General features: G+C 32.8%; 10 protein-coding genes across 39 annotated transcripts; 7 read left to right on the plus strand and 3 right to left on the minus strand.

Annotated features, from left to right (window-relative positions):
- Window positions 1-966: 966 nt before the first annotated feature.
- Window positions 967-25886, plus strand: Art4 (arginine methyltransferase 4). Of its 5 annotated transcripts, none has more exons than XM_074143489.1 (12): window positions 967-1278; window positions 4489-4653; window positions 5217-5320; window positions 7750-7965; window positions 9396-9573; window positions 11032-11122; window positions 12329-12501; window positions 13215-13437; window positions 14049-14239; window positions 22048-22140; window positions 23338-23483; window positions 25437-25886. In XM_074143489.1, exons 1-12 carry the CDS (start codon window positions 1143-1145, stop codon window positions 25551-25553), a joined length of 1833 nt encoding a protein of 610 aa, XP_073999590.1. In that variant the 5' UTR covers window positions 967-1142; the 3' UTR covers window positions 25554-25886. The 5 variants fall into 5 exon arrangements, with proteins under 5 accessions (XP_073999590.1, XP_073999591.1, XP_073999592.1 ...); XM_074143490.1 differs by lacking the exon at window positions 25437-25886 and adding an exon at window positions 24835-25056; XM_074143491.1 differs by lacking the exon at window positions 22048-22140.
- Window positions 25887-70047: 44161 nt separating this feature from the next.
- On the plus strand, window positions 70048-130845 carry cyst (rho guanine nucleotide exchange factor 18 cysts). 14 transcript variants are annotated; one of them, XM_074143163.1, is made up of 34 exons: window positions 70048-70254; window positions 70421-70486; window positions 73041-73205; window positions 73925-74010; window positions 74379-74523; window positions 74977-75109; window positions 75226-75397; window positions 76379-76551; window positions 79551-79649; window positions 83255-83321; window positions 84292-84403; window positions 86370-86440; window positions 87189-87271; window positions 90695-90751; window positions 101302-101358; window positions 102194-102240; window positions 102915-103006; window positions 103087-103191; window positions 103923-104228; window positions 105201-105359; window positions 105680-105834; window positions 105921-106053; window positions 106961-107121; window positions 107408-107520; window positions 109317-109340; window positions 112945-113126; window positions 114125-114290; window positions 114630-114709; window positions 114790-114929; window positions 115456-115651; window positions 116087-116368; window positions 116448-116717; window positions 117163-117306; window positions 126755-130845. In XM_074143163.1, exons 2-33 carry the CDS (start codon window positions 70441-70443, stop codon window positions 117301-117303), a joined length of 4218 nt encoding a protein of 1405 aa, XP_073999264.1. In that variant the 5' UTR covers window positions 70048-70254; window positions 70421-70440; the 3' UTR covers window positions 117304-117306; window positions 126755-130845. The 14 variants fall into 14 exon arrangements, with proteins under 14 accessions (XP_073999264.1, XP_073999265.1, XP_073999263.1 ...); XM_074143164.1 differs by lacking the exon at window positions 126755-130845 and adding an exon at window positions 126197-126702; XM_074143162.1 differs by lacking the exon at window positions 126755-130845 and adding an exon at window positions 118745-118832.
- LOC141461816 (uncharacterized) lies at window positions 128359-138515 on the minus strand. Of its 4 annotated transcripts, XM_074143182.1 has the most exons (5): window positions 138160-138515; window positions 137549-138073; window positions 134773-134954; window positions 133542-133738; window positions 128359-132233 (listed from the first exon to the last, which is right to left on the minus strand). In XM_074143182.1, exons 3-5 carry the CDS (start codon window positions 134952-134954, stop codon window positions 132037-132039), a joined length of 576 nt encoding a protein of 191 aa, XP_073999283.1. In that variant the 5' UTR covers window positions 137549-138073; window positions 138160-138515; the 3' UTR covers window positions 128359-132036. The 4 variants fall into 4 exon arrangements, with proteins under 4 accessions (XP_073999283.1, XP_073999281.1, XP_073999280.1 ...); XM_074143180.1 differs by lacking the exons at window positions 137549-138073; window positions 138160-138515 and adding an exon at window positions 136198-136355; XM_074143179.1 differs by lacking the exons at window positions 137549-138073; window positions 138160-138515 and adding an exon at window positions 135863-136162.
- A 117-nt stretch (window positions 138516-138632) lies between these two features.
- On the plus strand, window positions 138633-150505 carry LOC141461815 (mitochondrial potassium channel ATP-binding subunit-like). 3 transcript variants are annotated; one of them, XM_074143178.1, is made up of 14 exons: window positions 138635-139017; window positions 139088-139370; window positions 140406-140561; window positions 140854-140999; window positions 141812-141887; window positions 143224-143364; window positions 143529-143687; window positions 143857-144060; window positions 144560-144679; window positions 144765-144868; window positions 145939-146113; window positions 146837-147015; window positions 147117-147264; window positions 148124-150505. In XM_074143178.1, the coding sequence occupies exons 1-14, from the start codon at window positions 138983-138985 to the stop codon at window positions 148217-148219; spliced, it is 2022 nt and encodes a 673-aa protein (XP_073999279.1). In that variant the 5' UTR covers window positions 138635-138982; the 3' UTR covers window positions 148220-150505. The 3 variants fall into 3 exon arrangements, 1 of the variants encoding a protein (XP_073999279.1); XR_012463029.1 differs by lacking the exon at window positions 146837-147015 and having other exon boundaries at window positions 138633-139017; XR_012463030.1 differs by lacking the exon at window positions 148124-150505 and having other exon boundaries at window positions 138633-139017; window positions 146913-147015; window positions 147117-147267.
- Window positions 149081-155156, minus strand: LOC141461817 (tax1-binding protein 3 homolog). Its single transcript, XM_074143183.1, has 4 exons — window positions 154998-155156; window positions 153847-153975; window positions 152722-152799; window positions 149081-152604 (listed from the first exon to the last, which is right to left on the minus strand). The coding sequence occupies exons 1-4, from the start codon at window positions 155052-155054 to the stop codon at window positions 152494-152496; spliced, it is 375 nt and encodes a 124-aa protein (XP_073999284.1). The 5' UTR covers window positions 155055-155156; the 3' UTR covers window positions 149081-152493.
- A 26735-nt stretch (window positions 155157-181891) lies between these two features.
- LOC141461663 (carboxylesterase 4A) lies at window positions 181892-195267 on the plus strand. The gene is made up of 8 exons (XM_074142874.1): window positions 181892-182267; window positions 188132-188365; window positions 189096-189208; window positions 189509-189783; window positions 191004-191244; window positions 191483-191802; window positions 193086-193385; window positions 194296-195267. The coding sequence occupies exons 1-8, from the start codon at window positions 182117-182119 to the stop codon at window positions 194483-194485; spliced, it is 1824 nt and encodes a 607-aa protein (XP_073998975.1). The 5' UTR covers window positions 181892-182116; the 3' UTR covers window positions 194486-195267.
- Window positions 195268-197092: 1825 nt separating this feature from the next.
- On the plus strand, window positions 197093-209444 carry Bdp1 (transcription factor TFIIIB component B'' homolog Bdp1). The gene is made up of 14 exons (XM_074143695.1): window positions 197093-197217; window positions 197298-197492; window positions 197969-198187; window positions 198648-198878; window positions 198955-199122; window positions 199685-199846; window positions 200354-200741; window positions 201598-201750; window positions 203107-203229; window positions 203304-203394; window positions 203858-203984; window positions 207419-207619; window positions 208132-208272; window positions 208698-209444. The coding sequence occupies exons 2-14, from the start codon at window positions 197300-197302 to the stop codon at window positions 209237-209239; spliced, it is 2739 nt and encodes a 912-aa protein (XP_073999796.1). The 5' UTR covers window positions 197093-197217; window positions 197298-197299; the 3' UTR covers window positions 209240-209444.
- Window positions 209445-210386: 942 nt separating this feature from the next.
- NfI (Nuclear factor I) lies at window positions 210387-428640 on the minus strand. 3 transcript variants are annotated; one of them, XM_074143669.1, is made up of 13 exons: window positions 426586-428640; window positions 349459-349614; window positions 271438-271629; window positions 258840-259023; window positions 255389-255448; window positions 240623-240718; window positions 237433-237567; window positions 236395-236622; window positions 227099-227259; window positions 225633-225753; window positions 224662-224852; window positions 223340-223601; window positions 210387-222386 (listed from the first exon to the last, which is right to left on the minus strand). In XM_074143669.1, exons 1-13 carry the CDS (start codon window positions 426586-426588, stop codon window positions 222259-222261), a joined length of 1917 nt encoding a protein of 638 aa, XP_073999770.1. In that variant the 5' UTR covers window positions 426589-428640; the 3' UTR covers window positions 210387-222258. The 3 variants fall into 3 exon arrangements, with proteins under 3 accessions (XP_073999770.1, XP_073999769.1, XP_073999768.1); XM_074143668.1 differs by lacking the exon at window positions 426586-428640 and adding an exon at window positions 410167-410366 and having other exon boundaries at window positions 236395-236610; XM_074143667.1 differs by lacking the exon at window positions 426586-428640 and adding an exon at window positions 410167-410356 and having other exon boundaries at window positions 225642-225753.
- A 23884-nt stretch (window positions 428641-452524) lies between these two features.
- LOC141462049 (calcium/calmodulin-dependent protein kinase kinase 2-like) lies at window positions 452525-462484 on the plus strand. 5 transcript variants are annotated; one of them, XM_074143628.1, is made up of 13 exons: window positions 452525-452766; window positions 453891-454062; window positions 455285-455427; window positions 456505-456689; window positions 456828-456881; window positions 456998-457049; window positions 458441-458584; window positions 458697-458807; window positions 458907-459103; window positions 459718-459933; window positions 460018-460185; window positions 461380-461471; window positions 462248-462484. In XM_074143628.1, the coding sequence occupies exons 2-13, from the start codon at window positions 454007-454009 to the stop codon at window positions 462339-462341; spliced, it is 1512 nt and encodes a 503-aa protein (XP_073999729.1). In that variant the 5' UTR covers window positions 452525-452766; window positions 453891-454006; the 3' UTR covers window positions 462342-462484. The 5 variants fall into 5 exon arrangements, with proteins under 5 accessions (XP_073999729.1, XP_073999726.1, XP_073999730.1 ...); XM_074143625.1 differs by having other exon boundaries at window positions 458697-459103; XM_074143629.1 differs by having other exon boundaries at window positions 458697-459103; window positions 461380-461452; window positions 462248-462385.
- Window positions 462485-495517: 33033 nt separating this feature from the next.
- LOC141461752 (heart- and neural crest derivatives-expressed protein 2-like) lies at window positions 495518-506697 on the plus strand. 2 transcript variants are annotated; one of them, XM_074143050.1, is made up of 4 exons: window positions 495518-495664; window positions 502042-502235; window positions 504760-504960; window positions 506432-506697. In XM_074143050.1, the coding sequence occupies exons 1-4, from the start codon at window positions 495622-495624 to the stop codon at window positions 506534-506536; spliced, it is 543 nt and encodes a 180-aa protein (XP_073999151.1). In that variant the 5' UTR covers window positions 495518-495621; the 3' UTR covers window positions 506537-506697. The 2 variants fall into 2 exon arrangements, with proteins under 2 accessions (XP_073999151.1, XP_073999152.1); XM_074143051.1 differs by having other exon boundaries at window positions 502042-502211.
- Window positions 506698-508886: the final 2189 nt, after the last annotated feature.

Here is a 508886-nt window from a genome sequence, read left to right on the forward strand (position 1 = left end):
TGCTGAGGCACTTCAGTTGAGGCATATTGTATATAATATTATAATATCGACCCTCAAAAAAAGCTCGTGAATCCATGGTGTAAGATAAGAATCTTTGCTTACGAACCCATATGCAACCTATGGTTTGGCACTTTGGGTGTAGCGATTTATAAAATCTGCTTTTATACCCTAATATTCTCTTTGACATATAATTCAAAAGCCTTTAATGTAAGCAATAATCGTCATTTGCTCAAAGACGAGCTTAGCAAAGATTCATTGACCCTCTAGCCAGTATATCTGCCATTTTATTGTACAAAATACTACATGTGCCCTTGCCCAAAAATTGTATAAAAGTTCTACTGTTTCAATCTCATCCATAAATATATCACTGACAGAAGTGAACTCACTGCCATAAACTGCCTTCAACACATTTAGCCCGACAGAAGCACTCAATCTCCAATTCAAGTTAGTTTTCTTAGTAAAGCAACATTCCTATAATGTTATACAGCCATTGCTATTCTTTCAGCTTTAGAGTGTTATTGAAATCCTCGAATTTATAACTTATATAACAGATTTTTCAGGTATATAGTAGCACATTAGACCATCACTCTCTCAATAATGAAGTCAGTTTTGGGTACCAACAATAATTATTTTGAGGCATCTACGTAGCAACGAGTTTTATGAAGAGAAGATGGGAGAGCGACTGTTTGTCGCATATTTAATGCTTTTTTAAAACAGGTGATCGTTATCCCACCCCCTGAAGCCTTTAGAAATCTATTGCCATAATTTTTGGTTACCTGTCATCAGAATATTTTTAGCGAGATATTGAATAAATCAATAAAAGGAGGGTTCAATTCGTCTCTAAATGCAGCATATAATTTTTGGCATAGTGGACCGAGCAAAGAAATTTCAACAAATCATAAATCTCTGGTATGGTTTGTGTATTTGTTGCTGGCAACACTGTTACGCTAAAGAATCATTTTGAAGTATGCGGTTGTGTTTGTGAAGAATGTATGCTGTTATTAAGAACCTAATGTAGTGAATGTACTGTAGAGTAATTTTATTGTTATTATTCCGGTGACTATTAGTAAATTGCTTTCATAAGCATACATATAAATCGCCTCCTTCAATCCGGGAGGAGGTTTTCAATTGTACAGGACATCATGACTTCGAATTTTAGCCCTGTATTAGTTTCTAAGGTGTCCGGACAATTTAGCGAAATCGTTCCTAAATATGAATTTCCAGTGCGGTTAATAATTGACTATGACCCTCAAGGAGTCAGTGTTAAACTATTGAAGGGTAAGTGAGATTATTTTTTTTGAAAAATTGGTTAACCTTCCCCAGTGGTGGCGCTTGCCCTCGTGGAAATGCTTGTATTTCTTGTAAATTAAAAAATTGTATGTATAGTTCTTATTACCGTTTTAATTCAAAGTACCTTTAAAAGTAATTTTAGAATTATCTTTACCAGGGTAGTGAACTAATATTTTGTACAGTTTAAATTAAATGTGATGCTGTAGTAAAATTTGAAACATTTTGTTAGGCAAGGCGTCGTAGAATTAATTGGATTTAAAAAGTTAAATATTAATTTTTGAACAAATTTGTGTGTGGACTATCTAGTTTTATAAGATTTTTCTAAAAATTACAATAAATAAATATTCTAAATAATTACATAAAGTCATCTAATATAGTATTGGTACAAATAAGAACCGGTAATGTTTGGAAGGTGTTAGTTATAAACAAAAAATGATTACAATAAGTACCTACCGTGTAATAATTATAATCTACTGAAAGTGGAAGGTTTTATCTAACTTATGCCTCTTCACACTAGTTGAGACCAAGGATCTGTTTGTAGATGCTGTTCTATCTCAGTATCAAATCAAAACATGTTTCATTAATTCAATAATTAATAAGAGAATAAAATATACTATATATTATGTTTACATTTTCTTTGATTTAATTACAGTTAATGTAATTTAAAAGTGTTTAAGTTCTATCTTTTAATTTGTCTGGAATTTATTTATTTTCTCGCTTGTTATTAATTTAAATATGTATTTGTTTTCTGGTTTTATTAAGAAGGTTTAAATAAACTTTAAAACATTACCAGAAAATGGAATATTTGTATATAACATAACTGAAAATTGAAGATTTATTCATCCAGTGTCTAATTTATGTCCCTTCAAGAAAGATATCCTTAAAAAGAGCTTGATATTTATATTGAGACTAAAACTGTGTAGATGCTGTTTGTACTATCTCAGTATCAAATCAAAAATCATTTCGTATTACCAAAGTATGTAAATGAAGTGCTTTATTAAGATTTCAAATTAAGATTTAGGATTGGAAAAGTTACAAAAAATGAAACAAAACAAATAACATATTTAGTGAACAAAAAAATTGAAGGGTTTCTTTCTGTATGGTGAGAACGCGAGTTATTCGTCTCTTCTTCCACTTAGTGTACACATACCATTATTATTAAAGGCCAGAGTCTACTGTGATTTTATCTCCCCATCCCTCCCTCGAACACCCCTATCAATGATAGTGATGTATTACCTCCTATAACCATCTTCTTTGTAAAATTCCTCTCTGATCCGCTTAAGCTGCGTGGGATGCAGGCACATACGTTTTTCTCCGTGTATCCTTTTCCTGCATAATTTCTTCTTAGTCCAGTCTAAGATATCGTCACTGAAGATATCCGGAAATCCTACTTTCATGCCTTGTACTCTTTTGCCTCAAACCTTAACATTTGAAAACAATCTCCCAATCGGTTCTGGCATATTCTTAATAAAGGCCTTAGATTATACCATCTCAGCGTTTCTCTTAGACTGTGACGATTGTTGGCTTTAATTGTGAAGCACCTCCCCCTGTTTCTTCTCGTCCTATCATCTTATATCACTTATTCTTACTTTTTCACGTTTTGTTACTTTCTTGTATAACTGGGTTCGATTCCCAGCCAAGACCTCGGATATTATTTAATATGTTTATATAAAAAAGAGGGAAGGGTTAGCTCGGTTAGGTAAAATTGATTCTGATGCGAAAATGCCGGGTCTAAATCCAGCTGTTGGCCCTTCGATTTTCTTTTTCTAGAAGCTTCTTACAACTTACTGTCCGGTGATGGAGTCAGTAACGAGAGAACACTGTCCGAAGACCGGCAGTGCATTGAAAAATGCTCCGGATGCCAATGACCTCAGATACTGACGCGCCTTAAATTAATAAAATTATAATAAAATAAGAAATTTATAGTAAAGTATGTGCGCAAACCGCCTTCGTCCACAACATCTGATTGGATGCAATCTCGCTAGAAAAAAAGCATAATGAAATAATTAAATGGTTACTTAATATATGTTGTTAATTAGGTTTCTTTTTATTAAATTTATTTTTGTCGATGTAAGGGCCCTTCGTTGTACCTACCATTTAAGTAAATATTTTTCTCATTGACCTCTCGGCTTCTTATGTACTTTACTTATATACTTATGTACCAGTATATTTCTTTGTTTTTCGTTAATACATCTGGTACTAGAACTAACTCTTCTTGCAATAGATTCTTGGATAGTGTTGCGTTGTTAGTATGTTATTGTTTTACAATCATTGTACACTTGGTTAGCATATTCTAACTTTATATAGACCCGTTTTTCGTTAAATTGTCCAAAGAGTAACTTTTATAAATATTTTTGTTTAATATCTTTATCAAAGAGTCACTTGTCAGTCTGAGTATTCTCTGTATCGAGGTCTATTTGTGCGGGACTTATTTGTCATCTTGTTAGGTTTTTTGGAGATGAAAAAATTGTAAAAAATAACAATACAAAATTAATCAATTAATGAAATAATACAATGGTTATTTAATGTTTCATTTCGTTTTCCTTCTATAAAAAATGAAATACGCAAAGAAGCAAGCTCTCCGGCCTGGGGGATCGGGTGCCAACGGCCCTTCTCTAAATTATCTTTAATGGACAAACGTTTCCACAAGCATGTTGCATGTTGGAGAATACACTTAATTATTAGGTTACATTTTGGTGGTTTTTGCTTCTTTTATAATAATTAAATCAGAATGCAAGCAAGATACCATATCTAATATTTTTAGTATCCAACTCATTTAATTATATGACCAACATAAACTAAATACATTACCATCAAGATGGCCCTCGCAATTTGCCGCTGTTGCTTTCATCTGATCTGTATCCTCCTCACCTCACATATCACATCTCCGAGAGTAGAACATCTATTCCCCAATAAGGAACCGTCTTTGTTGATTTCACTGAAGTTCGCAACAAAATATTCACAATTTAAACTTTGTATGTAAACAAAGTATCAATAGAACTGTAACTTTTGTTTGAAACACGTTAAGACAAAATTCGCTTTAGAAGGGTTCCTGGGGAGGGATTTTGCTTTGAGATTTTCTCTTTTCTTGTGATTATTGATGCCTTATAATGTTGGTATTGTAGTAGATTTAATTTAAAAAATAGTACATTCTTTTGTTTTTACATTTAATTTCTTATATTATGCATTTATTTCCAGAGATGTCAGGAAATGGCGATTCAACATTTTCTAGATTCGCAGAAAGCGATGTACTTTTAGAGCTTCCGATACACCGGTTTTCCGAGTGTTCCCGCATTGGCCTAGTTTCTTACGTCATTACGGTCGATGGGGAGAGCACTATAATTAAATTTAAGGATGATAATGGTAAGGATTTCATTTTTACTTGTACCAGCTGTTTGCGAGACATGTTCACGTCTGTAACTTTCTTACTTCTAGAATTTGAGGTGCGGTTTATTCATTCAAATCGTTCATTCTTGTACTTTTCTGATTTTAAAAATAAATAAAAAAAATTAATTCAACTCGGCCATGAATGTAATGTGAAACGTTTGTTTCAAATAGTATCATTTTTTAACCTCTGTAATATTTTGAAGTAACTATGTTAAAAAAGTAAATTATTAAAAATTACTGGGCGCCAATAACCTCAGATGTTGACGCGCCTTAAATCATTTAATAATAATAATAATAATAAAATTACTAGCTTCAGTCTCTTAGAAATTGAATTTTATAATTGGGCAGGTTTTAAAATTCTTGTTTTTTAAGAAAGTACGTTTTATATTTTAATATTTTACAAGATGTAAGACTGTTGGAGAACCAAAGCTAATATGTATGTGTGATTGTAGGAAAGTTCTTAAATAAATTTCTTATTTTGCAGTGATGTTTAGCTTTCTAAAAATCTTATTTTATTTTTCTTACTTGCTTCTTGTTAGAAATGAAGAAATTTCACGCCATTGTGAACGAAGTGAAATTCGGCAAAGGATCGTCTGTATTTTCTGAGCGAACCGACGACTCCTCAGCTACGCAGTACTTTCAGGTAGGTCTCATTCATTTCTAATTATTATCTAACGAGATTATATCATTATTAATATTTATTTTTAATACCTCGCAGCAAAAGGGATGGAAGTCTTTATAAAAGAAAAGAAATCGCCTATTTTTTCAGGCGGGACTTGAAAGTCCAACTACTAAATTAGATGTCGAGGATGGAGGTTGTAGCGCATATTTTACTAATAAAATTTTGTTAACAAAAGTAGCTACAAGTGGAATTCGAAATGCGGATCCCTCACCAGTCCATGCTTCATAAATGCTACAATCACCCGCCCCCAAAGGGAGGATAAGTTTTTGCTCAAGTGTAGAGGAACAACTTGCTATCAAGCAAATTACAGGATAACAAGACTATGCGCTGTCTTGCAGTAACTTCGGCATTACCCATACACTGGACAGCACCAGAGAGATGATTTCTATAGCCACCATACCTCTTCATGAAGGCATTAACTCGTATTTTAGTCGTCATTATTACGGAGCTTCTCATTATATGCTTACAAAGTCTTGCCGGCATTTGGCTCTGTAATATCAGTAATGTAGAAAAAGGGAAAAAAATTGTCAAAGTTTTGTTTTTATTAACGTTTCGCTTTTTCATGCAGTTTTTGACATCAACAACCTTACCTTACTGTTTGCTGGTCAGTTTTAATGTGCTGCCTATTTTGTTTTTATATTTTATTATTATTATTATTTTTAATTCATTTTTTAACGAAATTGGCTCCAACCGAATTTTATTATTAATGCTCGATATAATTATTTAGATAGGATCAGTATCTGAGGCCACTGCATAATCGACCTCAAACAACTTCTTTCGCTTCATACAAGCGATTCAACACCGTACTGCTACCGTAACAGTGAGCCGTTAGAGGATTCTTGGAAGATATTATTAGTGTTTTTCTTTATAGATGATTCACCTTTTCAGTAGGCGGCTTCTGGTTCATACCTAGACTGCTGTGATAGGGCTTAACTACCCCAACTTGGCAGCTGTTCTTGTGGAATATTTTTGCCGTGCTTAAGAAGCGCTGGAGATAATTTCTGTCTCTTCACTGGAGTAGCAGAAAGTTTTGGAGCATAGCTTACGTCTGGTATTTTTTTGTGCTGATGTCCTTCAATAGTTGATACTGGTTGGAAGTTGTAACCATTTTCTCTAGCTCTTTTCTCCAACAAAAATGATCTTACCTTGCCTGTTACTTCCACTTCTCAGTTACTTATAAAGGGATCGTTCTTCAGGATTTTGATTAATCCGTACCATATTACTTCTTCAAACTTGCATTTATTATAAAGCACCTCTTCTGTTGTATTTCAAATTTTAGCAAACGTCTTATGGTCGGCTTCTGCTAGGTTTTTGTACTTTTGCACTTTATATTTTAGTTCATAGTCGCTCTGCGCTAAGGACGAGTATTATTAGTAGATGAGATGTAGGGATTCGTTTTTTTATTTTCAGAGAAGACAAAAAAAAAAAGTAAAGTAATTGCCTGTTTTTTCAGGCGGGCTTTACGTCCAACAATTAATTAGGTGTCGTGAACGGAGGCAACTGACAAACATACTTTACTGTAAATTTATTTTATTAACCTTTAAATAAAATCCAAGGCCTAAGACTGGGAATCGTACCCAGTATCACAATATATATTAGCTTTACAAGTCTCGCCTCTTAACCGCTCGGTTATGTGGCGCCTCAGAGAAGACAATATCAATATATTGATCTAAGATGTACTTCTTGAATGCTGTATAATGATTATCTGGTTCTGGAACAAGAAACCCTCAGTTTCGATAAATAGGCCAGATAAGATCTGCGAGCGATCGCTACAAAAAATTTCATAACCGTTCGTCTTGCCACTTGCTGCACATGGCTTCTAAATTGAAAAACTTTTTCCGAATTGGCGCTATAGATAGATCGATCAACTAAACTCTATAAACAATATGCAGGGTTGGAATGATTCTTATTTTCTTTGCGAAGGCTTGCTAGGCGATGTCTGTCCATTTAACTATACCCAGATACATATTACCACACATTTACTAGACTCAAGTATGCAAGACAAGCTCAAGGCTGATTTCATTATTAACAATGCTTTAAATTAAGGCGCGTCATTTTGTAAAGTCATTAAGCGTCCGGAGCCATTTTTTAGAGCGCTGTTAGCTTTCGCTTGGACGTTGTAACCATTTTCTCTAGCTCTTTTCTCCAACAAAAATGATCTTACCTTGTTACTTCCACTTCTCAGTTACTTATAAAGGGATCATTCTTCAGGATTTTGATTAATCCGTCCATCACCGGTCAGTGAGCTGTAAGAGGCTCTTAGGAAAGTATTATTATTTATATTATTTACTTTTCAACTTCTGTAGACATGTATGCCCTGTAATTTTATTTTTGTTGTTATCTAAAATTATGTACCTCTAAACTGTTGCGTGAATTATTTTTTATTTCAGTTTTATGGATACCTATCGCAGCAGCAGAATATGCTACAAGATTATGTCAGAACCTCCACGTATCAGCGTGCAGTCCTATCCAACGCTGACGATTTTCGAGATAGAGTTGTGCTAGATGTTGGAGCAGGTTCTGGTATTTTATCGTTTTTTGCCGTACAAGCTGGTGCAAGAAGAGTATATGCAGTAGAGGCTTCCTCCATGGCTCAGCATGCTGAGGTGCGTTCAAGAGAGTTGGTGACTTTGACAGCCTAATCATATTAGGTAGTCTTCTGGTTTAAAAAGTAATGGGTAATTGGGTAATTTTATGGTCACCTGACACCGCTGTTTTAAAATATGCGAAACGAAAAATTAAAAAATGAAAGCATGTTTAAAAACATATCGTAGGGTAATAAAATAATCTTGGTTAAAAGAAAAGCAAAAATTGTAGAATCCTAAACTAGGAGAAGAGCGGTTTTCTGGTGGTAGTCTTATGAAGAACAGGTTCTTGATTTCTTTAGTCAGTTTTTTAGGGTTTTTTTTCCCCAGTATGTGCTTAGATAATAGCAATGTCTCAGATACAAGTTAAATGTTCCGGGTGAATGATTTTGTGCTAGCTAAAGAGAACCAGAGATTACAAGCCGCTGGTAGAATGTTAATTTAATTAATGGAAGTCACAATTAGAATTGGGAAATCTGTGAGTTTGATTTTTGAATCGAAAAACTTGAACTGCACTTCGCAATAACTCTTTTATGTGTTTTATCCAACGAAGAAAATATAAGCATTAATATATTGTAATAATCATGGAAAGAGAAAGTTATTTTTAATTTTTAAATTATATGTTGCTTATCTGGTAATATAGAGTTGAAATGCGGTAATATTATTTGTTTGCATTTACTTATATATTATGGTGTAAATCTTTTTAAAATAATTTTTTCCTTTGTTTAAAGTAAGGGCGAAATAAATACCTTACGTGATATATATAAAAATAAAGAAGCCTCTTTAGAACAAGGATAAACAGCTACCACTATCAAACACCAAGTGTACAAAGTCATCCGCTAAACGCTCTCACTGTAAAGTATAAAAGTAAACTAATAGCCTATTTTTCAGGTGGAGCTTAACCTCCAACTACCAATTATACATCGTGGACGGGGGCGGAAGTACATTCTTGACTATTTCATTACCACTAGACCAACATATGCCCCTCTTCTTAACGACCCTCAAAAACCGCGAAACGTCATAACAGTGCTGCCATTATTACAGTGGGCACTCTCTATTAAATGCGCCAAAACCAAAAAATAGTGATATGTCGTGTCAGGAATTGAGTTTTACTGTTTGTTTTTTAAATTAGTCTGGGGAAAATTTACTAGTTCGGCGGTCTTATATGCTTAAAAAAAGTTAGAAGAGGATAAAAAAGGTTTCGATTACATAAAAGCCTAGCATGTATGATTAGTATGTATTGCTTCGATTGTTTCGATTAGCATTGTATTGCTAGTAATGCTGATCAGGCAATATCTGTTTCTGACGCGTCAGAACGCGTGATTCAGTTATAGTAGTTTTATACTTTTGCTTCTCTCGACTATTTAGCTTATTGAGAGGTGGCATACACATATTGAGTTTCTGATTCACTAAGAACTCAGTAGCGTATGATTTAATGTTTTATGTTACAGACATTGGTGAATGCCAACAATTTTCAAGAAAAAATTAAAGTTATCACGGGTAAGATAGAGGAAATTGATTTACCGGAAATGGTTGACGTCATTATATCCGAACCAATGGGATATATGTTGTACAATGAGCGCATGCTGGAGACATACTTGCATGCAAAAAAGTGGCTGAAGCCAGGAGGTAAGTTGTTTCAAACATTTGTTTGGTCGTACGACAAAGATATTTTGATTCGAGTAAACTTAACGTCAATATACTTTCTCTTACTGCTAGTTAGGTTACTGCTAGTAAGAGAAAGTAGTGTTACATTTGTGCGCATTTTTTAATTAATATTTTCGCCGGCATTACTAATTATTTTAGTTACATATGAGTTGGCAAAACATGGTAAATACATTAGAAAATAAATAAATTGAGAAAGATTTGAGTTGATTTTCTTGGGGTATCCAGTTATTAAAAATTAACTCAATCTGGAAATGCAGCTTTATGCTGTTGATTTTTTTAGTTTTTTGCAATTTTCAGTAAAAACGCCCCAAGGATTCTCTGAAACATACATTTTTGATGGCGGAGATATATTAGGTTAACATTAATTACAATTACCATGAAAAACTGAGACATGGCAGTATCTGTTTTTTATTTTTGTATTGTTTTTTATAATTGTTACAATCAGAGCATTTAAAAAGGGCAGCAGTGCAATTGGTCAGGCGATGTGTAGGAATATTTCCATAAGTAATCTTGTTTCTTGGACTTAAATAACCGAGTCCATTTTCAAAAATATGCTTTGCATATTACAGTATTTATTGTTTCATCCTTCATAAAATACTTGTTTTGATTCAGCTTAGCCCATTTCGGAATTTTATCAATTATTACATACTAAATTATCATCAGATTTCTCTAGAGAAATTTCGACTTGCACTTGCATTTTTTCCGACATGTTTTTACCTCACTGTCGGATTCCAGAGTCTACAAACTAGTTGAATAACTTTATTGGAGGAATGGGTATGAACCCGAATCCACTGCGACCTAAAAGCTGTGCTTTGTTTACAACTGGGTACCCGCACTAAAAGGCATTTATAATATCGATTATTAAAACTGGCCGGTAGGACAGCTGTATAAGGGTTGATCGTCAAAATTATAGGTTGCTCCATGGCCAACTACCTCTACAGGTGTCTTGGACGAAGCCAAACAACTTGACGAAATTTTCTCCTTTAAAATTGAAGTAACATTCCAGAGCATTAATAATAAATTTTAGAATATTCCATTCAAACATAATAATATAATTGGGAAATCAAACTAATAGTTGCCCAAATTCTGTAGTTGATGATAGTAGGTTTGACTGAGAATGCGTCCTCCTCTTTGTATCCATGTTTTTTCGGTTTTCACTATTAAAACATTTCATTTAATTATTTTTGGAACCACCATTGAACATTGCAAATTTGAGGAAAATTTTTGTTTGTCGTGAAGATGTACAATGACAAAAAGTCAGTGGGAGGTTCTTTTTTTTACGACAGCTTTTACTAAAACAGTTCTCACAAACCCCGTTGTTTAAATTTAGTTTATTAATGTTAAATTAATCACTTTTATATTGTTTGTATTTCATAAATTTTAAGAGTAATAATGTTACTTTTAATTACTTGATTGCAGGTGTTATGTTCCCTAGCAAAGGGGATCTCCATATAGCACCTTTCATGGATGACGCTTTATTTATGGAGCAAACCAATAAGGCGAATTTCTGGTACGTACAGCCATGTATAATTTCATAATAATATCAAAGATCTCACCCTTCTTTAGTATGCGAGGTATTAGAAATAAATAAATAGAAATTATATAATACATGATAAATGCCGACTGTATTCCAAACCAATAGTGACAAACAAAAAATGAAAGCAAAAACAACTACAATGACCTAACCACATTTTCTAAAACAACTTACCAATGCCAAACTGAACAAATAATTTAATTTTATTTAACTGTCTTTTTTTCACTATCAAGTGCACAGTTCACCATAAATTTCTTAACGCAAAATTGAATTAGCTGAACATTCTGACAGATGATTTAATGGATTTTAATTATTTATTTATTTATCATCCTCATCTGATATTAGAGAGAAGAAAAATTCATTATAAAAGAGCGTGTTAATAGGATTAACGTAATTGTAACGCGATCAATATAAATAATACTGTGATTGATTGTTAGTGATTTTTGCTGATGAGACTAGGTGATGCAAATAAAAAAACTTTTGAATAATGAGAAATAAAAAAGTATGAAGGAAAATGTTTATTGAATTTGAAAAAACTTGAGTACAATGTTTAACTATTCACCGATGTACCTAAGGTGATTGTTTAACTTGAAACAATGCGATTATCAAGAACGAAATTAATATACCATTAAATGTTAGATTTGCTCTTTAAAAAATTTTACTTTTTGCTTCTCAACAAGTTTTACTTAACTGGCAAGTAAAACTAAAATACCGCATCCTCAGGAGTGAAACTAATTTCGATTTGTCCAATAGTTCGCACAATATGTACATTTTCCTTGACGTTGATAATATTTAAGTCAATCAATTTTGAATCCAGTGCCCGATTGGTGATATTACAGTTTTCTGTTTTCTAAATTTCTGAGAGAAAGTAGGTAGGTAGGCCAGTAATTTATTGTCCTAAAACACATAAACCTATATTTATAGTAGGACTTATAGCGAGATCACTAAAATTGATGTTTTAGTTTACTTTGAGAATCTTATCTCCATGAAGAATTACTGCGATGAAATTATAATTACGGATCGGAGTATAGCTACACAATAAACCTTACATCTTTCTTAGTTGGCAGGTTCAAAATGACGACAGTAATTAGTTCGGCTTATACAAAGTTTCAAATCACTGTTTTTTGTATTTACTTGTGAACCTATCAGATTTTTCTTAATTTTACACTATTTGGTCCATAGGGTACAGACGTGTTTCCATGGTGTAGATCTTAGTACTGTACGAGACGCAGCAATGAAGGAATATTTTCGCCAACCGATTGTAGATACATTCGACATGCGCATATGCATGGCTAAGTCTGTCAGGCATTCTGTTGATTTCAATCATGCAGAAGAGAAAGATCTACATAAAATTGGTATTTGAATTAATTTTTTTTGTCATTACAAAAAAATAGATATCACCACATTTTAGAATTATATGAAATATTTTTTAGAAATTTTTTATTTTAGATGATTTCTCGGTAAGCAGTGATATTTTATTCTAAAATCATTATGAGAATTCAAACAATTTCCTTTCCTTTTCCTCTTCCCTTAGTCCTTGCTTTGTATGCGACGGTGACCAAGCAACGCAGAGCACCTTGCAGGGCCCTAGATGGTTTATTGTGTAGCCAATCCTCGGGGTAGACAACCACTTAACGCCCTCTTACAATTTGATTTTATTTAGTTTCTTACTTTTTTCCCGACCCAGCTATTGGCCATTTTCTTCCCGCAAACACCCTAACATCCCTTATTGCTTCATTTACTCAAACTTCAGTTCCTTTTCCAATGATATGTTTGCGACACCTAATTTGGTTGTTACACGTCAAACCCCGCCTGAAAATATAGGCGATTACTTTACTGGTTATTTTCCACAAACACCTTTTACCCTCAACGATCTTTCCTACGATCCTATGATTGTTAAGACTGCCGTCGCAGGATACCATCGTTCACATGTCACGTCAGTTGTGTGTTAATTGGCCTTGGATAAGGATAAGTAGGTGGATACCTACGCACACTTTTGTGGACTATTAAAAAATAAAATAAATTATTAAGAGACAGTCCAGCACTCACACCCTATATTTGCCCACAGTGATCCCTTTGGATTTTTATATGCTGGAAACTGGAACCGTACACGGACTAGCGTTTTGGTTCGACGTAGCGTTCACAGGATCCACGCAGACAGTGTGGTTGTCAACTTCGCCGACGGAAGCTTTAACGCACTGGTATCAAGTGAGGTGTCTTTTGGAGTCGCCGCTTTTTACTAAAGCTGGACAGCTGCTCACAGGCACTGTTATACTGCAAGCCAATCACAGGTATTCCGTTTTTTGTTTTCTCAATATTACTATGTCCTACGCGCTTCTTGAAGATTATTACTTTTTAAGCTTCCCTCTAAAGTTCTCTTTTAGAATACCTGAATTTCCTATTATCTATATACACATTCAAAGAACATTCATTAAAAATAGCAGTTTATTTGACAGAGTCTGACTCAATTTAAATCTTAGCCCAAAAACTTGTAATTTCAACCTCCCTACTTAAGGTAGAGTATAAGAATTTTTGTCTGGAGATTTTTTTTTATTTTCAAAAAAGGATGATATTCCTTTGAAAAATATGATGTTCACTCTTACATCTTGCATTACTAAAAAAGTTTTAAAAACCACTCATCAAAATATGAAAACAGCACTGCACCGACCAGTTAATAAGTTTTTGGAAAAGAGAAATAATAAATGAAATTGTTGACATGTTTTGACTCGTTCTTATTGAGATGGAAATTCATAAACAAAGTGACAAGAAGCAGCAGATATTATCCTTCATTAATTGTACATTGACTCTTCTTGTTATTCACTGTCATAAGTAATCTCTTTACCTGTTCATTGCTTCAGTAAAACAATGTCATAAAAAAAAAAAAAAAAAATTCTGATTGCAGGCAGAGTTATGATGTTACAATTGATGTATCAATTGAAGGGGTAGACCACACTCGCTCAGTCAATACACTCGATCTCAAAAACCCTTACTTTAGATATACGGGGCAGCCAGTAGTGCCTCCTCCTGGGACTAGCACTATATCTCCATCAGAAGCTTATTGGGGTCAACTAGATGCCCACGGAGCAAGGCAAGGTACAGTATTACTATTTTACACTAATTTATTTGAACATGTTCGAGATAATGGTGATCAAATCTGATATGTCTAGTGTTGCTAAAAGTAGTTACAGTTAAAAATAGGAGATGAAGCATACCAGTCTGAAATGAATCTCAACGTTAATTTAGATTTTTTAACGATCTTAACATAATATCCCTAAATGTGATTACCGCTAAGAACGTAAATACAAATTTTTAGTAGAGAAAAATTTAAGATTTATTATTTTGCTCTGTATTTCTTACTTAAATTACATACAGATAATCTACAACTTTTAAAGTTCAGATTTTTCAGAAAATATATAAATCTGAACCTTGATAATTGTAGTACTCGTAAAATATAAACACACATTAGTGTTCTCAACAAATTTTATATATCTTTTGTATATATATACGATATATATATCTTTGTATATATATACGTATATATCGGTGTTTTGGTTGAGGGGAGACGACTTCATTCAAATGTTCGATTCCAGATTAAGGGCATAGTTCTATTGTCTGTATAATATTAATAAGAATAAAATGACGTAGGAAATTCTAAATTTGTCGAAAATCGAATAACCAGACTATTCTCTGCTAATATTTGTTTTTTCAGTATTTCTTCGAAACGATTGATTCCAGCGAATTTCTCTTAACTTTTTATACTCACTACACATATTCAGATCTACAGCTTTTATGCAATACATTTTTCCGGAAAATTCGATTAAGGTTGAGTCCTTGAGAGGAGCTGCCTCTAAAGTGCAGTTTTTGTATAATGTACACCCTGACCACATATTTAATCCTGAGGGTTATATGTCTTGCTGAAATGCCAAGTTTCATGAATAAAACATGACTGGAATTACAAATTTCCCGAAGGGTTCTTCCAGTTTTCCGCCATTTTCTCGTAAACCACTTCAACTTATTTTATTTTTTTTTTTTGCCGGCGCATCGACGTCTATGGCCATTAGCGCCCACTTCAACTTATTAGTTAAAACTAAGTAATCGCCTATTTTTTCAGGCGGGGCTTAACGTCCAACTACCAATTAGGTGTCAGGGCGGGGGCGGAAGCTCATACTTTACTAAAAACAATTTTTTCTATCAAATAAAAACTAGTCATACGCGGGCTTCGAACTGGGGATCTTTCACTTACAAAGCCACTAAATCAATACCCGCCCCAACTCAGTTTATTTTAGGGCTTAGTATATTAACTACTCTTGTTGAAAGCAGGTAATTTTTGTTTGAAACCTAAGCTTTCTAATTTTTATTATGTATTCGTGATATTAATTCTCTTAGTTAGTTATCTCGTACTGGCTTTTGGAAAGTGAGTCATTTATTTATTTCTATTCTAGTAGATTTTTTGCTTCGAGTATATTTTATGAAAGGCATTCTTTTTAATCATTAACAGCGTTTTATGGATATTTGAATATGTAAATCGATTCTAATCTCTCAGTTGAAACGTGAGATTGTAAAAAGGGGACTATACTCGCATTAATGTAACTAAAGCTATGTCCATTTTTTAAATAGCATGCAAAGAAATTAGTGTTAATCTTAGTTTTCGGGTTGGCGGTACTAATCAGGTTTTTTTTACCTTTAAGTCCATTTTTTTTTATTTGTGTGATAAATACATGTATTGATTGTAATTCATTGCAAGAAATTTTGTCTTTTCGTGAATGTGAATATTTAAATATTCATATTAATAATATTTTCATATTATTTTTAACAATCACATTCTTTTAAAAAATTGTTAAATTTATATGTTATTTTAGGTTTTAATTCCTCAATGTATGTTAAATAATAAATCTTGTCCTAATGTCGTTGGTTTGTTGTAGAGACAAATACTGTTGAGTCGTCGGCGAATGAACTTTATCTGTAATATATTCATTTATATAAATCAAACTTTTTGTAAAGTTAACGGGTAAGAATCTTCAAGTAATATTTTTTGAATCTTTTGTAATATTTTCGGCATGTATGTGTTATCTTTACTTTTTTTTTTATTAATTTTGTTTTCGGCTGAGTTGATATAACAATAGTAACAAACATATATACATCACCTTTGTTTTTAAACCAAGAAGTAATTTTTTTCTGGATATATTTTGAAATCATTAAAAATTGAATCCTGTTCATTTCCTTCTGTGAATTTTACGTTTTTAATGAACTACATTGATATAATCTTATCCAATCTTATTTTTTTGTGTTAACGAACAAATTATTTGTCGTACTGAGTAGTAATAAAGATTTGTTTTATCTTTTTCAGAGTCTATTTTATTAAATGATTTAGAACTATACTCATATGATTGCGGAAAGGTGCCTCTCCCTGATATGAGCATTACAGTATATACATGTACATTTAATCATCATATATATTTTTATTCGTTTTATTCTTTGAATAATTTATAGTCTGTATATATGTATTTCTTTCAAAACTAACTAAGTTCCTCAATGCATAATGTTTTACTTTTTATAGCTGAACAGGTTTTGTTTTCCTAAATTCTTATTTTTATGTGCCATTTCTAGTACCTGAAAAGAAAAGTCATGTCTTAACTATTTTTAATTGAATTCCTTTGAGTTCTCCTTAATTAATTTTATTTTATCATTCTGATGCATTTATTATATCATAATCATTGCTCTTGAGATAATCTACTGCTGGAAATACAATACAAATTTATTATACTTTTCATAATGTGTTCATCTACGAATAGGGTTTTTTTAAAAAAAAAATGTAACAAATGCCTCTCAACTATGAATTCGTGTTTGATCGATATAGAGTTGTGTTTTGCAAAAAAAAAAAAAAAAAAAAAAAAAAAAAAAAAAAAAAAAAAAAAAACCTATCTTAATATTTTGGTTTAATTTTTATGATAGTCATTTTATTTATGGAGTGTTGAAAATAAACAAATGTATATTTTTTATCTGCTTTTGTTAACCTAATATTTTGATTTTCTTATACTTTTTTCATTTTTTGTTCTGTTTTTATTTGCTCTAACCTGCGTTTATTAAGTTTAAGCTGTTTTGCGATTTATCAAAGTATTATCATTACATCATTGATTTTTTTTTTCCAAAACAATTTTTTCGATACATTTATCTAGTTTCAAATTATCAATTATTGTTTATTAAGAATATTTTTATACAGACAATACTTCCTTACAAAATAAGTGGTAGTATAATCATTCCTATCCAAATATTTTTTTTATTTTTATGAGATGATAGAAAATAATGGTCTGTCAAGAAATTGAAATTAATTTAAACCAAAATACATTAAAAAATGTAAATTTTGTCTGAAATTTAAAGAAAAACACTAATATTTGATAAATCAGTATTGATTATTTAAAAAACGAAAAAATCTTTTTAACTATTTTACTTAAGTTGCTTTAGACTATAGTAATTTTCTTACCTTTTTTTCTAATAAGGAAGTAGTGAAATCCCAAAAGCATACCGCATACCTAAGAAGTAGATTGAGGAATTCTAAATCGTATTTGTTCTAAGTCATACCACAGTATTTTCCAAGCTGATTGAAATATTTCAATCCATATTAAATAATAATATATAACCGCATTTTTTTAAAAATTAAAATAATCTAGTTCCAGATTCACACAGATTTCAAAACATAATTTAGAAACTCTTTTAAACGTTGAATATGTTTAGAAGAATATTTATGAAAAACAGCAGAACTTAATGAACAATTTAGCTAAACACATTTTTAAGGCATTGCAAAATATAGTTGCTAGTGCAAACTGATATGAACAGATCAAAGTAACAGGAAAGTTATTACAATGTTATGAGAATTGTTAAAAAAAAAGAGAACTTTTGTTATTATATCTAAAAAATAAACACTTTTTTTTAAAAAAAGAAGAAATTAATGTAAGAATTCAAAATCAGTTTGCTGCAAATTTAAATTACTAACTTTGAGCCAATTAAACAAGTATAAAAGCAGTCAAATCTCCAAATATCTTTGATTTTATCCGTTGTAGCGCGGATGTTTGTTGTATCCCTGACTGATTTCGGACTTTCATCGAAGAAGGATGAAGATCAAAAGTTGATAGGGTTAGTTTGATTTAGATATTTCTACCCCAGTTGTGCTTCTGTCTTACACTACACCAGCTGATTGAGTGTAGGAGGTTACGTAGTTGTGTATATGTTTATGAGTCGAATACACTTAGCAAAAGGATTGAAATAAAAATTGAATAAACTTCATTTTTGTTTTACAAGTAAATCTTTTAAGGGTTCTGCACATTTAGCACATGTGTAATGTTTTGGAATTGTAAAATTAGAATTGTATTTTATATGGGAGGGAGGCGCACGAATTAAAGTAATAAACACGGAATTGTGCGTATTTGTACTTCAACATGCAATCTCCCTCAGTCAGCTAGAGATATAAGAGGCGGCCACGTAATTATTTAATAAAATATTGATGAATATGAATATGATTATTTCCTAGTACAATTGAAATAAGTATAATTTCGTGAATTCCGCTTAAAATACGACTCCAAATTTATAATTCTAAAACATTAAGAATGCAATAAATGTACAGAACCTTAAACATCTATTAGGTCTCATTAAGTATTATTTCATTTTTTTACTAAATGTTTTATGATTTAGTTACACATATGCAACATGTAACCTCCCTCACACAGTCAGCTAGTGTAAGTGGCAACGTAAGCATATGATTCTTAGTAGTTTTAAGCAGTAACGTAAGTGAAATCAAAATCTCTACCATACTGAATAATCTTCCTCTGCTGACGGATGAAAGTCCGAAACCGGCCATGGATATAATAAAAAAACATACTACGATGGATAAAATCTAAGATATCCAGCAATGTGGATCTAATTATATTTTCAACGATCTCAAACCTATTTAAAAATATAAATTCGAAAGCTGATTTAAACAATAAGAACTTATATGAGAATATTTGTATTTTTTGATACAAAAAGATAAGAGTAGACCCGTTTAAAACTTAACTAACAAATTTGCAAAAAAATACAACTGTAAATTCATAACAATTTCGTAGATGAACATGTGTTTGTGAGAAAAAAAGATGCCTTGATTATTTGAGATGGTGGTTTAAAAACTCTCTTAAATTTATTTTTTATTTACTATTTCCGAGAGATACCCTCTTAATTTCAACCAACTTTAAGAGGCAAATGTTAAGCCTTTATAGGCGAATAGGAAGATGTTTAGAGGTTTAGAAAATGTTTGGTGACATATTTTTCGACTTTAAAATAAATCTGGTAAAATCATGTTATAATTATCAATTGTAATTCAGTTATCTAAGTAGGTGGGTTAAAGTTAGGCTTTATTGTGTCATTTCTCTGACCGAAATAATAATAGTAGTAAGATAAAACTTTAAATGTTGGTAATAGATTTGAGGGTGATATTTAAAAAAAAAAAAAAATTTAAGAAAGTCAGTAAAAGGCAATCCCCCTTTGCAACGGTTAATGGATAATTTCTTATGTAAATATTTTGAAAAATGTATAAATCTAGACATAGATAATCTCAGCAGAGATTATACAATATGATTATTATTAAAACATGCAATCTATCTATATCTAGGGCACTGCAGTCTTGAAAGAACCTGGGCCTCCGCAAACAGCTGATACTCCTTTTTCTTCTGGTCTGTAACCTTATAGCACCCTGCTTTATTACTAGGCAAAAGAAACTACAGACAGCGCAGTTGAAACTAGCTAAGGACATGACTTCTCTTTTTCTAAGTGGGCCAGAAGTGTGGTATATAAATAGAAAAAAAAAACATGTATAGATAATAAGTGTATTATTTATATTACATACATAACCTTGACAGCCTCAAAAAGCGAAGAGTAACTGAAATTTTGGAAAGTACTTATTTAAGATCTTCAAATGTACCAACAAAATCAGAGTTCCAACGGGAGAGGGGTCCTTTCGAAAAACCCTTAGTGGTTCAATTCTAAATCAACTAAAATCTTTATTAATCACTAAATATATGAATGACAATTTGTTTACTGACGCGAAAGTTAATAAGATGTATTAATATATGTTATATTGATATATTACATCAAAGCAGTAGAAGTAAAATGAATAGAACATTATCTTTGATTGTGTAGAAATATCATTAAATAGGACAAAAAAGTTTTTATTCTTCCTGAAATTGGTATTTATACTTCTCAATTCATCCTAAACATCTTAAAATAGTACAGCTGAAAACATGATTGAAAAAAAGTATAATCCTGACAGATAACATATAGTTGGCGAGAATTAAACTAAAGGTTTATTAAATCTGTTTGGTGGGACAGTTGTATAAGGGTTGATCGTCAAAAACTACGAAAAAATGTAATGTTGATAAAACCCAACTTTAATAATTTTTTTTCTCTTTTCCTATAAAAGTTAAATTTCCAAATTTTCTTTAAAATAAAGGGCATATCCTCGTTTATAACTGTATTTTTTTTTTTTGGATCGACGCAGATAGAGTAGATTTCGAGAAAAAAGTTGCCGAGAATGGGAAAAATGGCATTTTAAAACTTTCTTTTTTTTTCGTCAACAACGTAGAGCCTAACCGCGTGAACCAATTTTCATGTATGAGATGTCATTCGATTAGAAATTCTATGTGGAATATGCTTTTATTGTGGTCTCGAAGTTGTACATAAATTTAGAGAGGAGTTTGCCTCACGTAAGTAAGGTCTTTCTAAAATTATTTCTATTAAACTATGTAAATAACTGCCCGATTTTGATAAAATTTGACAGGAAAAAATGGTTTGACTTCCATAAGTGATAAATAAGTGCCATCCTGCTTTTAAACCTACAGGGAAAGTATTGCGATCTTGCCGTGTTCGCAGTTTAACTTCTCTTTGCCCTCTTTAGACTTTAGAGGAAATCGGAGCTAAATCAAAATTATTGAAATCGGAGCTTAATTTTTCCTACATCCCTTAAGAGGAAGTAATTAAATCACAATTTATCTTGCGCTTGTACAGGAGTGTACAGAAATAAAAATTTCTTTATGTTATCGCTCTTCATGGGAAGTAATTATTCATCATCACTTCTCTACAACTTACCACTTTTAGCGGTTTCCCATTTCTTTTAGCACTATACGTAGTGTATGTTTTAGCCGCTAACATTTTACCAATTTATCATTAACGAATAAGAAAATCGGTTTAATTAAGGAAGAATATCCTCATTTCTATTTATCTGTATTAGAATAAAAATGTAGCTAATTACGGTTTACTATTTTATTTTTAACGATTAAAAAATCCCCTGAAATAAAACTTTTAGCAAGTAGTCTCACAAAGGATTTCTAGAAGCACTCTAGTTTTGGTAGCATAAACGCTTCTGAAAGTATGGATTTGTTAGATTCTGTCAACCAGATTGGATTTTTCAAATTTTCTGTGAGCGATTTTTCTTATACTGACTGTGAAGATCAAAGCTTATCACTTTCATTTTAAACATTTTCCGAGGAAAATTGATTACTTTTGCAAATGGTTCTTAAGAAACTGCAACCATGAGCATTCATCCAAAGTGCCGCCTTTATGAGTCATCTACAACTTTATTTCTTACATCTACATACATAGTTATTGAACGATATTAAAAGCCGTCGTATTTATTTATTTTTTTGAGTGACCATAAGTGCCATTTTTTTCTCTTATTTTCTAGAATACTGCTCTAACTTTTTAAGTAAAATATTATTATTATTATTATTATTATTATTATTATTATTATTATTATTATTATTATTATTATTATTATTATTATTATTTGTTTTTAATTTGTAAGAGCAAAAAAATTAAATAATATACTGCAACAGATTAGTTAATATTGGGTGATTAATAACGAATCTCTTTATTTCTAGCTGTTAATATGGTCAATGGAATTTCAGTGAACGGGTTAGGAGAAGTATCTCTAGATACATCTAATCAGAATGCTACCGCACTTATAGGTCTCGGTAGGTTCTACATATTTATATTTTAAATGTCAGATAGGTGGTTGCATAATTTCTAGTGCATTAATTTCCATGAAAGAAATCATTAGAACTTCGCAATGACGCTTACTTAATTAATGATATATTAACAATTAGCGTCAGTAATTTTTCTCCAGTTAATAACCAATTTTTAAGTGCCCCATGAACATTTCAGATGATAGTGGGACAGGGAAATTTTGCGAATGTTCTAGAACTTAGTTGCCCAACTAATAGTTCTATCTGTGTGAAGTATGCTGTCGCCAAGCATTGCTATAATAAAAGATGGACACTTTACTATTATTTAGAGTATGTTATTTCCTCTTTCTGCTCTCTCGGAAGTATTATAATCGTGTCGCATTTGCGAAATAGAAATTTCATCAGAGTATACTTATTTGAGATCCATCAAGATCGACGAAGTGATTTATAGCAATTTATCATTTTCTTTCTCCTTTGGATTAGGCAATATTTTTTTAGGTCAAAATAGATTAAACTTAGTTTATAATTTACGAATCTATTTTTCATTTTTTAGTTTATGATTTGCACGAAAAAAACAGTACTTTTCTTCAAACTTTGTAAAAACAATATATAAGGTTATTAAAACATTTCATTAGGACTTTCATGTTATTTCAATATGTTGTACGATTTCTGATATTTATGTAACATCAATAGGAATAAAAGTTTTTCATAAAAAGTTCTTAAATAAACGAAAAATCCCATAAGTTCGTATTTGTAGGCCATATTGAAAAAGTCATTTTAGACTGGTGCAGTTCTAAGGGGAGGGTGATGAAGTTAGGTTTTCCTCTTAAAGTGCCATTTTAAGTAGTTTGACTCTTTTTAAGGTTTTGATTCTTGTGATTCTTTAATTGTATTATCCCTATTTCGGGTAGCTATGGCATCAGTTTTTGATCGGTTTGGTTTGCGGTGAGTAGTTTTACAGAGGTCGGAAAAAACGAAGAAAAATCTTAAATAAAATTTTAATAATATGGCATGTTCTGCTTGATTTTTTTTTTTTTTTTTGAGTATTGAGAATAATTAATTAGAAATACGTCTGAAATTATGCAACTTCCCATTATTTTAGAGATTACTTTTTAAGACAGTTTGTCAGAAGAATAAAGGTTTTTTTAACGTAGTTGAAAAGTTAGTTTTTACTGTAGGTGTTGGATAAATATTTTTATATTGCAGTAACCCAGCCAAACATTCACCCTGGAAGTATTAGCAGTACTGGTCGCCAACGTGGAGGTGCTGGTTTCTGCCAGACTAGTGCAGCGCAAGGAGCAGGTTCCATAGCTGCCGGTGTCATTCCTCCAACAATATTCTCCCCGCAAACTGTATGTAAAAAAATTTAAGGTGTACACCTAAACTAACCTCTTTCCAATTTAGTGGCTTAATTTCTAAGTGGCTTTGGATTGCGAATGGTTTCCCTCCTCACTGACGATAACAAAAAAAAAAAAAATGTACGTCTGGAAAGCGTTTTTTGCAGGTGTCTTATGTGTCTATCATTTTTATTTTAACATTTTTATTTTTTTTTTTTGAAAACATTTTAATAGAAATACAGGGGGAGGGTTGATGGTTAGCTTCCCCTTTTAAGAGAGCATTGATTTGGATTTTACGACCGTCACCTTCCCTCAAAAGTTAGGTTACGTAATACTGGAAACTGAAGTTAGTAAAATTCGAAATTAGAAGAAAATTTGTAAGTTAGGACGTTGAAAATAGAGTACATAATTAATCATTTAAAAGTTAAATAATTATAGTAAAAAATTCTAACATGAGGTTAACTCCAATGGAAACAAAGAAATTTGTCTTAAGTACGATTTGCTGCGCAAAAGTAGTACAAAACTACTACACAGCTCATCCCTCCCACGCTCAATGCAAGCCTTCTAGCACTCTTAAATAAATGTACCATAATATTTTGTTCTCAGACCGGGACAATTTCGACAATTTGTTCGAAACCGAAAGTTGCGCCTTCTGCGCTCTGTGTCTATAATTGAAAGAGTCTAATGGTGGTTACAAAACTTGTTACTTACTTGTTACAAAAAGCAATAATTTTGTAGTAATGAGGTTTTTACTCATAAACTGAATATGAAACCAACCTAGTCTCCATAAATCACACTGAAATCATTACTGGCCTACCAAATTCTGAGGTAGCTTTATCCTTCGATACCCGAAGGACATCTGTTAAAGGGGGAGGACGTACATATAAAAAGGGAGGTAAGGTAAGTCTACTTATAAAAAATTCCTTTTTTTTTTTTAATATATTTCGTGGATCTGCGTCTTTTCATTAGAATAACGGAATTTCTTTCCTGTTCTTGATTATTTGGATGTACTAAACATATGAAAATCACTTAGTAACGTGGGTGGATGAGAAAAATACTACAAATTTAGGTCTGAGATCGTTAGAACTGCTGCATTGGCGTTATGTATCCTTTCATTGTCAATTGGTACCTGTAGCGATTCCTGATTGCTTTGATTTGTTTGCAGGCCAAAAATGGTTTGGGTTTTAAGAGATCTGAGTATAAAGCACTGATGATAGAGGTCCCTTTAAACATGTAATACTCCAAGATGATGCCTTTTTCATCCCTCCAAAAGATAGCATAACCTTTCCAGCTAATGATTGTGTTCAAAACTTCTTTGGTTTTAGTGAAGAGAAATAATGCCATTCCTTACTCTTTCTCTTTGCAGGTGGTCGTTGTGAGAAATGGCACCCCATTCGAAGTTCGTGAAACCAGAGCACACTGTGATGTACTTACTATAGGCTATACCATGTCTAATGTTTAAACGCTGCGGTTTAATGAGTGCACCAGTGGTTTTCCATCAATAAGGCTTTAGGTGTTGCACTGTTTCTTCGTGTTCACATCTTGATGTGCCTGTCCCGGACGAGGAACATCTTCCCTGAAGTTGGGTTTTTTCTATGTGTAATCTTTTTATTCCGTATGTAGACTAGCTATTGTGCCAAAGAAGCACCGAACATTCTTCGATGAATTTCAATTGATTTCACATCTGTACCTCTCAAAAACCGAATAACAGAACCCTATTCTTTGCGACTATTAAGTGGGGTTGCTGGCCAACTTTATTACTTGTACTGTGACATTTTCCTCTACATTAAGCAATCTCTGCTGGCCACACCACACTCTGTTAAACGCTTTCCAACTTACAGGTTAATGGTAACTCACAGTATTTTCTTTTTATTACAGATTTAAGTTTTAATTTAACTCCCTTTCGTGGTTTTAAAAATTTGAGAAAAACACAAACCTCATATTTATGTTTATTACTTCAATTTCTAGGGAAGCAGTCTGGTGATCGGAAATGCAGGTCATTTTCCTGTCAACAACAGTCTCATGATTGGTGACTACGTGACTCCCGGCAATAATATGCTAAGTGTACATTCTTATCGACAGTAGAACTGAGCAATAGCAGCTGCATCGTGCACCATTCGGTGTAAAGCGTAGTACCAGGACAACAGTGATAATACTTTTATCAAATGCCAGCAGCTTTTTTGTCCTAAAAAAAGAAATCACTTGCCAACACCTGACCTAAAGACAGAATAATTGAAATAATTTTCTGTAAAAGCACGGGGGCACATGCTAAGTTGTGGGTATTACTATTACTTTTTATTAAACTAGCGGGTCAAAAAATAAAAAAATAAATTAAGAAAGAAAATTAAATTAAATCAGCAATATTCGAGTAGAAAGCAGATATTAATCTGTTTTAAAAATATTTTCGATTCAGTATGATATTTAGTTACCTTGTCATTTACTTAATTTTATTTATTTATTTTTCAACACTAGTAATTTTTGTCAGGTGTTCATTATACACGCAAGATGTACAATAAGGTAAATACGGTCTACAGTTAATTTTTTTTTTTTTTTACTGGTAGTTAATTGAGTAACGAAGCGAGTGTGATATGTTGTCAATAGGCAGTAAGTGTTGTAGCGGTGAGGCAATTTTATAACGCGATGATAGAAATACCTTTTCAATGGATAGTTCATACATGTTCGGTTGAAAAAAAAAAAAAAAAAAACTGAAGATTCTGATATCTGTTTTGGATGATCTCAAATATTAACAGCTTATATTAATGATCTCATCCGATAGCAAGCTTGATTTTTTTATTCTGACAGCTTTTCAGGTTTGCATCCATCTTTGAAGATCAAATCAGCAGGTTTGTCAAATATCAAGATCAAATCAGCAGGTTTGTCAAATATCTAAGTTAGTGTGATGACAACTTAAATCAAATTTTCTATATAAACCTATTGATCGAAGCTCTGAACATAAATGGAAAATCCAGAACTTGTCAGAATGAAAGGAAACATAGTTGTGATGGATGAATTATTGATATTGTGCATAAATGCGGAACCAACTGTGTGTTCATTTTTTGTAAATATTTGTTTTTTGTATTCGACATAGCATGGTTGTGTTCTTTATTTTTGAATTTGCATCGAATATTGGTTTATCAGTTCCGTTTTAAAAGAATTAGACGCTATAATCTCTTATAATTTGTGTAGCGTACTACAATTTTGCCTATTTGCATTGGAACGTTTATGTGAGAAGTCTTGATCTCAGGACCGATTATTGGTTGCAGATGAGTGGCTTAAACGCCGAAACAATCGTGACCTACTACTCAGGGACTGTCTACACAAACTGGATGTATATAGATAGATTTGCAGATTTAGTTAGTAGTGATAGATTAAAATCTGAAACTAATCAGAAGGGAAAACAAAGCATGCTATAGTAGATAAAAATTGTCATACAAAATCTGTTTTATAAAAATTGTCTCACTGCTTACTGCGATTTTAGGATTTATAACTACTTTATTTTTAAAGGAACAAAAAGAAAATGAAATAAAATGTTCCATGAATTTTAGATAACCTCGATTATGTTGTAATTTTATTGTTTTCTAAAAATGATTTTAAGCTATGCATTTATTACTTGTGCATAATTTAGTGATGCATTTTTTGTGGTTAATTTTCATTTTTTCGTTTGAATATGTAAATAAAAAAATAATATCGGAAAAGTTTTGTTAGTTTCACAATTTATCGCAAGACTACGGAACTATGTCTAGTTCAAAACTTGTTTATCAAGTTCTGTATACTTTTTTTTAAAGATTTTTGACATAATAAAAGATAAAACTTACGTAAGAGTATTTCTTAAGTGTGGTTACACTTATTAACTTTTCGTTGGGAATACAAGCACACACAGAAATAGTTGTTCCACCAGTTAACAGCACCCTTTTTACAGATCCCTGCTAAAATGGATTTTCCCGGAAAAATCTTTCAAATATAAGTGATAAATCATGTAGGTAGGTTGTATACAAAGCTAAAAATAGTGATGCAGTGCTCTGTCAAGAAACATAAAAAACAAACAAAAAAATGTTTAGTTAAGACGCATTTCAAGTCAACAGATTTTTTTTTTTTTCTTCAGGGTCGGAATTTTATATACAAATTTTATTTTTATTAATATTGATGCAGGTGTTAATGCAGTACACTGAAATTACACACCCCTTTATCTACGGTGTGTAGTGCTACAATAGAATATCATGTCCAATTTAAGACATCGGAGAAGCCTGTAATCTAGGTGGATTCTCTACAACACCTTCATCTTCCCAATTATTTGAATCTTCTTTAAATGATGGCATCACAGTCAATTAGAAGATGCATTGGAGTCTCTTATATCTCCCCAAAGAATCTGTAGCTGCCACATCACGTTTCAAACCCAGACACTTCAGGTGCCCTGTGATACTTAATGTCTCAAAAGGAAACTGTCGGGTTTGCGAAATTAATTTTTATTCACATTGAGGTGAGGTGTTATTATATTTCTCTGCCCAGGTCATTGAGTTTGCAATAGATTCGAGCTGATGGCATAAGAGCTCAGCGTTTTAATGGTAGCCTAGCAATCAGATTCAACCTTCTGGTTGAATATTTCCTTTCGAGCTTAAACAGAACGCATCAATTTATTTCGTGGATTTTTGCATATTTTACCTTCGGCTCCCAGTACCTGGTCCTTGTCCAAAACACACCAGTCACAGTTCCTTCAGGGTACATTTACCCGTATATGTACCACTTCACCTTATGTACTTTAATGCCAGAAAGAATGGAATTTAGAAAATAGATTCCTTTAGTTTCTCTTGGTGTTCATTTTCGTACAAAACTTTTTTATCTTTGCATCCCTAGGGAAGATCCAAGTGGGAAACTTGCTTACAGGGATGACCATAACCTACCAAAGCCCTCTTTCACTTCAGTACATTCTTTAGTTCTCTAAGTGCAGCTAAGAATGTTTCACTTATATGCCATTTTCGGTTGATTGGTTATGACTAAAATTTTAACATCGTCTCTTAGAGATATCTAGTAAAAATATAGAATTTTACCGGTCTGCAATTTTCCGTTTTTTAGTTATGCTGATATTTACAGACAGACAAATCCAATCTTTTTTGTAAAAGCCACTTTTTGAACTCGAGGGCCTCAAAACGGATATTTCCGAGGAAACATCAAAATCGAAAAACCGCACGATTGCAATACATCCCTAGAGAAAGAAAAACGCCAGATAGACATTTTGAACGCGCCAGTACGAGTTTATTCGCTTTTGTACAAAAAAAGTACATATCCTAAACCTATCTTGTTCTTTGAGGTGTGCCACTAATCTTAAATTGGGACCAACAGAGTATCTTTTCAGAAAATCGTACGAGGTTCTAATGGGATGTTTCAGGCAGCAATTATTTCGTGGCACTAAGGATTTACTCGTGATCTATCAACCGGCAGTGCCACTTTACTTAGTCTCCACACATCTAAGGCTGTTCATTTTATTGGGGTATTGGGAGAGTTGAAGTTACGACTCTTCTCTAAAGGATCACTTTAACGGTTTTTTTTTCGTGTATATCATTAAGTTTGGCCACATGCAGAATTGAAGAAAATGGGTTGATGGAAGGGCGACTTTCTGGTAAATGATTTTTCAGTTTTTTTAGATTCCCAAAAAAATGATTCGAATAAGGATCTTCAAAATTTGAATACACACTAAATACCGTAGATCTATAGCTTTAATTTATTCTTTTTAGAATAATACATACATTCTAATACATTTAAAAAAACAGATATAGTATGAGGTTGCCAAAACCAAGCAAAATATGAAGTTCATAAACAGTGTTTTGTCTAATATGCCAGTTTGTGCTGAACTCTTGGAATGGAAACAGTTTATCTATCTGTATACGTTTACTTTGTAATAACATTTTATTTATTACAAAATATTTTATAATTTTTTTTAAAGCTTTTTCTATCTATTTCTTTGGGTAAGTGATTGGACATGGAAATTCTTTCTTCTAAGAGAATTGGAGTGAACTTTGACTAATTTATTAGGCAGAATATCTAATTCGGATCCATGTCTTTGTTGTTATATGCTTTAACTCTGGCTTGGATTAGACAATAGTAAACAGACACTTATTATCTCATTTTCTATTTGTATTTATCTGCAGTGTTCCCTTGAACTTCTCTTAAATTTAGTATTTCAATAGTTAGAATTTTCTATCAAGAGTTTACATCAGAATCATGCTTTCGAGTCTCCTGAATACGAAAAACTAGTTTTCTTTAATGGGGTATGCGCTATTTCGGTGTATGTGCATAACTCTAAATTGAAAATTGCAGACATTTGAGTTTTGATCAAATCGGAATATTGATCAACCGAAAGTTGAAAGTGAATTGTTTTTCTTGGGGGAGTTGGGCGATTTTTTTTTGAACAGCATCAAAGATTTAATTTAAAACATATACTCTCTAATTTAATGTAGGTCTATAATTTTTATTTAGTACCCTATTAAGAGCAATTTCAGTTTATTAAGGTTCTGAAAGAGTAGGGGCATTCATTTAAAATGCACTCTATTGAAGTCAACTAATACTTAACAATTAAAAGATAGATTACAAACAAAAAAAGTGTGTTATCCTGAGATTAATAGTAAGAGCGTTCCACATCACATTTTTAAAAAGATTTCGTTACCAAGTGTTGGTAACTTCCAATTAAGGCCCGTGAGTGTCACATTATGGCTGTCTCATATCAAATGTCATATCACTTCTATTCAGTTTTATAAATCAACGATGGGAAATACTTAATCAAAGGCAATTTCTCTTTGATTTCACTTAGAGCATGTATAGCATACACATACACCCTGTAACGACGTAATATTACAAAAATATCTGAGACATCATGTTTTTTTTAAAAAAAGCTTACCATAAAATAGACTAAAGTGGAAATAACAGTTATAGAAACATCTAGGTTCTTAAGATTAATATAATATAATAATGACATATTAAGTACATGGATCTACTTCCTAAGAAAAGGGTCTTTTTTTTCACACTTCATAATTTCAAATTGTATTTGTAAATTCTCTTAAACTAAAATAAAAACACACATCACATTAATATAGGAGATAGAAAGTGCATTTATTTTCTGGTCAAGATTTATGATTTATGGATATTGAACTTTTTTTATCCCGCTCTATTGCCCTTATACAGCGGCCAATTTAAACCAAACTCGTAAAAATTTTGCAGAACGTAGGCCTTTCTTTTTCTTAGTTGCTTAGCTGTCTATGCCGTCCACGGAGGAAGTAGGTCTTTTCAATAATTCTCTGACACTTCTCTCTATCCTGTTCTCGGATTTTCTGACTACTCCCATTTTGTGGAGATCACTCATTAAGTCGGTACACCATCCTTCCTGGGCCATACTCACCTTGGCTTATGCATCTGACGTTATTTTAATAATAAGTCACTTTAACTATATAAGTTCCTTTAAATGAAGGGATGCCTCCGTTAATTACTTTAGCTGTATCCTATTGATGCTGCCAAAACCTTGCTGAAGTCGATAAAAAGCAGGTAGATTAGACAGGTGTCAGTTATAAGTTTGTTACTCTTTTCAAGCGCTTTGCTTTAATGATTAGTGGTGTCCCTGTTTGATTTGACACTATACCGAAGTTCCGTATTTCGAGAATAACGCCTGAGACTTTTCATCATATTATTTGTTAAGATTATATATAAAAATAAGTTCATTTATTTAAATAGAAACAAGAAATTCTCAGAGAGGAAGGGAACTACGGGGATAATATAAAACAAATAAATGGCATCACATTCAATTTATTAACTTAATTTTTGCTACTCTTGTATTTTTTTTTTTTAAGTTCTCTTAAAAAAAGGAAATAGGTATTATAATTGTGCAGAGTTTCGATTTTGTGTTTTCACCGGAATTAAATTTTGGAGGTTCCCAAAAGTAAGTAAGAAAAAGTGGTTTTTATAAATTGGTCTGTAAATGACCACCGTAACTAAAAAACGAAAAATTAAGGAATTAAAAAAAGTTTAACTTTAAATTTGGCATTTCACTTAGGTGCAACCAGGGGTCGCGACGGTAAGTTTTTAGTCAAAATGGATCAAACAAAAGTACTATTTTACTGAATCGATTTTTTAGTTTTCTGTACTAATTGTATAGATGTAAATCTATAACTGTTATTTGAAACATTTGTCCAAAAATAATAGGATTTAGTGCACTAGTATGAGGCGGGGTGGTTAGGCTTATTTCTAAAGTTTAATTTTGTACACTGAACAGTCTTTTCACTTATTTAGAATTGATAAAAATCCAATGTGGAACAAAATTCCCAAATGTGAAGAAAATCGGCTGACCGAAAGTGCTACTTAATTGAACAGATTTTTCAGTATTTTGAGATTTTCTTAAAAACAGCCTCCGGTGATTTTATTTAAAAAATTTACAGTAATTACAAGCAAATGTAGTGAAATTTTTATTGAACATTTTTCCTGAAAAATCCGATTAAAGGCACCTTTATGATAGACATTGGGTAGTCTTCCCTTAGAAGTGCCATCTCTGTGTAATATAAAGTCGTATCTACTGTAAAGGAAGGTTAAATATCGTCCTGAAGTTCTTGAGTTTGAAGAAAGTTCCTCAACCGGAATTACCTCTTTACTTAATGGATTTTTATTAATTTTTAGTGATTTTCTCGAGTATAGCACCTAGGCTTTTCTGTAAACTTTGTAAATAAATTATTTACTCATTTATCAATAACTTTTACTTAAATATTTTTTTTAGAAAAATTAGTCTTATGACAGTTTTCAGAGCAAGGTTGGTCTGTAAGATGTCGTTTCAGTGTAATGTACTCTTTTACTAACAGTACAAATATGGATCAAACAGTAAGAGTCAAACGTTGGGAGTTTAAAGAAAATTTATTAGTTAGAACCTGAAAATACTGCTTAGAAAAAGTTGTATGTATTTACAACAGATTTTTTACTATCTTTTTTTTTTATGTATTAAATTCTGTGTTCCGATCTTTCCTGTAGGTTAGTGCATATTTTGTAAGCATGATTATCTCTGACTAACTATTTCCTTTCAATAACTCGTAACACCTCGGATTTACAGAATCTTGTTTCTCTAAATCTGAAAAAAAGTTTAATTTAAAAGAGTGTTCCTCCATAATTTGTACTCAGGGTTTTTTTTTTACCTTTTCTTAAAAATGGGAACTAATTCAAATTTTTTGGCATTTTTCATTTTCCAATATTTTTAAATGAGATTATGAATTCTTTTAAACTCTCCCTCCATATTTAAATAATTCGGTGAGAATATTAGTTTCTCCTGGTTATTTATTATTATGTAGGCCTATCGCTATTATTGGAAACATCTTACCAAGAAAAGTAATTTTTGTGGGAGTGTTCTTGGGGAATTGGCATATCACGCTTTCTCTTAAAGTAATGTTTTATAACAGTGAACCTGCATATTAGTGAAGCCAACTAACATTTAATAAATATTTTTAGTGCGAAGGAAGTTAGTATATTGGAACTTCGAGTTGTGAAAGAGATTATTTCTCACTAAAGTATTTTTGAAGATAAATAAAATAAAATCATGGTTAAACCAAAACGTGGTAAAGCCCTCTTATAAAGAACATCTGGCAATTAAAAACAATAACCAATAATTGTTAAATAAAAAATCTGTAATGAAAAACAAAGTATTATAGTATTGAATAATAATAATAACTAAAATAAGAATTGTGTACACTCTTGTTAATGATACAATAATATTAATAATAAGATAGATTGCAACTGTGATAACGTGTTTTAAGTTTACAATAATGGCATCTTGGTAAGTCAAGAAAAAAAATTTAGAGTTAATGGAAGAATATTGGACAGCTTCATTTTTGTAATGTAATTTAAATCTTACTTTAGGATGGATCGTGTTTGAAACAACACGATCATTTTAAAGTATGCTGGCCAAAATTGTATTTTGTACAAGATTCGTGGTAATTAAATTCTTTGGTTATTTTTTGTGTCTTCGTCTTTTTTCTGTTCTTAGCTTGGCTGAACGTAGAATAGATTGTGTGGGTGTTTGGCCTATCATCTTTAACACTACGATCCCATTGCAACAATTAGTTATTGCAGCCACAGAGAACCAAATCCTCAGTCCTGTCTGTTTAATTACATTTGCCTGAGTGGAGGAAGGCTTTTAAGTAAAACTTTAAGGTTTATCCGAAGTGAGGAGCTCTAGATAGATATATTTCGTGGGTGTTAGGCCTAATCAGGCTACTCTACCCGACCCCATGGGTCTATTGTAGTAGCTTAGAACATCCACTCTTTCCCTGTCTATTTAATTAGAAGTTGGCTTATGTGTAAATTGTTAACATCTGTTTTTCTTCTCAGAATAGCCAAACTTTACTACAGCAAATTCCATGAGAGAGTAAGAGATGTAGAGCTTACCTTGGGTTAGCTCCAACTTCCACACAATCGTCTACCAATAACATTCTTCCAAAAACTGTAGTAATATATGTTATATATATAACATATATATTTGTGTTTTCATTTGTGATGTGTACGGAATTTCAATTCTTTTTATGTATATGGAATTCCAGTTCTTTTTAGTAAAGTTTTTTTATACTGTTTTATTTCCTGGAGAATGGCAGCATAATTATGATTTGGTACACTTTAACTTAAAGTTTAGTCGTCTGTCCAGGATTAATTTGAGTTCATAGAAAATATTTTATGAATTTGTACTATACTCCAGCAAAGTAACATGAACATTTTTAATTGTACTTTTATTTTTAGAAACAAATTCTTTCTATTTATTCCATTACAATGTGTGTCCTTCCGAATGTTTGAAATTGTAATAAAGTTTCATTTTAAAATTATTGTTTTTTTTTGCTTCTTGTTTCAGTGCAATTTGGTGTGCAATTTTTACAGTTTGGCTTGTATTTTTGAACTCATTTGGCAGAACAAAAATAAATATTAGAAAAACAAATAATAAAGATTACTCAAAAGTTCTGATGTACTACAACAAGCACTGGCAATGGAATGGATTTGAAGAACGGCCATAGTGTCAGATTTAAGTAAGTGCTGCCGAACAGTGACTGCGTATAAAACTAGGATTCATTTATTTATCAAATGACCCCTGTAGCCTTTTTCAATAAATGCTTTGAATAATATATATATGCGATAGGAGAGCATACAAAAAATCAATCAAAAAAGTAAAGGTAAAAGCAAAAAACAAACCGGAAACTAAAATGAAAATGTCAATTAAAAAATAAAATATCTACAATAACATATATAACAATATGTAGATACTTAAACATACTTTTGAAAATCTATAGCATACACTATACAATTTAGATATACATTTATACAAAAGTACAATTTATTCTTTATACAAGTGTTTATACATTTGAAAATGATAAAATCTCTACATTGAACTGTCTGATGACGGATGAAATCCCGAAACCAGTAAAGGATACATTAAATGGGTACAATGTGTGCTACCACGCATAAATCAAAGATGTTTATACATTTATAAACGATACAAGTTTTCTCGCTGTTTTTATTTAGTAGAGTTAATTGTGGATAAAATCAAAATTATCAGCTGGTTGATTAGCGAATCTGAAATTGCGCGGCAAGGAAGATTGCTAGAAGAGCTAACAAGTTCATAGTGTTAACAAGTTTGGAAAAACTTTGTTTAGAGGCTGCAAGAGTAACTTGGTGTTGATGATGAATAGCAGAAAATCGTTGAGGTTGTTAATAAATTTAAAAAAGAATATGCTAATCGAATGTAAAATATATCAGTTTTATGAATTTATTTGGAGCTGCTCTAATTTGCGTATATAGTTAGTTCGCTTAGCATGAGAAACCAAATTACTGACTAATAATCCAGAGATGTGATTGTAGAAATGTTATCGAAATATTTGGGGTAAGTATATAAAATTTAATAGTTTAGTAGCTTTATTGGCAAATACTTGTGAGAGCTGAATGCCAATTTCCTTCCGAAGAGAACTTCTGTGTCATGGACAAATAAAGTTCTATGTAGCAGTGAATCTATGGAGAATAAGTATAAATATATGGTTCCTTCTGTTATGAAAAAAGTTAAGTTATTGAAAAACTTAAAATTTATCAATGTTAGGATTTATAAAGTTAGTTTTACACCAAATCTCACATGCTGGAAGAGACAGCTGTAATCAATCTAGATATATTGTAAATTTTTAGATCGTCAGTTAAACTTGAAATTACAATGTTTGAAATTATAATTATGTAAATTAGAAAAAGGAATGAAACTAGTAGGGTGCATGAGAGATTCAAAAAAGAAGGTTTTAGTTAAACCAATAACTACTTGTCCGCAAGGAAAGAATAAGAACAGTATGGAAACATACGGTAAAACCATAATTATTTAATTTGAATAAAAGTATGGAATACCTTACTTATCAAAAGCTTTGGTTTGAACAGTTTAAATTGCGTCAACTTAAGAGCTTTCATTAATGAAATCGTATGATAATTGTATGAAGTCTTGGAGTCGCTGCGACTCCAAAGTGTTCACTTTGCCAGAGTGAATAGGAACTGACATAAGAGTGCCTTCCTCTCTGCCCCGCATTAAGTGCTGTAGCCGGACCGGCTGATTTAGATTAAGTAGAAAAACTGTAGTGGGCTATACGACACAGAATGGCTGAAATGCCAATGTCGGGTGGTGAAAAAAAAAACAACATGAAGTCATAATGCTTAGGGTAGTTGAATTTTATTCATGGATTTTTTTTTTAATCGGGTTTCTGTGGAATCTTTAGAGATGAGGTATAATGCAAATTTTGGTTACGTTATGTGCTAATTGTAAACCATATTAAAATATACTTTTATATTTCATTTTTTCAAACCTTTAAAAATCAAACGTGATAATTGTAGCAAGAGAAAGTAGCGTGGAAAATTTTATGCTAGATTTTACATTTTATGTAATTTAATTGAATTGTTTTTAGAAGAAATTGGGAACAGTCACTTGTATAAAAATAGGCAAATAAATGCCGGAGAAAATAGTGAATTGCTAGCGGTAAAAGCGTGTATAACTAGTTGTGCAGTAGTTGTCTTTTATTCGATAGAAAACGTCTTTAAAAAGAACGGAGCACGTAAAATAGTGTAGACCAGGGTGGAACTAGTAGAAGAGGCATCTATCAACACACTGGCAACATTGTAGATCGATTAGCTACGGACTTCCATCTTGGATATCTCTTGCAGAGAGTATTACAAGAGAATATGTATTCCATGCTTTCAACTTAAAGAGAGGAAACTGTAAGAAAAGGTGAGAAGAAGGTGAATTATAAAAAACGCCTTGTTACGAATTGTGCTGTGGAGCGAAGCGAGATAAACTCAGTCAATTTTAAATTGGTTCTACTAGATACATTCAGCTACCACGCTGTACCTACTAGACAAGAACACAACTCAACACTTTTATTATCTAAAAACTTACAATTCTATTATTGAAAACAAGCTTGTGTGAAATTAGAGGTGGCAGTTATTTAAATTAGTTATTTATTTAAAACTCTTAATAAATTCATTAATTTAAATAAAATGTACTTAATTTATTTTTAATAAAAGTCAATCATTTAAATGTATTGATTTAAAAAAAGTATCCAGTTTGAATAAATACATCAATTAATGAATAGAGCTGAATCTTCATTAATATTTTGTCGAAACCAGAGCTCAGCAATTATTTAAATTCGATATTTATTTATAAATTCATTAATTTAAATAAATTGTACTTTATTATTTGGCCGTATTAAATCATTGTAAGTAATACGTTTATTTAAATTAGATAAAATTGAGTAAAAAAAGTATCTTGAGTTTAGATAACTTTGAGTCTCGGTTTTTAGGAAGTTCGGCATAGAATCTAATTCCAATCTTATACTTTTAGCATAATAATTGACCACTTTTACTTTTCCCTGAAAAATCGTTTTTAATGGTGACTATGACAGAGATGTATGCAATTCTAAACAGAATCTGCCTCTCCAGGATTTAATGGTAGTCCGCTACACGTTATGTGCTTGTAATTATTCAGGTTCCTTTGGATTTTTGTGGACCGTTTGAAATACAAAACTTTTGTTTTGTAACATCGATGACAGAACAATCTAATGTTAAAAGTTTTGCACTACGAACAGAATCAATTAAGTAAAAGAAAGTAGAGTAAGTACTCACGCCAGACTTTGATTTCGAAATTAAGTTCTCTCTAGAAATTTAAGTTTTAGGCTTTCTTTTATGTACTAAAAATTTATAGTACTATAAGTTGGAGTATTTTTGAGTAATTAGAAACAAAATAAAACGATAAATAAAACTGTTAGTTTTATTATATTGCTGTAATTATATTAAAAGATTAATTGAAAACAAATTAATGCTTGTAAATTAACAAAAGAATAGTTTTAATATGACACATGTAATTTCTCACAAATTTCTGGAATATTTAACCGAAAGAACGGCAATTCTACACTCACAGGGGCTTTCCTGCCCTAAGTTTTCAAGCAAGTTTTACGCGTTTCATTATTTTGTGATGACCTATGTAAAAAAATCTTGATTTATGAGTATTTATAAAAATATTTCTTTTCTACAGAAATCTTTGAGGGTAATTTTTCAAATGTTTAATTGTCCACAAGTTCCGAAGAATACGGTATTACTTTGTCTTTTGATTTGTAGACAAACAGCACCTTATTCAGTTATTATATTGTTATTTATTTTCTCGTATTGTTTTCGTCCAACATGAAACAAGTGTGATGATGGACATAACATGTAGTCTTGCTAGAAAGAGATATTTGTTTAAATGATACTCTTGATCATAAACATGAAGTCCGACAGATGGCCGTTACTTATCTTAACATTTCTGAAGGTTTTGCTTTATAAGTCGTTAAATAACACAAAAATTTTACTAGTTTTGAAGTATTTTTTGTAATTATTAATCTTTTGTATTTTTCACGGCACACCAATGTTCCGCGGAATATATTTTAAGAACCATTGTTCTAGAACAATCACTTTTATATCTTCAACATTTTTTCTTTAGTCCTCATAAAGATATTTAATCTACACATCTTAAAAAAATACAGTTCGTACAATAATAAACAATATAATGACCCTAACTCTGACGAATTGTCTATACGAACCTCGCCAGGCCTTTGCTACAGGATATCAAAGGACAGGCCTAGCCTGTTATTTGGCCAAATTTAGGAAGCAGATATCCAAGATTAGAAACTCAACTCTAAAAGCTAGTCCCTGTTACCTCTTCGTGGTACTACCACAGTCGGCGAAATGAAGGGAGATACTTGAAGACTGGAAGGATCTACTTTTCGTAAGGTTTAAAGGAAATTTGGCTGTACATGTGGCTTTAAGAAAGATCGTGTGAGTTTTTCAAACCAGCTTTGGTTATTATTATTATTTTTTTTTTACAATTTTTTCGATAAATCCATCACTGATTTTCTTTGAACTCTTACGTAGGTAATCCATCCGCATTTTTTCGAGGACATTTATGAGTTTTCTACGCTTCCTTCGACAGAGTGTATATTTCACAGAAGATTATTCGGCCATCGTGTATGGCTCACATGTTATTGGCTATATTGGTTGTTAGGTTGGCTGATTGGCTAAACTATAGGTGAACTACAGCGACTGGCACTTGCAGTGCCTTTGTGACACCAGTCAGCACTTATTTAACTCCTTCATCTATCATGTGCCTCATACTCTTCAGTCAAGTGTTGGAATCGATTTAAGTCCTCCTTTTTATTAACCAATACAATTACTAGCTCATAGACATTTCTCAAATGTTTAACACATAACAAACCGTAGTTGTTCGAGTATTATTATTTTCCATCTATAAGTAAAGAATGACTCTATTTTCAGGCGGGTTTTACGTCCAACTACGTCCAATTTGGTGCCGTGGACCAGAGCCTAGGCCGGGAATTGAACCCAGTAACAAAATACATATTAGCTTTACAGGTCTCGCCTGTAACCGCTCGGCTACAGTGGCTACTACAGTTATTCTCCAAATATAGGTATACTAAACAGCATTTGGAGTTGCTGCCCAAGGCTGCGTGGCTTTTACACATTCTCTCAACTCTAGTAAGAAGAAATTGCTGGTATCATGCAGTTTTTAGATTTTAAGCGCTCACTAGAAATGTAACTTTTGCGGCCCTATTAGCTTGATTCCATCCATCTTAACCCAAAAATAGTAAAATCTTAGAATGTTCAAATTTGATATTTTACTTTGGTGCCACAAACGATCACGACATTATTTGAAAAAAAGATTAGGTACAATGAGAAGTACCACTTCATTGAAAAGATTTCCGTAGCTTTAGACGATCTTTTCCTCTGTTTGAGGTCAATACATATCAAAAATAAAACAAAAAAATCTCAAGAGCATCAAAAATTGATATCTAGTTTTAGTGCGGGCATTAAACCTGACAATAGGCTTGTAAACAAATCCGCCAATCGGAATTACCATTTTTCTAATTTTTTTTATTCTTTTAAGAATTTCTCAAAAACGGCTTCCATAATTTTTTTTTATACTTCGTACACAAATTGCGCATGTGTAGTTCTATAAATGTTATTTGATACATTTGTTTAGAAATTCGATTGATGGCAATTTTAAGAGTAAAAGGGGTTACATTTGACTCCAAAAAAGCCACTTCATTAATGTAAGGACTTCTTTCGCATTAAATATTAATGAGGATTAATATGTATCTGATATTTTGAATGTTGAACTGGGTAAACAAAGTAAGTCTGATCACAAAAATTGTGAAACACTTAAACCACGAAATCAGATCAGATTCTCTGTATATTTGAATCAAATTGTAAGAGATTGATTTTTCCCGAAGTAGAAGTAAACTAGCCACTTCTTCTGGGATGCTGAAGTCCCGCCGGTGATCTAACCTAGTCAACATATACTTTAGTGAAACGACTATTACTCACAAAATACTGTAAGGTCGTACAATGAATGGTAGCTGATGTGTGCTTACTGCTTTTGCTTAACACTACCACAGGCAGAATTTAGCTCATCATTACACAACTCCTAATTTAGGAAATTAAATACATTAAACCTCACTGGCTGTAGAGCCTTGGGGAGTAGGACACGCCCCGAAATCCAAAATAATGAATAAAAAGAAGAATCATTTCCAATATGCAAATGACTGCGTTAGAAGATATGGTGCGTAGAAGGTTGCTTGGTAGGTTGATGAACAGCAATACAAGTGAGCCAATTGATAGAAAAGCTATAGTGGCTTCTTCTGATCCGGGGGCTTCACATTTGCGCCTCAAATTGTGAGAGAAAATTAATGATAATACAGACAACTCTTTTTTTTAACACGATATTAAAATAACACGTTTCACCAATAAGAACAAATACACTTTTTTTACACAAATTTTTAGTTCTAGCACGAATCTCCCCCCCCCAAAAAAATGTGTTAATCCTAATTTAACAAATGTGTTAGTGACTTGATCTTGACTTCAAATAACTTCATGGCTCTGTTTACTTTGTATTCCGGAGCTAACGGGGGAATACCCGAATTTTATTAACACTTTTTTCTTTATCTCGTTTTACTTCAACTTGGAACACAGCTTTTCGTTATTTAGTGTTCAAGTGTTCAGTATATCACATTTACTGACATATCTACTGATGATGATAGCATTTTTGATCTAGTTCGTAATAAACGTGCACGCTTGCCATCAAGTAGCGATGAATAGTTGCGAAATTGATTCTTATTCCAAATTTCAATTTAAATTTGTATAAGTATTTATGGACTGAATTTTCACTGTACACTAATTTTATTTTTTACTTTTTAATTAAAATGAATTGTTTTTTGTTTTATAAATATGTAATATGGATTTCATTATTGCTATTTTTAAACGTTTTTTTTTGAGAAAACATTTACGAGTATTTTCATCTTACACGATATTTTAAAGTTATGGAACATATTCCCAAATTATCATTTGTCCCTTTTTTTGCGCGATTTTCTAAGGAACGTATCTACCGTGTAAAAAAAAGAGTTGGGTGTATATTACTCCGTGTTTTGCGGCAATTTATGAGCGTTCAAAAAGTATTAGTTTGGATTTTTAAATAACAGATTTAACAAATGGGATTTAAACAAATGGCTTCTAACCTTTGGCCGCGAGGTATTGGAAAATAGGAAAATAATAATAATAATAATATTACATTCAATGTACTAACACGGACATTTAACAGCTACAGTTAGTCGCTACAATTAGAGTTAAAACTTAAGAACTAGTTTTAGGTTTCTGTTTTGGTTTATAATGAGCCACTACCTCTTTAATCTGCTCCTATTGAAATTGGTTGAGTTCCTTGCGGTTAGGGGAGTTGTACAGAATTGATAGTTTAGTTTAAATTTGATGGTGAAGCGACTGAATACCTCTAAACACCTTCTTCACTCAATAATAAGGCAAAAATTTGTTATTGTAATCTCCACTGTCACTATATGATATAAAAGAAGTTAGCAGGGTACTGTATTTATTGGTTTTTAATTTAACATCTAAAGTCATTGGAGCCTGGAACTTCTTTAGTGTAATGCTGGCTTCTGAACAATGTTCTCGAGTAATTGACTGTACTGTCCATCACCAGAGAACAGTAAGCTACAAGTAACTGTAACGGCCAGAATCTCAGCGTGGGAAACCAGTACGCTGATCACCGAGCTAAATTCTTACCCTAGTGGACTGTAATAATTTTGTTTGGGAGCAGCATGTCTAGGAGATTGTTAAAAAAAGTCTATACAGGTACTGGAACGCTGGCGGTGTACTCTTCAATAATATTTATGATATTCCTGTTACGATATAGACTTTACTCTGAAAAGCTAAGAATACTTTATCACAATTGGTTGTAGGTTAGGAGAACGCAGAAGAAGATCAATAAAGGGTTTAAGAGCCTAACATCTTGTTACTCAAGAAGAATTTGAGACAATTTTGAATTCAGGTTTTATGTTCAAAATATAGATATTTTTATTAGTACGAATCAAAGAAGTCGATTTGAAATTTTGTGTGAGGGAACTGTTATTCTTGCAGTCACACTATGAAGTCTCAGAGTTTTTGCATTGCAAAAGAATTTTAATACATTTGATATATTTTTTGTCATTACTATAATTATCATTTTTGTTTTTGTTTTTTTACAGAACACGGAATTTTCTAGGATTCACAGAACACCAATGTTATGTGAAACTAACATTGAGAACCACTGCTTTATTGATATCATTTTTAGAGGGAGAAATGATGTTAGGATTTCCGTTTTTTAGAAAGTATTAAATTGTTAAGAAGTTCCTGGTATAACACAAGTCTGATATTTCACACCAGTGATTTTTAATGTTTTTACTTTAAAAAAAATTTGGACTCTAATCGCCATAACTTCCTCTTTTGGGCAATAGTTAGTAACACAGCTGTATGGCCACGAAGACAATACGATCCCCAGTTTTTTTTGTTTGCGAAGAGTTAAAAATTTTGTATCTATTATTTCTGATTGTATTATACTTTCTTTTTTTTTCCTTTTTTTATTTCCGCGTCCCCATAAAGAGTTCTGGTTGACAGGGTGGGATCAGCTCGAGGAGTGGGGTCGTAGCATTGTGGCGACCGTCAAGGGAGAACGCGACTATTCATTCGCTAGCCAACCGCTCAGCATTCTACCCTTCACCCAGTGGTAAGTTTGTCTCATTTTTACAAACGATCAGTGCAATCATTAGTGAATTATTCTATATATTGTTGCAAGTTAATATTTATGTAGTTTATTTACTCTTTTTAGAATAACTAATTCTTTTTTGTTCGTTAAATAAATACTGATTTTTTTGTTTGTTTCCGGTTTCTTGTAACCGTCTTGTAACTTCCTTTTTTTTTTTTGAATGTGTACAGATTAGTTTCAAACTTCTTCGCAAGTTATTTTTTTAATAAACTATTTTATATAAAATAAATGTATTAATGTGGACCAATAATTATACTTAGTTTGTACCACATTATAATATTTTTATTTAAAACTGTTCAAAGGGTACACTTAACTACAAATACATCTTATATTCTGTCAAAACAAAATATTTTCAAATATGGAAAACTAATTAATTTAGACCATTTGCTTTACAGCCATATTTCATTTTGTAAACAATTCTTATGGCTTAAACAAATATTTTATTTTCTCTTAACCTTGGTAGACGAATTATTTCAACCGTGCATCATTTTCACTGGAAATTTACGTTTTTAGGAGCCCTGATTTTGAGAAAACAATAAATTCATTTTTAGAAATGTTTATTTTGTATATCTTCTTGGCAGTTCAAAACTAGATGTCGTTTTTTTTTTTTCTTCAATTTCAAAAATTGTTCCAAAGGTTTTCTTTAAACTTTGTATTCACACCACACACTTGTAGTTCTAAAAGTTTCAATTTTGGGGTTGTTGAGGGGCTATTATGGGTAACTTGACGTTCTTCAAGTAACTTCCCTTTAAGTGTCGTCTAAGATAGATAATTTTGTCGATTGTATTTATAGATTTGTGAGTTCGAACTTCGAGTATGGTTATTAGAGTAAGTTGTTGTAAATGCTTCACTCCAGTATTATCAATCTTGCAAATTTTTCGAGCTTCAGTCTTTCAATTAAAATACACGTTTTGAGTTGAGATCTTGTCAGCACAAAAAAAAGATTGTTTTTTTTTTAGAAATTTATCTATTTTGGGTGTCTGTCTGTCAACATATTGCAGAAACGTAAAATTGCAAAAAGTCCCAATGCCAAAAATCAGTCAACCTATAATGATATTTTATTAAAAAGATTTTTACAGTTCTATTTGTATATTAATTTATAACCTCCTGTTTCGAAATTTATACATCTTTTGAATTGTTTTCTACATAAAAAATTGCAATGTAACTTGATTTCTACTCCCGCTGTGACTAAAGAGACGCCAGCCATTGCTGGAACTCTTCAGGAGTTAGCTAGCATGACCACATCAGAAGAACAAGCAGCCATTGCTGTATTAAACGGTGTGGCGGGTTTTGTCGGAGTGGAGTTCAGAAAAAAAGGATCTTGCAGTACATCATTAGGATGGCTGGATAGATTAGTGTGGAAACAAAAGAAACACAAAAAGGATTAGCTAAGTAATAAAAGGTACGTTGTGCTCTTCATGGTGGTTATCAACGAAAAACGTTGCAGCTTGGACTATTCATCAAAGGATTTTGGATAGGAAAGACTATATTCTCTAGATGTTAGTGGGTTTAGCCGATACCCACAGTGCGCACATAACGATTTTTAAAAATGATTTGTGGTCAGTTTTGTATCTGTGTTCACTGAAAGACTTTCGGTCCATGTAGAAGTCTTAGAACACCCTAACTCCTGTAAAGGTCTCTTGTCCTTTCACGGGTTTGTGGGTTCCAAATAAGTCTGCAAGTAGAATCCCAGATATCGGAATTGATTGGATATTAGGTTGTTTATCTGTACTGGGCAGTTTAGTTTTCTCAATGTAGATATATTTTATGTTAACCTAATTAATATTTAGTTTAAGAAATCGAAATTTTTAAATTTTTGGTCAACATCAGTCAACAACCGTTTTATCAGTGCTAAAGTAGAAAAAAAAGCCTCATTTTTTCTCAAAAACTGCACTTTGCATACACAAAAATTATTCGGTTTGGAAAACCAATGAAGTAGAGGCTCTTCTAAAGGAAGATTTTAGTATCTAGTACGGTTCTTGCGCTTGTTTATTATCAGTAATTAACATATTTAATTATGAGCCTTGGTTTCAAATTTGATGGAAATCTCTTTGTTGACCGAAAGTTTGTCTTTACTGATCAACGTTTGTTTTTCTATTTTAGCGATTGCCATGAAGAAAACTGCACTAACGATTTTCTTTATATGCATTTCTTTTTATGAACTTTATATGTTTATAAATAATGTTAGTTCTATTACTTTTATTTGTGATAATATTCGTGTGTTGCCGGTATCCATCTTTATGTCATATTCAATAGATCAAAGTTTGATGACCGAAATAAGTAAGTAAATTCGGGAAACGCTGCCTTTCAGGCAATAATCATTTGTGCTGCTGAGATTAGAAGTAGAGGACAACCAATTACCGAGTCAAAATGGTACTTAATACTGGTAGCCATCAAAGCGAGGGTGCTACATTGTTGGCTAGAAACCAAAGGAGACATTATTGAACACCTGGATTTTCTGATACAATTGTTGGCCAAAATAGAGCTTTCTTGTCTACTTCTAACTATCTGAACATTCTGGGATTTTTTATGTACTTTAATGTAGACTGTTGGCTGTTCATTTAGATTTCTATAGAGCTCCTGAGGACTTGGAAACCACTTTATCTTACAGTAAAATGGTACTTACTAGTGGTAACCAACAAAGCGGGGGTGCTGCAGTGTTGGCTAGAAACCAGTGGGGACATTATACTCGCCTAAGCTTTACTGTGGATTGGATTGTCCGCGGACCTCCTTACCGGCTACTACAAATTGATGACCAACATATTGATCGCCTTACTTTGTTAGATCTGTTTGTTTCTTTAGTCTTAGTAACAGAATAAAAAAAGGTTGTGCACCTATTGTGCCAGCGTGTAAGCCTTGCATGGTTGAAAGTTTGGCTCTTTAGTGAAGAGCATCTCATGTTTTCAAGCTTTACTAGAAGCCGTTTACGAGACTCTCAAGTCTAATTCGGTAGGAGGTAGGAGGAACTAGTGGTTGCCACAATACGAGGTGTGGATATTAAATAACGAGACGATTGTTGTAAAACATTTTATTTTAAATTTATACATATTTAGTTATGATCAACTTCAATACCCACCCCTCTCCTATCCCTACAGCTCTCCATGCGAATTTACCATTGTTCGAAACAGTTCTGGAAGTCTTTTTCTCTGAGCTCCTGCATGACGTGGCCGCTTTTTCTTTCACAGCTCCAACGGACTGAAACCGTGTTCCTTTTAATGTAGATTTGACTTTTGGGGAACAGACAAAAGTCATATGGGGGATCAGGTCAGGCGAATAAGGCGGATGGCCTAAAACTGGGATGTTGTACTTGGCTAGAAACGTCTTGACAGACAATGCAGTGTGAGCCGGCGCGTTGTCTTGATGGAGAACCCATGACTTGTTCTTTCACAAATCGGGTCGTTTTTTTCCTTACTCTTTCACGGAGTTGAGCAAGCACCTCACGGTAGTAATGTTGATTAATTATAATCGATATTTTCATCCGTTTTGGACGTGGAAGGGCGACCCGGGCGGTCATCATCTCCGACGTCTTCTCGACCATCTTGGAAACGCTTGAACCACTCAAAAAACTCGCGCACGTGATTAACATTCATCGCCATAAACTTCTTATAATAAAAGATAAGTTTCGGTAGCGATTTTACCAAGTATCATGTGAAATTTCACGACAATTTGTTGCTCTACTACATATGTAGTATAATGTTTTCGGCAAAACGAAACTAACACCTCTTACACAAACGACGGTTCCGGAGACAGATTTCTCTTACGAACATGTGAGACGCTGCAATCGAAAGAGAAGGCTTTCCGCTGCACAGCTGTGGGTCGTTAGTATTTGGCGCATGCATAGTTCTTCTGTAGCAGCATCAGTCTCGTTATTTAGTAGCCACGTAGACTCCATTGATCTTGGTTGAGCTGATTCACTGACCAATCCTCATGGTTTTTACCTATCCAAACTTAGGACCAATTTTCGTGGTTTTAGGTCATTATATAGACAGTACAATTACATGTTTTTCGTACATAATCATTTAAAAACCTTTTCTTCAACGTTTCATGGGAGGTAAAGCCAGGAAACAACCCTAAAGTATCCACTGATTTATTCAGGATCGGCAGTAATTTATTTCTAATACCATCATTAGCTAAAACACTTATTCCTAGAACACGTAAGTCTCTTGCATTGCTTTTCAATGATACTTATCTAATGATATATTTAATTATATCATAAATACACATTAGTCGTTAAATATTTAATGGTCTAAGAATTAGTTTCTATATTTATCACTCGGAAAGTTTTAGCTAAAACCTATTTTGATTGTGTGCTTATCCGTTGCAGTGTGTGAGTCCATTATATTTATATTTTAATATATATCTAAATTGTATATTATTCATTTTATATTTGCGGATTGCCAATATGTACTTTATTGTCTTGACCTATTACTTTCATCTGAAACTTTTTCTTAGAAATTCTTGTGTCTGATAAACGAATTTGATTCTTGAGGTTTATAGGTCTCTTTGCTCTAATTATTGTGGAAAATGTTAAATTTATCTTTTATTTATAAAGATATGTGAAATACGTATTAATACGAATTTATTAGTTACTCTTCTTGAATTTCTTCCGGATAGGATGCTATTATACTTACTTATCTGTTAATTATATCGATTTATGACATAAATATCAGTACGAACTGTATCCTACGTATAGATAATGAGCATGCAAAATCTTTGTTTTAATTAGTGTTAGTGTTTATAATTATTATTTTATTTATTTAGGTTTTTTTTTTTTTGTATAAAGGTGTTACACAAATGTTAGAGTTTGTTATAACAAACTCATGTATACATGATATTCATAAAAAGTGCAATTTTTTTTTTAATTAGAAGTTACAAAGAAAAAATGAATATATATTAAATAAATATATGTTTCTACTGAATACAGCTAACTTTATAACTTTATAAAGAACACAATTCAAGATAAAAAGACAAAATTCAAACAACTTACAACTCTTAATTCAATTTAACGAAATATTTCTAATTCTATCAATCTTTTTTAAATGGCAAAAGATTTGACTAATGTTTTCTTTGGTAAATACATTAATCATTCTATTGAAGTCGCGTTCATCCACAGATAATCGAAAAATTGGTAGTCTATGTAAGATATATAAGTGACATCGACTCCGTCTCATTCAGGCTTCTAAGTATGCATAAGGTTTTTGGATTGATACTGTTTTTATAAATTGATAACTTAAAAAAAATATGGCCCCTCAGTAAATAGTTGAATTTTTGTATTTTATTTTAAATAGCATGCTTATTATTGTTCAAAAGATATTTTTAATTGCTATTAGAGTTAAACTTTAGGTAGTACTAAGATAACTAAGTTAATACCAAGATAATCAATCTATTACTTGTCTGAAGTTTAGGATTGAATGTTGATGAAGTGTATCGTACGCAATTTAATTTTTATCTTAACATTTTTAATCTTCTCCCACAAGTCCTAATGCATACGGTATTCGGAAAGTGCAAGAATCTTTAATAGGTTTAAAATATTCTATCGCGTGAAATTGGGAATTTATTTCAGGTTTTTCCAGGTACGTGAACGATAAGAAATATGATTAATCAGCAAATATCAATCCGACATGATTCATTTAAATGAAAAACCATGGAAGAAAAGGCTCTCTGTATTGCAAGAATGAACCTGAGAATATATTCAATTTTCTCAGCACTCAGTTCTGTACTGATTGAATACAGAAAAACTAATTTTAATTTTAACTATTTTATGAGTATCCACAGTTTTTACAGTGGACTTTTTTGAGAAAACAGTTGTTGCAGAGCTGTCACAACCAATGGAAACATTCCGGTAAAACAGATTGATTTTTTCTTTATGTACTAGTGCCCTCGTATCAGAGATGGCCAAATTTTTAGACATTGATTACAACTTTTTCACTAAAGAATTTAGATGCCGTTTTTACACGATATTTAGGAAATCATAATTTATTTGTTTGTGAAAAACGAACTGACGACATTTTTGTGACTACTATTAAATTACTTCAAAATAATTATATTCTAGAACTGATCCTGTATTTGAAATAGATTTTCTTGCTTTATTTCCCTTATAAAGAAACATTAGTTTTAAAGATTTTTATTACTATACAAAACATAATTTAACATTGACATATTTAATTTCTTGAAGAATTTTACATTACATTGTTTCTTCAGCGTCAGCTTGGCAAACGTATAACGATCAATTTCTGTTCTTTTCTTTCTTTCTATCATCATTTGTAACAATCCACAATTTTAATTAATTAACAACAAATAATAATGAATTTACTTTATTATTATTATTATTCAAAATCATGGTATGCTGGCATGTATATTCAGCTCTTCATACTGAACAAATATCTTGTTTTAACTCTATTCTCTACTTTTTAACTGGTATTCTCACTTATTTATTATCCTTTAATTTTGGCTTTGAACCCTGAAAAATGTCTGTAAAACAAAAACTTACTGATTAAATTAGATAATTGAAAAATTTGCAATTTATCAACTTAGAAATGACAGAACTTTCTAAATATACAGGTATATTATCAGTTATCCACTTTATAGGATTCAGTATTACAATTGTAACCATTTTCGAACTTTAAGAAAACAAATAATTGATGAATTTGCAAGTTATGCTGGTTTGAGGTGTTAGTTACCATATTTGAAATGTTTAATCTTCAATATACGTTTGTTGGAACGTGGCTTCATTTAACAGTCTTTTTAATGGACTTTTTTCACCAACTTTTGACCCCCAAGAATTGTTACATCTATGTCTGATAATCGGTATCAATCACTTTGTTGACTCCTTAGTCTGGGCGATAGTAGAAGATAGGGTTGATAAAGGTTTTTCAAACTTAATTTGGTGAGTTTGAATGTTAATTTCATCTTACGAGGGTCGTTTGAAAAGTCCTTGCAAAAATAAAAACTACTTAATTTTTTGGGGTAAACCTTTTTTATTTTTCAACATAGTCTCCTTTTAGGCTTATACACTTCGTCCAACGCTGCTCTAGTTTGTTGATCCCTTCCGAATAATAGGATTTGTCCAAGTCTGAAAAATAGCCATTCGTTTCTGCAATCACCTCCTCGTTTGAATAAAATCTTTTTCCCGCCAGCCATTTCTTTATATTGGGGAACAAATAGTAGTCCGAGGGAGCCAAGTCTGGAGAATAGGGGGGATGTGAAACGAGTTGGAACCCTATTTCCATTAATTTTGCGACCACAACTGCTGAGGTGTGAGCTGGTGCGTTGTCGTGATGGAAAAGGACTTTTTTGTGGGCCAATCGTGGGCGTTTTTCTTGCAGCTCGGTTTTCAAACGGTCCAATAACGATGAATAATAGTTTTACCCTTTTCCAGATAGTCGATGAGGATTATTCCTTGCGAATCCCAAAAGACAGTCGCCACAATCTTTCCGGCCGAAGGAACGGTCTTCGCCTTTTTTGGCGCAGATTCCTCCTTGGTAACCCATTGTTTAGATTGTTCTTTGGTCTCAGGAGTGTAGTGATGTATCCATGTTTCATCCACAGTGACGAAACGACGCTTAAAGTCCTGCGGATTCTTCTGGAACAGCTGCAAACCGTCCTTGCAACATTTCACACGATTTCGTTTTTGGTCAAGCGTGAGCAAATCGCGGCACCCATCTTGCGGATAGCTTTGTCATGTCCAAATGTTGATGCAAAATATTATGTACCCGTTCATTCGAGATGCCCACAGCACTAGCAATCTCACGCACCTTCACTCTTCTGTCATCCATCACCATATCATGGATTTTATCAATGATTTCTGGAGTAGTAACCTCAACAGGGCGTCCAGAACGTTCAGCGTCACTTGTGCCCATATGGCCACTCCGAAAATTTTGAAACCACATAAACTGTTCTAATCGAAGGTGCAGAGTCACCATAATGTTTATCAAGCTTCTCTTTAGTCTCCTGAGGCGTTTTGCCTTTCATAAAGTAGTGTTTAATCAACACACGAAATTCTTTTTCGTCCATTTTTTGAAAATCACTCGACTTCCTCGATTCAAACGAATGCCAAACACAAAGAAATAGACCGATCTGGCTGAAACTTGGTGTGTGTTCTTCCAAGAGATGCTACTAACTAAACATAACCTCGATACGCGCCAGTGGTGCTATCTCTCTGACTTTGCACGGACTTTTCAAACGACCCTCGTACTATCATCCTTATTAACAGTAATGTAAATTTTAAAAAACCAAAAAACATTTTTTCCCAAAAACTCTTTTTAGAAACGTTTTTTTGAGGGTGAGGCGATATTAGAATTACTTCTTTTTTGAAAAAAAAGAACAGTAATTTTTAAAAGAATCGCAAACCTGGATTAAAGCAAGTAAAAACAATAATTACCTGGGTTTGATGGTATTAATTATGAAGAGGGATGATAAGAAACTAACTAAGAACAGAAAATTATCTTATCAATTTATTCTATAGCATCTTGGATAACAATGGACCCCATCCGCAATTCTAGTCTAAGATAAAGCTTCATTTAATGCCTTAAATAATCTGGTTTGGGCATTTACTCGTCTTTCTCTTGTCACACTCAAGGTCCAGTCTCTTTTATTTTAATCAATCTTAGAGTTTTTTTAAACACAATTCTTACTAACAGTGTGCAGTTTTAATATAATATAACACACTGAAATGTTCTCCAAGAAATAAAACAAGTAGTACTTGTTATAGATCTATGTACTTGGATATAATATAACCGTTTTTTTTTTTTTTTTTTTTTTTCAATGTTTATCTCGAAATCTATTTTGATTCATGTTGATGCTAAAAAAAACCTTTTTAACGAAGCTGTACATTGCCTTTCAAGTAATATCCGTCTAGAATTTCAGAGGTAGATTATGAGAGCCTGAGCAGTTGTTATCAATATTGGAGATTCACCTTTTTTGTAATATGGACAGAGATTACTGTGCTCTGTATAGTTTGGAGTTAGATGATAGGACTTATTATCATTTTATCGCTAACTGTCCAAAATAGTCTGCTGAAAGAGTGGAATAGCTCACGAATGTGAAATTAACGAGGGAAGAGATGAAGACATGTAAATGGTAACCACTGCTTTTCACTGCGTTAAATTTTTGTGTAAAACATCAACAAATTTACAGCTTAATGCAATTTTATTTCTATTTTTGTTAATCCTTCTGAGGCTGGAAAATATTTTGTTTACATATTTTGGGGGGGGGGGGGGATTATTGATGTCTGCTGTTCTTTTGTATGATTGTTTTCGAAGTTAAGCATGTAACGTTATTTATTAAACATTTTATAAGTATATACAATAAAACAATATCAGAACTATTATTTCTTATTTTAACTTAATTTTCATGAATTTTTTCTTAATATTTACTAGTTGCCACTCTGAATAATGAAACATCTAAGTTTATTTAACAGAAACTTCGTAATTTAGAAGATTAATTTTGTGTTTCTTTTAGACTGTAATCGCATATATTGACAACTCCTCTGACGGTCAATCAACCAATAAGTGGTCTTTAGTTTAAAATTATATTGTTTGTTCTTTCTAGTTTTATACTAAAATATAAAACATTTAATAATAAACGAGAATATGCACTATATTTTAAAGAAAATTTGACAATTTCATCTTTTATGGAACAAAATGGTTAAAAAAAAGTTGGGTGTTAATCAACATTACACTTTTTCCTGTAGTTTTTAAAGATCAACCCTTATGTCCTACCAGGCAGTTTCAATTTATAAGTTATACCTTTTTCATTTCTTATATTCAAAATATTTTTTTTACAGTAGTTTTAGCCCTCTTGAGTTGAGCTACTTCTCATTCCTCGCCCTCTCTTAAAAGTGCTCTAAATCGAATTTTCCTGAAGAAAATGTTTCAAATAAAATTTATGGATGGGGATGGAGTCGTTTTGGATAAATCTTAAAAACTGAAAGTATTTTTTATACTACTACCCATTGACTTCCGATTGAACAAAACCTTATTGTGGTGTCTTCTTAGGCACATTAAATGAACTATTAAATTTGAACTTGCTGCCATTTTTCCGTTGAAAATTTAAAAAATCTGAACTGTTTCAATACTTCTTTTCTAACGTAAATTAAGAGAAATGTAACAAACATCCTAATAATCATTGCAATTATGCGAATAAAAATTAGTAGAGCTTTTGGTTGAATCTTTTTTTGTTTCAACGCTATTTATCCATTTCATCCGGGACATCGTGAATTACTTTAGAAGTAACGGTACTTTAAGATTACTGGTTAATAGCTCAACAGGAGAAGTCATCATGAACTTTTTTGCAGTTAACTTGGTATTATTATTAGGTCGCTCTTTGTAGTTCTATTTGAAATGATTATGCCGGAAAATTCTCTTTAAAAGGCAACTGTGGGAGAGGTAAGAATTTCTAGTGTCATCAGTAAAGCAAGGTGAAGCAGTTTCTCACCGTTTCACAGAGATGGCGTTGCTATCAATGATTTTTTTTTTTAATTGTAGAATACGTAACGTAATATTTTGCAAGACTATGATCAACTTTGTGTATCGAATAGTTTTCAATGTATGGATACACAATATAATACATTTAGATAAAGTAGGTTTTCTAAATAGCAAATAGTCTGTAGCAAAAGCATATTTTAAGTAGATATTGAAGATAGGTAAGGGAGGTGATTGTTAGTTGCGCGATAATTGAGGACAGTTTTGTGATCTTGCTAGAGCAAAGTATATTGATGGCGTTCAAGAGTTCAATTCGTTACGTAGGCGAACCACTCAGCGTCCTAACTTACTGCGACAGAAAATAAAAAAAAAACTAAAACGGAGTTGTACTAGATAGAGCGTGAACGTCAATAGAAGCTAGCGGCACGAATCGCTGGGCCAGCTTGAGAAGAAAAGCAGCTATTGTACTGCAAGAATAATAGATAGACTCTTCTTCTATTCCAACTAGTTTGAAAAAAATAACACTATTTTTTTTTTAACTTTTTTTTTTATTATTATTTTAATTTTTATAAGAACCAAGGAATTTCAGTATAAATTCCAAGTCCCACAATTATTACTCTTCTTACTTTACATAACTAATGCTTAGCTCAGTGAAGATCTTAGTTCTTTATACAATTTCATCCATGGTCTCTTCCCTGATCTTAGTACCTTATGTTAAAAATGTTAGTTAACAATGAAAAACAAATAACCTTTTATTTATTTATTTATTTTTGTTATTACTGTTTAAAATTTTGCCCTCTTTAGTATAGACTATGGTGAGCCATCTTCCTTAATGATTCTGGCATCATTCATTGGCATTAGAATAAACCAACTCCTACTCTCCAGCTTCGAATATATAGTAATTAGATTTTTCGAGGCCAATAAAGTGGGCACGATGAAACAAAAGAGAGTGAGCTTATGTTTAAATGACATTCAATGCCATGAAATTCTTTTATTTTTTTCTATTTATAACAGTACAGTAGCACAATAAGTAAAAGTGAGTACAGAGATAAACTCACATGCGACATCTCAAGTGACCCAATGGTGTATCTTTCTAATTTATTTGCAGTTTCAAGCAACTTAAATCTGGCCACTAGGCCACTGGCGACGCCTTCGAATTTTCAGTCAGGTTAGTAGAAAGCAATGTGGATACCAGGGAATTGGCATGAGCGGAAAAAATGAAGTGTGTTTCTATATAAAGTAGTATTTAGATCGGAAACGAGAAGGATATTAAGGTTATTATGGAGGTTAAGATAGAAACATCAGAGGGAACGACAATAACGCCAGAGGGTTTTGGATTGGGATTACTGGGTACAACGTGAATTTGAAGGGTTAGTTGAACCATATAGTTCAGCTTCGATATTTCATGTTATTGCTTGAATATCATTTTATTTTTTAGAGATAGTTTAATGTATTTTCTTGTTAAATAGCCTTAGTTTGTAGAATAGTCATGTCTTAGCTTTTGTTTGAAGTAATATGGTCTAAGTACAATCCCAGGTACTGTACATTATATTGTAGTAAATACGGGGTGGAGATTTGGATAAAGTAGATGATAGCAACAAAACCTTTTTTTAAAGTAAAGGAGATAAAGTTACCTTTGGTTTCATTAACTTTAATTTTTCATTTACGATATCATTCTTTAAGATCAGTGAACAACAACGGGATCGGCAAACGAGAGAGGATCGCTATTTCATCAACTTAGTTTAAAGAACATTATTTGAGCCATTTAACTGCCAAATAATTCTATACCTTCTAATAAGAAGGGTAAGAGATTGTAAAAAGAGGCCGCACTATTTCTATACACACTTTAAGTATGATTCTTTTTAAATAAAACTACCAATCATTAAATAATTTTTGAATCATCCAGTTCTAGTTATAGTCTGTAGGCGGAGTGAAATAATAACTTCATTAGGCTCTCGGGTAACTCAGATTCAGACAAACAACACGAACAATACCCAACACTAAACTCTCCAACATCTAATGACTCAGGACTTGCAGAGATAGTTGATGTTTTTTATTTTAATTAATCTAGTTTTAACAGAAAATGATGCTCTGTTCTATGCAATTCCATTCAGAATTCTATAACATTTATTTAAAGATTACTTTCTAAGTTTTCAACAGTACGTGTAATCAAATTTAATTTTGCGGCAGAACTTCTTTAACTTTATATAGTTTACCATTGTTCTTCTTTTCATTAATTTGCTTCATTTAGAAAATAACTTAAACACTATTAGGCAGGTATATTCCGGTATATTTCAATGAATTAATATCTGTGCGGCGACGGTAGTCATTCTGACTTCTGTGCATTAATTTTGTTTCTAACAATTTAAAGCCTTCATTACAGTAGATGATGAACTCATGATTTAAGGAAATCTTTGAGTGATACTGTCGCATTTTCACTGACACAGTATTACGTTTCAAATACTTTTTTTTTTTTAAATTCTATTTTAATAAATCACTTAAAAATGTAGTAATACAAATATTTTGTAAGCCATGGTATAATTCAAAAAACAAATAAGATTCAAAGTCAGCCTTATTTTGTGCAAGTAGAAAATTTTAATGGCTAATTTTACAAGTGGATGCGTTTTTATTAAGTTTAAAATATTGTTCTGAGTTCATATGTTTTAATTGATTCGTTTTATTTTATTTTTAGTTGGAGAAGAAATGGTCTTGGAAGAAAAAAAGATGTGATGCAATGAAGAATGTGAACTGCTTAAGGAGAGACGTTTAGCACTGACCGTACCAAACGTTTCTTCCAAAGGTTTTGTAAATTTGGTAGGTAGTTGTAAAGGACGTTTAGGCTCATTCGTCACTACTTACACGTTAACACTATTTACTCGGGTGCAAGAAAGGAAAATTTTGGTTAATTCAGAAATAAGTTCTAAAACTTCCTTTTATTTGTTGGTTTCACATATCACGCAAGTATAATAACCTCTATTTCGTTAAACTTTAAGGCTGTTTTGTTTTGTTAGATATTGAGAGATGATACAAACGTTTGGAAAGTTAAGTTCATCCTCTGAAGAGAACCATTTAAATTGAACACATAATTTGTACATGTTCAGTTGTTAGCGGGGTTGCACAGATCTCCCACTTAATTATTTAAGTTTATTTTAGTATTTTTTTTTGAACAGTAGAATTAGAAATAGTCTTTAATTGAGAAAAACTTCATACAGTTCTGAATGCCATGAAGTAAAATGTTGAGAATTAAAATTTGGTTGTAAAATGAGTTCTTAAAATTTAAAGATCATATATCTCCTCGACTTATGTATCTCATATCTTAATATTTTCTCTCAATTGTAGAGTTAGTAATGGTCTTTATCCGCAAGGGGTGCCTTTTGTATGAAGGCACTTGGGGAGTAGCGACCCCACGGAATACCCCAGCTTAGTACACCATACACATTCATCAGAACACTATATACTACACTAAGTTCCTTGCAGTTCACACCCTGTCCTACCTACCTTAGAAGATCCCATTCAGTTGGGCTTTGAAGAAGGATTAGCTAGCCTAAAATTAAAGAAGAGTTGGACGTCTTTCTAACTACTTGGAGATCTTGATAACACTTTAATGAAAGTCATGACTAACCTATGGATTAAAAAGAAGAAGAAGTCGTAGTAGTCAGTCATTAATTGGACAAATTTCATAAAGTTTAGATCATTGCGATGCGAGCTATTGCGACTTAAAATTTGAATATAACGAGATATCGTTTAATTTCAATATCCCACATCTCTCCCACTATTGTATTTCTAGTGAGGCCATTGTACTATATTTTGGCTGATACTTTAGTATCATAAGCGTCGATAGAAGCAAAGCGGATTTTTAAGTTTGAGAATCCTAAGATTTTTCGTTTTAAAGATATTTTGTTTACACACAGTTACAGACTTTGGGCTAAAAACTTTTTTTCCCGAATGCAGAACAAGTGTTTCCGGTAAAAACCCAATTTCCTAAATATTGTCATGGACGCAATACTTGCTTTTAAAGCGTAAGGGTAAATAAAAAATGTTAACAGTACAAATGCAATACATACTCAATATATTTTGTGTAAGGATTCCGAACTGTATAGTCTTCTTTAGATACAATAAATCATGACAAAAAGTAATGTTGTTTTTATAAAAATAACAGTATTTGTAAAGTTTAAAGAGATAAGTGTCAATTGGGATTTAGAACTAGTATAGTAGTTAAAGAGTAGTAGGGTTATGCACTCTTAGAAATATTTGCTTTTGTAAAGCAGTAAGGGTGTGCTGTGGAATTCGATATCCTACCGTGCCTTTTGAAAGAACTTTCAGCCTTTTCATTAATATTATAATAAATGATAATTATTGATCCATGTCCAACGAAATTGAAGTGAACTTAGATTAGTTGATTATCATTTTTCATGTTAAGTTCACCTACACCTTTCGGTACCAATTTGTTCTTGTGAGAAGCACATAATTCAAACTTTTTTTAACAATATAAAACAATTTAAATGACAATCATATTCAAATCATTTTCCAAAACTGATTTACGCAAATTAAACTGTAAAGGGAAAGCAGCAATGTGACTCGAAATGATTTAATAAATTGTGCAGAATAGAGAATGTCATTGTTGTTATTTGATACTACACTGCAAAGTAGGGAATCTTTAACGAAGTCTACCAGTTGGTAGTACTTCTTTGATAATAGGATTTTTGAGTAATTAAGTTAGCTAACTTCAAGTAGGTTTACCACGAACATCTTTTTACGCTGATTCAGAGTTTATAGAAAAGCGAAGCTCATTCAAAGGGGTGTGGTGATGTTATTCGTGAATCTCGAAAATGTCTATGATATTGTACCAACTATCGTGAACTGGCTATAGAATAACGCAACTATCTGAGAAGTAACAAGAGCTTTCTACAGACATGTTCAATGTTCTTCTGCTTTGTTTATTATATGTATATTCATTCAAGTAATGTCATCAACCATGGGCATCACAATTAGCAATAGTCTACATCTGCATAATTTAATTTTAACAGATGGTCAAGCTATAGTTAGCCAGGATAGAATTGCGCTTGAACATATGAGGAATAAAATGGAACAATTGCAGAAAACTGATAACAAACGTCAGCACCAATAAATGCCAACAGAGAATGCAAATGATCCTATGTTAGCAGATGTAAGGATTTACGACTTTGTAAAATTTGGGCTTCATTACTAGTGAAAAATCTCACATAAAAAATGTAACATTAAGAATAACAAATTGGGGATTGAGGATATTTTGTTTCGCGAATAATGCAAATACTTATTAGCACTTCATTTGTGAAGTTCTGATTTCACTCATAACTTGAGATAAACTCTTAACTAGTTGTTCTAACTTAAAGGCATTTGTAAATTTAATTTAGTTTATGAATTATTTTATAGCAGTAAGGATTTGTTCTTATCTATTTTTCTGTGTGTGCAATTATGCTTTATAAATGTATTATAGTTTATTCTAGATTCTAATTCTAACATACAACATGTCAAAATATATCTCGTAGGTAAGTTTTTAAAATAGGATTTGGCAACCCCTTCATTAGTAAAGTACAAATTTGCCATCTTACTGAAGAAAAGATATATATGGCTCCAGATGTTTTTGATTGTTGCTCAGAAAGCCTTAATTATTTTTTGGCTTTCTAGCAATAATCACGACCAGATGAGAGTCCTTAACATCCTTCTGGCCTGCATGTCTGCATTTAAACCATCTGTGAAATCGTCCACGTGCAATTTGGTAAGTTAGATTTTCTTTATGTTTCTGTGTGTGTATTTATTAATAATATACCTTAATTTATTCAGAGTAAACTTTGGTTCAGTCTTGGGCAAAGGATCTTAGTTGAAGCGAGTGTAAGGAGGTAAAATTACATAAATTCCGGGATTCTCATCCGCCGTTTAAGAATGCTACAAAAGTTCCAACCACAAAGCTGCTCAGACGTAGCCGGGTTATCGTCACCATCACACAAAGAGAACACAAGTCTGAAGCTGTCTATCTGAGTGTCTATAAATTCTGATGTGAAATATTCATTCTTCCATCTCTTTACAGTTATTAATGTATTAAAACTGATCAATTCTTAAAAGTTTAGTTTTGTATTAGCAATAAATCTAAGTGGATTGTATTTTAGTGGTGCTTATACTTGTGGAAATTGCAAAAGCAGAGCGCTATCGTTTCTACATTCTCCCTTTCATCGTATTTTCCCTAAAAGATTTTGCAAACTACGTTACTTTACCATATGACCGTACATTACAGCAAAATAGAATTTTAGAGGAAATCTACCGATTCTCACTATCTGAAAATCTGAAGTATCATTAATAGAATTTTTTTGAGAAAAATATTACAAATAAAAATTACGGATTTACACATAAACCATTTGTGCACTATGTTTTAAGAAATTCGTGGGACCGCGTAAAATTAAAAATATTGTAAAATCTATTCATTACGTGACACTTCCCCTTAGTCGATTTCTTCTTCCAAAGTTGGAAATTTAGTTCCGCAATTGTACAAATTAAATTAATTTTTTTCAATCAAAAGTGATAACCCTACATAGTGACTCATAAATTGTGTTGAAAGTGTTTCTTTGATGCGTATTTCTTCTGGTATTGTTAGTTTTATGTTCCTAAAGACTTCAATTTGTTTTCTTTTCTTTTTTTTTGTGAAATGTAGAATGGATGTAATTAATTGAAATAAAGTAAGTCACATGCAGTACTAAAATTTTTAATAACTCAAGTACTTTATTTTTTGTTTGTTTGTTTGATCAATATTTTGTCTTAGATATTTTTAATAATCGATATTAAGTTTCGTCAGGCAAAATAACGCTTGCCTAGTCAACTATCAAAAAATGGTAGTTCCTACAGGCAAACTCTATTTGTAATTATCTAAGACTTGCTGTTTAGAAAACGTTTTCACATACACCCTTACTTGCAAATTTACTTCAATATTTAAAAAACGTGTTTTTAGAAGATAATCAGCATTCTTTTTGATGAAGAATTTAAGAAAATTCGATAAGAATGGAAATAGGTTTTCAGTAATAAGTATGAAATTATTAAATAATTCTTAAATAATGTACCTCAGAGGGAAAAGGCACCATGTCACAAAAAGTAAATTTTACAGGGGAGCCAAATAAAGATATTTTTCCAAATTCATTTTTTGTTCCACTTTTCCGGTTGTACACTTTCCTGTACTTCTCACCGTAATTATTATAGTTGATATGGCCACTTTAACTCCCATATTTTAAAATATTTTACTTTAATCTCCATTGTGAAAAAATTTATGTCCATGTAGTGCCTTTTACCCTTAAGTAATGAAGTATCATAGCGCTTTTTAAAAATACATAAATCGCTTAATAGTAAACATAGGACATTGTGCTTTACACCTGTAGAAAGAGCAACAAAAAATGTGTAAAATGATGCCAAAATGTGAAAATAAAAAAAAAGGACATGGTGCCTTTTCCCTCCGAGGTACATTTAAGATAATGAAACTTAGCTTGTTTAAAATAAATTAATAAATTCAAAGTGCTAAACTGATCTCTCCAATCAATCACCCGATCTCAACCCCATTAAACACTTATACAGTTAATTAAAACGGGTTTAAATATTAGCACAATCAGTAACATTAGATAACTGTAGCCAAGAGTTACTAGAAAATAGGATGAAATTACAGCGAAAACCGTGTAGAACACTTAGGATAACTTTCCAAAATGTTTAATAGCAGTTTTCGACGCAAAAGAGGGACATAAAAAATATTGATTCTAAACAAAAATCTAAGAATATTGAATTAAAAAGAAAGGGTACATAAGTAAGTAAGTAAGAAAGAAGTTTATTACTTCCATTAATTACAATAACTACGACAAAACTGAAGTTGCCAGGAGCATAGAATATACAATAATATGTTACAAAGAGAATTATATTTGAGAGCCACTTATATAATAAGTAATTACTTCATGGAGTTTAAAAAAAAAAACTAATTTAATTTTCGAGAAAATAGTAAAAAAAAAAGAAGTGAAATTAGACGCTCTTTCGGTTGTTGCAGATCGCAGAAAACCTTAATAATTTAAGCGATAATAGTATCGAAACGTAATTCTATGTAATTTCTGAGAGTTTTAATTTTTAAAATTTATGTGCACAAAATTACTTACAAAGTATGAGATGTTTGGACACCTCAAAACGTTGATGCAAATGTATGTACGATGAAAATACAATTATTAAAAACAGGTTTATAATTTATTTATTTATTTTTGTAAATAATGTGCAAAATACTTATCTATAAAATTGGGTTTATATATGGAATAAATTTTTAATTCCATATTAAATTTATTTTTTGTTGATTCCTATTCAAGCATAGATTTAGGCAAATAATTGTAGATTTTCATGGCAATGTACAATGGGCTATTATCCAAATTTTTCTCTGTAATTGAGGTTTCCTACCTAAGAATCTTTTTTTTTGCCTCCCTTAAAAAATAAGCTGGGTACTTTACTATGCCATACGAAGCTGTATGTTAAATGCAACTAAAATTACGTAAAATTTTTAAGTTGGAAGAACAATTTGTAAATTAGAACTTAAAAGTTATAAAAACGTAGTATGATTGTTTAAATGAGACTTATTCCTCTTTTCTAGATATTGAACTGCATGCGTGAATTGGATTGGAAGAATTCGTACTAAAGAACATTGGTAATGACTGGCCTGACCTAACACTTTGTGAACACGGCTTGTACAATAGACTTGCAAACAATGGGCCAGTTAACTTTTTTTTCGATAAAATAAAATAAAAAGTTTGTGAACTTTTTGGTGACAGATTAGATATATGATGTGTGCAGCTCGGTTGGCACAGTTCCTGAATGCAGGTTCAGATAGACAGTGAAGCCGTGCAGTAGCCTTGCGTAGGGGTTGCACCCTTGCCTATTGCATTGTCCTGCACCCTTCCGCCCTAACCCTATTCAAAAGTTTTTTTTTCTCATCAATTATCATTTTAATAACGGTCTGTATCGATTTTTTTTTTCTTTTCTTTTTTCACTATTGAAAACGTCCCTCGCTCAAATATCCGGGATTTAGTTTACAGCCGTTCAGTGATGTCAACGTGCCATTTCCTGCTGGTCTGAACATCTAACTACTAACATAGTTCACCACCTGATCTAACCCCACTGAGCAACTGCCAGTCATGGCGCGTTACAACATTTTAACACACTTTTTCACATTCTATTGCTCATCATACCAGGAAGTATTGCATTTGTCCAGATTTTAGATTTTAGTTTTTAACGGAAAAACATATTTTGAAGTCTTTTGAGTACAAAATAATTAGGTCTGAACACTCAACCGACTTTCTTTTATGTGATAATTATAATTTATAATTATAATTTAATACAATACTACGAAATTTAAAAGAACATGTTGACTTTAGTTTAAGGTGCTGGTTAGGCCTATCATTAAATCCACTTAAGATCAGTAATTGTTTTTTTCCCTTCCATATTGAAGCACCAAATTAAGAGAAATGTATTACAGCATGGTAAATATAGTTTGCCAAGTTTATATATTCATACAGCTTTATAATTATAAAGTATACATTTCTGCTGACGGAGTACGTTAGCAGAAAGAATATTTGGAAAAGCGGTGTAACTTAAAATGTAGGTAATTGAGAAAAGAAGAAATAAAAGACTACATTGAGCAAAATAAATGTAAAATAAGTGAATTTATGCCAGACATTACGTGAAATGATCATATAAATGGCTAAATATTTACAAATATTATCCTTCAAACTCATTAATTATCGAGGGTCCTACAGCGCCAATCTTGCCAGGCATAACTCACTAAAGACAGCGACCACCTTGCCTGCCATTAAGCAATCTTATCACATGTTCTTTAGTTAAAAATGAGCATTGAAAAAAAAACTATCTGTCAGAATTTAGATAATATTGGACATCTCATGGATATCAATGGAGATTGTAAAATTTCTTTTCATGTCCTTCATATTGTTCAGTGTACACAAGGTAAGTTTCAATTTCTATGTAGGGCTTGTGGCGGAGGCTCAAAACTTCTGCTATTAGCTTTAAAATCCAATAGACAATTGTCAGTTTATGCATTTTATCTTGCTTTCTAACACTCGCGAAACTGACACTACAATCCACTTAAAAGTTCAAAACAAATCTCTCGGTCCGCTGCACATCCTCTTCCAAAAACCACCTTTATTTACAATTATAAATAGCATGCATATTCGAATCAAGCTCAAGTTGGTATTAAGAAAAAGTAATTAATAAGCATTTATATTTTGGTACTTAAATGTTGGATTAAGTATATTTTTTTTTTCAAGAAAACCACCGTTTAAAATAGAAATACCTAAAATTTCCAGGAGTTTAAAACACTTTCTAATAATTCAACATCTTTATTTTGATTTATTAAAACGTTGTAGACAGAAATGTCCATTTTGAGAGGCTTGAGTCCAAAAAAATGTAGTTCTAAAAATAGTAGTCCATCAGTGAATTTATGAACACTAGCACGAAAACCAAATTTAGTGATTAAATCTCTCAACTGTAATCGAGTTTTTCTTTTATAAATTTATATTAGTTCCATATAAAAATATGTATATTGATAAATGTACATATATATGTTACAGAATAGTTACCAAAAATAAACTGCAATGTTGCAACAGTAATTTTTTACGCTTTTACTATGCTGTAAAATGCATTCTATTAAAGTTTTCCTTATTATAAACAATTATTATTAAGTTAATGGTTAATTAAGGTTGAGTTAACGCCAGTTATATTTGACCATTTCGAAGCTAGCTAATCACACATTCCGTGAAGTACACAAAGAAAACTTCGAATACCCTTTATTTGGAGAATCCTGAACTTAATTCACAATTAATTACAAATATTTACAATAATATTGATTTTAAAACTTAATTATTTAAATTACTGAATATCAAATAAAAGAGAATACAATAATATAATCTATTTATCCCGGTGGGTTAAACATTACTTTATAAAATTGTCTCTTACAATTTTCAGTTATTTTCCACAACAAATGCGAATTTATAGACTTAGTGAGCATTAATAACAAATTAAATAAAATTTTATCATAAAATAAATAGAAAAATTAAATAAAAATAAATAAAAGTTTGAGGAAGCGGCAATGAAGCTTGGTTTACAAATAACTGCGGAGAAGACAGTTTACATAAAAACCGCAAGATACCCGGGCAATGAAGAAGATTTCAACGAGTTGATGAACTATAAATATGTGAGGGTTGAAAGGTTCACATATTTAGAAGCGTTTGTTACCGAGCAGAAAGACAAGAAAGATCGCAGCAGGCAATAAATGTTACTTCGCGATTCTCAAAATGGTACGCTTTAAAACGTTATCTACACGTGCAAAGTTACTAGTATGTAAGGCAGTGATAAGGCCAGTAGTTACTTACGCAAGTGAGACGTGGGTTTTGACCAGGGAAGACGAGCGGGCCCTGAATGTCTGGGAGAGAAAGATGCTCAGAAAGATTTGTGGACCAGCGAAGGAGCGAAATCGGTGGAAGATTAGGTCGAATGTAGAGTTGAAAGAGCTATAATAGGAACCGGATCTCGTAGCCTTCATTAAATAAGGACGCCTTAGGTGGTTGGGTCATGTGGAGCGGATGGATCCAGAACGCTTGGCAAGAAGTATGTTTTATGGTACTCCAGGGGGTAGACGCCATCGAGGGAGGCCTCTTATAAGGTGGCTGGATGATATAGAAGCAGACCTGAGAAGCATGGGCGTGCGTTTATGGCGTTCTAGAGCCCACGATTGAAAGGAAAGGAGGAGGCTGGTTGAGGAGGCCCGGGTCCTTCTAGGACTGTGGCATCCCAGTAGAAGAAGAAGAATGAGAATTTTTAGACTTAATGAGCATTAACAACAAATTAAATAAAATCAATTTTGCAAGTATATGATTTCATTTACATGGTTTGCATTACTTTTTAACCAAATAGTTCACTGGCTTTTGACCATACCTTTGAAATGGTACCCGGTCAAAACGGAACGTACGGCAAGCCTATTATGTGTAATAATAGCAAAATTTTGTACTGTAAAATTGCTGCTGCCATCTCTTTTTCTACAAATGTACTATTACTATTATCAATCAATACCAAAGCATAGCAAAATTTGACATACAGCGCTTTGATTTCAGAATACTCTAAAAGAGAAACTTTTTCAAAAGTTTAACTTCCGTTACATATGATACACCTTTGCATGAATGGTTCCTCACAGGTAAATGAAAAGGAACATTTAAGACTACGGCCCTTAACAGTTGATATAATAAATTTTCAACTTCATAGATTCTTCTGGGTCAAAAATTTACTTAAAATCAGTGTTTTTAGAAAAATGTTTGCTAATTTTAAGTTGTAAACTAGTACACAGTTTTTAAAACTGATTACAAAGTTTACGCTCTCTGCGATTTTTAGTTTTAGAGATATTCGGTCACAAGCACCCGTGTATGAGTATGCTTTTCTTTTTTTGTCGTATTCGAGAGTTCTTTATTTCTGATGAAATCTCAATTTAGAAATGTGACACAGAAGCGATGCTATTGTGACTCTCTTATTAAGAGTAAGAGATAGTAAAAATCTGGGATGACAGACAAACAACTTTGCAACTTTCAAGCAACTTTAATTGCGATTATGAAACAAAATTCAGCGATTATTTACTACAGTTTTCTCAGAATTGATGAGTTTTTTAAAAGATAATAAAAACAAGATATATGCACCACCAGAATAAATTACATTTTTATTAATTACAAATAAATATACCTTGGTTATATTATATGGATTAACAATTTTTTTTACGAATGAATAAACGATAATAATTATTAAAAATTGTTTTTGTGGTTTTGAAAGCTTAAGATCTTACAGTGAGAGTGTACTACGGAGCATTCTACCGGATAGTTGTCATACTATTTCCTTACCCAAAGGTAAGCAGGCTAAGTTGAAATCCTGGAACAGATATAGTTTCTTTGAAAATGGGTTCTTTTCATGGGCAAAAAATAAATTGTTTATCTCCTTAACAAAAACTTACAGTTTAAAATGTTAAGTATAAGGGTTGATTAAACGCCAAAAGGTACACAAATCAGCGAGTACCCAACATTTCATTAATACCTCATTAATATTTAAGTAATTCTACTGCATTAATTTTCATTAATAAGTTATTTTTTAGATTTTATTAGATATCACAGACCCTTATGCTGGCCATTTTCGTCTACAAAATATATGTTCAAGTAGCACTGTAGATTGACTGTAATATCTAGTTATTTATAATAATCAAACTATTAATTACAGGTTAAAAAGAAAAACGTTATAAAAAATAAAATAAAAATATGAGGCTAAAAAATTCAAAACCTTGTTTAAAAAAATGCTTACACCAACAAACATCAATGATTTTGTTTATTTTATTTATTTATTTTTATTTCTTAAATAAAAATCGTCGGTTTAAGTTCATTCTTTGATTAAAGTAATTGTTATTTTATGAAGTAGTCAAACGTTTATAATAATAGGTAATAATTATCTGGCTTTATCGCAAATAATATAGTTTTCTTCAATTACATTCTCCATCTAGGTGTTCTTCCCACAATGTTGTATATATGTAATATAAAGTAAATAAGATATGCATATATTTAGGACAGCTAATTATTCCAGTATTTTACTATAAGTAAAATTAGGGGGACTAAATTAAATTACAATAGAGAAATGAATAATTATTGTTTAATAATCTACTTGTTATTAACTGTGTGTTAATTGTGCTCACGAATATTTCGGTAAGACGAATTCAAGACAGTAGCCTACTCTAACTTTGTCTTTTTCTACTTTAACATGCATGTACGTATATGTGATTTATCATAATTATAACAAAAAAATAATATAAATGAAGTGGCCAGCATAAGGGTCTGTGATATCTAATAAAATCTAAAAAATAACTTATTAATGAAAATTAATGCAGTAGAATTACTTAAATATTAATGAGGTATTAATGAAATGTTGGGTACTCGCTGATTTGTGTACCTTTTGGCGTTTAATCAACCCTTATACTTAACATTTTAAACTGTAAGTTTTTGTTAAGGAGATTTTTGTACCTTTTGGATAGATTTTCCTTTTTGTCTATTTTACAAAGTTACATATCTGCTTTACAGATTTTTTTAAAATTTGGAATAAGCAATTCTATCATTATAACCTGATAAGGTGTTAACTACCACTGGAGAGATCTTTTTAAAAAATGATTGTAGTTGCGGCTCCCAAACCATCCTCAATAACAATTTTTTTGAGAAAGCGTTTTGAATAACATAGGAAGGTATTTGTACGTAAATAGCAAAATTAAACTGCGATTTCAGTACTTCCTTTTAAGAGGAGTAAGAAAAATAAACTAGGATTGCAGTACTTCTCCCTAAAAGGCAAAGAGGCAAAGATTTTTTAATCGAACAATTCATTGATTTAAATCGGTTCACTCATTGATAATTTAAACGATTGCAGTACTTCCTCTTAGAGGGAGCAAGAGAATCAGCAACGTAGAGGAGCTTTAACCACTTATTCGAGCTGAATTTTATCAAAATCGGACTAAGCGTTATAGAAATATTGGTAATAATAGTTTTAGAAAGGGCCTTATTTGGGTGGGGCAAACTCCCCTCCTTATGAGGCACGGTGCCGAGACTTTTAAAGTGCAAATCTGTAAAAAATTTCGATTCGAATGACACTTCATTCATAAAAATCGGTTCACGTGTCGATAATTTGCAACGATTGCTATACTTCCCCTTAACAAGTGTAAGAGCTGATCGCCGCTTTAATGTTACGTAGGGGAGCCCTAACCCTATCATCCTAACAAATTTTATCAAAATCGGGCCAAGATTTACAGAGTAATTAGTAATAATAATTTTGGAGGGGGCCTTACATAAAGGGGGCTAACTCCTCTCCCATTCGATGTACAGCGTCGGGACCCCCAAAAGGCACATCTACATAAAATATTGAATCGAATGACACCTCATTCATGAAAATCGGTTCACGCGTTTTGGCGCTACGTTGTTTACAAAAAAGGTAACAACAAGAACAACAACAACAAGAACAACAACAAGAACAAGAACAAGAACATTTTTTGAAAAAGCCGTTTTTGCTCATTTTCGGCAACTTTTTTCTCGAAACCTATTAGATCTGGGTGGTTGCAAAAAAATTACAGTTATAAAGGAGGGTTTGGAGTAAGATTTAAAGAAAATTTGGGAATTTTATCTTTTATAGAAAAAGAGAAAAAAATTGTCAAAGTTGGGTGTTTTTAAACGTTACGCTTTTTCGTGCAGTTTTTGATGGTCAACCCTTATACAACTGTCCTACCGGACAGTTTTAATTGCTTATAAAACAAGAAGTGAGGAATATAGTTGAGTCTCAAAGGGTCTGTATTATCGGGTTTTTAAATATTACGACTCAACCTTCATTGTAGCTTAGTAATTTAAATTTTAAACCTAGACTTACCAAAAAACTTCCATTAAGATATCATCAAAATAGTATTATAATTTCACGTATTTAGGAGCTATTTTTGAGAAACTCTAAAAAAACTGATTCAATGAAATGGCACCTCCGGATGGCTGATTGGATGGATAAAAGGCCAGTCTCTTGGTAGAACCTAAACCAGGTATCAAATTTAAACTTTCTGAAGTTTTTTTTTTGTTTTTGAGCCAAAAAAAACTCCACAGAAACATCCACTGTATCAATATTACGGATATAAAAAAATCCGAATTTCAGATAAAAATATTGGAAGTGCGCCGAAACGAACCAAACCAATAGATAATGAAAGGCAATGTTTAAACCTTTCTTAAGATGTCATTAAAATGGCATTAGGAAGTCAGGTATTCAGGAGCTAATCTAAAAAAAACTGATTCAATAAAATGGCACCTTCAGATGGCTGTACTCCATATCATAAAAGTTCAAGAAGGCTTCTTAAAATTATTGCCAAACTAAAGCCTTTATCAATTCTGATAGTGTGGTAGATTTCCTTCATTTGGATACTCTATCTACAAGATAGCAAAGAGCAAATCCTACCTACTTATCAAAAATCAATTTTAGTTTTACTTTTACTATTTTTTAAATTTAATAAGTTTTTCATATATGGAATGTTTAGACGGTACCTAATAAAAACTTTACCTACAGTCGAGAATTAAAGGAATAAAACGTACAGGCGCTCGTTACATCTCGTTATTATCTTTCCTCGGTTTCTCAACAACTGTAAACAAAGCTAAATGTTTTGAGAAACTCAAAATCTGATAAAATTAGCTCTTTAATTGATTGAAAACAATGAATAATTGTATAGGAACCCCCCTCCTTATTATTTTAATGTATTTGACGCCGTTGCCTTAAATTTTATTTACTAAGTATTTATTGAATAAATTATTTACTATGTACACCAAAAAAAGAAAAAAGAAAATTAATAAATACCTCAAGGGACTTGACTACTTCTAGGTTGGCAGTGCTGTAATAGCTGCTTGTGGTTGAGTTCTGTGGTTGATTCGTTCGTGGTAGTGTTTTCGTGTAACAGGTCCGGCTATGTGTACAGGGGCGTATGTCCATACATCGAGAAAGTCAGTTTGAAGAAGACAAAAAAAACAAATAGAATAATCATATGTCATTAAAAAGAATTGTCCCCATTTCAAGTCTGAAAAGAAATGGAGTATTACATCAAAAATAATTTTGTCCAGAAATGTGAAAGGTATTAAAAACTTTTTAAGTTAAAAAGAGAAACAAACCCCATCGTGTGATATGTAGTATACCAGTTTCATATTTATTTTCATTTTTTTTTGTCTATTTTTGGTTTAATTTAATTTAAATTAGAAAGATTAGGGGATTAGTGTAAATTGCATTGTGTATTTTCTTAGGTGACTACAAGACACAAAAAATGAGTCGTCAAGATGGGTATACTGTCCGACTTACACCATTTTCAGGTTATTCATTATTTTTTCCATATTGAAAGATTATAATGTAAATATGATTTTCTTAAGCAGAATTAACAGTTGTACTTAAAGTTATCATATTCCTATTTATAAAAAATAGTTAAAATACCTGTCAAATGATTTTGTGATTTTGGTTCAGTTCCTGCTTGTAGATTATTCTATGATAAGAAATGAAAATTAATTTTAAAAAGTCCTGGAATATCTTTCTTTGGAAAAAGAAAACTATTGATGAAAACACAGAAGAAAATTGGTCATTTTGTTTGAGAGGTGGTGGATTTTGTTATGTGTTCTGAAATAGTATTTTTATTATTTTTTTTTTTTTAGAATTTCTCCTCATAAAGCCTCTATTTAGCTTCTGTGGTAAAATTCAATTGTGTGCTAAGAGAACAGACTTCTGTGTTGATTATTTGAAGATGTCGGTTAGTGAGTTTCTCTGAATTAGTTGTTTTCATATCATTCTTGTCCTCAATTAATATTTCGACAACCGTTTAATTTTGCTTTGAAGCTTAGAGAGTGAAAGAAGTGAGTGATGAAACTGAAAAAGTTGAGTTCATCCCTGTGTAAAAATTGTTGGAATGGCGATGCTCAAGTGGGCTTTTATCTTTCGGTTTTTGGATGAGATATAACATCTCAGTAATTTCTAAACGTTTCATTAGTTTTAATACACGTTAGGTTGTACGTTAGTGGTAGTATTGATGGAAGAAATCAGAAGCCAACTATGTATTGTGCATTTTTTATATGCAGTCTAAGTACGGTTAGTAAAGACTGCTAGGTGTAGCGATGTAAGGGACTAAATAACAGCAGCTCGGTCAAGTGTGGAGTAAATAGTGAAGGAATTTGAGGTTTGCTTCTTACTGTTGGGAGTTGACTTTCAAATCGTTTTCAAATATTCCGAATTCTTCCTGATGTTCATCTGTGTGCAGACTATACGAGAGACTATAAACTATGTGGAAACAAACGGACTCTACGACAACGGCTCCTAAATTTTCTTTTACACGTAGGTGTTTGGAGGGTTTCCAAGTATTGTGCTTCTTTCTCTCAAATGTGCCATTTTTTGGAGTTATACAGGTGTGACACCAGTATGTTGTAAACTGTGTGCTAAGTACGAGTTAGTTCAAAAGCCTCAAAGACAACTAGGAGAATTGGAGATTAATTCGTGAACAATGTTTACAGCGATCTTCCCTTTATTTGGGGGTAGCGTAAGGTCAATAGATGGATGACAGGTTTAATGGTTTTGTAAATGTAGAGCCTAAATTTTTAAAATCTTCATTTTTATTGAGAGAAAAAATGTTTTCAATCAATGGCACGGAAATAGCAGACTTATGACATGATTTTCATACCTTGCTTTTTTTCGAGTTGACCATCCTACTGATTTTATAACCGTTGATGGAGGCTATATACCCTCTCTGGAGGCATTGAGTTTTCAGTTTGCAAAATGGCTCTCTCTGTAAAAGATTGGTATGAAGAGTTGAAAAGACTAAACTCTTAACATTGTAATGTAAAATTATGGTAAACTTCGATTGTGGCCAATCACCCAACTTATTTATCACTTTAATGAAATTGGTTTGAACTGGATGAAATACTTGTTCTGTCTCCTCTGAGGAAGACCAAATAATGTTTTAGAACTGTTTCAGGCTTCAATGCCCCAAGAAGTACTTGTAAATAAGTCTCCAAATATTTGTTTTTTTAATGAAATATCTTCGTACCTTTTGATCCCATTACCGATCATCTTCAGTCACTGTATTATTATTATTATTTTTTATATAATTTGCGTCCGAATTTATTTTGAAAAATTAGTGTTATAATTGCTCTTAATAAAAATATAAAAACAAATGATAGGAGTAAAAAATGAATGGTAGCAAATAAAACGCAAGTTAATTTTTTGGTCTCTTAAATATGTATAGTAATCTTATTTTTGCAATACTGTTTCAAAAGCTTGCTACTTGGTTTCTAATTGATCTCAATCTAGTAGATTAAAAAAAAAGACAAATTAATTCATTTACCTGATGAATTGGTAAGTAAATAGAAAGTTGAAGAAATAATTGTTCTGTAAGAATTTGTATTTTAATATGCCATACAAAAAATAAAAAAATAGTTAGGTAAATATAAAAACTAATGTCCGAATCAATTGTTTAGTATTTCTATGAAGAATGTTGTAAGTTCTTTTATTTATCTAAAAAAATCGACCTACTAAAGATTATATTTCGTATCAAGATCTTATGTATCTGTATAAGATGGGATCGAAACGGCCGAGAGTTGTTTAGGCTTGATTTTATATATATATATATATATATATATATATATATATATATATATATATATATATAAAAGGATACAAGCGGTTGTTTATGCATATAAATCTAAAAAATCAAGATGAAAATAAATAAGTGAAAATCTCAAATACTAAGAACTACAGGAAATTCAAAATTGGTTACTGTCGTGGTACAGATCTTGAGAAATGCTTCTTTAATTGAACGTTGCAAATTTCATTTCCCCTCCTAGAAGTGTAATGTAAAATGAAATTGAATATTTTGTTTTGTTTTAGATGATTGGTGTGGCGAGAGCGGTGGAAGTGAAGAGGACCTAATATCTGAATATCTGTCTCATAGGTGCGAAGAAATGGATGATAAATCTGTGGCGCCTTCACCACTAGTGCCAACGATTAGCGTAACACCTCATTCTCCGGCTGGCAAACACTATCCTATTTTAGGTATACTTTTAGCAAAAATATAGTCATTTTATTTAGCAGGTGCTTTTGAAATAATGTTTTCACTCTTAGTGCTTATAAAAGAAGTATAGCGTTGCGAACGAGTTAAATTGAGTCGCTGTGACAAAGCCATAAGACTAATCCCCTTTGAAGTTATTTATCTTATATAAATAACTTGGTTATTTAAATTAAAATTATTTAAGTGAGATGTCATTTTATCATCTGTATCATATTAAGGTGCATTGCATTTGAATAAATAGTGTACAAAGTTAGAAGAAAATCTGTTGTGCGGAACTGCTCCTTTATAAAATTAGGTGTGCGTATCGCATGAGTTCAAGAATGGGATGAAGGCGGATGTTGTGTTGACCTAATTTTTGCAGGAACTTGTACCTAACACCCATATCTGTCATATTACGACATGTGCTAATATATAATTAAGAACATTAATGTAGTGTACAGTCCAACAACTTAGATGTGATACCTTTAGGGTGGAACTTTGAAATACGTCAGAGATGTCACATTTAAGATTTCGGTCTATTGACATTTGCGTTTAAAGAAAATTTGAGTAACAATACATTGGGGGGGGGGAGAAAAGGTGTTGGCTTTATTTTACTTTCTCTAACATATAATTCGAAGTATATCATTCACTACTTTAGTTAATAATTAACATATCTCTGCAATGTTACAAAAAAATTAATAGTATATTTAATTGGATATCGCAGAAGACAATCTACAGCACCTACATTACATTCATGAGAGCATACAGCACATGAGAGATCTTAGTGCCCAACAGTATCCTAATAATCAGGTAAATAAATTTATTTTTCAACTACTATTTTTGCAGAGTTCTTGGGTATCTATAACTATACGTTAAGTTTACAAACTATGGCCGACATTAATGAGTATCAGGGTATCTTGAAAAAGCTGCATTTAGGGCTAACCACAGAATAAAACGCATAGTTGGTGGAATCAATCAATTCAAAACTATTCTTTTTTACTAAAAGGAGTTCAATTTTACATGAATGAGTTCGTTCAAACAGTACAAATTTTTTTTCCTTACCAGTAGCTTCTCACTTATTTGCGCAAAAAGGGGATTTCTGCATTGGTAAATATTACAAAAAAAACAGAAAAATAACTGCTTTTTGAAACATTTGGAAATATTTCATGTTAATACAGGAAATCAGTCGTCTGAGTCTATCTTGCCCATCACTCAATGATGCAGGTTCAGATCTGGATCTACTGTCAAATGTTACATCAACACCTTCTCAAACCCTTACACTTACCACTCCGATTTTTCCACAATCTGCTCATTATCGCAAACGTAAGTATCTAATTAATTAAACAAATAAATTATAATGGCCTAGTAATGTAAGACACTTGGAAGGTAGCAAAGCATTTATATTTGTATTTATCTTTTGTCTATTAGGAAGGATTAAGTATCGTTCTTATTCTTATTCTTGTTATTATTATTATTATTTTTTTTTTTTTTTGCGCATCGACGACTACTGTCATTAACGATTATTCTTATTATTTAGTGGTTGAGTTGGATGCTTCTAATTCAACTTAAAGTTTGTTGTTTTAGTCTAAGGATCCGTTTCTGCAGCTGCATCAGAAGTGTAGACATGCTTGAAAGGGTCATATCACTTTCTCTTAACTTTTTGAATCAGACCTGGGCTGCCGGTGTAGAAAATTATCCATTCCCCACTTTATTTATTTAGAAAGCCTTCCCTCGCAGGTATATTATTAATAATTATTTATAAAAATAATATTCCAGGAGGATCTGGCGAGTGGGAACTCTACAAAAGAACCATCGGAACAGAAGGTGAAGTCTCTAGGAGGAGAAGTTGGGCTGCTTTAGATGACCTGTCACACGCAATAGATTCAGCGCAACCCTCCAGACAGAGGAGGTACTTTAATCCTCATACGAAGTTAATTTATTTATTTTGTTCTTTTATGCGAGTAAGTAATGCAGGAAAAAAGTACTCACCTAAAAAATTATTAGTTTTATTATTTTTGTTTTAAGTGGAAACGATCTCTGCAGTATTAGCCTCAGCAGTATGGAATCAGATATGGACGACCCATTTTGTGAAAGCACTACCAATCTTTTAGGCTCAGAAGATGCTAAAGCTAGAATGAGGCAAGTTCGTTCCAATCCCAATTCTTCCACGCATTCATTGAATGAAGCAGAATTACAAGTAATTATAACTTTTATATTTTATAATTAATAATTTTCTCGATTTATTGATAATCCCCATTTTTTCTTATTTTTCAATTCTTATATTATCTAAAAAACTCGAAATTCTTTTTAGGGAGTTTCAGGGGGAATCCAAAATGACCCTGAAACTTCGTATATGGTTTACTCTATCACGTTAATTTGACCCTTTTTTTCTTTCTGTAAAATTTATTAGTTGGGTAAATTAAAAAAATTCCAGCTATAAGCAGCTCTCTAAATTGACCTGTTTGAACGACGTTCGATTTCTCAGCTGTATAACATTATGCATTGATAAAATAGCACGTTTAGAAAAATTGAACAATTAGCAGTGCTTCAGAATAAATTTTTGAGTTTATGCCCTGGGATTTATCTCCTCGTTAACCGATAGAGGCTCGTCATCTTTAGAAACTCATTCACCGTGCACAACAGAGGAAAGTGAGGTTTCTGTGGTCAGCCTAAAGTTGGCAGTCCAGGGCAAGACTGGGAATGAATTATATGGATTATGTTCAGCATTTGTGGAAAAGGAAAGAATGTTAATGACAGGAATGAAGAAAAATATGAATTAGATAGGAATCGTTGGAACAGATGGGTAGAGACAATATCTGATTCAAAACTGAAAGACATTAAGAGGTTTGGAGAACAATATTCCTGAGTTTGTTTTACATTTTTCTGGAAAAAGTATTTTTAGCCCGTCTAAGTGTTCGATTTAATTTTTCAAGTAATCCCTTTTGCTTTCAATCACGAAGAACATTTTTCGTTTGGTTTTAAGTAAGTTATTAAAATATGTTAGTAAGTAGTTGGTAGAAGATAAATTTCTGTCTTTTGTTTTGGTTTTCATTTAGTGATTTCCTCGCAAATTGGTTTAACGATTTCTTAAAACTCATATGTATGTGGATTTATCACTCTTATTTTATTTTTTCTGAAGAGAGAGGGAAAAACAGGAATCTGTATTTTTCTTTTAAAGAATGACTTCAAGAAAGTTGTATCTAGACGGGAAGCGGAGACCTTGCTGTTAAATACACGACTTATAAACTCACCACTGCAGAAATCAGTTTCAACGCCGTCAATAATAACCGCACAGCTGGAAACCACTCATGCGCAACTTGTTAATGAAACATCTACATCAACAATTCCTGTGTGAGAATAATTTTTTGTTTGAAATGCATTTTTTTGTAATTTTTTTTTTTTTAAAGAGCACTTTTAAGCAATTCATAAGATTATAGTTAATTCTTTGTTTTAACTTAGCATTTTTGTTTTATATTTCTGGTATTGCACTTTTTTTTTCGAACTGTTAAGCTATTGGTATTATTTTTTAATTAATATTTATTGCTTGTTTTGTTTACATCCTCTTGGAATTACATAAAAGTAGAAGACACTTTTTAAGTTCTCTTCCTCTTATTGCGTGTCAAATTTAAGACTGAGGTTTACCTGAAGTGCTTGCTTGAGGTCTCCCGACAACAAAAACGTTTTTACCTAGTGTGTGTGTGTGTGTGTGTGTGTGTGTGTGTGTGTGTGTGTGTGTGTGTGTGTGTGTGAGAGAGAGAGAGTGAGTGTGAGCGGGAGTAAGTCGACTAATTCACTGATTCACTTTTTTAATGATTTTCACGAAATATGGAAAATAATTTGAGTATTACATCTTCTGTTCCACTCTTATCTCGTGGAAAGGTCGGCGTTTGTAAATGGTAATTTTCAATGAATGCATACTAATTTTACACTCTCAGTCAGGGTGGCTCCTGAGAAAGTTAATCTGACATTTTTTCATGCTAACATTTTTCTCTTTACTTGAATAAGGCAGTTGGTCTTGTTGATCTTATAATTTAATATCTTATTCTGATGGCTGACAGCACTCTGCATTTATTATATTTTCAATTCGTAAGTAAACTAAGGAAGTCATTATTAAATTTACTTTTCTCTTGCGAATAACATTTTGCATATCTTTACAAGTATATATCGTTATTTATATTTAAAGAAATTTCACCGCCCTAAATTTATTTTTTTGCACATACCTTCTTAATTCTTTTTAACGAACATGTTTATGAAAGGGAATTTCAGCCCATCGCAGTACAATACGTGCAATATTTGTAGAATTCAATGTTACCAGCATTTTATAAAATTCATGTTAATGTCGCTGTAAAAATACTAAATGGGAAGTAGTAAATAAAACTAAAAATTTAATAAAATTTGATTGAACCTTAAGATTATTTTCACTGGAGCGTTGTAAAAAGTAAAAATTAAATATATATATAGTAAAGTAAAGTAAAGTTACTTTACTTTACTATTGCTATATATATATAATTATACATAAGGCGCGCTTTTTACTTTTTTCAGCTTAAATTCTTTGAAAGTGTTTGAGATGCCGACAATGAGTTATTTCAGTTGTAGGGCTCTCAGTTATTAATACGCGTCAGAACGCTGTAGCTTATTTGTGGTAGTTTAGAGTACAAATTTCATGTTAATTTCTTGTGGATATTTATTTTTTGAGACGAATTTTTATTCTATTTTGAAGTAATACTTTCTGTTAGTGCAGTTGCTTTTTCAGTTTCTATAATTCATTCTTCAGTAATACCAGGTACATTCTATATTATTTTAAGTTTTCGTTTTTTAGTTTTTATGATAAGTAAATTGATCATCACAAATCAGTTATTTTCTTCACAATTATTGTCTATTTTTTTTTATTGTGGTTAAAAGAATAAGTATAAACTATATAAAAGCAAATGTGTGAATGACGAAGTTTATCATTAAAGTTTCACTTTTGGTAGAGTGAACGGTTGGAGTGTCCACCATGTTGGCACCATCATTACTAATAATGCTATATATATATATATATTTTTTTTTTTTTAACTTGGAAAAGTGTCTTCTACCTATGTGTGCTTTAATGTGATTTCTGTTTTGCACCTTTGCTACTTTCACTGGGGGTATATTCGTTCAAATATATTATGTATAGAGTGTCGAATATCTTAACAGTGTTTCATGAATTTACTACAATAAGGAATAAAAAAAGTCCGTTGCACAATTCATTTTTATATATTATTTTTATTAATGTCCAAAATATAATCCGTCATGATCCTCTGTTGTAAGCCATTTTTCTACCAGGTGGATCCCTTTCGGTCACCTTTCTTTTTCGAAATACAAATTTTTGCACCCCAATCCCTCTTCTGTAAAATTATATTTTTTCCCGTGGACAAAGTGTAAAAAAATAAATCTATTTGGATAGAGCTGTAACGGTTATATAAGGTGAATTAAAACATAAAATGCCATTAACTCTGTATTTTTTCCTATTATCTCACGGAAGATTTGCAGCTACAAATACTCTTGTAGGAACAAAACTTGTTTGCGATAGTGAGACCTTTTTTAATACTTTCTATTTAGTTGTTCTCAGAAAAAGTAAAATTCATGGAAAGCCTAACGGAGATGTCAAGTAAAGTAATGTCAATTGCGATATTTGTACCGACATCGTGGACGGAAGCGGAAAAGTTAACATACTTTACGATAACTCTTCAAGTTACACATTAAACAAAATCCAAGGCCAAGCCTGGGATGGGAGGGAACCAAACATCACATTTCAGCTTTGCGGTCCTCGCGTCTAACTTAACTCGGCTGTAGAACACTACATGTGCTGAATTAATCCTGCAGAATTCCGAAAATTGCGTATTTTTTTCTTAAATTGACCTTTTCGTCTAATCCATTTCCCTTCGAATGTTACTGTTTTTTTTTTCTTTTGTAATATCTTGGAACCAATTTATTTAGAAAAACTGTCAATTTTTTTTATGCAACCCATCAAATAATTGAAAAAGTAATAATCATTTAAAATATTTGAGTGAAGTCCATATTGTCCTAAGCTGTTTAACATAATTATCTACTCATTCTTGTTTAAATTGACAGCTGATTGTGTGTGCTCAAAGTTCAAAATATATTTGTACGATGTTTTGAAGATTTATTAATTTTTTTTTATTTTTTTTAATGCTTTATATTTAATAATGGATTTAGAGTTCTAGTTTAGTTAGTTTGAATAATGCTTGCGTTGATTCGGAGTTGCTTTAAGATTAAGTAGTAGGTAGGGTATTTTAACTAGGGTAATAGGGTCTTGGGCAGGGGTACAAGGGTTGTGGCGTTCAGCTGATAATGGTTGGGTGCAGAGGGTGCCAGCTGGGCATGATGGAGAGTGAAGACGATGAAGAGATGACGGCGTTGCTCGATGTGGACAAGCATCTACCAACTTCGCATTACTTTACACAGTGAGTAATTCACATATGACAACCCAATTTTTTTTTTAATGATTTTTGTTTTTTTAACAGTTAGAAGAGAATTGTTAATTATCAAAATTCAATATTTTTGTTACAAACGTCTGCCTTTTTTACCTTACAACTCAAAAAAGTCTGTTTACTTACCTATAAAGCTTATTTATCAAAATATAAGCCCTTTTGCTTTTTCAACTTGTAACCAATGTAATTTTTTTAGCTCGTAAAACGCGTACCATCGAGCAGAAAAGGTGGTGATCAGAGGGTACCTGTTATCGAGTGAATGGGAATCTCAGAGTCTCGACTGCTGAGGGTATTTGACGTGACGATAACGGCCTTGTATTAGCTTCCTTTGATTTTATCCGTCGTAGCACCCATGTTTTTTCTATTTCTAATCGGTTTCGGATTTTCTCCCGTATCAGTAACCTTATCGAAAGTCATGAACAACTAAAGCACGAAGTATAAGTTTTAGCATTCTGCAATCTTTCGATTTTGAGTTTTATCCTTAAATAAACCACAAGCTAGTAAAAGAAAGTACTAATTTCGTTGATTTTATATTTTTATTTATGTAGTACGACGTGTTTATCATAAACTGCAGTAACCCTCCCTTATAAATTATCGTTTAATTAGAAAAATTGTACTGGATTTTTATTTTTTTGTGGAAATGTGAGTGTTCGATTTTAATTTCTTAAGGGAACAAAGGTTTATCAAGTTCGAGGAAGTAAGAGGCTAAGAGCTCCCGCTACGTGATAGTCTAGAAACGTATAACACTTCTAAATCTACGAAGTGACACTTTTCGTTTTATTTTAAGAGAATTTACAATTTTACATATGTTGGGTGAGAAAGTTTTACTCCATATTTGGTTACATTTTTTTGCTGATGGATTTTATTTTGTTTATTCTGTTATTTCTCCATTGTATATTTTAATATTTGTTCCAGTGACGTCGTTGTAAATGGGTTTTATTAATAGTTAGTGTTATTAGTTTAATTTGAAATGAATGTAAAGGGAAAGTAGGTTTTTTGGGGCACTTTAAATTTTAATAGATTAATTATTGTAAACGGAATTTTGCTATGTATGGTTCAATGTAATTAATACTTGTCATTGATTTTAAACTTATTTGCATGTGGCATGTTTTTATAAGTACAGCACATTTTTAGTTCTGCTTCAATTTTTTTTTTTTAATTGCAAAGAGTATCGTGATGTTAAATACAATGTGTAATAATATTGCTCGGAGTTTCGGGGAAGCTTCGTGAGAGACATACCGATACAAAAAAAAAAAAAAAAACACTGGTCTAAAGAGAAACTATTTTACTTTACCACTCGTATAAGGAAGGATTTGTATTCTTGAAGTTTTAAATTTTTATTTTCCTTTAAGTACACTTTTTGTGGTTTTCTATGCACATTAAAGTTTTTACAATTAAGTGAGTTTGTGTGTCTGGTTTTGTTTTCTCACCTATAAGTTATGTAGCTCAAAAACGGAAAACCTTGGACAGATTCAATATAATATACAATTACAATTTTAATACCTACTTAACTTAAGAAGAGTATAAAGTAAAAAAGTAAAATTCCGAATCTGAAGAAAATTGATTGATCGAAGAAGTGACTTTAGCAATCATAATTTTAAGTTTTTTCGCAATTTTCTTTATAGAGATTTCAAAAATTGTTTTAAAAATTATATGTATAATCCTATCTATTCTAGCATAACTTCATCTGTTCTTTCACCTAAGATCAACCTAAAATGAATTTTCAAAAAAAAAAGTTCCGAAAGTGGTCCTACTGTGGCGTTTGTACTTAGTTTAAAATAATTAATGAGCCGTTTTCGAGTAATATCAAAAATTAAAAATCAATCAAGTTGATCTTCTGTTTGATCGTTTTTGATCAACATCTTGATTGTTGGCTGGTTCATCTAAGAAAACGTGAAATTTGTATCTTGCGTTTTTCGTTTTTGAATTATGTTGATCTCACACATTCAGGCCAATTTATAACAATCTTGTTTTCATTCACAGTGGATCTCAAAACATGTATTTGCGAGGAAGATTCAAAATCAGAAGTTTGCATTGTTTGAGACATGAGGGAATAAAAGAAAGTAAACATTGCAGATTGCATTAGGAGAGTACAATTTTGTGAATCAGAAAGTCGGAAGATTAATGTCCAAAATTTGAAGTGTATACCTCGTGCAAATTTTGCCCTTTAATATTTCTCTATGTAGTCAAACAGGACCGCAGCAAGAGATTTTAATTTGTCCGACCCTAGTGTGACTGTTTCTTTGACTGTGTTTAATCCTTGAAAACTACAATTGTCTATTAGTGCGTGCATTGATGGAACATTAAGGACGTGTCAATGAGTATCAAAAAACTAATTATCATCACCACTTAACGGAGTATTCAACATACGTATTCAACAAAACTGGTTTGAATTCCTGTTTTCTCCGACACTAATTCCATGAAGTATTTCTCTCAACTTTTATTTGTGTTTTTTGATTACTCATAGGAACTGTGTAACACATTGCACCCCGTTGTTCACGTTCTAACACTTAAGCTCAAATATCTACTTAATCTACTAGCAAAACCAGACACTGAATTAACATTTTCACTTCCTTTATAAGTAAAGAATTAGAAAACATATGTACGATCTCAACAACAGAGAGCTTATTCTGAGACTTAAATTCAATATATTATTTTGTTTTTTATTTCAATTCATTTGCCAGTTTTTTTCTCTTCAAAACATACTAACTTAAATGTAGAAACTCGTTCTAGATTCAATTTTATGAGTAGTACTATTAATATAATTGTTACTCATATAATTAATCTCATATAATATATAATAACTCATATAATATATCTCTTGTCGATAATATTTATACAATTTCCTCTCACAAAGACAGTGTGCCAAGGACCGAAACAAGTTGGAAATAGTGCAGGGTGGTGTAGGTCTTTATTTTTTTCGTATTTAATTTGACGGATGGCGAGTAGCTTAGCCTTACCTTATAGAAACAAAACGGGTTTACAGTTACGAAAGCGTCGCCATTTTTGAGAATATTCTTTCTAGTTGTTAAACAACAGCTTTCTCTCAATTGCCCTCTTATACTAACTAATCTGGGGATACCGTTTGAGCAAGATGCTGTCTCAATGTTTATTAATAAATCCAGTTCTCATCAGTTATGAAGTATTCCAGGCTCCATTTTGAAGGAGTAATTTATGGGGCTATTAGTTGATCTCATTTTTACTTTGACCGTTGTCTACTACCGATGTCTTCTTTCTAAGATCAGATCTCCATTATGATGCTGATGATGATGATGATGATGATGATGATTATTATTATTATTATTATTATTATTATTATTTACAGTGATTAAACTACTAAATTTGTCGAAAGACACTTTTTTTTAAACTGACATTTTGATATAAAAAAACTTTTTGATAGGAATCATCTACATAACCTAACGGTTAATATAATATCGTACTTATAAATAATATCAAAAGTGAATGGATTATTAATGAATAAAATTACTTTTTAAAAAACGAATATTTTTTGTAAATCCCATTACTTACGCTTCTGCTAGGGTTGTGTTTGTGACTAATCCTTGTGTTCCACATTCTAGTGTTTCATATGATGACCACTCTGAGAAGAGGAGGAAAAGAGGCAGCTTATTCTTTCGTAAAAAGAAGGTAAATCTTACATTCTCCCAGTGTCTTTTGATAGAATTATTAAAAGTAACCATTTCGTTTTACAAGAAATAAATATATATTTTGAGATCTCTTAAAAACGGGAACAAAAATTTTCAAGAACGAAAAATCATAGGCTGCTCACTTAAACTTAACATTCTTTCTCGTATTACTTAGGATTTGATCAAAATTCTTAAACCAGTAGTGACTTGTACTGAACTAATTGTTTTATTTTTTCACTGTTTTCTTGTGAATATGATTCCAGATTTTTTTCTCAATTTCACATTTAGGTCCATTACTTAGATTCAAAAGTTGACGAGATCTCATTACACGAAAGTTTGGGCCAGTCAGGGAAGTGCAAGTATTACCCTTGAAAGCTTTAGGGCATTATTATTATAGTGCATTTTAAAGCATTGATATAAATAGTACAGAAAATTTAAATTTGCAAGAAAATTAGTTAACCTGATCTGAGATTTAACAGAAGCAATTTCTGTTTGTGGGTTAAATGATACATTAGTTTTTCTCTAAGCTTTATGTGAAAGTAATTTTAACCATCATTTTTAGTTTAAACTTTTTTTGTGGGAAAACTATTTCTGAGGAAATGAGAGTACACTTCTCGTTTGATTGGCCAATAAATGGTGGGAGATGTTTGACAAGTACAGCCCTTACCAACTAAATTTATTGAAGTAAAAACCACTTTCTGTTTATGTTTTAAGAATTTTTCTATTAGCGTTGTAATAATTTCAGTAAGGAAAATCGTGCAAGTGTTTTTTACAAGGTAAAATTGTATTGAAGAAGTTTAACCAAAATTGTTCTGCTAATGAAGGATTTCAAAGATTTACTAATAAGAAACAAAGTACAACTAATTACACAGCTATATATAAAACATAAACAGAAAAGTGTTATATTTGTTTAATTAAAACCTAGCTATTAATTTTGTTAATTTTAATTTAGTTTTTGTTTTGTTTTTTAGGATAAAGTGAAAAAAGTCACACATCAGTGGGTGACTGTCTGCTGTGGGAATTCTCAACTTTGTGACTTTTGTTCAAAAAGCTTAACTAACAAACCTTCAGTTTATTGTGACAGTAAGCATTTTTTTTTTTTTCTGAAATACTAGGTGTAAAAAATGGATTGCGTTTCCATTATATTTTCAAAACGGTTTGTTTATTCGCCTATAAAGCTTACTTTTCTAAAATAAATTTACATCATTTTGTATAACTTTAACACTCATTTTTTATTTATGTGGTGTTTGTATAAACATTACTTCATATATGTGTTTGATATGAATTCTGTATGGTACTTTAGGGAAGAAATGTGTTTGGCCTTCACGTTATTTCTTGTTTCAGCATTTGTTACATATGTTTTTCTTAGATTAGTTTAAATATATTAGTTTATATGTTTAAGTGTTTGAGAGAGTGACAACCTCTGTTAATTATGTGATTTGGGTTACCTACATTTCATTTCCATTCCTTAAGTTGGTCCGTTTTTTGTGGTTCCAGCCTTTGATTGTATGTGTGTATTGACTTTCTTGGTGCATTGTGCAGTGAATGTATTGATGCAGTTCCTGAAAGAATTATTTACTGTTTCTAGGAAGCCTATTATTTACATGATAGAAAGTTTTTATATTCAGGGCCTGGTGGTTTTTGGAGCAGTTCTTTAGTGTATTACTACAAGTAGTGATACATATCATTTTTCTAATATCTTAGAAAAATTTGCTGTAAAAATTGTAAATGTAAATTTATTGTATTGTGATCATGTCAGATCTTCAATTTCGAATTTTCGCCGAAAAATATATTTTGTTCTTCAGTTTTTTAAATTTTCAGGAAAACGGCTCCTACGATTTTCTTTAGGCTTCATATATTTGAGGCACTTAATCAGTCCTACTACTTTCATTTAAAATATTTTCCCGTGCAAATTTGAATAAGGCACTTTTTTATATTAGTTTATTTTTTTAAGCCAAAGACATCAGTTGAGTACTTTAATTTCAGGATATTACAGACTCAAGTTCTCTTACTCTTCAAAAAACTTACTCCCAAACCTCTCATTTTCTCTTCTATTTACACAATTATACGACTTACAAAAAATGAGGTTGATTCGATATTCGTCATATCTCTAGATACCTAAACCTAAATATAAAATTCTATGTACAGACTTATATACAAACTATATATTATGCACACTCAGTTCCTAAAGAATTCAACCAGAGCTTGTAAAACCTCATTTTGTTAGAAAATAAAATATACTAATAGCAGAAAGGGATCTTCAGTTGCTGGTAAAGTGTTTTCAACACATTTCTTTCTTTGTTTTTATACTAAACAGTCCCATAGTTATGTAGTTAGAGCCGTGATTCTCAACCTTTTTTTTTGTCGTGGCACACTTTAAACAATTGCAAAATTTGGCGATACACTAACAATAAGTTTAAAACTATTTTACTTATCCATAATACACTGTAAAATAGTTTGTTTATTTTCAATATAAAATAAAATAATACGTACTACAAAAACAACAGTATATGATTATTAAGGGATTAATTAGAAGTTAATAATAAGAATACTTTTAATAAGAAATTTGAGCTTGATGTTTTTTGATAATTTCGTTTATATTTGATCGTATAAAAGATAATGCTACTCTCATATCGTCTTCTACATTTAATATAATTTTTATTGCATGCATTTCTAAAATGTGGAGGCACACTTCGAAACTTTCGCGGCACGCGAGAAGAATGAGAATAATGTAGAAAGGTCGTGTGAGTTTTCTCTTCAGATTTTGTTATAAAGATTAGTGGTGCAAGAATTTGCAAATTATGATTTATAGCTCATGTTTTACACTCACACACGTGTATTTCTAATTTAAGAAATATCAACATCTTAGATCATTGGCACCCCGATGCTTCTCAAAACGCTGCTGACCTTATTTCGGTCTGTTTCCAGATATCATTTATGATGGTTCAGAGAGCTAAAGAAGCTTCGAGGAAGTGAAAGTTTGATAGCTTCCCTACTTAACCATAATAATTTTTGTTTTGGTATTGTATGTTACTAATTAATGTTGCAGACTGTTCAGCGACAGTACATCAACATTCTTGCAAGGACAGTATAGCTGATTGTAAAGGAAGAGGAATAAAGGTACGCCATCTTGTCATTATAAATTCTCGATCGTATGTTACTTTTCATGGTGTAATCCCCTAAAGAAATTAGTTGCTTCTGGTATCGTATTAGTCGAGAATTAAAAAGTTTTACTTTGGTGTCTTGAGAATTTACGTTATTTGTGTTAACTCAATTGACCAAATTTATTGTTTGAAATAGTTAAAAAAGTTATAAAATTGCTTTTTTAATTGAAAAATCGTTCTGATAGGCTTTATTAATATTGCTATAATTTCTTCTATTCCTTTATAAGAAATAATGAAAAGCGAGAAATCGTTTTATAACCCTGTACTATTTTTTTTGAAAAAAAGGTGCAAGCATGACTACTTACATGTTGGCCCCTTCATAGAATCACATTCTTTATTTGAGTGCCAGCCTCCCTTCTTTTTACAAATTTTTTTAGATTTTTCTAAATTATCCTTCATACCCCAACTTTTGGTATGACTATTATCAGTGCTCGCACGTTCAAATTCCCACCCTTCACTCCTCCTCCAATTTCCTCTATCAAGTCGTTTATATACATAGAAAAAAATACAGGTGATAAAAGGCAACCTTGTTTTAAACCTGCTTTTGTATTAAAATATCCGACAGCCCTTCCGTACTTCATACTGCTGCCCGTCGTTATTCTTGTTAATGAATTTATTTGATAGCCTATATCTTTATGACTTATAAAATAAATTCCTTGTTAATAAATAATTAATAAAATTGTTGAATATAATTCTATGGCCAGGTAATTGGTAAAAACGTAGCGCATGTAACTAAATCTGGTGGAAAGAGAGGCTCCAACAGTAACCAGTCAGGATCTCCATGCAGGTAAGCAACTTTTCCTTTAAAAAAGAAATTAAATAATTTATTCATTTTAAATTGATTTCTTTTTCATAAACTTGGTTGAATTCGCAATTCTGGATAGTGTTGTTGATCTTATCCATCATTGCAAGTTTTTTTTTTTTTTATTCTGGCCGGTTTTAGATTTTTTTCTACTTTATAGAGATTAGTTTATCAGATTCATATAGAGAGAGCATGGCATGTCAGCTCACCCGATAAATGTCTTTTTCAGGGAAAATGTTATAAATAAATGAAATAAATTTGCAGATTAAATGTTCGCTCACATTTGAAATTAAAAAAAAAATTAAGTCGCACTTTCGGTCAATCGTTTTTATACAAATTTGAAATTTTGACGTAAATTTTTAATTTTTTGACATATACATTTTAGACCCACACAACATACTGATATGGTACTTTAGAGGAGATTTCATCGTTACCCTTTTTTCTAGTTCTATCCTAAAATTATTTTCCCCAATGAAATGTTGGTCCTATGTGTTGTGTATTCACGAAGTTTAGAAGAAAATTGATGTTCGAGAAAAATAGGGTAAAAACTGCCATCTGTTCATTAATTTTTTTTAATTTTTATTTTTAACAAAATCTTATTACGGATTTCTGTGCCTCGTAAACGGAACTTAGATTTAAACTTTGTACTATTTAATTTTGTTCCCTCTTTTTCTCATATTAGTGTCAAATTTTCGAAGTAGATTTTTTACTGAAAATACATGTTTTGTATCCCATTGAACAGTAAAACTTTGCTGAAACGTGGATTTTCCGTCGTTTTATTCTTATGTTCCTCTTCTTGACTTAGTACATATAAAATGAAATTAAGCACATAAGCATCTATTTTATACAGGTACTTCGTGACTACATTTTGTCCTAATTACGTCCTTTTTATGAATTTTAAAACATTTATTTATAAAATCTGGCACCTCTCTTGCAGGGTTATTTCGTTGCTATCTTGACAATTGATTTCAATTAGTTTGGCCAATTATTGCAATAATTGCGCTAACAGCAGGTCTTGTGAGTTTCACGTCAGATGTTTTAGTTACGGTTACGGCACTTCACTCTACACATACACAAACAGGTCAGAATTAAAAAAAAAAAAAATACAATCAAGTGATGAATAAATTAACGATGTGTTATTTTCTAAATTTATACTTACATGATTCACAAATTAAGTACTTTGTTTATACAGTTATGTTTGTATTCATTTTTTAATTTTATATTCTTTACCAGCGTTAACAGCCATTATTGTTCTTAGCGTACTTGCTATAGAATTAAGTTAAATAAGTGTGCAAAATGTGGCTTGAATCTACTAATAACTGTTGAAGTTAAACAAAATGAGCCTAAGATGGAGGATGCACTTATAAAAAAATTACTTAAAAAGTCATTCCTGGCTTAATTATATACGAAAAAACTACCGAGCAATGTAGGACACTGCAAATTATCGCAGAGTTGGAAGTCGTTTGAGCAAACGTTTTGATTCTGAGAAAAGCACCAGTTCTCCTTTGGACCGCTTTACTCAAACTTCCTCATTGGCTAAACCTAATTTAATAATTTTCTTCTGATTCTAATTTTACAACTCGAACATGCATAACTTTTCAACTGTTAGGAAATGTTATGACATAAGAATCCAATTTTGCTGGTGCACTCAATAAACTTTACTTTTAAATTTTAATACTGATAATCTTTTCTGCTACATACAGGCTGTTAGCGCAGGGTTTGTGATGCTCTTTTTTTTTAGTATTAAATAGATGAAATTTATTATTTTTTGGTCCAACAAAGTAGTTCTTATGATCGATAAATTTTGGAGTGAGGAAGAAAGACTGAAAAAAAACTTTCTCTTACAGGTATATCCAAGTTCTAATTATTGTTTTCTTGGTTATGTAGGAGGCTGATCTTGGAATAAAAAAATAGGAAGTATTTATTTGTATCTTCGAAGCTGTAACAATTTTTTCGCAATAGTTCAGAAAAATTAATGTTAAAAAATATTAATTTTATTCTCTAATCTATTGTGTTTGAACTAGTGTATTAAACTTGTTATATTACTTGAACTAAAAATTATATTTTCAAAATTTCGACAAGAAATTTTTTTCTATTCCGAGACCTACTTCCAAAAAAATGGGGAACCAATATTCTTGAAATCTACAACGGTCGCAAAACCTCTCTATTCTAATTTACAAATTTTTCGTTAACATTTATTAAATTGTAGTTTCCATAATTATTATACGGTTTAACTGTAATAAAACTACATACAAGAGAAGCGTGATAAAAAAAAAAAACCTTATAGACACTTCTAGGTACTACCTGCAAAGACTTGCCAATTTTATTTGAAACTTATTCTCTAAAAATAGGTTCCCAGGGAACTGTCAGATTAAGATTAAGACCTCCAAAGATCCCCTTTAAAAGAATTTACTGTTACCTATCTATTGAGTAACATTAAGAAAGTACAAGAATTTGAAGAAGTTACGCGATTTCGCAAAATAGTTTTTTGAAATTTCCGAGAAACGGCTGCAACGATTTTTTCTAAGTTTTAATTGCCCAGATAAATTAGATCCATAAGGTAAGGATCTGTTGTAATTAAAAATATATGAACCTATTATTTTAATTAAAATGTTTTACTGGGGAAATTATTTTTTTATAGTTCTCAAGATTTCGAGTTAGATTATGTTTGCCGGGCTAGGGAAGGAAAAGGTTTGGGGATTTTTCTCGCTTCCTTCCTCATGTGGGCCTAATAATAAATCTTAGCCAGAAATGTATAATCGTTATACTTTCCACTTATGAGTATGTTAAGTTTTGTTTTTAGAAAATTTGTAAATTAGAATTATATTGTATTAAACTAATTTTAGTAAGAGAACGTTGTATGAGTGTTCCACAACAAATTTTATTTTGCGCAGTGTTGAAGCGAAAGTATGTCAAATGATTAGTCAATAATATCACAAATTTATGTACTTCATATTATGTTCCTCATATATTCTATGATAAAATCCACTCTCAAGGTGTAACATAATGTAGATATATTATAAATTCTTATTTGCAACTTTTCTTAATTTGTTACATTCAATAATTAAAAAAGTAGTTTAATGCGGTTGCAAAAATAATACATAAGCAAATGAGTAAAGTTTATTTTAACAGTTGGTTCAGTTGGAAGACTGTCAAAATCACTTTGTTATTAAAACAAACATAATTTACTTCTTGGTTAAATGAATAATTTATAAAATACAATGGTTTTTCATACTGATAATACTGCTTGCTTTATTTTGATTTTAGTTAAAAATGCTTTTGGCTGTTACCGCTAAAAAAAAGAAAAGTGCTACGTATTTTTATTTTATTTTTAAATCACATGCACCCATTTTATTTTTTAATTTTGCTTACAACTCTCACAAATATTGAAATGTTTACGATTATAAGGAGGAAGATGTTCTGCTATTCGCCCTGGAAGCGTGTGGCCACGAAGTTGGGAGTCCAGTAAGTTTTAAACGACCTCCCATCACTTCTTCGATACATTTTCTTTAAAATAAATTTAAATAATATATAATGAAAAAATTATACATTTTTCTTTATTTAATTATTTAAAAAAAATTATATAATACTGTCTTCTTATTTGTTTTTTCAAAAACGTAATCTTTTCCAAGTATGTTTCGAACTCTGTTGATTTTCATCTTTATCAACTTTCTATTATTCAATAATTTTTTGACGATACTTCTTTTATCTTTTTTTTTTTTAAATTATTGTTTTTGTTTTTTGAAATTCTGTATTTTTTTGTGTATTTCTTTTTATTTCTAATGAAAACTTCGGATCTGACATTTTTTTTTATTGGCAATGAACGTAGTTGAGGAATCGATTGTTTTGAAAAGACGCGTTTATAAATTATTATTATTATGTTTTTTTAAAATTTAAATTTAAAATATAATTCATTATTTACATTTATCCAGTCCAAAGTGTTCGTACATTCCTTTTTTAAAAGTGAATAAAGGGTGTATTAAAAAAAGACTAATTAATATAAGACTAAAAAAGTTCCATGGACCTTAAAAAATCACATATTTATTAATTTTTGGACTCTTTAGCGTTTCTTATGCATACTATTGTCCGCCAAATGATCAGTTCAATTTTGGAGATTTTTTAAAAATCAAAAATCACGATTGTGTCTAAAAATATGTAGGTAATTTTACCTCACGATGGTGAAGCAGCTAACATACTATGCGCAATCAAAGAGGTTCTTGATTATTACACTCCTCCACAATGATTTTAATGGTTGCTATGATTGCAGTCAAACGGCAGTTTAGTTTTATATAACAAGTAGTTTGAGAAAAAACAGATATCGTGCGTTTACTGGAACTTTGCTGGAGTAATTCATTATTAATTTTTCACTTAAGGTTTCCAAGAACTCCTTTCTACCAACAACGATATAGATAGTACGTAATCGTAATTAACCGTGTTTAATGAATTGCAAGCAAGTTCTGTTCCCATAGGATAATCCTCGGATCATACCTTTCCCTAACGGAAGAAAAAATTGATGAACTTAGTGTCATTTACTTCTTTTTCATCCACCCTTTGGCCCAACTTAGCTCTATCTAACAATTATTTGACTCCGTCCATGCGCAGAAAATTTACTAGCGCCAGTTAAGTTTAAACTGCAGTATAGGAACATCTTGTTATTTCAAACAAAACAAAAACAAAAAAATAGTAACAGCAAGGGAATCCAATAACAGGCATAAACTTGGTTTACAGTAATTAGTTACAATGAACTATATTTTTAGCATAAATATTAATAAAATCATATCATGTAATTTAAATATACATATATATTTTAATGCACACAACTTTAAATATGAAATAAATACATTTAGATACAGTTAACGACATTTTGTATCTTCTTTAGATCTCAGCAATTTAATAAACAAAAACACATATGTCGATTAGCCGTCAGAAGTTAATATTGTTTCAGGAAAAATTCATTGTAAAGGGCTGTGCGGGGGAAGGCGCGAAGTTGTTAAGTTCATCTCTCTTCTTTTTAAGTGCCAGTTCAGTGCGTCTGTGTAATATTAATAAGTAAATGTGTCGACACAGTTCGGATTTGGTTGATCGGAAATGCGACTTTACTGAGCGGTTTTTACGTACTATGCCGGAAAGAGGAAGTATTGCATTCGTGCAGATTTTTGATTTTAAGATTTCACCTTAAATATTAGTCGGAAAGGTCCCTTGAGTAAGAAAATGTAAATCAAATGTTATTGGTTTGTGAGTGAGTATGTGTATATATATATATAACATAACTTAAAGAAGGATCGCTGTAATTTGATATTTTGCTTATGAAGCATCACAGGATGCCCTAATAAAGTTTTGTTCAAAATATGTTAATCTGAACATCACTTTACTAATGTTTTTTTCCTCAGATTTTTAAGGTTTTCTCGAAAATGATGCCAACGATTTCATAATTAAATGGCAATACTAATTTAAACGGTTGTAGCTCTAAAATGTCAGTTTAAAACATTTAAATGCGCATTTGGAGGTAGGTTTTCTTCTGTTACCATTAAAGTGTAATGCACGGTGTTATCATCTGCATAATATTAATTGAAATTTAATATTCAACAAAACATTTTACTTTAAATAAAGTTGGCTTTCAGGAAGTACCAGATTAAAGACATTAGAAAAGTTTTTAAAAATGGCTTCAGTCATTTCCTTTGTACTTTTTATACACATTACTTACAATATGTATATAATATATTTAAGAGTGCATTGATTTTAGGAGGGTCTGGGGTAAGAATATGCCAGGCAAGGTAAATGCTCTAAGGTGGTCCGCTCAGTGTCCCTACCGAATCAATCTGGCCTTAGAAATTTTGTAGGACACGCTATTCTCAGAAGATATTTTAGCGGGAGGAAGTGGAAACCACTTGATATATCCGGTTTGATTCCGGTACAATCGTTAGTTCGTGATAAGTGACTGTTGGCATTTTTATTTCAGTGGAGATAGCGCAGAAACGAATGATGGTAAAAATTACAGACTTAACATAAAGGGGAGGTTTCTTTTATTATACTGCAAGTGGTCGGCACAATAAGCTTGGCTTCGGTACCTCGGAAACATTTCTCTAATCCGTTTTATTCTTGTCAACCTAGAAAATATTGTAGGAAATTGAACTTTTAGTAAGAATTCGAAGTTTATAGAAAATACTGCCTAAATAAAGGTAGCTTGGCACTTTATATGGAGGATATAGAAGGTCGTTAACAATTACAATTACACATTTTCAGATCTTTAATTTTTTGCAAGACTGGTATCATGACGGCTTGAGACAGCAAAAACTCGATAGATGATTATGGAAGCGAGAATTAGTTTTGATTTTGGTTCCGTCAATGAACTGAGGAATAACGATTTTAATATTTCTACATGAACATCCTGCTTCTATTTTGGCTTTGCTTTATTATACTATAATTATTATTTTTTCTTTTTTATTTCATATGTTATGCCTGCTTATTGTGAACAAATTTGCAGCTTATTAAAAATTTATTTGCTTTGCGAAATTTAATACAGGGGTACGCATGTAATTTTCTTGTTTTCAAGAATTTGTGTGGTTGGTTTTATTAGATTCATTCACCTTTATGCTTTTCAAAATCGCTTTGAAAAAAATTGAATTTCATATAGGATAAAAACTAGAAGTGATATACGTCACTAAATTTTATTTTTATTTTGTACTTTGTCTAACTTTTAGGATGAGCATATATTTGGATCATGTCAAATTTTCTAATTTAGTTCATCTAAAAGTGCTTGTTTTATATGATCCGTTGAATAAAACACAAATATATCAGCCATGGTACTGGTGTGTGTGTGCGTACATAATTTAAGATTTACTAGAGTATCTTAAAAACGAAAAGTAGCAGAAAGTTGCTTAAACTTGTTATGCTGTTATAACGTGTTGACGCTTTTGTAAAACGTTTCTCATCCAAATCCGACAACCGGAACTTTACTATTTAAATTCCAGTTTATCGCGACAGTCTTATCAAAAATAGTTTCAAAGATTTTCTTTAATTTTCGTATCTTAAGTATTGCCGAAAAATGAAAAGAAAAACCAATTACTTTAAAACAAGAAGGAGAAACTGTTTTCTTGTTCACTTGTTTTCTTTTGCTGAATGAAATAATTTTCCAAATGATTTGTGAAGTACAAATATGAACGAATGTAATAAATCAAACCGCATCATAAAATTACAGAAAAGGTTTCAAGGGTCGATATTCTAAGCGGATACCTAGGCATAGGTATATGTAGAAATGCTATAGTTAGCAAATTGATAGTTTTAACAGAAGTGCTTAAAAACTCAATGTTTAAATGTTTTTTTATTGACTTACCTTGACTACATTCATTCCATAAGAGTAACCGAATTAAGGTCACTTTGAAATTTATTGTAGATATTCTAAAATTAGTAAATATTTCTTTTTATAAGACTTTTAACCTCGAATGAAGATCTAGTACAGTTTGGCAATTTCTAAAATTGTAGAAATGTTTACATTTGGTTTAGGTGCTAATAGAGACAAAGATTTTGATCAAAATTGATCCACCGGAATTGCCACAGTTTCCAAATGTTTTTCGGTTTTTGCTATTTTCCTTAAAACTTTCACCTATTTTATTTTTAAAAAAATCTTCGTATGCTCAATGCACATGTAGGCCTCTCACTTACGTAGGAGAGAATTTTTAGGCCTTTGTCGAAAGTGCGTATTTAGTATATGGTACAATTCTAATTCATATTTTTATAGTTGGCTGTCTGGTAGTGCGTCTGTACTAATAGGCTCTAACGTTTTTCTTTTTTTAAGCAAACAAAGTACATATAAATCGTTACTTGTAATTTAAAGATTTTTTATTTTTAAACTACAATAATCTTAGAACGGTTTTAAATGAGGGATGAATAAGGCTGTTTATAAAGTGTCATTTTAGGCGTCATACGTTCCTGCCCTTCATTAGGATTTGTTGCCCAAATCCTGAGTTTTAATTAAATCGGGAAGTGCTATTTAAATGAACATTTGATGAAGTTTTTTACAATTTCCTGGGATGACGGCTCCAACAAGTTAGTTTAAATCACGTAGGTTTCTAGTGCATGTCACACTTTAGCCGTAAATATTGTTTGTATTATAACTTGTATAATATTGAGTTCCATTGTATTCTTTGAATAGTAAAAATTCTGTATTTAAAGAAAGTTTTAAGTCAGGTAGGAAACTTCGGAAATTCAGTGTTAATCACCAATTAGTATGTTTTTTCTTTAGTTACTGATTTCATTAACAAAGTGTAGGCAAAAAAATGAAACCGTATTTTTTATAATAGCTCTTCCCTAAATCAGTTTCTCGGATTTTGGAAACCTCATACTCTGCTGGTGTTAGCCACTTACTTTTCACTTAGTCACCTGTTGAGGAAAGTAATTTAAGGGTGACAGCTCAGATTAGAAGAACCCATTTAACAAACAGAAAAACATCTCACGAGATCTGATAGACCTTCATTCGAGAGTTTTAATAGACAACTAATTTCAAATGTTTTAGCTATATATTTTATTATTTTTATTTTTCGTCGCATAATTAATACGATTTTAGATTTATAAATTATTTATTTCTTACTCATATTTTTATTTTAGTTTCATGTGCACGTACGAATTCGTTTAAAAAAAAATGTCAAACTTACATTTATGCATGGAAATTTGCTAAAAAAGTGTTCTTATATTTTTCTTTTCTAATTTAAATCATTAGCATGCTCTATAATGTTAGTATATGTACTTAAAATATATTTCTATATCCTATAGTTGGCATTTTTCTGGCTTCTGGGGTCACGAATAGATCGCATGTGTTATCAAACTTAAGATATTAGGGCTATTTGTGAATTTTAATTAAGTGACAGAAATTCGTAAATTATTTGATTATAAGAATTAAATATTGAAATTTTTCAATACTTTAGCATTGAACAAAGTATTGTAAGTTTTTTAATAAAACTAGGCAGGACAAATAATTTTTTGTTCCTTCCAATTTTTTTTCATTAATTTTTTATTAACGACTTCTAACCAAAATTAGATTTAAATTAACAAATTAAAAAGGTTTTGTGGGTGCCTGTTTTTTTTTTTTCTTTTGTTTTGTTAAATAATAAAAGAATAATGTTACATTATTCTGCAGCATTCATTTCCTTCAAGTAATTTATTCAGATATTGCTTGGAAGGAAATAAATCTTTTTCACTAGTCTAATGACTATCTCTAAATTCATGAAACAAACGCCGCTTTCATGAAGTTCTCGGCGAAGCCTAGTGCCAGTTAATAAAGACTCGTTACTAAAAAAATTTTTTTTTTGAAATCAGACTTCTCTAAAGCAATAAGTTGTAAGTGTGGCGTCGAAAGTACCAGAACTTTTAGGATTCTCGTGTTTTTAAATTAAAATTTATCTGATTTCTAATTAATCAGGTCAAACGTCTTTCCATCTTTTCTGTCTATAATAATGGAATTTTATGTTTATTTTGCAGTGAGATACTACATTTTTTCAGCGTTCTTTTCTGTAAATTATAGGTTACGAAAATATATTTAAACATTTATTTGAGATGTGACCTATTGAACAAAAAATTATAAAAGCGCTAAAATGTAACAAAACGTTGGTGAAGTATAAATTAGATAGAATGAATTATGTTTGTGCAGTATATGATTGTAAATTGTATATATTGGATCCAAATACGCCACTTTTTTGTTTAAACCTATCAAAAATTAATTCTGACAAATAATTCTTGAAATATTCCGTTCGCTAAACTAATTAATCAGCAATATAACATTTCGGAGCCTTTATTTTATGTAATTCTAGCAAAGCAATAATAATAATTAGGTCAATCTGAACTGATGATCAAATAATTTTTTATTCAAACACAATAATATTCGTTCATGTCTTTTCTACATTCCACTTTTAAAAAAATAAAAATGAAGTTATATATTTAAAACACTACTTTTTACTTACTAGAAAAATAATATTCGTACTATTAGAATTGAAATTTATTTGTATTTAAACCCAATAAAAATAAAATGAACCACCGCGGCTAAAAAACTGTGACCAACTCGAATCTATTGAATATTTTTTATTTACAAAATCTTTCAAAGTAGTTTTGCAAGTTCTGTTTGAATGCGTGACTTTGTTTTTATATATAATAAAAAAATGAATTACCATATACCTTAATCAGTTTATAAATGAATTTAATAATATATTGTTAAAATAATGAGGTATATAGAAAAAATAGATTTTTTATCAGGGACGTTTAATGTTTCTCTTTTAAAACCCATCTATACACTCCTGATGTTAACAAATACATTATGTTTGTTTATAAATAAATTAAGACGCGTCAAAATCTGCGGTCATTTACCCCGGAGCCTTTTTTAGTGCAAGCCCGGCTCCAGACAGTGTTTATTCGATACAAGTAACACTTTCCATCATCGAACCATGAGCAGAAAGAGGCTCCTATCGAAAAAAAAAAAATCATCTATGGGCTAGAACCCAGGACCCGCATGGAACTTCAGCATAAACACTGAGCTAATTCTAATTTCTTCCCTAAGCTTTCTTAATCCAATCTAGAGATCAAAATCATGCGAAGTTGCTGAAGATTACAAACTCAGCTAATTCATTCCCTCGGTAACTAATTATATTTATTTTTACATTGTGCAGAATGTTTCTATTGGTACTATATCCTTATCAAATTGTCAGTTCAGAAAATGATTTAAGAAAGTGATTGCTGTGTCTGAGTATGTTACGGTATATTACTAATTTTATAAACTAGACAAACAGCTGAACCTTCGCGGGTTCTATGAGAAATCGAAGGGGAAGAAGATATTCTTAATCAGAATATTATCCAGTGTTAGGGACAAAAATTTATGTGTAGAGGCAGTGCTTGCTACCTTACAAAGAAAGTTAGGTTCTCAGAGGCTATAATATGTGAAGTTGATAAGGCTTTACAAAAAATTTTCAAGTCCAACCACAATTATGCGTACTTGCCGCAGATCTGGTATCTAACTACTGTTAGCCACCATAAAATGGAAATTTATGATTGCAAAATTACATATCCACGTCCCGTCTGGAGAATGGATAACAGCCAACTTCTCTCTCTCTCTCTCTCTCAAAAAAAAAAATTAGATATCTGTTTTTACAAAAGAATAATAAAACACGAATTTACCAACGAAACCTGACACAAGGGGTCGATAAATGGTTGTTTGACGTTCAGGCGGGATTTCCGGTCGGCGAAAGAGGGCAACTTATAAAACAGATCGGGATGTGCGTTTTTTAGTACTATGAAGTAAGTAATACGGTGTAATTCATCATTAATTCTTTCCCATTAAACATTCCATTATTGCGTACCTACATGCCATACTACTAGCATTCTAAATGAACTAGCGTCAACCAGCTTTGGTCAATCGCAAACTTTTAAACACAACGTTCTCTGGCTCGTCTTTCTTGGGCCACTGATCTCTTACGGCCTCTTTCAGGGCTGTTAATTGACTAATAGAATACTTACATGTTCTTTCACTTTATCATACTAATGGCGGTGTTTTTGTACTCAGCGTTGAGGTATTAGAAGAAAAGGTGAATTTAAGTTGGAAATTCTGCCCCCTCGCGTCCAGGCAATGTAGAATTATCACCCTTTCTAAAATTTAGAAAAAATAAAATGAAAATGAGTACAAGTTTCAACAGGAATTAAATTAATATTTTCGTAGCAGGGAGGAAGGATTGATTAGAAGAGGGAATGGAACAGTTTGTTGGTAGAAAGGTAGCGAACAGTTGTCTTTAACTATGAAACGTAAAGTTTAGTATTAGTAAAACATAAATTGGGTTTTTTAAATGAATAAAAACTGATTTTAATTTAAAAAAAATTAAATTTGCAAAAAAAAATGCCCTTTGTGAAATTTTCCTAATGAAAATGAGACTTTTTAATAAGCTATTTTTGAAATTAAACCGCCTGTGAATCCACTAAAGAGAGAGACTCACCTATATAAGTTATGACAATACTTAATATAATACATAATCGCATCAGATAAGGTTCTTTATTTTTTAAATTTGAAAACGGACTCTGCCAAATTCAGAGTCTTGATTATGCTAACAATTGAGCGTACACTTATTAGTCATGCTCCATTTGGAGTATCTATTCCAAATAGAGAGCACATATTTTACGTATTCTCGTATACATATTACCTAATTTTGCAGAATTTATTTTCTTAATAAGCGAAACAAATTTCTGATGGATATATTTTTGAGTGTAATAGTCTTTTATAATTTGTTAGTGAGTGATTTAAAAATTTTGTATTTTTTTAGGTTCATTTATTTTATTTATATTAAGAAAGTAGTGTTGAATCAATCCTCGTAGAGTCAGTGCGAGTGGGATAAGGGACAAAACTATCAGGACTGCTCATGAAATACTGCAATGTATTTACAACCCTAATTGAAAGCTAAAATTAGTGATAAACTGTTGCTGCTACAAATGGGTCTAAACCTTATCTGGCATCCTTCTTTCGGTAATAAAAAGTAGCCTCCTATAACAAAAAGGTAAAAAAAGTCTACTTCTAGACTTAATGGGGGCTTTAAATGTCTTCTCTTGGCCAATATCCATCGAATCAGGCAGTATTTCGTATTGAAAAAAGAAAAGTAAGCAAGCTCGCTTCACGCTAAAGGATACTCTTGTAGGTTGTTCAGATTCGGATTTCGTTGACTGAAATCCATGTTCAGGTGGTAGTCTATAAGATTCAGAACTCTACAAAGGAAGAAATTTTATACTTAATTGTCTATGTTTTTCACTTTACAATTCAGTAATCATTTTTTCACTTAACTATTAAGGTTACTGATCGAAATATAAGCCGTAACTATCTACATCTTGAATCTGAGTCAACTATGCGATGATATTCCTATATGTACTACCAGTCATCTTTGAAGATAACATCATAACATCATCAACATAATATCATAACATCCAGTTTTCTTCTCGTGAGAGCTTATAAATGTTTTACCACTCAATAAGTGGGTCTTCAAAGAAACTAGGCAATTAGAGGGTCTTTATTTGAGTCCTCACCCAGGAATAATTCAAATCCTCGATGAATGAAATTACACATTTGACATTAAGTGTACGGCTTTTCGTTGACTTATTGAAATTTTACTTTTTTTTCTTTTAACCAAAGAGAGATTTTTCAGCCAAGACGAATTGTAGACTGCGTTTGGATGTAATTGCAAAACAATCTGAAACCGCTCAAAATAAATGAAGCTCTAGGAACACTTTCGATCACACATATAAATTTTTTAAATCTTTGGTTTCGTGGGATGAGTATTGCAGGTTTGCGATGTCTAATTCATTGTTTTTGTTTGCCCGGATTATTGAAATAAATCCGCTTTTTATTAGTATTAAATGAAATTTAGTCAGCGAGCTTGCGTAGACGTGAAATGTTTCTGTAGCTTCAGAGATTAATTACTTTGTGGTTCATGATTGAGTGGGTTCGCCTAATTCACCTGAAACTTTCCTGGATAAAATTGCTGCCAGTAACAAGGACCTTGACAAAGGTGACTTCCCCGCTCATGTCATTTTTGCTAAAGATTTAATTCGACCGAGTAGTCCGTGTAAAAAACAACTGTTCCCCTTACTTCATTAATTTAGGCGCTGCGGCGATTTAACCTTTTGTTAAAATAGTGACGCTTAATCTTGAATTTCAATTCTTCGGCTAATTTCTAGATCTTTTCATAAGCTGAAAGTATAGCGGCACTAATAATAAATTTAGGATAAACAGATTGAATACAATACAAGGTACGAGTGACTGACTGTTGAAATAAAAAAAAAATCCCAGGCTTTTGTTGCCCTTGATTTTTCTCTGAGGTCTGTGTCTCGAAGCCCAAATATTTCTAATTAACCGTTTAGCCAACTAGAAATGTATGCATTTGTACCGAGAGATTTGCGAAGATTGATTCAACAACTTCATTCTGTTATTCACAATATTACAACACCTATGTACTTTTTGCTCATATGTATAAGAACAAATGATCTTGGATTATTTGCAGCCAAGTAAATGCTGACGATGATCATTATCACGCTGCTCATCACAATGATGCTGTCAGGTTGGTGTTTTTTTTTACTTTCTCTCGCGGCTGTAAAATGTTGTGTGTGTGTTTCTGCGTAAAGTAGACATAATCAAAAAATGGATAATTGTAGAAAGTTAGAAGTGGATATTTCGTTTAGGTCAGCGGCTGGCAGCGTACGGCTGGCGAAACCAATCTTCGCATTGTTCGCTATAGGAATGCAAGACTCGCATCGTTCCATTCAGAACTTAAAAAGTTTTTGCTTTGTTCAGGATTACGTCTAACTTTATAATAGAGAGAAATGTCAACATGGAGATACAATAGTGGAGGGGATATAGGATGTTGACATTTTGAAATACCACATTACTCTCAAATTTTTAGTCTCAATATCTTTTTCTAGTTGGTTTTCAAGTTAGTGGGTTTTTCGGTGAGGGAAATGAGTTTTATTCTTCTTAATAGTTTTAAATGCATTATAATGACACACACCTTTCAACTTTTTTTTTTCAATTTTGTATAAGTACTTATGTCTAGAGAGCTGCAGAAACATTTCCCTAGAAAAAGTAGTTTTAATGAGGAGATGGCGTTAAGCATTCCAATTTTTAGGGAACATTGATTATCCGCAGTTTCTGAAAAATCACCCCTCTAAAGTACAACTGATTACAGCAAACCAGAACAATAATACAATAATTCTGGGGGTTAGGGCCTGGTACACGAAGTTTATTAAAAATTCAGTCTGACAGAAATCGGCCACTTAAAACTTTCATAATTGCATGAGAGAGAATCATCCATTTTTTTTTTGTTTAGTTTTATTTTTAATTTATATGTTCATCATATTATGCTTTTATTTATTTTATTATGTGTTTTAATTTTGCAGTCTCTCAGACGAAATACCATTGGTCCAGTACGAATTCCTAGATGAACGTAAGTCATATTTCTTTCGCAGCAATATGAACTTCCTGTAGGTGAAATTTTTAATAGAATAAATAAAATACTCCCATCAGAACTGTGCTACCTCGTCTGGAGTCTCTGAAAAACAGATCAGCTTCCTGATTTTGCATACATTAGAATCCTTAGCTTTTTATTCAATTCTTCTGGTAATTTTGGTAAAGTTCTACTCTTATATTTTAGATCCATCTTAGCAAGTAATACCGCTTCAGTCTCATCATTATCTTAAGGAGCTCCATAAGCGACCTAACTTGCACCGTCCCTTTACTCTTCAGCCAACATATTTAGTTGTGTAGCCAATGCTCTGATTTCTAAATTTCATTTATCAGAGTCCTTATCGCAAATTCCACTCCGTGTAACAACCTTTACTCCACGAACTTTTCTCAGCAGACATCTCAGATAATACGTACCTCTAGTCGACTGAGGCGTCAATGGCTGCGCGATTTCTGTGAGGTGTTAGGTATGTCACCCTGGGTGCTTTTTCTACGATTGGCATTGATAGCCACTTGCTTGTTGCTTGGTTAAGTTAGAAGATGTTAGTCGTAAATTTTTTAATTAACGAAAGTTTTAAGTCAATAATCAATTTAGAATAGCAGTAAAAGAAAGTTATGTTGATTGCACAAAAACTCTTGTGAATCATATTATTTCAGCACCTGTAACTGTGCACGATTTGGGTACAGATCCATTTCTCGGTTTACAAGATGAGGAGCCGGATTCATGGACACCTACAGTCACAAAAGAGGTACAATTTAGAAATTAGGATCTATTTCGTTAAATAGAATGTATAAATGATCTTTTATAGATAATTTTTATATTTTATAGATAATTAAGAAAATGAAAGAGAAAGAAATCAAACGGCAAGAACATCTTTATGAATTTATTCTGACGGAGAAACATCATTGTCTTACCCTCAAAGTGATGCAGAAGGTGAGCAAGTTACACTTTGCTTAGATGTTTCAGTGTCTGTAGATTACAGTAATTTTGTTCAAGGAGGAGCTATAAAACTTAGTGTATGTTGTGTGATGCACTAAAGTTCGCTAAACCCAATTTGTTGCAAACATCACTATTACACACAGTTATCATATTTCACAGACCTTTAGCTACTGGGTGATTGCTTGTGATAACAAGTAAGTAAGTGTTTGAAGGTTCGTACCCGCACTGACACCAAGATCCCTGAAGAAGTGGCTAGTAATCTGCTCCTACTGGGTCTGCTGCTATTCTTGTTTACTAATTTCAGTAAATTTAGGAACAGCAGTTTGGACAAAAAAAAGATCTTATTCATAACGTTTCAACATTTATTTGTATATTCAATGGTAAATCTTATTTAATGAATCTTACTTGCTCTCTCTTTCTGAAAGTGGAAGGAAGAATTGCGTGACAAATTTTTGAAATTGAGATTTTACCGGAAATGCATGTACAATGTTTTTAAGTGAAATATCTGTATGTTTTCAAAATTCAAAATGACAGACAATTTACAAAGATTTCTCTTAACTTAGTTCAAGACTTGTTTACTTAGAACATTGATTTTAGGCGTTCATGGAAGCTGGTGTCATGAAACGTTGAAGTGTAAAGAAAATATTTCGATTAAATTGTATAATTGCTATTAGAACGTCGTATGAATGTTGTGTATATAGATGTTTATTCTTTTTCATTTTCAGGTCTTTGTTGAAGGTTTAAAAAAATATCTACAATTAGGACTAACAGTTGAACGAATGTTTCCTCGCTTGGTTGAACTTACATCAATACATCTTGGATTTCTGCATGAATTGCGCGTCAGGCAGAGAGAAGCTCCAGTTATAGAAAAAGTTGGTGACATACTTTTAGAACAATTTAGTGGCGCTTCTGCTGTTAAATTAAAATCAGTATACGGAGAATTTTGTTCAAATCATCGCAATGCAATTGACATCTATAAAGAATGTATGCAACAAGATGGTAGATTTGCAGAATTTGTAAAACACTGTCAGGTATGTTAATAATTACAATAAAGGGAAGGAAAAAAAAATTCAAATAATAAATATATATACATTTTTTTTATTAAATTTTTATTTTCACTGTGGTTAACTGTTCTTCGCCATCTGCCTGTACGTTGTTGATACCATTCCTAAGAAGTGGAATATAAAAATCCTCCTGCACTTAGTTTCAGTTACAAGTTTTCTTACAAAAATAAATCAAAGTCATCAACCGAAACAACTGGTCAGGGTCAGCCAGGGGGAGTTAAGCCCATCTACAGAGTGGATGTAATATTTTAGTTTTGATGCCTGAAAGATCTTAAAGTTATTCATTTTATTTTTTAAAGACTAAGTTTTACAATGCTTGAACAAAATTTGTTTGAGACTGACCAAAGCTGGATAATGATAGGTATTTGTTTGTAAATTCTACATATATAGTAATTCGCAGTTAAGGTGAGAATTTACAAAAAAGCCTTTGGAATTCGTTATAAATATAGTTCCAGAAAACTACAACATAAAAAGTAAAGTAATCGCCTATTTTTCAGTGAGGTTTAACGTCCAAATATAAGAAGTAGGTGGCGTGGGAGGGAGCTAAAGCATATACTTACTTAGCTTAGCCTAGCAGCGGTACTCAGTTGTTTAAGTAGTTGTATAAAATTACTAATATCACAAGTCCAAGATATACTTAATAAAAGCTCACTTGCTAAGGGGCGTAACTTTTTTGAAATCCTTTATAGAGCCTAAAAATTAATGTTCATCACTTATCAGATGTAAGTGAATGCGATTTTATGTCAGTGGAAATTTCTAATTAGAAAAATTGCAATTTTATAGTGCTTTATTTTCACCTCATTATGTATTTTAGAAATACATATACAGAATTGCTAGCAGTTTGGCTCTGATAAGAGTTCATATTTTTGGTAAACAATCAAAAAGCTTTTTGTTTTATTTACTTACAAAGTATACTGTAAAAAATCCATTTAATTCTAGGGTAATCCTTTGCTTAAAAAAAAGGGCATTCCAGAGTGTATTCTGTTCGTCACGCAGAGACTGACCAAATATCCATTACTCATTGAACCCTTAATTAAAACTTCAAAGGACAATAAAGAAGAGCAGGAGAGGCTGATCCGAGCACTCACCTTGATTAAGGTAAGAGAGAAAATGCTTTGCTAACTGTCTCTTACTCTTTGTAAGTTGCGATTGTATCAAATTGGCAAGAAGGAAACCTTTTAAAAATTGGATCTGCGTCTGAATTTCTAAAAACTAAAAATCGCATGTGGCTCAAACTTAAAATGTTTCGATACTATTTACACTTCCAAAATTCTTCAATTGGAAGTGCGATATTACTGAATTAAGAGTTTTCGTGATTTTCTCGATAGGTTTATTATCACAAATTTTACCATAATGTATTTAGAGAAAATTTGGTAGGTGAAATAAATAGCTAATTTTTTATAATCTTGTTTGCGAAGGACATACTTGTTGAAGTAGATGCCCAAGTTGCTGAAAAAGAGAAGGAAGATCGAAAATTAGAAATCTATAATAGGATAGAAGCCAAATCTTTTACAATTTATCGTGGACATAAATTTAAGAAGTCTGACATATTTTTAGAAAATCGAAAATTGAAGTATGTACCAAATTTTCTAAACAATTTTATTCATTACTTTCATAAAGTTTCATGTTCACCCATAATTTGTTTTCCAATTGTTTTAGATTTGAAGGCGTAGCAATGCTCATGCAGGGACGAGGCAAAATGCAAATAGTTTTAGTTATTGTATTTTCGGATGTTTTATGTTTTCTGTTGGAGAACAATCATAAATATTCATTTTTTACACCGGAAAATAAGGTAGCACCTTTTTATAGCAGTTCACATAAATTCATTAATCCATATTGAAACTGTCTCGTGATTTTTCTCCCTTAACATAGTAAACTGAACATAATTGCTTCCTCTTACTGCTTTTATGAGTACATATTGCAATCGTATCGAATTACCTAGTTTTTTTCACCGAAAGTATAGTTTTGAGAATTTCTTATTTAAAAAAAAGTTTTATCCGAATATGTATATTTATAGACACTCACAAATTTCTTTACCAAATTTCTTCTTCATAGAATATTAAAAAAAAAAAAAAAAAATGCAAGGAGCTCAGAGTTAGTTGTATTTGTCAGTATTGACTCTATTGCCCTACTAATCCAAGTTCGGTCGAAACCTCCTTAACCAGAACTACGACTTTATTTTATGTTTTTAATTTTTTCGAAATGTCCTCGAAAATGGCATCTTCTAAGAAAGTACTGTGGAAGAGCGAGGAGCCGTCCATCAGGAACAACCACTCCCCGTATAAATATGTTTCTGATCCAATGCTCTCTCAAGTTGTATGAATCGTATGTCGATTGGTACAATTTTCATCTCAAACTACTCTTTAAAACTAAGTTATTATCCCCTGAATTTTCATTTTCCGACCAAATAAACGTTAAATAAGAAAAATTGTTCCCTTATAATGGTATAATGCAGTTAATGAAAGTCGTTTCGAGTTCTCCCTTCACCATCTGATGATTAAACTCAAGTCTTAAAGTATCTTCTATGATAAATCATTATCCTTGGTGAAAAATGGCAGTGAGAAAAATTCTTTGCTTCAGACACAAGAAACCTTTCTAATAGTTTATTTAGCAGGACATTATTATTTCGACTTACTTATTATGTATAATTAGTATATATATTTTTTAATCCACTAAGTAAGGTTTGCAATATAATTAAGCAGGCAGGAGTAGTTTCTCTACAAAAATTATTAGTTCGTGAAAAAGCTGGCCAAGAATCAAGAGGCATTTATCTGATCTCTTCTAATCCGACAGAGCCAGAAATGTTCGAACTGAAAGTTCATAAACCAAAGGATAAAAATGTTTGGATTAAAGCTATAAGGTAAACATAATTTTGTTAAAATAATGTTCTGCTTGTGTATCTTTTAGTAATTGTTGATTGCTGGTTAATTTTGAATGAGTCTGTAAAAAGAAGGGGTTACTTTACCAGTTAATGTTACTCAGGTGATGAAGTGTTGTAAAAAAATCTGAGAAGCAGATCTGGCAACTCTAGTACAGTTCGTTTAGCTTCCTCATAAAGCAGTTTTCGAAATTGTGGAAATTAACCACTAGCTGTAAGAATTAATAATGCACTCTTAATATTTGTTTTTTGTTTTCTTTAAATTCAGAGAGGCTGTACAGAATTGCCCGGAAGATGATGAAGAAAACAAGCAAGTACTAAGTGCTGAAGAAAAGCAAAAACAATTTGATACCAAACAAAAAAATATTGAAGAAATCGTGGGTAAGCAGATTTTATTTGATATAAATTTTTTTGTTCTTTGGTACAATTACTGCATTCCCATATTATAAATAAAATAAAAAGTAACGGGAGATCAGGCTACTAAATATTGCAATTATAATGGATGAGGTGCCAATTATATTATGGTTTAGTCGAAATGGTTTTAGGCGATTTGAATGTATGTAATTTTTTGTTCATTTAAGAAAAAACGTTCTTTTCGAAATTTCAATGTTTATTAAATACATTTTTAGTTTCAAAATTATAATAGTTCGTCCATAATAATACGACAGGGTTAGGTGAGCGACGTCCCACCTCCCTCAATATTCCAGCATTAATCTGGAAAATCAAAGAAAATTAAATAAATACATGTTTACCTTGCGTGTATTTCGCTAAAAAAAAATTTAAATAAAACGGTACCACTAAACGCACCTCATATGGTGCGTTCCACTAAGCGACCACAACGACCACGCTCACGACCGCGATTTTGCCCGTTCCACTTGCTTGCGAGCGTTGCGATCGAAAACCCAAGTGGAACGGACTGTGGGCGTTTTAACCGTTCATGTAACCATTACATATGGCGGCCTCGAAAATAAGTCAGAAGCTTGAAGAGGTTATTTTTTAATTTTAACCCCGTTTATAAGCAGTTATAATAAACTTTATTAATTATTGGTAAAGTTGACATATTAAAAATATATATATAATTCAATTTTTTATATTACATTTTAGTGGAGTATTTATAAAAGTTACGTTTAAATAAAATTAAAATGTCTTTTGTGGCAACAGTTGGATATTTATTAATAATGCTTTAGAAAGTTCTTTATCTAGTTCCGATGAAGAGTGGAATGCAATTTTACAAAATCGCAATGATAAAAAGCGAAAACTTAGGCCACGTATTATTAGCTATCAGAGTAATTGATCTTTATTCAGATGAAGAATTTAAAAGTTATTTCAGGTAAATGATTTTGTGTTATTCAGTGATTTAGTATGTAAAGGGATAAGTAATTATTTATTTATTTTTTGTAGACTTTTGAGAAACACATTCTATTATTTACATGAAATAATACTTTCATTTACATGAGATAATTTTTTCGGTCGCCATATTTTGTTTTAAAAATTGCGCCATATTTCTGAACGCCCACTTCGACCCACCTCTATAGATGGGGCGTTGTGGGCTTCGCGTGAGCGAAAATAGTGACGTCATTAGTGACGTTTTCGCCACGACCACAACGACCGCGGTCGCCAAGTGGAACGCCTGAAGGTATGTTTTGATCGTTGTGGTCGCTTAGTGGAACGCACCCTTAGTCGATGCTTTTATATGGCATCAGCCATTTTAAACAGCGACTTTACGACATCTTGTATTCTTTTCCTTACTTTGCTTGGTGAGGCAAGAGTCATTGTTCGTAAGAACTCGCAAAATGGCGAGGTTACTCTCATGTTACGCGAAAAAGATGGTTACTTTTCGAAAAGTTCTCGTATTTGGAAGATGGTACTTACTCAATCAATTAATTTTAGAATAGAATAAACAAAAATCACTAATGTACTACATAAAACCATATAGATGACTAATATAAACCACCATTATAGTGAGCTGAGTACATCTACTGGGAAAAACCTCCAATCATCCTCCATGCCATCATAGCACGCAAAAGCCACTGAAAGGGCGATGTCTGTTTGTCAGTAATAGTATATCCGAAGGGCTTTATTAAAAACATTTTTTATTTTAATTCGAAACTATAATAACATAATACATAAAACTTAGATTGGTGGTAATTTATTTAATGTTAAAACTGTTTCTAAAGATCTGAGCGTAGGAGAGTTAAAAGGTAATCACTCAAAAATCACTCAACTTTTATGTTGAATCATATTGTATTGTTGTGCATGGTGTCTGCTGGTACCTATTGCATGTGAGCATTCTTTATTTCATGGATTCTACAAAAATTAACAATATTAAATACGTTTTATTATAAATTATTTAGTTATTTTATTGTTATATTTTTTTCATTCTTAAATAGATATTCTGAAATAAAATATTTTATTTATTACTGAATATTTATTGTTATTTCCATTTTGAAATAATAATTTAAAATAAGGAAATAAATTTTGAGAAAGATTTCTTTGGGAATGATAAAATATCAGAAAAAGTACTTGTAGAATCCCTACCGCTACAGCTCAATTTGGGTCTTGGCCGCCACAATAGTTATGTTTTTACCACAGTTGCTCTTTCTTTGAGCAATGTCAAGTCGTATAGTGTGAAGTTTATGAGAAATTCAGCTCCTGTGGCAGGTCTCTCAGCTCACCAGCTTCGTTCAACCTTTTCTTACAATATATTTTTTAAACTGATTATTAAACTACCTTGTAATAAGGAATTGCGATTCATTGGGAATTGATTGCAGCAGTTTAAAACGCCTTGAATACTGAGATTATCTTGAACTTATAGCTTCCTTCATATCTGAAGCATTTTTCCTCTATTCTCTGTATCTTAATGTGATGACGCGTAATATGCTGATAACTTTTGCTATAGAAAGTTATACACCTATATTCAAATAACGAAGGGGTTCTTTTGTTTGCACCTGAGTGAATTTTCTTCTCAAAACTTTGGATTCATTCTAATATCTCCTCCAAATCAGTTTTTTCTTAATTTTTTTAATTTAGTTTATTTATATTTGGCACTATTTTTCAAACCTTATTTTCTACTTAATGAATAGTTTTGTTTACTTTTCAAGTAAAATTTTCTTTAATGAAGTTAAAATTTTGTTTTTGTAAATGACAGGTAGAATGCACTGTATTTATTACTTCTATTTAAAAGTACATTGTATATTTTAATTTCTTTTAGTATTACTTCTTACATTAGTACAATTACGGAATTTTTGAAATTCTTTAGTTGTATTTAAATTATTAAATAATTTCTAATAATGATCCTCAAGGCGTTAACGACCATAAATGTCGATAAAAAAAATAATAAAATAAAATCAACTCACTTATTGCAAATTGTGCAAGACAGAAAAGATTAGTTTAGTACCTTCCTTATTAGGTTGTTAGTAACGTTTTGGATGGCAAAAACAGGTCTGTTTTTTTCTTTTTCTTTCTGAGGCGCGCAATCCTGAAAGGACCTGGCCCTCTCCAACAGAGTGCTTTCTTCATTCATACAGTTCGCGATCTGTGAACCTCCTTAGGTGCGCCAAAACAGTTTTTTTTTTTAATTAAATATAAAAATGCTTACTTAGAATCTTATTCAACAAAATATAAAACCTCATGTGTTAACTACTTCCATCCTCTTTCTTGGTTGTAAACATTTCATTTTAAGAACACTATTCATGCTTTGATTTTGAAGCGTATAACAGCTATACGCCATATTAACTCTCATTTCGTCGCATAGTAAACGCACGCACTGCTTCATCATTTTCAAAGTAACGCGTTTGGATAAAGTGAGCAACGGGGAATAGGAAAATGAGGAAAGCTTGAGTGATACAAAATCGCCGGAGTTATAGGCAGGCTGAGGCAAAACACAATTTAACCTGAATCAAACCTGATGGTCGGGCAGGTTATGTAATTATTATTTTAAATTAAGGATCGACAGTATCTGAAGTAATTAACGCTCAGAGCGTTCTCATCTCCGGGCAGAGATCTCTCGTTACATATGACATTTCCATTACAAGACAGTAAGCGATTATTAGATTGGAAAATTCTAAGGGTATAAGCTGTACTCGAATCCAGGATCTCTGCGTGTGAGTCCATTGCACTAAACACTGAACCATGATCTCTTCTCCTTAATTATTTTTATTATTAAGGAAGATAGTAAATCTTACGCTATTAAAAACCCCTGAAAACTCACATAACCCCGAACGGATGTGTGAATATTGTAAAATATGTATATATTCGTATTAGTTGTGTTGTGAGAATGTGACAGTGAGCTAAAGTTTGCCTGTTGATATGCTAACCCATTTATGCATAAATCACCAGTTTCTGCCGGTCCGTGAGTATATTGTGAGCATTTTGGGAAGATAATATAGTGTAGCACGTTTAAAAAACAGGTTAGGCTGTAACCACAGGTTGTCAGAAGTAGATAGTCCTCTTACCTCTACGGGGGAGTAGAATATCTTTATTTCGGTTAATTAAAAAGAATTGGCTTATTTTTAAAGACTCAATAAGTCTAACAGTATAAAGCTCAATTAGCAGCTCTGCCTTAGTGAACAAGCTCAAAATAAGGTATGGCATGATTTTTCTCAACTGGCCTTTGGCTGACTTCTGATCAAGCTACATTCTCTCTGCTCACTTCGGTTTTTTCAAGAAATAATCAACTTTTCTTTTAATTTTTTTTTTTTAATGATTTAAGGCGCGTCAACATCTAAGGTTATTGGTGCCCGGAACTTTTTTCAGTGCACTGCCGGCCTCCGGACAGTGTTCTCTCGTTACAGACAACACTGTCCATCACCGGACAGTGAGCTGTAAGAAGCTCCTAGGAAGAGAAAATCTAAGGGTCAGCAGCTGGATTCGAACCCGGGACCTCCGCGTGGGAGTCCAGTATGCTAACCTCACAGCTAATCTCTTCCCGCCTCTTTTAATTCTTATTTCCGAAATAGATAACTTTTGAATGTTAGAATCAAATCACACAAAATCGTGTTGTTTGTGACGCTTTCTTACCGTTCATAACTTGTTGACTTTCTTAAATTTCCCGAATATCTAGCTTTCTATGGTGGCAGCTTACCTTAGGATTTTGAAGCTTTTGAGGTAGATACAGCCTCGATTAGTTGCAAAAGACTACAAATTACAGGAGTTTTTCATTGGATACCAAGGACGACCTGTCATTTTAGTTCATCTTGAAGATTGGTTGTTCCCTCTTTAAAAAGGTATGAACTAAACTGTGCTAAATTTCGCGCATCGCCCTTTATCCTTCTACAGCACTAAAATTTTCAGCTGTTCGTTTTAGTCTCGTTCTTTTTTTCTTGCGTTATTTCTGGAGATCTTCTCAATACATAGAAGCATAGATCTTTTCTTAAATTGATAAAACCATTGCGTAAAAGTAATTGAGAAACTGGGTAAACAAGGTTATCAGTATCAAGTACGGATGAAGATAAACACCTATTAATTTATCTCAGAATTCAACTTTAAAATTAATTTTAATCTTCTAATAAATTCTAATTAATTAATTAATAAATTCTAATTTTATTGAAATTTCATTTTTTTTTTTTTTTTTTTTTATAAGGCCAGTTAGACAGAAAGCTTTCTGTCACTAAGATAAGTTTTGATTTTTCAATAAAAGCACATTTTTATTCATTCATTCATAATAATAACGTTCTGACAGTTAGCTTGTGGAAGAAAATTTGTGGTTAGAATGCTATCAGCCATTTCTGTCCTCTGGAATAACTCACAATTATCAATCTTTCATTTTTTATAAAAATATGTACATATATACTTATATGTGTACAGAATTGTTAAGGCAGAAAGATCTGGAACAAGCGCAGTTATTAGAAGAAAAGATGGCACTACAATTGAAATTATTAGCCGCAGCTGGAATTGACAATATTCCAGAAAGGCCAGATTACATGTCTCTTGTTACACAACCACTGGATAATTCCAAAGTTCGTAAAGATGTGTTTGCTGCAGTTAAGGTAGCTTATTTTTTTAAGTTATAAAAATTATTCTATTTTTTTGTTTTGTTTTTGTTGTTTGAAGTGATCCGGACCTTCTTGCTATCATATCAGTTCATAGAAGATTTCCTATTATGATTTTGATAAAATAGTTGAATAATGTTCGACAAAAAATCATTAATTATTAGTCCTATTCTCTGAGTACGTTTGAAACTGTGGCATTAAAAAAAAATCAACTGTTTTTTCATATGGTTTAGAAAGATATATTTTTAAGCATTTTCTGAACCATTATGTATACTGAACCATTGATTTGTCTTTGATTTAAAATAAACAAGCCGAATTGATAAGAAAAAGGTATCGTACATAGTTATCTCTATCAGATACTGTTACGGTATCTTAATTACAACGAAAGCCTAAAACATCTTAAAAAGAAAAATGTAGCTCACATGTAAGCTCAGCGTACGCACTCTCATTAAGCTAATCCATTCCCTTGTTGGAAAAGTAACAACATTTTTAGGTTTTATATTGTGGGCAAATTGTTAATTAATTGTATGATGAGGCACTTCAAAGTGCACCATCTCTTTTTATGGAACGAAAGTAGTGACTGTGTGCACACGAAAATAAAATAATCTTATCATTTTTTTCTCACCTGTTGGCAAACCATATTAACACAATTGTGTAAAACTTAGATTTTACTCTCTGGTCACATTTAAAATGAACTTAAACAGTCCATTAAGAGTTATGGCTTGCAAGATGGTACATTTTGTTTTACATCGCTGTTATTTATTTCTTGCCGTCTCTAATATCTGTAGCTGTACACTTTTTATTACACTGATGGATGGATACCATTTGGGTCTCACGAGAATAGAACCCTCAATTCTCACACTTAGGGCGCCTGCTGTAGCCACTATACCGCACGAGGACCTCTTGCCAAACCGATATCTGAAATGTAACTAGTTTTTTAGAACATCATATGTGGAAACTGACACATCGCTTTCTGTTCTTCTTTTCTTCTGTAGAAAGTGAATCAACTGGCTAAATCCCTGTATACATCTGCTACCAATCTGTCCCGTAGCGCTAGTTCTGTGGGCGAGCACCAGAGTGAAGCTTATATTTCTCCTACCTTACCAAAGAGAGCTGAAACGTTTGGTGGTTTTGACAATAATCAACCTCCTTCTTCCAGAAGTAAGTTAACTTTTCTACCAAACTTTATCTCACATCAGTTATTACAATTATGACCGACAAATTTTATAGAGTTAGAATTTATATATACATATATATGTTAATAATTAGTACTCTAGATTTGAGAAAGCCGTTAAAGCCAATTCTAAAAAATCACGAATTTAAAAAAAATAAATCAGTTACACTTAGCCCCTTTAGGGAAATCTCTACTGGGAATTGAAAAGGAATATACTCGTAAGTGTAGTAACTGGACTGCGACAATTGCTGTATGAGAAATTCGTGCGATTGTTTCCCTCTATATTGTGAATATTTTTCGTAACTTTGTTTTATTTCTAATTTTAGCAGCCGTGCAGAAGAAACTCCAGAATACCAATAGTCCTACAGGATCTTCTAATGTGGGTCATAAAATACCTGATTCGAATGTAATCTATCTAAAACTTCCTTTATTTGCCCTTATACTAAAATGCTATGTTTTTCTTAATTTTATTTTTCTGTTTTAAAGGAATTAGTTACTGGTGAAGGAATAGATGTACATCCATTTTTAATTACTGATCATGATCATCATTTAGCTGCAACTCAACTATCTCATCAAGTCTACACTTTATCCTGCATTATATCTCATCAGATGACAACAATTGACAGGTAATAAAAATGAGTTTTAGAAGGTATGCTGTCAAAAAATGTGAGATACTTTTTTTTAAGAAACCACACAACTAACACAGCCTTTTTATGACTTTAAAAAAAAAATGGAATTCAATTAATGGAAAATGGAATGGTATGAACGAACCATTTTTACTTCTATATTTTTATGTTTTCTTATATGATGTATAGGACCTAATGTATAATTAATTGTTAGAAACACATCTAAAAAAAATACAAGGTGTACTGTTATTACAGGTTATAAATCATATACCAAACAAAGGTTTAAGGAAATAAATATAAAAAATAATAAATGGCCTGCCTTCCCACAATTAATCTAAGGGAATGATTTACACAAATATAAGCGAAAAATTTGAAATAAAATGGAATTTAATGAAAAAAAGAATGATGATAGTAATATAATAAAATTTAAGTTTAAACTTATTATAGAAAATTTAGTTTTCTTAGATTCCAAATCTGATTAACAAATTTTATTATAATATGTGAACATATTTCCTATCAATTCCAGCCTGGAAGCTGAACTTGCTAGTTTGAAGGCATACGCCGGCGATTCTGGTCGCCCAATTTATAGGCATAATCAGCAGTTGGAGGAGCTTCGAAATTTACAGGATAAGCTCCAAAGTGAACGAGAGATCTGGCAGAGAGAACGTGACGCAGAATTTAAAGAACTTCAACAGAAGAAAGAAGAACTTTCTAGGCTTCAGGTAAGTTTAATGATTTTTTTCCTACCCATTGAAGGCATTTTTTAAAATAATTTTTTCTCTCAGTCTGTTTTGGTTTTGCTCTCGAGATGTTAGAAATTACTTCTTGCTTGAGGGCTGGATACTCGGAAAATGTCTGATCCGCATAGGGCAGATCGAGGATTGTACCACTTTCTGCACGGTGGAGGTAATTTATAGGCAGGCATTCCCAGCCTCTAAACGCAAAATAAGTAATCCCTATTCTCTGCGCGGATTCGATAGTCTCCACTTTTATCTTTGCAATGCCTTCTCGCTTCCTTAAAAGAAATTCGTTGTTTTTTCTTTGAGACAACCTCTCTGAGGCTACGCAATCAGTTCAGTTCCACTCCTCCACAAGCCCATGACATGATCTTTTTATTAAGACCTCATATACTAGGTTATTTTCATCTTCACTTTTAGGTTCAAATCAGAAAAGCGGAGATGGATATTGCTCAGCAAAGAGATCAGTTATACAGGAAGCTGGAGACGCTTAGCAATCAAGGAATTATGATGAGTCCCACTTTGGTTGTCGCACCTGCTTTGGATGATTCACAAAACAGTACTATTAGCAGCGGTTCTCATACACCGCCCACTGATCCTCCACGGCGAAAGGCAGAGGTATCCAAATGGAAGCAGATTCAACAGGTGAACAAGGCGCAAACCCTTCCATTAAATTTAATATCAACTACAAATCAACAGAAGGTATTTAAGCATTGTAGTTATTAAGGTAATGTTAAAATAGCTGATCATCAGTTCTTCATATTTGAATATTTTCTTGTAGGTTGCCTCATCTAACGTACAAGTACGCCAGCAGCTGCCTTTAAAGTTAGCTGTGAAACCTGGTAGTGCAAGTGTCAGTAATAGTTGTAATACTAATAGTTCAACGCCGATCCCTCAACAGATGTTACCATTGAAACTGTGTGAAGGATCTGGTGAACCAAAGAAGAGTGTAGGCTATCAGCGTCTAACGTCTGGTGGTCAGAGTCCACCACAGGCGCCTACTCACTCTAGAACTGGTTCAAGTCCAGCGATGATGCAAAATGTCCTACCAGTAAGTCTTATTTTGTTGAAAATCTGATGTGAACAGTCTGTCTTCTTCTGTCACTGCAATTATTACTATCGTAATTGAGTTTTTTTCTAATATTTCACTTCAATGGATATGCTTAGTTATAAGTTAAGAGTGAAGGCCTACCAGGGACTATACTTGCAGGTATAATGTCATCATTTAAATTGTACAATCTGAATCAGTGCCCGATTATGATCTCAATTTTAGAGTCATATGTGTTTCACCCTGTGGATGGGAAGCTGATTGAGGTGACTACACGCGTAGACTTACGAATTGCCAAACTCAAAGAATTGCTACATTTTTTTTTACAGTAGAACTTATACTAATGCCTATTACCTGCAATTTGTTACATTCTGCTTGCGCCTGTTTTCTCTCTATTCTAGTGAACCTTAGTTGTGTTACTTACTTTTTGTTTTGTTTTTCGGTGCAGCCAGAAACAAGATCTTGTGTGAAAGCTGGTAGGACGAATACTTATCCTAAACTTCCAGAAAAATTTCGTGTACGCACCGCTGATGTTGAACCAGAACGAGTTCCTACGCAGAATACAGAAGAAGAAGTTATATTTTTCTGAAAAGTATTTATTGATTTTATGATTATTATTTTAGTTAGATTTCTTAAGTTTGCAGCGCCTATTCATTTCCAAGAATTTTTTGATAAAAATTAGGCATGAGTGTCACATTGATAATCAAGCCGTAATTTGTAGTATTTTCTGGTCCGGGCTTTCTCAGGGCCTGTCTCCAGCTTGAAATAAACCGTGTCCAATTCTTCTTTCTTTTGGCAATACAGAGCTAGTCATTAGTCTTCACAATCCGATTAGACCACTGACCACTGTTATGTCGGTGTGCAAACTTTCCATTTTAGCTCTGTATTTAATGAACGTTGGTAGATCGTTTTTTTGTTGTATCTGATACTTTTGAATGTATGGTTGAAACATAGTCATGTAAAAAAAAAGGGGAAATTTACGTCATTTTTAGAAAAAAAAAATTTTCTTGTATACATAAAAGTTATACCTATATGTTAAGAGTTGCCCATTAACAGAAGATTTGCATATACGTTTGATTATTTGTACTCGTAGTATAATTTGTGGAGACTCCTCGACTACAGCTTCTCTACACAAACTAACCTATCTTCTGACTATAATCAAAACTGTCTGGTAGGATAGTTGTTTAAGGGTCGATCGTTAAAATCTGCATAAAATATTTGTTAAGCACCTTTTAGTATCCACTATGTTGCATAGTATGATAAGAGGCAGGTTCCTGGCCAAGTCAGGTAACAGGCAAAGTCTGACTGATTAGGTGACAGCAGTTTCTATAAATGAATTCTAATTTCTGTACCCAAACCCGATGTTTCAATGTCTGTGAAAATTGTTAAAAATCAGAAAAGTGTTAGATATAAATTAAGTCTTGTCAGTAAGTTATAAAATATGTTCGCTCAAGTTTTAATACCTTTTTCACAATAATAAATTTATTTTCGCACCTAATAGTTTACTTTCCACAAACCATGTTGGACCTAAATCGGGACAAGGAAGATTTCTCATTCTGTGCATTGCCATTAATTTTTTTTTTTTTTTTTTTTTTTTGAATCTGGGCTGACTTAGCTTCGTAACGGAGTTTCCTTACATAAAAAATCTTTGAAGTTGATTTTCCATACTCTTGAAGAGTATTGTTATAGTATCCTTTGTCTGCCCTTATTATATGCTTGCGGAATAAGTGAAATTCATACAGCATTAATTTAAACCTTAGCTCTAACAGTTTTAAGTTGACAACAAATGTAGAAAAATGTTTCATTTCATTTCAAAAATTGTTTCAAATAATTTAATAATGATAATAATAATTATGTGACCATTTGTTCAAAGTAGTCATCGTACCCTTGATTTGAATTTTTGTTTAATTATTTATTTCAGGACTAAGTAACGAAAGTTTGATGCTATTATATTGGCCTTTCAGTCATTAATTTCGTATCTAGAATTTAGTTCTTTTAATAATAGTATTTTAACATCCTTTTTTTTTCAGGTTGTCTCTTCTCTGAACTTATAAAAATGTATAACTTCCCTGAACTTTTATTCTTTATATTTAAAAAAAAAACAAAAAAAAACGAAAATCTAATTGTAAAATCCACTAGTCCCAATTTTTTTATTCTTTAAAACTTGAAAATTTGTGCATTTATTTTTTATGCAGGTCTATTGTAATTTATTATTAATAATAATAATAATAAAATGTTTATTCATTCAAAAAATAATACATAATATAAAACATAAAAAACAAAACACAAATAATGCATGGATTTTACTCCGTCTGCATGAATTGCAATAAAATTAAAAATGTTAACCAAAAAATTAGAATGTTTAAATAAAAAAACTTAAAATTCTTTTTTACTATTGAAAAAATAAATTTTATAACTAACATAATGTGGTATAAATGAAGAAACAAAAAATTGAAATTTTGCCAAATTAAATTTTTTTAAAAAGATTTTACAAAACAAAATAGCAAAAAATAAAATTATTTTCCTTTTAAATTAATACAAAGAAAAGAGGTTAATAATCCCATTGTTCCAACAGCCCAGTTCTATATCTGGATGCATCTCTTAGAAATGAACACAGATTATTCTAGTTTTTTCCATTTAAGAACTCACAAAGTTCTACCTCTGTGAGCACCTTTCTATTAAAATATCTAAGTCTATAAGAAGACAAAATAGGGCAGACTGCGATAAAATGCATAATATTTTCAATTTCTCGCAAATTGCACATGGAGCAAAGCTGACATTCGTCATTATTAAAATGTTTATATTTTAAGTTTAGCGCTTCACATCTGGCCATTAAAATGAGCTTGGCATCACTAAATGAAAGTGTGCTGATATAATTACACTCATAGCTCAACTTCGAATAAAACCTATGATGTACAGCTTGTCTGGCTTTACATTCAGCACTTAATTTATCATTTTGTTCTATTTGAGAAACTAAACTATTTAATCTGGCCTGCCAAACCTCCAAACAGTTAGAATCAATATTTTCCGCAGGAAATTGAAACTGTGTACACAATAGCTTCCAATCATTAAACCAATAAAAAATTTTAGAGATTACTTTCGCGGCTATTATTCTAGGCAATCTACATTCTGGCAACTTAAATAACTTTAAAATATAATTGAAATTTAACTTCAGAGTGTAGATAAACATACTAGACATGCCAATCTCTAAATTTAGCACATAGTTAGGCGTATTGGGAGGTAAAGAGAATAACTTTTTGAGGAAAAACCTCTGAAGTTTCTCAACAGTTTCATATCGGTTAAACCCCCAGACCTGGGCTGCATAGCACATAACGGCTCTAGAAGTGGCATAAAAAATCTTGAACTTAGAGTCTAGAGGTATATTTGTATTTGACAGCATCCCGCTCCATGCGCAATTTAAACCAAATTTAGCAGTTCCCAATTTATCTTTTAAATGCTTATCGAAAGACAATGAAGGCGACAGATTTATCCCCAAGTATTTATAACTTTTCACAATCTCTATATATTCTGACCATCAAAATGCCATTTTTCAGATACAGCATGCCTTCCCCCTCTTTTTTACATTTTTTTTTTTTTTTTTAGGGGCGGTCCCCGAGCGCTAGCTCATACCCGCTTTTTTTACAGATCATAATTTTTGATTTTTCTAAGTTGACCGCCAGCCCCCACATCTTACAGTAGCAATCTAACGAGTTAATCATCTCTTGTAATACCGCCGGTTTATCAGCAATCAACACCATATCATCTGCATATAACAATGCACGAACAATTAAACCTCCGATATTTACACCGCCTCCGATTGCATCCGTAATATCATTTATGTAAATGGAGAAGAGGGTAGGCAGCCTTGCTTGACTCCCGAGGCCGTATAAAACCATTCAGCAGCCCGTGTAACACAATACAAACGTTTAATTATATTAATAAATTTAGTTGACAAGCCGATTTGAGAAAGCTTAAAAAACAATAAATGCCGCGAAATAGAGTCGAAAGCAGATTTGAGGTCAACAAAAAACAAATATACTTTTTTCGTAGAACCCTCTAGAAATCGGGACAAGGAAGATTTCTCATTCTGTGCATTGCCATTAATTTTTTTTTTTTTTTTTGAATCTGGGCTTCGTATCGGAGTTTCCTTACATAAAAAATCTTTGAAGTTGATTTTCCATACTCTTGAAGAGTATTGTTATTATTATATGCTTGCGGAATAAGTGAAATTCATACAGCATTAATTTAAACCTTTGCTCTAACAGTTTTAGATTTTTTTTTTTAGATTTTAAAAAGACGGGGCGGGACCCTATCCCCACGGCACCACAGCCACACGAGGCTTATTGTGCCTTCCCCTTGAACCTAATAGGTGAAACCTCCCCTCCTAAGAAGGTCGAGAGCTTTCCCTACTAGTTCCTTCTGCGCTATTATCTCCTTTGGCCTCAAGGTTCCAAAGATGTCATAGCGCAGTCTCTCAATTGCAACGCAATCGAACAACAAGTGAGAGGCCGTTTCCTCCTCTTCCTGGCACAATCTGCACAAAGGTTCCGAGCTAATAAGCCCTATCTTGTGCAGGTGCTTTCTGAACCTTCCGTGCCCCGTGAATAGGCCTGTAATCAGAGTAATCTGATTGCTGCCCAAACCTAGAGTCACTTTAGTTCTTTGTTTGCACAACAAGGGCATAACCCTCTTGCTGTGTTTGACCCCTGGAAGCATCACTTTTTGTGTTCTCTCCAGATCCAGTCTCTGAGAGCCTCACGAACTGCCCCCCTAGTGATCCCCAGGACTGGTTCCGGACCAGTGAAGGGAGTATTAGCTCCATTCCTGGCCAACTGATCAGCTATTTCATTCCCCTTGATCCCCACATGGCCCGGCACCCATTCCAATCGGACTTTGTTGTGCCGAGCCAGTTGATCTAGGGCCTTTTTACATTCCCAGACCAGGGAAGAGGTAATTCTGAAGGAAGAGAGGGCCTTCAGTGCCGCTTGACTGTCCGAAAAAATGCAAATCTCCCTATGTCTAAGATCCATTCGCAGATTTTCCCCAGCGCAAGCTCTAATGGCAAAGACCTCGGCCTGAAATACAGTAGCGTATCTCCCAAGAGGACTCTCAATGAGTACCTTAGGTTAAACCCCATACACTCCAGCTCCGGTCCCGCAGGCCATCTTGGAGCCATCCGTAAACCACATGACTCCCTTCTGGCACTGTTCGGTCCAGTTTACCCTCCATTCATTCCTCGATCTGAGGATCACCTGAAACGGAGTCTCGAAACTGTATCTAGGACAGACACTGTCCCCAACCATGTCTAATACTGGCAAAGGGTCGACCTTGTCTGTAATATTCATATGCCCAATAGAGGAGCTAATGCGCCTCCATTGTCCATTCCTCACTAGTCTGTACGCGCCAGCCCTTGCCTCCGCTTGAATAACAAACTGAAGCGGAGGCAACCCCAGCAGTACCTCCAGCACAGCAGTAGGAGCACTGCTAAAGGCCCCTGTAATCAACATACAGGCCATCCTTTGTGCCCTAGCAAGAGCTTTTATGGCCGTCTGTTGTTCAGTCTTCCTCCACCGCACCACTGCTCCGTAGGTGAGGATAGGTATGACTGTTCTTGTATACAACCAGTGGGTCATTTTTGGGCGAAGACCCCAAGTCTTTCCACAGGTCCTCGTTATACCACATAAGGCCTGTTTAGCCTTAAGTGTAACTTTATCCAGATGTGCCTTCCAAGTAAGTCTAGAGTCCAGAATGACACCTAGTTACTTAACTTCGCCTGACACATCCAGCGTTTTGTCGAAAAATACAAGATTTTTGTAGCTCTCTTTGTCCCTTCTCTTAGTAAAGGGAACCAGAGTAGTTTTAGAAGGGTTCACAGAGAGATCCACTCTTCTGCACCACCTTTCTATAATTTTGAGTGCTTCCTGCAGGAGTTCAGCCACGATGTTCTCGTGCCTCCCCCTGACTACCACAGAAATGTCATCTGCATAGCCAAGGACCGTGAACCCACGGATATCTAGCATCTCAATTAACTCGTCAACGACCATGCACCACAGGAGAGGAGACAAAACCCATCCCTGCGGACATCCCCTGACGGTTGTTATCATCAGCGATTCCCCAAAAAAAGTCGCTGTAATTTTCCTTGACGTTAGCATGCTACCAATCCACTTTATAATTGTAGAATCCAAGCCATGCCTTTCCATCGCCAAGGAAATTGCACTGAAAGAAGTGTTGCTGAACGCTCCCTCAATGTCCAGAAACACACCCAGTGCTGTTTCCTTGCAGAGCACAGAGGCCTCCAGCTCCTTAACCAAGCAATGGAGGGCTGTCTCGCAAGATTTGCCTATCTGATAGGCGTGCTGATTGGCATGCGGGGGTCGTAGCTTTAAGGCCACCTCCCTTATATGCAGGTCAATCAGTTTTTCTAGCACCTTCAATAAGAACGATGATAGACTAATTGGTCTAAAATCCTTAGCCTGGGTATGAGTTCTCTTCCCAGGTTTAGGGATAAAGATAACTTTAACAGGCCTCCATGCCCGAGGGACATAGCCGAGGGCCAGACTTGCCCTCATTAGCCTGCATAAAATAGGAGTAATAATGTCTTTTCCCTGCTGCAAAAGAACAGGGAAAATACCATCAGGTCCAGGGGATTTAAAGGGCTTGAAGTGGCTCACTGCCCACACAACCTTGTTGTAGGTGATGCAGACCTTAGCAACGGTCCAGTTCTCCATAGTGCTCCGACTCTCGTCGGGCACTATGGTTTCCCCACCCAGTTGCTCAGTTGCGACCACCCTCGATTCAGGAAAGTGAATCCTCATGAGACATTCCATAGTGTCTCTCCCTGATTTCGTAAAATCCCCTTCCTCGTCTCTGATGGTTCCCAGAGAACACCCTGGGCTCTTTGAAATGATACGATGGAGTCTAGCTCCCTCCGAGGTCATCTCTACCTCTTCACAAAGCTTCCTCCATGAATCTCTTTTAGCCTTACGAATGGCTAAATTGTAAGAAGTGAGGGTCTCACGGTACTCCTCCCATGTACCCCTTCTTTTAGCTGCATTAAACAGTTTTCGGACCTTTTTGCGGAGCTCCATCAGCTGATTATTCCACCAGCTTACCTTCCTTTTCGTGTGCCTAATCGTCTCCGCACAGTTAGCCCGGAAAGCCTCTATGATGACGCTCAGAAGGCTCTCCGCAGCGTCATCAATGTCCGTCCGGGTCTTAAGGTTGTTCCTCACTGTATTAATGTTTTGACTAATATCACGTCTATAAGAACCCCAGTCCGTCCTAGGGTTTCTATAAGTAACTACCTCCTTACAGTCAAACCCAACGTCGAACCTTATATACATGTGATCCGAGAGCGAGGGAACCCCTGATACATGCCAATTCCTAACTAGGGTCGATACAAAACTAGTCCCCAAAGTTAAGTCAATAACCTCCCTACGTATAGAATTATAGAAAGTAGGTTCTTCTCCTTCATTAATGACAAACAAATTATTAGCAAGAATGAAGTCCAGAAGTTGCTTACCTCTTTGATTGGTCCCTGAACTGCCCCACACCACATTGTGGGAGTTAGCATCACACCCAATCAATAGTTGCAGACCTCTCTCCCTACACTGGATGGTCAGATGTTGCATCTCCTCCGAGGGAGGGAGGGCTGTTGAATCGTAAGGAAGATAGGTCGAGGCCACAACAATTTCCTTGACCCCTTCTTCCGCACGTAGTTTCACCTTCACTGCAGCTGGTCTCTGAAACAAAATTCCATCAGCAGTAAAGACGTAATATCTTCCCTAACGTATATGCACGTCCTGGGATTGTCCAGGCTTCGATCATAAAAAATCTTACCTTTAGCCTCGCCAAGTCCTGCCACCCGCCCCCGTACTAGCCAGGGTTCCTGAATTAAGACTATGGCGATGTCTTCGTCGCAAATGAAGTGTGTCAGAGCTGCCGATGCCCCCTACTGAGGTGGAGGTTCACCTGCAGCATCCTCCAGAAGTTTGGGGGGGTCATTATCCGCAGCTCCTCCAATAGGCTTCGAAACTTCCCTGAGTTTGACTACCTCAAGGCCCAAAAATAGTTTAAATTTGGACCTTTTCAGTCTTCCCAGGGACTGTTCCGAAAGATCGAACACAAGGATTTGCCCCCTGGGCTCGACCTTCCTATTGATTAATCTCCAGTCCGCCGTCTCAAGTCCCTCGTTCTGAACGTTGAGACTATCCAGAACAGCAGATGGAGAGGCGTCTTTGTAGGCACCTGAAACCCACATCGCCACCTTGGCTACCCTTGTCACCCTCCTGGCCAGACCCACCCTCAGCCTAGCTCCCTCTCCCACTTGGAGCTCTGGGATTGTCCTCTCCAACCAGAGTCGTGACGTCTCATTGTAACAATTCACAATGAGAGCACCTCTGGAGAGATAACAGCCCTTAAACTGTGGTCTTATCCCACCAGGATTTTTACAGATTTGCTCAGCTAGCATCCGCTTTAACAAATCTGCTTGCTCCGTACTAAGAAGATCGTTCGGGAAGGAGTCAAGAACGACGGCCATCCTGGGAGCAGAGAGTGCGTCCCTAAAGGAGCCTGTTAGCTCCTTATCTGGGAACCTCACCCTCTTGCTCCCCCGCGCCGCCGTCTTCTCAGACCCGGTACTAGGAGTGCTAATCTCCGATCTGGGCCTCTTGGGGGTCTGGGGAGCTTTGGGAGAGGAAGTTTTAACAACCCCCATCTCCCTCCTCTCACCTGCCCCGGCCGAGGTGACCAGAGGGGCCACACTCTGCACTTCCATCTGTTGGACTATATTGGGGGAGAGCAGTGCTTTCCTCCTTTCCTTCCAGACGTTTTTCGGAAACCATTCCCTGCCATCCTCAGAGGCCTTAAGCTTAGCAAGCTTCTTCCTCTGGGACCCGCTCAGTTTTCCTTTAGAAATTTGTAGATCTTTAATTTTGCGCGAGACCTTAGCGAGAGCCTCTGTTTCTGGTGGGTTAGCGTTACCGCTCCCACCAGGAACGCTCTCCTGAGGACCCGTCGCATGAGTCTTAGGGTCTGGCGTACTGCCACCTCTAAGTACAGACCCAGACGGTGTTCCTTCCTCAGTAACCTGAGGAACTCCGCCGTCTGGAAATTTTGTATTTTTACTTTTATTATTTAAAAACTCCATTCTGTCCCCACGAGAAATGGGGGATTAACGGTCACTTGTGATAGACCCTCACTGCCACAAGAAGGCTAAAATACAATGGGGTTTCGCCCGGTGCCCCAAGGTGATCGTTACCGCACATATGTTTTACTACCCTGTACGCATTCAGCCTCGACACGAGTCCCCATCTCAGCTTGGGTAGCGATACAGTAGAAAAGGAAAGGGAAAGACAGGATAAAAGGAAGGGTAGAATTACGATTAAGGATTAGGGTGGGGGTACACCACCACAAGGCCCTAAGTGTAGTGTGTAAATGTATAAGTGTAACAATTGTATGAGTGTTGCTGTTCATGTTGTTAGGCTGGGACACCCGCAGGGATGCCAGGTTCCCTGAAGAAGTGGCTAGTCCACTTCTCCCTACGGGAAGGAAGGATGTGATGTAACCGGACGGGGAAAGAATAGAAGGGAAGAAAGGAAAGGGAACAGGGGAAGCCGATGGGGGAGACACACCGACCCGTCAGAGCCCCATATGCCGTAGCATCGAAGACTACGTTTCCAGTCCACACTAACTAGGAAGTGAGGGTTGACTTGTCGTTGGACTACCGGAATCGCGTAAGCTTTCAACCGGAGTCGTAACGACCTTGTGGACCTAACAGTTTTAAGTTGACAACAAATGTAGAAAAATGTTTCATTTCATTTCAAAAATTGTTTCAAATAATTTAATAATGATAATAATAATTATGTGACCATTTGTTCAAAGTAGTCATCGTACCCTTGATTTGAATTTTTGTTTAATTATTTATTTCAGGACTAAGTAACGAAAGTTTGATGCTATTATATTGGCCTTTCAGTCATTAATTTCGTATCTAGAATTTAGTTCTTTTAATAATAGTATTTTAACATCCTTTTTTTTTTCAGGTTGTCTCTTCTCTGAACTTATAAAAATGTATAACTTCCCTGAACTTTTATTCTTTATATTTGAAAAAAAAAAACAAAAAAAAAACGAAAATCTAATTGTAAAATCCACTAGTCCCAATTTTTTTATTCTTCAAAACTTGAAAATTTGTGCATTTATTTTTTATGCAGGTCTATTGTAATTTATTATAAATATGTATAAAAAAACTTGTGGTATTTAAATAGATGTTGATTTTATATTATATATTTAAGTACTTAAATAGTTCTTATTTATTTAAGATCTCATTTAATAATATTTAACATTTTTTATATCTGAAGGTTTTTTTTGTATTCATTAATCACTCGTGTAAATTCCACAAACAATGATTCCACACTCACATTTCTCTATTTATGATTTATATTATGTCATTTAGTGCAAAAAAGAACACCCTGTTTATTTGAGATATCGCTATTTCTGATTCATTTTGGTAAAGAGTAATCTACGGGAAAAATGCTGCAGGTAATTTTTTCTCTTGGCCTTTCCCCAGTTCTTTACGTTCTATCTGATGACTTAACAATTTTAATAGAAAAAACACTTTTTTTTTACTACTGTCCTAATGATTTTCACAGAAATGATGCAGGGTGCTGAATGAAATGAGCCAACACCAATGAAAAGTTTCTGCAAGCCAGAGGCGCTGAACAATGTGCGTCGAACCTGATTTTTTCAACGTCTTTTGTACAGGTCCATTTGCTGACCTGAAAATCATAAATACGCGAAGGAGCCTTACCGCTTGAAAGCATTCTCGAAACTTGGTGGGTTGATTTGGTAATACAAGAAGATAGTTTATGAATTGAATGAGAGAATTATGAAAGTTCAACTCCCCGATACTTTATGTAAACAGAATACCACGCAAATATATTTTGTATAATTACATAAACTAAACATATGATTTAGATTGCAAATGTGGAGTGGTAGAATGATTAAGAATGAGTATGGTAGTATGGTTTTTAAATTATAGGATGTATTCATAAAGTTAACAATATTTGGTAAGACTTTGTTAGCGCAACGCGTCTCCAATAATAGTGTAGTTAGATTAGATAATTTAAGACTGATCTTCACTGTGAGCATTTTTTTTTTTTTATGTAGGCTGTACTGAAGAGCGGATTTTTCTAGTCTTTAACTGTGCTGTTTGTTGGATTTTATTGAAATCTCCACCTTTATGAAGAAGTGTAAAGGGAATTACTTCTTTTTTCGAATCCGCTTTTTCTTTACCTATCTTCAGTCGTTACACCTGAACTAGAAAATGGTCATTTACTTCATCTCCCTGAACTGTATTTTTACTGTTACTCTCTGTCTTCCTATTTCACTAGTCGAAAGGGGAAATCGAACTTGGTATATCGTACCTCTAAATTAGGCTGCCTTATATCAAACGCTCTTAGTAATAAATGTCTCTTTCCAAAAGCTCCATTGTTTCAGCATACTCTTCGGATGTTTAACTCATAGCAACGTTTAATAAAATTTATTTATTTTACATTCAACGATATCGAAAGTTTTTCTAAATAGCGGTTTTTAACTTGTCAGTTATAAACTAAAGAAAACAAAAGTGATACTTCGAATAACCAAGGTGTTCGTTCCCCTTCTTTTTTGCACATGAATGTATTTTTTTATTTATTTATAGTATTTGTATTTTTAATTAGTCTTTTGGTTATTTAGCCTAATTTGGGGCAGAAATATCCATTACATATATTATTTCTGTGATAATACAAGTATTGTGTCTTAAATGAATGTTAAAAAAATTAATTATAAATGAAAATGATTATAGAAGTTTATTGAGAAATTAAAATTTAAGTTGTACATAATGAATTTTTCGCGGCAATATTTTTTTTTTATTCTAATTTTTTCATTAAAAACTTGAAATGATTTGGAGTTCCAGTAGTTGTAATAAAACCAAAAAACATGTTCTAATTTTTTTAACCCTTATCCACTCAGATGGACGACAAAATTGGACTTTTTTAAATTTGAACCCGTAGGTAAAGCTTCTTTGGAAACATGTATACTACCTTTTTAGGGAATAATATCCATGTTTAAACCTTAGTAAGCACAGCTTTCGTACTTGGTAATGAGGGATTCAAAACCCTTCATTATTCAATTGAGGCTTCTTTATGATTTTTGCCCTCACCCGAATGATGGGGGCCGAAAAACTCTTTTTGCGAACTTATTTACTTCAATGTATTGTTTGATTGTTTTGACCAGAATATTCTTTATCTTCTTGATTTAACGATGCGTTTCACAGAACAGTAAAACACGGTTCAGAAGTCTTGCTTTACTTGTGTTTTATTCAGTTTTAACTCAAAAAATGTTGCTTAACTGAAAATAAGTTAACTTCAAATGAAGGCCTAACACTTTTATTTTAAAATTTTTATTTTATTTGATTATTTCATTATCGATTTCAAAGAAAGGTGCATATATTCGCATTCTTTAAAGTATATCTTGAGGACAATGAAAGGTTAAGTAGCGCTGCATGGGGAATATCGATGCGCTGGACTTAATAGAGAAGTCTCGATGACAAAAATTGTTGAAGTTTTACGAAGGTGTGAAATAAAGGAACGTTGTGATCGTCTTCTTTATGGTGAAGCTACCTTGGATCAAGTGCATAATTTTTTTATGCTTATTAAAAACTTAAAACTAACTTTAAAGTAGCTTAAAAGAATAATTTACATAATTATTAATTGTCAGAAACTTTTGAAAGTAAAAACTGCTTTTATTTTTTAATCAGCAGTACTCGGTTACCTTTTTTTTTTAATGGCTCTTTAAAATAAAGCAAATGGAAGAAAAAATGTTCTTTTAGTGTTTTAAAGTAATTCATTGCTTTTTATCTTCATATGCGTAATTTATCTCCATAGGCGTTACTTTCTACTTAATCAATTTTTGTTGAATATTTGTTTGCTCGAAATTAAGAGATATAAAAAAAAGATTAATTTTATTTATAGTTGTATATAATGAAAATTCCATCTTTATACAGTATTAAATATTCATTTAGTACCTTCCTTAATAATTTTTCTTACGCTTAATTTACTTTTAAAGCATATAATAAGTTACAAATAATGCTGGAGTATTTGTTTTTAGGCTAATTCTGTAAGTAGACAAATCTTATTAGCTGTTACGCGTAATTAAATTCATTTTACCTTAATAAATTCAATGACAAGAGAATGATCTGTGAATTTCGATGACTCTGAGTCTAACCAAAATAAATTAAACTACCATTAAATGTCCGCTTGAATTGATAAGGGTTAAGTTTGTTTGTTGTAATTTCTAAATTTTCTGTCTTACTCAGTTGCACACACATGTAAATTTATGAAATATTTTGTGTCACAATTTTCCTAAGAGCTACAAAAAAAAAAAAAATGTTTTGAACTCATGTCATTAAAATTAGCACTGGAGGAAGTGGAAACTATAATCGTTGCGTTTTATACAATAGTGTAGTATTAAACAGTGTTGTCAACACGGTAATGTAAATCCGAAAAAAAAACATTTTCCACCTGAATCAGTGTTCTACCTGTAATTCTATTTTTATCTTGTCATTTTGCTTTTGTAGCAACTTGCTATCGATTTTTTCGGACCTCGCAATGGAACTATTTGCTCGCATTCTTTTTCCGCTGTTGCAAACTTAAAGATTATGCTTTAATGAAATTCTATAGCAAAAAACGACTCTCCATTGTAACAATTACTTTTGCGAACTTTAATCGAGCATAACGCAGAAAAAAAACCTGTTACTGCCGGTAATGGAAGAAAACAAATGATTGAGTTCCTTTTTCGTCCAGTGTTTCCTAGTTTATTATATAAACTCAGTATGTTTTCCACATTGAGCCCATGAACCCCCGAAGATCACAATGAAACACAATATACATTCCATTCAAATAATGAACTACTTTAAAGCTAAATGTGTTGTATATATACATATTTATAAAAATAGACGATACTTTAAAATAATTAAATAGAAAAATGATACGGGTGAAAATATGCTTTTACATCAAGATATATCAGTGGTTTTCTTAGCACCTGTATGTATAATTACAAAAAATTGAAATTCAATAATAAAATTAGTTTTCTTTTTTGTTTGTTTTTACTATCTCTTACTCCTAGTAAGAGCAAATATTACTGTCGTTTCAAATCTTTGGAATGGAGTTTCATCCGAAATACAAGTTTTGGGCCCTTTAATACCTGTATACAATATGTATATATATATATATATTTTTAATACAAATAATGTATTTTTTTCGGTGGTGTTTGAGTGGGCTAATAGATTGTCTCAAAAACGAAAAATTTCTGAAAACAAAAATTCGGCATACCAAGGAGACATCACTTAGCGATATTATACAACATAGTCATCAGTAGATGACAAATGTCTAGATAAGATTATCAAGGCAAGATGACATTTGGCAATCGGGTCGAATTTTCACAAGAAAATACTTTTATCTTAATGTACATAATAATTGCGCAAATATAGTTCTATTACTTTTATTGGACACAATTTTTTGGAGAAAATTCAATTAAGGGCAATCCTGTGAGGAGCTTCTTAGGTACGCTTTGGTTTTGTGCTTTTTTACTGGAGTGTAAGGACTAATTTCCTTAGCTTTATTTTAAAATCATTTTGAATCCTAGTGTGTCTGTTGTGCCACTCCTGAAAGAAGTAGTGTACAGTCAAGATCGCCATCGTACAAAGAAAGGTCGACAGTTTTGGTTTTAGGGATACAGTTAACATAGGTAATGAATAATTAAGGACAAAAGATAAAACATCTCCGGTCGATCGATTTGATCAAAAACTGATTTTCTGTTGCTCTTCTGATTACATTTATGGAAAATTTTAAAATTTAACTTCCGATTTTCCACTTTTGAGATTTGCTGAACACATAAAAAGAAAACAGATCAATTTGTAAAAATATTTTTCATATCAAGGAACATCAGTCCGATATATTTCTAATGCAATCTAAATTTCTAAAACGTGACACAATCGCAATATTTCCTCTTACCAGTATGGAAAAATATAATAAATAAAAGCAAATGTTCTGCTACAAATATTTAATGATTCATATTGTCTTGCAAAAACAATAAACAGTAGTTTTGACTTATCCTATTAATTTTAAAGTTACTATTTTTATGTAATAAAATTGCTTGTTCAATCATAACCAATCGGTTGTTAATATATTAACATTGTTTTTCAGAAGTTCCTATGTTAAATCGAATTCCAAACTCAGGAAATGAGGTTCGAATCTAACATTCAAAGCAAAATATAGTCATGAATGTATTAAAAATTCCCGTGGTTACTTTGTACAGATAACACTTTTTTCAGATTACTAAATATATGTTTTCGTTGGTAAAGAACTTCTTCATGACAGACATACGAGAGAATTCTGGGGCATTCAAATGCCACAGTCTCTTGGCAATACGTATTTCTACTGTTGGGTAGATCTTCTTTAAATGTGAATTTCGACCAGGATGCCACTGAAAAAAAAAAATAATAGAATCCACTTTTACAGCGACTTAGTAGTAAATAGAAATATACACTATACAACAATTAAATTCAAACAAAGAATCGATAAATTAAAATTAAAGTAAGTTGAATATTAATAATAAGAATGAGGTTTATAATAACATCAGATATTTAATGAGTTTACACAGTTGATACATTATTAAATTGTGGCAGGAAAAATTTGACCAAAACATTTGCATACTACAAACCCAACTTTTAGACTTGTACATGCACACAGTTTAACAATTCCACTGCCAAAAAAAAAAAAGAAAAAGAAATCTGAAGAGATTTTTTATACAAGAATAAGTGTGAGACAAAAAATTATTTAAAGTAAAATCCTCCACACCAAATTAGTTAATCAACCTCTGATAAATAATGGTAATCTAAAACCAAATATAAAAAGAATGCGTGCTACAATGGATAGAATCAGCTATATTCACAAGCACTTTTACAGCCATTCTGGAAGCTCTACTCATACATTTCTTTTACAACTTAAAATTTTTACTAATCCACAGTCGATAAAATGGTACATTTGAGGGGGAGCTGAAGTCTCAGTAAACTCAGCAGTACTCTAATGTACGTACTAGATTGTGAGGAAAACTCAATAAATATCTCCATCTCCTTAGAATCCAATAAAGGTATCAAGTAAAAGTGAACATTAACGAAAATCTGTAAAGCCCTTCATAAGTGCAGCTCAAAGAAATGAAAAAAATTTGAATAAAGACGTATTTTCCACTTTTTTCCAATTATCTTCAAATTTGGAATTTTAGCAAAAAATTAATTTGATTAATATTAAACAGGAAAAGATTACTGAAGTGGTATTTTAGAGAAAAGCCCAACATTACTCCCGTCCCCCAGTACCACAAAAATCCCGGGAAATTTTAAAGAAAAACTGAAAAATCCGATTGATAGATTTGACCGAAACTTTATTGTTAAAAGGTAGCGCGTTAACGAAATGTTAAATCTGGACTAACTGAATTTTAATTTTTGAGGCTTGCCGTGCACCGACTAATTTCTAAAAATCATTATGATCTCCATCAGAAACATTGTTTAAAAAATGAATAAATTAATAAAATTGTTAACGACTGCTGGCAGTTTTCTTTCAAATATTTTAATTCGACGAATCTCAATATTTTGGAGAAGAATGATTATTTTTATTATTTTTTTTTTGTTTCAGAAAATTAAAAACCATATTGGGTCCTTTGGAAACTTTTTTTTTGCACCAAATAAAATAACTCACTTTGCAAACATTAAATAAAATCACAACCAAACATACGTACAGCACATATTGGATCCAAGAAAACATGTCTGGTGTTTGGATAAAATAACATAAACATTTTCATCTAATTTTTTAACTATATAGTGCCCATGTGCTGCGTTTAGTATGAATGGGAAGCTGGAAAGATGCTCCGTGTAGTATACTCCATATTCCCAGTGATCATAATTTCCAGAATCGGAAGTAATGGTGAAGTTCAAACTGAAAACAAAAAATCATTTGAAACTAACAATCTTCTTTTATTGCCCTATTTGTACTATCTATTTCTTTTCTTTTCCCAGCGCTGTTGCGATCATTGCACCTCTCTAATTTATTGGGACTATTCACTTTTATAAATCACTTGAAAATATTGTTAGTCTACCAGCTTATACTAAATAAAAAGATGTGCTAATCAAATTTGCCAGTAATAAGAGGTAACTTTTTTATCAATAAGGTTCTCAATGAATGCAAGGAATAAACTGCACGCCTTTATACTCTTTTTGTAATTTATGAATAAAAGATTTAAATGCAGTTTGAAGAAATCTTCACATTCTTACAGTAGAAGCTTTAATTTAACCTGAGACGTCAATAAAAACATCGAAATGCGACCGCATTGTATAAGAGCAGCAGTACCGTTGAATTTATCAAGCTCCATCCAATGATCGAAAGCTGCAAGCGCAGGAAAATACACTGCATGAATTCCAACATTCATAATAATCTTTTAAAGTATGAACAATAATTACTCCGAAGAAATATGGATAAATTTGTTGGTCTTAATGAAAATCAAAACAATTGTCGGAACTTATTTAAGCAAAGTATTCCATAAATGAGGGTGAGGAATGGTGAGTATTTCTTCTTATACACTTGATGAACATCACTTGATGGCTGATGACCGCCTAACCTGTTTTCTTTCTATGGTTATATGCATATCATGACTATCGAATTTTGAAATAACCACCAGGCCGTGCACGCCAGACAAGGACATCACCCTCTTTTATTCCAGATAGAGCATAGGGCACACTTAGCTGTAGCAGCAGATTGATTAACAGTAGACTGTTTTTTGTTCGTTTTTGAATGTCGGGTTGAAAAGGACTGTACAGAATCTCTGGGCAAAATTAATATAATTTCGTGTTCCTAAGACAAAGTTAGTTAAAGAAAATGTGTCTGAAATAGTACAATTTGCATATATAAACATTTTAATACAAGTACCTCATTAGAATAGAATATTGCAAAAAAAAATAATAATAATAACTTGCATTGTAGGATTGAGAAATTTCATATTATTAAAATCAGCCACATATTCCCAAACTTCAGCAGGTCCAACGCCTTTTATAGTGCTGTCAAACTGAACCTTGTACTCTTTCGGTACAATCATTATATAAGCAATCAGGGCAATTATACATATTATTGTGTATTTCTTTCTCCTCCAAATTGTCATCTGAAACAAATTTGTTGTGAATATTCAATCCTAATCTCTTAATGCCATAATTAAAAGTGTAATTGATACATTTATTTAAAAAATTTGAACTGTACTAAACATTTAGTTTCTTAATGATAAGATCCAAGTAATTTGTTATCAGATAGTTATCTCAGGTGTAACAAAACAGTAAGTAAAACCGTGAAACTGCGATTCATTTTGACACAGGAGATTTTGTTGGTGATTACATAGATAATGGACAATAGATGATGAAATGTGGTTCAAATATAAATTCCAGCTTTATTTTCTTAAGTTTGGAAAAAACGCGATGAATCTGCGAGAATGAAAAACTTAAGCATATTCTGCGAAATCGAACATTCGGTTAAAAGTTTTTCCTCCAATTTGGTATTCTTTCCGTGCTTTAGATGAATCTTGATGTTATGTTACTGATGGAATCGTAAATTATTTGGCCCTGACAATTTTAAAGGATACTAACAGTAGTATTTTTCTGTGGTGGCCCCAAACAATCTTGCATAAAACGACTCGATTTTCTTTCAATACATCTCTCAAAGTTGGAAATTATAAATTTCCTCCTTATTTAGAATGTTTACAAATTTTTAGTTAACTTTAATATGTAAGACCGCTATGTAAAACTGTTTTTTTTGGGGGGGAAGTGAGAAGTCATAGCTTCTCAAAATTTCTTACCATAAATGTTCGTGAAACAGTGACTTCAAAAGCCATAAAAACTTATCTGAGTGTATAAACATTAACCCCGTAATCCTCCCAAAATGAATCTTTACTGCAAAACGTTTTCAACATTGTAGCGTTTCTTAAGGATAGTATTTATATTAAGTTTAAATTAACCATATTAGATTAACAAAAAACAAAAGTGTAAATCTGAAAAAGTTCTGAAAATATGCATCTCTTACCAAGGGACTTTCCTGAAATAAAATTTTAGCAATGCACTTACTTTTCATACAAAGAATTGAAATTAGTATTTTTAATAATATGAGACATTTTTAAGAGGGGCAAAATTCATTCAGTGAAGTGGTACATCCGGTTGAAAAATTTAGATCCCTAACTCGGTCGGATCGTATGGCCTTGTATCCAATCTTGCAGCGATTTTTCGTTGTTGATGCAATCTGTTCATGTAGACCATGCGCTAAAACACTTATTTAATATTTTGAGGATCGCTAAAAATCGGTTTCAATACTAAAACACTTTCAGGGAGGTTTAAAACTGGATAAGTAAATAGAAACATTACCTCTATGTAGATTTGTTTTTAAAAAATGGTACACTGGTTTTTAGTTATCTATTCACTGACTGATAAGTGCATAAGCAGGAATACAAACTTCCTACGTGTTATTTTTAAAGAGGTTTATAGCCTAACATTTAAAATGTAAATAAACAAACAGCCACTTGTTACTACTTGTTTATGTGCATATTTAAGCATGTTACTTTTGTGTGTGTTCATGAAGTTTTAAGATTAGGGAATCTGAATTAAGTTATTTTCATCGATAAAATCTGGTATAAACAATCACCCGATTTTCTCTTTTACGTAATTAAATTTTTTGAAACTTATTATCTGTACAAGCTTTAATGCTTTTTGAAACTTAGAATTTGTACCAAAAAGAATGGCTGACTTATATCAATTAAAATATGTTCATCATGGTAGAATGGTATTATGGTGAATATTTAATTCTGTGGACGTTTGATGTAAAATATGCAGTCTTGCATTTTTCATCATGAAGGAGGACACCTTTTTCAAACCAAAGATGAACTGAGTGAATATGTTTTAGAGTAGCTGAGAAGAAGCTCGATTGTAATCACATGACAGGAATTAGCATTTGTTCTCAATTCGGGACAGTTAAGAGAGTTTGTTCAAAATAGAAAGTAACGCCTCCTACGCAATTAGTGAAAGGGCCGAATAGAGTTCTAGTTATCAAAATGCAACAATTTGGTAGTTATCATTTTTAGTTATTCTTACATTCGAAATGAGACTAACCTGCAATCTAGAAGCTACCTACACATTAAATTGAAATTAAGAAATGACTATCAAACTCTCAAAAAACTCGACGAACGCATCTAAAACCTCAATGTTCTAAACTCTTGTATATGGTACATTTCTAGTCGGACCATAACTGAGTTACTAGACTCCAAGAAGACCGCAAAGAATAAGAGTAAATATTCCAAAATGAAGTGCTGCGTCTCCCTTTCACGAGGTTCATACGAAATGAACAAATCCACAGGAAGTTGGAAGTTTCCATGTACTTCGTATTACATGAATTACATTACGTATACTCATAACACTACATACACCGCTTTCTAAATTAATAAAGTAGAAGGTGGGAATGGATAATTTTCTACACCGGCTGCTCAGGTCTGATTCAAAAAGTTAAGAGAAAGTGATATGACCCTTTCAAGTATGTCTACACTTCTGAAGCAGCTGCAGAAGCGGATCCTTAGACTAAACCAACAAACTTTAAGATGAATTAGACATATCCAAATCAACCATTAACCACCTTCTACGAATAAAGTTCGGTTGTAATCGCACGTAAAAAATACAGCAGTTCAAAAATGAATGAGGGAAGGGATTAGCTATGTGGTTAGCTTACTGGATTCCCATGCGGAGGTCCCGGGTTCGAATCCAGCTGCTAACCTTTAGATTTTCTCTTCCTAGGAGCTTCTTACGGCTCAATGTCCGGTCATGGACAGTGTTCTTTGCAACGAGACTGTACTGCTCGGAGGCCGAAAGTGCACTGAAAAAAATCTCTGGGCGCCAATAACCGCAGATGTTGATGCGCCTTAAATCATTACATAAAATCAAAACAAAAATGAATGACCCCTAGGTAGTTCAACATTCATTACAGCACATTCTTTTTATAAGGTTGATACTCTTTTCTTGTTCTTCTTAATGTTCGGAACTCTACGTGTTCGCTGTAGGTTTTGATATATTGGATTTTCCCAAATTACGAACGTTTGGTATTGATACGTTCCCTCAATTGTGGTTGATAAGGTGTAGACTGAGGAGGAGTGTGATCCATGTATGTGTACATCACATTCTGTTGTGGTAAGGTATCCGTAATTGCGGCTGTTGCTTAAAGTTCAATACACCTACAGAGTAGGTGACTCCGACAGCCCTACGATTATGCACAAAGAAAATAATAAAGTTATGTAATACTGTATGTACGCAATACATCTAAATCTAAATTTGTTTATACAATACCTGCCATAAGTCATTTTTGAATTGGTGCTGAGGGGAAGAATTGATTTGTATGCTTTCTTCTTTTCAGAGAATATTGATTTTATGAGGAGGTCATCTTCCCTGAAAATTACCTTAGATTATAGTGAACCAAACGTACATTTAGTAAAGATACTAAGTATGTCGACGAAAATGTGTAAGTTTTGGCTTTATTTATTTTTATTATTCGTTTATGTTCAGACCAGAATTTCTGAAAGCATTAGTTTTAGCACTATTACTAAGAGATAATCGGCAAGAGTCAATCGGCCAAAGCAAACAATTATTTGTCAATTCAGGTTTTTAAAAATAAACCTTTAGCTTGTCAAAATAACACAATGCCAAAAGCATAATCTTCGCCTATAGTTTAGTAAAAGCCCACCCAACATCAAAAAATAAGAATCGTTTAATGTTATAAAGTCATTCCAATAATTTAATGATTCGTTCACTTAATAGTAAAAGTATACATAAACCCATATCGTAACAGTAAACCATCACTTTTTTCATTTTATTAGCACAGATAATATTTATTAGTTTTGCTGATTCTAAAAATGTTTGTTATCTAAATATGTTCAACATTGTTTTGATCGATTCCATTTTAATTTAGCAAGATTCTTGAAAATTTGCCGCTCTATTCAACAACCAATAGAAATCTAAGTAATCTTCCAAGATACTAAACTAAATACGAACACTTTTATCATTGATAACAAACTGTCCTGATTGAATATGACAGTTATCTATTCCTATTTAATTTCTAGAAATAATCAATACTAGACAGAGGTCTCTTCAATAAGCAATTTATATTGTAAATATGTTATGCTCAATACTGACCGGTAGGAGCTTAAGGTAGGTTAATTATTTTTAACTTAATTTTACTTAATTGATATCAATTGTCTTCTAAGATTTTTTTTTTTAGATCTCTGCATGATTGTTCAAAGAAAATATGGCGCCTAAAGAATATTCATATTTGTAAGCGGAGCTTTAATGTTACAAATAGATTATCCTTGCAAAATACCACTTTACTTCTTGGTAGTACTGGTATTATTGTACTTTTCGAAAGAAAACATATTGCTCTCTGTGATCAAATCAAAAACCGTGAATCAGTGCGTCTCAATAAGGCTGTGAAAAGTGAATTAGACTGGAAAAGATTATTGAGCATACTGCGATCTGAAATCTGGCTTATATTGGGATCATTAGCGGTAAGTAACCCACATGATTTCTTAATCCACGTAATATGAATGATTATAAAAGTTCATCTTGTCCAGTAATAAAAGTAACATACTTTCATGTAAGAGTTACCTCCAAGAAGGAAGAGATGAAATTAATCATCTGTTTGTTTTCAGTTTATTTTTAATTATTTTCAGTCAGTTGCAACTCCACACCAACTATTCAACGTTGCAAAAGTGTATGTTTTCAGAAATACTTAGTTTTTTTTTAAAGTAAATGCAGTTGAATATTTTGAACGAAAGATTTAATGATACAGGTGAAATATGCAATAAGACAATGGTGTATGAGAAGAAATGACCGCTTTCTCTTAACATAACGATTGAACACTTTTCGCCATTAAATCCACTTCTCATCATTTGTTACAAAGATTTTTGAAGAGCAGTTGGTAGAGAAACATTATTCTGGCGGCTTGATGTGATTAAAGTTTATGCAGCATTTTTTTTTTCTACGTTTTATCTTTCCCGTCGATTGGAATAGGCGGCTAACAGTGTCTTAGACAGTGGCCAGTTCAGCAGCATGTGTAATTGTGATTGTGACTGAACAGCTTCTCGGGAAGACCTTATCAAAGTACCATAAGGGCCGATTAAACCTATTTTTTTTCTTTCTGTCCATCGCTAGTGTAAGAAAGAAAAGGTTGCCTCATAATCTACTTTTTAATTTTATTCCGTTTATTTCAAATATTAACAATTGAAATCTAAGGAAGTCTAAGTAGAACTTCCTTTCTAATTGTAGACAGTATTGGTTGGTGCAATATGGAAATCGTACTCAACAGTTTGGTTGGTTAACAACTATTCTTTTTTTTCTATTTTCAACTTCTGTCTAAATTTGTTGCAACTGCTAAGTAAATGAGTCGCCATCCTCTTCACACCTACATTTAAGACTAGTGACATTTAAGACTAGTTTCATTCTTTATATATAATAAATATAAGATCTCTTATTATTATTAATCAGTTAAAATTTATATCACAAAGTATGAGGCCATTTTTGTATTAATTCATTTGTTACAGGCTGCCCTTCTAGCCGCATACTTAAATGTGAGAATACCTCTTTCTTTAGGGGATTTTGTTAACGTTTTAAGTGATGTTATTAAGAATTCAGAAGAATTCTTGTTGGCCAGATTTAAAGGACCTGCATTACGTCTACTTACACTTTACTTGAGCCAGGTAAGAATTTCAAATTTATATTTTTTTCGCCATTGTTTATTTTAAAATCGGTTTGTTGGATATAATATGTAGATGTTGAGAGATCGCTATTTATATGATTTACAAACATTTCGGAATGTTTTGATGTTTCTTCAACTGTTGTGTTTGTGTGTTATGTTTGACTTAAATTATTTTTTTAATTATTATTTTGTTTAAATTTAGATAAAAAATAATACTTGCAATTTTCTTAAAATTATGTAATAGATATGTCAATGCAAGTACTTAAATTCTATATTTGCTATGTATTTTTTAGGCAGCTTGCACATTTGTTTACATTTCGCTCCTTTCAAAAATGGGTGAAAATATTGCAATGAAACTGAAATATAATCTATTTGAGACTATTATGAAGCAGGATATTTCATTTTTCGATGAAATTAGGACAAGCACCCTCGTTGATTGGTAGGTTTTTAATAGTACTATTTTTGTATTCTATTTAAGGTATGGTTTAGTTTTTTAATGTGAATAAGGATCTTTTTCAGATTCAGTAGTATTAAGAGAAGTGCTGAAGTCCTGTGAATTTTCGAAATTGTGTTTTTACCGGAAATATGTTTCAGGTTCTTGAATCATTTGTTCTGAACACATACGACTTTCGCTCTCTTAAATTATAATTATGAGATATCAATTTAAAAACCTTTATTGGAAAACCTTTAGTTATACTTTAGATTTAGTAAAGGATTGCGTTTTCTGAATATTGAAAATGACTAACAATTGTCTTTGAACTTTGTTTACGATATACCTTTTTTGAACATTTTCCCATTTTTTTCTCGGGCAAGATCGTAATCATTTCTCTGAATCGTGTCGTCGTTATATTTACTTTCTCTTATGCTTCGTAAAAAATATTGGAGACCTTATAATTTGTATTTTCATAGGAAATATACGTTTAGGGAGTCCGTTGGATATGAAAGAAGTGTTTCGTTAAAAACTGTCCCTTCAGGGCCATTACAATGTATTGTACGTTCTATATAATGCTAGGTATTTAATAAAAAAAACTGACAAGAAGAAGTGTGTCGTTTCTAAAAGTATTTCTTTGTGTTTTGCACATCTCATATAGAATAGCTCCAATGATATAATTTGATTACGTACAGGTAGATTTATAACATTTTTCCTGGAAAATTTATTTTTAGAGTTTTAGATGAACGTGGTAGGTTTATTTGCAGTTAGAGAAAGTCGTGTGAGTGTTACACTTGAGTTTTAATTATATTTTGTTTCAGTGCCTCTTCGGACGTCCAAGAATTCAAGAGTACATTCAAGCAATGCATATCTCAGGGCGTTAAGAGTATTGCACAGGTATGAAGCAATTCATAACGAATCTTCACATTGCAATGCCACTTTCAGAGAAAGAAATAACAGTTTTTTTGTTAAAATAAGGTGTTTTAGAATACAAAAAAAAAAAATATAAATTTATGAAAAAAAAAGTATTTTTTCTGCTCGGATAGTCTGACTGCTCTGAAGGCATACTTAATTCTTGTGCCTTCGCCTTAAAATTGATGCTGGAATGCCCCACGAAACTGAAGGAAGTATCTTCTACCAAGGAGGTTCTTTTGGTCAGCGAGCCAGGTCGTATGGGTGTTTCGGGAAGGTATGAGAAGGTGGATAGGTAGTTAAATTGAATTCAAATCTGTCAGGCTTCTAGGCAAATGGACAAGCTCGTTGGGTTGTCGGAATATAAAATAAGAAAGATTATTTTATGTTTGTCCCGTTAATTTTTCAGACAACTGTTTATCTCATAATGTATCAGATCCTTTTGGGAATTGCTCAAGTTCACAACATGGCGACTCACCCACATAAGAAAAATAAGGAAGTTTTTTTTTCGTTATTTCATCAGATCAACATATACATGTTACTTGGCGTATGTGATCATCTATGTTGATTTTTAATTAGTGTTAAGATTGTGGGACCCCAAAACTTTGCATTGATAGTTAATTCATCACTTATAAAATACCCAAAAATAGTTCACTCCTGTTGCACCTTCTATATATATGGCCATAGATTTTTTTTTTTTTTTCAATTTTTGTGCAACAATTCGTTAATTGTTTGGATTTACAAATCTTTGTGCAGCTGAGTAGTCAAGTATTTATGGAGCATCCAAGGCAATTCTAGACACTTGGTTTTGAAACATCTGCATTGTTTAGAATTTGAGTTTCCTCCCCACACTCACTCTCTTGGGGAATCAGAAATTTAAGAATACTTTTATCAAGAAAAGAATATTCATTTCGTTCAGCATCTTATGAGGAATAAATAAAGCATCTAGCAAAAACCTAGCTGTAGCTAAATTATCAATATAACGGTAATAGTCGCTATATTTAGATTGATAAAGTTGATCTAGATATTTTTAATTATGAACGTTAAATTAATCTCTAAATCAATAATTTTTTAAAACTGTCTTCTATAAACATAATATTCGACAGATTAATTGGCTAGATGTTTTGTAACACATACCAATTTAAATTTTTAATTTTCATTGCAAATTAATTTGGAAATTAATATGTGAAAACAAAGTTTCGAGTACCTTTTATTACTCACTTGGATACTACATTTGAAACTAACCTATGATATTTTAAATGTAGTGTCACTTTTAGTGACTATCAAGATCATTTTTTTTAATTATTATTTTAATTTCTAGATTACTGGAGGCTTCTTTACTTTGTTTGTTTTATCACCTACAATGACTTTAAGTATTATAGTAGTGGTTCCAGCCATAATTGTGATTGGAACTTCATTTGGAGCTATACTTAGAACTATATCCAAGAATGCACAGGTGCAGGTAAATAATTTATTCGTTTTTGTTTTCTAGTTCTGCACAGATGCGAAGTAAATCTGGTGAGATTCGTTCATGACTCTTTCTTATTGAGAGTAGAAGTGAGGGAAAGTCGTCTGAGTGTTCACATCACATTTTGTTTAATTTTCACGTACTTTACTTTGTTTAAGTCTTTGAAAGCCAGTACTCTATTTGAAGAAGCTGTAAGTAATATAAGAACTGTGCGTGCTTTTGCAAATGAAGACACTGAATGTCAGAAGTATAAAGAATACTTAAGTGCATCTCAAAATCTTAACGCTAAACTTGGCTACGGAATTGCAGCGTTTCAGGTATTTTTTTATGTTAGAGATTTAAATGTTGAATTTATTTTTTTTGCTTTCTTCTATTGTGAAGAATCTATTGTGATCTTATCAATTTTAGTGATGATGTGTGTGTGTGTGTACCTTTTTAGTTTTAAGAAAATGTTACTCACTCATGATTTATTTATTTATTTTTTAGGCAGGCACGAATATTTTTTTAAATGCATTAGTTTTGGGCACACTGTGTTTGGGTTGTCATTTAATATCTATGAATAATTTGAAACCAGGAGATCTGATGTCTTTCTTAGTAGCAACTCAAACAATAGAACGTTCATTTGCTCATTTATCTTTATTATTTGGGCATGTAGTTAAAGGAAAGGAAGCACTTAAACGAATATTTCATGTAAGTTGACTTCCTTTTAATCTTATGTGTCTTATCGAAGACACCTTACTTTGTTTACTGTATCAATTATTTGCCACATAGATTTGTTATTAATCACATTTGATCAGCATAGTTGTTAATGCATTAAATAAAAGTATATAATACAATTGCAATGCCGCAACGAAGCGTGGAGAAAAGGCGCCCGTCACGGTCAAATCATTTTGAGCAATTAAAATATTTAATAGGTTAATTTATGATTTTTTATTTTGTCATTTGTGAGTCAAAAGTCGCAAGTTGTGCCCTTGATGTTGTCGCTTCGTTAACGAATGAATGAATAATAATGGCATTGAAAGGCTGATTCGTTTGTATGTTTATGTTTTAGAATTTATTGAAGTGGTTAAAATAAGCGAATTGTTCGGTGATAAACAAGTTTTTGAAAAACTTAATGAAATAATATCAATGATGCAGTCTCACAAATCTTTACGATAATTCACAGAGAACTTTTCTTTTGGGTTTTTAGTATTGTGATCTGACGCCGAAGATTCCTATTAGTGGTGGCATAATTTTAGATAATGACAAATTTTCACCTAGTATACAATTCGAACATGTTACTTTTTCCTATCCTACTCGAACAAAACAGGTAAGCAAGTGGAAATTCGTGAATGGATTTTATTTAAGAATTTGTCAGCTATTACTTTGCATTTTCACATATTTTTATATTTTAGCGAGTGCTGAACGATTTGAACCTAACAATACCGGCTGGTAAAACAGTGGCAGTTGTAGGGACCTCTGGTAATGGAAAAACGACCTTAGCAAATTTACTGGAAAGGTAATGTGTGTTTCAAATTTTACTAAATAGTGCATACAAAAAATGCGCTAAGAGAGATTTAAGATAATAGAAACTAGTTATCTTTTTCAGATATTTTTCTCTATTCTCCCGCACTTCTGGGTGCACCACTTTTTAAAGCCTGGAGGTCATACTTATTTAAGTTTTAATGAAAAGCAGCAGCTTCCGCCAATCGAATTCATTACGTACTTACTTAGCTACATTTATACATCAATAATATCATTAAATGCCAATAAATTATTGCAAATACTATAATATACAAAAATTAGTGACTCACGGTGCATTTTTACTTTCTCTTAATACTCGTGAGAGAAATAGTTGTAATTCTGCAATTTTTTTTTTTTTTAGCCTTCATTCGTTTTGAGGTTGCGCTTATATCTGTTTCAATTAGTTATTGTGTCTATTTCTTTGTGTGGATGTATTTATCCACCAAAATATCAAAAATATAAAATCGTAGAAAGTTCAATGTTGTTCTTGCTTTGGCACTACCGTGGGTACCCCATAGGATTAGGTGAAATAAGTCAACCAGAAGTGTCACTCTAATGAATAGATTTTTCAGCTTTTTGAGATTTTCTTGAAATGGCTGCAACGATTTTTATTAAATTAGAATAGACATTAGGGCTATAAAGGAGGAGCAGGTTTCAAAAGAATTCTTGCAGAGAAATTCCAAATCCGCGTTGCTTTTCGCTCTTTATTGATAATTTGGATCAGTTATTTCTTGGAAAAGATATGTGAAGTAGAAGTTTTATTTTCTTCCAATTGTACCGATTATCATCTTAAATTTTACAAACTGCAAAATGATTTTGTTTCTAGGTTAAAAAGTTTTGTTTTTTTGAAGTGTATTAAGAAATGTATATATTCTGTATTGTATTCTTAATTTTTTGTCTTCAAAAAAATTTAATGTATTCAATCTACAATTTAAAAAAATCTACTATTCATTTTAGCCGGTAATCTTACTATCCCATCTATTCATACCTAATATATAAAATAGATATAAATAAATAATTTTTCTGACGGTTTTGGATTAATTTATTAATAGGCAATTTTTTTAGGTATTATGATGTGAATTATGGACGGATCTTGATTAGTGACGAAGACATAAGACATCTCGATCCAAAGTGGCTTAGAGGTTCCGTGATTGGCATTATCAGCCAAGAACCAGTACTCTTTGCAACTTCCATCAAAGAAAATATTAAATTTGGAAAACCTTCAGCTGATGACCGTGAAGTTAGTACACTTTTCTAAAAATACTTGAATTTAAAAAACTTTGTCGCCTGTAGTTTTGAAATAAGTTTGCTGAATTTTTACTTCTTGTTGTTGCTAGTTTTCTGTGTGTCCACCATATAATTTTCGCCGAGTGTTGAAGTTTTATATAGTAAAATTTAGGTCAAATTAGGCGCCACTTTACTATTCATATATTGATTATCCAGTTTCTGAGATTCTCCTAAACTTCTAATGCTCACTACGTAGATCTATCACTTTAGTTAGAAACATATTTCTGGGAAATTAATTTGAGACTACATTCCTATGATTTTTAATCTTACTAGCCAATCAATATGAAAGAATTTTCAAGGTTTTTTGGTGCTACCTTCAAATCTGTGTAGGCAATCTTTAACCATAATCGGTAAAATGTTATAAAACCGTAGTCATTATTGCTGGGCTCCTAGAACATTCCTGATAAGCCCACCACTAGCTCTCCTTAGTGATGTGTTGGAAAAGTTGAGGTACCTCTCTTTCCAGTAGATAATGCCACTTTAACTACGTTGCAGTATTGTGCTGTTGTGGTTGCGTCTGTTTAACTGAAACCAGTTGAAGAAGTATAAGATTAAGTTTCAAAAATTTAAGAACCCTGACATTGTAGACAGAGAAAGTTGTGTGAATGTCCCAAGGTTTTAACCTAAAACTTCTAACGGATAAAAAGCAACTAATCGAGTATTCGGTTGTGTTAAGGTGTATGAGGCGGCAAAACTAGCAAATGCTGATGAATTCATACGTTCATTTCCAAACGGTTATGACACAATTCTAGGTGAGCGTGGAATAACAATTTCTGGAGGCCAAAAGCAACGCATTGCAATAGCTAGAGCATTGATTAAAGATCCAGCCATCTTGGTTCTTGATGAAGCTACAAGGTTACTGTGTATAATTTAAATTTTATAAATATTTTCTAAACACTGCCTCTATAGGGTTAAGATTTATTTCTTATTCATTATTAAGTAATTATTGTTTTCAGTGCGCTCGATCCAGAATCTGAGAAAATTGTGCAGAAAACGCTAGAAGAAGTTTCACGTAATAGAACTGTACTAATAATCGCGCATAGACTGACTACTGTTCAAAATGCAGATATAATTGTGGTATTAAATAAAGGAGAAATAGTTGAGGTAAGATTTATTTTTTATTTCTTACAATTATATTTACCATATTTTAGAGGAACTGGCTAGCTAATCATCAGTTTAATAATTCTCCAGTTACTACACAAACACGCATAAATGTGATGTGAAACACTTTCTCTTGCTGCAATTCTTGTGGTGCGACAGGTCCATTGTAATCAGATAAATTTTTACAGTTAGATATTTTATTAGACAAAGATTTGTTTATTCTTATCCTCAAAGATAAGGTAGGAAATATTGTTTAAATTTCAATAATTTACCAATCATATTTAGGTACACATCGATGGAGAAACTTACATAGCAGATATTTTTTTGACTCAGACAAGAATTTATTTTTCGTAGTTCCATTTGATACAGAAATTCATGCAAACCATTGCAGATTTTTACGACTGCGTGTACTGGGTTATTTAAGAGACTGTGCGGTGTGTGTACACGTCGCACCAACTCTTTTGGATTGTGACCAAAAGCTTGCACAAGCTTTTGCATTCTCTTGCACTCGTGCTTTCCGCTCATACGCCTAAGACGAATAGTTAGTTACTAATATATATATATATATTTAAAAAAAAAACTCTATATATGCTTCGCAAGGCAATTCTAGCATATATCTATCTCGCGGCCTTAGACAAGATACATATGATCAATGCTGTGCTATATGACTCGTTGAAATCTATACAAGTTATAGATGTAGCAAAGCAGTTGTAGAGACTGAATTATACCCCAATTTCAAAAACAAAGTGCTTAAGATATGAAATCTATAATTACGTGTAAAATTATTCTTCTTAATACCGATAAGAGAAAGTAAAAAAACCTTATTCAAGACATATTTAAGACGTGATAAATTTGGTTTCAGATGGGCAGCCATAAGGTGCTTTGTGCCAAGAGAGGATATTATTGGGAACTCATGAATAAACCACAAATAACAAAAGTGGAGGACAATAAATCTTAAAAGTTATTATTATAAAAAAAGACAAGGTGGCTTGGTGTGCACCAAAAAAAAGGAGAAAATGATAAGCGCTAATTTCTGATACCAAGAAGACTTTTAGGAAAAAGAAGATGGACATCTTTCTTATATTTGTGATCATTAAATGACCACACAGTCGTTCTGGAATTATTTTCATGTTGTTTTATTTTATTTTCTGAAACGTGTAAGAATTTGTTCATGATGTATTTATTTTTGAATAGATTTTTTTTTTATTACCAAATATGGAAGTATTTCTCTTGGATTTTTAATTGTGTTTATTTGTTGAGATAATAGCCCGTGCTGACTGGCAATCAGTATTATTTTTTCACAATAGCAAAGCTTCAACATAGCGACGAAATATCAAAAATCGTATTTTTTTGTTCTCAAACACAGGTTCTATTCGAACCATAAAATTATGCAGAACTATCTCAGTTAACTTACTTTTGTAATGATAATAGTTATCACCTCAGCAAATAGCAAAAGTGGAAAAGAGTCACTCTCATGCACGATTGATGGATATTGAAAAAAGTTTTAGAACATGCTTTCCGCCACCACGACACAGATTACTGAAGTTAAGATCGCCTGAAAATAGGCCTGATTCTATATATTTGAGGGACCCCACAGGTATTTTTTTGATGGGATATAGGTTTAGTAATAAACAAAATCTTGGGAATCGTTTTCGAAGAAATCTTGAGAGCTGAAAAATCCTTTTAGTAAAGTCGTGGTTAAAAAATTAGTCTCTAGAAGTAAAAATCTCTGATGTTCGAGGTCCTCTGTGTCCAGAGCAGTGTGGTTCCAACCTATAATTTAAACCAATAGTTTATGCAAATTAATGAGATTTAGTGATTAAACAAACAAAATGTACTTATTTATTCTTTAACTGATTTTTCATGCTTAACCATACCAACTTTTATATGTATTTATTTGATACACAACATATTTTCATCAGTTATAAAACATATTTTTCTAAACATATGATAAAAATGCCATATAAAACACTTAAATTAAAACTGATTTTCCTTTCCAAACGTACCAGTAACATTATTTAACGTTTTTCTCATGAAAATTATTTACAATAAATTCTTCATATGATCCTATTCATACACTTTCCTTCGTAAATTCTTTTTTATCTATATAAGTAAAAATAATAAACAATTCTATAAATTTGTTTTCTTTGGTGTAATACTTAATAATAATCCAAACATTAAAAAAATACTTTTGTTTTTATTAAATGCTTTAATAAATTTACACACTAAGAGCAAAATTCAATGCAGTAACCATGAGTAAAAAATAAAAGGTTTACTTGCACTATGACTTGCCTTCTGGCTTTCTTACCAGCAAGTATATGAATGAGTATATCTTCTGGCTAAACTTGGACAGTTTTTTTAAACATTTTTATTTATTTTATTATTTTTAACTGGAAGCTCAAGTTTTTACACGGCAAAAAAATCTATAATTAATTTTTCCAATATATAGAATCTCTTTGACCAAATTAAAGTCTTTTGCACTCACTTCAAACTTTTACCTCATTATTGATTCGAGTGAAGGTAGGCACGTACAAGTTAAGAGAATCTCCCGAACATGAAAAAAACCTGCCAATTAACACAATTGACTGCTTTGAATGTAAAAAGCTGCAATAAGTATTAAATAGGACATACTTGAAGAGTCGAAACATTCAAGAAGCGTCCCACACCTATATATTCCACCACACATGCCTGAATTAGAGTTGATGCTAAACTCCTTCATCTCTATCAGCTAGTATTTGAGAATCATTATTAAACTTCAACTGTTGTGATTATCCTAACTATACACTTTCGTTTGATACTAACTACATCGTATTTTGCTAATTAGAGTACCGAGCAGACTGCTGATGCCCGGTGGTAGAGAAAGATGAGTTTTCAGGAACTTCTTTACACAATGATATATGATTTTTGTCGAGTTTGTAGGTCAGCAAAGGAAACAACATTACGTGAAGAGATTAGGTTCAGGATCTCTGGTCAAAATGGGTTGATGAAAGGGTTAAAGGCTGTTTTCCCTTTTAAGAATATTGTCAAAATTATAGAGATTGATATTACTTTTAAAGCAGTTCAAATTCATCGGATCTGGATTTTTGTTCTAGTGGCATCTGTATAGGTTTAGAGGAGCTGACGATTAAATAGAGCCCTCACTGACGAATAATGATAAATGTTGCATGTTTTTGAACTACGTTTAGCAGAAAAAAAAAACTTAAAATTTAATTCGAAAAAGAGGTTTTAAGTTGGTCGAAGTAAGTTATTAAATTATTTTGGAAAAAAATGAATATGAGTGCAAATTAGGTGGCCAACTCTAATTTCTACATTAAATAGGAAAAAATAAAGTCGTGTTTACAAACGGCAATACTGAAACCATGAGCCATATGAAATCTTCATATTAATAAACAAAATCAACTAAAAATTTAAAGGATAGAATTATAAGAATAAAAGTTTCAATAGAATATTAAAAAAAATTGAAAACTGACAAAAAATATATATGATATACAATATATATGTATATATAATATTCCCCTTTTAATGAAATATATAATTTCTCTACATTTCTAGTTATAACTATCCAATAACTACTTTTGAATGCAATATCTTCCAACAGTTGATATATTTACAAAATTCAATAAGTACTTAAAACATAACAATTTCTTAATAAATATTAAATAGCTCTCTGATTATCTCTCTAACATAGAAAAAAATATATTTGTATGATTTTAGGAACAAGCGGTGTGAAAACTTAAAAAAATTATAATAAAATGTAAGTCATTTAGACGACCAGAAAATGTTATTATTATCAATAGAATAAAGCTTGTATTTTCAATTAAAAAAGTTCAGCTTTTCTCTACCACAATTTTATCTTTAAAATGACAATCCCTGTGAAGATAATAGTCTTATGAATAAGCTTTTCCCAGGTATAAAAAGAATGGAATGTTCAATTTTCTTTGTTAAAAAAACAAAACCTGAGAATCGAAATTCAGCATTCGCAACTAATTATTCAAGCAATACATACTGAGTTGTTACAAAACTTTTGAGGGCATAATACCAATACTGACTGGTATTCAAAAAATCATGGAACAAACGGAATGAAAGGGGATGTCGTACTCAAATGATTCATGGTGAACTTAGGATAAACAAAATATTTCATTAGAGTTGTGTTTGGTGGAAATCATAGATACTATTTATTCTTAGGTTCTGCGATGACACTTGCACTTGCTAAATGAATTATTAAAAGGAATTAAATGATACAGGCAATAAATTTTCTCCATAGGTCTTATGAAAATTCAAAATTCTTAATACGTTGAAAAAAAATGAAAAGAATTGGACCTCTTGTTGCACCATCCAAGGAAGGCTTCTACTTGGGATGATTTGGGAGAATGAGAACCTTATTCAGTTCCTTTTTCTCCAAAAAGTTTTAGCCATTATACCAGTGGGAGCAGTAAATACAAATGCTCAACAGTCAGTCAAGGAATAAAGAAATGAAAACAAAATCGAAAAATTTTTAAGTTCAGAAATACAAATGAAATGAGCATGTGAAAATATTTTTAACTTCATTAGAAAATAAACCTTTTTTTTATTTGCCACTAAAATTTAAATTAAAACCGTCCAAGAACTATTTATTTGGTCGAAGAAGACACTAACTACTTATCAACTTTAAGCAGTTTCTAATTAAGTTAGTCAAATTAAAATTTCTCAGCTACATTTATTTCAATGTAACATTTTCGGACTTTAAATACCACAAACAAAGTTGGAAAAATCATGAATCCGAACAAATTTATTTATTTATAAACAGTTACAGCCACAAGAGAAAGTTATATCCGGAGACTTTGTCCTATTTGGAAATTTATAATCTGAAAAACAGGCACCTGCATCCGGTGGTAGAGGGTAAGTATGATTGTTTAAGACTTTTAAAAGCAGTCTTACATTATAATGCGCTTAAAAACCCTGACAAAATCTAGCATCCCCTAAATTTATTAATAAATTTAGAGCTCAAGCGATTCCAATTTCATACATCAGCAAGAGAAACTGGACACCATTAGCCAGATGGCACACATAAAATCATACAAATAATTAAACTCTGAAAAAAATGCAAACAGATGTAAAATATAACATTTGTCAATGTTGGGCGACAATATCAACATAGGTTGTTTGGTTTACGAAGGCATTGTTGCACTGTTTAATGGTTTGAAAAATAAAAACAATCAGCCCCGTAGTACATAACATTGTGTTGTAATTTTTTTAAGTAGATGTAACACCTTTCCTTGCAACAAGTAGATTTAAAACGGGATGTTTCTTTATATAGTCCACAGCTTTCTTATGTGTCACCATAGTAAAATCATAACCATTACACTGCAATGTAAAATGAAATAAAAATATTAATAGTTGGTGCTTAATCTAAAAGAGGAAAGATAAAAGCTAAGTATAGACTTAATTTTAAAACAGTTATAAAATAGCAATTGATCTTACCTGCAATATTTTATCGTGCATTCTCAATCCTGACTTTGATGCTGGGCTTCCTTCGTGAACTTCGGTAACATATATTCCCTGAAAATAATCATAATGCCGAAGTCTTTATAGCCTTTCCAACTGTTCACACAACTCTACAATTTATGAAAATCTGTAGTATAAAGTTCGTCCATTTTTAAGTTACTCGGAACTCCAAATTTATAATAAAGCATAGATATCATTTTAAGAACAGAATTTATTTGAAACATAATTCCATTTTCCTGACACGTAAAAGTTAGTATCAAATTCAATTAAGGATTTATGCCAAATAAACATGTTTTGAAGTGCTCTGGATTAGAAAAAAAATAAAATGTTTAGCAGAAACTAAGTCTTCTTTGTGAATCTATAGCAAAGTGTTTTTAATTACTCAGAAATAGCGTTGCCCATACTCAAATTATCTTGCTCAATTTTATTTGTTTATTTGAAAGTAGTTTTTTACAAACCTATAGTGCTTATATTAAATTAAAACGACGGCTTTCTATTACACTATACATAATAATGAGAAAGAACGCTGGGTTGGTATTTTGCTCGGCAAAATTCGTCAGATAAAGATTACCAAAGAAATGTTAACAACAGATTAATTTAAAAAAAAAAACTGTTCTTCCGAATTATTGGTTATCTCAATTTTTATTATCGACAATAATCACTTGCTATAAAAGCCGTGTGTATTTTTGATATTTAAATGATAAAAATACAGCTTTGGATTATTAACTTGTTAGTGTAGATATTGCTTTAGTTTGAAACTCATTCCATTTTTAGATTGATTCTTAGAAAGATTTGATAGAAAACAATCTTTTAATATTAACGAATATTGAAAAAATAAGACTGCAAGTGCAAATGCAATTATTGAGAAACAAATTTTGCAAAATTAAAATTTGAAAAACATTAATTTCATCATGATATTTGTACACTCGCTAAATATCTAAATTTTAAGATGATTTAACTATTATTTTAATTTATTTCCTAACGTAATAACATATTTTTGATAACAGTGCTTTTGCGTTTCTTGTTTCTGAAAATGTGACCTCATAGCTTACAAAGATATCCTTTCTTCAGTGCTAATAAAAATATTGATTGAAATCTTACATTATCCGTGTAACCTTGAGGACTTTTCTTAAAATCCTGATCTATACCTCCTCCTATTTTAAAGCCACACTTTAATACTTCTCTGCCATCATGGTCTACACCAGGTTCCTTATGAAGTGTGATTGGTATCTAGTAAATAAAATTAATGTCATAATCAGTCTAGTTCTAGAAAAATGGGTGATATGCATAAAAATATATACATTATTGAACAAAGCATGAAAGATGAGTTTATTTTATAACGGATGATATTAGTAACATTTAGCGCTATGAACTTTCCCAATAACATTAAAATAAATTATTTAAAAACTAGATGGTTAATATTAAAATTATTACGAAACACCTTACTTATTTCAGATTTAGAAAAAGACAAGATTGTATCCTAGACTTTTTGTATCATAAGTCTCATTTTCTTTACAATTTCCATAACGAAAAAATAATAGTACACGGAAGATGTAGGTATTTTAAACTACTAGAACATCGAGAGTTATAAATGAAAAAAGAATGGCAAATTTAGCAAAAGTTAAAGTGATATCTCAAAAAAACCCAGGTGTACCGTTCTTTATTTGACAAGAGCGATTGTGGATGGTTTTAAAATTCAATGTATTATTTTCATCACACAGTTACATGAGTAAGGTATTCTTAATATCTCAGAATACAAAATGACTCATTTTTAGTGAATCACAAGCAACCTTAAGAGATAAGGATAAAATTGCAAAATTTTACGCCTTATTTGAATTGTAAAAAAATCCAGTAAAATTATTAATACTATATAAATAATTGTAGACAAGATAGTACCAAAATATTAAGAAAAGAAATCTAACTTTCCAAAAATTTACTTCCTTATCTAAAAAAAAAACTTTTTGTTTTTACTTTTTAGGATTTATTAAAGGTACAATTCTTTAAATTATTGGACAGAACTTCAACAGTGTCTTAAATAAATGAAAATTTCACCTAATATAGTGTAAATGCAGTGAAGTTTTCAGTTTCCCTTGTATCTTTATGTATGTAGTTCAACAATTGTTTATCTGTTCTAAAACCGTTAATTAAAACTCTATTCTTAAAATTTTGACTAACTGTTTACTGGTATACTTTATGTACACAAAATATTTTTGTTTAAAAATTATAAAAATAAATAAGCAAATTCAACGTACACTTAGACACTCCATGGCAGTGCCTGCCTGGTGTTGAAATGCCATTTTTGCACACATCTTGCAGATTTATTTTATTTATCACTCAACATAAAAATGTAATTCAACCTCAACCTACATACACATACACATCGGTATTAAATAACCTTTGAAGAGGTTTTCATAGTTTAGTTAACTCTCAGTATTGCCAACAAAAAAAGAAACATGGGAGTATTGTCATATAATAACTGAACACTATAAAATACTAGTTTATAATTTTTTAGAAAATTAGATAGATTGGTAACTAGAATAGACTAAGTAAAGTAAGTAAAGTAATTGCCAATTTTTTCGGGCGGGCATTACGTCCAACTACCAATTAGGTGTCGTGGACGGAGGCGACTGCAAACATACTTTACTGTATTTCTTTTATTAACCATTAAATAAAATCCAAGGCCTAATCCGGGAATCAAACCCAGCACCACAATACATACTAGCTTTACGGGTCTCGCCTCTAACCGCTCGGCTATCGTGGCGCCTTTCTCGCCTCTAACCGCTCGGCTATCGTGGACTAGAATAGACTATCGAATTATAAAGAACTGGGTTCTCTTCCACTCATAGGTAATCGGAAATAGCCCTCACATAAATATAAATAATTCCCACCAGCGCTTCCTCGAAATTCCAAATTTTGAGAATAATTTAAATCATCCTACAAAATTATGGGATTACTAAGGGGTGCGGTTTATTTTGGCAAGCGCACATGTTACTCATGAGAAAGGATGATGGATCCAGGGCGGTCCAAAAAATTAAAAAAGGATTTGAAAATTAAAGTGATACACTGAAGAATCTATAAAATAAAATGAAATTTTATATAAGGACTAGCTGTAGCCGGCCACGCGTTGCTGTGGCTCAGTCCGCATGAACTTTGTTTACGATTTGTAAGCACAAATGTTCATTCATTATCGTCGCTTCGTTGATTTCTGCAGTGAAATCCATGTTCATTTTTGAATTTTCCTTGCGTATTCGAAGGAAAATATCTTCAGCCACGTGCGATTTCTCCCATATTTCTCCTATAACTCTGTTGGTGAAGAACTTTCGGAGATTTGAACGAACATTTACATTTTTATTTATAAAGGTATGCAGTTTATGCTTTGCATTCATAGAAAATATGCAGTGGCAAAGTTAAACTTAGCGTATTAATATCGGAGGATCGCCAGTAAGTTTTTATAACAAGAATATCAGATTGACTGCTACTCCCTAAACGACTGTCAGCACCAGTGAGTTCACTTATTTTGAAGGTAAATCAGAGTAGCTAACTAGGCCTTAGAAAATCACAGATCTAGGATTTGGATTAAAAATAATCATTTTTATTGATTCACAGGCCACCATATTACCATGACGAGTACAAAAAGAGAGGCATCGAGATGATTCATTGGTGAATTCTTGGAAACTCTGGTATTCGAAGTAACAGTAGACGTTTAAATAGGGGACTCATGAAGGAAAAATTGGATGTTGAAATTTACAGAACCTCAAATCACACCTAATTTTAAGTTCCAATATATCACTTGTTAATGTTCAGAACTGTGCATAACTAGTCACAATTAAAGCCCTCTTCTAACTCTGCTATTAGCTTATTTATCTTCAACGGAGGTACAATAAGTGAAGCAAAAAAAGGATGTAGAATATAACAGAACTTTACATCATTTTTATTTGAATATATCGCTGGGTTATGTGTTCAGAATTATAACAATTAAAGTCCATTTCTAACTATGCAATAGTAGCGTCTCCAATTAATATAAGTAAAATTTCCAATAACGAACTTTTCCATGAGTTTTTGACACTATGACGAGATCGTCTACAGAGACCAATAGCTGGGTTAATTTATTGTTCGCGAACTTATCCCAGTTACTACCATCTCAAGAGTGGTGTTAAACAGGTGATATGGTGACTAAAATTAATATACTACATGTATGATATTCATTTACTTTTCAAGATATTATTTATTTTCCGTTTTGTACTGATAAAACTTCTTCTAGGGTACCTACTGTATTCCTCGATAAGGTTGTGTTTACAAGTCTAAGAGTTTTACGAATAGACGTGTTGAAGAAGAAAAAGATGTTTGTAAACTTTGATGGTGAACGATTAGCGATTTTTTACATTATTGCAGGGGGAGTTTTTTTTCATCTGTAACAAACATCATAAATCAATAGGATGTCGAACATTTTGTACCAGGCAAAACAAGTAATTAACTTCAACGATGAACGTAATTCACTAAAAATCAGAATCTAACTTAAAAGCCATAAATTTTAGAAACTTGTTTTGAACACTATATATATAATACTAATATTATTAGTAGGAGCCCACACAGGTGGTGAGAAATCAAAATAAGTTCTCAATTGTAGGGTTGTTTATACAACACTTTTTGTCATTTTAATAGTAATTATTAGTAATTATTTTCACATGTTAATATAACCGAAGTGGTTTTATTTTTCTCTAAAACCTTTAGCGGAGATAGGCTTAATTATTCACTTTTTCTCTATTTATTACTGTTATTAGGAAAGTAAGTAAGTAACTACACGAATGTAGTTCAACATACTCACTTTCTGAGAATAAAAGATGGTGGATTAAGATTATGATCAGTTGGGACACGAGAAACCGCTATACAGCCCCTAAAATCATGTTAATAATGAAACAGCGAGAAGAAAAGATGCGTGCGTCACGCTAACCCAAAGAAAGAAAGGTCACAGATTTGCAGATTGGCCCCACGAACATTGATTCTTTTTAACTAATTCCACGTTCATTAAAGAAAGGAAAAAGTAAAACTAAAAAAAAAAAAAAAATCAATCGCTATTCGCAAGCTAAAGAATATGAGAGAATGACCTTCACCCCAATATATGTAAATGTATATGCTTAATAAACAAAATGTAATTTCAAAAATGTTCCCTCTGAAATATATAAACAATAAGATGGCCATAAGAAAAGTTTTGTGAACGTAATTAGAGTTTAAAAACATATAGAAAGATAAAGCGATAAACTCTCGCAACTTTATCATACTACGATTGTACCTTATAATTAAGACCGACCTTCATGGACGACAAGGCAGAAGCAAGAGCACCAAATTTTAGGGGCGCCTCAAACAATATCGGGAACAAGGAAAATTTCATTGCTAAATATTTAAATATTTTCTGAGATATTTGAACTAATAAATACTTTTTTACCTCCTGTGAAAATATCGTCTAAGATAGAACCAGCTGTGGCGCCGTATATGGCCTAGAACAGCGTTTCCCAACCTTTTTTGGCTCGCGTACCACTTGGTAGTACATCACGCTAAATTGTACCATTTCGTAAAAATGATTGTATTTCGTGAAATTTGTTGTTCCGAGTATGTTATTTTAATATTATTATCATCTTTATTATTTATTTATTTTTTTTCAGGCGGGCTTTACGTCCAACTACCACTTAGGTGTCGTGGTTGGAGGGGTACATTTAAGAAGACTTCTAAATTTTTCGCGTACCGCCAACTAGACACTCGCGTACCACAGGTTGGGAAACGCTCCTATAGAACATGGCAATTTGTATCTGTTATAAAGGATATAAACGTCGGAAATTTGAACGAATTCAAAACAAGATTGAAAACGTAAAAAATTTAACCTTCAATATCTCGGTAACTAATAGCTCTACAACACTGTAATTTGTGCCAGTTATACACCTATGTTTTCTCTACAATTCGGTAAAGAAATCATTAAAATCTGATATATATGAAAAGATATATATATAATCTGATATATATATAAACGTTTGAAATTTGAACGAACTCGAAACGAAATTTGAAAACGTCCAAAATTAAATCATTAATATCTTATGAACTGTTGTCACTAAAACATTTCCATTCATACCACAAATAGAGCTCACTTTTGTCTCCATTTTAGTAAAAAAAATCATCGAAAACTATGAAATAGAAAAAGTGATATAAACGTTTGAAATTTGAAAGAATTTGAAAACCTCCAAAAATTGACCTTCAACAATCTCGTTATCTATTATCTCCAGAACATTGCTATTTGTATCATTTATACACATATGTTTTCTCTACAATTCGTTAAAGAATTCATTAAAATCTGATATATATGAAAAGAGATATAAACGTTTGAAACTTGAACGAACTCGAAACGAAGTGGAAAACGTCCAAAATTTAATCGTAGAATTTCTCGTGAACTATTATCAGTAAAACATTGCCATTCATACAACATATAAAGCTAACTTTTTACTACATTTCCGAAAAGAAATCATTTAGATGTGACAAATACAAGCAGAGATATAAACGTTTGAAAATTGAAAATCTCCAAAATTTAACCTTCAATATCTCGGTAACTAATAGATCTACAACACTGTAATTTGAGCCAGTTATACACCTACGTTTTCTCTACAATTCTGTAAAAAAATCGTTAAAATCTGTTATATATGAAAAGAGATATAAACGTTTGAAATTTGAACGAACTCGAAACGAAGTTGAAAACGTCCAAAATTTAATCGTCTAATTTCTCATGAACTAATATCAGTAAAACATTGCCATTCATACAACATAAAAAGCTAACGTTTTACTACATTTCCGTAAAGAAATCATTTAGATGTGACAAATACAAGAGGAGATATAAGAGTTTCAAATTTGAATGAATTTGAAAACCTCAAAAATTAAACCTTCAATATCTCGTTAACTAATAGCTCTACAACACTGTAACTTGTGTCACTTATAGACCTATGTTTTCACTACAATTCTATGAAGAATTAATTAAAATCTGATATATATGAAAAGAGATATAAACGTTTGAAATTTGAACGAACTCGAAACGAAATATGAAAACGACGAAAATTTAATCGTCAAATTTCTCATGAAGTATTATCAGTAAAACATTGCCATTCATACAACATATAAAGCTAACTTTTCACTACTTTTCCGTAAAGAGATCATTTAGATGTGGTAAATACAAGAACAGATATAAGCATTTGAATTTTGAATGAATATGAAAACCTCAAAAATTAAACCTTTAATATCTCGTTAACTATTATCTCCAGAACATGGCTATTTGTGTCATTTATACAGCTATGGTTTCTATACAATTCGGTGAAGAATTCATTAAAATCTGATATATATGAAAAGAGATAAAAACGTTTGAAATTTGAACGAACTCGTAACGAAATTGGAAAACGTCCCAAATAAAATCATTAATATCTCATGAACTGTTGTCACGAAAACATTTCCATTGATACCACATATAGAGCTTATTATTGTCTCCATTTTAGTAAAATAATCATCGAAAACTATGAAATAGAAAAAGTGATATAAGCGTTAGAATTTTGAATGTATATGAAAACCTCAAAAATTTAACCTTCAATATCTCGTTAACTAATAGCTCTACAAATTGTAATTTGTGTCATTTATAGAACTAAGCTTTCTGTACAATTCGGTGACGAATTCATTAAAATCTGATATATATGAAAAGAGATATAAACGTTTGAAATTTGAACAAACTCGAAACGAAATTTGAAAAAGACGAAAATTTTATCGTCGAATTTCTTAAACTATTATCAGTAAAACAGTGCCATTCTTACAACATATAATGCTAACATTTCACTACTTTTCCGTAAAGAGATCATTTAGATGTGACAAATACTAGAAGAGATATGAGCGTTTGAAATTTGAATGAATTTGTAAACCTCCAAAATTTAACCTTCAATATCTCGTTAACTAATTGCTCTACAACACTGTAATTTGTGTCATTTATAGACTATGTTTTCTCTACAATTCGGTTAAGAATTCATTAAAATCTGATATATATGAAATGAGATATAAACGTTTGAAATTTGAACGTACTCGAAACGAAGTTGAAAACGTCCAAAATTTAATCGTCAAATTTCTCAAGAACTATTATCAGTAAAACATTGCCATTCATACAACATATAAAGCTAACTTTTCACTACTTTTCCGTAAAGAGATCATTTAGATGTGACAAATACTAGAAGAGATATGAGTGTTTAAATTTTGAATGAATTTGTAAACCTCCAAAATATAACCTTAATATCTCGTTAACTAATAGCTCTACATCACTGTAATTTGTGTCATTTATAGACTTAGGTTTCTCTACAATTAGGTGAAGAATTCATTAAAATCTGATATATATGAAAAGAGATATAAACGTTTTAAATTTGAACAAACTCGAAACGAAGTTTAAAATGTCCAAAATTTAATCGCCTAATTTCTCATGAACTATTGTCAGTAAAACATTGCCATTCATGCAACATATTAAGCTAACTTTTCACTACATTTCCGTAAAAAAATCATTTAGATGTGACAAATACAAGAAGAGATATAAACGTTTGAAATTTGAAAATCTCCAAAATTTATCCTTCAATATCTCGGTAACTAATAGCTCTACAACACTGTAATTTGTGCCATTTATACACCTATGTTTTCTCAACAATTCGGTAAAGAAATCATTAAAATCTGATATATATGAAAAGAGATATAAACGTTTGAAATTTGAACGTACTCGAAACGAAGTTGAAAACGTCCAAAATTTAATCGTCAAATTTCTCATGAACTATTATCAGTAAAACATTGCCATTGATACAACATATAAAGCTAAATTTTTTCTACATTTCCGTAAAGAAATCATTCAGATGGGACAAATACTAGAAGAGATATGAGCGTTTGAAATTTGAATGAATTTGTAAACCTCCAAAATTTAACCTTCAATATCTCGTTAACTAATTGCTCTACAACACTGTAATTTGTGTCATTTATAGACCTATGTTTTCTCTACAATTCGGTAAAGAAATCATTAAAATCTGATATATATGAAAAGAGATATAAATGTTTAAATTTGAACGAACTCGAAACGAAGTTTAAAATGTCCAAAATTTAATCGCCTAATTTCTCATGAACTATTGTCAGTAAAACATTGCCATTCATACAACATATTAAGCTAACTTTTCACTACATTTCCGTAAAAAAATCATTTAGATGTGACAAATACAAGAAGAGATATAAACGTTTGAAATTTAAAATCTCCAAAATTTATCCTTCAATATCTCGGTAACTAATAGCTCTACAACACTGTAATTTGTGCCAGTTATACACCTATGTTTTCTCAACAATTCGGTAAAGAAATCATTAAAATCTGATATATATGAAAAGAGATATAAACGTTTGAAATTTGAACGAACTCGAAACGATGTTTAAAATGTCCTAAATTTAATCGTCTAATTTCTCATGAAATATTGCGAGTAAAACATTGCCATTCATACAACATATAAAGCTAACTTTTCACTACATTTCCGTAAAGAAATCATTTGGATGTGACAAATACAAGAAGAGATATAAACGTTTGAAATTTGAAAATCTCCAAAATTTATCCTTCAATATCTCGGTAACTAATAGCTCTATAACACTGTAATTTGTGCCAGTTATACACCTATGTTTTCTCAACAATTCTGTAAAGAAATCATTAAAATCTGATATATATGAAAAGAGATATAAATGTTTTAAATTTGAACGAACTCGAAACAAACTTTAAAATGTCCAAAATTTAATCGTCAAATTTCTCATAAACTATTATCAGTAAAACATTGCCATTCATACAACATATAAAGCTAACTTTTCACTACTTTTCCGTAAAGAAATCATTCAGATGTGACAAATACTAGAAGAGATATGAGCGTTTGAAATTTGAATGAATTTGTAAACCTCCAAAATTTGACCTTCAATATCTCGTTAACTAATTGCTCTACAACACTGTAATTTGTGTCATTTATAGACCTATGTTTTCTCTACAATTCGGTAAAGAAATCATTAAAATCTGATATATATGAAAAGAGATATAAATGTTTAAATTTGAACGAACTCGAAACGAAGTTTAAAATGTCCAAAATTTAATCGCCTAATTTCTCATGAACTATTGTCAGTAAAACATTGCCATTCATACAACATATTAAGCTAACTTTTCACTACATTTCCGTAAAAAAATCATTTAGATGTGACAAATACAAGAAGAGATATAAACGTTTGAAATTTAAAATCTCCAAAATTTATCCTTCAATATCTCGGTAACTAATAGCTCTACAACACTGTAATTTGTGCCAGTTATACACCTATGTTTTCTCAACAATTCGGTAAAGAAATCATTAAAATCTGATATATATGAAAAGAGATATAAACGTTTTAAATTTGAACGAACTCGAAACGATGTTTAAAATGTCCTAAATTTAATCGTCTAATTTCTCATGAAATATTGCGAGTAAAACATTGCCATTGATACAACATATAAAGCTATCTTTTTTCTACATTTCCGTAAAGAAATCATTTGGATGTGACAAATACAAGAAGAGATATAAACGTTTGAAATTTGAAAATCTCCAAAATTTATCCTTCAATATCTCGGTAACTAATAGCTCTATAACACTGTAATTTGTGCCAGTTATACACCTATGTTTTCTCAACAATTGTGTAAAGAAATCATTAAAATCTGATATATATGAAAAGAGATATAAATGTTTTAAATTTGAACGAACTCGAAACAAACTTTAAAATGTCCAAAATTTAATCGTCAAATTTCTCATAAACTATTATCAGTAAAACATTGCCATTCATACAACATATAAAGCTAACTTTTCACTACTTTTCCGTAAAGAAATCATTCAGATGTGACAAATACTAGAAGAGATATGAGCGTTTGAAATTTGAATGAATTTGTAAACCTCCAAAATTTGACCTTCAATATCTCGTTAACTAATTGCTCTACAACACTGTAATTTGTGTCATTTATAGACCTATGTTTTCTCTACAATTCGGTAAAGAAATCATTAAAATCTGATATATATGAAAAGAGATATAAATGTTTTAAATTTGAACGAACTCGAAACGAAGTTTAAAATGTCCAAAATTTAATCGCCTAATTTCTCATGAACTATTGTCAGTAAAACATTGCTATTCATACAACATATTAAGCTAACTTTTCACTATATTTGCGTAAAGAAATCATTTAGATGTGACAAATACAAGAAGAGATATTAACGTTTGAAATTTGAAAATCTCCAAAATTTATCCTTCAATATCTCGGTAACTAATAGCTCTACAACACTGTAATTTGTGCCAGTTATACACCTATGTTTTCTCAACAATTCGGTAAAGAAATCATTAAAATCTGATATATATGAAAAGAGATATAAACGTTTTAAATTGAGCGAACTCGAAACGATGTTTAAAATGTCCAAAATTTTATCGTCAAATTTCTCATGAACTATTATCAATAAAACATTGCCATTCATGCAACATATAAAGCTAACTTTTCACTACTTTTCCGTAAAGAAATCATTCAGATGTGACAAATACTAGAAGAGATATGAGCGTTTGAAATTTGAATGAATTTGTAAACCTCCAAAATTTAACCTTCAATATCTCGTTAACTAATTGCTCTACAACACTGTAATTTGTGTCATTTATAGACCTATGTTTTCTCTACAATTCGGTAAAGAAATCATTAAAATCTGATATATATGAAAAGAGATATAAATGTTTTAAATTTGAACGAACTCGAAACGAAGTTTAAAATGTCCAAAATTTAATCGCCTAATTTCTCATGAACTGTTGTCAGTAAAACATTGCTATTCATACAACATATTAAGCTAACTTTTCGCTACATTTCCGTAAAAAAATCATTTAGATGTGACAAATACAAGAATAGATATTAACGTTTGAAATTTGAAAATCTCCAAAATTTATCCTTCAATATCTCGGTAACTAATAGCTCTACAACACTGTAATTTGTGCCAGTTATACACCTATGTTTTCTCAACAATTCGGTAAAGAAATCATTAAAATCTGATATATATGAAAAGAGATATAAACGTTTTAAATTTGAACAAACTCGAAACGATGTTTAAAATGTCCTAGATTTAATCGTCTAATTTCTGATGAAGTATTGCGAGTAAAACATTGCCATTGATACAACATATAAAGCTATCTTTTTTCTACATTTCCGTAAAGAAATCATTCAGATGTGACAAATACAAGAACCGATATAAACATTTGAATTTTGAATGAATATGAAAACCTCAAAAATTTAACCTTCAATATCTTGTTAGCTAATAGCTCTACAAAACTGTAATTTGTGTCATTTATAGATCTATGTTTTCTCTACAATTCGGTGAAGAATTCATTAAAATCTGATATATATGAAATTAGATATAAACGTTTGAAATTTGAACGAACTCGAAACAAAGTGGAAAACGTCCAAAATTTAATCGTCAAATTTCTCATGAACCATTATCAGTAAAACATTGCCATTCATACAACATATAAAGCTAACTTTTCACTATATTTGCGTAAAGAAATCATTTAGATGTGACAAATACAAGAAGAGATATAAACGTTTAAAATTTGAAAATCTCCAAAATTTATCCTTTAATATCTCGGTAACTAATAGCTCTACAACACTGTAATTTGTGCCAGGTATACACCTATGTTTTCTCAACAATTCGGTAAAGAAATCATTAAAATCTGATATATATGAAAAGAGATATAAACGTTTTAAATTTGAACGAACTCGAAACGATGTTTAAAATGTCCAAAATTTAATCGTCAAATTTCTCATGAACTATTATCAGTAAAACATTGCCATTCATACAACATATAAAGCTAACTTTTCACTACTTTTCCGTAAAGAAATCATTCAGATGTGACAAATACTAGAAGAGATATGAGCGTTTGAAATTTGAATGAATTTGTAAACCTCCAAAATTTAACCTTCAATATCTCGTTAACTAATTGCTCTACAACACTGTAATTTGTGTCATTTATAGACCTATGTTTTCTCTACAATTCGGTAAAGAAATCATTAAAATCTGATATATATGAAAAGAGATATAAACGTTTTAAATTTGAACGAACTCGAAACGATGTTTAAAATGTCCAAAATTTAATCGCCTAATTTCTCATGAAGTATTGCGAGTAAAACATTGCCATTGATACAACATATAAAGCTATCTTTTTTCTACATTTCCGTAAAGAAATCATTCAGATGTGACAAATACAAGAACAGATATAAACATTTGAATTTTGAATGAATATGAAAACCTCAAAAATTTAACCTTCAATATCTTTTTAGCTAATAGCTCTACAAAACTGTAATTTGTGTCATTTATAGATCTATGTTTTCTCTACAATTCGGTGAAGAATTCATTAAAATCTGATATATATGAAATGAGATATAAACGTTTGAAATTTGAACGAACTCGAAACAAAGTGGAAAACGTCCAAAATTTAATCGTCAAATTTCTCATGAACCATTATCAGTAAAACATTGCCATTCATACAACATATAAAGCTAACTTTTCACTACATTTCCGTAAAGAAATCATTTGGATGTGACAAATACAAGAAGAGATATAAGCATTTGAATTTTGAATGAATATGAAAATCTCCAAAATTTATCCTTCAATATCTCGGTAACTAATAGCTCTACAACACTGTAATTTGTGCCAGTTATACACCTATGTTTTCTCAACAACTCGGTAAAGAAATCATTAAAATCTGATATATTTGAAAAGAGATATAAATGTTTGAAATTTGAACGAACTCGAAACGAACTTTAAAATGTTCAAAATTTAATCGTCAAATTTCTCATGAACTATTATCAGTAAAACATTGCGATTCATACAACATATAAAGCTAACTTTTCACTACTTTTCCGTAAAGAAATCATTCAGATGTGACAAATACTAGAAGAGATATGAGCGTTTGAAATTTGAATGAATTTGTAAACCTCCAAAATTTAACCTTCAATATCTCGTTAACTAATTGCTCTACAACACTGTAATTTGTGTCATTTATAGAACTATGTTTTCTCTACAATTCGGTAAAGAAATCATTAAAATCTGATATATATGAAAAGAGATATAAATGTTTTAAATTTGAACGAACTCGAAACGAAGTTTAAAATGTCCAAAATTTAATCGCCTAATTTCTCATGAACTATTGTCAGTAAAACATTGCTATTCATACAACATATTAAGCTAACTTTTCACTACATTTCCGTAAAAAAATCATTTAAATGTGACAAATACAAGAAGAGATATTAACGTTTGAAATTTGAAAATCTCCAAAATTTATCCTTCAATATCTCGGTAACTAATAGCTCTACAACACTGTAATTTGTGCCAGTTATGCAACTATGTTTTCTCAAAAATTCGGTAAAGAAATCATTAAAATCTGATATATATGAAAAGAGATATAAACGTTTTAAATTTGAACGAACTCGAAACGATGTTTAAAATGTCCAAAATTTAATCGCCTAATTTCTCATGAAGTATTGCGAGTAAAACATTGCCATTGATACAACATATAAAGCTATCTTTTTTCTACATTTCCGTAAAGAAATCATTCAGATGTGACAAATACAAGAACAGATATAAACATTTGAATTTTGAATGAATATGAAAACCTCAAAAATTTAACCTTCAATATCTTTTTAGCTAATAGCTCTACAAAACTGTAATTTGTGTCATTTATAGATCTATGTTTTCTCTACAATTCGGTGAAGAATTCATTAAAATCTGATATATATGAAATGAGATACAAACGTTTGAAATTTGAACGAACTCGAAACGAAGTGGAAAACGTCCAAAATTTAATCGTCAAATTTCTCATGAACTATTATCAGTAAAACATTGCCATTCATACAACATATAAAGCTAACTTTTCACTACTTTTCCGTAAAGAAATCATTTGGATGTGACAAATACAAGAAGAGATATAAACGTTTGAAATTTGAAAATCTCCAAAATTTGTCCTTCAATATCTCGGTAACTAATAGCTCTACAACACTGTTATTTGTGCCATTTATACACCTATGTTTTCTCAACAATTCGGTAAAGAAATCGTTAAAATCTGATATATATGAAAAGAGATATAAACGTTTTAAATTTGAACGAACTCGAAACGATGTTTAAAATGTCCAAAATTTAATCGTCAAATTTCTCATGAACTATTATCAGTAAAACATTGCCATTCATACAACATATAAAGCTAACTTTTCACTACTTTTCCGTAAAGAAATCATTCAGATGTGACAAATACTAGAAGAGATATGAGCGTTTGAAATTTGAATGAATTTGTAAACCTCCAAAATTTAACCTTCAATATCTCGGTAACTAATAGCTCTACAACACTGTAATTTGTGCCAGTTATACACCTATGATTTCTCAACAATTCGGTAAAGAAATCATTAAAATCTGATATATATGAAAAGAGATATAAACGTTTAAAATTTGAACGAACTCGAAACGATGTTTAAGATGTCCTAAATTTAATCGTCTAATTTCTCATGAAGTATTGCGAGTAAAACATTGCCATTGATACAACATATAAAGCTTTCTTTTTTCTACATTTCCGTAAAGAAATCATTCAGATGTGACAAATACAAGAACCGATATAAACATTTGAATTTTGAATGAATATGAAAACCTCAAAAATTTAACCTTCAATATCTTGTTAGCTAATAGCTCTACAAAACTGTAATTTGTGTCATTTATAGATCTATGTTTTCTCTACAATTCGGTGAAGAATTAATTAAAATCTGATATATATGAAATGAGATATAAACGTTTGAAATTTGAACGAACTCGAAACAAAGTGGAAAACGTCCAAAATTTAATCGTCAAATTTCTCATTAACCATTATCAGTAAAACATTGCAATTCATACAACATATAAAGCTAACTTTTCACTATATTTGCGTAAAGAAATCATTTAGATGTGACAAATACAAGAAGAGATATAAACGTTTGAAATTTGAAAATCTCCAAAATTTATCCTTTAATATCTCGGTAACTAATAGCTCTACATCACTGTAATTTGTGTCATTTATAGACTTAGGTTTTCTCTACAATTCGGTGAAGAATTCATTAAAATCTGATATATATGAAAAGAGATATAAACGTTTTAAATTTGAACGAACTCGAAACGAAGTTTAAAATGTCCAAAATTTAATCGCCTAATTTCTCATGAACTATTGTCAGTAAAACATTGCAATTCATACAACATATTAAGCTAACTTTTCACTACATTTCCGTAAAAAAATCATTTAGATGTGACAAATACAAGAAGAGATATAAACGTTTGAAATTTGAAAATCTCCAAAATTTATCCTTCAATATCTCGGTAACTAATAGCTCTATAACACCGTAATTTGTGCCAGTTATACACCTATGTTTTCTCAACAATTCGGTAAAGAAATCATTAAAATCTGATATATATGAAAAGAGATATAAACGTTTTAAATTTCAACGAACTCGAAACGATTTTTAAAATGTCCAAAATTTAATCGCCTAATTTCTCATGAAGTATTGCCAGTAAAACATTGCCATTGATACAACATATAAAGCTATCTTTTTTCTACATTTCCGTAAAGAAATCATTCAGATGTGACAAATACATAAACAGATATAAACATTTGAATTTAGAATGATTATGAAAACCTCAAAAATTTAACCTTCAATATCATATTAGCTAATAGCTCTACAAAACTGTAATTTGTGTCATTTATAGATCTATGTTTTCTCTACAATTCGGTGAAGAATTCATTAAAATCTGATATATATGAAATGAGATATAAACGTTTGAAATTTGAACGAACTCGAAACGAAGTGGAAAACGTCCAAAATTTAATCATCGAATTTCTCAAGAACTATTATCAGTAAAACATTGCCATTGATACAACATATAAAGCTAACTTTTCACTACTTTTCCGTAAAGAGATCATTTAGATGTGACAAATACTAGAAGAGATATGAGTGTTTAAATTTTGAATGAATTTGTAAACCTCCAAAATTTAACCTTTAATATCTCGTTAACTAATAGATCTACATCACTGTAATTTGTGTCATTTATAGACTTAGGTTTTCTCTACAATTCGGTGAAGAATTCATTAAAATCTGATATATATGAAAAGAGATATAAACGTTTTAAATTTGAACGAACTCGAAACGAAGTTTAAAATGTCCAAAATTTAATCGCCTAATTTCTCATGAACTATTGTCAGTAAAACATTGCCATTCATACAACATATTAAGCTAACTTTTCACTACATTTCCGTAAAAAAATCATTTAGATGTGACAAATACAAGAAGAGATATAAACGTTTGAAATTTGAAAATCTCCAAAATTTATCCTTCAATATCTCGGTAACTAATAGCTCTATAACACCGTAATTTGTGCCAGTTATACACCTATGTTTTCTCAACAATTCGGTAAAGAAATCATTAAAATCTGATATATATGAAAAGAGATATAAACGTTTTAAATTTCAACGAACTCGAAACGATGTTTAAAATGTCCAAAATTTAATCGCCTAATTTCTCATGAAGTATTGCCAGTAAAACATTGCCATTGATACAACATATAAAGCTATCTTTTTTCTACATTTCCGTAAAGAAATCATTCAGATGTGACAAATACTAGAAGAGATATGAGCGTTTGAAATTTGAATGAATTTGTAAACCTCCAAAATTTAACCTTCAATATCTCGTTAACTAATTGCTCTACAACACTGTAATTTGTGTCATTTATAGAACTATGTTTTCTCTACAATTCGGTAAAGAAATCATTAAAATCTGAAATATATGAAAAGAGATATAAATGTTTTAAATTTGAACGAACTCGAAACGAAGTTTAAAATGTCCAAAATTTAATCGCCTAATTTCTCATGAACTATTGTCAGTAAAACATTGCTATTCATACAACATATTAAGCTAACTTTTCACTACATTTCCGTAAAAAAATCATTTAGATGTGACAAATACAAGAAGAGATATTAACGTTTGAAATTTGAAAATCTCCAAAATTTATCCTTCAATATCTCGGTAACTAATAGCTCTACAACACTGTAATTTGTGCCAGTTATACACCTATGTTTTCTCAACAATTCGGTAAAGAAATCATTAAAATCTGATATATATGAAAAGAGATATAAACGTTTTAAATTTGAACGAACTCGAAACGATGTTTAAAATGTCCAAAATTTAATCGCCTAATTTCTCATGAAGTATTGCGAGTAAAACATTGCCATTGATACAACATATAAAGCTATCTTTTTTCTACATTTCCGTAAAGAAATCATTCAGATGTGACAAATACAAGAACAGATATAAACATTTGAATTTTGAATGAATATGAAAACCTCAAAAATTTAACCTTCAATATCTTGTTAGCTAATAGCTCTACAAAACTGTAATTTGTGTCATTTATAGATCTATGTTTTCTCTACAATTCGGTGAAGAATTCATTAAAATCTGATATATATGAAATGAGATACAAACGTTTGAAATTTGAACGAACTCGAAACGAAGTGGAAAACGTCCAAAATTTAATCGTCAAATTTCTCATGATCTATTATCAGTAAAACATTGCCATTCATACAACATATAAAGCTAACTTTTCACTACTTTTCCGTAAAGAAGTCATTTGGATGTGACAAATACAAGAAGAGATATAAACGTTTGAAATTTGAAAATCTCCAAAATTTATCCTTTAATATCTCGGTAACTAATAGCTCTACAACACTGTAATTTGTGCCAGTTATACACCTATGTTTTCTCATCAATTCGGTAAAGAAATCATTAAAATGTGATATATATGAAAAGAGATATAAATGTTTTAAATTTGAACGAACTCGAAACGAACTTTAAAATGTCCAAAATTTAATCGTCAAATTTCTCATGAACTATTATCAGTAAAACATTGCCATTCATACAACATATAAAGCTAACTTTTCACTACTTTTCCGTAAAGAGATCATTTAGATGTGACAAATACTAGAAGAGATATGAGTGTTTAAATTTTGAATGAATTTGTAAACCTCCAAAATTTAACCTTTAATATCTCGTTAACTAATAGCTCTACATCACTGTAATTTGTGTGATTTATAGACTTAGGTTTTCTCTACAATTCGGTGAAGAATTCATTAAAATCTGATATATATGAAAAGAGATATAAACGTTTTAAATTTGAACGAACTCGAAACGAAGTTTAAAATGTCCAAAATTTAATCGCCTAATTTCTCATGAACTATTGTCAGTAAAACATTGCCATTCATACAACATATTAAGCTAACTTTTCACTACATTTCCGTAAAAAAATCATTTAGATGTGACAAATACAAGAAGAGATATAAACGTTTGAAATTTGAAAATCTCCAAAATTTATCCTTCAATATCTCGGTAACTAATAGCTCTATAACACCGTAATTTGTGCCAGTTATACACCTATGTTTTCTCAACAATTCGGTAAAGAAATCATTAAAATCTGATATATATGAAAAGAGATATAAACGTTTTAAATTTCAACGAACTCGAAACGATTTTTAAAATGTCCAAAATTTAATCGCCTAATTTCTCATGAAGTATTGCCAGTAAAACATTGCCATTGATACAACATATAAAGCTATCTTTTTTCTACATTTCCGTAAAGAAATCATTCAGATGTGACAAATACATAAACAGATATAAACATTTGAATTTTGAATGAATATGAAAACCTCAAAAATTTAACCTTCAATATCTTATTAGCTAATAGCTCTACAAAACTGTAATTTGTGTCATTTATAGATCTATGTTTTCTCTACAATTCGGTGAAGAATTCATTAAAATCTGATATATATGAAATGAGATATAAACGTTTGAAATTTGAACGAACTCGAAACGAAGTGGAAAACGTCCAAAATTTAATCATCGAATTTCTCAAGAACTAATATCAGTAAAACATTGCCATTGATACAACATATAAAGCTAACTTTTCACTACTTTTCCGTAAAGAGATCATTTAGATGTGACAAATACTAGAAGAGATATGAGTGTTTAAATTTTGAATGAATTTGTAAACCTCCAAAATTTAACCTTTAATATCTCGTTAACTAATTGATCTACATCACTGTAATTTGTGTCATTTATAGACTTAGGTTTTCTCTACAATTCGGTGAAGAATTCATTAAAATCTGATATATATGAAAAGAGATATAAACGTTTTAAATTTGAACGAACTCGAAACGAAGTTTAAAATGTCCAAAATTTAATCGCCTAATTTCTCATGAACTATTGTCAGTAAAACATTACCATTCATACAACATATTAAGCTAACTTTTCACTACATTTCCGTAAAAAAATCATTTAGATGTGACAAATACAAGAAGAGATATAAACGTTTGAAATTTGAAAATCTCCAAAATTTATCCTTCAATATCTCGGTAACTAATAGCTCTATAACACCGTAATTTGTGCCAGTTATACACCTATGTTTTCTCAACAATTCGGTAAAGAAATCATTAAAATCTGATATATATGAAAAGAGATATAAACGTTTTAAATTTCAACGAACTCGAAACGATGTTTAAAATGTCCAAAATTTAATCGCCTAATTTCTCATGAAGTATTGCCAGTAAAACATTGCCATTGATACAACATATAAAGCTATCTTTTTTCTACATTTCCGTAAAGAAATCATTCAGATGTGACAAATACATAAACAGATATAAACATTTGAATTTTGAATGAATATGAAAACCTCAAAAATTTAACCTTCAATATCTTATTAGCTAATAGCTCTACAAAACTGTAATTTGTGTCATTTATAGATCTATGTTTTCTCTACAATTCGGTGAAGAATTCATTAAAATCTGATATATATGAAATGAGATATAAACGTTTGAAATTTGAACGAACTCGAAACGAAGTGGAAAACGTCCAAAATTTAATCATCGAATTTCTCAAGAACTATTATCAGTAAAACATTGCCATTGATACAATATATAAAGCTAACTTTTCACTACTTTTCCGTAAAGAGATCATTTAGATGTGACAAATACTAGAAGAGATATGAGTGTTTAAATTTTGAATGAATTTGTAAACCTCCAAAATTTAACCTTTAATATCTCGTTAACTAATAGATCTACATCACTGTAATTTGTGTCATTTATAGACTTAGGTTTTCTCTACAATTCGGTGAAGAATTCATTAAAATCTGATATATATGAAAAGAGATATAAACGTTTTAAATTTGAACGAACTCGAAACGAAGTTTAAAATGTCCAAAATTTAATCGCCTAATTTCTCATGAACTATTGTCAGTAAAACATTGCCATTCATACAACATATTAAGCTAACTTTTCACTACATTTCCGTAAAAAAATCATTTAGATGTGACAAATACAAGAAGAGATATAAACGTTTGAAATTTGAAAATCTCCAAAATTTATCCTTCAATATCTCGGTAACTAATAGCTCTATAACACCGTAATTTGTGCCAGTTATACACCTATGTTTTCTCAACAATTCGGTAAAGAAATTATTAAAATCTGATATATATGAAAAGAGATATAAACGTTTTAAATTTCAACGAACTCGAAACGATGTTTAAAATGTCCAAAATTTAATCGCCTAATTTCTCATGAAGTATTGCCAGTAAAACATTGCCATTGATACAACATATAAAGCTATCTTTTTTCTACATTTCCGTAAAGAAATCATTCAGATGTGACAAATACATAAACAGATATAAACATTTGAATTTTGAATGAATATGAAAACCTCAAAAATTTAACCTTCAATATCTTGTTAGCTAATAGATCTACAAAACTGTAATTTGTGTCATTTATAGATCTATGTTTTCTCTACAATTCGGTGAAGAATTCATTAAAATCTGATATATATGAAATGATATATAAACGTTTGAAATTTGAACGAATTCGAAACGAAGTGGAAAACGTCCAAAATTTAATCGTCGAATTTCTCAAGAACTATTATCAGTAAAACATTGCCATTGATACAACATATAAAGCTAAATTTTTTCTACATTTCCGTAAAGAAATCATTCAGATGTGACAAATACAAGAACAGATATAAACATTTGAATTTTGAATGAATATGAAAACCTCAAAAATTTAACCTTCAATATCTTGTTAACTAATAGCTCTACAAAACTGTAATTTGTGTCATTTATAGACCTATGTTTTCTCTACAATTCGGTGAAGAATTCATTAAAATCTGATATATATGAAATGAGATATAAACGTTTGAAATTTGAACGTACTCGAAACGAAGTTGAAAACGTCCAAAATTTAATCGTCAAATTTCTCATGAACTATTATCAGTAAAACATTGCCATTGATACAACATATAAAGCTGAATTTCTTCTACATTTCCGTAAAGAAATCATTCAGATGGGACAATTACTAGAAGAGATATAAACGTTTGAAATTTGAAAATCTCCAAAATTTATCCTTCAATATCTCGGTAACTAATAGCTCTACAACACTGTAATTTGTGCCAGTTATATACCTATGTTTTCTCAACAATTCGGTAAAGAAATCATTAAAATCTGATATATATGAAAAGAGATATAAACGTTTTAAATTTGAACGAACTCGAAACGATGTTTAAAATGTCCTAAATTTAATCGTCTAATTTCTCATGAAGTATTGCGAGTAAAACATTGCCATTGATACAACATATAAAGCTATCTTTTTTCTACATTTCCGTAAAGAAATCATTCAGATGGGACAAATACTTGAAGAGATATGAGTGTTTGAAATTTGAATGAATTTGTAAACCTCCAAAATTTAACCTTCAATATCTCGTTAACTAATTGCTCTACAACACTGTAATTTGTGTCATTTATAGACCTTTGTTTTCTCTACAATTCGGTAAAGAAATCATTAAAATCTGATATATATGAAAAGAGATATAAATGTTTAAATTTGAACGAACACGAAACGAAGTTTAAAATGTCCAAAATTTAATCGCCTAATTTCTCATGAACTATTGTCAGTAAAACATTGCCATTCATACAACATATAAAGCTATCTTTTTTCTACATTTAAGTAAAGAAATCATTCAGATGTGACAAATACAAGAACAGATTTAACCATTTGAATTTTGACTGAATATGAAAACCTCAAAAATTTAACCTTCAATATCTCGTTAACTAATAGCTCTACAAAACTGTAATTTGTGTCATTTATAGACCTATGTTTTCTCTACAATTCATTAAAATCTGATATATATGAAATGAGATATAAACGTTTGAAATTTGAACGAACTCGAAACGAAGTTGAAAACGTCCAAAATTTAATCGTCAAATTTCTCATGAACTATTATCAGTAAAACATTGCCATTCATACAACCTATAAAGCTAACTTTTCACTACATTTCCGTAAAGAGATCATTTAGTTGTGACAAATACAAGAAGAGATATTAACGTTTGAAATTTGAAAATCTCCAAAATTTATCCTTCAATATCTCGGTAACTAATAGCTCTACAACACTGTAATTTGTGCCAGTTATACACCTATGTTTTCTCAACAATTCGGTAAAGAAATCATTAAAATCTGATATATATGAAAAGAGATATAAACGTTTTAAATTTGAACGAACTCGAAACTAACTTTAAAATGTCCAAAATTTAATCGTCAAATTTCTCATGAACTATTATCAGTAAAACATTGCCATTCATACAACATATAAAGCTATCTTTTTTCTACATTTCCGTAAAGAAATCATTCAGATGTGACAAATACATAAACAGATATAAACATTTCAATTTTGAATGAATATGAAAACCTCAAAAATTTAACCTTCAATATCTTATTAGCTAATAGCTCTACAAAACTGTAATTTGTGTCATTTATAGATCTATGTTTTCTCTACAATTCGGTGAAGAATTCATTAAAATCTGATATATATGAAATGAGATATAAACGTTTGAAATTTGAACGAACTCGAAACGAAGTGGAAAACGTCCAAAATTTAATCGTCGAATTTCTCAAGAACTATTATCAGTAAAACATTGCCATTGATAAAACATATAAAGGTAAATTTTTTCTACTTTTCCGTAAAGAAATCATTCAGATGTGACAAATACAAGAACAGATATAAGCATTTGAATTTTGAATGAATATGAAAACCTCAAAAATTTAACCTTCAATATCTCGTTAACTAATATCTCTACAACACTGTAATTTGTGTCATTTATAGACCTATGTTTTCTCTAAAATTCGGTTAAGAATTCATTAAAATCTGATATATATGAAAAGAGATATAAACGATTGAAATTTGAACGAATTCGAAACGAAGTTGAAAACGTCCAAAATTTAATCGTCAAATTTCTCATGAACTATTATCAGTAAAACATTGCCATTGATACAACATATAAAGCTGAATTTTTTCTACATTTCCGTAAAGAAATCATTCAGATGGGACAATTACTAGAAGAGATATAAACGTTTCAAATTTGAAAATCTCCAAAATTTATCCTTCAATATCTCGGTAACTAATAGCTCTACAACACTGTAATTTGTGCCAGTTATATACCTATGTTTTCTTAACAATTCGGTAAAGAAATCATTAAAATCTGATATATATGAAAAGAGATATAAACGTTTTAAATTTGAACGAACTCGAAACGATGTTTAAAATGTCCTAAATTTAATCGTCTAATTTCTCATGAAGTATTGCGAGTAAAACATTGCCATTGATACAACATATAAAGCTATCTTTTTTCTACATTTCCGTAAAGAAATCATTCAGATGGGACAAATACTTGAAGAGATATGAGTGTTTGAAATTTGAATGAATTTGTAAACCTCCAAAATTTAACCTTCAATATCTCGTTAACTAATTGCTCTACAACACTGTAATTTGTGTCCTTTATAGACCTTTGTTTTCTCTACAATTCGGTAAAGAAATCATTAAAATCTGATATATATGAAATGAGATATAAACGTTTGAAATTTGAACGAACTCGAAACGAAGTGGAAAACGTCCAAAATTTAATCGTCGAATTTCTCAAGAACTATTATCAGTAAAACATTGCCATTGATAAAACATATAAAGGTAAATTTTTTCTACTTTTCCGTAAAGAAATCATTCAGATGTGACAAATACAAGAACAGATATAAACATTTGAATTTTGAATGAATATGAAAACCTCAAAAATTTAACCTTCAATATCTTGTTAACTAATAGCTCTACAAAACTGTAATTTTTGTCATTTATAGACCTATGTTTTCTCTACAATTCAGTTAAGAATTCATTAAAATCTGATATATATGAAATGAGATATAAACGTTTGAAATTTGAACGTACTCGAAACGAAGTTGAAAACGTCCAAAATTTAATCGTCAAATTTCTCATGAACTATTATCAGTAAAACATTGCCATTCATACAACATATAAAGCTGAATTTCTTCTACATTTCCGTAAAGAAATCATTCAGATGGGACAATTACTAGAAGAGATATAAACGTTTGAAATTTGAAAATCTCCAAAATTTATCCTTCAATATCTCGGTAACTAATAGCTCTACAACACTGTAATTTGTGCCAGTTATACACCTATGTTTTCTCAACAATTCGGTAAAGAAATCATTAAAATCTGATATATATGAAAAGAGATATAAACGTTTTAAATTTGAACGAACTCGAAACTAACTTTAAAATGTCCAAAATTTAATCGTCAAATTTCTCATGAACTATTATCAGTAAAACATTGCCATTCATACAACATATAAAGCTATCTTTTTTCTACATTTCCGTAAAGAAATCATTCAGATGTGACAAATACATAAACAGATATAAACATTTCAATTTTGAATGAATATGAAAACCTCAAAAATTTAACCTTCAATATCTTATTAGCTAATAGCTCTACAAAACTGTAATTTGTGTCATTTATAGATCTATGTTTTCTCTACAATTCGGTGAAGAATTCATTAAAATCTGATATATATGAAATGAGATATAAACGTTTGAAATTTGAACGAACTCGAAACGAAGTGGAAAACGTCCAAAATTTAATCGTCGAATTTCTCAAGAACTATTATCAGTAAAACATTGCCATTGATAAAACATATAAAGGTAAATTTTTTCTACTTTTCCGTAAAGAAATCATTCAGATGTGACAAATACAAGAACAGATATAAGCATTTGAATTTTGAATGAATATGAAAACCTCAAAAATTTAACCTTCAATATCTCGTTAACTAATATCTCTACAACACTGTAATTTGTGTCATTTATAGACCTATGTTTTCTCTAAAATTCGGTTAAGAATTCATTAAAATCTGATATATATGAAAAGAGATATAAACGATTGAAATTTGAACGAATTCGAAACGAAGTTAAAAACGTCCAAAATTTAATCGTCAAATTTCTCATGAACTATTATCAGTAAAACATTGCTATTCATACAAATACAGGAAGAGATATAAACGTTTGAATTTTGAATGAATATGAAAACCTCTAAAATTTAACCTTGAATATCTCGTTCAGTATTCTATCCAGAACATTGCAAATTGTACCACTTTTACACCTAACTGTAGGGAAATACATTTCGGTAAAGAAATCATTTTTTTCTTTAAATTTGTGTCCGCCATTATTGATTATTTTTTCGTACCACCAACCAGCAACTAGCGTATGCGTACCACTGGTTGGGAAACGCTGGCCTAGAAGATTAAACTCTAGTGTTGGCAAATGATTCCTAATTTTCCGCTCTGGAGCCAAATTGATTTGTAGTAATTGCTTTAAAGTTTAGTTTTGAGACACCAACCCAGACCCGAGAATAATTATAATGTTTTGTTTACCACCGCGGTTACTGTTAATGTCTCACAGAAACTGAAATTAGAAGAATTAAGAAAGAATATATTTGTTGTGAACATCCGCAGGGCTTTCTCTCTCTACAACTCTGTAGGTTTTCTTCTAATATCGATTTTTAATAAATTTTAGTTGGCTTCATTATAACATAGATTCATTACAATAAATGGGCCTTTATGGACAATTAGTTTTTTTTTTGTGAAATTTGATAGAGTCTAGAGTTTCTATTAAAACAATGGTTTATTATATGTTTTTTTAAGCTTATTTCATTAAGTTAACTTAATAAACATTTATTGTAGCTTAATAAATTTGAATGTATTATGTTTTATAGAAAATTTAAGGCCAAATCCGAAAATATGGTTTGAAGTTGAAGTAGTTGCTCCAAAATCTCAGTGTAGGGCCGGGATTTCACAAAAAAAAAAAAAATCGACCTTAGAGTAGATTGAGATAGAATAATCAGGTTAGAGGTTTTTCACTCAATTTTTGTCGTAATATCGCCCATTTTTCTACTTTATGCATAACCACCCAATGTTTATTGATGCCAATTGATGTTTATTAATTTTTGTAATATATTTTGTTCACAAAGTGTGTGTAGATACTAAGGAGAACATACAGAATGAATGGTATTATTTTTGGGGACATCAAAGTGGGAGAAAGGTAAAATTTTAAATTTACATTGTTGTTGTTAAATTTACATTGTTATTGTTAAATTTACATTGATCGAAGAAGACAGGGAACCCCTATGTCGGGTTAATTACTAATGTTAATTGTAAGTCTTCTCTTATCTACGATCTAACCATTAACAATAATACCTACCATTTACTGTTGCTAGCTCAATTAAGCTTTAAACCATTAGAAATTTCATCTTTAGGATTAGATCTGATTAGATTTATTTGTTTATAAGAATATATTCGTTATAGGAGTTATGTGTACAGGGAAAACTAAATTAAAATAATAATACTAAATACCAGCAGTGTTAAGACTAACTGACCGTAGCAATAGACTAAAAAAGAAAGACAAATTAGCAAAGAAAGTAAAGTTATTAAAAAACACTAATAAAATAAAGCAAAGAACAGTGAACACCAATAAAATAAGACAATTTAACAAACACGCTAAACAAAAGAAAAACAAATGCAGAAACTTAACTAACGTTCAGTAAAAGCGTTCAGTATGAATTAGAAACTAATTTTAAAACATAAGCTAGAAAATAAAGAAAAACAAAAAAATTTAGGCCTCACTTAATAAACTGACTAGTAAATTATTGCAAACTAAAGAGAAAAGAGGACGAACGCACTGTTGTCCACTGTTGGACATGCAATAAATTACATTTAGCTGTTTGCCCAGACGCGCTTCAGCGGAAATAATTGTTAAAATTATAAAAACACGTATGCTTTGATTAATGCACAAAGTACATGCACTCTTTGTGACAAAGAAGTAGAAGATGTTTTTCATATTGCCAGTAAATGTCTAAATAACAAAGACGTAAGATTTGCTTAGGTGTGTGTTTGGGCAAAGATACATAGATAGATAAATACAGCAAATTGTTAAATTATAAGAAAGAATTTATGCAACTTATTCAGCTACGTAAGCAGCATTGTTGAATTAAAAAATGTTTCTTTTATTGGAAGTTATTGTTTTGGGTTAATACTTAAATTTTGAAAGCACATCTTATTCAGATAAGTTTGTATTCATTAACTTAAATTTTAGTCATAATTGTAATAATTGCAATAGAAAAATTTGGGAGGGAGAGAGTTCCGCTTCAGATTTTATTTTCAGTTTTTTAGTAAAGACAATTGATATTTTTGAAAATTATGCGTAGACGAAGTACGATAGGCCTATCACATTATTTAAAAAATATTTTGTAAGAAATCAATTTTAAGCGAGTTCTGAATTCTGGAGTATCTATGAGAATGGTTTAAGTATTATGGATGGAAACTATACTTCCACAATCCTCTGTTTATTAGAGATTAACTCCAAATTAAATAAAAAAATTATATTTTGAATTGTTGAAAATAATTGTATAAAGTGAAATTAAAATAGAGGAATAAAATATTTAAATTATTATTTCTGATATTTTCGACGGTATGAGATCTATAACTTGGTTGGGGACAGTTTTTCTTTAAGAATGTTATATATTCAATGAGTGTTTATATAAGAGTTGTTGCCGAAATAGTAGGGAGATGGTGGCGCAAGCCAATTGAGGGCGCCTTGAGACAGAAACGGACAAGCGGACCACGCCTCGGTATTGCGTGCCTAGTTGTCGGCTGTGGAGGCAAGGGTCTTGTACGGGGTATCGACTAGGGCTTCCCCGCCTTGCCCTAATCTCTACAAAACCATCCCTTCAAAAAAGGTAGTAATCAGGGCCCTCAGTCAGACGTTAGTGCAGTGCCGACGAAGGTCAATGGGCCCCAAGTGGTTGAAAGTGTGCTAGTTGTGGGAATGACCGTGGCTCGAACCCATGCTGCTCAGCCTTATCTCCTTGCTGCTGGTGTTAGGACAGTGCGCCCGTCCATCCGGACGCAGCCTGCTAGTCACCATACGGGGACAGGGCATACTACAAGGCAAAGAGATACAGCTGTCCAGGACCCAAAGAGCATTTGTTTTCTATGGTAATTCGTCTACAAGTTTTAAGTATGCTAGTTGCTAGTAGCTCAAGTAGGATGCTACCCCCTTGTTTATTCGTCACCATGCTAACTTTGATTTTGCACTGTATAAAAAGAAAACAACCGAATCAGGTGTCCAGCACTCAGTTGATTGTTTGTTACTGCATTTCCAAAGCACTAACTTCCAATTTTCAAACAACTTCGGATTTTTGAAATCTAGTCAGATTTATCTATCTACTGGAAGAGTCACTTTCAGTCCACTGATTTGATTTAAATGTAGAAATTTAGCCTCACATTTGATTATTATCATTTTATAGATAACAAAACAGTATAAATTTACAAAAAAGATACTTTTAGAAGATTGCCTAACAAACCCACTTTCCCAAAAGTATCGTTAATTTAATTTTTTCTTCAAAATTGTTTTAAATTAAAGTTGACGCTATTTCTGAATAAAAAAATTAAAAATGAAAAAAAAAACTGAAAAGTGATCAGATATGCAGGCAGGCAGGACCCACACAAATGGTAATTTTAGAAAAATAGCTTTTAACTGTGCAGATTATGATCTGACTAGGATAATAGATCCTTTGTCCTACTTAATTGCAAAATCATTAAACAAAGTTGTTTAGAAAAATGTCACAAATAAGTTGTATATTACAAATAAAGCTGAGTAGAATAAAAGTTCCTTATTTAACTCCGAAATGTTCAGATTTTTGAAATCAGATGGGATTGAAAATGTTTGATTAATAAAGTAGAATTCATAACTTTAAAAGAATCAAGACTAGAAGGAATAATTTAAACTAAGGGTAATCGTCAAAATGGGTAATGTTGAAAACACTCAACTTTGAAAATATTTGTTAAAGATCAAGTAAATGATAACATGAAGTATTAGAACTGATTAGATATTAAAGGCGGTTTATCTACTTAAGAAAATGCCGTTTAAAAAAATAAATAAAACGTTTGCCAAAAATATCTAAGCAATTTTTTAGAACATAATTCTCGCCTTTGCGAATCGCTAAAAGGTAAGTAAAAAAAAGTTGAGAAAAGTCGCTCTTCTTTTAACCGATTTTCTTTAAATTCAAAATACTGGCCATGAATTTTTTTCTTATCAATATTATAGATTTGTTATAATTGCACAATATAAAGAAATGGAAGAGCCTAACATTACCCCTTCCGCGAATCCTTCTAAAATTAACTTTTAAAACCTACATTAATGTAATGTGTTTAAAAAGTGTTACCGTGAAAGCGATTTTTGTCGTTATTCCCTGAACACGATCTGTACTAAGCTGAATCTTAATGCTGTTCAATCTGACCTTATGCATTTTTATACGTCATGGTAGGCTAATACCACAGGGTAGAACAAAGTATCTGCCAGAAAATACCTACTACTAGATCAGGTGGAAACGCCCTCCTGTGTGATGGCTTTACAATAAGTACTCAAAATACGATATGATATCTTTAGCACCCTGAGATCAGAATGGATATAGTACCAAAACGACTGGTAGAAACTTTCTCTTTCTAAGCCTTTAGTTTGGCACAATTGGTCTGTTTTAGCTGCTTGAGAAGCAGTCTATTCTAAATCTACAACGATTTTACGTTTCTAAATCACAAGACACAAAGGATCTTTAAAAATTTGCTTTTACGAAATAAGTAAAGAAAATGTATTTTCTAATGAAAAATTTTTGGAAACTGGACAAAATCATCTTACTTGGCAATATGAGAAAGAAATAAGATTTAATAAAAATTCCAATTTGGAAAAAGACGAATTTATAACCAAAAGATAACTGGCAATTATTTATTAATTCAAATCAAAAATTTTTATTTCTGTAACGCTTAAATTAAAAAACTGACTCACCAAAATAAGAACTAATGAGTCATTAATATATTATAAGTATTCAAATACATAAATAAGATGTGAACACTTACACAATTCTTTAAGTTGTACCAAACAAATTTGCTTCAAAAATTTTAATTTTTCTAAATCATTATGTTACTGTAAGTTTTTGGTTCAATCTTATTTTCAATTTCAAATTGAAAGTTTCTGCGATCTTACGTTTCTGAGTTGTGGCGTATAAAGTGATGGACGAGAGTCGGAGTCTCTCGTTCAAAACTCCTTAAACGTTTTTAATTTAAAAACTAAATTTCGGGTAGTCATAAATTATACTTTTATTAATAGGATTGATCTAAATGATTTATCTGATTTGGAAATGAATAAAATTCCTTCGAATCTACAAATATTTATATTATAGATAGACCAGAACTTTCTCGCATCACACAGTTATAACTAGCGTTAGACTAAATCTGAATTCTGTCTCCAATATTTTCGTGAAACCCTTCTATTCCAAGTTAAATCCCAAAAACCTTCTAAGATCAATATCTCCAATTTAAATACTGCATTTGATCGTGTCCTTCTGACTTTTACATTCCTATAGGACAACAACCTATGATAAAAATGTTCTAATCCGTCCTACTTCTCTTGGGAACTCTTTACCTCTGTTTACATTCTTCACTCTCCTATTTTAAAAATCGCCTCGACCATCAACCCTTGGACTCCAGCTTGCCATTACTGAATCCTCTGGAACTTTCTTCTGCTTCATTCATATATTTTGTGTTAACTTGTTGTACATAACGTATTTTAAATTTTTGTTTTATATTTATTTATTTTTTTTTTTAAGGGCGCATCGACTACTACGGTCATTAGCGCCTATTTAATTTATTATTAGCGTTTGTATTGAATTAATAGGGTTAAGATTTTAACAACTCAATTATTTGTTGGCCATATTAAACATTTTTTCTACTTGTTTTTGTATTCTTAAGGGACCTATGTCATGTTTTCATTCATTATTCAAATAAATTGGATATCATCCTCCCTAACACTCTACCAGACTGAAGAGATGAGACCTCTCCCTCTCTTTCTAGATAACTTTGTTCAAAAATTTTGTCAATCTACAGAATTAATTTATTGTAATTGTATTTGGTATAACACTTAATATTGTCAAATGCAAAATAATGACTATGCAAAAATTCCTAACCATTCCATAACGTACAAAATATCAAATAAAAAGCCGAATAGAGATATTACTCCTTCACGACCTTGGCAATTAACCTTCGTTTTGGAAGTAAAACATGCCGATCATAGTATCCGAAGCAAACAGAACCCTTGGCTTCATAACAATGGCTTCTAAGGTTTGGACCAAATATGGATCCACTAGAATTTTAAATCATTTTCATCTGTGGTATGTACTCTCTATCGGAATACCAATGTAGATTTGAAAATGCTCAAAACGAATAATAACTCAGACATGCGTTCACAATTGAGGATTACAAAAGGAGTGGTTATCATCAGAATGAATCTATCGTTATTATCTATGATAGATCTATTATTTTGGCTCCCTAATGTATCAATGCAGCCGTAAACTGCTAAATATGTGAGTGTGTGTAATATAAATACAAGTTTCCTTTGTATATTGTATGAGTGTTGGGGTGATAGTGTAAATGTTGTTCGTGTTGTTAGGCTGGGATGCCCGCAGGGGCGCCAAGATCCCTGAAGAAGTGGCTAGTCCACTTCCCCCCTACGGGATTTGTTCATGAAAGACACTTAACTAGAACACGCAACACTCCCTCCTAAGACAAATCCTCATTTCTCAACGACAGCTATCTCTATCTTCGTTATTCCTTACAAAATCCTTCACAAACACAGTGTCTGCCCGGACTTACTTCTCCTACTTGACGTCCAAAACCTCAAGTGTTCTACCAGAAAGATAGTTTAAATATCAAATATTGAAACATTTCTCACAGATTATTGTTTTTATGTAGGTTCTAAGGAAGCTTCCTTCAACAGTACCATTATTGTAGGGAAGCAAGTGAATATATATAATTATTGAATTTAACTATCTTTATCGTATAATAATAATAATAATAATAATGATAATACGTTTATTTATAAAAATAAACTACACATACATAAGAATACACGTATTTATTGGACATGGCATAAAGCCGTCTGCCAGAGTTTGAACTGGTGTATTAAAACAAAAAACAACCTCAAAATTAATTGAAAAATAAAACAAACTGAAATAATAAATAAATAAGGACATATGAGTTATACAAAAATAATATCGGGAACAAAAAAAATCTTGCACTCTCAAAATTAAATAAAATTATAAACAATAAATTAAGAATTCAAGTGAACCTTCATGTTCTTTTGGATTTTTTTTTTCTTAATGCTTTGACCTGTGTACTAAAGTTCTATTAACATATTTTAGTAGCGTTACTAAATGGGAACCCCCTGTGAGTCCACAACAGTTTCCGGCGACAAAACCTTTACCCCAAAATATTGGCTTCGCAACTGAGAGTACATTGGGCAGGTGCACAGAAAATGAAATAGATCTTCACGAACATGGGTGCACATTAAACCCACTTCCTTGTCTGACTCCTTTGTATACCAGGGCACAACATTTAAACCAAGTAATTCACCTCTTAATTTTACCTTTATTGAATAAATTGTAGGTTAAAAAAAATAATAATTACATAAATAGTTGAACGAGAAAGTCGTGTTAAATATTCACCCTAAGCTTTAATTGTTTATTTCATTCTCTGTTATTGCAAGCTTTGTAATTATACTTACTAAGAATCCGTAATTGGGTTTAAGCCCGTAAATAAATAAATAATTATTAGGACTGCAGTGGCGTCATTCCTTTACCACCCTGCGATGCATGAGTCACGAAGAAAGTAGATCACGAGGCCATCTTCTCTTCAACCTATCCTAGTATTTCTGTCTACCAAAAATATACATAAGTATGATTTCTTTCTTTTATTTATAATTTATTTGACATTATATAAACTTAGTTTCTTGCCAAGAGTCTATCTAATGAATTATATACAATTATTTCTTATTATTTATTTTCTGCATTTGGGATAACAGTTCATAGTGGACATGGAATTGAAGTCTGACTTCACTGTCTTCAGTCAGAACGTAGTTCTCGCATCCGTAAATGACTGAAGTTTTTGTAACGCTCTCATAAAGAAGAGCTGATAAAGAGTGGGACAGGCGGTCTAAATGCAGTGTAATCTGTGATCAATTACTCAGTCACTAAATAATTTAGAAAATATTATCTCTTTAAACTATAAACTAAACGTTAATAAATAAGAGTGAAATACAATTAAATAATCACTTTAAGCTTATGGACTGTAGATATCGAGCGGATCAAATTCTGCTGAAAGGGGTTATCCGGAGATTACAGCGTTAATTTGAGGTACAATAAGTCGGTTAGCCTAAGAAAACTGGCCACCTTCTTTCAGTTAGACATATTTGGAATACTGTATAAGAGATGGATAATCAATTCAAGAGTTGTAATTTTCTCAGATATCCAGGCCGTCAAATCCGTTGAAGTTCGTTCAAGACAGTGTGAGACCGATGATGCAGAAGGGTTAAATTTTCCACGGAAATATAGTTATACATTTGATTATTATTATATAGGTGGCAAAACAGTACAATGTACAAGAATGGCACTTTAGTGAGAAGCCTATTTTTCCTACCTCAACTGTTTCTTAGGCACGGCAGCCAATAGAGACTTATTATGCATTCCTCTTGTAATTCTATTAGGGAATACCTCTCCTTTTTCATGGTCAAAGTAAGTCTTATCTCTTCTGTTGTTCAATTGCTAAAGCCCCATAACGCAACTAGCTATTTTAAAAGATTCGGACAGAAATAAGATAATTTCTTCTCATCCTGTCATAGTCATAATGCTGAAAAGAAAGTAGGAGACAGTTTTCTAAGTCTATGAACCCAATAAAAAGGCATAAAGCCACATTAGGTAATCATTAGCAAACAGTCCTAAATTTTAATAAATACTATTATATTTTTATCACAGGTATACCCTTCGCAGAACCACCAGTGGGTACACTCAGATTCGCTGCACCTGTAACCAAACCATGGCCATCTTGGACTGGTGTAAGGAATGCTACAGATTTCAAACCTTCTTGTATGCAATTGGACAAAGATTTAGCCCAAATGGACAAACTGAATCTAGCCAGCAGATTGTTTCCTACAAAGCCAATGGTCTATGACGAGGACTGTCTGTATTTGAATGTTTATATTCCTGACGGTAAGGCTAGACATTACCTAAACATTTTTTTTCAGTGTGCGTCATAATGAACCGGGTAGTGCAGTTAATATGGACACAGTTATTAGTAAGAGATAAAAGTTCCTTGCAGTGTTTTTAATATTACTTGATATTCTTCAGGCAACGAAGTTATTTCTAGTTCTGATAGGTACTTAGGTAGGTAAATAGTGTACGGTGTGTAAAGAGATGTAAAGATATTTCTAGTAACCATGAAGAAACTAAAAAATCGCTTCAGAGATGGCAAATTTCCAGTAGACGAATTTGTACCAAAAACCTTTTCATCTGAAGTTACAATAATGCCAAAAAGATACCCAACTTTGAGTTATCTACTACGACTTTTCGTTTTTTAAGTAGCTTCTTAACGCACCAGATCATTCCCTTAAAACATTTTTGTTTTCGTGACCTCAAATTTTTAGGTAAAAACTCTATTTTGTACTTTTTATTTAATCATAATGTTTACTAAACAGGAAGTAATTGAAAGTAAACAAGTTGGTAAACCATATTGACATTTTTTGATTTACTTGGTACAGCGAACAGTAAACCAGATAACGTACACCAACAGAATACTTTTTTGAACCTTGAAGCTAATTTGACTAATGAGTAAAGATGATGACTAAATTTTGAATATCAGTCATATTTTAACAGAGGTAATAGAATTTAAAAATATAACTGGATTTTCAGCTTTTCTTATTTTTTCTGTTCTGGCTGTCAGGAAAGCCACCGCGAGGTATCGGCTGGCCAGTAGTCGTGTGGTTTCATCCAGGAGACTTTAACGTCGGTTCGCCAACTTTATGGGATGCCACGGCTTTCGTCATCAAACAAAAGGTATTTTGGAACAGAGTTCTGAAACATTAATAGCTGTTTTATCAATTAATAAATAAAATAAATATTGAATGTTGAGCCACTTTTTCAGTGAAAGTTAAGCTTAAGTCGCTTGAACCCAAGACTTATTCTCTTTTAAACTACCTTTCTTAACTAACTTTTATCTTTTTCTATCTTACATTGGGCAATGACATTGTAGTAAAGTTAGTAAGCTTGATTTGCTTAACTTTATTAACAGGTAACAAATGACACCTTGAGACCAGCTTTTGTAAATTTAAAAATTAATTTTCTTCCCAACTTCAGGTAATAGTGGTGACTAGCTCCTATCGACTGAATATCTTAGGATTTCTCTCCAGTCAGGATGACAACTGTCCTGGAAATTTTGGCCTTCTCGATCAGGCGGCAGCCCTTGAATGGGTCCAGGACCATATTCAAGACTTCAATGGATCCAATTCAGATGTCGTCTTATGGGGTCATTCTGCTGGGGCTATTTCTGGCTCTTTGCATCTTCTTTCAGAGCTTTCCGCCGGAAAATTCTCAAGAGCCGTCCTCATGAGTGGAAATTTCTTCGTACCAAGGTCTACCATGTTTCATTAATTTTAATTAAGAATAATTACACATAATATAAATTTAGCAGATTGCTATAAAAGTTTACGTACATAACTCGGTTTTATTTAAAAGTAGGTACTAAATGAATCTAAACCTTTTTTTTTTTTTTTATCATTTTCACCCTTCTTCTACAAGCATTTAAGGTAACAAAACCTTGCAACCATTATATAGCAGTCTTTCCTAATTTGAATGCCTGCTGAACAACACAAACAAAACCTACGCTGGCATCAGAAACACCCACTCAAAATCACGGGGCCTAATATAAATTTGATGTTTGCAACTATTTCAAACACATTCACAAACACTAAATCACATTTACATTAGCGAACAGCTATAGATCTTTCAGTTCGCATTAAATTGGGGTTTTAGCTACTTTCTTCAAGCGGGATCTACCATCTAACAGCTATCGTCAAGCTCTCCTAATGGCATCTAACCAATACACCAAATTTGAAATACTGCAATTTTCTATTAGTTAAGCTGGCTTAAAAATAGTCTAACAGCCGAAAGTAAACTTTGAATATTCATAAATATTAATATTCATTTCAGAATATTGATGTTTGACCATTTAAAAATAAAAATGAATACATATAATTGCCAGCGTTTTAAAAAAACCAATATGATGACTTTTTCTAGATCTAAAAATGTTTGTTAGCACGTTTTATGACTGAAATACATCATCGTAACATTTTTACACTTTTATATTTTTATTTCCTTTTTGTTTGATATTTCAAGAAAACCGATTTGTATTGTTTTTTACCTTGAAAAAGACATTACATTTGCCGAAACGATGGTTATTATAAATAATAATTCAAAATTGAAAAAAATAAAAATAAAATTTTTTTTTTTTTTACCGAAACTTAATATTTTGGAAATAATAAAATATCAACTTAAGTGATTTTTCTTAATATTTTTTATAACCGAACCAGAGATACTCCTCTCATTGATTAATTAACTTTTGAAATTTTTTCCAATACTTTCATTCCTCAATTTTTTTCTGTCGGTACCGTGTGTTCCTAACAAACATATTTTCAGATTTCTTGTTTCTGTATGAGAAAACCACAAATGGATGTAGTCGCTCGCAAATAATATTTATTAATGAACTCCAATTCGAGCACTTATTTACTATTAAGAAAAGAATTAAATTAAGGCAACTGTAATTTAAATAGAGTAAAAAGGAAATTTCCTTCAGATCAATTAAAACTGCAGATTTAAGCGTGTTGGACAAGCTAGCTGAAGAATTCTACTGCGATCGAGAACCAGTTTACAATCTAATGCAATGCCTCCGAGCTGCAAAACTGGATTCACTATTGGAGAAAGGTTCTGAAATTGGTGGCTGGGGACCAGTTGTAGATGGACTATTTAAAAATGTATCAAGACCTTTCCTTAAGTATCCGCCCGAGGTACTGTTACAGGATGGCCGAATAAACAAGGTAGGTTTAACAGTAGAATGGTTACTGTAAAAAAATAAATAAGAAACTACTTAATTAAGAAAATAAGAAACTTTTAAGAAAAACAAAAACTGAATACAGTTACATTAAATGAGCATGATAATTTTGTTTGTGCTCTCCTTTTAATTAGATCCTTTTATAGCTTAAGACGTAATTTATAGTTAAGTAGCAAAGATTAACTCTTTAGTGACTTAAATTGTTTTATTTTCTTAACATTCAGGTACCCGTAATGGCAGGGTATACAGAAATGGAGGATGTAAACTTGGCTAGTGGAGATATCTCGAAAGCAATGTTCGACGAAACAGTTAGAGAGGCTGCCCTAGAGGATATGCCAACTGTTCTGGATAACAGTTCTTGTACACTGAATGAAGATCTAATACTCGACTCTATTCTTTTCTATTATCGACCAACCTCTGTCCCAGAAGATCAGAGTGTTTACAGGAGAAGATTTATTGATTTTACAACAGACAGAAAGTATGGTTCCAGTGTTTTCCAGCTAGGAGTCAGCCTCTCTAAGTACAGTCCATTCTATCTTTACAGGTAAGCTTTAATTTTTAAAGTACATTATCATTTCATCTATGCCATCATATGACAATGTAAAACACCAAAATTTTATCACCCTACGTAACCCTGAAAAATACAGATGAAAACATAACATTTTCAAAATTGTAAAGGTAAATGAGTACTATAATTGAACGTCTTTCCGGAGAAATTACTAATAGGGCAGGTCATGCGGAAATTCTAAATCTAGAGGAAATGTAAAAATTCCAATTTTTATTATCTTCTAACTCCTAGATAATTACAGATAGAAAACTGGAAGTTTACTCAATTGTAGAGATGGACGATTAATACAATTGTACCACTTTTCGCAGAGAAAACACTATAAGGACAGAAGATACAGCAATTCGAAATCGGAAGGAATTGTCGGAAGGACATGAAAACATGATGTTTTCTTCATGAACTTCAGATTCTGTAAAGTTGATATTATACATATTAAACATTCCTTTCAAATAGTTTTGTTACAGGCATTATAAGCAAATCATAATATTGTCTCAGATGAACTAGTAACTTTACCATCACTATTTTAGAGAGATACTGTTGAAGTTTTGCGTGGTTACATGAAATCGAAGAGGAAGATGTACTTGTCGCTCGGCGTTGTTTTAGAAAATTAATAGCAGTGATAGACCAAAGAAAGAGAGCTAGAGGATGACCAACATGTGACACTGATGAGGTTAACGGAAACCAATCGAGTCAAATCCGATCAAGTCAGAAGACTCCGTTTGCCACCATCTCAGTATTGTGAGAAACTTAAAAATGAGATTTGTACTAGCATATAATGACAACTCAACAGCCCAACAAAAGAATGGATACATGCCAACTTCTGTTAAAAAAAATCTATATCTTATGCGCTTCTATTAAAGAATAGTGTCATATGAAGTGGATTAAAGAAACTAAATTTTGAGATAGTTGCCAATGGCTGCTTTCGCAGCCAAACGGCATTTTCGTTTGTAATAAGAAAACTTTTTGAGATAAAATCTAAGTTGAAACTATGTTGGAGCAATTTTGAAACTATGAAGGAGTAACTTCTCGTGGATCTGTTCCCTTTACCTTTGACTTTTCTGGCAATTTCTAGTAGAAGGTACTCAAAAAATTGCCCAACTTTGGTTCCTTAAAGATAATACTTAGCCACACAACTTCCATTATCCTAAAAAAAATTTTAAACAAGTTGATGACACTTCTTCTATGGTATAATTCTGCTTATGTATGTAATCTTTATTTTAATTACAAAACATTTTCAATAAAAATTAATGTTTTGTGCCCAGATTTGACTATAAGATGAAGACATCAGGCATTGCCGATACCCGTGATTGGGTGAGTGTACCCCAGCAGTACGATTTACCACTCATCTGGGGTATGCCATATTGGACTTCATTATCACCACAAGTTATATGGAACAGTATCGACAAGAAAATGTCTGACGCAGTGATGGGCTTATTCAGTAATTTTACCAAGTATTCCATACCCGCACAGAGCAAGAAGTCTATAACCTGGCATCCTTATACAGTAGAAGATCCAAGAATTTTTATAATTGATAAAAATTTCAGTATGAGTGATTCAGAAAGGTTTGTATATTAAAAATAAAGTACTTACAAATTATGTGTAAACAGTACCTTAGCAAAAATCGGTCGGTATTGGTAGCAATTAGATCAATTGGTAATTCATTGCTCTAGCAGGTGATGGACTCAGTTTGAGGGCAGTAAGTGGTAATGTCCTTTTTTACAACTTCTATTTACAAATTTTCTCAAAACGTATATTTGAGCTGTTTGGTTATCGAATATAGGGGTACAACTGTCTTAACGAGATAATTCTTTAGCTCGTTTCAATAAATTCCACGATTTCCCTTCCCAGAATCTACTGGAGAACGTATTTCAATTATATCCATGTGGATATTCGTTTAGACTGTTCGGGGATTGTTTGGGAATCGTATCTTGGAAGTCATCAAAAACAATGATTATTAGCTCGCTAAAAGGGCAAACTCGAACCATGTTATCGGATCTTTATCGTAATTACTGGAACCATATTATAAGGCTCGTTTATAGTAAAGATTTTTAGGGAAATTCCCGCATTAACAATGATCTTCATCTGTTGTTAGTAAAATCTACAGTATAAACAAGCCTTAAAATATGGATCCATCGATTCTGTAAATGTTTGTCATATATTGTGAATCAGATCCAAATTACAGCCCTCAGATGGGTAACATAGTACCTAAAAGTGCCTTGGGGCTAAAAGTTCTTTAAGTGGCTAAATTTGCGTTGACAGCTGCTGGCAGTTCTAACACAAAAGAAGCATTTCGGTTAAGAAAATAGAGAGCTTGAACATGGATAAAAATTATATAATGTGAAAAAACTGCTAATATTTATTAAGTGACTTAAACGATCAGCATTGTTTCCATGCAAAAATAGGTCTTTAAATATAGATAATGTTTATTGCACTATGAGCATTTATAGAGAATATCATCACTTTTTGTTCCAGATTTGATTATAAATCCGTGATGTTTTGGACTGACTACTACCCAAGAGTGGTTGACGCTGCTAATAAATGTTGCAATGTTACTAGCGCTGCTCACATAAACCTTCCATCTCATATATTTATATTAATACTGCCTTTTTTAATTAGTACTGTACTTTTTGTTAAGGCATTAACTAGTACTTCCAAAACCTGATAGGTAAAAAAAAAAAAAAAAATTTGTTACAGCATTTCGTAAAATTGTACAAGTAATTTTTGGTGCCTTTGCACATCCTCAGCAACAAAATACCTGATGTATAAATTAATAATAATATAATGCATTAAAAGATAAAAGGTAATGCATCTCAATATCATTGATTCACGAACGTTAACTTAAAATTTAGATATTGAGAACCAAATCTTCCCAAATGTTTATATGATGCTGCATTCCTTATAATATAGTGGACTTTTTCAGGAGCATTTGCAATTGTGAAAATGAGATAATTCAGCTCGCTACAAACCCGAAAGTACTGATCCAATTGTAGAGCACAAGCCAGTTGTGCTTCAACAGCGGCTCTGCTGGACTGTCTTGTCTGAATTGTTTCTCAGTTACGTACAGTATTTTAAATGTAATAATTGAAACTGTATGCTTATGACAAAACATAGTACCACATCCCATTGAAAGTCTACCACGTTCTGAACTTTTTTCTTATCCCCTTCAACCTATTTAGAACTTTATTTTACTTTTTCTTACTATATTTTTTTTCTCACGAACTTTTGAAAACATTTTGAAGATTTTTTAATGTCTATTTTTTTGATTTTAACTTTTGTTACAAGACTTTTTTTTTTTAAAAAAAACATTGACCATAGTAGCTACAAAATTTATTACACAAAGTATCAATCATTATAATCTAATTATTAGCAAATCACTTATGTATATGATCGTGATGAAAAATGTACAGAAATATGAGGCATTACAATACAAGACAGCGTTCTAAAGGTTTGTGTTTTTACTTATAAAAGCCACATCACGTATCCTCTAAAGTGGTTCATGGTGCATCTACCAAAAAAACCACCTCGATTTTGCTGACACTGAATTCCTCAAGGGAGGAATTCAAAAACAGACACTAAAACCTCAATTTAATTGGTAATGTCACAAAAAAGTTTTTGCGGGGTTGAATTATCTGCAAATTTGTTTGAAGCAGTCTCAATTTTAATAGAGACAAGTGAAGGGGCTATTTCAGCTAGGTCAGGATGTACTGTGTAAAAAAAAAAAAAAAAATGAAAACAGCAAATGAAAAAATAACTCTGGCTGCGAAGTTCTATTTCTAGAATACTTCCAAAGAAACAATGGGTAGGAGGAGAAGAGTTTGTGTAGCTAAATCAGCTCATTACATTGTGAACGCCGGTCAGGGATGAAGTAAGATGTTGGTAGGTCTTTCACTAGCATATATCTCTCAGACTTCTTGTGGTTTTGTTAGTACGTAATTGATCCAATGTGATATGTTTTTTGTGAGAAAAAGGAGGAAAGACTCATAAATCTTATCGTTTGCAATAGGAGGTTGCGGAACTGAATGACTATGGAAGAACAAAGTATGTGCCCGCTTAAAGTTATTTTTCAGTTGGTAAAAACCCTGTAATTCTGTTTTTAATATGGAAAATCTATATCGGATTATTACATTTGTTTTGTTTTTTCTTTACGATAAGACTAAGTAAATAGTCTACTAAGTAAAGACTAGGTTGATTTGAGATTGCAATTTTAGTGATATATTAGCTTAGGAGGTATCAGCTAAACTTTTCGTAGTTCAAAACGCGCCCTACCTTTAAGTTTCAATATCTTGCTCCACTTTCATCAAATACTTATGAAATCTTAACACTTACAGACCGAAAGCAGTATATAAAAATTAAACTGCGAGTACATTACTTCCCATTATGAGAGGTAAAAGAAATTAAATAGCGATTTAAGTACTTTCTTTTATGGTGGTAAGAGAAATTAATCTGCAATTAAAACAACTTCTTCTAGAGAAGAAAAGCAAAATTAATAGAATACTTCTTTTGAAAAACTATCACTGAAGAAACTAATGCGAATACAGGACTTCCCCTTAAGTGAGGTAAGAGAAATCAACAACGATTACAATTCTTCTCTCTAAGAAGGAAATGATAAATTATACTGTGAAAAAGCACTGTAGCTGTATTTTCTCTAAATATGTTAGTGGTAAGAAAAGGATGGCGCGCCGAACTAAGTAAGGAATTTGTATCCTCTTTAACCTACCAAATTTTATCAAATCGGGAGTGTTAGTCATGACGTTAACTCGCCAACATAAGGTACACCAACGAGTTCCCCCAAGGCACATCTTCAAAAAAATTTCGAATCGCACCTTATTCATTAAGATCGGTTCCAGGGTTTTACGCTAAGCTGTAGCAGCATCGAAAAAAAAACAAGAACAATTTCTGAGAATGCCATTTTTACGCCATGTAATATAAAAGTACTTTTTACGTTATAGCCATAAAAATCTAATAAAAGTTTTTCGTTTTTATTTTGGAGAGGACGGTCGCCACCTCCTGTACCAGCGTCTAGTGAACAAAGATTTATCTACTGGTAAAATTATTGGTTTCTAAATTTTTGAAGAGCAAGGAGTTTAACAGATATTCACCCGTGTTTTTAAGGAAGAGAAGGGCATACATATATTGGTTTTGGGACACTTGAGTTATAACAAGCTGAGATAAAGTATATGCCACAGTTTTTAGTCCTTTATGAAACAACATAACTTCGATTACTTCGATTATTCTTATCGAACTTATCGATGAGTAATGCAGAGATTATAAACTTTAAGCAGGTTAACACTTTATAACAGTGCTTGTACGGGTAAGTGGCAATAGTAAGTGCCCTTTTAGCCTCCAACCTTAATTTGTCTGGTGTTATTAGCAATTTGACATATGAAATATTAGGTATTTAGAATTTTTTTAATATATGATAATATTCCCAATTTGATGTATTTGACCGCTCATGTGTTTGTGTTTGGATACAGGCATGTCTTTAAGACTATTAAAGTCAAGACCTAAACCAAATATAACAAGTCGACGAAAACCTTTAAATGGTGAAAATCATGAAGTTAGTAAACCACCTGAGGTTCAGCTATCGAAGAATGAGGAAGAAATCAAAGTTCTTTTAGAGGCATCTACTAATAAAATAAGTAACTCAGATCAGTCAATTCCTAGCAAAGGTAAGCCACACGAATGTTATTGTTTAAGTTCTTTTAGTTCCATAATAATGTAAAAGAAATACATAAGTTCATTAAGATATTTCTTTAATGCTTTTCTTTAATATTCACTGTCGAGGTCTAATACTAGGATTTACTACCTGATTTTCTGATTGAGACTAAAAAAGTTTAACCAATACCCTGTATAGATATCTAAATATTAATTTTAAAATATTCTCCACTTATGATACGTATGCTGTTTCACATAGAAAGCGCCAAACCCAAGAAAAAATTATTCAAAAATGAGAAATTCTAAATCTAAATCTCAGAACTTTACTTTTATTCACCCTCCGATTTATTATGATTGTTTCTATGCCTCCTACCAGTGTTGTCCGTTATCTTGGGCTGAATGTAGGTGAAAACTAGCGGGATACCCGCACTTTGTATTATAAAGGTCAACATAGTTATCGATACTTAAAGGTAACTGTATTATTTTACAGATACCGTCGTTAGTGAACAAGCAAATTCTATCAATGATGACAAAAATACCGCATCCGAACTCAGTACTAACAATTTAAACAGTGTAAAAAGTGTACAAATCAATAATGAAAATGAAAAAAAAAAGGAAACCAGTGGTCAAGAGGAGGTTGTCCTGCCAGCGATAGCTTTAAATATTCAGGAACCTCACATGCAAGTGAAAGTATCAAGTGATGGTGGAAGTAAGTAGTTCTTCGCTGAACCTAGTATTAACGATACAAACACACTGATTTAATGATTCGTTGATCCAAAACTCAATCGTCATAATTCTCATCAATGCTGTCTGCCATTTCAATTTATCTTTATTAGAATAATATATCGCAACCTATTCGTGATGAGATGCTACTTGTTATCTCTGCCTTCAGTTTTTTTATACACTTACTTCGGACTAAAAAGTTGAGGATCAGGATCCTCACCTCACGTCTTCCTTCTCGTTTTTTTTTTTTTTTTTTTGTTTGGCCTTCTGGACATGCAGATTAGCCAGTTTCTTCTCGTTACCTTGTATCTTAACACGACCTAGTACCAAAAAAAGCTTCCTTACTAACTCTCAACAAGAAAGCCCTGTTTACTCGTCAAGATATTAAGAAGTTCACTCGAAACGCCAATTTTCTGTGAATTAATAAACATTCGATGTTACTACAGATGAAAGAAAACTGAAAGTACGTCCGAAACCAAATATTGGAATTATCAACAGACGTAGGCCTTGCCTAACAATGCCTGGGGCTGAACTAATTAGTAATAATGATATTCCATTTAAACCTACTCAGTCGACTGAAAACATTAATGATAGTGAAATTCCGCTCATTACAAAATCAGAGTGTTCAAAGGAATTCACTAGAAATGTTCGTGATGATTTGAAGACAAAAACTGAAGGTTTGTAGATAATTGCAACACTTCATTTATTTAAATGTAAATTTCTTATTTTCTTTAAATTTTGCTTTGTTTACAGAGTGTCTCAACTCAACAAACTTGCCCATGAAGCAAGAAGTACAAACAGTTTCTAATTGTGGATTACCAGTAAGAAAAAAATTTTGTCCTAATGTAGTGAAATCAAATAGACTACAAAAAAAAGATTCAAAACAAATAAATAATTCCTTAACAAGTGACCTTAAGCCGGGTAAGAAATTTGATGCATTTTTGTTAGTATTATTTAAAAAAGTATGATGTGAACACTTCTATCTACTTATGCAATTATTTAGTACTAAATTATAGTTTCCTATAGAATTGAAATACTAAATTTATATGCCGTGCCTTATATAGCTTCTCTACTTTTAAAACAACACTTTTGAAGGAAGTGAATCTCACCTTACCATAGAATCGGTACAAGTTATGTATAAATTGTAATTTCGAACGGTAGTAATTGCATGTAGAGAGAGTTGTGCTCACACCAGACTTTATTATTTTTTTCAATGATTTTTCCCATTTTTTCTTGCAATTTTCGAAATTGGGTTTCCATAGAAAATGCATGTTTTGAAGCCCCCTGAGTTTACAAAACTGGTTTTTAGAAAATGGTGTGTGTGAAAAAGAGAAAGTTCGCCTATTTCAAAACGGAAAAATCAAACACCCAAGTCTAAAAAAAAAAAAATTATATATATAAATATAAAATAAATGCATCTATTAGAATTACAGTAAAAGATAAGGGGTGAGTGCTTCACATCAGATTTTATGTATAATTTCAGAGAAGCTGTTGGCAGGCGATGAAACAATTAAAAATAATGTAAAACTAGGTGATAAAGTTGACAAAACAAAATCACCCTCTTCCGGTTTAAAAAGCGGTAAAGAAGAAATAATAGAAAAAGTATCTTCCGAAAAGGTGATTCAGTCTTTTAATGCAAGTACAAGTGAGTAAAGTTTTTATAACTAGTAAATTAAGTTGTTACTTTCTTTTACGAGAAATATTAAGAGGAAGCATTGTGATGGTGTAAATTTTTGAAATTAAGTATTCACTGGTTTAAGGTATAAAATAACAACCGCTTTTCTCTTAATTTGAGATATTAACTGTTGAATAGAGATCTATTTTGATTCAAAATATTTTCTGGGAGAATTTATTTAATTATTTTTTTTCTGAGGAATCTGAGAATTAAGTTGTAAGTTTATTTGGTGTACAAGTTCGGCTCAAGGTAGAGAAGAAGTTAGTTGGCTTACCTACTCAGAAACCTCAACAGCTATCCCCCATCGACAACTACATTTATGTAGTGTGCAGTTCGACGTTTATTTAAGAAAATGTGTAAATTAAAATGGAAATAATTGCCGTAAGATAAAGTCATGTGATTGTTTCACACCAGGTGCTATAAAGAAAACTACTTTGCAATGTATTACTATTAATTTTTTTGTTTTTCTTTTTATAGAAATAGTGCAGCGGAATTATAGAGTTAAAGTAAATCCTAATGTTACCGAAGAACCAACCGGAAAAAAGACATTGAGAATGAAAATTTTGAAAGACGAAGGTAATGGCAAAAAGGCAAAGCGCAATGTCGCACCAGAAAAGCAAAAGAAACGAGAGGAAATTCTAAATAAACTATTAGGCAAAGAAACTAGTGAAATTCCTGAAGATGGTGTCCATGTATCCTTTGAACTAGATTCTTCCGATGAATCAAGCCTTGCCGACAGTAATGAAGTAGAAAGAGTGACTGACTCTTCGAATTCTGTGGGGAGAGGTAGTCCGCTTGTGAGCTCACCTTGTAGAAGCAGCCGCATGAACAATGTAAAACCCAATTTGACTTCAGCAAGTTCAAGGTAAATGTGATTTTTTTCTTTCTTTTACTGCTTTTAAGAGGAAGAATTGCGATTTTATCAAATTTTCTTGATAAGTTGTCGCACAAAACATGTCAGCCCAAAAAAGTGGGTTCGAAAATTATCTTTTAAACACCTACCTCTTTGGATATATGAACAAAATAAAAGAAAAATCGCTTGAAGTTGAAAGTTAAGGTCAAATACGAATGAAATGAAACTTGGCGAAAAATTCTCTTAAACGGAAGCAACATTTTACTAAATTAAATTTTAAGTAATGAGAAGTGCTTTCTGTAGTTTTCTTTAAACTTTATTTTCTTTTATGTAAAACATTTTTATTCCTAGGAAAATTCGTTTCACTTGTGGGGAGTTTTAATTTTTGAAATGAGTGGTTAATATTTAGTGTTTCAAAGTGTGACCAGAAGTGCGAATTTCTGATTATTAATATTGTATATTTTTATTTTTCTTACTTCAACAGTATTTTCTTTAAACTTAGTTAAATTTTACACATATGATATTTATCTCAGAAACGTACCAGCAAAATTCATTTTAAAAAAGTTATGTTTAGGGAAGGATTAGTTTTCTTTCCGTTACATTTTAGTGCTACTTTTCTGAGAAGGTTTTCTAGCTTTTCTCGATTTTTTTTTTGTTTCAGATATTTTCCCGGGAATATTATTTTTAGTATGGTCACAGGGAAGAGAATGCTTTGAACAAATTTTTAGTGAATTTATCTAAAGTACCGTTGTTATTTTTATTAAAATTTAAATTAGAGTTTTGAGATTTACAATAAGAGGACGTGTTGTGAGTGTTTCACATCATACTTTATTTTCCTTGCACGAACTTGTGTTAATTTTGATTTCAGATTGAACCTATTTAATCAACCAACTTATGGACAACTTAGTCAGGATGCAAATAGGAAATTTAGAATGTTATTTGGCAATAACTCTCCAGAACGTTCTAAAATGTCGGTGAAAGATCTTATATTTTATAATCCTAAAAGAACTAACGTACCTGGGTAAGTAGTTTTATGTACATAGAAAATATACATTAAAGCCAAATACACTCACTATTTACGAAATCTAAAATTTGGCATTAAGAACAAATTTTTGACAATTTTAAAACAGCTAAATTTAAAACTATTCCCTACGGAAAGAAGTACCTTGTTTACTTTTATCGCATGTCCCAGGACCTGATATGCTTTGCTAGGAAAGGATTTGGTGATTTGGAAAGTGGGTGGAATTATCTGAGTTGTGAATGTTAACCTCATGGTCACTTGTACGTGGCTGCTCCAAAATGAGTTCTTCTGGTAGCCTGGTTAGATAGAAAACCAGCGAATTCCTGAGGGACGAAAAGTATGTGCTAAGTAAGTTACTAGCCAGGCTACATGAATAAACAGTGGTGGTGTGGATTCAAAGAACATTAACCCATCTAATTTATTATTTTGTTAATCTGCGATTAGTCCCATTTGAACTTTTTGAAACGTTCTTAAACGTCAATTTTAGCACCGGTTTATGAATTTTTTTTCTTCACACCCGAATTCGGAGATTTTAATTTTAAATGAGATTTATCGCAGAACAGAGGGTGGGTTTGATATAGTAGTGGTTAAAGTTCGAACCAGTAAGTGATAGATTGCCATTTTCAGTCCTGCGAGTTGCTATTATTTTTTATTCAATTAGAAAAATTTTCATAGTAAAAAGTGTGAGTCTGCGTCCCCTGTCTATCAAACATCTAATTTGGATAGACGTTAAACCTGGCTGACAAAATGGACGATCACATTATGCTTATTTTTTTTTTTTTTTTTTTTTTAAATAAAATATGTGGACTATAATGTGCTGTGCTCAAATGTTTGAAATGATTCATTGAAGTGGGCAATTAATACTTTTACGGTTATATTTTTGTTCCTTTGCATTCCTTGTGCACGTTAAAGATTTTCAAAATTTAATTTTCACCGGAATTATTATGAGATTCCTTTAATACAAAAAAAAAAAAAAAAGATTTAGCGTATGATGTGTATTGTATTACTAACTCATCAAAATGACTATCTTTAAAAAATAAAATTAAAGAGGGTTCTCTATTCTGGAAATTTTGTTCTAATTATTTTAGGGTTGTGTGCTAGATACAGTGCAATCATTTATGAATTTTCACTTATGTATCCATTTATTTTTAGTAAGAGGAAAATAAACGTTTGAAGAATGTTTTTCCATATCATCCACAATTATTGTTTTAATAATTTATCTCATTTCAGAAATATAATGGTTGTTTTTACTTTCTGATGTAAGTGAAGCGTAACTACTTTCTGATTTTTTTGTTTAATAATTGTCACTGACCAAAATAATGTTTTTTTCTCTTACTTAAATCAACATTTTTTAAGGGAAATGAATAAGAACAAATTTAAAATGTCCGATCGAGACGATAACCGGCCATTGTTAAACGCTGATGACAGTGAGACAGTAATTGGAGACGTTGAAGTTGAAGAGGGGATAGTGAACATAGAGTAAGAAAGAAAAAGTTTAAACTGTTGTAGTCAATTTAATTTAAGTATAAATTAATTCAATATTTACTTGAAAGTGCGAACCAAGCTACGGATGAAAACGGCATTCCAGTACCCCAGCTCAAACTTAATGCTAATGGCGAAATTGTAATTGCTCCGGAAAGCTTGGTAAGTTCTGAATTTTTCCCACGATGATTTTTAGCAAACATGAATGTGAAAAAATTGCTGATCATAAAACTTGCTGGTCTTTTTTACTTTCTCTCTTTTCCTTGAAAAGCGGAAAGTTTTATACGATCTAGTACGCTGTTTAAATTGAGTTAAATGCTCATTTATATATTAAAAGTGTATGTGTGGTTATTTATATGAGCGTGAATCCCAAAAACTGCCGATTATGCATAAAATTGAGTAATATTCCCTTTGAGAGACGTTTCTTTCAAACAGTAAGCTTTGCAAAATTTACCAGCCTAAGTCTGACTTTAGGGGCTTAACAATGAAATTAGTGAGAAAGCTTGATGGCTGTACGGTTGATTCTTCTGACTTGCTTAAAACCTGTGATATCTGGTATCATTTTTAATTGTTAATTAACCGGGTTAATTGTTCCACCATTGTATAATTATAATTATTATTCAAGGTTGTAAAGACGAAAGATGAGACTGCAAAGAAAGAATGGAGGCCATTAATTGTTGAAAATGATTTCACCCATCACAAAATTATGAAGAAGAAATGTTTTGGTGAAAAGAGAAACTGGTCTTTCCAAGGTTAATTTAATAATTATTTCTGTTTGATTTCAGTATGTAAATCTTTATGTTGTATTCTTCTAACAGTTACTAAATTATCCATCTTAGGAATAAATCTGGGGTAAACATTCTCAAAACTTTCTCTCGCTACCAGATTTTTTCTGATTCTTTGAATTTGCAGTTATTTCGCATCAATAGTATTCTAACTATGCCGTAATAAAATTAAAATTTTGAAAAAAATGATTAGCTAGCTGTCGTTGAAAGTGCTACTCTTTCATAATGTTTTCAAAAATCAAATTCCGTTATATTCTAAATTTGATGAAAATCGAGAAGTGCACTTTTCCTAAATATTTTTTTCTAATAAAGTTTTGTCTGTGGCCTCTGACTGCAGTGTGATAGGATAGAAATAGGACCCTCCCCGTAAATTAAAACTGTCCGGTAGGACAGTTGTATAAGGGTTGACCATCAAAAACTGCACGAAAAAGCGTAACGTTGAAAAACACCCAACTTTGACAATTTTTTTCTCTTTTTCTATAAAAGATAAAATTCCCAAATTTTCTTTAAATCTTACTCCAAACCCTCCTTCATAACTGTAATTTTTTTGCAACCACCCAGATCTAATAGGTTTCGAGAAAAAAGTTGCCGAAAATGAGCAAAAACCGCTTTTTCAAAAAATGTTCTTGTTCTTGTTCTTCTTCTTGTTCTTGTTCTTGTTCTTGTTCTTGTTGTTACCTTTTTTGTAAACAACGTAGCGCCTAAACGCGTGAACCGATTTTCATGAATGAGGTGTCATTCGATTCGGAATTTTATGTAGATGTGCCTTTTGGGGGTCTCGACCCTGTACATCGTATGGGAGAGGAGTTAGCCCCCTTTATGTAAGGCCCCCTCCAAAATTATTATTACTAATTACTCTGTAAATCTTGGCCCGATTTTGATAAAATTTGGTAGGATGATAGGGTTAGGGCTCCCCTACGTAACATTAAAGCGGCGATCAGCTCTTACACTTGTTAAGGGGAAGTATAGGAATCGTTTCAAATTATCGACACGTGAACCGATTTTCATGAATGAAATGTCATTCGAATCGAAATTTTGTACAGATTTGCACTTTAAAAGTCTCGACGCCGTGCCTCATAAGGAGGGGAGTTTGCCCCACCCAAATAAGGACCTTTCTAAAACTATTATTACCAATATTTCTATAACGCTTAGTTTGATTTTGATAAAATTCAGCTCGAATAAGTGGTTAAAGCTCCTCTACATTGCTGATGCTCTTGCACCTACTAAGAGGAAGTACTGCAATCGTTTAAATTATCAATGAGTGAACCGATTTAAATCAATGAATTGTCGTTCGATTAAAAAATCTTTGCCTCTTTGCCTAGAAGTTCTGCAATCGCAGTTTATTTTTCTTACTCCTCTTAAAAGGAAGTAATGAAATCGCAGTTTAATTTTGCTATTCACGCACAAATACCTTCCTATGTTATTCAAAACGCTTTTTCAAGAAAAGTTGTTACTGAGGATGGTTTGGGGGACCTTAACGATAATCATTCTTTAAAAAGATCTCTCTAGTGGTAGTTACGGTTCCGACTTACCATCTTATCAGGTTATAATGATAGAATTGCTTATTCCAAATTTAAAAAAATCTGTAAAGCAGATATGTAACTTTGTAAAATAGACAAAAAGGAAAATCTATCCAAAAGGTACAAAAATCTCTTTAACAAAAACTTACAGTTTAAAATGTTAAGTATAAGGGTTGATTAAACGCCAAAAGGTACACAAATCAGCAAGCACCCAAAATTTCATTAATTCTTCATTAATATTTAAGTAATTTTACTGCATTAATATTCATTAATATTTTTTAGAATTTATTAGATGTCACAGACCCTTATGCTGGCCACTTCATTTATAATATTTTTTTGTTATAATTATGATAAATCACACATATGTACATGCATGTTAAAGTAGAAAAAGACAAAGTTAGAGTAGGCTACTGTCTTGAATTCGTCTTACCGAAATATTCGAGAGCACAAATAACACACAGTTATAACAAGTAGATTATTCAACAACAATTATTGATTTCTCTATTTAAATTTAATTTTACTTATAGTAAAATACTGGAATAATTAGCTGTCCTAAAAATAACATATCTTATTTACTTTATTTTACATATTACATTTTTTTTTATAAAAAAAAATTTGAATTTTTTAGCCTCATAATTTTTTTTTATTTTTTATAACGTTTTTCTTTTTAACCTGTATTTAATAGTTTGATTATTATAAATAACTTGATATTACAGTCAATCTACAGTGCTACTTGAACAAATATTTTGTAGACGAAAATGGCCAGCATAAGGGTCTGTGACATCTAATAAATTCTAAAAAATATTAATGAATATTAATGCAGTAAAATTACTTAAATATTAATGAAGAATTAATGAAATTTTGGGTGCTTGCTGATTTGTGTACCTTTTGGCGTTTAATCAACCCTTATACTTAACATTTTAAACTGTAAGTTTTTGTTAAAGAGATCTCTAATTATAATCGTGTTGTATCATGAAAACCTTTATAATATCGAACATTGAATAAAAATTTTAGTTTTGGACACACTTATTAAACTTGAACTTGATCAATCCAGTGAAAGAATGTCTTTAGTGTTAACACCAGAATTTTTGTATTGCTTTCTATCAATAAAGTAAACAGCAATCTTTTGAAAGCAATTGACCCTCTTTGGGATGGTATGACAGAGCCAACCGTTCATGTTTTTTGAAAAGTTTAATGCAAGATAACTCTTGAAATATGTATATATTAGAAAATAATCTTAATATATAATTTAAAAAATTGATTTATAAATCGTGATATAGTTTTATATGAACTTTTTTGTTGCTAATAAAGTAACGTAAATTCTCTTAATCAGGAAACAGCTGCAGAACCAAAACGACAGGATTACAATTAGGACCTTAAATAATAATTTACAACTTCTATAAAAATTAAATACAGTATTTTACTATAAATCCCTTAAAAGAATGTGTCAAATGACTGTGAATGATTTTTTCTAACTAATTAAGTTTCATGTAATTCTGTCCATGCACATATGTAAACGTCTAATGTTCGCTAACACGATAGTGCACGTTATAGCAACACAATTTCTAATCTTTAGATTCCACACAGGTTTATATTTATATTATGTTTCCTTGAGCATTTTGATAGTGAGCGTTAAAATAAATAAATAAGTAATGGAAAGTACTTTACAATATATTTGTGATTGTACTAGCAATAAAAAACCAGGAGAGGTAATGAAAAAGCGTTTGTTTAAAAAACAGTGCCATTAAAAAAAACTTGATTATTAAATCACGTGTGAAATAATTGTGTTTCAATCACGCAACAGTTCTGCCTGCTTAGTACTTTATGTTAATATTATCCTTTTATATTTAATAACTGTGTTATTGTTATTTATTCCAACAGAAACACTTAAATTTTATAAAATTCTGCAGTCAACTGGTTCTGATTTCTCAACTATGGCAACTGAATTCCCTGATCGTTCAAGAAATGGCCTAAAAAGAAAATTTAAACGTGAAGAAAAGTTAAATGGCCATCTCATTGATCGTATCTTACCAAACAATGTAGTAACTGATGAGATTTTTGAAAATGTAGAAAAAGAATTAGGTAAGTTTGGCTCCTTTTCGAGCACTTTTCTTTAAAATAAATCTTTCAACAATAAAAAAAATTCAGTGTGAGCTACCTTTTTACTTTTTCTTATCCCTCTCAACTTTCGAAACTCAGTTTTCACCAGAAACACACTCTTAGAGACTCCAAATACGAAAAAAAAAAATTTCTGCGCGTCAATATGGTCTATATACTATGTCTATATGAAAAAGCTAAAAGTTGAACCTGGTATCCTGCACACATCAGCTACCTCTGCAGGCCCTGAGTGCAATGTGTGAGTTTGTTAAAAGGTGTCAGCGTGGGTGGTGAATAACAATTCTGGGACTGGGAAACCCTCGAACTCCCTGATGATGTTACTGGTTTATTTCCTTCTACATAGCTTTATTATATTGAAAACATAATCTTAAAAGTTGGAAGAGTCGGCTATTATAAATCTGAATAGAAATCAGTGTTACGCATGTTATGAGAACTTTAGTTGTAGGGCCATTCTGACTAGTGATTAATTTTTATAGCTGTCAACAAAATGTGGGGAGAAATAGAAAGATGTTATAAGAGAAGATCAGATATTTTGCCTGAAATTCCGGACATAACTCAAGGTGTTACTGATGATATGTTCCTGTCAACTTATGAAAAAAAGGCTATGAAAAAGAAAGGTAATTTGCTATACTTAATCTTAACGGCAAAAAGTAATTGTTATTTTTTGAAAAATTCATTTTAATGCTATTGAATGGCCACATAAAAGATGATCAGTGTGGTGAGTTTACGTTTAGGGGGCTAGAGGTTCCCAGCGGAACTAATCTGCTCAGTGAGTGCTTAATAACGTGTGCTTGTTTGAAGTGGTGGGGACGTCATATATGATCATTTTCATCATCACTAATGTGATCTAGATAAAGACATCTAAATGTCTGTTTGGTTAAGGGTGGTGACTGGAACGGGGTTTTACAACTTCCCCCTAAACTTAAATGCTCCTTGAAAATTGGAAATGTTTACTTCAGAGATATGGAAGCCACAGTTCCAGACTTTTGCAACATGGTGTGATGTGTTTTTTTTTTATATGGTAATGTGTGTTTTTTTGCAGGTTCATCTAAGCCACCCGACAATCCTCTTTTAAATTCTTTGTTAGAAGAAGATTCTAAAGCCAATAATAGCAAAACTAAACCTAATAAACGTAAACCTAAGGTAAAACGCAAAGTATTCGGTCTAAGAGAATATATTTCCAAGAAAGATGATAGTTCTTCACCCATCCAGCCTAGTTTAAATGCTTTAATGAGAAATAGTGCACGTAGACGAAATGTTACTGAAGTCAATAGGCCAGCGTCTGATGATGAGGTAATAATAACAGTTGATGAAGATTTGGTAGATAATAAACCTATCGTTGTAAATACTAGTATTGAATCATCAGGCATTAAGTATACTAAATCAATTACATTCAATCCAAGCAATCTAGACAATCCAGTTGACATTAATGAAACTATTTCGCATAATTCCCAACAAGGAAGCCCTAGTTCCTCAGAAATAATCGACGAAATTGTCAATATCTTATCTACTGATAACGATCTACCCTCTGAACATAATTTAGAAAATGAATCTAAAAAAGAACAAGAGGTAATAGAAAGTTAAAATTAGGCAAGCTTACTACTAGTAAGCACCTTATATTATCTTGCGCTTTTTACCGACGAAAGAAACTCGTAATATTTTAATAAATATCTATTTATTTTTTATTATTACTTTTTTTTTACCAAGTTATTTGTATCTTTATAAGAATTCATTTTTTTTTCTTTAATTAATATGTATTATTTAAAAAATATATTTGAAGAAAATTGAAGGGTCTGTTTAAATTATTTTAGCCTCGTATTTTCTTTTAAGACTCCAAAGGTTTGAAAATTCAGTCAGAAACCTTACATTACAGCAACAAAAATAATTAAATTGTCAGTGTGATGGTGATTGAGTAAAGTCGTGTACAGTATTTGATGTAGATGAAGACTGGTCAATCTGCAGCCAACCATATGTAAATCTAGACAGGCCCGATTCGGTATAGTGCCATTAGATATAGTCATATTGTTTGAGTCTCCAAGGTTTTTGGTTAATAATTGAAATTAAGGACCATTCACACAACTTTTTGGCCGATGCAAAAGAATGGTTCCAATAGATTTCTCTTATTTATTCGTGACCTGGTGTTCAGAAATAGATAAATTCCTTGAAATGCGTTCCTGCAAACATTTACGTCTGACGGTGCTTTACAAACTATATCCGAACTACTAATCATTAAATCGGCAAAACAATAATTTGAACATACTCATCATGCACCTCTGCTTACCCTAAACAATTTTACCAAGCCTTATAAACGCATATGACGCAGGAATATTAATAATTCTTTTGTTTTCGTGCGTAATTCTTGTACTTTTGCAAAACTCCTGGAAGCAGAAAAGAAGATACATTATGTAAGCAATGTTATTTAAAGGAACAAGTGATCTTGCGAGATGTCTATTCACGCTTCTAATGATTCCAGTTTACATTAAAACGGAGTGTCTAATGAGTGATCTTCGTTTTGATGGGATCTTTGATAAATTACTAAAAAAAAATCAATAAGGTTAAATATGAATTTTTTTTTTCTTACCTAGTATTATAAAAAAAAATAAGTTGAAACATACAAGGATGTCCACATTAACCAATGAACGAACATTTGGCTGACTATAAGGCATATAGCATGTGAAGTATTAGATGAAACTGAGGCTTCTCGGAAAATTTTCCAACACAAACACTAATGTGACAAAAAAACAAAGTTTTATTAAAAATATTTTTATTAAGGTACTAATATTGTTTATACCATGGTTCTAATAATATGCTCCTATTTCATTAGTTTTTAACAATAATGTCTGTAATTCAATGACAGTAAATCCGTAATTGATTAATTTATAACTTAAATTAACTAAAAATATGGGACAATTTTTGTTTTTCATTATTTACAGTAAGATTATTAGAAGTTATATATATATTTCTCTTTTTTTTATATTTATATACTTTAAAAATTTGGTTTTCCTTTTTATATGGTTAAAATTATTTTATATACACTCGGGTGCAAAAAATAGGAAAACCTTGGTTAATTGAGATATCGTCTTAATAACTTTTTTTTCATTTATCACTGCGATGTACTATACTATTATTGACAAACTTTAAAGTTTGATTTTGTGTTGTTAAGCAGTCTGGAGACAGAGAAATGAAAAATTAACTTTAAGTTCAATTTTTAAACTCTTCTTTAAAACAATATATAAAAGAGTTAACAATACGTGAAAAGTTTACTCTAGCATTGGTGTTGGAAGAAGGCTGGAGAAATTACCAGATAGACATACTGCACGTTTAAATATTACTGGGAGTTTTTGAGCTCTCGGAGACCTGCTCAGATTTTCTGTGAGCTTCTTATTTAGTATCAAACAGCGAGACCTAAGTTAGTTAGTTTTTTTTTTTTTTTTTTTTTGGTGAGAGAAACAAGAGAACTTTTTTTTTCAGACGAGCACCTATAGACATCAAAAGGACCCATGGAGGTCCGGAAGTAAGTAAGTATCTAGAGAGTTATCTCTTCCCTTGCATCTTTTCCCACAAGTTTTTTTTCCCCATTATAGTTCAGTGGAATTAATAGGAAACTTGGAGTGCACTTGGACCAAGAACTTCAATTCAAAAAACACATGGACCAAATAAGCAATACTGCCACCCACTCTATGTGATTTCTTTTCCTCACATTGTAAGGATTAAAGGATACCAAAGGCGCTAAATTCTCGTATTATTGCCTGGTTAGGGCCGATTTAGAGTATGTCTTCTCAGGTGAAATCTAGCCACTGCAGAACCTTGAACAAGTCGGTACTAAAGAGTTAGACTTTACAACATAAAAGAATTTATATTAAATTTACCCACCCAACAATAGTGAGGTATTTTTGAAGCTATTGTAGATAAATCTAAGTTTCTTTTTATAATTAACTGATATGTGGAGACTAATTAGGCTTGTTCGCTAATTTATGTATGAAGAATAAAACTTTAATAAGTACGGTGTTCCTTTTATGAACCCGAGTGTATAAAATAATTTTATAAACAAAAAATTAGAGATATTGAAGAGGAGGATTTAAAATATTAGATTAATTTAATAAACGTTCTTTACATTTTTCAACCTAATAAATAAAAATAGGGATGTGTATTAGCTGTATTAATTTTAGTTGTTTACATTAAATTTTAAACAATAAATTAGAATTTAAAATGAATACTCTACCTAATAAAAAACTATTTTAAACTGTAGTAAGCTGGTAGAGAGTTCATTAATCCAATTTAAAGTGACCCATATTTACCACATATACAAGTTTAACAAAAATTAAAAATAAGAAATTCTTTGGCATAACTGCATTACAAAACGGCACTTTAATCCTTTTCTACAAAAAACAAAAAAAAAAACTCCGGGTTGTTTTTTTGAAAACAGCAAAAAATGCATGGTACACAAGAACTGAACTCAAGAGACTGTACATTCTTAAATTTTTAACTTACAAAGCTCCTGTAAAATGAAAAATTTAGATGCGGGTTATCACCTCAGAAACTGATGAGAATTTCGAAAAATCTGGTGTTGAATAAACGCAAGCTATTTCCTTTCTCTTTTATATCTAATGAATTTTCTTCTTATGGGTTCATTAAAATTACTTGGGGCAGGAAACAGTTATTTCTTTCGCAGATATTAAAGATTCATGGACAGTTCATTCTGTATACCATCAGTTAGTCACGCCCACCTAATAAATACTTGAAGTCAACGCCACAGATTTTCTAGCAACCATTCAAAATCAATTTTTCTGAAAAAATTTTGTCTAATAAAAGTCACAGATACATTGTGTAATCATCATTCCAAGTATATAGAAAACTGATGCAGCCAATTTTGAGAAAATTGGGGGAATAGTAAATTATTCCGGAGAAGTACTTTAGAGTGAAGTTTAAGGTATCAGATCCCCGAGGAGAGAAGTTTCAAATGAAAGAGACAGGCATTGGTTGAGCAACTAGTACAAAAAGTTTGAAGGAAAGTGAAAAAAAAAAATTCAGTAAAGTTGAACTTTCAGCAAACAGATTTTGACAAATATCAACGTCTTTCTGATGCGGTGAGTTCTATCAAAGCAAGTATTAAATATATTTATATTTATCTGACCCCAAAGCAAGTATTTCCCTAATGCAAATTTAGTTTCAAAATTTTGCAACGATCGCAATCTCCCTCTAAAGAGGAGAACGAGAGAGTAAAAAAAAAAAGTCCAACTCACTTTCGGTCATTTATTTTTTTCAACTCTGTAATTTCAACCAAATTTAATTCTTATTAATATTTTAAAGGAGTTAAAAACCGAACAGTTTATGGAAAGTGTATAACATGGAGTTAGCTATTAATCAGGTCATACCTCCCTCACAACCTCTTCAAAATAAATTTTACCGGGAAAATATTTAAAATAAACATGATAAACCTAAATGTGTTTAAGGGAAAAGTTTGTAAAAATAACTGGAGTCATTTTTGGAGAAATCCTTATCTAAAAAAATAAATGAATTTAAAAGTAATTGCTGCTTTCGATTGTTTGATTTTGACCAAAATTTTAAAGTAGGTGCTGATATCAAATTTTATGTTTTGACTATTTTAAGTTATGGGTTATGGTCGCAGCACAAAGAGCACTTTTTTTTTTTTTATTTCTTACTCTGGGGCCACAAAAATGTAGTTTTTGTGAAGCTTGGCGATACTTCATCGTAGCAGTAAGAGAAAGGTAAACTTTGGAAGAAAAAAAAAAAAAATAATAATAAACAGTCTAACGTAACAAACTTCATGCTATGGATCTTGAAGATGTATCAAATAATTCGTAGAAAGTTACTAACTATAACTGCTTAATAAATGTTCACATAACTTTGTAATAGTTGATGTTCCACGAGTACGTGATACTTATATACATACATACATGCTATATATTGGATTTTAGAATCGAGAAACTAATTTCATTTAATATCCATTTCTAAAAGATGTTTAAACAAACCTTCTTGTCAATCACATTCGAGGTTGATAGCTTTTCGGGACGATCATCATTTAAATAAGCCTTCCAAAAAATATCTGACACCATGTCTTTTTTGTTAACCAATCGTTTCGTACCTTACGAATAATAAAAAGTTGCTAATACGCGTTCAAATCTAGTTTGGCTATAGCATCGCATAATTAAACCGCAACTTGGCACAGGTTTATGTGGTCTGAGTTTACCGTTATTGAAGAGAGGATGATAATACCATGTAGTAAATAAACCCAACTGCCACAAAGTTCAGTATGAGCGTTTTATAATAACTTTCTATGAATTGTTTTATGCACCTTGATAAATACTTGCTAAGAATATTTTTGCTACCTGAGAATGTGCTTCATTGGAGCAAACCTTATGTTATAGAAGGTAAATTGTGCACTTCTGGATATTTTCTAGTAGAAATATGAATATTTTACCAATTACCCCCCAAAAAACATATAGTTCATCATAAATACAACTTTATATTTTATATGTACATTTTATAAAGAAAAATTCAGAATATCAACCATGCATTTCTGCTATTATTTACAAAAAGTTTTACTACTACAATTAATTTTTGTTTTTTTTTTGAGCTTACGTAAATATATAAGCTATAAATTAAGCTTATACACATACATATGTACACTAAACATAGTACTACAGAAGAAGAAACAATTAACATTATTATTTATACAAACAATAGCCATGGTTAATTTATAATATTGAATCATTAAAAAACATAATTTTTTCTAACAAAAAAAAATTTTTAGATTAACTTTAAAGTAAAGATTATTTCATTTTTTTCAAGTATTTTTCTTCTAAATGTAACAATATCAGATGATTTAAAATTGTCTTCATATAATTTAACGTGTACAGCTCAATTATTTTCATTGTTTCTATTTTTTACTTATTCTTGTTTTGAGCATTAATAATTTTAATAACAAATAACATTAATTGAATAATAAATTATTAACTCATTATAAATAATAAAAACAAAACTAGAAATTTTGTAATACGATGAAATAAATAATTATAATATTGGGTAGACACCGAAAAAACAAAAATTAAAGAGCAGAATGAAAAGATAGTGATAAAATTTGTGATGTGTAAACGTAAAAATAAAACTGTGGAACAACCCTTGCAATGAAAATATTTAATTGAACTTTATGTATCATTCGTGCCTCATTCCCTACATTTATTGAATATAATAAAAGAAAACGGAAGTACGTATTTATGTTTAGTTTTCTAAATTTTACAAACAGAAAACCTAACAGTTGTATTCGCTGTGAAAACCTTTAAATGAAACATTTTTATTAGGTTATTACCTAATTCGAGGCGCTTGAGTTGATTTAATTTTATTTATTTTTCGTTAAAACAGTGAAAGCCTTAATTAAACTTATATTTTTTTAAAAACGTGAATACTAAGCTGACGTTTTCTTTTAATTTTCAGACCTTATGACAGTTTTTAAAAGTTCTATTCAGAATCATAACGCTTCATAAATATATTAAATTTGTAGTAGTGTAATGTAATAGACTTGCACTGTACCCACCTTAAAATAAGGCGAAGAAATTTAGCAGCCAACAGGTGGCATTTTTGTACTTCAGAATAATCTGGGAACGGGGAAAAAAATCTGGTCACAGGAGCAACTCCAGTTAGCAGCGGGAAGAGCTACTCCCGAAGAGAATACTTCTAAAAGTGAATTATTTTTTCATGGAGAGATGAGAACTTGCCATTCCATATTAAATGCAACGGAGTAGCTCTCCTGTCACTGAATCTGCAGCAGACATGGTTCAATTTATGTACGGCCTTCAATAATGTTATGTACGAATTATAAATAGAAAAAATTAAGGTGAGTGATAAAAATAATTTTAACAAACAAGTTTGGGCGATAAAATTTAAGGGAAGCCAAGTTGAGATCAGCAATGCTTTTGTAAAATTTTATACTAATGATGTCATTAAATAATAAATAGAGTCATTAAATGTAACTGTTTTTTAAAAAGAGGGGCAAAATCCGATCTCTATCTGTAGTGCCCTCTTGGATAACTGCTACAAAGAGCAGGCCAGAGATGGTATGAGCTGATATTGAGTTAATCTTTGATCTCACAACTCTTCATGTTGCAGAGAGGTAGGCAAAAGGAGCCATTTTCAGAACATTGGAAATGACTGATAGAAAAGGGAGCATATGGCTCTAGGGAGTGAAATATCCTTCACTGCCGCTCCCTCTATTCCTTGCACTTTCCAGCCAATACCAAAGCATCATCTTGGGGAAGGAGTGTTTTGACTATAGAAAGTGATTATCCCAATTTATCAGCCGCTCTCTCTCTTTGGGATTTCCTCCAGAAAGCCTGGGTGTTACAGATGTAGGGGTGGAGTGTGTATTGCCTGCTAGGGATTCAGGAATGGGTGTTTGACACCAGGGAGTGATAATCCTAATCTGCCAGCTCTTCTAACTCTGGGATTTATCTAGAGAGCCTGGGTGGTTACTAGAGTTGGGGGTATGTACCGTTCTTAGGATACACCCATATTCCCAATTTTTAAGTGACGTCTTTATTCGGGGATAGAATGGCTCAGATAGAGCGAGAAGTTTACTGTTAGCGAAAAGCACTTTCTGATGATACCCCTAACTTCCCTTCTGATGTTCTGCGGGTAACCACCGAGAGAGTTGACTACCGGTTCCTCTCTCTTTCTAGAACTTCCCTTGACAACCTGGTTCTCTTGATCTAAGAGAGGCACCCTCAGAACATCAGAGGAGGAATCGGCGGTAGCATCAGAAAGTAGTTATCCTTAACTGCTGGCTCTCACATCTCCTCCTAGAACTTAAAATTGAGGCACAATAGATCTAAATTGTATTCCGTCCTGTTATATCGTATATATATATAAAATATATTTTCAAATGAAAAGCATCTTACATTACTTTCGACGAAAACACAATTCCAAAAATTTGACAAGGATCAAACTCAAGGAAAGTACGAACTTGGTAACCTTAATTCATCGTCTACATTGCAAAGGAACTGGCTATTTACCTTTTATGAATACTGTTCAAACCTGCACATCAAAGCAATTTCTTTAATTAGAATACTTTAACAAACATAAAATAAAGATGTCAAACCCCAACATTTATTTTATTATTTTTTAAGAATCTAACAAGTAACAATAATAAAAAGAATTAATTCTATACATTTTGTTATAGTAATATTTCTAATCTCTTTTATTCTTTTTCAATTACCTATATTTATATAAATATATATAAAAAAAAAAATAAATAAGTACTGATAGTTAATAATAATTCTTTATAAAAACAATAAAATAAATTGAAGCAAAAAAAAGAAAAAAAAAAAACAACAACAACAAAAAACACAAAAACTAGAAATGTATCACATTCTGGTTAAAATAAATATATAACACTTTTTATCTTTCCATTTCATGACTAAATTACATCTTCATTTGAATAGGTGACAAAATAATGCTATTTTATACCCATGGTTTTTCTTAATGCGGTATAAACTACTTGCTTTCAAATATTAGTTTCTTTTTTAAAATTTAATTTACAAAGATTTATTTGCTTTTTTTTTTGTATGTAATATAGATTAAAAAGTTACTTTAAACTACGTCTAAAATCAGTTGTACTAATCATAAATTACAAAGTTATTACAATTATTTTTATTTTTTTGGTACAGTTAAAACCATAAATATGTACCTTTATAAATTATTTCAGGGGGCGTGAATGGCCTAATGTTCACTGTATATTAGGCCATTGTCTGTTTGTTATATAAGTATTTTATAGTTTTTAAGAGAGAAAAAAGAAAGATGGTCTTGCCATGTGCGAAATAATTCAAATTGTATAATCAATTGTCATTGTTATCTAGTGTTTTGAGTTATTATTTATTTTCCCATTACTTACTGGATATCAAGGACTGTTAACAAACATAAACTCTTTAATTGAATACAATATCGGGAGCGAAAAAAAATCTTATTTGAGATACCGTTTAATGACTTTCAGTACTTATTTTTTTGAATATTTTAATTAAGTATTCCATAAATAATCACAATATCAACAAAAGCATGTATTCAATTCTGATCCAAGTATTCTCCCTTGAAAAATGTTCCTATTTAATATGGTATGTTTGTTTCACTGTCCAGTGTCACTAACCCTATTATTTACTTGTTGGGCGACCTGTTAAACTGTTTCATCTAGCATTTGTTTCTTTGAAGGGTTCCAACGCATTGAAAAGGATTTTTCAGTCCTTTTGAGAGAGAGAAAAAAAAAAATAATAATAATAAAAATACAAGAAAAAAAGTATTTGCAAACCTAGAATATATATACATATGCTTTCTTTAATTTAAGGCGCGTCAACATTTGTCATTGGTACCCGGAGCATTTTCAGTGCACTACTAGCCTCCGGACATAGTTCTCTCCTAAGTGTCCCATTACAGGACAATGAGCTGTAAGAAGCTCCCAGGAAGAGAAAATTTAAGGGCCAGCAGCAGGATTCAGTGCTAATTCTTTCTCTGAATGTATCAGTTAAAATCTGTTCAAAAAAGTCTGTCTTTATCATGTCTAATATCAAAGTTCCAGGTAGAGAAAATAAAAAATAAATAAAATCTTAAACATAATATTTTTTAAAACTAAATATGTGATAAAACAGCCGGATTGTTTACTGATGTGCGAAAAAAAATTGCTTCGTATCCTACATAAAAGTTATAAGTTCATAATATAATTATATTAAATTTTGAGAAGAATTTTAAACCATGACAGTGCACCAAAGCAGTTGTTGGAAATAAGCTAAAGTTATCATGAAACATTGCAAACTACAAGAAAAGCTGTTGATTCTGTAAAGCTATAGAGAGACAGGAGGTAACATCGAAGGCCCAGAGAGCACAGCCTGAATAACGTTTTAGAGTTATCAATTCATAAGTTGACGAACACTTCAGGACTGCTTTCATACGGCCCAAGATTATTTTAAGATTATCCCAAATCCTTGGCGGTATTAATGGAGTTTTGGTAATATTAAGAACATTGAATGAAACTGTGCTGGAACTTATGCTGGAGGTCCTGAACTTCTATGTTCATTTGTATATTTGGAGGAAAGTTACATAGGAGAAGTGTCCTTTTCTCAGATGAGACCGAACGTACCTTTCAGACGCGAAAGGGTTTGGGAGAAGGCCAGGTGGTTGATTAGCTACTGTAGAGCTTGGAGTCAGTTGTTTCAAAGGGAGTCGTAATGGCAATATCTCAAATAAATAGGGTGTTACTTGTTTTTCAACCAAATGAAATAAACGTTTTAAGGGAGTGTTGTTTCTAAGTACATTTTTGTTTTTATAAGTTATAATTAACAATATTTAAAGTCAATTTAAACATAAATGTTTAGAAAGAAAATTTTCTTCCACAATAATAATTTAAATATTTGAAAGAGTTATTGGCTTATAGATATTATAGAGTCAAACACTATAGACAAGTGAAAACTATTAATCTTTTTTGGTGACTGACTTATTCTTTCTTGAGGAAAGAGAATTTTTTGCGTCTAGGTAAAACTTAAAATATATATATTTATATATATATATATATATTTATATATAGATATAAAAAATAAAATACGGGGAAAAAAATCGCCGAAAACTACACAATTTATTTAAATACACGCATGTCATTCTTACTAAGCGTCATTCTTAAATTAAAAAAGTAAAAGAGATGGGTATTTTAGCCCTAAATGGTTCTCATTTCTGGAACTCCTTCATTCATTACAAGAATTCTGGTGACAATTTAACTCACTGAATTTTTAGAAATCTCAAAAAATATTTCATATCAACGAAAGTTCTAATTAAAAAGTAATCCTGTGCTGTGTATATTTTGGTTGACTAACTACCAAATTAGTGATGTCGCTGGGGTTGAAAGCACCTCTCTAATATTACGTTTTTCTAGCAAATTTAAGTAGTTACCATGAATCACGAATAGACCTCTCAGTTACAAGTCCACGCTCGCAACCGTAAAAAATATAGACATTTGACTGAACAGTAAATTGGAACATTAGCTGAGTAAATTCACGGGCTTTGGTGATGCGGCGGGTATCCCAGCCTCTCTACTTTGAACAGCTTAGTTCCTTGTAAAGAACCATATGTGTGCAATTATGTTTTTGGGTTTAGCGTACCCACTAGCATAAGTACGATGATCTATTTTTATGAACCTACATTGGCACTTAAAGGGTCCACAGTCAATTTATTCGGCCTCTCTGGATGTGGCTTTAGAAGCCACTCCCTTTACGAAATATAGAAGCTGATAAACCAATAATTCTTGATACAAGCATGGTACTAATCTTTTTATGATAAACACTCTAGAAAGAAATAAACATTGGCAATTTATTTATTTTCAGTTCAATTGTGAATACTTTCTTCTTCACAAAATCTCAAACATTAGTTCAGAAAGATTTAAAACAGGTAACGAAGGATTAACAGCAACTAATTTGCGTTACACTTTTTTCATTTTTCAAAATCTTCAATAGACTTAGAAATTAATTATAATTGACCAACTAAATAAATTCACCATAAATTATTTAAAAAATATTAACGCTATATTAGTTTTGAGCAAAGTAAATTATTTTGATTCAATTAAACTAAAAACAGAAGTTTTAAAATTAAAGTATAATATGATCGCCAAAGTATGCCTTTGAAATTAACTAGTTAACTAATCAGGTAGTTTTTTTTATCTTTTATCCAATGCATGCCCTTGGAAAATTGGTCATTATTCTCAAAAGGAAACAGATATACGTGACAAAAATTCCATCACTGTGAGTTTGTAGTCAGCCATAGCCAGTTATCTCACAAAAGCACCGCTCTAACCAATCTGGAAAGATTCCTGCTTATACGAATTTCGTATTACTTCTTCGATGCCTTATCATCAGAACTGCAGTTTTCAGTTGACATTAGAAATTAAATATTTCGTTATTTGCCAACTATTCATGCTCGGCTAGTTTCTTATAATTCTATCTCACAAGATGGTTGCAATAATTTCATACAAGTATCTGGCAACGTCCTTCTTACCTTGAGGGAAAGCTGCAAAATGCTTTGTGGCAGTACTAACAGTTTAAAATTTAATGCTACAACTATTGTTACTTATCCTTGGAAGACCTGACCTCATCAGAACTTTCCACCACTCATCTTACGCCATCTTATGCCACATCATCCACCACCTTTATTTTACGGATGTCTTGTCCTACATCATCGTGTTTTCGGAAATGCCCCTTTTGCCTCTACTCGCCGTCTTTCCATACTTCAGCCTCCTAAAGAACCTATCTGATTTTATTCTTTCTCCGGAATAGCTCCTATGTGAGATAAGAGAGCTACGGCTCTCTGTTGGTTCACATGTGCCAAACATGTTTTGCAAACATACAATTTAGCTTCCTAGGAGAGATTCCGAGACTAGTACTTTTTGGAGCAAAGACTCATCGTTTTTCGGACGCTACGCTCATCATAATTTCGTTAGAGGTTATAATAGTTGTCCTTCATCAACTCATCTCTTAGGTTCATAAAGCAATATACTGTTAGAAACATAAGACTCATAATCTCATCTCTTTCGATACTCACAGTGTCATATCTCTGATTTTGTGCGGGTTAATTTCTAAACCCAGTCTTTTTTAGCTTTCTCAAAATTCTGCAATACTCCACACAATTCTTCCTCTGGCCTTGTTATAATACAATACTAACGGCACACGCCAACCTGGATTTATTAGATTGTGGCTACACCAGGACTGGCTTTTATCGCGATCGCTGCTTTCCAAGATCCCACGTTGAATGATTGATGAGCTGAGCGGGAATTCCTCTGACTATAGTTACACTTTACATGCCTGTTTTTAGAATTTATACTTATTCATGTATTTTTTTAATCTTTAGTAAAGAATGAAACGTATTTTTTTTAAAACTCATTTCTCCGCACAAACAGAAATACAAGAATAGTTTACGATGTACCATTAAAAAGAAGATGTGTTCCGAAAAATATATTCTAATCACTAATTTGAAAATAAATAATTGTAATAGTAATAATAATGTTTAGACACTTCGTACCCTTGCACACAATACCCACGGACATTCAAAGACACAACCCACTCAAAACTTATATCATTACAATTTTTTTTTTTCTTAATGTAGAATAAATTTTGTATATTTTTTGTTCGGAAATTTCCAAAAGAGCAAGGCTAAAATGAAAATAGAATTTATTACTTTTCCCAAAAGAATGAAAAGCAGAAAACTGTGACTTTCTTCTGTGAGTTGACCAAAAAAAAAAAAAAAATTGTTATAAAATAAGTAAAAAAATATTATTTAAAATAAGCAACTACAGAATTTTGTAACCTCCCTCACGAGATTTTTTCCCTCAAAACTCACAAATTTGACCGTAAAACATTGCATAACATGACATAATATTTCTCTATTTTTAGTTCTCTCTTAAGTTATTATAAGATAACTTTACAAAAATTCTAAAAAAAAGAAAAGAAATTATTTATATAAATTTATAATTGATTTTTTCCGTCTGAGCTATGCTGTTTTCGTTTCTTTCTTTATGTGAATAATTACATATAATTCTTAATGTATAAATATTAAATTGAATTCTACGAGGACTTAGGCGAAGTTCCCTGTCCTTTCGGAGGTGTGGCTGCTCCTCCGGAACTATTAGAGCTAGGTCCGAGACTTGTATCCATTGCTTCGCTATTCTGTACCACTGAGTTGAAATATCGATCTGAAATTATATAAAGCAATCGATATTTAGATTTTTTTTTTTTGGCCTTCTGAACGGGCAGATTAGCCAGATATTTAGATTTAAAAAAATCATAGTTTTTTAAAAATTAAAACTGTCAGGGAGGACAGCTGTGTAAGGGTTGATCGTCAAAAAGAGCAGGAAATCGTAACGTTGAGAAACATCCAACTTTAACCACATTTTCTCTTTTTTTATCAAAAAGATAATATTAAAAAAATTTTCTTTAAATTATAAGGCAAATCCCTCTCTATAACTGTATTTTTTTTTTCAACAACATAAATTAAATAGATTTTAAGACAAAAGTTTCTAAAAATGGGCAAAAACGGCATCTTCAAAAATTGTTATTGTTCTTGTTCCAACCTTTGTAAACAACGTAATCTGAACGCGTGAACCGAATTTAATGAAGAAGGGGTCATTGAATTCGGTGTTTCGTGATGTGCACTTTGAAAGAATGCAGTTAAATTATGTGGAAGAAGAGAAAGCCCCATTTAGGTAAAGCAATTATTTACTAATAAAAAGAGGTTGGCGAGCAAGGGAGCAGGGAGTTCAGCCTCTAGTACATTAAATAATGTAATAATAATTCAATAGATTAATGAGTAAGGCTACAGATACCAATAATTTTAGACGGAGACGCGTCTAAAATAAATAAATAATAGATGCATGGCGCTAATGACCAAGCTGTCGATGCGCCAGAAACCAAAAAAAGAAAAAGAAAAAAATAAATAATAATACATGGACAATCAACCCTTATTAATCCTACCGGACAGTTTTTATTAAACGAAAAATTGTAGAGGAAAGTTTTCTCTATAAAAAAAGTAAAAAAAAATAATAATAATATGGACAATTTGGAGGTCCTACGTTAAGCTATAAACACTTAAATAGAAGAAACAGAAAGATTTAGTTACAAAATTGGTAGAAGTAATAGTTACAAATACCATCATCAATAAGAGCTGCGGTCTCGTGATTGGCTGTGATCAGTGGGGTCATCATGTAATCTTCTTCCAAAATGAAGGGCGGTCCAGGACCAGGTGGAGGCGGTGCTGAGCCTGCTCCAGGCGGAGTCCAGCGAGGGAGTGCACCTCTTGAACTCGTCCTTGGACTTCCCACTGTAATTTGGGTCGGAAATAGCGACAAATTTGTTGGACTGATTACACCGGACATTCCGCCCATTGGACTTAAGTTAGGATAAGTAAAAAGCTGGAAACAAATTGGATTATATGTAAATAATTAATTTTAAAATATTTTTTGAAATAAAAATTACCATAAAACCTTGGAAAGAATTTATCCACCAAGTGAGAGTAAACAATTGAAATTTTCGCTTCTACAACTTCTGTAAGAATGGTATGACCATAAAATTTAGCTTTGATTTTTCAACGAAGCTATGTACTAAGAGAGAGGGAAGCCCTCTGTTCAGTAATAAGGAAACAACTCTAGGGCAATGGCATTGGTACTGTTCAGACCCAACACTGTATACTGAAGGCGTGACAAGCTCAAGGTTCTTCAAACTGGGCGTTAAAAGCTATAAGTAGGCGCCTCCTCAACCGATTTCGGGAGTGCTTATGTGAATTTGGCAGAGCGTAAGTGCTTCACGGCATTGATTAAAAATAGTTTACCGCGAGATGTTACAAATTCTTATGAGGCTTTGTTAGTATTATGGCACCATTAAAACAAGCGATTATGTATTATCCGTTTGAATAAGGTGCAGGAGTGCTCAATACTTTTGGAAAGAATATTGCAGTAACCATATTTTTTGTGTTAGAGTACGTTGACGTGAAGATGGTCGACATTCTGGCAAAAAGTAACCTTTTCTTTTTCAGGTAATCGAGTGACTGTTGAAGGAGCGCTCAGAAAAGAAAAGAAAACCAAGAATCTGGAGAACCCTCCCAAGACTAAGGCAGACTGAGATTGTTTGGAGAATCCAGGGAATCATGTTAGCTGCATTCAGACTCACCAGTCTGAGTAAATAAATGTCGAAGCTAGAACTAGTTTTGTATTGAAAAATGAAGGTAAGGCATCTCTTGACGGACTGTCTTTATACTGTAAGGACTACCTTTTCGGGGGATGGTGACCGTATCGGGGTTCTTCAACATACCCTGGAATTCCTTAGAAAGGTTGGCTTAGAAGATGTGCCTTTGTAGAAGGCACAATAGATTTTTTTGCCTTTTTACCGTAGTGCATCATATATCTTTAAAAAAAATCAGATAAATTCTTTGGCAGTAATTTTTACAGTTATCTTTGATTACTTTTTGTTACTTACTTGGGCGGGTTGGGAGTGAATATGTGAAAAAGGTACTGGGTAATCTCTTGCAAAAGTTGTTGGCACAACTGTACGACCAGTGTGAGATGCACCTTGAGGCGAATCCTGGGCTTGTTGTGGAGATCTTGGTGGCGATGCCTCGGGAGGCGGACTTGGTGGAGAAGAGCCTCCACTGCCAACGTTCAACTCACCTACATCATATTTAGATACAATATTACATTTTTGCATTGTATTCACTATTTTCTTAGTAAATATTATTATAAATAAAAATTTATATTAGCTTTTAGTGACCGTAAATATATATTAAGGATTCAAATTAGCGAGAAATCGGTCCAAATAAAAAAAACAACAACTCGTATTTTTGCCAACGTTTCGACAAATATATTGCCTTCTTCAGGGCGTGGTTATGCGGGTTGGTTGATTTTAACGGTTAACACTCAGACTCCTGGTTAAGTATGGGAGTTCAAGAAAATATCTTTGCTTTATAGGGCTCATACCATATTCTGTCTGAACGAGATGAGATGAATGCGGAAAAATATATTCTTCAAATGATGTAGAAGATCAGAGCTTAGGCTGTTCTAATGGCGTTGATTTTTCCGATTTGTTTGGAATGGCATTAACCTAAGGTTGTTCAAGTTCATGGTGGGTTTCTGTACTAGACTTAGTGAGTGTCTCAAAGGAGACAAGGTATCTAGTCCTAGCGAGATTTTAGGTACAAGGCTTGGTCCTTTCCTAAAGACGAATAATAATTATCTTTGTTAAAAGAGTTGATGTCATTTGGATATATTTTTTTTTAATTCTAAATTGCGATCTTACCAAAATTGTAACTGTGGTACAATAAAATAAACTAAGTATAGTAAAATCACTTAATTAAAAAAAAATGGCGCTATTTGGAAATGATTATAAGTATGAAACGTTTCTCTTTGTGAAAGTCAGTTTTGTTGGAATACTTGGTTGTGTATATTACCTACCATACCTACCAGTAGATCTGATGATGGCCACAGGCCTTGCCATCGGCGGAGGAGGAGGTGGCGGCAGCATGGTGCTTGGATAATATTGGGACAGCTTGTTCGGACTCCTGGACGGCCCGGCCTAGCCACAGAATAGACATAGTTATAAACAATTCGTAGTTCACCATATAATTTTTTTTTAATAGTTGCTAATAATTTTGTTTAGTAATAATAAATGTATAAATTTCAGTAACAGTGGCGAGGTAGCTCCTAAGGTTTCTAAGGTAAATTCCATCTTAAGGCATAAATAAACTTCAAGTTCAACCCCGTTTTACAAAACTAAATTTGGCTCAAACTTTCATAGACTGGTTTTCTCATTCTCAAGGATTTAACTTGTTAATTATATTCAAATTCAGAATATTTGAAACTTAATTATTTAAAAAACCAAACTTACAGTTTTATAATTAGTTTGGTTCATTTCATTTAAATGACATTGAAAGCTTACCACCGTCCCTCCTTTTAAATGGAATTTGCGTTAAACGGAAAAGTGTCGGTAAAACTCTGTGAGTACATAATTTTCACAGGAACAATCTTTTAATTTTCAATAAATGTCTTTTAGAAAATATCAAAATCCATTATTAAAGTTGAGAAATTTGCATCATATCTTGAATATCTTGAATTTAAGAAACATGTTCAACTTATAATGGAATGGAGTAGGACACCACTCTCTCTAATCTAAAGTGCCATTTCTTGAAATGTGCGTGTTCACACGTTGCATTATATTAATAAGAATTATAACATGTTTCCGAGATTGGAAGTGTGAATAAAATACATACGTAAGTTAGAATCTTAAAAAGAGAATGTGGAATGAGTGAAAAGGAGAGCGTGGCTTCTGGAATTATTTTATTCTATCTTTTGATGGTCCTAGATTTATCAACTCAAATATTTATTGCAAACAAAATTAAACACAAAAAAATATTTTCAATTTTACTGGATGATAAAAGTGGCACCCCTAAAATTAGGCGCTTAAGGCCACTGCTTAGGTTACCTTAACAAGAACCGGCCCTAACAACTATTGATATAAATTTACAATGAAGTGAATAAAAACAATACCGAGATAAAAAGGTAATAAGATAATCAGTTTTATTATCCGCTAGACATTGTTTATTTACTAAAAATTGGCAAAAAAGTTATTATCTTAATCCTCCATTGAAACTGACAGGTACTTTTGACTCAGCATAAAATTCTCGAAAGAATAGTTTGCCACCCTCGTACAGCCTCGAACTGGCACCAACATATTTGCTCCATCATTAGTTCCGATCGATGGCTCATTTCCTTAGGCGACTTAACAATATAAAGGAAGCCACAACTACAGCAGTTCAATAATTCTCTGCTCTTAAGTGTAAAAAATGGTATGAACCCCAAACAACTCGCTGAATGACTGCAGAAGTTTTAGGAGAAAATAAAAAAAAATTAATGCTACATACCTGATTTTGTGCATTTTCGGCTTCTTGGCACACAAAAGTGACAAAATCGGAGAGGGTATCATGTCCATTCTCGGGATACTTGGCTGGACTATGTTGTTCTGTTGGTTGATAATAAGTTGCAGTTGCCAACGAGGCGACGTTCGTGTGTCCCCCAGCCAGACCTGTGGGAAAAATTAGATTGCTAGACGATCAGGTAGTACATCTCCGTACATGAACATATATACATACTAAAAAATGCATAAGATAATAACGAAATACAAAGAAAAACCTAATAAAATAGGTTTTGTTTTAGAAATCATAATTATGTCGAATTTATTCTTTAGGATGTCTTAAAAACTGCAATAGATGTCGCACTGATCATAAAAAGTTATGATCAAATCTTGACTGACGATTGTTCAGTCATCAGGAATGTACAAAATAGCATTTGACGGAAAAATTTCCAGATATCTTTTTATTACCAAGGTCTACCGTAAATATTGCTTGATTAAAAATAGAATGATTCCCTTATTATTTTGTGATCTGCCTACAGAAATAATAGAGATGCATTTTAAAGTAATCTTATGATACACGTCTCCTCTAATAATGAGCTTTTTCAAAATGTTTTAATCATTTGAAATATCTATAAATTAGTTTCATATTCTTATTTACAATCAGTAACGTTAACATTTTTAAATCCTTAGCAAAGTCAATATTATAATGATTTTCAAATTATTTTCCGAACGAATGAAAGTTTTTTTTTTGTATATTTACAACCAACACTCTTTCAATTTGGTTATTGACAATAATAATAATAATATTAATAATAATAATAATAATAACAACAACAATAATAATAATAATAATAATAATAAGAATAAGAATAATAATAAGGGAAGGGAGGGAAGGGATTAGCTATGAGGTTAGCATACTGGACTCCCACGCGGAGGTCCCGGGTTCGAATCCAGCAGCTGACCCTTAGATTTTCTCTTCCTAGGAGCTTCTTACAGCTCACTGTCCGGTGATGGACAGTGTTGTCTATGGCGAGGGAACGCTGTCCGGTGGCCGGGAGTGCACTCGAAAAAGCTCCGGGCGCTAATAACCTCAGCTGTTGATGTGCAAAAAAAAAAAAAATAATAGTAGGCGCTAATGACCAAAGCAGTCATGCGCCTATATATACTAAAAAAAGAATAATAATAATAAATATAATAATAATAAGAACAATAAAAGAATAAGAATAATACATAAGATTATTATTATTGTTAATTCGTCGTTTTCCAAATTTATTTTTGACAAATACGGATTTCAGAAAGCTTCTGATAGATAAACTATCACCATACTTTGCTCACACTCTCAAAATTTACTCTCGGTTGATGTATGTGAATAATAAGAGGGATGATTGGGGCAAGTACCTCTCTATAGCCATAGACAAATTAATTGCGGGGAAAAAAGGAAAATATGCTTACGAAAAGGAAATGTGCAGACGAAAACATAGCCGCCTTTTGCGTTGAACATAAACTACAAGTGAAAAGACGTACTAGGTAGAACAAGTAAATTAACTTTCAGTAACCTGGAAATGATTTCAATTTGACAAAAAATTAAAACTATTAAAGACAAGTTTTCGGTACAAAAATCATATTGGTAAAAAGATTCAATTTTTGAGATTTTACTCAAAAAACTAGGCAATCAATCTTTGTCTAGAATACAATTTTAAGAGAAAGTATAGCATTGAACTTCTACTTAAAAAATTAAAAGGATTTAATGAATTCGAATCAGAAAGAATTGTCAGTTTGAAGAAGCCACTATTTATTCCCTTCCGCAAAATCGTTTTTTAAAATGGCATTAATAAATTTCATCCGTAAGTTTGCCAAAACTTCTTCACCAATAAATTTTATGTCTATTTAATTTTTAAAATTGCCGGTTAGAATTCCCGATGGATTTGATTTTTTACATGAAAGGAGTTTTTTTGGTGGAAACGCGATTTTGCGGAAGGGGACAGCATATTATTGTAAAATCCAACGATCCTAACATAATCTGACAGGATAGAAGAGATCGTTTCCTCTCCTTATGCCAATTAGGCATAACACGTTGGCCCACCCAGTATGGGACATCCTATGGAGATATTTTCTGAGCCTGTTCTGCCAAAAGTAGAAATACTTAAGTCTAAATGGGTACGAAGAGGTTCCCTTGAACTCAAACTACACTGACGCTAGTCATGGAAACGATGGGAACACCTGTGTAGAGTCAGCTATGTAGGTGCTCTTAGCGCACAATGACTTTTTTTTCAGAATCAATTCTCACTTAAGTATTCACAATCTTCCTCTTGCTCTGACGAATCACTTAAGACCTTGTTCAGGATCTCATTTCGTACCTAGAGATAATTATAGTCGCAAATTATTTTAAAAGGACTTAGGACATGATGACCCATAGTAAATGTTGTCTTGGTAACTCTAGATGGGAGCCGTTGTAGTAAACGACTACAAATTCTTGGATACACCGTTATAAATGCCATTGTTTTTCTATTTAAAAAGAAAAGAAAAGTTGTTAATAAAAATGTCTTGTCCTTAAAACTAATAGAAATTGACAAATATACATATTATTAATACCAAAAACAAAAATATTAAATATCCCTTGTCTCATTTTGCAACAAAGCGAAGGTCCTCGTTTCTCTAGAAATTTTCTCTGAGAATAAAAATTATACATGCATACCGTTTTTGTTTTAATAACAAATTTTCTCAAAAAAAAAAAAAAATGGGTTATGAATGAATTATAAAACAAAAATAAAATGTACATGTATATATTGTCAATGTCCCTAATAAGTTAAATAATAATATATACACGCACATTATGTAAATGACATAAATATATATATAATCTACATTAAACACTGACATAAAATTTTAAACAATAATAATAAAAAAAGAAATAAATAAAGTATAAGAAGTAAATCTAAACAGATAACAAACAGCCAACATCGAGATCTTTTATTACAATGCCTATTAAAAAATTTAGCATACTACTACACATTTAGACACTTTGATATCTGTAAAAAGTTTTATTTTTTAAGATCTTATTTTTGTATTTATTTATTTATTTATTTTGAAGCCTGTTTTACAATTTACTGTATAGCTGAACAGTTTACTGTACAACTAAAAAAAAAAAAGTCTTGCTTGAACTCTTAAACGACTATCTTAATGCAATTCTCAAAGTTCTAACTTACAAGTTTCTATAAAATTTGGAATTTTTTACTAAATGTTGCCAAAATTATTTTAAAGGTTAATTAAAAATTAAATGTTACTTTTGAGAGAAGGATGACTTGCCAGTTTGCCTTCGACTCTCAAAAAATTAATTAATTTCCTATGAAAATGGTTTTAACAAAAGTGACAGGCATATAAAGCGAGTTAAAAAGTCAAAGAAAAACTGCTAGGTGTATTTTACCAAGAAAATATGTTCAGTTTAATCAAGTCTCTCTTGCAATTAAATAATTTTGTCTATAAATTCCAAATTTTGGGGAATATAGTATAAGCTAATTTAGTGAAGTGCATAGCGTCACCCTTTTCCCCTAAAAATATTTTTTCTTATCAAAATGTGATCAATAAAGTAACACTTAGCGAAAACTGCGATTCTATTGAATAGTTTTTGCGATTTTTTAAAAATAGTTGAAACAATGTTCTTTAAATTTCGTGTAATATTTACTATCCTATTTAATATTATCACTTTTATTCGATATATTCTCTCAAAGATTTATTTTTGGTGCTTCTTACGGAAATGCAACTAGACCTCAGTTAGGTTAGTAATTTCTAAGTTTCTCATTTGAAAAAAATGAATGTTCAGGGTAAAGTTAGATAGCTGTTCAACCTCATCGGAGGGACGATGACGTTGGGCGCTACCTGTTAAATTTAGTCAGTACTTCCTTTACTCTAATCCCACCTTGACATTTACTTTTAAGAAAATCTTCAAGTTAGATTTGTTATAATTGCAGTAAGAAGATGATATATAACAGTTTTTTTTTTCTTTTTTCTCCATTAATAGAACATAGACAAAGTTGCAAGGAACCAACTGTAAATAATATCACTCCTTAGTCATTGTAAACTATTCAGCAAACTTCAATCTTGGAAAACAGAGCTATTTTTTATTGCTTAATAAAATAAAGTACACATAAAATTCTATGTAATCCCACACCAATAATGTTCATGCTATACAAAAAGTAGGGACCATGTAGTTAAATAAATTATTAAATAGATAAATAAACAAAATAAAATAAAGACAAATGAGATTAATGCTGTTATTAATGATTTAATATTAGCTATTCATTATTAGAAATTATTGAAAGTGGATTTTTATTTTTGCAAAGTTTAGAATATTCTGGATTAAAAAAAATAAAATAACAGAGAGTGTAACAAAAGTTATGCAAATTTTCCCATCCTGTTTTATTTCAATTAAAGCAACGAGAGTTTTTTTTTTCAGTCTAAAGGGAGTATATGACTAGCTAGAAGAGAGTAGAGTTCAGGTGTTCGCACAAATCAGCTTAAAATGAATGGCGCACTCTTAGTTCGACCATACGAACAGCATCATACTTTTACTGAAATATTTCTCTTCAGCAGACAAGTGCAGCAGCCAGGAGGAGATATATGTAATGTGTTGAATTTCACAGACAACACACCATTTTCAAAATTTGTGATGTAAGCTCTAAATTCGTAATGTTCAGTACTAAATGTTATTTTGTTCTATTTATGACAAGGACATTTATGAATGGTAGCGCTGCTATAAATATGGAATTTTGAAATTTACAGGTTACAAACCATATTCACATTTTGTGAAGTGATCATTGAGGTATATATTATTAAATATATAGGTATTATTTAAATATTGTAATGCTCTTACTCTTCTTCAAGAGTTTGAATCCTAGTTGTTGACAACTAGTCTTTCTCTAATTGTCATACGTTTCGGTACCAATTTTGACCAACTGTTTTATTTTTACAGGATTCCGATGTAATGGAATTTATGCTAAACAAGTACTGCATGTTCTCTTTGAAGGCCACTTCTGTGAAACCTTCTTACTAGAGCTAACTTGCTTTACGCTAAATCCTTCATCGCCAAATAAACAAAGCGAGAGAAAAGTCGATTTTTACTAAGTTCTTTTTTAACTTTTTTCTTCTTTCTGAAGAACAAAAATAAATTGTATTCTTTTTTTACTCAATACTAAAATCTTCTGTTTCACTTTAAATAGAAACGATTCATTCATAATATGTATATGAGTCATTTATAATTAATCATTTTGACCATTCATGGTTTTGAAGTCATCAGAATAAAAACAAAACAAAATTACAAATTTGAAGAAAATTGATGGTTTTTCTAAAGTTTTTAGTAATTTTTCGAAAATGACAACTTTAAGTGACAATGTATAATGTTGTACTGAACTATCTTTTCAATACAAATTGTAAGTTTCAAGAGAATTTGATTGCGTGTCGTATAGCCAAAATTATTCAGCTACAAAAAAGATGGATATAAAGTCATGCAAGGAGATCTAATCCTTGGATTCAGGAATGATTGAGTTGTTTACTCGGGAGGACAAATGACTCTCCTGTGGCTCATTTCCCTAGGGAGTCCTTCAATCTGGATTAGATAGATATATCAAACAAAATTGGTTCATTAAATTAAACTTTTATTTATTTAAACTATGACAAAATATTTATTGTTTTTTTGTTTGTAACGAAACGAAGCTTTGCCAACCAAAAAACAGTTAAGAAATAAAAAATTAAATGCTTTTATTTTCTAATAAAAAAAATAATTCAATGAATGAAAAACATTTAAAAGAGAATAGAGTGATGGAGAAAGAGAGTGAGAAAACAGAAAACAAAGAAAAATAACAGAAAAGTAGAAAAATAAAAATAATCTGAGAACGAAAAAAAAAAATTAAGAAAGAATTGAAGGGTTATTTTTAAACAGCAAGAACATTTAACACAAGTAGTTATATACCTGGTTAGTCGGCTGCACATCATGCATAATGTTACTGAAACAAAATCATTTCCTCTTGTAAAAACCATCCTACATCTGCCTATCCTAGTCTACCAAAAACAATACACTCCTCTAGGGCCTATGTACTTGTATCTTTGGTTTAAATTAAAATCTTTGTTAGTTTAAACAAAACAAAATAAATGAAAATTAAAAGAAAATGAAAATATAACAATAGTAATAATCAGATGGGTTATAATTTTAATTAATTGTAATTAAAAAAAAAACAAAAGGGCATAGAATATTGGAAAGATAAAAGTTAGAATCTTTATTTAATTTTTCCTGTTGCTTGTGGTTAAGCTGAAAGTTTATTTTCCATTTTTGAAAACTAATTTTTGTGTGACATCTAACCATTGTAATTTTTGTTTAAATTGTCTCAAAAAAAGTAACCATTTGTTGCTTTCTGCTGTTTCTAGTACCTTGAAAACGAGATATATATTTTTAGAGGAAGGTCCATATGTGTGTTAACAGAGCGTACCAAAAAATACACCGTTTTTCATACTAAAGAAGTTTCATGATGAATTTAAAGATTTATCAACCCTCTCTGATGTGTACTAATAGGATATTACATTAATTTTTGGACTCGTTTGTTTACATATTATGTTCTCATAAAATAGTCAGCTCAGGTGTGAGCTTTTTTTTTAAATTTTAAACATGACTGTTTCATTTAATTGTCAATAATTTTACGTCATACTGTTACATCAGCTAAAATGGATGTGTGCTAGAAGAATTAAACAAACGGTAGATACTTCAGTTTCTAGCAGCTTTGATCTCTTTTTATTAAGGGCCCCTGGAGTTAAAGAATATTTAAGAAATTAAACTGGGTTAAATATCACACACCTAAATAACTTGCATACTTCATTAGCAAATGAATTTCCCACCAACCTTGCCTTAATCCATTACTACCACAAATACTAATAATTCATTTAATATCTTTTTATCTTTCACAACTTTCTTAGCCACGAAATCTCATTCAAAATAATCACAAGTTACTCAATTAGTGTTATTATACTCTACTCTTCTACTGTGGGTTATGACTTTGCTTTAAATAAAACTAAGTAAAGTAGAAATATTTTTATAGGAAAAACTCAATGAATGGTTGGAATATGCACTAAAATTATTTGGACATTTACACCACAAAAAAAGAAAAAACAACTTTTAAAAATTAAATATCACTAATTTGCATGTTGACCTCCAAATTCATAAACTCTTTCTACATTGTTAAAAAAAAAATAATGACTTAAAACACTGCCGTTAAAACAAAATATACAGTTATGTGTGGAGTTAGCGTTGATCTCACTCAACTTTAATGGCTTTATCTTTTAATGAGAAGGGACATAAAAATAAGTTTCTTCAGTCGGTATGCTTGAATTAAGTCAAACATTAAATACGAAGAATAGCCGAATGATTTTCGTTTAGGAATCAACAGAGAACAGTATAGTTCTAATTAAAATCGAAGTAGGGCCGGTTTTGGGGTATAGCATGGAAAGTAGTCTTTGGCAGCATTTCAGTAAAAAACAAAAAACTGCAGCGATAAGAAGCGCTAACCAAATGATAAACCCTGTGGGTAAAATGACCATTCTGATCGTCTCAAAAGCCATAATATTAGCTATGTCGACGCTTGCTTGGAAAAAAAATCGGAATTGGTGGCGCAAGCAAGTGATGTTGAAGGTTATTTCGGCACCGGCTTCATTCTATATAAACTTTGTGAGTGCAATTAATATACATATAGAGCTATAGCATTTATTAAAACATTTTTTGAGGCGGAAGAGGATGTCACTTTTGCCTATTTAGATGTTTTTAGGCTATCTTCTTTACACGAAACAATGATTTCAGAGAGAATTGTTTTTGTACTTCAGCTTCGCTTTGTTTACAATTTAGTCCAAATATCTGTCTTCAATCATTCGTGATAAATTTCAATTTTAAGAAAGGAATTAATGAAAAAGGAGGTACCAAGCAAAAAAGGTTTCTCTTACTTACAAACCAAAAAAATATGGAATATAACTTAAAAGTGATTGAATTTTTATTAATTAAAGGGCATTATTAATTATTAAAATAAAATCTATTAGTTCAACAATTCCTGCCTTTTGTAGTTGCGAGAATGATAGCTCGATCCGATATTTGTTGACATTTTTTTAAGGATTAATGTATGAATAATAATAATAATTTAAAAATAAATAAAATATGTTGCTTTGAACTTAAAAGAAGTCATCCTAGAGGGTTTCCTTACAGCAAACAATTCTAATTTTATAAAACGTAAAATGATCATATAAAACAATTTATAGATTAAAAAAAAAATAAAATAAATCAGTAAAATGTACAGTTGTAGTCTCGAGTGCAAAAAAAAGCTTGATTATATTTGAACTATCGGTTTAATAACATTATAATTTTCTTTACAGTTCTTGCTCTTTAACTGCAACCAAGGTATAGTACAACTATTTCGACAAACAACTCTGAAAAAAAGAGAATTTGAGAGAGAAATACAAAGAAGTTGAATTCAATCCCCTAGAAAATTGTTTATAATATACTGGTACTCTATCACTTTTTTTATAGTTTTCAATAGATGAAAAATTATTTCCTAAACTAATTTTCAAAACATTACAATATGTAATTGAAACTGGACAATACGGTGGTGTTTTGTTGGGTAAAGATAAGAAGTTGTAGATATATTTTGCTTTTGTCAGAACATACAGCTGAACAAAGCTTAAGGGAGACATACAGTAAATAGCAGAAAGCTCGAAATCAGGCAGAGGTATTTTATCAAGAACTTAAAGTCCATTTCTTAGTATTAGCGACGCTTCGAAATCGGTTTTAAGCCGTTAATCTCAAATCCTTCTAAGTTTATGGAGTTCATGAGTTCAAGTGAACATTAACAAAATTTAGAAAAATATCGTTTATGTTATTTTCCTTGAAAAGAAAAGAACAAAGCAAAAGATATATGTTTTGCATGTCTGACGTAAACAGGGATGAATTCATTTTGATATTACATTATATTTCATTACGTTAAATTTCTCTCCTAAATCACTTAAAGGAGAGGAAAAAAAATAAAATAAAGTTAGTTTATTGAAATAGTGGTGCTATAATTTTGGAGCGTTAAATGAGAAGAGTGGAAAATTCAGTGTTATTTAAGCCGATATCTTAAATATTGTATTTTCTTCTTTTTTCACACGCGAGTGCATTAATAAAAGTTATTTGACTTTAAAACTAAAGTAATTAGAAAAATAAATACAATTAATGAAACTACTAAGTTAATATAATAATTTAGAGAGAAATGAAATGATATTACGCAGAGCATATGAACTGACCATGCTCGACATCCGAGTGCCAGCTGGCCTGGCTGGACAGCGAGGCTGGACTCTGGCCGTAGTAAACATCAGTAGCCCCACTACCGCCTCCGGCTCCACTCTTGTCTCTGGAGGCGGCTGTACTTCCCCCAGTCAGCTCTATTTCCTCCTCTGTTGAACTTAACCTTCTCACACGTTTTGATCTAGGTTCGCTTGGACTTTGTCCACTTCGTCCAACTGTTAATGGGCCTCAAATAAATGTATGATATTACTAAAAACAGACTTTTTCAAATAAAATCAAAGTAAGCAGTTGCAGAAAAAAAATGGAATACCTACGAAGTAACAAAAGTCTAAACAATTTTTTGTTTGTTTTTTTTTACTCAATAGAAAGAAAACTTTGAAAAAGCGAGTTGCATGCTGTTGAGCGCTGTAGGAGAATAAAGGGACTTGAGAGTTAAGCCGGAAAGAAATAAGAAGTAAACCGTAAAGTATTTGGGAGTTGGAAACAGTATCCTTATACTGCGAAAACCATTATGGTGAGGAAGGTAACAAGATAGTTGCACCTAGTTTTGGTGGAGTTCAGCTGTCTCCAGAGAACACGTAAACACACAAAAAACAACCTTATTCAACAACAACGTTGTTGAAAGTGACCTTCCTCAACGGTTAAAGTTCACTCAGAAAACGAGGCCAACATAAAAATGGTAGAAATGAATTTCAGGAACAGATCCATTAAGATAACCAGTGAAGATTCATAAAGGAGATACAGTGAGAAATGACTTCTGATTACCATCTTTTCATCATAATGGACGCGGTAAAATTAAATAATTAAAATAAGGAAGGAATGAAAACGGGATGTTTTGCTTCCAAAGCGCAGAAGGGCACCACCAAACTGTTAGCTCAAGGTGGATAAAAGTTATAAAATGTTGCGAGTAGTTAGATTAGTGGATGAAGGTGGGTTGGTAAGATACAAAACGCTCAGACTTTTGTTGCATCAAAGTATTCAAAAATAAACGTGCGAGATTCTCAATAAGATATTGTAAAATGTATTTTTATACTCACTGTACTGTGCCGAAGAAATCATACTTGAATGATCCTGGCCAGGCGGGGTGTAACTATTGCAGTAATATCCGGGATTTTCAATTTTAATTACATTTAATGGTGGCTGCATCCCGTTGCAATTTTGCACAATAGATGCTGTAACAGAAGTATTTACCAAACTTAATTTACATTGTTATATTTTACACTCATAATTTTTTTTTTTTTAATATTAAAATGATGTAACCAAAAATTGCCTTATTTCAAGAGCATTATCCCATCTAATAGACAAGATGGGCTGCCGTTAATGCTGTTACAAATACGAGCTTAAAAACTAATGGATCGAAACGAAACACCCAAAAGGCACATCTAAATACATGAAATTCCGAATCGAATGACACCTCATTCATGAAAATTGGTTCGTCGTTTACAAAAAAGGTAACAAGAAGAAGAAGATTTTCTGAAAACGCCGTTTTTTCTCATTTTCAGCAGCTTTTTTCTCAAAATCTATTAGATCTGAGTTGTTGCAAAAAATTACAGTTATAAACGAGGATTTGCTCTATAATTTAAACAAAATTTGGGAATTTTATCTTTTATAGAAAAAGAGAAAGAAATTGTCAATGTTTAGTGTTTTTCAACGTTACGCTTTTTCGTGCAGTTTTTGACGATCAACTACGAGTTGATTCGTATTATACTCGTTGACTCGTATTATACAAGTGTACTACCGTACAGTTTTAATCATTTATCTAGAAAAATTCGTTTTAGGGTAATAATGGGGTTACGCTTCTCTCTAAAGTGTTATTTCTTAATAATATATTTACTTACAAATTATATAATTTTGTTATATATTTTGAAGGAAATACAACAAATTTGAAGCATCAAAATTAAGTAATTAAAACCAGATTTTATTTATGGAACGAATTCTACTTTTCTAAAGTATTTAATTAACGTAAACTGTGGCAAGAGATAGTCAAGTAAAAGTTCATTCCTATCAGATTTTTTGTCATTTTGCTAGAAAAAAGGGCCTAACATTCACTTGAAATTATTACTACTAATTGAGCTAATATATGTTAATTAACTTTTAAATCCTTTTATTTTAAATTCTATTAAAAAGCTAATTAAATCAGTTTAACTAATCAGTGAACTAATCAGTTTTAAAGTTTCTAAGCAAAGGATAAGTAAGGGATTCTTTTATTGTACTAGTTCAGAAAGTATCTTGTAAAGTCAAAGCCTGCATAATATTTATTAAAACTTACACAAGAGAATTGTCATAATAGAGTACTTGTTCGACAACAAATGAAGTAAGTTTCCAAACTTAGAAATTACTGTGATCGTACCACAAATTTTTATTCGAAATATTCTTTTAAAACTCCTTTTAGTCAAAACAATTTTTGACTTTATACAAAAATTATTTCTCTCCCACTGTTTTGTTTATTTATAACATACAGTACGATCAGCATTACACCAAAACAAAAAATTACATTATGTTCAAATTTTATATCAGTTATTATTACTACCTGGTAGTATTGCTATCTTAATTTAACAATTAGTTTTTGGACTAAATCAGAGTGCTGATTCAGCGTTCAGCGTTCTAGACTGAAAGTTCCATTTGACTAAATAGATTTTCCAGTTTAATAAGATTTACTTGAAATTCACTTAAATAATTTTTTTTAAAATTGGTATTCCTTATTGCATATAATTAGTTCTACATTTATTGTAAACGTTTTCCCAAGAAAATGAAGAAAATTCGGTTTCTGCTTCTTCCAACAGCTTCTCTACTTAACATTTCAATGAAGTATATGGATTTGCCATCAATTAAATATTAATAAGAATTAAATAAATAACCAAAATGTAAAAGATAATTGGTTGACCGGTATGTTACCTTTAAATTGAGAACATGCATAATTTTGAAGTCAACTAAATTTTATATTTTAAAACGCTTTGCATTGCCTTGATTTGCAGCATTTACATTTGCTTCCTAGTTTTAAGTTAAAAAAAAAAAAAAATTAGGGCCGAACATAAATGAACTATGACTCCGATGTTCTTGTTTCCCTAATTCATCTATTCATACACGAAACGTAATTAAATATCAGTCTGATTACGGAATGTCTAAAAAAAACCATCGTCGTAAGTTCAAAAACAATCAAGTACTTCTTCAGTCTTGATGGGAAGTTATCTTGCTGGAATCCAAACTTATTTACAGTTAACTAAAGTTTGTATAACGCTGGGCCTATGTATGAGTAAATTCTGACTAGTTGTTGGTAGTAAAGATTTGGAATTCATAAAGAGCCTAACGTGAATATAACCATGCGATGAATTACACCATCATAGATTAAAAAAAAAAGCCAAACTTTTGACTAAATCGCCCTTTTTACGCCAACAGGAAATATACCAATTGAAACGATCTAAATATTGGACAACCAATCTCAGTATTTTATCGGAAGATTGCTTTCACAAATACTTATTCTTTTGTAGAAGCGAAAGTTAGGTACTTTTCAGCAAGTATCTGTTCCTCCTGTAAGGGATAAGTTCATGCTGCACTCTTTTACCTTGAAAGAACTGAATGGAAATGGTAGCTAAGTCTTTAATTTGGACAGCAAATAATTCAAGTATACATATAACTTATGGTTAAAGTTGACTCGCAAGAACGTATCAGTGCTACAAATGTTTTGAGAAACCAACGTCAGACAATTCTTCGATGAAATTGATCTTCCCTTCTGCTAAGTAGAGACTCAAAAGTCTAAAGAAAAATTTCATTGAATTGATTATTAGTTGGACTTCAGGCAATACGGTGTTTTGAGGATTAATGTCGTATAGAGTAGATGTATTAGGATGAGTTTTAAAGTTTAATTTTCTTTTCTTCAAACCCTTCATAATTTCTTTATTTACAGGTATAATACAAATTTCTAATGATTACTGGATATTCCCGAACCGAAATGGTGGACAACTTTATCTAATCTAATATGTCTAATCTATTCAAGTAAATAAATTAACGTGAATTCTAAATGAGAGCTGCAGAAAACATTATAGAAAAGAAGTGAAAATATTGAATAAGTAAAAAAATAAAAAAATAAATAAAAATGCAATTAATGGTATTGGTACAATGCATCGGCATGCAAATTTCTTCATTTATGATTTGCATTTAAGTGACTTTAAATTTATTTTTATTTTTTTAAATTTTCAGATTTACTAATTTGAATTAAACAAGATTTACCTTTGGATAGTCTCCACAGCTCTTTGGAGGAGAAGACGCCCGTAGCGAGAATTGTGTCGTTACATACTACGCCATTATACGGGTTGTGCGAGAATCCTACAAACAGCCCAATACATGGATTATGTTAAACAATTATCTTTAACCAAAACGAAATTAATAAATTTCTAAAAGAAAAAGAAAAAAGACAAGTCAAATATCTGGTGTGAACACTCACACGATCTTTTCTTACCGCAGTAAATTTTTTTTACGTAATTAAATTTTCAAAGAAAGTTTGAAAAATTTTGTTAGTTAGTTGACTTTAATTTTATTCATGTTCTCTTTAAACAAAAAACATGTCAATAATTACTGTAAAGGAAGCGTGAGGTCATCACAGCTCCCCACCATCCCCAGAACCATATTAAAATCAATGTTCTCTCAAAAATTTCAAACTAAAATTGATAAGGGTCTAAACATAAGTTAAGTACAGGTTTCTTGTTGTTTATTTTTGGAAACTGTCTAATTACAGAAAATACCGAAACACCGTACAGTTTAGTCGCATTTTTCTGGTGAATTTGATCCTCCAAGAATCATGTTTAAATGATATTTCCAGGGCAAACAAAAAATGGACTTACATTTTTAAGTAAATGGTTATTTTTAAGCAAAAGCGTTTTAAACGCCTAAAGTTCTTTTGTATTTTATAGTTATTAGACCGAATAGCATTTAGTTATTTGAGATTTCGTACTTAATAGAGCTTTCGGACAGTGTTCTCTTGTTGTAGATAACATTGTCCATCACCGTACGTGCAGTGAGCTGTAAGAAGCTCCTAGGTAGAGAAAAATCTAAAGGGTCAGCAGCTGGATTCGAACCCGGGGACCTCCGCGAGGCACTCCAATACGCCAACCGTATAGCTAACCTCTTTTTTTAAATAATGCTAGTACTAGCTAAATGCAACATTTTAACATTAACAAATAATGGGGAAGGAAAAAATAAAACGCTTTTTATTAACGCTAGTCATGAATTAGATTTTTTAAACTGGCATCATTATTTTACTCCTCACATTAGTAATTCTAACTGATTCCAAATACCAAAGTAACTAAACTTGATTGATTGAATAACTAATTTTCTTTTTTTTGCAATTACCTTTTCTTATGTTTAAGTTGGATTATTGTTTTGATCTAATTTTGTCTCTAGATTTATTCAGTTCTTTTTAAAATAGAACCTAAGCTAGATCTTTACCTGGTAATTTACCAAATAAATGTATTGAAGATGCTATTTTCCTAATCTATATGGTAAAATAAAACGAAAACAATTTGCCTAAAAAAAGCTTTTAAACAGATGATATTCAAATAGTTTCTGTTTGCCCGTATTGAATAAAATCATTAAAACCATTTATAAAAAATAGTCTGACGTGGACAAACTGGCAGGATACTCTCTTAATATTATTCTCGAAGATCTAAGACACAAATTTTCTTTTGACTCTGAAAAATGTGAACCATATTTAATTCTTAGGAACATTATACGATTTTTGACCGTAAATTAAAATGATTTGTAGCCTTATAGAGGAGACTAACCCTCATAATTCTCTTTGAGAACTATACTAAAACAATTTTTGTATTTTTATTTTTATTTTTTAAAGAAAAATTGATTAAAGTAAATTTTATAAATCAATACATACGTAAATTATATTCCAAGTATACAGAAAACTTTACGAGTGAGTTTTGAGAAAACTGCAAAAAACACAAAAAAATGAGCAATTTTCCTTTTGTGTTGACCTAGTTAAATTCTGTTACTCAAAATTTCATTCCAAACTTTTCCAACACCGTTCAAATGCAACCTGCCCCAAACAAACCTTCCCGAAGGCTGAAGCGTAGATTGCCTCGCGATCACCTGATCATAATATAAGAAAGGGTTTTCTTAGAATTCACTTGATCGTCTAACATCTGTGTTAAGCCTCCCACTGATTGTGGTAATCATTTGGATGGCGCTTATTCAATTTTTTCAATTAATTTTGTCTTTGGTAAAGTAAAGTAATGCCTTTTTTTTGTCCTCCAGGCGGACTTTACGTCCAACTACTAAATTAAGTGTCGTGGACAGACTAGCAAACATACTTTACTGCAAATTCCTTTTATTAATCATTAAATAAAATTTAAGGCCTAGACCGGGAATCGAACTCCAGTACCGCAATGCTACTTATCTTTGCGGGCCTCGTCTCTGAAAACTATATTTCATTACTAGATTTTGATCACTATATACCCTATTATGAGGGGTAAGAGAATGTAAAAAATGAAAGCAGGATAGATGTGTTTTGTTATTTAATTTAGTATAAGAGTATCTATATGAATTTATAAATATAAAATCAATAAACTGCAGCGTAAGATGTGTTTTTTGGTGTATTCTCTTAGCAAGATTGGCGCCAGTGAGCTAGCCCTACACACGCCCAACACCAAACAATCTCCATTTACTGAGGCCATGAGAAGGGGTTCGAAGATCTTTCATATAATTTTGATTCATAACTTAGTAAACATTATACCATCTAACTGGTAAAAACTTCTCTTAATTTCGTCTAATTCTATTAATTGTCGCTGGTTCTAGGTTTTTTTTTTTTTTTTTTTGTGACTAACGACCCTTAAATTGAATATCAAATTAAAAACATTTGCAAATCTAATTAAGTAGCACAGCTAGTTCTAAAAACAGTATTTATCTTTATCACTTTAATTTTCGCTGGTATAACTAAATCGATTTTTATTATTTTCGAAGGTAAAGAGGATTGGGAAATGGGGATAATGGCCATTCCATTGGACAGTAAACCTGGTTTGAACACAAATTTTTCAAATACCGAATGGTTAAATGTTAAAACATATTCATTTATTGTTTTGTTTGTATTTATTATATTATTTGTAATAATAAGCTACGTAAAGGTCTTGCTAACAAAGGAGTTGGCTTAAGCAAACGAACAATTCAATGCAAATAATTATAATAGAAGTAGAAAAAGAACAAAAAACATTGCACAATAACTCATCTTTCTACTTTATTTTACTCTCTAATGATTAATTTATTTTAAAGAATTTGTTTTAATTGAATTTATGAACTATGGAGAACAGCTCGAGCTGTAAGAATTCGAACCCCGGGAACTCCGCATGGGAATGCAGTATGCTAACTAAAAGGCTAATCCATTCCACTTATTAATGATTGTTTTTTGTAGCAAACAAAATTATTTCAGAACCTAAAATTTCTGATAAACTTTATTATCAAAACTCTACGTTAAAAGGTGACAGCCTAAATAGTGTTATTGCTAAAAAATGATTAGTCTTTTAATTGTAAACATAAAAGCATAAGATGGTTTATAATCTGTTCATACACACACATATATATATTTACACATATATATTTATTAATCTACTCATATGTAAAAAATTTGACTTCATTACAGTGATAGAGGGATAGCCATATTTAATTGCATCCCTAAACTGTTTATGTTTAATTACACCTAACTCTTTTTCTAAACGGTAGATACGTTCCTTAGAAAACCGTGCAAACAAAATTTACAAGCGACATACTTAATGGTAAATTTGGGGATATGTTCCACAACTTTAAAAAATCATGTAAATTAAAAAAACTCTGTTTTCCCAAAAAAACCGTGCAAAAAAAGTAATAATGAAATCCATATTACGTATTTAAAAAACAATTAATTTTTAATTACAAAAAAAATAAAATTGGTGTACAGTGTTTAGTCCAAAGTACATATAAAACTTTAAATTAAAATTAGGAATAAAAATCAATTTCGTAACTATTCAACCGCTACTTGATAACAAGCGAGCACTTTTATTGCGAACTTGATCAAATCAATCAATCAAATCAATGCTACCATCATCAGTAGATATGTCAGTATATGTGATATACTGAACACTTGAACACTAAATAACGAAATGTTGTGTTCCAGTTGAAGTACAACGAGATAAAGAGAAAAGTGATAATAAAATTCGGGTATTTCCCCGTTAGCTCCGGAATACAAAGTAAACAGAGCCAAGAAGTCATGTGAAGTAAAAACCAAGTCACTAACACTTGTTTGGGCATAAACCGACTTCTGGTCACACTGTATTTCTTATTGATGAACCGTGTTATTCCAAAATTGTGTGTAAAAAAAAAGGGTTGGATGTATTTACTGAAGGTTTATCTAGATTGGGCTAACTGTAAAAGTACTTCAACAATGAGGGCAGAAAAACCCTCATTTTTTTAAAGAAAACACGCATAATGTGTAAACCTTTACAGATTGTTATAAGCCCTGAAGATGATCTAGTGACTAAAATCGAAAGCTTGGCATTAATACAAATAAAAGAAAAATTACGACTAAAATTGGCAAAATCATCTTTCATTCACTTGGATCAATGAATCTGTCACCCAGCTCTGCGGCAGTGTCAGCAAAAAAATGCGCAGCTTCAATGTTGGGATATTGTAGAATGATTTCTGTACGTTTGATATCGTCGTGTTTGCAAATAATGATATAGACTTACAATACAATATGAATATATTGCAGGAAGAATTAGGGAAAATTCACATGGACGATTAAAGTCCATAAATCTAAAACTATGGAGATTAGCCGTTGCAGAGATGGACCGCAAAAATGTTAACATCAGGAATGTTATGTTGGAGCAAGTCGCTGATTTTAAATATTTGGGAGTGAATATTAATGAACAGGGCCGGAATCCACGGAGAAAATTAACGGAAGAATGGCTACGGCAGGTAGAATGTTCAATGCCCTTAAGAAAGGATTTATTACTTAAAAGGGAAATAACGAAGGGCACGAAAATAACGGTTTTTAAAAATACCTATCTCCCAATTTCAACCTATGGCAGCGAATCGTGGGCTCTAACTTCCTTAAACACAGCAGTCAGGTACAGGCAGCCGAATTGACCGTCGATATAACATCAAATTGCCTATCGGGATGTCACTTTACATGCCTGATGGTGTTATATCGACACGCGGGACGATTCACCGGACTTGACACCTATGTACTATTTCCTTTAGGGGATGTCTGAAAAACAAGGTGATTATTCATAACTTTTTTCTTTCTTTCCTTATTTCTGCTTATCTAAAAGCATTTCTAAATCTAGGTGTATCAGAATCAAGTCCGGGATTGCATCTGTAGCAACTAAACTAAAGCAGAGAAAAATAGATGCCTGTAACTCGGTTAAAGCCGAATCTATTTCTTTGGCAGTAAGGGACAATTGGCAGGAAAGTGCATGTCTATGTATCTCTAATGGTGGAGGCCAGTTCGAGCATGATCTGTAATATTAATGAGGAGTAAAATTTATAATAAAATAGTACTTTTCTTCTTATTCAACCAAAAAAACCGTTGAAATATTATCATTTTGAAATTTCTTATAAGAATCATGTTTTCATTCATAACTTGTAAAGAGTATCGCTCACAGAAAAAAACCTTTCGAGTAAATTTTTCTTAAAAAAAAATAGAGAAATCTATTTCTGAAATAAAAACCGCACCTCCCCACTTGAAAAAAAGGAAGTTGGTGCCTGAATCTCGCTTCTGGATTCAAAGAAAAAAATTTGCAAAGTAAATTTGGATTCCTAACAAAAAACTAAGGGAACACGTATTTTTTAGTTTTTTTCTAGCTATCTTAGTTTCCGAGAAAAAGTCGTTATCCATATATAGCTTGGGACACCCTGTATAGTTTTTGTTCTTAATGGGAAACTACTTTAAGAATAACTAGGGGACTTCAAAATGAGATTGTTAGGAACTCAATTGCAAACAATTTTAAGCTATAATAAAGATGTAAATTTGAAATTGCCCTAAATCGGAGTAGATTTAGTGACAAGTTGTAAATGGGACATATCTAATTAGAAACTTCTGAGAAGGTTTAACGATTTGTGAAAGGGGGGATCGTTTTCTCCCCTTTTTATTTGGCTTCGATATTTATGTGAGGTGCGGGTACACATAGCTCTAAACCCGGCTCCCTGCCTATATCTCGGCTGTGAGCTGTAAAGGGCCTAATTTAACATAGACGCACTGCACAGAAATCCTTGCGATCTTTCGATTAAACAACTATAGCTCTCTGACACACCCTTATATGTGTGTGAGCTAACTACCTTCGTCTAATGGCGGCTCACCTACCTTTTGGGTTTTGACTTTCTACTTCGCCACCAAAACTTTTACTTTTACTGCCGGCTAATCTTTATTTGTTGAGTTTACTTGTTTCACAAATTGAACTGCTATTCTTTAGCCCACTTCAACTTGTCAGAACTACCTACCAATAACTTCAATTCCCTCTTTATTCTTGCAAATGGAAATATTGGCATCGTATGAATTTTCGAAATTATATTTCCAAAGAAAATACATGTTGTGAGGCACTCTTTGTTCCAAATATCTTGTCAATCACTCAAACGATTTTCTCATTACATCATAATTATTAAATTTTAGAGAATTGTTCATAGTTTTTTGGCGGCTAATTCATTAATCCACAAAAATCAATCAAAATTACAATCTGTCCCAGTCTACTCTTTCCGCAAATCCTCGCCAAAGACTGAAGCGTCGATGGCTTCGCATTTTAGAAAAGGGCATCCTTCGAATTCACTTCAACCGGCATCCTGTGTTAGTCGACTTATAATGGTTTTCGTAGAATGGCCATTTTTCCAGCCATTTTTATTTTTTTGCCAATTTAAACCATTATTCTTTATTAATTTTTGGCCAAGCTTTCGACCTAGATACTGCGTTATCTTCAAGGCTTATGCTTATCAACAATTATAATAATTTTAGCATCAAATGTTGATGTACCTTCTATCCTAACTATTTAGGTACAAGGACTTACAGTAAATTATATTGGAATTATTATAGACGCTTACAAATTTATACATCTGTATTAAGAACTATCAGAAAATCTTGAAAACCTTTATAGTAACTTCCCAAAATAACTCGCAAAAAAATATTCGAATGAAGTAATGAAGTCATTGAGGAACTCCTTTTAATCAAAATTTTTTTAAAAATCAATTAACTTTACTTTTAGTTAAGTGGGAGTTCTACAGTGTATGACTACAGTTTGCAAACTCAGAAATACCTTCTACATAAAGTACCGTTAGCAGTAACAAGAGTATTTGCACAGTTAAGAACTTCAAGTCAATACTGTATTTCATTAAACATCAGTAACAATAAGTATATAATAAATCCAAAAATTTTCTTTCAGTTTTGTGATTTGAAAGTGTATGGAAGATTTGCCACATATACGAGGGTCGTTTGAAAAGTCCGTGCAAAGTCAGAGAGATAGCACCACTGGCGCGTATCGAGGTTATGTTTAGTTAGTAGCATCTCTTGGAAGAACACACGCCAAGTTTCAGCCAGATCGGTCTATTTCTTTGTGTTTGGCATTCGTTTGAATCGAGGAAGTCGAGTGATTTTCAAAAAATGGACGAAAAAGAATTTCGTGCGTTGATTAAACACTACTTTATGAAAGGCAAAACGCCTCAGGAGACTAAAGAGAAGCTTGATAAACATTATGGTGACTCTGCACCTTCGATTAGAACAGTTTATAAGTGGTTTCAAAATTTTCGGAGTGGCCATATGGGCACAAGTGACGCTGAACGTTCTGGACGCCCTGTTGAGGTTACTACTCCAGAAATCATTGATAAAACCCATGATATGGTGATGGATGATAGAAGAGTGAAGGTGCGTGAGATTGCTAGTGCTGTGGGCATCTCGAATGAACGGGTACATAATATTTTGCATCAACATTTGGACATGACAAAGCTATCCGCAAGATGGGTGCCGTGATTGCTCACGCTTGACCAAAAACGAAATCGTGTGAAGTGTTGCAAGGACGGTTTGCAGCTGTTCCAGAAGAATCCGCAGGACTTTAAGCGTCGTTTCGTCACTGTGGATGAATCATGGATACATCACTACACTCCTGAGACCAAAGAACAATCTAAACAATGCGTTACCAAGGGGGAATCTGCGCCAAAAAAGGCGAAGACCGTTCCTTCGGCCGGAAAGATTATGGTGACTGTCTTTTGGGATTCGCAAGGAATAATCCTCATCGACTATCTGGAAAAGGGTAAAACTATTACAGGTGCATATTATTCATCGTTATTGGACCGTTTGAAAACCGAGCTGCAAGAAAAACGCCCACGATTGGCCCACAAAAAAGTCCTTTTCCATCACGACAACGCACCAGCTCACACCTCAGCAGTTGTGGTCGCAAAATTAATGGAAATAGGGTTCCAACTCGTTTCACATCCCCCCTATTCTCCAGACTTGGCTCCCTCGGACTACTATTTGTTCCCCAATATGAAGAAATGGCTGGCGGGAAAAAGATTTTATTCAAACGAGGAGGTGATTGCAGAAACGAATGGCTATTTTTCAGACTTGGACAAATCCTATTATTCGGAAGGGATCAACAAACTAGAGCAGCGTTGGACGAAGTGTATAAGCCTAAAAGGAGACCATGTTGAAAAATAAAAAAGGTTTACCCCAAGAAATTAAGTAGTTTTTATTTTTGCACGGACTTTTCAAACGACTCTCGTATTGTTTATTTCTCAATTAGACAGAAATATTTAGAAAGATGTTCTTTTTGTATGTACTCTCTGTTAGGTTCAAATGATAAATTTATAAGAATTATGTTTTTATTTATTTAAAAGAATGTCAGAGAAGAAAAGCCCAACTTTATTGATTTAAATTGTAATTTGCCTATTTAATCTTAATTTTATGTTATCTTATAGTTTATTCAGTTTCATTTATATATTTTTTCATTACTATTTACTTAATGAAAGTTTCTTTCTTTACTTATTATGTTTTTTTGGAAGTATGAGTTTACTTTTGTATTAATGAGCTCAACTCTTTGTATGTGATTGCACAAAATAAATAAATAAATAAGTTAAGTGGGAGTTAACAACTTTAAACCAGATTTCTTTTTGTTTTTCAAGGTTTTTTTTGTGACCGAGATTAATTGTAGATTTAGAAATGGCATCTGTACGTAAACTCTTTGAATTGTTTACGTCTATTGGAAAGAAGCTTAAACCGTGTATCAACAGAGAATCGCCGTTTCAGGTCCTCCTGCTCTCAGAGTTTCATTTGCAGTAAAGTGCGCCCTTGGGATAGTACTTTGGGCAGGGTTGATGGCAGTACCACTTTGGATTATCTGTCATATTCGCTCTTACAGAGAGAAATCATAGAATTCCCATATATTAGATATTTTCATCTAGAATTACAAGAAAATCTTGTCGTAGTACACGAATGCATTACTAGTTTAAGTAATAGATAGTCTATTTTTCCATTTTTAAGTCCAGTTTGTTTATTACCTCTGACATTAAATGGTAAATTAATAAAAAATTAAATATAAAAACAAAACTTTAGTAAAGTAAAGTAATCGCCGGTCTTTCAGGCAGGGCTTAACGTCCAATTACAAAAATCTGTTAGATCTGGGTTGTTACAAAAAAAAAAAAAAAACATTACCGTTATAAAGGAGGATTTTTCGTATATTTTAAAGAAAATTTGGGGATTTTATCTTTTATAGAAATAGGGAAAAAAATTGTCAAAGTTGGGTGTTTTTCTACGTCGCGCTTTTTCGTGCAGTTTTTGACGATCAACCCTTATACAACTGTCCTACCGGACTGTTTTAATTATGTTACTTTAGCAGTTGAAATAACTGTGTAGTTCTTTATATTTATTTGACTATTCATTATAAACAATTATGTGGTTTTGTAGGTTATTTTAATATTTTTCTTCTTTTTTTTTATAGCCCAATTCCTAAGAATGTATAGTTAAACTACTCTTCAAAGATTTTGTATGATAAATGCCTCTAACATCTTAAATACTAGCTATCGTAGTGGCGTAAGATTAAAAGAAATTGTAAACGTAAGTATTACTTTTGTTATAAATAAATGGGGCTGATTGATTGTTTTCAAAAAACTTTAAAAGTGTACTTATAAATAGAAAATTCGAAAAAGTAAATTTACCTTTGAACAGTAATTCATATCAACCAATGTTCTTAACATTTCCTTTAAGCCAGATCTCTCGGAGTTAGTATTTTATTTATTTATTTTTTTTAAAGAAGGGTACCAGAGGTTTTTCTACTTCTTCTTCCTTATTCTTTTTAAAGAGATGGGAATAGCTAGTTAAAGGGTAAGGGACGCTTGTAGATGATTGCCTGGGGATTTGCTACAGGTAATGTAATGTAAAGGAGGAGGCTTTAAGTGCAAGCGACATAAACTACAGCGCAAGCTGGGCTCCTCGCTCCAGATAATAGAGACTTTCTCAGTGGTATGGGATGGCCAAGTAAGGGAGGCGTTAATGCGCCCGGCTCACCTATCTACGCGCACATTTAGATAGCTATTTCTTGCACAATTCCTTTACATTTGCTCGCTCTAATACTGTCGTCTAACTTTTAGCCTTCTAGTCCATTAATGGCCGCACATAGGCTTGCCGCAAAAATAAACACACAAAACAAAACAAAAACAAAAAACATACTACCTTCATCTTATAAAGCAAAATTCTCGACAGTGTTTTTGGAAACTGCTTGATTTGCAACATTCTTTAAAAACAGTAATATTAAAGGATCATGTTGTATTGTATTAGAAGGCGTTTCAACCAAAAAGCGGAAAGAACGCAGGCAATCCAAAATGCCCATTGTTCCCCGCCCCGGCTAAAGATTGCCGGATAACAGTACTCACCACATTGGACTCACCACAGCCAGCGCAAATTGGCGACTGGGTAAGGCCCCACATTTGAAAAGATGGTACGCTAAATTCAAATGTCCACTCAACCAACCTGAACCAAACTGGTGGATCCGGGACCTGCTGAAACTAACCACAGCCGTTTTAGACAGGCCAAGAATTTCCTTAGTCTGACGGCAATCAGCTAGAGATCTCCACCTTTTCCGATGTTCCTTCAAAATCTATTGCTCCACCTCTGTTCTAAAACGTCGATAGGATACAGGGATAATGGGCTGAGGAGTCATTGTTATCATCGCAGCTCCTTCCTTTGCTGTTTCTTCAGCAAGTTCATTACCCGGAATCCTGAAATGACCAGGGGACCAAGCAATCGAAACAGTATTCAAAGCTCCTAACTAATTGAGAGTAGCATAGCATGAATTGACCGAAATTTGGTTAACTAACAGGATAAATAAATATTAAAGGATAAATGATGAAAGAAGAAAGGATATGAAATATTCACATCCTTTCTCTAAATGCAATTCTCACACGCATTAATCTTCTCAATATTCTTTTTCTACTATTCGGAGAATTTTCTCAGATTTTTTCAAATGTAAGATTACTTGGGGGGTAAAAAACCAAATTGGCTGGTAATTGATTTGCGATTTTAGAAATTTACAAAAATATTAAAATATGAGCCAAAGATGTGAATGCACTCTTATTAAAAGTAGACATAATGAAGGAAATGACAGAGAAATTACAAAGAGTCCCAGTGCGGACAGTTTTTTCAAAATCTATTCAAGCGCGGTGAACATGAATCTCAGAAATTTGTAAAGGTAACTTTATCTTTTTGGTGGGCTCAAGGAATCTTAAAATAGATAATTCTGGTAAAAATTTGATACGTCGCGATACTTCCACTTAATTTAAGTAAAAATAACTGCCTTCTAAATTTGAATTTCTATGGGAAGAGTTTGGATCTTTACTACCTCGTGATGGCCCCCCTACATTCGAGCAACTAAAATCCTAATACCATGCTAACATAGTTAGTATGAAGACTTGCCCCGTAAGTAGAATTACTTTATGAATAACCGGTTGCTTTTAATTACATCGTCAATTATTTTCAACAATTATTAATTTGACAAAAAATGTTACATGTAATGGCCCAACAGCTTGAGAGATTTAGAATTCCGTTCGTAAAAATATAAAAGCATTGTTTTTCGCTGAAAAAAATAATCACAAAGTGAATTCTGGAAGGCCTAGCCGCAGAGCTTACAAGATTGAGAACAAAAAAGATTATAGTCTAAAGCGGCGATTTGGCCCAGATGGGCAAAGATTTCCTAATGTGCTTTTCTTAAATAACAAAACGACAAAACCAAATTATAAATTTGTATACGTTGTTTACAAAAAAGGTAACAACAAGAAGAAGAACAAGAACAATTTCTGAAAATGCCGTTTTTGCTCATTTTCGGCAACTTTTTTCTCGAAATCTATTAGGTCTGGGTGGTTGCAAAAAAATTACAGTTTTAAAGGAGGATTTGCCCTATATTTTAAAGAAAATTTGGGAATTTTATCTTTTATAGAAAAAGAGAAAAAAATGGTCAAAGTTGGGTGTTTTTCAACGTTACAGCTTTTTCGTGCAGTTTTTGACGATCAACCCTTATACAACTGTTCTACCGCGACAGTTTTAATTACCGACTCTTTGATTATCCTGAACTGGACAAAGAGTTCACTTGGTTAAAAAAACTCTAAATTTGTTTGTAAATGGCAAAGCAAATTTATTCCAAAAAAAATCTATCTAAATTGGATTCAAATCTTTTATAATCTTAATTTCAAAATACTTTGAAGATATTGAAAGTTTAGTAACAATCTTGGTTTTAGTAAATACCACTAAGTTAGTAAGACTTGAGCACACTGATCATTTGCTTTTTAATTCTACAATTATTTTTTTTTTTAATTCAAAATTGACAAGTTGTACGTTAAAACAATCCTTTATTTGTAATTAAGTTAAATTAATTTTTAATCTTCGGGTGCAAAAAAAAGAAGAAATGCTTCGATTATCTAAAATATTGGTTTAATGACTTCCACTAAATTTCTTTTTCGAAAGGAATCGCATCCCGATTCCATTTTAAGGTATTTTAATTTCGATTCTGCTTAGTTAAGGAGATTAGGGAGAAAAATTAGACAAAGAGCACTTAAAAACGTTAAATTATTCATCCCTTATTGACAGCAGTGCAGAGCATCATGATCTTGATTTTAATCTCTTTACTTGTGGGAAATAATGTCCCGTACTGTTTTCATTTTAACACTTAAATGAGTTTAACAACACGAAATTTGTGCCCTAAGCGTGAAGTTGTTGGTAATAAACGAAAGCATTGCGCGATTATTATAATGGAATCCAATTTTGGTGTTAAAGATAGTTTTAGAGAACTGGGAGTAAATAGAATCTAGGAATTAAACAGGGTTTTTTATTATAGTTCGGCATGTTTTGAAAAAGTTTTCAAGTAGCTCTTTTTTGCAAAGTTCTTGAAGATTTTGCAGTTAACCTTACGAAAAAGTATGAACATAGAGGCTGGTTAGAGTTCACGAAGGCTCTACAGGGGTCCACAAACTTTTTATACACAGGGAGCCAAGTTTACTGCCCCTCAGACCGATGGTGGGCCAGCTATAAAATATAAAACTATTTTAAAGTAAAAAAAACAAAACGGGAACAAATAGAATATTTCAAATAAAGAACAAGTAAATTTAAATCAACAAACTGCCCAGTATTTCTGGGCTTTTGGGCTAATGAGATGGTCCAATGTACTGTTTAGTTATAGTACTTTGCTTTTCTTCCTACTTCTGCTGTTTGATTTTTACACTGTTTTCGGAACCGTGACGCGTGCATCCCGCGCGTCATCGGAAGTAGTACTGTACATAAGCGACGCAGCGCTTTGCGGCGGCACCGCCGCATATAGTGCTCCTCCTCTCACTGACCACCAATGAAAAAGATGCCCCTTCCGGAAATGCGGCGGGGGCCCGGATAAATGTCCTCAGGGGGCCGCATGTGGCCCGCGGGCCGTAGTTTGGGGACCCCTGGTCTACAGTCACTTGTATCCACTTGTATTTTCTCAAATATAAGTGTATATAACACATTCCTATGCTTATTTCTCATTAAATCCACCAAAGATGTTTGTAAACGAATAGTATCCTTTGAAAAATCAGAAATGGCTCATTAGAATGTGAAAAATTCGGATAGTTTTACACCACGAATCACAAAAAAGGTGTGATGATAGAGAACCGCTGCCGAAATTAATTAATTAGATTAGAAATTATCCTTTAAGTCAAGATTTTCAGTGTTTCTAAAAACAGAGCACCACTCAACCATAAACCATCTTACAGCCCTACTTGGTTCCCTAAAAGCTATCGAAAAATCCACATCGCAACCTCCCTTCACGCCGATTTGAGCTCTGTAAAACTCTTCCTATAAAACCCCAAGCGATCTACGTTTTAATAACAAATGGACTTCTCGTGATGAATAGTGCATTTATTTCGGTAATCAGCGCTAAATATTATAAAAACTATTTGATAATCGCGTGATTATATTCCAACCTATTTCTATTAGTCAGAAATTTCTACTAATTCTGGATTTTTGTTTTTTAAATTAATCCCAAAAAAGTATGTCTTCAGCCAGATAACAATAAGTCGCGCTTCTCACGTTTCTGCATCCCTGTGTAATGGAAGATTTGAATCTGGAGTTTGTCCCACATTCAGCTTACAGCCTAGACCTGCCACTCCCTGATTACCAACTCTTCCGCTCCATGATTGATTTTAAAAATACTGAAGAGAGGACTGTAGAGGAGATAACTGCTGGCAACGAAAGGGAATTGAATTATTGGCTATCAGGTTGAATCTCTTTTGAGTGGTACGCTAATTTGGGAAGAAAATAAACCATTTTTAAATTGTAACCGCAAATTTTGAAATGGAAACCGCAAAAAAAAGGTTGCTACGCCCCAATCTTTCTTCCTTCTTTTTTTGCACAGAGTATAGTTTTAAATTGGTTAAGAAGGGAAAGAGATTAAAATTTCTGAGTAAAATTACTATTTAAAACATTCAAGTGAATTTAATTTCTCGCTTTTAGATAAATTTTTGGAAATTTACCTTGACTAGGCCTTGCTCCGCCTCTGTCGGAAAGGTTGTCTGATAGGCCGCTTAAAATTTCTGAAAACATAATTTTAATTTTTTTTTTTTTTTTGAACAAGGGGTGTGATTTAAAAAAATGCTGACTTCAAAAAACAGTGGAGTTCTATTATTTGGGCTTGCATTTTGGAAACCTTATCTATGAAAGATTCCCTAGAATGGTTTTGCTTATTCTCAGGATAAGATTTTTTGGGGGGACTCAAAATTTTGATTTTTTATTTTGCCCGAAATATATTTCAGTAAATTTAGTTCTGGTTTAAGGCACCAAACCAAAAACCACATAACTCTAATTAAGTCTTCAAATATTTTTAAATTATTTTTATCCATAACTGTGTTAACCGAATATAATTCATGAAGGATTGTTAGTAAATTATTATATGTAGTTCATACAAATGCAATTAAAAAAATAATTTAATCTTTTTGTAAGTAGAAGTATCGCGACCTCGCTAATTTTGAATTTTGTTTGTTTCGTGGTTCTCAAAGTATGGAAGGTGTAGTTTTTACTGGTTTGAACATGTGTTGGTATCTGATAAGTTAATTTTTAGTACACCAATTTAATGTAAAAATTTTTAAATCAGGTATCACCGTGGGGCTCGTCATTAGCCTATAATTTTTATTGAATCGATTTTTCAATTTCGTTTTAAAGGGAGGGAATGTGTCCCCAAAAACTGCCCTTACAATTTTCTTGTTTATAATGATAGCATAAATGAAAATTTATTATTTCTATTTAAAAAAAATGTTTCCGGCAAATATTTATCTATTCTTCTAAATGATCATTTATTAGATTCAACACTGGAATAACCTGAAAGATTTTTTGTTGCAATTAAGATACTTACGAATATGGAACAAATAATAAAATCCATATTGGAATTACAAACTTAAAGTAGAACTAAGTAATAACAAAAGCCAAAGTTTTCATTGCTTATAACAATATTTAAAAGTAGTTTAATGGATTAGAATAAAATTCCAATTTTGGAAAGTTTGCTTAATTTTTGATGTTAAAAAACGGATTCAAAATGTAACCATACATTTTCATTTTAAAAATATCTCCTTATCTTTAACTGAAGTCTGAATGGAAAGCCTCCAAATGCTGGTGATTGGAAACAATATGGTTTTCCTACTTTAAATAAATTTGGAAACTGACTGAATTTTCTTTCCTCAAGACTATGTTTATCAGAATTTTCTTAAGAGCAGAAATTAATCTTTAAATTCATTCGTTTTCATTAAATTTATTAAATATTGAATCTAGCCACGAATCGAAGTAGAGTATTAAATCGATTCAAACAGGCAATAGCTGATAAACTAAGGATTTCTGTGAGGAACTATTGAATTGTCATAAAACAAAAAACAGTTCCGAATTTTGGGCTTCACAGAATTTACACACGGTAGAAAGAGGGCAAGTGAGGTTTTTCAAACAGCTCCTTTGTTGGCCCAAATGTACCCCCGATTATATAGTTCGGTTAGAAACTGGAAGGGTACCGTTAAGCGTCACCGTTTTTAAGAAAATGTTGTCCTATTGGACTAGGGTTCTGGCAATGGAAGAGAGTAGGTTGCCAAAATTGTGTTTTAACAAGCTCAAACAGTTAGAAACAGTAGGTACAGGAGGAGCAGACAGGAATTGGTTCAGTCAGTTGCGGCGATGGCTAACTGTTATCGGAGAGCCAAATGTTATTTTTGAAACAGAAGTCGACATAATTAAGAAAAATATTATAGAGAAGTGGACAAATCATGTGAGGTCTATGGATATTCAAAGAGCGATTAACTCAAGCTATAGTTCGGTTTACAGGCATATTAGTGGGCTAGGTATGATAGAGGAGTACGTTAAATTCAATTGTGCGATCGATAAAATTAGGGTTGTGAGCCAGCTACGAGTAGCAAGCGATAAAAGTATAAAAGTCTGGTTTAAAAGTGGAGGCTACCACTCTATAGATACCCAATCGGTCTGCACAATATGTAATTTGAATAAGTACGAAACTCTAGAACACCTTTTAATAGAATGCCCCATTTATCAACCAATTAGGCGCCACCATCTATCAGAGTTTGTCAACGGAAATGCACTTAATAAATTTCTATGTATTGAAAATAAGGACCACCTAAATAGAATATATTTGTTTACAATAGAAGCATTAAAGATAAGATCATTTTGCCTTAACGAATAGGTATTATTTTCTGTTATTAAATTTTAGTTAATATTTCAGTTTAATATACTTGTACATATATATAAATTAGTTTAAGTTTACGTATTGCACGCAGTTTATATTGATTTTTATTTCATTGTATTGGAAAATTATAGCACAGAACCCCTGTAATGTGTATATTTAAACACTAAATACAGAACATTTATCTATCTATCTTATCTATCATAAAACAAAAAACTGCTTTTTGATTTAACCGATCGCTTTAATTTTAATGATAAAGTGTAATGATCTAGAAGGCTGTTCACTAAGATTTTTTGCAAACGAAAAGTGTTTCAATTTTTGTGTGCTTTTTACTATACTTTAATTGCCCCCATTTTTTTGAATAAAACATTTCCAGATTTTAACTGAGCCAAAAAGCGCCTCTATGAATCGTTTCACCATCCCCCAAGTTGGGCCATTTCGCCCAATTTTTGGAATCCTTTAAAACAATGCGTTTTGTGGATATGCATTGACTTTCGTACAGCATCTGTATTCCAGTTCTATTTGTATTTAGTAGAAGTAAACTGTAGTCTGATGAGAATTCATCAATTATTTCAAATAATGTGCTTAACAAAAGCTTAAAATTTAATAAGTTAATGTATAAGGGTTGATTAAACGACAAAAGATACACGAATCAGCAGGTACCCAACATTTCTTTTATAATTCAGCTTGCTATTTCAGCCAGTTAGAAACATTCGAAAAACCTTACGCGTTTTATTCAAATTTCGCTTTCATTTCTCTTACTACAATTGGGGCTTTTTAAGTATTTTAACTTCAGTTTTGAACAATGTTTACATTAATCCTTAAAGAAGATATTAAAAACACGTAAAATATCCTTTTTTGGACATTTTATAACAATTTAAGTAATTTTAATGCATTAATATTTTTTAGAATTTGTTAAAAGTCACAGACCCTTATGCAGGCCATTTTTATTCATATTTCTTTTTTGATTAAAGTAATGATAAAATCTATATTAAATTTTTATAAATAGATGCAAATTATTCTTTATATTTATCGTTATTTTAGTAATAATTGCTGTAGTGGAAAAATATGTGAGCGTTAAAAATAAGTTATGTTGCAATCATTCATATCTGATTGAACCTTTAAAATGACACACTAATGCCAGATTACAGAAACATAATTATTGTTGAATTAACGATAAATGAATAAATACAAATAATTGCATTTTAATGAAATTAAAAATGATTGATAATTATGTATTTTTCTTTTGTTACCGTGGCTATTGATGAAATTGGCTAGGTAGAGATCCAGTTCCCGGACGGAGACGTTGATGTGGTATGGATTTACACAAAGATTAGGGTGAGCACATTCGGCTGCCTTCTCCAAGCGTTCACCGTCCGTACTCTCTAGCGGGATCGCTTTGAAGAGAATTACCATAACTAAGTCCAGTCTCCAGACCTGCAAGTTCAGTCACATAGAGCCACTACTTCGTTAAATCCAAGAACTCTATTATAAACAAAAAGTATAATAATTCAGTAAGAACTAATTTTCATGTCCCTCCCATGATTCATACAAAAATCAATTTGAATCTCACAAAAACAAAAAACAAAAAAAAAGCAAAAACACACTAACAAAACTGATACTAACACAAACGCTTGTCCTGAATTAACGAACGATTTTTCTGACTGATCCACTGTACCTTAACACATTATTCAAAATTTAAAAAAGTTTTTAATTTTTAACGTATAACCTCTCACATTCCAGTGCTTTTTTACTTCTTTCTCAAAATAGGTCGACCTACGATGCACAATCTAGCATTGGCCTTATTATGAACTTTCAAAAACAGAAAAAGGAGAATTCTAATCAAACTAGGTGACCATCTCTACATGTTCCAGTGCTTTTTTACTTCTTCTTTTTCAAAGTAGGTCGACCGAAGATGCACAATCTAGCATTGGCCTTATTATGAACTTTCAAAGACAGATAAAGAAGAATTCCATTCAAACTAGGTGACCATTTCTACATTTTCTAGTGCTTTTTTACTTCTTCTTTTTCAAAGTAGGTCGACCTACGATGCACAATGTAGCATTGGCCTTATTATGAACTTTTAAAGACAGAAAAAGGAGAAGTCCAATCAAACTAGGTGACCATCTCTACATGTTCCAGTGCTTTTTTACTTCTTCTTTTTTAAAATAGGTCGACCTACGATGCTCAATGTAGCATTGGCCTTATTATGAACTTTTAAAGACAGAAAAAGGAGAAGTCCAATCAAACTAGGTGACCATCTCTACATTTTCTAGTGCTTTTTTACTTCTTCTTTTTCAAAGTAGGTCGACCTACGATGCACAATGTAGCATTGGCCTTATTATGAACTTTTAAAGACAGAAAAAGGAGAAGTCCAATCAAACTAGGTGACCATCTCTACATTTTCTACTGCTTTTTTACTTCTTCTTTTTCAAAGTAGGTCGACCTACGATGCACAATGTAGCATTGGCCTTATTATGAACTTTTAAAGACAGAAAAAGGAGAAGTCCAATCAAACTAGGTGACCATCTCTACATGTTCCAGTGCTTTTTTACTTCTTCTTTTTTAAAATAGGTCGACCTACGATGCACAATCTAGCATTGGCCTTATTAACTTTGAAAGACAGAAAAAGGAGAAGTCCAATCAAACTAGGTGACCATCTCTACATGTTCCAGTGCTTTTTTACTTCTTCTTTTTTAAAATAGGTCGACCTACGATGCACAATCTAGCATTGGCCTTATTATGAACTTTCAAAGACAGAAAAAGAAGAATTCCATTCAAACTAGGTGACCATTTCTACATTTTCTAGTGCTTTTTTACTTCTTCTTTTTCAAAATAGATCGACCGAAGATGCACAATCTAGCATTGGCCTTATTATGAACTTTCAAAGACAGAAAAAGAAGAATTCCATTCAAACTAGGTGACCATTTCTACATTTTCTAGTGCTTTTTTACTTCTTCTTTTTCAAAGTAGGTCGACCTACGATGCTCAATGTAGCATTGGCCTTATTATTAACTTTGAAAGACAGAAAAAGGAGAAGTCCAATCAAACTAGGTGTCAATTTCTGCATTTTCCTGCACAGATAATTTCTGGAAGTGGCCGAAAGCGTAGCCTTTAGTCTCGCAATAAAGATGATGGGTCCGCAATGTTAATTTGTATGGTGGTACTGGGTTCGATTTCCGGTCTATACCTTGGAACAGTTATTGATAGAAAAAGCTTTAAAAGATTATCTATTTTTCTGTAAAATGATTTTGTAGAGGGAAAATTAATGTAAATGAAACTAATAGCCGCTTTTACTTCTTCACTTAAGAGTTGCAGTTCCTAACATTTGATTTTAACTAAATCTAGCTAACGTGAAATGTCCACATCAGACTCAAAAACATAGCCATGAGAATGCCCCAAAAAAAGGAAGAATATTCTTGACAAAAGTTTGACATAAATCGCATGAAAAGACAAGACAGAAGATACACCAACCCTTTAATGATGTAAAATGTTACATTGTAAATTAGCCCTTAAGATGACCTAGTCCCTAGGTCGAAAGCTCGGCACAATAAAAATATATCATCACTGAAAATGGCACTTATTTTTTTCATCCTATTGAAACTATGAAACAGTCACCAAAAATAATGAACAGTTATATGCAATATTATCTTCTTTAAATATTCTTTTGTTGGTAAAAATTACATTAATTTGGTGCAGACTTATTATTAATATCGATATAATGACCTAGGTGATCATTTATTTGATTATTATTAATAATTTCAGCATTAAATTTGATTGCTAAAAATATGTCTAAGCAGCATGTCTAGCATATTCATTTTAATTTCCAAACTACCCAGATCATAGATATAACTTTTTGAAACTTGAAACTAATTGACTCTGTTAAAAACTGAATATAAAAAGCACTTAATATTTCATTAAATCAAATCTCTAAAAGTAGCACTACTTTTATTTGTATCAACCAAACTGATGCAAACTATATAACTGCCCTAAATGCAGAATTTAAAAAACTACAAATACCGAAAACGTTTTTGAGCTTTACCACTAACAATAAGTGTAATTAAAAGCAATAATCAGTATTAAAAATAATAAATTGAAAAATATTTTGTTTCATACTTACGAATATATAAATAAAATAAATCAAGAACCCAAAACAAAATTAATGAATGATTTAAAAAGAACGCTCTAAATTTTAAAGCTTTTGAAATAAAAATAGATATTGTCAATACAGAGAATACCAAAACTATTAAGAATTTCACCTAAATGCTAATTACAATACTAAACTCAAAATTTATTCCAAACTGGTTGTCAGGTAAGTAACCAAGAAATGGGTTAGATTGTCTAACTGAGAAATGTTGCAAATCGAATAGTTTAGCTATGGCTCAAATTTGAATTTAAATACCTAATTATTATGCGGCAATAGATGCATTTGCAGTGCATAGTTGGCATATTACTCTCAGTTTAAGAAAGGAGTTTCCTAAATTAGAATTTTTTTTTTAGAAAATTCATTTAGAAATAAATGTGAAGAAATGACACTTTACAGCGAAGCATATAGTTTATAAAAACTGAAACAAATAATTCAGTACAGTGGTAATTTCGCTAGACTAAGTTTGATTAAAACCTTATTGTGGCATTCTCTGGTGGCATCTAAGCGAAATATCAAAATTGAAAATGTGATAATTTGTTTTTGAGTTACGGTAGATAGATACACACCATGAGAATGAATGCAATCTAAACTTGTGCTGAGGAAAAACTGCGAATGGATATTAGAAATAGGGAGATTTGCATTTTTACGGACAGTCAAACCGCGCTGGAGGACCTTAATTCCTTTAGAACTACCTCTTCCCTCGTTTGGGAATGTAAAAAGACCCTGGAACAACTGGCTTGGCATAATACAGTTCGACTGGAATAGGTGCCGGGTCATGTGGGGATCAAAGGGGATTGAAACAGCCGATCTGCTGGCCAGGAATGGAGCTAAAACTCTTTTATTGGCCTGGAACCGGTCCTGTGGATCACCAAGGGTGTAGTTCGTGCGGTTCTCAGTGACTGGATCTGGAGAGAGCATGAAAAGAACTGGGTGATGTCTCCTGGGGCTAAACACGGCAACAGTATTATGCCCTTGTTGTGAAAACAAAGAGTCAAAGAGATACTGTACTCGGGAATGAATCAGATTGCTCTTATCACAGGCCTATTCACAGGGTTATGGTAGGTTCAGGAAGAATGTGTACAAGGTGGGGGCTTATTAGCTCGGTACCGTTGAGCAGTTCGTGTCAGGAAAAGGAGGAAACGGCCTCACACCTCCAGTTCGATTGCGAGATTTGATCTTTGAGACCAAAGTAGCGCAAAAAGAACTAGTAGGGAAAGTCCTCGACCTCTTTAATAGGAGAGGTTTCGTCTACTATATCCAAAGCCTCTTTTGGCTGCGGTGCCTTGGGGCGTAGTCCCCTCCTTTTCTAATCTAATCTAAGAGAAAGAAAGAGAGAGACCAATTTGCAAAACTACATCTTTTTTTTTGTATCCAGAGGGATATTTTTGGTAAAAAGCCAAAATCGAAAATTTGCGCGATTATAATAATAATGGGGCTCATGAGCGACTTATTTTTTTTTTTTTGATAAGTTTGTTAGATGGTGAAGAAAACTTCCATTAATCTCATGACAGATATGGAGGAGATTAGTTTAGAACATTCAGTCGGAACAGTAGAACAGCTTAACTTGTTTTCCCTTAAAGCTGTCGCTCAATTTGTTCGGACAGCTGCGAAGCTTAAGTGACACAGGTCTGGGGATTCGATTGTGCTAGTTTTGGGGATTGTATTGTTTAGGTTTCCTTGGGGTACCTGAATAACTTTAAAGGGGCAGTTCTAGGATTTGGTCAATCCCCCACAAATAAATAACTAATAATCGGTACATCTTCGTTGAATTGGTTTATCTCTTAAGGGGAAGAAAAAGAAGCAATGTTAAAGATATTGAGGTTCAGATTAGAAAGTCATTTGGCAATGGGCTGGACATCTAGCTAGAACTAAAGATAATAGTGGAGTAAATTAGTAACAACAAGACCTATTTGAGGGAAATAAAAAGCGGACGGCAGAAGAAAAGATGGTGAAACAAGCACGATGCATCTTGGATTAGAAAGGCCCAAAATAGGGAAGAATAGAACAGAATAGGAGAGGCCTGTGTTCTCTGAGTGGTTTTAGTGATCAATAATTATTGGGAAATACGAGTAAGTGTGTTGTAGAGAACTGAAGCAAACTCCTAACTCATATTGCAGCGTCCTCTTTAAGAAATACCAACCTTTTGATATTTTTCAGTTTTGATTTACCCCGTATTATCTGGGAAAATACAAAATAAAAAAAAAAATTTGTACGATAGCGAAGCTTTTTCTTAAAAATAGTAAAGAGAAAGCAAAAATTGTTTAAATAATTTCTTTTTAAAGTAGAAACATGTTTCTCTAAGACTGAAACAGTTAAGGCAATTGTTCGTAGTTGATTAAATGCTATCATTCAGAGGGTGGTACAGTTGTAAAGTGCTATATATCCTAAGATAGCAGAACTACAAGTTTCATTAGCTCTTCTGTAGCACGGAAGCGAACAGAAGTTAGCGTATTAGTTGGAAACAAGGACCTGTTCAACTGAATTACCTGCCTTTTACAGACACATATATAAACACATTCCCTCAAAGTAACAATCTTTTTACCTTCCTCTTACTTCTGTAAGAAGAAGTATTATTTTTGCTTTCGTAATTCTCAACAGAATATAAAGATAGTTAACCTTGTTTTCTATCTCTCCCTCTCTGGTCTCTTAATTGTCGTAAAAGGAGTATAAGTTTTCAGGTTCCCGGACCGAAAAAAAGTAAAAGTAAAGTAATGCCTATTTTTTCCAGGCTGACTTTACCTCCAACTACCATGATAGGTGCACGGAGACCACAAACAAACGTACTTTACAGCAAATTCCTTTTATTAACCAATTAAATAAAATCCAAGGCTCTAGAAGCGGGGAATCGAACCCATACAACTTCTTAGCTTGGCGAGCCTCGTCTCTAACCACTCGGCTACCGTGTTACCCAAAAATGATTTTCACCAAATTTTGTGTGTGTCTATTTATCTGTGCGTGAAGTTAGAAAACTACAAATAGTTCAGATTTGATACTTCGTCTATCTAAGCCATTCGAGGCCCGTTAATAAGGTTTGGGTCAAAACCGAATGGCCAGAAGTTTTTCCTTTACTGAATCTTACCCCATTTTTGTTTGTTTTTTTAATGGTTTCGAAAACACCCTTAACTTGAAACAGAAAAAACGGATTCTCTGTCTGGCTAATCATAATATAAACTAATGTCTAATACCATTTTAGTTTTGAACAATTATTATTTAATAAAAACGGAAGTAAAAAATACAGTAGCAATGGTTATTTTCTTTTTGTTCCTTCTCCAAAAATTGATTATTTTTGAACTATTTATTAATTAACTTTGATGAAAAAACCTCCATTATGTTATTAAGATAAGATTGTCAATAATATTAGACGTGTAGATTCATCATAAATTAGGCATCGCGAATTCGAGGGCAATTCGACCAATTTTGGTAACGATTTTAGGTAGGCACCTACCTGTTGTATTTTATTACTACTGTGTTTCATTGCTACCGTATTTTTCACTTCCGTTTTATTAAATAATAATTGTTCTAAACTAAAATGGTTACTTTACTTTTTGTCCCTTCTCCAAAAATTGACGTACGAGTAAATTAATAATTCGATATCAGTGAAAAGTCGGTTACGAAACTTCCCAGTTTTCTGCATTTACACCCCTCTGTTCGGGGTAGGGTTTTATTAAAAACAAAAACATCTATATGGTCTTGAAGCTCAATAAATGCACAACTTTTTCTGAAATTATGTGACTCCTTGATTCATTAATCATTGAAAAAATACACTCGAAAATTTTAACAAAAATCATAGAGAACGAAATTTTTAGACATTCAAGTAAATATTTCATTGTTATAAGAATCGTTTTGAGGCTCTGAACCAAGCATATTTATAGGAAATTTAATGCTCTTTCGTTTGGAATAAGCAGATTTGTTGTAGGATAAAGGACAGAATAGTTACGACCGTTTTTATGGTGAAAAACATGAATATCGACGGAAAAGTTAAAAATGCAAATATCTTGACACTATTAAGAATTGGGACAAAGTGAATAATTTCAACTGCTGAATCACCTCCCGAAGTTTCGACCTCTCCTCCAGGTACACACTGTATACTCCATTATATCAATAGCAATCAGATTAAAATGATCTAATGTTGCATTTTAGAGCAGTAAATATTGATCAATCTAAAGCATACGATCAGTGGGCACGTTTTATTTTATATTCTTTATTTTTTTTATTCAGTAAGCAATCCCCAACCCGTAGTAAGGTTAATGAAACCAGTGAACTTTCTATGACATTCAAAAAACCCAGTACAGGGTGCTTTACTTATAATTTCTAAATAAAAATAACTTATTTGGTTAAGTTTATTCCAAGTTACGCATATATCATACAATGTAAACCACACACAATTATGAAGGACATAAACACTCAAAAAACTATGCATATATAACAGACAGAAACAAGTTAAAACCGCTTGTACACTTTTTTAATACTCAAACCATGTCTAAAGAAAATCTTTAAATTTTATATCTACTAAATTGTCCTTCTAATTAACCTAATTCGCAAAATCTTCCAATTCCAACAACATTTTTAGCATAAGAAATTGGACAGGTGGTAGAAACGTAAATTATTTAAAAAGGTTACATTTCTAAATTGGTGGTTCCCCAAAATTTAATTTTTCAAATAAAATGCTTTTTCAAGCCTACATAGTATACGCAATATTAAATAATTAGAGTCATTTCGAAAAGAATGGCATACGTTTGACACTTTCCACCAAAAACGTAGAAACATTGTAACCAGAAAATTGTTAATAAATTCTAATAATATTAACAAATATTTAAATCATTTTTGAATTGAAAAGATAAACTAAGCTTGAATTTAACCATAAGGGGCAAATTCTAACAAAATATAGGCAACCGACTTTGATAACGAGGAGGAGACACTTCGCTTAGCTTGGTGCTCTGTATACCTATTTTCAACCAAAAACTTACAGTTTAAAAAGTTAAGTATTAAGTTTGGTTAAACGACCAAGGGTGCGTTCCACTTGGCGACCACAACGACCACGACCACGACTTTGGCCGTTCCACTTGCTTGTGGGCGTTGCGATCGAAAACCCAAGTGGAACGGACTGTGGGCGTTTTAACCGTTCATGTAAACATTACATATGGCGGCTTCGAAAATAAGTTAGAAGCTTGAAGAGGTTATTTATTAATTTAAACCCCATTTATAAGCAGTTATAATAAACTTTATTAATTATTGGTAAAGTTGACTTATATTAAAAGAATATATATAATTCAATTTTTTATATTGCATTTTGGAGTATTTATAAAATTTACGTTTAAATAAAATTAAAGTGTCTTTTGTGGCAACAGTTGGATATTTATTAATAATGCTTTAGAAAGTTCTTTATCTAGTTCCGATGAAGAGTGGAATGCAATTTTACAAAATCGCAATGATAAAAAGCGAAAACTTAGGCCACGTATTATTAGCTATCAGAGTAATTGATCTTTATTCAAATGAAGAATTTAAAAGTTATTTCAGGTAAATGATTTTGTGTTATTCAGTGATTTAGTATGTAAAGGGATAAGTAATTATTTATTTATTTTTTGTCGACTTTCGAGAAACACATTCTATTATTTACATGAAATAATACTTTCATTTACATGAGATAATTTTTTCGGTCGCCATATTTTGTTTTAAAAATTGCGCCAACTCTGAAAGCCCACTTCAACCCAGCTTTTAAGGTGGGGCGTTGTGGTCGTTGTGTGGGCGAAAATAATGACGTCATTAGTGACGTTTTCGCCACGACCACAACGACCGCGGTCGCCAAGTGGAACGCCTGAAAGTATGTTTTGGTCGTTGTGGTCGCCAAGTGGAACGCACCCCAAAAGGTACACAAATCAGCAAGTATCCAACATTTCATTTATTCTTCAGCTCGTAATTTCAGCCATTTAGAAACGTAAGAAAAAGCTTGTGTTTTATTCAAAATTTGTAACAATTTAAGCAATTTTAACGCGTTAAATTTTCATTAATATGGTTTGGAATTTATTAGATTTCACACTCTTATGCTGGCCATTTTTCAATACAAAATATTTGTTCAGTAAAGTATAGATTGATTGTAGTAGGAGGTATTTAACTATTAATCACTAAATCTTAAATGATACTTTTGTTCTAAAATTTGATCTAAAAACATAAGCTTTTTCGTGCGTTTCTAAATGGCTGAAAATACAAGCTTCATACTTCAGTATGAATGAAATTTTGGGTACTTGCTGATTTGTGCACCTTTTCGTTTAATCAACCCTTATACTTAAATTTTTAAACTGTAAGTATTTGTTACGGAGATTTTTGCACCTTTTGGATAGATTTTTCTTTTGTTCCATGATTGGAACAATTTTAAATATATTTAATAATGAATAAATATTAGGATATCTAGAATAATTAGGCTACTAGCAATTGCAATAATTTCCCTACCTCTTCTTCCTGCCAAATTCTATTTCACTCATACTCAAAATAGAAAACCTCAAAAACGCTTTGAAAACAATTACGAGAACCAAAAAAGGTGATGTATAGTAACTAATAGTCCATTAAAAAGAAAAGATTAAAGAATACATTAAAAAGGTTTAGATGTCTGTTCTCAAAAACAATTTGGAGGAAACCATGAATAATAATTTTGAACTTTTAGGCGATTAAAAAGAAAATATTAAAACATAAAACAAAGAATAGGAATCCATTCCAAAAAACAATTTTAGGAAACAAAAAGGCTGATTTAGAACTAAAGTCGACTAAAAAGAATATATTAAAAAGGTTTAGATATCCATTCCGAAAAGCAATATGGGGGAAAAATATTATATTACATCAAAACATTTTAGAAAATACTTCGCAGAAACAAAGAATGTTAATTTTGAACTTATAGTCGAATATAAAAAGTAATAATAAAGGATACATTAAACTAGAATAGAAATCTATTTCAAAAACAATTTGGGAAAACGAAGGAAGGTAATTTTCGACTTTTAGTCAAATAAATAGAGATATTAAAGAATACATCAAAAAGGCTTAGAAAACAATTTGGGGCAACAAAAACTCTAATGTAGAACTTATAGTCAATTAAAAAGAACAGATTAAAGAATACATTAAAAAAGAACAGCAATCCATTTCAAAAAACCATTTGAGGAAACAAATTGACTATTTTGTATTATAGTTAATCAAAAAGAAAAGATTGAAGAATACATAAAAAATGTTTAGAAATCAATTTAAATTAAAGAATTGTCTAATACTGAACGTAGTCGAGACGTAGCACAATAATTAAATGATAACATGCTATTTTCATGCAAGAATAATAAAAAATATAATTGAAACTTAAAATAAGTAATTGATAATAAAGTCTTACCTTGTTTAAAGTATATCCAAATCCATCAGCATCTCAGTAGATCACCAGCCCAATAGCACTTGACACTTGACACTATTTATAATAATTCACAACACTATTCGCACTAAAACTGTATATCACGCACTAAGTATAACTTTAACACAATTTATAAAGTAGAATTTCTCCTTAACACGCACTAATATTCACTTAAAAATCACGATAATAGAGAGACACGACTAACGAGTTAAAGATGGCCGCCGGTTACTGGTCAGCTGATCAGCTGGTAAAGGAAGGTTATCTAAGCTGAGCGACCAATTTTTTAATTTTATTTATGAATGAAATAAAATCCTTAATTCGCTAATACACATTCACTAATTACATTTTATTTCTGTAGATTATGAATGAAAATAAATGAAAAAAAAGTTGGTCACTTAGCTTAGATAACCTTCCTTTACCAGCTGATCTACCTGGCGAGTTACCGGCGGCAATTTTGAACTCATTACTCGTGTCACTTTATTACCGTGTTTTTTTAAGTGAATATTAATGAGTGTTAAAGTGAAGTTGTAGTTTATAAATTGAGTTCAAGTTATAATTTGTGAATTATTTTAACTAGCGTCAAGTGCTATTGGGCTGGTGATCTACTGAGATGCTGATGGACTTTTATATCCTTTAAACACTTTAAAGACCTTCTGTAATTTAGTTTTTGTACTGTAACTTTTTAAGGTTTTTCACTTTGTTTCACCCTTCCAATGAGGGAGTTTTACAATTGTGCAGATTTTCGATATGCCAGAAATAAATAATTACCGGCCATTGAACATGACGGAAGTAATTGGTACAAATCCTTCTATGTGAACGTCTTTTTTTTCTACGAATGCTGAAATCAAATTAAAGAACCCTAACTGGTATTTAAGGGATATGCTTGTTTTATCGTCGTTAATGTTTTAGAATTGTAAAATGGAAGTTGTGAGATCGTAATCAGTGTTCACGCGTCGATAATTTGAAATTATTGCAATATTTCCGGCTAGTAGGTGTAAGAGCAGGACGACATTTTTATAATACGTTGGGATCCCTTAATCCCATCATCCAGTCAAATTTTATCAAAATTACGATAAGATTAACACATTTATTATCAATAAATGTTTAAGAAGAGGCCTTACATAAATGGGGCTTACTCCTTTACTATAGCATGGACTGCTTTGTGACCCCCCCAAAAAGGGGACATCTATATGAAATTTCAAATGGAATGAATCTACATTTATGAAAATCTGTTCAAGCGTTCAGGCGCTACATTGTTTACAAAAAAAGGCAAGAAGAAGTACGAGAACAATTTTTGAAAATGCGGTTTATGCTTATGATTTGCTATGTTTTTCTAGAAATGTATTAAATCCACGATGCAGCTAATAATAATAATAAAAATAATAATAATAAACGAGGATTTTCTCTATATTTTAAAGAAAATTTGGGAATTTTATCTTGAATAGAAAAGCGGAAAATGGTCAAAATTAGGTGTTTTTTAACATTACGTTTTTTCGTGCACTTTTTGATGATTAAACCTTATACATCTGTTCTACCGGACAGTTTTAATTAACAGGTAATATCTTAAATCATAATATATTTAATTTTGTAAATTTGTAGCTTTTCCAATACACTTTTAAATATACACCTTTAAGTAATTGAAAATTAGCATTATTTCTGCGCATAAGGACCCAATTCCAATCACTGATTTGGCTGAGTATAATCTTTTATTTTTTGACTGATGGAATAACCAGGTAAGCCGCAATATCCAAAATATCTTTAAAGGAAAGCTAAGGAATTTTGCCACGTCTTAACATTTTGACTAAAAAAATGCAAACAAAAAAATAGAATAACAACTGCAACCGACCGATTGGATGTAAAATTCAGTCCTAAACCTATGAATCACACCTGTCCAGACTAATCGAGCGACACAGCCTTTTAAGGCAAACAGCCTAAACTCCCCCAGCGTCATCTTATACTTGCCAAAGATCCTAAACTTAAGCTCCCCAGTTTCTAGACATGAATGGCTGTGTTTCCTCCTACGTTACACAAACTCTACAAAAGAGATCGGGCATGACGCCCATAGACAGTGTTGCCAGTAACGAAAGAGCACCATCATGAAAAAGGTACTAGCTGTCAGATGCTGACGCGAGTTAAGTTAAAAAAAAGAAAAGAAGATATAGTTCAGTACATGTGAACAGCTTGTTGTCCTTAGGCTTTGACCCACCCGGAGAATCTTTTGTTCAATGTTCCGCGATTGACAGCGTCATCTTTTTTCGTGATGTGAATATTTTTTCCCATTTTTGTTTTGTTTTCTAAATAATTGAATGTATAGTGAGGTGATAACCTTATCTGCTTGCCTGAGGCAATCTATTCTTCTCATTTTTCCTTTCTGGTCTGGGTTGGATAGAACACACATGGCTGGCTTCTTGCCGGTTATAGATAGGACAAAGTCTTCCCTGCATTCTTGAGTAATATCTTTCCTCAACTTGCCCAGTAAGCGTGATGCCCACTTCTGTTTTACTTCTACCTTTTCGTTCTGTAACATAACAGTAAATGCCCAAATATTAGCAACGTATTGTAAATTTGATATAAATTGTTTAGATTAATCGTTGCCTAATTGGAAGTAATAATAATTAAAGCGAAAATATACTGCTAAATTACCGAGTTTGAGGAAACTTCTTGACTAAGTCTGCATCAGTTAAACGATTTCTTTTTAACTTAAGACATGATTCTTTCTCGAAACGGAGTTACACTTAGTACAAGTTCGAAGTTCAAGTAAATGAAAATTTCTTAAGATAAAAAGTTGAGTGATTTTACCTTATTTCATAATTTAGATACAAATAAGTAAGTAGATAAATTAAGAAAAACTGACAAGACATTTTAATAACACTCTACCAGGAGTGCTGCAATACTAAATTTAATTAAAAAAACATTAAATAAAATAAAAAAATAGTAAGATATTTCTACAGATACATAATTATTAATCACGTAAACTAAATACATAAAATAAATAACATCATTAGTTTAAAAACTAAAATAAGAAACTACAAACCTCCTGCAATTCAAATCATTTTTAATAATATCTAGCAAACTCAGGTAATTGCTGCAATTACGATAGCATATCACTTCTGTTTCTAATAAAATGATAAAAAAAGATTTTTACAAAAATTTATTTGATGAAGAATCTATAATAACTAGAACATTGCAATTTATACCAGTTATAGAGTAAACTTTTCTGTACAATGCAGTAAAGAATGCATTAAAATCTGAACAATAGGTAGAGAGATATAAACGTTTAAAATTTGAATGAATATGAAAACCACCCAAATTTAATCTAATATATCTCATAAACTATAATTATTAGAACATTGCAATTTTTACTAGTTATACAGCTAACTTTTCTCTACAATTCGGTAAAGATTTCATTAAAATATGAACAAAACGAAGAGAGATATAAAGGCTTGAAATTTGAACGAATATGAAAACCACCCAAATTTAACCTTCTATAGCTCATAAACTATAATTACTAGAACATTGCAATTTATACCAGTTCTAGAACAAACTTTTATGTGCAATACAGTCAAGATGTCATTAAAATCTGAACTAAACGAAGAGAGATATAAAGGATTGAAATTTGAACGAATTTGAAAACCTCTAAAACTTAACCTTCTTCTTCTTTTTTTTTTTTTAAATTTATTTATTTTCACAACTGCAGAATAATTCTGCATCAAGTGAAGCTGATACAACATGATAATGGAATAGATACATGAATACATGAGGGGAGAATTCACCCATTGGTGAAACTCCCAAAGTGGTACAGTTCACTACTGTACATTGGCTCTTACTTCATTTAGAAGATCGCGTGGCCACCTGCGCTTCAACCGCCTGGGAGGATTTCCTGGTAGAGTGGTAAGTTGAGCTACTAGAGGATTGGGATGTGAGGTGATTGATGTGTGGAATTTAAAGTAACGGGATCTTACAGCTTCTGAAACATAAGGAACAAGGAAATCTCGGTGCAAGGTATGATTGGAAACAAAGTAAGGAGCATTAGCGATTCGACGGAGAGTTTTTGACTGGAAGGATTGGATTCTGTAGATATTGGAAGCTTTGGCTGAGCCCCAAAGTTCCATTCCGTAAGTCCAGGCAGGTTTCAGTATCATAGTGTAGATAAGTCGTTTATTCTGTAGAGAGAGTTTAGATCGCTTGTCGAGAAGTCTAGAGAGAAGTTTGTATCGTCTGTTCAGTTCTTTCCGTTTGAGTCTAGTATGTGGATTCCAGGTTAGGCGTTTGTCCATGAAGAGTCCTAGGTACTTAACACAATCTGTTGTGGGAAGAGGAGTGAGGTACTTAACCTTCTATATCTCATAAACTATAATCACTAGAACATTGCAAATTATACCTGTATAGAGCTATCTTTTCTTTACAATTCAGTAAAGAATTAATCGTAGAATTTTATGCACATATAGGGACAGATATTGTCTACAAATGTTTAGGTTTTTGTAGACAATTTGATGGAACCGGAGTGAGATATTGAGACTTGAAATTTGGTTGAATTACAAACTGTGAAAAGTTTAGCTGCTAATATCTCCTTGCTGCGGTAAACACAGATTAAAAAAAACAAACTATTAGTTGTGTAAGATGTAACGTTAAAAATGAGCCTAAAGTGCATATAATTTACTGATTACACTGGCCCTAGTCTAAATGGAGTACATGAAGTTAGTTAAATATTCAACGAGGGTCTACACCGTTAATGGAAACACCATAACCTTCTTCTTAACATATAAACCGACAAAACCTAATTGAAACTCGTATTATTAATCTCTATTGGACTAATTAAATGGATGATTTAGTTTGGTTAAATCTTTGTGCAACCCTCTAAAGTCGATATGGTTTTGCGTGACCTGTTTCCGTTCTATCTAATCACTTGCTGTCCCCTCGCTAGTATCACTTAGACAGCTACATTTATACAAGTAATTTGAATAATTTTACTCTGAAATTAACGTTATTTTTTTTTTTTACGTTACCTCAGTTCTTGAAAGAGGATGTGCACTATTTGTGTAGATTTCGAATTTTAGTCTTCGACGGCAGTATAATTTTTAAAATCTTCTGAAATTTTTTGTCGGTTTGGTCGCAGGTTTATCTTAAATCTACAAATGGGTGAAATAACTTAATTTCGCACTGTAACGTTCTATCATTACCCTGAAAGAGATTATATGATTTATCGTGAATCCTCTCTTCCTTCAGAACTACCTCTTCCCTGGTTTGGGAGTGTAAAAAGGCTCTAGATCAACTGGCTCGGCACAATAAAGTCTGATTTGAGTGGGTGCCGGGCCATGAGGGGAATGAAATAGCTGATCAGTTGGTTAGGAATGGAGCTAGTACTCCCTTCATTGACCCAGAACCAGTCCTGGGGATCACTAGGGGTACAGTTCGTGAGGCTCTCAGAGACTGGATCTGGAGAGAACATGAAAAGTACTGGGTGATGCTTCCTGGGGTCAAACACAGCAAGAGGGTTGTGCCCTTGGCTGTGCAAACAAAGAACCAAAGTGACTCTAGGTTTGGGCAGGAATCAGATTACTCTGATTACAGGCCTATTCACAGGGCACGGCAGGTTCAGAAAGCACCTGCACAAGATAGGGCTTATTAGCTCGGAACCATTGTGCAGATTGTGGTCAAGAAGAGGAAGAAACGGCCTCTCTCACTTGTTGTTCGATTGTGTTGCAATCGAGAGACTGCGCTACTGATATCTTTGGTACCTTGAGACCAGAGGAGATTGTAGCGCAGAAGGAATTGGTAGGGAAAGCCCTCAACCTTCTTACAAAGGGAGGTTTCCCTACTAGACTTAAGGGAAGGCACAACAAGCCTCTTGGTGGCTGCGGTGCCGTGGGGCATGGGTCCCGCCGTGTAAAATCTAAAATCTATCGTGGATAGGTCCTGCATAAATTCACCTTTTAGTAGTCACTCTAACTTCTCTAAAATGAACAATAAGTACCGAAATATAGTTCGTTCATTCAGTAATTTCCACTCTTGTACCATCTTTCAAAGACTTGATTAATTAATAAAGTTATAGGAATCGTTAAATTTGGACAGCATCTAAAAATACATTGCACAGTGCTTTCACTAAAAGAATTATTTTTTGAAACCATATCAGCAGCGTTTTACCCTATTTTTTGACTCATCAAAGGCAATCATTCAAAATTGCTTCTTAGACATGTAGTAATGAAGTATGAAATTTGGATAACTGTAGGCAAAATTAGAAAATATATAATTCTACAATATAATTAAGGAAACATAAAAAGTGATGGACAAAATTTAGTTGCTTCAAATAAAATATGAAATATGAACTTCAATGGCCACATTTCTACACCGTCTTAACTTGTTTCTTAATGGAAAATATGTAGTTTAAAACAGATACTCGTATCAACAAATTATTGATTAATAATAAGAAGTATTTAAATGATTAGGGCATGATTTTCTGATGCTGAAACATTTCTAGGAGATGTGGATGAAATAATGAAAATCAGAAGTGTTTAAATTTAGGGCTAATTTATTAAATAAAATTAAAGGAAATACAACCAATCATATGGGCCACACATATACCGAATTGGGTTCAATCCTTCAATCAATTCTTTGATATCGATAACGGCACTATTCAGCACTACGGATCTAATATCCAAATGTCACCGAACTTGGATTTTGCGACTTCAATACTTTCCTTCGGGAGAATTTTTGTTTTTGTAAATTTGAAATTTCCTTTTTTGTAAATAAATGAAAAGTAGTGATAAATAATTTAGTGATAAAGTATTTGATTTAATTATTTAAGTGATGCGACCAAGGTAAGTTAAAAGCAAGGAGCTGTTAGTTGTGGGAGATAAAGCCACTGCTGTGGTTTAGATACTGGGCCTGCTTGATTCACAAGAGTTGCTGGTCCGTAAAAAATGCTGAATAGGTGTTAGTGCAGGGTCTTCGGCAATGCTCACCCCCGGCAAACACCTCACCAACCAACACTTGGCTTCAGTTCAAACATTGCCTTACCTAGACTATAACCTCTATAACCCAAACAATCCTAACGAAAATATTATTCCATTCAAGCTATATGCACAACACATAAACCACCAATGCCAATATGAATTATGAATTTAAAAAACTGAATTGAACATTTACAAGACTTCTTGCTTTTACCACAAATATAAGTAATTATATATTTACACAGAACTTCAAATTTGGTTTAACTGAAATTGTAGAGAAAACGTTTTTTTAAACAAACTCGGTAACTCGTTTAACAAGTTTCTTAATTTCCCATACTATAATACCATAGTAAGTAAGAGAAGTTATTGTAAACGGGCAGATTTTAGATTTAGAATTTTCTGTATCCCTTGTGGTTCCTGAAGTACAAATAAAGTAGTTTTTACAAATTGGTCTATGTGTACGTGTAGAATATCCTTCGTAAATCAAAATGAAAAAAATCTAAGAAAATTCAAAGTCGATATTTCCTAGGTTTTGGTCAAAATTGTTCAACCGAAATTTACCACTTTACTAAATGAATTTGTTTAAAAAAGATTTTCTCGTAAATAAGCTTTAACGATTTTTGCTTATATTTAAACTTTGTATTCTAATTGCATATATGAGTTGTTTACTGCACAAATCGATCAACTACCACTTTTTCGAAATATCTTACAATTAAGTGTCAAAGTACTTAGTTCAGCCGTAACTTTCTGTATTTATAATAAGTTTCCTAAATAACAAAGATTAACACCATTAAACTACAAGAATTTTTTGGCTATTGAATAATAAATAATTATTTCAGAACTTTTGGATACTTATTACTAATTACTCTGAATCTAACTGTTCTGTAAATAGTGTAAGACATCATTTTTATCCTAATAAAACCTATTTTAGTAATCAAAAATATGATATTGTAAATTTTGTCCTAAGTTGCTCTTATTATAGAAAAATTAAGGGAGAAATGGTCGGTTCTGATCCTTTCCTCTCTTTATTTGATATTGATGAGGAGTTAAAAGTTGAAATGTATTTTTTATTATTTGACAAGCGCTTCAGATGAGAGATCAAAATTTGGTAATTGTATTTTTGGTAGACAAGTATAAGGATATCTATTTTTAGAAATGAATCTAAATTTTCAGTTACTTAATTTAATTATAAGAAGGAATTTGCACTAACAATTAATACTTTAATTAGAAATAATTTTTTTTGTTTTTGTAACATTTATATTTTCGTATTTTAAGGCTTGTATTTTATTTTATGTATTTTCATTTTCCATTGTAGCTTTTATTGTCTAGCAAAGGCCAACTCACTTGCTACAGAATGTATTTTCTAGCAAGCATTAAACAATAATAATAATAACAATAAGAGGGAAGGGATTAGCTATGAGGTTAGCATACTGGACTCCCACGCGGAGGTCCCGGGTTCGAATCCAGCAGCTAGCCCTTAGATTTTCTCTTCCTAGGAGCTTCTTACAGCTCACTGTCCGGTGATGGACAGTGTTGTCTGTAACGAGAGAACACTGTCCGGAGGCCGGCAGTGCACTGGAAAAAGCTCCGGGCGCTAATGACCTGAGCTGTTGATGCGCAAAAAAAAAAAAAAAAAAAAAAATAATAATTTTTTTTTTTTTTTTGATGGAGGGGGAAAAATGCATAATGCATCGTCGTGGGGAAATGCCCACGGTATGTGGGACCCTCACCCACTAAAAAACCCACCTCCCCAAGAGGTATTGAAACCCACCCTGGAACCACTTACGCATTACTTCAGGGTGGTGTCTCACAGTAGCCCATATGAGCTCCCACCGGCCTTTATTCAACTCTCTGGAACGACCGGAGCAGACGGAAATCCAGCTCCTGCTTCTTTCTTATCAAGACTGCCTTCACAAAGGTCGCCACCCGGTCCCAGCAGTCTGTGTGAGAGAGCATAATCCCCACTACGGTCTCGGGCGTAATTCTTCCGATCTCCTGTTCCAATCTCTCCCTCTCCGGCACCCATCTATCACACATAAAGAATGTGTGATGGGCGTCATCGAGGTCAGAGTCTCCGAAGATGCATGACGGGTCTCCAACTTTCCCCACCCTATACAGGTACGAGGTGAAGCACCCGTGCCCCGTAAGAAACTGGGTGAGGTAGTAGTCGACCTCGCCATGCTCTCTTCCGGCCCACACAGAAGGGTTGCCAATTAGCCGTGCAGTCCATCTGCCTCGGGTGTCCGTCCGCCACCTCTCATTCCAGGACCGAATTGAGTGTTCCCTGGCCTCCGATGTTCCAAGGACTTCCCTTAGATCGTAAGCCATTTTACGATCTTGGGCCATCAAATCAATAGGGATCACTCCAGCCACCACTAGTGCCACAGGCTCTGATATCGTCCGATAGGAACAGGCGATCCTTAATGCTCCTCTTCTTTGGACCGAAGCCATCTGCTTCCGGTACTTTTCCTTTCTAAGAGCGTCGGCCCAAACTTCACACCCATGTAGAAGTATGGCGTTCGTTACCGACATCAGAAGTCGCCGTTTACTAGACGTCGGTCCCCCAACGTTTGACATAAGCCCACTCAGTGCCGATGTCACCTTCGCGGCTTTCTCCGAAGAGTGCCTGATCTGCTCCCAAAACGAGAGTTTAGTATCCAGGCGAATCCCCAGATACTTGACCGCGTTGCTGGCGACAATCGTCTCTTTCGCTACACAAACATGCAATAATAATAATAATAATAATAATAGTATAATAATAATAATAATAATAATTTGTTTCAGAAGCCAGTTTGATTAATTTCGTGCTCAAATGTAAATCGTTGCAATAATTCAATTCAAATACAAACGGTAAATTCAAATAATAACGGAAAATTGATTTGAATTTATATTTTAAACAGAATTTTAAAAAACCAGTGTACATTATTTCATCGCATTTCTCAATTTTTGTTTTTGTTTTATGGAATTCTGAAACTTATTTACAGCATTTTTCCTGTAAATTTCGATTAAGGTTATTTCTAGACAAAAGGATAGTTATACCACTAAAGTGTCATTACCGTTTATTGTACTATCTTGTCACATGTAAAGGTATTATTCAAAATCATGACAGAATCTCTAAATTTGACGAAAATTAACTTGACTAAAAGTGCTAAACTATCGAATCAAAATTTCCGTTATTTTTAGTATTCTCTAGCTAAAGGCACCTAAGATTTTATTTAAACGTATAGTCGTTATAAAACCCATGAGTTTTTGCAAATTTTGCTTGAACAAAATTTGTTTAAGGGTATTTCTGAGATGGTGATATTGGGTAGATTGCTTCTATGGGCAATTCTTGCTAGTTAATTGCGTCAAAAAGTTTATTGTCAGGTCAGATAATAGAATTTAAACAAAATGTTTTGAATATTTTTGGGTCAGGTTGATTTATACACTACCATTATTTATCTATTTTTTTTTTTTTTTTGTTACCGGACACTTTATTTATTAATTTAGGGAGCAGTAGGCTATAGAGCAAACTGGCACCCCAATAATACAAATTTGAGGAAATATTTTTGTGTTCTCTCGTGTAATTAGATGAGGAATGAATTTAGAAAATTTGCCCATTTGCAATTCTTGTTCTTGCGAGTGATTACAAAAAACTTTTAGCATTTAAAATTAATTCAATCCTGCAGTAATAGCATAAAACTTGTAAACATTGAATAAAAAAGAGACTGGCGAAGTCCATTTGGGTCGGGTTAAGCGCACCGTTTGCAACAATCCATCATGACAGGTAGGTGTACATAGTGGTACCCTAGGGACCTGCACCTTCCTCTACAACACTTGAGGCCGAGGGTGCGTCAAGATTTACTGGCTGCCTTAATACCATCCTAACCCCGTAATAATTCCCATCAAGCGGCCAGGCCATGTTCCCTGCGGGGTCTCAAGGGGGGGGGAGCCAACTCTGACACCACCACAAAGGAATACTGGCGAATCTGGTCTTTTCATCTTCCCTTGTTCACATTACATCTCTGTCCCTCGCAATGTACGTTATACTTGATAATAGATCTTCACCGTTTAAATAGCTCTCTATAACTTTTCAGACCCAGGTAAAATAGAAGATCTTACGACCTTTGCAGTTTAACATTGCCAGCTTTATCTGTCTTTACGTCTGTACATAAATAAAAAAGTAATCTTAAATAAATAGAGTAACCTTCCTTGCGAATGCCCCCCATCTTGCCTTGAACAGAACACAGAATTCTAATTTAGAAATACATACACGGCTACTCAATGGATTGTTCACAACTTTGAGATAATCTCAAAAGTAGCTGCTAAGATTTCTGTTATTCACATTACATACACATGGATTCGCTGCTTTTACTTTTATCATCTGTCTATGAAAAATAATTTTGTAAGGTTACATCTTCTCTAGTAAGATTACATTTTACAATAGAATAGAATAGAAAATAAATCTATTATCCTATCCTGGGACTATTGTCCCCCTAACAATAAAAACAAGCACAATTAGAGGCCCTATTGGTTTGGCCTGTATTTTAGATATTTATAAACAAAAAATAAGTAAGTATTTACAAAAATAAGAATTAAAATTAAGGGAATAAATGGATTCAATTATTATTTCGGAGGAAGCTGAATAGAAAGGAGATGATTAAACAAAAGGGATCTAAAGATGGAAAGGATAGGAGCATGGCGGACAGATGAAGGTAAGGAGTTCCAGAGAGAGGTAGCGCGTATTAGGAAGGATTTGTCAAAGGATGAGGTACGGTGTAAGGGAATGTAGAGATCAGAATCTGGTATTGCGAGAATGGATCGAGAATTTGTACTTGAAGAGTTGGAGAATATAGTAAGAATGGTCTTTGTGATTGGATAACTTGGAAAAGGGATGAAGCCAAACAACTTAATTATATTACATTTACATTACATAATTACATTTTAATGTAATGAAAAGTCTTTCAAACTTTATAATGTTGGTAAGAATTTAATATGTCTCTATCCTAATGAATTGTGGATTCATTTGAGTAAAACACACCAAATGTTTGCCCATTGGACAATACGAGTCTCATCTTGAGTGTTGTTGAAGGATAGTCCACGGGCAGAGATAAGTTTAAACTCAAAATATGCAGCAAAATTTAAGTATTATAGAAAATTTTGATTAAAATTGATAATAATAATTATTATTGCAGTAAAAAATGTCGGATAAGGTTTGAAGTTGCGTGAAGATTATGGTAAAAAATTATACTCATTCCGGACAGTTAATTATGAAGAAAACAATGCAGTAAATAAGTTTGTTGTCGCTTAATTGTAGCTGGCAATATTACATTCACCACTCACGAACATATATGGAAAGTTCGTTTGAATTCAGCGCATACTTTGCCTACTTGCCAATGCCAGTGGCTACTCTTGTCCACTTGCAATACACCAATCATTCCCGTGGAACATAAACAAATTAAGTTCCACTTTCTTTTAAAGCGTGTAACACGCCATTGTATTCTCACCTTAATACACTCACATACCCCCCATTTTGAATATAAATTACACTTGTAAATAAATAACAGTGTTTCTGTTTTTAACATACAGGGAAATACAGTCTGTGTTTGGCAAAGACTAACATAAATCTTGCTAACTATGGCACCAAAAGAAAAAGGTTACGAATAATAATGTACGAAAATGCAGTAACAACTAGTTTCATTAGTAGATTTTACTAAGAAATGAACTTAGAGCAAAATTCATAGCGTCTAACTATAAGATCTATTGTGGCTCCCTTCTCAGCTCTATCTAAAATTAAATGTTTGTTCTTAGAATGTGAAACATGCCCTGAATTTTTGCCCAATAAACGCAAGGTTTTTTTTTTGTCCAAAGTTGGTCCTGTAAACGTGGGAGAAAGGTGGAGAATTCGCACCAACTTGGAACTGCAAAACTCTTTATAGAGAAGCAGACATCGTTGAATGCAGTAAAAAAGGAAGATTAAGTTGGTTAGAACATGTGGAGAGGATGGTGGATAATAGAATCCCTAAAAGATTTTTATATGGAAGGCCCCGGAGGCGTCAGAAGGAGAGGTAGAGCCAAGACTGAGATGGTTTGATGACGTCGAAGGGGATTTAAGGGAAAATGGGTGTGCGAAGGCTCTTGATAGAGTTTAGTGGAGAAGGCCCTGGTCCTTTCAGGCCTGTAGCGCCGAGGAAGAAGTAGAAGAACACGCAAGGTTTTTTGTTCAAAGTTGGTCCTGTAAACGAGCGAGAATGATGGAGAATACGCACCAACTTGGAACTACAAACTCTTTATGGAGAAGCAGACATCGTTGAATGCATTAAGTTGGTTAGGATATGTGGAGAGGATGGTGGATAATAGAATCCCTAAAAGATTTTTATATGGAAGGCCCCGGAGGCGTCAGAAGAAGAGGTAGAGCCAAGACTGAGATGGCTTGATGACGTCGAAGGGGATTTAAGGAAAATGGGTGTGCGAAGGTGGCGATTAAAGGCTCTTGATAGAGCTCAGTGGAGAGCCTTAATTGAGGTCCTTTCAGGACTGTAGCGCCGAGGAAGAAGTAGAAGAACACGCAAGGTTTTTTGTTCAAAGTTGGTCCTGTAAACGAGCGAGAATGATGGAGAATACGCACCAACTTGGAACTACAAACTCTTTATGGAGAAGCAGACATCGTTGAATGCATTAAGTTGGTTAGGACATGTGGAGAGGATGGTGGATAATAGAATCCCTAAAAGATTTTTATATGGAAGGCCACAGAGGCGTCAGAAGGAGAGGTAGAGCCAAGACTGAGATGGTTTGATGACAACGAAGGGGATTTAAGGGAAAATGGGTGTGCGAAGGTGGAGATTGAAGGCTCTTGATAGAGTTTAGTGGAGAAGGCCCTGGTCCTTTCAGGCCTGTAGCGCCGAGGAAGAAGTAGAAGAACACGCAAGGTTTTTTGTTCAAAGTTGGTCCTGTAAACGAGCGAGAATGATGGAGAATACGCACCAACTTGGAACTACAAACTCTTTATGGAGAAGCAGACATCGTTGAATGCATTAAGTTGGTTAGGATATGTGGAGAGGATGGTGGATAATAGAATCCCTAAAAGATTTTTATATGGAAGGCCCCGGAGGCGTCAGAAGAAGAGGTAGAGCCAAGACTGAGATGGCTTGATGACGTCGAAGGGGATTTAAGGAAAATGGGTGTGCGAAGGTGGCGATTAAAGGCTCTTGATAGAGCTCAGTGGAGAGCCTTAATTGAGGTCCTTTCAGGACTGTAGCGCCGAGGAAGAAGTAGAAGAACACGCAAGGTTATATTTAATAAAATGTTCGGTATTAAAAATTTTAACTGTATTTACGCTTATTTCAATGTACATGATCTCTTTTTGAAATTTTTTCTGCCGACGAACTAAAAACTGGCATAAACATTACTATTATCTTCAAGATTCTAACCCAGAATTTTGTTCTTATCAAAATTCCAAATATTTCAGTCACATTTATTTAATTTTCATCAAAATTATATATTTTATAACCGTACAATACAATGAAATGTTATAGGGAGGCTAATCCCAACCACTTCCCAAAGAACTGCTCTAAAACCAATTAAAAATAATAAAAGAAATGATTAAAAGGTATTATTAATAAAACTGTCTGGTAAGATATTTGTGTAAGGATTAATAGTTAAAAAAGCTGCACGAAAAAACGTAACGTTGAAAATCACCCAAATTTAAACGATTTTTCCTTTCTTCTTTGCATTAACATTTAGTAATCGTAAAATATTTATATTAAGTATTCAATTTAGCGAGGAATCGCTAGTTTCTGTAATTCAATCAACCCCCAAATAGCCACGTAAGTTCTGATTATAATTGATATAATTTCTTATAGTTTTAATAAGATGTATTAATATGTTTGCATTAGTAGTCCTGTCGTTCAATATTCTCTAAATTGTTTGAGTTTTATTTGTAATATCCAGGCCCTGAAGAAGGCCAAATAAATTTGCTGAAACGTTGGCAAAAAAGGCGGAGTTGTTTTTTTGTTCTGGACCGATTCCTCGCTAAATTGAATCCTTAATATTCCTTTCTTTTCCAATTAAAAATAGAATTCTCCAATTACCTTTAAAACAAAGAACATATCCTCAATTTCAGACATTTCTTTTATCATTTTAATTGTAAACAAAATTAATGGCTGAAATTGGTAATAATCTTTCTTCTTTTTGGGTTAATGAATCAGTCACTAAAAAAAGATGAACAATACTCTATAGAACAAATCCTCATTTATATGCGTAATTTATTTTGCAAGAAGTTAGATCATATAGATCTATGTGTATTTACTAAGTTTTAAGGAAAGCCTGGAAGCCATTTTATAGAAACAAAACAATACATTGTGTAAATAGATACTTTTAGTTAAGTATTTTCCTTTAAATTCGGAATTTTAGCTACACATTCAAACCTTCTTAACTCTGCAAAAGAGATATAACCTTACTTTACCCCATTTATCCCTTAATAATATCCTTAATCGAAATGTCCTGAGAAAATCTATCAAATATAAGTTATGAGGTCTAAGTAACTTCTGAGGAAATTTAAAAAAAAACAGTAAATTGACTTAAAAATGTACTTTTGTTTGACAGATTTGGGCAAAAACTTATTGTGACGTCTTCTGCTGGCTTCTAAGCTAAATATCAAGTTAAAACAAACAGTAAATTTTTATTTTTACTGTTGCTTTTGATGCAAACAACCGAACAATTTGCCTACAGAAGAAACAACAGAAACCGTTTTTTCCTATTTAAGACTGAATGTTGATTAGTTTCAGAGCTTATTTGAAGTGTTATTGATCAGTTTAAAGTTAATTGTAAAGAAAATTGATAATTAAATGGTTAACAGTATTTCGTATATTTTAATATTTTTTTCCCCCGTAAAACAAAATGTTTGCAAAGTAGATACGGCCGCCACTATTTCCTGGATAGAGGCGTGGCCCAACAGCTATCCTCTGTCACAATAATTACTAGTTTTGCTGAAATGGACGAATTAGTTTGGAAGATCGCCAGCTATTTACAAACAAATCGACCATTACTGCAAGTTCCTTACTTAAAGCAAAAGCACCACTACCTCTGGTCTGCTACAGCTTTCAACTTGTCTCTACTCAACCCACATTATTATTCTTTTGTTTAAATAAATATTATACTCCGTTTAAATGCTCTCTTTTACTAAATTTTAAATTATATTTTTTTAGAACGTTTTTTTAGCAAGTTTTAATTAAATTTACTCAACACATAGAAGTTTTACAGAGCTAGTAATGCGCAATTATAAAAAAAAGTAAAATAAATGTTGAATTTGTTTGGCCTCTGTGTTTAACTGATTTGACGTTACTAGACTTATCTTTGTGGGGCTCCTCTCAATAATGGATTTACATAAAAAAATTTTAAAAAAAATCACAACGACTTAAGAAGAAAATTCAAGCAGGAATCCGTTGTTTTAGGACAGCGTTTCCCAATCTGTGGTACGCGAGTTGCTGGTTGGTGGTACACGAAAAATAATCAATAATGGCGGACATAAAAAATTAAATCATAAAAATATCATAGAAACGTTTTTCTCTATAATTAATAAAAATTATATTAATTAATAATATACAACAGTAAAGTTGTTAATATGTACAGAAATAAGGTTAGTCTGTCACAAGATATACGAGAAAATATAATACATTTAACTGGACTAAAATTTTCTTTCATGGATTATTTTCCAAAACCTGAAAACACAAATGTTAATTGAATTTCAAACCCCTTCTTTAAAGAAAATTTGGGAAAAGCTACATCATTATCGATAAAAGATAAAGAAAATTTAATAGAATTATCATGTGACAGAACTTAAATGATAACTATGTAAAAATCTGCTTAAAGAGACTGATCGTAATGAGTAAGCTCTATCCAAGCTACATTAAATTTAATTGGTACTTACAGGTAGTTGAATGCTTAAAAGAAATTAATTTAGAAGATTTGGGCACAAATATAGTAATCCTACAGAAGAACTTTGTAAATTAATTAATAATTTTGAAGAGAAAAATATGAATGCAATTTTTAATTATTTAAAAAAGTTTAAAACTAAGATCTTACACTTTACGAAGTTTATAAAGTGAACATGAACTCCTTAGTAACAGATACATTGGTATCTCTATACAAATAAAGATAATAACAAATTTCACGAAATACAATCATTCTTACGAAGTGGTACAATTTAGCATGATGTACTACCAAGTGGTACGTGAGCTAAAAAAAGGTTGGAAAACGCTGTTTTACTACTTGAAACCTTACATGAAGTCGTGAAAAACGCTGTGGAAAAAAAAGACAATGTTCTGTAAGCAGGGAAATTGTAATTATTATTTGTGAGATGTTTAACCACACATTATACAGACAAAATCTCCAATAATTATAATTCCTAATAAAATAATTAAAATTTTAAAAACTGATTGCGTTGAAGTATTTTTTTTAAAATCCCTTTGTCGCTCAGAGGATTTCCTATTTGCCCCGGCATGGCATCCACTTCATAAACCAAGCTACTCTAAACTTCCCCAATCAAAGACAAGGTTAAATACAGCCAAATTTGAGGGCTTGCAACACCACAACACAGTGGTAAAATATAAACGGCCCGTAACATTACGCACCCTTCTTAGAAAAACATACCAAAACGCAGTGAACACTGTTGAGGAACAAATAATGTTTTACGTTGCATAGGGTTAAAAAAAAGCACACAAAAAACAAAAAAACTAGAGCTTTGTTTATCCCCTTAATTCCAACCCCTAAAGTGATAAAAGTTGAAGTAGAAGGGTGAATGGAACACCCCGGACTCTAATTCTCACCCGATGAAGAGATTAATAGCCTACTGTTTCCAAATACTGGTTTTTGCATCCACTGCAGTGATTACAAACTAGATACGGCCACCCTACTTACTAATTTAATTACTTTACAGACTTACTAAATGAAGAATTTTAGATTAATAAACTTTAACATACAAAGGTATTAGTATTAATTCATTAGATTATCAGGCGCCACTGGTAGTCGAGAGGTTAGAGGCGAGACCTGTAAAGCTAAGATGTATTGTGGTATTGGGTTCGATTCCCGTTCTTAGGCCTTGGATTTTATTTAATGGTTAATAAAAGAAATGTACAGTAAAGTATGATTGCTAGTCGCCTCCGTCCACGACACCTAATTTGGTACTTGGACGTAAAGCCTGAAAAAATAGGCATTACTTTAATTTACTTTTTTCATTAGAATAGCAAAGTATTTGAAATAATAGAAAACCACGAATTATAAATAATTAAACATTGCAGCGGACCAGTCTTTACCGAGTAATAAAATGAATAAAACATTTACTGAATATCCTAATTGGGGGCCCCAATGTGGTACACGGATGGCTCCAAGACAGAGAAGGGTCTAGGGAAGGTAAACTAGCTACCGTCTTTCAGGCTAAGCTGGCTGAAATTAAGTTCTGTGCTGCTGAGATTGTTAGACGAAGAATAATTAAGTCTAGGATCGTAATTTTTCTCGGACAGCCAGGCTGCTCTATTGGTATGCTATTGGTTCTTATCAGGTTATCTCAAGGCTGATCTGGGTGCCCTGACAGAAATCAGTGACCAAAATAAGGTTTTCCTGGTGTGGGTACCCGGTAATTCAGGATATAAGGGAAACGAAGTGGCAGATTTGCTGGCAAGTGAGGGCGCTGCAGGAGACTTCGTTGATCCGGAGCCCTATTTTGGGAGTTTACAAGTGCCCTTAAGAGTGCGGCCATCAAACTATGGGGTGCAGAGTAGGTCTCAAGTGTGGTGGTTGGCCACCACTGGGGCAGAGACAGGCGAAGAAGTTCATTAAGAGGTTTATTAAGACCAAAACTGGCTGCAGATTTAATCTGTCAAGGCCAATTGATCGCCCATGGCAGTCTCAGAAAGCACATGCATTGCATGGGCCTGGTAGATAATAGCCTCCTCTGTCACGAGGAGGAGGAAACAGCACTGCACTGTGTTGTGTGTCAGTGTGAGGGGACTTGTCTGGCTAAGAATGTAAGAATGTTACTTTTCGAAGAGGAAAAACCAAGGCCTGTGAGCTTTACCCAGGAGTCGCTCTCCAGAATTAAGAATCTGATTAAAAGGACAGATCTGGAGGGCGGAGCTCTAGAGTAGTGGAAGTCACAACGGGGTCGCGGTGGCGTAGGCCTTTAAGGCCACTCTGCTAGAATCTAATCTAATCTAAACTCCTAATTTCCGACCGAGATTTCTGCGTTCAAGGCGGTACATCACTTTTTCCAATCACTTTCGCCAGACTGTGTTCCCTCGTTAGAGACAACACTGTCCGTCAAACCTTACAGTAAGCTGTAAGAAGCTCCTAGGAAGAGAAAAATCTAAGGATCCAGCAGCTGGATTCGAACCCAGGACCTCCGCGTGGGAATCCAATACGCTAACCTTCTAATCTCTTCCCTTAAACACCAAACTTTGAAACTTGAGATCTATAGTAAGAGTCAATCGTGGGAATGTACATACCAAATTTTTTTTGTTTTGAATATTCTGTTCATACACATCTTGCTTGCTCTCCTTGAGAGAAGCGCAGGAAGTAATATTATTTTCCTTATCAGATAAACGGTGACAGTGAGAACTATAACTTGAAACTTTCGTTAGATTTCCTCTCTTGACGCAGAGTGTAAGTAAAAAAAAAATTAATTAAAATAAATAAAATGAAACGGTTATTGTGAATATTAATGAAGCAGGTAAGTGCACTGATTAAAGTTATTTTAATGCCTCCGAGATAAGGGGAGTTAATGGCCAGATAAGAATTAGCTCCTACAACCATCTTTCGTCGCTTCATTATAAAAACTGATTCTAGTCTACTCTGAATTTTACACTTTTCCTTACCGCTTTTAAGATTGAAATGTTGTCTAATTTTCAAAAAATGAATTTCCACTGGAGTTAACCAAGTTTTGAGAACACACGAATATCCCAAAATTCTAACCCGCATATTGTTACAAACATTACACTAACCGTAATCTGTGATTACCGGATGGTGTGATTGCTTACGTAGAAAGGAGCTTTAAAGATTGTGCGTAGGATTTTCGATTGAAGGGATTGGATGCGGTTGAGATTGGAACGCTTTGCAGTACCGTACAGTTCAAGTCCGTATGTCCCCAGATTGGGGCTAGTAGAGCTGTGTAGAGTTTCTTTTTGCTGGTAATAGACAATTTGGAGCGCTTTTAGAGGAGTCTTTTGGTCATTCGGTAACGTACTCTACGCTTAAAAAACTATAAATACGATTCACATATTTTTCATTTCTTCTTTTTTTTGTAGGCTGGAAGTTTTACAAAATTGAAACGGATGTAAATTGCCGGTTGTATGAGCACAAAAACAAAGAAGAATCAGGCACCCATAGAACATATTGTTCTGACATTGTTCTGCACATCTCAGAACACTGTATGTTCAGGCAAACTGTTCTCTGTCATTTTATTGAACAGATTTCTGAATGGAATTAGTTATATTTTTGTTCTTTCTGCATTCAATGTAACACCAACACTTGATGGAAGATGAATTCCTAATAGGTATTTATTTTGCCTTTTGTTTTTTAATTAATATAAGGGCCTAACCTTATTTGAAGATTATTAGGGCTAATAATTGCAAATTATTATTTAATTATATTTTCAGTAAAATAGGTGTTATGTTCTTCAAATCTTGTTTCCCTTCATTATTTTATACTTATTTCATCTTTGTTTTCTCCTCTAACTGTTACAAATGTACATATTTAATTTTGCTTTCATATTGTCTCATTTTTTTAATGATTGAAGGCGCGACAACATCTGAGGTTATTGGCGCCTGGAGCTATTTTCAGTGCACTGCCGGACAACAGCTGGATCGAACCCGGCATCTCCGCGTGGGAATCCAATACGCTAACCTCATAACTAATCCCCTATTTGCCCTTTATTGATTGAGATTTTTTTTTTTTGGTTGTTCGTGCCCACGTTGAGCAATTTGTAATAACAATTGTTCATACAATTAAACTACTCGTAAATAACCAGTTAAGCGTTTTTGACGTGTATACACGTCAAATCAAATCTCTATTTCGGTGCGTTCGACGTGTATACTCGTTGTGAAAAATATAAAATTGTCATTAACTATAAAAACTCGAAATTTTAATAAAATACAATAAGAATATTATTTGGTGGGATGTATCCTTTATCTTACCAATAGAACTGCCAACAAATGATGAGTGGTTGGTACATGTTTGGTCTCCGCATTAGAGATTGGGGAATTAGGCACACAAATAGAAGCTCTCAACCCTTGTGCAATGCCGTTTTTACCTTAGATAGATGTTCAGACTCTCAGTACGAGCATAATTTCATTTTGCACAAAATTCAAAGCTCTTTTCTTTCTTGTAAAAGCTCTTGCGTCTCCTAGTTAACTAGAGCAATGCATACGTGAAGCGGTGCAAGATTTTGAATGAGCACAGAATGCTCTGGTAATCTCAAGCCCTAGAAATTGCAGAAAAAGTCGCTTGCAGTGACTATTATGTCGTTATAAAATTTTAGTTGTTTTGCCCTGCGTTCGACGTGTATACACGTCATTGTCTGATTTTAATTCCGCACACTGTGAGGGACTTTTAAAACTAAATTCCTTAACTGGTTAAGGAACAATTTGCTTTCTTAGTATTATTAAGACAAAGTACTAATTTCTGTTAACTGTATGTGACAGTCAATTTAAAGTAATTATTTTTTGAAATCTAGATTTAGTTGAAAGTAGAGTAGGGTGCTCCTTAGACACGGCACAGTGCAGGGGGTTCCCACGGGCTGTGCACGTCCTGCCACAGGATATGTCCGCGCTACATACTAAATACCTATCTGTATTCCTGCACATGTATTCTTCTAGCCTCGCCGGCTACTTTACCTAAATTCAAAGAATAATATTCATTTATTTTCGTCTTTTTCTGGCCAAAAAAAATATTAATTTAATTAAAAAGTATAAATTAAGACTAACTTCTTGTTGGTCTTATTCAAATTTAGGACACTGTTTGTTTTACTTGGGTATAACCAACGTTTCTGCTTCAGCTCGAAATAAAGGATCTCTTTTAATACAGCTAGTTCTATCTATGTGCCAAGACTTCTCTTTGGAATGATTTTTGGAATCTCCGTAACAATGAACCCACTCCATATTTGTAATTAATTTCTTTTTTGTTTTACTACGTAAAAAGAGAGTCATGAAAAAGGTCTGAGCTGTTAGCTCGGCGAGGAAGTAGCTGAAAATTTCAGAAACTTTTGTTACAGAAAACGTTTAGACTTAGGATGTACGGCCAGAAACTAGCTTATCCCCTTGCAAACTGCGTTATGGACCAGTTAAACTTCCAAATCTGCTTTTACTGTACAACAATTAATTTGTAAATGTATAAAAATATTGAAATACGTATCAAATCAACAAGAACCTCTCTTCTTTATGAGTTTAATAATTGAGAGAGCTTTGAACTAACGGAAAGAATTTACTTAATTTTAAAGCGGCATTCAAGAGGGTGTAAATATGGAATTTGCAACAGAATAAGCGTGTGCCCTTAAAAAAATATAGTGGTAATTACTAAGGATTAATTAAGCCATACGGTGCCCTAAAGGATTAATAATCCTTGTACATTCAGCATGGTGACTTCCTAAGAACCTCTCCTATTTATTGCATCAATTTCATTACATGTTTGTGGTCAGAAACTGTGAACAAGAATCAATTCACGGTTCTCTAAATGAAGCAGCAACAGTTGATTTGTCTTATCAAATGGATTATTCAAACTGGCAAGATTAACCCACTCTTGTGGGTTCCAGATGCTGAAATTGACAGGTCGGTTGGGTAGCTCCTTTTCCAAATATAATCTCATATCATCTTTTTTGAGATATCAGGTCGACTTGTATAACTATAGTATGGCTCGCAAGCCAGGTTAGCCAGGAGGTTTTCAACTGCTCTCTGTATCTGAGGAGGCAGAGAACCGTTTAAGCATGAAATGTATTTGAGCCGTCTTATAATGAACACCGTGTGTTATATGTATAATTATTGACTTGTTTTAAACCATAATTTTACTACAAGTATATAATGTGTAAGTTAAGTTTCAATTAAGTTCGTTAGGACTTTTTTTTTTTATTAGGAAATCACGGTAGCACTGGAAAAGCGAACCTTGAAAGTAGCCATTCCATTGAGAGCGTAAGAATACTACGAAAGCAGAACTACTAGTACGATGTGCAGCAGGTTTGCCGAGTTGCGATCAGCTGGCAGAATCCTCTGCCAAATAGATCGGGCAATGCTCCAAACTTTATACTCTAATCGTTGATATTTCAGTCAAGTTCCAGCTGGACTAGTAACGTAAGAATAATTGAGCTTCGAAGTGTATACTAGAGTTCATTGCTTTGGTATTGTTACCTTAGGAGTTTAGTTTTGGTCCTTTTTTTACTTTCTTTAGAGAATCATTGGCATCCGGGCAAATTGTATATATATATATATAAATATATATTTTCTAGAAATACTCAAAAAAAGAAGATACGAACATTTGGTTTCTACAAATTGGTCTATGAATAATACTTTCGCATTGCCGTCAAACAGAGGAAATAAAAGTTAATGTGAATTGGCCCTACGAAAATTTTTCAATTGTATGGAATGTGAGTCTAAGAGTTGTTTATGTTGTTAGAATGGGATACCCGCAGGGACGCCAAGATTCCTGAAGAAATGGCTAGTCCACTTCCCTTTGCATGAATAGACACCTAACTGAAATCATGCAGACCAGTATAATACGAGGGTCGTTTGAAAAGTCCGTGCAAAGTCAGAGAGATAGCACTACTGGCGCGTATCGAGGTTATGTTTAGTTAGTAGCATCTCTTGGCAGAACACACACCAAGTTTCAGCCAGATCGGTCTATTTCTTTCTGTTTGGCATTCGTTTGAATCGAGGAAGTCGAGTGATTTTCAAAAAATGGACGAAAAAGAATTTCGTGTGTTGATCAAACACTACTTTATGAAAGGCAAAACGCCTCAGGAGACTAAAGAGAAGCTTGATAAACATTATGGTGACTCTGCACCTTCGATTAGAACAGTTTATAAGTGGTTTCAAAATTTTCGGAGTGGCCATATGGGCACAAGTGACGCTGAACGTTCTGGACGCCCTGTTGAGGTTACTACTCCAGAAATCATTGATAAAATCCATGATATGGTGATGGATGACAGAAGAGTGAAGGTGCGTGAGATTGCTAGTGCTGTGGGCATCTCGAATGAACGGGTACATAATATTTTGCATCAACATTTGGACATGACAAAGCTATCCGCAAGATGGGTGCCGCGATTGTTCACGCTTGACCAAAAACGAAATCGTGTGAAGTGTTGCAAGGACGGTTTGCAGCTGTTCCAGAAGAATCCGCAGGACTTCAAGCGTCGTTTCGTCACTTTGGATCACCCTCGGACTACTATTTGTTCCCCAATATGAAGAAATGGCTGGCGGGAAAAAGATTTTATTCAAATGAGGAGGTGATTGCAGAAACGAATGGCTATTTTTCAGACTTGGACAAATCCTATTATTCGGAAGGGATCAACAAACTAGAGCAGCGTTGGACGAAGTGTATAGCCTAAAAGGAGACTATGTTGAAAAATAAAAAAGGTTTACCCCAAAAAATTAAGTAGTTTTTATTTTTGCACGGACTTTTCAAACGACCCTCGTATAATGATTGAGATTTGGTGTATGACGGTAAATAAGATGAAACAGATCGTAGAGCTAGGCTGCAATGACCTTTCAAAGGAGCTGCCCTTCATAAGGACATTAGCATTTCCAAACTTTTTTTATTTTTCTTTTTAGAAAAAACCTCTGTGTTTGGCCTCTAAATATTACCGTTACATTTAAAAGAAATGTGTTCTATTTATTTTATATTGCCTTATAAAATGGAAGTGGTTGTACCAATGCTTATAATTATTATCCATAATATTTCCCGCCAAAATTTGATAATTCGGGTGGGTTATTAGGTAACTAATGTATTCAGCGTAATATACGGTTCAAATTGGTGTAAAAATTAGAGATAGATTTAAAGTAGTAACTGAACAAAATAACCGTAAATGCAATTGAAAACTGAGTCCATTAGTTTAAGATGAATTCTGCACTTTTTTTTTAACATTCTCTAACTTTGCTGGCTATTCTAGGAAGGATGCAAGAGTACTCAGTGTTGCAAAAGTGCATCAAGTTCACTTCTATAGCATTTGTACACTGCAGACATTCCTCTAGATATAGATATACCCCAGTATACTCACAGCATATTTTGCAAACGACCAAACAATCTTATCATCACTTTCTGATGCACAGAAAGCTTTACACAATCTTAAAACAACATTTAAATTCAGTATCCATCCAAAGGAAAGTCTGGAATATAGAACTTAACGCTAACCAATCAGTAAAGTATATAAGAAATTTACAGTAAAATGTAATTCAAGTCCCACAGTTTACTTAAACAATTTCGTACTTTAAATAACGTTCGCTGGACCAAACTCAAAAGTGAATAACAAACGTCTAAGATACTCGCAGAACGCAAAGATCCCTGAAGAAGTGGCTAGTCCACTTCTCTCTACCGGAAGAGCCACACATTTGATATTAAGCGGGACCAGTGTGAAATGTGTTTCACTGGAAGTGAAACATCAGTTTGAAAAGCTAAAAACACTAACAATCTACAAAGACAATACTGAAATCGGTATCAAGCTATGAGAAGAAATCGATCATAGCTTTCAACTTCAGGCTTAGTCGATTATACTAAGATATATAATAAACACGTCACATTATGACTTTAAAACCTTAAAAATGACTTTAAATACAGTCTTACAAATTCTGTATGTACCGACGGAAATAACAGACCATTACATTCCCTGAGAACGATAACAAACTCAATTTGTGTCTAACAACTGTTACACAAACCACACTATTATCAGACAATCCAATTGGCAGATATAAGAAGGATCTGGCCACGAGATCTTCTACTTTAGGCAGACAAACAAATAAGGAACAGAAATAAACTCTCTTAACTAATGCAAAAATAGAAATAAATTGCTGATTTAAATATAAAATAAATGATAATAAATTATTAATAATAATATATATGTATGTATTTCTGAGAGAGTTTTGAAAGAACTGAGTTGACAGATCATCTGAATGTTTTTTTGGGTAGCTAGATAACATGCTTTACCTGTAGTGCCAGCTCCCAAATATCACCCAAAACTTTTTAACATTCTGCACCCATATACTTCTTGTTTATTTTTAGAATATTTAGTTTCTACTTAGTAAATTAGAATTGCAACATTTGCATTTACAGAAAGTTGTTAGTTATTGAAATAGATGTTTGTTTTGAGCTACTATAAATGCTGCTTAGGATGGCCAATCCGTTTAGAAAGCGCTTGTAAAAAAATGTTTACTGCAACGTAAATGAACTTAAAACCAGTCGCATTTAAATGTTGCACGCATGTATAAAAGTACAGTTGTTTCGATTGTTAATCCACTAGTATTCATTACAGCTTGTAACTAGTTAATTTCATTCTAAATTCGCCATTCTAATTAATTCAAAAGAATAATCCTAATAGGTTGATTATTGTTTTGAAGTGCAATAAAAGTTACTTCTCATTTTTCAGGAAATGAACGACATTTAGTTATCTGTTATTTTTTTAGGGAAATATAATTCTATAAAGCAATAGTTCTGATTTGTTGCAATTGCCTTTCTTTTTACTAAATAAAATTAAAAACAACATCTTAAGAAAACTTATAGTAGAACAGTTATTTGTTCTGAAGTAGCACGTTAGAAGGAAGATTAATTATTACCTAGCAAGTGTAAGCGAAAAAGTATCTGTTGAAAACTAGAATATTGTTGATTTACTTCGGCTTATTGGCAAATTAAATGAACTCTAGGAGGTTAATATAATTGACTAATTTTATGAACAATATTTTGAAGGGGTGAATTTTCATATGATTTATCTTGTTAGAAAATTAAAGTTAATAGATGGAGTTTTGGGCACTGAATAGTTGTTTATATTTAGATGCGAACTTACTAGGGGGTTGGAAAATTAGTGGCTAAAGGAAATGTTAGCAACTTGCTGTTAATGTAAAACTGGACACCTCATAAATTACTGGCAAGACACGCCCATCCATAATCTATTTAACCCGCAAATATCACACTAAATCGCGATTAGTCATTTCATTGTCACTAATGCTGTGGTTAATGGAGTCTAGTTTTTTGTTTTTTTTTTAAAAGAAAACCAAAAGAATCGATAAAGTGTACCAAACATAAAAACACAATATGTATTCAATTTAATGGTTACTAATAAAGAGAAGGTTAATTATCAATTATAACCCAAGATGTTATAGCTTAGTCTTATTTTTGAAGAATAGTATTTCCTTCATTTCACCAAACATCTGGTAGTTTAGACGTTTCACGGTTAACTTCAGTGCATTTCTTTCCACAATATTGCATTATGAAGTCCCAAAATTTTTACGATTCTCTCCCTTATTTAGTTATTATCACCTTCAATATACACCCCTCCCCTATCCCTAAAACGCTCCATGTGAATTTACCATTGTTCGAAACAGTGCTGGAAGTCTTTTTCTGTGAGCTCCTGCATGACGCGTGCCGCTTTTTCTTTTTCACAGCTTCAACGGACTGAAATCGTGTTCCTTATAATGCAGATTTGGACTTTGGGGGACAAGACAAAAGTCATATGGGGGATCAGGTCAGGCGAATAAGGCGGTTGACCTAAAACTGGGATGTTGTACTCTTGGCTAGAAACGTCTTGGGCAGACAATGCAGTGTGAGCCGGCGCGTTGACTTGATAGAGAACCCGGTGACTTGTTCATCCACAAATCGGGTCGTTTTTTCCCTTACTCTTTCACGGAGTTGAGCAAGCACGGTAATAATGTTGATTAATTATAATCGATATTTTCATCCGTTTTGGACGTGGAAGGGCGACCAGGGCGGTCATCATCTCCAACGTCTTCTCGGCCATCTTGGAAAAGCTTGAACCACTCAAAAACTTGCGCACGTGATTAACATTCATCGCAATAAACTTCTTTTAATAAAAGATAAGTTTCAGTAGCGGTTTCACCAAGTATCATGTGAAATTTCACGACAATTCGTTGCTCTACTATATGTGTAGTATCATGTTTTTCGGCAAAACGAAACTAACTCCAATTACACAAACGACGGTTCCGGTCAGACAGATTTCTCTTACAAACATGTGAGACGCAGCAATCGAAAGAGAAGGCTTTACGCTGCACAGCTGTCGGTCGCTGAAGCTGCATCAGTTTCGTTATGTAATATGCGTAATTATAACGGATAAAATCAGCAGTATTATCCAGCAATTATAGACGTAATAATATTTTTGCAAAAAAGTAGTAATATGCGCTGAGATTTTCATCTAAAAACATTTCTTTTAGGATTCAAAGTCTCTCAAATCATATAAGTAGAGGGAAAATGGCGGTTCTGGCGCACCTAAATTGTGCCACATCTAAACACCTCCAAATCTGACCGAGTAATCATTGAGTTCAACGAAGCTGTAAGCCATACCCATCAGCACCATTCTACCCCCACCTATGATCGAATTTGACGAGGCTGAAATCCGCACCATCACAAAAAAAAGAGGAATCGTTTTAAAAGATCTAAAGATTTGAAACGGTATAGATATACTCAGATCTCAGAACTGTTAAATAATAATTTTGTTCAGAATAATGTTTGAAATAAATAGGTTTATGACAGAGAAGTTCAAAATAAACAACAGACTAAAGGATTTTTTTAAGCGTATGCTTATCTTTTCGAAAAACGAGTTTCAAAAAGCACTCACACAAAACAAATAGGGTGAAGTGACAGGTAATTTGGAGCTTAAAAAAAAATTCGAGTTTCGTTTGGAATATCTTCCGTTATTTTGGCTCCAGATGTTGGTTGGTACAATTGTGCCGCTCCAGTACATTGTATTATGTATTATTAATATTTAAATAGCAGTAAATTCGATTTTTATGTCAACCAAAAATTATTACCTTTTTTAAAGTATTTCAATGACCCGGTGATTGACATACCGAATTTTCGGTGGTACCAGTGCTTGACAGGGGTGGGACAACAAGTATATTCCTGAAACGACCTAAAAAATTCAAAATACCTAAATCACTGTTCCACTTAGATTTTTAACAAAAAATCAGTCTTATTCATAATTAATAACAATCGGTTTTTAAATTGGCCTACCTAAATAATGTAATATTTTTCAACATTACACTTTTTCATGCAGTTATTGACGATCAACCCTTATACAACTATCCTACCAGAGAGTTTTAATTTCGTTCAAACCTTCTAGGGCATCTACGTCATTCAATTATCGAGAAACTTCATTATACAAAACGTTCAAACTAGTATTGGTTACTTTGTCTAAAGAAACAGTTCGCTTATCCTTCTTGCAATGATAGGATGACGGTTACGTATACTACTCAGTAAAACAGAGTGTGTAAGAGTACAAAATTTCATACGAATAATCTGTTGTTTACTGTGGGAGTTATAAGGGCCCCCTTCTCCCAGCAAAACCATGACACAAAAAATTTCAACACTCAATATCTTCTCAACTAATGGATGTGTACTCAAGAAAACTATAGCATACTACACAGTAAAACAGAGTGTGTAAGAGCGCAAAATTTCATACGAATAATCTATTGTTTGCTGTTGGAGTTATACGGGTCCAATTTCAACTCTCAATATCTTCTCAACTAACGGATCTGTACGCAAGAAAACTATAGCATACTACTCAGTAAAACAGAGTGTGTAAGAGCGCAAAATTCAATACGAATAATCTGATGTTTACTGTGGAAGTTATAAGGACCGCATTTCACAGCAAAACCATGACCCAAAAAAATTTCTACTCTCAATATCTTCTCAACTAACGGATCTGTACGCAAGAAAACTATAGCATGCTACTCAGTAAAACAGAGTGTGTAAGAGCGCAAAATTCCATACGAATAATCTGTTGTTTACTGTGGGAGTAATAAGGGCCCCATTTCACAGCAAAACCATGACCCAAAAAAATTTCAACTCTCAATATCTTCTCAACTAACGGATCTGTACGCAAGAAAACTATAGCATACTACACAGTAAAACCGAGTGTGTAAGAGCGCAAAATTCCATATGAATAATCTGTTGTTTACTGTGGGAGTTATAAGGGCCCCATTTCACAGCAAAACCATGACCCAAAAAAATTTCAACTCTCAATATCTTCTCAACTAACGGATGTGTACTCAAGAAAACTATAGCATACTACTCAGTAAAACCGAGTGTGTAAGAGCGCAAAATTCCATACGAATAATCTGTTGTTTACTGTGGGAGTTATAAGGGCCTGATTTCACAGCAAATCCATGACCCAAAAAAAAGTCAACTCTCAATATCTTCTCAACTAACGGATGTGTACTCATGAAAACTATAGCATACTACTCAGTAAAACCGAGTGTGTAAGAGCGCAAAATTCCATACGAATAATCTGTTGTTTACTGTGGGAGTTATAAGGGCCCGATTTCACAGCAAATCCATGACCCAAAAAAATTTCAACTCTCAATATCTTCTCAACTAACGGATCTGTACGCAAGAAAACTATAGCATACTACTCAGTAAAACCGAGTGTGTAAGAGCGCAAAATTCCATACGAATAATCTGTTGTTTACTGTGGGAGTTATAAGGGCCCCATTTCACAGCAAAACCATGACCCAAAAAAATTTCAACTCTCAATATCTTCTCAACTAACAGATCTGTACGCAAGAAAACTATAGCATACTACTCAGTAAAACCGAGTGTGTAAGAGCGCAAAATTCCATACGAATAATCTGTTGTTTACTGTGGGAGTTATAAGGGCCCGATTTCACAGCAAATCCATGACCCAAAAAAAATTCAACTCTCAATATCTTCTCAACTAACGGATGTGTACTCATGAAGACTATAGCATACTACTCAGTAAAACCGAGTGTGTAAGAGCGCAAAATTCCATACGAATAATCTGTTGTTTACTGTGGGAGTTATACGGGCCCATTTCACAGCAAAACCATGACCCAAAAAAATTTCAACTCTCAATATCTTCTCAACTAACGGATGTGTACTCAGGAAAACTATAGCATACTACTCAGAAAAACCGAGTGTGTAAGAGCGCAAAATTCCATACGAATAATCTGTTGTTTACTGTGGGAGTTATAAGGGCCCGATTTCACAGCAAATCCATGACCCAAAAAAATTTCAACTCTCAATATCTTCTCAACTAACGGATCTGTACGCAAGAAAACTATAGCATACTACTCAGTAAAACCGAGTGTGTAAGAGCGCAAAATTCCATACGAATAATCTGTTGTTTACTGTGGGAGTTATAAGGGCCCCATTTCACAGCAAAACCATGACCCAAAAAAATTTCAACTCTCAATATCTTCTCAACTAACAGATCTGTACGCAAGAAAACTATAGCATACTACTCAGTAAAACCGAGTGTGTAAGAGCGCAAAATTCCATACGAATAATCTGTTGTTTACTGTGGGAGTTATACGGGCCCATTTCACAGCAAAACCATGACCCAAAAAAATTTCAACTCTCAATATCTTCTCAACTAACGGATGTGTACTCAGGAAAACTATAGCATACTACTCAGTAAAACCGAGTGTGTAAGAGCGCAAAATTCCATACGAATAATCTGTTGTTTACTGTGGGAGTTATAAGGGCCCGATTTCACAGCAAATCCATGACCCAAAAAAAATTCAACTCTCAATATCTTCTCAACTAACGGATGTGTACTCATGAAGACTATAGCATACTACTCAGTAAAACCGAGTGTGTAAGAGCGCAAAATTCCATACGAATAATCTGTTGTTTACTGTGGGAGTTATACGGGCCCATTTCACAGCAAAACCATGACCCAAAAAAATTTCAACTCTCAATATCTTCTCAACTAACGGATGTGTACTCAGGAAAACTATAGCATACTACTCAGTAAAACCTAGTGTGTAAGAGCGCAAAATTCCATACGAATAATCTGTTGTTTACTGTGGGAGTTATACGGGCCCATTTCACAGCAAAACCATGACCCAAAAAAATTTCAACTCTCAATATCTTCTCAACTAACGGATGTGTACTCAGGAAAACTATAGCATACTACTCAGTAAAACCGAGTGTGTAAGAGCGCAAAATTCCATACGAATAATCTGTTGTTTACTGTGGGAGTTATACGGGCCCATTTCACAGCAAAACCATGACCCAAAAAAATTTCAACTCTCAATATCTTCTCAACTAACGGATGTGTACTCAGGAAAACTATAGCATACTACTCAGTAAAACCGAGTGTGTAAGAGCGCAAAATTCCATACGAATAATCTGTTGTTTACTGTGGGAGTTATACGGGCCCATTTCACAGCAAAACCATGACCCAAAAAAATTTCAACTCTCAATATCTTCTCAACTAACGGATGTGTACTCAGGAAAACTATAGCATACTACTCAGTAAAACCGAGTGTGTAAGAGCGCAAAATTCCATACGAATAATCTGTTGTTTACTGTGGGAGTTATACGGGCCCATTTCACAGCAAAACCATGACCCAAAAAAATTTTAACTCTCAATATCTTCTCAACTAACGGATGTGTACTCAGGAAAACTATAGCATACTACTCAGTAAAACCGAGTGTGTAAGAGCGCAAAATTCCATACGAATAATCTGTTGTTTACTGTGGGAGTTATACGGGCCCATTTCACAGCAAAACCATGACCCAAAAAAATTTCAACTCTCAATATCTTCTCAACTAACGGATGTGTACTCAGGAAAACTATAGCATACTACTCAGTAAAACCGAGTGTGTAAGAGCGCAAAATTCCATACGAATAATCTGTTGTTTACTGTGGGAGTTATAAGGGCCCGATTTCACAGCAAATCCATGACCCAAAAAAAATTCAACTCTCAATATCTTCTCAACTAACGGATGTGTACTCATGAAGACTATAGCATACTACTCAGTAAAACCGAGTGTGTAAGAGCGCAAAATTCCATACGAATAATCTGTTGTTTACTGTGGGAGTTATACGGGCCCATTTCACAGCAAAACCATGACCCAAAAAAATTTCAACTCTCAATATCTTCTCAACTAACGGATGTGTACTCAGGAAAACTATAGCATACTACTCAGTAAAACCGAGTGTGTAAGAGCGCAAAATTCCATACGAATAATCTGTTGTTTACTGTGGGAGTTATACGGGCCCATTTCACAGCAAAACCATGACCCAAAAAAATTTCAACTCTCAATATCTTCTCAACTAACGGATGTGTACTCAGGAAAACTATAGCATACTACTCAGTAAAACCGAGTGTGTAAGAGCGCAAAATTCCATACGAATAATCTGTTGTTTACTGTGGGAGTTATAAGGGCCCCATTTCACAGCAAAACCATGACCCAAAAAAATTTGAACTCTCAATATCTTTTCAACTAACGGATCTGTACGCATGGAAACTACAGTATATAATTTATAACTCAGTAAAGTGTAGTATATAATTGAACAAAATTTCATGCCAATAATGTGTTGTTAACTGCGGGAGATAGTTGTAGGTCATTGAACATCAATTAGTAATGCTGCTAAAAAGCACCCAGTCGCTCGAGTTATCCTACTGTACAATGTGAAAGGTAAATCTACAGTCAGCAGATGAATGGAGCCAAGTGCAGTACTCTCCTCTGCGGAAGAGGATTTTTTTTAGTTTTATGGATCACGTCCGTTGCCTGAGCCGGGTTTCCCTTCACTAAAAGCCATCTACTGATGAGTGGGTTGCAACTTATTAATGAACTAGATATACCGAACCCTTTCAATAATAACCCACCAGGTAAATCTTGGTAGAGAGCATTCCGGAACCGTCATCCTATCATTGCAAGAAGGATAAGCGAACTGTTTCTTGAGCCAAAGTAACCAATACTAGTTTGAAGTTTCTCGATATTTGAATGTTGCAGATGCCCTAGAAGGTTTGAACGAAATTAAAACTCTCCGGTAGGATAGTTGTATAAGGGTTGATCGTCAATAACTGCATGAAAAAGCGTAATGTTGAAAAATATTACATTATTTAGGTAGGCCAATTTAAAAACCGATTGTTATTAATTATGAATAAGACTGATTTTTTTGTTAAAAATCTAAGTGGAACAGTGATTTAGGTATTTTGAATTTTTTAGGTCGTTTCTGGAATATACTTGTTGTCAATCACTGGTCCCACCCCTGTCAAACACTGGTACCACCGAAAATTCGGTATGTCAATCACCGGGTCATTGAAATACTTTAAAAAAGGTAATAATTTTTGGTTGACATAAAAATCTAATTTACTGAATACATAATACAATCTAAAGGAGCGGCACAATTGTACCAACCAACACCTGGAGCCAAAATAACGGAAGATATTCTAAACGAAACTCGAATTTTTTCTTAAGCTCCAAGTTACCGGTCCCTTCACCCTATTTGTTTTGTGTGAGTGCTTTTTTAAACTCATTTTTCGAAAAAAATAAGCATACGCTTAAAAAAATCCTTTAGTTTGTTGTTTATTTTAAACTTCTCTGTCATAAACCCATTTATTTCAAACATTATTCTGAACAAAATTATTATTTAACAGTTCTGAGATCTGAGTATATGTATACCGATTTAAATCTTTTAAATCTTTAGATCTTTTAAAACGATTCCTCTTTTTTTTTGTGATGGTGCGGATTTCAGCCTCGCCAAATTCGATGATAGATGGGGGTAGAATGGGGCTGATGGGTATAGCTTACAGCTTCGTTGAACTCGATGATTACCCGGTCAGATTTGGAGGTGTTTGTATCTGGCACAATTTAGGTGCGCTATTCCCTCTACTCATATACTTCCAAAAAAAAAAAAAAAAAAAGAATACCACAATTTAGAGAAACTGGCACGATTAGAATACTCGGTGATACTGGTTAGAGAGAAAATGAACGAGTTAATTGCGACGAAGAAGGAGGAATAGCGATGGGCCAAGCAGCAGAGAGGGGTTGCTGTGGCGACTTCGTGACGCCACTTCATCCTTCAGTTCTCCGCCGGCTTTTTAAAAACTTTTATTTGGAAGGAAAATGCGAACATCTCCGTGGAGAGAAGCGAGCGTGGTAAACAAAGCAACTCTCTCTTAACTCCCTAGATCCGCTTGTCCTTTTTTTGTTTATTTTTATTTCTATTTTTTCCATTGTAAGACAATTTTTGTTCTCAAAGAAAAAAATATTTAGTCAACAACCTCTGTTTTGTGGCTTAGCTGTAAGACTGTATAGTCACACTAATAATTTTTAACTTTCACTAATTCTACTAGTTGTTGTAAGCCGAAGAAAACGCCAAAATCATCAGTTCAGAGGACTCGAGAATACGAAGAAGACGATTATAGGTGCTAATTGTTCTACGGTGTATGCAGAAAACTACATAAAGTGGTCTACCCGTAGTTGTCATCAGGAAACGACGACAATAAAATGTCGATTAAAATCAGTCAACTAAAAATATGTCTTTACAGTTTTACGCAGACTGCTTAAACGATTTAAAAAAAAAAACTCTTTCTTCTAATTTCATATGTGTAGGTGTACAACTTCTTTTCCTGAATAGTTTGATTTACTTCTGTGAAAGGGCGTGTTCCCACTAAAAGGTTTTGTGTAAATTAAGGTCCTATGTCTTTTGTAATGTTAAGAAGGTTAAAATGTATTGGAAAAATTCCTTTACACAATGGATTAATTACTACGAGGTGTGGCAATTACGTAAATAACGAGACTGATGCTGCTACAGAGGAACTATGCACGCGCCAAATCCTAACGACCGACAGCTGTGCAGCATAAAGCCTTCTCTTTCGATTGCAGCGTCTCACATGTTTGTAAGAGAAATCTGTCTGACCGGAACCGTCCGTTTGTGTAAGAGGTGTTAGTTTCGTTTTGCCGAAAAACATGATACTACACATCATGTAGTAGAGCAACGAATTGTCGTGAAATTTAACATGAAACTGGATAAAACCGCAACTGAAACTTATCTTTTATTAAAAGAAGTTTATGGCGATGAATGTTAATCACGTGCGCACGAGTTTTTGAGTGGTTCAAGCGTTTCCAAGATGGCCGAGAAGACGTCGGAGATGACCATCTGAGTCGCCTTTCCACGTCTAAAACGGATGAAAATATCGATTATAATTAATCAACATTACTACCGTGAGGTGCTTGCTTAACTCCGTGAAAGAGTAAGGGAAAAAACGACCCGATTTGTGGAAGAACAAGTCTCTTCAAGACAACGCGCCAGCTCACACTGCATTGTCTGTCAAGACGACGTTTCTAGCCAAGTACAACATGCCAGTTTTAGGCCATCCACCTTATTCGCCTGACCTGATCCCCCATATGACTTTTATCTGTTCCCAAAAGTCAAAGTCTGCATTAAAAGGAACACGATTTCAGTCCGTTGAAGCTGTGAAAGAAAAAGCGGCACGCGTCAATCAGGAGCTCACAGAAAAAGACTTCCAGCACTGTTTCGAGCAATGGTAAATCCGCATGGAGCGTTGTAGGGATAGGGCAGGGGTGTATATAGAAGGTGATAATAACTAAATATGTATAAATTTAAAATAAAATGTTTTACAGCAATAGTCTCGTTATTTAATAGGCACACCTCGTATTAGTAATTTTCTCTAAAATGGTTCCTAGCATTTTCTGCTAACTTCGTACATGCTAATGGATTAGATACTCTTTTATTTTATAATTTTTACTTAAATCAAGCTAGAGTACTCTTTTGGGAGGTAGTTTCTGAGAAGAGGATCGGGTAGGCTTCTCTATAAGGTTTCATTACGGTTTTACAAACTGTATAATGTCGGTAATAATTAAATATGATTTTGTAGAATATTGTTTAATTTTTTTTTTTGTGATTGATTTATCAATCCGAAAGTAAAAAAACGATTATTGGCAATCGCAGTTATCATTTTTTATTAATTAATTTTTTTTTTTAGTCAAGCTTTCGATGTACGAACTAGGACAGCACCTAAAACAGTCAGGACAGAATACACACCAACCTTTATCGTTAACAATTGTAAAAAAGAAGAAATATTATTATTATAATTATTAATGAGTGTAAAAGCCCTAATCACGCTTTAATTAAGTCTACTTTGTTATATGCTGGTGAATTGTGGGCATTTAACTACTTTGATGAAATTGAGAAAGTACAGCTGAAATTTATTAAACAAGTTTATAATGTCAGCAAATTTACGCCAAATAGTATTGTGCGTCTGGAATATGGATTTGTCCCTTTAAAGGTTAGAATATTTAAAAGTATGGTAACCCTTGTTGTATACAGGGTGTATACGGAGAAGTGGTCGAAACTTCGGGAGGTGATTCTGCAGTTCAAATGCAACAAAAAATATTCTCTTCACTTTGGCCCGATTCTCAATAGTGTCCAAGATATTTGCATTTTTAACTTTTCCGTCGATATTCGCGTTTTTCGACATAAAAACGCCCGTAACTTTTCTATTCTTTATGCTGCAACAAATCTGCTTATTCCAAACGAAAGAGCATTAAATTTCCTATAAATCTGCTTGGTACAGAGCCTCAAAACGATTCTTATAACAATGACATTTTTACTTGAATGTCTAAAAATTTCGTTCTCGATGATTTTTGTTAAAAATTTCAACTACATTTTTTCAATGGTTAATGAATCAAGGAATCACATAATTTCAGAAAAAGTTGCGCATTTATTGGGCTTCAAGATCATATGGATTTTTTTGGTCTTTAATAAAACCCTACCCCGAACAGAGGGGTGTAAATGCAGAAAACTGGGATTTTGCGAACTGACTTTTCACTACTAATTTACTCAAATGTCAATTTTTGGAGAAGGAACAAAAAGAAAAGTAACCATTTTAGTTTTTAACAATTATTATTTAATAAAACGGAAGTAAAAAATAAAGTAGCAATAAAACGCAGTAGTTGACTACAATTGTTGGTGCAACTTATTTGAATGACATAATGGAGGTTTTTTTTTAAATCAAAGTTAATTAATAATAATTTAAAAATAAAATGGTTATATTCTTTTTGTTCCTTCTCCAAAAATTGATTAGTTTTGAATTATTATTAATTAACTTTGATGAAAAATACCTCCATTTTGTCGTTAAAATATGTTGCCGGAACAATTGTAGTCAAGAAACTAAAAATTTGCCACAATTCTTTCCCACTTCCTTGTTTAAATAGTTCTAACAATTTTTGTAGCAATTTTAACTAGGCACCTGCCTATTGTACTTTTTCACTTCTGTGTTTTATTGCTACTTTATTTTTTACTTCCGTTTTATAAAATATTAATTGTTCTAAACTAAAATGGTAAAAATTGATATTTGAGTAAATTAGTAATGAAAAGTCAGTTCGCAAAATCTCAGTTTTCTGCATTTACACCCCTCTGTTCGGGGTAGGGTTTTATTAAAAACCAAAAAAATCCATATGATCTTGAAGCCCAATAAATACGCAACCTTTTATGAAATTATGTGATTCCTTGATTCATTAACCATTGAAAAAATGCAGTTGAAAATTTTAATAGAAATCATCGAGAACGAAATTTTTAGAAATTAAAGTAAAAATTTCATTGTTATAAGAATCGTTTTGAGGCTCTGTACCAAGCAAATTTATAGGAAATTTAATGCTCTTTCGTTTGGAATAAGCAGATTTGTTGTAGGATAAAGGATAGAAATGTTACGGTCGTTTTTATGGTGAAAAACGCGAATATCGACGGAAAAGGTGAAAATGCAAATATCTTGGACAGTATTGAGAATCAGGCCAAAGTGAATAGAATATTTTTTGTAGTATTTGAGCTGTTGAATCACCTCCCGAAGTTTCTACCACTCCTCCGTATACACCCTGTATATGTTGGGATGCCCCCAACACGATTGCCACGCATCTGCTTTGACGCTCTTCTCGCTAGGGAAACTATTCCGTTTAATAAAGTTCAATACAACTGGGTTACCCAGTTTAAATCAATTTTAATTTCCATAGGTGCTTTAGATTTCATGCAGGGAGATCCCGTTATTCTTAAATCCCAAATTAAAAACTTAGAAAAACAACTTTGGAATGACTGTTTAAGTAGAGGTATGGCCTATGTAATTGACCGATGTAAATACAATATTTTGTACCGTCACATAAGTAGTCTGGGCATCAATGAACAGCATCTATCTTGGCTTATCTCTATCAAAAAAATTCGTTTAATATCCCAGCTTAGATTAGCAAACCTCAATAAGACAAAAATCTATTTCAACTCTTGTACTTATGTCTTTGATAGCTCCAATATATGCACTCTATGTAAAAATAACGTTTCAGAACTCCTTGTTCCACTTCCTTTTCTTCTGCCAGGTCTTCGAGCCTTTCCGATCACATAAATTAAACAACTATATTGCAACAGCTTTGCCTGACTCAGAAAACTATGTGAACCTATTTTCTATTAACTCTGTATATCAAATCAGTGCTATATATGATTATGTCAAATTTTATCTTTACAAATAAGAAGTTTTTTACTCAAAGAGTGGTAATGTTTTAAAAAAGCTAATGAAAGCTATGATCTGATGTAAGACAGATAGGAAAAGAATAGCTCTTAGGAAGTTTATATAATTTAGTTTTTATAAATTTAAATTTATTATTTTTTATTATTGTCAAATCATACAATGTCAAACTCCATGCTAAGGGGATAAGACCCAAAAGCACTATGTAATAGATAAATAAAATAAAATAAAAGCCCTAATGATGACCTAGTCCTTAGATCGAATGCTTGGCAAAATAAAAAAAAAATTTTCTTGAGTTTGTAACATATAAAAGTAGTTTTATCTCAATTGTTGGTTTAATCTTCTATTTTCAAGTAACACGTTTACGGCATCAATGAAAACGCCAAAGATAGTATTAAATGAAATTGCTAAGAATCGCATTAGATTTGTCTTGTATACTGTCTACCCTCTCCACAGCAAAAAAAGGGCAGATGTTGTGACAGACTGTGATATCTCCTCTGTGTAGGAGATAAGTAAAATTCATTGTATTTCCGCTAAATAAAATATGTCATCTGTAGTGGGTGGGATAAATAAATAAATAATAAAAAAAAAAAATCCCTAGTGTAGATGTGAGATATAGGGAAGTATTGGAAAGTGATTCCCTGTGAAGACGGAAGCCCCGAGCTGGGACGCACCCTACTGTTGTTCGCAGTGCCAGCATTCTCTTGCCGGCACTTCAGACGAGTATCCTCCATTTTCGCTCATTTCCGCCCCGTTTAACTAAATCACCACAAATATCTGTCTTTCGCAATCATCCTTATATGAATAGATGGATTAAAAACAGCTTTACATATTGAACCAAGTGATTCCAATTGTTACCTAAGCCCTTTCTGTTTTTTAGCGGAAATATTGATATCGCCTTATTTTTTTTATTTTATTTTTGAAATACAAGTCTTCCGCAACCTTGAACATAAAATCAAAATTTTTAGTCAAATAATTGTCTTTATATTTGAGTTGGAATGTTTAAGAATGGTGAATCTTGGTTACTTTGTTCCGGTATCACGTAATTTTGGGTACTAAGGTTTCCAGAACAAAATCTGCAATAAATCAAATCAAACTTAGAGATCAAAATGTAACAGTTACAAAGCAGTTCAAATCCGTGTTCACTCTATAAACTTAGTAAAGTGCTAGATCTTAGTTTTAAAACTTTTTTTAAATAATTAAAAATTGCGTACATATTTTTCTCTTCTCTACTTTAGAGCAGTGGGGTTCAACCAAACGCTCCAATCTCCAAAGAATTCAATCGCTACAATCTAAAATACTTCGAACTATTGTAAACGCTCCATTTTATGTCTCCCAACCTGGTCTATACACACTAACCTTAAACATTCCTTTTGCCGCACTCAAGTTGCTGAAAACATGATACAGAAAACTTCACTTCAGCCTGCAATCTCATATAAATCTTCTAGCTCAATATCTTTCTTCTAGAACTCTTCCTGACAACCCGGATAAGACGTCTTAAAAGACAGTGGAACCTCGTGATCTCCTCTCAAGTGAAGAGATGTGACTAACCATATAATGTTTTGGAGTGGTAACTTCTCCACTCGTTACCTTAACATTTATTACTCTATTGTATCACTGTTACTTATAGCGCTAACGCGCTGATTGTAGCACAAATAAACGCAAAAAAAAAAATCTCTTCAAAATTATTAATTAATTTACAAAGTTCTTTAGGATTATTATATTTGTTTATTATGGAGTGGGATTCTAAAAACATTCATAGACTGGACAGCTCATAAACAGGTGAATTACTGTTCTCGGCTCGATCTTATTACACATTAAACAATGATATAAATTACATTATTAATTTTAAATTTAATAACATAAGGGCCTCACAATCTTATTCTACAGTACTAACTGATGAATGTCTTTTTTTCCATATAGGTTTTAGAATTTTGCGTTTTCAGTACCCATTAGACTTGTCTTAAAATTAATTTTTCTAAAAAAAGAAAATTTAAAAAAAACTTTGTAACCTGAATTTTGAATTTTATTACGGCCCTTTCTCCCAACTGTGCCAGGGAAGATCGCTTACCCTAAACTCTCCCTAAACAGTAACTGCAAGGGTTTATGCATTCAAGGATTATTCAGGTAAAGTGCGAACTCTTACTTTAGCCACTTACGCCATTGCACCCAACGTTTCTCTAGAAATTCTAAGGATTGCTTCTAGAATTAAGGAAAATCACGCTGTCCAGTTATGTTCTTGGAACAGGAGAAAGGAACAGGTAGTCACCCTGTTCTACGCAATGTTCTCACCAGATCCTCTAAAGATGGTACCTCAAATTAAGACAGCGACAGTGTTCTAGAAAAAAGGGAGAAACTCCAGACCCTTTAGGGATGCGCAAAGAGGAAGAGATGAGGGAGCCGAAAGATTGAGGTAACCACTCCAAGGATGCCCTAAACACCCTACCACTCTCAAGGTGAAGAATATCCTGGCACTAGCCTACCGGGAAAGCTCACGCCCTTCCCAACTCAATACTTAGTAATATTTACTCTTGTGCTTGGTGCTAGATACCTCGAAGACACCCGTTCTCCATAGAGTCCACTACTAGAACCAGTTATAGTTCGGTTTATAGGCATATTAGTGGGCTAGGTATGACAGAGGAGTACGTTAAATACAATTGTGCGATCGACAAAATTAGGGTTGTGAGCCAACCCTATGAGTGATAAAAGTGTAAAAGTCTGGTTCAGAAGTGGAGGCTACCACTCTATAGATACGCAATCTGTCTGCACAATATGCAATTTGAATAAGTACAAAACTCTCGAACACCTGTTAATAGAATGCCCCATTTATAAACCAATTAGATCCCACTATCTATCAGAGGGTGTTAGCGAAAATGCTCCTTATAGATCCTTATGTATTAAAAATAAGGACCACTTAAACAGAATATATTTTTTTATAACAGAAGCATTAAAAATCAGATCATTTTGTCTTAATGAATAAGTATTATTTTTTTGTATTAAATTTTAGTTTTCTTTTTATGTATGCTCGTCAGTATGTGTATACATATATTTTATATATATATATAAATTTAGTTAATTAAGTGTACTTATGTAGAACTCAGTTTGTTTTGTTTTTTATTTCATTTTCATTTAAAATTATGTAAAATTGTAAAGCACAGAACCCCTGTAATGTGTAAAATTAACACTAAATACAGTAAATATCTATCTATCTAGTAATATTTACTCTTGTGCTTGGTGCTAGATACCTCGAAGACACCCGTTCTCCATAGAGTCCACTACTAGAACCATCAGCGTGGTTAGCATTGAAACTTTGAATTGGACCGACTTTTGAGTGCACTAAACCCAAATTCTTGCACCCATCAACTATTTCTGCTGGCCTATGTGTACAATGTTGAGTGTTATTGGAGTGAATATTGAGTATTGTTCGTGTTGTTAGGCTGGGAAGCCCGCAGGGACGCCAAGTTCCCTGAAGAAGTGGCTAGTCCACTTCCCCCTACGGGTGGTTAAGATGCTAGTTTAAATTGGCTAGCCGAAATGGTTTTTTAAGGAAATCAGTAAGAGAACTTTTTAAGAAATTCTGCCGGATTGATGTGGTTAAGCTAGCCACTAAAATGTTTTTGAGTGATTTATCAGACATATTGTATTCACAGGTTATTAAATATTAGCTTCAATTCCTAGTTTGTAGGCAATGGCTTCTCTAAGTACAAAGTTCTCAGTTTTGTCCTGTTTCCTGAGAAAAATCTTTTCTGAGGCTTTTATTACGAAGAATTTCTTCAAAGTAAGCGCAATAAGTACTATTATAAATTAAAGATCCAAGATTGGCGAGGAATCGGTCAAATAAAAAACAAACTCGTCTTTTTGCCAACGTTTCAACAAATATATTGTCTTCTTCAGGGCCTTGATATTACAAATACACAAATACAAACAATTTAGAGAATCAGTAACATAGAAAATCAGTAATATATCCTTATCAGTAATCTTGGATCCTTAGTTTAATAATTTACGGTCACGAAGCCTATATATTCACTAATATAAATGCTTAACACTTTTTTCGGAACTTCTAATCGGAAAATGGATTTTGTTGTGGATTTAAGAGAAAGCTGTGATTTTTACCAATTTTTCTTTTAGATACCATTAATTATAAAGATAATGAAATCAACCAATTCAAGTTGAGAACTAAGATCGTTTATTTATAAAGATTTATTTGGTACAAAGTAAGAAATAATGGGTAATTGATCTATACGGCCCATTTTAGAAAGGTTAGGATCGAGGTAGTGCTTAGATATGTTATCTGGTCGTACTCAATCGTCCGTCAATAATATAACACAAACACATTCACACAATCCATTAATAGAACTTGCTTGCTTATCTAAATGTCGGCTTCTACATTTTACATTCCAGTATTTAATTGTTTCTACAGCAAACATTACTGCATTCTACAAAAATAAAATATTGTAAAAATCTTCTGTAATCAGATTCTTTTAAATTTAGAATTTTTACAAAATGTTATTGGGCTAAATTACGGATCCATTTTTAATAAAACATCTGGTGAAGATATTCATATAACTTCCTTTACCTAAATTCTCTAACAACCCTTCAAAATCATAAAATATTATTTAAGATTCTTATCATTATACAATTTGTAAAACAATACATCTCATTAAAATGATCAGACAGCAAAATTCAAACAGACAAACTATCCAACATAATTTAGAAAATAAATTGCCAGGACTGTGACAGTTGCTGTATAGGCCAGACAAGTCAGTATCTTAAGGCAAGGTTGTAACCAGCATCAGTATGATTGTAAGACAAAAAAAGACGACAATTCCACCGCGCTACTTAGACACCACATTGACAACAAACACAACTTTGACTTCCAGAATGTGACAGTACTCGATAGGGAAAAAAAACAGTACAAACGAAATTTTCAATGAAATGTGCCACATAGTAAAAGAGAACAACACAGTTAACTTTAGGAAAGACACGTCGAATTTAGTCAACTGCTACAATTTTATCATTAAAAAATAAATAGATATCCAAAATTTTGTACGTAATTATTGCTGGGTTTTGTTAAATTTACTTCAAATCTTTTGGTTATTTGTTATTTAGTTCATAAAGGTTATTTGGTTTTTCCTGTGTTTTGTTTTTAACAGTTTTTGTATTAAAAGAAATTTCCCAATATTTATTGTATTTACTCTCTTGTTGTAATTAGTCTATTGTATCTGTCCCATTGTCATTACCAAAATTCCCGTGTAAATCCCGCTATATCTGTATATATATATATACCTGCTTCTCCAGTTCTGGCTCTTAGTTTCTGTAACTCAACCAACCCGCATAGCCACGTAAGTTTCAATAATTATAAAGAATTTCTTGTATTTTACTGTTTATTTTTGTATTACTGATTTTTACTGGTTTTCTATGTTACTGACTCTGTAAATTGTTTTGTATTTGTAATATCCAGGCCCTGAAGAGGACAATATATTTGTCGAAACGTTGGCAAAAAGACGATTTTTGTTTTTTATTTGGACCGATTCCTCGCCAATCTTGAATCCTTAGATTAAAATGATCCTTTAAAGGGAAGCCTAACTGCTTTCTATGATTTTTTTGGAATTGCTTTAAAATGAATTTAAAATCCAAAGCCTAGACCGGGATTTGAACCTAGCACCACCACAATACTTCTTCGCTTTGCGGGCCTCTTCTTTAACCGCTCGGCTATCGTGGCGCCTTATTGTGGATTAGAAAAAAAAAATGTAAACACCTCAGGATTAGAACAACCCTTCTGGGAATGTTCAACAGCTTTTACTTCGTAGAAAAGCATGCCATATTGCATAACTAGAGAAAAGAGATAAGAGCATTTAGACCAGGGATGAGTAACCCACGGTCCGCCATATATTCTTGTGCGTCCCATTAATAGTTCCATAAAAAAATTATAGTATAATTAAAAATAAACAAAAAAAAATTATTTGTAAAATTATAGTAATTAGTAACTTTTTAACACAAGTATCTCGAAGTTACTGGTTTCAAAATTTTTTCTTCACCATTCAGTGTAGAGATGGAAACAGTTCCAGATGATATACAAATGGAATTAAATAGATATTCAAAATGACACGGACCAACTTCAAAATGTTGGCATTCATAATTTTTATCAAAATTACGTCAATTCAAAAAAATTCCCAAGATTAATGGCACATACACAGCAAATAATGACACTTTTTGGGAGCACATATGTTCGCGAACAATTATTTTGCTCAATGAAAATAATTTAAAGCGATCGCCACTCTAGATTAAGCGATGTTCGTTTAGAAAGCTGTTTGCGAGTGGCTGTATCGTCTATGTCACTAAAAACAGACAAATTGTTGCAACAAATCAATGCCAATCTTCCCATTAAATATGTAATAACGTAATCTTTTACGTAAATCTTTTTCTACATAATAATAATTTTTAGCTAAAAATCTAAAGCATAAATATTGTTTGAAATTGAATTGAATTACAACTTTATTTCTGTAATGTCTACCTTTATCATTCAATGTTTTTATTGAGCATTATATTTTATGCTCCTCTATGCGGCCTGCGCAACATTTTTAAATTTGTATCTGGCCCCGTTGTAAAAAAAGGTTGCTCATCCCTGATTTAGACAATGAAAACAAGACCTAGCGTAAGCAAACATGCTTACTTATCTAGGCTCGGCTTTTACACCAGCATTAGTTAGCTATATTAGATTGAGGTGGCTGTTGGCAATGACGTACATCAACTAGCAAGTAAATATTCTAAAAAACATTTGACGAGCCACAAAAGCTATGCAAAAAAATAGAGTGAACGGTTTAATCTGAAAAGTGTCAACAGTTGACGAAAGTAATTTCGTAAAAAGATGTTTTTTTCATTAATCTGTTGCAGAACTACTAATAGTAAAAGCCATTTTTTTGAATAAACCTCAAAAAAACTGAAAAACTATTAAGTAAAATGCGGCGTCCGATTTTATACTTTCAAAGTTATTTTAATTTTTGCACACAATACAGACTAATGCCTCGAACTCAGAAGTTACCTTTAAAACTAATATAATTGCAGTGAAAACTAGAAATACGAGTACAAAATTTGACAAAAAAAGCTGCAGTTCTTAAATATACAGTAAATAATTAAAAGAAAACAATTCTGTTGCCGTATTATCCAGAAATCCTAACGTGATTGGTAAAAGTAGTGTTTTATTACCTTTAAAAGGAGAAATTAAGCAAGTGGAATACTGTACGGCCGGATTAGGGCTGTGTGGTTTTTCGACTAGAATTTACATAAAACAGTAAGTTCCACCTTTTTAGAGAATTGAATATTCCGCTTGGATTAAGTATAAAGCTTTTCTTGCCAATTATGGATTAAATGGAATTCGGATTAAAAGAGGGAAGCCTTAGAAAACAAGGCTTTCATGGGTAAGCAAGAGAGGGAATTAACGATTTATACGGCTAGAAAAAAATTCTGGAATAAATGCTAACACAATGTTCTCCCACTGTAATTAGTATATTTAGTGCTAATTGAAAAAAATAAGCAGTATACGACTGAATATCAAGATGAAAATTTCATTTCATTGGGCGATTTCAATGGAAGAATACGAGATTTACAAAATAAATTATCTAGTAAGCAAATAGAGAATGCTGAATTCATTAACGTAGTCAGAAATAGTAAAGACAATGCAGTAAATAAAAACGGGCTAAGTCTAATTGAGTTTTTTGATAACTACGACTTTATTGTATTGAACGGTAGATCACGAGGAGATATATTTGGTGAATTTTCCTCTTCTAGGCCCTACTGGGTTCGTCTACAATTGATTTGTGCTGTGTGTCTAGAGAATGTTTGCCTATTATCTTGGATTTTAAAATTGATTCTCAAATTTACTCTGACCATACGCCCATCATAGTTATTTGTAAATTAAAAACGCAATTCAAGTACGACCAGTCGTTAAATCTGATTCCAAAACGCAATTGGAAAATTCAAAACAAATCAGATTACCAATTTAAACTTGAAATAAGTACCGAACAATTTATTTTTGAATGTAATAACACGAACTTAGAGTCTATTTTTCATCTAATATTTATCTCTTCACATAATAACCTTTTGCAACCAAACAATAATAACATAAAATACAATAGAATGAAATAACAGCCCTGGTTTGATAAAGAATGTTTTCAAGTTCGTAAAATTTCTTTTAGTTCACATAGATTGTACAGAAAGACAAAAAATATTAATGATAGAATTAATTACTGTATTTATAGTAAAAAATTTAAAGATATTTTTAGAATAGAATAAATATTTATTATAATAGATACATACATAGAATAAATATTAAAGAAGTATAAGTGTGTAATACATTTCAACCTTCTTAACTAAGTGAAGTAAGAGAAAAGTTAGGTGAGGAGGATTGGAATGCAGGGAAAAAAAGGAGAGGAAAAACCTGCAACTAGTGTAGAGAGAGTTAGAGTAGGATATGCTTTAGTCTTCTGTGTCTGTATGTTGTAGAAGGATCTGTAAGAGGCTATGTCGTGGTAGAGTGGATTGGGATGGTAGTCTAGGATGGAAAGGAGTTTGAGCAGACGATTTTGGATATAGTAGTGTACGGGGGATAATGGACGCAGTCTCCGTGGAGTGAGTCAATTCTAGTACGTTGTGGAGAGTCTGTTGCGAGTCTGAGAAATTTGTTTTGCGTCGTCTGAAGTTTCTTGATGTTGCTACTACAAGTCCAGACTCCAGGCGGAGCAGGCGTAGAGCAACATCGGCCTAATGACTACTTTGTAAAGGAGTAGTTTGTTAGTCACAGTAATTTTGGAGTCACGTAAAGATATTTTTAAAAGGAAACGTATAGAGTACTATAAAAATATAATTGGAAAGTTTTCTGAAATAAAAGATACCAAAAGAGTTTTGGGAAATAGTTCGATCTTTTAAAACTAAATCTTACGTCACAGGACCGGATATCTCGTTGAATCAATGGCTAATACACTTCAGTGATATGTATAATCCACCCTTCTTGCAAATCGCAGTAATTTCTGCCTATCTTTTATAATAACTAATGAGTTTTTGGACGCTCCATTTACTTTTTCAGAATTAAAACGCAAGTTTTGGATACGCTCGACTGTATCTTACTTCAGTTTACGTAATTAAATATTCTTGAAACTCATTATTTGTGCTAAATTTGAGTAAAAAACAAAGCAACACAACAAGAAAAAACGCTAAAACCTACAAAAAATGATTCGGTAAAGTAGAATCTCTGAAGTAGGGTCTGCTTAGTAACAAAGTTTTAAAGTTAATAAAGATTTAACACGATTGCAATACTACTTTTTATGAGTGTTGTCAGGTGCTATCTGACGTTTCCACTTGAAAGTTTCGACATTTTTGACCATAACCTTCTTCAGAACGTTTTGTTATTTGAGCGCGATTTGTGTTGTTTACAGTCACTTGAAAATTGTGTCTCAGCGAAAAAATGGAATTAACTCGTGAAAATTTTCGTGCAATGATTTTTTACGACTTTCGACGTGGATTATCAAGACAGGAAGAAAGCATCGATCAACTTACTTCCACTTTTGGCGATAAAGCCCCATCCTTTGCCACTGTGAAACGCTGGTATAAGGAATTCAATCGTGGTCGTCGTTCGCTCACCGACGAAAGTCGTGAAGGTCGTCCAAAATCAGTTGTTGTGTCATAAAACATTGATGCTGTGCAAAAACTAATAATGCAAGATCGTCATGTGACATACTGTGAGATTGAGGCAACCTTAGGCATTAGTTCCACCAGCATATATAAAATACTGCATGATCATTTAGCCGTGAAAAAGGTTTGTTCTCGTTGGATCCCACATAATCTGATAAAATCTCAAAAAGATGCTCGTGTCGATTGGTGCAAACAAATGCTTAAGAAATACAATGGAAGGTGCTTCAAAAGACATAGTATAAGATTGTAACAGGTGACGAAACATGGATATATGCGTATGAGCTGGAAACTAAACAGCAGTCGACTGTATGGGTGTTTCAAGATGAACCAAATCCAACAAAAGTTGTTCGCGCTCGAAGCACTTCGAAACAAATGGTCGCCTGTTTTTTGCGGAAAAACTGGCCATGTGGCAACAGTGCCTTTAGAGGAACTTAGAACGGTCAATTCTGAATGGTACACAACCATTTGTTTGCCGGAAGTCTTCGATGAAATAAGGAAAACAAACAAGCGCTGTCGGATCATTCTTCATCAAGACAATGCCAGCTGTCCACACAACTCGTCTAACAACCGACTATTTGAGCACTCTAAAAATTGAATGGGACATCCGCCGTACAGTCCTGATTTGGCACCAAATGACTTCTTTTTTGTTTCCGAACGTCAAGAATAAATTACGTGGACAACGATTTTCGTCGGCAGAAGAAGCCGTTGATGCATTCAAAAACCATGTTTTGGAGGTGTCTCAAGCGGAATGGAAAAAATGCTTTGACAAGTGGTTCAAACGCATGCAGAAGTGTATAGATCATACAGGAGAATATTTTGAAAAACAATAAAGTCATTTTCATTGACAAATTACTGTTTTTTTATTATTGGGCTCAAAATATAAATAGTGCCCCTCGTAGCGAGTGAAAAAGTGCAGCTTTTATGCTACTGATCTCTCTAACTGCTTTATTAAATAAGCTGTGGCTTTGTTAAGAAGCGGAAATGATAAAAGGTGAGCTTGGATTTGATGGTTGCGCTGACGATTAGTAATTAGCGCCTCTAGCTCCGAACACCGTACAAAGGTAATAAAAAAAGAAGTAGAAAAAAAAGCGGGAAAAGAAATAGTATTGTGTAAAGAGTGGCAGCGCCCCTAGTCATTATTTAAGGAAACTGACTGTGATGGCCGCGAGCCAGAACTCTCCATCTACACCTACTCCTTCAAACACTTTATCCATCTTTTATTCTCTATCTCTTTTTACTGGATTTCTCTCTCTTCTATCCCACTAGCATCCCTTGATTCTTATATATTTTTCAACCCCTTGTGTTTTAAATAAATATATTCACATCTTTTATGATTTATCCCTTCATTTGTGTAGGCCCTTTAAGGACTATCTATCGGCAGCATACGTTTTTTATGGGCCACTTCTCTCTTAACTGGAGATCTTAAACGGGTATCCTCCCTGGGTACCTACAATGGGTTGGCAGTCATTAGGAGGGTGATTCTGCCTTCCTTTACTGCAGCCTGCAACAATACCCTTAGCCCCCTCTGCATTCTAAAAAAACCAAGACCTCTTATTCAGGTCTCTGCGTTAAAAGGCCTCAATGTACTGCTAACTGAGCTTTTTATCCCAAAATATTTACTCCTCAACCACAATGCTCACTTTATTATCTTTTTATTCTTTTTAAAAAAACCTTAACAAAAAAAATAACATCTATTTAATAAAAAGTTCTCATTTCTGAACCATGTTGATTTTTTTTGAATTTAAAAGTTTATTTACAATTTAAGAATTTTTTACAAATATACAGGGTGTTTACGGAGGAGTGGTCGAAACTTCGGGAGGTGATTCAACAGCTCAAATGCAACAAAAAGTATTCTATTCACTGTGGCCCGATTCTCAATAGTGTCCAAGATATTTGCATTTTTAACTTATCCGTCGATATTCGCGTTTTTCGCCCATAAAAACGGCCGTAACTTTTCTATCCTTTATCCTACAACAAATCTGCTTATTCCAAACGAAAGAGCATTAAATTTCCTATAAACCTGCTGAAAACTAGAGCCTCAAAACGATTCTTATAACAATGAAATTTTTACTTGAATGTCTAAAAATTTCGTTCTCGATTATTTTTGTTAAAATTTTCTGCTGCATTTTCTCAATGGTTAATGAATCAAGGAATCACATTATTTCAGAAAAAGTTGCGCATTTATTGAGCTTGAAGATCATATGGATTTTTTTGGTTTTTAATAAAACCCTACCCCGAACAGAGGGGTGTAAACGCTGAAAACTGGGATTTTGGGAACTGACTTTTCATTACTAATTTACTCAAATATCAATTTGTACCATTTTAATAACCATTTTAGTTTAGAACAATTATTATTTGATAAAACGGAAGTAAAAAATAAAGTAGCAATAAAACACAGAAGTGAAAAAGTACAATAGGCAGGTGCCTAGTTAAAATTGCTACAAAAATCGTTCGAACTATTCAAACAAGGAAGTGGGAAAGAATTGTGGCAAATTTTTAGTTTCTTGACTACAATTGTTTGTGCAACATATTTTAACGACATAATGGAGGTTTTTTTTCATCAAAGTTAATTAATAATAATTCAAAACTAATCAATTTTTGGAGAAGGAACAAAAAGAAAATAACCATTTTATTTTTAAATTATTATTAATTAACTTTGATAAAAAAACCTCCATTATGTCATTCAAATGAGTTGCACAAACAATTGTAGTCAACTACAGCGTTGCATTGCTACTTTATTTTTTACTTCCGTTTTATTAAATAATAATTGTTAAAAACTAAAATGGTTACTTTTCTTTTTGTTCCTTCTCCAAAAATTGACATTTGAGTAAATTAGTAGTGAAAAGTCGGTTACGCAAAATCCCAGTTTTCTGCATTTACACCCCTCTGTTCGGGGTAGGGTTTTATTAAAAACCAAAAAAATCCATATGATCTTGAAGCTCAATAAATGCGCAACGTTTTCTGAAATTATGTGACTCCTTGATTCATTAATCATTGAAAAATTGCAGTTGAAAATTTTAACAAAAATCATCGAGAACGAATTTTTTAGACATTAAAGTAAAAATTTCATTGTTATAAGAAACGTTTTGAGGCTCTGGTTTAAGCAGGTTTATAGGAAATTTAATGCTCTTTCGTTTGAAATAAGCAGATTTGTTGTAGGATAAAGGATAGAAGAGTTACATCCGTTTTTATGGTGGAAAACGCGAATATCGATGGTAAAGTTAAAAATGCAAATTTCTTGGACGCTATTGAGAATCGGGCCAAAGTGAAGAGAATATTTTTTGTTGCATTTGTGCTGCTGAATCACCTTCCGCAGTTTCGACCACTCCTCCGCATACACCCTGAAAAGGAGGTTTCAGGCTGCAGCGCCTAATGTACTCTCCACAGCAATGATTCTCACTTTGATAAGTACTCCAGACTTAAGGCAAAAAAAACATAGAAAAAAAACCATACTACAATATAACAATTATAACAGGATATGTTTTAGTCTTTTGTGCTTATATTTCTTATAATTCAGTGAACTTAAATTGTAGTCTACAATACTTCTTACGGGTAGGAACTATGTGTACAGGAAGTTACAAAGTTTTCCGTAGCATTGTAGATAAATGTAGACACGCTGACAACATCAAGTGCTACATGTATGTAGTCTATGAGTGTCCACCAGGGGATATGACCCATTATCTGAACTATATAAATATTGCACTAAGTGCGGTTTGTCTATAAATCAAAAAAGGAATTAATACCGCCATTATTCGGATCGTGGGCTACAATTAATCATTTAAACAATGACTCTTGAAAGATTTCTGTCGAAAATGAATATTCTGTGATTATTAAAAAACAAAAAAAAAAAAGTATGCTAGCTCTAAGTGTTTTGCTATAAGTTCGCATAAAATAAAGAAAGGCTGAATTTCATTGCCGCACAGTTGGGTTCAATATTTCAGAAATAGATTTATGTTTTAATTTTTTGTGAATTTAAATTTGTTATTTAATCATTATGTTAGCAATAAAATAAAACTAGTGCAACTATAAAAATGCCCTCAACTTCTTTTATCACCTTTCTAAATTCCTCCTCCAAAAATCTAATACAAATGGTACTTCAAATTTGGTATGTTAGGGATCAGCAACAGAAAAAAAAAAAATCAAACGAAATGTTTTCCGCAATTTTAAAAAGGTCGACAACCACTTTTTCTAGGGAACCCAAAACGTATATTTCCGGTGTGGTTGTAGAAAGTCAGATGACCGGATGTGGCTTTGAGGAATGGGTGTAAACAAAAAAAGGATCTTTGAGAATTGCAGTAAGAACTAAGTTGTGTGCGTTTTTATTGCCAGCATATATATATATATATATATATGTTTTTGAATGTGTGGAAGGAAAGAATAGAAGACTGGCGTATGGGGAAACAAATAGTTGTGTACGAGGAGCTGGAGTTTGGGGGAAGAATGAATGTTGATATTGTCGGACGTCTTGAGAGAGAACGAGACTCCACTGCAAGGGGTGTAGCACAGGATCTGGCTAGAAGAAGTAGGGTGTTAGCAAACATTACTTCTCATAGCTGAGTGAGCCTAAGATTTCCTGATCAATATCCAGCTATGCTAACGAGACTTCTTGCCGTTATCTAGGCTCAGACTGTCCGGCCCCTACTCACCGTTATTCCCATCAATACAGAGGCCCTGCCTTTCCATGGTAAAACGTTTTTTTTTAGAGCCAGCTATTAAACTCCTCTAATCTTAGTTCCTATCACTGGCAATGCCACCAGCCAAACAGATATTGTACAGCCTTATTACCTGTAGAGCTAATTTTATGGAATCCAGACGATTGGCTCTTGTAGCTGCTACTTATGAGTGAAGGGTTACAAGCTCTCCTCGAAACTATCTATTCATAACTTTCAAATCCAGATACCCTTCAAGTTTCTGCTACAAACAGTCTGCAGATACGAAAAGACAATACAACTTAAAGTATGTTCTCCTTCAGGTTTCAGTTTCTGCTACAAATAGTCTAAAGATGTGAAAAGACAATACAACTTAAAGTATGTTCTTCAGGTTTCAGTTTCTGTTACAAACAGTCTAAAGATGTGAAAAGACAATACAACTTAAAGTATGTTCTTCAGGTTTCAGTTTCTGCTACAAACAGTCTAAAGATGTGAAAAGACAATACAACTTAAAGTATGTTCTTCAGGTTTCAGTTTCTGTTACAAACAGTCTAAAGATGTGAAAAGACAATACAACTTAAAGTATGTTCTTCAGGTTTCAGTTTCTGCTACAAATAGTCTAAAGATGTGAAAAGACAATACAACTTAAAGTATGTTCTTCAGGTTTCAGTTTCTGTTACAAACAGTCTAAAGATGTGAAAAGACAATACAACTTAAAGTATGTTCTTCTTCGAGTTTCATGTTCTCTGCAAGTTTCTACTACAAACAGTCTAATGATATGAAAAGACAATACAACTTAAAGTGTGTTCTCCTTCAGGTTTCAGGTTCTATCTTTAAGGAATATGGCCTTTAGTCATCGTAATTCTTCCAGCACCGATTTGACACGAGCGATAAATACTGGTATCCCAGCCGTGGGCACTGTTTCCTTCAATAATAATAAGAAAAAAAATAGTTATGTTCCTTTTGTCTATATCGTTAGTTGTGGAATATTTTTATTAAAAACAAAATGAAAATTAGTAGAATTCGAAACCTGGGTTCCGATACCATACAACGTTTACACATATATAGGTTCAGACACACACACACCGAGCCCAACATCAATATTGTATGTAACACATAGATAATCTTAGTGAATGTAGGCTAGTAGGTGTAGCGAGGAAACTAACCTGGACACTACACAAGAGTATTGTTAAAATCGCTTTTTGCAGGCAAAAATGATACCTCTTAAAAAATGTTAGTTTTGCTTCAATATTATACAATTTCTCCAGTTATTATTCAATTTTCAAATTTCGAACTTTAGCATAGATTTCTAATCTAAAGAAAAATATTTAACTTATTGAGAAAGACAACCATTTGTTGTTGTGCCCCCCCAAAAAAATTAAAATAATAATAATAATAATAATAATAATGGCTCTTCGAAATCGTACGAAGAGCCGTTTTAAGCAGGCTCTTCCTCAAAAATCCAAAATCAGTTCTATAAAGTGCACTTTGCAATTTTGCCGATCAAGAGTCCAAGCCTTTGTACCATACCCTTTCCACAAAGCAGGCTCCTCAGTAGGAATATTCAAGTTGCGGTTCCCAAAATCGTATCCAAGGTACTACACCCTGGGAGCATTACTTTAATATTTCTTCTTAGTAAACCATCAAGATGGCCTATTGCAATTATATTCTGATTTATTTTTATTTATTTCCAGGTCCTCTCCATTTTGGACATTCTTCTATTAGCTTTTCAGTGATCTGGCATCCACTTGCTAGCTTAATGAGTAAATTCATTAATTGCTTCATACATAATTTTACATAATTTAACGTATATTCTTTTAATAACCGCGTATTTCAAGGAGGTCGACACCCGTCTCCAGATGGACCATATAGTCTTGCCAAGTATAAATAGCTTCTTTTTTTTTTTTTTAATAATAATAATAATAATAAGGGAAGAGATTAGCTATGCGGTTAGCATACTGGACTCTCACGCGGAGGTCCCAGGTTCGAGTCCAGCTGCTGACCCTTAGATTTTCTCTTCCTAGGAGCTTCTTACAGCTCACTGTCCGGAGGCCTGTAGTACACTGAAAAAAGCTCCGGGCGCCAATAACCTTAGATGTTGACGCGCCTTACATCATTAAATAATAATAATAATAATAATAATGTTTATTACTGAATTTGAGTATAAAAAGAAAATTATAATATAATTACAAACAACATAGGCAAGGACATCAGTCCGTCTGCCGAGGTGTTGCTTGTACAAGAACAGAAGTCTCTTTGAACATAAAAAATAAAAGATAAATAATACAAGTTATTTTTTTCCACTTTAAAAAAAAAAAATAAAAAAAATAAAATAAAATAAGAAACGTTCAATACTAAACATCTACTAACTTAATCTTACTTTAATAATTACACTCCAAAACCAATTCCCACCTATACTTTAGTGCTAATATGGTACTATAGCTGTATAAAGCATGCCATTCAGAAAATGAGTCCATTCCAAATCAATTCCGCCGTAAACCACTCAAAAACTGGATAAATGGTAATAAAATGATACGTATCCTGACTCTATAGACGACATATTTCACAGCCGATCAGCTGTCCTGGGTCGCAGAGTAATTTAATGGTAACACCTCCCTTCTAATCTTCATTATAAGCGACATGAACCTTAGCTTATTCTCATCACAGACATACCCTTTTACTTTTACTTCTTGTAAATCTTTGTAAATTTTATAAAATTTTGATTCAGCCCTTTTTTAATAATAATCCATTTTTGAAAATATATTTTCATTAAATCTAACAATTTATGTACAAAATCACAACTTTGGTATGTGTTATTGGCGTTAAAATTATATTTATATTAGTAAGTTATAATTTTGGAGGGTGCCTAACTTACATGGGGCTAACTCCTCTCCCATTCCATGTACAGCGTTGAGACCCCCAAAAGGTACATCTATATAAAATTCCGAATCGAATGACACCTCATTCATTAAAATCGGTTCACGCGTTTAGGCGCTACGTTGTTTATCAAAAAAAGGTAACAAGAAGACGACCAATTTTTGAAAATGCCGTTTTTGCTCATTTTCAGCAACTTTTTTCTCAGAATCTATTAAATCTGGGTCTTGCTAAAAAAATTACAGTTATAAAGGAGGATATGCCCTATATTTTAAAGGAAATTTGGGAATTTTATCTTTTATAGAAAAAGAGAAAAAAATTGTCAAAGTTGGGTGTTTTTCGACGTTACAGCTTTTTCGTACAGTTATTGACGATCAACCCTTATACAACCCATCCTACCGGACAGTTTTAATTACATAATTCTGACATCTCTTTAAACCAAAATATATTTAGTTTTTAGTTTAAATAGTACTTTATTTATACAAAAGAAAATAAATACAAAAACTATATATAAAAATAAGTACAATAGGCATGGCTAGACCGTCTGCCGGAGTTTGTCTTAAATACAATATTATAAATACATACTAAAATAAAATTACTATTTGCAATTGAAGCAAAGTAATATATAAATTTAAGTAAAAAAAATTAAAATATCTACAATAATGTAATAAGTAAAATATAAATTAGGAAACTTCTACACAAAAAACAAAGAAAATACAGATATAAAAAATATATAGAAAAAGAAATGAATAAGATCACATAAAAATAAAAAGAGACAAAAAGAGACAAAAGAAAGAAAGAAAGAAAGAAAAAAAGAAAAAATTATTAAATTCTCTGAATTATACTGCTTAAAGAAGTGTACATTCCTTATGTGAAGAGTACATACGATATTTAGTTTGACAATCTTAAATTTCTTATGCCCCAAATATGACGAGCAAATTTAAGCAATAACCGATCTGATGTGGAAAACAATTCAACAATAAATCTACCAGAAATGAGATCAGAGCCGAAGAACCTTTTTCGCGAGTCAACAAATGCTGGACATTCCCCAAGAAAGTGATAAAGAGTCTCAGGCTGCCGAAGATTACACACCTGGCAATACTCCTTGTCCGGATCCCTCTCCATCCACGGGACTCTATTTAAATTTAAGAGCTCCCCTTTGAGTTTAAACCACAAACTCAGATCAGATAAATTAAAACAAGTCACTGAGTTCAACCCGCAATGAGTACCGAAATCTTCCTTGTTTTCTATTAAAGCTCGATACAATAGATACTTATCAGAATTTTTAGCACGCTCAAGAGATTCTTTCCTATAAAAACGTGTTAAAGTAGAAATTAATGAGCCTAGTTGCTTTGACCATACGGATTTATCCTGGATTGATGAGTCAAAGTGTACACCATGCAATTGGGATAAACTAATCCACGAAGAAAACCATGATAATTTACGCCTAATTACTTCCATGGCCACTATCTTAGGCAAGCGATAGTCAGGTAATTCAAGCAAATTAAGACAATAACCTATATTAAGTTTCAATGTGAAAAGAAAAACCGGATCTAGGGAAGTTTCGATGTGCAGCATATAGTTGGGAGTGCAGGCAGGAAGAGAGAACAACTTTTTAAGAAAGTATCTTTGAAATTTCTCCAACAATTCATATTGTTCATGCCCCCACACTTGAGCACCATAACATGCTACTGCCCGAGATACAGTCTTATAAATTTGATATTTGACCCGCAATGGCGCATCATTCACCGAAATCACATTGGCCCACGTGGTATTAATACCAAGTTTGGCAACTGAGATTTTCCTCTTAAAATGTTCATAGAAGGAGAGCCGACTGGACAGTGTGATTCCCAAATAATTGTAGGTTTTTACGATCTCAATTTTCTGACCCTCATATCTCCAGCACTCACGAGATCCCAATCGACCACCTCTACGGAAAACTAGGATCTTAGATTTACTAAGGTTAATGTGTAGGTTCCATTGCTTACAGTATGTTTCCAAAATATTTATATTTCTCTGTAAGAGAAGCGGGTTATCCGCCATTAGGACGACATCGTCAGCATACAATAGTACCTTCACCTTAGTGGTTCCTACCAAAATATATTTTTTTAATGGGACAACCTAATTTAACAGATTTCACAGCTGTAAAACAGTAACCGGGAAAAACGATAGAAGGATACTAGGTGCTTGGTACACCCACGTGTTTGTAGAAATATCAACCGAAGTTTAGAATCGCTCATTTGTACAGTCGCTTCGTACAAGCCTTAGTGGGTCCCCTAACTAGTCTTTATAAATCATTGAATTCACAAACTTTTGCTCTGCACTAAATTTTTTTTTTTTAACAACAGGCAAAACCAAGTTGGCCCAATATCCGTTAAAAGCTCTACTTTGTTTTGTTTGTTATGTGCGCGTACGAGCGTTTATTGGTGCGCGTGTGTGTGTGCGCGTTGTGTGAGCGCGCGCGTCGTACTGGCGCAGAATTCCACTCTCCTCTGTCCCGTACCAGCTAAAATACTCCAAACCTTTCTACACACAGACTTACCCTAACTTATGAGTTTGGGGTTTGCTGCTTATCCAATTGTGGATAGAAGTTATGGAGTGAAATTTTTCCCCCCTTATATCTCGCAACTTAATGTTTACCAGGGAAATATTTGTTTCCAATTTATGAAAACTGTTAGGTTTTAGTATGGATTTTGAAAGTCATATCCGCTCGTAATCCATCCGGAATTTATAAAAAAAACAAAAAAAACGCAAGTTACTTCATTAAAATTTCTTCAAACAGAATTTGTACTAAAAAGACTATTCACTCGTTCAGTATGTTAAAAGTTTGTACTATAGAAATCAAGATGTCATAGCTCCTCCAGAACTTCACAAAAAATCAATATTTCCACAAAAAGTATCAAACAAAAGGAAAAGCCTATCACACGTTACAATCCAAATTCAAATGGAACTATTCTCGAAAAGAAATGGCCATAAACAGTTTACTATTGAATCAAGTTCTCTGTTCTTCTTAAGTTTCCTGCGATCTTATTTAGTGTAAAAATTATATGTATCTATAACTTATATTTGAAAAACTTTTCCAGCGATATTCGATTAAGGACACTTCTGAGACAGTTCCTTCTTCTTCGGCGCTACAGTCCTGAATCAAGAGCCTTCAATCGCCACCTTCGCACACCCATTTTCTCTTAAATCCCCTTCGACGTCATCAAACCATCTCAGTCTTGGCTCTACCTCTTCTTCTGACGCCTCCGGGGCCTTCCATATAAAAATCTTTTAGGGATTCTATTATCCACCATCCTCTCCACATATCCTAACCAACTTAATCTTCCTTTTTTACTGCATTCAACGATGTCTGCTTCTTTATAAAGAGTTTTGCAGTTCCATGTTGGTGCGGATTCTCCATGCTCCTCCCTCGTTCACAGGACCATGTATCTTCCTCAATACTTTCCTTTCCCATACTCTCAAGGCTGTCTTGCTCTCATGGGTCAAAACCCAGCATTCGCTCCCGTAAAGCACTACCGGTCTAGTCAGGGTCTTATATATGAGAAGCTTCACTTTTCTAGAAAGAGTTTTGAAACATAATAGTTTCTTTAATGCGAACAGGCACCTTTTCCTTCAAAGTGCCAAAATTGTATATTGTACTCTCTTGCCGCCTATAATATAATATTAATGAGAATCAAGTATCACATTAAATTTGATGAAAATTGGCTGACTCCACTTCCGGAACCGCATATAATTTTCCGAATGTTGAGATTTGCTCACAAAACAGCTCCTACGATTTTATTTAAACTTTTTATAGACATTAAAAAAACAGGTAAATCTATAAATATTGCTGAAAAAAATGTTTTCCGATAATTTAAGGCAAAAGATGAGCAGAATTAGTCTAAAGTGCGATTATTGTGTACTGTATGGCCATATGTATTGTTTACTGTTAAGGTGGGTTAAGTTTATTGTTAAAATACAGAGTTTGAAGACATCTTTACTCGGTGAGTTGTTTATTTTATTTTTTTGAGATTCTCTTGCAAAATGGCACCCAGGATTGACTGCAAACTTCTAATACACGCTAACATTTATTGAACATTTTTCTGGAAAACATTAGTTTTAGGATAGTTCCTAAGGTAGGCTGGGGTTAGCTTTCCTGTAATGTTAGATTTCAGTATAATGTACGATTTTACAAATTGCATAATGTTGGTAAGAATTAAATGACTCAAATGTTTGGGAAGTGAAGAAAATTTGTAAATTAGAACTTTGTGAATAGTAAGTAAGGGTAAATCGTGTGACAGATTTTTGTATAGAATGTTGGTGTAATATGTAAATGAGTAAGGAGACAGCACAGACAGTGGAATTCGGAATTAAGAGATGTACAGGAGAGCGCATTACCGATGGATACATTATTATCACCATTAAGTTAAGTAAGAGATTAGTATAAGAGAAGAAGTGGGTCGGAGGATTGTATGTCTAAGGGTAGCGCAAGACTGCAGGGGTTGCAAACACAGGGTACATGTAGTCGTTGTACTACTGTTGGGGACTCCATTGTCGTCTGCTAGGCAGTAAATAAGGCCGGCTGTAGAATGTGCCGCCAGTGTACAGGCCAAGGGGAATGCTAGTTGCGGAGATTTAGCACCAACCCCCGCTGCTCCTCTTTAAATATTGTCTTGTTTATTTACAGTGCAGCCAAGCCTGTTCGCCCAACTATCATAGTTGTCACTGAGAAACATCCCGCAATTCAGACATACAGAGGGTGTCGCATTCAACTTGCCACAGCTCCTTCTCCTCACTCAAAACATATATATTAATTCTCCATATTGTTTATTGGCTAGCCGATAACTTTATTTAACATTTCCCAAACATCGTAACATTTTTATTATCTCTTACAGGAACTACTCGTATTTGCGTTCTAGCTTGCAGGATATCTACTGTTCAATACGTTCTACTCTCCGTTTTAATTGAGCAGACACGCAAATCTCTTAAAAAATATGTCTGTTCGGATCGCTGGACTGATTAAAGAACTAATTTTTGTATGCCTTCACCTCTGGACTGTTCTAAGCGACTAAGACTGTGTACCACATACTCTCATAGAAATTTTTCGGTAATGAGGAGTTGGTTAGACTGGCTTGATCATCGGAAAGGACACATCATTCGAAGAAGTTTTAGAGAATCATCAGGAAGAACTTTCAAGAAAAGAGCTCTTTGTGAAATGTTATACTGGGTTTCATGCATAATCGGGAGCTAACTATAGTTTAAAGGATTCTTGTTTGCAAGGATTGGATACGCTGTTGAACCTGAAACTTCCGAGTTCATATGGGTTTCAGATTAGAGTATATTATTCGTTTGTTGTCTACTGAAAGTCAAGATCTGGTCTAGTAGTTTTTGAACAAGTCAGGATCGTTTGTTCATCTCTTGTCTTTTAAGTCAGGGTTCTATGTCAATCTTTTGTAAATGTAACGAACCAAATCAACAGTAGGGAATGGTAACTTAATTGTAAGTAAGTAAAGTAATTGCCGATTTTTTTACAGGCGGAGCTTAACCTCCAACTACCTATTAGGTGTCGTGGACGGGGGCGAAAGCTCATACTTTAATGTAAACAATTTTTTCTAACAAATAAAAATGTAGCCCTACGCGGGATTCGAACTGGCGATCTCCTACACACAAAGCCACGCTCTTGACCACTAGACCAACACTCGCCCGTACTTAATAGCCGTACAAAGGTATTGAATTAACCGGTGGAGCTGAACTATTGGCATTTATTTTGATTCATTGGAATTTACCATTCAGAAAACTGGAAACAAAAACAAAAAAAAAATGCACGAGGTGTGAAAGAAAGTATTATGACTGGATATTAACCTTTGGACGAACATGTGAATGATGGTAAAGGAAGAATTATGTGAAAACTAGAGAACGGGAAGTTATGGTAAGAGGGCAAGTTGAACTTGACCCAACGTGGAGATGGGCCAACTTGACTGTCTGCCACGCCATCTATAGTTCCATTTCATTCACACATTCGCCAAATAGTTTCCCTTAGTTTGATAGTAGTCTGATCGTTCCATAAGGAAAACGCAGAAATACACATCCATCAATATACTCAGCAATCTATTTCATAAAATTATACCTTTTATATACACTAAATAATATTTTAATATTTTAGTTACCTGTCCTAAAATCTGTAACAACCAAAATTTCTATAACCAGCATTCGTTTTTCGCGATGAATGAAAAGAAAAAGGTCTACCCCGTTTCTATTATTTACAACTGTCCCATATTTCCAAGTACGTTCCGAAAAACACCGTTTATCTCGTCAAACTATCTCACAGTTCCTTACTTTGCCTTCGTTTTTCGCGATGAATGAAAAGAAAAAGGTCTACCCCGTTTCTAACATTTACTACTGTCCTATATATCCATGTACGTACCGCTAAACACCCTTCATCTCGTCAAACTAGGTCACAGGTCCTTACTTATGCTTCGTTTTTCGCAATGAATGAAAAGAAAAAGGTCTACCCCGTTTCTAACATTTACTACTGCCCTACATATCCATGTACGTACCGAAAAACACCGTTTATCTCGTCAAACTATCTCACAGTTCCTTACTTTGCCTTCGTTTTTCGCGATGAATGAAAAGAAAAAGGTCTACCCCGTTTCTATTATTTACAACTGTCCCATATTTCCAAGTACGTACCGGTAAACACCCTTCATCTCGTCAAACTACCTTACTTTGCCTTCGTTTTTCGCGATGAATGAAAAGAAAAAGGTCTACCCCGTTTCTAACATTTACTACTCTCCCATACATCCAAGTACGTTCCGAAAAACACCGTTTATCTCGTCAAACTAGCTCACAGTTCCTTAATTTTCCTTCGTTTTTCGCGATGAATGAAAAGAAAAAGGTCTACCCCGTTTCTAACATTTACTACTGCCCTACATATCCATGTACGTACCGAAAAACACCGTTTATCTCGTCAAACTATCTCACAGTTCCTTACTTTGCCTTCGTTTTTCGCGATGAATGAAAAGAAAAAGGTCTACCCCGTTTCTAACATTTACTACTGTCCTATATATCCATGTACGTACCGCTAAACACCCTTCATCTCGTCAAACTAGGTCACAGGTCCTTACTTATGCTTCGTTTTTCGCAATGAATGAAAAGAAAAAGGTCTACCCCGTTTCTAACATTTACTACTGTCCTATATATCCATGTACGTACCGCTAAACACCCTTCATCTCGTCAAACTAGGTCACAGGTCCTTACTTATGCTTCGTTTTTCGCAATGAATGAAAAGAAAAAGGTCTACCCTGTTTCTAACATTTACTACTGTCTCATATATCCATGTACGTACCGGTAAACACCCTTCATCTCGTCGAACTAGCTCACAGTTCCTTACTTTGCCTTCGTTTTTCGCGATGAATGAAAAGAAAAAGGTCTACCCCGTTTCTAACATTTACTACTGTCCTATATATCCATGTACGTACCGGTAAACACCCTTCATCTCGTCGTACTAGCTCACAGTTCCTTACTTTGCCTTCGTTTTTCGCGATGAATGAAAAGAAAAAGGTCTACCCCGTTTCAACATTTACTACTGTCCTATATATCCATGTACGTACCGGTAAACACCCTTCATCTCGTCGTACTAGCTCACAGTTTCTTACTTTGCCTTCGTTTTTCGCGATGAATGAAAAGAAAAAGGTCTACCCCGTTTCTAACATATACTACTGTCCTATATATCCATGTACGTACCGCTAAACACCCTTCATCTCGTCGTACTAGCTCACAGTTCCTTACTTTGCCTTCGTTTTTCGCGATGAATGAAAAGAAAAAGGTCTACCCCGTTTCTAACATATACTACTGTCCTATATATCCATGTACGTACCGCTAAACACCCTTCATCTCGTCGTACTAGCTCACAGTTCCTTACTTTGCCTTCGTTTTTCGCGATGAATGAAAAGAAAAAGGTCTACCCCGTTTCTAACATTTACTACTGTCCTATATATCCATGTACGTGCCGGTAAACACCCTTTATCTCGACAAACTAGCTCACAATTAACAATCACGAAGAAAAAGAAAAAAAGAATTTTGTAAAAACCACCTTTACGTGGAACTTTTAATTTTTGTGATAGTTTTTGGGCAAACAGAGAAAAACATTCATGCAATTTCTATAGACATCTACGTAATTCAGTGGTATGCATGTGATGGTTCAAGGGAGTAGTATGAGAGTATTCGAATTAATAGTGTGTGAGTAAACAGAAGTATTAGAAGAGGGTTTGAACAGGGTCGCAAGGACAACACCAAGGACAGTGCATACCCGAACACCCGTCTCGTCTATTCACCCTACAATCCCTTATCTATATCTACAATACAACACCACTCACCAAATCACGTTAAAAATATATATATACTTCTCTCATTCCAATTTAGCCTCCCCTTTTATGTTCGGCGATCGATATCTTTGGGCTTGAACGCTATTTAATATTCAAGAAATTGTAAACAAACCCGTACTGGGATCTCTTTTGCACAATCAACGACCCACACCCCAAAAAGAAGATTTGAAAGATACACAAGTCTTTTTAAATTTTAATCTTACGAACTAATTACAACTATATCTGATTTTTGTCCGCTGTAGCCCTAGTTTAGCTTTACTTTGGTGTAGAGAATTCGACTTTAACTGTTTTTCCGTCTCCACTGCAGCCAGTAACAGCCGGAGTGCAATGCATAAATATAGTGCTACCCTACGTACACATCGTATAGGAATAAATCATATTACTGCAGACATTCGCAATACTGAATGACAAAGGAAGGGATTAGCTCAGCAAATTATCGCCTACAGATTCTGGATTGCCACGCAGACTTCCTAGTTTCGAATTCGGCTGCTAACTCTAAGATTTACTTTTGATAAAGGCTTCTTACATCTCACTGACTGGTGAGTGATTGCCTTTTAGCGCGCTACAAGTACGATAGTAGTACTATCGATAGTAGATATGTAGTACTCGTACTACGGGCGATAATTGCCTCAAATGTTGACACATCTTTAATTAAAAATCAAACAAACAAAATTCTTTATTAAAATGAGGAAGGAGCCTTTCAGTTGCTTTGGGTAAGAGGTTATTGCAAGGCTATAAAAAGAAATAAGAAAATATTATATCTGCCAATGAGATTATGGTAATAGAAAGATGGAATATAAATTTACTGAAATAAAGATAAATTCTATTTTACATTAGGACAGTAAACAGTCTTGCAGACCATGATTTGAGGGCAACTCAACCAATAAAAGCAGGACCAATAAGTGGGCCGAGAGCCAATCACGGGTTTATGAAGAACAGAATCGATAAAGTGATGTACAGCTCTTTATGGAGAATTTCATGAAGTGGAAGATTTCATGCATGTAGTGATTGATTTGTCTACGTTATGAAAGGGACGTAAAGAAATTATTTGCCGTTTTGAAACTAATACTTGCAAAACACATTTTCGGTACGGAAGAATGCAGTGTTCCCCACTGTCATTTACCTTCTAATATCTCTAGTTGAACTAATCCAAAAATATGAGATTAATTAACCCGTGGGAGAAGTGCCGCGCACTTTTCGTTCACGTCCGGTGTTTCTGCGAACGGTTCCGTTCATTTTTAAGTTCTTGCTTTTTATTTTCAGTATTAGCAGTACAGGATTTATAATTTAGTCTTAAAAAAAAATAAAGTAAGTAAAAGTAAAGTAAAGTAATTGCCTATTTTTTCAGGTGGGCTTTACGTCCAACTACCAATTAGGTGTCGTGGACGGAGGCGACTAGCAAACATACTTTACTGTACACTTCTTTTATTAACCATTAAATAAAATCCAAGGCCTAGAGACCGGTAATCGAACCCAGTACCACAATTCATATTAGCTTTACAGCTTTACAGGTCTCGCCTCTAACCTCTCGGCTACCGTGGCACCTTAGTCTTAATATTTTATTTTATTTTTTTAAAACATTTAACTTTATTGTAAAATGAAAATTTCAACAAATATTTTATTCGCTAAAAATAATAATAAAAATACATCTAATCCGCCCATAATTTGATTATCAAAGGCTTTTTCCGGCTTTTCAAAATCTAATTTTGTGGTAATTATGGAATGTTTGCTAGTCACAACACGTTACAGTTCTTTTTAAGAAAGGAGGACAGCATCTTTTGAAAAGCCAAAAAGAAAAAAAAGATACAGGTATACTTTTTCAGTATTATACTCATTATACATTTCTTGAGTAAAGTAAAGCAATCGCCTATTTTTTCAGGCGTGGCTTAAGGTCCAACTACCAATTAGGTGTCGTGGACGGAGGGCGGAAGCTCATACTTTGCTATAAACAATTTTTTCTAACAAATAAAAAGTAGTCATACGGGGGATTTGAACTGGGGATCTCCCACTTACATAGCCACTATCATAACCACAAGACCAACAACCGCCCCTATTTTCTTGAGTATCAACTGTAGTTGTCTTCATATAAAGGAAATCGGAACACAGAGAATGCTCTTTTGAGTGAAAACACAGCAAAAAAATAAAAAATAAATAAATAAAAATGGTATGTTAAGTTTCGATGCTGTGTGGGCTTCCACGGTTTATTGGTTACTAAACAAATATAACTGGTTACCCAGCAAGATTACCAATCATGTCTCAGGCTGTCTTTCCATTGTCCAAAGTCTCAACAACAGCTAGACGAATACTCAAAGAATAATATCAAACGGTAATAGAATTACAAATAAACTTAAATCAGCAAGAAGGAAATGCACACTGTAGCCGAATAAAAAGGTTATGTCTTACGAGGCGAATAAGGAGGCTGAGAAGCTACAGGAATGTTTTTACTGGCCAAAAACTCTGGTTTATTGAAATTGCTGTGTGACAAGGAGCATTATCGTGATGCAACACCCACTTGTTCTTGGATGTTTGGTCTCACACGAATGACCCTTTTTCGAAGTTTTTTCAAGAACCTCTCGGTAAAAGTGTTGATTGACCGTTTGACCTTGGAGGTAGAAACTCTTTGTGGACGATTCCGTGGATATCGAAAAAACAAATCAGCATGCATTTGATCTTCGACTTCGCCATCCTTGCAATTTCAATAAAAGAGTTTTTGGCCAGTAAAAACATTCCTGTGGCTCTTCAGCCTCCTTATTCGCCTGACTTGAGTCCTTGTGACTTTTTTCTCTTCCCGAAGTTGAAAAATCACCTCAAGGGAACTCATTTTTGGGACAGTCGAAAAAATTCAAACGGCTGTAACCGACCAGCTGAAGGCTATTCCAGTATCGGGAGTTCGAGCACTGCTATGAGGAGTAGAAGAAACGTCTCCAGGGCTGTGTGGCTTCAGAAGGAAGTTATTTTGAAGGTGACAATATAGAATTGTAATTCTTTTCGAATACAAAAATTTAAAAAAAATCAGTCCATTACGAGGGTCGTTTGAAAAGTCCGTGCAAAAATAAAAACTACTTAATTTTTTGGGGTAAACCTTTTTTATTTTTCAACATAGTCTCCTTTTAGGCTTATACACTTCGTCCAACGCTGCTCTAGTTTGTTGATCCCTTCCGAATAATAGGATTTGTCCAAGTCTGAAAAATAGCCATTCGTTTCTGCAATCACCTCCTCGTTTGAATAAAATCTTTTTCCCGCCAGCCATTTCTTCATATTGGGGAACAAATAGTAGTCCGAGCGAGCCAAGTCTGGAGAATAGGGGGGATGTGAAACGAGTTGGAACCCTATTTCCATTAATTTTGCGACCACAACTGCTGAGGTGTGAGCTGGTGCGTTGTCGTGATGTAAAAGGACTTTTTTGTGGGCCAATCGTGGGCGTTTTTCTTGCAGCTCGGTTTTCAAACGGTCCAATAACGATGAATAATATGCACCTGTAATAGTTTTACCCTTTTCCAGATAGTCGATGAGAATTATTCCTTGCGAATCCCAAAAGACAGTCGCCATAATCTTTCCGGCTGAAGGAACGGTCTTCGCCTTTTTTGGCGCAGATTCCCCCTTGGTAACCCATTCTTTAGATTGTTCTTTGGTCTCAGGAGTGTAGTGATGTATTCATGTTTCATCCACAGTGACGAAACGACGCTTAAAGTCCTGCGGATTCTTCTGGAACAGCTGCAAACCGTCCTTACACGATTTCGTTTTTTGGTCAAGCGTGAGCAATCGCGGCACCCATCTTGCGGATAGCTTTGTCATTTCCAAATGTTGATGCAAAATATTATGTACCCGTTCATTCGAGATGCCCACAGCACTAGCAATCTCACGCACCTTCACTCTTCTGTCATCCATCACCATATCATGGATTTTATCAATGATTTCTGGAGTAGTAACCTCAACAGGGCGTCCAGAGTCACTTGTGCCCATATGGCCACTCCGAAAATTTTGAAACCACTTATAAACTGTTCTAATCGAAGGTGCAGAGTCACAATAATGTTTATCAAGCTTCTCTTTAGTCTCCTGAGGCGTTTTTCCTTTCATAAAGTAGTGTTTAATCAACACACGAAATTCTTTTTCGTCCATTTTTTGAAAATCACTCGACTTCCTCGATTCAAACGAATGCCAAACACAAAGAAATAGACCGATCTGGCTGAAACTTGGTGTGTGTTCTTCCAAGAGATGCTACTAATTAAACATAAGCTCGATACGCGCCAGTGGTGCTATCTCTCTGACTTTGCACGGACTTTTCAAACGACCCTCGTACTTAGTTAATTTACAGACCTCGTATATTAATTTGAAAAACATTTGCTTATACAATAAATGAGCACAAAAATTTAATAATCCAAATACAATTGAAGCCAATGCCAACAAAACACTCTCAAAAAGATTAATAAATAACTAATTATTCATTAGTGGTTATTGTGAATATCGTTTAATGACATTAAAATTAATATTAAGTGCCCACTGCTTATCTCACTAAAAAACAGCGAAGTAGCGTAAAAGGCGAAGCTCATTTAACGAACTATTTGAAAATTGTAGAAGCTAAAAAATATAATTTCGAAAAGTAAGTTAAATCATCGCATTGGAAACCAAATGTTTGATGAATGTATCCTAAAAAAGAGAGAGTTATGAACTGATAAGCCACATCGAGCGCTCTTGAAACTGCCGACAAATTATTTGAATCCATTGATAAACGGAACACACAATTCGACATTTTGGAAGTATAGCGAAAAAGAAAAAGTGAATTGATGATAGATGTGTTGAATGCATGGCTGGCAAGGGAAGCTGAACGGTTCTCTGATATCTGGACCGCCCGGCAGTCATTCGTCAAGAGTTTATCGTGTCATTACAATCTGAATTCCACACCTCCGGACACAGCACTGTCGTTTGGGAATTCATGCAACTAATTTTCTGCTATTAATTATCTAATTTTTTTTTATTTTTGTTTAAAGTTGATTAAAACTATCCGGTATGATAGTTGTATAAGGGTTGATCGTCAAAAACTGCACGAAAAAGCTGCAAAGTTCAAAAACACCTAGCTTTGACCATTTTTTTTCTATAAAAGATAAAATTCCCAAATTTTCTTTAAAATATAGGGCAAATCCTCCTTTGTAACTGTAATTGTTTTGGCAAAACACAGGTTTAATAGATTACGAGAAAAAAGTTGCTGAAAATGGGCAATAACAGCTTTTTCAAAAATTGGTCTTCTTCTTGTTACCTTTTTTTGATAAACAACGTAGCGCCTAAACGCGTGAACCGATTTCCATGAATGAGGTGTCATTTGATTCGAATTTTTATGTAGATGTGCCTTTTAGGGGGTCTTATGTTATTTGTACAGCTCACCAGAGTGAGGTCTCATAACTCTGACGGTTTACTTGTAACTTGGTCTCCTAATTGTTTATGTGTAAAACTATTATTTGAAACATACTATCGAGGAATATTCATCTAACTATACAATGGAAAGAAAAATGTTTGTGGCTTTTCACTAACGTATTATTTCAGTATAATTTGTAGTCTTATCACCTATAAAATATTAAAAAGAATTAAATATGTAAGGGAAATTCCAAAATCGGAGAAATTTGGCTGAATGACTGGGCCACTTTACTTATTTTTTAAAAAAGTTTTTAGTGATTTAAAAAAAAATATAAAATAAATGCAAAACTTTAAATTGAACATGTGGTCTTCAAGTTCTTCTACTATTTCCGGAGTATGGATGCGATAAAAATCGATTCCCTAGTCAAGTAGATTTTCTATTTCTTTAGTCAAATAATGCTTGCCAGAAAGCATGATCGTCTGCACAAATCATAGCGATGTGTTATTCATGAATAACAATGTTATTAAATTAATATCCACATAAACTGCGGTAACTTCTTAATTGAAAGATTGTTTTAGTGGTGGGTTGAACCTAAATCCCATGGTATTTTTCCTTCTTCATTCTGAATAGATTTGTAAAAGAAGTCTGAACTGGGTTCCTTGTAATTTCTCTGTCATTCCCATCATTATGTCTACTTAATAAGAACGCGTTTACATCGCTGGAGCATATTTTAATTTCTAGTGCATTTTACAATATTATAACCACCAATCTATCTATTCTTCCATTAAAAATTATGCCTAATTAATTTTTCACTCCAACGAGTTTCAGAAAAAGAAAAATTCATTGAAGACAAATATTAGTCTTTTTCAACAAGTAACAATTTTTTTGTATTAATATTTCGCCAAGCTTACATCCTAGGGACTAGGTCTTCTTCAGGGCTGTAGAACATATCGTATTTTACAGTGACAGATTATAATGTACATGAATTTGGTATACAACAATTACAATGCAATCTGTCACTGTAAAATAAGTTCTACAGCCCTGAAGATAACCTAGCTCCTAGAGCAAAAGCTTGGCAAAATAAAACAATTAAAAAAAAAAATTACCCAAATTGGCAAATAAGTTTTCTTTCTTTTGGATCAATGTGATTCAGTCACCCAAAAACAATGAACAAAATTCCTTTTTAACAATAGACAAATGAATGAATGAATATTTATTTCTATAAATGTATATGCATAAAATAAATACAGAAGTTTAATGTATAAATCATTGGCTCCTCTTCCTAATCTTTTCCTTTACAATACCCCAATAAAATATTGTTCCTCTGTGAAAAACCTTGGTATCACTTTCGATCAAAACCTATCCTGGAAAAACCATGTTTCCCAAATCTCTCGCCATTCCATCCATATCCTTAAGCAGTTTAATAGTTCCCGTCACCTTTTTCCAATTAAGACCCGGCAACTCCTAGTTTCCTCTCTTATATTCCCCCATTTCGACTATGGTTGTTTAGTGTATGGCGGTCTTTCTGGTGATATTGAAGCTAAGCTTAAGCGCCTCATGAACTGCTTCATAAGATTTATTTTCAGCATTTCCAGAGACTCTCGCATTTCGCACTGCTACGATGAGTTGAAGTGGCTTTTTCCTGTCTATCGCCGCCAATATTTTTTGGCTTCTTTCCTTTTTCAAGTCATCCAGTCTCAAAGGCCTTCCTATATTTTTCAACTCCTCAAGTTTAAATCCTCCATCCATTCCCGTAACACTAGATCTCGCTCATCTGATCTCTATATTCCCTCTCGCCGTACCTCATCCTTTGACAAGTCCTTCCTAATACGTGCTACCTCTCTCTGGAACTCCTTGCCTTCATCTGTCCGCCATGCTCCTACCCTATCCATCTTTAAATCCCGTCTATTCAGTTATCTCCTTTCTATTCAGCTTCCTCCAAAATTCTAATTCTTTTAATTTATTTCCTTAATTTCTGCTGTTTTATTATTTTATTTTTACTTTCATTTTCACTTACTATATTTTCACTTTTGTAAATACTTATTTATTTATTTAATTTCTATATGATCACAGGCCAAACTGTTAAGGCCTCTATTTGTTCCTGTATTTATTCTTAGGGGACAATTGTCCCAGAATAATAAATTTCTTTTCTATTTCTTTCTTTCTTTTTCTATAATACATTTCAACCTTCTTGAGGAAAGTGAGGAACGAGAAAGGTTAAATGAGTAGGTTAGGAATGCAGGGAAAAAGGGAGAGGAAAAACCTGCAGCTAGTGTAGAGAGTTAGAGGAGTATCTGTTTTATTCTTTTGTGTCTGTATGTTGTAGAAGGATCTGTAGGAGGCTATGTCGCGGCAGAGTGGATTAGGATGGCAGTCTAGGATGGAAAGGAGTTTCAGCAGACGATTTTGGATAAAGGAGTGTACCAGGGGATAATGGACTTAGTCTCGTGGAGTGACTCAATTCTAGTGCGTCGTAGAGAGTCTGTTGCGAATCTCAGAAATTTTTTTTGCGTTGTCCTGAAGTTTCTTGATTTTGCTTACTTACAAGTCCAGGCTCCAGGCGGAGCAGGCGTAGAGCAACATCGGCTTAATGACTATTTTGTAAAGGAGGAGTTTGTTGGTCACAGTCCTTTTTGGAGTCACGTTGAGAGAACAATAGAGAGTTTGCAAAACTTTACTTACAACTTCTTTCCTAAGCATTTGTTGAAGACAATTACAAGACAGAGAACAATACGGAAATAGGAAATAGACTCGACCTACACTGAAAAGAGCAAATTATTATTACAGAGTTTTATCCCATCAATACCAAAACAAACCAAAACATAGACTTTTATACAATGTTTCTTACAGGACATAGTAATTTTAAAAAGTAACTTATATAAATTTCAAATTATTAGTTCGCCATTATTGCCAATTTGACAAGACAAGTAACCAGATTCTGGAATAACTTCTGTTTGACTTCATCCTGCTCGGCAATCATAGACCGAATCTACTGAGACGGACAGACAAATGGCTGTCAAATAAACTTAACTTAATGGATTGATTTTACCAGTACTTCTTCAAATAAATTTCCAAAGTATTGTCTATTACTAAATAGCATTATTATTAATTGCAATAAAGCAAAAGTTACTAACGACTTCCATTTGTTCAAACATGCAATATAAATTACGAAACTCTATATTTTATTTAAATAATGCATGTGGCATATTAATGGAACATATAAATAAAAAAAAATGGGTTAACAAACTCCTTTTTTAATAAGGGGTTCTATTAAGAGAGGGAAATAAAGTTCCAAAACCGTATAATTCACTGTAATGGCATTTCAAAGGGGTGCCATCCCACCGTTATCCCTAAAAATGTCATAAAACGAATTTTCTTTCAACAATTATCCAAATAAAAGTAAAATGTTCATTTTTATTTCAAATTAAAAATGAACAAAAGTATGCAATCATACATACGAAATTTAGCAAATCTCATAAAATTAATAAAATAAATTTAATAAAGTGGTAATAGGAAAGGGATTAGCTATGAGGTTAGCGTATTGGATTCCCACGCGGAGATCCCGGATTCGAATCCCAGCTGCTGGGCCCCTTAGATTTTCTCTTTCTAGGGAGCTTCTGACAGGTGATGGACAGTGTTGTCTGTAACAAAAGAACACTGAATGGAGGCCAAACAAAAGTGGTGGTTTAGGTTGAACACTTTTTAGCTAATGCAGAATTTCAGCAATTGTAAATAAGTGGTAAAGCCGTACATTTTACAAATAATACACTTTAGGGAGAATTTCTAACTATTCTCCTCTCCGAGAAGTAATGGAAGTGTCATTATTATTATTTTTTAATTAAACGTAATTTAATATGTACAATGTGTATTCCAAGTTCAAAGAGAATATAGATTCTGTAAAGGGGCACTTTTTCGGTTGATCTATTTTAGCCAAAACAACATTTTGGTATCTACTAATGTTCCTCAAACAGTTGATCCTCAAAATGTATTTTCTGGAAAATCTCCAATTATAAAATCCACAAGCATTTTTAATCCTTTCTTATTCAAGGTGAAAAGGGAGCCATGTGGTTTACGGATGGCTCCAAGATGGCCTGCGGGACCGGAGCTGGAGTGTATGGGGCTAACCTAAGCTAAACCTAATTGAGAGAGCTCTTGGGAGATATGCCACCGTCTTCCAGGCCGAGGTCTTTGCTATCAACACTTGCGCTGAGGAAAATCTGCGAATGGATCTCAGAAATATTTGCATTTTTTCCGGATAGTCAAGCGGCACTGAAGGCCCTCTCTTCCTTCAGAACTACCTCTTCCCTGGTCTGGGGATGCAGAAAGGCCCTAGTACAACTAGGCACAATAAAGTCCAACAGGAGTGGGTGCCGGGCCATGTGGTGATTAAGAGGAATGAAACAGCAGATCAGTTGGCCAGGAATGGTGCTAGTACTCCCTTCATTGGCCCAGAACCAGTCATAGGAATCACCAAGGGTGCAGTTCGTGTGGCTCTCAGAGACTGGATCTGGAGAGAACATGAAAAGAACTGGGTGATGTGTATTGGGGCTAAACATAGCAAGAGGGTTACGCCCTTGTTGTGCAAACAAAGAACCAAAGAAGACTCTGGGCTTGGGCAGGAATCAGATCACTCTGATCACAGGCCTATTCACAGAGCACGGAAGGTTCAGAAAGCACCTGCACAAGGTAGGGCTTATTACCTCGGAACCGTTGTGCAGATTGTGGTCAGGAAGATGAAGAAACGGCTTCTCACCTGTTATTCGATTACGTTGCAATCGAGAGGCTGCGCTACCGAGATATTTGGTACCTTGAGACCAAAGGAGATTATAGCGCTGAAGGGACTGGTAGGGAAAGCCCTCAATCTTCTTAGAAGGGGAGGTTTCATCTACTAGACTTAAAGGGGAAGGCACAATAAGCCTCTGGTGGCTGCGGTGCCGTTTAAATCTAATCTAATCAACAGAGATTTTTAATAATTAACGATGTGGAAGATATGAAAAAGGAGAATACTGGTGTTTTCCCAAGGTGACCGTTGATATGTGCTGGGAACTGACTGTTTAGTTATAGGTTAATAGGTTCAGGTTATACAGAAAGTGAGGGTTATGTTAGGTTTGTTGGTTTAAAGATTGATCTCAAAAATTTGAGTAAACACAAATTTGAATCGTTAAGTAAAAACAAAAATCAGCTTCAAATACTAGTCTCTCTTATCGCAGCTTTTTCGTAATTATAATTTCTCAAAATGGAAATTTTTGCTAAAAAGTTAGTTGGCTTCAACCTTATACATGTTCATCGAATAAAATGGAATTTGAAGCACGTGTGATGTCCTTAGAGATGAGTCTAGCTCTAAATCTTTTCTATAACTGTTCTTTTATTTTATTTATTTATGCTTTTTGTGATTATGGTGTTACTAGTAAGAGTTACAGATCCACAGATGTGCGCCATGATACTAACTTTAAATAAATTGAAGATAATACGATATGATGAAATTTCCAAAAACACTATTTAGTAAAGTAGTTGGGTTTAGTCCAATAGCTTATTTACATTTTTTTTTTTTTAGGATTACAAAGTTTGTTTTCTTTCCACTCTCCTTCGAACTACCTAATCCTAAAAGTTGAATTATAACTTTCTACGATTTTCAATTAGCAAAGTTAAATTACATGCACACCACAAACGGTTAGAACTAGTTCTAACCTAAGAAAATTGCAGCACTTGAAGTTGGTGTTTAATTTCGAAAAAGTATTTAAGAGGATTTCTGGGTCACAAATGCGGAAACCTGAATGAATGCAAATAGTTCCTCTTCACAAATAAGAGACAAAAAAAGACGACAAAATATTTTTCTTGATGAAAATCTATGTATATATATACTATACATAAAGAAAAGTATATAGGCGATGTGGAAATTGCAAGAAGGGAAATGTTAGGCGCCTGTGGGTCTGGATCGATGTGGTTGGGGCGGGTCGGAGGCGGCTAGCTCGGCGGCTGTTGAAGCCGTGGGCGGAGCTCACCTCGCCAGGTAGCCGCCTTCGACCCGCCCACGCACCTGCCGCCTTCAGCCCGCCCAAACACGTCCTGCATCTACAGACGTGGCAGAATTTATTACAAAAATATTGAAGAATGTAAGGTACATTGTAAAAGAAGATCAACTGCCAGGTAAGCAATGCCCCCAGCATCAGAAACTTTTTTAAGCACATCTTGGTTTAAGAACAATTTAAAACATTCAGTATTATCCGAAGTACTACAAGCAAATTATTTAAATGAGATGGTTGAATAGAAATTTTGAAAAATTTGTTTAAAGTTAAATTTGCTTAAGGTTTTAGCATATGAATATTATAAGAAAAAAAATTTCATCATCATATTCTGGACAATTTAATGTTTGTTCGATTTAATATTGTAATTAAATTTGTAATTGAAGAGCTTTTGTCCCCAAAGAGTTTTATGGCAGCATTCTCGAAAACAGTTGAGAATTAGATGACAATTTTTATCAGGGGGCGGGTAATTGATGTCCATCTACAAATCCGGTTTGTTCCATAACATAAGTTATAAAAATCCATATCTGACAACATCCTTACGAAATGTTTATCGATATATAGCTTCATTATACGTACTTATTAGGTCTTAGACTAGCAAAAGTATTGTATTTAAACGATTACATAATTTATTGGATGAAATTGGTTAACTTCTTAAAATGCTAAGTACAAGCTGAAAGAATTTTTGTGAATAAAAAAGATGTCTTTTTCCTTCATGAATGGTTTTCAAAATATCCAGAATAAAGCAATAGAAATATTCGGCATACTTTTCGGGGGTCAAAATCCCCCTAAGAAACTACAAAGTAAAATTTAAAGAGCAAAATTAGTTCACGAATAACAAAGAACCTAAACTAGAATTGTAATTAGAGTAAATTGAATCCCAATTCTGATGGAATCATAAAATCACGATCATTCTAAATTTAATTCTTCAAATCAATGTTTGTTTTTGTTTTGGGGGGTTTTCTACATAAACTTTGTTAGCATTATAATACAAATATTTATTCTAGTTTTCATCTGCCATCGATACTTATTTAGGTCATTCCATATTATATTTTCTAAATAATAAGTGTGTAAAGTAAAAGTAATCGCCTATTTCTTAAGACGGGGCTTAACGTCCAACTACCAATTAGATGTCCTGCACTAAGGCGGAAGCAAATACTTTACGACTATTTTTGCTTTCTCTTTCTAACAAATAAAAAGTAGCTATACTCGGGATTCTAACTGCTGAACTCCCACATACTGATCTACGTTCGTGACCATTACATCAACACCCGCCCTTCTAATAACAATAATATTATTATTAATCCAGCTGCGAGTTCTTAGATTTCCACTTCCTAGTGGCTACTTATAGCTCACTGTCCGGTGATGGACAGTGTAGCGTACAACGTGTTCACTGAACAAAGCTCTGGGCGCTAATAACCTCAGATACATGCGCGCCTTAAATTAAAAATAATGATAATATTGTATTAATAATTTGATAAGTAAAGGATTGCGACAAGATGATCCTGGATTTGAATCCAGCTACCGATCTACAGATTTTCACTTCCAAGAAGCTTCTTACAGCTAACGATCTGGTTATACACAGTTTTGTCTTTAGATGGCAGTGCATTGAAAAAGTGTAACGGGAGCCGATAACCTTAGATGTTGCCACAACTTGAAAGCAAATTAAAAAAAAAATTATGATAAAATTTTCATCAAATATTTTTTGGTTTTGCTGTTTTTTGTTAAAACATTTAACACTTTATTTCAGGCCACGTAATGTCATGAACACTTCATTTCAGGCCACGTAATGTCATGAACACTTCATTTCAGGACACGTAATGTCATGAACACTTCATTTCAGGCCACGTAATGTCATGAACACTTCATTTCAGGCCACGTAATGTCATGAACACTTCATTTGGCCAGCTAAAGTAAAAAAAAAAACTGTGGTTTATGTAAACCGTTTATTATTATTAAGGGTCACAAAAGAGATATAGAATTGCTGACGGCCATTTCAATCTGGTACACACCGGAAAACTAACTTGTTCTATGACTATTAACAATCGAACCAATTAAATCCTATTTAAAATAGGAAAAACAGATGAAAATGTATCATTGATTTCAGAACTCTGACTTACTGTTGTGGTCAAGTGTAGGAACATACAGTCGTTTAGCAGGGCCCTGGCATCCTTCCAGAATAGGGAGGCCTTTTAGGAGTTGCCCTATTACTGGCGCGGAGAATCGCCTTACAGAATCCTTCCTCATCTAGTCTGCCTCAAGTAAGAAAATAATACTTGTCCAATAAATTATTTATTAAATAATATACAACTTAACCCACATTATTCTTCCATCTTATAGAGCAGTTAAACATGCTTAGGATTTCCCTCTATGGACAAATATTATCTTACTTATCAATTAACAAAAACAAATGAAACATTCTACTGGAAACACGAAACCCAAAACGATTCCAGAGATTATAACTTACACATTTTTTTGAACGCCAAATCTGTATTTAATACGAGTATGTTAACAAAACACGATAATGTAAACCCCATTGTGAAGGGGACCCAATGTCGCCAACATTATTTAATATTGTCTTAGAGACGATTATGAGAAGGCTATCAGTCAATCTAGGCGGGAATTTGTACTCTAAGATGGTACAGGATGGTTAGCCTATGCTGATGACGTGGGTTTTTTTATTGGCAAGCTCTTAAGCAGAGCTAAAGGCGATATTCTTGGAAATGGAGGCATCGGCCAAAGAGTTTGGTTTTTTGAAGGTTAACTGCCAGGAAACCAAATATATATGGTTGTGACAAGGAAGAGAAGGATATTTCGGAACCTACGGTTGGGGGGAATATACCTTTAAAGGCGTAAGAGATTTCACGATTAAACAGAAGACATTGCTGAACGAATGGCTGCTGGAAATGGTTGTTTATGGGCTCTTCAACCGGTGTTTAGAAGTAAAAATGTGCCAAGAGCAGCGAGAATAAGGCTTCTCAAGACAGTGCTGAGACAGTGCTGGCACAGAAACGTGGGTTTTGACACGAGCAGACGAGCAAGGAGAATATTTGGATCTGTGAGGGAAGAGGAAGGCTTCAGAATCAGAACGGAACCTTGAAGTGGCTGAACTGTTTGGAGAGTCTGATATTGTGACTCTTTCATAAAAGCAGGAAATTGCACCAAAGAGAGCAATGTACAGGCATCCTGGTGGGAGAAGGCCCCGAGGCAGACCAAGACTGAGTTGGCTGAGAGGAACGTGGAGGACGATGTGAAGCCTTCATGGGCTGTGATGGCCAGGGATTAAGTAAGTATACCCCATTGTGATGCAACATCATGCAAAAATTTTATTTTAGCAAGTTGACTGAAATACAAGAACTTACTAGTTCATAAGGAACAGTTTTTGGAAATGACTTGTAAATTACCCAACAAGTATCTATAAAGAAACATTACGAATAGAAACATTTCTGCTTTTTAATCAATTCTTTATGTTTATAAAAGAAAATGAGAGCATTAAATTCATTGTTACTATCTTCGATTTCAGTGCTGAAGAAATAGTCATCCTAGAAACAAAAGTTCAGCAGAGAAAGTAAGATAACTTAGTGTATGAATACTTTTTTTGACCACTGTATCTTAAACGATTTTTGGTAATTATTCATAAGCATTAAGATATTCATTATTATTATTAATCTAATGTAATCAGTTTTCGACAGAGGATGAAGATTCCAAGTGTTTGTTGTATCAATTCTCTGATTAATCCGCAAAGAAAGCATGAGAAGACTTAAGCTATGACTAAATAAAGGTATTAGACCCCTAAACAGAATAAACAAGGCGATTAGAGAAGATTTCTATATCGATATCTTAAAATATCAAGGATTAAAAGTGTAGGTGTTTAGTTTTAAGCTCAGACGCTATACCATATATTAAAAAAAACATTCTATAACGAATAATTATCTAGTAAAATTGTATCTGGTAAATTAGAGCGAGAGAATAATAATACTTACCATCAGTTCTTCCTTACATCGCCTTTCTTCCTCAAGAGACATGCGTTTCTCGTGTTTTTTGAAATATTTCCTCTTCGCTGCCTGCAGGTTGAACCAAGTATATGAGAATGATTTTACGTGCGGCAGAAGGGCCTCAATGAATGGGTGAAATTCATCCTGTAACAATTGTAATAATAATAATAATATTACTAAAACAATAAATTATTATTCATCATGCACTCACTACTCGCTAAACAGGGTGTTCATTTTAAGACGGCTCAAATGCATTTCATGTTTAAACGGTTGATCTGAGCGAAAAATGGTAGAGGAAAAATTTTGTTGCCAGTCACCTCTAGTTTCAGAATATGTGACTTGATTTTAGATTTCTGCCCGCATACGAGGCTGACGCGCGACCAAAAGTGAGGGTACACAGTTGACTCCTACTTTCATATACAATTGTTTTAAAGAGTATAAAAAGTTATGAAAGAAACCGGAAAACCGCAATTCGATATCTTCAAAATTAAAGGTGCTAGGCCATTTCAAAATCTGGTATTTATTAATCATATTTCAATTTTTTAACTTGTTATCAAAGAGAAAGAAGAGCACGCGATTGGTCATTTTTATGTATTTTTTCATCCCCTTTCTACTGAAAATATTGCCAAGGCAGTAAAGCTAGTATTTTTCTTAATATCAGGGAAATAAATCGTTTTCCGAGTGATTTTTTTAAGAACCGTTTAAGCATGAAATGCATTTGAGCCGTCTTAAAATGAACACCCTGTATATGCTGTGTTAATAATTTACCATAATAATTTAGAGAAATATAATGGTAGTTAAACCAACGAAGCAAAATCATTGAGTAGAAGTTATGGTTTTACGCTTGAATTTTAAGCCCATTTTTTTAAATACAAACTTGTATTTAGACCAGTACGATGAATTAATCTTGTTGTTTTCAATGTCAATCTTTAAATTTCGAGTTAAAACAAAAAAATACGCGTAAATTTAGTTTTTACAATAGGTTTTTACACAGAACCAAACTTGTGAAACTAACCTATAACAATAACATTGGTGAACACAAAAAGTGAATATTAATATCTGTAGTTTACTTGTGTCGTGAAGTGTTTTTTTAAAAGAATATACACCTACCGAATTACCGGTTAAAGTTAACATAACTATAATGCAAGTTAATTCCCTAAACCATTTTTACTGCACGGGGTTATATTCCCGGATTTTATTCACAGGATTGAATAAAAAAATATAGCTGGTTAGGTTACCTGTAGAAGAGACATTTCTTTCGCCAGAGTTATACTTTCAACACAGGTGAGATAAATAACACAAATTTTTAGTGGTGTTTACAATACACACTTAGTGACAGATGTCAATAAAGTAGAGAGAATGATATTGTTAAATGGACTGATACGAGTTCTCAGGGAGTTCAGGCTGGCCAAGAAAGTGGTGGACGAAATTAAAGAAAAACTACAGTTTGAATTTAAAGTAAAATAAGCAGGTAAAAATATTTTTCTTCGATATATATCTGTTGTTAAAAGTGAATAGAATAGAGATAATGGTATTAATAATGGAACCCTTTTTGACTTACCAATGCTAGACTTTCCAAAAAAAAGTGTATTGCTTTCTCTGGTAATTATTAGCTTTATATATTAGTCTTGCACTATTGTCTTCAAAATTTACTCTCCTCCAACCACCAGATGAGCATCCTTCAATTTTTAGGAAAAAATGTGAAAGTGGTGCCTCTGACTTGAGGTGCTGGTAATATGGTACACCTTACTGCAAGTAGCCCTAGAGTGGTTTTAGGCACAATGAATATTAATTGCAGCTTTTTTTAAAGCCCCATTTTATATTCTTTTACTTTTGTTTCCCCAGAAATATAAATGATTTGCTTGTAATGCTTGCAATATGGAACCCCATGAAAGTTTTCTACTGCGAGTGATTCACAAATGAAAGTCGCTGCAATACATCCCTTTTCAACTAATATATAGTGCGTATAACTACCAATATTTTGATAACAAAACAACAAATAACAGTTTAAACTTGCCTTCTTAAAGTTTTCAAGTATCGACAAAAACAAAATTGAAAATGTTTGAAAATGAACATACAGTAGCAACTGAACCAACTACCTGCTTTGCACACTACCTCTAACTAGCTACAGTTTGAGCCGGATACTGTTAACACAAGATCACTCGCTGCCAAAATATTATTGGGTTCCATAATACCAGCAGGGTTCCACATTACCACCATTTCCTCAAATTTGTTTTCCAGTTAATTTATGATAGTCTTGCAGTACTGTATAATAGTATAATCATTATCTCAGTTTTACTTTTATTTTTATTTTATATTTTCTTATTTAATTTTAATTTTATAAATATAAATTGCAAACAAGGCAAACGCCCTTTCAAAAACCAAACCATCATACTAATAAACAACATCTGCGAGTGCTTTGTGAATGAAGTTTCTCGAAGCCAAAAAGAAAACGTCATAATAGAGGATAATCATGCCATTTGATCAAGATACCAAGGTTCATATAGTAACACCATTCCATTTTATATAAATGAAGAAATAATTTCAGCTGTGAAGGAAGACAGTTTTATGGAGTCTGGTCGAAGAGATATCCCCCACAAGGTAGGAGAATAAAAAAAATATGAGAAGGGTGGAACAGTAAACAGCCCGTACAGAAGGAGGTGGCCAGTTAGAGCTCTGTTATTGTGACAAAAGACTGTGGCCGGCTTCTGTTAAATGGCTTGTAACAAAACTCGCTCTTTCAAATCTAATTCAATTACAAACATGCTTGCATAATTCATCGCTGAATCTTCCTTTTGCTCGCCTATTATTTCTTTGTCACTGGAGGGTTAAGCGTTGCGACTGAATTAGGCATAACTACTTTAAAAAGACATTGCAAACGACAGGTAAAATCTTTCAGTAATAAAACTTGTGAAGATGCTGAAAAAAAATTGCTGCAGCACAACCTGAACTCGTGTAATAAACGTGAATGGTTATAATTTCAGCTGTGAGATATTGTGACAGCAGATTTGAATTCATTTTAATTATTTCATTGTATACCGTTCTAGACATCGCAAAAACTGTAAAATATTTTGAACACAATTGCACGACTAGCTGACGAATTTCGTTCAAAACATTACTAAGTATTCGATACTTCAAAAGCTTCAATAGTCAACATTTTTATCTCTAACTTTCCTTCCAAAATCAAATTAAAAATCGATTTGGTGAAAATACATTAAAACCAGTGATGGCACCCTAAATTTTTAGGTACCAGTTCCATAAAGTCGAAGTGATATTTAGGAGAACCTATTCTTTATTTTTTAAGAGCTAAAACAAATCACTTACCTAGCCTCAATTTGCATTAAAAATACCATTTTTTGTCACTACTGTGTACACTGCTGCAACACAGATTACGGCGTGGTTGCAATTTTGTACGGCTCCCGGACTTGGGCAGTTCTTCAGTCGCAACACTGCAGGATATGGCGCACGATTCGAAAACTGAAGACAGAGTAATTCATTAAATAAAAGGTTTTTAATAACCGTTTCCCTAAGGTTTCATAATTTTAAAAAACGGTTCACGCGAACCGGTAGGATGTCACCACTAATAAAAACTCAAGGCCTCAATGTGAGATAAATTTTGCACTGTTTCCAAAGAATCGATAATGATTGACGTCAGCAAGTCTGAGGATTGGACGCCAAATTTCTGTGTGAATTTGGTAGTAAACTTAAACATAGTTCCTCGAGTACTGATTCACAATACCAGAATTTATTCCTTGCGCAACTTCGAGGATGTGAATAAATTTTTTGTGAATTCTCTTCTTCTTCTGAGTGAGGTTTTTCGGTTGATTCGGTTTATTTATCTCAAATCAACTCTAACAGCGAAACCGCTGGCCCATCTGCATCAACACAGTGGAATGTCATCGTGAGAAACATCTTTTTCCGCTAGCTCTTTTCGACTGCCCCCAAACATGGGCTCAGATTATTGTTCTCTTCTGCGAAAGAGAGTCACAAAATCCTCCCTAACACTCTTGGTTTCAGTATTTGACCTCTCTGAACTGGTAAACATCTTACAAGGAACATTTGCTAAAAAGCATTCTGAAGAAGAGGCATCCTTACAATTCTCATCCTGTAGTCCTCTTTAAAAAACCCCTCTAACTTCTGGAGTATGATTAAACATTGCCTAGAACATAGCAACACCCCCACAAAGGACAGATGATTGAGCCTTTGAATGCTGTGAGAGAGCGTCCCAGTAGCATATAAGAGGAAGATAGCTGGAATTACCGATACCACTTTAGTTTAAAGCTTCCAGATCTGCCAAGGAAATGAATTGGCAATTAAAATAGCGACGCACTTTGAAAAAAGTAATAAAAGAGTGTTCTGTCTTATCCAGTCGACCCCTCTTCTCAAAATGTACTTTATTATTGCCAGTAAAAAATGGCATAATTGGAATACTAGTATAACAGTATTTGAAAGGAACTAAAAACAAGAAGAATAAGATATAAATCTATAAAAAAGAAACAATTTATAGAGGGCAGAGCTTTAAATAAAAGTGTACGAGTCCAGAAGTTGGGTCTATTGTGCGGAGCAGTGCTACGAGAGACTGCAAGGGAATCGTAGAGCAAAAATAGAAACAACTAGGATGAGATAGACGGATGTTTAACTGCATTTCAGACATGTTTAAACCATTGCCGCATAGATTCGTACTTCCTTCTCCCCTCCATTCCACAGTATAAATGAGTATATATTTAATTGCACATAAGGGAAGGTTCAATAATAATAATAAAAAATTCAAAGACATTTGTTAGGAGAAATTTTATTGGCATAAAATTAGAGTGTTAAACCTCGGCTATACGAGGTCTGTAAATTAAGTAATGAGACTGATTTTTTTAAAAAAATTTATTAAAAAGAATTACAATTCTATATTGTCACCTCCAAAATAACTTCCTTCTGAAGCCACACAGCGCTGGAGACGTTTCAACTGGGACAGTCGAAAACATTAAAACGGCTGTAACCGACCAGCTGAAGGCTATTCCAGTATCAGAGTTCGAGCACTGCTATGAGGAGTGGAAGAAACGTCTCCAGCGCTGTGTGACTTCAGAAGGAAGTTATTTTGGAGGTGACAATATAGAATTATAATTCTTTTTGAATAAAAAATTTTTAAAAAAATCAGTCTCATTAATTAATTTACAGACCTCGTACAACCTGTCCAGATAAAATAATGTTAGGCTACTAGATTAAAATTTTACTAAAATTCAATTAGTTGGTCAGAATTTGGTAATTAGTTTGTTAATTATTGGGAACAAAAGAAAGTTGTACGAGTTCCCGTAAAAATTTAAACTTATAGAAAAGTTAAGCTATTTGTTTTCGGGCGCAGTTGTAAACCCTGTGCCGTGTTTGCTTACCCTCGTTTCCTATGGCCCCAGTACGTTCAGAGATTTATGAGAGACTGGAACAAAACTCTGACATCAGAGTAAGAATGAAAAAACAACATGCAACTACCTAGACTGGTCCCCGTGAATCCCCTACAAACTCCCTATCCACACGTTCAGAATAAAAAAAAAATCAAGGGAATGGCCCCAGTGGACTAGATGCCAGTTTGTACTCCCAAGCTATGTTAGTTTCACGAGTCCAAGCTGAGGTTTTCCCATTTCATTGAATGTACCTTTGTGTGTATGTGTATGAGTTTAGGGTTTAATTAAAACATTCACTTGGTGTAGTAGAACAATAGAGGCGGTTAGTGGGTAGCGTAACCATTTGAGGGAAAAGCTGCTTGTACTTAGACCGACGACATATCACCGGTTCCCCTTCTTGTAGTCTCGCCCATTCCAAATTAACACAATACTCATCTTACAGCTACTGATCCCTTCATTTTTATTCTATAAAGTTCCCGCGAATTAGTGCCAAGTGATCAACAAAAACCAATCGTATTTTGGACAATCAATACTCTTAAAGAAAACACTTGTTTTATTGAGAGTCTTTCTCAAGTTTGATGGGTACGTAGGCCCCCCCAAAAATAAAGTAATTACTATTTTTTCAGATGGAATGTACGTCCAACTACCTAATTAAGTGTTGTAGACGGAGGCGACAAACATACGAGGGTCGTTTGAAAAGTCCGTGCAAAGTCAGAGAGATAGCACTACTGGCGCGTATCGAGGTTATGTTTAGTTAGTAGCATCTCTTGGAAGAACACACACCAAGTTTCAGCCAGATCGGTCTATTTCTTTGTGTTTGGCATTCGTTTGAATCGAGGAAGTCGAGTGATTTTCAAAAAATGGACGAAAAAGAATTTCCTGTGTTGATTAAACACTACTTTATGAAAGGCAAAACGCCTCAGGAGACTAAAGAGAAGCTTGATAAACATTATGGTGACTCTGCACCTTCGATTAGAACAGTTTATAAGTGGTTTCAAAATTTTCGGAGTGGCCATATGGGCACAAGTGACGCTGAACGTTCTGGACGCCCTGTTGAGGTTACTACTCCAGAAATCATTGATAAAATCCATGATATGGTGATGGATGACAGAAGAGTGAAGGTGCGTGAGATTGCTAGTGCTGTGGGCATCTCGAATGAACGGGTACATAATATTTTGCATCAACATTTGGACATGACAAAGCTATCCGCAAGATGAGTGCCGCGATTGCTCACGCTTGACCAAAAACGAAATCGTGTAAAGTGTTGCAAGGACGGTTTGTAGCTGTTCCAGAAGAATCCGCAGGACTTTAAGCGTCGTTTCGTCACTGTGGATGAAACATGGATACATCACTACACTCCTGAGACCAAAGAACAATCTAAACAATGGGTTACCAAGGGGGAATCTGCGCCAAAAAAGGCGAAGACCGTTCCTTCGGCCGGAAAGATTATGGCGACTGTCTTTTGGGATTCGCAAGGAATAATCCTCATCGACTATCTGGAAAAGGATAAAACTATTACAGGTGCATATTATTCATCGTTATTGGACCGTTTGAAAACCGAGCTGCAAGAAAAACGCCCACGATTGGCCCACAAAAAAGTCCTTTTCCATCACGACAACGCACCAGCCCACACCTCAGCAGTTGTGGTCGCAAAATTAATGGAAATAGGGTTCCAACTCGTTTCACATCCCCCCTATTCTTCAGACTTGGCTCCCTCGGACTACTATTTGTTCCCCAATATGAAGAAATGGCTGGCGGGAAAAAGATTTTATTCAAACGAGGAGGTGATTGCAGAAACGAATGGCTATTTTTCAGACTTGGACAAATCCTATTATTCGGAAGGGATCAACAAACTAGAGTAGCGTTGGACGAAGTGTATAAGCCTAAAAGGAGACTATGTTGAAAAATAAAAAAGGTTTACCCCAAAAAATTAAGTAGTTTTTATTTTTGCACGGACTTTTCAAACGACCCTCGTACTTTACTGTATACAGTCGAGCCTCCCATAAAGGAGACTCTCACTAGCGACCACCTCCATTTACGGACAGTTTTTTGGATTTCCCCGTTTTACCCCTATACACTTTCTATATAAAAGAACCTCCGTCTAACGGTCACTCTACATAGCGACCGCGGACATTGATTTTGGGGAACGGATTAAATGTTTCACCTCCCACCAACGACCACCTTATTCTTAAAAGTTCGTTTGATGCGGTGATCAAAAAGAATTATCCCCTCTCAAGTTTTTGTTTTTTTCTGGTTTTTCCTAAAGTTTCCTAGCTCATACATCTGGTACCCATTTTAATCATTTTTCAATATAACTTTGGACGAACAATATTATTTTTTCCGATATGTCTCTCAAACGAAAGTGGTTAACTCTAGAAGAGAAAATAAATGTGTTGAAAGATTTTGCAAAAACCAAATCGAGCCATCGTCAACTTGCCGAAAAGTTTGTTCTATTTTTCTAATAATAGATGATAGTATGAAGATAATTTTGCCATAAATTATTATTGTTAACATAATGTGATGATTATTATAAAAATTGTTATAAAAATTATTAATTAAGTCAATAATATGTAGTTTTTTGATAAATGTTTTGGATAATTAAGAAAAACTTGATGCATATCATATAGCTAAATAATTATGCAATTATGCACGTTTTTAAATCTATTAATAATAAACAATTTTTAAATAGATGTTTGGAAAAAAAACCCATATTTTTTCATTATGAAACTTGCCTACCTCCTTCTAACGACCACCTCCAAACAGCGGCCACTTTGCTTTCCCCCGCCAGTGTCCGTTATTGAGAGGTTCGACTGTAGTTCTCATGTAGGCGCCACTGTAGCCGAGAGGTTAGAGGTAAGAGGCTTACAAAGCTAAGATGTATTGTGGTATTGGGTTTAAATTCCCGGTCTAGGCCTTGGATTAAATTTAAATGGTAAACATTAGAAATTTTGTAGTCAATTTTGTTAGTAGTTTCCGTCCATGACACCAATTTGGTAGTTGGACGTAAAGCTCGTCTAAAAAAATAGGCTTTACTTATTTTTTACTAACTCCGTAGGGGGAAGTGGACCAGCTACTTCTTCAGACTTGGCGTCTCTGCGGGTGTCACAGCCTAGCAAGATGAAAATGAGCAACATAGACTGTTACACCCCCAATACACAGTACACATAGGGCATCATAGTCATCTGTACAAGAAGGGGCTTATTTGTTCGAATGGTTGCGTTATGAAACCTTTGGATCTTTGAGACCAAAGGAGATAGTAGCGCAAAAAGAACTAGTAGGGAAAGTTTCTCAACCTCTTTCATCTGCTAGATCCAAAGGGGATGGCACAATAAGTCTCTTTTGGCTGCGGTGCCATGGGGCAGAGGTTGCACTCCGATAATCTAATCTAATCTATTTTTACTAAAAAGTTCTCATATTAAACATTAAATAAAATCCAAGCTTTAGACCGGGAATCGAACCGAGGACTACTAGCTTTGCGGGCCTCGTCTCTAACCGCTCGGCTACCATTTTTTGCCTTTTAAGAGGCATTAACATTACCCCTCGGTTTAATTTATAAATATTACAAAATAATAAAGCCCTGCGTCTGTTTTTACCAGAATTTTATCTGTAAATATTTACCATTTTTAGTTAAATGCTGAACTAATAAAGGTAGAAGTTTTGCACACTGACTGTAGGCAATCAGAGCAATATGATAAAGTGGATAACCCGGATTCTCCAATACTGGCAGCAAGCCAACAGTGTAGAGGTTTGTCCCAGGGCCTATGTTAGCAAACAGTTCAGCGAGTACAACAATTCAAACTTAAGGGAGATGATATGTTAGTAAGGAAACTAAAAGAGAAGTGAACAAGCCACAAAAAGGGGATGCGGACAAACGGTTGCTTGTAGTTAACAAGGTTAGCGGAGGTTTAGGTGCAATGTAACCTTCCTTTCTGTCGAGGGCGGATAGAAGTATTGCTCGCCCATTCAACTGTCGCTATCTACTTGGGTCTTTAGCCACAAGCAAGTAAACACTTCTCATTCAAATATTTTCATTAATTTAAAATGGTAAACACCTAAATCGAGTTCTTACAGAAGAGAGGACAGATCGTATTTAGGGTTCTCTGTACTTAGTACATAATTAGTTGTTACAGGATTGTACCTCATTTGCGTGCCATATCACAGCCACTGCAGTAGGCGAAAATTTGGCAGGCAGTTTTTGAGACTTAAACCCAACAAAATTCAAATCATAACTAGATGATCGCGCTCAGATTTGTTACCGATAATCTCTCAGGAAAAAGTCTTGGGACCTTTTTCAATTTTTTAACAAAACGTAAATTTGCGCTGGTATTACAAGTTACGAGGGTACCTTGATTATAGTAGTCAACAACTCGGTCTATGTTGGGTTTAACATTGATCCCAAAAGAAACTATAGCAAATTTAAAATTATAATGTAAGTCGGTCACATAATAAGTCCTTTAAGTCTCTCTCATTCTGTTCGAACTGTGTTTTTTGTTCGGTGTAAGTTTTAAGAAACTTCATTTTTTACAAAATACTTAAATAGGATGAAAAAATAACTGGACTCATGGACAGTCCATGAGCAGGCAAGACAAAAGACACACCAACTTTTAATGATGTAAAATATTACATTGTCAATTAGCCCTGAAGATGACCTAGTCCCTAGGCAGAAAGCTCGGCATAAGAAAAATATATCATGACTGAAACTAGCAGTTATTTTTTCATCCTATTGAAACAATGAATCAGTCACCAAAAATAATGTACAGTAAAATACTTAAACGTATCAGCACATGTACTCATTCGTGCCTTCTTCAATGGCTCTGTTGCAGCTCTAAGATGTACTACACGAGAATACCTTCCATTTATTGACAATTGGATCAATTGACTGCAATGGCAGCCTGTTGAATTTTTTAAGTTTTCTATTAATGTCTAAAATTAAAAGAGTTAGGTCTTTGAATTTTCTTTTAGTATCGTTTCTAACAAAATTTCTTCATTTTTGTGGCTTCTATTGTACAACATTCTAGGATTGTTGGTGTTGAAATTAAGGCTAAGTGGTTAGCATGAAGTGCTAAAGGCTGTGTTTTTAGTTCTGTTATTCTTGGTATATCATATAGTTTCAGTTTTGTTTGTTATTTAAACGCTTCGAAGCCTTTCCAATGAATGTGGCTATTGTTAAACATCGTTAGGAACGTTTTATAGTTCTATTCTTGTCGTGAATATGTACACAGTATAAAGTAACAATGATTCTATTGAAATGAATATGTATAATAAAACGAAATTTACAAAAATTATTTACCTAGTTTAGAAAGTAATACTTTTTTACATTACAGGGTTGGTGTGTCTTCTGTCTTGTCTGTTCATGGACTGAGTGCGATTGGTCTGTGTGTGATATGTGTTAGGTTGTGTGGAAGTCAGTGTTGCCAATTGTAAAGTATTTTGTAGTAAGTTTGCGTATATGTTGTTTAAATAGTTCGTGTCTGTTTTGAAATTTAAACTGTTTTCTGTCTTAGATATGTATATCATTTCATTGTTAACAAACTGTAAATATGTTCCACAGCCCTGAAGATCGAAACCTCGGCAAAATACATATTATTCGACTGAAATGGCAATTATTTTCTCATCCTATTGAAACTATGAATCAGTCACCAAAAAGAATGAACAGTAAAAAGTAAGTTTAAACCAATTCGAGGGGGAAAAAATCACAAAAAGACAACTGCAAATATTGTACTAAGTTAAATCTTTTGAAAGAATGATTTAACCTAGTTGTGTAGATATTGAGTAGGATCCTTGATGAAGATATCAAAAAAAAGAAAAAGCATTCAGTAAAAAATGTATTTTATATCTTAAGATGGATTCACAATTTAAGAAGTGAATAGAAAAGTAGGTTATTACATAGCATGGGCTGTCAGAAAAAAATAGCGGATGGCAATTTGTTCCAACTCCAGAAATGAAATAGTGGAATCCGTCCTAGAAACGATTATTAACTACAGAGGAAGAAGAAGGAGATTTTTTTTTGTAGTCAAAAAAGAGTTAGTGAGTGAAAAGGATATGATCTGATATTCATCAACAAAGAGAACGATGGCAATAAACAAATCACAGAAAATGCGAAAGATTCTAAAACTGAAATATGATATAATAATTCACATTGATCGATTTTATTAAAACAAAAACACAATTTTTCAAAAAAATATTTATTTAACAAGTGTGAAAAGTGGTACTTTTCCTCACGCGAGGCAGGGTTTGCACGCACGAGCGAGCGAAGCGAGGCGAGTGCAAGTGCAAATTACCGAGTGTGAGGAAAATACTTTACACTCGAGTTAAATATTATATTTTTTCTGCAACCATTAGATTTATTAACTAAAAAAATTAAAAATTTCATTTTTACAGTCTACAAAAAGTAATTTATTTATTATAAACATTTATTGTTATATTACAATTATTTACATTACTTACGTATTTACATTACTTATTACATTTTCTGCTGTTTCTTTTATTGATGGAGGAGTGTTTTCTAAACAGGAATCACTAGAATCCATTTTAAATTTCCATAAGGTAACACTATAACCTTTTTAACTGTTATAATTAAAAATATCTAATTATTTATTAAAATATTATTTTTATTTCTATATTCCTTTCAATTTTTATTTTATTTTTTAATATTCGTTTTTTAATTATTTAAATAAAATAAATTTAAATAAGCTTATTAGAGTTTTACAGAAAATATTTATGTTAATAAAAAACTTCTTATATCAAGGAAGCACAATAAAGTTTTTCCACTCACTAGTGCGGAAAGTGACACTAATGGGAATTTTTCCCCACTAATGTGGGAAGTTGGGCATTACACAGCTGATTTTAATTGAGTAATGAGAACTTCCCTACATGGTTGCAGAAAAAAAAAATTAGAAGCCCTTAGAAACTGTACTCCTTGTGATGTAACATATTTGATACCACAAATGCAATACTACCTCTTGGTGAACGCAAGAGAATAAAAATCAAAATGGATTAGCTAATTGGACTAATTACTAATTGGTGTGGAGAAACTAAACAGGAGATCGCATTAGAGAATATAGTTCTTGCAAAGGAGGACGTGTAAATTGCTGGACTCTGCATTGCGGCATAGACTAACCTCTTAGCACACGACTAAAAACAAACTAATCTCTTGATTTGACCATCAGTGGAGTAAAATAGCAAAAATCCAAATCCTAAATTAATTAAAATTGGATCAGCTTTGACACTTTGATATGTTTATAAACTGAAGAGACGAATTTAGAAATGATTGCTTATAAAAAAAATAACAAATTAATTAATCGTTAATAGCAAGTATTTTAACTAAAGAATTTAAGAATTTGGTTTTTTGTGACCATTTTGAGAACCTCTAAAGACGAAAAATGGTTCTTAAAAATTGTTCTGTGATTATATATCCACCTTAATTCAAAAAAGAAAAATCTCAGCAACTTCAAATGTATCCCATCGAGAATAAGGTTTGGTAAAAATCCAAATTTCGTTTAAAAAAATTCAAAATTTGAATTATTTGAACAGATTTTACTTAATAAATAACAGAAAACTATTTAAAGCTCAATATTTAATACATGAGAGAAGTAGTGTTATCATTTTTGTTACCTTTTTAATTTAATCAATGAAGAAGGATTTCTCTGTTTCAACCAGTTTTCATTGTTCTTATTTGATTATACTTAATATTTTCAATACCTTTAAAAGGTTCCACAGCAATTTCGCTGAATTGTTACTTATGTAAACGAGTATATCTAATCATTTATTTGTACATTAAGAGCAATAAATGGTTTATTATTATTATTATTATTTTTTTTTATGATTTAAGGCGCGTCAACATCTAAGGTTATTGGCACCCGGAGCTTTTTTCAGTGCACTGCAGGCCTCCGGACAGTGTTCTCTTATTACAGATAACACTGTCCATCACCGGACAGAGAACTGTAAGAAGCTCCTAGGAAGAGAAAATCTAAGGGTCAGCAGCTGGATTCGAACCCGGGACCTCCGCGTGGGAGTCCAGTACGCTAACCGCAGAGCTAATCCCTTCCCAATATATTACTATTATTATTATTACTATTATTATTATTATTATTATTATTATATTTTTTTTTTTTTAATGATTTAAGGCGCTTAAACATCTAAGGTTATTGGCGCCCGAAGCTTTTTTCAGTGCACTGCCGGCCTCCGGACAGTGTTCTCTTATTACAGATAACACTGTCCATCACCGGACAGTGAGCTGTAAGAAGCTCCTAGGAAGAGAAAATCTAAGGGTCAGCAGCTGGATTCGAACCCGGGACCTCCGCGTGGGAGTCCAGTACGCTAACCGCAGAGCTAATCCCTTCCCAATATATTACTATTATTATTATTACTATTATTATTATTATTATTATTATTATATTTTTTTTTTTTTAATGATTTAAGGCGCTTAAACATCTAAGGTTATTGGCGCCCGAAGCTTTTTTCAGCGCACTGCCGACCTCCGGACAGTGTTCTCTTATTACAGATAACACTGTCCATCACCGGACAGTGAGCTGTAAGAAGCTCCTAGGAAGAGAAAATCTAAGGGTCAGCAGCTGGATTCGAACCCGGGACCTCCGCGTGGGAGTCCAGTACGCTAACCGCAGAGCTAATCCCTTCCCAATATATTACTATTATTATTATTACTATTATTATTATTATTATTATTATTATTATTATATTTTTTTTTTTTTAATGATTTAAGGCGCTTAAACATCTAAGGTTATTGGCGCCCGAAGCTTTTTTCAGTGCACTGCCGGCCTCCGGACAGTGTTCTCTTATTACAGACAACACTGTCCATCACCGGACAGTGAACTGTAAGAAGCTCCTAGGAAGAGAAAATCTAAGGGTCAGCAGCTGGATTCGAACCCGGGACCTCCGCGTGGGAGTCCAGTACGCTAACCGCAGAGCTAATCCCTTCCCAATATATTACTATTATTATTATTATTATTATTATTTTTTTTTTTTTTTTTTAATGATTTAAGGCGCTTAAACATCTAAGGTTATTGGCGCCCGAAGCTTTTTTCAGTGCACTGCCGGCCTCCGGACAGTGTTCTCTTATTACAGATAACACTGTCCATCACCGGACAGTGAACTGTAAGAAGCTCCTAGGAAGAGAAAATCTAAGGGTCAGCAGCTGGATTCGAACCCGGGACCTCCGCGTGGGAGTCCAGTACGCTAACCGCAGAGCTAATCCCTTCCCAATATATTACTATTATTATTATTATTATTATTATTACTATTATTATTATTATTATTATTATTTTTTTTTTTTAATGATTTAAGGCGCGTCAACATCTAAGGTTATTGGCGCCCGGAGCTTTTTTCAGCGCACTGCCGTCCTCCGGTTCTCTCGTTACAGACAACACTGTCCATCACCGGACAGTGAACTGTAAGAAGCTCCTAGGAAGAGAAAATCTAAGGGTCAGCAGCTGGATTCGAACCCGGGACCTCCGCGTGGGAGTCCAGTATGCCCTTCCCTTATTATTATTATTATTATTATTATCATGAGAGAAGTAGTGTTATCATTTTTCTTACCTTTTTAATTTAATCAATGAAGAAGGATTTCTCTGTTTATTGTGAAGTTTGGGCTGACGCTCTTAAAAAGGAAAAGAATCGAAAGCAGATGGTTTCGGTACAAAGAAGAGGAGCGTTCAGGATCGCCTCTTCCTATAGAACGGTCTCGGAGCCTGCGGCACTAGTGGTGGCTGGAGTGATCCCAATCGATTTGATGGCCCAAGAACGTAAGATGGATTACGATCTAAGGGAAGTCCTTGGAACATCGGAGGCGAAAGTGGTGGCCAGTGATCGCTCAATTCAGTCCTGGCATGAGAGGTGGCGGACGGACACCACTGCACGGCTCATTGGCAACCCTTCTGTGTGGGTCGGAGGAAAGCATGGCGAGGTCGACTACTACCTCACCCAGTTTCTTACGGGGCACGGGTGCTTCACCTCGTACCTGTATAGGATGGGGAAAGTTGGAGACCCGTCATGCATCTTCGGAGACTCTAACCTCAATGACGCCCATCACACATTCTTTCTGTGTGATAGATGGGTGCCAGAGAGGGAGAGCTTAGAGCAAGAGATCGGGAGAATCACGCCCGAGAACATAATAGCGATTATGCTCTCCCATAGAGATTGCTGGGACCGGGTGGCTACCTTTGTCAAGGAAGTATTAAAAAGAAAGAAACAGGAGCTGGACTTCCGTCTGCTCTTGTCGTAATAGAGGATCGTATAAAGGCCGGTAGGAGCTCGCATGAGCTATTGTGAGGCACCACCCTGAAGTAATGCGTAATTGGTTCCAAGGTGGGTTTCTGTGCCTCTAGAGAGGTGGTTTTTTTTAGTGGGTGATTGTCCCACATACCGTGGGTATTCCTCCACGACGATGCATATTGCAATTTTCCCCCTCCATAAAAAAAAATATTACTATTTTTTTTTTTTGGCGCGTCAACATCTAAGGTTATTAGCGCCCGGAGCTTTTTTCAGCGCACTGCCGACCTCCGGACAGTGTTCTCTCGTTACAGACAACACTGTCCATCACCGGACAGTGAACTGTAAGAAGCTCCTAGGAAGAGAAAATCTAAGGGTCAGCTGCTGGATTCGAACCCGGGACCTCCGCGTGGGAGTCCAGTATGCTAACCTCATAGCTAATCCCTTCCCTTATTATTATTATTATAAATACACCTATTTATTAGCGTTTTTTTCTTAAAACAGCTTCCGTTAGTAGTTCTATAAATTGTATTTGGAACCCTTTTCCGGATGAGTTGACATCGGAATGTTGTAAAGAGCAAGATGGCAAAATGCAAGTAAATGTGGTTAGGACCTCAGTGCTGGATAATTTCTTTGATTTTATCTGTCATAGGATGCATGTTTATTTGAATCCCTGACCGGTTTCAGACCGGAATCAATCAAGTCATTACATTAAGGTAACTTATTCAGCAAGTGTAGGGCGAAAGCAAAAAATAAAAATAAAAGTAAGGGAAGTCGAAATTCTAAGTCCTTGTATTGCAGTCCCATTTTATACTCAATCATTTTTAGAGATTTGTTTAAAAAAATTTCAACGAAAGTAGAATGGAATTTGTAAGAAGATGGCCTAATAATTGAGGCAAATGACAATAAAAATTTAACCAGGAAACAGTAGACATAAAGGATGTAACGAATAGGAATGTATTCGAATTCCTTGTTCAAACAATATTCTTAAGTTAAAATTTTGGTATTTGTACTGTTCTTGCCAGATTCCTGACTAATTTAATGCATATACTGTACTCTGTTTTTGAAAATCTCAATTCTCAGGAAGTCGAGTGATTGTTTCACATCTAGTTTCGAGAATTTGTCTCATATTTGGGGAATAGAAGATAAAGTAAAAAGTTGATACGAGTTTGGTACAAGATGGGAGTACTTTAAGCTCATCAAATAATTTATACGATCCCGTATGAAACTGTCATCATGATTAGCAGAATCATTGGGGCTACATTTAAAATCTGTAATATTTATAAGAGACAAATAGAAATAATCTAGGCAAATAAGTGAGGAACGAAGTGTACGTTTTAGTGGGTGGTGTACGACGATGTGGCCTATATATAGCCCAGGCAGAACCTCTACTCTCCGCTCTACCTTCTTCAGTCTATCCTTTATCTTCGTCATTACTATAATTCTATATATTCTCATAATATGGCTGCCCGCATTGTGATGTTTATTACGTCAGTATTTTCTAAGTAACTAATATTTCTTATTCATTACCTAGTGTCACACTCAGCAATTATCTAGCGGCATGGGTAAATATATGTCTTCTTTTTTTATGACCGGTTAGAAAGGATTTATTGTAAATTGTACCCAATTTGAAGGAAGCTAAAACCTTATATTTCGTTTGCAGAAAGATTTCCGGTATCTTAGCAATAAACCAGATAGATAGATTCTGTATATTGAGTAGAACTACTTATAACAAAACAGTCGTAATGCATGAACATTAAAAAACAAACAAATTTTGGAATAAATAGTCTCATGGTTTTGAAAAAAAAAAATTCCTTAAGTAAGGAGTAAGAAATCAAATAAAAAAGTAAGCCGAGTTTGGTACAAGATGGCGTATTTTATCTCGTAAATTACGCTTTATGGTACGATTTGTTAATTAATTCATACAACTGCTCGTCAAACTACTATACCAGCGTTTCCCAACCTTCTTTGGCTCACCGTACCACTTGGTAGTACATCATGCTAAATTGTATCACTTCGTAAAAATGATTGTACGTATTTCGTGAAATTTCCGAGTGTGCTATACTTTATTATAAACTTTGTAACGTGTAAGATCTTTGTTTTAAAACTTTTGTTAAGTAATTAAAAGTGAGTACATATTTTTCTCTTCAATACTATTAATAAATTTACAAAGTTCTTCTTTAGGATTATTATATTTGTGCCCAAATCTTCTAAATTAATTTCTTTTAAGCATTTCAACTACCTGTAAGTACCAATTAAATTTAATGTTGCTTGGATAGAGCTTACACATTACAATCAGTCTCTTTAAGAAAATCTTTGCATAGTTATCATTTGAGTTCTGACACATGATAATTCTATTAAATTTTCTTTTATCGATAATGATGTAGCTTTTCCTAAATTTTCTTTATAGAAGGGGGGGTTTGAATTTCAATTATCATTTGCGTTTTCGGGTTTTGGAAAATATTCCATGAAAGACAAATTTAATCCTGTTAAATGTGCTGTTATATTTTCTCGTATATCTTGAGACAGACCAACATTATTACTGTACATATTAACAACTTTACTGTACAATATTATTAATTAAAATAATGTTTATGTATTTTTATGCTTTATTTTTTATGTCCGCTATTATTGATTATTTTTCGCGTACCACCAACCAGCAACTCGCGTACCACAGGTTGGGAAACGCTGTACTATACACATAGTTCTATCTTTTCCATCTTTATTTGAAAGATCAATATCTAAAAACATGTTTAATCTCAAAGAGATTTAAGATTATTGCTAATTTCAGTCATAAGTTTATCTTTATTTTATTTTTGCCTAGCATCCTTTGTTCTACAACCCTGAAGATGACTTAGTCTCTAGGTCAAAAAGGTTGGCAACAAATAATTAAAAAATGATAACTAAAATTTTCTTTTTGGATTAATGAATCTGTTATCAAAAACTATGAAGAATACTCTACAATACTTTAATCTCCTTCATCGTATAGCGTAGCCGTTTAATTTATAATTTTGTATGGAGGTAGCCATATTGTTATTTTGAGCATTCAGTATTTAAGAGAGATGTTTATGTTGTCATATTTCCAAAGAAAATCCACAAAGGCCAATATGGCATGAATGGCAGCACTAATTTTTGAGATACTATAATCCATGTGTTGGTTTTCTCCATTTTCCATAGCTCTTGACTAATTTAAAAAGAAGTTAAATGAATTTTAAAAGTTATTAGAGTCACCGTGGACCTTTTTTAAGCAAAGATTTATAGAAAATATATAGTTTAAGATGTAGATAAATTTATTAAAACTGAATTTGTACACAGAGCCGTTTGGCTGCATTTCGTGTTTTTTAAATTCATATGTGAATCGAGTATGATTGTTTTTCTTTATTTCAGAGAATTTTTAGAGTGTTTTTCTCATAATTTTCTTGTCATATACGAGACAAATTCTTACTGTATGCGACTGCGCAAACAAAAAAGTATTTTAACAAAAATGATTGCTTAACTTCCTCACTTTTTCAAATTACAATGAAAAATCCCAACTTTAAATTTTAGTAGGCATTTCTTTTTTTAAAAAATGTAGCATAAGACTTCCTTATCTCTTTACGTAATTTAATTTTCTTGAAATTTGGAATTTATACTACAAAGAAACAGATGTTAATATTATACAAGTTCTCAATAGTAAAATGATTCTGTAGGTGAAGTCAGGCAGTGAAACTGGCAGACAACAAGCGAAAACATAAAACGGTAGATAGACTGCCTGATTAGACCAACTCATAACCAGACTAGTACTGAAAACTTGTAACAGTTGACTTCAAATATAGTAGACAGATTGTTTAGATACTGATAGGATACCTGATAGGCATACTGGTAAGACATATTGGTAGGCTAAATGAAGGTTAGATTGTTGGTGGATAAATTCACAGTTCAGGCTGACCAATAAACTACTAGATTAATCTAGTTTACAGATTTGTAGACAGGACTGTCTATCACAGACTTATAGACAGATTGTTAGGCAATATGTAAGGCAGGCTGACAGATTGAATTATAGATTGCCATTTAGAATATTTCAACAATGCTTTACCATGGATGATAGTTTGGTTTAAAGACAAGACGGTTAGCCCAGACATAGCAGACTAATAGTATTTTAGACAGAACTGAAAGTCACCCTAGTATATAAAACTGATAGACAACGTTCTAGACACTTTTTGGCAGGCAGCCTGTTAGACAAACTGGTAGACTGAGAGATAGACTAACAGACACAATAGTTGGGATAGACTGGCACAATAGATTTGTAAACTTATAATCCATCTGCTACCAATGCTACTGAATAATTTTATTCTTAATTACCTATTTACACTCCTTTGGCGTTGATGTTTAAATATAGTTTTCTGACATAAATATCAACTAGATATAGCCATCCTTTGAAATACATTGAAGAGAATTACTTGACGAATATTGGAAGAGATTTGACAGGCTTATTGCTCAAAATAATAGCAAGAGATTAAGTCATTTCATAATTTTAGAAAATATTATACAGGGTGATCCAATTAAAACGCACCAATCGCTTATAACTTTTTAGGAAAGCGGAATTCCAAAAAAACTCCCTAAGTAAACTATATGTATTTTTTGGTCTAGTTTTCACATTTTCCACCCCCGATGCTTTATCTTTATTTTTGGCGGAGTTACGGCTAAAAACCCGATTGGGGTTACATAAGGACCACTGGTTTTGACAATGTTTATGAAAACTACATAAAAAACGGCCGAAAATGACGTTAATCGCGTTTCGATACCTCTAATATTAGTTCGAGATATTTAAGATCAAAGTTACTCGTACAATTTTATCTATTTACATTAATGACCTTCCTCTTTCCATCTCTCATTCCCAGTATCACCTCTATGCTGATGATTTTCAGATTTACCTATCATTTTCCCCGTCGGATTTGTTTGAAGCTGTGTTTAAACTCCAAGAAGACCTCAATAATATCTCAGCATGGGCCACGAACAATAAGCTTACCCTGAATGTAGAAAAGACCAAAGCAATTGTTATTGGCTCTAACCCACTCCTTAAATCATTGGCTCCTCTTCCTAATCTTTTCCTTTACAATACCCCAATAAAATATTGTTCCTCTGTGAAAAACCTTGGTATCACTTTCGATCAAAACCTATCCTGGAAAAACCATGTTACCCAAATCTCTCGTCGTTCCATCCATATCCTTAAGCAGTTTAATAGTTCCCGTCACCTTTTTCCAATTAAGACCCGGCAACTCCTAGTTTCCTCTCTTATATTCCCCCATTTCAACTATGGTTGTTTAGTGTATGGCGGTCTTTCTGGTGATATTGAAGCTAAGCTTAAGCGCCTCATGAACTGCTTCATAAGATTTATTTTCAGCATTTCCAGAGACTCTCGCATTTCGCACTGCTACGATGAGGTGAAGTGGCTTTTTCCTGTCTATCGCCGCCAATATTTTTTGGCTTCTTTCCTTTTTCAAGTCATCCAGTCTCAAAGGCCTTCCTATATTTTTCAACTCCTTAAGTTTAAATCCTCCATCCATTCCCGTAACACTAGATCTCGCTCATCTGATCTCTATATTCCCTCTCACCGTACCTCATCCTTTGACAAGTCCTTCCTAATACGTGCTACCTCTCTCTGGAACTCCTTGCCATCATCTGTCCGCCATGCTCCGACCCTATCCATCTTTAAATCCCGTCTATTCAGTTATCTCCTTTCTATTCAGCTTCCTCCGCAATTCTAATTGTTTTAATTTATTTCCTTAATTTCTGCTGTTATTTTTATTTTCACTTTTTGTAAATACTTATTTATTTATTTAATTTCTGTATAATCACAGGCCAAACTGTTAAGGCCTCTATTTGTTCCTGTATTTATTCTTAGGGGACAATTGTCCTAGAATAATAAATTTCTTTTCTATTTCTATTCGTGAACGGTTTTCAATATTGATTTTCCACCAGAAATACACGTTTTTGGAGGTCCTCTGACTGCAAAAAATGTTATTTGTGACGCAAAGAAAAAATAATATGCAGCTAAGTATGTTTAAACAAAAAACTTTGTAATTGGCTATGTTTAATTGCAGCGGTTTATTGCCACTCTTTGGCAAACACATTGGCAACATGTGACAAAGTTTATTTTATAATTTTTTTTTATTTTTATTTTGACGCAGCATATTGAAGTTGTCATTTTACTTTATTTTTTGGCCAAATAATTCATAATGTTTTAGTTTATGAACTCATTTATTTGTTTACATGAGCGTTGAAACAATGACAAGTTTGATTAACAGTGCCTTGTTCTCCCTACCTCTATTACAATCTTGTATAACGTAACTCTTCATGAGTTTTACCCTAAGTATTTTACAAAAATTTTGCTTACGCTTTTTAATTTTCTTGGTTAGATAAACAAACTATTTACTGCAGACGTTCTAAGCTATGTAGACAGTAAGGCAAAGACTCGAATGTAATTTGCTAAAGCCATGTGAACAATTCAAATTTTGGTAATCATAACCGAATGCCTACTTTTGATCATGAAAAATGTTTCATTCAAAGAAACAATTTGGAAAGACTTTTCAAATAAAATAGATTATGTCTCCTTAATCCTTAATCCTTAATTTTCAATAAACGCTTTAATTGAAAAATAAAGCAATAAACAGAATAGATGGAACATCTTACAAATAAAATCGCAGTTATAGATTGTACAATGACGCTGAACGTCGGCGTTTTTATGAACATAAAGGAATTGAAAACTTCGAAACAACGAATCTGGACGGTATTTTCAGCCTTATCGCTCTGAATTCACACAAAATGCAGTAAAAATCAGAGAGAAAATGTCATACATTAAAATTTTCTCAATCGCATAAATTAACATATTTAGTAACGACCGTAGCGTAATGATTCTTGTTCAAAATATTGAATTTCGGTCAAATAAGTTTTTTAAAAAAAGGGTAAAGTAATCCTCTATTATGAATTAAACGATAATTCCTTAAATTAAAACGCCTACTAAAAACCTCATGGTTAATTCTTAATTAACACAAAAGACAAATGATTCAACATGTAGACCAGTTGCATTGTGCTGCTCTCTGTTCAGATACCGATGGTAAGAACCAAATTAAAATAACTTACTGGACATACTTTATTGTCGTACTTAAAAAAGATTATTGTTCTACCTACGGTTTTGAAATTGCAGACAGCCTGCGCTTTTAACTATTAGTAGACAGAATAAATTGAACATCTATCTTATCACTCATATCGCATCCCTAGATTATACATTATCTGATAAGAATATTTATCTTTATGAATATAAAGGGACTAAAACATTCTAACCAGCAGTTCTGGAAGGTATTTTCCAAAATTTTGAAGGTTTTAAAATCAAAAATAATTACTAATTTCGTCCAAAAACAACAAAATACAAGTAGGTTGTAAAGTCTAGCACATTTGTGGAGAATACCACTGCCTCTTAAACAGTGGTATATACTAATTTTGACCCAATAGACGCTGCGAGGGTCGTTTGAAAAGTCCGAGCAAAAATAAAAACTACTTAATTTTTTGGGGTAAACCTTTTTTATTTTTCAACATAGTCTCCTTTTAGGCTTATACACTTCGTCCAACGCTGCTCTAGTTTGTTGATCCCTTCCGAATAATAGGATTTGTCCAAGTCTGAAAAATAGCCATTCGTTTCTGCAATCACCTCCTCGTTTGAATAAAATCTTTTTCCCGCCAGCCATTTCTTCATATTGGGGAACAAATAGTAGTCCGAGGGAGCCAAGTCTGGAGAATAGGGGGGATGTGAAACGAGTTGGAACCCTATTTCCATTAATTTTGCGACCACAACTGCTGAGGTGTGAGCTGGTGCGTTGTCGTGATGGAAAAGGACTTTTTGTGGGCCAATCGTGGGCGTTTTTCTTGCAGCTCGGTTTTCAAACGGTCCAATAACGATGAATAATATGCACCTGTAATAGTTTTACCCTTTTCCAGATAGTCGATGAGGATTATTCCTTGCGAATCCCAAAAGACAGTCGCCATAATCTTTCCGGCCGAAGGAACCGTCTTCGCCTTTTTTGGCGCAGATTCCCCCTTGGTAACCCATTGTTTAGATTGTTCTTTGGTCTCAGGAGTGTAGTGATGTATCCATGTTTCATCCACAGTGACGAAACGACGCTTAAAGTCCTGCGGATTCTTCTGGAACAGCTGCAAACCGTCCTTGCAACACTTTACACGATTTCGTTTTTGGTCAAGCGTGAGCAATCGCGGCACCCATCTTGCGGATAGCTTTGTCATGTCCAAATGTTGATGCAAAATATTATGTACCCGTTCATTCGAGATGCCCACAGCACTAGCAATCTCACGCACCTTCACTCTTCTGTCATCCATAACATCATGGAGTTTATCAATGATTTCTGGAGTAGTAACCTCAACAGGGCGTCCAGAACGTTCAGCGTCACTTGTGCCCATATGGCCACTCAGAAAATTTTGAAACCACTTATAAACTGTTCTAATCGAAGGTGCAGAGTCACCATAATGTTTATCAAGCTTCTCTTTTGTCTCCTGAGGCGTTTTGCCTTTCATAAAGTAGTGTTTAATCAACACACGAAATTCTTTTTCGTCCATTTTTTGAAAATCACTCGACTTCCTCGATTCAAACGAATGCCAAACACAAAGAAATAGACCGATCTCGCTGAAACTTGGTGTGTGTTCTTCCAAGAGATGCTACTAACTAAACATAACCTCGATACGCGCCAGTAGTGCTATCTCTCTGACTTTGCACGGACTTTTCAAACGACCCTCGTATTTACCGTTGTATACTTCTTGCTAACAAAGGTTTAGTTCTTCTTAAAAAATTTAATCCACTTATCTTCTGAATTAATTAGTACTTTCACATGATTTGGGCGACTTATACGTACACTGTAGCTCCGCTATGATATCGGTGATGAGAATTAAATTACACCAATTCGCTGGTCATTTAGCAAATATTTCCTGTTATTATATTATAAACTAAATGTAGACATATCTAATTATTTTCTTAACTAAACAGACATCGCCCTAACATAAATTTCACACATGAATATGAGAACGAGAAAACTCTTAACTTCCTGGACATCTCACTTACTGTAAGAGACAACAACTTAGAATTCGGAATATTCAGAAAGCCCACGTCCACTGACACTATTATACCGCAACAGTTCTTAAACTAGTCGCCTTCAGACACCTGACAGATAGAAAACTAAACCTTTTGTACTGACCAACTATGAGAGAGAAGTCAACATCATTCGCACAATAGCCACAAATAACACTTATACCACCAACATTACTTATAAATTGCCAAGTACAAGGAAACATTGTCCAAATAAAGGCCAAAACAATAAACCACCTAACATATTTGCCACTTTTACTTACATCGGAGACGAGACATTGTCATGCTACATTGTTTACAAAAAAGGTAACAAGAAGAAGAAGAAGAAGAACATTTTCGGAAAATGCCGTTTTTGTTCATTTTCAGCAACGTATTTCTCGAAATTTGTTGAATCTATGAAAAAATTACTCATGTAAAAGATGATCTGCCCTATATTTTAAAGAAAATTAGGGAATTTATCTTTTACAGAAATAGAGAAAAAAAATTGTTCAAGTTGGGGGTTTTTCAATGTTACATCTTATTCGTGCAGTTTTTTTGACGATCAACCCTTATACAACTGTCCTACCGGACAGTTTTCATTGGAACGGTTTTTCTTTTAAACATTATTACCTAGAAAACAAGTATAATTTTGAAAATATCCTTTAGCAAGTAACTTAATCGTTAGTTTCATATAACATTTTTACCAACCATTAGGTCCACCACAATTTATTTTATAAGAAATTGAGTGTAAATTAATATTAGAAGTTAAACGAACATTTCAACTTTAATTCATTACAAAAATAATGAGGTTCACTGACAAAAACACTATCAAAAACATGGTTTTGAATTTATAAAAATTTTGTATGAAAATAACGTTAAAGTTACTTAGCTGGTGGTCAACATGTTTACTCGTTTTCTATAAGTGACAATGTTTAAAAACCGTTCATTGGTTTGAACCAAACACGGTATAAAAATAACTATAATTTGATCTCATATTAAAGGTGAATAATAAATAGATAATGCATGTGTGCTTTAGATTCAGTATTGTAACCTTTAATAATGTTGAACACTCTCTTGTTACTTTTACTCGTATTCCATTAAACTTTCAGACTGTTAATGAAACTTTTTGATGGCTTGAAAATCATTTACTTTGAAAATAAACCCTCATTCTGATATCAAAAAAGGTAAATTTTGTTCAGTACGAGATTATATCCAAACTAGATACTAGTAAAAACCAAATCAATCTTTTAATATCGATCTCTATGATATCACAGTTTTTATAATGCCTTCTGAACTGTTTAGGAAAATCCAAGGACACATTTAATTATGAAAATGAGCTCGCCATAATTTTTGATCCACACAAAGTGGTCTTTTACTGACAACTCTACTAAATATCATATATGAACTTACTCTGCAATTCACAAAACTAATTTTTTATGGATCCTGTAAAGCTCAGAACATGTATCTTTTTTTTTTTTGTATCTAATAAAAACTCCATTTAAAAAAAAATTTAGTTCTATTTCATATATGTCATGTTGTTAAAATTAGTAGTTATTTGTTTTAAAACTACTGGTTGTCCGAGTAGATAGTGTTGAACACTTCTAGCTGCATCAAGGACATTACCTTTCTACTTCAGCATGCACTAGTTTAGTATATTTATAGAAGTCTACTGCAACTATTTGTAAAATAAAGCGCATTAAAAACTAGTATTCTCATTGTAGATGCAAATACAACTAACTTATAATATATACTAAAGTAATGTAATTAAATTCATTCTCTTAACTTGACAAAATAAAGCAATCCAGAAAATAATAAATAATAAATAAAAACTGGATTAAAATACTCACACAGACTTAAGCTAATGCGATTCTTAAACTTCTAAATTACCTCAAACTTCGCATTTTAACTATTAGCTTCAAAGCTAGCCATCTCCGCCAGAATCCCTCTAAAGTGACCTTCCCTGTTGAAATATTTTATATACAAACGATAGGACTGTATGTACGAATTATACTTTTAAGAATAGTCATTCTAGCTGTTTTTCAAAAAACTAAAACAAAAAACAAAACATTTTGGCTCTTATTGACGTTGGAATGGTATATCTGTATAAACTGAGAAGTTGACTCCCCTTAAATGATTCTCTGGAATGGCATAACTGTAGAAATTGAGATGTTGGCTCCCCTAAGATGATTCTAGATAGAACATTTTCTTTTCCGATAAACTTACGATATAACTACCTGGGGCTCTACAGGAAAGCCTCAGGTAGCAAGGGGAATCGGCATTTCGGGATAAATGCTCCCTGGTGGAACTCACTTTGTCTTTCAACGCTCTCCAAATTTCCTGAAATTGCCTCCCCTTAATTAAGAGGAACTGATTCTTTAGGAAAGTTTTTTTTAGAAAAGGAAGGGAGTCGATATAACACTAGGAAAGAGTACCTTGGAAAATTTAAGTGGTTAGAGAACTGGTAATCAAGGAAAACCTCTACCTGGTGCTAGAAAACTCTCCGTCAATGCCCTAGAAAGAGTATATATCTCGCTTCAAAACCTAGTAATTACCTAGGCTCCCTGGGAGGCCCAGGAATAGAAAGGAGCCAACAGATTTGGATAAGCAGTCTATGGTGCCTAAGCACCCTTACCAAGAGAAAGTGTATACATCTCCTCAAACGGGTGTTAAGCCTGTTTATAATCCAGTTCCTCAGCAGGTTAACTGTTAACTTAATTTTGAAAAAATTCCTCCTCTTTCTTTAAAAATTATTTATGGAAACAATTTTAAACTAAGAAAGAAATATTTATCTGGGACAGCATGTAAAAGCTAAAAAATTAAATAAAAATAAAAGCAATCGTTCAAGATTTACTCTTTCGGTCATGTGATTAATTTAAAAATCGGAATTATTAATTAGTTTAATACACCTAATATGGATTATTATGACGTACTATCCGGTATATGGACACTTTAGAGTGACCCTCTCCTTCGGAACTCTAACAAAAAATAATTTAGGGGGGAGAAATAATACATCCACTCACATGAGTGGTTAACGTACGAGTACTATTATTGCTAGGGCCGCCAAAAACGCGACAGACCTAAGCTTCCAAAATTTTATTCCAAAACTTCCCTCCAAAAAAAAAAAAAATTAAGCCCACAAAGTTGATCTTGATCAGTCTAACGGCCTCAAAGCAGGATCTAAAAGAATATTCTTGGCCCTTAACTGATCAAGATCCACGCTAATATCTGGCCAGTACCAAATACAGGGCAACCTCGATTAACCGGCCCCTCGGTTAACCGGGATTCGGATTAACCGGGATCATGTTGAGTCATCATAAGAACACCTGGATCGGTGCCGAAAACAAAAGTTAATTTTCGGTGGCGACAGGAAAATTTGTTGTCCACCGATGTAACATAATTGTAGGCGTGGCAGCAACTCTTTTATACCTGATTTTCTTGAAGGGTTATTATGTATGTATGTAAAAACCCAAAATATGGTGTAATTAGTACTGAATTTCTTGGGATTTACCACGGTCTTACAAAAGACCATGGGATTTACGTGTCGTAAATGGTTGATTTTCAACTTCACGGTTATATTTTTATGGATAATTACCGGCATTATTTTAATCTTCCCAGAGAGCAGCCTAATCTCAAGCTAGTCTTCAGTGTTATTCAGTTCGTCCTACAGAAAACTTCTTTCGTTTGCCCTTTCGGTCGAATTTTTATTTCACTTACGCAATGGAATCCGTTAAGAAAACTGGTGCTAAACGTAAACGTATTTGTTTATCTATCGAAGATAAAATCCACATCATCGAAATTTCCAAAAAAAAAAGGATAAAGTGTAAAAAATATTGCCCTCCAAAACGGTATCGGAGAGAGCAAACTGTTCGAGACATTTTAAAAAGTGAAGAGAAAATCGACTTTCTCGACTTTGTTTCCGCGTCCAGTTCTCAAAGTATGTATGTCAAAAATAAAAAAAAAAGGATTGCCGTCTAAGATAGGAGTAGATCTCTGGGACGAAACAGTAATGTATTAACTATGTAATACTGTGTATTCGGATTAACCGGGATTTCAGTTTTCCGGGATGGGTATAGCCGGAGGTCAGCCCGGTTAATCGAGGTTGTACTGTACCTTAAACCAGGCCTTCCAGGAAGCAAGCCACACTCTGATGGTGAAAACATACTATTAGTATGCCCAGCCACAGTAGCATGTCCAAATCTTTACCGTTTAGCATAAATTATTCTTTCCCAATTCCAACAATGTCCGACAGAATTCCTTTATATAAAGCTCCTAGAACTGTTGACAACCTTTTACCATCGTTCAAGAACCTCTTCCATTCTTTTAGCCTCAATTTCCTGATCATACCATTATTGTAACGTTTCCAAATTACCAGGACCAAAATTGTAAGCTCCTTTTAAATATTAGCATATTCGGTAGGTCATGTCCTTCTGTTCTTCAAATCATTTAATTTTAGTTAATATCGAGTGAAGTGGTAGCCACATACACTACACTACAATGGCACCTAAGTAACCATCACGGACTTACCGATAAGTTCCCTAAAAATTGAATCATTGTAGAATCAATGTTACGTAATTCCAGTGAGAATTTGGATAGTGTAAGCTAGTCCCATTTCTCTGGAGATAAATAATAATAATGAGAAAAAAAATGGGCGATTGGCCAGGAACTATAGCAATCTTGTAGCCAATTTCTTCTTGCTATCAGTGAATCTTAATATTGGCCAGAAGCAAGTACAGTGGCCTGTTCCAACATCAAGCTCACGTGCACTAATTGTTTAGTAAAATAAAAACAAAAACAAACACAAACAAACAGAGAAAAAAAAGAAAAACATCCGAAAACTTGGCTTGCAAGTAATTTGGCTGGCCAGACGTATTGGCGAAGCTCCTTTAGCATGGAGATCGGTCAAGTGGGCCAAACATCTCTCTTTCATTCAGTCCAGTATGTGCAAGTTTACTTGTAAATAACCGTTTATGTTGGATACTCGCTCGAATTGGTTACACAAAAAAGAATTGTAATAACTTTAAATAAGAAAGAAATGATCAGAAATATTGAATAATAGAAATATTATAAAAAGTAAAAATTTGTGTGTATTAAAAGGGAAGAAGGAATTTGGTTGTAGATGTATGGCCTAAGGCGGTTGCTAGCAAGTCTAAACATAGCTAGCTGGCTCCCAAATTGGAACTAGCTGCACCTAGAGCCACGCTACCTGTATCCGATCTATTATAGAACTACACGCGTACCTTCAGCCGCGTCTTCTCTTCAATGGAACTACTAAACTAACTCTATTATTTTATAGCACCCAGTTAAATATTGTTTTAGAATTCGTATCTGTTATAAAGTCTATTAAATGTATTTTTATTAGAAATTTGTACATTTATTACAAGTAAAGTAAGTTGTAAAGTAAAGTAATGCCTATTTTTTTTCAGGCGGGCTTTACGTCCAACTACCTAATTAGGTACATTTAATACAATTTCTTACACTTTTTTTTAGACCAAATGCTGAAATCGTGCAGATTTTAGATAGATAGATAAAAATGTATTTATTAACTGAAAATACATACATATACATATTGGAGAGCCTGTAATAAATACTATAACCTCCAGCAGATAGTAATAAGTTTCAGACATTGTACACAAAAAATGAAAGTATATAATAAGGAGAAAAACAAATGAAAAATCCTCAGCTGCTGAGAAAAGTTTCAGTTCAGGGAGTCCTTAACTCTTCTGTGCCTGTGCACCGTGTCCAAACTATAGTCCCCTATTAGTCTGCATAGATGGTTGTGACTTAATTCACACTTACTCAAGAAACCATTAGCGAGGTACTTGATGTGAAGCAGATTTTATATGTGTAGGAAACCACTTTAACTAAATAACCCATAATTGCAGAATGTTTACTTCGAAAAAGTTTGTGCTTTCCACAATTACAAAAAAAGATAAATTACCAAAAAAATCTATTCGGTGGACTTAGTAAAGAAACGGATACGGGGAAAAAATAACTTAAAATACTGTAATTATTGTAATGAAGTTGTGAACTAGGGTAACGATTTTAGCTGTTGCAATCAGTGAAGGTTGAATACATGGTATCGTAGACTTTATATCCTGAGATATTTTTTGAAAGAGATAGATAGACAGACAGATAGACGTGCTTTCTCCGTTAGTAATACAAATCACAGGACCCTCTACGCCATGTTTGATCACAAGGCATGCAGGTACGATCGTATTCCCAGACAAGTTGTGCATACCAGATAGCCATACTAACTATTTAATATGAGTACTTATACGCTTGTCACAAACGCTACATACATTTCTAATTCTCTTGTTTTTTCTAAATCATTATTTATTCTAGCTTCAAAAGGAGGTTTATTACTCCTTTATTAAAATTTCTCCACAAAAAAAATAAAGATCCTTGTTAATTTTGAAGTAACATTGGTTGGTGTTAGGTCTTAAAAACAGGACCAACAGTGCACTCCCAGAAAGCTGGACACTGTCCTCTTGCTGTGGATATCACTATGTGTCATCTAAGAGCAGTCACCTGGACCAGAACCCAGGCCTGTCACGTGAAAATCTAGTGCACTAACCTGGAAGCTCTGGTCTTGGATTGCTGTAAAAGGTGAGTTTAAATCTCAAATAACCATTTACGAGATCAGGGCTGGATCTTACAGACTGCGTCGTCCTTACTACGTGATAAAAGTTCAAAAACCAGTGGAATAAGTCAGAATTCTAGCCTAGGTTCACTGTAAAAACTGATTTTTAATGTTTAACAACCGTTTACAATGGCAGGGCTGGATGTTACAGACTGGGTCGTTCTTATTTCATAATATAAGTTACAAAAGTAGTGGAAAAAGTCGGGATTCTAGTCTAGATTCAGTGTAAAAACTGATTTTGAATCTCATATAGCCATTTGCAAAGACTGGGCTGGATGTTACAGACTGGGTCGTCCTTATTTCATAATATAAGTTACAAAAGTAGTGGAAAAAGTCGGGATTCTAGCCTAGATTCACTGTAAAATCTGATTTTGAATCTCATATATCCATTTACAAAGGTAAGGCTGGATGTTACAGACTGGGTCTTTCTTATTTCATAATATAAGTTCAAAAAGTAGTGGAAAAAGTCGGGATTCTAGTCTAGATTCACTGTAAAAACTGATTTTGAATCTCATATATCCATTTACAAAGGCAGCGCTGGATGTTACAGACTGGGTCGTTCTTATTTCATAATATAAGTTACAAAAGTAGTGGAAAAAGTCGGGATTCTAGTCTAGATTCAGTGTAAAAACTGATTTTGAATCTCATATAGCCATTTGCAAACGCTGGGCTGGATGTTACAGACTGGGTCGTCCTTATTTCATAATATAAGTTACAAAAGTAGTGGAAAAAGTCGGGATTCTACTAGATTCACTGTAAAATCTGATTTTGAATCTCATATATCCATTTACAAAGGTAAGGCTGGATGTTACAGACTGGGTCGTTCTTATTTCATAATATAAGTTCAAAAAGTAGTGGAAAAAGTCGGGATTCTAGTCTAGATTCAGTGTAAAAACTGATTTTGAATCTCATATAGCCATTTGCAAAGACTGGGCTGGATGTTACAGACTGGGTCGTCCTTATTTCATAATATAAGTTACAAAAGTAGTGGAAAAAGTCGGGATTCTAGCCTAGATTCACTGTAAAATCTGATTTTGAATCTCATATATCCATTTACAAAGGTAAGGCTGGATGTTACAGACTGGGTCGTTCTTATTTCATAATATAAGTTCAAAAAGTAGTGGAAAAAGTCGAGATTCTAGTCTAGATTCAGTGTAAAAACTGATTTTGAATCTCATATAGCCATTTGCAAAGGCTGGGCTGGATGTTACAGACTGGGTCGTCCTTATTTCATAATATAAGTTACAAAAGTAGTGGAAAAAGTCGGGATTCTAGTCTAGATTCAGTGTAAAAACTGATTTTGAATCTCATATAGCTATTTGCAAAGGCTGGGCTGGATGTTACAGACTGGGTCGTCCTTATTTCATAATATAAGTTACAAAAGTAGTGGAAAAAGTCGGGATTCTACTAGATTCACTGTAAAATCTGATTTTGAATCTCATATATCCATTTACAAAGGTAAGGCTGGATGTTACAGACTGGGTCGTTCTTATTTCATAATATAAGTTCAAAAAGTAGTGGAAAAAGTCGGGATTCTAGTCTAGATTCAGTGTAAAAACTGATTTTGAATCTCATATAGCCATTTGCAAAGGCTGGGCTGGATGTTACAGACTGGGTCGTCCTTATTTCATAATATAAGTTACAAAAGTAGTGGAAAAAGTCGGGATTCTACTAGATTCACTGTAAAATCTGATTTTGAATCTCATATATCCATTTACAAAGGTAAGGCTGGATGTTACAGACTGGGTCGTTCTTATTTCATAATATAAGTTCAAAAAGTAGTGGAAAAAGTCGGGATTCTAGTCTAGATTCACTGTAAAAACTGATTTTGAATCTCATATATCCATTTACAAATGCAGCGCTGGATGTTACATACTGGGTCGTTCTTATTTCATAATATAAGTTACAAAAGTAGTGGAAAAAGTCGGGATTCTAGTCTAGATTCAGTGTAAAAACTGATTTTGAATCTCATATAGCCATTTGCAAAGGCTGGGCTGGATGTTACAGACTGGGTCGTCCTTATTTCATAATATAAGTTACAAAAGTAGTGGAAAAAGTCGGGATTCTACTAGATTCACTGTAAAATCTGATTTTGAATCTCATATATCCATTTACAAAGGTAAGGCTGGATGTTACAGACTGGGTCGTTCTTATTTCATAATATAAGTTCAAAAAGTAGTGGAAAAATTCGGGATTCTAGTCTAGATTCACTGTAAAAACTGATTTTGAATCTCATATATCCATTTACAAATGCAGCGCTGGATGTTACATACTGGGTCGTTCTTATTTCATAATATAAGTTACAAAAGTAGTGGAAAAAGTCGGGATTCTAGCCTAGATTCACTGTCAAAACTGATTTTGAATCTCATACAGCTATTTACAAAGGCAGGGCTGGATGTTACATACTGGGTCGTCCTTATTTCATAATATAAGTTACAAAAGTAGTTGAAAAAGTCGGGATTCTACTAGATTCACTGTAAAATCTGATTTTGAATCTCATATATCCATTTACAAAGGTAAGGCTGAATGTTACATACTAGGTCGTTCTTATTTCATAATATAAGTTACAAAAGTAGTGGAAAAAGTCGGGATTCTAGTCTAGATTCAGTGTAAAAACTGATTTTGAATCTCATACAGCTATTTACAAAGGCAGGGCTGGATGTTACATACTGGGTCGTCCTTATTTCATAATATAAGTTACAAAAGTAGTTGAAAAAGTCGGGATTCTACTAGATTCACTGTAAAATCTGATTTTGAATCTCATATATCCATTTACAAAGGTAAGGCTGGATGTTACATACTGGGTCGTTCTTATTTCATAATATAAGTTACAAAAGTAGTGGAAAAAGTCGTGATTCTAGTCTAGATTCAGTGTAAAAACTGATTTTGAATCTCATATAGCCATTTGCAAAGGCTGGGCTGGATGTTACAGACTGGGTCGTCCTTATTTCATAATATAAGTTACAAAAGTAGTGGAAAAAGTCGGGATTCTACTAGATTCACTGTAAAATCTGATTTTGAATCTCATATATCCATTTACAAAGGTAAGGCTGGATGTTACAGACTGGGTCGTTCTTATTTCATAATATAAGTTTAAAAAGTAGTGGAAAAATTCGGGATTCTAGTCTAGATTCACTGTAAAAACTGATTTTGAATCTCATATATCCATTTACAAATGCAGCGCTGGATGTTATGTTACATACTGGGTCGTTCTTATTTCATAATATAAGTTACAAAAGTAGTGGAAAAAGTCGGGATTCTAGCCTAGATTCACTGTCAAAACTGATTTTGAATCTCATACAGCTATTTACAAAGGCAGGGCTGGATGTTACATACTGGGTCGTCCTTATTTCATAATATAAGTTACAAAAGTAGTTGAAAAAGTCGGGATTCTACTAGATTCACTGTAAAATCTGATTTTGAATCTCATATATCCATTTACAAAGGTAAGGCTGGATGTTACATACTGGGTCGTTCTTATTTCATAATATAAGTTACAAAAGTAGTGGAAAAAGTCGGGATTCTAGTCTAGATTCAGTGTAAAAACTGATTTTGAATCTCATACAGCTATTTACAAAGGCAGGGCTGGATGTTACATACTGGGTCGTCCTTATTTCATAATATAAGTTACAAAAGTAGTTGAAAAAGTCGGGATTCTACTAGATTCACTGTAAAATCTGATTTTGAATCTCATATATCCATTTACAAAGGTAAGGCTGGATGTTACATACTGGGTCGTTCTTATTTCATAATATAAGTTACAAAAGTAGTGGAAAAAGTCGGGATTCTAGTCTAGATTCAGTGTAATAACTGATTTTGAATCTCATATAGCCATTTACAAAGGCAAGGCTGGATGTTACAGACTGGGTCGTTCTTATTTCGTGATATAAGTTACAAAAGTAGTGGAAAAAGTCGGGATTCTAGCCTAGATTCACTGTAAAAACTGATTTTGAATCTCATACAGCCATTTACAAAGGCAGGATTGGATGTTACAGACTGGGTCGTTCTTATTTCATAATATAAGTTACAAAAGTAGTGGATAAAGTCGGGATTCTACTAGATTCACTGTAAAATCTGATTTTGAATCTCATATATCCATTTACAAAGGTATGGCTGGATGTTACATACTGGGTCGTTCTTATTTCATAATATAAGTTACAAAAGTAGTGGAAAAAGTCGGGATTCTAGTCTAGATTCAGTGTAAAAACTGATTTTGAATCTCATATAGCCATTTACAAAAGCAAGGCTGGATGTTACAGACTGGGTCGTTCTTATTTCGTGATATAAGTTACAAAAGTAGTGGAAAAAGTCGGGATTCTAGCCTAGATTCACTGTAAAAAGTGATTTTGAATCTCATATATCCATTTACAATGGCAGGGCTGGATGTTACAGACTGGGTCGTTCCTATTTCAGGATATAAATTAAAAAACCAGTAGAAAAAAGTTGAAATTCTCGCTTTGGTTCATTAAAAAAGTATCTTGTCATTTGGTTAAATCGTGATTGTAACTAGATAAATAACTTTGATTGGTAACTTTAGAGTATTGTTCATCTATTTTTGTTTCATGTTTCATTAATCCAAAAAGTAGAAATATTTTTTGCTAATTCAACTAACAATAATCACGCCTCAGGAGACCTTCATTGGCTACAGTTTTGGCACTGCGTAAATGAATATTTCATTTTAGGGCAATCATTTTGGTAGAGTTTGGGGTAGGATTCCCTTAATGGCTACAGTTCAGTGTAATATACTACTTTAATGCTGATAAAAATTGAATATCACTCAAATTTTCGGAGTTTAAAAAATTTGTGAGTTAGAATTTTGAGAATAGTAGTAGGAGAAAGTTGAATCAATATTTTTTTCTCTGTTTTTCTTCTGGTATTTGTAGTGAAAACTTATTGCTAAAATTCAAAACGATCGTAACTTTTTCTTTTTACAAGTTGTGAGTTAATTACTATTAAACCTAGTACTGATATTTTCAATGTGAATGATTTATTGGTTAAATAAAATGATTTAATCTTTGGCGCAGTGATTTGAAGACCGAAGGACAACCACTTTACTATATCGCTTCCACCAAGTCCGAGTACTTATACAGTTGTTTAAATTTTTCTGTTTGTAATAGGAAGAACTACGATATGTCTTAAATTCTTATAGTGATTCTACCGGAAATAAATATGTCAACATCAAATATTGGGTCTTTTAAATTCGAAATATGTGTATTTTTTTTTTTTTTTTTACAGAATAAACTGTTTATTTACTTTCAGAGATAACTAAATTGTTTTAGGATATATTTTAAACCTCGTTTGAGAATTAGAATAGTGCATAGATGTTCATGTGACTTAGGTGTGGTTTAGTTTGGACTTTAGTCGTGTCCACGCAATGTGCACATGAACATATATTGTTTAATGTGATCTTTATTTTAATCTGCATTTCACTGAAATTCATTAGTGAATATTACAGCCTAAATATTATTAGTGAGAACTAGGCAAAAGATTTGGGCAGTTGTTAGCGCAATTGATTGCCACGCGGTGGTTTTGAATCCAACTGCTGATTTCATACAGTTCACTGACCAGTTATTTGTAACGAGAGAGCACTATTCAAAGGTTGACAGTACACTGAAAAAGGCTCCAGGCGTCAATGACAGATGTTGACGCGTCTTAAATTTAAAAAAAAAAAATCAAAATGTATTATAAAATAAAAGTTTCTAGTTACAGAAAACGCTGGCTGCAGAGGCTGCTAGATATAATTCAATCTAAGATCTAATTTCGGGATCCACCTGTCTTGAAGCAACTTTGCTTCCATCTGAGCTCAACTTATTCCTGCTTAAACAGTAATAAATGTTTTCTATTTTATTGTTTGCTAATGGATCTGGCCGAGACATTAAAACCTCAGACTCCTTTACCCATGAAATCTCAAACCTAACCAAAGAGTTCGAACTTGATCTAGAATATAGTTCTTATCAGAAGCAGGGTACATCCTATGCTGTTCTCCTACGATGTTACCTTTATTTTGCAAAGCATGTCAAAGATGGAATAGAGGCTTGCATTAATTGAGACTTTCTATTCAAGGCATTTCGCTGGGAAATTTTCTAGCTAAAGATTTATTCGGACGATTCTGCGGATGGTGTTGTCAGGGGAGACGCAGAAGAGCGTAGCAACATGTACGGTCAACATCGACGGGGAAGTAGCTACTACGACATTACTGATGGAAATTGTACTTTCAGGGAGGAAGAAACCAAGACTGCCAACCTTGTTGATTCCCTGGTAGAAGCTCTTAGAATTATAATAACTAAGTAACGGAAAGGTTGGCCAATACGGCTGCAGCGAAAGATCAGTTCATCCTTTGCTCCTAAGACAACAAAAAAGGCGACAATGCAAGGTAATAGGTGGAAGCAAAAGTTAGGAAGCGCTAACAACAATTGAAAAAAAAAAATCCTAACGTACAGGTTAAGATGATACGATTCGGTGGCTTACAATTTGATAACCTACAAAACAATCTCCAAAAAAAGCCCCTCTATAAAATAGTAGAAGTTGGTTCGTCGGTACGTCTACAGTGGCACCTGGGAATTGTGGACACCAAATATCTTAGGGAGTATCCCCCGTTTTAGAGGCTGATTACAATTAAACCTTCCGACTAATTCTATACTAGGCTCTAAAACGTCAAGTGTCTTTCATATTTACCTAAGGCGGCCATAGATTAGGATAAAAAGAAATATTTGTAAAAAATAAAGATAGAATCAATTTATAAAGTAAGTACTTGGTGATAGATTGATGATTTGATATGTTGAGTTACGCATCTATATTACTAGTAACAATAGAAATAGACACAGTTTGACATTTCCAATACACAGTCTGTCTCCTTAAGTTACATAACACGGTGCTGACATTTCTGCCCCACCATGTGGGTATTTATATTACTAAGGCGTTCTCTCCCCCGCTAGCTAGAGGCGTTGTCCACTTATAAACCACGAAAAAAAGTTACAATTTTCAAATATATATATATATATATATATTTTACTTCTTCTTAGTGTAAGAAGTGATATTGTCTAAATTTTCTATAATATTAGGATTCCATCGCAAGTGCAAAGTTTGAGGTCCATTAATTCTGGAATAAGTGATTTCTAACAAAGTTCTAACATAATACATATTGTAAAACTGTACTTTATACCAAAATGTCACTTTAGAATAGGGTTGAGCACAAGCCGGCTCGCGGTGATGTTGAATGTGCCTTGTTCAGTGAGTGTATAATATAGACAATACATACCTGACCATAGGAGACTTTACTTTGACGATAAAACTCATATTATCTCCACAAAAATGTCAAAATTAACATTAATTAATTTTCAAATTTTTAAAACTCAAAAAAACCTGAAAGGTACTTATTTTAACAAATATAAGGCAACAATTAAGTGACTTATTTAACCTCTTAATGCACAGTATTTTTGAAAAAAACCGCTATATTTTATACGATTAAGTAAGTGTTATAGCTTGCAATCCCATGTAAATGATAAATATCAATAAAACGATTGTTTTTCTTTGCTTTCACATTATTTTCAATTCTCGATTATATTCGAGTGTGAAAAATTATAGCAGCATAAAGTACAACGCCGCTCGAATTATCTCGAGTGTGCACAGTTTGGCCAATTTAGCGCGTGCACGTTAAGGGGTTAATGAACTATCAGAAAATTCGGTGATTTTCACAAAGATTCTAAATATTGTATAGATCTGACTTTAGTAAAGGTAGTGATTCAAACATAAATATATAATCAGAATTAATAATTAAGAATCAATTTGCTATAAAACAATAAACCGACTTGATCACCTCGTTAAATCCAAAAAATGTTCTAAAAATATACTGGATAACACGTGTAAATATTAAGTCATTCTTTAAGATCGATAAAACTATGCACAACAACTTTAATATGACAGAGAGGAACCTAATTAAAGTCAAATTACCAAACTGATCGACCTCTGATAAGAGACAAGAGTCTGAAACCGATCAGGGGATACCTGCATACGAACTTAACCCCAGTATCAATCAAATTTTTTACTTTGCATTTCTGTATTTCTGAGTTCTTGTGAATCCACACTAAATAAATAATTTCTTTTTTATGCATTATTATATCACGTTAAAATTAAAGAACACAATTAAAGAAGAACAGTAAATTACGTTAAAATAACTGGCACGGTTGCCAACAATCATATTTAATGTTTTCATATCAATTGTTAAAATTCATTGGGGTAAATCATTCAGTTCTTATATCTCTTCATCATACTTTGCCTTTAAGAAATTTATATTTAAGGAAGATTTGAAATTTAGTTACAGCATTTGGCATCTTTATTTTATGATACTTATTCATTTATTTATTTTTAAATCTCTATACTGCTATTTTTCTGACTTAACATATATGATTGGCAAAAACTATTCTATCTAAGGATTTCCTTTTAGTAAGAATTAAAATTCAATAATTTCAGTTCTTTCTTAAGTTTGTTTGCAGTTGTAATGTAATGCATTTTAAGAGTTTTTCTTTATAAGACTACTTAAAACAACAACAATGTAAAAGATATTATAATTGTCTTCTAACATAAGCCCTGAAGATGACCTAGCCCGTAGATTTAATCGAAAGCTTGGCAAAATATGACTGAAATTAGCATTAATCTTTCTCTGTTATTGGACTAATGAACAATACTCTACAATTTATAAAGAAATCAGAGATAAACAATTTTGTTCTTATTTAAATTTCTAATTGCTTCACTGTTTTTTATCCATTAGAATTGCATCGCTTAGAGGGTTAATTTTAGCAAATTTAATTGCACTTGCATATTTTTTTTTTTACAATTATTACAAGGGATGAATATATTCAGAGCACCTTTATGTATAAATATACATATATGATACAACAATTCCTTGAAATGAACGTAAAAAGTGCATAAGAATTTGAAAGACATTAATTTAGAATGACTTCTGGTGTAAAAATACCACCTTCTGCGACAATAACGGAAATAACATCATCATCTTTACGGAGAATTTGTACAGTCAATTGGTGCAATTAAATTTTCAATCCGTTGTGTAATGTATGGTTTTACAATGTATTATAATAGTTAGTAGGAAATTAGATAAGTAGAGAAAATTTCTTAGTACGAGGGTCGTTTGAAAAGTCCGTGCAAAAATAAAAACTACTTAATTTTTTGGGGTAAACCTTTTTTATTTTTCAACATAGTCTCCTTTTAGGCTTATACGCTTCGTCCAACGCTGCTCTAGTTTGTTGATCCCTTCCGAATAATAGGATTTGTCCAAGTCTGAAAAATAGCCATTCGTTTCTGCAATCACCTCCTCGTTTGAATAAAATCTTTTTCCCGCCAGCCATTTCTTCATATTGGGGAACAAATAGTAGTCCGAGGGAGCCAAGTCTGGAGAATAGGGAGGATGTGAAACGAGTTGGAACCCTATTTCCATTAATTTTGCGACCACAACTGCTGAGGTGTGAGCTGGTGCGTTGTCGTGATGGAAAAGGACTTTTTTGTGGGCCAATCGTGGGCGTTTTTCTTGCAGCACGGTTTTCAAACGGTCCAATAACGATGAATAATATGCACCTGTAATAGTTTTACCCTTTTCCAGATAGTCGATGAGGATTATTCCTTGCCAATCCCAAAAGACAGTCGCCATAATCTTTCCGGCCGAAGGAACGGCCTTCGCCTTTTTTGGCGCAGATTCCCCCTTGGTAACCCATTGTTTAGATTGTTCTTTGGCCTCAGGAGTGTAGTGATGTATCCATGTTTCATCCACAGTGACGAAACGACGCTTAAAGTCCTGCGGATTCTTCTGGAACAGCTACAAACCGTCCTTGCAACACTTTACACGATTTCGTTTTTGGTCAAGCGTGAGCAATCGCGGCACCCATCTTGCGGATAGCTTTGTCATGTCCAAATGTTGATGCAAAATATTATGTACCCGTTCATTCGAGATGCCCACAGCACTAGCAATCTCACGCACCTTCACTCTTCTGTCATCCATCACCATATCATGGATTTTATCAATGATTTCTGGAGTAGTAACCTCAACAGGGCGTCCAGAACGTTCAGCGTCACTTGTGCCCATATGGCCACTCCGAAAATTTTGAAACCACTTATAAACTGTTCTAATCGAAGGTGCAGAGTCACCATAATGTTTATCAAGCTTCTCCTGAGGCGTTTTGCCTTTCATAAAGTAGTGTTTAATCAACGCACGAAATTCTTTTTCGTCCATTTTTTGAAAATCACTCGACTTCCTCGATTCAAACGAATGCCAAACACAAAGAAATAGACCGATCTGGCTGAAACTTGGTATGTGTTCTTCCAAGAGATGCTACTAACTAAACATAACCTCGATACGCGCCAGTGGTGCTATCTCTCTGACTTTGCACGGACTTTTCAAACGACCCTCGTATATGGTACAAAATCCGGAGATCGGACACAATGACAATTTTAGTAACCCCAACAAAATCCTATAAAGTTTAGGTTAGTTTCAAGGTGAAGCAGGTAATGTGAAGGATGGTGAGATGGATTTTGTATGGTGGATTCACTAAATCCAAAATAGTTGTACTCAACAAACTAATTTTTTGTTCTTACGTGTAAGTATTGCTGCTGTCAGTATTTGGTTTGTGTTGCCTGGGTGTCACAATCACTAACAACAATTTATCGTGGAATTATTATGTTAGTAAAATTGCTAACAAATTTTCAAAAACGTTGTACCAACTGAAATATAATGAAAACAAAATTTTGTCCACACTAAGAAATCAAATTAGCTGCAGCATTAGTATTTCCCTCAACTTGATTACTGTTTTTTTGGTCTATAAATGATTTAACTGCAAAGCTGGATTTAAAATTGCAAAGGTCTCTGAATTCCTGGGTTCGTATTATTTGGAATTTAAGAAGTGGATGGAACATATTACTGCTCTATTCATAGTACTTGGTTGGCTGCATAATGTGAAGTACAAGAAGGAAGTATTTCCTTAGTAACTTCTTGTACACGCTCTTCAGGAATCAACAACCGCAATATTTAATCCTACAGTAAAGCCTGGTTAGAGTAGTGTCAATACTCAATTCTATATTTCTCAATTCAGAACAGTTACTAGCAAAAATTCATCCCTAGTTCCAACCCTCTTAATTCTGGAACTCTTTACCTCCATCTTTAATCAATAAAACTGCAATAGCAAATATTTAAATATGAATCGTCTGATTATTTAATGCAGCTACTCAAAGATGGCGTCAAACTAATAAGTTAAATTTGATTTAATAATTATTCGTAGTTTATGTTAGTTATTTATTTGAATTTTCAAGGTTGGCCAGTTTTGCTTATTGTAATAAATTTTCATTTTCTGTACATTATAAATTTTCGTTGTTCTTGAAAGGATATTGTTTCAGAACAAATTAAGTGTTTTTATTTATTTATTTTTTTTTCAGTCTCTTCCTTTCTAAAATTGTGGTACAGTTTGTCGGAGAATATATTAGAATGCTAAGAAATTTTCAAAATTAGCCACTATGGGTTAAAATCTTGCAATTTTATATTTTTGTGTAAATACTACTTGTGATTGCAAACAAGTTTTGGTCAAATTTGGAAGTATAACTGCAGTTTTTAACCTTAGTTTACCGACAGTATTCTGTGAGTCGCGAATTTCGCTGAATCATGCAGCAATTCGTGCTAGCTTCATTAAGCACAACAAACCATTAATATATCACAAGACCAGTCGACAACAGAGATCTGCACTATAAATGGCATTCCCAAGCACTGCATTGATCTATGCCCTTGCTTCTTATCTTTCCCAAATGCATTTTTAATCCTTTCTCTCATACCAACAATCGAAAATCAACAATCGCGTTCGATTTTCTTTCAACTAAAATGCTCACCAATTTTTCTTTGAATATAGTATTTTAATTAACACTAAACCTACCGACATTTATGCATAACTATTCCTACCGTCACCGGTCAATTGACCAGACTTTAAAATTACTTAAATTTCTTATTATAGAATGAAGATAATAATTATTTAACAATGAAAAAACTTAGTTTCTTTTGTTTAAAAATAAATCTCGTAGATTTTACTCTTTTATGCATTATTATTTATAATTATAGGCTTCTCAATTGCACATTTCCCGCATACGTATTTTTTACAGTTTAGACTGTCCGTATTTTTTAATCTTATTGCCTTTGCAGTATCTTATTTGGCTATTTTCCGACCATTTGTTCGTGTACTATTATTTGTCTTGCTTTTGCATTGGTAATATAAAGTTTTTCCTTGAAATTTCACTTCCGGTAGTTTTTGATACAAAATCCATGCATTTATCCTGGGGCTAAGTCTAGGATATTGAAAACTATTTGTTGAGGCCATTTCCGAGATTTTCCACGGTTATATTTCTTCCCACGAGCTGTATACATTTCTGCTAATTTCAGAGTGACAAACACCCCAAGCGGAACTGAAGGTTCTCTGCTTTCAAGTTTTATTACATCGAATGCTAGCCAAGATTTGATACCAAATTTGTCCGGTTTATCTTGATTTTGTTGGGAACAAATGTCCTTCGCAAGAGATATATGCTCTTGGTTAGAACAGTTTTGACTGTTCTCTACGAATTTGTTCCAAAATTTGGAAATCTAAGCACATTTATCGGTTTGTAAGCGATGATTTCTTTGACCCAATCGAATAAACCTCACAATTTCCGTCTATACATTTCTGTTCATAGTTTTTGAGAAGAATGCTCGTCCCTATTTTTGTTCCATAGAAAAGGGCAATATCGTACATTTTTTGCCTCATATGCACCACATGCAAACAATAATCCGATAAATGCATTATCAAATTGAGTTTTTGAGAGAATTCTGTTACAAAAATAAATAAATAAATAAAATAAAATATTAAAATAAATAAATGAAATGAAAATATTCAGCCGGTCAAATGACCGGTCGCGGTAGTTAAGACGGACTACATATTTTTCTCAAAAATCAAATATTAGGAAAAGAAGTGAATATTAAAAAAACAATTGTATACATATTTTAGGAAAAGCCGTGAAGTTTAATGGCGGTATGATAACGTTGTTATGAAAATTTAAACCAAATTTAAAAAACGGCCAATTGACCAAATAATACGAATGCTTTATAATGGAAATGGACACTTTTTTTAGAAAGTGTACGAATTAGGATTCTGCAACGTCAAAGAATATCTTTTAGCCCTTCTCGAAAGGAAGAAATAAATTTTTAGTATAATAATTATAGAATCGGTTGATTAGATTCAATAATTGTAAATTAAGGTAGTTACAGAAATATTGCCGCATAGCCCGTACTCCAGTGGGAGCTAATTAAGTCACAATTAGCTCCCACTCCTGGCCCAAAGACCTTGATAACGGAATTTCATCCTGCAAACAATTATATATTTGTATGCACTACGCCTTCTTTTAATGGTTCTATTTATTAAGATTATTACGGTTTTTATTTCATTCATGATTATAAAATCAGTTATTAATTAGAGACATTAGAATTAGTGATCTTAATATGGTATACCCAATAAATGAGCACGAATAATATTTAATCATTTAATATAAATGTAAGACAAGAAGTGTAATGATTAATGATAAATACGTACACCGTTTTAACTTTCTCTTACCTTTGTAAAAGGGAGTTTTGCGATCGTGCAGGTTTTTTCATTTCCACAGATATTAATTCCTTTTTTTAAATAGAAGTGTGAATTATTTTCCTCAAATAATTAGGTTTGTTTTTGTTCTTAAAACCATAAACTATATGTGCATTGAGGGTAATCAAATAAAAATAAACACCAACAAGATACATGTAAAGGCGCCACGGTTACCGAGCGGGTTAAGAGGCGAGACCTCCAAAGCTAATATGCATTGTGGTACTGGGTTCGATTCCCGGTCTTGGCCTTGTATTTTATTTAATGGTTAATAAAAGAAGTGTACAGTAAAGTATGTTTGCTAGACGATCCTAACATCTATTTAATATTTGACTACGAAATATCTAAACCAAAATTCAGATTAGGAAGAGTACATCTGATTCTTCTGCGCGAATTACGCGTTGGTTTTTTAAAAAAAATATGTTTTTACCTGTTTCTTGCAAAAATTCTAAGCAATCGCTAAAGGGGTTCCATTTGAACGTGGACAAAACGAGTGTAGGTCTATGAATAACTTTAGTTGTAAACTTTTTCTCAGTTATGATATGATTTTGGAGGAAGATGATATCTCTTTCTTCAACAGTAATTCATTGTTTTACAGTGAACATCTATAATATTACAGTTAAATATCATTTTAATCAATTACTAAGTTTCAAAAGAATTTACTTTCATAAATTTTGATGTTAAAATTCTTGAGTAAAAAGTAAAGTAATCGCCTATTTTTTCAGGCGGCGCTTAATGTCGCAACTACCATTTAGGTGTCGTGGACGGAGGCGACTAGCAAACATACTTTACTGTAAATTTTTTTTTATTGACCATTAAATAAAATCCAAGGCCTAAGACCGGGGAATCGAACCCAGTACCACAATTCATATTAGCTTCGCAGGTCTCCTAAGTTCTTGAGTAATAACACCATATTTCTTAAAATTAAACGTGTCACCTTTTGAGGTATTTAGCTTCTTCCTTTGTCTCTTAGTCGATTGTCTCATCCACCTTATGGTGTAGAGCTACTTTTAATCTTTAAATTTTTGGGAATGTAAGGGATTGGCCCACAGTTCCTTAGCGTAGTGGCAGGACTGCCACATTTAGGCCACTACGCCTCCTTTGCAGCTAGATCCTAGAAGGATCACTTCCTAGAAAAGGTAGGCCCAGCCCCTAGGTTGTGTACTATTTGTGTCCTTTGTGTTGTGTGCATTTGGTGCATGTACTGTTCTAGTGAAGCTTTGCATAGTGTACATTGTGGCTGTGGTAACCCGTCGGGTCGCTACTCCCCAAGTGTCTGCAGGCAATAAGACACCCCTTGAGGGTTGGACACTGTTCTCTTGTCACAAAAAAAGAAACTCTGTTCACTACTGTATAGTGAGCTGTAAGAAAATTTGGAAGACAAAAGAAAATGTATGGGATAATAACTAAACTCGAACCCAGGATATACTCGTACGTATTGGAATCTAGAAGCTAAAACCCTGTTCTTATTTAATGAGTTATGGTTACAAATTTCATCTGATTTCATGATTACAAAATGTGATTGAGAATCGAAGAAGAAATTTGACAATAGTATGAGGCACTCATAAATATTATACAAGTGTTAGAACCGTACAAAATATTGAAAGGACTTCATAGACTTCTCTTTCTTCCTAAGTACTGGAAGAATAAAACTGATCCGCTAGAACAATAGCCTTCTATTACGGCGAACAAGACGTCAACTATTTCGTCAACTAACAATCTAGTTTAAAATAATAATAATAATTACGTATACTACGTTAAATTTGAAGTTGTGATGTAGTTTTTTTTAAATATTTTATTATCTGAATTTATATCAAATCAAATATTTGCAAAGGAGCATCTCTTAATAAGATTATTTAAAGCCGTATTAAATTTTATAAGCAAAATATGATAAGAGACTGGGCGGCAAGGTCAAATGCTGTAAATACATTCTGAGAGTAGGACAACTTGTACAAACAAGTTCAAAATGTTCAGTGACTACAGCTGGCCGTGTATCTACTTGTTCTCCTTCCTTTAAATTCATTTATTCAATCAATCTCATACGAAATAACCTCCAAGACTGTTCTCAACACTAAAATTTAATAATTTTATTAAAATATAAAAAATTTTACTGAGTGTTAATCTTTTAATTTTTTAAATAGGCTACTCACTGATAATAATTCTATTCATTTGTAACACACTCATATTTTCTTTTTTTTTGTTGCACCTCAGGAATAAGGAACTCAAATCTTGCGAGTCACTGTTGAGAACCTCACTTCTTACATTATCTCATTGATATGAAACTCATCACTCTTATAATTCACTGACAAGAACTTCTACCTTCTTGTACGTCACTGAGTAGACTTCCTCTTGGTTATCTATTTCACTCATAAGATCTACTCTCTGATGTATCTCACTAATAGGCTCTTAGTGATGAGAAACTGTTATTGATGCACCCCTTTTTGTCTTTCCTTGCTGATCTTCCTCGTTCTTCACTAATAAAAACACTTCATAACTCATACACATCTTTCTACTTTTATCTTACTGTGAATACCTCACTTTCTTTCCCTTGTATCTTCTTATAAGAACTGCTCTCTCTTTTCTATCTCACTGATAAGAAGTCTCTTAGTGATATCTTCTCTGAAGTAACACTTCGTAACTCATACATCATCTTTCAACTTTTATCTTACTGTGAATACCTCACTTTCTTTCCCTTGTATCTTCTTATAAGAACTGCTCTCTCTTTTCTATCTCACTGATAAGAAGTCTCTTAGTGATATCTTCTCTGAAGTAACACTTCATAACTCATACACATCTTTCTACTTTTATCTTACTGTGAATACCTCACTTTCTTTCCCTTGTATCTTCTTATAAGAACTGCTCTCTCTTTTCTATCTCACTGATAAGAAGTCTCTTAGTGATATCTTCTCTGAAGTAACACTTCGTAACTCATACATCATCTTTCTACTTTTATCTTACTGTGAATATCTCACTTTCTTTCCCTTGTATCTTCTTATAAGAACTGCTCTCTCTTTTCTATCTCACTGATAAGAAGTCTCTTAGTGATATCTTCTCTGAAGTAACACTTCGTAACTCATACATCATCTTTCTACTTTTATCTTACTGTGAATATCTCACTTTCTTTCCCTTGTATCTTCTTATAAGAACTACTCTCTCTTTTCTATTTCACTGATAAGAAGTCTCTTAGTGATATCTTCTCTGAAGTAACACTTCGTAACTCATACATCATCTTTCAACTTTTATCTTACTGTGAATACCTCACTTTCTTTTCCTTGTATCTTCTTATAAGAACTGCTCTCTTTTTTCTATCTCACTGATAAGAAGCCTCTTAGTGATGTCTTCTCTGTAGCAACACTGATAAGATAACGTATATTTTAATGTAAGATAATTTTTTGTATCTTACTGATAAGAACTCTATCTTCTTCTGTACTCTTTCCTTACTGAACAAACTAACTACTTTTCCATCTTGTTCTTCACTGATAAGAACAGATCGTAACACATTTCCTCCTTCAATGGCACGCAATTAGCAGAGCTTGCGGGGAATAAACGTGTGCCTCTTTCGGCCAACAATATTGCAAATAAAGGTCATGCCCAGTATAACATGCCTTATTTTCTGAGAGGTCAGCACTTTAAAAATTTTAAGCATTGAGCACTCAGGACGCTAGAAGTTTCTTGCCTCAAAACTATATCGATATTACGATCACTGAATTGTACTACATCAAAACAACGTGGGTTGAAAATAGTAGAAATTTAATGTTAAGATTTTTGAAGACTGATTTCTATGTAAACGTTCTTACGATTGCTTTAAAAGCCAAACTGGTCTTGTTGCACACAACTATTGCAACTACCTTAGTTAAGTTTACTTTTTAAATCGTATTTACTTAAGGTCAAAATTAATTTTAATACTAAATTATTATAATGCATTTCACTTGGAAAAGCGATGACAGAGTTACCATATATAAAAAAAAACTAGACCAATACGATGACCTAAGTTATTTCTATTGAATGTCAACTACTTTTTGTGTGACCTTGAAGTGTCCTTTATATTCTTTATTTTATTTTTATTTTTTTTTTTTGTATTTATTTATTTTCATTTGCCCCACTATATTGTGAATTCCTTTTCATTTAATCTGCATACAGACCGCTGTTAAAGACTTGGGACTGGTCTTGGTAACTAGTCTGACGACAAAAATCAGGCGTCACTCTGTTATTAATAAATTTAGAAAAAGAGAGAAAAAAAGAAGAGATATGTGTATTTCGAGATTATCATATTGATTTTTAGTGAATCACATGTCTGTCAAAAAAAAAGTCAATCTGAGTTTAACACTCTCACGAATTCTGAACTCCGCTTTTATAGTTGGATTTTTCATTAAACTGAGAATTGTTATTGCCATTTAATTGCTTAGAATAAAACACGAATTGTAACATCAAATCTAATCTAAACTCTTTATGAATTTTTGTTTTTCGAAAAGTCCCCCAAAAAAAAAACCAATGATGAAAAACCAATCGAAAGAAAACAAAAATGCAGAAAATTAAAACTAATCTGCTCATTCGGGATTTCCGAAATAAATGGAATTGTCACTTCCTTAATCTAGATTAGTGTTCTTGTTATAATCTAGGTCAGTGGGTTTTCGGCAAATGTTTGTATTAGGCAGAATAGAAGGCTGCTTTTTGGAGCGATCTCTTGAGCAGCTTCTCTATTTTTGCTATCAGATCATAGGTTCAGAACACATGCTCTTAGGTGCCTCCACTGTAGTAAATTGAGTTAGATTACTATAATCTATTGAAAAGATATTTAAGAAAAGATCCTTCATTAACAGATCCATTCTGTTATCAATTAACACTGCATTGCCAATGCTCGAACTTAGTTATTGCCAATGTGGAGTCATATTGACTCCATAATTTATTTTTATCTTTTTTTTTATATTGATTTCAATTTTAATAATAAAATTTGCATTAAAGGATGAGAAAGAATAGGAATTAAGAACGAAAAACCAAAATTTTGTCCACAAATCTGCTTCAACATTTCACGCAGAAGGAATTAACTTCAACTTAGGAACGCAGTAATTTCAGTATTTTCTAGAACCCTGATTGGCTGCCTTCTGATCAGGGACTTTTTCATTTTTTTAAATTAGATTCACTATTTTCTCAATTACTGGCGCGCTGTTGACACGGATCGGAAATTACCCAATTAACTAAAAGTTTTAGCTGCAATTCGGACAGAAAATCAATTCTAGAAAGAGGCTTTCATTTTGTGCCTTGATACTTTCTATGAAAATTTATCAAATAAGCATTTAGGCAATAATCTGGAGTCAAGTTAAAAACAGAAAATCTACTTATATTGCCAATCAGAAGTTGAAATGACTCTTATGATTAAAGTTTTACAAAACTTTCTTTCCTACTTACACAGGGTGTTCATTTTAAGACGGCTTAAATGCATTTCATGCTTAAACGGTTGATCGGAGCAAAAAAATGGTAGAGGAAAAAATTTGTTGCTCGTCACCTCTAGTTTCAGAATATGTGACTTGATTTTAGATTCCTGCCCGCATACGCGGCTGACGCGCGACCAAAAGTAAGGGATAGCAGTTGACCCCCATTTTCATATACACAGTTTTAAAGAACATAAAAAGTTATGAAAGAAACCGGAAACCGCTATTCGATATCTTCAAAATTAAAGGTGCTAGGCCGTTTCAAAATCTGATATTTATTAATCATATTTAAATTTTTTAACTTGTTATCAAGGAGAAAGAAGAGCACGCGATAGGTCATTTTTATGTATTCTTTCATCCTCTTTCTACTGAAAATATTGCCAAGGCAGTAAAGCTAGTATTTTTCTTAATATCAGGGAAATAAGTAGTTTTCCGAGTGATTTTCTAAGCAATAATCAAATGTTAAGAGCTTTAGATGTTCTCAAACATAGACAAAAGGGCTAAAAAATAATTTTACTTCTGTTACAAACAAGAAGGTTTAATATTTTTTTGGTAATTTTGGGAGAGTTGCGTTTAATTACCAAAAAAATTGGAAACCTCCTGTCACAGATTTAAATGTTAAATATTTTACATTTAAAGGTACAAACTTATTCCTTAATTCATCAAATAATGCACTTTACGCAGCTTGTGCAGCATGTACTGTGTCTTCAAAGGTGCGTCCACCAGCTGGCAAGCACATCTCCAGAGAATGGAGCATGGCTCTCTGTATCTGATCTGGTAGATACAGAGAGCAGTTGATAACCTCCTGGCTAACCTGGTTTGCGAGCCAAACATATATACGTATATTTTTTTAATTTCAGTAACCGCGCGTCAGTATCTCAGGTTATTAGCGCCCGGAGCTTTTTTTTCAGTGCACTACTGGCCTCCATACAGTGTCCTGTCGGTACACTGTTCATCATCAGATAGCAATCTGTTAGAAGCTCCTAGCAAGTAAAAAAAAAAGGCCAGCAGTTGAATTCAAACCTGAGTAAGAACGCAGTTCTCTAATCACTGAAATCCCCTTACCTCATCATAATTACAAAACCAAAATCTTGACTACTACTACTAAGTCCCCCAAAATTTTTTTGTAACAACGCCTCATGCAGAAAAAAAACTAAAATCTGAGAATTTAGTTGAACAATTTCTTCGGAAAAGTCCGTTGAGCCAGCAGTTTTTTGAGGTGTGCAAGCGTTTGTGCTCACCACTGAGACCCTGTTGGTAACTTGCCAGGCTATCGATTGCTGCTAACTCTGTTAAATTCAACTTCTACCCATCCAATCAGCATCTATAGATTTTCTTTTCTATATAACCCAAATATATATAACCCAAATATAACCCAAATATTGTATTATCTCATAATAATAAATCCAATATGATATATGCACTCACAAGACCGTTTTTTTTTTTTTACTGCAATTCTCAAAGTTCAAATTTAAAAATATTAGAAGCATGAAGTTGAAGAAATGTTCTAATAAAAGAAATAGAAACTTCCATAATATTTATGGTTACAATCATGGCATACATCATTAAATATTCCATAAGATTTTTCTTACTCATCTGTTCGTGCCAAAACCCATATTTCTGAGCTATAGGCAACTGTACAGGCCTCAATAGTGTCTTATAATGCTTTATTTTCACTGCTCTTAACACATTTTTACTTGTAAGCACCGTTTGAAAAGCCAACAAGCATTTCCATCAGCTATTCGTCTACAAATAGAAAGTCCATAGGATAGAGGAAGGCTTCAGTATCTGGACTAACCTAGAAATATTTGTGGGGAATCTAATAAAAGCTGGTAGGCTGCTATTGATTGGGACACATTCACCAGATTGATGGTATAAGGGGCCCAAAGGTAAGCTTTAATTTTGCACTTGCGAATCTACTTAACAAATATACGATCACGTTTCAGCAGAAACTTAATCTTTTGAAGTCTTTTTTTTTTTCTTTATAAGAATTTCCTACAAATTTGGTTCTTTGCAATTTTTCATACAATGAACCGTTCTTGAGATACAGCGCGAGGCACTTAGCCGTGTGTATAGTAACGTTAGGTCAAATTCAGTACACAGTACGTTTTATACAGTTTCAAAAACATAATTATTAAGAAACCTTAGTTACTAACTAATAATGGATCTATACAAATAAAAATGTAAATATTCGTTTGTTCAAAATCTTAAATCTCCGAAAGTTCTTCCACCGATTGCTTTGAAATTTCGACACAACGTTGCATTCGAATAAGGGCGTGTTTTTATATACCTATTATATAGATGTCACACCTGTGACAGGTAAGAACATGTTTAAAACAAAAAAACAGCGCCTCAGTTGGACGTAAAAACATCACACGCTGTATTAAATATTTTACGATTCCATCTCGATGTTTCCGATTTGCATTGTTACATTAAATGTTCATAGATTTCAATTTGCAACAAATAGCCTTGAATCTACCGGGCTACAATGTTTACTGTTTTCTTCAGCGCTTGCTGAAAACACTGCAGTATTCGGAAGTGCCTAGGTATTACACATGGAATGCGAGTAGAAAATCTTTTGAACGGCGCAAACGAGGGGAGCGAGTCGACGGACAACCTGGCATATTTAAAGAAACTACGATAGGCAGACTGTACACGGTGCATTCCAATCAAGATGAATGCTTCTTTCTTAAATAAGCCCGGTCCAACGTCTTCCAGCAATTGAGAATTCGGAGAAGCGTGTATTATAATAAAATAATACAATGTTAAAATCAGGCACTAGGTCAATGTATACACAATAGGCCGGCTAGTCTCGCAAGTAGTTCAGAAAAAACGGAAAAATACAAAATCTTCATTAGTTTTGCTGGAATTTCCTTAATTTCGGTTTCGAACATTGTACTTTAATGCCAAGCGTATTTTGTACACATTAGGTCGGCTATTTTTTGATCCGGTAGTTCAGTAAACAGGGAAAAATAGAGAATCTTCATCAGTTTTGCTGGAATTTCCTTAATTTCGGTTTCGAACATTGTACTTTAATGCCAAGCGTATTTTGTACACATTAGGTCGGCTATTTTTTGATCCGGTAGTTCAGTAAACAGGGAAAAATAGAGAATCTTCATCAGTTTTGCTGGAATTTCCTTAATTTCGGTTTCGAACATTGTACTTTAATGCCAAGCGTATTTTGTACACATTAGGTCGGCTATTTTTTGATCCGGTAGTTCAGTAAACAGGGAAAAATAGAGAATCTTCATTAGTTTTCCCTAATTTCTGCTTCGAACATTGTATTTTTAGGACGAGCGTATATTATACACATTGGGTCGGCTATTTTTTGATCCGGTAGTTCAGTAAACAGGGAAAAATAGAGAATCTTCATTAGTTTTCCCTAATTTCTGCTTCGAACATTGTATTTTTAGGACGAGCGTATATTATACACATTGGGTCGGCTATTTTTTGATCCGGTAGTTCAGAAAACAGGGAAAAATAGAGAATCTTCATTAGTTTTCCCTAATTTCTGCTTCGAACATTGTATTTTTAGGACGAGCGTATATTATACACATTGGGTCGGCTATTTTTTGATCCGGTAGTTCAGTAAACAGGGAAAAATAGAGAATCTTCATTAGTTTTGCTGGAATTTCCTTAATTTCTGTTTCGAACATTGTACTTTAATGCCAAGCGTATTTTGTACACATTAGGTCGGCTATTTTTTGATCCGGTAGTTCAGTAAACAGGGAAAAATAGAGAATCTTCATTAGTTTTCCCTAATTTCTGCTTCGAACATTGTATTTTTAGGACGAGCGTATATTATACACATTGGGTCGGCTATTTTTTGATCCGGTAGTTCAGAAAACAGGGAAAAATAGAGAAACTTCATTATTTTGCTGGAATTTCCATGATTTCTGTTTCGAACATTGTATTTGAATGCCAAGCGTATATTTTACACATTACGTCGGCTATTTTTGAATCCAGTAGTTCAGAAAATAGGGAAAAATTCAAAATATTCATTAGTTTTGCTGGAATTTCCGTAATTTCTGTTTCTAACATTGTACTTTAATGTCAAGCTTATATTATACACATTAGGTCGACTGGTTTTAGAAGTAGAGATTTAAAAATAAGGGAAAAATATACAATTATTATCAATTCTGATAGAATTTGCTCAATTTCTGTTTCGAACATTGTATTTTTATGAAAAGCGTATATTATTCACATTCGGCCGGCTGGTTTTGGATCCAGTTTTTCAGAAAACAGAGAAAAATAGAAAATCATCAATAGTTTTGCTGAAATTTCTATAATTTCGGTTTCGAACATTGTACTTTAATGCCAACCGTATATTATACACATCAGGTCAGCTACTTTTAGATATAGTAGTTCAGAAAATAGGGAAAAATATAAAATCTTCATCAGTTTTTCTGGAATTTCCTCAATTTCGGTTTCTAACATTGTATTTTTAGGACGAGCGTATATTATACACATTAGGTCGGCTGGTTTTGTTTATTGAGATTCAGAAAAAATGGAAAAATATACTTCCAAATCCAATTCGTGCATTGCTTGCAATCATATTGACCACCTGCTCTCCTTCATCTCCAACAGAGTTATGGGAGAAATATAAATCGCACATGGCTGAAGATATTTTCCTTCGAATAAGCAAGGAAAATTCAAATATGAGCATGGATTTCACAGCTGAAATTTACAACAAAACGTTGATAATGATTGGAAATTTGTGCTCAGAAATCGCGAACAAAGTTCTCAATCAATCGGGGAATACCATCACCGAATCTATCTGCTGCTGCTTCGTTCGATGTAGAATTGGGACGTGAAACAAATTACAACACGGGTGATCTTTTGTCGTATGTGTAATCAAATATATACAAGTTAACGCTTGAGCAAAAAGGCATTTGCGATCAAATAATGCAAACTGTCGACTGGAAGCAATATGATCACAAAATGACATACTAGCCTTAGCCCTTGCGTCAAGAGCTAGTTTTTAATTTAATTTTACTAAATATTAATAAACGGATATTTTATTTATGAATAATATCTATCTACAAATATTACTTATTATTTAGTTAATAACTAAAGTTTTTTAATAATTATAATATTTTTGTAACTTTATAATACGTACTATGTACTGAATTACACAGTTGACCTAACGTTACTATACATACGGCTAAGCACCTCCCACTCTTCGAGCTCTATCTCAAGAACGGTTGATTGTATGCAAAAATTGCATAGAACCAAATTTGTACAGAATTTTATGCTCTACAACTTTTGTTATAACTTTAAATGTCATTTAGGGCCAAGGAAACAAGATATTTACAAAAATAAAAAGGTTTTAGTGACCTTTGACCACTCATATTCGGATATACGAGGTTCTATGAGACTTTTGAGTCAACTTAAATGAATAGAGGCAATGAATAGAACAAGATCAAGAACCACTGGTTTAAAGTCTAGACAAGTTTCCGAACAGATTCATTTGAATATTATTGACTTAAAGCATGTTAGGTTAATAGGGTTCTAGGGAGATATGACATCAAAAGAATCATTTTATTATAGGAATATAATTACTTAAATTTGAAACTATCTTTTGAGTAAAATTTCAAGTACATAAACTATGATAAGAGAAAAAGAGTTCACGCTAAATCTTTTTTTTTTGAAATTTTTAAAACTCCGTAAAATTCCGCTTAAAGAATAATTTTATGGGTTTTAAAACATACTTAATAAATAATAATTCTCTATATGGTTTATTTTATGACTAAATTTCAGTGATTATAGGTTTTGGGAGGAGGGCGAATTTTGGGGAACCTAGGAAGAAGAAAAGCTACCCTACAAAATTAATTTTGTAATAGTGATGAAGCTAAATAAACATTCCGAATTTGAGGGTGGAAAAAATAAAAAAAATTTAATTAGAATTTTGGGAAAGTTTTTGAGAGTATCGCACAAGATTTTTTTTTTTGACAAAAAACAAAAAAAATAAAAATAAATAAAACTAATAAATAATTAGATGACATAAAGATAAAGTGCCACAAACCCGTCAATAAATGTGATGTATCGAGTTTTGTAGCGAGTAGACTTGCGATACAAGGCAGGTGGCATTCCATTGTAAAAGCATGTACATACGCCACTCTCTGATGCCAGAGATTTGAACAGGTGGTTTTCAAACTTATATTCCATAAAAATGAATATTTTTATTACAATTTTATACAGCGATGTAGCTTTTAATATGTATAATTTTTTTTATAAAAAAAAAACTAGCAAATTAATTAGGCTATTACAGTTTTAATATAAGTTATTTTTTAATCTTAAGAAAAAGTACACCTAACCCACGATTTGTGTGATTCTAGTTTTATAGCTATAATCTATTCAATTTAATATTATTTTTTTACCAAAAATACAAGCAAAATCCAAAAAAAAAAACATGTTCTTTACCTCTAAAATTAAACCTAAAACTTACTAGTAAATGAGAAAATGATTTGCACCACATTTTGAACGTTAAAGATTAACAAATAGGGCGACTAGTAAAGATTTTGAGTACTTATTTATCGGTAGCAGATATTGCAGAAGTATTAGATGAAGCGCTAGATTAGAATGTTTTAATTAACGTGGCCAAATGATTAAGTAAATAATTCTGATAACGATAAGATACAGAAATTGCTTCCGCAAAGAGCTGGACTTCAGAAAAAAAAAATGGATATAATAATTACTAAAGTTTGATAGCATGATATTTATACTATTTATTTATTTGACTATGTAAATAATACGTACTTACAAAAAAAGCTCGTCATAACCGAAAACACAATCTGATTTAATAATATTAGTTCAACAGACATTAAACAAAGTGTAATAAACAAAAATTGAAGCTTCAATTCTTATTTGAAATGTTCATCACTTCTTTTTGATTTCATTAAAACTGTTCTTTTTTTCCCTCATTTCAAAATCCAATTCTTTGTTAATTTGAAGCATTTCTCATACAACTGACGTATTGCTAAAGGAATTTTGTTTCTTCATCGATTTGGGTCTCTAGAAATTACTTATTTTAACTTCTAACAATTAAAAAAAAACACAAATATTTATAATTTTCAAGTGTTTTTAGTAAATTAAATATTGGGATTAATTTTTTTGTTAATTAGGATTTTGTACTATATTTCCCACAAAATCTTATTTCACGTGCTTTATACGTACCTTGTGTAAAAAAGAAATCCATTATTTGAAGAATTGAGAAATATTTTAAGTTATTAATTGGCATTTTAGTTATTTTACGTTGAAATAAATGAGTTGATATGGTTTGAACGATTTTTCTTATAAAATAGCTTTTGATTAACATCAAACATGATTTTGATTTACAAAGTAGTTTACAGTGCCGATATTCTGTGTAAATCGGGTGATTGGTGTACCTAAATTTTGAATATTTTTCGATTTTTGAGTCTATGAGGGAAGAAAAATCAACGCACATTAGATTCACCCTCTGCAAACGGATATGGTTCCGATTTATGAAACAATAAATTCTCTTTCTACGGCAGATCAGGTGAGATATCTTGAAAGGAAGCTCATCTGGATCCCTTAACCTCGACTTAAACGCCAAGAGCTGATGGAACGGTATACAAAACTCTCTCTAGTCCAGTAGACATCAGAGTTCGGCAAAAATTATTTATTCATCTCAATTACCGAAATAACGAATAATTATTATTCCTCCAGATTACAAAGAAATATCTGTTTCAAATAAGTTATAATTAATAAGTAATAATTAATTTCAAACAATGACAAACTATTTTAGACAAACGTTTGAATCTGTCTCTCTCAAATCAAAGATTAGAACATAACATATCGCTGTAACCGAACAGGAGGCTTACGGACTGGAATTTTTGAAACTGTGCAACCTTAAATGCTTCCTTTTTGGGGGGTGAAGGATAAATGAAACTGTCCATAGCTACCTGGAAAATACTCTACACTTAAGAGTTTCGCGTCCTCAACGATATGTACCACAAATGGTCGACAATCTATCTTAAATCTTTTTTTTTAAAACCCCCTTTTTTTTCTAGCTAAATTCTTTAGCTGATTCTCCCCGGCATACTGAAGCAGATTCAGTTACTATCTATTAAATAGAGATAATTACTAGTTACAAACAAAACTATAAATTGAATAAATATTATTAATTTTTTACTAAACGTGGCATAACTTCTCAACGCTGTATTTAATAGTATTGTGTACAATAGTGTTCAGTCAATGTAGATATCACTAGAACTAGGAAAATCTTCTTTTTCAAAAATGAAAAGTTAATTCTACATAAAATAAAGTGAGTATCTTCTTTAAAGCGCCTATATAAAGAACCTTACACCCCAAAAATGCCCGTTTTTTTTTATGGTTCTGATACTTGTGTAGTATTAGATGAAAAAAAAGTTAAATACACCGGAAGTGGGATTTTAAAGAGATGCTGTGTTTCTTCTAAGCTACTGCCAAAGGAAATCACTTGAAAAATGGACAAACAAAAACGAGTGTTAGAGCCTATCATTTTGATTTGAAAATTTTTTTGTCAGAGAATATAGTCCAGTTTTTGGGAGAGCTATGTCATGGTAATTTCTTAAAAGTAATATTTTATTATTTGAATTAATATTGTTAATATTGAAGTTAACCATAAAAGTTTTGTTTGATCCTACATATATTTTTTGTGAGATATTTTTGTTAAAAAAAACGCAAATAATTAGAATGTAAACCATAGAATACTTTAAAATTTACAATATCATTAGACTTTTGAAAATAATTTTTAACAATATGAAGCTATTTGTTTCTGCGGTAACTGTCATTAGCGATAAGTTTTCTTTTTGAATTATGTTCGCGCAGGTTTATGATAAAATTTGTTAGTACAAAATTAACCGTTTTATAGTTAGGTCGCCATGACTGACTAAATCGGCAAAAAAAAAGGTAGGAAATTAAAATTTGGTATTTTTAGCAAAGTGTTAAAATTGAAAATCTTACAACAAGGCTATGATTAAATTTTATAAATTAGAAGTAATACTTTACTGAATTGATGTATTCTTTTTTTGGAAAAATTCTTAAAGACGTCTTCAACGACTTTTTTTTATTAAACTAGTTATAAAACCGCTATCACATATGCATTTCTGGACATGTACGGTACCGCTTTGTGAACAGTAAAACCTAAACTAAGTTTATTTATATTAAATAAATATAACCAAGAATTTATTATAATCAATCTAGCAATTTTTGTTCATGTTTGGAATACTCGTTTTTTTGTGTATACAGTTTTTTGAATTTCTTTTTTAGTTATTATTAAAAGAAAACGTCTTTAAAACTTCTGAATATACGATAAAGTGGTTTTTACTTTGTCTTTTAGTAGTAAATATCGTCTAACCCCAAGAAAATTTAGAAAAAAATAATTTAGATCAAAAATATATAATTTTTGGTAAATCATATAACCATTAACTTGCCACTTTATTGATTCAATTATCCCAAAAATGGGTCCAAAAATTTTTTTCTGAACAAAAAAGGGGTTGTTTTAGGAGTAGTATAATGACAGTAATTTGTACCACTTGTATAAAATTAATAGGGATTCAAATTTTGTAAGATATTTAATTTGAAGCAAATCAGGTGACCAGAATAACTAGTTTATTTAATTTTTTGGTTGTTGTTCTTTTTCTCAATTTTAGTTTCAATGGTTTCAAAAACGATTTCCTGTAAAATTCGTGATCACGCTACGTTAATTCTAGTCTGCTACTTTTTACTGGAATCATAAGTTAATTGATTTAAGCAAGATTCTTAATAGGAGATATAAAGTTAAACCCCTTTTTCTAAAGAAGTACTTTGATATTATTGTACTGTTCTAACAATACTAAATTCATGTTGAGTACGCAATTTGTACAGAAAATTCAGCGCATTATTGCAGGATGAATTGGACATTGTTTTCAGTCAAAGGATTTCATTAATACTAGGACATAATATAATTTTAGTATTGAACGGAGAGCTCACTTTACAGTGTTATATTATTACCAGTGAACATTACAGTGAAACTATTTTCTCAAAATAAGGCTTAAGTTTTCAAAATTAGGGCAAATGGTGGTAAGAAAAAAATTTATTGTAAACAAAAACTAATGCTCGGCTTTAGTAAACCACTGTAGGTCATTACAATGCGGGAAAATGGTCGGATCTCTTCAAAATAAATGAATAAAATGAAATCACACATTCACAAAAAATAAAATAAAATAAATAAAGTTAAAACTTGTAAGTTTTATTTTTATTTTTTTACCTTGTGCGGATAAATGTGAGATGACCAGTTGTGAAAGTTGGTGCACGCAACATCCCGATACATCACACTAAAAGCGCGACAATTGAACAGTATTTTAAAGAATTTTAACAGTTAATTTTTATTTTCATTTAAAAAATAAAAAACAAAGTATTTAAATAACATAAAAATAATTAATTTAAGTAAATTAAACGGTTAGGCCTGCCTAGCCGTTTATTGTTCAAAAAAATTACTTAACTATTCCAGTTTTTCTGTAATTTCAAATTAAAAAATAAAAATAAATTCATTAATTAAAATTAAAAAAAAAAAAAAAAAAAACACTTTTAAATTCACATCCGAATTTTTATATTTTCCAATTTTTCTTAAAAAAAAAAAACTAAAAAAAACAAAAAAAAAATCAAAAAACAGTTGCGTAACAAAAAAATTGAAACAAATATCCTATACAGTTTGTTGTAGAACCGAGAAAGTATAGAATAACACTGAACTGGTTTATATAAATAATAAAAATAAGTTTTAAGATACTGAGACAGACAGACACAGAAATAAAAAATAAACTAATTCTAAAAAAGAATAAAAAAAAAAAAAGAGAATATAGTATAAAACAAAATCAATCAATTTAAGCCACGCCCTTATTAAAAATAAAACAAAAAATAAGAACCAATAGAAAATGGTTGTTTAGAAAATAACACATCCTCGGCTCCTCCCCCTAATCACAAACTAACTATTAAATACTTTGTTTTTCTCTCCACATCCCCACTCAAACCAAAAAAAAAGTTATAATATATGAACAAATACAAATTAAAATACGATTTGGGGTAAATAATAATAATTTAAAAAAAAATAAAATAAAATAAAAAAGGAACACCTGTTCGATATTTGAGGTATCGATTTAAATAATTCCCTCCTACAATTTCTGGTTGGTTATTAATTGTTACTTAACAATAAGTCTGTCTGTTTGCAAAATATATTTTTTATAAATCTGTTATGTGGGTGTTAGTGTGAATGTTTAGCACAACTTAATTAGGAAAAATCTTAGAAAATTCAAATTTGAAATTGGATTTAGGCCACTTATAAATGTATCCGGCCATAAATATCGAAAGAATAAGTCTTTTTACAGGTATTTCAATCATTTTATTCAAAAAGACTATAACGACTTAGTTAAACTTTGGTAAATATTCTCATTACACACGTGTAATTCTATCACATTTCTGCGGCTTTATTTATTTTTTTAAAATAAAGTTCCAGAAGGAGGAATATGGCAGAGTTTTCTCTAAAGTACCAATTCGGAACATTGTACGGTTCTATTTACATATAATATGAATAAAATTTCTTAAAAAACGAGTCAGACTTTTTTGATGAGACACAGTACAACGACCCTATATAGAATCAAATCTAATATAAAGTATCACTTTATTTTATAAATCAATATTAAACTTCGTTTATAATAAAAGTGATAGGCCTGCTTGTATGGTTATTTAATATGGTGGATTGCCAAGTTTATTTTCTTTTTAGAAAAACAATTGCTATTACCATCTTATAATTGCAAACAAAAATAACTCAAATTACAGGAAAATATTAGTCTGTAACCTGGCACTTCTGATCTACAAATGCTTATCATATTTAAAATTTGTATACTTTTAAAATCATTCAAATATAATGGAAATATGCACAAAATTTAGGAAATTGTTCAAATCTTTAAGCGAGATATTCGCAACTTAAAACAAAAAAGGTAAACTAGTCTTAGAGGCATTTTCGGTTTGCAAATTTTGGAACCAAATTTTATTATTAGGAGAACATTCAGTATGGAGTTTGGTCATTTAGACAGGGCCACAAAAGGAATAGTGTCCTTTTTTTCTTTTAGATGATTCCTGATCCTGCCTTAAGTCACCAGAAGGACGAGATAGAAAAGGAGAGAGATTTACCTCTTAAAACTTTTTCTAAAGATTCTCTTTCTAAGCCGGCAATAGTAATATCTCAAATAATTAGGGTGTTCCGTTTTTTATTTTATTCCCTCCAAAATTTAAACAAAATCCCTCCACCAAAAAATGCAAATTTAATTTTTGAAACAAACTAAAAAAAAAACAAAACACAAAATGAAAAAGTCCATACTATACCTGATATTTTGAGTTTTTGAAATGAAATAAAGAAGCACAAATAAATATTATTATTATTATTTTTCTTTCACTGATCACTCACATTGAAACACTATAAAAAAAATCAAAAGAAAAAGATGCACTCAAAACTGTTCAATTTCAAAAATCCAAACAAAACAAAATTTTAGGGAATTAGGTGGTAAAATCAGCTCAGAAAATAGTAAATACTTAAATTTTAAAAAAGGCTTTTGAAGAATTCAAAAAAATCTATTGAGTAAAAAAGTTTCTCAAAATTTATGTTCTGAGTAAAATAAGATGGTAAACAAAAAAAAAAAAATAATCCAATCTGCTCATTTTGGGGTACTTAAGAGAAATATCGGCAATCGTTTTCTAAAATTTTTAGATTTTTTTTATTCCACACAATAAGACATTTTTAGAAGTCTTTTCATTACTGGTCCCAAAAAAATAACTGAAAAGATTTGATTTCTTTCCTGTAATGGTCTATTTTATTGTTAACCTACAATTTTAGGTACCATTTATTTGCTGCAAAAGCTTCGGATGACAATCACTAAATGGTACTAAACAATAGGACAGTGCAGAAGATTTTTTGATTAAAGATTTTTTTTTGGTCATTACATGTTTATAACTTCAAAGTTTTTGCGTAGCATAATCGTAGGAATGGCTGAAACTTGGTTTTTCTCATCTAGCATTAATCGCACTTCAAGCCGGTTCGATATTGTCAGCAGCAATAAACCCAAGCAATAAGGTTTTTCTTTGACGGTGATTTCATTCGTAGAAGCGAACATTTTTATTTTGTTTGCCATTTCTTACCAATTTTGGATAATTTCATCCATTTTGTAGAGACTAATTCGTCTTGTTTATTGTAGAGAAATTGATCTGCTACTCAATAAATCTACTACGACGTTTTTCACCGCACTTAAACTGTGACAGGGAACCCACTTTCTGTGTACATGTGTTTAGATGTTTGCATAAAAATTGTGTGTAGCAATCAAATTTTACTATAAAAGTACAACCTGATGATTTCATTTTATGAAGATAGTTGGAAATTCGAATTCGGGTAGAATGATAGAAAAATAAAAATGTTATGATGGATGCAATTGTCAAGCATTAAGGATCGCTTTTTCTGTTTTCTTTTAATTACATTATTTTCTAATTAGAGCATTTTCCTTTATAGGGAGGAGAAGTGAAGTTAAGCTTGCCTCTAAAGCATATTTTAAGTAAATTGTAGCATCCTACTACTATATAATATTATTGATAATAACAATCAACTTGACTTGGTTTTAAAAGCTAAAGATGTACGATTTCTATGGAAGCTAAGACGCTTTTTTTTATTGATTCAGAAAACCCTCAAAACAATGTTAATATTCTAGCAACTGATTGGTAAATGTACGTGAAGGTTTAGTTATTGTTCAATTTAGGATACGAAACTATGGGAGACAAATCATGTTGATTTGTTAACAAACAGAGCTTTTTTGATCAGTTTGCAAGAAAAAACATGATCATATTTATATATAGCTACCTTTATTTAAGAGAACAGTTCTCTAACTTTATTAATTTTCTAAAATAGGTCTTTTGTTCTGTATTTTGTAAAGTCGACTCGAAGTTTTACAAAAAAAAAAAAAATCGAATATTTTTTTGTTCTATATGTGGACGAATGAAAAAACCCCAGAGTTAAAGGTAAGCACATTAGAAGCATGTATTTCAGTCAAATGCAGCTTTCAAAAGAACTGCATAGAATTTTATGACTTTTTAAAGCGTGAATCGGCGCTTTTAAAAGAAAATAATTCTACTAAAAAGAATCAATATTAATGTTAAATGTGTATATATTTGTAATAATTGAGATTGTTTAAAGATTTAATGTGTTCATTGTTGTATTGCACTATTTTCGTAATCAATGTTAATAAACTTACGAATTTTATAAGGTATTTTTGTTTATTTTCTTCGATATTCCTTTATTTGCTCCCCAAAAAATATGGTCACCTTATATATAACATATCTTCAAGACATTAGAATACGAGAAGAGGTGATTAAGAACAATTTGGAAGGAGGAATTAAACGGTTCATCTAAAAATTAGCTGGATTTTCACTCAAACTGATATTCTCCAAATTTGGACTCACAGCGATATAATTATTAATAAAGTCGATATACTAATGAATTGAAATTTATGAAACCTTAGAAATGTGTCTAGCAAATTTCCCCTATCCTTCTAGAACTGAGAATAATTAAATGACTAAATAGGGCACTTCTCCTCACAGAGGCAGAAACCTTATCACCCGATCTGCCTGGGGGTTAAGCACTTATACCAAAATATCAAATTCGAAAATTCTTACGCAAGACCTTTACACACAGTAAAACCGTTTTTATCCTATATTTTGGGAACTTCAAAACATGTAGATATACGAAGTTATTAGCATTAATTGTTTTAAAAGTGGGGGGCCTCACATACATGGGGCTAACTCCTCTCCCATTCAATGTACAACGTCGAGAACCCCCCCCCCCCAAAAAAAAAGACACATCTACACAAAATTCCAAATCGAATGACACCTCATTCATGAAAATCGGTTCACGCGTTTAGGCGCTACGTTGTTTATCAAAAAAAAAGGTAACAAGAAGAACAAGAACATTTTCTGAAAATGCTGTTTTTGCCTCCATTTTCGGCAACTTCCCCCCCTCCCCCGAAATCTATTAGATCTAGGTTGTTGCAAAAAAATTACAGTTGTAAAGGAGGATTTGCCCTATATTTTAAAGAAAATTTGGGAATTTTATCTTTTATAGAAAAAGAGAAAAAAATGGTTAAAGTTGGGTGTTTTCCAACGTTACAGCTTTTTCGTGCAGTTTTTGACGATCAACCCTTATACAACTGGTCCTACCGGACAGTTTTAATTTTCGATGAAAATCGGAGAAAAGAAAAACAAAGAGAAAAATCAACGATTGCAAGACTTCCAGTACTTAGTTAAGTTAGCACTTAATAGACAGTTAATAATATTTTTTTAAAAATTTGTTTGTTTAAAATAACCTTCCTTCTCACTATCCAAGAAAAAGTTAAAGCATCTAAGATTTTTTTTAAAAAAAAGACTGGTATTTTTAAAGACTTTAGAATTGGGCACGTAAAATTCGTTTAGATTTTATTTAAAAAAATAACATTTTTAAAAAATTTTAAAAGGAAATAGCTATTCCAAGGTGCACAACAACTCTTATAAAATGTTCTTGCTGTATTCTTGAAAAGGTTTCCATCGCTTAATAAGTTGCCACCTATTGCTCGAATCTACAAAAAATTCTGATTTTCCGCCCACTCGATTTTTAAGGCTAGTAGTTTTTTTTTTAAAAAAACAGTTATTGCCATTTTTTTGTTTTTTTGCGAACTATATTACACACACTTGATACACTTTAGTAAAGTTGAATGTTCAAAATTTTCTATATAAAACTGTTGCATCTCTATGACAGAAATGGAAGAAAAAGCTGAACTAGATTAGAATGAAAGTAAAGCAAAAGCCTAATGAACGCATAAAACCCTTTAAAATTTTATCTCAAAAATTTAGAATCTAAACCACGTATTCAAAATGTTTTTAAAAAAAGGAAGAACATGCAAAATCTTGTTTAAAACAAAACAAAAAACTCAATTAACCAAAGTTCACTAAAAAAATAAATAAATACATGCAATTTCAATTTTTGTAGCGGGTGCAAAAAGTATACTCTGATTTTAATTTTAAAATTTACTCTGGCTTTTAAAAGATTTACTTTAAAAAATAATTGTTTTAATTATTGATTTAATTTTTTAGTGTTTTTATTGTGTAAGGACCTGAGCGGATGCGGGCGCTTGTAGATATGTGCTGATTTCAGGTTCAACCATACAGCTCCTCAAAGTATCTGGTATAAACATTGCACGCTGCTGGATAAGTAATTAGTAAAACAAATTATCCCGTTCAGAAAAATAATTATAAAAAAAAATTAAAAATATTTTTTGTTAAAACAGGGTTAGGTGAATTTTTTTTAATTACAAAAGTAAAAACACAAAATAAAATTAATAATGGGCTTATTTTAATAAATAAAGTAATTAAAAAAAAAAATTTAAAAATAAATAAAGTGTTGGTAATATTATGTATGTAGATTATATTTTGAATTTCTTCCCCTCTAAAATATAGTTCTATAAAATTAAATTAAAAAAATTAACAAAAAATAAATGGATGGACAACGATGTCAACTCTATGATAGCTCCGTGTAGACTGAAGTCCAAGTTAAAGTGCTGCCTTGGGGGCTCGCACGGACACGCGCCAACTTTACCCGCCAGTCCGCCCAATAACACTGCATCCAACACAAAACTAGTACCAACCCCTTATCACCTTACAATATTTTCACTGAATTTCCCTTACAATATTTTGGTAGGCAGCATGATTTTTTTTTTTTTTTGACTTCCTCTCTTACACTTACGTACAAGGTTTGGGGCAGAGGAAATTCAGTGATCGGGTTGAATATTTAGAAATAGCATTTTTGTTCGGGTAATCATTGTTTAGAGATAGATCATTTGGGTTCAAAAATATGTGTTTGAAAATCCAGAAATGGAACTGTATGTACGAGAGTATGCCTTTCCGTATTTTTTGTTCAGCAGAACACAAAATGTGGAAATTCTTAATGAGTTCAACGTTCGCATTGATGCCACTAGATGTCTCGTACAAAGGTTTAAGTCAAAATTAGGAAACCGGAAGTGACTTTTAAATTAAACAATTTAGCGGTTTTTTTGGTGTATTTCCCCCAAAAAATACTCCTCCAAATTTTGGCTGAATGCAAACCTGTATAGCTTTTAATTGAAATACTTATTTTTCCCCTGTCAGAAAACATATTTTAAGAATAAAATGACGGTGGTGGAAAGTTCAAACTTTTCTTAAAAGTTTTCTAGTTTTTCCGCATTTTTTTTTTAGAAATGTTGTTTTTAACGTGGAGCGATGCAAAAGAGTGGTAGCGCTATGAAACCGTTGGCTCTTTAAGACCAAAGGAGATAGTAGCGCAAAAAGAACTAATTGGGAATGTCCCTCAACCTCTTTGGTAGGGGTGGTTTCGTCTACTACATCCAAAGAGGCCTCTTTTGGCTGCCGTGCCGTGGAGCATAGGTCCCATTCCGCAATCTTGAATCTTAATCTTAACTTGGAGCACGAAGACTCATAAACATTCCTTTGATATTATTTTCTATTTATTTTATTCTAGGAAAGTGGTTGGGAGATGGGTAATTCATGGCTAACGGAAGCCACTCTAGGTCCGCATAGCTACCACGAAGCAAAAAAGGAACTACAGCATCAGATCTTGGAAGAAAATCCAAATGCAACCCCTGAGCCACCTAATTCTCACCATTCTGAACAAATCAAGCAGCGAACAAAAGAAAACAGCATAAGCTACTCCACCAATGACCCTAAAATTAGGCTTCTTACAACCCCAAACAATCCGTCATAAGATGGGTAGCTCTATTTAAGGCAACAGGACAAAAGCCCCACTTTGCAGAGGCTTCTACTAAAACCACAATGTCACAGTGCCTGAAAGAGATACGTTGAAAGATTCGATCAGTATTGGATGGGGCTCTATCTCAACACGTTGGACTGTAGACTTCCTATAAAGCTCATCCAAAAAGAATGAAGGCCGCGAGTCACTGGGAGCGAGCGGAAACGTATGCTGGCCCAATGAAGAAGCGAGAACAAAAGGCACCCATGTTTTTGACACAACCTCCTTTTAGATACAAGTGGCGAAAAAAATGGCAACTTGTGGTGGTAGCAGTGCAATTTCATCCTTATAAAAGGACAATGAGATCTTAAAATTTGAATACTGATGGGAAATCACTGAAAAGTTGTGAACACTTTTACCAGTATCAGGGAATACCTAATAAGATTGTATCTCAGGTAATTCCAATTGTATCACTAAGATTATTAAATATTATAAAAGCGGACAGCTGTGCGGCCAACAGACCCACGCATTCAAGCACGGTGAGTTGCGTGTTACACATGTGGGTTACAGCTTTGCTTCGGTACTCTCTCCTGCAGACTGTTCGGCCACAGCTTATCCATCTAGTACTATGTACGATGTATCAGCTTAAACTGGCCATACGAAAGGAGATGCTTCTACATCTCAAGAAAAAAAAAGAAAAGTTGATATAACTTCTAAAACTGTTCCCGAGAATCGGCAAATTTTACAATATTTACCATTTAAATATTTCACCACTTCTACCCACAACAAAAGATTTAAATTCCTACAGAGTTAGAGTAGATGCAAAATTATTTACACCAATCGAAAGATGTGAGTCGATGATATTTTATAGTCTTTTGCAATTTTATGAAATAGCTTTTTTGAGTTCAAAAATTAAACCAAAATTGGTGTGAACAACAGACACAGGACTTTCTGTTACTGCAGTCAAAATTACTAAAGTAATTGCCTATTTTTTTTCAGGCCGGCTTTACGTCCAAATACCAAATTAGGTGTCGCGGACGGAGGCGACTAGCAAACATACTTGACTGTATATTTCTCATATTAACCATTAAATAAAATCCAAGGCCTATGACCGGGGAATCGAACCCAGTACCACAAATACATATTATCTTTACAGGCTCGCCTCTAACCGCGCTCGGCTACCGTGGCGCCTTGTTACCGCAATATAATGTAATTATTATTTCGTTTTTAAGCTTACAATTAATGCAAAAAAAGAAGTAGTTAACTTCAATATTTACAGATGTTCATAGCTTTTCAAAATTAAAAAAAAAAAAATCGCTATGAAAACAATTTTATCCAATGAAATGCATCTTCAATTATAAACTGCATCAAAACGTGGACATTTATACTTTATACTTTTTTTATTCACTGCCAAAAACCTTCCAAATAAATTTAAATAAGTAATGGATATTTAAAATTATGTATGTCAATTAGTGATTTTGGTACTTTATTATATTATTTATAAATCAATACAACGACCCCGAGTAATTGTAACTATTATAGCATTTGGTAAAGCCTAAAAGCAAAATAGAGGGGAAAAATTGTATTTTATTGGATGGATTATACATTCCAAAAAGCATTTTGGATAGAAATATCCCCTCAGTCTCATCCAAAAGTGCCCTCAAAAGAATTTTCCCGCAAAAGTGTATAAAAAAAAGAGTAAAATAAACTAATTTAGTAAAGGAATCGCCTGTTTTTTAAGGCGAGGTTTAACAACTACCAAAGTGTCGTGAACGGTGGCAGAAGCACAATACTCGTACTTCACTACAAACAAATAAAAAGTATTCATCGCGGGATTCGAACCGGTGATCTCCTATTTACAAAGCCACCGCTCTTAATATCTGATGGTAATTAGATATTCCAGTTTCATGTCAACCAAATCAACAGTTTCTTTCAACTTTTTTACATTACGTTCAAAATAAAGACATGGACCATTTTATAAATAACCCATTTCCGAAATTAGAAGATCTCAAAAAAAGGAAATTCACAAAGATAAATATATCAGTTTAAATTCAATTTATTTTTTTTAATTTCACTAATTCATTTGGAAGTACTGTAATCATGCGAATATCCGATTTTTGCCGGAAGTATTCCTTTAAGGTTTTTGGGACAAAATCAATTAACGGGATGTATTACTTTGCCCAATATTTAGATATTTCCGTTATTATTATGATTTTAATTTTCTCAAAAAGGGGCCCTGGTAGTTTTCATTAAATTTGATGATTAATTTTATACATATACATGTATTTATTCCAAACTTAAGGGCACTTTTTGGGGAGAAGGTAGTTAGGATATCCTCTAAAGTGTTATTTTTGTATAAAGTACTATCTTACCCATTTGTATAATAATTATAAGAATCGAATGAGGGAATAAATAGTGAAAATTATTGAAGAAACCCAGTTAATCGAAAGAGCTACTTTACTGATTATAATTTTTCAGTATTTTAACATTTTCTCGAGAACAGCTCTAACAATTTGAATTTGACTTGGGCATGCTAACTGCTTATAGAGTAAACAATAAATTATAATAATACAAATGATTTTAAGGTTTACAAATGATAGTAACGTGTATCCCTAAAATTTGAAAAGAAACTTCCAAATTTGATGGTATCGCTGTTTTTTTGATGATCGGAAGGGTTAACCATATTTGGTACATCATCAGTTTTGTTTTTTATTTTGTGCTCATAAGTGGTCAAAAATTATGGGAGCAATTTTTTTTGGAATGTACAATTGCACCAGAAATACTATTTTCTAATTTCCCAATGAAGTTTTCTGCTTGAGGTAACAATTTTGGGTTGAAAATTGAGAAATTCAGGTATAAATTCGTACTTTATGAATAGGATATTTAGTAAGAATCAAAAAACATTCATAAAAACGGCCATGTTTAGCTCGTATACCATGAACATAAGAGCAGCGATGAAGTGAACGGAACATGCTTCATCCAAAATATGGTAACATGGGAACTACAGTGGGTCAAAAAAAGTATTCATACAATAAGTTTTCTTACTTTATCTACTGAACTTTTGTTTCTAGGATGACTATTTCTTCAACACTGAAATCGATGATAGAGAATTGATAAAGAATTGATTAAAAAACAGTAAAATAATTTATTGTATGCAAAATAAGTATTCATACACTCAGTCTGCAAAACTAAAGACCTAATATTTTGTAAGCAATCCCTTTGCATTTATTATTGCCTGAAGCCTCCTTGGCATAGATTCCACCAGGTTTAGTGTCTCTTGAGACGTGATTTCTGTCCATGATTTCTTTAAATTGGTTATGAGCTCTTTTCTAGAAGAACATTTCAATTTTCGAATTTTTCGCTCCAAAAATAAATTATTTTTCTGCTTTTTACTCAATTCTTTATGTTTATAAAAGAAAATGAGAGCATTAAATTCATTGTTACTATCTTCGATTTCAGTGCTGAAGAAATAGTCATCCTAGAAACAAAAGTTCAGTAGGTTAAAGTAAGAAAACTTAGTGTATGAATACTTTTTTTGACCACTGCAGCTGTTAAGCATGAAATTTCCAAACCATATTCAGGGCAACAGTTTTTTTAATAGCTAAGTACGACAATAATTTTGAGAAGATAGCAGCACAATGCTACTGGCTACTTGTGAACTCTGCTGAGTTCATAGCAAACTAAACTATAGTGGGGGCAGATATAAAGATATTTTATTTATTTTTTTATTTTAAGGAAGTATTTCTGAATCTGATACTATTAGCTCTGATTTTGATAAACGCTTTTACTGTTTTTAGTGCGTCGGTTTTTAAAGAATGGATATAATCTGGTAAGTTTTACTTTCTTATTTTAGTAATTTTTCGGGCGAGCTTTACGTCTAACTAACAATTTTGGTGTCGTGGATGGAGGCAACTAGCAAACATACTTTACTGCAAATTTCTTTTATTAACCATTAAATAAAATCCAAGGCTTCTAGACTGGGAATCGAACCCAGTACCACAATACATAACTAACTTTACAGGTTTCGCCTCTAACCGCTCGGCTAACGTGGCGCCTAGATACCGCAATTGATGTAACTATTATTTCGTTTTTAAGCTTACAATTAATGCAAAAAAAAAAGTAGTTAACTTCAATATTTACAGATGTTCATAGCTTTTCAAAAATTAATTAAAAAAAAAATCGCTATGAAAACAATTTTATCCAATGAAATGCATCTCCAATTATAAACTGCATCAAAACGTGGACATTTATACTTTATAGAAATAGAAATAGAAATAGAAAAGAAATTTATTATTCTGGGACAATTGTCCCCTAAGAATAAATACAGGAACAAATAGAGGCCTTAATAGTTTGGCCTGTGATCATACAGAAATTAAATAAATAAATAAGTATTTACAAAAGTGAAAATATAATAAGTGAAAATGAAAGTAAAAATAAAATAATAAAACAGCAGGAATTAAGGAAATAAATTAAAACAATTAGAATTTCGGAGGAAGCTGAATAGAAAGTAGATAACTGAATAGACGGGATTTAAAGATGGATAGGGTAGGAGCATGGCGGACAGATGAAGGCAAGGAGTTCCAGAGAGAGGTAGCACGTATTAGGAAGGACTTATCAAAGGATGAAGTACGGTGAGAGGGAATATAGAGATCAGATGAGCGAGATCTAGTGTTACGGGAATGGATGGAGGATTTAAACTTAAGGAGTTGAAAAATATAGGAAGGCCTTTGAGACTGGATGACTTGAAAAAGGAAAGAAGCCAAAAAATATTGGCGGCGATAGACAGGAAAAAGCCACTTCAACTTATCGTAGCAGTGCGAAATGCGAGAGTCTCTGGAAATGCTGAAAATAAATCTTATGAAGCAGTTCATGAGGCGCTTAAGCTTATACTTTTTTATTCACTGCCAAAAACCTCCCAAATAATTTTAAATAAGTAAAGGATATTTAAAAACACAAATAGGTGATTCTGGTACTTTTATCATATTATTTATAAATCAATACAATTACCCAGAGTAATTGTAACTATTATACGTAGCAGTTGGTAAAGACTAAAAGCAAAATAGAGGTGAAAAATAGTATTTTATTGGATGGATTATACACCTTACTTTATATTTTACCTTATCAGTGAGTCTAGTTATTGAAAATTATAGATTTTCCAAGTAGTTTAATGATCCTGAATTACTTTAAAAAAACAACAATACAGATTTAAACAGACAATTGGCAATTTTATCAAAAAGTGTAGAGGAAAAATTTAAACATGACCAATTTTTTAATCTTTATGACTGCAGTAATGAGAATATGCATCCTGATTGCAACTTATGAATCAACATTTAGCCATATAATTGTACAAAAAAAAAATCCGTATCAGCCATCTTGGTCTTGCAGCGCGCTCAATTGACGAATCGCTTTCTTCTCTATAAGCTGTTACTCAGAGAACATAAATTATTTAGCATGATCTCTGGAAGCGAGCATAAGTTTACCATCAGAGAGTTACCATGGTTGTTTAAAAATCAGAGGTGAGTTGTTATACCAACAATTATCTATCTCTTCTTGGAGAAAAAGAGTTGCATGTGTAAACAAATCTTTTCAAGGAAGATGTTGTTCATTTTATGGCAGGACGCTTGATCCTGCCGGAATTTCTTTGTGTTTGGCATTCGTTTGAATCGAGGAAGTCGAGTGATTTTCAAAAAATGGACGAAAAAGAATTTCGTGTGTTGAATAAACACTACTTTATGAAAGGCAAAACGCCTCAGGAGACTAAAGAGAAGCTTGATAAACATTATTGTGACTCTGCACCTTCGATTAGAACAGTTTATAAGTGGTTTCAAAATTTTCGGAGTGGCCATATGGGCACAAGTGACGCTGAACGTTCTGGACGCCCTGTTGAGGTTACTACTCCAGAAATCATTGATAAAATCCATGATATGGTGATGGATGACAGAAGAGTGAAGGTGCGTGAGATTGCTAGTGCTGTGGGCATCTCGAATGAACGGGTACATAATATTTTGCATCAACATTTGGACATGACAAAGCTATCCGCAAGATGGGTGCCGCGATTGCTAACGCTTGACCAAAAACGAAATCGTGTGAAGTGTTGCAAGGACGGTTTGCAGCTGTTCCAGAAGAATCCGCAGGACTTTAAGCGTCGTTTCGTCACTGTGGATGAAACATGGATACATCACTACACTCCTGAGACCAAAGAACAATCTAAACAATGGGTTACCAAGGGGGAATCTGCGCCAAAAAAGGCGAAGACCGTTCCTTCGGCCGGAAAGATTATGGCGACTGTCTTTTGGGATTCGCAAGGAATAATCCTCATCGACTATCTGGAAAAGGGTAAAACTATTACAGGTGCATATTATTCATCGTTATTGGACCGTTTGAAAACCGAGCTGCAAGAAAAACGCCCACGATTGGCCCACAAAAAAGTCCTTTTCCATCAAGACAACGCACCAGCTCACACCTCAGCAGTTGTGGTCGCAAAATTAATGGAAATAGGGTTCCAACTCGTTTCACATCCCCCCTATTCTCCAGACTTGGCTCCCTCGGACTACTATTTGTTCCTCAATATGAAGAAATGGCTGGCGGGAAAAAGATTTTATTCAAACGAGGAGGTGATTGCAGAAACGAATGGCTATTTTTCAGACTTGGACAAATCCTATTATTCGGAAGGGATCAACAAACTAGAGCAGCGTTGGACGAAGTGTATAAGCCTAAAAGGAGACTATGTTGAAAAATAAAAAAGGTTTACCCCAAAAAATTAAGTAGTTTTTATTTTTGCACGGACTTTTCAAACGACCCTCGTAGGGCTACCATAAGTATGATCGTGTCGAAATCCCGATGAAATTTTTTATTAAGAAATCTTTTAATTTACCCCAAAACACGCCAGATTTCAATGTATATTTAGAAACAAATCTTTCCCCTAACTTATGTTTTCTACATTTAAATTACACTTAGATTTTATCAAAAGATGTTTAAGTCTGCCCACTTCCAGATATATCCTAACATTCTTGCAAAAATAATAATAAAGAAACAAAATCTTTTGGTTCAAGGAAGTGCAGGATGTTTGCACCAGGTGCAATCTTAATGTTAATAAGGACATCAGAAGTAAATAAATGCATTGAAGCAGAATATTATGGATGAGTACAGGCTGAAATCTGTCAAATAGCACAAGGTACCAACTGTATATTATGGAGTTAGAGGTGGGCAACTCTTATCTCTATAAAATTTCGCAATTAGAAACACCCTGATTAATTGGCTCTGGGTATCAGAAAAATTAGGGCCCCTAACCCAATATAACAATAAAATTAGAAGGAATTGTAGCTAAGTGGTTAACGCACGGATTCCCGTTAAAAGTAACAGGTTCTAAAGCTAAGTTGGCTGCTTTTAGATTATCTCTATACGCAGGAGTCTTAACAGCTCGCAGCCCGTTGATGGATTTTTTTTTTTTTTTTGAAAAGAGGTGGCCGGCAGGGAATGGAGTTGTCTCAAATTTTGACGTGCTACTAATTTTAAAATTTCAAGGCCTTTGGAAATCATTCGAGAAGAAAAGCAACTCTATTCAACCTACATTTATAGTTATTCTTTTTTCACCACAACAGCATCTCTGAACTTAGCTTACTAATTGTTATTTACTCATCTAAATACCATTTACATTTATTTAGTACAATTTCCCGAAAACAGTGATTTCAAGTGAGAACTGAACTCTGAGGTATCATTCTCCTTAATTAACCATTACTTTTGTTTGAGAATTAATTTTTTTTTTAATGAGATTCTAATTTAAAAAAGTTTTTTTGAGGAGCAGCAACGTCTTGTATCTGTAAATAGTAACAATTTTAATTATAGTGATACAAGGTGAAGCAAATAATTCTTAGAAAATTATTATAACTGCTTAATAATTGTTCTAATAATGAATTTTCTTATAAGACTACATATTTCAGTCTTTGGAATCAAGGGAGTCTAGTTCATTTGGTCTTATAAGAATTAGGCGACGTATAAACTTCCCTTTTATAAGGTAAAAAATAATTTGAAGGTTTTTTTATCGGTCTTAACTAGAGAAAATATATATTTTTTAAACTAATTTATTTATTAAATCTCTTTGTTTCGGGTACCATTCGTGCCTTTCATCTGTAGATTCTAAAAATGTAGCACAAAAGGTATTATTAGGTTACAGTATTATACGAATTATCTATAAAACGTTTGAAGAAAAAAGATATCCTTAAAAAAAAAAGATTTACTCAAGCCATTGCCGATAAGTAAACTTAAGGCAATTATGACAATTCACTAAACAATGGTAAATAATAATTTTTAAATTCAAAATATTGTTAAGTTTTCTGCAGAGAGAAGAGCTTCTGTTTATACAATGTTATATTTTAAAGTGGTCTCACCAAGATATTGGAGATAATATAGCGCCTCTGAATGTCTTAAAGTTTGACTTAGAGTAGGCATTTTCAATGATTTGAAAATCTGCAACCATATTTGCAGACCTAAAGGAACCTTAAATGTGCTATTCTAAGGGCAGCAAATTTAGTTATTGAAACGTATAACGAAGTTCATTTAGTTTTCTACTAAATGATTTTGATACACCTTCGTCGAATGTTGAAGTTATCTAACATTTACTAAAAAAAATCGCAATTTGAGAACAACTAATATAAAACTTTGAGAATGCAAGTAAGAAATGTATAAAACCACACTTCTTATTATATTTTTATCAAAAATAACAAGAAATAATAATAAAACTTTTGAGAAAAAAGTCAAGTTTTCTGGAGAATCATGCTTGGAAGAGAGAGTTCTAACAATCAACATCAAATTTCCCATTTATTTATTATGAACGATATAAAAACGTCGGTTTGGCTTTTGAATTCAATGTTGGCTACTCACCATTTGTTGTGTCTGAAGTAGCCAGAATTGTGGGTGATTCTAGTCTGTGTAGAGTCTTAATGTGGAAGGATTTGCCAAAACTGTCACGCTTGCATACACCTCCAGACACTTTTATTAAAAATTTGAAAAAAAAATAATGTTAGTTTTTTTTTAAAAAAAATTTCCCCAATTTCGTAATATTAATAAAGAAATGAAAATAAAATAATAAAAAAAAAATAAATAAACACTGCAGTTAGGGAAGACAGCTCGCAACAAGGTCCGACGGAAGAGACTGGCAAGCTTAGGGCCGGTCCGCGGCGACCAAGAATAGAACCACGGGTCGGCGCGATATGGGAGAGCTGCTAGGCCAAAATAAACTACGCAAGCATCTCATTTTTTCTCCCACCACTTTTTCAACTAAAGCTCATTTCCACAGTGTGTCTACACACTAGAGAACTATAGTCATTTACTATTATAAATCTATAATTTAAAAAAAAAAATAAAAAAGAAATCTTATGTAAAGCAGTTAAAAAAAGAACGCGAAATCACACTGTAATGCTCTTACTACGATTCCCCAGGTTCTCAAGATAAACTGATACTCGGTAAAGTACCAACCACAAGCGTTCCTCCAAAGCAAAAGTTCACGAAATTGAAGTAACCAGATTTTCTTATTTCATTTACTGAATAATTTCAACTATGTTGCTCTAATTTTTATTTCTACAAATAAACAAGACCTAAAAGTTCACAAAAGGTTACCACTAAAGTAACTAAAGATTACCACTTTTCTCAGCCTCCTGCTCATGCGTAGATCTCTTCTCCTATAAGATTCTATTTGAGTAACATTCTATGAAGTAATTCTCTGAAGTTCAAAGTACTTTGGCCAATATTTTGCCAATGAATAAAACGTGATTATGCCTTAAACGTCAAAAGACAAAGAAATCAGTAAGTATCCAACATTTCATTTGAACTTCATTAATATCATTTGAGTGATTTTACTGCATTAAATTTTCATTAATATTTTTTTAGAATATTTTAAACAGACCCTTGTGCTGGCAATTTTCAGTAAAAAGTGAATTTTAGTTTCAAATAACCATTTACAAGAGCAGGACTGGATCTTACAGACTAGGTCAACCTTATTTTATAAAATAAGTTCCAAAAACCCTGGAAAAACTCGGAATTCTGGCCTACGTTCATTGTAAAAAAGTGAACTTCAATATCAAATATCAATTTACAAGAGCGGGGCTGGATTATACAGACTGGGTATTCCTTATTTTATAATGTAAGTTGAAAAACCAGTGGAAAAAGTCAGAATTCTAGCCTAGGTTCGCAGTAAAAAGTGAATTTTAGTTTCAAATAACCATTTACAACAGCAGGGCTGGATGTTACAGACTAGGTCGACCTTATTTTACAATGTAAGTTCAAAAAACATTGGAAAAACTCGGAATTATGGCCTACGTTCATTGTAAAATGCGAGTTTGAATCTCAAATAACCATTTACAAGAGCAGGGCTGGATCTTACAGAATAGGTCAACCTTATTTTATAATGTAAGTTCAAAAAACAGTGGAAAAAGTCAGAATTCCGGCCTAGGTTCACTGTAGAAAGCGATTTTTAATCTCAAATAACCATTTACAAGAGCAGGGCTGGATGTTACAGACTAGGTCGACCTTATTTTATAATGTAAGTTTAAAAAACACTGGAAAAAGTAAGATTTCTGGCCTAAGTTCAATGTAAAATGCGAGTTTGAATCTCAAATAACCATTTACAAGAGCAGGGCTGGATCTTACAGACTGGGTCAACCTTATTTTATAATGTAAATTCAAAAAACACTGGAAAAAGTCAGAATTCTGGCCTACGTTCACTGTAAAAAGCGATTTTTAATCTCAAATAACCATTTACAAGAGCAGGGCTGGATGTTACAGACTAGGTCGACCTTATTTTATAATGTAAGTTTAAAATCACTGGAAAAAGTAAGAATTCTGGCCTAAGTTCAATGTAAAATGCGAGTTTGAATCTCAAATAACCATTTACAAGAGCAGGGCTGGATGTTACAGACTAAGTCGACCTTATTTTATAATGTAAGTTTAAAAAACACTGGAAAAAGTCAGAATTCTGGCCTAGGTTCACTGTAAAATGCGAGTTTGAATCTCAAATAACCATTTACAAGAGCAGGGCTGGATCTTACAGACTGGGCCGTCCTTAATTCGAGATATAAATTCAAAAACAGTGGAAAAACTCGGAATTATGGCCTACGTTCACTGTAAAATGCGAGTTTGAATCTCAAATAACCATTTACAAGAGCAGGGCTGTATCTTACAGACTAGGTCAACCTTATTTTATAATGTAAGTTCAAAAAACAGTGGAAAAAGTCAGAATTCCGGCCTAGGTTCACTGTAGAAAGCGATTTTTAATCTCAAATAACCATTTACAAGAGCAGGGCTGGATCTTACAGACTGGGCCGTCCTTAATTCGAGATATAAATTCAAAAACAGTGGAAAAACTCGGAATTATGGCCTACGTTCACTGTAAAATGCGAGTTTGAATCTCAAATAACCATTTACAAGAGCAGGGCTGGATCTTACAGACTAAGTCGACCTTATTTTATAATGTAAGTTTAAAAAACACTAGAAAAAGTCAGAATTCTGGCCTAGGTTCACTGTAAAATGCGAGTTTGAATCTCAAATAACCATTTACAAGAGCAGGGCTGGATCTTACAGACTGGGTCGTCCTTACTTCGAGATATAAGTTCAAAAAACAGTGGAAAAACTCGGAATTATGGCCTACGTTCACAGTAAAATGCGAGTTTGAATCTCAAATAACCATTTACAAGAGCAGGGCTGGATCTTACAGAATAGGTCAACCTTATTTTATAATGTAAGTTCAAAAAACACTGGAAAAAGTCAGAATTCTGGCCTAGGTTCACTGTAAAATGCGAGTTTGAATCTCAAATAACCATTTACAAGAGCAGGGCTGGATCTTACAGACTGGGTCGTCCTTAATTCGAGATATAAATTCAAAAACAGTGGAAAAACTCGGAATTATGGCCTACGTTCACTGTAAAAAAGTGAACTTCTATATCAAATATCAATTTACAAGAGCAGGGCTGGATTATACAGACTGGGTATTCCTTATTTTATAATGTAAGTTCAAAAAACACTGGAAAAAGTCAGAATTCTGGCCTAGGTTCACTGTAAAATGCGAGTTTGAATCTCAAATAACCATTTACAAGAGCAGGGCTGGATCTTACAGACTGGGTCGTCCTTACTTCGAGATATAAGTTCAAAAAACAGTGGAAAAACTCGGAATTATGGCCTACGTTCACAGTAAAATGCGAGTTTGAATCTCAAATAACCATTTACAAGAGCAGGGCTGGATCTTACAGAATAGGTCAACCTTATTTTATAATGTAAGTTCAAAAAACACTGGAAAAAGTCAGAATTCTGGCCTAGGTTCACTGTAAAATGCGAGTTTGAATCTCAAATAACCATTTACAAGAGCAGGGCTGGATCTTACAGACTGGGTCGTCCTTAATTCGAAATATAAATTCTGGATGTTACAGACTAGGTCGACCTTATTTTACAATGTAAGTTCAATAAACATTGGAAAAAGTCAGAATTCTGGCTGGCCTAGGTTCACTGTAGAAAGCGATTTTTAATCTCAAATAACCATTTACAAGAGCTGTGCTGGATCTTACAGACTAGGTCGTCCTTATTTCGAGATATATGTTCAAAAAACAGTGGAAAAACTCGGAATTATGGCCTACGTTCATTGTAAAATGCAAGTTTGAATCTCAAAAAACCATTTAAAAGAGCAGGGCTGGATCTTACAGAATAGGTCAACCTTATTTTATAATGTAAGTTCAAAAAACAGTGGAAAAAGTCAGAATTCCGGCCTAGGTTCACTGTAGAAAGCGATTTTTAATCTCAAATAACCATTTACAAGAGCAGGGCTGGAACTTACAGAATAGGTCAACCTTATTTTATAATATAAGTTCCAAAAACACTGGAAAAAGTCAGAATTCTGGCCTACGTTCATTGTAAAAAAGTGAACTTCTATATCAAATATCAATTTACAAGAGCACGGCTGGATTATTCAGACTGGGTATTCCTTATTTTATAATGTAAGTTAAAAACCAGTGGAGTAAGTCAGAATTCTAGCCTAGGTTCGCAGTAAAAAGTGAATTTTAGTTTCAAATAACCATTTACAACAGCAGGGCTGGATGTTACAGACTAGGGCGACCTTATTTTACAATGTAAGTTCAAAAAACATTGGAAAAAGTCAGAATTCTGGCCTAGGTTCACTGTAGAAAGCGATTTTTAATCTCAAATAACCATTTACAAGAGCCGTGCTGGATCTTACAGACTAGGTCGTCCTTATTTCGAGATATATGTTCAAAAAACAGTGGAAAAACTCGGAATTATGGCCTAGGTTCACTGTAAAATGCGAGTTTGAATCTCAAATAACCATTCACCAGAGCAGGGCTGGATCTTACAGACTGGGTCAACCTTATTTTATAATGTAAGTTTCAAAAACACGAAAAAGTAAGAATTCTGGCCTAAGTTCAATGTAAAATGCGAGTTTGAATCTCAAATAACCATTTACAAGAGCAGGGCTGGATGTTACAGACTAAGTCGACCTTATTTTATAATGTAAGTTTAAAAAACACTGGAAAAAGTCAGAATTCTGGCCTAGGTTCACTGTAAAATGCGAGTTTGAATCTCAAATAACCATTTACAAGAGCAGGGCTGTATCTTACAGACTGGGTCGTCCTTACTTCGAGATATAAGTTCAAAAAACAGTGGAAAAACTCGGAATTATGGCCTACGTTCACAGTAAAATGCGAGTTTGAATCTCAAATAACCATTTACAAGAGCAGGGCTGGATCTTACAGAATAGGTCAACCTTATTTTATAATGTAAGTTCAAAAAACACTGGAAAAAGTCAGAATTCTGGCCTAGGTTCACTGTAAAATGCGAGTTTGAATCTCAAATAACCATTTACAAGAGCAGGGCTGGATCTTACAGACTGGGTCGTCCTTACTTCGAGATATAAGTTCAAAAAACAGTGGAAAAACTCGGAATTATGGCCTACGTTCACAGTAAAATGCGAGTTTGAATCTCAAATAACCATTTACAAGAGCAGGGCTGGATCTTACAGAATAGGTCAACCTTATTTTATAATGTAAGTTCAAAAAACACTGGAAAAAGTCAGAATTCTGGCCTAGGTTCACTGTAAAATGCGAGTTTGAATCTCAAATAACCATTTACAAGAGCAGGGCTGGATCTTACAGACTGGGTCGTCCTTAATTCGAGATATAAATTCAAAAACAGTGGAAAAACTCGGAATTATGGCCTACGTTCACTGTAAAAAAGTGAACTTCTATATCAAATATCAATTTACAAGAGCAGGGCTGGATTATACAGACTGGGTATTCCTTATTTTATAATGTAAGTTCAAAAAACACTGGAAAAAGTCAGAATTCTGGCCTAGGTTCACTGTAAAATGCGAGTTTGAATCTCAAATAACCATTTACAAGAGCAGGGCTGGATCTTACAGACTGGGTCGTCCTTACTTCGAGATATAAGTTCAAAAAACAGTGGAAAAACTCGGAATTATGGCCTACGTTCACAGTAAAATGCGAGTTTGAATCTCAAATAACCATTTACAAGAGCAGGGCTGGATCTTACAGAATAGGTCAACCTTATTTTATAATGTAAGTTCAAAAAACACTGGAAAAAGTCAGAATTCTGGCCTAGGTTCACTGTAAAATGCGAGTTTGAATCTCAAATAACCATTTACAAGAGCAGGGCTGGATCTTACAGACTGGGTCGTCCTTAATTCGAGATATAAATTCTGGATGTTACAGACTAGGTCGACCTTATTTTACAATGTAAGTTCAATAAACATTGGAAAAAGTCAGAATTCTGGCTGGCCTAGGTTCACTGTAGAAAGCGATTTTTAATCTCAAATAACCATTTACAAGAGCTGTGCTGGATCTTACAGACTAGGTCGTCCTTATTTCGAGATATATGTTCAAAAAACAGTGGAAAAACTCGGAATTATGGCCTAGGTTCACTGTAAAATGCGAGTTTGAATCTCAAATAACCATTCACAAGAGCAGGGCTGGATCTTACAGACAGGGTCAACCTTATTTTATAATGTAAGTTTCAAAAACACGAAAAAGTAAGAATTCTGACCTAAGTTCAATGTAAAATGCGAGTTTGAATCTCAAATAACCATTTACAAGAGCAGGGCTGGATGTTACAGACTAAGTCGACCTTATTTTATAATGTAAGTTTAAAAAACACTGGAAAAAGTCAGAATTCTGGCCTAGGTTCACTGTAAAATGCGAGGTTGAATCTCAAATAACCATTTACAAGAGCAGAGCTGGATCTTACAGACTGGGTCGTCCTTACTTCGAGATATAAGTTCAAAAAACAGTGGAAAAACTCGGAATTATGGCCTACGTTCATTGTAAAATGCGAGTTTGAATCTCAAATAACAATTTACAAGAGCAGGGCTGGATCTTACAGACTGGGTCGTCCTTACTTCGAGATATAAGTTCAAAAAACAGTGGAAAAACTCGGAATTATGGCCTACGTTCACTGTAAAATGCGAGTTTGAATCTCAAATAACCATTTACAAGAGCAGGGCTGGATCTTACAGAATAGGTCAACCTTATTTTATAATGTAAGTTCAAAAAACACTGGAAAAAGTCAGAATTCTGGCCTAGGTTCACTGTAAAATGCGAGTTTGAATCTCAAATAACCATTTACAAGAGCAGGGCTGGATCTTAGAGACTGGGTCGTCCTTAATTCGAGATATAAATTCAAAAACAATGGAAAAACTCGGAATTATGGCCTACGTTCACTGTAAAAAAGTGAACTTCTATATCAAATATCAATTTACAAGAGCAGGGCTGGATTATACAGACTGGGTATTCCTTATTTTATAATGTAAGTTGAAGAACCAGTGGAAAAAGTCAGAATTCTAGCCTAGGTTCGCAGTAAAAAGTGAATTTTAGTTTCAAATAACCATTTACAACAGCAAATGTGATTTATGTTAAATACAATTGCTATTTAAGCCAGCTCTGAATGATACAACGTAGGTAGGCCCTATTCAATCAACTATTCACGAATACCTAAGCACACATATGGAAGTACTAGGTAGTTTTGACAAGAAATGTGATATATGTTAAATACAATTGCTATTTAAGCCAGCTCTGAATGATACAACATAGGTAGGCCCTAATCAATCAACTATTCACGAATAACTAAGCAAACATATGGAACTATCTGGTAGTTTTGACAAGAAATGTGATATATGTTAAATACAATTTCTATTTAGGCCAGCTCTAAATGATACAACATAGGTAGGTCCTATTCAATCAACTGTTCACAAATAACTAAGCAAACATATGGAACTACCAGGTAGTTTTGACAAGAAATGTGATATAGTTAAATACAATTGCTATTTAAGCCAGCTCTGAATGAACAACATAGGTAGGCACTCTTCAATCAACTATTCTCGAATAACTAAGCAAACATATGGAACTATCTGGTAGTTTTGACTAGAAATGTGATATATGATATATACAATCGCAATTTAGGCCAACTCTGAATGATATAACATAGGTAGGCCCTATTCAATCAACTGTTCACGAATAACTAAGCAAACATATGGAACTACCAGGTAGTTTTGACAAGAAATGTGATATATGTTAAATACAATTGCTATTTAAGCCAGCTCTGAATGATACAACATAGGTAGGCCCTATTCAATCAACTATTCACGAATAACTAAGCAAACATATGGAACTATCTAGTAGTTTTGACAAGAAATGTGATATATGTTAAATACAATTGCTATTTAAGCAAGCTCTAAATGATACAACATAGGTAGGCCCTATTCAATCAACTATTCACGAATAACTAAGCAAACATATGGAACTACTAGGTAGTTTTGACAAGAAATGTGATATATGTTAAATACAATTGCTATTTAAGCCAGTTCTGAATGATACAACGTAGGTAGGCTCTATTCAATCAACTATTCACGAATAACTAAGCAAACATATGGAAGTACTAGGTAGTTTTGACAAGAAATGTGATATATGTTAAATACAATTGCTATTTAAGCCAGCTCTGAATGATACAACATAGGTAGGCCCTAATCAATCAACTATTCATGAATAACTAAGCAAACATATGGAACTATCTGGTAGTTTTGACAAGAAATGTGATATATGTTAAATACAATTGCTATTTAAGCAAGCTCTAAATGATACAACATATGTAGGCCCTATTCAATCAACTATTCACGAATAACTAAGCAAACATATGGAACTACCAGGTAGTTTTGACAAGAAATGTGATATATGTTAAATACAATTGCTATTTAAGCCAGCTCTGAATGATACAACATAGGTAGGCACTGTTCAATCAACTATTCTCGAATAACTAAGCAAACATATGGAACTACCAGGTAGTTTTGACAAGAAATGTGATATATGTTAAATACAATTGCCATTTAAGCCAGCTCTGAAAGATACAACATAGGTAGGCCCTATTCAATCAACTATTCTCGAATAACTAAGCAAACATATGGAACTACCAGGTAGTTTTGACAAGAAATGTGATATATGTTAAGTACAATTGCTATTTAAGCCAGCTCTGAATGATACAACGTAGGTAGGCCCTATTCAATCAACTATTCACGAATAACTAAGCAAACATATGGAAGTACTAGGTAGTTTTGACAAGAAATGTGATATATGTTAAATACAATTGCTATTTAAGCAAGCTCTAAATGATACAACATATGTAGGCCCTATTCAATCAACTATTCACGAATAACTAAGCAAACATATGGAACTACCAGGTAGTTTTGACAAGAAATGTGATATATGTTAAATACAATTGCTATTTAAGCCAGCTCTGAATGATACAACATAGGTAGGCACTCTTCAATCAACTATTCTCGAATAACTAAGCAAACATATGGAACTACCAGGTAGTTTTGACAAGAAATGTGATATATGTTAAATACAATTGCCATTTAAGCCAGCTCTGAAAGATACAACATAGGTAGGCCCTATTCAATCAACTATTCTCGAATAACTAAGCAAACATATGGAACTACCAGGTAGTTTTGACAAGAAATGTGATATATGTTAAGTACAATTGCTATTTAAGCCAGCTCTGAATGATACAACGTAGGTAGGCCCTATTCAATCAACTATTCACGAATAACTAAGCAAACATATGGAAGTACTAGGTAGTTTTGACAAGAAATGTGATATATGTTAAATACAATTGCTATTTAAGCCAGCTCTGAATGATACAACATAGGTAGGCCCTAATCAATCAACTATTCACGAATAACTAAGCAAACATATGGAACTATCTGGTAGTTTTGACTAGAAATGTGATATATGATAAATACAATCGCAATTTAGGCCAGCTCTGAATGATACAACATAGGTAGGTCCTATTCAATCAACTATTCACGAATAACTAAGCAAACATATGGAACTACCAGGTAGTTTTGACAAGAAATGTGATATATGTTAAATACAATTGCTATTTAAGCCAGCTCTGAATGATACAACATAGGTAGGCACTCTTCAATCAACTATTCTCGAATAACTAAGCAAACATATGGAACTACCAGGTAGTTTTGACCAGAAATGTGATATATGTTAAATACAATTGCCATTTAAGCCAGCTCTGAAAGATACAACATAGGTAGGCCCTATTCAATCAACTATTCTCGAATAACTAAGCAAACATATGGAACTACCGGGTAGTTTTGACAAGAAATGTGATATATGTTAAATACAATTGCCATTAAAGCCAGCTCTGAAAGATACAACATAGGTGGGCCCTATTCAATCAACTATTCTCGAATAACTAAGCAAACATATGGAACTACCAGGTAGTTTTGACAAGAAATGTGATATATGTTAAATACAATTGCCTTTTAAGCCAGCTCTGAAAGATACAACATAGGTAGGCCCTATTCAATCAACTATTCTCGAATAACTAAGCAAACATATGGAACTACCAGGTAGTTTTGACAAGAAATGTGATATATGTTAAATACAATTGTTATTTACGCCAGCTCTGAATGATACAACATAGGTAGGCCCTGTTCAATCAACAATTTAAGACAACAGCTATTTTGGCCAGCTCTAAATTATAAAACAGGTTAGACCTTATTTTCTTCACTAATTGCGAGAATTAAGAAAACATTTCCCATTTATATTTCTAAAAACACTCTATTTAAAGTAAAGGCATCTCACATTAAATACCAAATTAATGCCATAAAACTACACTTTATGTTCTGTAATAATCGACAGCTATTGACAGCTTTGTTCAGAATTCGCAAATGGTACTTTCTTCAAATTGCAGTATCCCAACTGTCCCTTACACTCTAAACTTCACTCTAATTTAGAAGAAAACTAACCGTTCTGTCTAACATCTCAGGCATTAAATTACATAAAATATATATTTTACTATAATAAAACTAAACGTAACTTTTATAACGTTGGACAACATTAGGGCAGCTTAGAAGATTGATGAATAGGTTTAAAGGGAATCTGTAGATTATTTGAGAGATTGTACATTCGCGGAATATAAAAGGTTGTTTAAACTGCGTAGTCTAAATCAAGCAGTTTTTATATTATATATATTTAACACCTAATCTTCATTATAATTGAATCATAATTTTTATTGAGTCATAATTTAGTAAGTACATGACTTAGATATAAATTACTTTGTTTTTTTCTATTCAGACGTTTAGAGTTCTTAACCCAGTTAATTAGATGATGGTATAAACTCCCTAACTGCTTTACACACCTTTCGTCTATTATCCGATTTAAAGGTTGCCTCGGCAACCTTCGGACTGGCTCTGTTAGCCTGCTCAGGGGAGCAGTTTCCCGGGGGGCACCACGGGGAGGTAGAGCTCAGACTTTTGCCCCCCAAAGAATACCATTCTTGCCTTTATAAAACCGCATTCCAGCCAGTTTTGACCCCGTATACAGCAGGCTCACTAGCGAATACCACTAATATTGGCATCCATCACCTGCGAAGGTACGGGGTGAAAACCAGCGATTTTGGAATACGGTTATCCGCGAAAAAAATTTGGCATGAATGGCGGAAAATAGTTAATTCGCGTTTGGGGGGGAAACAAAAGAAATAGAACAACAAAAACCAACAACAACTGAAAACCAAAAAAACGAGAAGAATGGAACAACAAACAACTGAAACAAAACCAACAATGACAACAACAACAAACCTAATAAAATATAAAAACCTGAAAATTCATAGAAAAAATACATATACATGATATAAATAAATAACATATATAAAAATAATATAAATATAAATAATTATTTAAAATATTCATAAAAAAACATGCTTAGTAACGTGCAAAATTGTCCACCTGAAAACCCTAACTAAAAAATAAAATTTTAAACTTTAATTTTGATATTACTTTAACTATCTAATAAGTTGTATTGGTCCACCTGAAAACCCTAACTAAAAAGCAAAATCTAAACTTTTAATTTTGAAATTACTTTAATAATCTAACTAATAAATTATCCATTTCCAAAGTGTCTGGTTGATGTGTAGCTGAAAACCTTAACTAAAAAGCAAATTTTAAACTATAATTTTGAAATTACTTTAATATCTAACTAATGTATTGTATTGGTCCACCTGAAAACCCTAACTAAAATTCAAGTTATAAACTGTAATTTTGATAATGAATTTAAACTATCTAATATGTTGTATTTTTTGAATATCTAAATACATAAAATAAATATAAAAATAATCATGCTTAGTAACATGCAGAATTATCTTACCTCGTCTGCTCTACTTGGACTTGAAGTTCCGAAGAAGGATATTAATAGTGGCCATATAAATGAATAATTATGATTCAATTTATTTATAAAATGACTAGTGTCATTTTGTCATGCACTAAATATATATCATGCACTAAATAGGTGAAGAGTGGCTGGCTGGTTGATGTGTAGCTGAAAACCTTAACTGAAAAGCAAATTCTAAACTTTAATTTTTATATTACTTTAACTATCTAATATTTGGTATTGGTCCACCTGAAAACCCTAACTAAAAAGCAAATTTTAAACTTTAATTTTGAAATTACTTTAAATATCTAATGTGTTATGTCATCCTTCTTCTTGAAGTTCCTAACATGCCCTAATAATTTGAATCATAATTATAAATAAATCCGAAGTAATTGTCGTTGACGGAAAAGATAGTTCGCCAAATACTTAGTAACAACTAAGTAAAATTTGGCCAACTATAAAAATGTTAAAATTTTGATAAGGAGTGTTTAGAGTGCCGCTCGTTCTAGGCGAGCCTGGAGCGAGTGACACGCTACTAATCGCGCCCGAACGTCATAAATATAACCACTAAGAATTCCCCAGCCTACCTTTATTGCTGTAGGTTGGGATATGTAACAATATCTTGCAGTTACATATCCATCGATGTTGCTTCTTCTTCTTCTGCACCACATCAGATTAACGCAAAAATATAACGCAAAACATTGTAGCGCATGACATTGCGGAATTTAGAAAAATAGAAAAAGAATAAATAAATAAAAATAGAATTTAAAATGGAATGAAAAGAAAAAAAATGAAAGCAAATCCCGATAAAAACACTCCCGGAATTTTAACACTCCCGGAACTCTAACACTCCCGAGCTGAAAAAAAAGTAGCCTCCCTTTGGAGGAGGCAAGTGGTTTGTGATATGTCTTTAGGTGAATTTTACTTTTGTTATAAAGAGTGCATGGTGTTTTGAGCTGGGGTAGCCGTGGGGTCGCTACTCCCCAGGTAGCTGCATGCATCAGCTACCCCTTGCGGCATTTTTTGGCAATGTTACCGGAATTAGGGAAAGCTGCAGGAAAGTACCAATAGTCGTAAGTGAAGAATAAAGGTTTTTTTTGCAATCCGCTACTTTTCCGGAGAACAAATAATAATCTTTTTTAACCCAAAGATGCAAAAAAAAAAATGCGAAATTAATACTGAAGAATTCTACTCTGTCCGGTCTGCAACAGTTGGTTTAAAACACAATATTGGCGACATGAAGTCTGAAAAGCTAAAGTGTGTCCTTTGTTTATTCACAGCTCTTCTGTTGACAGTCCAAGTTGAAATTCCAGGACCAGGACTTCAGGCCTTTCCCGTGTCAAAAAAAAGAAAACCATTTCTTTTACCTATCCGACCAAATCCACCTAATTCAGATCAACTACTTACTTAATGTTAAACAATTTATAGTCGTACGATTACATCCAACTCTCAGCTTTGAAAAACACAAGATACAAACAATGAAATTCCTAACAAGTTTAGTATCAATACAATAATAATAATATATTTTGTTTTATCTTAAAAAGATAATTAGAATTATTAATGTGATTTTCTTATTTTATAACTCCTTCTGAATTACACATTTACTTTTATCTTCAAATTTAGAGTACAGCACGAACAATAATGGGTTTAATTGCTAGATGTTTAATTTTAGTTTGAAATGTAAAAATTCTAAAAGCCTTTTGATACCAAAGCATCAAGGCCCTTAAGAAATGGAATAAAATAGCACGTAAAAAAGTGTTTCTCAGAAATCTGTCATAGAAAGTGTGGATGAGTTAAAAAGAATTCTGTTTCAGTTAGAGAAGAGCTCAAAAGAAGACAAAGAGACTTCAATTCAAAAGAAAATAGCTTTTTTTGTACTACGATATGACAAAAGATACTCTGAACGATTATTACCATCCCATCTAATCCAGTGCATCTTTCCCATCTAATCCAGTTCATCTATCCATCTAATCCAGTACATCTATCCCATCTATTCCAGTACATCTCTCCCATTTAATCCAGTTCATTTCTCCCATCTAATCCAGTACATCTATCCCATCTAATCCAGTACATCTATCCCATCTAATCCAGTACATCTATCCCATCTATTCCAGTACATCTCTCCCATTTAATCCAGTTCATTTCTCCCATCTAATCCAGTACATCTATCCAAACTAATCCAGTACATCTATCCCATCTAATCCAGTACATCTATCCATCTAATTCAGTACATCTATCCCATCTAATCCAGTACATCTATCCCACCTAATCCAAATCATCTATCTAGTACATCTATCCATCTAATCCAGTTCATTTCTCCCATCTAATCCAGTACATCTATCCCATCTAATCCATCTACACCTCCTAACCATTTTATACTTCAATAAAAGATTTATCAGAATTGGCAACTCATTTAAATGAGAAACGATTATATTAAACTACACGCAGTTGAACGTAATATTTAGAATACTAAGATGTTATTCTTCAGTCTTGAATGAATTAAAAAATCTTTCTTTGTAAAAAGCAAAGCATGAACTTTACATTTGAGTCTTTATGAAAATAATAAAGGCAAACATTAATGAACACAAATTCCAAAACAGAACACATTTTCTTAAATTATGTGAACTTCAAAATAATTTAATTATTGTAGTTATTGCATATTTTCGGAGCAGTTAGTCTTTTGTTTTTAGTTCTTTCTGTCCAATATTGTTAAAATTTATATCTTCTGGATATGTAGGGCAATATTAACATAAATATTTGTCCGTGATCTTCTATTTCATATTTAAACCAAACTTGATATTGCTACAAGATTGAAACTTGTATTGAATCTTTTAAATAAAAACATTACAGAATTTTTCTCATATGCCTTCTTATTTAGTCGGGTCTAACAGAACAAGAACTGTCGCGGTGAGTAAGTACGGAACGGAAGATCGCAGAACGGCGTATAATAGTAGTACGACTACGCTACCCGAGTGAAACCGCAGATAAATTACGAGGAAATAAAGCGACTATCATGCAATACCATGCAATACCATGCAAATCGACCGCCCCCTCTACACGAGCGACGCGCTTTTCTCCGACGAACTAAAAGCCGACGCGGATTATATTCGACGTTTCGAAGGCAAATCACGACGTACGCGCAGTATCTCGTCCAATGATAGACCCAGCTTTAAGTTTACAGAGATTTCTCAATTTCCTTAACTTTAAATTCGATCTCAGAATACAACATTCTTCTGAGTTCTATGATTACATACAGAACTGTGAAATCAGATCATATGAGAAGTTTTAAAACTTGGTTTTTTCTAAACTAATTACTGTTCATGATTTAGTGATGTCCAACCCACCTTTAAGAGAAACCTAGCTGAATAAAACGCCTCTCAATTCAAAACATGTTCAAAGTAGAATACTATTCAATAAAAATTAATAAGAAAAATGAAATTTACTAACAATGAAAGATAAATTTCCTAAATAACGAATAAAGATAATATTTTTAGATAAAACATAAATTTAATTAAGTTTAACAATAAAAAAATAGAAAACTATATCACAGTAATTAATAGAAACACTTAAATATCAAATAAATTTTAAGAAAATAAGTTGAGCTCATTTCATTGACATAAAACTTGATATACAATATTAAATCATTAATTGCGTTTTATCAAGGCGAGCTTTGTTTGAAGTAAGTGGTCATAGGTTAATCTTTAATGAGCAATTAAAGAATGGATATTAGTTAGAAAAAGCGAAAAGTGCAAGCATTGAGCGATCTTCTGCTGGTGGAATTAAATGTTTGGCTCTCTGTTGTGTATTATTATTTTTAGAGTAAATTCTGTTGAAATCGTCAAGTGACTTGTTTAGTTTTTGTTAAGTATTTTCTGTTTGGGTAAAATGTTTACCATTGTTTTATTGCATAGACTTGAGTTCATTCTGAATTGAAGATTTATCGGAAGTAAATTGCGTGCCCAAAAGGATATTTTAAATCTCAAATTTGTGTTTGAATATTCTAATTTTTAAATATTGTTGCATCTTACCAACGTATACTGTGAACAATTATCAGAACATTTTTTCCAACAATCATTCTCAGCTCAATGGTACTGTTTGGATTTCATGTTACTAAAGACAAAGATATTATACATTCCAATCTTCAAACTCCTAGCAACAAACATCATCACAATCAGTCTTTTAGCCGACAATATCCATAATCAACTTTTCTTTTCTTTTTACTAACAAAACATCTTGAGCACCTCGTATCTGAGATGACTCAGGGCTGGCTGCAGTCCAGCTTCTACAGTTACCTCTGATACAGGTCTGTAGTTTTGTTAGCTGATAAAAAAAAGTGATATTTGATAATTGCAGCGTAGACTATAATTGTGACGTTTGTTGTTTTGGTTTAATTGAAATAAAATTGGGTAACATGAAATAAAAAAGTCCAATTGAGTGAAACACTTAAGATTGTATGTCCTGATTGTTCTATCATACGAATGGTCACACATAGTAAGTATTTAAAAATAGAATATGTATTCACAACATTTGATGTTAAAATAAACCTTTTGTGAAAACCACAATTTTACTTTCCCCAAGTAATGAACTCAAAACTACTCAGGATGTTCAGAACAATGGTGAACAATAACCAAACAGAAACACAAGACAAAACAAAGACACTTGATCGTCTCAGCAGATTTTTTCTTCAACAATTTCCCATTTAAATAATACAAAACATACATCCACACATTTACATTTATATAATCTCTTGTCGCTTGCCCATTCCTTTTTCAAATACCCAAAATATACAATTTTTAATTCTGCTCTTGTAAAGATTAAACCGAAACCCTTATCACAAACTCAGTTTTCCTCTTTAAAATGTAATTCGTAATTTTAATAATGCATTTAAAGTTTTTACATAAGTAAATAAACTCTTCTCATTTTTATGATTATTTTATTCTATTAAAATTTATTTAATGTTAATGTATCATTTATTTCACTGGTTATAGTTTAGTATAATTTTGTAATTTAACTATTTCATTTTATCTCAAAATATTGTTATGTATTATCTGAAATTTAGCTGCATAATTTTCTTTCACGCTAAATATATTAATTTATTGAATGTAAACAAAATATCCACTTGACATAAATATAAGATCATTCAATTTTTATCTAATGCCAAATAAGAACTGTCAATCTGTATTTAGAAGTCTACAGTTGAGCAGTTATTGCAAATATCTCAAGTAATAAATTTTAAAGTTTAAATAAAGATGTGTTTAAGTTAAGCGCTCTAAATGTGCAATGTTGAGAGATGACTCTATTGAGTTGTTTTCAAATTGTTGGACTTCCGGTAGAGCCCATTTCTATGTCATAGAAAAGGGTTTATGAATTGAGAAAATCGACTATACTCTCTAGTTTCTCTAACACCGTGCAGATGGAAACGACTAAACTAAGAACAGTAATAAATTTAAACCATATAACTCGGTAAAAAACCAAGAATTTAACTTCACAAATTTATACGATTTGCAGTTCTGTTAGTTCACACAGATCATTAAAAATATAACGAAATTAATACTTCTTCCTTCAACTTAAGACGACAAATAGAAATTCTGTAATATTTATCATTTACAACTAAAGTTTCAGACTTAACAGTTTTAAAGTTTGGTTTACTGCTGTAAAAGATCACGTACTATATATGCAATAAGGCCTACTCAGAAGTTGAAAATTTAAACAAATTCAAAAATAAATCCCATGCATAACAAGACTAACTGATTTGGACAGTAGCAACAGAACTATTGACAAGTTAAAGTTATTCTGTTTTTTAAAAATGGTTTACGTAGTTGTAAGAATATGAGTTCACAGTTCGGAATTTTAGTCAATGTAAGTTTAGCCTTTTTTATTCCTACATAGCCATTTTGTCAGTCTAGTAAGTTCGTCAAATGTAAATCAACTAAGAAGTTTTAGAATAATCGTTTAAAATTTAACAAATTGCCAATACCACGTAAATAACAAGAAACTTGACTCGAACTTGTTGGTTAGGAGGTCAGAATATTGAAATGAAACTTACTTATTGCAGAGGACTTGAGAAAAGTTGGATCTTGCACAGGTGTTGTTTATGAGCTGAGGCAAGTTGAGGAACAGTCATGTGAATCTTGCTTTTTTGATCTCTTCAATAGTGGTAATGAAGATTATTGCGTCGAAATTAATCCTTCCTAATTGAAGAAGTGGGCTGAGATAGGTGGGATCTTGTATGGATGTTGTTTATGAGTTGAGGCAAGTTGAAGAACAGTCATTTGAATCTTGCTTTCTTGATCTCTTGTAAAGTGGTAACGAAGACTGTTGCGTCGAAATTAATCCTTTCTGATTGAAGAAGTGGGCTTGAGATAAGTTGGATCTTGTACGGATGATGTTGACTTGTGAGTGAGGTGCGGATAATTTTTGCGACTTCATGTATGTATACATAAAACAAGGATTGCCAAAAAAAGAAGCATAGGAAGCCTTTCGAAAAGTTGGAAATCTACTACGAAATGATTCGATGAAGCATTATCGACGAACTAACTGATGTTATGAAGAAGCAAAAAACCACAATGTGTGCCTTGTTTGGGTTTTTGACAGCAGGAATTGAACTAAAATCGCTGGATCTCAGTAAATAACTAATCCACACCTTCCTCGATCAAAGTGAAGCACTAGTTTAAACTATTATTTTATTGTTTCTTTATGTTGGCAAGATTTATTATTATCAAAAGTTTTTAGACTAATTTTAAACTAAGAGTAGACAACGAACACCTAAAAACCTATTTCATTTCGATTTATGCCCTAAATTTGCTGGAATTTAATATAAAATTTAAAAAGCATTAATTATTTAAAAAAAAAAATACTTTAATAACTTTCATTACTTTTTATTTGTTAAATATTCCATTTTTTGATATAGTGATAATAACAAATGTTACCAGTTTCAATGCTTATTATGCGAAAGAATAGATAGACTGTCACAAATTTCAAAGAATCCTCTGAACTTCTCAAAAGAGAAATAGCGTTTCTTAGTATTGAAATGCAACATGGTTCTCCCAATAAAAAGATTGAAATGTTTGGATATGAAAGAAACAATTAACAAAAGGATGTGAAGAAGGATTAGACTTCCCCGTACTATACTGATGAATATAAAATGAATCTTTGATCGTGGACTAGTTCTTCAGGAAACCAAATATTTAAGGATTCGTCTTGCTTAGGCAGGTTAATAATTCATCGAGAACAACACATCCTATCGAATAACAGAACTGGCACAGATATTTGTTCTCCCACTCAATACCAACAGAAAATATTTTGTCTTAATCCAACTATGCAACAATTTAGAAGGAGAAGAGTCTTATCACAAAGAAGTTATACAAATCGCCAAAACTAACTTAATCAAAAACAAAATATTTATTCGATAATCATTGTCCACTGCAGTTTACGCGCTGCCAGGGGACAATACCCAACTTGACACTTAATAATATTTCATATAACGCTTGCAACCACCGAAATGATGAATTTTGTAGAGATCCCGAAAAAAAGAACCTTTACAGCTAAGAATCAAATTAAATTTAAAAATGAATTAACTGAAAATTTCCCACAGACAAAGAAGTATGAAATAAAAAAATTTAATGACATATCTACATCTGGATTTCTCAAGACGTTCACTGTTTTTATTTAAGAATGAAGTGTTGTTTTGGTAATGTTGTTTCTGTGATTATTGATATGGTGTCAGTGTCTGTGTAAATCATCAGGAGCCTGAAAGTACCTGAAAACCCTAACTAAAAAGCAAATTCTAAAGCTTAATTTTGAAATTACTTTAACTATCTAATAACTTGTATTAGTCCACCTGAAAACCCTAACTAAAATGCAAAATCTAAACTTTAATTTTGAAATTACTTTAAATATCTAACTAATATATTATCCATTTCCAAAGTGTCTGGTTGATGTGTAGCTGAAAACCCTAACTAAAAAGCAAATTTCAAACTATAATTTTGAAATTACTTTAATATCTAACTAATATATTGTATTGGTCCACCTGAAAACCCTAACTAAAAATCAAGTTCTAAAATATAATTTTGAAATGAATTTAAACTATCTAATATGTTGTATTTTTTCAATATCTAAATACATAAAATAAATATAAAAATATTCATGCTTAGTAACATGCAAAATTTCGAAAGTAACTGGTTGATGTGTAGCTGAAAACCCTAACTAAAAAATAAAATTTCAAACGTTAATTTTGATATTACGTTAACTATCTAATAAGTTGTATTGGTCCACCTGAAAACCCTAACTAAAAAGCAAATTCTAAACTTTAATTTTGAAATTACTTTAAATATTTAACTAATATATTATCCATTTCCAAAGTGTCTGGTTGATGTGTAGCTGAAAACCTTAACTAAAAAGCAAATTTTAAACTTTAATTTTGAAATTACTTTAATATCTAACTAATATATTGTATTGGTCCACCTGAAAACCCTAACTAAAAATCAAGTTCTAAAATGTAATTTTGAAATGAATTTAAACTATCTAATATGTTGTATTTCTTGAATACCTAAATACATAAAATAAATATAAAAATAGTCATGCTTAGTAACATGCAGAATTATCTTACCTCGTCTGCTCTACTTGGACTTGAAGTTCCGAAGAAGGATATTAATAGTGGCCATATAAATGAATAATTATGATTCAATTTATTTATAAAATGACTAGTGTCATTTTGTCATGCACTAAATATATATCATGCACTAAATAGGTGAAGAGTGGCTGGCTGGTTGATGTGTAGCTGAAAACCTTAACTGAAAAGCAAATTCTAAACTTTAATTTTTATATTACTTTAACTATCTAATATTTGGTATTGGTCCACCTGAAAACCCTAACTAAAAAGCAAATTTTAAACTTTAATTTTGAAATTACTTTAAATATCTAATGTGTTATGTCATCCTTCTTCTTGAAGTTCCTAACATGCCCTAATAATTTGAATCATAATTATAAATAAATCCGAAGTAATTGTCGTTGACGGAAAAGATAGTTCGCCAAATACTTAGTAACAACTAAGTAAAATTTGGCCAACTATAAAAATGTTAAAATTTTGATAAGGAGTGTTTAGAGTGCCGCTCGTTCTAGGCGAGCCTGGAGCGAGTGACACGCTACTAATCGCGCCCGAACGTCATAAATATAACCACTAAGAATTCCCCAGCCTACCTTTATTGCTGTAGGTTGGGATATGTAACAATATCTTGCTGTTACATATCCATCGATGTAGTCCTCTGCGTCTTGGTGGTGGAGCAGGAGGCCTCATCAACTCGTCAATTGGCACTGGACACTTGACACTAGTTAAAAATATTTATATCGCAAACAAATACTTTGAACGCATTAAATTTGTAGCGGAATTTGGAAGAACCGAAGCAATTATTTTTTAATACGCACAGGTTAAAATTAAATGGTAGTATTTAATAAAGGTAAAAAAAAGTTCCGAAGCAATCACTCCCGGGGATTTTAACACGAACTCGGTTCCTGTAGCAATAGAAAGAAAAAGATTAGTGAAACATTGTGTTAATAAAATAAAACAAATTATATTATGCAATAAATAAATAACTAATGAATTAATTAAAGACAGTAACAGGAGTTAAAAGTTAACATGCACATTGCAGATGGCTATGATCTAATCAAGAAGATTGCAATTCCATTTGATCACAGAGGGATGCGGTAAGTGTTTTGAGAATAGTAAGAACTCCAACCAAATAAAGTCTTTCTTAATTCAAAATTACTCTCTCAAAATTAATAGAAATATTCATTTTTATTTTCGAACTTTTCAGCAAAATCTTATAATTATAAGTTCAATAGAATCACTCTTAAATTCAACTTTATGAAATAGTTTTAAAACAAGTTATAGGCATTTAAATTAAATTATTCCTTCAGCTAGAAGGACCAATGAGTCCAAAATAATTGTAAAGAAATTTAATTCAAACTTTATCAAAAGGTTCGTTTTAGTTGACTTATAAATGTATTAATATTCCAGTCATTTAGTAAAAGAGTTTAACACTTATCTCTGCAGTTTATGGTTCATCGTAGTCGAAAAAAGGTCTAAGTCTAAATTCATTATTTCTAATTGGAATACTATAAATCATTAACATTATTTAAATTAATTAATGCTTAAAATGTTAAAAAAAAGTAGTTTCAGTAAATACCTAGTACAAATTCAGTATTGTCTTAAAGCTCACGAATTAACTTTGACTTTTTTTTTTAAAAAAAGTATCACTTGAATTACAAATTTACTCAACTCTATTGAAGATGGTTTTATTCAAAAAAATTTACTTTTACCATGCACTCTAGCGAATTAAATTATTTGTATGACTACATGCTTAAAAACTAATAAAATAAAAATCCATCAACTTTTATTACTAAATAAAAAGACTAAATTATCTTGAAAAGTATAAAGTAGTTATAAACTACTGAAAAGCAAACAAAGATATTCATTTAAATTTTTAGAAGAAACAATGCAAGTCTGTTCAGTCATGACTGTACTGGGTCAATTCTATTTTGTCTGAATTTCTTTAAATAAAATTATGTAAAACCTTAATTATTTATGTTCTATCTAATACTCTATTAGAAATTTAAAAAATTTTATGGAATATTATCAATTTAAATGAAGAAAATGTACTTACTGCGCAGAAGTGAAGTTACCTCTACCAGAACTCGAGTTAAACTGAGATAACAGCAACGTGAAGGTTATAATGGCTATGTGGAATTTACACTAATCAGCTGATACTAAGAATAGCATATCAGCTGTTTAGCTGTTAATGGAACTCGATATTTAATTGTAATTAATTTAATAACTCGAAATTGAATGCATGAAAAATTGAATAAATGATTTAATACGTTCCTTCAGCTAAAAGGACCAATAAGTCCAAAATAATTGTGGAGAAATTTAATTCAAACCTTATCAAAAGATTTTCTGGTTGACTTATGAATGAATTAAAATTCCAGTCATTTAATAAAAGAGTTTAACACTTATCTACGCAGTTTATGGTTCATCGTAGTTGAAAAAGGTCTTGGTCTAAATTCATTATTTCTAATTGGAATTAATAAATAATAGTCTAATTAATAAAAAAAGTAGTTTCAGTAATACCTAGTACAAATTCAGTATTGTCTTAAAGCTCGCCTATTTACTTTGACTTTTTTTTTAAAAAAAAAGTAACACTTGAATTACAAATTTACTCAACTCTATTGAAGATGGTTTTATTCAACACAATTTACTTTAACCATGCACTCTAGAGAATTAAATTATTTGTATGACTACGTGCATAAAAAATAATAAAATAAAAATCCATCAAACTTTTATTACAAAGACTAAATTATCTTAAAATGTCAAAAATAGTTATAAACTACTAAAAAGTAAAAAAATATATTCATATAAAGTCATAGAAGAAACAATGCAAGTCTGTTCAGTCACGACTGTACTGGGTCAATTCTATTTTGCCTGAATTTCTTTAAATAAAATTATATAAAACCTTAATTTTTTTCGTATAATTCTTTCTTTGTAATACTCTATTAATAATTATAAAAATTAGATGGAATATTATCAATTTAAATGAAGAAAATGTACTTACTGTGCAGAAGTGTAGTTACCCCCACCAGAACTCGAGTTGAACTGAGATAACAGTAGTGTGAAGGTAATAAACAGCTGTTACTGACTGTTACCTTATTGCGTGGTATGTACGTGAGATACTTTTTTTACTTTTTTTTTATTATTATTCAAAATCATTTAGTAGATTACTTTTTATTAAATTAGAAAATAGTTTTCTACGCTTGAAATATTTTTTAAATATTTTTAATAAATAATCTAGTAGTAATTACTTTATGACGTCACAAACATGGTGATTATGTGGTGACTATATTTTGAGAATAAAATGGTATTTATTAATTAATAAATAATTTCTAAGTTTTTTTCCTACTTTAATTAGAAGCTTATAGTCTAGATAAATTTTTGGAATGTTTTTTTGTTTTTTTTTAAGTAATTCGAGTTTTTAAGAGAGGTTAAACAGCTGATTCTCACAACTTTCTTTTAACATTTTGTTAAAATTTGCTCAATAAATTTTTTTTATTTTAATTTTTTCTAGTAACCACATTTAATATTTTAAAATCCTTAACAAAAACTTAATGTTTTAAAAGTTAAGTATAAGGGTTGATTAAAGGGAAGAGCACGATGACACTTAAATATCATAAATTCTAAGTTCTTCTTCTTGCCTAGTTTGATTAAAGACGGGCGAAGATTTACTGAGTTATTATTAATAACCGTTTAAAAGAGGGCTTTATTTCAGTGGGGCAAACTCCCCTCCATCATTACTGTATCTAAAATTTCAAATTGAAAGACAATTCATTCATTTAAATAAGTTCGTACGTCGATAATTTGAACGATTGTAGAACTTCCTCTTAGTTGGTGTAAAAACATGATGGCACTTTAGAGTCACATAGGGAAGCTTTAACCGCTTCTTCGTGTTAAACTTTTTGTAAAATTGGACTAAGCATTGCAGAAAGATTAGTAATAATAGTTTTAGAGAGGGCCTGACTTGCGTCTACTAAGATACACAGCGTCGAGACTTCTAAAAATGCAAATCAACATGACTTTTTAACCTAATAACACTTCATACAAGAAAATAGGATCACAAAACGATAATTTTAAATGTTTGCAAAACTTCCCCTTAGAAGGTGTAAGAGAGCTGGACGTCGCTTCATTGTTACGTAGGGGAGCTCTAACCCTTTCATCCTGCCAAATTTTAACAAAATCGGGCCAAGATTTACAGAGTTATTAGTAATAATAATTTTGGAGGGGGCCTTATATACATGGGGCTAACTCCTCTCCCATTCGATGTACAGCGTCGAGATCCCCAAAAGGCACATCTACATAAAATTCCGAATCGAATGACACCTCATTCGTGAAAATCGGTTTGCGCGTTTAGGCGCTACGTTGTTTACAAAAAAGGTAACAGCAAGAAGAACAACAAGAACAAGAAAATTTTCTGAAAATGCCGCTTTTGCCCATTTTTAGCAACGTATTTCTCGAAATCTATTTAATCTATGTTGTTGCAATTAAATTAGTCATAAAGGAGGATTTGACTTATATTTTAAAGAAAATTTTGGAATTTTATCTTTTATAGAAAAAGAGAAAAAAATTGTCAAAGTTGGGTGTTTTTGAACGTTACGCTTTTTCGTGCAACTTTTGACCATCAACCCTTATATGTTACAACTGTCCTACCGGACAGTTTTAATATAACACTGAGAAACTATAAGGAACTATAATTTAATTAGACATGTTTGTGATAAAGACAATCGCTATTTAAGACAGCTCCAAATATTACAACAGTTGTAAACCTAATTTATTTCACACATAACGAAAAACTAAGAAACCCTGAGGAACTATTAGCTAGTTTAGACATGGAAAGAGTGGCATGTGATAAAGGCAAGAGCTATTTAAACCAGATCCAGCTGCTGTCCCTTAGATTTTCTCTTCCTAGGAGCTTCTTACAGCTCACTGTCCGGTGATGGACAGTGTTGTCTGTAACGACTGAACACTGTCCGGAAGTCGGAAGTGCACTGAAAAAAGCTCCGGGCGCCAATAACCTCATGTTGAAGCGCCTTAAATCATTAAAAAAAAGAAAAAACAAATTTAAACCAGTAATATATACTGCAGTCCAGGTAGACATTATTCATTTCTCTCATTACGAAAAACTAAGAAAATATAACGAACTATCAGCTAGTTGGGACTGGAAAATTTTGTTATAAGATAACGACAATAATATGCATAACAGAGGAAAAAGTTGGAACATAGTATGTCAGATTTGGTTCACAGTAAAAAGTGAATTTTCATCTCAAATAGCCATTTACTAGAGTAGGGTTAGATGTTAGACTGTGACGTCCTTATTAGAACAAAACTTAATAGAATAATATAGTACATCGAAACCTTATCCGCTTTTGGGTGCATTAAGTACCTTGAAACGTTTAATATCCTTGAATAAAAATATGTATAATCGATTAGTACAAGATAAATCGAGTAAGGTCAGTAGGATGTCCTTAACCTGTACTCATGTATCCTCTCATGAAGTTGTTGCATTTATTTATTTATAAAAACGATTTATTTTTTTAAAGGAAGAGTACCTTATTTTGTTAGAATTACTTTTTTTTATTATTCCATAAAGTGTTTTTAGATTTTTTATTTAGCGATTTAAAAGTGTCTTGCAGAAGAAAATATATTATTTGCACAATTTTATTCAGTGTGTGGGCAAATTTTGAGTGTGTCCTTCGAAATTACTGTTTAAATCGAACAAAAATATGGGTGAGAATAGTAAGTTAGTATAAAAGTTCGTTATTATCGTTAATTTAATAGAGGTATATATTATTATTTTTCATTTAAAACATACATATATCCATACTAGCTATTTTTTATGGATATATTAAAACCCTGCTTACTGGTCTTATTTATTTATTTCCTATTAGTTTTATTTGTTCCGCTAATGCTTCGACCTTATAGCGGATACATTAACATTGAAATATTGCATATTATATTTTAGGAAGTGTATATATAATACATACTTACTAGTAATAACTATTAATAAACTACATTTACATTTACAATATCGAAAACATATGCATTATTAATTTACTTCGAATTTTATTTTAAATATTTGGTTATTCTTTTGTGAACTGTAATCTAGTGTACACCCTTCCCTGGATTGGGACATGTTGCGAGGGGCTGACCTTACTATACTTATGCTGACCGTGTTATTAGTAGTTAAATTTTGAATTCAAAAGAAAATTCGCGTATTTCTTTTGGTAATGAAAACAATCGAGTTAATGAAAGTTTTAATAACTTAAGGAATGTATGTACGTTAAAAACACCGATTTTGGTGTTGGATATTAGAACAAAAAAGGCTGCACTCAGTGTTCATGTACAAAAAGATGGAAAATCCTACTCATTTGAGATTTGTCAATACTGGCCAACCTTTAAAAGAATCTTGAACGGGAATAATTAGAGGACAAACTCCTCATATGGCCCTCCTCAAATCTTCATGTTTATCTGGTGACTGAAGGATCGTGAAAAGTTTGTATACATTATAGTAACCTGCTCTTGGTTCCTGAACTATAATTGACTTAACTTACGTTATCCCTAAAATAAACATAATACGGAATAAGAATGTACACATGTGATAACAGCAGAATTTCTTTTATCTTTATAAAATTTAGCAGTAAATTTGTTATTTATTCATTATTACTTATTAAAATACTAAACAAATTTTCCCTACTCGATTTGCGATGCCTGACACTAAGTGTCACTAAGATCATGACACTAAGTTCATTTAATTAAAATTTATTAAACTGTATTAGGAATAGTAGCTTTCTAGGAATTAATTTGGTACACCTTCGTATATAGTATGCATACTAAAGGATTTTTTTGTTTTGATTTTTCAGTGAGGAACATGTTTTATATCAAACGATCTTTGGAAAAGTTTTTTAACTAGTTGAAGGTGAAATGCATAAACAATGGTGTTTTGTAGAGTTAATTGGATTAACGAAACACATATATCATGGGAAGTCAACTACACGATCACATTCTGATGGGATTATGTTTCAGCAGTAGAGAGTGAGTATTTTCCTAGTTAGTTCAGTTTAATGATGTTTCCTTAGTAGTTTATTGTGTTTATTTAGTGGCCTTTTATTTTAGTCCTTATTTGTGATAGTAGAGGGAGGTAACAGAGCTCACAATGCCGTAAAAGTTAAGTATTTTAAGCTGACATAGAATCTCTAACTGAATAATGTTATAAACAAGGTCAGTGACGCCATTGAAACGTTAGAGGAATGAAGACCCAGGACGACCTTGTGAATTTAACCATTGTGGGTACCATCTTGGTTTAGACCAATGATTTCCTGAAGGGTAGGTTTTGGTGAACGAAGACCTCGCACGTTCGGGCATTCAGCTGCGTTCAAAGGCTTCCTTGTCTAACATGACGGGTGCTGTGAGGACCTCTGCGGCTTTACAGGTTCTTTTTAATCTGCCCCAATTCACAATTACAGCTTAATTGTAGACCTAGATGTGGCATCTCGAACGATGGAGATGCAATCAACCTCTCATCTAGACATTGCGAAGCGTATCAAGGAGACTATGAAAGTTCCAATAAAATTGGGAGTTTAAATTAACAATACTCTCTAAATCAATGTCTTGAAAAATAAATATTTAAAACAATTATTTGTACAGCCGAATATTGAGGTATCTTGTATTCAAATTAATGCTTAGAGTTATGTCTGTTTTTTTAAAAAAAAATTATACCGTACACAAGATTTACGACCAATCTTGACACATGTTACGGCGTGGAAAGCGTGACGTGTCTGCAACTCCATAGAAATTCATTTTAATGAAATTACCAGGAAAGCATTATGAAAATTAAGAGGCAGACATACTGGTAATTATTAGTAGACGTGTAAAGTTTGTAGAAAAATATTAGTTTTAGGGAAAATCGCTAAAATACAAACATTTAAGAGGAAACTCCGGTAAGTCATTATTTTCAAATTGGAAATTTTGGCTACAAATTTGATTTTTACTAGTATACTGAGATAGAATCACATAGTAAACTAAACTGGCACTTTTGGGAAACCTAATACTCCCATGTTCCTAGAACTACGCCTCATCGAGTGTTCCTTGAAAAATGTTTCAGATACAAATGATAGACCTACGTTATGAAGGTAGTAATAATGTGGAGAAAATCGGAAAACCGAAAAGTCGAAAAATCTAAAAATATTTTTCGATAAAAATTGAGTGTGGATGAGTAAAAGAATGATTGATTTCTTACTAATTCTTTTGTTGTCAGATGTGATACGGCTGATGCACTAACTTCAGATCCTGAACAAAATAAAACTGCTGATAGTACTGATGCTGATAGCCCTTTGCTCTCCGTTGGACATTCAACACACACACCTTCAGCTTCCAAACAATGGAGTACTTCTGATAGTGGTAACTAATTGGTCCTTCGTTTTGTAACCGTTTACAAAAATAATATTTGCAAAAATTCTTCATTCACTTTCTTTTGTATTCTAAAATTCATTGAGGTTAAATTGAATCTCGCAGGCGAATATTTATTTTTGTGGAAGTAGCTTTAACCAATGCGAATAACTTCGTTATGTTTCTGTAACTTTAAAGACAACTTTCCGAGATAAATAGTATCTGCTGACTGAGTTGATAAGCAAACATCATTTAGTATAGTTGAACCTTATTAACTGATTAACCGCTTTTAATATATGTGTTTCAGTGTTCAGGTTTAATAATTTTCAGCAATTAGATAAATAAGGCTCCTTTATATTCTCAATAGTAAATATGAATATAGTAAATATACTTCTTTATTATTAGCTATTGCTATTTTGAAAAAAAAGAAAGTTAACGCTCAGTTTCATATTAAAGAGTGTGAAAATAATAGTAGCAATTAAATAAGACAAAGGAGTTATCTGTCTAAGTCATATGGTAAACTCCAACTTGTCACATAAAGTCAAACGCAATTAGATTTAAACAATTTGTCCAATAATATCTTCCGTCATTTTGCAATTATTACTGTTATTTCATACAGTACTGACACTAAAATTCAGCTCTGGGTATCTTCTACTATTTCCGCCAATCTTCATTTTGATAGCTCAACACTTCAGTTTTAATTCTCTGATCTCTACCACCTATACATTTAGCAACCTTAACTTTAGATGTCTTAACTTGTCCAGGTGCTTTATTTTAGTTTTTGGCATTTTTGAATCCACCATTTTTACTACATTTTGAGCTAACCTAGATTAACTATAATAATCACGTTTTGCTCCTCAATAAAGAGATCATGCGTCTGCAGTTGGAATTCTCTACTTTTCTTTTTAATGAATTTTATTTAATGGTTAATAAAAGAAATTAACAGTAAACAATGCTTGCTAGTCGCTTCCGTCCACGACACCTAATTGGTAGTTGGACCTAAAGCCCGCCTAAAAAAATTGGCATTACTTTACTTTACTTTTTTATTTAAATACTAAATTTAATATTAAAGTAAATTTATTATTACAGCAAATGCATGCCTCGAAGAACGAACAAGACGCGCAATATACCCAGAAGTACCATTTTCCCCCTACTCCTCACCAAGATCCATAAGAAAGAAATCACCGCTTAAAGAATCCAGGAGAGTGTCTATAGATAAATCTGGTGCTTACCTACAACTCAATCAGTACAGTCTTCTTGATTCTATAGGACAGGTATTTGTTTTAAATTATTTTTTGATGGTGAGTTTTTTGCGAAAATGATATATGTTCGATTCTTTGTTTTCCCTTATTAAATTTAATATTGCGTATTGCTAATTGGCCTTTTTATTATGATGAAGTTGTTTTTTTTAGGGATCTTATGGATTAGTGAAGTTAGCGTACAACGCTGAGGATAATACTCATTATGTAAGTCCAAATTTACTTAAGGATAATAATTTAAGCTCATACACTAATGCTCAATCTGGTTTAGCTTATTTTAATATAAAATTAACTTTAAATTAAAAGAATTGTATGTATTTCAGGCTATGAAAATATTATCTAAGAAAAAGTTGTTCAAGAAGGCTGGAGTGTTTGGTAAGATCTATTAAATCTCTTTTTACAGACATTTAGCTCAATTTTTCTGTATTATAATTTGAGTAGTATTATAATATTAAAACTAAGTTTTTGTTAAGGAGATAATATAAAAATAGGCTTTCAGCGTTGCGTGGGCATTGTTCCCGTAGATAGTTGCAAATCTCAATAATTTTTCTAGCAGTAATGTTCTGCCCAAGCTATTTTAAAGCATTAAACAAATAAATGATCAACATTGCGTATCTCTCTGCTCCCAGAGAGATGAACTGTATCTAGTTCAGCGTTATGTATAATTAGGGTTAAAGTTAACCTTTGTTCGAATTATCCTAGTGAGAGAAGTGCTTCTTCCGGCCGACCTTAGCAAACAAAGTTTTATTTGGGATACGTATATTTTGTTACTTATTGGCAACTTAAGGACGGATGAATACTGGACACTTTGTTTTGTTACATTTAATTTTATAATTATACAAAAAAAAAAATAATTGAAACTTTCACTAAACAACGACGACTTATGTACACTATGATACTCAATCCTACCTGGACTAACGGAATGGAACTTTGGGGCTCAGGCCAACCTTCCAGTATCTACGAAATCCAATCCTTCCAATCAAAAACACTTCGTCGAATTGCTAATGCCCCTTATTTTGTATCAAACACTACCTTTTACCGAAATTTCCTTGTTCCCTATGTTTCTGAAGCTGGAAGATCCCGTTACGTTAAATTCCATGCTTCAATTTTCTTACATCATAATCCTGTAGTTTTCCAACTTACTAAATTGCCAGGAAATCCTCCAAGACGGTAGAAGCGCAGGTGATCACGCAATCTTCTTCTTACTGAAGTAAGTGCCAGTGCACAGTAGTAAAATGTTCTTATTTGGGAGTTTCACCATTGGGTGAATTCTCCCTTCAGACTACTCTTGTATTTATACTATTTATCATGTTGTATCAGCCTTATTGCAAAAATGTATTGCAGTTATGAAAATAAAGGAAAACAAAAAAACTTTTACAGGTGTTAAAATTGAAACTAAAGCTTCTTAAAATTGTTTTAATAAATATTTGATTAGATATCTCTTAGACACATTCATCCAGTATCTTCGATCTATATATTTGTAATAAGTGGAATTTAGCTTACCACTTTTAAGTTACCAATTCTAACAAATACCTTATTTTATTTTTATTGCATATCGCTTAAAATATTGCGGTGTTGCGTATCTCTAAAATACAATAGATTGTAATTTTTAAAATGGTGAGGTGTAAGATTCGTGTTGTTGTCTAATGTAATAGGAATTAGAAAATTTAATAATGTAATAATGCAGTAAAAGCAAATCATATGAGTGTTTCATACCAGACGTTTTTACGAGTGTAATTTGCATAATTTGAGTACTTGCATTCTAGGAAGGAAAAATCCTAATCGTAAAGAGATTAATCCTCTGGATAAAATATATAGAGAAATTGCAGTTCTGAAGAAATTAAACCATCCAAACATTGTAAAGTTAGTTGAAGTTCTTGATGATCCGGTTGAGGATAACCTTTATTTAGGTGAGTTTCCTTTTATTTTTTAAGAAATCAAAATGAAAATAACAGTATTTGAACGTTTAGGAATATTTATCACCTATATTCATGAAGTTTTTATTCATTTCTTTTTTGGCAGTGTTTGAATTGGTGAAAAGAGGAGAAGTACTTCACCTACCTACAAAATCGCCGCTTACCGAACAGAAAGCTTGGGAATATTTCAGAGATGTTGTATTGGGGTTAGAATACTGTAAGCTATATTTATTTTATACCGAAATAATTGTTCGATTTATTAACCATTTATTAACAAGTTTTATAGCAGCCCCGAAAATTTATTTTATATTTACAGTACACTTTCAGCGAATTATCCATCGTGATATAAAACCTTCAAATTTATTACTCGGTGAGAACGATCATATTCAGATCGCTGACTTAGGAGTATGTAATGAATTTGACGGTATTGATGCATGTCTAAACAATGCAGCTGGGACACCTGCTTTCGCCGCCCCTGAAGCAATATGTACTACATCACATTTTAGCGGCAAGGTGGGTAACTTTGCTGAGTTTAATTACTGAATATTTCAAATATTAGAAGTATTATAGGTTTTAAGTGTTTTGTTTTTCTCAATCATACAAAACTTCTACTAAAACGGAAACTACTAATTCAAATCTTATATCCCGAAGATGTTTAAAATTATGTGTATGACCCCACTTTTTTTTTCGTGAAGGGATAACTTTTTTCGACTTAATAAAATGGATCATTCATGTTGAGAAGAATACAATTCGGATATAGCCGCAAGACCAACAGGAACCCGCCAGCGGAAAATGAGCTTCCCTAATTCCATCACGCTAAGAGGTCCATTTTTTTAGAAATGGTTTTCTTGTAGGTGTGTTTTTGAGAAGCGTCGCAAAATTAGCTGAATTTCTTAATCCCTGAGCTAATTTTTAAATCGCATAGATCTTATCATAAGGTTTTAAGGTTTTATAAGTTTTGGTAGTAAAAAGGGTACCAAATAAGAAAATGTTAGTAAACAGGGAAAAGTAAGGTTACAGCTAAAAAATAAAACAAAATAGAAATAATAATCTTTTTTAACACCCTTGTATTATAATAGTTGTAAGAGAAAATTATGTGAGTGTTTAACATCAGATTATTTTTATAGGCTTACGACATTTGGTCACTTGGTATAACATTATTTGCATTCGTTTATGGTCATGTTCCATTCCAAGCAGAAAGCATTCCTGCTCTTTATAATAAGATTAGAACTGAAGATTTGATATTCCCAAAAGAATCAGTAATCAGTGAAAGTTTGAAAGATCTTATCAGTAAAATGCTATTTAAGGATCCAGTCAAGAGAATTAATCTTCATGAGATAAAGGTATAATTATACAAAATATGCTTTGCTCTGTTTTATACAATATTCTTTCAGTGTTTTAATTTGATGTGTTGTTCGCGTTATCAGGTCCACGACTGGGTCACTAATAAAGGTGAAAAGCCGCTACCTACAGAGAATGAAAACTGTCATCTAGTAGAAGTAACTGAGGAAGAAATTAGAGATGTTGTTACATCCGTGCCCAAGCTTGATACTCTTATTCTCATTAAAGCCATGCTCAAAAAACATTCTTTCCAGGTAAATATAATTAATTACAGCAGAGGTTTCCATTAGGTTGTTGATTTCAAACGCTTTTTGATTTTAGTGTAGTAATACAACAAGATCAAATCTGTTACCAATCATTAATTTTAAAGTCTGTCAACAGGAAATTATTGATTTTGATTTCTTTATTGATTTTGTTCAATTTTTTATTTATTTATAAACGTGTTGTTCTTGAAATTTTAATGTTCACTTGGTACAGTAGAAATATTATTTCTATTTAAAACTTTTTTCCCGGAAAAGTTATTACAGTAAGGTTTAGGGAAGGGGTGATATTATTGTGAGAATAGCAGTAAGAGAAAGTTATGTACGCACCAGATTATTACTTTTAAGATCTCGTAAAAAGAAGTTCAAAATCAGCCAACCGGGAATACCATTTGTCGTTTTTTCAGTTTTCATGATTTTCTTGAAAATGGCTCCATTCCCTTTAAATTCCGTATAATCATTGCACTGAAAATTCTGTGAAAACATTTTAGGAGATGTACGCAAGATTTTCCTCTTAAGTGACATTTCAGTACATTGCATGTTGTAACTTGCATGCACATATTAAAAATCGTAGCCTAATTTATTAAAATCGGATTTAGAAAGTGCGATGGCCCCGAATTTTTTTTTCAAGTGGCACTAATGATGTTATGTTTGTTTATAAAAGTAAAGTAAAGTAATCGCCTATTTCTTTAGGTGGGCTTAACTTCCAACTACTGACTAGGTGTTGTGGACGGGGGCGGAAGCTCATATTTTACTATAAACCATTTTTTCTAACAAATAAAAAGTAATCATACGCGGGATTCGAACTGGGGACCTCCCACTTACAAAGCCACGCTCTTGACCACTAGACCAACACTTGACCCAAGTTTTTATATAATATTAAATATATGGTATCCTTTCACTTTAATTTGTGAAGTTTTATCCGGAAGGGTCATTTTAGATGGGTTGTGAAGAAGTTGGCGCTTTTCTTAGCGGGCATTTAACTACCACGCGTCTGACATCGTTTCTGTATCTCAAACAACTATCTCTCTACTAAGTACTGTTTTATTTAGAAAAATCTACGCAATAATTAAGAATTGTTAGTTTTTAATATAATATCTGATAGTTTTTATAAAAGATATTATACATTATCATTTTAATACAAAAAGATATTGTTAATTTTTTATTAAAACCATATTTATTTTTCAGAATCCATTTTCAATGAACCCAAGAATTCGTGGATTGTATTCAACTGGAAGATCGCATTCAGCTCCTGGATCGTGTGAGTGGTTCAATTCTTTGTAAGTTTAACTTTGTAACTTTTGGGCTCATTTTTAAATAATTCAGTTTGTTGTAACTTATTTCGAGAAACAACTGATTTGAGATCACCACACAATTTTTTACACTTTAGGGACCTATTCATTTTGGGGGAGGAAATAATTGCCAATTTCAGTATTATTTGATTAAATTTTTAAATTGCAATTTAACCTATTTGTCAATTTAGTTGCAATTGTAGATGGTTAAAATACAATTTAAATATGTAATAAAAAACAATGTGCAATTTTTAGTTAACATAAGCCTTAAAGATGCCCTAGTCTCTGGTCGTAAGCTTGGGGAAAATAACAAACTGTAATTGGCAATATTACCTCAACCATTTTTTTTTTTTCTGATTCATTCTCAGCTGATTAACGGAACAACGTGTTGGGAAACCCAAGCATGTCGTTTGGCTACTTTTTATTAAGAATTTTTGTGATCTGGTTATGACTATATAATAATATTTTTAGGCCAGTTCTCCACACCCACTCAAGATATGTTGAATGGTTTCCAACATCGCTGGTACAGTATCTCGAAAGTTGGGGGTGGGGACAACAAGAAATTAGGTATTTTAAAACCGGTATCTTAACGTGATCAAAGTGATCCGTTTTGCTTGCATTCGAATGCATTGCTGACTCATTTAGACCGATTTAATAACTCTATAATTGAATTATGTTAACACTTTTCTTTACCTAACTGTTTTATAAGAAATGTGTATTATTCTAAATTCAAGTATAATGTATATATAACTTCATTATTTTAGGCCCTTAGCAACTAGCAGTGCATTAACTCCAGTCGCTGAGACTACAGTAGTACATAAAACATCAAAGGAGCTTCCTCAAGAGAACTGTGAATAGTTGATTCGCTGTCTTTTTTTCTATTAATAAGTTTTCTAATTAAATGTGACAAATATAAAGACTTACTTTTTTAAAAATTTTAGAGCTTATAAAACAAAAACTTATTTGAATACGTAAATCCAAATCGTCTGGATTTGAATTTTTAGTTATTAATTTTGCATTTCAAGCGCAGCAGCTAAAAATTAAATTTATAATTAAAAATAATAAAATAAAAAGCTTACTAATTTTGCATTTTGTAATATACATAAAATTAGTAAATTGAATAGGTTTGTTAAATAACGGCATTTTTGAGACTTGCTTCTGCCATCATTTGTTACATCTTCAAAGCAGCTAGGAGGTGTGTGTGGACTTTATAAAAAACAAAACCTTATTCCATTTTTGCGTTCCCACCGTATTCAGTAGGCGGTAGTCCTCCAAATTCTCTGACAGGAAGTCAGCAACTTTCACTTCACATCTAAAATTCGTGTTCATCTCTACAAATATCTACTCCCTTGACACCTATTCATGTTTCTTTTCGTTTCTACGCTTCCTGTTCATTTCTATAATTTCCTCATTTTTTCTAGAACCAGAAATATGGTCGGCGCCATTACTTTTTTTTAATCTGATCCTTTACATCTCTTCAATTTCCTCTTCGTTTTGTCTAATCTTTCTGTTCATCTCCACAACTTCCTCTTGATGTTTGCGATTTCCTCTTCAATTACCTCTTTAATCTCTTCAATTTCCTCTTTGTTCTGTCTAAACTTTCTGTTCATCTCCACAACTTCTTCTTGATGTTTACAATTTCCTCTTCATTTCTATAAGATACCAAAAACAGATAAGCTCATTTAATACTTCCGCCGCCACTGCTTGTTAGATGTTAGGTTTTAAAAAAAACCCGCGACATATGATATTCATTGCTTTAGTTTTTTCCAAAAACCATTGGTATCGCATCAATGTTATTTTTTACCATTTCTTTATAAATAACAAAATATAAAAACGCCCTTATAAATAACAATTTGAATCATTTTTTGACGGGTATTTTTATTCAAAAATGTTTAGGAAGTGTGATGGATGTAGCGCAAAATAGTTTTAATATTTAATTCAAATAAAAAATAATAATTATCGCGCCCACAAAAAAAAATTTGTGATATATATTTGCCATTAAATTTCAATTGAATAAACTATGTGTGATAATATTACAAAAGCCTGATTTATAAATTCATATCGTTAATAGTGTTAAGTAAGTAGCCAAAAGAGGTAAATATAAATTGCATAAGAATGTTTTCTATTTTAAGGTAAACTCTCTCTTTCTAAATATATATATATATACATATGTTATATATATATATATATATAAAATAAAATTTAGTAAATACAACATAAAGTAATTACTCATGCTCAGCGAGAGTTTCCTTCTAGAACAATAAAATAGTGCTCAGTTGTTCAGCCATATTGTTTCAGAATTACTTAATTTTTTAATTTATTTCAAGAAATGAACCTACAATTGTGTTTAAGTTTGCAAAAATACGCTTTCTTACCTCCATTTATTTTTTACTTATATCTATTTATATTTTAACAAATGACAATTTCCGAAAAAAAATTGTTTTTGTTTTAAACATAATATGATCAAAAAAAGATATATTTTACTTAAGATTAAGATTAAAGATAGGGACGGAACCTGAGCCCCACGGCACCGCAGCCAAAAGAGGCTTAATATATTTTATGTAGTTTTAAAGCTTCCGTGACTATTTTTTCACTAAAATAAATTTATGTACCCTATTTATTTAGATTAGCTTCTCACTTGGGTGTTTTGGAAAATATACAGATGTTTTGCAACTGGTTTTTCTTCACAAGTTTCATGGTTTTGTTTTTCTCTTGTTTTGAACAGTTTGTTTCAGAATTCATTCATTGTCAAGTGATTTTGCTTTGTCAGGTTCATTATAAAGACTTTCGACTTCCATTTTCAATTATTTTGAAAAAGCCAGCAGTTAAAAAAAAAAGACCTAACAGATCACAATACATTTACGATTCCATTAATTCCTACCGTCATTGTGAATAAAGTTGGATACTTGCTAAAATAAAAACACTTTGGCTGTGGCGTAGCGTGGATCTAGGTAAGTTGTAGCCGCAGTGACTTACCAGTCATAGTTTCGCAGTATTAATCTTTATGATGAGCTCTATGGGTTGTCAGCAGTTTAAAATTTAGGCTTTTGATTATCTCTTTTATTAGTATTTATCATTAAGGAAGCATTCTACATATTGAGACTTATCCCAGATCCTTTCTACAGAGTTTATGAAACAGAGATAACTCCTTTATATATTGTTTGGGTTATGACGAGATTAAGGTTCATAGTTTTAGGAGAACAGTAGGTGGTTATTGTAGGTTATTGTCGAATATATTCTGCTGCTAAGAATAAATTTTATAGTGTGACTGGATGTTTGTCCAACTTGTGTTTTTTTGAATAACTTGTACATTCGGGCACAACGTATATAGCTGAACTCGAAAATATTTTTAGCGGGAAATATTTTAGAGCCGGGAAATTCTTATGGGCAGACGTTTGAGGAGGCTGAGGGTGATGATCCCCTAGAAGTTAGGTCCTTTAACAATCTCTCTTTCCTGACGAAATATTTGAAGTTACTTGTAAGGTTTATTAGTTGATTTTGTGCGGTTTTTCTATAGATGAGGGCTAGCGCATTTAACGCATTTATTTCATGGCAACGTGACAGTAAGCCCGTGTGTATCGAATAATTTTAAAATTCTTCTGCAAACCTTGATGAAGACCTGTGCAAAAAATCTGTGTAATGTCTCTTATCCTCGTACACCTTATTTAAAGCTATATCTAATTTTCATAATCAGAATTTAATATAGAGTGATGTAAGAAAAAAAAAATTCAAGACTTTATGGGTATGCGCTTAGATATCTCTTTTCTATGCTATTTGGCAATAGTAAGACTACAAAATCTTAAATGCTTATAATTTTTGCAAATTTTGGCAATGACACATATGAAGTGTTCAAATATTAATATTTTGAAAGGCACTTCTACAGAGGAACTTAGTAAAAAGTAATTTTAAATCTATTTCTTGTTACTTTATGTTACAGTTCTCTCTCAGGATCATAGTCTTTTTTCGTACACATATCGTCATTTAGAGCAATTCCGTATTCCAGAAAATTAGTAACCATACTTCAAAATCTTTTTATCTTTAATCATTCTAAATTCTAACAATGTTACTGATTAATTGATTTGTTTATCGACCGAATTTATAAATTGGATATCAAGGAGCGTACAGTTGGTAATATGACCACTTAGGAGAACAAAATTTTATAAGCCTATCTTATGTTTCGAATATAACCACTTTTGAAAGATCGAAAATCAAGTTTTGACTAAAAAAAAAACAAAAACATCACAGCTGTTTGCAGTTTTTCTACTGTTAATGCCGCAATAAACGTTACTTAACTACGGTAACTATCGTAGAGCTGTTCTAGTATCTCGAAATTAGTTGTAATTTTAAATTTTGTACATCCCACACAATAAGTCTAGAGTCATGCCAACATAATTACTAACTTTAACATTTAAAAGGAAAAATTAAGGTAAAATCATAAATTTGGTCATCTGCGTAAATTCAAAATAATCTTTTTCAGCCTTGAGTTATGTCTCACCAAAATGTTTGTAAAAATCTTTAATTGATTTCAGGGACTCCTCTGAAAACTTATTACTATTTAACTAATTTTTCTCTAAGTATAGTAACTCTGCTGTGGAAGACTGCCACCATACATCAAAAAACTCCTATTACAGTATTTTTTTTAGACCATTTTTTTGGAATAGATAGTAAATAAAAACTGTTTGCGGGGGCCATGCTAATAATCTTTTCTGTATCGTTCCAATTTTTGCATATATATATATACCGCCGAAGCGAGTCTTTGTAGGCACCTTGGTACCGAGCGGTTAGAGGCGAGGCTCGCAAAACTAAGATGTATTGTACTGGGTTCGATTTTCTGGCTTTGAATTTTATTTAATTGTTAATGTGAGAAATTTAATAGTTAAGTATGTTTGCCAGTCGCCTCCGTCCATGACACCAATTTGGTAGTTGGACGCCTAGCCCTTCTGCAAAAATAGCCATTACTTTCCTTTTTTTAAAATCTCTGTAAACATTTTCCCTACTCATATCTTACCAGTACTTATATCATACTTTGGTAGTTTCTGGACTTGAACAACTTTTCCACCTATCATCATTTCGTTGAAGTGGTTGCTTAAATGAACAAATAATGACAAACATTTTCTAGTACAAATTATGCATTTATTTCTTAACTTACCTGACGCCTGATGTTCCTTCGCGATTCTCTATTATTCACAAAACACGGAGAATAGAAACAGCCATTCTTTCGAAACATTTGTGTTGGTGAGGTGAGCCATTCACTTATTCAAAAGCGAATGGGGAAAACGAAAAGTGACTTCTGAATTTTTAGTGCTAAACTGCATTTCTCGTTGTTTCAGTTACGTAAATAGAAACTGAGCTACCAGGGTGACATTGTTTTTGTCCTGTCAGCTCATTTAGCTCACAGTGGAGCTTTCTGAAAATAAAGCGACATTTATGTCAGTTGATTGCCTTCCACAGAATCTGTACAAATGAGAACCAAGTATATATTACTTACATTTTAAAGAGTATTTTTTTCAACAAAATGTCAGCTTACTGTCCAGTGATGGAAATCGTTTGTAATGACAGATCTTCCAAGCGCGTAAGATCTCAGTTTTTAATGCATTTTAAAAATTTTTAATTAAATTTTATGTTTATTCATATATACATATATATATTATGTATGTCTTTATATTCAGACAGAAATGTTCGGGCTACAGATGTGTATTTGTTAGAATACCAAGTTCAATAAAAATTGATCATTTAAATCATCGTTTAAATTGCTAAAACTTGGAAAAATTGCTCAGTAAAGACGTGCTTTGGTCTGAAGGATTTTAATTTTCTTAAAATTCAGACCTTTGGCTACAAATAAGTACACTTTATTATGTTTTAGTTAAAGCCGACAGTTCATGCTAATGTATCGCATGACACTTAAGAGCGAACCCCCCTTCCAAGACTATCCTTGAGAAGGCCCTAATTTCTAGAATCCCCTTAAAATGAATTTATCTGGTAATGTGTTTCAATTGAAAACATAGGCATAGACTGTATCAATAAACATCAATACTGTAAGTGCACAGTTTATGAAAAATCTATGTAATATGTTCTCATTTGTACAAAAATAATTTTTGTTTACACTATTGTTTTTTGTGATTACTTCTAACGGGCTCATAAACTAATAGTTTTTAAAACCCGTAGTGATGCGCGTATTTTACTATTTCAATAAATAACTAAGCGATACTAAGACATATCTTTCTCTCAGACTATCAATTGTAAATTTCTTTGCTTGGATATAGCAATTAAAATTGAAATTTTCCTAATCTCAAGTAAGGACTACTTTTCTTATTTTCTTAGCAGAATTTAGCTTCAAGGACTCCATTATAAGATCATTCTCAAATATACTCGGTGCAAATTAAAAAAATAAAATAAAAATAAAAAATAGCAAAAAAATTAAAGAACGGAACACCTTATTTATTTGAGATGTTGCAATAATAACCTTTGGTAATAACCAAATCGTTTGGAAAAAGACCTTAATGAAAGAAAAAATATATATATATATATAAGTATGGAGTGTAATAATCTTTGCAATGCAATTATAACTTCTGCATTTCTATCAACTCACTTTCACTTGCGTTGTGCGCTGGTTAAACTCATAATAAAGTTTTAGAAAAAAGCAAAATTATTTTTCATCTAATGAAAACAAAATAAAAAGATAAAAGATCTAAGTCAATGATACATGTCTAATGTGAATTATTTTTCTACAGGGATTAGAAACTAAAATTTTTATTTTTTAGCCAGAGATTATTTTTCTCATTTCTCTCTTTCTCTTATCCACTCTTAAGAAAACAAAACTTTTTGTTGAAATAGTAATATAATAAAACCTTGGGTGAGTGATAAATGAAACGTACCAGAAATTTATAGAAAGATTAAACCGACATCTCAAATAATCTTCTTCTTTTTTTCTACCGAGGAAAGCAGATATAACTGGCCATATTTAAGTAGATCATATGCGGTCATTTGATTCATGTTATATATGTATAAGCCAAGATACGCTTCTCAACTTTTTTTAAGAAAAAGCATATAATTATTATTTGAATATAAATATCCCATTAAATGGGTTTCAACCCTAGAATGATAGAACTATTAATTTATACCAATAGGAATTATATTTCCCATAAAATGATTATTATTTTTTACTTTTTTGTGTAAATAAATTTTCTTTTCATGAGTTACTACCATTATAATTGGGGGAAAAAATAATTTAATTTATTTTGTCCAAATTATAAAATTCACAAAAACTGTTGAGAATCGAACCTTGGATTTTATGATCGTTTTCGTCGCAATGACCAATATGGAAAGCAAAAAATGAAAATGACCAACTGAAGTACGACCAGTTCAATCTGTGTATGATTTTTTTTAAATTTTAAACTTTTACTACTTTCTAAAATTTAAACTTAAATTTTACTCAACATTTATGCAATTATTATAGATTTTTCGAATATATTAATTTACTATAAATTATTTTGTCTACAACATTATTTCTATAAGTTTATTATTAATCTTTAATTTATATTTTTACAAAGCAACATTTTATTAAAATAACAAAAATAATGTATATAAATAAGTTATTTTTCAAAGTTGAGATTGTTTTATAACCTCTTTTAATTGATTATCTTCATCTTCTTATCTATTTTTTTGTTTTTTTAATTAAGAGTTCACTTAATTTCAATTGGGATTTAATATTACTCTTCAATACTTATTGTAGGAAATTTAAAAAATATAAATTTAGTTGCAATGTTTACTTACTTTATGATTTTTAATTATACTAATATTTCTAATTGTAATATATAACATTTCCTTTTAAAGTTGTTATGGATAAGATTTATTTTTTTAACTAATTTAATTTCTTATAATAAGCAAAATAAATTATTATTGTATGGGGTGCCAAAAAAAATGGGTCAATTTTATGTGTGCTGTTGAAATTTAACTAAAAGACTGTTGTACTATAGCGAAATTACAATTTTATTTAACCAAAGATTTTTGTAATGTTCAAGCGGTAGAGTGTTTGGCTAGAAAGAATGGTCGTTTAAACTTAAATAGTTTAGATAAACGACTCACACATTCTAGCTAGGAAGTACAAAATTATTGGACAAATTCTCTCTAGCTTTAGTTGATAGTAGTTTTCAGTTGTTGACATCTTTTAACAGCGAGTAAATAATATGAGTAAGGTGACCAGTGTCCGTCCTACTCTGGGACACAGAATAGACATTTCCGATGGAAATTCTAGCACAGATGAGTTTGTAGGAACATGACCTTCGGTTGCTCTCGATTGACTTGGACGAAGTCCTGAGAATAGGAGTTCCGAACGCCCTTAGTCTAACAGCAGATTAGCTGCTGTTTCTTGAGGCTTCTGTGTAATGCGTTACAGCACATTACATTGCATTACCTTTCAAAATAAAGTTTTTCTAACAGACTCAGCAGTTTTAAAAGACATTTTAAAATATTTATAACGTGACCCGTTTATTTGGCATCTAAACTTATTGTAGCTTCTATTAAAGTACTACTCATTGTTATATTCAATTGAACAAAACATTCTAAAAGATATTGTTATATTTTTACTTTGTATATTTAGATGTTACTAATTTTGTTTGTTTTTTCTTTCGTTAAATTTTTATATACGTAAGACATAATTGTTATCTTATTAATGTGATATGTATTGTTACCATTTTTATGTACAAAGAACAAATTATACAACTACTTCCTATCTTTGTAAAAAAAATAAATTAAAAAAAAAAAAAAAGCTGAGATGAGTGCTATTTAAAACTAGTGGCAAACGCAAGGTCTGAGAATGTCGGATGTTCCTTTACTTCTCTGTTATTAGTCGTAAGTTTACTAAAGGTCCTCCATTATGAGTGTTCTACTTTTTTTGTTTTGTTTTTTTAAATTCTTTTGGAGGAGTTTGCAGTCTGGGAATTATCAAATCATTGGATCCAAGGTGGCGACATGAAGAGCAAAAGACTACCTGTATGGGCCATGTTTTTAACGTTATTTCTTAAACTCCTTTTAACCAGTGCTTCAATCCAGGGGATCCTTCCGCCTCCCCATTAATTTTTGGGAATAAACGTTGACGAATCTCAGTGGCATTAACATTTTTGCGCAGCGAAACGTCAATACGACAAGTTGTGTAAGTGCTGCATGCCTTTCGTCATCTCGACAACTATTGAACTCAGTAAAATGTGAGCAATGTAAATGTTCACAAGCCTTTTAAGCGTTAATTAAGACTGGCCCAAACCACATAACTAAACTTATCCGATACAATTCAACAATAGCCGATTTTTCGTCAGACAAAGTCGTGTGATTTTTAGTTACTCTGGTCTATGAATGTGGGCAAGTTACATTACATTACCGACAACACTTTGCTACCATCAAACCCAGTGGATAGTGTTAGTGCATTCCTCTCTCCTCTAAACATCTCTGAAAAAGACATGTTTAGAAGACCGGACCAATTTAAAACTTAAGCGAACGTTGGCAATAGCAGAGTTTTTTTTTTTTTTTAAGCTTTCATTTGGCCCTTCAACTTTTATCCACCCCGATCTCAACCTCGCTTGGCCACTTAGTTAAGCTTAATTGGAAAGCATTTTACTCATATATGTTTACTATTACTTTGATCAATTTTTTTCTATAATTAATTGAATTAATTTAAAAGTTTTAATATATCTCTGATAACTATTCAGAGAATTATTTTATTTCTAATTTAACAATTTTTGCAGCTATTTGTGATATTGATGGTTCAATCATTGATGTACTTTGCGATTGATTGTTGAAGTTTTGAATAAATGGAAGGGTGAATATTTTTTTTTAGTTTTATTTTGCTTATCCTGCTTCTTTGACCTTATTTGTCAAGTAAACAGAATGTATTTTAAAGAATGGTATAAACAGCGCCAACTTATATTATAAATTAATGATGAAACCCTTGATAGAAACACAAAATGATGTTACATTTAAAAAACAATCTCAAAAAAAACACGAAATCGAAATTGATTTCCTTTAAAGTTCTTAAAGTATAATTTCAAGTAAATTGAATAAGAAATGAATCATTTATTCATACTTACAAAAAGTAGGGCACCTAAATGCCTATACACTTATTTAAAACACTTTCACATGAAAATGGATTTTATTTAAACGTATATGGGCGACATTAAATATCCAAGCAATTCTACAGGCTTTGCCAGGAGGAAGCAATTTATTAATATAAAGACAAGTCATTAATAAATAATAAAATGAATAAAAATAATGAAGAAAGTAAAAAAGTACGGGAGTAGCGCAATATCGATTGCACTTTCACCTGAGATTATACACTCACGATAATACTAGGGTCGTTTGAAAAGTCCGTGCAAAGTCAGAGAGATAGCACTACTGGCGCGTATCGAGATTATGTTTAGTTAGTAGCATCTCTTGGAAGAACACACACCAAGTTTCAGCCAGATCGGTCTATTTCTTTGTGTTTGGCATTCGTTTGAATCGAGGAAGTCGAGTGATTTTCAAAAAATGGACGAAAAAGAATTTCGTGTGTTGATTAAACACTACTTTATGAAAGGCAAAACGCCTCAGGAGACTAAAGAGAAGCTTGATAAACATTATGGTGACTCTGCACCTTCGATTAGAACAGTTTATAAGTGGTTTCAAAATTTTCGGAGTGGCCATATGGGCACAAGTGACGCTGAACGTTCTGGACGCCCTGTTGAGGTTACTACTCTAGAAATCATTGATAAAATCCATGATATGGTGATGGATGACAGAAGAGTGAAGGTGCGTGAGATTGCTAGTGCTGTGGGCATCTCGAATGAACGGGTACATAATATTTTGCATCAACATTTGGACATGACAAAGCTATCCGCAAGATGGGTGCCGCGATTGCTCACGCTTGACCAAAAACGAAATCGTGTAAGGACGGTTTGCAGCTGTTCCAGAAGAATCCGCAAGACTTTAAGCGTCGTTTCGTCACTGTGGATCACCCTCGGACTACTATTTGTTCCCCAATATGAAGAAATGGCTGGCGGGAAAAAGATTTTATTCAAACGAGGAGGTGATTGCAGAAACAAATGGCTATTTTTCAGACTTGGACAAATCCTATTATTCGGAAGGGATCAACAAACTAGAGCAGCGTTGGACGAAGTGTATAAGCCTAAAAGGAGACTATGTTGAAAAATAAAAAAGGTTTACCCCAAAAAATTAAGTAGTTTTTATTTTTGCACGGACTTTTCAAACGACCCTCGTATATCCCTTTACTATCAAGTAACTGTTTGTCAAAAAGTAAATTGCTCCACGTAGAGCAAGTAAAGTTAAAGGCTTGAAACTTTCATAGTTTATTTACATAAAGCTAACTAAATGATTTCAAATTGTATGTAGACAGATGTGTAGATACACTATACATGCTTATCGTTCAGTTAATTAGACTGTCTATGTACCCAAAATGCTGATTTGATAGTTAGGAAGTTGTGGTATCTTTTACGGGCTTCACGCAGATTCCAGATTGGATTACTTAATAGCGACTGATCTGTGACTGCTTGGAATGTGAGATTAAATTGAAAAAATGTAATTGCTGTCTTTGATAGCTATAACTATCTAAGCTAGTGCTGATTAATGCGATCATGTTCGCCCGCATTCCGAAACGACTACAAAATCAATGTAAAAAGTAGAAATTATCACTTAGTTTGAAAAGAATAACTGTAAATTTTATCTCTGGCAACTAAGATCTACACCAGTGCTAGATAGTACATACAGCGTCGTTTAAATCTGAAATGAAAATGAAAAAACAGTACAAAGAATAGAAATTGTCTCCGTCACCTAATTTGACAAGAACAGTCGTAACCTTTGTCTTAGATAAACAAATATTTAAGCCAGGGCAAGATGGTAAAAATATGTTCGGTCAAATTTAATAATTAACTTTCTAGAACAATAAAATAAATAGGAATTGTACTCTTAGTTTGTCCAGAAAATTGTAGTTAGTGCCTTTGCTAACCAGTAACTTGATCAGTGCTGAATTATACAAATAGAGTTGCCCAAATTTGAAAATAAAAGTTTAATAACAGTCGAAGAAAGCAGAAATAGTCACCAAGTATAATTAAAAAACTTTTCATTTCCGTCTTTGACCACCAGTAATAAGGGTATTGCTAGATTTTACGAATCGAGACGCCAATATTTGGAAATAGAACTAAAGATAAATATTGCCACCTATTTTCACCAGAATGATTTTAAATTTTTCCTCCGATAACTAATATTTAAGCCAGTGCTGGATGTTACAAAAATGGTCACCCAAAAATTTGGAAATGAAACTTCAAGTTCAATACAATAAATAGGGATTTTAATCTAGTTTGACCAGGAAAATTGTAATTTCTGATTTTGATAGCTACAGTAACTAGGCTAGTGCTTGATATGTATAACTGGAGTCGCGTAATGTTGGAAATAAAGCTTAAACAACAAAACAAAAGGTTAATACTGCCATCTAACTTCACGAGAATAGTTTTATATTTTGCTTAGAAACAAATATCTAAGCCTATGCTAGGCTGTGCAAACATGATCGCCCATATTCCAAAATAAAACTACAAAAAAGTAGAAATGGTCGCTTAATTTGAAAAGAAAAGTATAAATTTTGTCTCTCACAACTAAATCAGATTAAATTAGATTAGATAATAGATGGGACAGGACCTACGCCCCACGGCACCGCAGCCACAAAAGACTTATGGTGCCATTCCCTTCTTAGTTCTAGTAAGCGAACCCTCCCCTCCTAAAGAGGTTGAGGACTTTCCCTACTAGTTCTTTTTGCGCTACTATCTCCTTTGGCCTCAAGGTACCAAAGATAACCGTAGCGCAGCCGTTCGATTGCAACACAATCGAACAACAAGTGAGAGAGGCTGTTTCCTCCTCTTCCTGACATAATCTGCACAATGGTTCCGAGCTAACAAGCCCCACCTTGCGCAGATGCTTCCTGAACTTACTGTGCCCCGTGAATAGGCCTGTAATCAGAATCAGTGCTAGATAGTAAAAAAACAGCAGTCAAAATCTAAGAACAATACAAAGAATAGAAATTGCTAGTTTGACCAGAATGGTCGTAAAATTGTTTCTCGGATAACCATAATGTCGTAAGTCAGATTTGGGTGGTCCATCGTTCTTAAAGCGTTCAAATTTTGTAATAAAACTTCAGAAACGAAACAAAAATTAGAAATTACCATATAGTTTAACTAGAATAGTAGCAAATTTAGTCTTAGAAAAACCAATATCTGAGCCAATGCTATAAGATTTGCTTTATGTTGTTATAAAAATAAAAATAATAAATTAATTAAAATAGATTCATCTGTCTATCCACACAATTGGATGTTGGCGATCACATTTCCATATGTTTCACGTCTACTGCTGTATGTGCCAGGTCTCCAATAGTTCTTAAACATGTCCATTCCCTTAAGTTTATTAGCCAAGACTCTTTGTTTTCTTCCCATTCCTCTTCTACCTTCAGTCTTGCCCTTGACTCTTAGTTGTAGCAGTTGGTATGTTCTAGATGAGACATGCACAAATTTGTAGATCAATCAAACAAAACCATAAATAAAGACCTTTAATATTTGTAAATAAATATTAATGTTAAAAAAAAAAAAAAATAAAAAAAATAAAGCGTTACGGGATAAAAAGCTAGGGTGTATTAGTCTGGACCATGTCAAGTGGTCTGGCGCCCTACTTGGCCATTCGGTGGGGCTTGTATCTGACCTTATCTGCTCTAAAACCTTCTGAATGTAATTAATACAGAGCTGATCGTTCTACTACAGAATCCTGTACATGTTTGGGGACGTTTAATAAAACCAAAAAGAAAATGTTTTCCTATATCTTATTTGAGAGGAAAATTTTGTAATAATGCATTTTGTTTTTAGTTTTTAATTATATTTTCTGGAAAATGGCTATTCGTTTTTCTTTAAACTAAAAATCTTAAAAAAATATTAGGCTAAATCTAATGAATATACAAATATTCATTGTGTCTAATGAATATTAGACATGTCCAGGGCATATTTTCTCCGAAAAATTTAATTACTGGATGAGATCCTTTAAGAATAGCATATTTATTTATATCCTGGACATGTATACAATAACATATACAGGGTGATCCATTTAAAACGCACCAATCGCTAATAACTTTTTAGGAAAGCGGAATTCCGAAAAAACCCACCAAGTAAACTATATGTTTTTTTTGATCTAGTTTTCAAATTTTCTAACCCCGATGCTGTATCTTCATTTTTCACGGAGTTACGGCTAAAAACCCGATTGGGGTTACATAAGGATCACTGGTTTTGACCATGGTTATGAAAACTACATAAAAAACTGTGAAAAATGACGTTAACCCCGTTTCGATATCCCTAATATTTGTTGAGATATTTAAGATCAAAGTTACAATTTTATCTATTCGTGAATGGTTTTTAATATTAATTTTCCACCAGAAATACACGTTTTGGGAGCTCCTCTGACTGCAAAAAAATATTATTTGTGACTCAAAGAACAGTAAGAATAATAATTGAAGATTTTAAAAAATGTAGTGTAATGTAATGGTTATGGGTGAGTCAAAATAAATTCGTTTTATCATCAAATAAAAGCCACCAACAAATCATTTTAATGTACCCCATATGCAAGACTTCTTGACCTATGATTACGGTAGGAATATCTTGCAAAGGGATGGGCGAATGTTGGTCTAGTGGTCAAGAGCGTGGTTTTGTAAGTGGGAGATTCCCAGTTCGAATCCCGCGTATGCAGTCATTCTTATTACTTAAAAAATAATAATACTTTTTTAAATAAAATGTAGTCATAGACAGTTTAGTCATTAAGAGTTTAGATTTACTAAGTCCAAGACAGTGAGTCTGTAAGGTTTTAAGATAATTTTACGTTTTATGCTGCCAAAAAGTGGGTTTTAGAAAGCACTTTATTTGTCTGTCTATAGTTTGATCACTATAACTAGAAAGCATAAAATAAAAAAAAAGTTCAAATTTGATGGAGTCAGCCAGTCAGTTTTACTTTAGTTTTTTTACCTGCCTTCTAACCACTTGCAGATATTTACGAGACAAAAATGTGTTTCTAAAATTTCAAATTTAAAGAAAATGTGTAACTGGAAATTCAAATTTCCTGTAAAGTTTCCACTATTTTCTCAATAAACCAACAAGAAAGTTGGTCAAGTATTTTCCTTTCGTATTTTGTTCCTTGAAAATGGATTTTCTTTAGGAGGTACTTCGGTTTCTCTTTAATGTTTTCGTTCTGAACGATTTTGAACGACAATTTAATTGGGCGTATAACCTGAAATCCATGGCTTCCAATAGATAATTATCGGTTACTGGGATTTTCAAGGATATGTGAGAATACAAGAGTAGATGTAAAATATGAGTAACTAGATTTCTCAAATGTGTAATGCATCTAATTGTATTGAATCATTTCGATTTGTTGACCATTTAAGATCTACAGCAGTTTAGAAATAGTATTTTAAAATATTATTTTAGCTTTCTATTTAGAGTTATCTAATTGAGGAAAATATTTACTACTTAAATATATCTAACTTACATTTTATTTATTCTACATTTTATGTTTAAATATCAACGGCCACAGTTTTGTTAGCTTCAAGATAAGCCATTTAAGTTTAGGAAATTAATTGGCCCAATGAAGATTTTAAGTTCAAAATGCATTATTAAAATAACTATCGAATAATCACGCTCTTATCCTTGGTTCGAATCTAGCTGCTGGTCCTTAGATTTTTCTCTAACTTGGAGCTTCTTAAGGCTCACTATACGGTGATAGACTGTGTTATACGTGACGAGAGAACACTGTCCGGAGGCGAACAGTTTACTGCTACGGAGCGCTAGGCATCCTCAGATGTCAAAAAAGAAAACTATTGAAGGTTTGATGCGGAAAATAATACGCACAGAATTGTGTACCATATTTTTTACTTCAAGTTAAGTTTTTACTGAAGTTTTTTAATTTTTGTATTGTTAATTGTAACTTTTAGTAGGTACTTATCTTCATGTGTATTGTGGTACTGGGTTCAATCCCCAGTCTAGGCTTAAATTTTATATATTTAGTTGTAAATATGAGAAATATACAGTAAAGTATGTTTGCTAATGCCCTATGGTAGTAGAATTTAAAGCTCATCTGAAAAATAAGCATTGCTTTTTTTCGAAATACAAGACGCACATTTACAGCAAGAGTGAATACACGCCTTTAGATTTTAATTTTGAATTTCTGCCTTGGACAGCTTATCAGTCCAAACATCGCTCTCTTTCTAAATTCCCCTTATAAATAATTATAATTATAAGAGGTTATCATCCCATTCCACCCCAAGGCATACTCTTTACGTGATCAAAAATTTACTAACACAGAAATGAATACAGGATATAGGGAGCTTTTTTGGTTCCAACGAAAGCTATTTGAATAGGAAGGCATTAAATTGTTCACTCACAGAAAGGGTAGATATTATAGAAAATCGAGTGCCTTTACTTCGAGAAATAAGCTCAATTAGGTGAGTAAACTTTTTTGAAATGTTAGGTTGAAGGCAGACAAATTTGCGAAGACAATAAGTAAAAAAAAGTTGCATCAATAATTATATTCATATTACGGGTTAGAGCGGTTTATTGTTCAGTTAACGGTAAGTGATGAGAGCCGAGAAGTCTGGATTGGATCATATCCTTACTCGCAGGCCAGAAGAATTATTACCTCAAAGTCTATATAATTTAATATTAGCACTTAAATAAGTAACACTCAACCATTATTAAATTACGATGATTATTATGAGGCACAGATGGTTGCATTACTTAGCTAGTAAGTGTAGATTGTTTGAGGGGGACAGTTCAATTAAGACAATTGAAAACCTACCACCGTATTTCTCCATCTTGGGCTCAAAATAGATGATCTTTAATAGACAAATTTCTGCACAAATTATTTAAAAACTGGCCGATTTCAAATTAATTTAGAAGCATTCAGTATTGTCTTTTCCGTGGTTTTTTAATCGCACAATACACTGAAATGTAACCTAAAGCAGAAGGCAACCTAGACCACTCCCTCATAACTAACTAACATTAATAATAATATAAGAAGAAATAATAAAATAAGAAGTTTTAAATAAATTTGTTCGTAATCTACAATCGCAGGTGATTGATTCAATTTTGTTTTTTAAAGGAAGATTTCTATTTTTTTTTTGGAGAGATTAGCTTTAATTAGTTTTTTGGCCATATTTCTGTGCAGAATCTTAGATAACAATGGCTTGATGGAAAAGATTTGGATTAGCTTTGACAAAAGGAATTGTACAAAGCCTTTGCTTAGCAGAATCATGAAGTAATTTTGGATTCCTTATGTAAGGAAATTAGGAAACATAGTTGTGAACACCCATTTAGGGAAATGAACATCACATAAATGCAAGAAACTAGGGTTTTTAGTTTCAATTTTCTGGCTAAGGTTTTGTGGATGAATCCACATTTACAGGTCAGAGCGTTTTTTTTTTTTATCTTGATGGGGCTGTTTTCCAGAATGTTAAAAAAAAGAATGTTTTTAAGGCAACACAAAGAGTTGTTAATTTAAAATTCAACCTAGAAGTTTTCAATGTACCGTACTGCAAACATAATTACGTTTTTTACTCCCCTATCTTTCGTATGAAGCGAATAGCCAATCATTTTAACTTAGATTTCTTTGGCATATATATACAAAATTTTCTAAATAAAGCCAGATGTCAACCATTTCTTTGAACTATTTGTATTGTACAAATCTGTATAATAACCTCTAAAACGTAAAATAAAATGCTAAAGCCTAGGTTGTATTTTTGTTAAAATACTTGCGGTAATGAAAACGTGATAAAATTTCAAAGACAGACCATGTTAGAGGGAATTACAAGTAACAACAACCCTGAAGGCTAAAAATCAACGGATTCACATATCATACTCAACCAAGAACTTCGCCAGGCTGTTCGTTAGAAATAAGAACTCCAAAAAATAGTGTCTATCGTATGAAATGGAAAAGAATACTAAAACTAGATTACGTTCTAAATGAAGATGATCCAGATTTTGTGAATGGTATCTGTCAAAATGTCAAAAAGGCCATAGAGTTTAAGAGAATATTTGGAGCGATAAAGCCTACAATTTAAATGAAATGGTACATTTATTAGACACTCGTACATTATGACGGAACATCATGTGAATTTAAGAAGTGATGGTTTATTGTGGCTAACTAAATTCAAGGTTTAATCCGGTCGACCCTTTTTTTGGAGATACTATCACCAGCGCCAGATAATTTAATTTGTCGCAAGCATATTTAACAGTTATTCTTGAAGATTCTTATTCTTCCTCAATTTGAAGATGGAGCAGAATTATTTTTTTTTATTTTTTTAATAAAAAACGGATCAATATCCAATTTACAGAAACAAAAATAAAATAACATAAATAATACAAATAGTTCTCAGTCTATAATTTAGGCTTATAATTAGGCTTTAGCATTTTATTTTACGTTTTAGAGGTTATTATACAGATTTATACAATACAAATAGTTCAAAGAAATGGTTGACATCTGGCTTTATTTAGAAAATTTTGATTATATATGCCAAAGAAATCTAAGTTAAAATGATTGGCTATTCGCTTCATACGAAAGATAGGGGAGTCAAACACGTAATTATGTTTGCAGTACGGTACATTGAATGGAGATGAATGTCGTGTAGTATTGGATGAGATATTAAAAGAAATTAGAGAAAGAAGGTAAGGACAGTCTATTTGAGAACGGAGAAGTTTGCAGAGAAAAGAGAGGTCATAATAAATTCTTCTGGTGACAAGTGGAGGAATATTGAGAGTGAGTTGTAGATCGGTCGGATTAAGGGTCCGATATGTCCAAGTGTACCTAGATCGTTATATGGCTTAGCTCTCAAGTTATATCTAAAAACAAACTCGAAGCCCAATACAAAACTCAAACATTTCAATGTTAAAAAAAAATTAATTATAACATAATAATGGATAGCTTTCCTAGCACAGAAACCTACCTGCAGAAATAAAGCCCTATTTAGCCAACAGTAACTCAACACTTTCAAATAGCAACCTAGATAGACGGACACGCTACCTACCGTGCTAGCGGATATACGCGCAGCGGAAAGAGGTAACACCGGTTTAAGTCCTCGGCTAATTATGTTACAAAGAGCGAGGATGATCCGTTTGTTCTGGAACTCTCGAGGTTCCAGACAGTTTGCGTTCGCCCCGAAACTGAAAAGCACCGTGCTACGCCCGGTAAACGCTAGCTGGAACTGAAATTCGGCTAAGGGTACTTTTGGGTAGGGTTACTTTCCATTGAAGTGCCATTTTTTTCTTTTAAGTCCACTTGGCTGATGGCCCTGTACCCATTACTTTCGTACATACAAGACAGTTTGTGGGTACCCGAATTTGGATGCTCCAATAGACCGTTTTGTGTCCAGGTAATGTAAACTTCCTAGCCATATCCAATGAAATCAATCTTGCAGGTAAAGTTTGACCTGAAACGTAGAGAGAAGCACTCTTTGTACATTTCTAACGCAATGGACTTGTACATTCATCCCTGAGCAATATCTTCAGCGTACACGATAAAAAGCGAGAGGTGGATTCCACGCTGGAGGTGGAATAAAGAATGAGGAGATGGGCGTTACCCTCCTTGGGGGCGTGTTAAGCTGCGCGTCAGTCTTCTGCCCCACTCTGGGTCTCACCGCGTAAGTAGCTCTAATTTTATTGTTTTTTCATGCAGCAACTTCGATCCAGTCGCAGCTTCTACTACGGAAAAAATGAAACCTACGTATGCCTATCACTTCATAACGCAAAATACCCAAAATATGTAACTTTCTAAATAAAAGTTGCAGATCTGCATATATGCAACTAGTGCAATAAGTTTAAAGAGAATCGTTGCAATCGTTCTCCAGAGAATTCTAAAAAAGAAACTAAAGAAAAAAATGATTCTGTGCTAGATAGCGGTAGTATTTTCGGTTGACCAATTTTCAAAAAAACTTTATTTTGGACATTCCATCTTCTGTTGATATAGCCAAGGGGCTAACTTGATTTTTCTGTCTTTATTGTTTTTGAGCAACAATAAATTAATCTACACACAACCATTTCACCAATTTGTAAAAACTACTTCTGACTCAAAAGACCCAAAAACGGATATCTCCCGCCTAAAATCGAAATCGGAAATCTAAACGATTACAATACCTTCTCTCACTAATAGAGTAAGAAACTGTAACAATTTTAAAAATGAATCCATCAATTTTATTTTATAATTTTCTTTATATTTAACGTTACAATGAAATCTAACTTTTAACTACCCACGATCCGAAGAACGCGGTGATAACTCATCTTTCAATTATTTGTTAAACACCATCTTATAAAACATAAAATAGTTGAGAAATCTAAGAAACATGATTTATTCTTTTCATTGAACATAAACAAGTGTGATGGACACAATTTGCAGTCTTGCTGGAAAGAGTATTCAAATGTTACCCATGGTCACACACATGAAGTCAGATAGATGATATTTTGCTTCCGACTCTTAGAATAACATAACAGATTCATTAAATTTGAACCTACTTATTGTTACTATTATAATAATTTTTTCATGGAACATAAAAAGGCAGATTTACAGAATACCAACGTTCAGCGAAACAAACCTTGTATAATTCTTAGACTGTATTGTATTTCCAATAGGGGCCGAAGTGATTCAATTCTTGTTTATTTACACAGAAATTGGTGCAATATTCTGTTTAATTATTACACTTATACTATCAATAAATAAGATCAGCTTTTAACACTATAGTTAACTCCTAGTTTCCTCTCTTATATTCCCCCATTTCGACTATGGTTGTTTAGTGTATGGCGGTCTTTCTGGTGATATTGAAGCTAAGCTTAAGCGCCTCATGAACTGCTTCATAAGATTTATTTTCAGCATTGTCCAGAGACTCTCGCATTTCGCACTGCTACGATGAGTTGAAGTGGCTTTTTCCTGTCTATCGCCGCCAATATTTTTTGGCTTCTTTCCTTTTTCAAGTCATCCAGTCTCAAAGGCCTTCCTATATTTTTCAACTCCTTAAGTTTAAATCCTCCATCCATTCCCGTAACACTAGATCTCGCTCATCTGATCTCTATATTCCCTCTCACCGTACCTCATCCTTTGACAAATCCTTCCTAATACGTGCTACCTCTCTCTGGAACTCCTTGCCTTCATCTGTCCGCCATGCTCCTACCCTATCCTTCTTTAAATCCCGTCTATTCAGTTATCTACTTTCTATTCAGCTTCCTCCGAAATTCTAATTGTTTTAATTTATTTCCTTAATTTCTGCTGTTTTATTATTTTATTTTTACTTTCATTTTCACTTATTATATTTTCACATTTTGTAAATACTTATTTATTTATTTAATTTCTCTATAATCACAGGCCAAACTGTTAAGGCCTCTATTTGTACCTGTATTTATTCTTAGGGGACAATTGTCCCAGAATAATAAATTTCTTTTCTATTTCTATTTCTATTTCTATAGTCTACAGACAGTGAGTTAGGTTTACAAATCGCATGCAAGGTGTTATTGTTTCAGTTACACTAAACTAAATAAAAAAAGAAAATCAGAAATAATAATCAAAACAGAAATAACATAATATTAACAATTAATTACGGCACAGATATTGATTACCTATCCCGTTTCTTGCGTTACATATATTTGCCAGAATCAGGTAAGTTGCCTTTCTCTGTTGAGCAATATACTCGTATATCCCCGGTGGCTAGTTCTTGACTTTTACAACTATCTGTGAAGTAATGGATTAACTAAAATCCTAGTTTACAGCTTACTGAGACTACAGAAGTTAAGTTTCAACAGTATGATCTAGATTCGGTGGTTGATAATGTGCAAGGACCAAATTTCATTTCAATAAACATTTTGAAATTTTAAAAAAGAAAATAATTGAAAAAAGCAAGCAAAATTTAAAAAATAAACAGAGTAGAAAACAAAAGATTATTTTTTGACCAGCATCTCTACTAGACATCTTTATAGGCATCAATGTTGCCGAGCGATTAGAGGCGAGACCTATAAAGCTAAATATGCATTGTGGTACTGGGTTCTATCCCCGGTCTTAGGCCTTGTATTTTATTTAATGGTTAATAAAAGAAATTTACAGAAAAGTAGGTTTGCTATCCGTTTTCTTCCGCGACACCTAATCGGTAGATGGACGTAAAGCACGCCTGAAAAAATAGGCAATTACTTTACTTTTCTTTTTTACAGAACATCTTCCTTTAATTTCAGCTCAATGTAGCTGAATATAGGGAAGTAATAGGCACTATCCTCGTACAGTACAAGCTGCCGGCCATATGTACTGAAATTTTTAGTTATTAGGCATTTATTTTAAAAATTCCGTATTATTATTATTTTTTCCTTTTTTTATTCATGTATTGTGGATCAAATTTTCAAAATGGTTTCTACTTCTAAATATCTATTTCTCATAACTTTTTTTTCTTAATTGTACAGATAATACATGTTTCAAATTCCGGCAGTCGGTAAAAACCATGCCGATTAAAGTATTTTGTTCTGTTTAAAAAATCTCGTATCTTGTATTTTTCATTTAAATAAACTTTTATTACTACTATTATTTTAAAAATCCCAAGCATATAACAATATTTTTCATTTATTTGGACAAAATTTTGTAAAATTTACTTACATTCTTTACGCAAAGTCTTAAAATTTCTGGCAAAATCGTCCCGCATTAGACGTAATGAGAATTGAACAAACCCAGAGTAACAAAGTTAAATCGTGTTCAGAAATTTATGAAATATCAAAAGTTATGTTTAGAAAAATACACAAAATTCTGTGTACCAATACTAGGGAGCCACAATAGATCTTTTAGGTACGGAGAATTTTACTTATTGCAACTAAATTTTACAATGTACAATCCTAAAGCTGCGATCTGTGATTTAGCACGATGAAAGCACAGTGATTTTGATACTTTATGTCTCAATTAAGGGCGTACATTGTTTAAAAGCAGCTGCATTGTTTTGCAATATTCCAGGCCATTTGCTAATCACTCTTTCTTTATCTCTTAATTCAGTATATTTCAGTGCTGAATAATCTGACGTCTAATTATGGTGCTACAGAGAAATAAGGCATTAAATTTCTTCCCAATTCCTGAGAAGTACAATCCCTTGTGATCCTCTTTCTAGCCTAAGTCCCATGACTGAGAAGTAGATACCTCTTTTTTGAAGTTGATACTGTAGACTGTGTACAGTTAACGGACACGGTTACAATAATAAAAGCATCTTTAAAAATGATAGCAGGGACAGAACCTCAACGTGTGTCTAGTCCACGTGCAACAAATATTTACATGTTCCGTTTACAATGTTTATTTATGTTTGAACGTTACCTCCCTGTTATTTCCTCTTCTTTTTTTTTAAAAAAAAAAAGAGGTTAAACAAGTATTTTAAAACTCTGTACAATTTAATGTCTTTTTTAACCCAACTTCCCCCTCTCTGCTCCAGAAAAAATAACCTGTTCTGAAACAGTGACGACACAAATTTCTCTGGTTGCAATACTCACAATTATAAATGACAAATTTTCTTCAGAGTTTTTACAAAACATTTAGAAAGTAACTTAAGTTATTTTTATTTTAATTTTTTAATTGCCAGAATATCCTTTTGAGGTCGCCTAAGTAAAAAAAGAAGAAAAGTAGAATAGAATAGAAAAGAAATTTATTATTCTGGGACAATTGTCCCCTAAGAATAAACACAGGAACAAATAGAGGCCTTAATAGTTTGGCCTGTGATTAAACAGAAAATAAATACGTATTCACAAAAAGTGAAAATAAAAATAACAGCAGAAATTAAGGAAATAAATTACAATTTCGGAGGAAGCTGGATAGAAAGGAGATAACTGAATAGAAGGGATTTAAAGATAGAAAGGGTAGGAGCATGGCGGACAGATGATGGCAAGGAGTTCCAGAGAGAGGTAGCCCGTATTAGGAAGGATTTGTCAAAGGATGAGGTACAGTTAGAGGGAATACAGAGATCAGAGAGGCGAGATCTGGTATTACGGGAATGTATCGAGGATTTAAACTTAAGGAGTTGAAAAATATAGGAAAACCTTTGAGACTGGATGACCTGAAAAAGGAAAGAAGCCAAAAGATATTGGCGGCGATAGACAGGAAAAAGCCACTTCAACTCATCGTAGCAGTGCGAAATGCGAGAGTCTCTGGGTAATGCTGAAAATAAATCTTATAAAGCAGTTCATGGAGGCGCTTGAGCTTAGCTTCAATATCACCAGAAAGACCGCGCTATACACTAAACAACCATAGTCGAAATGGGGGAATATAAGAGAGGAAACTAGGAGTTGCCGGGTCTTAATTGGGAAAAAGGTGACGGGAACTATTAAACTGCTTTAGGATATGGATGGAACGACGAGAGATTTGGGGAAACATGGTTTTTCCAAGATAGGTTTTGATCAAAAGAGATGCCGAGGTTCTTAACAGAGGAACAATATTTTATTGGGATATTATAGACTAGCGAACATACTTTACTGCAAGAGTTCTCATAATAAACATTAATGAAAATCTATGGCTTTGACCGAGGAATCCAAACCCAGTAGTACCACGTAACATACTAGCAAAGCGGGTAACGCCTCTAACCACTTGTCTATCGCGGTGTCTTGGTCTCCTGAGTATTAAAAAAGTGTTTGTTTTTTTTACCAAAAAATGTGGGTATGAATCTTCCGCAACTCAAAAGCAAAAAAATCGCTGAATTTCCAAATATGATATTCACATAGGTATCAAAAGTGGATTCTACTATAAGCTTTTAGCCAAAATCTGTTTACCTTAAAGTATTATATTACTGAATCGATTCCTTAGTTTTCGTTTTACGATTTTCAGGAAAACGCCTCTACTACGATTGCATTTAAAGTTAGTGGTATATACGTAGATCTATACCCCAAACTTACATATTAGGCTTAGTAATAGATTCCGAATCTCCTTTTTTACACACACTTAGACTGCATTTTAAATATATTAGGTAAATAGCAACAATGGAAAACCGTAGATATCCCAAAATACTGTCGTAAGAAACTTGTCTTGGGTTAAAAATTTGAAAATACTTTTCCAGAAATATGATCCCAATTTCAATTTAGCTAATTTTGATTTAGAATGTATGATTAATTTGAATTGTAGATTTAATAAAATTTGTGATAAATTGCAATATAATTTTAAAAACAGAATTTAGTTATTAACGCTAGAAACTCCTCTTCTGGAAGACTGTACAAGGAGCTGAGCTATGATTTATGGAGAAAATAGGTTTATGAACAATGAGTACTCTCTAGATCCAGATCTCCTGGATTATAAATGCGAGAGGCGAACTTATGTACCTTAATTATAGATTATCTTAGAGATGATGAAGGTTTCCCTCTGTTCTTTGCGCGATATGTCCTTGCCAGAGAATACTTTCTCGCAGAATGTCCTGCACTTAAAGAGTTTCGCAGTCGCTTTTTTGAAAAGGAGAGTCTCACAAAAGAGCAGCTAATAACATATCTAAATGGTTATCGCAAATGGAATCCAATTATAAATTTTTGTAAACACGCTTGGAATTTCCGTCACAATTACTTAATTCAATCAAATCCTAATAAATAATGGTATAATACAATATATTCAGTAATATTTTTGTGATTTTAAATTATAATCGAAGTTTATAGCAATATTTGTGATGTTTTAACTATGTATATTATTGTAGGCAACAATTCCACGGATGGTCTTTTGGACCCAGTGTATGTCTTTTATTTATCATGTTCAAAGAATGAAATTTCTTTTGTAGTTATTGTTTTTTTCTAAAAATAAAAGGCTTTATTATTATTATACGTAGATCTATAACCTTTTTTTGAAACATTATTCTAAGAGAAACGTAACTTCTACCCAAAAACCGTCTATAGAAACATCTTTCCAATCTAGATTCTAACTCACTCTGCCGCAATTTAGCCCTGCTATGATCCTTCCATTCTCAGACCCAAAAGAATAAAACATATCCTTTTCTGAAGGTTTATCTATCCTTTTGTCCAATCATATTTTATTCTTATCCCACCCTACGCGTCCCTAAACTTTTTATGAAGGTTTAAATGTAAATTTACAGTGGTACTTCTTTTTTTTGTAATTATTTGTAAATATTTTATTATAAAGTTTATCTATCTATAGTTATCTTTTTTTAGAAAAGGCCTCAACGATTTTCTTGAACAGGGTGTTTTTAAAAGAGTAAAGAAATGTAATGCCAATTTTTACAGGCGGGTTTTACGTCCAACTACCCAATTTGGGTGTCATGGAAAGGCGACTAGCAAACATACTTTACTATTAAGTTCTCATACATTAAACATTAAATAAAATCTAAGGTTTAGACTGGAGAATCGAACCCATTTCCAACATTTATTAGTTTCATGTCTCGCCTCTAACCGCTCGACTACCATGGCCACTACTTCGTGTTTTAATTGTATAACACGATTCAATTGTTTTAATGTAGATATTTTTATTGTACCATTTTCGGCAATGCAAAGTCTTATACACACAGTTAAAAGTTTAGATGGGATCCTAAAATCGTGTTTTATGAAACTTATCAACGGGATTCTGGCATTACCTTTTTAACCAATGGATTATTTTGAGAAATATTTGTAACTCGAAACAACTTTGCGAATTGTTGTAAGTGAAGTACGAGGGGGTACCCAAAAATAACCGGAATTGCGTTGCCGCGCATGGAGCTTATGTAGTACGCATTTCTGCCGCTAGACGTGTATAGCGCAATTCCTTGCCAGTTCAGTCCTGCCTGTGTTGTCTGCCTGGCTTGTTCTGTTCATCTGCAGTGATTGTTTTTACCAGCGCTGTTTTGTTCTTTTTTCGTTTTTTATGATGGCAAGTTTAAGTGAACAACGTGCAGCTCTGAAATTTTGTTTTCTACTCGGCAAAAATGCTGCTGAAAGTGTTTTAATGTTGAAAACAGCTTACAAAGATGACGCTATGGGAAAAACTCAAGTATACGAGTGGTTTACTCGGTTTAAAAATGTCGTCAAGTCAAGTCAAACATCAAAACAATGCTGATTTGCTTTTTTGATGCCAAAGGCGTAGTCCATTCAGAGTTTGTCCCCCCAGGTCAGACCGTCAATCAAACCTTGTATTTGGAAGTTTTGAAAAGATTGCGCAATAGTGTTCGCCAAAAAAGACCCGATTTGTGGCAAACAGGAGACTGGTTCTTCCACCACGACAATGCACCTGCACACACAGCCATCTCTGTTACACAGTTTTTGGCTAAAAATGGCATGGTTCCGCTGCCCCACGCACCTTACTCGCCTGACCTGGCTCCGTGCGACTTTTTCTTATTTCCACGCATGAAAAAGGGCATGAAAGGTCACCGATTTGACAACATTGAAGAGGTCAAGAAAAAAACGAAGAAGGAGCTGTCAGCCATTTCTAAAGATGACTACAAAAAATGTTTCGAACAGTGAAAGCGCCGGTGGAACAAATGTATTAGTTGTAATGGAGAGTATTTTGAACGGGATAAGGTTGTTCTGTAAAAAATTTGTAAATAAATAGCTTTTAAAAAATAATTCCGGTTTTTTTTGGGTACCCCCTCGTAAATATGAGTGTTCACACCATACTTTGTTCTATTCTCTTTTCTTACCAACTTAATTAAGCTTATTCTTTGAATTGTGGGTAATCATTTTCATTAAATTAGATTAGAACAAGGAACGGGTTTATTGTAACGAACCCATAGAGTTCTAGTGAAAGAAACCTATACTTTTTTTACCATTTTTTACAGAATATTCGTTTTTGCGTTTTATCATCTTCTCTGTTTTTTTTGAGAATTACTAAAAGGAAGTCGTATAATTGTTCACATCATATCTTCGTTCAGTTAAGATTTGGTATAAACCTGGTTTTGTGATGGAAAAGTGTCAAAATCATTTACCAAGAATCATTCAGAATCATTGACCCGAGATGTGGTTATCAGTTGTGGAAATTCTACAGGTTTGTGGAACATTTCTATGGCATTCGCTCACCGTCCTAACTTGGTATATTTATAAAAAGTGTACCAGTTCAAAAATTACTGATTTGAGCGTTAACTGAGCAACAAATTACGCTTATATTGATTATCAGTTTGGCCTTTGGAATGTTAAACTGTTTTGAAGTTATATCGTTGGAAGCATTTAAGCGGTAAATTGAAAACAAATGTTAATTTTTTAAAAGTTTAGTGTTTAATTTTTATGTATTTATCTTTATTTTTTAGACTGTGGAGCAATTAGTTGAAGTGGGATAGAGCACAAATAAGATTAAAATGCAGTAACTGGGAGATAGTGGGTAGATAAGTGTTGATAGTATTGGCTAGCGCGGTTGTAGCCTTTAGTGTCGCGCACCAACTGTTATTAGTTCCAGTCTGCCGGAGGCTCTAACGTGCTTAGTGGCCCTGGTAGGACCTACTCTTGGCCTAGTATGCATGCTTCTCAAGTTTATCTTTTCAATTTTAGTGTTCTTCACACTCAAAACGACTTTCTCTTTCTGCAGTAATAAGAGATATGCTTATAAAAAAGCATACACTGGAGCTGGTTAAGAAAAAAAGCTTGCAGTTTCTTTGTCACTGCATTCCGGTCAATCCAATTTTACAAGCGAATACAACAAATTAATAATAAAGTGACGCAAACAATTTCACTATACTTTAAATACAAGAATTTTGCCTTTAATTGCTGATTTTAACCATCAAAAATTGTATTAACGAAGACTACATGAAAGAAGCGTCTGCCACTGGCACAAAATGGGTTTACGTCGCAGAACTTTAAAACATAGAAATTACTTTGTTATAATAAAACTCGTGAAATAATCGAGGGATCATCGCTGTTCACAGATTGGTGCTGATAGTACCATACATTTTATTAGTTCTCCTTTTAAAATGACACCTCATTCATGAAAATCGGTTCGCGCGTTTTGGCGCTACGTTGTTTACAAAAAAGGTAACAACAAGAAGAAGAACAAGAACATTCTCTGAAAATGCTGGTTTTGCTCATTTTCGGCAACTTTTTTCTCGAAACCTATTAGATCTAGGTTGTTGCAAAAAAAAATTGAAGTTACAAAGGAGGATTTTCCCTATATTTTAAAGAAAATTTGGAGATTATAACTTTTATAGAAAAAGAGCAAAAAATTGTCAAAGTTGGGTGTTTTTCAGCTTTACGCTTTTTCGTGCAGTTTTTGACGATCAACCCTTATACAACTGTCCTACCGGACAGTTTTAATATTCGTTGTATTTATTATATATTTCCTTCTTTAGCAGAAATACTTTTTGTGGAGACTTCGTCTTCATAACTGTAGAGTCTCTTTCAAGCTCATCCAAGCACTTCCTCAAAACATGTGTGCTATTTTTCTGCCATTACCTGCAAAAGTTAGGGGCTTGACATTACGGTATTGCTCTGGTCACGAGGAACATATTTTTAGTTTCATTTTCAACTCATGGACTGACGTTCTTACCGCCAAATATACGGCCTAGCATCTCCTGTCGGTAGGCTACAACATCTGGGCTATATCTTACAGTACAGCATAATTAATGTTAAGTTGAAGGGCGTTTGCTCACTATGATCCAGGTAAATGTTCTATAACGAATTCATTCGATTTTGCGAGCACATTTGAAAGTGTCGAATATCATGGACTCCTAGTCAAGCATCTCTTACTATTTTGATTCACATTGCGACTAACAACTTTTCATTTTAACTCTACAAATTGTCAGTCTTACTAATGCAAGCACCTTCTCTTCAGTACGGTTACGCGTTAAAACTATCTATAAAAGGATTAAATATTGACAAAATTCAAAAGTCAACATGTTTCTGCCTGTCACTTTCTTTCTCACACCATCAAAGGAACTATAACTTTTTTCTAATTTTTGTGAAAAGCACTGCTGTACTCGGAAGTGCCTACGTATTACACATGGAACGCGAGTAGAAAATCATTTGAACGACGCAAACGAGGAGAGCGAGTCGACGGACAACCTGGCATATTTAAAGAAACTACGATAAACAGACTGTACACCGTGCATCCCAATCAAGATTAATGCTTCTTTCTTAAATAATCCCAGTCCAACGTCTTCCAGCAATTGAGTATTTGGATAAGCGTGTGTTATAATAAAAAAATACAATGTTAAAATCAGGCTCTAGGTCAATGTATACAAAATAGGCCGGCTAGTCTCGCAAGTAGAGGTTCAGAAAAAACGGAAAGTACAAAATCATCATTAGTTTTGCTGGAATTTCCTTAATTTCTGTTTCGAACATTGTATTTTTAGGACGAGCGTATATTATACACATTGGGTCGGCTATTTTTTGATCCGGTAGTTCAGAAATCAGGGAAAAATAGAGAATCTTCATTAGTTTTGCTGGAATTTCCTTAATTTCTGTTTCGAACATTGTATTTTTAGGACGAGCGTATATTATACACATTGGGTCGGCTATTTTTTGATCCGGTAGTTCAGAAAACAGGGAAAAATAGAGAATCTTCATTAGTTTTGCTGGAATTTCCATGATTTCTGTTTCTAACCCTGTACTTCAATATCAAGCGTATATTATACACATTAGGTCGGCTGGTTTTGTTTATAGAGATTCAGAAAAAGGAAAAAATAGAGAATCTTCATTAGTTTTGCTGGAATTTCCTTAATTTCTGTTTCGAACATTGTATTTTTAGATCGAGCGTATATTATACACATTAGGTCGACTATTTTTTGATCCGGTAGTTCAGAAAACAGGGAAAAATAGAGAATCTTCATTAGTTTTGCTGGAATTTCCATGATTTCTGTTTCTAACCCTGTACTTCAATATCAAGCGTATATTATACACATTAGGTCGGCTGGTTTTGTTTATAGAGATTCAGAAAAAGGAAAAAATAGAGAATCTTCATTAGTTTTGCTGGAATTTCCTTAATTTCTGTTTCGAACATTGTATTTTTAGATCGAGCGTATATTGTACACGTTAGGCCGACTATTTTTTGATCCGGTAGTTCAGAAAAAGGGGGAAAATAGAGAATCATCATTAGTTTTGCTGGAATTTCCATGATTTCTGTTTCTAACACTGTATTTGAATGCCAACCGTGTATTATACACATTGGGTCGGCTATTTTTTGATCCGGTAGTTCAGAAATCAGGGAAAAATAGAGAATCTTCATTAGTTTTGCTGGAATTTCCTTAATTTCTGTTTCGAACATTGTATTTTTAGGACGAGCGTATATTATACACATTGGGTCGGCTATTTTTTGATCCGGTAGTTCAGAAAACAGGGAAAAATAGAGAATCTTCATTAGTTTTGCTGGAATTTCCATGATTTCTGTTTCTAACCCTGTACTTCAATATCAAGCGTATATTATACACATTAGGTCGGCTGGTTTTGTTTATAGAGATTCAGAAAAAGGAAAAAATAGAGAATCTTCATTAGTTTTGCTGGAATTTCCTTAATTTCTGTTTCGAACATTGTATTTTTAGATCGAGCGTATATTGTACACGTTAGGCCGACTATTTTTTGATCCGGTAGTTCAGAAAAAGGGGGAAAATAGAGAATCTTCATTAGTTTTGCTGGAATTTCCATGATTTCTGTTTCGAACACTGTATTTGAATGCCAACCGTGTATTATACACATTGGGTCGGCTATTTTTTGATCCGGTAGTTCAGAAAACAGGGAAAAATAGAGAAACTTCATTAGTTTTGCTTGAATTTCCTTAATTTCTGTTTCGAACATTGTATTTTTAGGACGAGCGTATATTATACACATTGGGTCGGCTATTTTTTGATCCGGTAGTTCAGAAAACTGGGAAAAATAGAGAATCTTCATTAGTTTTGCTGGAATTTCCTTAATTTCTGTTTCGAACATTGTATTTTTAGGACAAGCGTATATTATACACATTGGGTCGGCTATTTTTTGATCCGGTAGTTCAGAAAACAGGGAAAAATAGAGAATCTTCATTAGTTTTGCTGGAATTTCCTTAATTTCTGTTTCGAACATTGTATTTTTAGATCGAGCGTATATTGTACACGTTAGGCCGACTATTTTTTGATCCGGTAGTTCAGAAAAAGGGGGAAAATAGAGAATCTTCATTAGTTTTGCTGGAATTTCCATGATTTCTGTTTCGAACACTGTATTTGAATGCCAACCGTGTATTATACACATTGGGTCGGCTATTTTTTGATCCGGTAGTTCAGAAAACAGGGAAAAATAGAGAAACTTCATTAGTTTTGCTGGAATTTCCATGATTTCTGTTTCGAACACTGTATTTGAATGCCAACCGTGTATTATACACATTGGGTCGGCTATTTTTTGATCCGGTAGTTCAGAAAACAGGGAAAAATAGAGAAACTTCATTAGTTTTGCTGGAATTTCCATGATTTCTGTTTCGAACACTGTATTTGAATGCCAACCGTGTATTATACACATTGGGTCGGCTATTTTTTGATCCGGTAGTTCAGAAAACAGGGAAAAATAGAGAAACTTCATTAGTTTTGCTGGAATTTCCATGATTTCTGTTTCGAACACTGTATTTGAATGCCAACCGTGTATTATACACATTGGGTCGGCTATTTTTTGATCCGGTAGTTCAGAAAACAGGGAAAAATAGAGAATCTTCATTAGTTTTGCTGGAATTTCCATGATTTCTGTTTCGAACACTGTATTTGAATGCCAACCGTGTATTATACACATTGGGTCGGCTATTTTTAGATCCGGTAGTTCAGAAAACAGGGAAAAATAAAGAATCTTCATTAGTTTTGCTGGAATTTCCTTAATTTCTGTTTCGAACATTGTATTTTTAGATCGAGCGTATATTGTACACGTTAGGTCGACTATTTTTTGATCCGGTAGTTCAGAAAACAGGGAAAAATAGAGAATCTTCATTAGTTTTGCTGGAATTTCCATGATTTCTGTTTCTAACCCTGTACTTCAATATCAAGCGTATATTATACACATTAGGTCGGCTGGTTTTGTTTATAGAGATTCAGAAAAAGGAAAAAATAGAGAATCTTCATTTGTTTTGCTGGAATTTCCTTAATTTCGGTTTCGAACATTGTACTTCAATGCCAAGCGTATTTTGTACACATTAGGTCGGCTATTTTTTGATCCGGTAGTTCAGAAAATAGGAAAAAATAGAGAATCTTCATTAGTTTTGCTGGAATTTCCTTAATTTCGGTTTCGAACATTGTACTTCAATGCCAAGCGTATTTTGTACACATTAGGTCGGCTATTTTTTGATCCGGTAGTTCAGAAAATAGGAAAAAATAGAGAATCTTCATTAGTTTTGCTGGAATTTCCTTAATTTCTGTTTCGAACATTGTACTTCAATGCCAAGCGTATTTTGTACACATTAGTGCAGTCAACTCAGTACGTATTACCAAATTAAATTTCTGATGGCAGAGCATTCTTACCATTCTTACACCTTGCCTTTGTAGTCTCAAACTCCTCAAATAGTAATCTATAGAAGTGAAAAAAACTACCTACATGTCCTTGAAGGAGTTAGGGGCTTCGTTTATTCGTAGAGCACGGAATTAAAGAAAGATTTGTCAAAAATATGGTTAGCAATTTTATAGTTAGTTAGCAAGATGGAATTATAAGTTGAAATAGAAATTTCTACCTCCGTTGGTGAATGAAGCTCCTAAAATCGATCAAGGATTATGGCAAAAAATGCGTGAACGACGGTTAAAATCAAAGAAAGAAATGATTATCTAACAAATGCTGGAAAATGGAACATACAAACTAAACTGGAAAGATTCAATTTTTTAATTAATTTGAATAGGCTTAAACTGATTAGTAGTTATGCTCCTGTTGTTAAATGCCGATTGGCAAAGACTCGCAGAGAGCTTTATAAATGCCTCACACTTCATTTTGGAAATCATCCTTTATGCATTAAAATTAAGAAAAAAAAAGAAAAGTCATTTAGATAATTTAACTGTAAAAAAAAAAAGAGACATGTGGCTAATTTGTCTAGAATCACTCTCAATATTTGTTAGAGGTTAAAAAAAAAACAGGAAAAATAAAAAAAAATAGAGAAAATAGAACTCTTAAATATTTACGTAGTAGCATTGAGGGCGGAGTTCTGTATAGGGGCGTCTCCCGGCCGATCAAGTTGGAGCTGCACTCTGCTGCGACTGCACCGTCACTCCACTCTCATGAGCTACATCTACTCGTACGCCCAGTACCCGTACACTCACGGTAAGTCCTCATTATAATCAATTTCATCCAAAATTTCTAGCCATTTAGCCCAATATTATAGTTTTTCCTTCTAGAAAATTGTAGTAAACAATCTTTAGAAAGAGTGTCGTGAAAGTAAATTGGTACATTCCGTTAAATTTAATAGTTTTCCAATCCTAAAGTACTAAATTGTATTTTTGCTAGTTTACACGATAAAAACACAGCCAGTGTCTCTTTCTTATTTAAATATTTAATGATTATTAAAGAGTGGTACATAATTTAAAAACTTTAATTACCAATGTTTAAACATATTTATTGTCTTTTTCATAGTCTGTACAAAAGAATTAATATTATTAATGCATTAAACACACATACAGAAAAGAAAATAAAGAAATACATTTTTAAATTGGTGAGAAAAAAAATAATGTAGAGTGCAGAATTCTAAAAAAGGCAATAAATTTGCTAAAACATGAGTAAATTAATTTTTTTCAAAATCTATCTCCTCTATAATCAACAAATATTTCATTAAGATATTAATAATGTAGTAGTAGTAGACTTTATTTAAAAATACGGTACAAATAATAGTTAAAAGAACATATACATTTTATAATTTTATAATAAAGATGTTATCAATCGATCGTCGGAGGAGTCTATGTGGCGGACATTAAAATATGAATGCAATTTCATTTCTTACATTTAAAGAATGAAAAATAATAACACAATAAAATTAAACGGAATAAATATCTATGATAAATATTAGAAAATGAAAGCGATTTAATTTCATTATAAAAATTGAAAAAAGAACTAGAGGGTCCGATATGTTCACGTACACATTTATATTGATGTCCTAAATGGACGGATTCTTTGAAACGTTGGTATTCATTTGTACTTCGTATGAAGCAAAAACTACATAATTCGAAAAATAATAATATAATAAAAAAAGATATTAATAATGTCGATAACTGAACCATTAAATTGTTCTTATTATTCTTTAGAGACCTTACTTTGGATTTTAACTTATTTTAAAGACTTAGGAGGGATCAGGATTTCATGGTATTTCTCCCAAAAGTCCTGTTGTAATATTAGTGAAACGAAACAGGATAAAAACACTTTGAACTAGTCCCGTACTTAATGAAGTATTTTTAGTCTCTTATACTCGAAAAAAGGAGCTCACTTAAATCATTCTCCAAGTCATGAACGTTTTTTTAGAATACTATAAACTTTAACGTGCTATAAAGTATGCGTTAATCCATTTTTCAATCCATTTTTTGAGCGAACCTAAAAATTTCAGAGGTGTCTTGAGTATCCGCAATCTGATTTCCCTTTTTCTGTGCCATATAGATTCGCTACGAGAGAAGCGAGTACATGGCAATATCCTCCAAAAAAAAACTATTTACTATCCTAGCAAAATGTATTAATACATGAAATGTAATTAGCGCGTTCAAAAACATTCATAACTTCATTTAAACCATTTACGGAGGTAATCGTCAAAAACCAGAAAATGTACTGCAGAATATTGTTCACCGTTTTTGGTAAATGATTCATTAATCTAAAAGAAAGAAAGATTATTGCCAATTTCAGACATAATTTTTAATTATCTTTTACCAAGTTTCGTGCTCATATTTGTTGACAATCATATTTTTTTTACGTTATTACATTTAAGGTTGGTGTGTCTTCTGTTTTGTCTGTTAAGATACTCTAATGTAACACTGTAAACAATATTATAATTGCTAATAAGTATAAGCCCTGTATCTAATCTAGTTCTCAGGTTGAAAGTTTGGTTACAAAAACAATGAATAAAAAACAGAAACTGGCTTTTCGGATCAATGATCCAGTCACCAAAAACGATGAACAATATTCTAAAATAGAGTAAAGGTGGATAGATTTTACTTAAATAGCACATTAGAGGTCATGGCCAATAATTATAACAAATTTAAAGCAAATCGCAGGAGCCGTTTTTAGAGAAAATAAAATTAAAAACGCAGAAAAATTTATTTAATAAAAATAGGGCACTTTTGATTAGCTGATTATGTCTAAAAGCTTACTGTCCGATCCAATAATGACACTTAAATTTATCTTTCCAAATTCATCTTCCTGCGATATATGTCTTAGTCTAGGGCGGATCTTCAGTCATTTCCAGGTGGTACCTGTAGAAACATATTCTTCAATCACCATCAGACAACTTTCTGGCAAATAGGCAAATCACAAAAATTTTACATACTGTTCTTGTGAGCTCAAAACATTCCAACAAGGTACACGCTGACATTGAAGTCTGTAAAAAACTTTTCTTGTTCAAAATCCCAGCGAATTTCAATGAGTTCCGTTTCATCTAATGAATTACTTATGATTATAAGTGAATCTATTTCTAAATTCCAACAAACGTTTTAGTCAGATATTTATGTTCTGTAAAAAGTTTTTGAACACGGCGATTATCCTTCGGCATAAACGTTTGTTTCCTAAATTGTTTTTCTATCGGTTTGCTATCGTAATTAGTGATTGCCATTGTTTCGTACTATTTTTATAAAATATTAAATTATTTTATAATTAACGAGAGAAGTTTTGCATGAGCACGATACCTTTGAAGTGTCTAATAGCATCCTGAGGCCAAACGCAAACTAAAACTTACCGAGTTCTGACAGCAATCAGATCACGCGATTAAAATAAGTCAATATGACCTCTTTAATTTCCTTTGAAGTACTTCGCTTCACATTATCTCTAAAAATTACATTTTGTTTTTTGTGTAAATTTTTTCTCCTCTAAAAACTTTCTTTTATTACGAAGGTTAGTTAAATGTTTATTATTCTGCTGACTGGCCATTCATAAAGAGAAAAAAAAATAATGTATACTTAATGCTCGAAATTGTTTGACGTTACAAAAGATGCTCTACAAAAGTTATTTCAAGTAGTACTTAATTAGGCGTTTCCGTTTATACAAGTGTCAACAACTGGTCCTAACAAGTTCACTAACTTTGAAAAGATTTTCAAAAATCTCTTGACGAAAAAAAAAAGTTTACTTTGAATAAATATAGAGTTCATATTACAAATCTAAATTAACAAATATTCCCAATTCGATGATGAAACGGCATCTCCAGTGGAAATAAATGTTCAATCGAGAGTTACAAGATAATCTAAGATTGTAACTTAGATGTTTCTGGCTTTAATTAATGATTCGCCTAAACTTTGATTCGACTTAGATGTTACAGAAAGATCTGAATTACCTTAGTGATTGGCCAATAAAAGAACTGCTTGGATCTAAACATTAAGAAATGCGCTACAATTACCTTCAATAGAAAGAAAAACACGCGTTTGGTCTCTTACACTTTTAGGAATTCTCTCCTGAATTAGAGTTAAACTAGTGAGGGAACTTGGAATGCTCATTTACCGGGGATTCCAATTCGCAGAGCACATTGAAGAAGTGCGTAAGAAGTTCGCTAAATCTATGGAGTTTTTGGTTAGGCATTGCAGGGATATCACGGATTCAAAAAAACAGAAAACCATATACGTATAACAGGCAGGTTTAAACTTTGTATAAGTTTCCATTGTTTGGAAATCTGTACACAGTAGGCGAAATAATGTAGTTTAGAGTAACCGTGAAAGAAATTTGTCCACTTCATTAAATATTTTCAAGGCAGTGCAATGAAGACAAGGTAAATTTGGATTCCCTTGAATACGGGCTACTGAAGTGGCTTTGCGTTTTTTGTTTTCATGATACTAAATGGTTGATTGCGCTAGAATCTTATCCTAGCATGATATTCCATGTTACTCTAATCACAGGCAATGCATCGGTATAGCCATTCAACGTTGACTGATTCAAGACAAACAGGATCAGATACCGGCGAGACTGGAACAGCTCACTGTCCAGTAATGAACAGTGTTATTTGAAACGAGAGAACACTGTCCAGAGCCTAGACGTGCAATGTAAGAAGCTCCGGACGCCAATGATTAGACGGGTATTAAATTAAAAAAAATAATGAACAAATAACAAGTTTACCACGGCGTCCAGTTATGTAACTTTTTCCTGATTTATCTCTAAATAAAATATTCGTTTTTCTATTTCTTTTATTTTTGTTTATCTTTACGCTGTACTATTGATGGCCAGTTAGTGTTCAATATTAATATCCCCAACTTAAAAATAATGAAAAATGACTAATATTTTATTGATTTATGGGATTGTAATGTAGATTTGGGCTCTGATTTTTCAGACAGCGAAAAAGTAACAATTTATTACTCAGATCGCAATACCGAAATGAGTTGCTGAAGCGAAGTTTTTGATAATTGTAATGAAAGTAGAGGTTTAATAATTTTCTGATTTGTTGTTTGTTCGGTCAGATAAAAAAAAGGGAGGTTTTAAAGACTATTTTAATTATTGTTTCTCAAATATAATAATAATACAATAGTTAAGGAATGTATTATGATACAATAAAAAAAAAACAACAACAATTAAAAAAGTGTGAACACATGTACGACATTCTAAATCACAAATTTCCTTCAAAATTTGAATTATATTTATTCCTTACTAACAATATACAGTTTGTAACCATAAAGTATATACTTATATGGGAAATCCTGCCCAGACTTCTCCCAATTTTCTAAACTTAAAGTGTTCGTAATATATTTAAGACTTTACAGAAATGAATAGAAGCCATTTTTCGAGAAAGTGGACCATCTACTGAGATTACGGGCTATTTCTGGTGCAGGAATATTCTCCAAATACGGATTTTTATGCAACAGATTTAACTCTCCTTAAAATAGGATTAAAATAGGAAGAGATAGGATCTGACTGTATCTGACCCAAAATTGGCCTTTGAGAGGGAATCTAACCACCTTCTTTGCTAGAATTATTTTTAATCAAATTTTAAATATATGTTAAGTTGTAGATTTATACGTTTTTCATCATTGTACAAAGCTTAAATAAATAAATAAAAAATCTCAAAAAATCAGTAATGTAGTATTTTCGACGGATTTTCTGCAAATTTTGGAATTTAGTTTCGCATCTCGGTTTTTGTCACTATACAGGGTGTTCATTTTAAGACGGCTCAAATGCATTTCATGCTTAAACGGTTGTTCTGAGCGAAAAATGGTAGAGGAAAAATTTGTTACCCGTCACCTCTAGTTTCAGAATATGTGACTTGATTTTAGAGTCCTGCCTGCATATGCGGCTGACGCGCGACCAAAAGTGAGGGTTTGCAGTTGACTCCCATTTTCATAGTCATCGTTTAAAAGGGTATAAAAAGTTATGAAAGCAGCCGGAAACCGTAATTCGATATCTTCAAAATTAAAGGTGCTAGGCCATTTCAAAATCTGGTATTTATTAATCATATTTCAATTTTTTTTACTTGTTATCAAAGATAAAGAAAAATCACTCGGAAAACGACTTATTTCCCGATATTAAGAAAAATACTAGCTTTACTGCCTTGGCAATATTTTCAGTAGAAAGAGGATGAAAAAATACGTAAAATGACCTATCTCGTACACTACTATCTCTTTGATAACAAGTTAAAAAATTGAAATATGATTAATAAAATACCAGATTTTGAAATGGCCTAGCACCTTTAATTTTAAAGATATCGAATTGCGGTTTCTTTTATACTCTTTAAAACGGTGTATATGAAAATGGGGGTCAACTGCGAACCCTCACTTTTGGTCGCGCGTCTGCGGGCAGGAATATAAAATCAAGTCACATATTCTGAAACTAGAGGTGACGGGCAACAAATTTTTCCTCTACCATTTTTTCGCTCAGATCAACCGTTTAAGCATGAAATGCATTTGAGCCGTCTTAAAATGAACATCCTGTATAAGAGAAATGAGAGAGAATTACGTACCATAAAGCTTAATGACCCTTTAGAATAGAGTTTCCCAACCTTTTTTGGCTCGCGTACCACTTGGCTGTAAATCATGCTGAATTGTACCACATCGTAAAAATTATTGTGTTTCGCATTTCCGAGTGTGTTATTTTACTATTATTATTATCTTTATTTGTATAGAGATACAATGTATCTGTTCAAAGGAGTTCATGTTCACTTTACAAACTTTGTTAAGTTTAAGATCTTAGTTTAAACACTTTGTTTAAACAATTAAAAATTGCGTACATATTTTTCTCTTCAAAATTATTAATTAATTTACAAAGTTCTTCTTTTGGATTGTTATATTTGTTTATATGAAGTGGGATTCTAAAACTTTCATAGACTGGGCAGCTGATAAACAATTAATGTTTCCGGTTCGTTCTTATTACACATTAAACAATGATCTTTGGCTTTGATTGTTAACTATAGTTCTGCACGTGCTCAGTCGCGTTACTCGTGAAGGTTAAATAACCATCATCCCAGACTAAACTTCTAAATCTAAAAAAACTAGTTCTTGCTAGCTCTTCTTGGAGCATTTATAAGTTACGATTAACAGAAACCACTGGAGAATGTGATAACGAAGAAAGATGGTGGTGGACTGGTGACGGAGCGAACAATACAGAAATAGAAAACAATACTGGCTGGGACAACACGGTGGGACAACAAGTGGTAAGAGTGGTCCGCCGGAGGACCACAGCTAACAAGAAGGAGCGGCGCAGGACACAGGTACATCAAGAAATCGCCTCTAAGGTTATGACTATGACACTTTAAAATACATGCAATAAGTAAAAAATTAATTTCTGCATGAATGGGTTGTGTAAAAAATAAAGACTGTTTTTCAATTTTTAAAAAAAAATTATCAATTCTCTAATTTTTATGAATATTTCACAAATTTAAGTGTCTGCCATCTGTTGTATATGACGCTAAATTGTTTCTTTCATTTTTTCTGAACGGAAACTTTGATATGCAAGTAATACGGGATACGGGAAACCGTATGCTATCCAAACCCTCTTTGGGCTGATACATTCTAAAGAGAAACAATACCACCGATCGACTTTGGTGAAAAAACCCAAGTTTAGGACAGAGTCCACTAAGAATCATAGCTGTCCGAACAAATCGAGTAACCAACTTAAGGGAAAGCAGCCTACACCGTCATCTTGTTCCTACCAAAGATCCTGAAACTCACCTATTTGCACCATAAACAACCCCCTTACGAGATGGATGCGTCTTTCCTTCTCTAACTCAAAAAACTTTAAAGAAGGAATCGAGTAAGAATCCCATTGTGTCCTTCCTAAACTACAGTGATCTGTAATAGAACCAACTGATGCAACAGCATCTCACAATCGACCCCGATCGTAAACATTTGAACTGTAAACAACCCACAGACCTCATCTAAAAAGATGAATACTGCGACCACGCCTGGAAACCCAACAAGATAACAGCTGCTTTGTGACGGATTAAAGCTCCCAATTTGGACAGCTTACCCATCTACTCGTCACCTGAAATCCGTTCATGACTGGTCACAGAAACCAGACGAATATCTTTAAGCCCTACTAATTTCCTAGAACATTCTAACACCAGCTTGGAAGTGAAAACCAGGGTTCTTAAACGTAGCCTGACTGCCTGAACAGTTATCGTTTTCTAACCAAATCTGACAATTGAACTTATTTTTTAAATGGGATATAATGTAGAAATAGACTCAGCAGAGCAGGCATTGTTCTAAAGTCCGTGAATCTTATTCAGTTAGAGAAACTATTATTTTTTTTAGGTACACTCCCATTACTTGTATAGTATGCAATTCAACAAAGAGAATTCATATTGTGAAGAATAGATTTAACATAATCCAAATTATTTTAAACATTTTGGGAAATGTTATTTTTCAAATAACTAAAAGATTTCACTTAAATTCAACTCACTTAGAGCATCTTCACTAATCTAATTCTCTTTCGCAACTAATATAGTTGAAATAGCTTTTTGTAAATTTTTAATTAGATATAAAACAAGTGTTATTAATGCAAGTTTAAATAAGTAATGAGTCAATTTTTATATTCTAATCATAATATGTGAGTCTAAAATGGAACAGATTCCACATGTTATGAACTTATACTAATATAGGCGAACATTTAAAAAAGAATTATGCTCATGGAATGTGACTAAAGACTTCGCTAAATACTCACGTTGAGCATATTTCTATAGCAACTATGAGTATGAAGGCCAAGTCGCATTTTTGCGAAAAAGCAATACGAATTTTCGGCAGAGAAGAACTTTTTTAAGTTCTTGGGTTAGCCTTAAATATTATCGAAGTAAAAGCGATAATATTTGGCTTTCATAACTTAGTTAGTTATTCACTGATATGTTGCGTTTCTGCTTTGTCCATTGGTGTATTTTTGAAAATAATCTTTAACAAGAATCTACAGATAATTTACAAGGATTTCTGGATAGAGGGTTAACCGTCTTTGTCGCAACGTCTAGCAGTGCGATACAATGTATCTCCTCATTTTACAGTAACAATAACTTAATTTATCTAAAAAGCCTTTTAGACATTCTTTCAACTCCATAATTCTACAAAGTATTTATTATTTTCTGTTACTCACTCAGAGGAAATAGATCCATATAAAGAAAATTTTTGAAAACGAAATTGCCTCTTCTTAAAAATTGGTTGCCTATCAGCCGTTTAAAAAATAAATAAATAGACTAATGTCTTTTGGCGATAAATGAAAGATGAAACAACAAAAAAAGATACATTTCGTTTTGCTTTTACCCTGAAACAACCCATAACTAAACTAATTTCTAAGAAGACTCGATGTTTCGTTATAACATATATTTGTTTATTTATTTTTCGTTATGTTTAAGAACTAGTTGAAATAGCTTTTCGCATTATACAGTTTCAATTGCCACATTTTACGATTTTGTATTTAGACTAGTGAATTATTTTTAAAATGTCATTAATAATTATGCAAATAAGTGATCCACTTCTGGACAAAACTAGTCGAATATAATAAGCTATGACTCACAACTAGTTCTTTCTTTTTTCATGAAAAGAAAGCAATTTGAATAAATAAGTAATATTTAAATAAATCTTTAAAAATCAGAATATTACTGAAAGTTAAAAAAACTGTTGCCCTAAAAAGTAAACTTAGCCGGTTATTCATGATTGCTGTAGATTTATTCTTACCTCTTTTGTAATATCTAAACAGTTGACCAGTATGTATGTACATATTTGTTTTTACATTATTTTATTTATTTATTCATTTTAGTTTATTTTATTTTTTAGAGCATCAACAATGCTTTCGCCGAATTAAGAGAGTGCATACCAAATGTGCCGGCTGATACCAAACTCTCTAAAATAAAGACACTACGTTTAGCTACCTCCTACATTGGCTATCTCTTAGGTGTGCTGGAGACAGAAGATTTAGGCCATGGATTTAAGGCGGACATCAGTCATAGTCAACCAAAACGATCCTCTAGTCACCAGGTGTTCTTAATTTGATGATCAAGTGTTCTCAATTTTTTTCTCAGTCTTCAGTCTCGACTCAGTCAGTGACTCGAAGCCTGGACTTACTCAAACTAGATCCAATACTCTACTTAAATGTTCTTTCTCTTAAATGTTCAGATTAAAGAGAAACTAGCCGTAAAGTCAAATCTCTTGTGACTTAAAACATCTAGAGTGGTTCTCTTAAGTAGGAAGGAGTATTCTCAAGTGAATGTATGTTTGAATGTTTACTGTAGGTGTCTGTAAACTGTTCATTGTGAGCACATTAACTACCTCTACAGGACCTATGTGTTGTAGTATGAGTATGGGGCGATGTTAGTATTGAGTGTTGTTCGTGTTGTTAGACTGGGTTCACCCGCAGGGACGCCAAGATCCCTGAAGAAGTGGCTAGGTCCACTTCCCCCTACGGGTATGTTCACAACATTTTTATCATCACATATGCGTTAGCTACTATAAACTGACGATGTTGATAGAAAAGTGTGATCAACGTTCCCAAAAAAAACCCTGGATTAGAGTTGTATTGTGAGGGAGCTATAAAGCCATATTCGTGCGACTTAAAAGATCTATTGCGAATCCCAAACAACCCTTTGCGCTTACCATGTGTGGTCTGTGAGATGCTTTTAAAAATTTATTTAGAAAAGGTGGTACTTGTGGTCGACCAATTTTGACTTAAACCTCATTTTGGCATCCTCTAGTTAGTACCTAATATGTGCTAATGGGGATCTTCTGAGCTAAAAAGTGGTTTTTAGAAAACGGTCTGAATGCGTGAATGCATCAAAGATCTAATTTTTTATTACCTCTAAATATTTGTAGATTTATCTACTTTAATAAGTATACTTTGAATTAACTTTAATAAATAAATAAATATACTTTAAAACCTCTGACTATAATGCACATACTGACAATAATTCCAGTGACAAATGAAGATCTTCAGTTTTTCAAAATATACATTTTCTAAAATAAGTGATTAAATTTATATTGGTAATCTCACAGACATCTTATTGTCAGTATCTCCATCAACGGGCTGAGTAAATCCAAGGGCAGCAATATGTTTCAGCACTTATACCTCTCATTATATCTGCTGATTTTGATTTTGACATTGATTAAATAGGGTGTGTATTTTGATTGTACTTCAGCTAGGTCTTGCACGCTTAACATATTATCTGAAAATGTGCAAACAATAGAGTCCGGTTGATGAACTAAAAAATTAAGCAGGTTTCCTTGAAAAAGTTCTATGATACTTTAATTTTTTTATGAAATAAAAAATTCTGATATAAAAATAAAGGAAACAAAACTTTTTATTGAATTTACAGCTTCCAATTGAAATAATCTTTCCAAACAATTAATGATAGTTCTGATAGAAACAACCTTTACAGTTAAATGCTATAAACACAATTTAATATTAATTCAAAACAATAATGCAAAGTTAATATAAATTTTGTTTATTTTATAGACACCACCTTGCGAACAAAATTGTGATGATGGAAAGAAAAGTAAAGGAAGGACGGGATGGCCTCAACATGTCTGGGCGTTGGAACTGAAGTCAGATACGGTGTAAAACAATCAACCTACAACCGTTCGAATAAAATTCTTTTTCTTACATCGTTTAAATTTTAGCATTTGAATTTAACTTATTTTTGAATGCATTTGTTGGTTCTTGAAAAGAAATAATATTGTACAGTAAGAAGTGTATTAAATTAATTATCATATCTTATAAAACATTATTCATCCTAGGCCACTACCTTACTTTTAATTTTCACTTTTTGAGGACAAGAGGAAGTATTGTTTCCAACTTTATCAACCAGGTATACCAACAATAAGGTATTTTTGGATTATAACCAGTCAAAACTGGATCAGCCTTTCTTACAGAGCATTCTCTGATAAGTACAGCTTCTGGTGCATGTAACAAGCCCAGTAATCGCAGATATGGTGAGTGGAAGGAAAGACGTAAAAGTAGCTATTCTAATCACCTAAATTAACTGCAGAACTCCTACAACAAGGCTGGGCCCTCGGAGGGGGAGTTTTCTAGATCTCCTTAACGCTTAATGGAGCACATGGTCGTACGGGTCCTAGCATCTGGTTTTGAAGGTTTGTCTGATCGAGAAAAAAACATTGCAATATCAATATTACTTGTGTATTGCTTCTCTTCTGAGAAGTAAAACTGGTGCCTTCAAGGTTTGCGAAGTGCACTAATCCAGATTCAAAACTTTATTCTTTTTGTAATATTTTGAAGACCAATTCTCATGCTATAGAAATTATGCTCTTTAAGAGCCAAATAAATCTTACGTAATAACTAATACCTATAATAATTATCTAAATAAATATATTTTTCTGGTTTAAATTGAAACAATTCTGGACCTTCTAACGTTTAAAACCATGGTATGGTGGTTTCAAAATTGATCGCAGATTTTCCCAGTGATATGTTATCTTTTAATAAAGAAACAGTTTAAAATTACATCATTTACTTTTCGAAAATTAATTAAAAATACAATTCCCGTAGTTATAGCCTACACCGTTGAAGTGGCACCTGTTTAACCGAGTCCTACTAATAGTATTCGCTTCTTCAATGCGGCGCCAGTTTCAAACATAAAATTGAAACAGGACTACTAGGTGCCCTTAGATTCTTTCTTCCTTGGTGTTGGGACAGTGCGAAACATGAGAGAACTTTGTACGCAGCCGGAAGTACACTTGACAAAAAATTCAGAGCGCTAATGACTTCCGTAGATTGTGGGCATTAATTAAACAAGGAAAGTTATTTAAACACACAATTTTTTAAATTTTAATATTTCTTTTAACCTGACTTAATCATGTATATTTTCGTTTTTATTTTTGGAGCAGAACAATTTTATTTTGATAACTCAACATTTCCGTTCTTTCTAACTATTGTAAATTTTAGAGTTTATTTGCAGTAATTATTGGTTTGTATAAAACAAAAAAAATTTAGATTTTTTTTAAATCTTAAAACTAATTCATACCTTAACAAGAGTTTATTATTAGGCATAAAAACAAGCAGTTAGTAAGCAAGCCAAACAAAACAACTATTACCAATTATCTTCTAGAAATTTGGAGTTCAGGAACTTGGATAATTGATAAAAGATGGCAGCACAATTCAGCTAGCTATACTACAGCTATTTATTACTCTTGGAATAATGCGGAATTTGAGAAGTGTTAAATAATTCAATAAAGCATTTTGCCAAGCCCAATCAAGCCTTATTTTTCAAAATTACTTCACCAAAGACAGAATAAACATCATCTGACCATATTAAGAAGATTCGATTTTAGTTCAATTAAATTCTCTTTTCTAAAAGTGCAAACTACTGTTTCTACCTCCAAATATATTTTAGAGGCGAAATAAATTTTTATTTTATAATATGAATACCTGGATGAAATTTCAAATAACAAAAAGTTAATAAAGTACTGTTTATTGGAAATTCTCAATTCTTTCATTTTATCTTAAATTAATGGGGACGTATTCAATTTCAGAATAAGTAATAGACTTGTTTAAAAATTTGAAGTCAATCGTTCGATATACATTCTCTTACTGCAAGAATTACAATTAGAAGCAGAGGCCTAGAGTACCCGGGAACACATTATGCGTATTTTAGGCTAGCCGCTTGTCCAGAACTAGGTTAGACTCTACCTCCTGTTTAGTCGAAAAGTAGCGCCACAAAGAAACGGTGAGGAAAATTACCACTAGAGGGACCAGTACCCTCAACCTCAATCACCAGGACATTCTTCCCCACGGCTCAGGATTCCTGAAGGCTTTTCTCTGCGTTCGTCTATCCAAATTGACTTCTTGTGCCCCACAAAATCGATCGTAGAGGTTAGAAGACTCCCGATTTCTATGACTGGGATTCCTGTGAGAAATTAAAATTCTTTCATGCCATTAATCTCTAAAAGTAATTTGG

This window comes from Rhodnius prolixus, unplaced genomic scaffold, assembly GCF_049639745.1.
Source record: "Rhodnius prolixus isolate KJV_2025 unplaced genomic scaffold, Rpr scaffold_12, whole genome shotgun sequence".
NCBI lineage: Eukaryota > Metazoa > Arthropoda > Insecta > Hemiptera > Reduviidae > Rhodnius > Rhodnius prolixus.

Coding starts and splice junctions, on each gene's coding strand:
- Art4 (XM_074143489.1), top strand. CDS start 1,143: ATGACTTCGAATTTTAGCCCTGTATTAGTTTCTAAGGTGTCCGGACAA. Junction 13,438..14,048: donor ATACTGCAAGCCAATCACAG/GTATTCCGTTTT, acceptor TTCTGATTGCAG/GCAGAGTTATGATGTTACAA. Junction 22,141..23,337: donor TACCGCACTTATAGGTCTCG/GTAGGTTCTACA, acceptor TTTATATTGCAG/TAACCCAGCCAAACATTCAC.
- cyst (XM_074143163.1), top strand. CDS start 70,441: ATGAGTCGTCAAGATGGGTATACTGTCCGACTTACACCATTTTCAG. Junction 73,206..73,924: donor CAAACACTATCCTATTTTAG/GTATACTTTTAG, acceptor TGGATATCGCAG/AAGACAATCTACAGCACCTA. Junction 105,360..105,679: donor GAGCACTCACCTTGATTAAG/GTAAGAGAGAAA, acceptor TTGTTTGCGAAG/GACATACTTGTTGAAGTAGA.
- LOC141461816 (XM_074143179.1), bottom strand. CDS start 135,910: ATGAAAAGTAAGTGCATTGCTAAAATTTTATTTCAGGAAAGTCCCTTG. Junction 133,739..134,772: donor AAATTTCTCAATCCTACAAT/GCAAGTTATTAT, acceptor TTTTGTTTTCAG/TTTGAACTTCACCATTACTT. Junction 132,234..133,541: donor TCTTGGATCCAATATGTGCT/GTACGTATGTTT, acceptor TTTTTTTTTCAG/TGGCATCCTGGTCGAAATTC.
- LOC141461815 (XM_074143178.1), top strand. CDS start 138,983: ATGTTATGCTCAATACTGACCGGTAGGAGCTTAAG. Junction 143,365..143,528: donor CCAAGAATGCACAGGTGCAG/GTAAATAATTTA, acceptor ACTTTGTTTAAG/TCTTTGAAAGCCAGTACTCT. Junction 143,688..143,856: donor ACGGAATTGCAGCGTTTCAG/GTATTTTTTTAT, acceptor TTTATTTTTTAG/GCAGGCACGAATATTTTTTT.
- LOC141461817 (XM_074143183.1), bottom strand. CDS start 155,054: ATGTGTGCAAAAATGGCATTTCAACACCAGGCAGGCACTGCCATGGAG. Junction 153,976..154,997: donor CTGCCATGGAGTGTCTAAGT/GTACGTTGAATT, acceptor TTTATTTACTAG/ATACCAATCACACTTCATAA. Junction 152,605..152,721: donor TGCACGATAAAATATTGCAG/GTAAGATCAATT, acceptor TTTACATTGCAG/TGTAATGGTTATGATTTTAC.
- LOC141461663 (XM_074142874.1), top strand. CDS start 182,117: ATGCTGCTCAGCCTTATCTCCTTGCTGCTGGTGTTAGGACAGTGCGCC. Junction 182,268..188,131: donor AAGAGCATTTGTTTTCTATG/GTAATTCGTCTA, acceptor TTTTTATCACAG/GTATACCCTTCGCAGAACCA. Junction 193,386..194,295: donor AGTATGAGTGATTCAGAAAG/GTTTGTATATTA, acceptor TTTTTGTTCCAG/ATTTGATTATAAATCCGTGA.
- Bdp1 (XM_074143695.1), top strand. CDS start 197,300: ATGTCTTTAAGACTATTAAAGTCAAGACCTAAACCAAATATAACAAGT. Junction 199,123..199,684: donor AACAAGTGACCTTAAGCCGG/GTAAGAAATTTG, acceptor GTATAATTTCAG/AGAAGCTGTTGGCAGGCGAT. Junction 207,620..208,131: donor AAATGTAGAAAAAGAATTAG/GTAAGTTTGGCT, acceptor TAATTTTTATAG/CTGTCAACAAAATGTGGGGA.
- NfI (XM_074143667.1), bottom strand. CDS start 410,229: ATGTATCGGGATGTTGCGTGCACCAACTTTCACAACTGGTCATCTCAC. Junction 259,024..271,437: donor GCCTCAGGCAAGCAGATAAG/GTTATCACCTCA, acceptor CTGAACTTGCAG/GTCTGGAGACTGGACTTAGT. Junction 237,568..240,622: donor GCTGTGGAGACTATCCAAAG/GTAAATCTTGTT, acceptor CTTCTGTTACAG/CATCTATTGTGCAAAATTGC.
- LOC141462049 (XM_074143625.1), top strand. CDS start 454,007: ATGGGAAGTCAACTACACGATCACATTCTGATGGGATTATGTTTCAGC. Junction 456,690..456,827: donor TTCTTGATTCTATAGGACAG/GTATTTGTTTTA, acceptor TGTTTTTTTTAG/GGATCTTATGGATTAGTGAA. Junction 460,186..461,379: donor TCAAAAAACATTCTTTCCAG/GTAAATATAATT, acceptor TTTATTTTTCAG/AATCCATTTTCAATGAACCC.
- LOC141461752 (XM_074143050.1), top strand. CDS start 495,622: ATGAGCTACATCTACTCGTACGCCCAGTACCCGTACACTCACG. Junction 495,665..502,041: donor CCAGTACCCGTACACTCACG/GTAAGTCCTCAT, acceptor TACGATTAACAG/AAACCACTGGAGAATGTGAT. Junction 502,236..504,759: donor ATCAAGAAATCGCCTCTAAG/GTTATGACTATG, acceptor TTTATTTTTTAG/AGCATCAACAATGCTTTCGC.